This window comes from Callorhinus ursinus, unplaced genomic scaffold (genome assembly GCF_003265705.2).
Source record: "Callorhinus ursinus isolate GAN/ISIS: 27379988/994484 unplaced genomic scaffold, GSC_fseal_2.0 scaffold4, whole genome shotgun sequence".
NCBI lineage: Eukaryota > Metazoa > Chordata > Mammalia > Carnivora > Otariidae > Callorhinus > Callorhinus ursinus.
The window spans coordinates 83,947,882-84,451,347 of NW_027397066.1; the positions used below are offsets into that span (position 1 = coordinate 83,947,882).

The window sequence follows — 503,466 nt, forward strand, 5'->3', positions numbered from 1 at the left end:
TGCAAGACTGTTGAATCACAGATCTGTACCTCTGAAACAAATAATGCAATATATGTTAAGAAAAAAAAAAAGAAGAAAAAGAAGATAGCAGGAGGGGAAGAATGAAGGGGGGTAAATCAGAGGGGGAGACGAGCCATGAGAGACGATCAACTCTGAAAAACAAACTGAGAGTTCTAGAGGGGAGGGGGGTGGGAGAATGGGTTAGCCTGGTGATGGGTATTAAAGAGGGCACGTTCTGAATGGAGCACTGGGTGTTGTGCACAAACAATGAATCATGGAACACTACATCAAAAACCAATGATGCAATGTATGGTGATTAACATAACAATAAAAAATTTTAGGGGCGCCTGGGTGGCTCAGTTGGTTAAGCGACTGCCTTCGGCTCAGGTCATGATCCTGGAGTCCCGGGATCGAGTCCCGCATCGGGCTCCCTGCTCAGCAGGGAGTCTGCTTCTCCCTCGGACCCTCCCCCCTCTCAGGCTCTCTCTCTCTGTCTCATTCTCTCTCTCAAATAAATAAATAAAATCTTTAAAAAAAAAATTTTAAAGAAAAAAAAGATTCTTTATGGTCATCTGTGGTAAAAAATCTCCTCAGTGAATTTAAGCCTCCTTTTTCCTATATTATAAGCACCAAATAATATCCACTCCTCATTACTACAAACATGCCACACATAAAATTCTCAAGTAAGGGCAAGGTAATGACTCTGTCCATATCATACGTGTCTATATATCTCTTCAGCCATCAGTGCTACAGACGATGTAGGTGGGAATCAGATTTCTGCAAGTCCTCTGTGAATTATTCACGGGATTAAAATAATATCCACGCAATCTATGTCACTGAATAACTGTGAAAATCAGATGTGATAAGGTGTGTGAAAACTCTTTATAAACTATAAAACAGAACATCAGTAAGCCAACATGGTAGGGTAATGTGACCTGTGTAATCAGCCCAGTGAGGTGCCATTGAGAAATGGACAAGAACAACCAAGAATACCCTGGAACAAAAGACTGCTTTATAGCTAACAAAATTCTTGAGGTGTTTTTTTTCCTCCCCAGGAAATTAAAGCACTAATCAAAAATAGAAAGAACCATGGACACCAGCAAGTCTAATCTGGTGGGTTTTTGAGTAAGGAAAAGAAAGGTCAAGAGAGTCAAATGAAATAGTAAAGTAACACATTTTGACAATTAGACTGGAGCACCTGGGTGACTCAGTCGGTTACTTGTCTGCCTTCGACTCAGGTCATGATCCCAGGGTCCTGGGATGGACTCCACATCGGGCTCCCTGCTTAGTGGGGAGCTTGCTTCTGTCTCTGCCTGCCACTCCCTCTGCTATGCTTTCTCTCTCTCTCTGACAAATAAATAAAATCTTAAAAACTAAAAAACCACCAGTCAATGTTTTAAAAATAATATTTGTGTGACTTTAATTTGAGTAAATTAAACAAAATTATATTAGCCGTTGTTTTACTTAGCTCTTCTTCCTTCTTTTTCTTGAGTTCTTTTCTAATGGACCTAACCCAAAGCCTTTTGCTCCCATTCAGCTCAGCTCGCCCAGCAGGACCTCATCGTGGCTTTTGTGTTTCATAATTCTATACAATTTTTATCATATTCTTAAAATTCTGGGAAAATATATATGTACTAACATGGAAAGGTGTTGAATAAATTAATGGAAACAGTAAGAACAGAATATGTTGTAAAACAATATAAACAGCAGTGTGTGTGTGTGTGTGTGTGTGTGTGTGTGTGTTTGCACTGAAGTTAACAAAAGTCTGGGGGAATATGCACCAAGCTGTTTACAACGTTTTCCTCCTAAGAAGCAGGTTTGGTGAGCAGGGGATTCAAAGGGAAGAATAGTATCTTTCTCTAGAAAGAAGAATAAGGAAAACATACATTTTTCTTCATATACTTTTATGGTATTTGAATTTTTTAAAAGGTATATCTTTTATAATTAAAGGAGCAAAAGATTATCAAACTATAGATAGTGGGAGAAGTCTGGGTGGCCTCTAAAATGGAGAGTTAGAATCAGTCAATGCGTCTCCAGGTGCCCAATGGGGACCGTCTTGAGCAGCAGATGCAAAGATCCCATGCTGTGTGGCTGGCATGCTTCTTTTTATCACAGAAAGCTTGCAAAAAGAACACAGATTTATAAAAAGGAGCCCCAAAAGGCACCCAACCCCTTACTCTATGAATCCAGAATAGCCCCAGGTCTTTGTTGGGGAATGGAGTAAGCTCAACAGCAGGCATGAATAAGTCTCCACAGGAGAGGTTCTACCCCTATCTCAACCCTCCCAGAATTCGAGGCTCAGAATCCCAAAGCTTGACTGAAATTGAGCTGCTGGGAAATATAATCATGTAAGAACAATAAAGAATTTTGTTTTCAAGATAAAAACTTAGTACAAAGCTTAGCCGTAGGCAAAATTATAGAATGAAACTATAACAAGGAACTCTTTTCTCCTCTGGGTTCTCAACCCCTTAATACCTGGGACCCACACCCTCTTCTTTGCCTTCCCTTCCTCCACATCTTATAATCCCAGGATCTCCTGTTCCCTTTAAAATATAAAAAATTACGAATTAAAAAATGCTAATTGACTATTTGTTTTGTGTGTGTGTGTGTGTGTGTGTGTGTGTGTGCGCGCGCGCGCGCCAATGGTATCACTGGTTTTTCTAGTTCACAAAACATTTTCAACTTAAGAATTTAAATGAGAGGGGCGCCTGGGTGGCTCAGTCGTTGAGTGTCTGCCTTCGGCTCAAGTCATGATCCCAGGATCCTGGGATCGAGCCCCACATCCGACTCCCTGCTCCTCCGCGGGAAGCCTGCTTCTCCCTCCCCCACCCCCCCTGCTTGTGTTCCCTCTCTCACTGTGTCTCTCTCTGTCAAATAAATAAATAAAATATTTTTTTTAAAAAAGAATTTAAGCGAGACTACTGGAAGTAAGAAAACAAAATACTACGTGTCATCTCCTCAGTGTCTGTGCTAGTAGAATCCTCTTGACCAGTTTCACTTTTAGTCTTTTTTCCAGAAACTCATTCACACCACATTTTTGCTGAACAGAAGTGCTCTCACTGTTACTGCACATTCATCTAGGACTCCTGATAAAGCGGTTAAACCCTGTTTAAGAGAGTTCCGTGATTTCTAAGCAATGTGCACGGAGACTACTCCCACCCCAGGTCTCCTGGCAGCAAGGTATTGAGGAAGAAAAAGTGAAATAAGAATCAGAAGACTTGAGTTCTCCTTCTAACTGAAACATGTGAACAGTTTTGTATTCTGTAGTTGGCATTCCTTAGTTCTTCCAGGTATCCCAGGGGTTGTTACAAGAGTTCCTTGAGAGAATACAAATTAAAGCATTTCATAAACCACAAAGCCAAGGAAAACTAAAAAATTCCAAACGAGCCAAACCAGATTGTGTCATTTTCAGCACGGTTTACAGCATTGTGATGTGATTTGTCTCTCTGAGGCACACAACAACCTCAAACAAGCCAGGTAGCTCACCTTCTCCAGAGAGAAAAGTACTTCTCTGTAGGACCAGAGCATGGTCCAGAGAGCTCACTCTAGAATACCCAGCTTGCTTTTTTTTTTTTTTTAACTTGGATGGAGTTTGTCACTTTATCAAAGAAACTTTAATGTTTTCTAGTTCTATTTCTTGTTTTGATGCCTTTGTTTGGTACATTTCAGAAGGAGGAACATTATTCTTGGCACACACAATTGAAAAACCAAGCTTTGATACCTGTGGCTTTACACTTAAATATGATCCACTCTTAGGTGAAAGTCTTAATGTAGATAAATGTACTTGGAATAAAGTATGATTTACACAAAAATAGAATAAAAGCAGGATAGCTATTACAGGGAAAGATAACAGTTACAATACACAGAAAACGTCCTGTCCAAAAATAACATATCTTAATGGCCTAAGGACTGTAGAGTAGTTTTCAACTTGTATTTGCGATAAAAGAAATATTCCCCAGACATAAAATCTGGTGCCACTGAGAGATTTATGGGTTTACTAATGTCCAAGGTTTTTTTATGTTGCAGGTACAGTCTCTAGACTGCCTTGTCTGGAGGAAGGCAGGGACAACCGATGGACAACTGATGGCCCTTGGGTATCTTCTAGGATCTCCACAGCTTATTTCTTAATTCAAGCTATCCAAACCATGTTTGCTCTTTTTCGTACAGAAAAATATATTTTCCATTGAAGTTTGGTAGCTCAATTAGATATGAGAAAAACTCATGTTGAAAGAAGCCTAAATATTTACTCACACAAAAGCACCATGAGTCTTTAAGCTTATTACAAGCAGGAATAAGCAGGTACTTTATTCCAAAGTCCTAGAACTACTGCCTAGGTCTTTCTCTTAAAGAAGAAGAAAGAATTGCTATCATGGTGTTCATTCCAGGAAAACAGAGAGTTTAGATGGATTTCTTCTCCATCATTTGTTATCTTCACTTGTGAATTTGAGGGGAGGAAAAAAGAAGGACAATAGAGGGAGATATTCTATAATGATACAAGTTTGATAAAATGAGTTGCATATACTGAATTAAATTCTTATTTCCTCTGACACTTCCCAATTAGTTTTATTATTAAAAATGGAATCTAATCCCCAGTGATTTCTAAACTGTTTTATATTTTAAAGATAACCTGGGGGTTTATTATGTATTTGAGCTCTCACCCTGCTACTGTTGCTCTTTAATTGCAGTTTTCATTATTATAAATGTCATGGGAAAATGTTGCTGAGATCGCCTTAATTTTTTTAAATGAGCTTGAATTCATTTTTGTAAAAAAACAAATTGATAAATGTGCACAGAGAAAAGACTTGCATGCATAAATTTATCAACCCTGATCATCTCTAGATGGTAGGAATGTGAAGTTCTTTTTTTAAGATTTTTCATATTTTCTAAATCTTCTGAAAAAATTATTTCACAATTAAATGTTTAATATTAATTTTAAGACAGCAACAACAAAACGAAAAGTTAGAGAGTTAAGTAGAATGAGGATATGCACAACTTTTTATTGAAAAGCCAATGTTTGGTGCCTGGGTGGCTCAGTCGGTTAAGCGACTGCCTTCGGCTCAGGTCATGATACTAGGGTCCGGGGATTGAGTCCCACAACGGTCTCCCTGCTCAGCGGGAAGCCTGCTTCTCCCTCTCCCACTCCCCCTGCTTGTGTTCCCTCTCTCGCTCTCTCTCTCTCTCTCTCTCTCTCGCTCTCTCTCTCTCTCTCTGACAAATAAATAAATAAAATCTTTATTTAAAAAAAAAAAGAAAGCCAATGTTAAGGTGGGGTGAAGTTTTCCCATTGTGGATTTCATGTCTGTGGGATTTCCCTTAATTTGAGGAAAGAACTCTTCTTCCTTCTTATTTATAGGGCTAATAATAGACTCACATTAAGAATAAAAACTGAGTTAGCAAACTCAATATGTAGCAGGGGAAAATCCCCAAAGGCCAGAATTTTTAGGCTTCATAAAACTTTCCAACTGTAATCGTTCCCTCCTACATGCAAAGGAAAAAGGTAGACTAAAACCATAAATTCTAAATGATTAAGATATAATAAATGGCCCCAAAAATTCTAAGCAGTTACCATTTTGCAAGTTTTTATCTAAAATATTACATAGGAATACATAAGGCACTTGTGATGAGCCCTGGGTGTTATATGGAAGTGATGAATCACTAAATTCTTAAAAAATAATAATAAAATAAAATATTACGTAGGAAAAATAATTACTTTAGAGAGTTTTAATCTAAAATATTATCAAATATCTAAAAACTAAATAAAACTAATAAATCTAACTAAAATCTAAATAAAACTAACAACTTAAAATAATCTAAAGCATTTCATCCAAAATATCTAAAATTGGAATGAGTAACTTCTCCAAGTTGCTTCTTCCTACTTACTCCACTGAAGGTTAATATAAAAAGGATTTTACCAATATTATGTTCAAGTCTTTAATCTTAATAATGCAAAATTATTCCTATAAGGTCTCTGCCTACCTTATTCTTCACCATTGTGTGATTCTAGGCTTTGAATTTTCAAAGAAGCTTCAGAAAAATCTTGGAACAAACTTGGGGCCAAAATAAAGTTGTCATCTAGAGAGCTCAGACAGGAAGTGAAGCTGATAAAACTCAATGTCTTTTCTGCTCTTTTATATCAAAAGAGATTTGTAATGCTCCATTTGGCCAACTCTGGAGAACAAGACTAGCAGAATTGCTGGGATTAGAAAAGGAAAAGGTATGCCATAGCTTCCCCATCTGCATACACTGCCCCTGGGATCTGTAGATAGAGAACCAAAGAACGGGACTGGGCACCATCACAGACCAGATCATATCAAAAATCATTTCTAAAGCAGGTTCAGAGATGCCTGGGATTTAAGATAATTAGAGAACATTTATATCACTGTCATGTTTTACTCAGCTATCTCCCCGCTGACACTATAGAACTCAACACTGATGGCCGCAGATGCAGCGCCATCGCCAAAAATCGTTATCTGTAATCTGCTCTCTCGGATCCATAGTTCCTACGAAGACATAATCTCTCTGAGGCAAGCTGGTCTGAGGGGGCCGTCTGTTGGAAGCCTACAATGAAGATAACAGCATTTTCACTGCATCTTCCCCATTCGTGTGTAGTTGGCCAAATGCCATCTTTTCCTTACAGATGTTATTCTTACCATATAATCTGTGCTTGAACGACTACCTGGCATTTCAATTCCAGTGTGTCAATATTTGGGAAGTTAATTCATTGCCTTCACCAGAACTCTTCACATATAGTTTATGTTCTTAACTATTAGGAGTCCATTTAAATCAAAGATAGGGGGCGCCTGGGTGGCTGAGTCCTTAAGTGTCGGCCCTCGGCTCAGGTCTTGGGTCCCAGGGTCCTGGGATAGAGCTCCGCATCAGGCTCTGTGCTCAGCGGGGAGCCTGCTTCTTCCTCTATCCCTCCCCCCTGCTTGTGATCTCTCTCTTTCTCTCTCTCTCTCTCTCTCTCTCTCTCTCTCGGTTGAATAAATAAAATCTTAAAAAAAATAAAAATAAAAATAAATCAAAGATAGGCAAAATACAGAAAGGTAAACTGGTTTTTTTAAATGTTGACTCATTTAAAACAAAGACCAGCATTAACATCATATGCAGTATATATTTCAAATTTGTAGTCTTCTTTTGATATAAATATTGATAAGGGTGGTAAAGAGCACTACCTGCTAACTAATTGATCTGCATTTGAGAAACAAAAACAAAAAGAGACAATGTCTGGTCACTAGGCTTCTTGCCAAGAAGTCAGGTCAAAGTACATAGAGGCTGCAGTGTTTGATCAGCCAGTGAAGTGGGTTACAACGAACCCAAGTGTGCTCATTCATGGTACTTTTCTACCTGCAACTCTTTTATAACTGTTAGAATGGGTCCGCTTTTGTTTCATTTTGGTTTTTTGGTTTTATTTTTCGTTTTTTTTTTTTTTTGGTGTTTTGTTTTGTTTCATTTCTTTTCCTGGCCTGGATTCTTCTGACAGCTAATTATTATCTAAAATATATGACAAAAAATAATAATAATATGGAGTTCCTTAAACATTTAAAAGACAAAAGAAGGACTTTTTGCTCTGGTTGGTTTGGGACCACTTGATCCTGTCACTTATAGGCACATGGTTGACTATTGATAAACACCGATTTTCATAAAGTAGTTTTCTTTGGTAAATATTCACTAATTGATCTTTAAATCTATATCCTAAATACTTCTTTTAAAAAATGTCAAACCCTGTTCTCAGTTTTGCACTGATTATATTACAACCTTCGCAGAACCTGTTGATATGACAACGTGCTATTAGTAAACCTCTAGACTACCATGTGAACATATTTAACACTTAGCCCAAACCTTTGTGGTATATAGAAAAAGAGGATCTTTAGCCGGGAGATGCCTTTTTCAAATATTATGAGAATTAGAGGAGGTCATATATGTAGAGGATCTAGCATAAAGGCATAGGGATGTGTGTGTGTGTGCCTCAAGCACTGTGCTATACTTTCTTATGTGCCCCAGTTCCCTAAAATAATACTAATTGTGATTATGACATTGATCTGAATTCCAAATCAGAAATATCTGTTTTCACTGAGAAAATATAAACCCTCAGAAGAGAACATTATTTTCCTACATCAACTCTGTAGCCCACCCTTATCTGAATTCTTAAACTACCTTCTTGCCTGGTAGAGCGTATGAACTTTCCAAACTTTTTTCCAAGCCCAGCCCTCCACTGGAACAATGGATCACATCCTCTCTTGCTTGCTCAAGGTCTTTGTCCCCACATTATACCTTCTCTCCCCGACCATATCATCGGTTTTCCCCTCAGTACTCAATCATTCCCAAGAGAAAACATTACCTCTTACCTCTTACAAGTTTCCCTCACCCTATAAATGTCTCAAGCCATCTCTCTATTTGTTATAAGTTGAATTGTTTCCCTCAAAAGAAGACAGAGTGAAGTCCTAACCCTCGGTAACTCAAAACATGACCTTGTTTGGAAATAAGGTCATTGCAGATGAAATTAGTTAGGAGGGGGTCCTCCTGGAGTAGGGTGGGTCCCGATCCAATAGGACTGGTGTCTTGTAGGAACATGGGCATGTGGAAACAGAGAGACACACGTTGGGGGGGGTGGGGGGGACACCACGTGACGATGAAGACGGAGATTGGAGTTGTGCAGCTGCAAGTCAAGGAACGCCAAAGGTTGCTGGTAAACCCCCAGCAGCTGGGAAGAAGCAAGGAGAGTTTCCCCTACAGGTTTCAGAGGGAGTATGGCCGTGCCAACAATCTGATCTCAGACTTCTAGCTTCCAGGACCGCATGAGGCAATAAATTTCTGCTGTTCTAAGCCACCCAACGTGTGGTACTTTCTTACAGCAGCCCTGGGAAGCAAATAGACCATTTCCACTCTGTATTACACTATTCCCATGAGCAGAAAACATTACCTTTTATCACTGAAAAATTCCCTTGACCCTAAATCTTCCTTAAGCTAGCGCCCTAATCCTGTGCTTCCTTTTTGTAGGAAATGTCTTTAGAGAGTCCCTTCTAAGTGGTGCCGTTACTTACTCTCCCCCCCCCCCCCCCACCCCCCCACCCCCGTCCTCTGGTGCACTCATTCTGGTCAAAACCCTCACTCTTCCCTCCACTCCTCAGCTGCCATTTTTGTCAAGATAACTTACTGTACTTTGTTTTTCTTCAAAGCAAATAACATTATATGTTTATTTTTTAATTTAGCTGTCGTCTCTCTCTCTCTCGCCGGAATCTAAGCTCCACAATGACGGGGAATTGGTGTATGTTTTCACTGGCCCCCTCCAGGTCCTGGCGCTCAGCGGGTCCTTAGTGAAATTTTGTTGAATGAGGCAACGCATTTACTTTTAGAGCATTAATTACATGTGATGCATAAAGCTTCCATTGGGATTCAAATACTCTTTAATTATGGATGCTAGAAATTTCGTAAGGAATTTGTTGCAGTTTTCAGGAGTTTGAAGACTACCAACAAAAGGTGATTTATGCATTGCAAGCATATATTATCATTCATTTTTCACCCTAAGATAAACTGTGATGTCTTTATTTTATATTATACCTTCCCAAGCTATGAGCAGATACTAATCTTCACATTCATCCTATGTATTGGGGAAAGGCAGTTTTTTTTTTTTAACTTGTATCTTACAGATTTGGAAACTAAGAGACTTATGAACGAAAGGACCTTATTGTAACATCTCAGTGCATAAATGAGAAAATAGAAACTGATCAAATCAGTTAAATTTCCACTAAAATCACCCACCATCAACACTACCTTATAATTTTGTTGACATTTAAGATTATTATCTTGATTGTACTAAATGAGAAAAAATAACTTCTTCCTGGATATTATGGCAATTTATAGATGAGGAATATGAAATCAGATATATTATGCAAACAAATGCATAAATGAAGATATCTTGCTCAGGTCAGTGCTCTGAGGAGCAGCAGACATTTAGCACAATGAACTGAGTAAAAAGAGAAAATTGAGAAGCACTGTTAGACATATTCATAAAGTGCATTATCTGCAATGTGAATAAGACTATGGTCACATCAGTCTATGATGTGATAGTTCACAGTGATCAACCATCTATATCCACATAAACTTGTCTTCCCGTTTTCTCATTGCCCTCTCTACCAGTAATAGCAAGATAAGGCAGCAAATTAAAGGTACTGAATCTTTGCTAAAGAAGAAATCAGGGATACATTGTTACACTGCCTATGGAGGCCTCCATAGAAGAATACTATGAATTTTTTTCAAGCTATTTTTTGGAAATGGGAGTAATATAACAGTAGTATTTTAATCACCCATGTATATATCCAATAACAATACTTTTGTGAATACTGTGTTTCATATTTCCACTAAACTCACCTTTTTAAAAATTATGTTAACTCACTAATTTCATGAAGAAAATTAATTCCAGAAATTTTAAGGACAAGTGATACTGGATTTAACGAGACAAAAACTATTTATAAAAATACATTTGCATTCTATTTTATGGAATATTACTTCAACCCTTGGTTTAACTCAACTATCTTCTCTCTCTCCCCCAACCCTGCCTCTTAACCACCCTTCCTTACTTTCCAATCAGATTTCCCATCATTTTCTCCTTCCAACCTAGACAAATGGAAGAGGCATCTCTACACTTGTCTGAAGACAGTCCCGTACCTGAACTACAAAACCTCTTCTCTCCCTGCACCCGAAGCCCTGTTCACCAGTTGTCTCCTTTCTCACCCATACCTTCATCCTTTTTCTGGCCCTTGGTTTCTTCCCAGCAGCACTCACACCCATCTACCTACTCCATGCTCCACTGGAGCCAATACACTATTTCACTCTTCTTCTCCCACCAAAGTTTGCACCTTCAATTATCAACTCACAGGCTCAATAATCTCAAGGTATCCCTCCTTTGCTAGGTCTCTCAGCAGCTTTGGGCATTGGCTGACCAACTCTCTCCTTGAAACAACCCTGCCTTGTCTTTCATGAAGCCGCACTCACCTTGTTTTTCTTCAACTTTTCTATACTCCTTATCAGTCTGTTTTGTTAATGCTACATATGAGTCCTGCTAGTGTTCGTGTAGTCCTGTAGTCTAGTAGTCCTGTTCAATGCTGGTGTCCCTCTAAAGCCTGTTCTGGGACACCTGGCTGGCTCAGTTGGAAGAGCATGCAACTCTTGATCTCAGGGTTGTGAGTTCAAGCCCCGTGTTGGATGTGGAGATTGCTTAAATAAATAAAAAGCTTTACAAGAAAAGAAAAGTTTTAAATAATAATAATAATAACTTTTTTAAAAATAAACCCTCTTCTGGATCCTCTTTTCTTGAACAAGCTTGTTTATTCCCTTTCTGTCAGTTATACCTGTTAGGGCTGAATTATGTCCCCTCAAAATTCATATGTTGAAGTCCTAATGCCCAGTACCTCAGAATGTGACTTCAAATGGTCTTTAAAGAGGTAATTGAATTAAAGTGAGGTCATGTGAGTGGCCTTCATCCAATATAAATGATGTTCTTATAAGAAGAAGAGATTTAGGCACAAGTAGACACAGACAAAAGATGATCTGAAGACGCAGGAGATGACCAAAGAGAGAGTCCTCACACGCAATCATCCCTGTAGACATACTGGTCTCCAAGACTGTGAGAAAGTACATTTCTGTTGTTTTGGCCACTCAGTGTGTGGAATTTGCTTGGCAACCCCAGCAAATTCATACATGACCCATGATTAGGCTGTGGCTCCTAAACTCCTTACTGTGGTGCCATCTCTCATCACCAGGTCATAACCCAATTCTGCCGAACCTCACCACATGGATGTCTCAAAAATATCTCAAGAATCCACTGTATGTTGGGGCATCTGGTTGCCTGAGTCAGAAACATGGTCACTGTAGTAGATGCTACTTGTGCCCCATGTCAAACCCCTTCGCCCACCTCAAACTCCAGTTTCACCTCAGAAATTCTCTCAGATTTTCTGCCTTGGGGTTTTCTCCAAAATTCTAAGAACTTGCTCAGCAGTTCTCAAGAGCAAAGGAGTTATCCCTGGAGGTACTCACAAACCAAAGAGAGGAGAGTCCAGAATAAAGGCCATCTCCAGTGGTCCAGAGGGACACTTCTGAGGAGCTTTTCACACATTTCCACAGAAGATTCCCTTCAGGATTGTGCTCCAGCTTTTGCAGCAATAAACAGCTCAGTAATGTACACTTTTTTGGTTTTCCTCCTTCCTAAATTGGCTTTTCTCCTTTTCTGACTCACTCTCTCCACTCCCCCACTCTTACTTCCTGGGATCACCTCCAAAATAAACCTCCCGAACCCCAGTCCTAATCTCAGACTTGTTTTGAGGGGAAACCCACATGAAGACAGTCAATGTCATTCTCTTAGTTTTCTCCTTTACCCATTTTATCTGGCCATCTATTATTAAATTCTGGTGATTCTACCATGGATTTCAAATTAGTTTACTCTCTCCAAGCCCACTGCCTTTACCCTGGGTTCAGGCCACCATCTACTTTTAATTGGATAATACTACCATCTTCTCACTAATTTTCTGTGCCTTGTGAATTGCCCCTCACCAAATTGTTCTACCGAGGGAAGTCAGTGTGTGCTTTCTAAATAGACTGTCTGATCCTACTTACGCGCTCATAAAAACTTTCAAATATTCCCAATTGTCTTTAGCATGATGTCCTTTACGTGATTTGCAAGGTCTTTTAGTCTTCCTCCCCAGTTTCATCCTTCATTTATCACCTGGTAGACTGGACCTATTAAGCTATTTTTAGGTCTCTGACCAGCCATGCAATATATCTTGCCTCAGGGCCTTTGCACCTGCTGCTCCCTCCTCTTGAAATGCTTTTTTCCACTCTTCATCACCACTACCACTCAGCTTTGCCAATCCTAGTTTAGGTGGCACTTACTCTTAAAAACCTCCAATTTTGACTTATTAGGTGCCTCTTCTATTTCCTCTCAAGACATATTATGCTATGTCTTAATTGCCTGTTTACTTGTTTATGTCATACATTTGATTATAATTTTTGAGGGTTTCTATTTCCTATCATTTCTCAAGTACTACACAGATATTCAACAAATATTGGTAAAATAAATGAATTAATAAATGAAAGACAAATTGTTGAATAATGTTACTCAACATTTTTACAACAACAGAAAACCTGGCAAACAAGTTTTCAAATCATATAGAAAGGATGAAGCAAAACAGAAGGAAGATTAATAAATAGACACTCTATAAAAATCTAGGACAAAAATGCTATCTTCAGAATTCTTTGATACCATTACTGCTGTAACCATGGACACAGGCCTACTCAGACTTTTTAAATCTATTACTTAGGAAGCAATTTTAAAAGCTTGTAATACAAAGCCAGCATTTTCAGTGGAAAATTAAGTCAATCCCATAACCTAATGAATTTTGAAGTGACTTTTTAATGAGATGGTTCTAATTTATGACCTCACTCAATGGAACGGTAAGGTGCTAACCAGGACTACCCTTTCAGTAAGAAAGGTCCTTACTGAGAAGTAAGTAAAACTTGTTCTAGGCCTTGAATCTGTGATTTCTCACTCTGACAGTGCTCTTTCTCCTCTCACTGCTTCCACCTCAGCTCCGGGCTCTAAAATCAGAAGCCTCCTTTGCCTGCCCACCACCCTCCCTTCCCCTTGGTGAATCCGAGTCTTACCGGATGTCCTGGTAAACCACCCTTCCCAGCTATCCACCATCTAAATAATGTGTCGTCCCTGCCGGTCCCTGCCTCTCCACTTTGTTGGATACAAACAAATGACAGCACTCGAGTGCATGAGTGGGAATTTGGGGTGAGCTAAGATGGGGAGGTTGGTTTTCTGGGCATTCTACAGGGAATCTGTGGCATCTTACCAATCACCCTGGGTAAATGATTCCCATCCCAGGAAGACCTGAGAAGCACTTCCTAGCTGAGACTCTGTCATCAGAGTCATCAGGGCATCCCGGCTACCATGTAGGAGTTGTTTCCAGCATAATCCAGACAGTGTTGCTCAGCCTCTTAGCAATTTAGCAAGCAATAACTTTTACTATCAGCTCTTGGGTGACTCTAAGGTGTTAGCTAATGACACCAGACAAATCTCCAAAATACGATTCTTCCATTTATTCAACAAATGTTTTCGGAGCGCCTGTTATGGGTCTGCCAGGCACTCTTCTAGGTACTAAAGGATCTTTGATGAACAAAACAGACCAAAATCCTTGCTTTCTTAGAGTTCATATTTTAGTAGGAGTAGAGCAAAATAACATACAGTTCATTTTAAAAAACACTTATCATACAATGAGTCACTGTGTAGTTTTAAATATCGTCTCCCAAAGAATAAAATTTAAAGGTTTGAAACTATGTACACATAATGTTTCCATGTTAAGTGGGAAAAAGACTAGGATACAAAACTATACATATGTATATACAGTTCTCTCTATATGACATAGCTCTCTCTATATATGATTCCCAAGCTTATAAAAAAACTGAGGCAAATGAAGACATAGATATAGCTTCCAAATATAGCTAGATATAGATTTAAGGAAAAAGGGGGTATAGATATGCACTAAGAGTTACTAGTGCGATCTTTGGAGTGAGATGACCAATAACATTTTTTTACATTTATTTTCTTTTTTATATTTCTTGTATTTTTTGAAATTTCATGATGAATATCCTTTTATTAATAGCAAATGAATACTAAATTATGTATTTTTTTAAGGATTTTATTTATTTGACAGAGAGAGACACAGCTAGAGAGGGAACACAAGCAGGGGGAGTGGGAGAGGGAGAAGCAGGCTTCCCACTGAGCAGGGAGCCCGATGTGGGGCTCGATCCCAGGACCCTGGGATCATGACCTGAGCCAAAGGCAGACGCTTAACGACTGAGCCACCCAGGCGCCAGCACATTATGTATTTTTAAGGGAAAACTGAGGGAACAGAAGCGGGCTTATGAAAACTCTGTCCTTTTCACTCATTTTTCTGTACACTTAAAACTGCTCTAAAATCAATTAATTTTTTTAAAGAAATAGGCTAAGATGAACTTTCTCTCTCTTTTACCTTCCAGTCTATAAAACACTGTACAGAACAACAGCTCCCAGATCTTGGAAGTTGGGAGACCAGTAAAATTTCTCAGAAAGAGACAGATTTTTTTCACTTTCCTTTGCCAAGTAAGTACATTAAATACACACGTGGGCACACGTACACATACCAGTATAGCCACACTCACTCTACATGATATTCCTTTAGAAGGAAGGATATTTTATCACATAAATGTAAAAGCATAATCTTAAAGTGAGAGAAATTCTGTCAACAACCCACTGCATTTGGTGACTTTTCTCATTTCACCCTGCCTTCATGAATAACTGTACCACGTGGGTTGGGAATCACTGGTATACAGCCCAGTGTTTTATCCAACTGCAACTCAGGAGAGGAGAAGGATGTGTTACAAAAATCAGGACTCTTCAGCCTTGTCTTTCAGAGGATGGAGAGGCAATCTCCCCAAGCCATTCTTGAGCAGTTGGCTCACTGCATGTTTCATGCTGTTCTTAGTCATTTATCACGGTTGTGAAATCATATCAAATGTGCAAATGCTATCCTCCTGTAGACAGTGAATTGGATTTGTTTATGACCTTGAAGTTCTCACACTTGTTCTTGTGAAACAGAACTAAGAGTGAATGTTCACAGACCGGATCCCCCGGCAAACCCTTTAGAGTATGGTCCACTGCAGACTCAATGAAGTGATGAAGGAGGACTGCCAGGGGACACAGGCGCTGTGACTCACTGAAGATCTCAAACAGGTACTCCCTGCTTCGGAACGAGAGACTCAGAACTTCCAGACCCAGTGCCGTGGTCCACTGGTTCTTCTGCAGACTCTCGTCTCTGGCCCAGGCTGGCAGCATCCCAAGTGTGGCTCAGATAGGATTTACCTCTATCTCCAAGAGGGACTAGAGAGTGGGGGGCACTTGAGTTGAGGAGCTGGAGTCACAGCCAACTGTTAGTTGTATGTGGTTTTACACAATTACTAGAAATGGCAAAGCTTGTTCAGGCTACAACATTCAGGGGGATTCCAGATCCTACCATCCAGCTAAGTTCTCTTGCTACCAGTCTAGGGCAAGTGGGGACTCAGGGCAGACTGCAAGGCTTTAAGGGCAAAGTCACTGAAGGGGGCAGGGAGGTGGTCACACACACCCTTCCCTTCCTCTTCAATCTTAGGCAGGTAAGAACAGGCCCACATTCTTCCTCTCACACTCTCACCAGAGACTAGAAATAAAGCCTTTGAACTCTGTGCTGGGCTTCTCGGGCACTTGAGTGATTGTTATTCTGGGATGAAAGCAATGTGGCCATATCCTTTTATCTGATTCCTCTGTAAATTGATAAAGAGAAAACAGATGAACTCATCCGGTTATTCCAGTTCCACAGAAATGACTCCCAATTTAAAGAGAAACTTTTAGGTAGAAATCTTGAGGATTGAATTGCAACATAATATATAATGCCTCTATTTATTAAATAAGGGAAAATTGATCTTTCCTCTGCAGGTATTGGTCCTTCCAGAGAAAAGTAGTCTCATGCAACTGATCACAGAGACTGTGATAAAATTTAATGCATCCATTGTGCTCCATTTAAATTATCTGACTTCACTCATTGACTGCTATTTGTAACAAATTAACACCTCGGTTTTGAGGGTGAAACTGCCAAGTTCTACATACTGACAAAGTGGCCTGCAAAAAATAATCCTGCATTGTTAGTAAGTGACCCCTCAGCCCAGACAAAATCATGGAAGTGCAGAACATACCGACATGGCAAAATTCAAGCTTGGAAGCAAGAGTTCTTCTCTAGACACACAAATTTAGACATGTGCTCAAAACCCCTTTTCCAATATGTTTTTTCTTTTTCTTATCCGTAGAACCACTAGGAGAATACAAGCAGCCTGACTCTTCTGTCCTCCTGACAAAACGATTGATGACCTCTGAACCAATTTTCCTAATTCTCCAGCTGTTGATTTGCTTGGACAGATTACTCTGCTGGGGTTGAGTCTTGGTAACAAAAGATAGAGGACCCAGATTGGGCAACTTGCCTAAACCTGAAGACCAGAGTCACTTTTATTAGGGCCCATTGACACATCTTGCTTAGAAGAGGTAATCCCCCGGGGCATCTCCCTTTGGCTCAGGTCATGGTCTCAGGGTCCTGGGATCTAGCCCCACGTTCGTTCGTTCGTTCCCTGCTCAGCAGGAAGTCCGCTTCTCTCTCCCTCCCCCTCTCCCCTCCCCTCCCCCTCTCCCCCGCCTTTCCTTTCCCCCTCTGCCCCGTCCCTCCCTTCCCCCTCCCCCTGGCACACACATGCTCTCTCTCTGTCTCGCTCTCTCAAATAAATAAATAAGGTAAACCCTACATTTTCTCTCCTTTCCTCTTCTGGTAACTCCAGACCACTCCCTTTCCCGTCTTCCATCTTCCAGCTGTACTGGTTAATACCTTATCTGCACAGTTAAGAAATGACATGTTACTGTCCTGTTTGCCAATCCTGGTTTAACCTTCTTCCCAGATTCTTTCTTCCTCATTCAGAGAATGAACTATTAAGGTCCCGACTTAGCAAGAACTAGTACTTTTATTTTGTATGTATTGCAGTAACCTCTAGGTAAAATGGTAAAGGTAACATTTTTCTCAGAATCTCTCCCCTTTTGTCCCTTTCGGGCATACATTTCAAGCTCCCAGTTTTTCTCTACTCTTACCTCTCACACAACTTGCTTTCCAGAAAAATTAATAAATCATTCACTCTCGAGTACTAGACTGGCAAAAATTAGCCCTTTCCAAAGATGTTTCCTTTAACAGAGAACCAAAATCTCATTTCTAATGTTAGAAATGCAACATCAGTAAGAGGTCTTAGGGGAAGATACCTTTGTGGTATCCTTTAAATCTTACCCCTTGGGACATAGTATTCAAATTGGGGATAACAACCCATTGAGTGGGTTAACACTAGGTTATTTATTAATGAAATAGAAATGTCAGGTCAAGAATCACTTTAAAGTAAAGGTAAATACTGTTTCTTAGAGTTTGCATTTCTGTTTCTGTTTTACATATACATGTATTATTCATATACGTATTTATATGTGAAAAATATAAATGCCTGTCTTAGAATAATAATTATCAAAAAGTTTGAGGGCGCCTGGGTGGCTCAGTTGGTTGAGTGACTGCCTTCGGCTCAGGTCATGATCCTGGAGTCCCTGGATCGAGTCCCGCATCAAGCTCCCTGCTCGGCGGGGAGTCTGCTTCTCCCTCTGACCCTCCCCCCATCTCATGTGCTTTCTCTCTCATTCTCTCTGTCTCTCAAATAAATAAATAAAATCTTTAAAAAAAAAAAAAAAGTTTGAGAGTTATTTGCCCCTTGACTCTAAATTGCTAAATTCTTCTGATTTTTCTTGTATCACTTCGCTAACATCCAGCCCTGCTCTCCTACTCCCACCAGTACCAGTGCAGACTGGACTTTCAATTCTGAAATAATCACAAAGTCTACATAACTGCAGTCTCCTTTGTTCTTCTGGGTTTTTGGAGTTTCAGAAGTACAGCATGGCCCTGTAAAAAATCCGAACGCATTTTTTAATTCCCAAACATTTGCAAGACAAAAACCTGCATTCCTTAGCCTGGCCCTCTACCACCTGCCCCATTTTCACCTTGTCACGTTTTCTGCGGCAGCTCTCAGACTTCCCTGCAGGCATTCTTCTGTCCTTTCTCGGGGGCTGTGCTCACACCCTTAGGCCTGAAGTGGCCTCCTCTTCCTCAGCCTCATCCTCAGTCCTATGAGTCACACCAGCTTTGGAGGTGTACCTCAGTCCCCCACCCCCTACCCTCCATAGGTAAGTCCTGTCGTCCATCAGTCCCCAGACCCTCCGAACTCCATAGTGCTTCCCACTGATCTCTCAGTACCTCCTCACCTTCCTGGGAAGCCCTACATTTTATTATTTTTAACCATTCACTGGCCATATTGTCATTGTCCTCATATTTTCAGTTATTTTTTCTATTTTTATCTTACTTGTTCAAAGAGATTATAAGCCCATTAAAAGGCAGAATCTCAAGGTTTTGTTCATCATCCACAGCACCTACAACAGAAGTCCTCAATAAACATGTTCAACTGATGGATTTCTCCTATTATACCCAGGACGATCACTTTGACCTGATAGTCGAAAATTTGACTATAAATTTAAAGAAATACTATTCGGTTTATTTTTGATATTTGACTTGCCATCAAATTTCATTCTCTAAGTAAAAAGAAATTAGTATTTATTATTCTTAAATTACATGGGAGCAATTCATTTTAACTTTCTAGCTAACTGTACTATTACTGATAATAGTAATCTTGTCTCATTTAGCTTGCTTTACCACTCTCTGTAGAAGGTTTTTTTGTTTTTTGTTTTTTGTTTTTTTGTTTTTTGTTTGACAGAGAGACACAGCAAGAGAGGGAACACAAGCAGGGGGAGTGGGAGAGGGAGAAGCAGGCTTCCCACTGAGCAGGGAGCCCGATGTGGGGCTCGATCCCAGGACCCTGGGATCATGACCTGAGCCGAAGGCAGACGCTTAACGACTGAGCCACCCAGGTGCCCCTGCAGAAGGTTTTAATGAGAAAAAAAATTAGGTCATTGAAACAATAAATGTTCTGAAGTGCTCAAGGTGGAATGGGTGAGATAGTTTCTTCTCACCAGAGGGTTTGAACCACAGGTTACATACATACTTAAAAATACTAAGGGTAGGGGCGCCTGGTGGCTCAGTAGGTTAAGCCTCTGCCTTTGGCTCAGGGCATGATCCCAGGGTCCTGGGATCGAGCCCCGCATTGTGCTCCCTGCTCCACAGGAAGCCTGCTTCTCCCTCTCCCACTCCCCTGCTTGCGTTGCCTCTCTCGCTGTGTCTCTCTTTGTCAAATAAATAAATAAAATCTTTTAAAAAAAAGAAAGAAAAGCTAAGGGTAAAGGGAATTCAAGCATTGGAAGATGGTTGAACTTTGTGGACTTGCAATTCACAGGTAATGAAAAGAAAAATAGACAAATTTGAATTTCAAAATTTAAAAAATTGTGTTTTAAAAACACTGTCCAGAAAATGAAAAGACGACCCGTAGAATGAGAAAATATGGTTGCAAATCATGTATCTGATAAGAGTCTAGAATCCAGACTATATAAAGAACTCTTATGATTCAACAATAAAAAGACAAAGAATTCAATTAAAAAATGGCAAAGAATTTGAATATACATTTATCCAAGAAGACATACAAATGGCCAACAAGTACATGAAAAGGTGTTCAACGTCATTAGTCATTAGGGAAATGTAAACCAAAACTAAAATGAGATACTTCATACCCACTAGGATGGCTATAATAAAAAGATGAATAATAACAAATGTTGGCAAGAATGTGAAGAAATTGGAACCTTCATATGTTGCTGGTGGGAGTGTAAAATACAGCAGACACTTTGGAAAACACTTTGACAGCTCCTCAAAAAATTAAACATAGCTACCGTATGATCCAGCAATTCTTACATAGGTACCCAAGAGAACTGAAAACATATTTTTCAGAAAAATTTGCACATGAATGTTCATAATAGCATTATTTAAAACAGCCAAAAAGTAGAAACAACTCAAACATTCATCAATGGATGAATGGATAGACAATATGTGACATATCTGTACATTAGAATATTGTTCAGCCATAAAGAGGAATGAATTACTGATATCTGCCAAAACGTGGGTGAACCTTGAAACCATTACACTAAGTGAAAGAATCAAGACACAAAGGTCATGTATTATAGGATGCTATTTATGAGAAATGCCCAGAATAGGCAAATTCATACATACAGAAAGTAGATTAGTGTTTGCCAAGGCTTGGGAGGATGGGGAAAAGAGGAGTGACTCCTTATGAGTTTGGGGTTTCTTTTCTGGGTGATGAAATGTTCTGGAATTAGGTGGTGGTGTAGAGTGCACAGTCTTGTGAATACACTAAAAACTATTGAATTGTAGATTTCAAAGGGGTTGATTTTACCCTATTTGAATCACTTCCCAGTTAAAAAATAATAAAAGAGAAAAAGCAAACCACTTATTATGATATGAAGAAAATACTGAAATCAGAGATTAATTTGATGACAGGAAACCTAGTTATCGGTTATTTATAGTTCTTGATTACCTATAGCTATTTGTTTACATGTCTGACATACTTTTTTTTTAAGATTTTATTTATTTATTTGAAAGAGAGAGAGAGCATGAGCAGTGGGGAGGAGTAGAGGGAGAGGGAGAGGCAGGAGGAGGGACTCCGAGATCATGACTTGACCCAAAGGCAGACGCTTAACTGACTGAGCCACTCAGGTGCCCCTGACTCACATACTTTTAACAGGTGCCTCTCAAACCATCAGCAGAGTAGGATAAATTTTTTTTTTTTTTTTTTAGTTTTCAGTCTGTCTCAGACCAATGCTTTTAAAAATACAATAAAATTAAATGGCTAGCAGAATAAAATCAACACACATAAATGACTCTGTTAAATTGCTATAGTATTTCTTAGACATTACTTTCAATCCCTGTAATTATTTCATACTGGGCAAGAAACTGGGCAGACTGGCACTGGTCCATGACCCACACTTTGGATAGTGCTGCTTTAGGATGTATATTCCTTGAGGATGGGAGCATGTTTTATCCACCTTTGCATCTCCTCAGGTAGCACAGATTGATTGCTAGTTAAATTGGATCAGTCAAACTGCTAGAGATAGCAGCTTCAGGATAAATAATTCAAACAACCAGTGAAAAGACTTAGATTCAAAAACTCAGGCAATAGAAACTGGCCAAAATCAGCTCAACAAGAATCAGTAGCTACAAAGTCATGGTTCACAATGGCAGTACTAATTATTCTTCTCCATTAAATGGTAGTTATTTGTTTCTCATTTCATAGTTTTATACCTTAACTTCATTAAGTAGGATGACATCTTTAGGAGATAAGTTACATAATCAAAACAAAGCCGAAAATAGAGACAGAACCATTTTAGCTCTAAAGTGACAAAGAACTTCAGCATTGAACTTTCATGCACAATTCATAGATTATTTACAGAAAGCGATTCCTAACGTTGCTGAGAATAGCCCTAGTTTTTTGTTTTTCGTTTGTGTTTTTTTAAGGGGGAGGGGAACTTGAAAGGCTAGCAACTATGGAAGTGGCTCCTAGAAGTCTCAAACTAGAGGTGTTTGAGAAATGGAATCTGGGACTGGGCTAGGGTGCCAAGCAGATTTCATAATACAGGTATCCCCCGCTATCTGAAAACAGAGGGTTCCTGTGAAAACGTTTGTAAGCCAAAGTGGCCGAAACTGATGAGTATCACCCAATTTCCAAAATTTCCAAAAAATTCATGTTAGTCTATTTCCCTTTTATGAAATATCTACACTAGCACAGTAATGGTGTTTTTCCTAAAAATGAAAATCCTCTTTGGATTTCTTTTAGCAAAAACGGGAACTAATGCAAAGCTCTCATAAAAGCAAAGTGGGGTATGCGGTGCCTGGATGGCTCAGTCTTTTAAGTGTCCAATTCTTCATTTCGGCTCAGGTCATGATTTCAGGGTTGTGAGGTCGAGCCTCAAGTGGGGCTCTACAGTCAGGAGGGAGTCTGCTTTTAAGGATTCTCTCCCTTCCTCTCCCTCTGCCCCTCTTCCTGTGCACACTCTCTCCCAAATAAATAAATTAATTTTAAAAAAGCAAAGTGGGGTAATGCAAACTTTTGGAAAGTGATGGATATCTGTACCCCTTTATTATTGCATAGAAAATATAGATTCTTAAATTTCAACAAACCCCACCTAAGGAGAACATATTAGCTGAAAGACTCCTGAAGTCAAGATTTTTTAGACTTAGAAATGTTCCCCATTCTGTCTAGGGCTTGAAAAAAATACGCAGTGCTTACTTGATCCCCTTTTCACCACAGGAGAGTGAACAAAACTTTCTAATGGCTGCTCCTCTTTAAGGAAGTGGTGCAAGGACATGCTGGTGCAGAGCAGTTACCCAGCCTGAATGGGATGGATCCACAATCACTGTGCCCGGGTTATGGCTATGATCGCATGCCCCAAAATGTCTGGCCACCAGCACAGCCTTCCATGGAAGTACATATCCTCTTTTTTTATTTTTTGGAGATGAAGTTGTTCTACCTCCTGAATGAAAGAAATAAAGTGAGATTATGAGAGTCTGGTCAACTTTAGATCCTCACATATTAACTCTTAATGAGGTAGCTATAATTTCTAACTTTCCTTTCTCTTGTGATATTTTACTGCCAAGGAATTTATGAACTAAGGAAAATGGTTACTTAAAATTTCTTATATAAACCTAAGGACAGAAACTTCCATAAGGATAGTGATTTAATACAATGTAGTATGTCATAGAGCAGACGAACAGTGGTAATTTGTCTTGCTTTACAGAAAAATTACTATGTGGAAAGTGAGGGGCGCTAGTTATATTAGCCAAAGTACCATAATTCATCAACATTCTTATTGTGCTAGTTTGTTTCTCCTGTGACACACACAGTCATGATGTATATCTTGGCAAAACAGCCAATTTTTTTTAATACTAGCACAATCGCTAGCATTGTAGGTAAGAGAATTTTTCAAAATCTTTTTTAAATTCCTTCCCCCTATACATATATAAAACTAATTATTCACCTACAGAAGATGATATGGAACCAATTCCAATTCTTTACTTAAAAACAGGGCATGAATCAAAAGTTTATCCTGCCTTTCCTATATACATTGTACTAGGAGTTAACCCAGTAGTAAGTGAAGGAAGCATCTCTTCATAAAAGCATTTTAGCTAATAAATGCAAACCATGATAGAATTAGAGTATTACCCTTTTACAACCCTCAATGAATGAAAAATTTGAAACAATGAGTGTTAATGTCTGCTTACATCAGATAAAGTAAAGGAGCCAGACATATGGGTCAATGGAATAAAATCTGAGACTGATCCTGCTCCTGGATCCAACTGCCAATGTTTAGGAAACACAGAATATAAAAGATGCTGAACTTCACCATCAGGATGCAATAAGAGAAGTCCAGGGTATAAGATACTTTATGTTAGATGGCCTACGCTCTTCAACAGATAAGCTGTAAGGCAAAGAATGTGATGGAGGATAAGCCTGTAGAATAAAAGAAACATAAAAGACATACCAAATTTTTTTAGATAGGTAAAATCAACTATAGTATCTAAAAAAGCATACTCACGTGATAAATTCTAAGGGAGGAAGTGATTACTGTAAAAGCCAAGATAGTGATCACCTTTGGAGAAAGGGGTGGGTGTATTTGGAACAGATCACCTGGATGGGCTTCTGGAATGGTTGGCAAAGTTTTACATTTGGTGTAAGTGGTAGTTAAAAGAGTGTTCAGCTTATAATAATTTGAAGCCATGCAATTCTTTTGTGTGGTTTTTCTGGATCTGTATTTTATTTTACAATAAAAAAGAAAAAATAGGAGCCTTGTGATTAAAAAAAAAAAAAACTAATACAGCTTTATTTGACACCTCATCACTCACATGGACAACACCAAACAGGCTCATGGAAATATTTTCCCTGCATGATTTACAAGTATTGCCTTCTCTCAAATGAAGAGTTCTTCCCTCTAGGTAGAAGTGGAGTTTTAAATTCCTTTCATATCTCCAAAGTACACATTTGAAACTGGCCAAGTGGTTAGTTTATCATTTTCTGAGTTAAATATCAGCTTCACTAGCAATTAAAAATCATACAAATATTTTACAAAAATTCTGGGTGGAAACCTACACATACATTTTGGCATTAGGCTAGGACAAATACTGGCTTCCCGGTTTCTATTCCATTTCCTTCCAATCCTCCCCACACTGTAATGAAATGATCATTTTTAAGACTCAGTGAGAAAGACATGAGCAATTCAAAAAAGGTCTGCTCATTTCTTGTAAAATGAAACAGACCTATTCTATGACCTATCAACTGCACTCCCAGGGATTTGCCCAAGAGAAATGAAAATACATGTTTATAGATTTTGTACAAGAATCTTGTCACACAGCTTTATTCATAATTGCCAAGCACCACAGACAGCCCAAATGTCCATCAATAAAATGGATAAACTGCCGAATATTTATATAATGGACTACTACTCCACAATAAAAAGGAACAAGTTACTGATACATACAACAACATGGATGAATTTCAAAGAAAACATGTTGACTGAAAGACATCTTACACAAAAGAGCACATACTGTATGAATATATTTATAGAAGTTCTACAACGGGCTTCATTAATCTATGGTGGGGAAAAATGAGCACAGTAGCTGCCTCTAGAGCAGAGGGTATAAATTAACTGGAAAAGAGCACAAGGTTTTTGGTATGATGATAATTGTCTGTATCTCAATAGGGGTTTGAGTTGCACAAGTGGTAGTATTTGTCAAAAGTCAGCAATTTGTCGCAAGAATGAACTATTGGGACTTCATCAGGATAAAAAGCTTATGCACAGCAAAGGAAACAATGAACAAAACCAAAAGGCAATCTACAGAATGGGTAAAGATATTTGCAATGACATATCAAGTAAAGGGCTAGTATCCAAAATCTATAAAGAACTTATCAAACTCAACACCTAAAAAAACAAAAAATCTAGTCAAAAAAAAAATGGGCAGAAGACTGGAACAGACATTTCTCCAAAGAAGAGATACAAATGGCCCACAGACACATGAAAAGATGCTCAATATCACTCAGCATCAGGGAAATACAAATCAAAACCTCAATGACATACCACCTCACACCAGTCAGAATGGCTAAAATTAACAACTCAGGAAATAACAGAAGTTGGGGAGGATGTGGAGACAGGGGATAATGAAGATGTGGGGATATATATATATATATATATAACATATATATATATAATGATGGAATTCATTATATACATATGGAATACATATATATATATGGAATACATATATGATGGAATATTAGTCATCAAAAAGAATGAAATCTTGCCACTTGCAACAATGTGGATAGAACTAGAGGGTATTATGCTAAATCAAATAAATCAATCAGAGAAAAACAAATACTGTATGATTTCACTCAGATGTGGAATTTAAGAAGCAAAACAGATGAACATAGAGGAAGGGAAGGAAAAATAAAATAAGATAAAAACAGAGAGTGAGGCAAACCGTAAAAGACTCTTAACTATAGGTAACAAAGTCAGGGTTGTTGGAGGAGAGGTGGGTAGAGGGATGAGGTAACTGGGTGATATACATTAATGAGGGCACTTGATGTAATGAACACTAAATGTTATATGCAACTGATGAATCCCTAAATTCTACCCTGGAACTAAGAATACACTAAATGTTAACTAACTTGAATTTAAATTTTTTAAAAAGTCAGCAATTTGTGCATTTCATTTTATGTAAATGTTTCATTAAAATAAAAAGAATCAAAACTCTAAGTAAAGATAAACACACCAAAGTAATTAGAGGTAATATACTGGGGTCTGTAAATTATTATAAAATACATTTAAAAATCTGATAGATTAATGGATGGACAAGTATATAAGTATGTGATAAAACAAGTTTGGAAAAATGTTAATAGAGAATCTATGGACATCCAGGTATTCAATGTAAAATTCTTTCAACTTTGCTTTATGTTTAAAATTATCATAATAAGATGTTGGGTAAGGGGAGCAAATGAGATCATTTCATTTCTTATTTAGAACCTAAGAAAGCTTTTCATCTCATTTGGAATAAAACACAGACTCCTGATGCATGGCCTGCACTGCCCTGTATAATCTAGGCCAAAGAGAGCTCTCTGTTTTCATCCAGTATCACTCCATCATGGTGTCATTCTGCTCCAATGACTTTGGTCTTCTGTCTGTTCTTCAAGTATATACCAAGTCTATTTGTCCTCACAGTGTACATATGTGTCTACCTGGAATGCTCATGTCACAGACCTGCTCATTGCTGTTCTTTCCCAGTCCACTCCTAGCTCAGCTATAACCTCAGAAAGACCTTCCCTTACCAACCAGTCAATGCTAACATACCTGACATTCCCACATCCATTCCATCACACTGGCCTGATTTTTTGTTCCCATATGGGAACCACTTACCTTCACTGAAATGATTTATTTATTTGGAATTGCCTAAGGTCAGAGTTCTTCTAAATATGTGTTTCTAGACAGGAAGCTGGTATCTCCATGGAAATACTAGGAGCTGCCTACATAACTAATCATGTAAGGAATACTACCAATATAAAAGAAAGAAATCAAAATGAAAAGAATCTACCACTTAAAAAAGAATTTAAAGTAAGCTTAATAATTATCCTTAATGACACACAAGAGCGTAATAGTAATAAGAACCCAGAAAAGAAGTCATAGGGGTTGAAGAAATATTATAATTGAATTAAAACACAACAAATTGGATAAATAAGATGGATACTACTAATGAATAAGTCAATAAACTGGAAGATAAAATGAAGGAACTTCTCCCAGAAACTATCAGAAAAGTGTAAAGGGACTAAAAATATAGAAGAAAGGGTGCCTGGCTGGCTCAGTCAGTGGAGTGTGCAACTCTTGATTTCAGGGTTTTGAGTTCGAGCCCCACATTGGGTAAGAGATTACTTAAAAATAAAATATCTTAAAAATGAATTAATAAAAATATCAAAGAAAACCTAAGAGACATGGAGAACAGAAGTAGAAATACCAATATCTTGAAAATAGGATCCTAGAAAGAGAGAAAATATATAATTTCTAAATATATAATATAACTTCTCAATTGTAGTGAGAAATGAAGTCATTCAACTCAAGAAACTCAATGAGTAATTCTAACATTGATATGAAAAAATAAATGGCTACAAATAACTAAAGCAACCTCAAAAAAAAGAGCAAAGGGAAGGACCTCCTTGCCAGATATTAAAATGTATTATGATGATACTATAACACAAGAAGAGAAAATGAAACAATGTATCAGAATAGACAACGCAAAAATAGATATAGAAATTTAATATCTGATGAAAAAGACACAAAGAATCAATGGGGAAGGTAAGGACTATTGCAGTGGATGCCAGTGGAAAAGTGAGTCAATGTATGGATTGAAGATCTAACATCCTAAGCACCATGGGATCACAGATGGATTACAGACCCAAGAATGATGTTAAAATGATATGCATTAGAGACTGATGTAGGAGAATATCTTTATGAACAAGAGAAAGAACTTCTTATATAAAATCCCAGGAGTACAAACCATAAGTTTAAATTTGATTCATTTGATTAGATCAAAAGTAAAGGTGTCTTTCCAACAAATAACAATGTCGATAAAGTAAGCAAATGAGTGGTAGATTGAAAGAAATATGTGAAATCTACCAGGATCTAATATGTAAAATAGATAAAAATTCTCTTAAAAAAAAAAACAAAAAAGAAGACAAGGCTTAAGTTATGAACAAGCAACTCACAGAATAAACCAAACTTATCAGCCATTAGAGAAATTGAAATTTAAACAACAGTGATCTTCACTTTATATACATTATATTGTCAAAAATTAGCAAGCAAGATAATGCCAAGTTTTGGCAGGGATATACGGATAGAGGAACTCCCATGCCCTACTGACAGGAGTGCAAACTGGTGCAGTCTCTGGAGAGAAATCTGACAACCCCACAAATCTGTAGGAAACATATTCAAGGATGCTCATCACAGCATTGTCATAAAAGCAAGTCAAAGACAATTTCACAGTCTTCCTTCAGGGGAACTGATAAGTACAATGTGACAGATGCACAGTAAAGAATATTACACAATATTTGAAAGACTGTGCTATTTACACAGTTACACAGATAGATCTTACGTCAAGAAGCCAAGTTTTAAAAAAAAAGAAAGAATGAGATGACATCTACAAGACAATAGCATTTCTATAGTTTTTCTTTAAAAATACACATAAAACAGCCATACAGGTTTAGCAAAAACTAACAAAGAAATGGATCAAGTCCACATATAAAATTCGCAGGGCCTGGAACAAGAATGCAAATAAAGGCCTGCATATATCTAAAGATTTAAGAGTTATAAATCAAGCTGATGTATTGTTAAATAAAATGTTTGATACTTTTACTTTAGCAAATACACCTTCCTAATGATAAAATTTTAAATTATATGTAAAGATACCTTTACAAATATATATATACACATATATGTAAAAGAGACATATATATAAAATTTGACAAAATATCAGCGATGAGATTGAACTCCACTATCATTGCACATGGCTGAGCGTTCTGTTATGGTACAACAATGTTTGGCTGAGTAATTGTTGAATTACAGACTATTCCTTGGCTGCCATGTGTAACTGTTGCAAATAACACACTAATTCACAAATCCTTCTTCAACCACACAACTTGAACACAAGGAGAAGCAAGAAATGGACCCAAAGAGAAGTCAAGAAAATACTTAACACTTAAAATGATATTTCATTGATTCATAATCTGTGACATTCATACTATCTGAGAGCAAGGATTTGACAGAGTAATTTGTCTTTTCTCTTACCTAAGTGTTTGCACTGCTCAAACCCTTCCTGGCCTGCAGACATTGTCTGTCCTGATGCTGGCAACAGCACAATGCACAAACTTTCTATGTATTTGCCCACAAAAGATACAGGCAAAAGACACAGAAGTTCTCCCCGGAGTAGTAAGTGGCGTTAGTCAAGAGTGTGAATGTTGAGGGAGACAGGTTATGGCTGTATCTCTGGACACTGGATTCTGAGTGATAGAGGCTCCCGGGTGCTCTTAAATAAATTTGTTTTTGTGATATTCAGGTCCCTCTAATGTGAAGTCTAAAAGTCAAGATCCAAGGGTCAAAGGATGACATTACTTGGATACACAATAAATATGTTAGAGTTCATATGGGAGGTTGCTGAACAGAATTAAGAAATGGGGTAAAAACAGAATAGATGAGATAGATGAGAGATGGATAGGTGATGATAGTTAGATAGATAACTGACAGAACAAAAGAGGGACTTAATAGAATAATAATAATGGCATGTCATGAGCCAAAAAAGTATTATTTTTTATTAATTTTATTTTATTATGTTATGTTAGTCACCATACATTACATCACTAGTTTTTGATGTAGTGTTCCATGATTCATTGTTTGCGCATAACACCCAGTGCTCCATGCAGTACATGCCCTCCTTAATACCCATCACCAGGCTAACCCATCCCCCACCCCCCCCCCTCTAGAACCCTCAGTTTGTTTCTCAGAGTCCACAGTCTCTCATGGTTCGTCTCCCCCTCCGATTTCCCCCTTCATTTTTCCCTTCCTACTATCTTCTTTTTTTAACATACAATGTATTAGCCAAAAAAGTATTATTAAGTTAACCCTTTCCACTTGCAATCAAACAAAAGAGGAGGAAAAACAAGTAAAAAATATGAGCCAAAGTACTATTTGAATTTGGGTGTGTTTTGGTAGCATTTTTCCAACAAAATTCCAAGAGATCACTGTATTAGATCCTTTACATTTGATCAGGCAGCATGGTCTAAGTCTCATCATTTTTGTGGAAATATTTAAGTGCTGGTACAGTAGTGTCCCCCCTTACTCACATGGGATATGGTCCAAGGCCACCAGTGGATATCTGAAACCACGGATTCTACCAAACCCTATACATACTGTTTTTTCCTATTCATACATACCTATGACAACATTTATTTATAAATTAGACACAGTAACAGATTAACAACAACTAATAATAAAATAGAGCCATTATAACAATACACTGTAATAAAAGTTATGCGATTGTGGTCTCTCTCCCTCAAAATATCTTAGTGTACGGTACTCATCCATCTTTTTCTTGTGAAGATGTGAGAAGATAAAATGCCTACATGATGAGATGAAATGAGGTGAACGATGTAGGTACTGTGATTTCATTTTGCTCAGATATTCAGAAATGTACTACTACTAACATCTCAATCATTTAGCAGCTGACTTTTAAATAGTTGGATTTCTTGAGCACCTTCGACTCGACTTCTCTTCCTCTGTATATTGGGCAAGACTTTCCTGAGGTTCAGGAGGACACAAAGAAGCAGAAACATTAATCACTTAATTTTAGGAAGTCTCGTAAGAGTTTTATGAGAAGAAAAATGTGTGCTATTATATTAGTGTTCTTCAGAGAAAACAGAACCAATCTGATGTGTATACATTTCTATTTTTAGGCTGAGGTAAGTAAACCACCATTGCTCCACAGTAGGAATGATCTCTTAAGGGAGGCTAACTACTAAAAACAAGGATAAAGTCCTCTGCTGAAAGATGATGTGGTTTACCACTAAAGATCTATTTTGTGAAGTAATGATCTTCACCACTTAGAAACTTCACATGGGTGAAACTGCGGCTATATAATTAAGCAAAAGGGTCTGGCTTTCTTCCTGAGAGACCAGGCATTCAACAAATACTTCTCATTGCCTCCTCCTATTCTGTATCAAAATATTAAGGAAGAACTCTTTGACATCAAGTTAACAGAAGATAAACTCAGCTTTGTTTTACCGCTTCCCACTTTTAGAGACAGAGATGTTAACTGGGAGCATATTACTCTTTACGTTTCAAGTAACAGAAGCCCAATTCAAATTGCCTTAAGCAAAAAAAGAATTTACTGGATAATACAACTGTAAGCACAAACTGCTCCAGAGATTAAGGATGTCATCAGGAAGCTTTCCTCATCTCTTGGCTACATTAATAGGCAGCCTTTTCCTAAATTGTAATCAAGTCCGTCTTTGGGATCTTTTTTCCACACAGTGCCAGATTTATCTCCTACCAATTTAACAATCCCAGTAGAGAGGACCTCCCTCATGAGGGCTCCACAAAGGCCCCTCGTGACTCTCATTAGACAGACCTGAGGCCATGCCCACTCCTAGAGCCAGAGGGTGGAGTTAGCCCCACACTTGGTGATGGCTGAGAGCAAACCAACAGTGGCAATGAGACATCTCCCAAAAGGAAAAAATGGTATACCAAGAAAGCAAAAACAACAAATATCCATTATGATAAGGAAACCATCTTTGATGCTTAAAAAAAATAAAATAAACCATTTTCTAATGCCTTGGGATAATCTATTAAAGACAGAACCTTCCAGGGACTCAGATATCTTGACTTCTTGTTTAGACTAAGGCCTCTAATTTGTTATGTGACTTTTCCAAGTAATTTATGCTCTCAGGATATCTATTTCATATGTATTGAATGAGAGAATTTGATTAGAAGCTCTTTAACTTTTCTTTTAGGCCTCAGTGCAACAATTCCATAATAATGGCTATAAAACAACACCATCTGTAACTTGAGTTTCCAAAAAGACAAGGACTATATAAATAAATGGCTTTCCTTTATATCATTAACACTGTGGCTATTTCTTCAGATTCCTCCCTTTCTTTCTTCTTTTCTTTTTTCTTTTTTCCTTTTCTCCCTGATGGCAGCCAAGAGGTGGCCAGAGCCCACATGAGGGTCCCAGAGGACAAGAAAGCAGCCCACCAGAAATAAGAGTCATACAAGAAGGATGTCTGAGTGAGAAGGGCGTCTCAGGGCCCACACAAAGAGGGTGGCCAAATGGGGCTGCAGCCTGGTGAGGTCAAGAAAGCGGTACTCAGAGAGATTGAAAAAGTAAGTAAGTATGATGAGGATAATGGTAGCAATATTTCTCAGTGCCAGCGAAGAAAGTTACAAATACAGAAAGAAGGAAAGCTGGAATATACCTTGTGGTGTTGAGCTGCAATGGGAGACATGAGTGTGAACTCATGTTTTGCAATATAGATAGAAATAAATAAGATAGAGATTTGTGTATATATATATATATTTTTTTTTTCTAATGCTGTCCATGGAAAGGATGTGAGAACAACAATATTTTGGGTGCAATAAGCACACCTATCAGCCAGATCTTGGACTTGTCAATATCACTCTCCACTAAGTAGAACCAAAGTGCTTGGAAAAAGTGGCTAATTCTAGGACTTGAACAGGGAAAGAACAAGATGATCCTAGAACATGTTCAAAAAATGATAGAGACTCGTCAAACAGACTCAGAAACCATTTGAAAAGGCTGTTACCGGCCAAATCTGGAATAATTTGAGCATCACAATAACTAGTAACAACAATGAATTATAACCTATTTATTAAAATAAGGATTCAAAGGACCATCAATATAAATAAATATATGAGTAAATAAATGGAGGAAAAGTAAGTTCCTCTTTAGAGTAGAATGCCAACTAATAAATGTAGAATGAATGACAAAACTGAAATCACAATTGGGCAATCACCACCATAATAATTAATTCGCACAACTATTATCAATAAATGTTAAAACTAATAGGTGAGGGTGGAAAAGGACTAAGATTTTACCTGATCTCCACCTAAATATAAGACAAGAAACCATCAAAATCATATAGAAGATAATAGGCAGCAATCTCTTTGACCTTGGCTGCAGCAACTTCTTACTAGACACATCTCCAGAGGCAGGGAAACAAAAGCAAAAATGAACTATTGGGACTTCATCAGGATAAAAAACTTTTGCACAGCAAAGGAAACAATGAACAAAACTAAAAGGCAGACTACAGAGTGGGAGAAGATATTTGCAAATGACGTATCAGGTAAAAGGCTAGTATCCAAAATCTATAAAGAACTTATCAAACTCAACACCCAAAAAAAAAAAACCCAAAAAATCTAGTCAAGAAATGGGCAGAAGACTGGAACAGACATTTCTCCAAAGAAGACATGCACACATGAAAAGATGCTCAACATCACTCAGTATCAGGGAAATACAGATCAAAATCATGATGACATACCACATCACACCAATCAAAATGGCTAAAATTAACAACTCAGGAAAAAGCAGAAGTTGGGGAGGATGCAGAGAAAGGGGAACCCTTTTGCACTGTTGGTGGGAATACAAACTGGTGCAACCACTCTGGAAAACAGTAAGAAATTTCCTCAAAAAGTTAAAAGTAGAACAACCCTATGACCCAGCAATTGTACTACTAAGTATTTATCCAGAGAATATAAAAGTAGTGATTCAAAGGGGCACATGAGGGCCACTCATGGGTGGCTCAGTCGGTTAAGTATCTGCCTTCGGCTCAGGTCATTATCCCAGGGTCCTGGGATCAAGTCCCACATCAGGCTCCCTGCTCAGCAGAGAGCCTGTTTCTCCCTCTCCCTCTGCTACTCCCCCTGCTTATACTGTCTCTCTCTGTGTCAAATAAATAAATAAAATATTTTTTAAAAAGGGGCACATGAACCCCAATGTTTACAGCAGCAACGTCAACAATAGCCAAAACATGGAAAGAGCCCAGATGTCCATCGACTGATGAATGGATAAGGAAGATGTATACACACACACACACACACACACACACGCACGCACGCACACACACACTGGAATATTACTCAGCCATCAAAACGAATGAAATCTTGCCATTTGCAACAACATGGATGGAACTAGAGGGTATTATGCTAAGTGAAATATGTCATTCAGAGAAAGACAAATACCATATGATTTCACTCAGATGTGGAATTTAAGAAACAAAACAGATGAGCATAGGGGAAGGGAAGGAAAAATAAAATAAGATAAAAACAGAGAGGGAGACAAGCCATAAGAGACTCTTAACTATAGGGAAAAAAGTAAGGGCTGTTGGAGGAGAGGTTGGTGGGGGATGAGGTAACTGGGTGATGGGCATTAATGAGGGCACTTGATGTAATGAGCACTGGGTGTTACATGCAACTGATGAATCACTAAATTCTATCCCTGAAACTAATAATACAGTATATGTTAACTAAATTGAATTTAAATTAAAATTAAAAACAAAAACAAAAAAGGGGCACCTGGGTGGCTCAGTCAGTTAAGCATCTGACTCTTGATTTTGGCTCAGGTCATGATCTCAGGATTGTGAGACTGAGCACTCTAATCGGGCTCCACACTGGGTGTGGAGCCTGCTTAAGATTTTCTCTCTTCCACTCCCTCTGCCCCTCCCACCCTGCTCACACTCACCCTCTCACTCTCTCACTCTCTAAAATAAATAAATAAATAAATAAATAAATAAATAAATAAATAAATAATAAATACAGAGAAGGAGGCAAACTATAAGAGACTCTTAAATATAGAGAACAAACTGAGGATTACTGGAGGGGAGGTGGGTGGGGGGAAGGGCTAGGTGGTTGATGGGCATTAAGGAGAGCACGTGGGATGAGCACTGGGTGTTGCACGTAAGTAATGAATCAGTAAATTCTACTCCTGAAACCAAAACTACACTTTATGTGAACTAACTGGAATTTAAATAAAATTTAAAAATAAGGGGAAAAAAGAGTCAACCAATTTAAAAAAAAAAAGATTTTAGTTGGTCTCAAGGTGTCTCCCCATGAATATTAAGTGGAAAAGCCACTTTATAATAAAAAAAACAGGCGGACACATCGTGATAAAGTGATTAATATTAACTCCACTGGTAATGAGACAAAGAGCCACAGTATGTTCCTGACAGGATAGATGGGAAAAACAGAGAATTACTTCTGTGATATTCTGCAAAAATGCAAAACTCAGCTATAATCACGAGGATACAATGGACAAATCCAGACTGATAGACATTCTATAAAATGATTGGCTTATCATGTTCAAAAATATCAAGGTCTTGAAAGTGAAGGAAGTACTGAGGAACCATTCTAGATTGAAGTAGACTGGAGACCTTGACAACCGGGTGCAACACATTGTCCTGAATAAGATCCTTTTGCTATAAGAACCATTATTACAATAATGGGAAACTTAAATGCGGTCTCTGGACAAAAGATTTCTCGGAGTTCTTTGTAATATTCTTGTAACATTCCTGTACATTTAAAATTATTTCAAAATTAAAGTAAGTAGAGAGATATTTCTCCAAACTGTTTTACTTTGCTTATGCATGCAATCTTTCTGTACATGATTGGTATTATGAATTTGTCTACCACTCATTGAGCATTTTGGAGCTGAAAAGATAAATGAATGAGAGTCACACTTCCTATGAATCTTTCTTATTATAAAAGTAATATATGGTTATTACAGAAAATAGAGATAAGCATAAAAAAGAAAATAAGGACTTTTCAAATCTTCTCTCTCTCCCGCAACCCCACACACACACCCCAGAATGTTAACTTGGAAGTTGCAACTAAAAACCAAAGTAAAAAAGATATCAGATATAAAATTGAGTTATGAGAGCGCCCGGGTGGCTCAGTTGGTTGAGCAGCTGCCTTCAGCTCAGGTCATGATCCCAGGGTCCTGGGATCAAGTCCCTGCCTCAGGCTCCCTGCTCAGCATCTTCTCCCTCTCCCTCTGCCCCTCCCCCACCCGTACTGTCTCTATCAAATAAATAAATAAAATCTTTTTAAAAAATTAAAAAGATAAAATTGAATTATGAGACAGATTGCTGAGATGTATATTTCAAAGGAAATCTTCGAGAATTATATATAGGACACTTGACGCCCTCCCTGGATCAGAAAGAGTAGAGCGCGAGAGAAATCTGTAAGGAAGATTCCTCTGGGGACAGCTCCTCAGACTAGAGGCCGCAGACTCCCCGTCCTGACCTTCATCACACACTCTAGCTTAGGCACGGTGAAGGCCCACATGTATTATGATCTATAATTAGATCCCCAATACCGAATCCCTGAATTTAGCACCTGCTTTCATTAAACAGCATGTCTGAACCAGACTAAAAAAATAAAATACGGCCATCGCCTCGCTGTGACACAGCTACTAGTTCAGCCTCTGCAATGGGAGTCAATCACTAGCTGTCTAGTATGGAATTTTGCTTTTGTTTGTTGTGTCTTACTTGTTTTTGTTCTTGTTTTTGTTTCTGTAGTGGTGGTGCACTGTGAGGAAAAGAGAGAGATGTTAAACCAAACTTCTCTCTTCTTGATTTCGGCAGGGCTGATGGAAGATTTGCAAAACTCAGCAGTCACTCTGGCAGTCGTTGTCTGCTCACGCACTATTTTTTCCAGTCAGTAAAAATGGGACTCGATGTAGTCTCCTGCAAAAAGCAAAGAAAGGGGGCGCCTGGGGGGCTCAGTTGGTTAAGCATCTGCCTTTGGCTCAGGTCATGATCCCGGGGTCCTGGGATCCAGCCCCACATCGGGCTCCCCACTCCACGGGAAGACTGCTTCGCCCTCTCCCACTCCCCCTGCTTGTGTTTCCTCTCTCGCTATCTCTCTCTCTCTCTCTCTCTCTCTCTCTCTCTGTCAAATAAATAAATAAATAAAATCTCAAAAAAAAAAAAAAAAAGGCAAAGAAAGAAGAAAGAGCCCTTCCGGGAAGGCCCAACTTCCGATTCACTGCCTGGTATTAATTCCTGGCATTTATCTGCAGTACATTTCACTCCTCAGCAGCCTAAAACTAGGGCTTCTTACCTGCCTGGCTTTTCTTTTACTATTGATTATTGTTTCTTTCTAGTTTGAATTTATAGTTCAAAGTTCTCTTCAAAGAGAATATCAGTCAACACATTACCCCAGAATTATCAGAGCTAGACTATTAGTTAGATATGGTCAAAGGCCCTTCAGAGATTAGATACACGTCACCATTATTGGATTGCTAAATCACCCCCACTGACCCTGAGAAATCTGGCCTCATTACTATTTTCTTAGAAAGTAGGTGCTTTCTTCAAATCAAAAAACTTGCTATACCATTGGACCCTGGCCTATGGGTTTACTTTAATCTCACGCAAGCCTGCTGGGCCCTTGTCCTGCAATGCTCAGCTTATTCTGAACTCCTCAGTGAAGAGACTTTTTGCATCGGCCACTGTCTGCCTCCCCTGGGACCCCACTACAGAGGCTCTGGCCTGCCCCCTTATATACTGGACATGGTACCACAGTTTTCATTTTAAGTATGTCTCTTCTCCCAATCCTCCAATGTTTAGGCTTCCCCTCATATCTAGGCCCAAAGTACAGTGAAAAATAGAATTTGATTGTCCTTTAAATAAATTAAAATTAAGCGACCAGGAGCTGAACATCTTTTTCATGATTAATCACTGTGGTACTGGATCAACATGGGCATATTATTAATCCCCCTGGATAATAATAATGTGTGGGCACATACACACACAAGTCTATCTTGAAGAAGGAAATAATGTTGACATGAAGGGTCTGGGCACCTGAAGTAAAGGGTAAGGGAACCAACATGTGAAAAATGCTTGGTATGTACCAACTTCACGCAGGGTGTGCTTACACTTCAGTCCTGAGGACAGCACTTGTGCTCCTGGAGGCCTGCAGTGCACCACCAACAAGAACAGGCTGTCAGTCCCACAATCCCACAGGTCTGCCTTGAATCCTGACTCAGGCACTCACTCATGGTGATTTCAGGTATATTACTTAACCACTTTGTACTTCATTTTCTCTTCTATTTAAATGAGAAATGAGAAAATCGTGCTTAGTTTATAAGGTTGGGGTTTTTTTAAGATTTTACTTATTTATTTGAGATAGAGAGATAGTGAGAGACAACATGAGTGGAGGGAGGGGCAGAGAGAGAGGGAGAAGCAGACTCCCGGCTGAGCAGGGAGCCCGTTGTGGGGCTCCATCCCAGGACCCCGGGATCATGGCCTGAGACGGAGGCAGACACTTAACCAACTAAGCCACCCGGGCGCCCCATAGGGTTGTTTTAAAGACCAAAATAAGGAATGTGAAGCACCTGGTCGATGCTCACTAGACATAGCTATTATTATTGTCTTTATTCTTCAGAGAAGGAAACGGGCTTAAAAGAATGCAAACCAAGGCCACTGATTCCTTAATTTAAGGAGGCACTCAATGTATCAGTCACCTTTTGATATACATGCGCTTGATTTTGCTTCTTTGGGCAAGGTTTTCCAAGGGAAGGTGTTTCAAGAGACAGGACAGACCACAAGGACGGGGTGGAGGAAGTACAGTCTGGATTGGGAGACAGTTGCCCCTTATACTTCCCATTTCCCAGCACTTTCTCTCTCCTGGTGCCAAAAAACCCTTCTCAGATGCAAATTTTATAACCCAATCATTACTACAGAACTTTGCTCTTAGATACCTGTCTATTCATTTCCCTGGAGTCTCTCAAACCACAAGTACATTGCTTATGTTAAATCTCTGGATGGGTAAGGGTTAACATTGTCCATTGGAAAAAAATCACTCTAATGAAAGAATGAATCTCTACCCAACAGCAGGTTAGAGCAGGGGGAGATCAAGCCTCTAAGTCACTACTAAGCATTTCAGATAATCTTGGAATGAAACAGCATTTACTGGAAGTCTTATGATAAAACCTTTTCTGTCCTTTCACAAATTGGTTCTTCTTGTTAGGTGCTTCCATTTTTTTTTCTTTCGCTATCTCAGAATTAAGAAATGTCATAAATGTTTACTGAAAAGGCCTGGGCCATATTCAGTACGTGTGCAAGCTTCAAAATACCCAGTTGATTCAGTTTGTGCAGCTTCCACTGCTGCTCAATTGGCTCACCCTCCTCAAATTCCTTAGAGCCTTGCAAATCGGAAACCATCAGGAAAGTTTAGTTTCTTTCGTGCCGTCACATGTGCCAAACAAGAATTCTTTCACCTTCTTGGAAAATTCAAGCTCTCCTATACTCTAGGCCAAGTAAACACAATAAGAACACTCCACACACACACACACACACACACACTTTATGGGCGTCGATGGCCTGCCCACCTGCTTTACCCGTCATGCCTCCTGCTTCCCGCTCCAGTTCCTAGAACTCGGTGATAAGTTATGACATCTGTCTCCCCCAAACACAGAGTACTGCTTATAAAAGAAAACACAAGCCTGATTTTACTCAGTGGGAAATTAACATAGAAGAGCCATGGGTTTTAGAGAGAGATCCCAATTTGGGGACACACATGGCAATCAAAACTCAAAGAATGGCACAAATGCCACTTATCCTCGCGGCTGTTAGTACTTCTCCCTCTCACTCTCCTCCACCTGTCTCTTTTCTCTTGCACCCACAACTCCTGCACTTGATGTCCATGCAGAGGTAGCAACCAAATCAGAGAAGCAATTCTGTCTGAAGTATTAGACTCATAGAGCACTGAGACTCATAGAGGTCAAATGAGCTGCCCAAGGTCAAAAAAGTAGGTAGTTGCAGAATCAAGATTTTTTTTCAAAGATTTTATTTATTTATTTGAGAGAGGGAGAGAGGAGGGGGGTAAGGAAGGGGCAGAGGGAGAAGCAGGCTCCCCGCCGAGTAGGGAGCCCGACTTAGGGCCCGATCTTGGGACTCCAGGATCATGACCTGAGCCAAAGGCAGATGCTCAACTGACTGATCCACCCAGGCGCCCCCAGAATCAAGAGTTAAACCCCTGCTCAATCTACCTTCAAATCTTACACTCTTTTCTGTAAGACACTGATGAGAAATGGGATGAGAAGGAAGGAAAAGTAACCAGAAGTCTGCTCTGTGCCTGGACTTACTCAGGACCATGTACCTCCAAAGTTAGAAAAGCAAGGGCTGGTTACTTACAAGATTTCAGCAAATTATCTGTGCTCTTTTTATATTCTACCCAAATGAGATCTGGTCCCTGGGGATGTAAAAACTTCACCCATCCACCAGTCAACACATATGAAAAGCAAGAATAATGGCTCCACAGTGGAGGTGATATTGAATCTGAGTCTTAAAAATGAGTCAACACTTACCAGGCAGTTGGGGAAAGAACATTTCAGACTTACCACCTTTAATAGGTAAAGCACTTTCTGAATATTACTGCATTTGACACTAAAGAAAAAGAAAACAACAACAACAAAAAAATGTCATGAGTTATATGGGACTGTTACCATTGTCCCCATCTTAAAGATTAAGAAACTAAGGATGAGGGAGGCTGAGCTGGCATACTGTACGTCTTCACAACACTTTTGGGCAGCAGGATACAGAGAACATAGTGAGGAGGAGAGCTTTTTGTGTGCGGAGTGTTAAAAATGACTAAAGAAAACAATTTAGGTGACACCAACAACTTCCATCCAACACTCCATGAAGCGGGCAGCCTCTATTCCCAAGGATCCAGAGAACTGCAAAATGGGGTGGAAGGCAGGAAACTTTACTGGATAAAGAATAAGGAGCAAAAAAGAGAAAAAGAGAAAAATGAATAGGGAACAATAAAATAAGTATAGAGTCCAGAATTGGCTTGAAATTGGCTGACTGGATATACTGTGGCTCGGGTCAAGGGGAGCATTCACAGGGAAGGAAAGTTATCTAAGGATGGACTTGGCACCGGGGGCAGGAATGGCTCCATCTTGGGCCTAGAAATTCACTTAAACAATGAGGTGATTAGGATGCCACACCCTAATCTGATAGGACTCATATCCTTAGAAAAAGAAAGAGACAGAGATACCAGGCATGTGTGTCAGAGAGTAAAGACCATATGAAAACACAGCAAGCATGCAGTCTTCTACAAGCCAGGAAGAGAAGTCTCCCCAGAAGTCAACCCTGATAGCACCTTGATCTTGGACTTCCAGCCTCTAGAACTGAAGAAAATAAATTGCTGCTGCTTAAGCCACCCACCACCACCCCCCCGCCAGCCTGTGGTATTTTGTTATGACAACCTAGCAGACCAATACACTGCCTGGCAGAGCAGATGACGCATTAGATCAATTACAGAGACACAATCCAGAAAGAAATCAGAATACGAGACAGGGATTGCCCGTGGCCCTGCACCTGCAGTGTGGTGCTCTGTCTGGAGTTTATACCAGAACTCTGGAAGGCAACTGGTGAGGAAAACGGAGTAGCTCAGTTAATTTAATGTGTATCTACTGAGCTCCCACGATGAGCTAGAGGTGAGGAATCCGGAGTATAATTGAACAAGGTGTACACGTAAACAAATAAATGTGAGGCCATATGAGAAGTGCTACAACGAAGGCAGGGTAGATAGAACATGGAATTGGAACCAGATTTATCTGTCTTTGAATTCCAGCTCTCTTATTTACTCTAACATTATGAACTAGGGCAAATTATCTAGCCTCTCTCTCCAAGTCTGGATTTCTCATCTATAAAATGAGTTTAATACACACACCCGATAAAACTGTTGTGAGAACAAATGAGCTATTTTATGCAAAGCAAATCTAAAGTACATGACATACCATAGATACTCAATGAAGTGTATATATTGTCATTATTGTAATTAGGTACAAGGTCTACTGAGGACAATCATAAAAGGATGTTCACTTCTATATGGAAATATTGAGGAAGACTTCCTAGAGAGAGTAATATTTAATCTGAGTCTTAAAAAAGGAGTAGGTGTTTACCTGGCTGATGGAGAAAATGCATTTGAAAATGCAGTTCAGGTACAGGGAATAGCAAGGTGAAAGTAAAAAATACGAAAAACCTCTCCCTCCCCTTCTGCTCATGCACTCTCTTTCTCTAAAATAAATAAATAAATAAATAAAGTCCATCTTTATTTAAAAAAACACACTGCAAGTTGAAGGAACAGTGAATTAAGATATGGTACAGACTGCATATGACAGAGACTCAGAGTAGCACTGGCTTGAATTTGATAGTTCATTCTGCTGTCATATAAAAGTCTGAGTAGGTATGATATCTCTGCTCCGTAAAATCATCCAGGTCTCTGTTCCTATTATCTTTGTCTTTATCCACATATTCCAATGTAGCTCACCACCACATGTGTGTTTCAGTAAGTGGGAAGACAGACAGGGAAGAGGAGAGAACCTTTCCAAGAGCAAAAGCTTGAAGCTGCACATAGATCTTCTACTCACATCCTCTTACCCAGAAATTAGTCACATGGACACACTGTTCTGCAAGGGAAACTAGAAAACATGGTCTGTGTTGAGATGCCATTTTCCTATGCCAAAGTCTTACTTGCAGATTTTTACACTTTTGTTCTGAAACTGCTCAAAGTTCACTGTAAGAACTACACTTGATCAGGGTCGCCTGGGTGGCTCAGTGGGTTAAGTGTCCAACTCTCGATTTCAGCTCAGGTCATGATCTCAAGGTTGTGAGATCGAGCCCCACGTCCGGCCCCACGATGGGCATGGGGTCTACTTAAGATTCTCTCTCTCCCTCTCTCTCTACCCTCCCCACACACATTCTCTCTCTCTCAAAAAAAAAAAAAGACTACATTTGATCAATAACATTTCTGACGAGGTTGGCTACCTTCAATATACCACTAATATTTGCCACTGTTTACTGGTTCCCCCCAAAACCAGCTTCTCTTAGCATGACTAGAGCTGGACTAGAGCTGTGCACTCAGCAGTCTAACCCTGTGTGCTCTCCAATCTCACGATTACTATGAACAGAGGGGAATTTTATCTCATTTGAACTTGAGTGAGAAGAGTCATTTCCACAGTGGGTATCTGAGCAGAAATGGATTCCCCGTTGAAGAGAAGTACAGTACCATAATATTGCCTAAGTGATCTTTCAAATGTTCTCTCTAGATCAGGAGTTGATATCAGTTTCGTATCTACTTTATGGGAGTTGCGATTAAAATTTTAAGCAGATGCAGTGCATTAAAATAGATCACTTACATGTGTAAGCTACCTGACTAAACTAGGAAAGACCAATAAGAAAAAACAAGTCAGGTTTTTTGAAATCAAAAAAGAATTTCACCCATAAAAAGATAAATTAGATTTTAACAAATAAAATCAAGAATCCAAATTCTATAAAGGTAAATATAGAAGTGACTAAATTCATTATTTCTTTTTTTAAAAGGACCCCAAGCCCTCTTTAAGTTGGGACAGAAAGCCAATTAATAAATGAAAGAGTTGTCCTAATTTAATTGCAATACAGAAAAGCATCTCATAATACTGAAGTGGATGATTGAGTCTAATGGTAATAAGTTCATTAATTAAAGAAATGTTTAATATATTCAAGACTTTGTGCCCTATGGTCGGTGCTACGAGGAGTAAAAGAAAAACAAATTATGTGACTGTGTTTCATTCTGTGTGCCAGCAAAATTCTGTTTTTTCTTTGTTATAGACTTAACATAATATGGGTCTATGTGCCTAACTCAGTGACGCTCAAACTGTTTGCCTCCTGGAATCACCTTGGAAGCTTTAAAAAAATATATTGGAGCAGCCAGGTGACACTGCAGCACCATGAAAACAGACTTCCTGAAGGTGAAGCCTGACAACCAAGTGATTCATAGGTGCAGCCACAGTTGGGAACCATCAGCCTAACTTGACCATGAGCTCCTCGAGGGAAAAGACTTGGTCATTCCTAAATTCATCACAGTGCCGGACACAGAGATACTCATATTTTACGTAAATGGCTGGATGGACACACGGGTGAAAGGCTCGTGTTTCCTACCCTCAAGGTATTTATTATAAAGTAAGAAAAATACAACTTGTACACGGAGAGTTGAGCGGATACAAGCCAATAGGTGTCGCGTGATTGCCACTGTATTTTACAACAGAGATTCTGATCTGAAAGAAAGCCTGGTTAAATGTATATAATGGAGCACTTCCATTCATAGGTCAAACAGGAAAGCTTCAATTACACTGCTGATTAACATCTAATTTTTAAAAAGAAGGAAGGAGTCATCACACAGATTGTATCACATAGAAGGAATAAAAATGAAAATGCTATAAACAATGAGGGGGTGCAAAGACGAAATCTTGGAAATGAAATTCAGGGCTCCCATAAGCCCCATCCCAGTATCTCCTTCCTCGGGCAGACTAAGTGATTTGACTTGGTTTGATTTGGTTTTATGGTGACTTTCCTCCACTGTTATGATTAATTCCAGGTCACCTGGCTGCTATACTCTCTTCTACTCTACAAGCAGTGCTTTCATCCAGCTAGATAATCCAGGATTTGGATATTAATCCTTCTGAGGCACTTAGCCAGCATCATTCTGCCCTAACTCCACCACACCCCAGTTAAGTGTCACTTAGCATCTGAACTGAGCCCAGATCCCTTGACATCAAACGCTACTCACAAGTGACGGGGCAAATTAAATGACTCATCCAGAACAAGTGGAACATTTATAATTAATACACTTCCCAGTGTAAATTAATGAATTAAATGAATAAATAAACTGTGAAAAAAAAATGACATTTGGACAAGTCTTCTCTTCAGGTCAGCTTGTGCATTTATGTTTGATAAGGAAAGAGAGAATTCTTACCACTTTCCCAGAGAGGAAGTTATTAGAATAATTTGAAATATTGTCCAGCATAAAATTTCATAACATGTACACTTAAAAACATCTCTAACATAATAGAAAACAAAAATTTGTATTCAACCAAAAAAATAGGGCAAAAGAAATTCAGGCACAGAAAACAGGTTTAAAACCAAACGTGAGTGCTATTATCTCCCAAGACACAACAATGTGTGTGATGTCTTCCAAGTTTTGGAAAGTGGTATACCAAGTTTCTGGAGTCTTCTCTTTCTCAGGAGACAGACCAATCTGGGAAGTATTTTAACTCCATTCTAACTCCTGATAGGCAAGAACCAAGAGGGAGGGCCAGGAAATATACAGGATATCACCTTTGGTGCAACCATCAATGGCAACCTTCCAAGCAGCAGGGCTGACGATTGACCCTTATTATATCTTTGTCATGACATGGCCAACATCTGACGCTGGCAGTCACAGAACTTTGGTCAGCAAAGAAACACTACTCATCCATTTGACCTTTCCTCTCTTCCAGGAGGCTAATCTTTCCCCAGTTCGCCTCCTTAGTCACTGATTCCACATCTTTGTTGATTTTTTTCTCTTTTCTCAAATATTTGTTTAATTCTCTGTCCACTTGCCTCTCTTCTGGCCTCCAAAAATGGGTCTCTAGCCCATCTACTCTCCCTTTTGGGATTCTTATCAAAGTCTCCAACTGCCTACTGTTCGTTTCACTTGAATATCCAAGTATCCAAAACAAAACTTGATATCATTTTACAAAATCTGCTCCTCTTCCCTTTTTTTCCACCTTAGATTCATGATCTTACCATCCATCAAACATTCCATGCTAATGGGTGGCCAAGCATTCTTGATTCCACCTTAAAATGCTGTCACAGAATTAACCTCTACTCTCTGTTCCCTCTTCTGCTATTTTCCTCAGGCTCCCATTCCTCTTTGTTCTAATCTAGGCTAATACAATAGTCTCCTAAATGACGTCACCTTCCTGTCACTTGTCTTTTCCCCACTTCTGAGACCATCCCCCTGGGCTTATCTTCTTAACACACAACAAATCCGATTTTGTCACAAACCTATTATAAGTTTTTGCTGACTCTCCCTTGCCTATAAAATTAAGTCCACGCTTAATCAAAAGGGCTATCCATAAAAGGCCCTTCCCGGTATGACCCCAACCTACTTCTCCTGCTTCACTGATATGCCTCACTACACTCAAAAATGAATTTCTCTTCATCTCCCAAACTGCGTCCTTGCTACTGTTTGCATGTGTTATGCCTTCTGCATGAATATCTGATCTTCCCCACTCTACCTCCATTCCAACCTGGAAAACTATTTTTTCATTTAAAAAACAAAATAAGTAGATCAAATTTCACCCGACTTAGAAAGGCTTTTCTGATTTTTCTTAGGGTCTACACCACCCCACATTTGACTAGGCTGGGCATACAATTCAAGAGTTGAGGAGGCATCATACTAGAACTAAGCTCCTTGCAACAGACAGGAATTGTATCTAACCACCTCACCACTATATCCCCAGCATCTAACATTTCACCCAGCAGAGAGTCACTGTTCAGCTTATATATTTTTAATGAATGAATCTCTGGCCCTCAAGCTTTAGAGCACAGATGCAATAAACAGCATTGAAATAGGATATCGGGGGAGGAGGGAGAATGCTAGGGAAAGAGATAAAAATACAGGTCGGAACTTAAAGCAAAAAAACTAGGCAGAGGGAAAAACTGGGTTTGAAGACTATCAAAGAGACATCCTAGAAGGCCAGATAAGAGATAAGGCTCAAAGGCTCAGGTGCAGACAGAGAGGTAGTGGTTATAGGTGCTAATCCAGGTGAACACCCAGGCAGGAAGATCTCCCTTTGAGATCACCTGGTTCATTTACAAGTAATGCCTTGTGTTGCAGTTTATCTGTTCACATGCCTGAAACACCCACCAGACTGTGTGTTCTTTGTAAGCAGCCACCCTGCCTTATTCATCTTTATATCTGAGCACCTGGTACCATGCCCACCACTTAGCTATAGTTTTACTGTAAACTTCTCGCTGCACTGTGAACCCTGACGTATAATAAATGATTGTGCAGGGCCTGAGTTCCACTGCTGGAAGCACTAGTGAAGGCAGATGTGGAGATAAGGAAGCCAACATTATCACTGTGTTGGGTGAGACCATGCACGTCCAAAGCACACGTGATACCCGAGAAGCTTGCTTTTCTCAGCTGTATTTTTAGGGCAATGATTCTGAACTTTGTGACCCAGGCCTATTTCTACCTCAGTGTCAGTAAGGTTTTTACCTTTAGAAGAGGTAATTAACAGCTCAAGCTAAATAAAATACTTAATGAGGAATTCTTGCCATGATGCAGTCAAGATCTTCTCTGGCAGGCTGACTTTCATGCTTTTAAATCTCTATTGGCACTTAATAATCTCAAAGAATATGGTCCTGCCTTGTTAGAATATACTCAGCCCTATGTTTTCAAAGAACAACTTTTTAAAAGAGCAACACACAATTGTCTGCCTATTAGCTTTTCCATACTCCATTTTGATACAATGCAAGTATGAGCTTCTCAGATAACTATTTCATATGAAGACTCTTAAGTAGTGACCACAAATTTTGTACCTGACCTCCCATCAAAAGGTGGCCCATGTGCCCATCCTATGAATCTGAGTGGGCCTGTGACTCCTTTGACCAACAGCGTACAGAGGAGGCAAAACCGTGTGATTTCTAGGGTGAGGTCATAAAAAGCCATGCAGTTTCTGCCTTGCTCAGCCTTGGAATCACCTGAGCCACCACAGAAGAAATATGACTACCTCGAGCCTGCCGTGCTGGAGGGCACAGACAGAGGCTCTACCAACAATCCCAGCCGAGCTGCTTCTTCAGTCATCACAGCCCAGGAGAGATGTGTAATGAAGGAGCTGTCTTAGAAACAGATCTCCATCCCCAGTCACTCAAGTCACCCCAGCCATTTGAGTCATCCTACCTGAGACCCCAGAGCCATCTCTGCTGTGCTCTTTCCAAGTTTCTTGCCAGCCCTCATTGCACAGCCCAGGCTGCTATAGCAACTACTCAATGTCCATAAGAAAAAAATAGTCCAGGGGCGCCTGAGTGGTTCAGTCAGTTAAGCATCTGACTCTGGATTTCGGCTCAGGTCATGATCTCAGTGTCGTGAGATTGAGCCCTGCACTGGGCTCCACATTCAGCAGGAGGTCTGCTTGAGATTCTCTCTCTCCTCTCCCTTTGCCCCTCCCCTCGCACGCTTTTTATCACTCTCTCTCTCTCTCAAGCAAATACATAAATCTTTTTAGAACAAGAAAAAGACAAAGAAAAAAGATAGTCCAAGTCCAGGTCTGTTGAGAGAAAGAAGAAGCTGAATCCAAGACTCATGGGATTTCACATGTATGTACATACAGGTTTGGGAATGAATGAGCATGTAGAAGTGTGTGAAAGGGTGGACACCAGGTTGTGAACGTTTGTCACTTGGGAGGACCCAGGAGAGGGGGGTAGGTGGAAAAGGAGGTGGGAAAAATGATTAATCACTCACTTTTTAAATTTATCTTTATACTATTTTACTCACACTAAACTCACATAACTTTTGCAATTTTTAAAGAGAGATTAAAGGTGAAAAACTTGTTGGGATGCCTGGGCGTCTCTGTCGGTTAAGCGTCCAACTCTTGATCTCGGCTCAGGTCTTGATCTCGGGGTCTTGATGTTGGGGCTGTGAGTTCAGGCCCCATGTCTGGCACCACACTGGGTGTGGAGCCTACTTAAAAAAAAAGATGAAAAATTGTTGTTTTATTTTTTTTTTTTAAAGCCTTAGAGCATGCCAACTTTCTTTTTCCTTCTCCCTTCCTCCCAAGCTCCTATGGTAATGTTTGTTGATCCACTCCTGAAGTTCTGCATGCTATAGCACCTCAGTTAAAATTAGAAATGTTAATGAAGAAGTCATGAGGTTATTCAGAGGACAGAAGCCATCTTATGTGACTGAGGTATGACTCATTATACACAAGTTCAGTCACTGAGGGTTCCTTCAACACATATAGTTTTTGTTTGTTTTACTAGGTTCTCCACCCAACAGGAGGCTTGAACTCACATCCCCTAGATCAAGAGTCACATACTCTACCCACTGAGCCAGTCAGGCCCCCCACATATGGTTTTGGCCCATATCTACTAAGTAGAGATTCAGAAGGCCTCTGGGTACTTATTCTACTATTCCACCTTTCTTGAGCAGTTGTATGGAAAATCCTAATATTTGTAACTTGTTAATAACTTACAGACAAATACCCAGTTAACAGCAATCTCATTAAGACTATAAGGAATTGAGAGATACCAATCTCAAATTTATAACCCACATATAATTCCCCTTCCAAAAAACCCCCAAAAACTAAAAAGAGACCTATTTTGTGATTGTGCTGGGCTCTATACACAATCTTCCTACCATGTAACAGTCAGAAAGAGTTCATTTAAGGTCAATTTATCTCTGAACACACAATTCACATTTCTGGCAGATGTCCTCCAAGGTTTAATCGGTTGAAATCAACAACTTTAAACTGCACGTCAACACTTTTCATTAGCATAGGGTACACTTCATAAGGACCCCCCCGAAGATTTTCTGGGAAGCTCTCACACTCACGCATTTCACAAGTGGATTTCTAAAATTTTGCTACGGGCAATTCTGCTTTGAAAATTTTCCAGATTAAAATTGTCAAACCCATGGTCTACAGTGCAGAACTTTGGAACCTTGTTTATTGATTTGCCTTTATCCTGGAGCAGACCCAGAATTGTTTTCTGAGAAAAATCTTTATGCTGTCTATAGTGTTCCCCAGGCCTCCACTCTTCAGAGGTAGGCCAGTGCCTCCTCAAGACAAAGTCTAAGTTAGGCACCTTAATTTTCGTAAGGGGACATTTACTTATTTCTCTTTGCTCAGTTGATTTTCCCAATAAACACTTTTTGAGGTATGTGAGTTTTAGAAATACATGTACTTCAATCAGTAACACCAAATAATTACTCCAATAATTACTCCAATTACCTGTCATCGACCAACTTTTATCAAAAGTCAAAGTGCAAGAAATAATACTCAGGAAGGACTAATGATGGGGAATAGAGTCCACCCAGCCCAATAAGTAATTCCGATACTGATCCTTAGATCACCTCAGACATTAAGAGAGCTTCTTTGCTTTTTGTTTGTTCATTTCTGTCCTACCCACTTAGAACTGCATTTACGACATCATGCGTCCGCCCCATGCCCTCCACTTCCACTGAAGGTCGGGAAACAGGTTGTTTTGATTTTAAGGTTGTTGTTGCTAATATTGTTCATTCCAAGATTCTTTGTCCTATTCTCTTTTTTTTTACCTCAGTAATCAAATACTATTTAATGTGATATTTTAATACTCTTTGTCCTACTCTTAAGCATCCAAAATACTAAATTTGTGGGGAAATTTTCCTCAAATTTTGTAACCAGAAGAACATTGACTTCTTTTTTTTTTAAAGATTTTATTTATTTATTTATTTGAGAGAGAGAGAGAGAGAGACAGAGCGCGCACGAGAGGGGGGAGGGTCAGCGGGAGAAGCAGACTCCCCGCGGAGCAGGGAGCCCGACGCGGGACTCGATCCCAGGACTCCGGGATCGTGACCTGAGCCGAAGGCAGTCGCTCAACCAACTGAGCCCCCCAGGCGCCCAGAACATTGACTTCTTTAGGTCTATCTGCATTTATTATTATTATTATTATCATTACCATTATATAGACAGTGTTTCTCTTTACTTCATAATGGTGTCCTTTGACTTTGATGAATCAGAAGTTTGGAACCAAACATAAATATGTAGTTCTCTTTTAAGAGTTGTGTGGAACCTTGCAGCATACATTTCTGTGTATCAGTGACTTTCTAAAATTATAATTCAACATTTTAAATCTCTTTTCCTTGTACATACATTTCTTTAATTTTTATGTTATTATACCATGTGTGATCCAGTAAGGTATCTTAAATTTTCTTTTTGAGAGGAAGTAGGTTATAATTTAATAAATGATCATAACCCCATGATAAGAAAGCTTTCTGAGTATTTGTATAGTGGGTAGGATTTGGTAAGAAGCAGAATAGATAATGCCAGTAAAGGCACCACTGGGTTAATCATAATAGAAACCCCTGAAGGTATCACGTGTTTTTAAATAAAAGAAAATTACAAAAAGCCATGATCTGGTTTATGTGAAAACAATATGTAGCATCTCAATCTTAAAAGGGAGCCAATTTACAATTTTAGGAAAACATTTCTAATGAAATATGTACTCTGAATAGTATTTGTAAAAAGTCCTGAAAAGTCTGGGATTATCTTGCTCAGAATTGTTACATTTCATTAGCAGAACTGTGACAAAGAAACATTAATCCTAAATGAAGTTCCAAGCTGCAAAAAGTAGAAATGGAGATGTATAGTGAAGTTGCAAGTTGCATTCACACTATAATTCAGATATGCAAAGAAAATGTATCTCAGTTATTTTGCCTCGGTTTAAAATGGTCTTGTTGCCCAGTGCCAGCCACTAATTAGTAGGGAAAAACACACTTTTATCTTTATTCAGTTTAAAACATAACACTTCATCAGTGTCCCCTCCAAGAAAACAGAAAACACACCAGTTATTTCAAACATGGAGATTTAAAATACAGAAAGGCTACACAGCTGTCAGAAGACTGAAAACAAAAAGACATTAGAGACAATCCAGACAGGAGAGACAGAATTGGTTGACTAGAATACATGGATTCTATTTTTGAGAGAAAAGCCCACTAATATTTTCCAATCTGTTAACGCAGTTGCAGTCGATTCCATCCAGTCTCTATGCCCATGCTGTCTTCTATCACTCTATCAAATTCTCCTTGTTAACAAATTGAACATTTTTTATTTAAAAATAGAAATTTTTTTTAAGATTTTATTTTTAAGTAATCTCTACCTCCAGTGTGGGGCTCAAACTCACAACCCCCAGATCAAGAGTCACATGTTCCACCAACTAAGCCAGTCAGGCTCTCCTGAAAACAGAAAAGTTTTCACTTGCGTATGCAAATTTATATCTTACAATACTAGAAATAGTCTTTTCTTTTTCTTTCTTCTTTTTTTTAACGAGGCTCCATACCCAGTGTGGGGCTTGAATTCACAACACTGAGAGCAAGGGTCGCATGCTCGACAAACTGAGCCAGCCAGGCACCCCAATAATATTAGAAATATTAATGGGAGAATAAAGTTGGCTTCCTGGTCTCTGGTATTACTATAGGAGACCAAAAATTTCTCACTAAATTTATTCATAGAGAGCAGTGATGAGCCTTTGGGGATTTATGATTAAAAACCTGGTATTTTTTCTCTCTTATGAAAAGAATGAAAGAAAGCCATTTTTCTAATTTTTGTTAAAAGCTCACAAAACTTCTACCTCTTATGTTAAATAGATTATCCCTTATGAACATGCCAGGATATTTCCTACTTTGGACTAGGAATGAAAAAGTGTCCTAGTGCCTATAAATGCATACCTTCCAATCGAACAAGGGGCACAGGACTACCTCTCTGAGAGCCGGAAATGAGAAGATAGAGTCACTGCTCCAGGATCTTTGTGGTACCTTTAAAATAGTCCCAGCTCCAGCTGAGAGAAAGGTGCCATTAAAGATTTCTGCTGCATTGGAGCTTATCATAAAAATAAAACCTGCCCCCAAAATTCACCAAACTTTTCATATCTGTACCTAATGTCAATTGTGTAAAACTGATGGTCAAGCAAATTTTTTTCTGAAATTTTAGAAGTAACAATACTAAATTAAAACTGAGGTGGCAAAGATGATCATGTGTGGGTTTGTTTGTTACCCTGTTGATTTTAAAAGTCATTTAACTGTTTATTAGTAACAAAATGCCACAGAATGATACATGGTATAAACTGGAACTTTAGGAAAGCATATAATCATGTAGAAGTGAAAGTTGAGATATAATTTAAGGGAAAAAAAGCCTCAGGGAACAAATAACACTTTGAATAACTAGTAAAGCTTTAAGAAGCGCATCTTGTGTCACATCTCCTTAGATTAGCTGTAGTAGGTTTTTAATGCTAGGAGCACCAGTTGGTTCCATCATTTTAATTACTCTATCAGCAGTTGTAGTGATAATTCAATCCATACATTCAAGCCAAATAACCAATTTGCATTTAGGTACTGATGGATTAAATATGGCTCACTAGTCAAACAAATCATTAGAGAGATGTGCAGATGTTATTTCAGGGCATAAAACCCCTTTATCCTCATTTAACTTTTCCCACTTACTTTGACAAGATAAATTCATAAACACAATGAGAAGCTCCTACCATTAGATGAGGAGAAGATCAAAAAACCAATTCCATTTTTGCTAAAGTATTTATATGTATATACATTATATATATTATGTGTGTGCATATTCACACAAACATATATACACACAAACGTGTGTGTGTATCTGAAAGAAAATATCCCAAAATATGTACAGTGCATATCTCTGGTTATTGGAATTAATAGTAATTTTTATTTCTTCTTTTCAGTTTCTGTATTTTTCAAATATTCTGAAAGGAATGTATAATACTTTTTAAAAATTTATTTATTCTTATTTAAATTCAATTAATTAACATATAATGTAATATTGGTTTCAGAGGTAGAGGTCAGTGATTCATCAGTCTCATATAACACCCAGTGGTCATTACACCAAGTGCCCTCCTTAATGCCCATCACCCAGTTACCTCCACCCCCACCTCACTCCCCTCCAGCAACCTCAGTTTGTTTCCTATGATTAAGAGTCTCTTATGGTTGTCTCCCTCTCCGATTTTGTCTTATTTAATTTTCTTCCTCTATTCCCCTATGATCCTCTGCTTTGTTTCTTAAATTTCACAAATGAATGAGATCATATGATAATTGTCTTTCTCTGATTGACTTATTTCACTTAACATAATACCCTCTAGTTCCATCCATGTTGTTGCAAATGGCAAGATTTCATTCTTTTTGATGGCTGAGTAATATTCCTGTGTGTGTGTGTGTGTGTGTGTGTGTGTGTGTGTGTGTGTGTGACGTCTTCTTTATCCATGCATCTGTCAATGGACATCTGGGCTCTTTCCATAGTTTGGCTATTGTGGACATTGCTGCTATAAACATTGGGGTGCAGGTGCCCCTTTGGATCACTACATTTGTATCTTTGGGGTAAATACCCAGTAGTGCAATTGCTGGATCATACGGTAGCTCTACTTTCACATTTTTGAGGAACCTCCATACTGTTTTCCAGAGCGGCTGCACCAGCTTGCATTCCCTCCAACAGTGTAGGAGGGTTCCCCTTTCTCCGCATCCTCGCTAACCTCTGCCATTTCCCAAGTGGTTAATTTTAGCCACTCTGACCAGTGTGAGGTGATATCTCATTGAGGTTTTGATTTGTATTTCCCTGATGCTGAGTGATATTGAACATTATTTTCATGTGTCTGTTGGCCATTTGTATGTCTTCGTCAGAGAAATGTCTGTTCATGTCTTCTGCCCATTTCTTGATTGGATTATTTGTACTTTGGGTGTTGAGTTTGATGAGTTCTTTATAGATTTTGGATGCTAGCCTTTATCTATATGTCATTTACAAATATCTTCTCCCATTCTGTCAGTTGACTTTTGGTTTTATTGACTATTTCCTTTGCTGTGCAAAAACTTTCTATCTTGATGAAGTCCCAATAGTTCATTTTTGCCCTGGCTTCCCGTGCCTTTGGAGATGTGTCTAGCAAAAAGTTGCTGCAGCCGAGGTCACAGAGGTTGCTGCCTGTATTCTCCTCTAGGATTTCAATGGATTCCTATCTCACATTTAGGTCTTTCATCCATTTTGAGTCTATTTTTGTGTGTGGTGTAAGGAAATGGTCCAATTTCATTCTTCTGCATGTGGCTGTCCAGTTTTCCCAACACCGTTTCTTGAAGAGACTGTCCTTTGTCCATTGGACATTCTTTCCTGCTTTGTCAAAGATTAGTTGACCATAGAGTTGAGGGTCCTTTCTGGGTTCTCCATTTTGTTCCCTTGATCTATGTGTCTGTTTTTGTGCCAGTACCATACTGTCTTGATGATTACAGCTTTGTAATAGAGCTTGAGGTCCGGAACTGTGATGCCACCAGCTTTGCTTTTCTATTTCAACATTCCTCTGGCTATTCGGGGTCTTTCTGGTTCCATACAAATTTTAGGATTATTTGTTCCAGCTCTGTGAAAAACACTGATGGTATTTTGATAGGGATTGCATTGAATGTGCAGATTGCTAGGTAGCATAGACATCTTCACAATATTTGTTCTTCCAATCCATGAGCATGGAATGTTTTTCCATTTCTTTGTGTCTTCCTCAATTTCTTTCATGAGTGTTCTATAGTTTTCTGAGTAAAGATCCTTTGCCTCTTTGGTTAGATTTATTCCTAGGTATCTTATGGTTTGAGTGGTAATTATAAGTGGGATCAACTCCTTAATTTCTTTTTCTTCTGTCTCATTGTTAGTGTATAGAAATGCAACTGATTTCTGTGCATTGATTTTATATCCTCCACTTTGCTGAATTCCTGTATGAGTTCTATCAATTTGGGGGTGCAGTCTTTTGGGTTTTCCACATAGCATATCATGTCATCTGCAAAGAGTGAGATTTTGACTTCTTCTTTGCCAATTCAGATGCCTTTTTTTTCTTTTTGTTGTCTGATTGCTGAGGCTAGGACTTCCAGTACTATGTTGAATAGCAGTGGTGATAGTGGACATCCCTGCTGTGTTACTGACCTTAGGGGAAAAGCTCTCAGTTTTTCCCCATTGAGAATGATATTCACTGTGGGCTTTTCATAGATGGCTTTTATGATATTGATATATGTTCCCTCTATCCCTACACTGTGAAGAGTTTTATTCAGGAAAGGATGCTGTATTTTGTCAAATGTTTTTTCTGCATCTATTGAGAAGATCATATGGTTCTTGTCCTTTTATTTATGTAGTGTGTCACATTGATTGATTTGCAGATGTTGAACCATCCCTGAAGCCCCGGAATAAATCCCACTTGGTCATGGTGAATAATCCTTTTAATGTACTGTTGGATCCTATTGGCTAGTATTTTGGTGAGAATTTTTGTATCCGTATTCAGCAGGGATATTGGTGGGATCTATGTCTGGTTTTGGGATCAAGGTAATGCTACCCTCATAGAGTTTGGAAGTTTTCCTTTCATTTCTACTTTTTGAAACAGCTTCAGAAGAATAGGTATTAATTCTTCTTTAAATGTTTGGTAGAATTGCCCTGGGAAGCCGTCTGGCCCTGGGCTCTTGTTTGTTGGGAGACTGTTGATTACTGTTTCAATTTCCTTTCCGGTTATGGGTCTGTTCAAGTTTTCTATCTCTTCCTGTTTCAGTTTTGATAGTTTATACATTTCTAGGAATGCAGCCATTTCTTCCAGATTAACTAATTTGTTGGCCTATAGTTGCTCATAATATGTTTTTATAATTGTTTGTATTTCTCCAGTGTTGGTCGTGAATCTCTCCTCTTTCATTCATGATTTTGTGTATTTGGGTCCTTTCTGTTTTCTTTTTGATAGGTCTGGCCAGGGGTTTATCGATCTTATTAATTCTTTCAGAGAACCAGCTCCTAGTTTCGTTGATCTGTTCTAATGTTCTTTTCGTTTCTATTTCACTGATTTCTGTTCTAATCTTTATTATTTCTCTTCTCCTACTGGGTTTAGGCTTTATTTGCTGTTCTCTCTCCAGCTCCTTAGGGTGTAAGGTTAGGTTGTATATTTGAGACCTTTCTTGTTTACTGAGAAAGGCTTGTATTGCCATATACTTCCCTCTTAGGACTGCCTTTGCTGCATCCCAAAGGTTTTGAACAGTTGTGTTTTCATTTTCATTTGTTTTCATGAGTTTTCTAATTCTTCTTTAATTTCCTGATTTACCCATTCTTTCTTTAGTGGGATGCTCTTTAGCCTCCATGTATTTGAGTTCTTTCCAAATTTCCTCTTGTGATTGAGTTCCAGTTACAAAGCATTGTGGTCCGAAAATATTCAGGGACTGATCCCAATCTTTTGGTACCAGTTGAGACCTGATTTGTGACCCAGGATGTGATCTGTTGTGGAGAATGTTCCATGTGCACTAGAGAAGAATGTGTATTCTATAGCGTTAGGATGGAATGTTCTGAATATATCTGTGAAGTCCATCTGGTCCAGTGTGTCATTTAAAGCCCTCCTATTTCCTTGTTGATCTTCTACTTAGATGATCTGTCCATTGCGGTGAGGAGGGTGTTAAAGTCCCCTACTATTATTGTATTATTATCTATATGTTTCTTAAATTTTGTTATTAATTGGCTTATATAACTGGCTGCTCCCATGTTAGGGGTATAAATATTTACAATTGTTAGATCTTCTTGTTGGATAGACCCTTTAATCATAATAGAGTGTCCTTCCTCATCTCTTATTACAGCCTGGTTTAAAATCTAATTTGTCTGATATAAGGACTGCCACTCCAACTTTTTTTTTTATGTTATGTTAAACACCATACATTACATCATTAGTTTTTGATGTAGTGTTCCATGATTCATTGTTTGCGTATAACACCCAGTGCTCCATTCAGTACGTGCCCTCTTTAATACCCATCACCAGGCTAACTCATCCCCCCACCACCCTCCCCTCTAGAACCCTCAGTTTGTTTCTCAGAGTCCATAGTCTCTCATGGTTCATCTCTCCCTCCGATTTCCCCCTCTTCGTTTTTCCCTTCCTACTATCTTCTTCTTCTTCTCTCTCTCTCTCTCTCTCTCTTTTTTTTAACATATAATGTATTATTTGTTTCAGAGGTACAGGTCTGTGATTCATCAGTCTTACACAATTCAGAGCGCTCACCATAGCACATACCCTCCCTAATGTCTATCACCCAGTCACCCCATCCCTCCCACCCCCCACCACTCCATCAACCCTCACTCCAGCTTTTTTTGGTGTCTATTAGCATTATAAATGGTTTTCCAGCCCCTCACTTTCAATCTGGAGGTGTCTTTGGGTGTAAAATGAGTCTCCTACAGACAGCATATCGATGGGTCTTGCTTTTTCATCCAATCTGATACCTGTGTCCTTTGATTGGGACATTTAGCCCATTTACATTCAGAGTAACTATTGGAAGATATGAATTTAGTGCCATTGTATTACCTATAAAGTCACTGTTTCTGTATATTGTCTATGTTCCTTTCTGGCCTATGTTACTTTTGGGCCCTCTCTTCGCTTAAAGGATCCCTTTTAATATTTCTTGTAGGGCTGGTTTGGCAATCACAAAATCTTTTAGTTTCTATTTGTCCAAGAAGCTTTTTATGTCTCCTTCTATTTTGAATGACATCCTAGCTGGATAAAGCATTCTTGGCTGTATATTTTTCTCATTTAGCACCCTGAATATATCATGCCAGTCCTTTCTGGCCTGCCAGGTCTCTGTGGATAGGTCTGCTACCAATCTAATGTTTCCACCCTTTTAAGTTACCAACCTCTTGTCCTGAGCTGCTTTCAGGAGTTTCTCTTTTTCTTTGAAATTTTAAGTTTCACTATTATATGTCAGGATGTTGATCTATTTTTATTGATTTTGAGGGCGGTTCTCTGTGCCTCCTGGAATTTGATGCCTGTTTCCTATCCCAGATTAGGAAAATTCTCCACTATAATTTGTTCCAATATACCTTCTGCCCCTCTCTCCCTTTCCTCTTCTTCTAGGGTCCCCCAGTTATTCTAATATTGTTTCACTTTATGGCATCACTTATCCCTCTAATTCTCCCCTCATGATCCAGTAGTTGTTTATCTCTCTTTTTCTCAGCTTCTTTATTCTCCATCAATTTTGTCTTCTATATCACTAATTCTCTCTTCTGAGTCAATTATCCTAGCCGTTAGATCCTCCATTTTTTATTGCTTCTCATTAGTAACCTTTTTTATTTCAACTTGATTACATTTTAGTTCTTTTATTTCTCCCCAGAAAGGGATTCTCTAGTGTCTTCTGTGCTGTTTCCAAACTCAGCTAGTATCTTTATAATCATTATGCTGAGCTCTAGTTCTGACATCTTATATCCATACCGATTAGGTCCCTGGCAGTCAGTAATGCCTCTTGTTCTCTTTTTTGAGGTGAGTTTTTCTGCCTTGTCATTCTTTCAGAAAGTGGTCGCTTTTCTATTTGTAGAGTTGCAGCTATTCTTTTCTCAGATCTCCAATTGAGTTCGTAGGTGTTCAGAATGGTTTGATAACTACCTAGCTGAATTCCTGGGACCAGATGAAACTAGGGTCTCCTACTCCTCCGCCATCTTGGACTCCTCAACATATAATACCTTTTAAATGGGGGGGGTGGGATTTGCTTAAGAATAACTCAGTGAAGCCTCACAATAATATGAATAAATGATAGAGAGCAGAATTCTGTACAGGGCAGAACTGCCTTAGACTTCAGCCAACAGTATTTTCCTACCTGAAAAACCTGATTGTAAATTTCACTTTTTATGCTATGTACCCTAAAGACTTCAAGTTTGAATTATGTAAACTTGTCCAAGCTCTATCGCACCTCTCGTCTTATTTTTTTGCTCTCAAAGTGACACAGTTGAATTACCTAATTTGTTTTTAATTATTTTATTTTTATTCAAATTTTATTAATTAACATACAATGCAATATTGGTTTCTGGAGTAGAATTCAATGATTCATCACTTACACACAACATCCAGTGCTCATCACAATAAGTGCCCTCTTTAATGCCCATCACCCATTTAGCCCATCCTCTTACCCACTTCCCTCCCTCAACCCTCAGTTTGTTCTCTATTGTTAAAAGTCTCTTATGGTATATTTCCTTCTGTCTTCCCCCCCAACCCTTCCCATATATTCACTTGTTTTCCTTCTTAAATTCCACATATGAGAGAGATCATATGGTATTTGTCTTTCTCTGACTGACTTATTTCACTTAGCATAATACACTCAAGCTCTATCCATGTTGCAGCAAATGGCAAGATTTCATTCTTTTTGATGGTTGAGTAATATTCCATTACACACACACACACGCACACACACACACATCCCACATCTTCTTTATCCATTCATCAGTTGATGACATTTGGGCTCTTTCCATAGTTTAGCTATTGCTGATAATGCTGCTGTAAACATTGGGGTGTATGTATTCCTTTGAATCTGTATTTTTGTATCCTTTGGGTAAATACCCAGTAGTGCAATTGCTGGGTCATAGGGTAGCTCTATTTTTAACTTTTTGAGGAACCTCCATACTTTTTCCAGAGTGGCTGCACCAGTTTGCATTCCCACCAACAGTGCAAGAGTGTTCTCCTTTCCCCACATCCTCACCGACATGTTGCCTAATTTCCAAAGTATTTGTGTGCTATAATATCTTATTCTCTGAGATAAATATTTTAAATTTTCCATTAACAAAACATCCCTATTACACTATTCTACATATTTCTTGACTCCAAAGTTTAGTAAGAATTTAAAATTGGGGGGAAATAAACAATTAAATGTCAGGGGAAAGAACCCACTATATGATATCAAACTGGCTAAGATCATTAAGCTTAACCAGCTATTTATGTCTTATCCTGGATTAACCTCTGGAGTGATGTGGTAAAAACACATTACAGCTGCTTTCTATTTAAGCCTTTCAGATTACTTAAATATAGAATATCTCTCTTGATTTTCATAATAACCCATTAGATAATTAAGGCAAACTTTATTATCCCCATTTTTCAGATGGGAAAACTGATACATGTGGTAATTAAAACTTTGGAATCCAAATTAAAAGAGTGATTTAAGAAATCAAGTTAAAGCAGAAGAATATTTACTGAGCAGCTTTCATGGTTACATTTTTTCTGCATCTCTGTTGAAGCTAAAATCAGCCTAAATGTTGGCCAAAGGGTTAAAGAGTAATTTGATGCCTGTCAAGGGTAGTACCCTATCTAATAATAGATAATAGATGGGGTGCCTGGGTGGCACTGTCAGCTAAGTGTTTGACTCTTGGTTTTGGCTGGGGTGGTGATTTCGGGGTGGAGGGATGGAGCTCTGCATTGGCTCCGCGCTCTATGAGAAGTCTACTTGGGACTGTCTCTCCCTCTCCCTCTGCCCTGCCTCCCCACCATGTGCACTGACGCGTACTCTCTCTCTCTAGAATAAATAAATCTTAAAAAATAGATAAAATAATGGCCTGCTTTTCTCCATCTATAAAATGATTTTGAACTACTTAATCAAAGGGTGTGACCTGGTGGGATAATGAACAGATTCAAGGACAAATTTCATTTGACCTGCAGAATCTTGGCTCACAGAAAATTTTACACTAAAACAATCAGAGATTTACAGCTTCTCTTGAAATCTGAACAGTTGACTACACTTGACCTACGTTTATGCATAGTAGCAATCAAATGGAGTTGAGCTATGGCTTCTCCCTTCTCCAGGGCATGTATTTCTCAATTTCCCATGATCCATACCACTTATTACTTACACCTAAGCTCCTTCATTTACTTGCAAAATTGCCTGAGTCCAATAGATATTGGACTTAGTGACCTCTGTTTAATATCACCCATTTTGGCTCATCCACCCATTCACTCACTCATTTGATTCAATGAACATTTATTAAGCAAAGCTCATGCACACAGTATTTCACGAGGTACTTAAAAGAAAGGGGTGACTGAAACCCTTTCTCATCATTTAATGAGGATATAGACACATAAACAGATTACTCCGATATCGGTGCCTCAGTCGTTGGACCTTCATTCATTCCCTTGGTACTTTCTCTCAGTCTCATATCTTTAAACACCATCTCTATGCTGATATCTATCTCTGGTCTGGGCCTCTCCTCGGAATTCCAGTCTCTTCTAGCCAAATGCCTAATCAATAACTTAATTAGGATATCTAATATTTATTCAAACTCCATACATATGTCCAAAGCCAGATCATGATCTTACCCCCTAAAACCTCACTTTTTCCCATCTCAGAGAATGACAATCCCATTCTTCTAGGTGTTGAGGCCCAAACCCTGAAGCCATCCTCAGTTCTTCCCTTTCTCATCTGTCCCATCAGCAAATCATGTAGCACAGGGAATGAGTCTGCAAGTCTTCACAATGTGACACCTGGGAATGAATAGGACTCAGCTGGAGGAAAAATGAAAAAAAGGAAGTGAAGTGTATTCCAGACAGAGGGGGCCGCAGGAGCTCATGCATGAAAGTGAGAAATACCAGGATATCTGGTAGGAACACCTCATAATTAAGCATAAATCAAGGGTAACTCATGGGAAGAAAGAAGCTGGAGATAGTTGGAGATAAGTAGGTTGGGTTTGTTTGGATCAGGGAAGGCCTGTCTCATTTATCCTGTCACCACACAATGCTGTGTCATCCAAGGATTTTAAGTGAGTAGGACGTTGTTACATAAAGCCAGCGGGCGGGGGCTCCTGGGTGTCTCAGTTAGTTAAGCGTCTGCCTTCAGCTCGGGTCATGAGCCCAGGGTCCTGGGATGGAGCCCTGCGTCAGGCTCCCTGCTCAGTGGGGAATCTGCTTCTCCCTCTGCCTCTCCCCCTGCTCATGCTCTCCTTCACTCTTTCTCATTCTCAAATAAATAAATAAAATTTAAAAAATAAACAAAATAAATAAATAAAAAATAAAACCAGGTGGAAGATGATTAGGGCCTGAACTGAAGCAGCAATAATTTGGATTTAAATTCGGTAGGACTGAAGATTGGTCAAATGTAGAAGAGGAAAGGAAACCATGCAGATGACTCCCGTAGTATGGCCCCTGAATAGAAAATACAAGAGAAACAGGTTGGGGAAAGAAGACAATTTGGTGTCAGAAATATTGAGCTTGTTACTCCCCAGGGCTTCTGTGGGAATGATTTACCAAGTTATCCACGAATCTGAAGCTTGAGGGATACAGACTGGAGATGTGAGCTTGAGAATTATCAGCACATAGAGAGTTAAAACCATGCCAGCGACTGCCTCCTGCATCTCCTTAGCCAAATCACTTTATGGTTCAGTGCCTCAGTTTCCTAATCCGTAAAGTGGGGTTTATCATACCTACTTCATACAGTTCTTTTGAAGGTTACTTAATAAAATTATTATACCTTCACTTAGGTAGCCCTTGATACATACTAGTTGTTTAAAAACTAAATTAATTGCTAAGATCACCTTGGAAGACCACAGAGAACAGTGATTATTAACTTTTAAGGGGTATGAATGCCTTTTAGAATCTACTGTAAACTCTGGACTTTCTCACTAGAAAATTACACATAACCAAACACTCAAAATTCTGCACAGAGTTTCAAGAGGTCTGTGGACCCTTGAAAACCTGTACTTAAAAAAATTTTTTTAATTAATTTATTTATTTGAGAGTGCGCATGCGCACACACGCAGACTTAAGTCGGGGAGGGCGAGGGGCAGAGGGAGAGAGAAAATCTGAAGCAGACTCTGCACTAAGCACGGAGCCAGATGGGGGGGCTTGATCCCACAACCCTGAGATCATGACCTGAGCGAAAATCAAGAGTCAGAGGCTTAACCGAGAGCCACCCAGGAGACCCACTTGGGTTTAAAAATTCCTGATGCCAAAAAAAAAAAAAAATTCTTGGTGCCAAATGAGAAGAGGGAAAATTTGAGAATCAAACAAGGAGAAATCAACATTTAAGGAATGAACAGAGTAAGAGAAGACCAAACAGAGATTACCAGAAAACTATAAAGAGAACACTGGAGGGTTTCAAGGAGGACTTGTGATAAATTCCATTAAATTTGGCAAAGCAGTCCAATAAAATAAAGAGATAAAATGGGCATTGGCAACTTTCACAAATTCTGTCAGTCTAGTGTTAAGAGAAGAAACTAGAGTTTAGTAAGTTGAGGAGTGAACATTACATGAAAAAGTGGAGACAACTCATGGACAAAAAAAGGAAGGAAAAGATGAAATGCAAGTCAAAGGGGAATTTCAGGTCAAAAATTTCAAGTCAGCTGATTTTTTATATGTTGTATCTGTTTTGCTTATTGGCTATGAGAATTTTTAAAAATTGTTTTGGAGGATATTTTGTTTGTCTGTTTCTTAGGGATGTGAAAGACTTTGGGTTTGTGGACTTCGGATCAGAGCCAACAGAAAGATTAAGGTGGGAAGTACAGAACCAAGGGAGAGTGATTGATGAGGCAACATTCCAGCGATGGAGACAGGAGGGAGGGCTGGAACCAAGGGCTCCACATCTGGTTTTGAGAAGAAACAGGAGCATATCATCCTCCGAGGATGAGGAAAGGAGGCAGGGAAATGCTTCTATATTAGTAAGGGCGGGGTAGGCTGACAACTGACAGGTGGCCAACTCTGTCGATTAGGGGACAAGGCTCTCTACTGAGAGCACTGGGAGTCAAATGTGGAGGAGAACGAGGGGGTTTGCAAGAGAGGCTAATGGGGATGACAAAGAAATCTAATCAAACAAGTAAATTACTTTTTTTAAAATTTGAGTCTATGTAACACACAATGTTCATTAGTTTCAGGTGTACAACATAGTGATTTGACAAGTTTATACAGTATGCTTTGCTCACTGCAAGTGTAGCTCCCAACTGTTCCCGTACAACACTATTACAGTATCGTTGACTATGTTCCTTAGGTTGTGCCTTTTATTCCGGTGACTTACTCACTCCACAACTGGAAGCCTGTATCTCTGTCTCCCCCTCATCCATTTTGCCCATCCCTCCACCTTCCTCCCCTCTGGCATCCAAGAGTTTGTTCTCTGTATTTAGAGGGCTGATTCTGCTTTTTAAACAAATATGTTCTATTGTGCTGCGACAAGCTATGGGAACTCATTTCTCATAAACCTTTAAAATCTTGATAATCAATACCAGGACATACACCAAAGAAACATTTTGGCACTTGGTCTTCCTGTTTCACTAGCAATGTTATTTAGACAGAATCATTATATTCTTAGCATTAAGATACCAAACTTAACAAAATTGCAAAAGCTAAACAATATATGGATGTATATGTTATATACATATGATGGATGGGGGATGGATAGATAGATAGATAGATAGATAGATAATACTAAGTACCAAAGCTTTATTTGATGTTTTGATGTGTTTAGGGTACAGTGTTTATTTTAACCAGCTGTTATGTTTTCAAACATTGATTTGTTTTATCCTTCTCTTGCTTGCATAACCAGAAGGGAAGTCAGCTTATTAGAGCAATTTCCTCAAGAATTTTTTTGCCAGTTAGAGGAAATGGAATTAATTTCATTTCCCATTGTCACTACTACCAAATTTGATGGTATCAAAAACAAAATAAAACCTAAAGTATGTTCACATATTAAAGTACAAAAATTTCCATACTAACATTCTTGATTTCTCTGGACCCAAGCTACGTGTCACCTTATAATGAATTATCATCTCAGGCAGATGCTTTGTTAAGAGGTACATTTTTCCCACTAGATTTAATCTCTAAAACAAGTTATCCCCTCTGCCAACACACTTTTAAATACAAAAATCTTCTGTTATGGTTACATCTGAGTTGTTTTTCTTTCTTCTTTTGGATTATGTGGGAAATGTGTTGCGTATTTTCACTTGGTGTTTGTGCAAATGTTTTAAACTTTTGTCCTCATGTTGAAATTCGTTTGGATTACATTTTTATGGATAAATGGGAGAAAGGAATGAAAGGACAATCTAGTTTGAATTATTGAAAGCCGGAAAACGTCAAGAATCAGGAATTAAATCTGAAGGTGTTCAGCCTTCTCATGACCTTAGGAGGTTAAACCTAAACAGCAGGTCCAAAAATATGTCAGATTGTCTTAGAAAATACAGCACCGTTCATCTGAAAGGGAAAACAATGTATTTGTCACATTTAACAAGCTCTTATGAGCAAAGATAAAGCAAGTAGTACGGAAATGGGGAGTTGTGCCTCGAATGTACTTGTCCATAGCGCCACCAAGCGGCACCAAGCGCCACCAGTTTACAAATACTGCTAAACACAGTAATTCAGTTATTCTGGGAGTTAGACGCTAGGTGGCAGTAGATTTCTTTTTAAAGCGGCCTTGAGGGCGCCTGGGTGGCTCAGTCGAGCTTCGGCTCGGGTCATGATCCCAGGGTCCTGGAATCACGTCCCACATCCTGCTCCCTGCTCGGCGGGAGGCCTGCTTCTCCCTCTCCCGTTCCCCCTGCTTGTGTTCCCTCTCTCGCTGTGCCTCTCTCTATCAAATAAATAAATAAAATCTTTAAAAAAATAAATAAGCAAATAAATAAATAAAGCGGCCTTGAAAACTGGAGTTGGAAATTCATCACATTCAAGGGTAATTATTCATTTTTTTAAAAAAATTGGAGTATCTATAAATCTTGTTCAAAAGTAAAGAAAATATACTACAGTTTTGCGTGTTTTTAAAATATTTGCAACAGTTTGGTCGTAGTTTTTAAAATGACCTATTTCTCATAGCTTTAATCACCATTTAGTTCTCAAATAGAAACAAAATATTAAAATAACTACTTATTTCCTTTATTAGTATGTTCAACCTAGGAAACAGGAACTCACATATTTTCTCTCTGTTTCTATCACAGCACTAAAAACATCCAGCTGTAGTGACTCTTTAAACATAGTTACTAATTAACAAAACTTGACTAAGTCATGACTTAGAGGCAGAAATGCAAAGTTTATGCAACTAGTTAGCTTAGATTCACTCGTATACTGTTTAAACAAGTAAAGAAATAGGAGGTGGGGGGAGGAACCCTGTGACTATCATTCTGCTTCCCTTTTATCTGAGCTTCTGAGGCAAAGGATTCTTCTTAATTTCTCCTGTCAGAAAGAAATGCCATGTCACCTTGAAACCCAAATACAGGGGAACCTGGGCGGCGCAGTTGGTTAGGCTTCTGACTCTGGATTTGGGGTCGGGGGTGATCTCAGGGTCCTGAGATCAAGCCCCATGTCAGCCTCCTTGCTCAGCACAGAGTCCTCTCGAGGTTCTCTCCGGTCCCTCTCCCTCCCCCTCTACCCCTCTCTCCACTCGCTTGCTCTCTCTATAAAATAAATAAATAAAATCTTTAAAAAAAGAAGAAGAAGAAGAAAGAAAGAAAAGGAAACACAAATACAAGATGCAAGATTTAGGAGGTTTCCCTAGTTGCAACAGCAAGTGCCACATAATACATAGGAATCCAGCAGAGCCATGGCTTTTAATATAAAAATTTGTCTCTTCCTTAATATAAATAAAATCCAGATCTTGCCAAATGGTCAAAAAATTGTCACACAAAAAAGAATAGCAGAGGCATGAAGCCCCATCTCAAGTTGACAGATTAATTTCTCTTGAGGGAACTCACTTTTGACACCTGCCACTCCTAGGTGGGTTTAAGATGGGGAGAGTGGGGATGCCCTTTCACGTTTAACACCCTCACCCAATTCTGGGCAAAGGCCTTTCCTTTAACAACAACAAGTAAAACTGCAACATGGCCAGCATATTTGAACAAGATTTGACTAAGTAAAGGAATAACCATAGGAAGTGTGATGGAAACAGAACTATACTAGCTCCATCAGGGGGAATATGTGAAAAGATTTAACTAATCCCTTGGTTTTTGAATAGTCACTAGGAGAAAATTAAATCATGTCCCTAACACCCCACCACCACCACCATTCTAATTCCCTACCGAAAAAGGCTAGACCTTGGTAATCCCAAATCCTGGTGGAATCCTAGTTGATTCCCTTGGAGGTAGCATTGTAGGGTAGAAGGTGGCAGGAAGCTGACCTTTTTCTGTTTGGAAGCTAAAAAGTAGAAAAGTAGAAATAATCCTCACTAATAACCCCCTTCTCCAAAAAAAAAAAAAAAAAAAAAAGTCGTACTTTTGTTTAGAAGTGGTTAGATGACTAGGGTAGATTGCCCTGGGTAGAGAGGTAAGCACCTGAACCAGGTAGGAGAGGCCCCTCAGGACAAGAGAGAGGACCAGACTGCATATTTCCACAGACCGCCCCCCCCCCCCGGAGATGGAGACCAAGACCCCACCCAGATGCTGTCCCCCAGATGTGGCAGTGTCTCAGGCACAGACCATGCTGTGGGTGCCTGGGCTCTCGTGCTTAGCCTTAGAAACATCAGCAGAGGCTCCTGTGGCTGAGTTTAGCACCAGAGCAGAAATCACGAAGTCTCCCCACTCTGAGTGCACCGCAGGACCATCCTGGGAAGTGAAAAGGTATACAGAACAACACAGACAGAACACTACAGCCTTCCCCCAGTTTTCCTGGACTGAATAAGACCTAGGTTTCTTAAGCAATGCAAAGCTTGTCTTGACTATTAATATTGAACTTCTTGTCTAACTTCTTGCACTAAGGAGTGGAGGGAGGAACCAGGCAGAAAACAGGAAAAAGTGGCATTTTTAAATTCCAGGAGTACACAGGGCAAAGAGACCCTTTACATAGATGGCATCACTCGCATGTAATGATGTGTGTGTACTCCTCGAAGCCTGGCTGGGTCAGGTTCCAGCACTTTAATGATGAGCAGTCTTAGAACCTACCCACAAGCATAGAACAGTGTCTTCTGGTGTAGTTAGACTAAGAGACCCAGAAGAGGAAGGGAGTTCCTTCCCTCAACGTATGTCAGTCCAGTTCCAGTCTGAGAACCTCCTCTTCCCAGAGCACCTAACATCAGGGATTCCCACCTCGGACAGGAGATCGTATTCACCCACAGATGTGTGGCTTTCCAGCCTCCTCAAAGCCTCAGATGAAAACTGACTAATCCCCTTTATACACACAGAAGACATATAAAAACAGTCCACAGATGTGGGTTTTGTTCTATTACAAAATCACGTTGATACTGTGTGACACTGTGTAACGACTAGAAATTGTCTTCCTTGTCAGATGTACACTTCTCCTAATCTTCAGTCATCTTGCAGTGATATTAGGGGAACAGCTGTGGAAAGAGGAAACAAAGCTTCCTTTCCCCTCTTCAGCACTACTGGCAACACATTGTTCTCAGGTTTGTGAATTTCTGGATGCCTTGTTCTCAATCCAGTTTCATGGGGTAGTTCTTTTCTCAGGTCTTGGAATTAAGACCTCTTGAATTTAACACACAAGCAGATGTAAGTATCCTGGAAATACAACAGACCCCAGATGACTGATTAAACCTTGGAAGCTCCATATGACAAGCCCCCCAGACGTGCCAGGGCATTCCGGGAGAATGGCCTTCCCATACTCGCAGAGTTAAATGTTTCCTTTGGGTAATGAGATCCCTGCACCCTAAAGATCGCCCTGCGCTCTTCAGGATGCAAGTCCTCAGCCTTTTGTATACTTAAGGAGTGGCTTATTGGTTCTGTGAGTTCTGGCTTATTAATGATAACAATTATTTTGTTCACCTCTACCAAATGTCAAATGTCATCTATCTGCTTAATCGGCATTTGATGAACTAAAAAGCCCCTGCCTGTGTAAGAAAGACCGGCTTGATGAAATGCCTCGGAGGCAGTCCTCAGTACTAATTAAAATCAGAGACATTGTCACAGGGTGCAATTATTTTCCAGAAAACAGCTGACGTGTACACCCTATGCTTGGCAAAATTCCTGGCCAGTTTCGCAAGAATGTTTATTCCAGACTGAGATCATCCTTTTAAAAAAGAAAAAGAAAGAGAGACAGACAGACAGGGTGGGACGGAGAGGGAGAAGGGAGGGAGGGTGGGAAGAAAGGAAGGAGGAAGGAAGGGAGAGGGGAAGATTTCTTAGTAAATCAAGAGAGGATTTCAGATTTTAAAGTGGCCTTCCTGCATTCTGACCAGCTCCCTAGCTAACCCTATAACAAAATTTTTTAATTACAAAAAGGACATTTTAGTAGCAATAAACTTTTTTTAATGGTTTTTAAAAGTCTGGAAAATAGTTCAAAGAGTTAGCAGTGTATCATTTACATAAAATTCAAAGTATAATGTTTGCTATCTATATTTAAACAAAAAAAATTTAAGTCTTAACAGTTTCAAGAAAAATAATATGAAATCATGAAAATAATTACATATAGGACAAAGGGTCTGGAGGTGAAATATTTCATTTCTACGAGAGAGATTCATTCATTTAAAATATTGTAAGCTCAAATTCACACTGAAGAATCATAGCATTGGATTTTTTTTTTCAAATTTCAATAATTTCTCTAACATAAATGACTTTAAGGAGAATCAATCAAGATGAAACTATTTTCAAAAGGATCCTGGAAGGGAAAATATAAAGTGAACATTCGCAAATAAAGACAAGCATTATAGAAATGCAGAGTCATTATTTACTCATTCCAGTTCTGTAGAAGTCTAGAAAACATGTGTGAAAGAATGCTCAGCCTCCATGATAGACTAACCTCATACACTAACGCAGCCACTCACTAACCCAGAGCAAGCAGGGCATCGTCAGACTTGAAGGAAGCCAGTCCTGACATGTCGGTCCCTTATCTGGGAAGAAGGAAATCATAAAGTGCTCTTTCTATCACACTTAATTTGCTCCTGATTTCTGAACCTAACTAAAAGGCAAGAAGGATATTTTTTTTTCCCTCCTCTTTTGATTCAGTCTGGAATTTTAACTAAAAAAAAAAAAAAAAAAAAAAAAAAAAAAAATTTAAATTTTTGCCACTAGTCTAAAAGAGGTTTATTTAGGGACTGAAATTTAATAGCTGCTAATATTTTGGCTTAGTGAAAACTGATATTTGAGGTTCTGACAGGAAAATAGAGTTTGTAGCTTGCTTTAAATTTATTGCGGTCCTCAACATATTATTATTAAAATATATCCTCTTTGTTTATCTGCATTCTGTTCTTCTAAATGTTAGATTCTAGAGAAATAGATTTGGATGGCACTCATTACTTTTAGTTTCTTGTCAAAAGCAAAGCTACATAGTGAGCATCCCAGATAACAGCTTCATGATTCAATCTGGATGATCATATATAGTTTTAAGGTTTCACATAAAGATTACTTTAAATTAAAAAAAAAAGATTGCTTTAAATTTTCATTCAATGAGCCATGTGCAAAAGATGCAGGTAGAATAATGAACAGTTGTAGGCTTTCTGAACTTCTCACTTTATCGATTCTCTTTCAGAAAGCTTTTCAATTAAGAGGGAAGAGGTAGTATAGTCTTAATATAAAGGGATAAAGTGGGTTATGGAATAAGCTTTTCTTTTTTTCAATTGAGATATAAATTGACATATAATTTATATTAGTTTCAGGTGCAGAACATGATTATTTGATATTTGCATGCATTGCAAAATGATCACTATAATAATTTTAATTAATATCACCATACATACTTATAATATTTTTTCTTGTGATGAGAACATTTAAGATCTCTCTTAGCAACTTTCAAATCTGCAATAAACTTATCTTTTGTGAGTTTCTAATCTATAAGATCATAATTATTCATGATAATTTTCTTTTTTTAAGATTTTATTTATTTATTTGAGAGAGAGAGAGTGCATGTGCATGAGAGCGGGAAGAGAAGCAGAGGGAGAGGAGCAGAGGGAGAAAGAGAGAGAGCATCCAAGCAGACTCCGCACCAACCAAGGAGTCTGATGTGGGGCTCCATCTCAGGACCCTGAGATCATGACCTGAGCTGAAATCAAGAACTGGATACTCAACCAACTGAGCCACCCAGGCACCCCTATGATAATTCTCTTTTAACAAGATAAAATATTATCAACATCATGGCATTTTCTCTTTGCCATAATTTTGTCCGTACAAATAAAAACAGAGAAAAAAAGTCTTTCCATTATATTAGTTACAGCTTAAAATCAATCAGTTATAACTATACCTTTACTAACCTTTTAGCTCTATTATAGTCAGAAAGAAAAAAAATGGTCTAAAGAGATGTACTTTTGATAGGACATCTTTAAATAATGTTAACTCTAATCATCTATTTTTTTTCCTGAATGAATGTATTTCATCAAATTTTCTTATAAATTTTCATCTGTTTTTCTTCTCTGCATGAAAAAAAGATTAACCCATGTATATTCTTTAAGAAAGAATTAACATGGGGAGCCTGGGTGGCTCAGTCAGTTAAGCGTCTGCCTTCAGCTCAGGTCATGATCCCAGGGTCCTGGGATTAAGCCCTGCATCAGGCTTCCTGCTCTGCGGGAAGCCTGCTTCTCCCTCTCCCTGTTTGCTGCTTTGCCTACTTGTGCTCTCTCTCTAGCACGCTGTCAAATAAATAAATAAATAATCTTAAAAAAAGAAGAAAGAAAAGAAAGCATTAACAGGAGTGCCTGGCGGACTCCATCAGTGGAGCATGGGACTCTTGACCTCAGGGTCGTAAGTTCAAGCCCCATATTGGGCATGGAGCCTTCTTAAAAATTAAGGTAAAATAAAATAAAATAAAATAAAAGGAAAGGAAAGGAAAGCACTAATAGACTTAAAAGTATCAATACAGAAGATGCCAAATTACTGTTATAGATTTATTCCTTCAGTCCAACATCTACTGAAATTCTACCATGTGCCAAGTGCTCTATTAGGTGTGGGGACACAGGCTGAATAAGACACATGAGCCCTGACCTCAAGGAAGCAACAACTTCCTGGAAAAAACACTAACAAACAACTGGAATACGATGTGATCTTTGTTATGGTGGAAGTCTAGCAGTTGAAACTCTTTAGTAGCAAGTAACAGAAAACATTTCCCACTGGCTTAAGCAAAAAGAAATGAATCGGTTCGCACAACCAAAATCAAAGGAGGGAGAGTGGTTCATAGAGCTGACACACAGCACATCTCAATCCAGGAATTCAAGTGACATCAAGTGATGTCACCAGACTTGGTTTGTGCTCTCCTCTCTTAGCTCTACCCTCATCTGCACTGGCTTTGTTCTCAAGCTCCAGTGATGGCCTGGGGCAACTCCCAGCTCATTTCTCACCATGTATTATTTGGGGAGGTTGTCCTTTTATTACTCAATATTAACAGAAGTGTTAGCTTTGTAAACGTAGTAATATATCTTCGTCTTTCTCTCTTTCCCTATCGGTTCTGTACTTCGGCTTTGCAGAATCAGATTCTAAGATAAACTTAGATGTACTAAAAATATCTAAGTACATAAGCTAAGCCTTTGTTGCAGGTTCTGCTTTGGAGAGACCCAAACTAAGAGTGGGAAATTATCCCAGCCCACACTGACTCCCAGTTGCCTCTCTGACCATTGCAGCAGACTTCCAAACACCATGCTTCCTTCTACTGTGTCGTCCCGGTCTCTTGGTCACAGTTGATAAAACTGGGAACAGAAGCCTGATAGACAAGCTGGGCCACTAAGAATTTTCCCCAGAAGTTGGGAAACAGTGAGAAAAATTGTTCCCTCACTGTTGTGAATCACACGGGATGAAGCTTCCCGTGGTGTGCTAGAGCGCATTCACAAGGATCTTTGGTTAAACACTCAGAAACTGTGTCCAGCAGCCTTTCGGGAGCTGGAAATACACTGTGATGGAGCATGGAGCTGGAAATACACTGTGATGGAGCATTTACGTTGCAAACATCAGCAACTGCTACAAACCCAGCCCTTCTCTCTCCTCCCCCCACCAAGAGCCAATTTACCAGCAAGCCACTGCCTTCTTACCTGACTCCTAAGACCTGACAAATATTCATAAGGATCCAGTTAGAGAACAAAGTACCAACCAGGCGTTACAAGGTCAGGTGAAACCGAATAATCCCCAAACATAGAGTTTGGTAACATGTTGGGGCACACAATTTTCAGCTGAGACCCTTCCTGAAATGAGACTTCTGGGCCCCCCGGAGCAGCTTCACTTAATCCACTCACCCACTAGCAGGCCTAGAACTAAACTGGCCTGCCATTCGCAAACCTTTGTCTTGTCTGTTACTTCCAGGAGACAAAGGACAAGGGCCAACACAGACGCCACCAGAGACAAGAGACCCACATTCTGAAGCCATGACTTCATCGCTGGTTAAGAAAACTCAGTGCAGACCAGTCATGGCTCCGTGTCACCAGGAAGATAAATTAGTCCTCCTCCTATGAGCAGGAACATGCCATAAGAGTGGAAAGAAGGATAGAATTGTTTCCTCTGATATCTGCTCCCTTCTGGAAGGAAAAGGAGAAGGGTCTGCTCTTTACTAAAAATGTGAGCGATGAAGCAACAGCCATGTTTTCTGCTACAAGGTCTGAGGGACGGAAGAAGTAACTGCTGAAGAGAATAATGAAGCGAAGGATGCAAGATGAAGAGCAGCTCTGCTCCTTTGGGTTCCTGCTGACTTTCGGTTTCTTGCGGAGGCCAGCAGATAAAGCACTTAATTCAGTGTGAACAGTGGTAGTCTATGAGCGTTGATCATTATGCATTTACTAATGCCAGCATGCTATTGCAAAGATTTTGGTTTTGAATTTATTTAGTCAACCCCTTACTATTAAATATTAAGGTCATTTCCAATTCTCTACTCTAACAAAAGAGAGAGAGAGAGAGAGAGAGTTAAAGAAAAACTATTCTGACACTTGTTAAAGATAGTAAAGAATTTATTCAAGACTATTGTAATAAGAGTATAAGAGGGGTTATCAAGGGTGGGGGATTCTTGCTAAACTGACCTCACATGAACCTTGCTAAAGCAAGCCAAGGACTTACCCAGCAAAGGTAGGGATGAGCAACTTGATCAGATATTAAGGGTGATCATGTATCAAGGGTGGGAGAATTCTTGCTAATGTAATTTTTGCAGGCCCAGCTAGGGCAAGACAGGCAAGAAAGGCCAAGGTTAAGGCCTTAGTTGAGAAGAGTGCTCAGAGGAGCCTGACTAAAGTTTGGTCAAAGAGAGAGTCTTTGTCAAAAGAGAGAAAGACAATTGTTTGATTAAAATAAATTCTCAATAATGGACTCCAGTGGAAATGCATGAAATTTGTTATAGTTCTTGTTACAAATATCAATGGCTCTTTGAAAAAGATTGAACCTACTTACATTACAAATGCATGAATGTAAGAGTTTCTCCATTTTTTTTTTTTAAGATTTTTCTTCTTTATTTGACAGAGAGAGACACAGCGAGAGAGGGAACACAAGCAGGGAGAGTGGGAAAGGGAGAAGCAGGCTTCCCGCGGAGCAGGGAGCCCGATGTGGGGCTCGATCCCAGGACCCTGGGATCATGACCTGAGCCGAAGGCAGACGCTCAATGACTGAGCCACCCAGGCGCCCCGAGTTTCTCCAATTTTTTAACAGCATTTTCTTTTGACGAATCCTTAATATATGTAAATATCTAAAATTGTTTAGCCATCCTGGAAAAGAAAAATATCTAAACACAATCATCTAACTTTGTGTTTTATTAACAAAATTGAACATTTTCCTCATTAAACTGGCAGTGCTTTTGAAGTTTTTTTTAGAATTGTGGCCAGTATGTGTGTAAAGGGTCACACACCCTTATTTTGTAAGTACACACTGGAAATTATTTCAGATGAGATGGTTTTTACTTTCTAACCACTTGTTCCATTAAAACCTAGACCACTGCCACACACAGAAGAATTAGCTTCCTAGTATTAATAATCTGCGTGACTTTTTTCTATCTGACTCAGTCAGGAACAAGGTAACATCTTAGCCAGAGTTCTTTGTTCATGGGAGTTTTCTGCCCAGTCACTGAACCATTCACTAGGTATTTACCCATTCTCTTTATTCAGCAAGCTTCCCGCATGCCTAATATGTAGGCACATTGAAGCAACACGGAGGATACAGGTTTAATAAGAAAGCTCTTAGTATCTTTGTCAGATCTAACACCTTCAAATCTCTGAAAGAAAATGCACAGAGGGGTGCCTGGGTGGCTCAGTGGGTTAAGTGTCTGCCTTCGGCTCAGATCATGATCTTGGGGTCCTGGGATTGAGCCCCGAGTGGAGCTCCTCACTCAGCCGGAAGTCTGCTTCTCCCTCTGCCCCTCCCCCCACTCATACTCCCTCCCTCTCTCTCTCTCTTTCAAATAAATAAATAAAATCTTAAAAAAAAAGAAAGAAAGAAAATGCAAACAGTTGGGAACAGTTATGACATGGACTTTACCCTACACAGACAAAGCTACCACATCACTAGAGGGTTCCACATAAAAATTCTGTGGTATGGGAGAACAGTAGATCTTGTTTTTTACCGAAATATTTCTGGATTATCTTCCTAAAACTGAGACCAGTTTGACTGGGGCAAAGGACAAGTAGTTCATGCCATCTTGGGCATTAACAATGACTAATAACTTTAGTCAATAGTTACTGAGCCCTGTCAATGTACCAGTCTCTGTTTTTTACACTTTTCATGTGTTTAAATTCAATGATTTTAATTCAATTCAAACCTAATTCAAAGTGAGGATCATTAGTATCCCATTGTCCAGATGAAAAAACTGAGGAACTAAGAGGTTAAGAATTTTGTCCAAGGTCATATAACAAGTTAAGAGGCAGAACTAGGGTATAAACCTAGATCTGTCTGATTCCTGCCACCAAGCTCTTGGATGTCTATCTCAAGGATAAGAGATAAATAATAAGGCCAAATTCTCCTCAATTACACATTAGGGATGTGTCCCTTAACTTATCAAGCCTTTAAAAACACATTCATGTATTTATCCCAATTGGTCTAGTTACTTCCATTAGTTTAGAATAATCCAATGTCTAAAACTTTTTATTTGGGGGCGCCTGGGTGGCTCAGTCATTAAGCGTCTGCCTTCGGCTCAGGTCATGGTCCCAGGGTCCTGGGATCGAGCCCTGTGTCGAGCTCCCTGCTCAGCGGGGAGCCTGCTTCTCCCTCTCCCTCTGCCTGCCACTCTGCCTACTTGTGCTCTCTCTCTATCTCTCTGTCAAATAAATAAATAAAAATCTTAAAATAAATAAATAAATAAATAAAACTTTTTTATCTAAATTATTCAAACTTCAATAGTATTTTGGGATTTGTTTTAAAAGTTGGTCATAAATTTTGTAATTCTTAGATGTTAGGCAAATTCACCGTCATGTTTGTTCTCCTGAATTGAAGCACCCTCGTTTGCAGATATGCCCTCACACAGCAGCTCCTCCATCCTTTTTCCATGTAGTTCTTGGGCTTTCTATAACATCTTTCTATATATTTCTTAAGATGTGTAGACTGGAGCCTCAAAGAATGTTACAGGTTTATACATAAAGGGGCTTTGTTGAAATACAGGAAAGCTTTATTTTGTTTTACTGTGCCTCAGATGATGAATCTTCTTGACCTTTTTGGCAATGGAGATTCAAATAGGCTCTTCTTGGAAATCTCCATCTCTAAGGTCATAATGAAATGTCTAGAAATGTGCTGTAATGGAAAGAACCCTAGCCTACAGGTGGGCAGCTCACGCCCAATTCCCTGCTTGGGCAATTTATAGATGGTGTGATTCTAACGAAACCCATACTCAACTTCCTCACTCACAAAATGGGAAAATTGATGAACAACTTTATCATGACAGTTAAGAGCACGGATATTGAAGTCAAACTGCTTGGTTCAAAATCAATCAGTAGAGACTGATTGTCTGTGAACATAACCTCAGGCAACTTATTTCACCCTTTTGTGCCTTAATTTCCTCATAAGTGAATGAAAATTATAACAGTAATACCTACTTTCAAGAATCAAACAATTGTTACAAGTATCAGACGAGTTAATACATGTAAAGAGCCTAGAACACTGTCTGGGACAAATGTGTTAGTTAGTGTTACATCATAAGAGTATTGTGAGGATTAAGTGAGAAAACATGAGTGGGAAGTACCTGAACTGTTAGCAAGCATTTAGACACTATTTCATTCATGCACTCACCTACATTGAGCAATTTCAGGACCATCCTTTACTTCTGCTAGGAGCTTTCTTGCCACATCCTTCTTTTATTAAAAACCTTCCATTCTGCACAACTCCTTGGAGCTCCCCTCTGCTTACTAGACGGGATGCTGCCCAATTCATGTATCGTTTAGTAAAGCCAATTAGATCTTCGAGTTTATTCAGTTGAATTTTGTGGGGGTTTTTTTATTTGTTTTTAAAGATTTTATTTATTTATTTGACAGAGAAAGACAGTGAGAGCAGGAGCACAAGCAGGGGGAGTGGGAGAGGGAGAAGCAGGCTTCCCGCTGAGCAGGGAGCCCGATGTGGGACTCGATCCCAGGACCCTGGGATCATGACCCGAGCCGAAGGCAGACACTTAACAACTGAGCCACCCAGGCGCCCTGAATTTTGTTTTTTAACAGTATTCAACCATAGCTCTAAGTTATCACTGTTACCTTTAAAAAAAAAAAAAGTGATCTGGAGTTCTGAGAAGACCCACCATGTCATAGGGGATTTGGGTCTATCTGACTCCAAAGTCCCAGGCTCTTTCCAGGGTCCTTCACAACCCACTAGTAAACAGATCATTTCTACCAAGAGTGATTAAGTACTAGGACAAAACCTGCATGTGTGTTGGCAGTTTAATTTTTCCAAGTGTGTTTTCTTTTTCTTGCCACAGGTCCCCAGACTTGCATAGGACCTCTCCTCAGGCAAAGGATGGCCTAGCCCAGGCATACTGATGCTGCCCCTGGCCCGGGCTGTATGCTGGAGCTGTTTACATAGACACACTTAGATAAACATCTCATTAAATTGAAAAGTAAAATAACAACTACTGTAAGTGCTTTTCTATACCAAAAATCTTAGTAACTTTAGGCAGGTTAAAATCAGCCAAAGTTGTCTTTCTATAAAAACTAAGTTGTTGAGTGAATTAAGTGAAAAGCAAATAATTAAATGAACAAATTAGTGATCCAACCCCCTTCCATAATTTTACACCTGGGCAATCTCAGGAGGACGAAAGAAAGAAAGAAAGAAAGAAAGAAAGAAAGAAAGAAAGAAAGAAAGAAAGAAAGAAAGAAAGAAAACGACCTAACTGACTTGTGATAATTACTTTCTCTTTCAGGAGCTGTGAAATAATTTGTGGCAAGAAGTCTTCCCTTAAATTTGTGCCAGGTCTATACTACACCAAACAAACATTCTTTCATGGAAGAAAACTACATAAGCAGCAATATCTTAATAGCCATCCACTGGTTTGATCATTTAAAAATTTTAATCAGATGGTCCTAGAAGGGAGTTTCCCTTATAGAAAGCCCCCCTGACTCACAGCTCAGAAGTAGGAATTCACAGTTTCTAAGCTTGAGCACCCTTAGAAAAGAAAGAGGGAAGCAAAGATGTGAAAACTTATTTTGCATAGACTCAATTAGAAAGTAGCGCTAAGTCAAGTCATAAAATAATTTCATGGAGGAAAACAGCAATCTATGGAAGAATGAATTCTATAGCCACACAGAAATGGTAATGGCAACAAAGATGCTTCCAAGCAGTGCTTCTCAGACTGGGACTGGAAAGTGCTCAGGAATCATTTGAGGGATCTTGCTAAAATGCAGATTCTGATTCTGTAGGTCTGGGGTGGAGTCTGACGTTCATTCAGCCTTTCTCACAGGTACCTGAGTGATGCCAGTACGGCTGAGCTCCGAAACACACTCTGACCGGTAACAGGTGAAGAGTATGCATCTGCTTACTGCAATGGCCATATCCACTGCTAAGTTTAAAGAGAATTTTATAAATTAATCTAGAGAATTCAGGTACCGTTACAAATGACAAGCTTGGGAGTTCATCATTCATTCAATTAGCATTACGGAGCTTAGGATGTGCTAGGCTTTGTGGTGGGTACTAGGCATTCAGACAATAACTAAACCAAAAAGTGCCTTTGAAACAACATATTTCAACAGATTGACTGTAAAAATAGATATGAAAATTGAGTCGTGTTCATTAAGCCAGACATTAAAGAGATGTGTAAAAATGTAAAAGAAGTCCATTCAGTTCATTAAATGTTGTTTTGGAAATTTAGTTTTGGAAAGAATTGGAAGATATAGTTATTTTATATAGATATGTTATTATGTTACTGTTTAATCGGCTCGTTTTTAACAAATAAATATTTTTTATTTGTATTTATTGTTGTTTATTCTGTTCCCTGAAAGGAGTAAAAGGAATATGGATTAAAAGACTTTTCATCGATCAATTAATAAATGATCTTTTCTTAATTCCACAAATCAAAATAAATCAACGTGTTCCTTGTGTTAACTTTTTTCCTGACATATTTTTAGGAATTCGGCCAGATTGTTTACATGTTGAAAATCAATGGCAATTTAATCCAACGAACTAGCATTGGTCTATTTTGAACCAACTAGTAACACAATTTAAAATCTTTCATTTGCATGACATAATTTACTGAAACTATGTTATTGCAAGCATTGGTGGATTGTATCAATTAAAATTAAAGCAAATACGGGGGCGCCTGGGTGGCTCAGTTGGTTAAACGTCTGCCTTCGGCTCAGATCATGATCCCAGGGTCCTGGGAAGGAGCCCCGCAATGGGGTCCCTGCTCAGGCGAGAGCCTGCTTCTCCCTCTCCCTCTGCTGCTCCCCCTGCTTGTGCTCTCTCTCTCTGTCAAATAAATAAATAAAATCTTAGAAAAAATAAATAAAATCTTAGAAAATAATAAAAAATAAAATTAAAGCAAATATGTATAGTAATGTGGCAAGAAAATTTTCACCGAATTTTGGCTTTATATGGCCAAGTGCTCCAAATTAAAGTCATGGCTTCTGCCTCAAACTTCTATGTATAGTATAAACAGTGGAAGGCTTGTACTCATCAAAGATTTCACTTTTTTTCAGGGGCATCAAGTACTTTCCCTGCTGCCTATTAAATGGCAAAACAGAGTCACCAACGAGGTTTTCAAGTTCCATCAGGTTGAACAGAGTGGGAGAACAGATGTCCCAACCCAAGATTTTTTTGTTTTCCCATAAGCACCCCGACTCAGATGACTCGAAGCAAGCAGAGAATAAATACACGAAGGGCCATGTCTGAGGAGTGTAGTTAGTGGCAAACAGCATCTGAACCAAGCGCGAGTCTTGACTTAGCAGATTTCACCTCTTCAAAAAATGCCACGAGGTGGCAGCATTCATTGCAGCTTGTGTGACTGGAATTAAACCGGAGGTTCTCAGAGAAAAGGGTCTGGTGCGTTCCATTGGGAGGGAGAAAGATAGTGTGATAAGGGTAAGGTGGCGGCAGTCTGTTGAGATGGAAAAGGCATTGGGACAATATTAGAACTTAATTTTGTACTCGAAAGTGAAACAAACCTGGGGACATAGGACAAAAATCTTGGCTAGTGAGAAGAGAAAGAAGTTACTGCGATTTTCAAAGGACAGAAAGAGGGACACAAGGAGAGCACAGATTTTAGTCGAGAGACAATGACTAAAGTGTAGTTCCACAACTGTCTTCACGAACACCTTGCTTCACACGTTATATTTGTGCAGGATTTGGCATGGAGCCAAGTACACGTTAAGAAAACTCAGTAATGTTGAATCACAGATCTGTACCTCTGAAACAAATAATGCAATATATGTTAAGAAAAAAAGAAGAAGAAGAAGATACCAGGAGGGGAAGAATGAAGGGTGGTAAATCAGAGGGGGAGACGAACCATGAGAGACGATGGACTCTGAAAAACAAACTGAGGGTTCTAGAGGGGAGGGGGGTGGGGGGATGGGTTAGCGCGGTCATGGGTATTAAAGAGGGCACGTTCTGCATGGAGCACTGGGTGTTATACACAAACAATGGATCATGGAACACTACATCACAAACTAATGATGTAATGTATGGTGATTAACATAACAATAAAAAATTTAAAGAAGAAAAAAAAAGAAAACTCAGTAAATGTTCATTTCTTTTTTTTAACCCATTCCCACTATTGCAGAAGATTTGCCCTGGGACTACTGGCTACTTCATCAACCCCTGGGAGTTGTATTTTTGCTTCTCATACTTTCCCCATAGAAAAGTCATTAAAAATATAATAGCCACGGATGTCTGGGAAATAGTAGCAGACAAACCTTTTAGAGAGGAAATCAGGAATGAAGTTGTTCTTTCTGAGCAAGGATGCAGACTAACAATAAGACTCACAATGATTCTAGTTGCCACAGCCTCAGATCAATGTTCAATTTTCAAGGCTTCCCTTCTTATCATTAACTGGTCTCCTAATTTACACTCCTATGCAGAAAGATATTAACCATACGTCTCATCACTTTAAATCATGAATGGAGTAACTTAAAAAAGAAGAAATTCTTTCCTAACTTAAAAAAGTGGCTTGTATTTATCCCACTGAGATATACTGTGAAGACTTCAAAATATGTTGATTAAAAGTTCTACTGTTCTTTTCCTACAAAATTTTACCTCACCATTAATGTGTAATATTCTTATTATTAGAAACAGACCTCAAAACTTTAAAGACTAAGATATATTCTAGGATAATATCTCCCCTTTTTTGCACCTTGTGAATTTTTCATCTGGAGTGAACTAAAAATGAACAAGCAATGAATCATGCACAGTTTGGAATGACTCAAAATTCTAAAGAATAGACATGCTAATTGTTATATATGTGCAAGTTTATGACCCAAACTGCTTTTTAAAAATCCACCAAATTCTACTTTACTAAGGTTCAAAGGGAAATTTAGAGCTAGAAGAGAAAATAAAGATAATATAATCTAACATTTTTTACATGACAGATGAGAAAACTTAAAGAATGCAATGAAGAAGTTTTAGATTTATAAATGTTAAAAATGTTATTTTGAACCATATGATTTCACTCATATGTGGAATTTAAGAAACAAAACAGATGAACATAGAGGAAGGGAAAGAAAAATAAAATAAGACGAAAACAGAGAGGGAGGCAAACCATAAGAAACTCTTAACTCTGGGAAACAAACTGAGGGTTGTTGGAGTGGAGGTGGGTGGGGGGATGGGGTATTAAGGAGGGTACTTGAAGGAATGAGCCCTGGATGTTCTATGCAACTGATGAATCACTAAATTCTACCCCTGAAACTAATAATACAGTATATGTTAACTAATTTGAATTTAAATAAGAAATTTTAAAACGTGTTATTTTGGGAAATATTCATGGCTATATCTATACATACATATATGTACATATACATATATATAATTTAAAGTCTTTGGTTTTGAAATCTTCTTTCTTTTTAGGAAAAAAGTTTACATTGTTAATCACGTGAACGTGAATTGCATGCAGCCAGTAATATGTCTTCTTACTTGAAATGGCTGTTCTGTGAGATTCTATCTGGATGAGCCTGGCACACACTATAGCAAGCTTATAAAAACACAATACCAAATTTATGGACCTGTGTAGTTTGAAAAGAGGAGGAAATGCTTAGAGTGGCACAAGTATTTGTGGAAGACAGGAAAAGAGATGAAATGAACTGATGCATTTTTGTGGCAACGTGAAGTACAAGCAAAACCCTCCTATGTCACTTAGGAATTACAGGGAGGAAAGTACTTCTATGTTTTGTGGGTAACCACAAGGAAATTAAAGAGAAAAATTTTCAGGACTTTAGGAGGCAGGTTCAATTTTCCCTCATATGCTTCTTTCCAACTTTTCGTTAACATACCCATGAATATAGCTGGTTTTGTTTTTAAACTTGAAGTAGTTCGGTAAACCTAGAAGACCCTAGGCCAAATTTGGGGCAAAATTTTCACTAAAACAGTGTGAAGGGAGATGTGGGCACTATATAGCAAATGCTCCCACCCTCGAACCAAAAACAGTCTGGAAGGAGATGGAACATAGTTCAACTGACCTTACATTTCATACTTCAGCTATCTCCAAGATTCAGTAGCGAACATGAGCACATTCTCCCAAGTCTACGGACGTAGAGCTGTCTTATACTCTCCACCGCAGCCTAGACTGCAAGTGAAGGAGTGGACCCTAGAATGGGATGTAAAAATACATGCAATCAAGACAAAGTGTATTTGTACATTTCAATGTATAATTTCTGTCAAAGGGCAATTTGCATTTCTGAATTATCAATGTGCTTTTCTCTTTACCTTCTGAGATACAGGACTTTCACCTTAGTCTTCCTGAAGTAACTATTTTCCTGCATTACAAGAAACCCAAACAGAAAAACTGGGGTAATATCAACTGTTTCATCCAAACATAGAATTTTGTAGCAAGATGATAAATACTCTTGCAAGTCAGTCACATCATAAGGTTTTACATCAGAAAAATGAAAGCTCTTCTGGGTCCTGGGTGGAGGCGGGGAGAAGGAAAGACAGAAGGCACTAGATTATATTATAAACATTATTGTAATATGGCTACTGAATTGAATGCAAAAGCCAAAAAACTTGAAGTTGAAATTGACATATTTCTAAAAATGAAGTGTTAAACTAGCTCTATGAACCTCAGTTACATGAACAAAGGCTGCACTTGAGGTTAGTGGATTGGAGTTAAAGAAGTAAAGTTCTGCTTTCCCAAGCTCCTTTGACCACATCCCACAAGTGTGACTAGGAAGTGTGGTGACTTTAAGTTTTAGTCACAAACTCAAAAGCATCAGAAATTAAACTTACTTTATTTTTCTACAAATCAACTCAGTATCTATTTCAAGCTCCCATTCCACCAGGAGTCAGTCAAGGGAGGGCTGGCCCCCTTCGCCCCTTTACGGTTCTTGATGTAGCACCAAGGTGAAAGGTAGAACATCTGCTCCTCAGTGTTGACAACCCACATAGACACCAGCTTAGATATTCATCATCAAGTCTCGTCCTCAGGGCTTGAACATTATCAACCCAAACAAGGTGACAATGACACGTGACAGCCACCCTAAGGCACGGGCATTCTGGACACTTTCTCTACCTGTGGGCCTGGACCCACTCGCCAGTCTTTCCTTCTCTAGGCAGACGCCATTTCCCAGAACTCTTCTAATGAGACAGGACACAAGGACCCAATACAGAACTTCCAGTGATGATGTCCTCATTTTCCAACTCTGGAGTATTTTTCTCTTGAGAGGAGTAGCAGAAAATATCTTACCACCATTGCTCAAACGTTTTCTCTGTATCTCAACATTTCCCTAAAGACCTTAAGCTCTTCACAGACAGATTCCATAACTATAAGAAATAAAATATTTCTTTTTACCCTGCCACATCCCTTTCCTGAGCCAAGGGAGGCAGATTGGTCTAAATGTTTGCATACTGAAACAATGTAGGGGCACAAAAAGAAATATGGGTCAGACAGAGAATTGTCTCTAAAATGACATCCACATAATACTAACATTTTCATTTTTTATTAATTTTAGATTCTCTTTTTTATCCTAATGTTATGGGAGAAAGATTTTTTAGTTTCCATATGAGTCTTTGTATTTCTTTGACCTTTTACAATTAATTTCTAAGATAGTTACATTTTAGAAAATGTGTTCTTTGAAAGTTATGTTTCGAGGAATAAAGTGAGGTTGTTTTTATAGCTAGTATACCACCTATTTTATTTTATTGTTTTTTTGGGTTTTTTAAGATTTTATTTATTTATTTGAGAGAGAGAGAGAATGAGAGATAGAAAGCACAAGAGGGAAGAGGGTCAGAGGGAGAAGCAGACTCCCTGCTGAGCAGGGAGCCCAATGCGGGACTCGATCCAGGGACTCCAGGATCATGACCTGAGCCGAAGGCAGTCGCTTAACCAACTGAGCCACCCAGGCGCCCTATTGGTTTTTTTTTTTTTAAGTGGGCTCCACACTAGAGGCTTGAAATCACAACCCTGAGATCAAAACCTGAACTGAGATCAAGAGTTGGAAGCTTAACCACCTGAGCCACCCAGGCGCCCCATATACTATCTACCTTAAAAAGACGTACAGTCCATCTCATTTCCAGAGACTATCTACTATTAATCCATTATTAATTATACTATTCAAACTCTCTGAAAACTTATTCTTTCCTGCTTGAACTGCTACATTGTTAGGGATCTTTTCGTTGCAAATAACAAACCCAATTCAAAGTAGCACAATTCATTAAAAAAAAAAAAAAAAAAAGAGCTAGTGAACTAATATAACCCGAATTGCCAAAATACAAACTTCTTCAGCAAAGGCTGGATTCGGGGTTTAAGTGATTTGTACTGTCTTTCTTATTCTCTTAGCTTTACTTGCCCGAATTCATTCCTCTCTCAGGCTCTGTCTATTTGGCGACGAGAAAGCTCCTGGGAAATCCAGACTTAGGTGGTCCATGCATGCTGTCATCAGAGGGATCTCTAGAGACACTCTTTCTTTCTCCCAGCACCATGCCAAGACCAGATAAAGGATTCTGACTGACCTAGTTTAGGTAAATTGCCCAACTCCGGCCAATCCTTGGGTTAGAAAGACAAACCACTCTGGTCCGTTTAGGTCACCTGCCATCTCTGGTCAGGTTTCACACTGATCTTGAGCAAATCTTGAGTCAGGAATTCCATTGAGAGTAATTTATCAAGGACCAGCTTCCAGGAGAAAAGAGTAAAGGAGTGGGGAAAGCCAAACAGGGAGGGAAAGAAGCCTACAATTGCCAAAGCCGGATAAGGGAGCTCCGGAGCCTAAATTACACCTCCAAGTTTGTCCTCCTCAGGCAAAGGGACCAGGACAAGGCAGACCCAATGCCCAAGCGCTAGCCTCGAAGGGGTTCAAGAGCAGAGCTTTAACAGCTAAGCACACAAACCTGGGGATGGACTCACAAAACTGGTCAAAAGGAATCCAAAGAAATCTGAGTAGGGCGTCAAGCATCTGCTAAACTTGCCCAGTCCTGTATGGCCAAGATGCGGCCTCTTTACAGACACCACCAAAACATTCTGATGGGTTGGGGGAGGGACAGTTCCCAAATGAAGCGACGTGGGGCAGAAAAAAGAAATGCCTACTCTATTTTTCAAACCCTGAATTGTGAATGTTAAATTTTCCTGCAACTGTAGTATTTTGTCCATTTCTTTTTTCCTCCTAATAAATTTTTACTCTATATGTTGATATATTTTAGTCGTTGCATAAGAATTTATGATTGCTATAACTCCATTGTGCAATGTAGTGTACACAATAGAAATTACCTTTCTAGCCTTTCAATATTTTCCTTAACCCTTGATATGTACATTGTTTGAAATCATTAATGGCATCTCTTTTTTTCAACTTACCTTATGAATCTTTGTCCAATCTCTTATATTTAAAATGTGTGGGGTTTTTTAGAAGTGCCCCTTGAAAACAGCACAGAGATACTGTTTTTTAACCTCCTCATTTGGCAAACCTTTGTTTTAATTGGGAAGTATAACCCATTTAAATTTATTATCAGAACTGATATCATCTTATTTTACAATCTTTGGTTGTGCTTTTTTTTTTCTTCTTCCTTTTGGCAGGCTTTTATGTCACTTCCTCTGTTTTCTGTCATTGCTATTTGGGTTGATTTTATCTTCTGCCGATTTGGAAGATTTCAGTCCTGTTTTAAGTTATATTGCTACTCTGCTTAAGAATCATTCTTTTCCATTCTTTGCTGACTTCCACATAACATTTTTTTAAATGCAATTAGCTATCTTTTTACTTTCTCCCAGTTAGCATTCTCCTCACTGATTCATAGTCTTCATTCATATTATCTGGACATTTAGGCCCACTTTATTGTGACTTAGTTTTATATATAATTTTAACATTATTCTTTTTAAAGAACTATTTCTGACATCTGCATTCATTTTTTATAACCAAACATACAACAAATTATTTCAACCCAGTGTGATGGTTCATTTTATGTGTTAGGTTGACTAAATGAGGGGTGCCTGGGTGGCTCAGTTGGTTAAGCGACTGCCTTCGGCTCAGGTCATGATCCCGGAGTTCTGGGATCGAGTCCCACATCAGGCTCCAAGCTCAACTGGAAACCTGCTTCCCCATCTGACCCTCTCCCCTCTCATGCTGTTTCTCACTCTCTCTCTCTTGCTCTCTCTCAAATAAATAAATAAAATCTTTTAAAAAAAAGTTGACTAGATGACAAAGTGCTCACATAATGATGCATTTGATGAACACTCTTATGGGTGGGTCTGGAATGGTGTCTCTGGATGAAATTAACATTTCATTCAGTAGCGTAAGTAAACCAGAGTGCCCTCACCAATGCAGGTGCACCTCATCCAATCCACTGAAGACCTAAATAGAAGAAAAAGATTGATTAAGGGAGAATTCATTCTCATTGCCTAGTTGCCTTCAAGTTGGGATATCAGTCCTCTTCTGCTTTAGGACTTGGACTTACTTGGACTAGAACATGCAGCATCAGCTCTCCTGATTCTCAGGTTTTCAGACTCAGACTGAAACTGTACCAGGGCCTGGATCTCCAGCTTCCTGACTGCAGATCTTGGCACTTCTCTGCCTTCATAATTACACAAGCCAATTTTTCATTCTATATATTATATATAGAATATAATATATATTATATAATCTTATATAATATATAATAATGTATATTATATAATCTTCAGTTGGTTTTGTTTCTCTGGAGAACCCTAATGCACTTACTTTTATGTTTGAATTATTTCAATGTACACTATAAGTCCATTTACATATATATTTGTATATAAACACTTATATGTGTTTAAATTTTGATTAACTTCACAGTCATCTGAAATATGTCTTCAGGTAATTTTTTTAAATAAAAAGTATGTAGATAGTATGTTTTCTGAGCCATTGTATATATATTCCAAGTGTCCTTGTGTTGCCTTTGCAGGTAAACAAAAACTTGAGTGGATATAAAATTCTTGGGCAACAGTTTTATCCCTTTAAAATTCTGTAGAAAAGAATGCCTTATAAACTGATATTTACTACTGTGAAAGAAAATTCTCAAGTCTGCTGACTTTTGTTTCATAGGTAACATGTTTTATTTCAAAATGATTATATTTAAAATTTTTAAAATTCTTTTGCTTTATCCTTAAAATGGAAATTTTTGCTAAGATATGCTTCTCTCTCCATTAATTTTCTTTGTAACATGGTTAAGTCTTCTATTTTATTTTTTTAGAGAGAGAGAGAAAGCAAGCAGGGAGGAACAGAAGGAGAGGGAGAGAGAGAGAGAGAGAATCTCAAGCAGGCTCTACACCCATGTGGAGCCCCACACAGGGCTCAATCTCACAACCCTGAGATCATGACCTGAGCCAAAATCAAGAGTTGGACACTTAACCGACGGGGTCACCCAGGTGCCCACATGGTAAGTCTTTTAAACCAACATAGTGTTAGGGTATCTCTTTTTCTGCTCAGAAAAGCATTGGTTGGCTGATTGGTTGGTTGTTTTTATCCAATTTTTAATCTTTGATTTTTACTTCTGATTTCCTATTCTGAAAACCTATATTTGTTTTCTTTTTCCTTATTTTAGGAGAAAAGCAGACTGTGACACACAGGACCTCATTTGGCTGTGTCTGGAGTCTTGGAAGCTTGACTACCTGACATTCTCTTACAAATGGACCTCAAGAGCTTGTTTGGAGGTTCTAGTGGGGGAAGGCAGCTATTCCTATACTCTTGAACAAAAAATGGTCCTCCTCTATCGGGGAAGGTCCTAGTGTTAGACTGAGCACGCAGCTTCCAGAAGGATGCACACATCGAGTGGTAAGGGAGGACAGGGACACCTGCCTAGCCAGCCAGATCAGCCAAATCAACCTTGGTGATCAGTGAGGTGACAGATGTCCCACCCAGATGGTCCTCACATTCTGAAAGCCTATAACTTTTAGTATGGATCATTGTTCTCTATCCTTTGTACCTACCATCTTTTCTTCCTTTTTTTTTTTTTTCCTGCTTTTACATTCTAGGAAAATTTTTTCAAGTCATTCTGCCATATCATTGATTAAATTTCCTGTTAAATTGAGTCTGCTTTTATTGACTACCTTATTGATTTTAATTCTACTAGATTTCTCATTTTCTTGACAATTTCCTCATCTGAGGCAGCTGATTTTATGTTATCACATTTTCCCAGCACATTTCACAGTGCTATCTCTTTAGACTAATTTGTATTCTCTTCGTCAGTTTTATGTTGCAACTTCATAAAGACTATCTTTTCTGGCACTTTAATGATTTTACCAAAAAGTTTTCCAAAACATTTTCTTGGTTCTAGTAGTAAATCATCTCAAAATACGCAATCCTTCTAAATTTTCAGGGGAAAAAATGGCTTCTTCTTGTCTTCATTTTTCTTTTAAAAGCACACATTAAAGAGCACCTGGGTGGCTCAGCCAGTTAAGCATCTGCCTTCAGCTGAGGTCATGATCCTGGGGTCCTGGGATGGAGCTCTGTGTCAGGCTCCCTATTCAGTGAGGAGTCTGCTTCTCCCTCTCTCTCTGCCCCTCCCTCCTGCTTGTGCTCTCTCTCTCTCGCTCTCTCTCGCAAATAAACAAATAAAATCTTTAAAAAATAAAAAAGCACACCTTAATTTTTTTTTTCTTTTCCCTCATTAATTCCACTGAACAATGAAGAGTTTTATCCAGGCCTTCTAAATGCCAACAGTCAGAGTCTTACTTGCCCATAATCTTACCTCAGTGTCTGGTGTTAATAGAATTCTCTTCTTAGGCTATTTCTGGGACGCAACTTGATGTGCAAATGTACTGGTTTAATCTTCTTATCTTATAGGCCTGAGTTCGGGTCTTCTGAGACCCAGACTGCCAATTTCTTTGACCCTCTCATCCCACAGGATACACAAAATCCACAACCCAATGTTCTCTCAATGTTTACCCTAAATAAGTTCATTTTCTTTCAGGACTGTATTTCTTCATACACAACGAGCCACTGTTGTTCTCACTAGTCTACTGCCTAACATGATCACCAAAACTCCGTATATCCTGTCTTATTTCTAAATGGTTACGTAAAGATTGCAGTTTCAAAATGGATCTATGAAGATGGGTACCAATGAAATGAGAAAGAGATTGGGATCACAGTAGGAATCATCCTCTCGGTGCCTCGAAAATAATTCCTGGGTTACAGAGAGATAGTCCTCCCCTCTTTTTATCCATTGCCACAGAACCTTTTTTTTTCTTTTGAGAGGGAAGCAAATAATAGGTTTCTCTACCTACTTTCAAGGAAATAAGTTAATTCCATTTCAGGAAGAAAAAGAATAAAGAACGAACAAAACAAAACCACCCCCACTGGCCATAAATTATGGGCATGACCATTAATTGTGATTACTCTTTGAATAACTTTAAAAAACCCTGTCAGGCTTAGTTTTCATTGTTATATGAGTTTTTATTTTTTTACTGTGTTTTCATAAATATCTTTGTGAGAAATTCAGAGAGTTACTGAAACAATACCTGCTAGCCAGATGTCATTTAAATTTACAACTCCAGTTCAGTATTTAAAGTAGTACTGAAAAACTAATTTATTTTATTTCTTTTTCTTCTTGTAGAGCAATGATAATAGCCACCACTTGCTGGATGTTTATTATCAGGGAGGCACTGTGGTAAGCTCTTTGTGGAAACTTTTTCTAATTCTCATGACACTAAAAGGTAATTGCTACTAATCTCACTTTTCATCAAGAAATTAAAGTTCAAGTTGAAGTAACTTGCCCATATCATATGGCTAATAAGTTGTAATACAAAGGTTCATAATCGGCCATAATCAGATGGCTTTGGCTCCAAGCTCCATACTCTTGCTTCCATGGTGATTGCGCCATCTCGAAAAGTATCCTATAGTTATAGGAACACAACCACCACCGCTGCTACTACAACTGAACTTTTCCTTGCATGTAAATTTTAGTATAACCAGCATTTTTATAGAAGGCCCACACAAATTGCCAACGAATCTCACTAGTAATATATATGGGAGAAAATGAGAAAGCAATTGATACTACAACTAATTGAGGTGAATCAGCGCAAAATTTCTGATCCATCATTAATGGCCACATAGAGGTAGGTTTGATCTAAGTCTGTGATGCTGGTGCTGATGGTAGAGATAGTATTTTTTTTCAATGCATCACGTCATTAAATGAGTTATTTCCTGTATTCAACTTCCTTCCTTCAGCAGGATTTAAGCTTGTTGATAAAAAGATGTGAACTGTTTGAGGGAGTACTGTTTACTATCCACATCCTTTCAGTTAAAACCCAAATTTAGAGTTATTGGGAATGAATGATTGAATCCTCTCTATGAAACTGTAAAATAGATTATTTTGTAGAATAACGGATTTTAGAAGAGCAGCTCTTTAATTCTTTACCACTTCTTTGTTACTGGTTTTTAAAAAATCTAAACTCTAAACAACTTCCACAGTATTGTTCTAAGAGTTTGAATTCCGATCTTAAGTATGTCATCAGTGTTTTACAAGAGGGAGGCTGGAAATAAATATTCCACTTAAAATGAGGATAAGCATGTGTTGTTCTGAATCATAGTTCCATACGGTGTGGTAGGTCTTTAGATAGAAAGGATCTTAACTGGTGAAAGCCTCTCATTTCACCTGTGACTAAACTATAATCCAAAGGGGTCAAACAGATATATCAGGAATAAAATAGGAATATCACTATTGACCCTGAAGACATCAGAAGGTAATAAGGAAACAACTATATATGCATAAATTTGACAACCTAAGTGAAATAGATCAATTCCTGAAAAAATGCAGATTACCACAACTCACCCAGTATAAAATAGTTTAAATAGCCCTCTAACTATTAACAAAATTGAATTCATAATTTTAAAACTTCAAAAAAAGAAATATCTTAGCCCAGAGGATTTCTCCAGAGAATTTTACCAAAAAATTGAAAGGAGAATTAACACCAATTCTACCTGATTTTTCCAGCAAACAGAAGAGAAAGGAAGGTAAGAGAAAGAAGAGAAAGGAAGGTTTCTTAATCTATTTTATGAAGTTAGTATTACTCTGATACCAAAACCAGACAAAAACAGTACAAAAAAGAAAACTATAGATGAATATCTTTCATGAATATAGATGTGAAAATGTTAACAAGTAGATTCAACAATATCTAAAAAGAATTATATACCATTACAAAGCGGGATTTATTTCTGGGGTCCAAGTCTGCTTCAATATTTAAAAATCAAACAATATAATTCACCATATAAAAAACTAAAGAAAAAAATCACATGATCATATCAAATGATGCAGCAAAATATTTTGGCAAAATTCAACACCCATTCATGATAAAAATAAAAAATAAGGAAAATGGAATGGAGAACTTCCTCCACTTCATAAACAGCATCCATAAAAAGCCTAAAACTACTATCATACTTTATGGTTGAAGACCAAATGCTTCTTTCTCAGATGGGGAGCAAGGGTCCCACTCTCACCACTTTTATTCAACATAATGCTATAAGTTCTAGCTATTGCAGTAAAGCTAAAAAACAAATAAAAGGCATACAGTCCAAAAAGGAAGAAATAAAACTCTCTATTTGCAGATAAGGTTTTTTACATACAATATCACAAGGGCCCTACAAAAGAACTCCTGTAACTAATAAGAAAGTCCAACAAGATCACAGACTACAAAATACACTTTAAAAAATCAATTGTATTTCTATATACCAGCAATGACTACAGGGACACTAAATTTAAAATACAATTCACAATCACTCAAAAAAATAAAATATTAAGTGTAAAATAGGCGCAGGATGTATGTGCTTAAAACAACCAACTGGTGGGGTGCGTGGGTGGCTCAGTCGTTAAGCATCTGCCTTCAGCTCGGGTCATGATCCAGGGTCTTGAGATTAGCCCCGTGTCGGGCTCCCTGCTCGGCAGGAAGCCTGCTTCTCCCTCTCTCATTCCCACCACTTGTGTTCCCTCTCTCGCTGTGTCTCTCTCTGTCAAATAAATAAATAAAGTCTTAAAAAAAAAAAAAAACCAACCGGCAAGGAAAGAAATCGAAGAGCTAATATATGGAGAGACACGTTGTATTGATGGATGGGAAAACTCAACATTGAGTAAATATGTCAATTCTCCCCACATTAATATAGAAGTTTAATATAATTTCTATTAAAATCCTAGCAAACCTTTTAGTAGATGCAGACAAAATTATTCTAAAATAAAATGGAAATATAAAGAAACTAGAAAAACAAAAATGAAAGGACAAAATTACTCTAGAAATATATATGAAAAAACACAAGAATTGGAACAGTTAAAAGAATTTTGAAAAAAAATGCAGACTTTTTCCAGTGGAAGGAACCATTCTACCCAAGTTCAAGACATTGTAGAACTAAAGTAATCAAGATTGTGAGAATTGGCAATGGGATAGACACACACAGGGCAATGGAACAGAATAGAGAACTCAGAAATAAACTCACAGAAATATGCTCAGCTGATTTTTGAGAAAGGTGCACAAGCAATTCAAAAGCAAAAAGATAGCCTTTTTGAATTGTCCTGCTAGAACAATTAGACATCCATAGGCATAACCAAACAAACAAAAGAAAAAACTCTCCTCAGTTAAAAATTAACTCAAAATGGATCATGAACTTAAATGTAAAATGTAAAGTATAAAACCTTTTTTTAAACATAAAAGGAAATCTTTGGGATCCCAACTAGGCAAAGAAGTCTTAGACTTGACACCAAAAGCATAATCTGTGAAGGAAAAAATGATACTTTGGTGTTTATCAAAATTAAAAACTTTTGCTCTGCAAAGATGTGCTTAAGAGGATGAAAAACCAAATTGCTGCCTGGGAGAATCTATTTGCAAACCATATGGGCAGCAAAGGACAAAGTATTTAAAGTATAGAGAGAACTCTCAAAACTCAAAATAAACAATCCAGTTAGAAAATGGATAAAAGACATGAACAGAAACTTAACTGAAGAAGATAAACAGATGGCAAGCAAGTACATAAAAATATGTTCAACGCCATTAGCCCTTAAGAATGTACAAATTAAAACCACAATGAAGTATTATAACACACCTATGAGAATGGCTAAAATACAAAATAGTGACAACACTAAATGCAGGTCAGAGTGTGAAGAAACTGGAGGACTCAAATATCACTGGGTGAAATGTGAAATGGTACAGCCATCCTGGAATGCAGTTTAGGAGTTTCTTAAAAAATTAAACATGCAGGGCGCCTGGCTGCCTCAGTCGATAGAGAATGGTACTCTTTTTTTTTTAGAGAGAGAAAAAGAGGGAGTGCGCACGCAGGAGAGGAGGGGCAGAAGGAGAGGGAGAGAGAAAGTCTTAAGCAGGCTCCACCCTCAGTGCCGAGCCCAACATGGCGCTCCATCTTAGGAACCTGAGATCATATTTAAGCCGAAATCAAGAGCTGGATGCACAACAGACTGAGCCACCCAGGGGCCCCAAGCATATGACTCTTGAAATCAAGATTGTAAATTTAAGCCCCATGTTAGGTGTGGAGATCACTTAAAAAGAAAATCTTAAAGAAAAATAAAATAAAAGTTAAAAAAGTTAAAAGTTTAAAAAAAATTTTAAAAAGGGCTAGAATCCAAAATCTATAAAGAACTTCCTAAACTCAACACCCAAAGAACAAATGATCCAATCAAGAAATGGGCAGAAAACATGAACAAACATTTTTCCAAAGAAGACATCCAAATGTTCAACAGACACATGAAAAAGTGCTCAGCATCGCTCGGCATCAGGGAAATCCAAATCAAAACCTCAATGAGATACCACCTCACACCAGTCAGAACGGCTAAAATTAACAAGTCAGGAAACGGCAGATGTTGGCGGGGATGTGGAGAAAGGGGAACCCTCCTACACTGTTGGTGGGAATGCAAGCTGGTGCAGCCACTCTGGAAAACAGTATGGAGGTTCCTCAAACAGCTGAAATTAGAGCTACCATTCGATCCAGCAATTGCACTACTGGGTATTTACCCCAAAGATACAAATGTAGGGATCCGAAGGGGTGCACGCACCCCGATGCTTATAGCAGCAATGTTCACAATAGCCAAACTGTGGAAAGAGCCAAGATGTCCATCAACAGATGAAGGATAAAGAAGAAGTGGTATATATATACAATGGAATATTATGCAGCCATCAAAAGGAATGAGATCTTGCCATTTGCAATGACGTGGATGGAACTGGAGGGTGTTATGCTGAGTGAAATAAGTCAATCAGAGAAAGACATGTATCATATGACCTCACTGATATGAGGAATTCTTAATCTCAGGAAACAAACTGAGGGTTGCTGGAGTGGTGGGGGGTGGGAGGGATGGGGTGGCTGGGTGATAGACATTGGGGAGGGTATGTGCTATGGTGAGCATTGTGAATTGTGCAAGACTGTTGACTCACAGATCTGTACCTCTGAAACAAATAATACAATATATGTTAAAAAAAAAAAAAGGAAGAAGAAGATAACAGGAGGGCAAGAATGAAGGGGGGAAATCGGAGGGGGAGACGAACCATGAAAGACGATGGATTCTGAAAAACAAACTGAGGGTTCTAGAGGGGAGGGGGGTGGAAGATGGGTTAGCCTGGTGATGGGTATTAAAGAGGGCCGGTTCTGCATGGGGCACTGGGTGTTATATGCAAACAATGAATCATGGAACACTACATCAAAAACTAATGATGTAATGTATGGTGATTAACATAACAATAAAAAATTTAAATTTTTTTTAAATTAAAAAAAATTAAACTTGCAACTGACATATGACCTAGTAATTATACTCCTGGGCATTTATCTCAGAGAAATAAAAATTTACATTCACACAAATACCTATACAAGAATGTTTATAGGAACTTTATTTGCAACAACCAAAAAGTAAAAAACAACCCAGATGTCTTTTAATGAGTAAATAAGCAGAAACATCTATACCACAGAATACCCCTCAGCAATATAAAGGAATGAACTATTGACACATACATTTACTTGTATGAATTTCCAGGGAATTAGACTTAGTGAAAAAAAAAGTTTTCAAAAGGTTACATACTGTATGATTCCATTTATGTAACATCTTTTATGTAACAAAACTACAGAAATTGAGAAAAGATCAGTAGTTGCCAGGGGCTAAGAAGAGAAGTATGAAGGAAAGAAGATTATGTGGCTATTAAAGTACAATAGAAGGAATCCTTTTGGTGATGGAAATGTTCTATTGCTTGACTGTATCAATGGTGATATCTTGGCTGTAATATTGTAGCATAGTTTTGCAAGATATAACCATTGGGAAAAACTGGGTAAAAAAGTACACAGGATCTATGTATTCTTTTTTATAACTGCATGTGAATCTACAGTTATCTCAAAATAAAAGTATAATTTTTTTAAAGATTCTATTTATTTATTTATTTATTTATTTATTTATTTATTTATTTGACAGAGACAGAGACAGAGACACACAGAGTAAGCACAAGGAGGGGGAGCGGCAGGCAGAGGGAGAGGGAGAAGCAGGCTCCCCGAGACGCAAGAAGCCCAACGTGGGGCTTGATCCCAGGACCCTGAGATCATGCCCTGAGCCAAAGGCAGATGCTTCACCGACTGAGCCACATAGGTGCTCCTAAAAAGTATAAGTTTTTAAGAAGGATAATAAAGAAATATTATGAACAGCTTTATGATCATAAATTGAACAACTTAGATGAAATGGCAAATTCTTTACAAGACGTTAACTACTAAAGAGAAATAGATAACCTGAAGAGTCTCATATGTATTAAAGAAATTGAATTTGTAGGGGCACCTGGGTGGCTCCGTTAGTTAAGCAGCAGACTCTTGATTGTAGCTTAGGTCATGATCTCAAGGTCATGAGATGGAGCCCCACATAGGGCTCTGCACTGTGTGTGGAACCTGCTTGGGATTCTCTCTCTCTGCCTCGCCCTCTGCCCCTCCCCCACTCGCTCATGCATGCCCTGTCTCTCAATAAAACAAAATAAATAAATAGAAATTGAATTTGTGGTTTAAACCCTTCTTGCAAAGAAAACTCTGGGTCCAGAAGGCTTCACTGGTAAAGTCTATGAAGCATTTATGAAAAAAAATAATACCAATTCCACACAAATACACACACACACACACACACACACAAAAATCAAAGAAGAGAGAACACTTTTCAACTCATTCTAAAGTGCTAACATTACCCTGAAGCCAATACCAAAGATATTACAAGACAAAACTACTACAGATGGATATCCCTCATGAACATAGATGCCAAAATTCTACACAAATTTTTAGCAAATTGAATTCAAGAATATATAAAAAGATGATATATAATAACAAGTGAGATTCATGCCAGGAACGCATGGTTCATTTAACATTCAAAAATCAATGCATTTCAATACATTAATAAACTAAAAAAGAAAAACCATACGACCATCTCCTTGATGCAGAAGAAAGCATTTGATAAAATCCAACACCTATACATGATTTAAAAAAAAAAAAATCCCTGCAAAATTGGATTAGACGACAACTTTCTAAGCCTGATGTAGGACATCTATAATACCTACAACAAACATCATTTCTTTAAAATCAGGAAGAAGACAATGATGTCTGCTGTCACAACTTCTTTTCAGCATTGTTTTTGTTTTTAAGATTTATTTGTTTATTTTAGAGAGAAAGAGCATGAGTGGGGAGAGGGGCAGAAGGAGAGGGAGAGGAGCATACTCCTGCTGAGCACAGAGCCCAACACGGGGCTCAACGTGGGGCTGGACAAGGGGCTGGACACGGGTGCTTGATGCAGGGGCTTGGTGGGAGCTCAACACCAGAACCCTGAGATCAGGACCTGAGCCGAAATCAAGAGCCGGATGCTTAACCAACTGAGCCACCCAGGCACCCCTGTATTCAGTGTTGTGCTGGTGATTCTAGTCAGTTCAATCAAGCAAAAAAAGTAAATAAAAGGCATCTAGATTTAAAAAAAATAAGAAATAAAACCTTTTATTCACAGAGGATATAATCATCTATGTAGAAAATACAATGAAATCTACAAAAAAAAAAAGCCCCTACTAGAAGTAAAAAGTGAGTTCATCAAAGTGGTAGAATGCAAGATGAATAAACAAAAATCAATTGTAGTTCTATATACTAGTATTAAAAAATTGAAATTAAGCATTAAATATTTTAAGTACAGTTTAAATATATTAAAAATATAAATACTTAGGGGGGGCACCTAGGTGATTAGTTGGCTAAGTGGCTGACTCTTGATTTTCCCTCAGGTCATGATCTTGGAGTCCTAGGATTGAGCTCCAACTCAGGCTCCGTGCTCAGTGCAGAATCTGCTTGAGTTTCTCTCTCCCTCTCTCTGTACCCCTCCCCCCACTTGCACACACACACACACACACTCTCTCTCTCTCTCAAATAAATAAATAAAATCTTTAAAATATATATATGTGTATATACTTAGGGATAAATCTGACAAAAAATGTGAAAGTTTAAAACACAAAACTACAAAACACTGCTGATAAACATTAAAGATTTTCTAAATAAATGGAGACATATACCTTATTTATGGGACAGAACACTCATTATTAACATACTGATATTCCCCAAATTGACCTGTAAAATTAATGGGATCCCAAATCCTAGTATACTAGTTGTAGAAAGTGACAAGCTGGTTCTAAAATTCATACAGAAACTCAAAGAACATAAAATAGACAAAATATCTCTGAAAAAGTAAAAGAAAGTTGGAAGGCTAGCACTACTTGATTTCAAAATGTATTATAAAGCTAAAATAGTTAAAGTGTGATATTATCATAAAGACAAAAAAGATCAATAGAACAAAATAAAGACTCCAGAAATAGACCATATAAAGATGATTTTTGACAAGTTGTGGAGGCAATTCAGTGGAGAAAAAGTAGTCTTTTCAACAAATGATACTGGAGCAATTGGATACACATACTTTAATAAAAGAGAAAAAGGACTTCAATCCATGTTTTGCACCACTATATGCAAAACTTAACTGAAAAATGTATCATAGATCTAAATTTAAGCTTCAAATTACCAAAGTTTTAGAAGAAAGCATAGAAAATCTTTATGAGGGCGCCTGGGTGGCTCAGTTGGTTAAGCGACTGCCTTCGGCTCAGGTCATGATCCTGGAGTCTCGGGATCGAGTCCCGCATTGGGCTCCCTGCTCAGCAGGGAGTCTGCTTCTCCCTCTGACCCTCCCCCCCTCATGTGCTCTCTCTCTCTCATTCTTTCTCTCAAATAAATAAATAAAATCTTTTAAAAAAATCTTTATGAGCTTGAATTAGGCAAAGAATTCCTGGATACAATGCTGAAATCACAATGCAGTAAAAAAAAAAAAAAATTGATAAATTAGACTTCATCAAAATTTGAAAATTCTGCTCTTCAAAAGAGGAAAATAAGCACATGAAAATATGCTTGTCATCATTAGACATTAGGGTAATGCAAAAAATCACAGTGAGATACCACCATACATACCAATTAGAGTGATTAAATGAAAAAGATCATCCATACCAAATGTAGCAAGGGCATGATGGATCTAGAACTCTCATAAACTGCTGGTGGGATTGTAAATATCTTCCTTGGGAGAACAGATTGCTGTTTCTTAAAAAGTTATACATATGCTGACCATATGTGCCAGCCATTTCACTCCTGGGCATTTACCCATGAGAAAAGAAAGTATATGTCCACACAGTTATACACAAATATTTTAGCAACTTTATTTGTATAGCCCCAAAACTGTAAACAACCCAAATGTTTATCAACAAAGGAATGAATCAATAAGTTGTGGTATATCTATATAACAGAATCCTACCCAACTATGAAAGGAATGAACTGCTGATACACAGAACGTGAATTTTAAGATGATCATGCTGAATGAAAGAAGCCCAATATAAAGAAAGTACACACCGAATGATTCCATTTATGTAAAACTCTAGGAAATGCCAACTAATCTATAGAGACAGAAAGCAGATCAGTTAAGGACGAGGGAGTGAAAATGAAGGAGTACAGAAGGCCCTGAAGAAACTTTCGGGGGTGATATATATTGTCATTATCTTGATTGTGGTGATGATTTCATGGTGTATACCCATAACAAAACTTATCAAACTGTGTACTTTAAATACATGTGGCTAATTGTGTGTCAATTATAACTCAATAAAGCCATTTAAAAAGCATGTGTGTATGACTCAGTTCTGTCCAGCAAGAATCAAAGAAAAGGTTGCTAAAAGTTTGGGGGAAAGTTCTTCTTTGATCTTAAAAAAAGTCATAAGAACTCTCTCTCTTTCTTTCTCTCTGTCTCCCTCTCAGTGTCTCAGTGTGAAAAAGAGAATGTATGTTGTCCATGGTATAGCTGGAAGCCATCTTTTGACCAAGAAGAAAGCCAGCAAGAGAAAACTGCTAACACAGAGACAGGAAAACAGAAAGAAATGCCTCTGAGGGGAAGGGAGCCAAAGTCCTCATTGCATTGGATCTGAAGTCCTGTTTATCTAAGGAGTTCAACTACACAATCTAATAATATTCCATAATTGTTAAATCATTTTGAGTTGGGATTCTATACCTTGCAGTGAAAAACATCTTAACCAAGATAAGCATATTCTCATTTGAGAACCACATTAATAATTTACAATACGCAATCAGGATGGAATTCTATTCCTGGAATTTAACCAAATTACATTTTTTTAAAAACTGTAGTCTATGTATATCTACTATGTGTCAGGTTTATAGGTGCTACAATACAGGGAATATCAGATGTTTATACCCTCCCAACATCTCTTTTTCCTTCTTTTAATTATAGCACTCCTGTTTTCCCTTAGCAAACAGCCTCTCTGGCACGCTTAGGTCATGTCTTTTAGTTGAGAGTTTCTTTGTCACTAAGAGTAGACATATGATTCAAAGGGCATTGTAGGAAGATGGGCAACTGAGCCCAGATCCCCGAAGCCCCCTCCCAACCCCCTCAGATACTTCTCCAAACAAGAACAAAGTTGGAGCAGGTAAGCAGGGGCACCTGGATGGGGCACTTGAGTCACAGATTTCATGGTCTTCTAAAGGAAAAGATAAACCCTCACTCTCCTTTGTTTGGAGCATGCATAAAGCAAAGGTCTGGATTTCATGGTCCCAGTGAAAGCTAGTCCTGGGAAACATATTAACACCTCCAGGAAAGAGCTACACATGCTTACTTATGTGTTTCTTTGTTTGTTGTGGGAGTTGACCTAATCCAGACAGACACTATGGAGGAGATCTGTACCCAGAGATGATTTGCTCCTGGCCCCTGAGGCTAGAAAAGAGTCCTCCCTTGCACCCGGGGAGATCTAGAAGAAGAAAGACTTTCTTCCAAAGCCTCGGCTGGATGTTGACTATTGCCAGTTGCCTCACCACCAGCCCACAAGAGCAGAAACTTTCCCCCTTGCAAATTTGCCACTGCATAAAAGACCCTAACTACTTGACCCTTACTTATAGGTCAGTGTATACAAAGTTTGAGGTCTGAACAGGAAGTGGAAAATAACTACTTGCCCTAGTAGTACCAACAAGCCAGAGAGGAAAACCAAGATAAACACTTCAAACAGGTGTTTCCCTGAAATAGAACTGTTGGCAGTCAGATGAAAACTTTTTTAAAAAGTAATAAAATCACTCAAGAATATATAACTAAAATTTAAAAGATTAACAGTTAAATCTAGGACAGATGCTATAACTAGAGGGAAAAAAACTATCATTTAAAAAATATGTAATAACTCCATGTGTTTCTCACAGTGTGCACTTCTTGACTGAAGTAACTAAGATGAAATAACTAATAGAAATAACTGATTGAGAAACAGGACAGAGGATCATAGGGGAATGGAGGGGAAAATGAAACACGACAAAACTAGAGAGGGAGACAAACCATAAGAGACTCTTATTCTCAGGAAACGAACTGAGGGTTGCTGGAGTGGGGGGGGGGGGGAGGGAGGGGGTGGCTGGGTGATGGACACTGGGGAGGGTATGTGCTATGGTGAGCGCTGTGAATTGTGTAAGACTGATGAATCACAGACCTGTACCCCTGAAACAAATAATACATAATATGTTAATAAAAATTTAAAAAAAGAAATAACTGATTGAAATGCCACATAACATATTCTAAAAATTAATGCATTGCTGAGGTTGCATGAAAGTCAGAAATTCATATGTTCTCAAAGCTGAAAACAGGAATGAACAGCTGAGAAATTGCCTGTCTAGGCCTTGTCACTATGTAAAAAGGAAAAAATTCTCTCCTGGGAATTCATAACCACTCAATTTATATGTGGAGGTCAAAAACACTCGAGTAGGGAATTTAATTTAAAGTGTTCCCAAACTAGGGGCACCTGGGTGGCTCAGTAGGTTAAACATCTATCTTTGGCTCAGATCATGATCCCAGGGTCTTGTGACCAAGTCAAAGGTTGTTGTTGGGCTCCCTGCTCAGTGGGGAGTCTGTTCCTCTTTCTCCCTCTGCCCCTCCCCCCACTCATACACGTGCTCTCTCTCTCAAATAAATAAAATAAAATCTTTAAAAAATAGAAAAAAATTTTTAAAGTGTTCCTAAACTAATAATATACCCAAAGTATAGGCAAAAAGAAACATAAATATTCTCTGGAGTATTCAATTTCAATCTAAGCTTCAAAAAATTTCCAAAGATACAGTTTCAAGAAATGTAGACAATTTATTATTTTAAATGCAGTTGCTGTAGTAAATAGCAAATAAGATGTGGTTAAAGAGAGAACTGGTGAACTGGAAGATAAATCTGAAAAAGAGAATCAGTAAACTGGAAGATAAATGTAAAGAAATTATTCAGAATGCACTAGGAAGAGACAAAGATATTAAGAGATATTGGAACATAAAAATGACAGTAATAACTTCATAATGGTATTTATAATATTATTAGTAATATTAGTCAATATTGGGAAACACAATAGATTAGGATTTTTCCAGAATTGTTCAAAGATATTAAATTCTAAGATCCAAAAGCCCTATTTAAAAAAAACAATAAAATTAAAGTACGGCATTTAAAGTAGACCACATCTACATTCATCACAAGGAAATCAGAAAAAAAGGAAAAGAAAAGAAAAAAAATCAGAAAAGCAGCAATTAGGCTGTTCCAGGCTGACTTTTCTAAAAGCAACAATGAAAGCCACTTTGAAAAGAAAAAAGTGACTCAAATTGACTTTAATATGATTGTACCTCTATTGCAGACGCTGAAGGGCTGGTGTTACTATTTTACAAAGTGACATTGGAGCACAGACCTGCAGGAAGTGAGGGAGTGCACCATATGGAGCATTGCCCAGTGTTTCAAGCATGGAAGACAGTGGATACATAAGATCCTGGTGACAGTGTGGGGAGTGTGCTTGGGGTGTTCAAGGAGCAGCAATGGCGGATTTTCTGGGACAGAGAGAGTAACCAGTGGAGGGGAGATGAAATCAGAGAATCAGCAAACAACCAGATTATGAAGGATCTTTTTAGATCATTGTAAGGACTGTGGTATTTGTGTTGAGTGACTGAGGAAACCATTGGAAGATTTTGAACTGAGAAGTGACTGATCTGACCAGGTGGATGAAATGCTTTAGAAATAATTTAGGTTCAAACCACCAAAAATTATTTTTCAATGGACCAATGTAATCTGGTACTTAGGAGGCTTTCTTCTGATCTAGTCTCTGGTAAGAATAGATAGATTCTCTTCCGTATTTATAATCTCCATCTAACAGGCTTGTAAAAGGAATGGGATTCCTGAGTATTTCAGGTCACACTTGTATAATGATATTTCCAGGCATTGTACCATTCTATTCCCCACAACCACCCTTTGTCCCGGTCAGGATGAATTAATTGCAGGAGTCTGCATGCACCACTATAAACTGACCATTAAATTCTTTTTTTATAATAGTGACTTTGGACTTGCATTATGTTCGGGATATTCTGCTTTTTCTCCTCCAGATCCATTCTCTCTCTCCACTTCTCTCCATCTTGCTTTGTGCCTCTGGCTTCCATTTAAGTCATCTTAATGGGAAACACTGGAGATGTGTTGGGTAATATATTCTGTTGGCTCCCTCCCTGCCATGAGGTGAGCTGTCCGTGGCCAGTTCCTCAGTGAAGTGCCCAACTCTTTTCTAAAACTCTTCTCCTACAGCTACCAGCTCTTTCTTGGTTCTGGGCAACCGTTCTCTCTCCTTGTCTTTGAAAGCCTAGGAGTGGCAAAGTCTCCCTTTTCTTGTTATCTCTGGGATGCTTTGCCATCACTTACTGGTTTCCCTTAACTTTGCCCCACCCCTGTCAAAAATTTCTTCATTAAATTCTCCTTCATGGCTCTGTTAGGTACCCTCTGCTTTCTGTCCACGCTCAGATTGCTCCACAGAGCAAGTTCAACCGGTTATATTTATCAACTTGGATTTTCTTTTTATATTCTGTACTTTTTTTATTTTATGACATTATTTTTGAAAGTTCTACATTTTTATATTAAAAATAATAAATATGGACTCAATGATTTATATGATATATATAACATATATATCATACAGTTCAATACAATGAACTAAATATAATGGCCCAGGAACTAGAGAAGCAGATAAGAGGATCTTAGGCAATTTTGGCTGTTGGAAAGGGCCCCACTGAGAAAGTCAGTAGGACTTGGCCATCTATCTCACTGCCCTCTTCAACTCGGGAACTGTGGATCTCACTGCATGACAGCCTTGGGACCACCAGGGGTAGCTGCTCCCAGTGTCACTCCCAGCTTTATTCAGGGCTCCCCTGCTTCCCCAGATCTAACATCATCTCCTGCAACTGTGCGGGCACATACACTCAACACTCACACACTCAGAAAAGGTTGGCTGGAAGGACTATATAATGCTGTAAAGACAATTCATTTATGTGAAATGACTGTACTTTTAAAGCGTACTGAATTGAAATGGGTTTTTTTTAAAGATTTTATTTATTTATTTGATAGAGACACAGCGAGAGAGGGAACACAAGCAGGGCGAGTGGGAGAGGGAGAAGCAGGCTTCCCGCCGAAAAGGGAGCCTGATGCGGGGCTCGATGTGGGGCTCAATCCCAGGATACTGGGATCATGCCCCGAGCCGAAGGCAGGTGCTTAACCAACTGAGCCACCCAGGTGCCCTGAATTGAAAGTTTTTAAAAATTGTTGAAACAGTGAAATAGTCAATAGATAAACAGCATTATTTGAATTTGTTCTTTAACAAGTCCTGGGGTGCCTGGGTGGCTCAGATGGTTGGGCCTCTCTGCCTTCGGCTTGGGTCGTGATCCCGGGGTCCTGGAATCAAGCCCCGCATCGGGCTCCCTGCTCCGCGGGAAGCCTGCTTCTCCCTCTCCCACTCCCCCCTGCTTGTGTTCCCTCTCTCACTGTGTCTCTCTCTGTCAAATAAATAAAATCTTTAAAAAAAAAAAAAAACAAGTCCTGAAAATGTTTTCTACAGAAGTCTTGCTGCCAAAATGATGAATGGAGATCTATTATAATGGATATTACTCTTACAATGAGTTCTTCCAGATTTCTATAAAAGTTTGTCAGGAGAAATATATATGCAAGGACATGATTATTCTATTAAAGATATATATATATAGAGAGAGATTATTAGATATATTAAAGATATATATATATATATACATATATATAGGCATCAGACCATCACTTATGAATAGCCTTGACAACTAGATATGGAATCTTTCAGGAAATAGAAACCTCCTTCTTAAAAACAAGTAATTGACAGCTGTCTCAATGGGATGCCCATTAGCAAGTCTGATTTCACTCAAACCAGTTTTGTTGGCTTCAAGTAGCCTGACAAGCCACCCTGGGTTGCTGGGGACTGAGATGTCCTACACAAAGTGTTTCTATGCTAGAGCCAGAATAGTCCCGGGCAAACAGGGATGAGGTGGTTTTCTGGCTCCGTGTCTTTATGTCAATCAATAGAGGATATCTCTGTTATGAGTTGTGTCCCAACCAAAATTCATATGTTGAGTTCTTAATCCCCAGTAGTTCAGAATGTGACTGTATTTGGAGATAGACTCTTTAAAGAGCGAATCAAGTTAAAAATGAGGTTATTGGAGTAGTCCCTACTCCAATATGACTGGTGTCCTTATAAGAAAAGGAGATTGGGACACAGACACACCGAGGGACCCATGTGAAGACACAGGGAGAAGACAGTTATCAAAAAACTAAGGAGAGAAACTTCAGAAAGAACCAACACAGACAACACCTTGTTCTTGGACTTGTAGCCTCCAGAATCATGAGAAAAATTAATTTCTATTGTTTAAGCCACCTAGCCTGTGGTATGTTGTTATGGTGGCCCTAACAAACTAATAAACTTCTAATAGCCATCCTTGGTTTCGGTTTAGTGCATTTCAGCTGATGATTAGAGTCTAATCTCCTCCGAAGCTTCTCTTCGCTTCACTTCTCCTCCTCACTTCTCAGACAGGAAGACTTGTCCTCCCTAATCCCTTCACCTAGATTGTGACCTCTACATATCCCACTTCTCTTTTCTTCTGGCACCTTGCCGCTTCATTAATCTTCTCTCTTTTATGAATTCTACTAACTCAGTAAACTATCTTTCAACGCTTCCAAACTTTCTTTACCCCTGGCACTCTATAAACGTTAGTTAAATAAACGAAGAATCACACTAATTTCTCTTTCCTTCCTTCTTCTCCCTCCAAACTCTGAGATTCTTTTGCATTTACTGCCTTCCCTTCTCCATTTCCCACTCACTTTTTAGGTTAGATTCTGGCTCTTGGCTCTCATCATTATACTGAAACAATCCCATAAAGTAACGTAGGACCACGGCCACTGTTATCATCACCATTTTGAGCATTAGTAAAATTCTCTATTCTTCCAAATAGAGTGAACAGAGTGAGCGGAATACAGACTGGTTTTTTTTTTTTTTCCTTAGCTGCAGAACCATGCCCTATAACCATGTTCGGGATTTCATAATGTCCAAATTCAACTGTCTTTTCTCATCCTCACCTTTCAGGAACTGACTTCAGTATTTGACACTGTAGAACACTCTGATCCCGGAAACTCTCTCTCTTCTCTCGTTTTCTAGGCCTTCTTCCTGCCTTCGATGGCACCTCAGGAGTCTTTAGGCATCTCCTGTCCCCACCCCTCCCCCAGCTTGCTCTTGCGCTCCCTGTACTCTCGCGCGCGCTCTCTCTCACACACACACATCAGTCCCAGCAATAATTATTCCTCCGATTTCTCTCTTTGGTCCTCTTCTCTTCCAGCTCTCTTTGGTCACTCATATTGGGTCACGACTACTATCATGCAGTTCTTTCTTGATTTAGAGCTCCAACCGTATGTCTCTCTGAGCATCAGGCTTGAATTTTCATTTGAGCATTAGTCACTTTCACATGGAGATCTCATTCAGTTTATCATACTTAGCACGTCTAAAACTGAACATATGATATTCCCATAGATTCTTTCTCAGTTGTGATGTTACCATTCCAATCACCCAGCCTAAAAATCTCAGAGCTGCCTCTCACTCTTTCTCTTACTCATACTGCCCATATAACCTATAAACATGTCCTATTGGCCCTATCTCCTAAAAATCTCTTAAATTCTTCTCCTTTTCATTTCATTGGAAAAATAGTTTAGTGTAGTGGTTAAGAGCATGGGTGCTGGAGGCAAATCAGCTAGGGTCAAATCCGGGTTCCCCTTCTACATATTGGTTATGAAAACTTAGGACAATGATTTGACTTCACATCTGTAAAAATGGGGGTAATAACCTATCTTATACAATTGTTGGAGAATTAAATAAGTTAATATGTATGTAGCAATTATTAACCATATGCTCACTCAACTTGTTTCCTCTTCCTAAATACCCAGCCAAACTGTAGTTCCTGGATCCATTGCATCGAAGTGGGACCATGGAATGTAAGCAGAAGTATTGTGTCACTTTCAATTAAAGACATTTAAAAGAAGACTTAACATTTCTTATGCTCTCTCTTCCTTTTCTGAGGCAACACTGGAAGCAACAAATAACAATGGTGAAGTTGGATGATGGAAAGATTCTGAATCGCTCGAGAAGAGCTGCCCAGGTGAGCCACCCAACCACAAACCTTTGCAGTGAATTTTGTGTGAAAGAGAAGTAAACTTTAAAACTTTTATTGTGTTAAGTCACCGAGATTTGTTTTTTTTATTTTTTTTTAAGATTTTATTTATTTATTTGACAGAGAGAGAGACACAGCGAGAGAGGGGACACAAGCAGGGGGAGTGGGAGAGGGAGAAGCAGGCTTCCCGCTGAGCAGGGAGCCCGATGCGGGGCTCGATCCCAGGACCCTGGGATCATGACCTGAGCCGAGGGCAGACGCTTAACAACTGAGCCACCCAGTCGCCTGACATTTGTTGTTTTTTTTTTAATAGCCGCTAGTATTATTTACTCCAAACATCATATAAATACACTGGAAACAATGTCACAAATTGGAAGAATTCGATAAACGATAGAGATTACTATTTCTACTACCATTACATTAGCTTGAATCCAAATCATCTTTCACTTAGATTACGAAAGGATCACATAAAATATCAACTCTTTCTGGTCTGAGTAGTTCATTTATTTAGGATATATTTTGCTATAAAAGTCTTTGAAAAAGAAAGTATTTGTTTTGCCCACTTTTATTGTTGGTAAATTCCAGAATGACTATTGTCTAGAAGCAGCAAAAGACTATTATTTTGTGATCTCCATAAAGAGGAAAACAATAGATATTCCATTCCTTCTTGTCTGCCTCAAAGAAAAGTGTAAATGATGTCAGGACTTCTGTATGTTCACAAACTGCAACTTCTTTCCCACCACCTGCATCTCAGCCTCCCGCATGTAGATGTCAAGTTGACTTAGATTCAAATCCTGGCTCTCCCACATCCTCTCCTTCTTCCTGAGTCTCTCCATGTATAGGATATGCTTTTATGGCCAATTCTTTGGTGAAACAATACGTACTTCCCCTGTTTCCATCAGGCCCTTAGTTTACAGTTTTTAAGAGAATAGTCTTTTTGAACATTTCATTATTATTTATGGGATATATTTTAAGTGCTATGAGTGTGCTTTAGAGAGGTGATAGACAAAAAATGTTAGCAGGTGGGTGCCTGGGAATAAATCTAGATTATTGTTTAAGATTTCATTTATTCACCTGAGAGAGAGAGAGTGCACGCACAAGGGGTTTAGGGAAAGGGAGAGACAGACTCCCCGCTGAGCAAGGAGCCCAACACGGTCTCAATTCCAGGACCCTGGGATCATGATCTAAGCCAAAGGCAGACATTTCACTGACTGAATCACCCAGGCATCCCTAAATCTAGATTTTTTTCTTTTAATTATTACAACATACAATTCTACTTTTAGGAAGTGGAAGTGGCAGTCTTTTTGTTATAAACTGTGTTTTAAAGTCAGACTTCATGCCTTGAACTCTCACCCCTCCATTCATCTGGGTTTTTTTTCCTCCTCATCAGTTCACTATCATATTTTTTTAAATATTTTATTTATTTATTTATTTGAGAGAGAGCACATGCGAGCACAAGCAGAGGGAGTGGCAGAAGGAGAGGGAGAAGCAGGTTCCCCGCTGAGCAGGGAGCCCACTGCGGGGCTTGAGTTCAAGAGCCTGAGATCAGGACCTGAGCCAAAGGCAGGTACTTAACAGACTGAACCACCCAGGCGCCCCCAATTCACCATCACATCTTATCCACTATTCTAACATCCACTAAATGCTATCTTCGTCATTTGGTTTTTCCTCTGAGAAACAACTGCATTGATAATAATAACCAACATAAATGTGAGTCTCCTGAGCATCTGACATGTATCTCATTTGATCCTTACAATACCAATATGGGGTGGGTATAATGATCATCCTGTCTTACAGGTAAGGAAAAGGAGGCTTAGAACAATGATGTTCCTTTTCCAGGGTCACACAGCGACTCAGGGCAGAACAGGAGTGCATTATTTTCTGTGAAGAGCACAATCAGGTACAGTTTCAAAGGTGAACTTAGCACTGGACTCCACAGCTGAAGAGCATAAGCACCTGGCAATACTGCAAGCATCGTGGGTTCTCTCCCTACCTATGCCTAAGGATTTGGTGTACCTCCATGAAAACATTCATTGTACTCTGCCTTGGATTATAATTTCAAGCACTCCTTTGTGTTTCGTGAGCTCTTTGAAGGCAGTGATGGCAGTACATAAATATCCATTTGCACCGATAGAAAAGATGTTAGTATCTATTAGATCAGTGACATTCTTCTTTTAATATATTTTTTATTATTTTTTTTTAGAATTATGACAGTTTTTTTTTCTTTTTTAAGTAAACTTTGTACCCAACACGGGGCTCCAACTCACTAGTCGGAGACCAAGAGTCATATGTTCTACCAAATGAGCCAGCCAGGCGTCCTAGTGACATTCTTTTTTAAAATGTATTGCTGTCTTTATCTTCATTGCAAGGGAATACAATTCTGGATTCTTTATATAATCTAAAGAGGAAGGTGATTTCTTTGCCTTCTCAGATTGGTTTTATTCTTAGTGAAATAATCCAGAGTACAAATTACTTTTGTTCCGGCTATTCCCTAAGGGGTCATTCTTCTTGTAGAGATTGTATCTTCTTTCTCTTTTGCAACCACTTACACAGGCTACTTGAGTGTCCATGCAATGGGACTTGCTAACTGTGCAAGCACCACACAGAATACGGTAAGCACTCCAGTGGTGGTGAAATGAAATGCTCCACTATCAGCAGGGAGAGATGTTGCAAAGCTGAGTGGGTTACGCAGTGTGTGTCAACAGTGGAACTACATTTGCCCTGTAAGCCTAGGAGAAAATTAATGTCAAGTCTTTTTTCTTAGGATAAACGTTTACATTGTATAAGCTTTACATTCTCTCTCTCTCTCTCTCTCTCTCTCTCTCTCTCTCTCTCTCCCCTTTTGCTCTAGAGCTTGGTGAGGTAGGGTTGTTATAATGTAACACATACATTATTGTTGCATATATACATCTTAGTCCGCTAACTTGGGCAGCTGTAACAAAATACCACAAACTGGGTGGCCTATAAACAACAAAAATTTATTTCTGGCTTCTGGAGGCTGAAAGTCTAGCTGGTCTGATGAGGCTTTTTTCCAGGTTGCAGACTTTTCATTGTATCCTCACATGGCTCACATGGCAAAAGGGAGGAGGTAGGTCTCTGGAGTCGCTCTCTCTCTCTCTCTCTCTCTCTCTCCCAACAGCATACACAAGAATTTAATAATTTGTTCAGTTGTCTGAATATGATATTTTCTTTTAATATCCCTGAGTGAATTGAAGGATAGGAAGTGGGGAATCTAGCCTTTGCAGTGCTAAAGCCGTGTATTTGCAGCTGCTGGCCCATTCTTCAGGAATTGGTTTATGTATGCCAAAAGATAGGCTTGTAGAACAAATTGTCCCACAAATCATCATAATAGCTTCCAAATAATTTGTGGATTTTAAAAAAAGTTTTTGTGTGAGTTTTTTTTTAATTTTATTTATTTATTTGAGAGAGAGAGACACAGCGGGAGGGGGAACACAAGCAGGGGGAGTGGGAGAGGGAGAAGTAGGCTTCCTGCTGAGCGGGAAGCCCGATGCGGGGCTCAATCCCAGGACCCCGGGATCATGACCTGAGCTGAAGACAGACACCCAACGACTGAGCCACCCAGGCGCCCCAATTTGTTGATTTTTTGACTGTTGTGTGTGTGTTGTCTGATACAGCTGTCACTAGTCAAATGATACCCTTTTCGTGTCTCTGTTGACATGGAGGAGCATGTGTACTCCTCAATAACTTCCCCATCAAACTGATAGTCATTGGATGATGTATAGTCTCAGTACATGGAAAAACAGTCCATGGTGTTCAAATATTTCTGTGTCATTTGCCAGTGTATTGAAGGATATGATAAAGGATACAAATCAACGGCCAGATGAAGCGATCCATAGGGCAAGGCATGGGAAAAGGACACAGAGCTTCCATGCTCTCTCCAGGCATGCCATTCTTCCCCTACCTCCACGTGTTCACCAACCTGGGAGCTCATGGAGTCTCTTCTAAGGGCACTAATCCAATCATGAGAACTATTTACCTCCCAAAGGCCTCCTAGTACCTTCACTTTGGGGGTTAGGTTTTCAACATCTGAACTTTCAAACATTCAGATCATAGCAATACAACATATAAATGTAAGACATTACAGATAGTTATTATACAGCACAATGTATAAGCCATAATGTTATGTTTATTGTACAAGTGAAGAAACTGAAGTTCATACAAACTATTACTTGGCAAAGGTTACACAGATAATTCAAGGCAAAGCCAGGTTTCCACCTCAAGTCTGATTTCAAGTCTAGTGAAACCTTTCCATTTCATCTTGGCTCCCATCGCCAAGACCTGTGACCAAACAAGTTGAGGTAGCTTCATGACCTGAAGCAAGTTGTACCCTTTACAGAAATGCAATTCAGGCCTGTTGTATCACCGAGACGGGTCTTAGAGTTTGCAAGACTCAGACGTATGGATCTGCATTTGTGAATCCCCATCACACACTAAATCATTTCTCATTGTCAATGTATGCCCTATACAGATCTCAATCTCAAAATTCTCTGGACAGGGTTGCTGGGTGGCTCAGTCGGTTAAGCGTCTGCCTTCGGCTCAGGTCATGATCCCAGGGTCCTGGGATTGAACCCCAAGTCAGGGCTCCCTGCTCAGTGGGGAGCTGCTTCTCCTTCCGCTGCTCCCCCTACTTTTGGGTTCTCTCTCTCTCTCTGTTAAATAAATAAATAAAATCTTTTTAAAAAATTAAAAAGTAAATGAGATAAAAAAATTAAGTGCCTAGCATACTACCTCGCATATAATATTCACTCAAGAAATGATACCTAGGGGCACCTGGGTGGCTCAGATGGCTGGGCGTCTGCCTTCGGCTTAGGTCATGATCCCAGGGTCCTGGGATCGAGCCCCACATGGGGCTCCTGGTCTGGCGGGGAGCCTGCTTTTCCCTCTCCCTCTCTCTCTCCCCCTGCTCATGCTGTCTCTCTCTCTCTGTATCTCTTTGTCTCAAATGAATAAATAAAATCTTAAAAAAAAAAAAAGAAATGATACGGGATATGGGGCTCCTTGCTCAGTGGGGAGCCTGCTTCTCCCTCTGTTTGCTTCTCCCCATGCTTATGCTCTCTCTCTCTCTGACAAATAAATACAATTTTTAAAAATATATATATTTAAAGAAAAAATTTCTCTGGACACCAACATTTCCAAAACCCAGCTTCAGGAGAAGGGAAATTTATGTGATTTCACAGACTGGTGACAAACACCACACAACTTGTCCTTTCCATAGTCTTGATGTGTGAAATTCCACATCTGGGCATTTTTTCCTTTGTAGCCTGATAATGACAAATGCCCTTTGACACGTTAGGGTAGATGAATTCATAAGAAACATTCCTTAAAGCAGGTATGTACAGGGTATAGAAAAAGTGTTAGGAAACAAAGCAGGAATACATGAAAATTAACTGGTGAACCAAAAAGAGCAGGTGGGCAACTATTACAGTTTTGCTTACTGTAACGCACTGAATTGCATTCCCTAAAAGATAATGTTGAAGTCCTAAACCCCAGGTCCTTATGAACATGACCTTACTTGGAAATAGGGTATTTACAGATGTAATCAGGTTAAGATGAAGTCATATTGGATTGGGATGGGCTCTAAATTCAATGACTAGTGTCTTAATAAGAGAAAGGAGAGGGAGATGTGGATGAAAAGATACAGAGGAGACACAGAGAAGAAGGCCATGTGAAGACAGAGGCAGATACGTGAGTGATGCAGCTAAAAGCCAAGGAATACTAAGGATTGTGGGAGCTCCCGGAAGCTAGGAAGAGGCAAAGAAAGATTCTTCTCTAGAGCCTTCAAAGGGAGCATGCCAATAACTTGATCTCTGACTTCTGGCCTCTAGAACTGTGAGAGAATAACTTTCCGTTATTTTAAACCACCTAGTTTTGGTAATTGTTACGGCAGCCTCAGGAAGCTAATTTATCTGCTTAACACCCCATCCTCAATTTTAAGTTTATTCTGTGGGAAAATTTTGAATTTGAAATTTGATTTAATCCATTTTACTAAATAATACTCTTTATTTTTTGTTCCCAAAATATGTCATGATGGCTCTACTCTTCTAACAATCCTATCTCTCCATTCTTTCATCAATGGGCTACCCCACCCCCACTTCCCCACACCCCACACCCCACATTCACTCTGCGAATGTTCACATCTGCCCAGTAAAGAAAACTACTTCCCTAATACTTTTTCGTTTCATGGAAGTTTGCACTCTTTATACTCATATGAGTGGCAAAAATAATTTTACGTACACTATATATTCATCTACTAAAATACAATATTGAAAACATTTCTAATAATGTCTTTTTTTAATAGAAGTATTTTTAAAAATATTTTATTTATTTGAGAGAGAGAGCGCGCGCAGGCTGCGTGCGGGCGCCTCAGGGCAGAGAGAAAGGGAGAAGCAGACTCCCCGCTGAGCAGGGAGACCAATGCAGGGCTCAATCCCAGGACGCTTGGGATCATGACCTGAGCTGAAGGCAGACGCTTACGGACTGATCCACCTAGGCGCCCCTCTAATAATGTCTTATAAATAACGACATGGGGTTTCTAAAAAGTCATTGTCTTTAATCTTTATAAAATTTCCTGGATTCCAGTTGTACAAATAACCTCTGGGAGTTAAATGAAATCGCTTCATGGTAGACTGTTGCTTGATTCCAAAGACATTGCAGAGACTCACCCCAAACCCAGTCAAAATGGATCTCTACACCCCTGCCAAACACTCCTTTGAGAACCCTGTGATTGCCTCGGGGAGGGGAGGGAGGGAGGAAAGGGGGCTGGGAGCCGGCGTGAAAACAATGGCCAACTTGCAACCGCAATCAAATGCCATAGCAACACCGCGTGGTGATTGCGTGCTTATTAGGGTTTTTAAAGTTAAATTTACACAGTTGTCACGGAACCCAGTGGTGAGATAATGAGCTTTACAGTATCTATTTCAGCTCTAGGTTTCTTATTCTGGGAGCTATTCTATCCTAAGGTATCCCCAGCCCTTTGCCTAGCAAGGTGCCAGGCACGTAAAGAAGCCCATAAGCTACAGAATGGTGGTCACAGGGAGACCTGTCTGCCAGTTCTAATAGTGCTCTTTCCAGAAAGAAAGAAAAAAACTCCCATCCGCTGGATCAGTATTCTCTTTATCAGCTGGGAACCAAAAACTATTGCTACCACCATTACTATAATTCTATCCACGGTAATTATCATAAAGGCCTGACAACACCCTACAGATGAACGTTCTGAATAACTGTCATAACCAGGAGATTTAAGACCTCACCAAAAACCAGTAGATGTTCAGAATCCACTGGACAGAAGTCAGTTATGATATAGCAATCCCACTTTAATCTGTGGAGAGATCTGTGTAAACGAGACAACTTAAAAGGAATATATAGATGAGATTTCTTTTTATACACAGCATGCTTGGCTCCAGGCCGCCCCATCATCCCCTCCAGATGCTTGGGCCTGTCCTTAGGGCTCTGGATCGCCAGACTCCAACGGCCGCGCAGCCGTCGCCTCCGCGCCGCCTGCCTCCCGGGACAATTCGGCCCCGCAGGCGCTTCCAGGGGGGCGTCCCCGTCCGCTCCTGCCCTTGAGGCTTTGGGAGCGCCCGCTGGGGAGCCGGAGCTCCGCAGGGCACCCGGGCGTCCCGGCCAATGAACGCGCGCCCCCAGTCCTGCGTCCCACAGCGGCCCTTAGGGGCAGGAGCCGAGCCGGGGCGGCGAGGCCGGGCCGGGGGCGCACGGCGCCCACAAAAGTGCGGGCTTCCCCCACCCCCGGCGGCGACCCCACCTCCCGCCCCCGCTGCGTGCGCGCGGGTGTCCGTCTGTCTTCTCTCTCGACGTCAGTGGGAATTTCCAGCCAGGAAGTGAGAGAGTGAGCGAGAGAGAAAGAGAGAGAAGTGCACCAGCGAGCCGGGGCAGGAAGAGGAGGTTTCGCCACCGGAGCGGCCCGGCGACGCGCTGACAGCTTCCCCTGCCCTTCCCGTCGATCGGGCCTCTCGCCGCCGCCGCCGCCGCCGTCGCCGTCGCCGCCCTCGGCCTGCGCCCCGCCGCCGGCCCCGCTCCGAGAGCCCAGCGCAGCCCAGGCCGGAGACGCCGCGGCCGGGAAGGCGGCACTGCCGCGGCCCGGCCACCGCGCGCCCTGCGCTTCCCTCCGCCCGCGCTGCGGACATGGCGCGGCGCTGACTGGCCCGGCCCGGCGAGACCGCGCGCCCGCTCGCCCGGACCCGACCCGACCCGACCCGCACCGGACCCGCTCCGGCTCCGGCCGGCCGCTGCTTTTTCCTTCAACGGCCCGCAGGCCCGCGCCGCCCGGGAGGGGAGCCCACAGGCGCAGGGAGGCCGAGCGCGGACTCGCCACCACGGTAAGCCGAACTCGGGCCAGTGGGGGCCACGCCGGGGACGTGTGGCCCGAGTCCCGCCACCTACCCGCCCCGCACCCCCTCTAGCCCTGTTCGGACTTCCTCATTCCTGCGCTAACCGCTGGGCTAGACCGGACGGAGGACCAGGTTGACAGTAGTTGAGAGGCACATGGGCTTGGAGAGAGGGGCAAAAGGCACATCTGGACTTCGCAGGGGCTTGTTGGCCAGAGGGCCGCTGCTGCCCGGGCCGTCCTTTCTCCTCGCGTCCCAATGCCAGGCGGGAACCGGGACCTGTGGGGGGAACTCTCGCAAACTTTTTTTTTTTTTTTTTAATGTTCACCCCCACCCCCAGCCCCTCCTGGCGGGTGGCTTGAGGGTTGAGGTGAGCTTCGGAGAGGGGAAGGTGGTTGGTGCAGTGCTGAACCAGATTTCACCTAAGGGCGTTCCATGAAATGAAAGCAGAAGTGTATGTCAGTCCTCTTGACTGGGAAAGCCCTCCCCAGCTCCCCCAAATTGAGTAGAACAGCCTCATTCCTTCATCTCCTACTTCAAAAAGAACTCTCTCTCTCTCTCTCTCTCTCTCTCTCTCACACACACACACACACACACACACACACACACACACACACACCGACCAACCAGGATGTAATGTATTCACCTACTATAGGATCCGTATCTTTGTTTTCAAAAATCAAGGAGGGCCTGGTACTAACCCTACAGGGCCTGGCATTTGAGAAAAGAAATTACCTACTTAGAGCACTTTTTAGACACTGATTATGTAAAGCACTTGGACAACAGCACCGTGTATCATGCATGACCTCTAAAACAAAAATAATGATATAAACAAAGCCTATCCTAAATACAAGTTTTCTTATGGTCTTTAAAAATAGATAACAGTGGAGATGTTTGCCCTGATTTATTGGCCTATACTGAAACCTAAATGGGCCTTGATGATATAGTACTTGATTATCAAGATTTAAGACCTTTTCATGGACTTCGTTAAGTAGGGTTTTTCAGCATTGCAGCTTATTAAATAACTATATTTAACTTAAAGATTTTGTTATAAAGCCCATAATCTGAGAACATGACTAGAGTTTTACTAAAACATTTAATAACTCTGGCATACAAATGTTCTATAAACTGGTGATCTTTGGTAAACACTGAAGCTTGGGATCAAGATGTCCAGTGCTTATTTTTCTAGCAAAACATCTCGGTAGAATATTCTTGAATAGTTTAAATTGCATAGTGTTTGTTAAAACTAAAATGGACTCTTAATTAGAATAAAGTTCTTAGCTGAAGTATGTTTTTTTCCTCATTTTAATATTGTGCTTTCTAGAGATGAATCCTTTTACTGTTTGGTGCACTAAAGAAATGTACATAATTTAAAGCAAAGTATTTTTTGAGCTTATGAGTTTGGGAAGACAGGAAATATAAAGATTTGTTTCCTGTAGCATTTTACGTTTATCATGTAATTAAGTTGCTAAGGGGAGTTGAACATATATCATAAATGGAAACATGAAATCTCCTGAAATTATTCATCCATATTGATATACCTGCAACTCCCCAATGCCCTCTGGAGCTTGTTTAGATAAAATGTCTTCCTGGGCCACAGCCTACTGGACAAATGTGAACACAAAGAAAGGCTCATTATGTGTAGATTTAATGCTGGCACTGAAATACTGCTTGCTGTGAATAGTAAATCACTTCTAACCTGTTTGAAAGACTTTTTAAAGGAAATATTATAATCCAATTAGGTGTTGGTGGGTTTGGCAGTTAGGGCTTGAAAATCTATTATCTTTGTTTGCAAATTTCAATTTGATTTTATGTTCCGCAGCTGGCATTCAGATGGGCTGAATAAACACCCTGTTTTTCAAACCCAGTTAGTAAATACTAGAGTATACATACAAAAATAGTTGTTCCCCTTTGTAAGCACTACTTTGATCTTCACACTTCCTTCTTACTTCTACCTCTTAAGTTCATCTGTGATGACTGAGTTGCCTTTGGTAAAAAGCTTAGTCTGAAATAGCTAGAATGTTAGATTTAGTGATCATTTTCCTCCTATTTCTCTTGTCATGTTCCTTGGAACAAACTGAAGCTAGTTTAAGAAACTAATATTTAAGGCTGGTTTTTACTACTACTTTCAGACTTCCAGATAATTGAAGTAAGTTACTACCTTCACTTTCCCGGATTGCTCATTGTGATAGATAGAAGGGCTAGATAAAGACCTGGCGGCTGCAGGAATCTTGGACTATCATTCAATCAGCAAGATCTTTTTTTTTTTTTCTTTTTTACCTAATTTATGAGAGGTATTCCCCTGTTCAGAAGAGGTGAAAGTTCTGGCTTCTGGGGGGAAGTGGTTACTTCATAATCTTCAATTAGTTTGAACTTGGGAGAAGTAAGAACAGTATTGACATTTTAAAATAATAAGTAAAAAAAATGTGAGTTTCCATGTGGATTTTTGATAAAGTAGTGAAAATATCTTTTTCTTCTTCAGAATTTCTTAGAAGATGTGTTCTTCTGCGCATAGAGATGGCTGCAATAGAAAGTGTGTCTGGAAATGCAGAATAGTTTAACCAATAGAGTAAATACTCAGATTATGCTCCTCCAGTCTACAGATTGAACAGGAATCACATTAGCAGGAATGGATGCATAAGAATCAGTGGCTATGCAAATTAGCAGGGCGATTGTTTTATTGGTTTTCTGTTTATAGTATGAATCATCTAAGGTGGCAAGATCGTTACATACTGTAAGAACAGAAGAAGGAAGAGAAGGAAGAAAAGAATTTTAGTGTCTTAGGACACTTTTAAATGTTCTACTCTTACATCTACATTTATGTCTGATTAGAGTTAATTGACAACTGCTTCTTGGTGACCAGTAAACCACACTGAAGCAATTTGTGCTGCTTTCTGGGAATTCTCATTTGCACTCTTGCACCTTCCACAAATCCTGAACTCCCCTGTAATGTTCTTAGAGGTGAGCAGGTAAATCATCAGAAGCATATATACCCCTATGAGTTGACCCTGTCACTGAGGAGACCTTGAGGATTTTCAAGAACTAGAGGCATTCAGCCTTAGGAAGGAGTGTTTGGACTTGTGTCACAGTCCTACAAGTTAGTTTGGCTCCTTGACTTTTTTTTTTTTTAACAATGAAGATTAATATTTGAAACCACATAATTTGGTAAAGGTAGTAGAGTAACGTAACTAAGACTCTTATCTTTGTAATATTTCATTAATGAGTACCTAGTGCCTCACTATTGAAAAAAATAGCATTCTTTTCATGATGATAAACTCGCTTTGTACCTTTGGTCTCTGCTGTATTAAAGAGGGTATTCCTGGGTGCAAATTAATGTGCTGTCTTTTAATATTTTGGGTGAGGTTGATAGACCTACCCTTGAAAATCAACTAATAGTTTAGAAAATAAGTTGTGAAATAATATTTTATTGCCTCACTACAAATAATTTAAAGCCTAACAGTTTTACATATAAGTAGTATAAGATGTCATTTGTTAAAGATCATAGAATCCTCAAGAGTAGATTATGAATGAAAACGTTTAGAGTATTAATCATAAAAATATCATTGTATTTTAAATTTTAAAAAGAAATCAATTAATTATTATTCTCTCCTTATTTTCCTGTAGTAACTAATAGATTTAATTATCAGTAGTACAAGTTTCATCTGCTTTGATTTGTTGCCTATTTTTGAGATTAGAATAATGAAATGGAGGCTTAATTCCCCATTACAAATTGGCTTATTACTTTTTATTTATATTTCACCATTAGGCCAAAATATTATAACCACCTTTTATTCTGACCCATACTTTCAATAGATATTAATAAATTTAAACTATAGACTCAATTTCCTTAAATGTGAAAAAAAGATTCTGACTGATGGAGCTTTAAAGAATATAAAGATTCTATATGGCTTATTCTTTAAGAACCTAATTATTTTAAGAAATAATAGAAAGGAGGGGCGCCTGAGTGGCTCAGATGGTTGAGCATCAGGTCATGATCCCAGGGTCCTGGGATTGAGCCCCACATCTGGCTCCTGGCTTGGTGGGGAGCCTGCTTCTCCCTCGCCCTCTGCCTCTCCCCTGCTCATGCTCTCGCTCTCCCTCTGTATCTCTCTGTCTCAAATGAATAAATAAAATCTTAAAAAAAAATAATAGAAAGGAGAGGAAAAGAGCTATCTGAAAGAATCAAAATCCTATAGTTCTGGCTGAAAAGAGATCATCTCTGATTTATACTGACAAAGGCATATCTAACATTCAGCATTGTGCTTGTTGGTACTAGTAGGTCATCAATAACTATTTTTTGAGTGAAGGAATGGCATAAGTTTTGTTTTGTTTGTTCAAAATTAGGGCAGCTGTTTTCTACAAGGAACAAAAATTACACTATTTTGCCTTCTGGGAAGAAAGAAACCAAAAACTAGTTCTTGCTTCCTAGATATTATATTCTTATCTAAAGAGCACACACAGTTTACTAGAACAAGGAATTTCTTAAAAAGTACCCAATGCCTTTCAAAAGGAAAGCATTTCATTCTGAAAGATGAGTTTATGAACTGGAAATAAAAAAGGCTTTTAGTTTCCAAGTTTTAGAGGCACTTATGAAGCAAGGTAATAAAGTAATTGAAATGATAATAGGTGCTTATGCAAGTGAAAAAGTGTAACTTTTTGGCTACTCTAGAATTTCCCTGAGCTCCATTGAAACTGTAATTTCAATAGTAGTATCTCCAAAAAAGGAAACAATGCTACAGACACTGCTTTGTAATCCAAAGATTGTTAAAGCCTATCTAAATTAATCAATTAAAAAGTAAAACCAAAATATGTTAAGCCATCCAGAATTAAATACTTACCTAAACCTATAAAAAACGAAGGGGGAAAAGTTATTAGCTGGAAAACCTCAGGAACAAGCAGGCAGTTAGTAAGGTATACTGTATTTTCCACTTTCACACTTTAGTGATTTTGCAATACCCAGGACCTCCTCACATCGGGGTGTTGTTGATTATTTTTCACTTGTAGCATTTTTGGAAAACTGTCCTTGAAACGCTAAAGCTAACCGTGTGTTCTCTGTGGACACGATTTATGAAATCTGCCATCCAGACTAGAAAAGAGCACAATGCCAGCAGTCCAGGCCTGGTGTCCTGACCCCAGGGAGAGTCAGAACCATGTTATTGGAAATTGCTGATTTCTGTCTCCCCCTGCTCTGCTGCCCACTTAATTCTGGTGCTGACACGGACCTCTCTTCGAATCACTTACATACATTCAGGTTTTAAAAATGAAATTTAAAGAATTGTTTACAAAGATTTCTATGTGTAATCATTTTTATGGTTGCCAATAAACTGTGGAAGAAACTACCTGTGTACTTATATAACAAGTACACTATAAAGCTGTCATTGTTGAAAAGTACTCACAGCAGTGTTTGCTAGTTAAAATAATAAAATATAATCCAAGTACTTTGGTAGCTTCCCTGCGAGAAGTTTCAGAGAAGGATAAATTCCGCTGTGTTCCATTACATAATCAGCTCAGTCTACAGCTTCTAGGCATGAAGAGAAACATAAACAAAAACACAAAACTATAATGTTGGCCTTTTTTTTTTTACTGTATTTGTCAAAAATCTGTGGCCAGCTCATACGTTTAATAGTGGAAAATAAAGCTATGGATTTTTCTTAGTTTTAAGGCTTTTGATACATGAGTATTTGTTGGTGAGATTTTTTCTTTAACTTGAACTAAAAAAATACAAAGCCTGCATAAAGTTAAGCATACCTCTATAGAAAGCATTTAATATTAAAAAAATCTGATTGCTAGAATGAATTTGGTCAAAATAGCAGTCATTTAAAAAAAATTGTTTGTTGTTATTGTTTATCATGTGATTCAGACTGAACATATTATGCTCTATTTCAATGTCAGGACATACCGCTCCCTCCAGAAGTCAGTTTTTATCTCCAGAAATCAATTCTAACATATATCAAGCATGAAAGAATAGTAATTAAAAGTGATGACAGACTCCCTAATCAGTCTACCTGTTTATTGGTTCTGTGCCCACGCCTGCAATTCATTCAAATAGTGAGAATAAATTACTTGATTGTCTTAGAAAATAGGCCTTCCGAGGCAAGAATTTTAGGAATGGAGAGAATGACTATATTTTGAGGGTTCTATAAAATTAGATCTTGAACTTTCTTACTGACTTGAATAGGAACAAGAAAAATAATCTAGAAAGTGAATCAGAATTCCAGAGAAAAGGATAAATTCTGTGTATCATGGATGAGAAGGGGAGAGTCATGATGAAAAGAGAGAGATTGAAAAGAACTTTTTTTTATAGGCATTTCACTGTGGATTATCCTATTTTTGATTAATTGCAAACAATGGCTATTGCCTCCTCATTCTGAAAACATTTTAGAAGTCACTTGTGATTAAGCAAACCTCAGTACACCTGGGAAATTAAAATCAAAAGCATGGTATTTGACAATTAAATGTATTTCCTTGCTCTCATGCCATAACATAGCATTCATTTGATAAAATATCTTGATGGTTTCTCTCCATGTCATTACCTAATTTCCCATTTTAGGCATTTAACTAAATTTAACAAGTACACCTTAGAACATTTTAATATTTCCTGACTATTTTATTTTATTTTAAGATTTTATTTCTTTGAGAGGGAGAGAACACAAGCAGGGGGAGAGGGAGAAGGAGAAGCAGACTGAGCAGGGAGCCCAAGGCGGGGCTGGATCCCAGGGTCCTGGGATCATGACCTGAGCCGAAGGCAGACACTTAACCGACTGAACACCCAGGTTCCCCTGACTTTTTTAAAACATTGCCTTAGCAGTCAGTTACCCTCAAGTTCTTTTTTATGATGGTCAGAGAAAGTATCCCATTTCTCTTAGAAAGTGTACTGTAATAGCCAAATAGGAATCAGTCCAAGTTGTTTACAAAGGTAGTTCAATCCTGTATTGAAATAAATGGATGATTGGGGGGGGGGCAGTTGTGCTATATTTACTAAGGATTTGTTAAACTGGAAGAATCCAGTCATTCAAGGCAAGCCACAAAAAAACAGTAATTTTATTGTGGAGCCACTTAAGTATCTTCACATAGATATCCCCATCAGTATGCCGGTACCAAATTTATGGTCATCCTCATTCACCACATTGCAGTCCCTCCCCCACCCCCCACGCACATTAAGGCATGCAGGTGTCAGCCCACTGTGATCCATTTGGTAGGTTCCCCGTGCCAGAAATTTAGGATCCCATTCTTCATGCATTCTCATTTATCTCCTCCAGTCCCCAGGTTCTATTAATTCAGCCTCCTCCTCGCCTCCAGAACATCCCTTCCTCCTTGAACTTCTAGCTTTCATTTTTGCAGTCTCCTGCTTCATTATCTCCTTCAGTTCTGTCATTCATTCCAACATAAAGGTCAGCTTTCCAAAGCGCAAGTCTGATCATGTCACAAACTTTATATTTCTGAAATGAGTCTCTGTTGTCTTCACAGGCTCATTCCTGCACAGCTCACCTCCCACCCTTGCTCCTCCCCCACCCCTATTTCTCAAATCATCCACATCAGTTTTCAGTTCTTTACCTCCTGTGTGTTCTCCCTTTGAATGCCTCTGTATACTCACTCCCTGTGTGAGGAGTGTCCTTCCCTTGCTCGCCAGCTACTCAACCTTCAGGGATGGTCCGGCGTCCTTTCTCTCTTGCTCTCCTCTATCCATTCTCCCTGACCTCTCCATGAAGTTAGGTGCCTGCAATCCATGTTCTCTTGACTTCTTAGGTTTTCTAGACAGAAAATATGTTGAGGGTGAGGATTTTATCTTGACTTTTTCTTTGCGTAGCACCTGGTAGGTTTGCTAAATGAGTAAGTAAATAACTAGACAGAATGTCAGCAGGTATTGATGAGGTAGCTATTGATTAAACTGTGTGGCTCTGGGCAAATTAACTTCTCTGGGTTTCATTTTCTCTGTGTATGAAAATGAGAGGGTTAGACTAAATGACCATCTACTTCTAAAATTCTTTGTTTCTTTGATATAATAGTATTATTTGGAAGACTTCAGATTTTCTTGCTCTATTGAGCAAGGTCACCTTAAGGAAAATGCGTGTGAGAAGGTACAAAGACAATTCTTGACTGTCATTTTGATAATATGAGGAACTGTTCATTTTTGGATTGTGAGTTATCATTTATGGTCTTAGTCTAGTTTCTTTCTGACATCAGGTGTTTCTGGGGTTGCATCTTTTTGTTATTAATCTCTACTATATATTTACATTCATATTTCTCCAAAGAAATTGAAGACACACTTGATACAGAAATTGAATATAAAATACAATATTTTAACTCTAACTGGGTTCAGGTTCTCCTTAATTATAATTACAGTTGGAGGAGGAAAAAAGGGAAGTGGTAGTAATGTAAGCTCAATCCTCATGTGTCAGAACAAGAACATAATGTCTAAAATCGACAAATTAAGAAAAAAGATATAAACATAGTATTTGGAGATATGAAAAGAACCCCCAGGAAAACCAAAAAGAGAAAGTTAAGAGTGTTAAAAAGTCAGTCACTCTGAAAAGCAGGATTGGAGATGAGGAGAGGTGGGGTAGAGGAATCTTTGCTTTTTTGTAGAAGCTCTTCTACCTTTGCATAGTAAGATATCTTTTTTAACCATTAATTCATTTGAATATACATTGGGTCCTTTCCATGTGCCAGGTTCTAGGAACTGGAAATACTGAACAAGACAGAAATCCATGATTTCATGGAGCTTATTAGATCATGTAATGTTTTCAGTTTTTAAAAATTTTCTCTTTACATTAGCCTTTTAAAAATTGAAGAATCACATAACTAAAAGATTGCATTAATCATAAGAGTACAGCTTTAATGATTTACCTCAAAGTGAATACACTTAACTTAGGTGGTGCTCTAGAAAGAACATCACCAGCACCCCAAAAGCCCTATTTCTGCCCCTTCATGGTCAGGACACCTACCCTTCACTCTCATTTAAAAAGTTTCACTAATGGAGCACCTGGGTGGCTCAGTCGTTTGGGCATCTGCCTCAGGCTCAGGTCATGATCTCAGGGTCCTGGGATTGAGCCCTGCGTGAGAAGCCTGCTTCTCCCTGTCGTGCTCCCCCTGCTTGTGCTCACGCTTTCTCTCTTTCTCTGTCAAATAAATAAATAAAATCTTAAAAAAAAAATAAAAGTTTTCACTAATGACTTTTGGATTATATGCGTGTTGATTCCATGAGTCCACATATAAATTCATCCACATACAATTGAGAATTGACTGAATGAATTCATTACTCCAAGGTGCTAAAAATGAGCTTCACACAAGTAAGAACTGTGCTATGATTAAAAGCCCTAAGATGAATTCATTTGAGACTTTAATCACTAAACAAAATATAATTTGTAAAAATAAAAAACAAATCACATTTTCATATTAATTTGTCATTTACGAGTTTGAGTAAATATTTTGTTTATTGCCCAGCAGTCAAGGTCACTGACAAAGAGATATGGGAGAAAGAAGTACTCAAATCAGACCTTATCAGACATGGAAGAGAATGAAGTTTTTTCCTCCTTTATAGACTGACATTTGCATAAATTAAAGGATTTATGTGAGTGGTCAATGTGGAAATGGCTTCATAACTAGATTTAAGGACTGAAAGTTCCCTGTATAAGGCCTGGTTTTGATGCTTGCAAATCATCATTTGTGTGTTTGTGTAATTGGAAGGTCACTGTTGTTCTTATTTCTTCAAGGAAACCTTTTCTCCCTCCAGAGCGATTGTCACCACATCCATGGAACCAAGCAAGTATTGCTGGTTCACATGATTAATTCTTTTCATTTAAAACTTAAAGGATATACTTTATTATAGATATGTGAGGATAAATAAAAATGAAAATCCAACTGAAGTCATACTCAAATTTAAGAGAACTTGATTGTTTTCTCTATATCTGATCAAAATAATATTAATCTCTAATTCATAATTCGTGAGGTCTACTTCCTCTTCAGTCTGACAATACAAATACTCCAAAATGGTGCTCAAGACAAAGGCCAGACATGAAATTAAAAGTTGGTTGTACTACATTTTTTTTAATTAAGTCTTAATTTTTTTTTACAGCAGTTTTAAGGTTCACAACAAAATTGAGGATAAGGTACAGCGATTTCCCATACACCCCTGCCCCTGTATATGCATAGTCTCCCCATTATCAGCATCTTTCATCAGAGTGGTACATTCATTACAGTTGATGAACCTACATTGACACATTGTAAGCACCCAAAGCCCATAGTTTTGTGTATGGTTCCTTCTTGGTGTTGTGCATTCTTTGGGTTTGGACAAATATACAAGGATATGTATCCATCATTATGATATCATACAAGAGTATTTTCACTGCCCTAAAAGTCCTCTGTGTTCCACCTATTCATCCTTCACCCACTACCCCCACCATCATACTCTTATTTTTAGAGAAGAAACCTGTAGTAAATCAAATCCCTTTTCTTATGCCACCTGAATGAAAGACCTCAAACTTTGAGTAAATGTATTGAATTGGTTTTTATGTGGAAATGGAAGACAACAATATCTCATGAGTGAATTCAGTTGTAACATGTAAGGTTTTATCTAATTTACTGTAATCTTTAGAGAACTTCTCTAGCTATACAAATTTAGATTCATCATTTTCATCCTACTATAAACAAAAATAAATTTTACTTAGAATGGAATCTGCCATTTAATATATATCACCCTTAATTATAATATGATTAGAAAATGTCCAGAACATCTTTTTGACCCTATAAATTTCAATCATTTATGATTAAGAAAACAAGCATAGGCAAAGATTGATACTTACGGAACATATTAGAATGCATTCTGATCTTTCTCAGAAAATCTCTGTCCTCCATGGGTACAGTGGACATGATACAGTAAGAATTTATATGCTTCTCTGACACAGGGAAAAGAAGTTATATTTACTATGTTTTATTGATTCTAAGAGGTACGTCTCTCCCCTCCCAGTTTAACATCTTGATCAAAATGTATTTGAGGATTTTCTAGGTATCTTTCTGTTACTGGTTTTGAATTTAATTTTACTGTGTTTTGATAACATATCTGTATGCTTTCACTTCTTTGAGATTTATTGAGACTTGTTTTATGGTCCAGCCTACAGTCTGTCTTGGTGAATGTTCCACATGCACTTGTGTCTTCCACAGTTATTGGAGTGTTCTATACATGCACTTAGTTTTATTAATGATGTTGTTCCTACATTTTCTATATCTTTACTGATGTTCTGTTGATTTGCTTTCATCAATTACTGAGAGAAGAGTGTTAAAAATGTTAACTATAATTGTAGATATTTCCATTTCTTCCTTTAGTTCTGCCACTTTTGCTTCTTGTATTTTGAAGCTCTGTTAATATGTGCATACACGTTAAGATCATTATTTCTCTGTGATGAATTGACCCTTTTATTCTTAAGAAATATTTCTCTTTGCCCCTGGTAATATTTCTTCTCTTGAAGTCTACTGTATCTGATACTTCAGTATAACATGCTTTTGTGTAGTTAGTATTTCCATGGTATATCTGTCATAACTTTCCATCCTGATACTTTTAAACTACTTGAGTCTTTAATATTTAATTTTTAACAATTTCTATGAAAAGCATATATTTGGGTCTTGCTTTTTTTGTCCACGTTGACCATCTCTACCTTCTTTTGGTCTGTTTAGTCTATTGCCATTGAATATAATTATTGATATGGTTGGGCTTAAGGTACCGTCTTGGTAATTATTATCTACTTGTGCCATCTGTTCTTTGTTTATTGTTTCCCTCCCTTCCTGCCATCTTTTGAATAAGTTTATTTTTTAAATTCCATTTCATCTTCTTCATTGCCTGTATTTTAAACTGTTTACTTTAGGGATTACAATATGCATCCTTGAGTCTACCACAGGTTAATCTGTAACATTTCATATATAAGAACTTGACAGTGGTATACTTCTACTTGTCCTTTAACCTTCCTCTGTGCTATTTTTGTTACACATTTTACTTCTGCATATGTTATAAACCCCAAAGTATATCATATTTTTTTAATCACACATGAGAGAAAAGTCTTATATTTACCCACATTTTCATCATCTTTGGCATTTTTCATTCTTTCATGTAGATCCAAATTTCTATCCAGTATCATTTCCCTTCAGCATGAAGAACTTTCTTTAACAGGCTGCGGATGAATTCTCCCAGCTCTTGTTTATTTGAAAAATGTCAGTTTCACCTTAATTTTTAAAGGTTATTTTTGCTGAGTAGAGAACTGTACGCTAATCTTTTTTTCTTTCAGTATTTTCATCATTGTTTCTGATAAGTCAGCCATCATACTTACCATTATCACCCCTTGTCCTTGGATGTTTTTAGGATTGTTTTCTTTAGCATTAGTTTTTATCAATTTGGTTATGATGCGACTATGCATGGTTTTGTCTTTATCCAACATGGGGATCTTTGAGATTCTTGGATCTATGGGTTGATTTTTTTTTTTAAACCAAATTTGGAAAATTCTTGGCCATTATTTCTTCAAATATTTTTTCTTCTCTCTCTTTCTAGGGCTCTAAATGACACATATGTTTAAGACCACCTGATTATCATCTCATAGGTCATTAAAGGTGTCTTAATTTCTTCCTGCCTTTTTTCTCTGTGCTTCAGTTTAGATAGATTTTATTGACTCATATTCAAGTTTATTGATCCTTCCTTCTAGTGTTCAATATGCTGATCAGGTCACCTAATAAAATCCCATTTTGATTTAGAATTTTCCATTGGTTCTTTTTCTTTTTTATTTCTATTTCTCTTCCAAGATTCCCTATCCACTTATTATGTTCATCTTTTCCTTTATATTCTTGGACATATTGCTATTTTTTTTAAAGATTTTATTTATTTATTTGACAGAGAGAGACACAGCGAGAGAGGGAACAAAAACAGGGGGAGAGGGAGAGGGAGAAGCAGGCTTCCCGCTGAGCAGGGAGCCCGATGCGGGGCTTGATACCAGGACCCTGGGATCATGATCTGAGCCAAAGGCAGACGCTTAACGACTGAGCCACCCAGGCGCCCCTGGACATATTGCTATTAACACTTTTAAAGTCATTGGTTGCCAATTCCATAATCTGTGTCATTATTTTCTTTTGAGTCATGTTTTCCTACTTCTTTGCATGTTTTGTCCTTTTTGTTGTACATTGTGGGTACTACATTGTAGAGAGTATGTATTTTTGTCTTCCTTTAAAAAGTGTTGAGTTTTGTTGTAATACGCAATAAATTTACTGGTGAATCACCTGGTTTTATAAAGTTGGGCTTAGAGTAGTCTTTATTCTAGGGTATGTCCCTTATTCCAATAGCGTGGTCTTTCTGGGGTCATAGCTGAATGCTTAGATCGTTGAGTGATGTCTCTACCCTGGATGATTGGAATTTCAGTGTTTCTCATAGGTTCCCAAAACTTCTGGAATCTCCATTCAGCTCTTAGATTTCCGGCAGCCATTTTTCTAGTAGACTTGTCCTGCACTAGTACACCTTAGTATGTATTCATTAACCAGAAGTGACCCCTATATAGATTTCTGAGCCTTTTTGTCTGTGTAAATTCCTCACTTCTCATACCCTGCCCAGTGAGATTGCTGTTCTCTGTTTGGACTCTTACTTCCTTGTGTCATGGTTTGGAACATACTCTCAGTCAAAAAGTGAATTTAGAGCTCACCTCAAGTGTTTCCATGTCCAGTGACTTCCATTATTGTTTCAGTTATTGGTATAGTTTTACAGTTGAGTCGGGCAAGTTCAATAATCATTACCCTGTCATGACTGAAACCAGGAGTCCACATTTTGACAAATCTGAAATTGCAGTGCTTCCTACTATTAATATAATAACAATTTTTAAAAGTCCTTAGTATTTACTAATTTGGTGATACAAAGAAGCAAAGCTCTTATATCTACTTTTTAGGCATTTTGTCCACTTAAGAAGATGGTAAATATATAAAGTTAAATTGTAGTAGACCAGTATGTTGTCAAGTGTAAAATCACCAGTACACCTAAGGGTTATAGCCTTTGTGTGGACTGCATAGCTGTAGGTTTTAGAAGAAATACAGGGTTTCTGGGCAGAGGTCAGATTTGAGTAGAGGCTTGAGGAGTAGGTAATATGTAAGTAAGAAAGATGGCATTTCAGGATACAAGGCTACCATGAACAGAACACAAGATGGAAATGAGCAAGGCATTTTTACATGATCAGTCTGTCTGTAATAAAGGGTTTTGGTTAGGACATAGTAATAGATGATGTTTATAATATGATTTAATGTAATAATATAATCTGAGTGGTTGAGGGCTTTTGACCTTATAAGGGAGAACAGTAGGGAGGCTACTACTGTCATTCAGCAGTGAGGCAGTGAAAGTTCAACTAGGGTACAACAGTGGGAATGGAAAGTTGGGGGGGGGAAGATACAAGAAATAATATAAGGAAGAAATCAGCAGAAATTGGTTATTGACTGAATATGTGTGAGATAAGGAGAGGGAAAGGAGAAAAAGGTGACTGAATTTTTGACCCTGAGTACCTGAGACAATGATATATTGGCAGAAATTGGGAAGTCAAGAACAGAGCCATTGCAGCAGGAATGATTAATTTGATTTTAGGTATTAGAGAGTTGAAAGTATTTAAAAGCTTTATAAATTGTTTTTAATGGTATCAGTGCTTAAAGCTAATAACACTGTATTAATACTTACATTTTGAAGGCTTTTCAGTAATAATTTTATTTCTGTTTACATTACAGTATTTTTGACTAATGTACTTGTTTCATTTGTTTTATTAGGAACTGAATAAGCAAATACAGTAAAAATGAGTACAAAGGGTGGGGGCTGGGGAGTGGGTTCTGAATAGGACCCTAACAAAGAAAATGTAACTACTAAATTACCAAGATAAATAACCCATGCCCTACACACCCTCCACTTCCCGTGACCCTTACCATGTTGCGTTGCTTTTGCCTCTCTGTCTTCCTAACTATTGCATTAGTTAGCTTTCGCTGTGTAAAAAAGTACCACAAAGCTTATTAAAACACAAACATTTGTTATTGCCCTCAATTTGGTGATCTCTCTAGTAGGTCATCTGGTCCGGGCTGGCTCTGCTGATTTCTGAAGTCTTGTGGTTGCTCATCTGATGCTGTCTGGTTTAGGGGGGCGTCCAGTAGGACCTCTCTGCTCCACATGATCTCTCATTCTCCAGTGAGCTAGCTCAGGCTTGTTCACATGGCAGCAGTGTTCCAAGAGAGCAAGAATGGCTGTTGCAAGGCCTCTTGAAACTGGTGTTTTAAACTCACACTTCTGTCTCATTCTGTTGGTCAGAGCAGTTACAGGCCTGCCAAGATTCAAGGGATGGAGGAGAAAGAGATTTTATCTTTTGTTGGGTGGGGTTGCAAAGAACATTTGGTCATTGCTTTCAGTCGACCACAGCTGTGGGCCCTGGGAATACACTCTTGTATACTTTGCTGTCTTTGGTAACTGACACATAGGAAGGCTAAATATTTTTTTTTAATGAATGACTAAATTAATGAAGGGAGGAATGCATTCAAGGAATATTTCAATGTACCTTAGTTTTAAAGATATACATACTTTTATTATACCATTAGTGAGTATGGTGTTTTCTATGGACGTATTTTAGAGAGTCTCTTGATTCTCCTTCTATCCTTTGTAATTGAACAAAGGAGATATTCAAAGCTATTGCTGGAGTTATTGTTGTTTTGTATTTTCACCACATTTGACTGTCTCAGGAAGAACTGACTTGAGTGCATTGTCACAGTCCTATTCGGCTTTTCAGGCTATGCTATGGGTAGACTAGCTCCAACTGAACATGCAGAAGACCAGAAGCAAAGATGCTGGATGAAAATGAATAAAATTGTAAGTCAAGGAAAAAAATCATATCTGCCACTTAGGTAAATGAACGAACCATAGTCTGTGAAGTAAGATTAGCTCGCATTACTCTGTCAACCTCAGCAAAGGACTTACTCTCTGTAAACCTCAGTTTTCTCCTCCAAGACCATATTTCTCAGGAATATGGTGAAAAATAAGTGAAATACATGAAGCACTAGCTATAATTCCTGATGCATGAGAAGTAATCAATAAGTTTAGTTCTTTATACATGTGAACCAAAGTACTGTCATTTGATGGCATTCATCAGGGTTTCTCTTTGTCAGTAATGCCACTTAGGGTCAGATATTTCTTCATTGTAAAGGGTTGTCCTGTGCATTATAGGATGTTTAGCAGCATCTCTAACCTCTACACACTAGATGCCAGGAGGACTATCCACCAGCATGACAGCTAAAAATGTCTCCAGACATTGCCACATGTCCCTAGTGGCAAAATATGTAGACATTTTATTCAAGAGTAATAAGGATAGAGAGAAAGAGGGAATGTGGCAGTGTATCCATACATGTAGAATAGGAAAGAAAAGTACTTGATTGTTCTCAGAATGCCTAAAACCCTTACTGTCTCTATTACTTTTCCCATAATCTAACATAAACAAATTTGTTACGCTCTAAGAAGATGCTTAACATTTACTATGTGCCACTGACTATGCTAATAAGCTTTGCATGAGTTAACGATTGAAGGTTGTATATGTATCTGCCATCTCGACTAGGTTGGCATTCCACTGTGAACAGGGACCTTGTACCAGCCCCAACTGTGATGTATTTGTACTTCTGAGGGAGCTATTTTCTATGTTGGTCACATTGGTAGCATTGCACCCAAATAAAACATTAAGGAACTGAAAATGGTTGGAGGTGTGGAAAACATGGAAAGTGAGTATACAAATCTAAAATGTGGTAGATTACAAATACTGATTTTTTTTCAAAAAGTTTTAATAGAGCTATTTTGAGAAAAGTAAACCCACCATTAACATTTTTTTCATCATCACTAAACCAATATATCAGAAGAAAGATGTAAAAAAGTAGCCCCTTTAAAGTTAAATTTTTTCTATTATATTTATTTGAAGAGGATTCCAGTAGTGCTTAGAAATTGTTCACTCATTCATACTTCATGTGTGATTCACTATGTCATTAATTGTTAAAGATGTCAGAGTTAAACTTTAAGTTTAAGCTTCAACTTTAAGTTCAGCAGTGTTTTTCTCTTTTTTCTTAAGATATATTTCTAATTACATAGATGAGTTAGAAAATTAAGACATAGGAATGTATAACTTGAGTAATAATCTCCATGTCACTATATATGGATCCAAATTATTATTTTTAACAGCTACGTAACATATAAGCTATGAGTGTAGCCTAATTATAATTAAGCAATCTGCTATCAGAGGACATTTAGATTGTTTCCAGTTTTTTGCGGCAGTGCATATCCTCGTACTAATTTCTTTGCACATATGCTCATATAATTCTTTAGTACAAATTTGTGGAAGTGGAATTGCAGAGTCAAAAGATAATCTCAGTTGAATGTTTCCCGTTACGTGTAGTACACACGTGTGTATACCTTACAGTACACTTCCTCCAAAAAATTCCTCTGTCTAGGGGCACCTGGGTGGCTCAGGTGGTTAAGCATCTGCCTTCGCCTCAGGCCATGATCCCAGGGTCCTGGGATCGAGCCCCACGTCGGGCTCCTGGCTCAGCGAGGAGCCTGCTTCTTCTCCCTCTGCCTCTCTCCCTGCTCATGCTCTCTCTCTCTCTGTATCTCTGTGTCTCAAATGAATAAATAAAATCTTAAAAAAAAATTCCTCTGTCTAGATAAATAGCCTTTATTTATATCAATTTATTATTCAACAGAGAAATGGTGAAAAGTCACTGTCTTTCCTATAATTTCATCCTCACTGCTCTCCAGGATGAGGTATTAAAATTACACCTAAGTGGTTTCTGTTATAGCTGATTATAATCTTGAAAATAGAGACACTTTATCTCTCTGATTCCCAGCTGTGTCCTCTGAATGGCACCTAAAATTCTGTTTTTCAAACTGCAGATTGTCACCCATTAGGGGGTTTGAAAAGTTTGTTGTTTTTCTTTTTAGTGAAATCTAATAGAACAAAAAGAGTATGTTTCCTTACAGTGGGCCCTGCCCAAAAAATGTGAATATATCTGATCCTAGAAAATTCCTCCACTTATAAGGAGGGAAGTGGGCTTGGTCTTGCTGCCTTCACTAAGAACTCTTTGTGCTGGCCTTTGAGGTCAGTGGTGCGATTGTCACAGATGTGCAGAAAATAATCCATTAGGCATTTCATATAGAACTAGTCACGTGTTTAGAACTTAGCCAGTTATAACATTGTGCCTCTCATGTGAGAAAGACAAACAATTCTCTGGAGAAGCTATTTTTATTGCTAGCTAGCTACATTTTCTATTTCTCTTTCCACGGGTGAACATTTTCCTGAAAACCTCACCATTGGAGGAGAGAGATGCAGAGCTTAGGCCCATCTTTTCACTAGTCAACCCAGTATCTTCCTTTCTGTTTCAAGGTCCTTCCTCAAAAGCACAGAACTGTGCGAAGGGAAAGTGAGAGGAAGGGCTCAGGGAGCAGGGGGGCAGGAGGGGCTTTCCCTGGTCTTTCCTAATCCTTCAGTTCCAAAAGCTTAGCTGGTATTTCAGAATTTTGAAATAAAACTTGCTTTTACAATTGATGCAAATATTACTCAGTGATTCATCCTTTCCAAAGAATTCTTGGTTTCTTTTGACATTTTATTTTTAAATTATGAATTAACATTGACTTCACTCTGAGGGTTCCTGTTACCTCAGCTCTTTACGGTGAATTTAACTGCCTTACAAAGCCTGTAAAAGTTCAGATTTTAATCACCACCCTGGTATCTCTTGGGCTGCTGTTGGGCTTTTAAAACAGTGATATTTTGGCACACTTTTGGGCAAAAAGCATGGAGAGGATGTTGGCAGGAGGACTGTGTTTAATTGGGTATTTTGTTCAGTGCCTACAGTTTGGAGATCTTCATTAAAGTTTTAACTACAGTAAAGATCATGATAAGAACCCTGTGGCAGTTCTAATAGAGTAATTTTAGTTGAGTTTTTATTTTATTTTATTTTATTTTTTAAATTTTATTTATTTATTTGAGAGACAGAGAGAATGAGAGAGAAAGCACATGAGATGGGGGTAGGGTCAGAGGGAGAAGCAGACTCCCTGCTGAGCAGGGAGCCCGATGCGGGACTCGATCCAGGGACTCCAGGATCATGACCTGAGCCGAAGGCAGTCGCTTAACCAACTGAGCCACCCAGGCGCCCTTTAGTTGAGTTTTTAAAATCAAAGTGAGGGCCACTTTATATTCAAAGATCAGGAAGCCATCCACAGCCGCATGTACAGGTACACATATATATTCAAAGTAACAGGTACTCAATGGATTCTGTCTATTTAATAAGTCAACAGTCTCGCCTCTGCTTTTGAAGACCATAGGCTAAGATTGTTTGAGAGGATTCAGGTGGTCAGCCCACATTAATGGAAAGCCTAAAGGCAAAAAAGAAAAAAAATTGTCTTAATATCTTTCTTGGAAGTTTGGACTCCTGGGTGTTCTAAGAATAAGGATTTTCCACATGGAATATTGCAGCTGGCATTAGCACTGCATTTCAGTATAACACTTATTATTTTACTAGTATTCTTCAAATAACTGAAAATTATGATAATGACTCTTTAATATAGATATATACCTAAGTACATGTAAAAATCCAAGTTTACAAAAAGAGCTGTGATTTGTTCTTTGAATAAGCATTTATTAGTCAACTAACCTACTGCAAGCTCAGCAAAGTTCTACTGTTGTCAGAGGTCGATCCCATCAAAACCTCTCATTTTACAGATGAAGAAACAAGGCCATAGTGAGTTTCGTTGTATATCCAGAGTCACACACCCAAGTAGTGGAAGAACTCTGGAATTTTGAATGACTTAATTCCTTTTTACTGTATCAGGGCAATCCCCCCCCCTGTTTTTTAAGCTACTTATCTTAATTGATTACAGTCATTTGTCAATCTTCAGCAGTTTTATGTTTTAGACAAATATTTCTTTCAAATCCTCATGGAGTTATATTTATAGGACACACCTTTCTCCCTTCTGCTGAAGTTGGACACTGCTCTGTATCCCACTAGCAGTCCTCATGAGGCTTGCTCACTCCTTGTCAGGCACAGAGGCCTCTGGCAGGAGAGGATGTCATTGAAAACCAGGGTCCTCTTTGAAGGATCTTGTCCTTTACTGGAGACGTATTCATTAGACTGTATTAATAGAGAGACCCAGCAATGCCCTAGGTCAAAGACCAAAGAGATTTCTTTCTCTCTCACATCACTACCAGTATTAGCTGCCACTCATCATCATCTCTGGTAGAAGCTGGGTCTTCTTCATGTCTAGGTTTTATCCAGAAGGAAAGAGAAAAAACAAAACAAAAACATGGAGGACACATGTCAAGGGCCTTAAGCCCAGACCTAGAAGTGGCACAGAGATAGTTTGACATTCCACTGGTGAGCATTTCATCAAGTGGCCATCCCTCATTCTAAGGAAGTGTGGGGTATAGTCTAGCTGAGCAGTTACATTTCCAGCTACAACTATTACCGTGCAAAAGGAGAGTACAGATTTTGGCATACAGTTAACATTCTCAGCCCGAATCCCAAGTGCTTTATAGACTTCATGGGAAAAAAAAACAAACAAAAAGCTTGTCTCAGGAATGTTGTATACCTGAAATTAATGTAATGTGTCAACTATATTTCAGTAAAAAATGAAAGAAAAATTTATTTCAGGAATTAATATTTGCTTTCAGCCTTTTTTGTCCTTTAATCTTTCACGTAAATAGATCTAAAATTTGATCTAGGTAAATTTAAATAAAATCAGCCTGTATTTAAAGTAATGAGAAGGATATTTCTTAAGTAAATCCAAAATGATATGTGATTTTTAGATACTGTTTTTATCTGGCCATGTGGTTTCTCACTTTTCTCAGGGCCTCTGGGTAATAGAAGACTGCTAGGGCCTGCAGTACATTAATATCTGGCTGGGGTTGATTAAATCTGAGACTGTAGCCTTGATAATAAGGACTCTTACAATCTCTCTCTACCACTTTTTTTTTTTTTTTTAAGATTTACTTATTTAGAGAGAGAGCAAGTGAGCGTGCATGCGAATGAGGGGAGGGGCAGAGGCAGAGGGAGAGAGAGAATCTTAAGCAGATTCCGCTGTGAGCGTGGAGCCTAACGCAGGGCTTGATCTCAGGACCCCCAGACCATGACCTGAGCCGAAATCAGGAGTCCAACACTTAACCGACTGAGCCACCCAGGCGCCTTTCTATACCACTTGGACAAGGGTAGGAAATGACTTACTGCAGTGGAACGCACTGGAGGGCAGAGCATGGCACACCGTAGTTGTCCCCTCCTAGTGCTGCACAAATCACTGACCAGGCCCCTCTGACAGCAGGAGGACCTTCTCTGAGCTTTTCAACTCTAGAAGTGGGTAGAAAGCTTGGATACAGTTCTAATACCATTGCAGAATTCATGAAAGGTTGGAAAGTAATCTACACACAGAGCTAAGACTAAATCCTTGAAGTCTAGATGGTGACAAATAGAAATGACCTCTAAGAATTTCAGTATGTATGATTTTTATACAGAGGATGAAGATTGGTTGCACCAAACTCCAGGACACTGTTGTGAGCTTGCCATGGTTTTGGATTGTACATACGTGGTAATTCTTTGATTGTGCAATTTTCCTGCTGGTAGATTTCGATTTCAAAAAGGAACTTCTCTTCTAAGGTTGATGTCCCCCCTCCTAAGACTTTTAAAAAGGATTATGTTTGGTCTTACTGGAATAATATAGTTTACTCCTGCATGATGGAATTCTTAAGTGTCATTCCATTCTTATAGTCTGATTTTGTTTTGTTTTGATACACAGCTCCAGAATGGCAGAAGACGATACATATTTGGGAGGGCATGAACAAGTAAGTATTATAATCTCACTGATAATTTTTTTGTAAATGTATTCATATTTTTAAATATACAGAGGCAGCAGTAGTAGTTATCAGGAAAACTCTAAAATTGGCAGAAATTTATTTTAAATTGTTTTTGCAGTTTCCCTGTCCCTCCATGTGAGGTCAGAGAGGACGTGTCATATAAAATGAGTAACTTAAACCCTCCTAGCACACGTACTATTGCATAAAAATTATATATGCTATGGGTCAAATGATAACTACCATATTAGTTTCCCAGGGCTACTTTAACAAATGATCACAAACCAGGTGGCTTAAAAAAAAAAACAAAAAAACAGAAATATATGGGTGCTTGGGTGGCTTAGTCAGTTAAGCGTCCAACTCTTGGTTTTGGCTCGGGTCATGATCTCGGGGTTGTAGGATCAAGACCACATCAGGCTCTGTGCTGGGTGTGGAGCCTATTGGGATTCTCTCTCCCTCTCCCTCTGTACCCTCCCCCTCTCCGTCTCTAAAAACAAAACAAAACAAAACAAAACATGAAAACAGAAATATATTCTCTCACAGTTCTGGAGGCTAGAAATATCAAAATCCAGAATCAAGAAGATGACAGGGTTGGTGACTTCTGGAAGTTCTAAGAAGGAGACTCTCTGTTCCCGGCTTCTCTCTCCTGGCCTGCTGGTGGTTGCCAGCAATCCTCAGTGCTCCTTGGCTTGTAGCTGCATCGCTCCTGCAGACCTGCCTATTTCCCTGGGTGTCTCTCCTGTGTCCCTGTATCCCAATCTCCCTCTCGTTTCTCTCACGAAGTCCCCAGTCATTGGATTTAGGGTCCACCCTTCAGTATGACATCTTCTTTACTTGATTACATCTGTGAAGACCTTATTTCTAAGTAAAGTTACGTACACAGGCACTGGGGGTTAGGACTTGAATGTGTCTTTTTGGGGGGAAACACAAAATATTTATTTAAAGCTCATCTAGTGTGGAGGCAAATTAGTGTAGTGAAAAGAACTCTGGCCTTAGAATTCAAATATATTTTTGTAGATGCTGACTTCTACTGATCAGCTCTTAAAACTTGAGGAATCACTCGGCCCCCCACCATCCCACTTTTCTCATTTGCAAAATAGGAATGCTAGCCCCATACTCACAAGGATGTTGAAAAGACTGAATGGGCAATGAATGTGTTTGGGGAACATATAACAGTTCATTATAATTTTATTTTCGGTTATGAAGGGATACCAATTTTTTTTCGCCCAACTTTTTACTTTGAAAAATTTCAGGTCTATAGAAATATTGAATAGTCCAACAGATCTTTGTTGATTACTAATATTTTGCTTCCTCCCCATCCCTCCCTCTCTTTCTCCCTCCCTCCCTCTGTATGTGCATACATACATATGTGTTTTATATATTTTATATTAGATGTATATAAAATGAACCATTTGAAAGCAACTTCCAGAGTCTAGGGTAATTACAATAGCACTATTAAATTTTTAACATAATTAATTTTAAGGAGTATTTCGGCTATTTATTGAGGCATTCTATGTACCAGAACATTGGCTAAGAAGGACTACAAAGTGATAGAGCTGCCATTCTAATAGGAGGAACAGAAACATAGTTTCTATATAGTGATAAATGCTGCCATAGTAGTTTGTACAGAATGAGCTAGAAATGTCAAAAGGGATCACTCTGCTACCTGGAGGGAAGAACAGAGTTATGAACGACTTTCCAGAGAAAGTCTTTGTAAGCTGCGATTTGGAAAATGTATTTTGCTAGACTAGACAAGGAGAGGGAACACTAGGTACCAGGACACCCTGGCCCAAGATTCATAATCATTTCACATTAAAACTTCACTGGCAACCACCTAAAAAATGGATTTTCCAAATGTATGCATGCAAACAGGAAAATAAAACCAAAAGTGAAATACTTTTCAAGGGATCTGGTATCACTTCTGCAAATAAAATATTGTGTAGCATTCACTACTCTTGACAATCTTCTGATTTATTTAGAAAGAATGAATATACATTGCTTTTCACATTAAGGTGCTCTTTTTGAATTTTATTGTACAAATGGTGATATAAGATCAATCTAGGAACATTTTCTTTGATTACAGCAGAAGAGATATTTGGCCACTCATATTATCAAAACCCATGTTTTACCTTTCATTTTTTTTTTTAATTTTTTTATTGTTATGTTAATCACCATATATTACATCATTAGTTTTTGATGCAGTGTTCCATGATTCATTGTTTGTTCATAACACCCAGTGCACCATGCAAAACGTGCCCTCCTCAATACCCATCACCAGGCTAACCCATCCCCCCACCCCCCTACCCTCTAGAACCCTCAGTTTTTCAGAGTCCATCATCTCTCATGGTTCGTCTTTACCTTTCATTTTTAATATGCTATCTCTAACATTTGAAGGCAGACTCTAATCAGCATTAGGGTTGTTCTCCTTGGTTTTAGACCATGCTTTCCTGTCTATACACAGGAAATCTTATCAACAAGAGATGGTCCTTTAGTGCCACACAAAAGTAAAACCTGCTGAAAACATTCATTTCGAGAGTTTTTCTTATGTGGGCACTTTTGTGATCATCAGCAATAGGGGTGGGGTACGATCTGATATTTCCATTTTTGAGGCGAGAGGTCCTTGAAGTAGGAGGTTTTTTTTTTTCCTTGTCTCAAGATTAACGGTATATATTTCCTGAAGTGTACATGTCCTCAGTGAAATATCCCCAGTGTTTTTAACATATTCTGGAATTTGCTGTCCAACCGTGACCTGATACACAATGCAAGGTGCAGCGCACAACGCGGCTTCTGTCTTCCTTGTCTGAAGTGGAGTGTGCGCCTCACTTCCAAGACCACCGCTCTTCCCTCTCCTCGGTTATTTTAGCCACTCGCAGGACCATAGGGAAGACATTTTTTTGCTAGGTCATCTCTTCTCTGACACCAGCAAATACTCTGTAAGGTGGGGCCCATTTTTTACAATAGCATGTTTTTTGATTCCTATGTTTCCTTTCCAGTGAACAATGGATAGCATAGATGAACTTTACTCTTAAGCATTGAAGTGGAGCAGATTTACTGTTCCTCAACTGAAAATTTGCATACCTCACAACTGGATCTGAATTGTTCTTTATTTAAACACTGTGCTTCTTACTCTTGATTTAACTAGGCATACTAGGCTCGTAGGTTCCAGGAACCTCCAACAATATAGTAATAAAAGAAAAAAAAAGGAGGGGCGCCTGGGTGGCCCAGTCGGTTAAGCATCTGCCTTCGGCTCCAGCATCTGCCTTCAGCTCAGGTCATGATCCCAGGGGCCTGGGATCGAGCTCCGCATTGCATCAGGCTCCCTGCTCAGCAAGGAGTCTGCTTCTCCCTCTCCCTCTGCCCCCTCCCCGCTTGTTTGCTGTCTCTCTCTATCTCGCTGTCTCGCTCACTCACTCTCAAGTAGGTAAAAATCTTTTTTTTTTTTAAAGGAGTAAATTGTAATGCTCCTTTTTCTTTTTGTTTAATACCAGCTTACTAACTAGCATATCATAAAAAATGAAATATGGTTGGTTTTTGTGCGGTCCACAGACTTTAGGTTGAAACAAATGCTAAGCTCAGAAGTATAAATTTTAAGTCCTGAATGAACTAAATGGAAAGGAAATTTTCTCTTGGGGTAAGTACTTATTAGTAACTTATCAAGATAGAATATATAATTCAATCAACACATATTGCTTGCCCACTGTGTTAGTTCTCTGTTGCTACTGTAACAAATTACCAGACATTTAGTGACTTAAAACAACACAAATTTATTCTCTTACAGTCTGAAGGTCAGAAGTCTAAAATCCAGGTGTTCACAGGGCTAAATTCCTTCTGAAGGATTTCTTTTCCTTGCTTCTTTGAGCTTCTACAAGTGGCCTGCATTCCTTGGCTTGTGACCCCTTCATCACGTCAGCTTCTTGTTTCCATTGTCATATCTCCTACCATTCACTTTGATCTCCTCCATCCCTCTTACTGAGCCCACTTGAATACTTCAGGATTATCTCTCTATGTCCATATGAGAGAGAGAGAGAGAGAGAGAGAGAGAGAGCACGAGCAGGGGGAGGGGCAGAGGGACAGGGACAAGCAGACTCCCTGCTGAGTAGGGAGCCTGATGCAGGGCTCAGTCCCAGGATCCCAAGATCATGACCTGAGCGGAAGTCAGACACTCAACAGACTGAGCCACCCAGGCGCCCTTCTGTGTCCATATTCTTAATTTAATAACATCTGCAAACTCCTTTTTGCTATATGAGATAGCATTCACAGATTCTGGGGATTAGGATGTAGTTGTTTTGAGGGGGACCATTATCCAGCCTATCACACCTGTTAAATTCCAGGTATTTTGCATTGTGCTAAGTAAGTAGAGGTGGAAAAAAAAAAAAGTGAGGGCGCTCTGTGCTCAGTTATATCTGCTGCTTAGACTGTAAGTTACATTTTTAGTTTTTCTGTAAATTGCTCCGGGGCTTTTGCCTAATTCTTATAGGTCTTGAAGTTGTATGGCTAGAGCAGGAGTTTCTTTACCATCATCAGAGAAATATTTCTAGGATTTCTAGGACCATATTCTTACTCTCATATTTTTGAGAGTACAGTTTAAATCATTCATTAAAAAAATATTAAGTATCCACTCTGCGATAAATATACACTGGGCCCTAAAGATATACTAATAAGCAAGCTACACCAGGTGCTGGCCTCTGTGGACTTTATAGTTAGGTCATTCTTCTCAGATCCCTTTGTCACATAAACATGGCCCAAACATGTAAAGTTCTGTACACATGAGAATTTCGCTAGGTCTCATGAACATGTTTTTAAAATCCTGACTTGAAATATTTTCAGATTTTTCTTTGTGCTTTCGTTTTTGTTCCAATAATTGTTTTAGGTGTTTCAACTTCAGATATTTAATACAATGTTGGAAAAGTAAAGATTGAATTATTTAAATTTTCTTTTTTACAGATGTTTCATTTGGATCCTTTGACTCATACAATATTTAACCCAGAGTTATTTCAACCAGAGATGCCACTAACTACAGGTAAGAAAACTCCTCATCCCTGTTACCCTGTCATTTATTTTGCTTTTGTTTTTTTTTTTAAATTCAAGATTCCCTAATAGCTTCTTGTAGCAAGTCACTAATATGCCTAGAAAGGAAATGGTGATACATGTTTTAAAAACCAACTTTCACTAGACTTGTTGGAACTATATTTGCACAGACTATACTTGCACAAAAGTGGTGTTCCATCCCACTTACCCATTGTCTGACTTAATTGTTAGTGATATCTGTGAGGATGGCTCAGAAGGAATTTTTTTCCGGTAACATTTTCCTTTTCACCCAGTCTTATTAGCTCTGGGTTCTTTATAACTCCTGTTTCCTTTATCCCAGATGCACATGAGGTATTCTCCACTTCTCAGGTCTGTTCCCCAAACATTTATTTGAGCATCTGTTGTGTGCCATCCAGTGTGCCAGGCACTGGGGAAACAAAGTTTACAAAAGTTTCCAAAAATCATAAAAATCATCTCAGTAGAAAAATCATCTTTTAAAAGCTTTTGGCTTCATAGTCTGACCAATTGGATAAAACTTAGGTTAATCATCCTTCCTTCTAATATGACTGTATTATTGCCATTGACAAATTGTTGAATCTCATATGGATGATTTAAAAAAATCAGCTCCTTTAGTCTCTTTTTATTTATTGATTTGTATGTAAGCTTTGTGTGATGGCTCTTTTTATGTGCTCCTCATATCACTAGTGGGACTTAACATATGCTCTGAGGCAGCGTGAGTAAATTGTGGAAGTTGTATATAGAGCAGAGAGTGTTGTATTTGGGGGATCTGTCTGGTTCAGTGAGTAGAGCATGCGACTCTTGATCTCGGGGTTGTGAGTTTGAGCCCCATGTTGGGTGTAGAGATTATCTTTAAACAAACAAACAAACAAAAAACCCAGAGACTTGTAATCACCGAGTGGACATCAGCTATTCTATTTACCATGGACTTGCTTGTCCTCATTGGGAGACTTCATCCAGTTTGTATCATTCTCACTTAAAATTAATATTGTTACTATGGTAGCCACTTTTTCTTTTTTTAGATCAAAATGTTCTGCATTTTTTTATCGCTATTATGTATATCTAGGAATTCTTGGGAGGGAAAAAATAAATCTGCTATATGTTGACCTTCCCTAGCAGAAGTTGTATGGCTGAGGCCTTTCTCTCTTTACCCCACAGAATGTATTTTGTAGGCTGCTGTAGGAGAGATCTCGTGAAATGCTGTCCAATCTGAGCTGTAGGTCAGCTTCCTGTGAACAAGTAAAGATCTTGGTAGCTTCTGTGTTTCCTGTGAACTTTTTATTCTGGGGTTCAAAGTTCTTTCTTAGTATCAAAGTTCTTTCTTAGCTTTATTGAAAGCCTAAGAACTTGGTTCTGTCGTCAGAAAACATAAACATTTCCATTTAATGCCTTGTAAATGCCAAATAGTACCCTGAGTAAATGCTTTCTTAATGTTTTTATTTCATCAAGTTTATGGAGGTTGAAATAAGATTATAAAAAGAAACATCTCAGTAAATATTATGTGGTCAGAGCTTCATGTTGTAGAAATTATTTTGCCATAGTATTAGAAAAACTCTTAAAATTATACCTCAAAATCTCATATTCCAGTTATTACCTCATCATTTTTATTGTTGTGTTTTTCCCTCTCTGTTGCAGTGGCATAGTCCAATTTTTATGATCCAAGATGTATGGATGTTTTATTCACTTTTTAAAGGGTAGAGAGGTTATTTAAGCCAATATTAACTTGTAATTCTCATGGATGTTTTATCTTCTTGAAATCTGAAACTATTAGTTCTACTACTTGTTGAAAATTTTATGTGATACGGTACAACTTTTAGGTCTATAATGTTATATATACTGTAAGTTAAATTTCTCTGCATAGTGGGATGTTACTTCATGGCATAGAAATGTGGCCAAAATAAAATTGGCATTAAAATGACTACATGCATATCAAATCTAATTTTCTAGTTGATTTAACTTTTGAGTGTGTTCCCTAAAGGAGAAAAATGGCCCCACTTCACTAATAAAATTCCCCAAACTTGGAATTTCACATATTTAAAGGAAATTAAGCCATACAGCAAAAAATAATAGCAAATCTTCAAGTATTTTTAGAAGAGTTAATAAGTGAGAGACTTGAAGTTTAATGTAAACGTGATCTAACTCTTCTGTATTTTCCATGACATACAAAGGTTGCTTTTTTAGAGCCTTCTCTTATTGATACAGCATTCAAGAGGGAATGTTTTTATGAGTAGATTTGTTACATTATCACAAAGCTGTATTAGTAGTGTGAAAATGTTTCTATTTCTAAGCAGTTTTATTTCCCTGTCAAAAATTAAGTTCTAGCCATTTTTTGGAATTTTTAAATTGCAATTTTTTTCCTAAAAGTATTTTAAGGTATCCAGGATAAATTTCATACAGACAAGAGAAGATAATTTTCTTAAATTAATACTGCATTGGCCAGTCACTACCCATTTTTCCTTTCTTGTGTATGTTTTGCTTCAAATTCAGTCATTTTTCAACTGACTTCCTTATAAATTTCTTGCATAATAACAGGAAATAATTATACCTTTGTTTCCTCCAGTTCTCTAGCCTTATCCTGATTCATCATAACACTGAGAAGATAAAAATAAATTCTCTCTTAAGTTATAGTTGATTTTTTTAATTTCAACATGAAGATTTAAATCTTCTTCATAAACTTATTTATCTAAAATAATATGAACTTCTGTTACCTAAAAGAATGAACTTCTGGTTAAGAGACTGTGAAAGACTGAAATGAACACAGAAACATTCTCCTACAATTTTGTTAGTATCAGACATCTTAATTTGCAGTCAAATGAGTGAGAAACACCATATGCCTCTATTGCAGAGCTGAGGGTTATTATACTATTAACATAAAAACCAGCTGGGGAGCTTAGGGACTTTCTCATATTGAACAATTTGATTTTATACTACCAGAGGTTCTGATTTGCCTTTGAATTTTCCAAAGTCAGATATAGTCTGGGTATCGATTAAGCTTCTAGTCTTCTTTATGTTTTTATCATAATTTATTGAAATGCAGCTATTGTCAATTAAATTTTTTACAGGATTTTATAAAATGCCTGTGCTGTTTCAGAAGAGTTGATATGAGAGTACTCAGTATTCAGAGATTGTATACAAACATCAAAAGCTATGAATTAGCAGGAAATGTCCACCAGATTTTTGGTGCAATAGACCAAATGAAATTGGGAGGGCAGGGAAAACAACCTAGCCAGTTGGGGAATGAAGGCAGTACTTGGGGATTCAGATAAGGGAAAGGAACCAAACACTTAGTTCAGGAAAGGCAGGTAGCCTGAGATCACTATCAGTGTATTTCACACATGTGGGCGCTAGCTCAGTCTCTTCTACTGTCAAGTTAAGCACATTCTCTTTGAGGAATGGAAGTCAGTGTCTAATGAGGTGAAGGCAAAAGGAAATGTCATGGTGCCCAGGAAATGGTTGCTGCTTTTAACTGGTATTTGTGTCATTTTAAAAATGCTTTGTTAGTAGTCAAGATTTTGAAGGCTGTTGACATCTTCATCCTTGCCAGATGGACATCACATCTTTTCTTGGATTGGTGCAATGTGCTATCACCATTCAACATATGTTTATTTATCGTGGTTCTCTAAAGGCATAAAACTGTTGTTAAAAATAAAGTTACTAGTCAAGTGAGGAAGGTAATTATATCAGTATGGAATTTTAGCTAACAAATGAATTTGAAACCTCTATTTAAAAACATAGTTTCAGGGTTTTTTTTTTTTTTTTACTTTATATTTTGTAGCAAATTTGAGAAGCCTCACAGTTTCTTTTGCTTTCTGTTTGTTGTTTTCACTTTTAGCAGATGGTCCATACCTTCAAATATTAGAGCAACCTAAACAGGTAAGAGGATTAAAGGGATGGGACTTCCTCTTTAAATGTGAGATCCATAAGTCTCATATTCGTATCTCAAGCACTGAATAAAATAATAAGTGAATTTTATGAAGGAAGTAGCTTATCTAGAAGTTTAGCAGCCTACTACCAAATTATTTGACAACATCATTTGTCTGCTTTACATTTCTCTTAGTCATTCTTCCAAGTGTCCTGAGCCTCAGTCGTAGTTCTGTAAAACCTAGATGATTACAGATCCTTACTACCTCACTATCTCCACCATCTCTGTGCTTAGCGGCCACTCCTAGGAAAGGCATAGGTTGTCTCCATTCATTTTCATTTATAAGGAAACAACCGTACATGCAGTTCATAGACACTAACTTATACCCATCAACCCTGTCCCTGCACAGACGGTAATTTCTTAGCCTTCCTCCTTCCTTTAGAAGCACCAGCCCTTTCTGTTTTTTTCTTTGGGACACATGACCTAAGGTATTACAAGTACCAGTGAGGTGTAGGTAATATATTAGAATGGACAGTTGAGTCCTCCTCCCTCTGGGTGTTAGCCTGAGACTCAGCCCCTTTGGAGACAGGAGAGGAGCATTTTATTTTATCAGGTTCTTCCTCTTAATCACTAGATTTTGTCGGGGATGCTTGGGAATTGAAGTGGCTACCTCACCATGCCCTGACTCTGTGGATAAATATTTATTGGAAATTGGATGGGACCATTGCTATGAAAGAGGAGGAAAGAGAATCTTCATGTTTTTCTTAGAAGGTATAGGGGAGAGCTTAATTATGAGGGGATTTTTAGGAGACTAGTATAAGTCCCCCACAGAATGAGGGCAGAGCAAGTAAATCTCTGAATGGATGTGATTACCACATTTGTGTGAGACTGGAGATGCGTATACCTGCTGTCTTGCAGTTAATACCCAAAACCTTTCTTAATGTTTCTAGTAGCTCTTCTGCATTGTGTAACATCTGACAAATCCTAACTAGGTCAAGAACTTAAATAAAGCATCCATTGTGGTTACTGTAATTGTGACATGTGTTTAGATTTCAGTTAGAATTTAAAGGTTAGAACTATCTTAACTATCATTATAAGGCTGGACTGAGATAAAAGTTTTTGATGCGGAGATGGAATGCCACATGAGACTTTGGACACTGTTCTGGTCGTTTGCAGTGGCAGACCGACTCCATGGGCTGCCAACATGACTTGCCTTTGCTTTACCTCCATGTCCAGTTCTTTAACAGTGACTTCTCACAAGAGGTAGCCAGTTTTCTCAAAGACCCTCCCAGTGGAAGTTTATCCCCTTGGAAGTCTGTGCAGTGGTCTCGCCTCCTGGAAAACTTCCTAGCTTTCAAAATCTGCTAGCTCATGAAAGTGAGAGATCAAACTAAAATCTGTGTCTCTGCGTACCAGGCAAAGCGTGTTTTTCAAATACTTACTTTCATAAGCATAAACAAGAATTTTTAAATGCAGTTCCTTATTATGGGTCCAACAGTTATAAGGAAAAATTGACACATATGATTTACCTAAAGGGCTGTGTAAATCCAAAATTCAAAATTTAATTCACTATGCGTAGATGTCTAAAAGCTCACCTGAGTAAAACCATGTGTTTGTTTACCAAGCTGATGTTATTTTGATGTCTGACTCCAGTGAAAGTAAAAAGATTGTATTTAAGTCAGACTTTCTGACCGGATGGATGTAGCCCTTGCCTTTGAGGTTGATGACTCATCGTAAGCAAATGGAGTTACTAAAATGAATGGCTGTGGATCGACAAACCTCTAATCTCAAAACTTTAGAATCAGAAACACATTTAGACTATACATGTGAAGACATCTTATCTTCCTGAAAAAAAATGTAATAAATTTCCATCCTCAGGCTGAAAATTCCTTTGCACAGAAGTTTAGATACTCTTATGCAATCATGAATACTACCTATTGTTTTTCAAACTGTTAGCAAGCTATTAAGACATGTCTCTTTACTCATATTCTATTTGACACGACTCCCAATAAGATATAGAAGTATATATGTATATATTTTTCCACCTGCCTAAAGGAATTTTGTTATTAAAGACAATGAATTACTTTATTAAAGTTTTTATAATAAAAGTTAGAAAAATGTTTTTTCTTTGCCACAATTTTCCCCAGCTCTGACAGAGATGAGTCATAGCGTAGACTACTAATCTTTAGAATATCCAGTTCTGTCGCATATTATTCAGTGCTAATTATCTAATGCTTTTTAAAAACCAAGGTTGTATTTAAGTAGATTAACAGTCAATAAATATCTTTATGGCTAGTCACTTCTGGAGGCTCATGTCATGCATGCTGTTGCTTTTTCATGCTTTTAGAAATTTCATTTAATTATTAAAAATAAGCCAAAAGCCTTTGTCTACAAAAGGTATAGGGCTGAACATGTAACTTATTTTTTGGTTTGAATTTGGTGAGAAGCAAAACAGAGGAATTGCTCCTAAGCTCACCTCAAAAGGTTTCCCTGGTATTAGGTTTGAAATCTCCTGAGGAGTCATATGCAAAAGTTGCTTTAAGTCCCAGTTTATTGAGTTGGTCATACCCTCCAGATCCATGTGTGACTTGAGGAACTTTCCCACACTAGGGAATTTACCTCAGGCCTCACTCATCCCGTGAAATATGCTTTAGGACTGATCCCCTTTGGAAATCAGAAAGTTCTCAGAAAATATAGGGACAGTTCCAGATCGTTACCAGAGGTTTAAATTATTAGTTCAGGGCTCCTGGACCACTCAGACTATTTTGCAAGACCCTATGAAGCATAATGAAATGTAGCGCAATCTAAGGAGGGCAAGAATTTTTACATTGGCCCATGAGCTCAAAGCTGTTAAAACCTTTGCATTTGCCAGGCTTTGCAATTGTTGAGTATGCAAGGTAGAAAGCCCCTACCAGCAAGTAGTGGGTGTGCGGAGCTCCTGATGGCCTAGTGATCTAGCACTGTTTATATGAAATCAGCCCCACTGTAAAAATAAATGAAAGGTGAGGATGTTTCTTAAAGTATATTAAGATATTTGAAAAGGATTTAAAAAAAGAAAAACTGTCTGATTAAGCTTAAACTATAACACTAACACATATTGACTGACAGCTTTATAAAGTTGAGTCTTTCAGGAAAAATATTGAAAGCTCCCTCATTATTAAGCTTCCTTAATATCAGATCCATTTTCATAATCGTCCTTGCTTTATTCTTGGTATACAAATACGTACAGTTATCACTGTTAGTTTTGTAAATCATAAAATGCTAGCACTGGATTAGACCTTACAGATGGTCTTGTCTAATCTTCTCATTTGTATAGATTAAAAACAACAACAACAACAACATGGAACTTCGGTGTTTATCAGCCCACAGTAGTTCACATGGTTAAAGGCCTCCAGCTGTCTCTTCACTGATGTACTGTATCTGTAGAATTCTTGGGTTAATAATATTGAAAGAGATTATCTGGTTTTGGATTATTCGGGTCAGTTAGTATATCAAGCTTGAGCTTGATGATATCAATAATCATAAAATCCAAAATCTTCTGAACTGTTGCATGGAGTGTGTTCTACAACACGGATGCAGTATATTTAACAGGACATTGCTGTATCCCCTCCTGAACCAACTGTAATCAGAGTAGATAAAGGAATTCCTTTAAGTAAGAGTCAAAGAAGCGTAAGTCAGTAATATGGCCAAGTTCAGAGCTTGGCAGCAGCAATTCAAGATGAGGAAGCTCTGATTCAAACAAGCTGCAGCATGTCGAGTCCAAGGCTTAAAATCTTCAGCGGCTCACTCTCCGCATATGCACAGCAGGAGAGGTCCTGCAGGGTTAGCCACAGCTAACTTAGCCACAGCTCAGTACACAAGTATCAGTTAACATCTATGTTTATAATAAGATTATGGGAAAAGTGGTTCTCATTTGCAGAGTCCTCTTTCACAGTGTATGTTTTTCCTCTCTCACCTAATACACACAAGAATTAAACATTTGTATATAACTTTGCCCCTATAATTTTTAACAAGTGTTTCTCAAACTTGTTGGCTCTGTATTCACCTTTGCAGAGAGGATTTCGTTTCCGTTATGTATGTGAAGGCCCATCCCATGGTGGACTCCCTGGTGCATCTAGTGAAAAGAACAAGAAGTCCTACCCTCAGGTCAAAGTAAGTCTGTGGTGTCCTTCTATATGATTCTGGAAGATTTGATTTCCTAAGAGCAAAAGAAAGGAATGCTTTAAGTGAATACCATCTGCCTTTGCTCCTAAGCTGTTCGCATGATGATTATAATTTTTAAGTAGAAGTTTGTCTCTTAGCAATAGAAGTGACACGTTTTAAGATTCTATTAATATTTCCATGGAGTAGAACTTACTTCAACATTAACCAACTTTTACTATTTCTTGATCACCTTCAAGTGTTTTTTCGTTGTAATACTTCCTGAAATTTTAATAAGTCTTCGAAAGAAGTGCTTGATTTCAGCCCTTTGGAGATTCAGTGAGAGACAGCAGATGACTGGGTGTGTGGATTATGTGGCACGGTATTTAACAGCATGAACTCCGATCCAGGCTCTCACTGGTTTGTCCAACACTTCTAAACCTCTGGACCCTAATGTGCACGATGCAGAAATGTGAATGGTGTGTACCTCATAGAGTCTTGTAGAGAGGGAATGAGAACATGAATATTAGTGTTCCACAGAGAGCCTGAAAGTGCTGTAGGGCCTCTCCTTGAGCAACTGTACAACAACACATGCCGGTCCTAGGAACCTACTGCTTCCTGATGTGCCTGCAGCGGGCTTGGTCCAGCCTTTTACACATCCTCAGGTTCTTTTTCTGTCTGTTAGTTTAATTGAGAATATTGTTCTCAGAGTTAGTTTGAGTTTTTTATTCTCATAACATGACTCCGTGTTTCGTAGGCTGATTGCTAAGCGTTTTGCAGATAAGCCAGTCAATAATTACAATTACGCCATTTGTAAAAGTTTTGTTTGTTCAGTAATTCAGGACTTTGGCAAAAGGTTATCAGCTCAGCTCCCACTAAGGTGTGTGTGCCTCTCAGGGTAGAACATTCTCATATCTTTTGTTGTTGGTTTGTTTTGAGGACTAGGTGAAGGGCCATAGGACAGAGCCTCAGTAAAACTGTGATGTGAAGGAAATTTGGCAACACGGAAATTTGTCTCTGGTGTTGCCAGCCTTGTGTTCTGCCTTCTCCCTCTCCTCCCTCTCCACCTCTAGGTGAAGGCCTCTCTAATTTCTTATCCCTGTTCCAAGACAGAAGACAAAATACTGTGATGTTATTCCTTACCTCTTGAGTGAAACTCACCCATAGTATCTAGCATCTGCCCTACCTGTCATGTTTGCAAGCTGGCTGCCGTGTGGGATGGAAGATGTTTTTCCCATTCAGGGTCATCAGGGAGGGTAAACATGATGTGTTTAATTCACAGAAGGAAACCACAGCCTTATGGTCTCAAGTCCTTTAGAATCTGGGTGAGGAAAGAGGAGCAATTAAACAAAGGAATTAGCATTTATTAAGCACCAAAGAGTTGCCAAATGCTTTACATATATGATCTCTTCTAATCCTCTTTTTTTTTTAAAGATTTTTATTTATTTATTGAGAGAGAGAGTGATAGAGAGAGAGCATGAGAGGGGGAGAGTCAGAGGGAGAAGCAGACTCCCCGCTGAGCAGGGAGCCCGATGCGGGACTCGATCCCGGGACTCCAGGATCATGACCTGAGCCGGAGGCAGTCGCTTCAACAACTGAGCCACCCAGGCGCCCCCCCTTCTAATCATCACAACAATCCCCTGTCAGTAAAAAGTGTAATGTCTGTGAGGAAACTGAGGCTCAGAGAGAGGACTTCACTCACCTTTCTCAAGGATCGCTGGCTCTTCTTCGAAGGCTGTTGCTTGTCGAACTCTCCCGTGGAGTGTGTGCATGTGTGGTGCTGGAGGCAGGGACCGAGGGCACAGGGCCTGGGAGGAAGAGGGCAAAATGAGGAGCAGAGAACTGTAACTCTGGAAAACAAGAGGGAGAGAGGCTGGGGGCGAAGGGGTACTCAGATGTTAGGGAGTCAAATCCACCACTTTTTCCCTTTTCTTTTTCTTTCTCTCTTCCTTCCTTCCTTCCTTCCTTCCTTCCTTCCTTCCTTCCTTCCTTCCTTCCTTTCGTTTCTTTCCCTTTCTTTCTTTCTTTTTTTCTTTCTTTCTTTCTTTCTTTCTTTCTTTCTTTCTTTCTTTCTTTCTTTCTTTCTTTCTTTCTTTCTTTCTTTCTTTCTTTCAGAGAGAGTGCATGCATGCAAAAAGTGAAGGAGAGGCAGAGGGAAAGGGAGAGAGAAAATCCCATGTGAGGCTTGAACTCACAACCCTGAGATCATGACCTGAGCTGAAATCAAGAGTCGGATGCTTAACTGACTGACCCACTCAGGCCCCTTCCAGTGCTTATCTTTTTAACATATGTGACTGTGTATCATCTGTATAAATATTTTATGTGTTTATGGGTGTGTGCTTACAATAAGGATAATTGAAAGATACATGTTATCTGCTTTGGTATTGTTTATAATTACTGAAGAATTAACATTAAGAGACAAACTGGGTGTTTTGTTTTTTTTTTTCCGGACTGGCTCTGTACCAAAAATGTAAATTATGGTATTTTCATGAACTATTTACTTGAATTCCTCCAGTCTCTTGTGGCTAAGTAACAATTTTTGATACTAACAAATACATAGCATTACCTTTGTTGTAAATTTATTACCTAATTAAAAAAAACTTTATCCATTTATGCTCAGTCTTCATACATCCTTCTCATGTAGTGGTTGCTGCCTCACATTTACAAAATAATTTAGAAATGAAACAGCCTAGTGGAGACATTAGAGGTTCTTGTCAAATCATAGTTTCTGTATCAAGGAGTTTAATACTTAGTGGGAAATACAGGTATATAAACAATTAAAAATAAAGTCAAAATATAAGTGTGTAAGATTGCTCATTATTACACTTGAGCTACAGTGTCATTATTTCACCCAGTCATTTATTTTTTATTCACTAATTCAACATATACTTATTAAGCATTTAGTCCAGTTGTAAGAGAAGGAAGAACAGTTTAGAGAATCTGTTACAAACTGTCATTGTTCTTCTAGCCTGTCTTTGTTCACTGAGAGTTTAAATGCCTCTGCTGTTCATAACAGTTAAAGGAAGTCATTTTATTTATCTTAAAAGCTCTTACTCAGAAGGCTGGAGAAGAGGGAGAGAAAGACACAACCATGAGGCATTTGTCCTAGAGCTCTTCTCCCAATCTCACTTTTAATAGTGATCCTAAAAGGGGACCTTTCAGGTTACAAAGGGATTTTAAATCCCTACTCTCTGTAAAATTTAGAGGAAAGAGTTGCTCTCAGTATCTGTCTCTCATCAGGAGGATCTTTACAATTGTACGTGTCTTCTGTTGTAGTGAACTAAGCACCCTTCTTGTGTGAGGCTGGAAGGGGGAAGCAGTGGGCCAGATACAACTATATCAGGGTTTCTCAGACTCGGCACTACTGACATTTGGGACCAGAAAACTCTTTGTTGTGGGGGGCTTGCCAGTGCGTTGCAGGATATTCAGCAACATCCCTGGCTTCTACCTGCTAGAAGCCAATAGCCTCTCGACAACTGTGACAACCAAGTTATCTAGGTATTGCCAGATGCCCCCTGGGGGGGCAAAATTACCCTGCCTTAGGACCACTGATCTAGATGCAGGGTCAAATCAACCGTAACCTTTCTCCTATGCATACTTTTCTACTTATAAAGCTGTTGCACATGGGTTATATGGAATTGCCCAAGTATATTATTTTGCAAACATACGTACTTTTCTCCATTATTAGTAGATACTTATTTTCAAGATGATGATCACAGTGACTGTATAATTTCTTCTCGGATCTCTGAGCTAGCGTACTGGATATTAAAGAGAAAGAAAAGAGAAGAAAAAAGATGTCTTCAACCTTCCATATTCTGATAACTGCATATCTAAAAGTTAACATAGGAGCTCTGTTGGCACTCGGGTATGAACTGTTGCAGAAGAGAAAGTGAAAGTGGAAACAGGCTCAGCCCAGGCAGCGAGCCTGCAGGGCCGCTGTCGTGTGTGAGCAGTGGGAGCATCAGTGGAATTGTCCTCACCCTCCCTTCCAGTGGAGGAAGGTATAACAGGGGGTGCCCCACACTCACCACAGAACCCATTCCTGCAGGAATTCAGAGGGAGGGCATTTAGATTTACTGGGAAGAAATGCTATTTCTGAGGTCTACATATGCTACATCCTTACTAAGTACATTTGTTCAGTTTTAACAGTGAAATATTACGGGCTCTGCCTTTTCCTCACCTCCAGCCTCCTACTGTTCCCTCTCTCCCTCTCTTCGAGCACACCACTCCCGTGAGAGGCCTCTGAAAGGCTCCCCGTGCTGTCACACGCAGGCAACAGCAAAGGGTCGGGGCCACCCTGAAAGCTGCTGGGGTTCACTGTGACCCCTAACAACACTTTATAGAGTGCGTGAACGTAAAACCCACTTGGCTTACTCTCTTGCTAATTGTCCAGATATGATACTCAAGTTAAATCATTTTAAAACAACTCTAGGGGTCTACCCACTCCTTTTTCTACTGGAATTTTGTCTCATGCCTAAAACCCTATTTCTGATAAGCTGGGTGTAAGCCAGGCTTAGACCCACTCTTGCCATGTGGAGATTATTACTAGAACTCAGGCTATGAGCTACGGGACCATCTGGTGCTCTGCATGCTTCTTTCAAGTCAGAATCCTGTTCTGATTTCTAGAGCCTTGCTGTGTAAGTCTTCACAGTCTTTTTATTTTTTTTTTGAGATTTTATTTATTTATTTGACAGAAAGAGGGAGAGAGAGAGCACAAGCAGGCAGAGGGAGAGGGAGAAGCAGGCTCCCTCCTGAGCAGAGAGCCCGATGCAGCACCTTGATCCCAGGACCCTGAGATCATGACCTGAGCCGAAGGCAGACGCTTAACAGACTGAGCCACCCAGGCACCCCTTCACATTCTTTTAAAAAAAAATTGTTTTAATTACAAAATACTTCAAGCATATTTCAAGAACATTTAAAAATTGGTATAACAGACACCAGGTACACCATCTGGATTTAATAGATCTTAGCATTCTACCATGTGAGCTTCTAATCTATCAATGAAACGCAGTTACAGCTACAAGCCATCTATCACTTTTTCCTTCTTGGTAAGTAAACCACTACTCTGAACTTTCATTCTCTGATATGCTTTAATACTTTTACTACGCTAAGTATGCTTCCATAAATATTGGCATTTTCAGGAGAACTAATTTTTACTGGCTTCCACCCCTATTTTCTATTATATTTCATGGCTCCTTTTCAGGGCAAATGAGAGTTAAAACTAGGCTCCGTCGAAGATCAGTGTTCACTTTGATCCTGCTGATTCGTCTTTATCAGCTAGAAAGAATTTATTCATTTACACTGTGGAGCTTATTCTGACTCACAACAACAACAACAAAATAACATTAAGAGAAAAATCTAGGGAAAGTAAATATATGGACGAACCATTATATCTTGCCCTTTTTAAAGAAAGCTTTCCTGTTGTTAAACATTTAATATTCTATTATACTATCCAGTAAAATTTCTCTTTAAAGTTTCCTCACTTCTGATTTCATCACGAAGCTCCTAATGGAAGAGGCTGGTAGAAAAGCCCAAGTAGCTTCCTCGGGGCCAAGCTTGTCCCTGCCTGTTTTTGACTCAGCAAGGAGTGCCTAGGAAGGCTCGTTTCCCTTTTTCCCGAAAGTTATGCATCAGATTTTTTTATTAATCAAGCTGCTTTCCTCTTCACAGAGGTGGAAAGGCGCCAATAGGAGCAGCTCCATGGGGCTTTGTAAACTCCCAGTGATTCTCTTCCAGTGTGGCAGAAAGTACCCATCCTCCAGCAGAGCCCACTCTATGCCAAACAGAAATCAGTGTCAGTGACCTTGATTCTAAAATACAAATAGCTTACCAGTGGGTATTTTTATTTTCTCTTTAGTTATAAATATCAAATGCAATGGACTACAACTTGAAACACAGCTGATGGGAGTGTAACTATTTTTAATCGAATGTTTTCTGAAAGCTTGTCTCACATATGTGTTCTTTCCTGAGTGTTTTACATTGAACAGAAGGCATGTGTTGAAATATGTAGGTCAACAACAGCTTTTTTGTTGTCCCCCCTACCCACTTGATTTTTTTTTTTTTTTATCTCCACTCTCAGTGCCTCTCACTTAAAAATCCTAAATGGTGAGTTCTGTCAAGGTCCAATAAAGACTGGCTGATCTGCTGTGGCATTTAAGGCTATCATATATCCTTGCATAACCTTTCCTTTGTATAAACTTGTCTGATCCAGGAGGTTTGCCATTTTAAGGATCTAGTTTTAATACGAATTTTGAATAATTTAATCTGACTCAATTTCTAAAAACAGGGAAGATAATCACCAGTAATCAGTTAGGCATGCATATAGAACCTAGGTTCATAGCATTTATTAAAATTTCCATCAGCAACCCTAAGCTGTTTCCTATTTGCATATGTTCATAGGGGAAATAACGACATCCCCTAGGCAGAGAGCCCTGTGCTCTGTATATTGAGGAGAGGGCTTTGTGGCCTGGGTCCCTGTTTGTGGTTTCACAGAACTTTGAGACTTCTGAATTTCTGTGCAGAATTTTATGCAAATGTACATACATTTTTCTGAAGAAATAACTTTTTAATCAGATATTCAAAGGGAAGGACTCAAACATGGTTAAGAATCAATGCTGTGGAGTACGTCTCTTTAGCTTTTTGATAGCAGCTAATTAAAAGATTAGTTGGTGTATATATATGTATAGAATGTCTTTGTAAATTTTTTGTTTTTATTTTTGTATATGTTTTCGCATTTTTTTTAATCCATTTTAAGTGAGTTGAAATACTTCAGGTTGCCAACACAAAGCTCAGGAAAGCCTCCCTTTACCTTGGTTGTAGGGTGGAAAAGAAGGAGACTTACTATCAACAGACCAAAAAAGTGAATAGACTTCACTGCTTTTTCTCTCTTGCCCTTCCATATTGATGCTGATTCAGCATGAAGATAACCATTAGTGATTGAAATTAAAAGAGAGAAAATTCATTTAACAAATATTCTTTGAGCCCTGTGTGTCCGGTCCTCTCTAGGCAAGCAGACAAAACTCTCTCCAGTGTGCAACCACAATCTAGACTTCTAGATAATTTTTCTTTCCAGTAGTTCAGAAGTTTTGCATTTGGCCCCTTGAACAAAATATTACCTGGTAGAATATTTTTAAAAATAGCCCTCTAAACTCACCATATGTGTTCACTGTCTCTATTATGAACTAGAGAGGGCTACTCATTAAGGAAACTTCTAGCAGAGATCATAGCTGTGAAGCTTAACCCTTAGAGATTATCAAGGGAACCCCAGATTGTCTGAATTTTAAGTTTTGTTTTGTCGGTCCTGGCTTGGTGACCTTCCTCTGCTGGTCATTCTTAGTTTTCTTCCCTCTACTCTTCTTTAAATACATAATTGTCCTGGGACTATTCTTCAATCTAAAGCAAATCTCTGATGGCTTCTAACCCTTGTGGTCTCAGTCTGAAGATTATATATAGTGTCTCCCCATTCCATTCAAGAATGTAGGTCTCATAAAGTCACATACTGGTAATTCTTCTTGATAAGATAAGAATATCCAGAAGTACTATGCCCTCAAAATGTGTAACACCTCCTCTTCCACCGACAAGCTGTTTCTCAGCCTGTCAGCTGGTCTAGAGGTGAGATGGTAGACTCCCCTGCAGTCTCAGCCTACTATTCTCACCTGCGGGGGGGCGGGTCCCAGATCAGAACCCTCTGGCCTATACTCGCCTCCCTGAAGTCTCCTGAGGGTGCGCTGGAAGGTGCGTAAAGACTTTCACAGACTGTTCCTCTCACATCGAGGTCCCCATCAACCCAATAGAATGATTATAAGAATGGATTGTTGTGCTTACTTTCATCATCTCATTTAGGCATCACAACAATCCACTGAGGTAGGTTCTCTGATCCTCATTTGATAAATGAGAAAATCAAAGCCTAGAAAAGTTAAGAAGCTTACCCTGAGTCTCACAGTCTTTCTGGGATGGAGCCCAAGATTTCTGTTCAGACAGTATGATTTTTTTTTTTAAGATTTTATTTATTTATTTGAGAGAGGGAGAGAGAGCAGGAGGAGGGGAGCAGAGGGAGAGGGAGAAGCAGGCTCCCCACTGAGCAGGGAGCCCGAAGTGGGGCTCGATCCCAGTACCCTGAGATCATGGCCTGAACCAAAGGCAGACCCTTAACTGACTGAGCCACCCAGGCAGCCCCAGACAGTATGATTTAAGAGTCCATACTCTTAACCATCATGGGATACTATTCATTATTGAAATATTAAGGGTCTGTCTCTTCGTGAGGGTCCTTTAAATCTGTGGTTCTCGGTCAGCAGAATCACCCAGGAGATGCATCAGAGATGCCTGGGACCCGTTCCACACATGCTAAATCACAATGCGTCGTTTAGGGGCGCCTGGGTGGCTCAGATGGTTAAGCATCTGCCTTCGGCTCAGGTCACGATTCCAGGATCCTGGGATCGAGCCCCACATCGGGCTCCCTGCCCAGCAGAGAGCCTGCTTCTCCCTGTCCTTCTACTGCTACCCCTGCTTGTGCTCTCTCGTCCTCTCTCTTTCAAATAAATAAGTAAAAATCTTAAAAAAAAAAAAAAAGCAACAATGGGTCGTTCAGCCAATATGGGATTCTATAATTCTGTGATAATTTCTAAGGACTTATGTCATATAATGACAAGATATAACAACAGATGAATGAATAGGTAAGTCATGGTATAATTGCAGAATAAAATATGCCACTGTTTCTAAAAAACAACATAATTAAATAAAATTTTAAAAAAATGAAGACTGTACAACACGGAAAACTGCTCATGGGCTAATGTTAAGAAAAAAGCAGGATTCCAAATTAAGAATATAATCTCTGAAATGATTTAACTCAGTGAATGAGTTAAAATCAAGATTAGAGAAAGTCTATTTCAATTATCAAATGGAAAAGTAGATCTGAAATAATTTCCTGGAATGTAGCACAGAAAGATGGAAAACTTGAAAGAAAGGGTGAGATAAAGGGTGCAGGAGAGAGAGCAACAGGTGAATGACTGAAGGCCTGGAAGGAGGTGATAAAGCTGTAGATTTCTGGTTCTATGCTTAGAGGTTCTAGGGCTCAGGTAAGGTCAGGTGTGGCTTATGGACCACACCTGTAGGTTTTAAAGCATTAGCTCTGAAGTCAGCTAGTTTAGGGTTGGGCGTGATGTTGATTCCTTGTTTTGCCACTAACTAGCAGTGTTGCTCAACTTGGCCAAGCCTCAGTTTCTTCATCTGTAAAGTTGAGATAAATAATACCTACTCCATAGGATATGCATATAAATTAAGTTATTCAGTGCATGGCACACAGTAAGCACTTAAAAATGATAGTTGCTTTTATTTTACTTCATTTTATTTTGCTTTATTTTATTTATGAGAGAGAGCACATGTGAGCAGGGATTGCGGGGTGGGGGGGGGAAGGGGCAGAGGGAGAGAGAGAATCTCAAGCAGGCTCTACGCCCAGTGCAGAGCCCAATGCAGGGCTCAGTCTCATGACCCTGAGATCATGACCTGAGCCGAAATCAGGAGTCGGACGCTTAACCAACTGAGCCACCAAGGCACCCCTTTGCTTTTATTTTTATATACCCACACTAATTTAAGTGTTGAATGACAACCTTCCTGATTGGTTTATGGAATCATGGAGTTACACAAAAGCTTCACCAGTCCACTAATTATTTTTAGCACAACCTCACTAATTAGTATTGCTTCCACTCTATTTACACCATGTCCTTCCTTCCTTCTGGGGTTATTAAAGTAGGAGATTGAAAAGAGATCCTGTGCCAAAAGCTTACTTGTACATGTAACACATGATTTCTTATGAAAATATAGGTAGTTGGAAGTCAGAAAGCAGTGTATTAAACTTTTGTTAGGCTCCTTAACTGTGTTTTCTTTGACACTATGCATGCACTGATTTCATTTGTGTGAGTACTGTATTATAGTTTCCTAGGGCTGCCATAGCAAACTACCACAAACTGGGTGGTTTAAAGCAAAAGAAATTTACTCTCTCACAGTCTTTGAGGCTAGAAGTCAAAACTCAAGTTGTCAGCAGGGCCATGTTCCCTCTGAGGGCTCCAGGGAAGAATCCTCCCTCCCTCTCTCTAGCTTCTGGTGGTTGGGTGCTGGCAATCCTTGCCACTGTTTGACTTGTTAGCGGCAGCACTCCACAGTTTCTGCCTTTGTCTTCACATGGCTGTCTTCCCTCTGTGTCTGGATCTGCCTGTCCTTTCTCTTATAAAACATCAGTCATTGTGTTTCAGGCCCACCATCGTCCAGTATGACCTCATCTTAATTAATTACATCTGCAAAGACCCCACTTCCAAATAAGGTCACATTCTGAAGTGCTGGGTGGACATGAATTTCAGGGGAACACTATTCAACTCATTAGGCGTATGTTCTGGCATTAAGCTTATAAACTAGTGGTCTCGAAGTATGGGATAAAGACCATTTTAGCCCCATTTTGCACTCAGAAAGACATTTACATGTATCCATTGTGTTCCCTTATATATCATTAATATGTATTTAGGGAGTAGCAGAAAATCTTTCAAGTTAGAGAAGTTTGTCAGTATTTTGAATAATTTATTTAAGAAAGTAACTCCTGTGTTATTTCCCCCATTGAGTAGATGTTGGGCCTTCATGTGTGCTGGTAACTGTTTAATGACCGGCTCTCCAGGAGAACAAAGCAAAGCCCTGATTTGTAGTATTTGTCAGTTTCCTGGATGTAAGTACTCCCACCATGGTCAATTTCAAGCTATCAGTGTGAAATACTGGCTTGCAAAATTTCTGGAAATTTAACAGCCAACTCCTGTGAGCAGGTCAGACCAATTCCATCTGTACCACTGCAAGATTTCATAAAGAGAAAGGTATGAGATCATATCCTAGATATTAACCCCAATGAACAATAGTCGGATCTACAGAAGATAATGAATTGCTTCATATAAGTATTAGAATTAAGTGAAGTAATTGACATAAAAGCACCCGGCACATCTATAGCATTAAGTGTTCACTCAGGATATGTTTATGTTTTTAATTTAAAAAAATCATGAAAATGTCTGTAACATGATTGTTAGTTCTGTAAGGGCAGGCAGGAATTTTTTTTTTCTGTCTTGTTTACTGCTGTATTTCCAGCACCTGGAATCATATGTAGTGGGTGACCAATAAATTGTTTGGATTCAACATGCAGGAAATGCTAGAATCAGACTTCCCAAAAGAAGCACTAGTACTATCATAATGTAGTAAAGAAGAGACACTTAACACGATGTAATAATAATAGGTTGTTACTGGGAGCATCACGTCTTTGACCAGCCTTCAAGGCTTCACTCCAGTTGCTGTCCGTCTCGTTCTTTCCATCTCACCAGCCTTCGCTTCCTTTTCCTCCCTTACCGTACCTGACCGAGAATCAGGTGATCCATGTCTGTGTCCCAGTGAGTTGGGACACTATAACTTAGACCGTAGCCACATCTCTAACTTTTCTGAGTCAAAATGGGCCTCTTCTGCCTCAGACTCCTCAGAGGTCTCTCTCCATGGCAAATCTTCCCTACAGAACTGCTCCTCCTAGTATCTTTCCCTTCTTGGAAAATGGCAGTTCCATCCTTCCACTTGCTCCGGCCAGAACCCTTGGGGTTATCCTGAACACCTCTCTTCTCACACCCCACATCTGATCCATCAGGCCATCTTACTGGTTGTGCCTTCAGAACCTACCCAGGACCTAATCACTCGGCCCTACCTCCACTGCTGCCTCCCTGGTACAAGCCACTCTCCTCGTCGTCTTCTCCCAGTGGTTTTAGCATTCATGGATGATTCTTTACTGAATTATTTATTATTAGCAACTGATGATGACAAACTTGTGATTTTCGACTTATATCATTCCTTTTACTTTTTGTTAGTTGGAATTCTGTTTTAAAAAATCAAGCTTTCTCAAAAAAGAAAAATACAGAGCTTTCTCTTCTTCGCATTCCTTTAAAAACTTTTTTTTTTTAGTATCAGTATGTACTCATTGGTCATTTTGTTAGTCAGTGTATTATAAGCCATTCCTGTCATTATTTATTTTGATGCTTAAATTGGTCCCAGTCTTGGCCAGTGAGAGTTATTTGTACTTGCTCCTCTGTCCTTTTGATATGTCCCCACTCAATTTTTGAATACTTCCTTATTTCTGAAATAATAGAATGCCCTAAGCTCACCCTGTACTTTCCCTGTGCCAACCCTGGATTCATCCATCTCTTCAAGAAGCCCTGGTTCCTTTTATCAGAGAAATTTCTTCCAGGCTTTCATTAGACAGAGCTAGAAAATTAATTTTTTAAAAAAAATTTTTGAATTCATACCGATACCTCTAATTCCAGTCTAATCCCCACAGACTTCTTCCTTTCCTTCCCCCATTCCATATTTGTGTTACCTTTCTCTAATAATGAAAACCCTAGTTGCCAGCGATATCAGTATCCCTACTTATTTTGCTCAGCCCCGTAGTACATACAGAATAGCTTCTAAATTGCTATACTGATATCAATACAAACTTAACTAAATATAGTTCAGACTTTCTTTGCAGTTTTCTTTTTTGACCTTCAAATATAGTCAAGAGAGGATATTCAAAGCAATGGGTGCAGAAGTGTCTTGGATTAAATTTTTATCCTTCTATATAGGTACAGTATCATTGGGATACATAGTCATCCTTTTTGCTGTGTTCAGTTTTAGGAATTTCCCATCCTTATTGATTTCATTTTATTTTTTTGAGTATCAGTATTTATCAATCTCATTATCTACCATTTACATGAAATTAACTCGACTCTTTAGAAATCATGGTAAAGTCAAATTGTTTTGTTATTTTTAAAAATAGGAATATAGACACAAAAGGAATCAGTGAGAGCCTTGATGTAAATTGTGTTCTGGATTATTAGTTCAGAAACCTGAATCCATCTAAACCTAGGACATTCCATGTGTAGGTTTCAAAGGCTGCTTGGCTGTCCTCCCTTCCTCACATTCATGTAGCACATGTTTATCTAGTACACCCCACATGCCAGGCAGGGTGCTGAGCTATGCGCCCTGGTCACACACATGAATGTGATCATCTCTGCCTCCCAGGGCTACATAGAAACAGATATATACAGGATGGTAATATAGATGTTACCCAGATTTGCTGGAGGAATGCCTCTTCAAGGATGCTCTGCAGTGCGTGTGTGTGTGTGTGTGTGTGTGTGTCTGTTTGCGTGTGCATATGTGTGTGTGCGTGCATGTGTGTATCTTGGGGAGGGCTGGAGGAAAACACAGCCTTACATGGGATCACCTTCTGGCTTCCACACTTCCAACTCGCCCCCATCCCCATTTGTAACAGAATGCTCATGGCATTTGATAGGTATATTTCCAAACCAGAGGCTAGAGAGCTGGATATCCATCTCAAGCACCTCAGTAAGACCAAATCCCACCAAGTGTACCTCCGTGTCTTATTTGACAGGTTTCTGGAGTGGGAACATGGTTGAGATGCTGGAGATCCTCTGGTTTGGTACTTAAGGGGTTAACAGTATTTCTTTTTTTAAAAAAAAGATTTTATTTATTTATTTGACAGAGAGAGACACAGAGACACAGCTGAGAGAGGGAACACAAGCAGGGGGAGTGGGAGAGGGAGAAACAGGCTTCCCATGGAGCAGGGAGCCCGATGCGGGGCTCGATCCCAGGACCCTGGGACCATGACCTGAGCCGAAGGCAGATGCTTAACGACTGAGCCACCCAGTTGCCCCTGACAATATTTCTTGTGTTGATGCTGTCTATGGGAAGAATAGTTCCAGCCTGGGATCTTTCCCCAGCCACTTCAATGTGTTTTATCAATGTCTCCAATGGAGGCCTTACCACATTTGCAGAAACATGAAGTGATAGATAACAAATAATTTGAGTTCAAATTTATTTTGAAAAGCTGGGACAAAGGGCTAAATTCTTTTTTTTTTTTAAGACTTCTTTATTATTTGAGGGAGAGCGTGAGAGAGAGAGCACGCGAGGTGGGGGTAGAGGGAGGAGGGAGAAGCAGACTCCCCACTGAGCAGGGAGCAAAGGGCTAAATTCTTAAGCAGTGATATTTAAAGGAGATGAAGGCATCCAAAAAGCAAATTACCACAGATACAGAGTGGGGTACGCAGGCAAAGAGATCTAGAAGTTTTAGGTAACAGTGGACTTAACATCACAACAGTGTGATGTGACCACCAAACAAGTAATTCCATATTAGGCTGCATTAACAGAAGTAGGGTATATAAAACCAAAGAGGTGGTGGTCTCGCTCCCACTCTTTGTTGAAAGGCCACTGGAGGAGAACTGTGTATACTGACAGGCACCGCATATATAGACAAATAGAAACCAACCTGAGTTTGTTCAGGGCAGAATAGTGACAGAACTCAACCTTCAAAAGGGAGTAGTCTTTGAACCTGAGATTGTTAATAGCCTGGAGAGTTTGGTTGTTATCAAATATTTGAATGGCTATCATGGGAGAGGAAAGATGAGCTTTATCCTATCACAGGAGGATGAAATGAGGAACAATGAATGGAAACTCTAGGAGAGAGAGGTTTCAGTTGTTACTGAGAGTTAGAGCTGCCTAAGGGTGAATGTATAGCCTCAGGATGAACGAAGTTCATTGTCACTGCACTGGCTCAGGAATAAACTGGAAGACTACAGGGCAGGGAAGCTAACTTATGTAAGATCCTCTATGGTCAGAAAAGTTCCTTTTTATTTATGTCTTTAAAAATATTTTTTTGCTTAATAAATTAATAACTTTATAATAAGGGAAATCAGGATTTGGTTATAAGGCAGTTATAATTTTCTGGCAAATCCCCAAAAATGGAAATTAATAACTTGCAGATCATTTCATCCAAGCATCAGTGTGTTTGAGTCATTTAATATACTTTGTGTTTTAGTCATTTTATACTGAACTGAACAATATAAAGTTATCACATTGAAGGGGTTTTTTTTTTTGCAGGTTTAAAGTCCTGCCATTTTTCCAAATTCCTGGCTGTTATTTTAGAGCTTGTTAGAAATTTTGGTGTTTCCCCCCTTCCTCCTTTTGCTTACATCATAGTATGTAGATGGTACAACATGTTGGTTAACCTCAGTCTGACACTTAGGTCGCGTTTTCTCTTTTGCTCCATCAATGTCTGGGATGTAAATTAGCCAATAAAGTGGCAACAAGAAATCAGACAAAGAAAATTTCCCAGTTCTACTCACTCGTAATTCTCCTAATTTAGTAGGGGTTTTCCACAGGAAATCACGGAAGAAGAGTTGAAATGCCTTATCTTATGTACTTTCCTTCTGAAGAAAGGAGCAGTTAATTGTCTTCTTCCCAGAGTGGTCCACATTCTTGTACAGGCAGCTGTATTTACTCTAGTACAAATTAAATTCTACATCAAATGATGTCTCTGAGTACTTTCAGTCATTGAAAGCCAAATTATTTAATTACTTCTTTAACCAGTGGGTTTCAGTGAAACTAATAGAATGGGTTTTGTAAGCAAGAAAAATATGTCGTGAGGATGATTTTATGCCTTTAAGAAGAACGAAATTAGTGATATCTAATCCCAACTAAATTTGAATATCCCAGTCGGAAGATAATCTTAATTATCTCAAATCATGTTTGAGTCAAAAACAATGTGTTGAGAGACTTTAAACTATTTAAAGATAATGTTAAAAAGTTATATTAATAATTTCTGTTTTCAAAGAGTAAATAAATCAGAAACCTAAAATTTTTATTTTGGACATACTTCAGTCATACCTTTTATGTGGTCTAATCCTTCTAATTATTTTCATGTAGTTTGTATGGATTTAAAAAAAAACTTCCGTAGACTAAAATTTCTCCTTCTGACTTTGTTTTGCTTGTCTGTCCCGCTCCCACCCACTTGTGTAATTGACGCATTTCTGACATATCCCCAGAAAAGACCGATCTTTATTATCAAGACTTAACTACCAGCAGGGCCCTCCTTGAATTAACTGAAAATAAACACTGTGGGTACTCAATTTCAGTTTTAATGACAAAAGTTGAAATCTGTGCCTAACATAAAGGTTTTCTTTGTCTCTGAATTTTGATTTTCCATGCTATCAGAGGCCCCATTGCAACAGGTAATTTGAGTGTTGATTGTATGTTTTCTCAGTTTGTAATTGTGGTGACATGTTTTTAAAATGTTCACAGTTTTAAAATGAAGTTTATCTATTAGGTTCCTTCCAACTCAGAAATTCTGTGATCTTAAACTTTTTTTTTTCCCCTTCAGTTTGAAAATGTGATCTTTGGGTGTTGTCCTGTGTGTCCTATACCTATAAACAGGAATCATAGAATTTTAGAGCTGGAAGATGTATTAGTCATTATGTAGTGATTCTACAAAGACTTCAGGGGCCCGAGGAGGACAGGTGGCTAACCAAGGATCGCAGCAGTGGCTGTGGTTAGACCTCTGGCTGCTCACTGGAGCACGAAAACTTAGCACTAAAAATTAACCCAGATGTTCTTACCTGAAAATTTGCAGACTTCAGGAAAACATTCTTTCATACATTTAAGAATTTTGAGGCCATTTATGTTAAACACAATTTATTCATACTCGACCAACTGTGCTGTCATCCCTATTGTTTTCTCCAAACCTGGGATCACACTAAAAAATAAGTTAACAGCTTCAGGTGGGTTAAATTTTCCTGAGTTTGCACTCCTGGGATATTTTTCAGTGACTTAAAAACATAAACTGACACAGTGAAGTTCTGGCTGCTTTCTTTCGGGCGGGAGGGTGACAGTGCGTCTCTGGGATGCTGGTGGGGAAAGCCCTCTCCTGGCAGCCGTCCCTGGCAGAGTGTGGCAGGGATGGGGTGTGCGAGGTCCACTTCTCTGATCACCCAGGGCCTGTGGCCCACGCAGCACTTCCCTCCTCCAGCTCTCACTTCTGTTTTACCTGGAACCGACCTCGATGATTGTTTTCCAGCCATCCTACCACCTTGGCCTACCCCCAGCACAGTTGGGAAATTGTATGTCAGGGTTAAATCCCGCCTGAGAACTGAACTTATAAAACTTAAAAGAGGTAGCCTCTCTGCGGCCAGTCTGTGTATAAACGGCAGTTATTTTTCTCAGTGGAAACGTGCTTCAACAAAATAATCTCCTAAGAAATAAATATAGGGCCAGGATTCAATGGCCTCACTGTGATTTCAAGCCAGGGAGTTAGTAGAGTTAGTAGAATTTCACACACTTTCTGTTAAAACTTTTCAGAAACTCCTCCTGGGCAGTCCCTCCTGGTTCTGTTAGTGAGACAAACCCTGTCACAGGACAGTGACCTCAGGGCAAGATAGCCTGGTGGGCCCTGCAGTCAGCCCCCTCTCCTCTCTGCTCGCTGCTGCCCCCCCCAAGTGGTTAACCACTTGCTGCTCCTTCCTTCCTCCTTGTAGCCTGGAGCCAAATATTTTTTCATTCATTAGTTCTTCTTTTACTTACTTACTTACTTACTTACTTACTTACTTACTTACTTACTTATTTATTTATTTATTTGGTGCTGAAACCCGAGATCGAACCAGACTCATTAATTCTTTTAAGAAGGATTGATTAAATCGATTCTGTTCCTCTGCCAGGGGTTGGGGAAAGGGAAAGAAGAATTAAATAGCCCCTTTGTCCTCAAGGATCAATCAGTTTAATAGAAGAACTAAAACATGTCCTGAAATAGCTGAAAGATGAAAATACTGTGTTTGTTTTGTTCACCGCTACCTAATCAGCACCTGTAGCTGGCATGTAGGGGTGGCTGAATAAAGTTGTTCGGGTTTTTTTGTTTTGTTTTGTTTTTTGGATGGAACAATGAATGACCTAATGGCTCCAAGACAAAGACAAAGAGCCAGCTAGTTAGGGTGGTCATAGAAGACTTTGAGTCAGAGATTGCATTTTGGCCCGGATCTTGAGGGAAAGGTAGAAATTTGAAAGCAAACCTCTAACTGGAGGAAAGAGCACAAGCAGAAAAATCAGCAGCAAAGCCTCAAAAATAGAAATCTGAGGTTGAATGGGAATAGTGAATAATTCTGCTGGTGTGAAGAGTACATGAAAGAGAAAGGTAGGAATAAGGCTTGAGAGGTATGACCGGGCCAAATTGTGTAAGGCTCAAGAATTTGGCCTGGGTTTGGGGGAAAATGGGTAGATTATTACATAAGTTTCAATACAAGAATGAGCTGCTATACTCAGCTTTGTGCCTTCACAATATAACCCTGGTAACAACGTGCCAAGGGATTTTGGAAGCGAAAGGCACAGGAACACCAGTTAGAAGAACTGCACTGGTTCTCTATGAGTTAAACTCGGAGGTCAGGCTGAGATGGATAAAAATTAAGGCAATGAGAGCAGAAGAGAAAGACAAATGCCAGAGATTTGGGGGGCTATGACCTGGCTGAAATTTGGCAGCTGATTGAGTGTGGAAGACAGCAAAGAGTCTAAGATGATAGGGAGGATTCAGGGCAATTGCTTAGAAGGGGGTGGTTTCATCAAATAGTACAGTAGGTTCCAGAACAAAGGCGATTAATTCAGTCACGGGCAGATGAGTTATAAAGATGTTATGGACAGGAAGATGCTCTACAGACAGCCGGCGGTGTTACAGACGCTTAAAAGGAAGGTAAACACACGGGTTTTAAGTTAAGGAGTTACCTGCTTGGCACAGACAACACTGGGAGACTAGAAAAGAACATCAAGAGAGTGATCATGGTAAAGATAAAGACTGAATCACTGAAGAAACTTCTCTTTGGGGAGGAAGGAGAGCACCTTAGCAGAAGTGTCCGAAAAGTAGGAGGGTAGAGTTTCTAGAAGGGAATGGTAATACAGCCCAGGTTTCTGAGAGGTTAAGTAGGAAGGAAGAATAAGAAATGGCTAGTGGGTTTGGAAACAGGGAGTCCGATCATGACCTTGAAGCACTTTTCCTTGGGGGGGTGCGGTGGATAGGGGATTTAGTTCATTTGCAAAAGGCTACAGGTTAAGTACAGCATAGGTGATGAGAGCTTTGTCTGCACACTTGGTAAGGAGAAATACCTTTTAAGAACCTTTCTCACTGGGTTATTAGGGAAAAGATGAAATGAAAGAATCATTCTCTTTTTCTGTATTTCTTGGTGTCGTGCCTGGCCCGTAGGTTTGAATAAATGCTAATAACCTTTACAGTTGTCATCATTTATCAGGAAAGGGTTTTTTTTTTTTTTTAGAGTAAGGGAGAAGACTATACATGTTTTGTGACTAAGAGGAAGGGTCCCTGTGAGAGTAAGGGAGGAGGGTAATTGAAGGAGGTCTGAAATAAGTAGGCACTAAGGGCAAAAACTGAGTGGTTAACTCTGGAAAAGGGAACAGCCAGCCCTACCTTTCTCAGAATTAGGGGAGGCTATGTGAAGTAACAGAGACATTTTGAGCCTGAGGAACAGTAAGGAGGAGGAGGTTAAACAGATTTGCATGCAGTGGTTTCCACCTTCTCAACAAAGTGAGAGGTGACCTCAGTTGCAGATAATCTGTTTAAGGCATGAAGAGACAAATGAGAATCACTGTCCTTTATTTTGTGCCTGCCAGGTACTGAAAACTATGCTAGACACTTTAAATGATCTTCTTTAATCCTTGTGAAAATTCAGAGATTATGTATTTGCATTCACATTATACAGATGCGAAAACAAGTCAAAAAGGCTAACTCTCTTTCCCAGGATCACATAGCAAATAATGGGAGGAGCGGGGCATTAGAGCCAGGACTGTCTGACTCCAGAGCCTGATCTCTATGGAAAGGGAGCCTAGGGGAGGGGAAAAAAAGGAGCCCCAGTAGATTGAGATCTTGCAGGTGTAGCTGTGCTGTCTCATGATCAAGTCCTGCGGGATGGTTATTGCTGTCAGTCACCAGAGTGAACATCAAAGAAGAGCCCTCTCACATGGGGAGGAAGGGACTGTGAAACCGGAGTGGACCAGAAATATGAATTCTGGGTCCCTGAGGGCAATAACAAGGCACAGAATAGAGATATGTTTGAGTCAGGGGCTAGGACTAGTTAGCACTGTGGAAGAATGCCTGATGGGCAACAGTTAGGGTGGGGAGAGGGAAGGACCTGGGGGTGTCTTGGACTTTAAGAGGAAAGCTGCTACCTTGGTTTTCCAAGGGAGATGATTTAAGAGTGGCCTTTCCTTCCCTTTCCTACAGCTACCAGAATTCCTGCCACTCAGCAGTTAGATTCCTCTTACCGTCCTGGGGTTCCAGAGCGCCTACCCAGACACCCTTCCACCAACATAGGCTAATGTGGTGCTCTGATGTAAAATAATCATATTCTAATTTAAATAGCCTACTGAGAGGTTACACTGGGATCTAGCCATGTTTTTTTTTTATATTTTATTTTATTTATTTGAGAGAGAGAATGAGCGAGAGAGCACGAGAGGGGGGAGGGTCAGAGGGAGAAGCAGACTCCCTGCTGAGCAGGGAGCCCGATGCGGGACTCAATCCTGGGACTCCAGGATCATGACCTGAGCGAAAGGCAGTCGCTCAACCAACTGAGCCACCCAGGCGCCCCTAGCCATGTTTTTCTTTTGGAAAAGCTAAAATAATAAGAGAAAGAATGTAGTTACCTTATTTCCACTTCCTACTTAGCACAGCTCTTTATATTTTAATAAATTGCCTTCCATGGATCACATTTTAATCATAGCTTAATTATTTCATCGTGCATTCACTAAAGATTCAATTATCGAATGCCCACAATATGACAAACATTATTGCAGGCACTGGGGATTTATCAGGAAAGGAATCGGTGTCCCTACTCTGATAAAGCCTCTATTCTAGTCGAGAAGAGAGGCAATAATCAATACAAGTAAAGTGTGTTGTAAATTAAGTAGAAAGAAGAATAAAGCAGGAGAAAGGAGCAAGGAATGCAGGGATTGCAGTGGTCAAGTTCCGACAGTGAGCCATGAAAGCCCCCCCCCCCAGAGAGAATGGCATTCTGCAAAGCTGGAAGAAAGGCACAATAATTTGCAGGTATCCGGAGAAAAGAGTGTTCCAGGCAGAGGACACAGCAAGTGTCGAAGCTCTCAGGCAGGAGTTGAGCCGGCCAGGTCCAGAACAGCAAGCAGGCTATGTGACTGCTGGGCTGGGAGCAGTAAGAAACAAGATCAAGGAGGAAATGGGGTGGAGGTGTCAGATCACCCAGGACTGTTAGGATGGAAAGGCATTGGACGGTTTGGAGTTGTTTTAACTTCTTATCATGGAAAATCTTAATCATATATACGTGGAACAATATAATGAGTCCCCTCGTGCTAATCATTCAGCTTCCACAGCTTTCACTTTGGGAGGACTTTGAGCAGAGGAGTGACAAGACTTGACGTGACCTGACTTGAGCAGGATCACTCAGGAGAAAGGGCGGCGGGGAAGTGCGGCAGGCACAGGAAACACAGTTGGGAGACAGATCGCAGTGGCGGTGGGGAGAAGTGGTCAGAGTCGGGATATTTTTTGAACGGCTGACTAGATATTATATATTTTATGCTGTGTTGGAAAAAAAAAAAAAGAATTTGAGCACGCACATAGTGCGGTAAGGAAGGTAAGAGATGTACCAGAATCCCACTGCTCTAGACTAAACCCCAGTTCCAAAAAACTGGCTTATAAGTGAACATTTGTAACACGATTGATTCATAAGTTACATGTTGTGTAGTCTTCCTCTATTCTTTTGCAACCATGGATGATTGGGCCATATAAAGGGTAAGGATTTATTTGTAGTTCACTAATGAGGTGATGACACCTGTTGAGGTACAAGTCCCAACAATTCTTGAAGTTGGGGAAAACATATTACTTATTTTCTGAAAGAATCATGATTTGTAAGCAGCTATATTAATGTAATAAAACAAAATTAAAATAGAACAGATAAAAAAGAAACATTAGGTCAAAGTATGACAGAAAACTCAAGAGTTTGAAAGCAGAGTTATAGGTAGACAGATTTTATTCCTCTCTCTGTGTAGTTGTAACACCCTCTTAGCGCATTTTGTTGTGTTGATGGCAGTTTGCCTTTCTTATTCCAGCCTGACATCTGAGTCATATGTGTTGTTGGTCAGGCAAGTAGGACAGTAAACAAGGTAAAGGAATGTGACTGACTCAGTGCACAGCCAGGAGCTCTACTGGAAAAACAGCCATGTCATCAACAGTGAATGGGTCAAAGAGGATATTTTCACATCATCCCACCTTACCAAGAACACCTCACTTACATTCAGAAGACATAGGGTGAATTCCAAGGTCCTCTGTTTCTTGGCTGTCTGACCTTGGGTTATATCACTTGTTAATCTGTCTCAACTTCTGTCTTCTTATCTACAAAATGGGGATGATAGTGTCATCTCTGTCTACCCAAAAGGGTCACTGAGAGGCCCGGGGAGAACCGGGCCCTTTATAAAATAAAAGAGAAGGAAAGAAACTGGTGCCCCCCATGGAATTGGCCATGTGCCCGGCACTGTGTAGTCCTTCAGCAGCCATCTGAGGTCACATTACTAGCCCATTGTGTAGCTGAGGAGCGTGAGGCTCAGAGAGGTTACCTAACTTATATGTAAGGCCACAGAGCTAGAAGAAGAAAGAGTTGGCATTTGATCCCAGACTGGATCAATTTTAAATCCCCTACCTTAAAAAGAAAGAACCAGCTTTACTGAGCATCTTCCTCCTCCGTGCCAGAAAGTGTGTTAGACATGGTTCTATCCTGTCTCATTTAATAAAGGTGATTCTGCACTTCCTGGGTGCTCAACAAAGAATAAAGAATAGTAAAATCTGTTGGTCATCACCAAGAGAAGATGTGTAATGAAAACTATTATTTTCCTTCTTTCTCCTCTTCTCCTTCTTCTTCAACCCCCTCCCTGGGCCTCCTGCTCTCTTTCTTCTTTGTTTTATAATCTGAGGTGCAACCTAACAGAGAAGAATCAATGTATAGTTGAGTGGTGTCTGTGGCATGGTTTTTTTAATGAAGGAGCCTTGCAAGAGGGCAAGTGCACTTCTGCCATCTCACTACTAACTCTGAGACCTCCTTTCTCACAACACACACGAACAAAACCAAACAAACAGGTTATTCAGGAATAACTGTCATGTCCCAGCACTGTACTAGGCAAAGGAGAGCTGTAGGACACCAGGAAGATGGGGTATTTACAAAAGAAAAAGTCATTGAGCCAGTGGTAGCCATGTAATGGAAAATGAGAATGGACTTTGGAATTGGACAGACCCAGGTTCACAGGGCTGCCCATTACTCCAGTTATAGGAACGAAGGCAGTTTGCTTCACCTTAATGTGTCTCAGTTCCCTCAGCTGTGGAATGGGGTACCACTACTCACCCCACAGGGCTGACGTGAAGATTGGCTGAGTTAACACGTTCCCTTGCCTTCCGTAAGAACAGTAAGTTAGGAGGTATAGATGTATGTGCTCTGGGTGTTTAACAAGCAAGAGAGGTAAGCCAATAACCCTTAAGTTGCCCATTGGTTTTACCATCTTCTTGTTGCAATAAGTTGCATTTGCTTTTCCTGCCCCATTCCAATCACATTCACCCCAAAGGGGACAGTCGTGGAGTTTTGTGAGCTAAAGTGGTGAGGAGAGTGCCATGGAAGATGCATATTTAGGTCCTACCTTTGAAGAACGAGTGGTTCTAGATAGGGAAGAGATGGGAGGGACACCCCTGGGGAGATTGGAACCACTTGCAGGAAACCCTAAGAAGTTGGTGATGAGTATGGCTTGGGGGGGACAGTGAGGAGGACTCTCACCACAGAGCCATTGTACATGCTGTTCTCAACCTGCTGTCTCCTACCCACCCCTTCCCTTGTTACACTCCTGCCCCTCTTTCAGAGTTCAGCGCTCATTGCTCCCTCAGGAACCTTTCTCTGACTTCTGACCAGGTCAGATCCCTATTACATATGTCTTTTGTAATGGCTTCACAGTTAGGTGTGTATATTTCTCTGTGAGTTTCTTTGAGGACTATCAGCCCCGCTCTTTAATTCCCATCAGAACAGAGGTTATGTCTGTTTTGCACTCACATTGTATCCCTTCATTCCCCAACCTGCTGTAGTGCATGAAACATAGAAGGGGCCTAAGAAACATTCACTGAATAAATGGATATGTTTTGCTTTTCAGTGAAGTAATAGTCTGGATAGGAGAAAGGGTTTATATTTGAGATTGCTAATCCCATTAGGTGCAAGCGCGGTATTCACTCATTTAATCTTTAAAAACAACTTGTGAAATCAAGTGCATTTCATTTCATTTTAAAGATGGGGAAGTTGATGTCCAGAGATGTTAGCCATCTTTCCCTATTGACCCAGCTATAGAATAAGTGGCAACTGAGGAATTTGAGCCTGGCAGCTTGACGTCTGAGCTCTTGTATTGAATCAGATTGCCCCGTTGCTTTAGCGGAAGAGGGACAAAGTTAGGTACACAAGTACAAAGTTAGGTACACAAGAGTAACATGAATGTGCAACGTGACACACGAAGGAGTTCTTTTCTGCTTAGTTTTTCTCATGAAATGATAACCATGATGATGATAAGTGACCAGAAGGATCTATCTATCCTAATAGATTTCTGTTTGAAAATTATGGATTTTTTTCCCTCCTCCTTCTGGTCACTTATCATCATCATGGTTATCACTTCATGAGAAAAACTAAGCAGAAAAGAACTCCTTCGTGTGTCACGTTGCACATTCATGTTACTCTTCTGCCAAAGTGATTCGGTCAAATTTCCTCAGTTAGTAAACCGGACATTTCAAATTTTGATTCCCAGAAAATTTTGGGCTACTTCTCTTAGTCACCTTTTAAGAACCAGTATGAACTTTACTAGAGCATGACAGAGAGTAACTTTGAGTAACTTTGAATAAAAGGAGGTGATTTGACTAAGTTTGGTATTATATGCGACACTAGGTTTCTGTTTTTTACTCAAAAAGCAGATCTAGCCTGTGGTCGTCAGGACTATTGTGTCATAAAGCTCCTGGAAGAAAGGTTTAATTTCGTCAAGGAAGCTGAGAAATCCTGAGCACCTCCAAGAATGATAGCTGTTCTATAATAACACAATTTATTACTAAAAAATTAACAAAGCCCAATAAAACATGGCACTCTGGGAAAAAACAAAAACTTAACCCTAGGAACAAAAGTGACTTGAATTGGTCATTTATTCCAGCCCCTGCCTTTAGACGGGAATTTAAAAAAATCATCTCAGGGCTGTTATATCTCTAGGTAGGGAAGTACATTACGGTAATCAATAAGATAATAGTTAACACTGTATATTGCTCTTATTTACTGGGCAGCGTTCTAAAAACTTTAACATATTTGATCCTCATAACAAATCCGCAAGGCCCTATTTTTATCCCTATTTTACAGATGAGGAACTGAACACTGCCCAAGGTCACACAGCTAGTAAATGGTGGAACTGTCTTCAGACCTGGATAGTCTGCCCTTGAAGTACACGCTCTTCCAGTGTCCCTTGGTAGCCAATTACTCACATTTTCACCTTTGTCTCCCTGGCTTCACTGAAAGCTTAACTTGTATTTAAGCCCTTAGCATGTAAGAGCCTGCTATGTTCAGACTCTTTCAAAAATAACCCAGCCTTCCTGGCAGATACAGTTGCTTTCTGTAAACTTAATTTTCAAGGGAACCACTATTCAAAGAAGTAGGGAGGCTGAATAAAAATAACCAAATTCTGTGTAGAACAAATGAATTTCTGGATCAGTTGCAAATAGCTTTCAGTCATGGCAGCATTCTCTGAAGTATGCCCTCCCCTAAGTTAGAATTCCATTGTCTTCATTTGCCATACAACCTGAAAATAGTATCATTTTTTTTCTGTCCCCACACTTCAGCTTTCTTCTTTCAGTCAGTATTTTGGAAAGTCCACAAAACCCAGGGGCCTCCCTGTCGTTGCCCTGTGGTCGGTGTAAAAACCAGATGATGCCATGCTGACCTGAAGTCTTTTAAATGGATCAAACTGCACATTAGTCACTGGCAAAGTTTTCAGGTCCTTTTACCTCAGAGACTACTCAGTTCCTCATTCTTGCCACCCTTCAGTCATGAAGTAATAGCAAGAAAAGATGTGAGTACTTTTTGAGGACACCTCCTACTCTTTCCTTCAGAGTGACTGATTCCTTCAGAGTGGTGACATTGAAGGGTCCTGGTATCCAAAGGCATTGGGCTCTAATTGCTAGATTCTTTCTGGTGTTCTGCTTAAGTGGAGAGCCTACCTGATTTCACCCAAGTGAAGCATTTCATCATGCCTTACACTGTTGCATTCCTGTGCTCCGAGCACGTAGGAGTAAAATTACATGGTCTATTGAGTGCTTTTCACTGTTCATTTATTGCTAAAGAAGTCCCTGTAGAATATGTCATCATAACAAAGGCTGATTTCACATGTTGACACCAAGGCCCAGAACCAGCATTGGCAATCCAGGGACTATTGCAGGCACAACAACCAAGTTTGGAGCAAACCCAGAACTTTTCATTTCCTGTCCTGCCCTGAAGGGCAAAGACTTTCTTCTGCCTGTTTTAAAAGGGATAGCACTAAGTTCATAATTATCTTTATGCCCAGAAGGCTTTTTTAAGTGCTATACCTGCTCTAGAAATTATTTGTGCTCGGAGGTGGCAGTCAAATCCAAATTTAATCCTCAGCATTCTTTGTCATGAGCTTGCTCTGCAAGGACAGGAGGCCACTTCATGGGAAAGGCCTTCTTCTTGGGAAGGTTTGGCAGCAGCTCTGGGCCAAAGTTCAGGCAGAGAGGCCCTAGTGTTTCCAGGGGAGCTATACTGTTGATTAGAAAGGATTCTGTCCTTTGCTCAGGGCGGGAAATTTCTCTCCCCAAAACCCTCTGCCAGACAATCCCAGCTCTGATCAACTTCTCCTCAACTCTTGCAGTGAGAGATTGCATTGGGAAAAAATCCATATTGAAAAAATCCTAACAAAACCCTGCTTCAATGGAATATGAATCCATTTGATGATATTTATAGTAGAAGTAGACTGGTTGAAGGGGATTCTGTCTTTTTCCCAAGAAATTTTATTGGCAAGTGTAGATTCTTCCTCAAGTTAATGTTGGAAAGACTTCCATCAAGGATTCGTTGCTAGATGGGATTTTGGTCTACTTTCTTTTCCTTCTAAGCTATGGGCTGCTTGTACAGAGTAAAATATTTCTGATGATTGTATGGTTGGGAGATCCTGGATTTAGGTCAGTCACTTCTTCAAAAAGAGACAAGATGAGCTAGGGAAATAGGATGACCAGCTCTTCCCAGTGTTAGCCCTGAAAGCCCTGGAAACCCCCTCAGTCCCAGGCAAACCAGGATGGCTGGTTACCCTTTAAGGAAATATAGTGCATTTTCAATAGTTTGGCTGAATTTATCACAGTATTCTGACTTACAGGATTCAGGAAAGTAAAAATAAGGCCGTTGGTCCATTCTGTTAGTATGATTTTAGTACTGGGGCTTTCTCAAGGGAGGAATCCGTGGTCTACTAGAGGGGGCTGGAGGACCAACTGGAAGAGAAAGGGTGTCCAAGCTGTCTTTGCTTTAAAATGCCATTTTTCTCCATGCTACTTCCTTCTTATGGCTCCTGTCATCATTTTAAAAGTATGACAGTTAAAAAGATAAATGACCTTAAATAGAAAAATCTGGTTTTATAAAACAAGAGCTAAATAGGTGTCAGACCTAAGGATTGGCAGGTAGGGAGTGCACTTACTTGAATTGAAGAAACTTACTATTACCTGGACATATGTAACTCAGTTATCAGAGCTCATAGCAGAGAGTGCTGATGAAGGCTGCAGTGTCCTGACAGATCACCACAGGCCAAGTCCATAGGCTTGGATATCCATGGCCAACCTTCAGAGCCAGGTCCCTGGCAGGACTGTGTCTCCTGCCTAATCTCATGGCAGAGACTTGGGGTTACATTGCTTCTGCTTCCCTCTCTCCTTCCCTCGATTTCCATCAATCCATCAACGCCACTTCCCTTCCCATGGATCTTTTACCCAGCATTCATTCATGACTGAAAGTTGTGATGAGGGTACAGATGAAAATGTGTTCTCGGCTCATAGGAAGGGGGATGCTTCATGGCCACACAGCATCGTCTACGAAGTGCTGTTCCAACTTGAACAATACATGCAACATTTTAAGTGGCCTGCTTCCTGGAGTATATCCTCCATACCCAAAACAACCAGCATTAGCATTTTACTTTATTTCCATCCCGTCCTTTGTTCATCACATATTTTTTATTAAAAAATGGAACTGTGGTCATATATGTACAGGTATGCCCAATTTTGTATCCAACTTTTTTACACTTACTGGTTTGTCATAAGCATTTTTCCATGTTGCAGTATGGTCAGATGTACTAACTTTTTAAATGTGCTTCTTACATAGATCTGCAACTATGTGGGACCTGCAAAGGTTATTGTTCAGTTGGTCACAAATGGGAAAAACATCCACCTGCATGCACACAGCCTGGTGGGAAAACACTGTGAGGATGGGATCTGCACTGTAACTGCTGGACCCAAGGACATGGTGGTCGGGTAAGTGAGGGTGTCTGATACTGTGGGAGGCAGGAGCAGATGCAACATGGCACCTGGGGACTTTGACTGAATATGTCCTTTTCATTAGGAACCTTCCCAAAACTCTCAGAGGTCCTTAAGATGAAACTGTGAACTCTCACTTGGACTCCCAAGGAAAAAGAAACCCGCATGTCTGGGTTTTTTTGAGTTTGCATGGTGGTTCTGGCCTAATTATTTATAGGACCCCCTTTTAGTCTCAGAAGTGGCCCAGTTTGGATGATAAATTATATGGTCATTTAACCTATGAGGCATTTGTGCCACTTTTAGCTGTATCTTCCTTCTGGAAGTAAAGATAAAGACAAATTAGAAGAAACCGAACTATGGCAGAAATAAACACCTTATAGACGGTTTTATACTCTTGATGATTCTTTTAATGAACTATTGAGTCCGGATTTATAGGGTGAACATTTTGAGCATGAAAAAGATAAATATTGTTTCAGTTCTCTGCTATTTAGAAAGTGTACACAGAGAAAAAGTGCAGGAATGCAAATTTGTTTTGGCATTCATTAGACTTGAAATGTAAATACAAAGGGACATACTCATTTAAGAGTTAGACAGAACAAGCAATTTTAAATGAATGAAAGATTGTAAAATAAATTCAGCCCAAAAGGAGTAAGAAACTTTAAATTAATTTTAATTCTTAAGAATATCCTTTTAGGGTTTCCTAATACTGGTTTAAACAGTTAATGATAAAATCCCAGTTAATCTGGACTATTCGCTCAAAAGAAAGGAATTGTTTAAATCAGCCGTAAGTAAGCATTTCAGGCTTTGAATTCCAATCAAGTTTTAAGTTGGTTGGTATTGGGGAGGTTGAGCTTTCATGTTCCTAGGTATTTCTTTGTTTGACTGTGAAAATATTCAAGTGTGAAAAACCTAGAGAGAGAGCTTTCTTTTAAGTCACTAAAATCTGATTCTTTTGATGTTAGAAAAAAAAGACTCTAGATTGGAGGAAGAAGCTTAAATTGATTTGAAAAATTCAGTTGTGCTTTATATGAACTTGTTTCAACATTCTCTTGAAAGGCTGGCCTGTTTCCTGTTGACTATCACAGTTGGTTCATCGTCTGTTTTGGAATACTCTTACAGTTCCCGGCTGACCTATGAGAGCTTTGAAATGCAGGGTAATTGTCAGAGTTTCAGACTAATTGATCACTTAGTGTTTCTGCGGATTTATCCGAGTAGGGTGCTGTCAGTTTGAAGTGTTGGTCCTGTTTAATCTGTGTGATAATCATATCCTTTAGAGGAAATTGTAGATGAAGTTCCTTGCTAATAATATTTGTTATTATAAAACGGCCAGTATGTTGTCTATAATTTGGTGTTTCTGTGGCTTGGCTTAGTAATCTTCTAGGATTTTAGAAGGAACTAATGGTTATTTGGTTTGAAACCGACAGCGGGAATAGAAGTAAGTTCCCTGTTTCTAAGGTAGGGAAGAAAATCCTTTACTTTCCTGCAGTGGGGTTCTGTCACTGGGAGAACTCATTCATTCAGCAAACATTTTGAGCATCTTCACTCCTAAGTTTGATCATCAAGATGTCTCATCATAACGCTGTGGGATTTTTGTAACCCCTATAAGAAATTTAGTCAAGAGGATGCCACGTAAGAGTTACAACAGACTCAGTAGACTTTCTTATTTAGAGCGTTCTATGAAACACTGGTACTCCCTTTATAATTGATTTTTAGTTGAGAAACTTTTGCTTACAGTGTTTTCTAAAATACAGCAATTCCTTCATGATTTGTCCCATTTATTTATTTATCTATTTATTTAAGTTTCTAATGTCAGAACCTGTTGCATTTTAGTAGAGAGAATATGCTAGTCGTCTGGAAACCAGAATTCTCTTTTCATTTCTGTCACTCTCAGCAGTAGGGTTAGGGGCAATTTATATGACTTGTTGAGCACTTTCAATCCTTCCCTTATAAAATATGAGTGTTGGGCTACAGAGTTTATCTCCAGGCCCTTTACCTCTCAAAAATTGCAGACTGAGCTAACATTAGCTAATATTATGACACAACATGAGCTGACTTGCAACATATGTATTTATGGAATGTCATCGATTACTATTATTTGGTTCCAACTTGTAGGTAAGAATAGCACCTAGGGAAATTTAGGAAGATAGCCAGAGTTATTCCTTAGACTTGTCAATACTAGAAATGGAACCAAGATAACCTGTCTTCAATAATACAGCTTAGGCTAAGAGTATATATTCATGAGCAGGGCACCAATCCAACATATCAAAAAGAATATATATGGAATAACTCAGGGGAGATAAATAACCTTTAAATTATCAAAGCCAGAGGGGAAGTTGGGGGGAGGATGAAATAGATGAAGGGGATTAAGAGTACACTTATCTTGATGAGCACTGAGTAATGTATGGAAGTGTTGAATCACTATATTGTACGCCTCAAACTAATACAAAACTATATGCTAACTATACTAGAATTAAAATTTAAAAACTAAAAGCAAATTAAAAAAATAAATTATCAAAGCCAAAGAAATACTTTTCTTTGGGGTTCTCAATAAAATTTAGTTTCTATTTTCAAAGATATTTCGTTATCTAGATTAAAATATTCATGTTTTAGATAACTTGAGTCACAACTGTAGGTTTGAGTGCTTACATTTGGGGGATTTTGCCTTTAAAAATTTGTTTTTATTTAGCTTTAATTTTTTACATTTTATTATTTATTTAGTTAGCTTTTAGTGCCTGTCCTCATAAAAATAATTTTAGTTCGGTATTTTATTTTTGACCTTGAATATCGACGGTTTATTTCAACAGCATTTTAGTTCTCTGAAATTTTCAATCAATGGAAACTGTTACTTGACTTTGCTTTAAGCCACCTTCCTCACCAATAATCACCACACCCTCTGTTTCCTGGCAGCCCTGATTTAGAGAGATCTGAAGTCTTGTTTGAGGACTTGTTTGACGGATCAGAATATGGTGTGGTTGGTAAATGTTCCTTGTGCACTTAAAAAGAATGATTAGTCTAATCAAGTTGAATGCATGTTCTATAAATGTCAATTTAGTCAAGTTGTTTGATAGTGTTGTTCAAGGCTTCTGTATCCTTATTGACTTTTTCCCTACTTGTTCTATCAGTTATTGAGAGACAGGTGTTGAAATCTCTGATGATATTTATGGATATATCTATTTCTTCTTCCAGTTTATAAGATTTTGTTTCTTGTATTCTGAAGCTCTTTTATTAGATACATAAACATTTAGGATTCTTATGTCTGCTTAATGAATTGATCCTTTTATGGTTATGAGATGACCCCCTTTTATCCCTGGTAATACTTTTTTGCTCAAAAATCTACCTTGACTAGGGGCGCCTGGGTGGCTCAGTCGTTAAGCATCTGCCTTCGCTCGGGTCATGGTCCCAGGGTCCTGGGATGGAGTCCCACATCGGGCTCCCTGCTCGGCGGGAAGCCTGCATCTCCCTCTCCCACTCCCCCTGCTTGTATTCCCTCTCTCTCTGTCAGATAAATAAAATCTTTAAAAAAGAAAAAAATCTACCTTGACTGATACTAATATATAGCTATTTCACCTTTTTTTTTTTTTAAGATTTTATTTATTTATGCAGGAGAGAGAAAGCGCAAGCGGTGGAGGGGGGCGCGGCAGAGGGAGAAACAGACTGCCCATTGAGCAGGGAGCTCATCTCCGGGCTCGATCCCAGGACCCTGGGATCATGAGCTGAGCCAAAGGCAGATGGTTAACCAGCTGAGCCACCCAGGCGCCCCTCAGCTTTCTGCTGATTAATGTTAGCATTAATTTTTTTGCCCATCTTCTTAGTTTTAACCTATTTGTGTCTTTATATTCAGAGTAAAGATGCACTGCATATAGTTGGGTCTTTCTTTTTTTATTCGATTTGACACTCTCTGCCTCTTAATTGATGTCTTTAAATAATCTCTATTTAATCTGATCATTGCTAGGGTTTGGTTTCACTTTACCATCTTGCTATTTGTTTTCTGCTTATCTTATCTGATTTTTGTTCCCCCTTTCCTCTTTTTTCTGTCTTCTTTTAGATTAATTATTTGCTATTATTTTATCTCCCTTTTGGTTTACAGTTTTTAGAAGTTGTTTTACAGCTTCCTATACTATCTTTAATTTATCATAGTCTACCTTTAAGTAACATTATACTTTTTCATATATAGTATATGAACAGTACTTCCATTTCTCCTCTCTCAGCCTATGTACTATTGTGTGCTCTGTTTTACATCTACAGATGTGATAAGTTCCACAATATACTGTTTTTTTAATTTTTGCTTTAAATGCTCAATTATCTTTTTTTTAATTGGTTTCATAGGTAGAATTTAGGGATTCATCGGTTGCATATAATACCCAGTGCTCATTACATCAAGTGCCCTCCTTAATGCCCGTCACCCAACAACCCCATCCTCCACCCACCTCCCCTCCAACAACCCTCAGTTTGTTCTCTAGAGTTCAGCATCTCTTATGGTTTGCCTCCCTCTCAATTTTCATCTTATTTTATTTTTCCTTCCCTTTCCCCTGTGTTCATCTGTTTTGTTTCTTAAGTTCCACATATGAAAGAAATCATATGGTATTTGTCTTTCTTTGACTGACTTATTTCACTTCGCATAATACCCTCTAGTTCCATCCACATTGTTGCAAATGGTAAGATTTCATTTTTTTGGATGGCTGAGTAATATTCCATTGTATATATATGTATACCACATCTTCTTTATCCATTCATCTGTCGATGGACATCTGGGCTCTTTCCATAGTTTGGCAATTGTGGACATTGCTGCTATAAACATCAGGGTGCATGTGTCCCTTTGAATCACTATTTTTTTATCCTTTGGATAAGTACCTAGTAGTGCAGTTGCTGGGTTGTAGGGTAGCTCTATTTTTAACTTTTTGAGGAAACTCCATACTGTTTTCCAGAATGACCGCATGCTTAATTATCTTTTAAAAGAAATTTTAAATAAGGAAAAAAGTATTTATATTTAACCACCTACTTATCATTTGCAGTGCTCTTCATTCTCTTTCATAGGTCAAGATTTCTGTCTGGTAGCATTTTCTTCTGCCTGAAGCCCTTCCTTTCCTTTTTCTTCTGCTAATCTGCTGCTGATAAATTCTTCAGTTGTCATACATCTTTAAACTCCTTATTTTGTCTCTGTTTCAGAAAGATATTTCTGAAGAGTATAGAATTCCAGGTTGACAATGTTCTTTCACATTCTTCAAATATGCTGCCCCAGGGTCTTTTGGCTTGCCTTGTTTCCAGCAAGAGGTCTGCTGTCATTTTGGTATTTTGTTCCTTTTCACATAGTGTGTCATTTTTTTCTCTATCAGCTTTTCAGATTTTCTCTTCATTAATTTTCATTTCCCTTCGCTAGTTTGAAGCAATTTTATTATGGGCTTTAGCATAGTTTCCTTCATGTTTTCTTTTTTGTGCTTTGGGGTTCATTAAGATTTTTAGATCTTTGGGTTTAAAGTTTTTAATTAAATTTTAAAACATGTCAGCCATTATTTTTCTAAAATATTTTTTCCATCCACTCCTCTTTTTCCTTTTCTTCTGAAACACCAATTATCTGTATATTTGGCTGTTTGAAAGTCCCATAGCTCACTGGTGATCTGTTATTTTTAAAACTTGTTCTTTTTCTTGTGTTTCATTTTGGATTGTTCTCTGTGTCCTCAAGTACATTAATCCTTTAGCCTATAGTGTCTAACGTGTTTTTAATTCCATCTAGTGTATTTTTGTTTTCAGCCATTACAGTTTTAATCTCTGTAGGTTTGTTTGACGTCTCTTTTATATCTTGCAAGTACTCCTTAACATATTAAAGTTTTTTACCTTCTTAACCATATGGAATATATCTATAATAGCTATTTCAATGTACATATCTACAAATTTTGTGTTCTGTCTCATTTCTGGATCTGTTTCTATTGAGTCATTATTCTCATTATAAGCTGTATTTTTCTGTGTCTTTGCATGCCTGGTAACTTTTGATTGATTGGTATACATTTTGAATTTTAGGTTGTTGCATGCTGGCTTTTTTGTATGCCTTTAAATATTTTTGAACATTGGAATGAAATTAAATTTGCAAACAGTTTGATGCTTTCTGGACTGACTTTTAAGCTTTGTTAGGAAAACCAGATCAACCTTTAGTCTGAGGTTAATTTGACACCATTACTAAGCCAATAACTTTCTGAATATTCATCCTGATGATTCATGTATTACAAGATTTATTGAACTATTCCAGCCCCACTGTGCTCTGAGAAATGTTTTGCCTGCTCCTTTCTGGTGGTTTTTCCCCCCCAGTCTCTGGTTGTTTCCTCACACACATGTTCTGACCAGTACTTAGCTGAAGACTCAAGGCAGGGCCACTGTACATCTCTGAATATCTCTCAGTATATGGTTCTTTCTTCTCTGGTTCTCTGCCTGTGAATTCTAGCCTCTTTAGCCTCCTCAAATTTTTATCTGTCTCCAAAACTCAGGGAGATTACCAGGTCCTGTTTAGGTCTCCCTTCCTATGCTGCAGCCTGGAAACTCTAGGCATTAACCCAGCATTATTTTAAGAGTCACCTTAGTTGTTTTTCTTAAGGATCACTATCCTGTGCTGCCTGTTGTCCAGTGTTGGAAAACCATTTTTTCATGTGTTTTATGTTACTCAAGGCTAAAGGTTCAATACGGTCCCTGTTACTCCCATCATTATCTGAAACAGAAGATTGGCTTCTGTATTGTTTCATTTATTTATTTATTATTGTTTTTTTATTATTATTATTTATTTATATATTATTGTTTCATTTATTACCAGAGTAAATAAATTAGTCACATAAAAGATGCCCTTTTAATAGGGATTAAATAATATACATGAAAATCACTTTCTATATGGTAAAGTGTAAAGTGTTACATAGGTGTTTGTCACTGTCACTACCTATACGTAGGTAGTGGTGGATGATCTACATAGGAGTACAGCCTAAAGGCCAAAAGATGAAGGTGTTGTTTCTGGAAAACTGCCGGTGCTTCCGTGCATATCTCACGATGTCATGTTGCGTATTTTTCCGTGCTGTATGAATTCATGCATTCATTTATTCAACAGACATTTATTAGACACCCATATGTCAAGAACTGTTCTAAGCACTGGAGATCTTTGCCATCAGGAGCTTATATTCTGTTGGTCTGTTTTCTTCTCTGTGTGTCTCAGCTATTCTACCTTTTTTTTTTAGTATAATTGACACACAATGTTACAGTAGTTTCAGGTGCACAACATAGTGATTTGACAGATTTATACATCATGCTACTTCATGTCCTACTTTTTTCTGTCACTATCTGGACATGTTTCTCATTGTGTCTCTGGGCCTCTGTATGAACGCTCATCTCATTCTGCCTTCACCTCCTATATTTTCTTCTTCTGGTTCATCTGGTCTTCCCACACTATCTTATTCTTTATTTCATCTAGTCCAGTTGTCATAATATTTGTCTTCCATTACTAATCTTTTTTCTTTCTTTCTGGGTAAAAGCCAGAGCAAAAGAAAAGTCTTTGCAAAAGCTTACAGGGATTTAAAAGATCTATGTGCCCACTTATCTCTGAACTTTTCACTTACCACTCACCTCTTGTTGATTTTCCTCCAGTAACTTCGGCCTTCTTGCCATTGTTGTCTTTTGAAAACACGAGTTATGGTCCTACTTCAGGGTCTTGGCACTGGCTATTCCTTCTGCTTTGAACACTGTTCTTCCATATATCCACATCTTTTCGCTCACTTTGTTTGAGTCTTTGCTCAGTGTCATCTTTTCAATGAGACTTTTTCTGGCCTCTCCCTATTTTAAAACATCATGTCTTCTACTACTACCTTTCCTTTTCTCCATTCCTACCTTATTTTTCTTGGTAGCATTTATTACCTTCTAAATTATACTGTAACATCTCTTCTTTGTTTCTTCTCTTTGGTTACACTAGCATATAAATTCTACGAAGGGTGAATATATTCCTGGGTGCTGACGAAAGCACCTGGGACACTGCCTGGCACTAATAAGGAGCTGAACAAATATTTGTTGAATGAATGGGTCTCCTTGGTAAAGTACTTTTTTGTTCGTTGTATTATGTTTATTGAGTATACTTTTTTGTTTCATGTACTTTATTTTTTAAATTTTTTTTACTAACATATAATGTATTATTTGTTTCAGGGGTACAGGTCTGTGATTCTTCAGTCTCACACAATTCACAGGACTCACCATAGGGCATACCCTCCCCAGTGTCCATCACCCAGCCACCCAATCCCTCCCACCCCCCACCACTCCAGCAACCCTCAGTTTGTTTCCTGAGATTAAGAGTCTCTTATGGTTTAAAAATATGGAAGCTTCACGAATTTGCATGTCAACCTTGCTCAGGGGCCATGCTAATTAATCTTCTTTGTATCGTTCCAGTTTTAGTATATGTGCTGCCAAAACGAACGCTGTTCCGTGTACTTTAAAAAATGAATGGCTGGAGTAATTTATGCCTTTTCTTTAAAATCCCTTAACTTGTTTTATTTAGGTTATTAGCATATTTTGCCCAAAATGTATGTAGACTTCACAAGATAAAAGGTTCTCCGTCCTGAAAACATGTAGCGTTAGACGGCATTCTAGTGGTAATAAGTAATTCCAGCCTTAGAGATAACCCGCAAGGAGATGGGACTCCACTATAGACTTTAAAGCCCCTCCAGAAACCCAAGGATGAGCCAAAAGAAAAAAAATCCTTCCAATTATAATATTCCTCTTATTCTTTAAAAGAATTAGATAAGTTAGTACTATATTCAGAATTTTAATTTTTTTTTTAAATTTAAAATTTTAAAATTTTTAAAAATTTAAAATTCTCCTAGAAAATACTTCAAAATGAGTCTAGGTAAAACTTCCTTACCAAGACATATATATGTGTGTGTGTGTGTGTGTGTGTGTGTGTGTGTGTGTGTGTACACCCCACTCCCTGAATCATCGTTTGAAAGTTGAATAAACCCTGAAAACCAAAAGATTTTGCTAAGTTTGCCACAGACTCATTTGGTGGCAAAACCCAGTCTGACCTGATGTGGAGTGGTTTATAGTCTTTATTATTCCATTTGGTGAGTCTGCTTTATATGTTTCACTGCAGACATAGTAATGTGTTTGATTATAGTGTGGACTCCAGCGATTGAGGGCTTGTGTATTTTTTTAAAAGCCACTTTGCTAAAGTAAAACCAGACTCTCGTCATTGACGGCCTAACTTTTGGGGGTGATTGTTGCTGTTACTGTTTTTTCTCCAGCTTTGCAAACTTGGGTATACTTCATGTGACAAAGAAAAAAGTATTTGAAACACTGGAAGCACGAATGACAGAGGCATGTACAAAGGGCTATAATCCTGGACTTTTGGTGCATCCTGATCTTGCCTATTTGCAAGCGGAAGGTGGAGGAGACCGGCAGCTCACAGGTGAGTGTCATGCTCCCAGCCTTGATCCTTTGAGATCAGCTCTCCTTTGCTTGTGTGTAGACTAGGTGCTCATCTGTCTGCCCCAGGTTTCTCCTTCTCCCAGACTGTACCCCAAGCTGCCAACACACTTTCCCTGCTCAGAAACCTTTGATGGCATCCTACTGTTCTCTAGATAAAATCTGTACCTCCTTGGCCTGGTATACAAAGCCATCAATCTGGCCCCAGCCACCTTTCCAGCCTTATCTCCAGTCCCACCACATACGCCCCTCTCCCCATCACTGCCCCCTGAACAGACTCATACAGATATGCAGATTCATACCTTCATATGTGTCTTCCTCGACCTAAAACACCGCACCTTGCCCTTTACAGCCTGTCATAACCAATGCATAAGCCAACACTTAGTTCCTCTGTTTTAGTTCCCTCTGTTTTACCTCCCCTGGCTCACCTTATTAGAAAGAATCTCTTCAGGCTATTCAGACACATCATAAACTATTCTTTCTGGTAAAAATGCTATAATTTTATGTTTCCCTGCTTTTACTTATATTTTTTTCTTTCAACCCCAATCCCTGTCCTACCACATGTGCCATTGCCGCTTTCACACACTGTCCATTAGTCTAGTCATCCTGTCATCATCTGATACTCAGGCAACCCAGCCTCCGTCAAGAGACAAGGAAGGAGTCAAATGCAGTTGAGTCATTCAGTTTCTCCAGAAGCACTTTTTGAATACCTCCCATGTGCCAGGCATTGTGCTAGGCGCTATGGAGTGAACACAGTCCCTGTGCTCTGGGAGCCTTTGGAAGACTTAATTTTCACATTTCACAATACAACGGATGCATAATCAACTTATTGCATTCCATGGCCTCACATCTTTTGTGCCTTTAACTGTAACTGTAGGGAGAAACAGGAGAGGTCAGGGAAAGAAAAGAAAGGAGAGAGGCAGTTTGATACACAGAGGACAGTTTTCACTATCATCCAGAGAAAATGCAAGTCTTCTTCTGATGCCTTTAATTTGGATGACATAAATGAGACAGTTTTTAAAATTGTATTAGCAATACAAACACTTTCAAAAGAAAAAAATAGATTTCTGTTTTCAATTCATGTTCTTTCTTTGGGCTTTATTAAAACATCTAAAGTGTTCTGGCTTCACTCTTTCCCTGGGCATGAATGCGCTGTGCTCTATGGTCCTAGATCGGGAAAAGGAGATCATCCGCCAGGCAGCTCTTCAGCAGACAAAGGAGATGGACCTCAGCGTGGTGCGGCTCATGTTTACAGCTTTTCTTCCAGATAGCACCGGCAGCTTCACGAGGCGCCTGGAACCCGTGGTATCAGACGCCATCTATGACAGCAGTGAGTCCTTGACTTCTACCACGAGGCAGCTCGGTGTAGTGTCAAGTACAGACTTAAGCCAGCCCTGGCAGTTACTGATTAGCTCAGAGTCCCAGGGCCAGTAACTTAATCACTTGGAGCCTCACATTTATCATCTACAAAATGGGAATACTAAAATCCAGCTTGAAACGTTGATGTCTAGATTAAAAGTGAATGTTACGAGGTGCGCAACAAATATGGTTCTCCTTCCTCCGATGTGCATGCTAGACTTTTATGTGCCATTTGAGGGTGACAGATCTCTTATTACTTTGAATCACTTATGGCATGAGGATATATTGTCGGTGCTTCTAGAAAAATACCTCAATATTTTCTGTTGAGGCTCTAAAGAGATGTTAATAAAAAAACAACTATTATTTTTATCCATTTTCATTCTTGCATGTTCTAGCTTTTATCAAGATAAGGACTTCAAGTTAACTGAATGAGTAGTCTAGACAGTATGTGACTTCAAAATTCTATTTCAGTCTGTAGTTCCTAGAACTTTTTAAGAGTTTTACAATGGTCTTCAGCCTTTACCCTGCAGATTTCTTGTCTGGTATGCATGGGATTTATTAAACAAATCAAAGGGTGCAAGTGTGGTACTTAGGCTCACTGAAACTTTATAGAGTTTGGTCTAAGTAGAAAACTCCATGCCCCAAGTATACAACTGACCGATTTCTCTGATTTAAACAAGTTGGAAGGGAAGTGAAAGAGTTATAAAATGATGTAGACTTGTATACTAAAGATCACCTTAAAATGCAGCTGTGGGAGGGGGGAAAAAAAAGGAAGCTTTATACTATTACCACAAGAAACTTTTGCCCCTAACCACACAGAATTCTAATTTAGTCTGGGGAAAAGAACTATAACCTCTCCATTTTTCTTTTCTGTAAGATAAGAATTTATAAGCAGTTTAAGAAAATTGTGCTTTTTCTAAATTTTTAAGACTCTTGTAAATAGTATATCACTATCATGGAAATAATTGAAGGTCTTGACCTACATGAAATTCCACAAATCCATTGGCTTGGTACTTCCTGAAACATCAAAAAAGCTCTTTCTCTTTCTGTATGAATCTTTCTTACTGTGTTAGTGGGAGAAACAAATATTGTTCCTTTCTGCCTCGTGTAATGGTAGTAATGAATGATCCATGCTCAAGAAGTGAGGACTTCTCAGGACTTCTGAAAGCTTTTTTATTTGTATCCTTGTTAAAGCAATATAAGTGAAAGCATCTATTTATTTTTTTAATTAAAGTATAATTAACATACAGTATTATATTACTTTCACACATAAAACATATCAATTCGATAGTTTTATACCTTGCTTAGTGCTCACCATGATAAACTGTTTTAACTTTCTTTGGTTAATGTGTGCTAGGGGCAGGGCTCCCCATAAGAGATTGGCTTATGAAGCTGAGGATAAAGCATGATGTTTGTTGTTTTTCTCCTGTGGACAGAAGCCCCCAATGCGTCCAACTTGAAAATTGTAAGAATGGACAGGACAGCTGGATGCGTAACTGGAGGGGAAGAGATTTATCTTCTCTGTGACAAGGTTCAGAAAGGTAAATACATGCTCTGATCTCAAAATGTGAAATGTAATTCTGAGTGTGTCTGTGAGTCACTTTTTAGCAGTAAATCCAGTAATATGCCTCTTCTGCCATAGAACTCCTTTAGAAAATTTACACATTCACCTCTTCCAAATATGTCTGTGTTTTTTTTTTAAACCCAGCTAATTCATTTTAAAACTTTCAATAGAAATTAAGAGAAATTAAAAAAAATAGTGATCATTGTAATCAGTGACATTTCAGTGTTTCTGTACTTTAAACTTTGGTATCTGAACTTAGTTAAACTAAAATAAATGAGTAAGAGCCCATGCTTCACACACCTGCATGCACACACACACACACACACGCACGCACACAGAGTAAATAATGTTTTATATAGTGTAAAATTGTTAATTTAGTTTCTCTTATAAGGCTTCATTGCAACACTGAGAAAGCTTCTCTAAAACTTTAATGTGACACTGATGTCCATTATGAAAAAGAGAACAAGGACTATAGGGAAATTCTCAGCATATTTCTCATAATTTTCACTTTTAGGAAAGGTTCTTGGCATTTACCTTTCATTAGTAATGGTACAAGATTTATAAATTAGCAAAAGCTGAAGGAGATTGTGCTATTTTCTCAAACAACTCATTTTTAAAATACAGTGATAGAGAGTATAGTATAATAAAGATCTACTCACTACAAAGTGATGAGCATTTTCAAAGTAAAGAGTGCATAACTAAAAATATAGCTCTTAAACAAAAGAATGATGGCTTTAAAAAAAGAAAACTCTCATTTGAGGCAAATGGCCTGAGATTTAAAAGTCAGAAAAAAATACAATCCAATTTTAAGGTAAAAGTATATCTATCTTTATCCAAAAAAGTTTACACTTTCTCTGCATATCCTGGTATCAGCCTTCTTTTAGCCCATTCTACTCAGGTAATATGTGTGCATTCAATGAGTAAAAACAATCTGACTACCTTTATTTATAAATGCAATTCTTAATCATTATCATTACATTGGAAAGGCTTATTAAGAGAAGTCCTGTACCTGGCTTAAAGAGTCTGAAAAACTAAGTCCAGTTTAGTCCTACCCAAAAGCAAAGGAATTGACCAGGAGATAATGAGATGATTTATCCAACCCTAATATTTCTAAAATTCTTTTAAATAGAAATATGAACTTAGTTTTCATAAGTTAGTAGTACAGTCCTTCCTATAAAATGGGAAGTGAAGCCAGGGAGATGCCAATCTGAGTTAAATCATCATATTTCTGCAGAGGTAGAATCCATGACACAAGTGTGAAATTTATACATTCTTATTTCATCCAAAGGGACTTGACTAATATAATATTTTTAACAGCTTCTCAGTATGGACTAGTAAGGTATTATAGGGAAGCAGCATAGTAGAATGTTTATGAGCCTGGAGTCTGTGTTCAAATTCTGGCTTCTCCATTTAATAGCTATTCAGCCTGGATAAGTCACTTAACCTCTCTGGATTCCAGTTTCTCTTCGGCAAAATGAGCAGTTAATAGTATACCTGCATCACAGTTATTGTGAGGATGAAATCAGTTCATGTATACATATAAATCACTTAAAGTAGTGCCTGCCATATAGTATACTTTATATAAGTTAAATATTATTATGTAGATCTATATGAGTTTGAACCACCTTTTAGGATTCTGATATTCCTCAGTATCCTTCATGTTTCTCAGGAATGAATTGGGTTAGTGATGGAGAAGTGGGAAGATCAAAGACTGATTAAGAGAAAAATCAGATTGAATAGGTAAATCTAGTATTCTCTCAATGTAAATGAAACTCAGGGTCCATTACTGTGGTAACTAATAAAAAAAAATTCAGTAATTTGTGAAAATTTTAAATGATTCAAAAGTCTATTTCATATTAATTTTTAAAAAGTTTAAGTACATAGTAGGTAGAATCTCGAACCAGCTGCATTTTTTCAGCATGCTTATCAATATTATTACTCTATGTGAAATTATACACCTGAATGTGACTGTTGGCAGATGACATCCAGATTCGATTTTATGAAGAGGAGGAAAATGGTGGGATCTGGGAAGGATTTGGAGATTTTTCCCCCACAGATGTTCATAGACAAGTAAGTGGATGATGATGGTGGTGATGATGATTTTACATTTTCTGTCCTATTGAAATTCAGTACTTAATCTCCATGTATGAAAAAGGAAAAATCATAAATACTTATTTAATTTTCATAAAAGAGTACTACTTTTTTAAGACTCTTGCAGGTCTCTCAGAAAAGTTACCAACCATAGAATTATGAGCAAAGCCTTGGACCACTGGCTCTGAGACCTTGTTAAGACATTTCATTTGGGTGTCTGGTCACATACCCATTAAGGCAATGGCCCTTGGGTCCTTTAGTGGAAATATTTTAAGTATTGGTATTAGTCTTTTCAGACTGCCAAAAAACGAAATACCATCGACTGGGTGTATTAAGCAACAGAAATTTATTTCATCACAGTTCTGGAGGCTAGAAGTCCCAGATCAAGGCCTGACAGGGTTGATTCCTGGTGAGAGCTCTCTCCTTCTGGCCTGCAGACACATTTTGGCTGTGTCCTCACATGGCAGAGAGAAGAGAGGAAGCTCTCTGATGTCTCTTCCCTTCCTATAAGAACACTAATTCTGTCCAGTCACAACCTACTACCTTCATGACCTCATTTAACCTTAATTACTTCCATTACTTCCACAAAAGCCCTTTCTCCAAATATAGCCACACTAGGGATTAGGACTTCAACATGTGAATTTTGAGGGGATGCAGTCGTCTGCTATGGTGTTCTACCAGAGTAATTATGGTGAGACCTGTTAAAGAGATATTCTAATGAAAAGTGTTGAAAGGAAGAGTGTTCTACTTGAGGCTGATATCATCATGATAAATCAGGAGTTCCCAGTGACAACTGAGGATATGACCAAGAGGCGAAAATGCTGTTTCGCATTTTAATCACTCTGAGTGATTGAGAAATACTATTTTCACCCCCCAAAATTGGAAACAATCCAAATGTCCATCAGTAAGTGGCCAGTTAAATGAATTATGGTGTATCTGTGTGAGGGAATATTATGCAGTTATTAAAGAGAATGAGTAATCGATGAACTAATACGGAAAAATCTCAAAAGTATAACATTAAAAACTTTTTAAAGATATAAAACAAAGTACATATAAAAAAATTGTTCGTGTTTGTATACGGATAAGGAGTCTCTGGAAGAATACAAAAAGAATGAGTAGCGTCACTGTGTTTCCTTCTGGGGGCCTCCTCAGAGTAGGAACTGCCTGGATCGGAGTGCCAGGAGAGGTGTATGCAGGTGTCTGCAGACACAGCGTATGCCACTGTGTACCTTTCTATATTTTACAAAGTCTTGATCCCTGGGAATACATTACATAGTCAAAAAATCGAACAAGAAACTGTAAAAATGCCAAACTGTTGTGACACTACCAGAAATTAATGAGGAGGCTAGCTTAGAGGTGTTACAGAATGTCCTCGATGTCAGAGCATTGGCCATCCTCACTTGAAAATACATGTTTCCCTTGCAGCATTTAGCTTCCTCTCCTTGTCGGCCGACCTGCAGGCTGATTGTAGTACCACGTTCTTCACTCTCTCTTTCCACAACCAGGGTTTCTGATGTGGCTGTAAATAATTTTGGAGCATTTTAAGGCTGATTTAGAAGAGAAAGAGGAGTATGCAATGTATTTTACTCACATGGTTATTTACAACTGGAAGACATTTGAAATATTAGACAAATGAAAATAAAGATTTGCAAAACATTAGCATAGACTTGTATTTCAATTGCACAGTGGCAATTTAATCACAACGTATGGGCATAGAATTCTGAGTTTGTAACTTTCTCTAGGATGCTGTATTTTTTAGTATACTCTGTCTAAACATTGGGCATAAAGAATACGTTTAACGAGTAGCATTGCTGGAAAAAAAATACAGACCTACCCCAACATTTGGATCTTTGTATCCTGCAGTTCGCCATCGTCTTCAAAACTCCAAAGTATAAAGATGTCAACATCACAAAACCAGCTTCCGTGTTTGTCCAACTTCGAAGGAAATCTGATTTGGAAACTAGCGAACCCAAACCTTTTCTCTACTACCCTGAAATCAAAGGTAACTCGGTTGCTTACAATCTTGTGCTGTTTCCCATAAAAGGACAAAGCTGATTAGAAAAGATCAATTGGCCACTTCCTTTGAATGGTTTCCTAGGAATTAGCCCCTGGTCCCATGGTATTTATTTTTAGAGAAGAGAGAAGTAATACAATATTTTGGGGATCATGGAATTAAGTCTAGCCTTTCAAAATGGTGTTAACTTTTACCAAGCTTATATGAGATTTAGACATTTTAGGATTGGTCTTTGAATCTGAGAACCTGCCATTTGTTGAGGATCTTTGGGTTCTGCCAGTTAAGATGGCTGTTCAGGGAATCAGCCACTCCATCAACTGGCCTCAGGCAACAGAATGGGAGACTCAGCCACCATGCAGTGCGGAACCATAAAAATGAATAAAATATCATTCTTTTCCCCACAAAAGACACCCCAAGAAGGGGAGAGAATAGTCTCTTTACATAGTTATAATGCAAATTAGGATTTTGATAAACTCCCAAAGGGAAGCATCCAAAAACACTTATTAGAGTTCCGAGGACCCTTGATTCGAAAGAAGCCACCAAGAAGCAGGCTTCTTCAAGGTTCTTCAGCCTGGGGGTGTATTTCAGTAGTTGGGTGAGAAACAGGGAAGGTAGGGGTTTCCTAGGCTTAAGAAACTTGAGGAACTGAACAGTTAGTGTTTGTTCAGAAAGAAGTGAGCCTTATGAGCACCAAGATGGACCACTGCAGACCAAGGCAGGTAAGGAAGGCCAGGGCCAGGCTCAGAAGTGCTGTGATGGGCAGCTGAAGAATTCTGATTGATTCTGGAGAGGGGAATGACCAGGCCTGTTTGGATTTAGAATGATGGCTCTGACATCCTTACATGGACACTGAGGAGACTATCTGAGTAGCAGACAAGGAGTCCAAAGAGTAATGCAAGAATCCAAGTGAGAAAAGGTGAGGTTCATAAAGGTATTAGTACAGAGAATGAAAGAAGAAGGTGGTGTCAAGAAGACCCAGATGCTGGTTGAGGTAGGAGGTAAAGGAAAAATTCAGGAGTCTAGATGTTTCTAGGAATCCCAGCCGAGGAAGGTTGTTACATGGTTGAGTTGGTAAAAGAATCAAGGGAGCAAAAGTAGGTTTGAGTGAGCAAAGAGGGAGCCCAGTTTAAAACATGTTGCATTTTTAGGTTTCTCTGGCAAATTCCTAATAAGCTGATCAAAAGGCAGGACTGGAACTCCAGAGAGCAGGGTGGGAAATTCAGCATTGAGAATCCTCTCAGAATGAGTATGATAGGCCCCTAAATGGGATAATTGTCCAAAGATGTTTCTTAGCCTGGAGTCCACTGACCCCCAAAGGGTCCAAGGATAGAAATGGACTTTAACATAATTAGCTTTTTTTATAATCCTATTTTGTATTTTACATATTGATAACTATGATTCTAAGAAGAGATCCATAGACTTCACAAGACTGAAAAAGGGGTCATGACACAAACAAAATCAGAAACCCCTGGGTTAGAGGGAAGTGAGACCATTGGGGGAGGTCAGTGAAATGATTGTCACAGGTCATGTCCTGACTGACGTCAGAAGCCACAAAGGTGCCGTAGTGATGGTGCACATGGGTGTTGGATCCTGTGATAGCCACATGTGATGCGGGATCCTTGAAGAGGGCTTCTTTTCCTAGAATTCACAGTGTGGCAGGAACATTTAGAAGATGATTCTATGCGTTCTTGTTTCTTTTCAGAGGTTGTGACCTGTCCACCAATGGGTCCAATTTATAGTGCATTCCATTACCATTGTGTGAAAACATTGTCAACAGAAGAGCCTTTTTTCTCCCTCCACCTAAAATGTCATGCAAAATCCCAGTACTTATGCCCAACAGGCTCTGGTTAAAGTGGAAGTGGGGAGCCAACCCACTCGGCCTTCCCTAGAAGCCCACCTCCCCTTATTTCTCCAGCCAGTGACAGCCTGAGGTCTTCGAAGTGTATCAGTCTGCATAAAGATGAAAATCACTGCTTTCGATTAAACACTTTTCTTTAATAGACACAGAAGAAAAATATGGCTAATTTGGGGGGTACTTTCTGAGGGAAAAAACAGATTTCTTCTCCTAAAATATATCTTCACATAATGTCAGTTCTTTCACACAGAGAATTATGTTTAAAAAGGATACCCAGATTACCTACACGTGTATGAGCCTAGAAACATTCAAAGCTGAGCTTGGTTTCTAGGCCGCCTGTCTACCTTTTCCAGTGGTGTCTGTTCATCAAAAGAGTAAGATACAGCGGGGGCATGTTCAGACATTCATTCATAATAGGATTTATCAGATGCTGGGGTTAGAGAATGGGGTCTCCTTAAAGTTCAAAATCCCCACCTGTATGCTTCAAGCACCTCCAGACTGTCATTGACTAAAAGTTCCATGTAATACAAACAAATAAAAAGAACCATCTGGAAAAATAAGAGAAGTTGAGCCCCACAGAAAGAATGGCCAACATACATTGTGATTAAGTCGTGTGAGATTAGAACTATTTTATTGAAGGTAACAAATTATCTTAGTCAATAAAACCTTCTGGATTATAAAATCCCAGGATGAAATAATGGCAAGGAGCAATCATCACACCAGACATATGACTGGTTCGAAAAGTAGCGGGCCATTTAATGTAAGAGTAAGTGTATGAGAACGAATCCAAACTATACACCCCAGAGAATCATTGTATACATTTCTCAGAAGTCATTGAACACACCTTCCACTGCCCCAGACCCTGCAGTCACTCCTTATGTCATTGCCTAATTTTGTATTGTTCCTTGTTTTTATCAATACATAAAATTGTCTTATTAATTTGTATATCTATTGTCTTCTTCCATCTCCAATACGAAGAATATCCTTTTGGTCATCGATTTGGTCTTTCATGTTCATTGCTACATTTCCAACATCTAGAACAGTATATGTCATATATTTTATTTTTTTAAGTAGGCTCCATACCCTCATGGGGCTTGAATTCATAACTCTGAGATCAAGAGTTGCATGCTCTACTGACTGAGCCAGCCAGGCACCCCTTAATATACGTCATCTGATAGATGCTGAGATATATCTGAAAGCTGACTTATTTTTTTAAGTTTTTATTTTAATTCCAGTTACTTAACATACAGTGTTATGTTAGTTTCAGGTGTACAATATAGTGATTCAGCACTTCCATACATCACCCCATGCTCATCACAGCAAGTGCACTCCTTAATCCCCATCACCTATTTCACCCATCCCCCCCCACCTCCCCTCTGGGAACCATGTTTGTTCTCTATAATTAAGAGTCTATTTCTTGATTTGTCTCTTTCTTATTTTTTCTCTTTGTTTTCTTTCTTAAATTTCACATGAGTGAAATCATGTATTTGTCTTTCTCTGACTGACTTATTTCACTTAGCATTATACTCTCTAGCTCCATCCATGTCATTGCAGATGGCAAGATTTCATTCTTTTTTATGGCTGAATAATAATCCATATTATATATACATACACACATCCCACATCTTCTTTATCCATTCATCAATCGATGGACACTTGGGCTGCTTCCATATCCTGGCTTCTGTAAATATGAAAGCTGACTTATTGAGTGACCAACCAAGTTGCCCTCCTCATCCAAAAGGCTATTAATTTGTTGGGTGCCATCAAGGAGGACATCAGACAAATAAATATAACATATTCTTTTCAATGTATAGAATCATCCATCCCAGAACTCTGCACCCTGTATGGTTATTGACATTGTACCTTATAAAAACTTCAGGGAGATGGTTGGGTTCAAGGAAGACAAAATAATAAGAAAGGGATGATTGAAAAGGTAAGAAGATAGTTGAGGAACTGCTGTATGAAAGCAAAAAAAGACCATGTGATTTTTCAGTCAGAAAAGATAGAGATTCATAAGAAACAGAATCATAATCTTTAAATTATGAAAGGAATGCAGACATCTTTACTAGAACACTAGAACCTGAAAAATGAGAATGAGGTACTTTTAAGGCATACACACATCAAAAAAGGGTAGAGACTAAAAGTTTACGTTTGTGAACTAAACTATTACCATAATCATCGATTATTAAAAGAAACAGAGGGGTGCCTTGGTGGCTCAGTGGGTTAAGCGTCTGACTCTTCGTTTCGGCTCAGGTCTTGATCTTGAGGTCACGGGATCAAGACCTGCATGGGGCACTGCGCTCAGCATGGAGTCTGCTTCAGATTCTCTCTCCCTCTCCCTCCTGCTCAGTCTCTGTCTCAAGCAAATGAATAAAATCTTAAAAAAAAAAAAAGGAAGCAGTGATATTTTGGAATGTTTCCCCAAAAATGGAAAGCTCCCTAGACTTGGGATCTGATCCTTACTCTGCCCTGCTCTCTGATAAGTCCCTTAATCATCCTGGCTTCTATTTCTTCTTCGTAGAAGGAGGGCTTGCAGTGAGTGACCACTTAGGTCCCTTCTAGAATAGGTTGATGTTTCATAGTACAACGCATGATGCCACTGTCAAAGGCAGACCACAAAGATAAATGAACACAGTGGGAAAATCTCCATGTTCATTTCTGGGGAAATTTAGACTGCAGGTTCTTTTATTTAAAAACCTGTCATAATGAAATTTTCCGTATCAGTTTCTTGTCATTGAAATCTTAAATGGGTATAAAATAGTTAATATTTTTAATTGACTCTCAGAAATTCCCATTTTACAGTGAAATATAACCATTGAACATCTCTGTTTTCTAAGTCAGAAGAATTACATAGCAAATACCAAATGATCTCTTTGCTAGAAAGCATGTCAATAGGTAACATTCATGAAGATGAATAAGTGGTCTGCTTCCCTCTTATGTGTCGTATTTCTAGTGAATTAATATTTTATGTGAGATCAACTGTATATAGGATGAGTAATAAGTATGACTGTTAGTTGGTTATAGTACAACTGACAGAAAAATATTGTAAATCTATTCAAAACCTTTATTAAGGACATTTGTAAAATTTTTCCACTTTGAGGCCAACCTTTCTAGTGGAAGCACATTCTCTTCAAGTTGACCCATATTGGCTTTCTTCTTCCTAACAAGTCTGGACATGATCAGTTTCTAAACGATTATTTGTAAGGGTATTTGGCTATATCTTATTCCATGCTTCAGTCTTCCAGTGGCACTAAGGTCACTGTGAGGTAATCAGTAGGAGCATTCTTTCGAGCCCTGAGATGACTGGAACAACCACAGAATTAGAAATAAGTGGAGATCTTTCTGAACATAAACACTAACCAAAACTGACCTTGAAGACGGTAGTTAAGTATCAGGCTGCTGACTGAAAAAAAGAACACCACACTGGCTGTTTACTTAAACAAAAACCTTCCATCACCCTTTTAGCCCAAAAGAGAAAAGGGAGAAAAAAATTTATGGTAGGAAGTCCAGAGAAGAGAAAGAAACGGAAACAGAAAGAAGAAACAAGAACACTGTAATGGACCACAAAGGCAGTGGGGCTGGTGAGAACAGGGAGTGAAAAGCAAAAGAAAAACAGCAACTACAAAAGGAATGAGGGTCTAGATCTTGACAGTCAACAGTCACGATGGGCATCACTGTATTCTAGTCAAGTTGTGCTCTTAGACTTTCAGCTTCCCATTTCCCATCAGTCACCACTGACTACCGATCCCTCTTTCCTGGTATTTCTGGGGTTCGCCCACTTGTATTATCATGGTGCCCACTAAGGAACGGCCCCCATCTCCTTATGTCTGGACTATCTCTGCCTCTTGCTTTGTCTCTTCATTTTGTCCCAAGCACCAATAACAGAAGAAGCTTCCTAAAATACCGCCCTGTGCACATCATCCCCCAGTTCAGAAACATGTAGTGGCTCTCCTGCTGGTAAACCCCTTCGGTTCATGATCCAGAGCTCTACAGGGTGGTCCTGATCCACCCCATTTCTCAAGACTTTCTCCTGCTCAACTTTGACCTCAGCTAAATGGAACCACTACAGCCTCAGAAGCACACAGTGCACATTCCTTCCTTTATTACTTTCCCTCTATATCCCATCTCCACATCATCCTCCCGTTGCCCTCTCCTGATATAAAGTTGATTCTTGGAAGCCTTTCCTGAGTTTTCCAGCCCATAGGGACTTACTAGAAGTGCTTCCTTGAACTCCTGGAACACTGGTGCGCACCATATATTTAAGGAACATAGCACTGTGGTGCTCTCTCTCTCCAGGTCTCCCCCTCCGCAACCTTGAAAATATATTGGGGGCTTCCTGACAGCAAAGACTATTCACACTTCTTGTTCTCCCTAGCACTTAGCTCATAGTAGAGGCATTATCAGTGGTAGTTGGTTAGTCATTGTTTGTGAATGACCAAATGAAAATGCTCAATAACGGTTTTCTTATTCTGTGTCTTTGGTATCTTAACCTTTGACGGGAAATCTAGTCATTCACTAATTTGAATGACACCTGGGACTTAAACTGTTGTGGAGGGGATTTGGGCGTGTACTGCTCTGGGGTCTCTCTGAGGCCAGTTCTCAGGCTTCAGATCCATTGGAATAAATATAATGCTTCCTGAAATTTGGCATCTCTTCCTCCTTGGGTGACTTCTGTTTCCCTTTAAGATGTTTAAAAATACCGTCAGAATCAGTATTCTTTCTGTGGCTAGTAGTGGAATTGAATCAGTCTTTTCTCCTCTGGTTTCTCTTCCTTTAAATACAGATAAAGAGGAAGTGCAGAGGAAACGGCAGAAGCTCATGCCTAATTTCTCAGATAGTTTCGGCGGCGGGAGTGGGGCTGGAGCCGGAGGCGGCGGCATGTTTGGCAGTGGCGGTGGAGGAGGGGCTGCCGGAAGTACGGGGCCAGGTACGAACCAAGTCTACTCTTTCTAAAGCTTCTCAGGGCGGCGGGGGGGCTCAGTCAGTAAGCGTCTGCCTTCAGCTCAGGTCATGGTCCCGGGGTCCTGGGATCGAGCCCCACATCGGGCTCCCTGCTCAGCGGGAAGCCTGCTTCTCCCTCTCCCTCTGCCCCTGCTTGTGTTCCCCCCTCTCTGTGTCTCTCTCTGTCAAATAAATAAATAAAATAATAAAGCTTTTCACGTGGGAGAGGGTCGAATTTTCCTTTCCTAGGTTTCCCAGACTGTCTGTGGGTCCAGTGCCTGTGACGTTATTGAGTGCGATATATTAATTAAAATTTCCCAACAGAATTTTTCAAAGAAACGCACGTTCATCTTGCAATACGTAGGTAACATCAAAAGCGGTAAAGAAGAAAAAAAGTCACCCAAGGCCAGTTATCTGAAGACTGTGTCTATTAACGTTTTGGTATATTTCCCCTTTCTTTCATCCTTCCTTCCCTCCCGTCCCTCCCTTCCCTACTGTCTTGGTTTTCTTTGGAAACATTGAAAGGATTTCATATTATATATACTACATTGTAGAAAATCTGAAGATAATAAAATCCTGCCATTGAAGGTTAACTTCCTCACATTTTTTTTTCTGTGCAATTATGCTATGTATTTTTTGCATTTGCAATTTCAAATTTCAAAAGCTGCAGTCCTCATAATGCATAGTATTTTAATCTCTTTACCTGTATGATTTATTATCAACACATCATGATTGTGTATATAGAGTCATATATGCTGCTTTTCCCTAATGGGTTAAAGGAACATAAGCATTTCCCTGTGGCAATATAAATTTTATATAAGCATAATATTTTAAGCATCAGTTTAATGATTCGTAGCACTACTTACTTGAATGTGTTTCCTGTTTTTTACTGTCCTTTGCTGAACTCCTTTGTCCACATTGCTTTTCTTTTATTCCAGATTGTTTTTGTAAATTAGATTCTTTGGAATGGAGTAAAATTACAGTGTCAGAGAGTATGACGTCTAATACCAGCTGCTTCCCCCAAAGAGTTTTTTAGTTTTTTTTATTATGTTAATCACCATACATTACATCATTAGTTTTTGATGTAGTGTTCCACGATTCATTGTTTGCATCTAACACCCAGTTATGCCCTCTTTTAATACCCATCACCAGGCTAACCCATCCCCCCACCCCCCTCCCCTCTAGAACCCTCAGTCTGTTTCTCAGTCCATAGTCTCTCATGGTTCATCTCCCCCTCTGATACCCCCCCATTTTTCCCTTCCTACTATCTTTTTTTTTTTTTTAACATATAATGTGTTATTTGTTTCAGAGGTACAGGTCTGTGATTCAACAGTCTTACACAATTTACAGTGCTCACAATAGCACATACCCTCTCCAGTGTCTATCACCCAGCCACCCCATCCCTCCCAACCCCCACCACTCCAGCAACCCTCAGTTTGTTTCCTGAGATTAAGAATTCCTCATATCAGTGAGATCATATAATACATGTCTTTCTCTGATTGACTTATTTCGCTTAGCATAATACCCCCTAGTTCCATCCAAGTCGTTGCAAATGGCAAGATTTCGACTTTTTTGATGGTCTCCAAAGAGTTTTACATACGAGTTTATGCTTTCACCAAAAATGCCTGAGAATGAACAGTGTGGCCATGTTTCCTTTGAGGAGTCAGTATTTTTTCTGTATTTTGTTTGGTTCACTTTTAACCGCCAGAGGTTATTTCAAGGTCCTCTGTGTCTACAAGTCTGAGTTTGGGTGGTGACCACTCACCATTGGCTTCTCCTTTCCACACACGAGTGGGAGCCTTTCTCCAGCAAACACTCCTCCATGCTGCCCCAAGCCTGGGCATTGCCGGAGTTGCCAAAATGTAAATTTGATCAGAGTGGAATTCTGATCATCCCACGATCCCCCACAATGTGTCTTGCTAACTCCCAACGGAAGCGCCATATCGGGCACACTGCCCTCCCACACCAGAGCCTGTGCTCACCTTAGGAAAAGACACCAAGCTTGGCTGAGTCTTTGTTAAAAAACAACATCAACAACAACAACAAAACACCAAAAAAACAAAACATCATGAGGTTTCAGTTGTTTTGCTTGCCATTTCAGGGTACGGCTTCCCTCACTATGGATTTCCTACATACAGTGGAATTACCTTCCATCCTGGAACCACTAAATCTAATGCCGGGATGAAACACGGTAAGTAAGGTAGTTTTTTTAATAGTGAGAAAGGAATAAAAAAATTAATGCCAAGAAGTTTTTTATCATTACCTATCACAACATTGTCACCTTGGAAAAAAAAAATTGATAAATGCCGATAAACTAAGAAGGTACTTTTCAAAAAAAAATATTATTCCCTGTGGTGAATATAAATTCTATTCCCAGTGCTGTGTTTATACTTATATATTGACTTTGTAAGTGGCATGACCAGGGGGAGGAAAAGAACATTAAGAAGGGACATATAGAAAGACTTGACTCTTCAAACATAAAAAAGTCACCAAACTTAGCTATTCTTTCCCTTTTTTTTTTTTCTTCTCAAATACTATACTTTTGCAGATATTTTGAGTTTTATAGGAATGGCCTTTCCCATCAAATGCATCCCCTAATTTGCAGTTGTCACACCACGGGTTCATAATTTATATTGCACATCCATTCTAGTCTACCCGTTGAAGAGATAATACAATGAAGCCTTCCCATGTATGGAATGCCTGTTTTATGTCAGGGGCTGCTACATATTTTAACTGTAATCTTCACGATTGCTCTGTAAGGAAAATAGTAGTGTCTCCATTTTACAGACAGAGGACACTGAGGTTCCGACATGTTCATTCACCCCCTGAAGGCACATACCTGTTAACAGCAGAACCGGGATTTGAGCCAGTTCTGCTCATAAAACCTAGGTGTTCTCAGAGCACGTGTCAGATAGCGTGGTCGGCCCTAAAAGAGCACAGAAATGGCGCCCCAAGTAGCTCCCACACTAAAGAACGTGACTTGATATCACATCTTAACAACTTGCTTGGTTAAATAGCATTAGGAAAAAAATAATTCCTCTGTTTTTATTTAAACTTAAAAAATTCCACTTCCCAGGGGCGCCTGGGTGGCTCAGTCAGTTAAGCATTGAACTCTTGATTTCAGCTCAGGTCTTGATCTCAAGGTCGTGAGTTCAAAACCCCATGCTGGGCATGGAGCCCACTTTAAAAAAAAAAACAAAAACTACTTCCCTACAATTCACAGAAGAGCTGTATTTCTTTTTTTCTCCTTTACAAATAAACAGAATGAAAGGTAAGTCTTTAGAAGTATAAATAATTTTTTAAGATCTTAAAAGTTCCTCATCACAAGAAAAAAACTTTATGACTATATGTGCTGACTGATGTTAATTATTGTGGTGATCATTTGACAATATATACAAATATCAAACCATTATACTGTACACCTGAAACTAATATAATGTTATATGTCAATTATGCCTCAGTAAAAATGTGTCTTTTAGAAGTGAGCATTTAAAATAGCCCCCAAACAGGTTACTCAATGATTTGACTGTTTTAAAAGGAATTTGAAATTACTGGGTTTTTTTTTTTTCCCTTTGCAGTAAACTTGCCTCCCATCTTTATCTGACAGTTGAAACAGTAAATTATAACTGAATAGATTTTACTGAGAAAAAGCTGATATTTTTGCTTTTATCTTAGGAACCATAGACACCCCATCTAAAAATGATTCTGAAGGTTGTGGAAAGAGTGTGGACAGAGAGGCGGCCAGCCTCCCTGGGAAAGTAACTGAACCCACAGAACAAGATAAGGAGTCCAGCACTGGGGATGACGAGGTTGCTCTGACGTATACAGTGGGAGTAAAGGGAGAGAACTGTAGGTTTCAGGGTAAGTGAGTGTACACACGATTACATTGTACTGACTGGTGAGGAGTTGGGTTGTGGTTGGAGGTGTGGAGACTTTTGCCAAAACACAGGTTTATTTTCTGTTAATCTAAAAACGATGCATCGGTACGTAGTTCAGTGTGCTTGCTCTTCAGAGTCCTGTGTGCTTTTTGAAAAACATGTGTCTGAACATTTTATTCACACCGAGATTTCCATTTTCTGCGTGTTGTTCTCGAATATAAAGTACTGAAGTTTACGTACGCGTTCTCCAATCATAATTATGCAGTTTTAGGGTATCCTGAGCGATCATCTAATTCATTTCTATCACAGATAATAGGGAAAAGTTTCCATAACTTTAATAGTCTCATCTCTCGAGACTATAGCTTGACTGCCATACCGAAGTAGAACTTTGCCTGAAAATAAGGCCGTTTCCTTTTGCCCTGATGCCCTCTTTGAACAATTAGGATTAAGAGGGACCGAGCACTTCTGCGCATATTTTGAACCAGTGCTCATTAGAGTAAAGGGAAGGGAAAGATGGCAAATATTTCTACTTGTTGGCCACTTATGGTCTCTGTCACATATTCTTTTTTTTTTTTTAACACCACTTTAAAAATGTACAAAGCATGGTTAGTTAGGTGGGGGGATCATATAAAAACAGGCCACCCATGGTTTTGGCCTGCAGATCTCAATTTGCCTTCCCCTGACCTTCCAGAAGCAAACTTCACAAGCACACCGAAAGCCTATGGAAAGTCTGTCTGTGTTTTTTGACACTTTGTCTAACTGGAGAGTTGTTTAAGACTCCAGTGAAGGATTATTTCATCAGGAGATGGATTATTTACAGTATAGTAAATCAAATCAACATTATTTAGAGATTGAGTGTTCCCCTAAGATAACAGACATTTCTAAATTTGTTTCCCCTGACAAACCACAGACCGATTTTTCAGATCAGCCTCTGTATTTGTTAGTAAGCCAATGTCCAATTGTGCTTTTTCTAGTGAACACAGTGCAGAAGTACTGAAAGGAGCATTTGCAACTCAAACGATGTGTGTCGAGGTATCAGAACCCTGATGCTGATGGTTTTGACCTCGAGCATGCCGTACCTATAGAGCAAGTATAGGAGGCTCAACTGTGATTGTGGTCATTGCCTTGCAGATGAGCTCTTTCTAGAGAAGGCTATGCAGCTGGCCAAGCGGCATGCCAACGCCCTTTTTGACTATGCGGTGACAGGAGATGTGAAGATGCTGCTGGCTGTCCAGCGCCACCTCACTGCAGTGCAGGATGAGAATGGGGACAGGTAAGTCAGGACTTGTGCAAACAAAAGTTGTTTTCGGGTCGGGAACAGAGAAAATCACTGTATGCCCACTGGCTGGAGATAAAAAGAATCATTTAAAGGTACTGGGTCCTGTCACTGGAAGACTGTGGTGGACAATAATGTGTCAGTAAGGTCGCATCCCTACTTTGCTTCTCCTGTCCCATGGCTCTCACCTGTTGGGCCCTAGCGTAGCTCGAGTCCTCATCTGAGAGTACATCGTTCTGGGCAAGAAAACGAAGACGTGTGTGGGGAATGGTGGTACTTTTTCAAAAACCTTTCTTTATTTATTGGGATAACATGTGGAATAACATTTAATAGACCTATTTATTTATGGGATTAATAACATTTGCTTTATTTACTGAAATGGTATAATAATAAAATTTGGTCCAACCAGATCCCTCAAGCACTTGTTACCCCAACTGCGTATTTACGATGGCTGTGTACTCAAGAAAAAGCCCAAAGAAGACAGCGCAAGGACAACAACAGAACAATTAAGAGCCGACTGTCATTCTTTCCCAGGCACTGGTTCCTTCGCTCCTGCCTTCGTTACTGGTTGCCAGTCTGTGACCGGTCAGGCCCCTGTGTCTGCTCTACCTCAGGCCATGTGGGAGGCGAGCATTCCAAGCACCGGTGGTCAATCTCTGCTGTTACTGAGCTGATATTGGCAAAGCACCTGGCTCCTTTCTAAAACCGTTCTCTTGGGCCTTGCACTGAGGCTCCTAAAATGATCTCAAAAGCCTGTGAGAACAACAAGAGACAACGGCCCTCAGATTCAAGTCAAGTGCCTTATCTAAAACTTTCCAAAAATAGTGTCAACCCCGAGAAATCCTTTTCTGTAGAGGAGCTCTTGAGTGTTGCGTTTTAAGCCTCGGTTTAAACACTGAACCGAACGCTTTAGGAAAGTGCCAACCTCAGGGTTTCAAACAGAGACCTTTGTTCTCATTCCTTGCAGCGTAACCAAGGATGTGGTATAACCACTGGCCTTGTTAATACAGTACGAGAGGAACTGGTACAGCCTCCTTTGTGTAATGCTGTGAACAGCAGAATGCTTTTACGGGGTTGAAGACTCCAATTAGCATTCAGCAGCATAGAACCACAAGAGAAAGCAGCCAGTTACCCAAGACAACAGTGTTTCAGGTGACATTTTTATGGGCCTGCGGAATTGAGGAGCCTAAGAAAGATGAGCACGTGGAAGCTAGCGGGAGCCTGCGGCCTATGGAGGGAGGGTTGTGCAGAAGCTACAAGGTGCATGCATTCAGTGGGTGCATGGAGGGGCAGGTGCAGGCACGTGTAAGGACGCATACGGAGGGGCCCAGGAGGTGGTCTTCCCTGCCCAAGCAGAACATGAATCCTTCGAGTCCCCTCCTGGGATCCCAGATATACTCCTGCCAGCAGGCTCTCAGGGTTTGCCGCAGCTGGAGGTGGAGAGGGGAGACCCAAGAGGAACCCTCATGAGAATGTGGCCAGGGGAAAGCTGCTGGTCCTCACACCTCAGGGCTGTTTTCATTGAACTTGTCACACTCAGCTAATAATCTGAGTCCTGGAGCCATTAGTCATCACAGAAAATACAATAAAGAGAAGAAAAGAACTTCTGGTGTTGGGGACATTCCCATGAGGGTGTGAAGATTTATGGGGGAGGGAGAAGGTACTTCGGTGAAATGCTGAGCTGCGCATGGAAATTTTTAGGCAGTTTTGAAATATGACCTTTTTCTTGGTATATGTGCATCATGTCTGCGTCAGACTTCGGGCCCTTTTTAGAAGGCTTCTTCCAGCCTCACATTTCAAGAGACAGTAGTGAAACCTCGACATCATTCGTTTGCTCTCTCAAGTAATGAAGTCACAAGTTCGTTTTTTTAGGCCCTCTTGTGCCAACGTTAATCCCTAGTAAGATGCACTTACTGTTGCTAAGAAAGAGGCCTGAAAACATGACACCTCAGATGTTTCAACTGGACAAAATCTAGCCTGTGCCTCAAATCCCAGATGTCCTGCCACCATGCGATACTCAGTATGCTCTCCATCGCAATCTGTCCATACTTTGGCATATTCCTTATCTTGGGGGTTCATCTGCAGCTCTACAGAGCAGTGCCTATGTCCTCCTACATCGGGATGCCTTAAGGGATTAGGAAGAGGTGGCTTTGGAGCCAGATGGACTGGACTTGGGCTGGGCTCCCAGCTTCGCCACTCACTAGCTAAGTGACGTGGGTTGAGTTGTTATACCTGTGAGTCCCAATTTCATCATCTGAAAAATGAGGATAATATTACCTACCTCATTGGGCTTCTTGTTACAATAAATCAGGTCATATATGTCAACTACTTAGCATGGCCTGGTAAATAGAAGCTCTAAACCCAAAGTATCCACTTTTTTGAGTCCTTTCAAATTATTTTTAGTAGTAAGTTTTTTTAACAATTAAAAAATTGTGTCGGGACACCTGGGTGGCTCAGTCAGTTAAGCGTCTGCCTTCGGCTCGGGTCATGATCCCAGGGTCCTGGGATCGAGTCCCATATTGGGCTCCTTGCTCAGCGGAGAGCCTGCTTCTTTCTCTGCCCCTCCCCCCTGCTTGTGCGAGCTCTCTCTCTTTCTCTCTCTCTCTCTCTCTCTGACAAATAAATAAAATCTTTAAAAAATTTTTTTGTGTCCCTAGGACTGATGCTTGGCACCTGCCAATATTTTCAGCCTTATTAGCATAAGCCCTGAGGCTCATTCTGTCACCCTTATTTTAGTGCCTGAATTGTGTGCCAGGGCTGTAAGGCTGACCCAGGGAGGACCAGCCCTGAGATCACAGGCCAGAGAGGGGGAAAGACAGAAAACCGCAGTTGCATAACCAAGCAGTAAACTTGAGGGGAGACCATGTGCTCTGCCTAGGAAGTTCGAAGAGGAGGTAAGGTTTGAACCAGAATATGAAGGGTGGAGTAGGCACTGTCCAGGCAGAGAAGAGGAGCAAAACCATTGCAGGCAGGGGGAGTATTTGCAAGGCAGAAATAAAATCACATGTTCCTTCAGAAGTTTACCTCAAGAGTCCTCTCCCAGTAGTGAAATGCCTGATCCCACTCGCCCTTCTTGGGATCTAGGAAGATCTTTCAGAAGCCACCACACTGTATTTTGGAGGAGGCTGGAAGGTTAGGGGAGGTAACTACATTTTCCTGAACAGTTCCTAGGGCCGGGCATTTTACATACGTCATCTGTATGTCAACAGAAGCCAGGAAAAAGCTAGAAGAGAAAATGCCCTGAACTATCACACGGAGGCAGAGTTGGGATTTGAACTTGCGTCTCTTTCCCTCGAGGCCCAGGTGCTTTTATGCCTCACGAGGTCAGACCAAAATGTCCCCAGAGGCCAGGCAGGCATGGTAAAAGAGTGTAGCTGCCTGCGTAGGCAGTAGAACATTCCCGCCTCAGATTCAAGACATTTGAGATTCAAGACATTTGGGGGCCAAATAAAAGGAAGTATGAGAACCAGGTTCGGTCTGCAAGTCTGATCCTTTCTTGGGAATCTTTTTTTTTTTTTTTACACTAACCCTTTAGTTGATTCGTGTCACTCTGTTTTTGTTCCAGTGTCTTACACTTAGCAATCATCCATCTTCATGCTCAGCTTGTGAGGGATCTACTAGAAGTCACATCTGGTTTGATTTCTGATGACATTATCAATATGAGAAATGATCTCTACCAGGTAAGCAGAAATGCCAACTGAAGAAAAATCCAGTTTGTACATGCTTACGTGTGTGTGTGTGCATGTGTGTACGTGTTATTTCTAATGTTAACAGTAGCACAAATACAGTGCTTTGTTTTGTAGGTTAAATCCTAAAAGCCCATAACTTGGGAATATTATTTATGATTCAGGATCCTTTAATCTGTGAGTATAATAGAAATCACTCCACAAGGAAATTCAGCATCCTGCTGGGGGAAGGCAAAGTTCAAACTTTAGAAATCTGTCAAAGAGTTGATCCATTTTCTTTTTTTTTGTTTTTCAAATTTATTTTATTCTTTTCATTATAATAAGTGTACTTTTTAATCCCCATCCCCTATTTCACCCATCCCCCACCCTCCTCCCCCGTGGTAGCCATCAGTTTGTTCTCTGTAGTTAAGGGTCTGTTTCTTGGTTTGTCCCTCTCTTTTTTTTTTCCCTTTGCTTGTTTGTTTTGTTTCTTAAATTCCACATCAGAGTGAAATCGTGTGATATTTGTCTTTCTCTGACTTATTTCACTTAGCATTATACTCTCTAGCTCCTTCCATGTTGTTGTAAATGGCAAGATTTCATTCTTTTTTATGGCTGAATATTACTCCACTGTGTGTGTGCGTGTGTGTATGTGTGTGTGTACGTGTGTGTGTGTGTGTACGTGTGTGTGTGTATCACTTCTTTGTCCGTTCGTCTGTCGATGACACTTAGGCTGCTTCCATGGTTTGACTATTGTAGGTAATGTTGCTATAAACATAGGGGTACATGGATTCCTTTGAATTAGTGTTTTTGTATTTTGGGGGTAGATACCCAATAGTGGGATTACTGGGTTGTAGGGTAGCTCTATTTTTAATTTTTTGAGGAACCTCCACACTGTTCTCCACAGAGGCTGCACCAGCTTGCATTCCTACCAGTAGTGCAAGAGGATTCCTTTTTTTCCACATCCTCATCAACGCTTGTTTCTTGTGGTTTTGATTTTAGCCATTCTGACAGTTGTGAGGTGATATCTCACTGTGGTTTTGATTTGCATTTCCCTGATGATGAGTGATGTTGAGCATCTTTTTCTTCTTGTTTAAATTGAAATATAATTGACATATAACATTGTATTAGTTTAAGGTGTCCAGTAATTCGATATTTGTATATATCGCAAAAAGATCACCAAAATAGGTTTACATGTCATCCATCACTGCCTATAGTTACAAATTTTTTTTCTTGTGATAAGAACTTTTAGATCTATTCTCGTAACAACTTTCAAATATGCAGTACAGGAGAACCTAGAGTAAATATGTCACTTCTGTCAAGAAAAATACAATTGAAAAAAATTAAGTTTCGAAAGCCAATAATGTGTAAGAATTTTGAAGTCTGCTGAAACACATTTGACAACATCTAGATTAAGTGTATATCAAATAAAGGGTGCTGAAATCAGAACACAGAAAAGTAAAAAAAGGTTGGTTGACGAGAAAGCATCTTTCAAAAACAGAAAACTCAAATCAAGGAAAACAGGAAACACCAGAGTTTTGCTCAGATTGGGTTTGAACAGGAATTCTGTGGGTTCAAAAGCAACTTGAGGAACCCTGGTACAGAGGTCCTCAGATGTTGCCGAGAGAAGGTAGCTGGGACCCAGTGAGGCTGCCTGATGGGCACGTGCAGACCTTAGGTGGGCAAAGGAAATTGGAGCTGCACTTGGCAGAACCAAAGCCTGGAGCCTGGTGTTGGGAGCCTGAGACCTGACCCAGCCACTCTGGCCAAAGGGGCGCTCTCCTCTCCCAGCTGCCTTTGCCCCCACCCTACCTGGCTTTGGTGCCAGTCTCCTGATCTCGCCCCTTGTCAGCTTTCTCATTTTCTCCTTCTGTTCGCTCCACCCGAAGTGACTTCCCAGCCCTCGTTGGCCTGGACAGTGTGCTCAAAGATGCCTGGTCCGAGCATACCTGTCACTCTAAAAATATGGCCCACAATCATGTACAATTAATTGCACAGTAAAGGTACCTGTTCCAGTTCTGAGTTGTTAAAGCAGGTGCTGTGAATCATTTTTATCTCCTCGAAGCAAAAGAACTACAATGTTGACATGCAGCTCTCACTAGATTGTTATGTGTGAATAGGTGTTTCCTTATTAAGGGAAATAAGCTTCCCATTTGATGTAAGGCTTTCAGCTCCTTCCCTGGTGGTAATGCTTAATGTCAACGGAAGAACGAAGTTGGGGATTCTTCACTGACTCATAAAGTAATGAGGGTGAAGTCTAATTTTAGGTAGACATTTAAAGAATGTCTTAAGATTTTCATACCATCTTGGGGGTTGTTGGTATTTGGAGAGTCATCTGGCCCTGAAAGCTTGACTCTCTCAGGCTTTAGGACTGATTGTTCCTCTCAACCGGCACGAGCGTGCAAATAAAACTGGGAACGAATGGCACGCTGTCGCTTCTCGGTCCTCCTTTCAAAGACTGCTTCGCTTCGCTGGCTGTAGGTCAGATTCAAGGAATTACTTGTTTTTGTTTATAAATAGGCCCTGCAAAGGACACCGCACAACAGGATGAGTAGTCGTGATTTATTATGTGCTGACCTCCTTACTGTATCATTTGGTGCCGTATATTGAGACTCTCTCTGATGTGCTAGACACAAAAATCTTGAAACCACCACCTTTGACGCTTCTTCCCTTCCGATTTGGGGACTCTCGGGAGAACACAGGTCCATTTTCCCCCAACTTAGCACCGCTCTCATTCATGGACAGGGATTCTGGGATCCCCTGGTAATGCCTTCTAGGTCTCAGACATACACCCAGCGGCAACTTCAATTTGAGAACTAGAAAAGGCTAAAATTTGGACTCGTTTATCTTTGTAAAGTTTCTCTGGTAACTATTCTCGATGGAAAAATTATACAGTTCTCTAAGTAATTTGGATTATTTGGCAATTGTCTTAGACAATCTCCCAAAATACCATTCACTAATCTTAGTACATTTCTGTGACCATCTGTCATGATCAAATCTCTCTTCCCACCCACTCTCTAGAGATACACTCAAAATAATCCCAGTGCATAGAGTTAGGATTCTTCTGAAAATTTCTGAAATCTTTTGCCTTCAAGCCCTCTCCTCTTCTTGTCTCCCCACCATAGATCACCCCTCCAGTGTGTTTGATATGGATTGTTTTATATGCAGATAAAACATTTATTAATGAGGGGTTTTGTGCATGTGGATTTTTTTTCTTCTATGTTTTTAATTTTTATAAATATAATATATGTTCATAGTTCTTTAAATCGTACATAAGGAAATACACTGGAAAATCAGAAGTTGCCCTCCCTGGCAGTATACAAGTCCCCCAACCCCACTCCCAAATATAACTATTGCATTTGTAAGTACTTTTCCAGATGGTGGCTACGTAAACATATACACTTGAAATAAATATAGATATTTTACTATACTCTCACACACAGTCCACACTGTGTTATATAATCCTGGGGTTAAAGATCTAAAGCCTGAAATTTCATAGAAAACCTTCAGTGGGACTATGTTTTTTTAAAAAAAAAAAAAAAAAAGCTTCTCTTACTCATAGTAACAGAATTTGTATAACGTGAAAAAAATCATATTAAAACTAGAGATAATTACAAATTTCTGAGTGGTTTAATATTTTATAATTTCAGATCATTTTTACAATCTCATTCTCTCTCAGATTTTTTTCATCTCCCCAGATAGCATGTCATATTAATAAATGTACTTTTTTTTTTTTTACATATTTATTTCTTAAGAAGAAGGCTCTTGGCTACAGTATCTAAAGTTTTTGAGGACATCATTCTATTTCAAGCTGGGGTATAAAAGATGAAAAAAAGAGAGAATGGAAATTTGGCCCAAAAGCCTGTCTGGCTTCTGCTGTCTGCAGTTATCACTGTAACGGAGCGGAAGCCGCGGGAGCATCTTGCAGCGCCTCCTGGGCTGTGGTTGTCCTGCATCAGCCCCGGCGTCGGTGGCTTACCCTTGTTGTCGCTGCTGTGGCCAGGAATCGCCTACCGAGAGAGAAAGTTTAGGCAAATTGTCACTAGACAGACTGGATTCTGATTTGTATAAAAATATCTCATTCTGTCAGTGGCCTCAGTTCTTTGAAAGATACTTTCGCAGTTTTGTTTGTCTTGCTCATTTTGAAAACACTCAGCTTGCAAAACATCTCATTTGCATTCACCGAGGCACTACTTTGTGGGCAGAGTAATCAAATGGACTGTGTATGCACCTATTAGGTGTTAGCGATTCGGCTCGCTTGTTCATCTGAGCCCTCTTACTGAGACGGTTCTATCGTCCTGGTTATGACATTTAGAATCCTTTGACACCTGCTATAAAATGGGGGTGCCCCAGAGTTCTATTGATTGGTCTCATCACAGAGCCAGCCCACGGAAAAATATTTTTTACTTCAGCAAACTCACTTTCCACGTCAATATAGAATGACAGCACCTTTGTGAATTGGTTTCTATTGAGTAGTTAGTTCATTTCACCCTCTTTAGTAAAACTATAGCCTTGCTTTGATTTGTTAATATACAAAATTATCAGCTGAAGATAGATTCCTGCTACAAATTCAAGGAAACTAAATTTATTAAGAGAAGAATTAACGTATCAGCAGTCAGCAGGCTGTAATGAGAAACAAGAAAGCGATTAAGAATTGTAAATATAAAAATAATCTTAATTATCGCGGGCTCAGTATCAGTCCGGCATACACACTTCATTAGCATAGGACATGGAACAGGGCGTAACTCATTTGCAAAAGAGAGGAGTTAATCTGGCAATGGGAAACGGCCCCGAGGCATGAGGCCGCCTATTGCAGCGCAGCCACGAAACCCATAGGTTCAAGCCCGGGGAGGGGGCGGTTCAAGTGTTTGCCGCTGACCAGTGTATCTCCTGACCCTTCTCCACTCCCCAGACACCCTTGCACCTGGCAGTGATCACCAAGCAGGAGGCTGTGGTGGAGGACTTGCTGCGGGCTGGGGCCGACCTGAGCCTTCTGGACCGCTTGGGTAACTCTGTTTTGCACCTAGCTGCCAAAGAAGGACAAGATAAAATTCTCAGTATTTTACTCAAGCACAAGAAGGCAGCACTACTGATGGACCACCCTAACGGGGAAGGTAAGAGACAAGCAGACTTTGTGGATAACCTTCTCTCTCTGCTTTCTAAACAATTGGTAGCTACTTGCTAAATGTGTGTTCTTTGATTTGCACCCAAAAGTGCTTCCCTTAGTCACCTGGAGTTTGTCATCTCTCTCGAGAATTTCTGTTGCTCGCCCTAATTTCTTTAAAGATGATTTGGAATTGTTAGGAGGTGGAAAAAGCAGAGGCCTGAGCAAACACTGGTCTTGAGGTGTAGAAAGCATCGTTTATCCAAACAATGTTTATTTGCCCTCAGTGTCTCCTGAGAACATACGAGGAGACCGTGGGTTTCCATGCAGAACAACAGACTTGCGGCGCCTTGCCAGGCTCTCTGGAGCAGAGACACTAGATGTGCTGAGAGTCGACAGCATTCCCTCCCTGGGGTCCAGTTTTGCCGCCTTGTGAGCAGCCTCCCAGCTGCATGACCGTCCCTGTGCTTGGGCCGCAGGTCTAAACGCCATTCACGTAGCCGTGACGAGCAACAGCATGCCGTGCCTGCTGCTGCTGGCGGCAGCCGGCGCCGACGTCAACGCGCAGGAGCGGAAGTCCGGGCGCACGGCGCTGCACCTGGCCGTGGAGCGCGACAACGTCTCCCTGGCGGGCTGCCTGCTCCTGGAGGTGACCGACGCGCGTGTTTGCCTTTGCGTTGAATTCCCAAGGGGGCATTAGGACCGTCTTTTCAAGGAGTGATGTCAGTAACAGCCTTTCCCCCTGAGGTCACCTCTCTTTATTCCATAGCTACTCGAGGCTTCGGGGTAGTCAGCTTTGGACAGTCCTGACACCATCGGCCCCTTCTCTCTAACTGCGCATTTCTCGAGTGGCAGAGCCCGCCCCAAATAGCAACCGGGCTAGTAATAAGACCTTTTCTAGGACCTAGGGCTCCTGCTGACAGGAGAAGGTGGGGTCTAAAGGGGGAGAGAACCTTCCACTAACTCTTTCCTGTGTGGGCTGGATTTTAGGGTGATGCCCATGTAGACAGTACCACCTATGATGGGACTACAGCCCTTCACATAGCAGCCGGGAGAGGGTCCACCAGGCTGGCAGCTCTTCTCAAAGCGGCAGGTAAGGAAGGCGGCCTGGCGGGTAGAGCTGGACCGTGCTATGGGGAATGCAAACGCAACTCCTCCGGGTTGAACAGCCCCGCCTCCTTCTGTAAGCCGAGGAGCTCCTGCTGAAATGCAGGAGTAAATAAAAGTCACACTTCCACGGCCCCCTGGAATGGCACTGCTGGGACTTGTAATCCTGGGCTCCATCCTGATGGTCATGTCAGTCTTTACCCTCTAGTTCATCCGTTTGTTTTGGATATTGGTGGTTTAGGTTGGCTCCCATGACAGGAGATCTTCTTAAAGTTGAATTTGATTCCTTAAAGAAATCGGATACAGTACCAGCCTCAGATCATGTCAGAAGTCTCCAGGAAAAAAGTTGATTGGTAGAAGACATTTTAAAATTTCCTTCAGCAAGAGAGGTCCCTTAGAAGTAGAAATAATAGGAAAAAACAAATGGGCAGTGTATTGAGTACTACCGTATGTCAGGCACTAGAACTTGCTAGCATTTATTGACCTTACTATGTGTCAGGCCCTGTGCTAGGCCTGTCAGACGCGCTGTCTCATTTAATCTGCAACAACCCTTAGAGGTAAGTACCATTATTATTTTTCCCACCTCACAGCAGACGAAACAGACTGAAGAGACCTGTGGGACCCAGTCCTGGGGTCCTAGTAAAGGCATAACTATGAATCACAGCTCGTCCATCTGAGCTTCCAGACTATTCTCTCTACTGTTTCTCTCCCCTGCTCTGCTCAGGGATCTGCAGGTGTTATTCCATTTAATTCTCTAGTTCTGTGAAGCATAGAAGATTATCCCTGCTCACCCTTGAATCTCTCTTGCCTTGTATACTTAGAACCTCAACACATGCTTAGTGGGAGTAGTCTCTCAAACCTTGAGCTACCTGATTTACTATAGAGGTTATTTAAAACTTTTTTAGAAAATAAATGCTTGATAAATTCAAGAAAACAGAGCGAGTTAAATACCTCTTTAAAAACTGAGTCCAGAAAGATGTACAGACTTTTTCTTTGGGAGCCCCACATACTTCTAAGCAAATAAAATCACATCCAAATAAACAATTGCCTTTTCTTTTCTTCGTCTCGGTCAAGTCAAACTTTCTCTTGGACAAGAGACTCCGATTGCAGAATGTATGAATAGTTTGGGAAGTCACTGGTTATAATTAAGAAATGCCTTCAGACAAGAAGCTATAACCCTTTCAAAAATGCTTTCTCTTGAATTCTTAATATCCCATGAAAGGAGTGGCGAGTAACAGTTTCTCCATGATATAAATGAAGGCACTCTGGTGAAAAACCTAGTCCTGAGCTCCCAGTCATGAAGAAGGTAACTTCGGGAACAGATAGCTTAGCTCCTCTAGCTTTCTCCAGCCCATAAATTGTTCCTCTTGTTTCTATTCTGTTTCCATGGTCAGATGGCACTCACTGCCTTCTAGATCAGGCCCGGGCTGGAAGGCTGAAATAAGAAACAGCATGAAGATCCTTCTCTGACTCTCATTAGGCCCTCTCCTGTTATTGAAGTTGGCACAAAGCAAATGATCTCCCAGCAAGATAAAAACAAGTTCTTCCCAGAAGGGTGTACTGAACTGACTACTGTTCGTTAGACATTAGACTAAACACTCTCATAAAAATAGTCTCTAAGCCTCTAAGAGGTAACTAGCTCTAATCTCTGAGTTACTTTTGGTGTTTTCTTGCTGCACATTAAGAAACAGACTAGATTTTTCCAAGATCAGCCCTAAAATTTTCAATTACTATACATCGTAGGAGAAGGTTTTTACGGTGTTCGTCTGTTTAAGGATCGGGACCCTGGCAGTGCTGTGTCCAGGAATAAAAGTGAGCCTGTTGTCCCTATACAGCAAAGTTCGCTCTTTTGAGCAAGTGGGAGAACAGCCTGAGACATGTGCAGTGGTGGGCAAGAACTTGAACATTAAATTAGGTCCTGAATCCTAAGGGTGCAGCCCAGCCCCTATAAATTGCTGCTGTTACTCCTCAGCTTAAAGGTGTATCATTTGGTTGAAACCTGTCAGAGAGAGTTAAATGTGAGGGTCAGGGTACTTCCAAGTCTTTTGTCTTTGAAAATGTCCTTGGCTATATAGAGTATCATAAGACATCTTTACAGTCAAAATAAATTAGAATTTAAAAGAAGTTCTCTGAATATTTCAGTGGAAGCATGTTTTATGTAATAAAAATTATCCAAATAATTGCCTCGAGTAGCTGTTGTGCTTTGCCTTTGGAAATCTGACCTCTGCAGGCATTTCAGAGTCGACAGGATCGGGGTTTACCTAATGCTGTGTAACTTGACTTAACAGGTGCAGATCCCCTGGTGGAGAACTTTGAGCCTCTCTATGACCTGGATGACTCTTGGGAAAAAGATGGAGAGGATGAAGGAGTCGTGCCTGGAACCACACCTCTAGATATGGCCACCAACTGGCAGGTACGTGTGGCTCCAGTCTGTTTGAGGGCAGCTCCGGAGGGAGCTAATGATTCAGGAATATAAGAACAGATGGTCTTCTTGGGTTTTTACTCCCCAAAGAGCAAGCCTTTTATTTTTAAGAAAGTCTGCTTATCAAGAGACATATTTATCTTGAAAAGCCTATCCATGAAAGATCTAGGTCAGCGGAGTTATGAGTATGAAAGTGTATGCCTAATCAGATCACGGTTAAGTTGTGAGAGAGGGTTCCGCAAGAGAAAACACAAAATTCACGCAAGAGTTTCCCGTTCTGAGCTCACACCAGAATGGTCCCCGTCTCTATTTCGGAAGCTAGGAGAAATGTTACAATTGGCTTAGAACTTTGCTAAGTGATTTCTTTACATAAAAAGAACCCAGGGATTCTTCTGAGGATTTTAATACCTATAAACATAGTAAATAGACTTAAACTCTTCCTCCAAACTCCAGTGCCCTGAGGTCTGAAGGTGAAAAGCAGTGAGTAGGTCTTCACGGCCCAGGGAGAAGAGCCAGAGGGAGGACACGGGTAGCAGATGGATCTCCAACACAACAAAATTGACTTTCTTAGGGCCAAGCGCTGCTGCACATCCAAAAACTGCTTATTTGCCCCTTCGAGGTCCATGGTGTTGAGCTGAGTGACCCTGGCAGAGACCACATGGTTCCCCTTTAATGCTGAGCACCTGGCTTTCCCAGAAGCCTCACCACAGAACACACAAAGATAACCCACTTCAGTGACCCCATGTCCTCACCTAAGTCAGCGAGCACAGAGTGACTGCAGAGCACACAGAAGGGTCTCCATAGCTACAGAATTGTGTTTTTCCTTTTAACCTAAGACTTTTCAGTTTAAAATGTAGCTGGCGCTGGAAAGAGAACATCAAGCCTTGTGAGCATTACCGTCCCTCAGTTTGAGCAAGTTTATAGAATTCGTTCTCAGAAGGCTTTTCCTAGGGAGGAGGGGCAGTGAGGAGGCATGGCTGGCTTCAGTGTAAGCTCTGCGTAAGCTCAGTCCTCATCCAGGCCCTCGGGGACACATCACTTACTGATGACTCTCCAACCAACACATGGCCGATCTGGTGGCTTGGACTGTCTTTGTCCTTCAGCAGGACCATGGCGCCGGCTCTCTGCAAGGTTGGCTTGGGTCTTCCTACCCACCTCAGAAGCCCCTGCAGAGCCCCGCCTCCTGGCCCCAGAGCCCCCAGGGCTTTTCTTCGCCCAAAGGGCATTATCATGACTTTGTGGGTCATGGGACTAACTCCTTCCCATTCCTCCATCTTTGGGGTACTAGGCCCTCCTCAGGAGGACACAGTTCTTCATTACAAAGAAACTGACTCCCGTTCTGGTCCCTTTAATGTATAATGTTTCTCCACGGTTTTCTCCCCAACAGGTGTTTGATATATTAAATGGGAAACCATATGAGCCAGAGTTTACATCTGATGATTTACTTGCACAAGGTGAGTTCTTAACCAGTGTTCCCTCCACACAGTCATGTAAAGGGCTAAGGGAGAAGCAGCATTATCCAGGCCGAACTGTGAAAGGCTCGATGGCTTATTCCAGCATCGAAAGATCCTGGACATATGCAGAGGAGACCGTCCAGTTGTAATCTGCTAAAGCACGCATACTGCTGTTACTCAGCGGGGCTGCTGCCGACTCCAAGTAAAGCAGCTTCAGTGCTCCCACTGGGAGCCCGAGGGCAGCAGCGTGGCCGTGCTCAGTCCCCGCCGATGTCTCCGGTCGCTTGGGACAGCTGTGCTTCTTCTTCATTCCTTCAGGAGACATGAAACAGCTGACGGAGGATGCAAAGCTGCAGCTCTACAAGTTGCTAGAAATCCCTGATCCGGACAAGAACTGGGCAACTCTGGCACAGAAACTAGGTCTGGGGATACTGAATAATGCCTTCCGGCTGAGTCCTGCTCCTTCTAAAACTCTTATGGACAACTACGAGGTAAGCCATCACCTCACATTTGTACTTGACTCTCTTCTGTTAACGTCGCTGACCTGGGCATGGTCGTCCCCCCCCCCCCCGCCCTTAACTCGGAGGAGGAAAATCAGTCATTACCCCTGTCCTGGGAAGGTGACCCAGGCCAGGGTGGAAACCCGCCTTCTGAAGAAGGCAGTTTTCAGATACCCTAAGGTGTTCCCGATTTTCAAATACTTTGGGATTTCCTGCAGAAATCCTAGGTAGAGGGTCAGGGTTGTCGCCGAATTCTGACCGCCCCCCAAACCAACTTGATAGACTGTGATCCACATGCGTTATCTTCCCGTCCCCAAGAGCGTGCCTCGATCCCGTGTCGGGACACGGAGTCAGTTTTCTGTGAGGTGAAATCATTGTCTACTGAAAATGCCCTCGTTCGCTCTGGCTTCTCAGTGGTTTTCAGAGCTTCTGCCTAAACAGGAATACTGCATGACCTTGGTGGCAGGTAGGGTTTCACTGCCTCAGCCCCTCTCCCCCTCGCCGCCCTCCGCGCTTACTGGAAGCCGCTTGTCTGATTTCCTGAGCAGTCTCGGAGCTGACACAGGAAGCTCGACGCGAAGGCCGCGTGGCTCAGCAGCTGGCTTCGGTCTGAGCCCTCTTGGCCCAGGGCACTCGCAGAGGGGGAGTGGGGCGTGCGTCGTGGCCCCAGGCCACCTGCTGGCTCCCGGCTCAGGAACACTTTGGGAACACACACTTCCTGTCTCTCGCGCAGGTCTCCGGGGGGACAGTAAGAGAGCTGGTGGAGGCCCTGAGACAGATGGGCTACACCGAAGCCATCGAAGTGATCCAGGCGGCCTTCTGCGCCCCGGGAACTGTGGCCTCCGGCCCCGGGAAGGTGGCGCCTCAGACCCTCTCGCTGCCCCTCTCACCTGCCTCCACGAGGTCGCCATTAGGTAAGGGAAGAACAGAACCAGCCCCTGAGGTAACCTCCTGCTCCCCAGGCTGTGTCTCAGCGTCTTGGGCTGTGGCTGTCCTCCCTGCCGTCATCCCCTGTGCCGTGTGCCTGTCACCCCCGCAGCTCACAGGTGCTCCCCTCTGTGCCTCTCCTGACGCTGCCGGTCAGGTGGGCTGCTCTCCCCAGAAGCAGTCACGTTGACCCGGGAGTCACTTGGATTCGTACTAAATACTAAACATGATGTGGCTGCTTAAGGCTAATAGTGTTTCTCTCACTTCTTAAATGTAAAAGAGAGAAAGAAACTCACAGAGCAAGGCGTAGAGAGCCAGGACTGGCCCCAGACTGGGGATGACACCACAGTTCCCACCACAGCACCCTCAGCTCCTCACCTCGGCCCAGAAGTGGTTTCACCTTCTCCCTGCGCCTCCTCCAGGCCCCCAGCACTGAGCCTCTGTCACCCACCTGAAACATGCCACAGAACGCACTCCCAGCAGCCCAGTAACCCTTTGTCTCCCGCCAAATGTATTCTCACACTCTCTCAGCAACCACTCGGCGCTTGCTCTGTCTGGACCCTCCCTCTCTCAGTCCCCACCAAGAACACAGCAGCAACCCGAATTCCCGCGTCCTTGAGAGACCAACAGTTGGCCGTGTCGGGCAGAAGCTCTGCCATATCCTCCAGGAGGTTAAAACAAAAATCTGAGCCTCGTCCACGGACACTTGCTGCTCGCAGTCAACACGCACGTAGCCCCCAGTCCTTCCGCTGGGACAACCTCTCTTGTCCATCCACGCTTCATTTCTTGCCTCAGTTCTTGCAGCAGCTCCTGGTCAGTCTCCCTGCTTCCGGTCTGCTCCCCTCCCTTCAGTGCACTCGTGACACAACAGGCACTAAGAGTCTTTTTAAAAAGTAGCGCTATGCCCATACCTGTTGTGTACCTTCCAGTTATACCTGTTGTGTACCTTCCAGTTATACCTGTCCACTCACCAAATCTTTGTTGAACACATCCTGTGTGCCTAGCCCTGTTTGAGGCTCTGAAGATGGAGCAGTAAGTAATAAAGGCAGGGTTCCTTTATCCATTCTCTCTCGCAAATCCCTTTCATGTGCCTTTCCTCCTGCCCCACTTCCCTGTACCCCCCCGTCCCCCAAACCCTTTGCTCACAAGTCTGATCCCATCTTCGGACCGGAACCTTCTCTTCCCCTTCCCTGCAAAGATCTTCACCTCGTGCCTCCTTCTTGCCCTTCAGTTTCAGCCCAAGTGTCACCTTGTCAGGGGCCTTTCTAGGAGAGTAAGAACGGATGTTGCACACTTTGGAAGGAGTAATGTGGCCACCAGCAAAACAACCGTCATCTCCTATCTCATGACCTGATGCTCCTTCCACACAAAGAAATAGGAAAATACTTACATCTTTAACATTTGATTTGATCTCTGACTTGTAGTTATTTTTAAAATTCCTCCTACACATAATAGAAACCCATCAAAGATTGGGTGACTGAATCAAATGAATCAATAAATCAACCAAATTAGTAATAAGACAATAGTGTGTCACTGCTTAGGGTCTTTATATTTTAATACTGGAACTTAATATACGAGAAGATAGCATTTTGATTTGTGTATATCAGACTTTGTTTCTTTGATCAGTTTCTCTCTATAGGAAATAATTCAACATTGTTCAGATCTCTAAAGACACTTGTCAACAAGGACAGTGTGACCTAATTGTTCATCACAGACTCCTTTTCATCATAATCACCTTATCTTTTTTTCTGCTACCGGAAGGTTTTTGAGGCAATGTGTAGCATTTACTAGCACGTGAGGCCCAGAGAAATATCTCATTTTTAGTTCCTACTTCAGTCACGCATTTATTTTGCCTGGGTTCAGCAATTTCCCCGGCTGGAAAATAGGTAATACAGTGGTTGGAAAAATACACCTGATTTCTAAGAAAAAAAGGCCCACCATGAGTTAGGAGAAATCAGAAAGGATTCTGATAAACGTGACGGTAAGAAAGAGATTTGAAAACATTTGCCTAATTTTGATGTCTTCACGGTTTTTCTGTTGCTCGGGGCTCTGCCTCCCTCGGCTGGCGAGCTCAGTAGGGACATAGTGACAGGCGGGTGGCACGGGGTGGGGGTGGGGGCCTGGGGACAGGCAGAGCTGCTGCCGGAGAGCCTCTTAGAGCCAGACTCGGAGCCCGGCTGGCATAGAAGGTGTATGAGAGCCACAGCTCTGCCTTTTCCCCCAGCTGTGCCCCAGTGAATCTGTGCTTCTTCCCCCAGACGAGGCCCGAGACGACAGCATCTGCGACAGCGGCGTGGAGACGTCCTTCCGCAAACTCAGCTTTACAGAGTCTCTGACCAGCGGCAGCTCCTTGCTGACTCTTAGCAAAGTGCCCCACGAGTGCGGACAGGAAGGACCCATAGAGGGCAAAATCGAGCCTGCCGGCCCTTTCCCTCACGCCGTGTAAACCAAAGCTCTGAAATTCCACCATCGTCCAAAATAAGGAAGCCGAAGTGCATCCGCAGGAGCTCAGAGGAAAACCAGCCTGCCTGAATCTCTCGGAATTTCATTCAAGGCCCTTCGAAGTCGGCTTCTTTCCTCGGTTCTCACGGGAATGTTACTAGTCCCATCCACGAACACATGGTCCCGAGTGGTCGCCGGCCGGCCCGCCGCCTCGCCGTGGGCGATTTCGCTTAGTGAGCTTTCCCAGCTGCTTCCCGTTGTCACTGCTGCTGCCCCCCACCCCCGCACTCCCACCGGCATTAAAAGGCGGCCCAGTCCCCACCTGGTCTTCTCTCTGGCCGTCCACAGCACTGTCGTGCATTCAGATTAAGGATTATGAAAAGGGATATTTTTAAAATGAAAGTGACGTGGTGTATAATTAAAAAAAAAAAAAAGCCTTGACTGCTTTTCCTAATGTGGTTATCTATGTGATTTGAAAAAAGAACATGTGATGTCATTATGTAAACGTAACAATCAGTGCTGAAAAAGGTCTTTTCCCCCCTTTTCTGCATTTTGCTATTGTAAATATGTTTTTTAGATCAAATACTTTAAAGGAAAAGATGTTGGATTTATAAATGCTATTTTTTATTTTACTTTTATAATAAAAGGAAAAGCAAATTGATGATCTCATTTTGTTTGATCTCCAGAAATACTTTTCTAAGATGATTCCTTGTAATCATGGGATCATTCCACAGCCCGTTATCACATTCACATTCCCCTTTAGAGCCCAGTTTTTAACCCAGAAATGAACCAAAAAAAAAAAAAAAAAAAGATCAAAAGAGCAGTGTTTTAAGCTGAGATGAAAGCTTTGGGTTTGTCGAATTCTCACTTGGCTCATTTCATTCAGGCTGTACCGCCTCACCTCCCGCCACCTCATTGGACACCAGTCCTCCGCACCCCTCAGGGTGCTCTCAGGGCCCCTGCGAAGCATCAGGTCCTGCGGTCTCAGCACACGGGTGCTGTGATGAACACTGTGATATGCAACCAAGAACCCTCTTTGATGAAGGCCGTGTAGACCCAGCCGCCAGGAGCCCACTTGGCTAAAGGCCTCTCTACCTGTCAGTTCCTTTGGGGATCGCCTCAGCCACAGAGAGCCGCCCCACCAGCTCACACTCATGTCCCTGATGGCCCCAAGTAACACCGATGGACGTGGTGTACAAAGGCTCCCTGGCGTGGGACGACGGTGAAGGGCTGTGTGTGCTCCCAAGCCCCCCTTGCTGGCTGAGCTGTTGTTTGGGTCTGTCACGGCACCGGTCTTCCCTCTGCCCAGGACGGCTTCCTCCCCAACCCTGCCGCAGACGCGGGTCCCAGGGCACCCCGGCTCCATCTCAGAGCAGGCTTCCACGGAGTCCAACCTGCACAGGGGCTGGGAGCTAATGATGGCCACTTCTGCACAACATATGAAGTCATGCAATCTTGAAAATAACCCAATCAGGTATACAGAATTATCCCCAATGTACAGAGAAGGACATTGAGCCCCAAGAGTTCAAGTAGGCAGTGGCTAAGCTGCTTCTGAGTCTATATCCAGGTCTGTCTAGTTCCAGAGCTCATGGGCTAGAGAATTATCTTGGTGAGGATAAAAAGATTAAAATAATTGAGTCCAGAAGTAGACCCCAAAATATATAGGAATTCAGTATATAATAAATTTCAAATCATGGATAATGATTTGAAATTATTACCCAAGGAAAACATGGGTAATCAATAAGTAGATGTTCCATCTGGTTAATCACTGGGAAGAAGTCAATCTGAACTCCTACTTCCCTTCATCAAAATAATTTCCAAATATATCAAAAATGAAACCATAAAAATGCTAGAAATACTGGAAATCATGGGTGAATAATCTTGAAATAGATTATTTGAAATAGAGGAGGCCTTTTTAAGTAAGACTTTGTCCCCTGGAGGTAAACAGTTTGGGTTCTTCATTTCACAGTGTGTCCCAAAGAAATATTTTTTTTAACTCTACTTCTATGTTTTATTACATTGCCATTTCTCCACATGCTCCAATCCGTTCTTCCAGTTTTTGAAAGTTGTATCCTTAACGTTTTTTTTTAAGATTTTTATTTATCCATGAGAGAGAGAGAGAGAGAGAGAGAGAGGCAGACGCAGAGGGAGAAGCAGGCTTTCCAAGGAGCAGGGAGCCCAGTGCGGGACTCGATCCCAGGACTCTGGGATCATGACCTGAGCTGAAGGCAGACGCTTGACCATCTGAGCCCCCCAGGCACCCCAAAAGTTGTATCTTTAAAAAAAATACCTTACTTTCCTTAATTTTCCAGCAATAAGCCCATGCCACTGTCCCTCCACCCGTTGCTCTCTGTGGCAGACGTTCCTTTTCCAGCTGGCCAACACTGGGTCTCCTGTCTACGAGATGTGCTCCTCCCTCATCAGTGTAGGCCTATGACAAGGATAGAAGTGATGGGCTTCCAAGGTTAGATTGGAAAAAGTAATGCAGCTTCTGCCCGGGCCCCCTGGGTAACTCCCTCTTGGAACCCTGTTACCATGCTCTGCGGGAGCCGCGTGGATACATGGAGAAGCTGCGTGCAGGTGTTCGGCCAGCAGCTGAGGTCACAGCCAATGCCAGCACCACCAGCAGATGTGTGAGGGAGGGAAGCCTCGAGATGATTCCAGTCGTAGCCATTGGCTCACACCTGTCTAACCTTCAAGCTGCCTCAGCCGATGCCGCCCAAGTAGAGACAAACTGTTCAGCCGAGCCCTGCACAAATGGCAGATTCACAAGGAAAATCACGGTTGATGGTTTAAGTCCTACGTGCGGAGAGTTACCATTCTCCAGGTCTCTAACCTGACAGCTCCCATACCAGAAAACCACTTTTAAAGAGAAACTGACTCCAGGAGGAACAACTAAGCAACTCCTGCCAAGACTAAAAATAACATTCCCCTTCTTCAATAAGAAGCCCTGTTTCTCTTCTGTTCCAGAAACTTCCTCTTTCTCTCCTCCCAGAACTCAGTGTGGCCTGAGCCTCTGCACAGTGCTGGAGCAAAAAGGCTTTCGATGCGGTCTGTGCCTCTGAGGAGGTAGTGCCTTTCATACTGTGCCAGCAGATGGGGATAAATACCAGGAGGAATGCAGGCGATCAGGTGGAAAGCTACAATGTGCCGGAAATAAGCCTTCCCAGAAAGCCGGTCTCTCAGCAGGAAGCCATTTAAAAATAGCTTTCTCAGAACTTTGTCATCTTTACTGTGCAGGCATCACCTAGACTTCGGCAGGATGGGCAGTCTCTGCTGGCAGAAGGAGGTCCTCCTCACCCACCTGAGTCCCCTGCAGTGGTCCAACGGGCCGTGGATGGTCCTAGTCACTGCATGGACCGCAGCCTCACAAACCAGACCCTCTGCACCTTCGCCAGAGAAAGGAAAGGAAGGAGCCAGGCAAATTTATGTGCAGTTCCCTTTGCATTGATGATTTCTACCTTCTACACGATAATTGTCAGGACATCCCTATGAGGCACATATTTAACCCCAACTTCACAGCGAGGAAACAGATAATCTGAATATTAATTCACCCCAGATTTAAATCCAGGTCTATCAGATCCCACACATTACTCTTTAACCATGTCTGAAGACCTTTGAAGGAAAGAGGTTGTATTTAAAAGAGAAAGAAAAAAATCCATACAATTCTGTACGAGGATGATGGAGTCAAAATGTACCCCAACCAAAATACAAAATGAACCCAGAATATCACTGAAGGGATATGTTGCTTAAATGTTAACCTCACTTGATTTTCCTTCTAAAACCAGGCTAAGATGCTTAAGTATGAATTATTCATGGACTGGAGGTCACTAGGGGCATCTCTTTCTCCTTATTGGGCTTTCGAGGGGAATTTTCTTTCTGATTTGTGCTTCCTCAGGTAATGGGCTTGGGGAGGCACAGGAGTCAAGAGAAGGTGAAACCAGAATGCTGTCTATTTTGGGGTGCCTGGCTGGCTTAGTCGGTAGAGCATGTGACTGTTGATAACAGGGCTGTGAGTTCGAGCCCCATGTTGGACATAGAGATTACTTTAAAAAAAAATGCCGCTTATTTTTTTAAGCATCGCAGAACTTAGAGCTGGGCAGTACCTTAAAGATCACCCAAGTAAATCATCCAATTTGTCATCTTTTTTTAAACACCTATGATAGGAAACATCTTGTCTCCCTGCTGCTTCATTTAAACATCAATCCCAGAGACTATAAATTCTTGTCCATTGGTTGGGGGAGGCACAAAAGAGGGGCTTGAAATTAAATGGATTCTCTCATTCTCCATTATTTTTTTTTTTTAAGATTCTATTTATTTATCTGACAGAGAAGGAGACAGCGAGAGAGGGAACACAAGCAGGGGGAGTGGGAGAGGGAGAAGCAGGCTTCCTGCCCAGCAGGGAGCCTGACGCGGGGCTCAATCCCAGGACCCTGGGACCGTGACCTGAGCCGAAGGCAGATGCTCAATGACTGAGCCACCCAGGTGCCCCCTCATTCTCCATTATTGTGGATTCCATTATGTCTACAATGGCCTGCTTGCATTACCCTGGACAAAAGACAAGTTCTACACATTGTTCAAGCTTCATAGAATGAGAGGGAGGAAGGGGCTGAAATATCATTTTTTCACTTCCGTCAACTAGCTTTTCCATCTTGATCTCTTTCCAAAATGATCATTTCATTGAAATATCACAACAATCCTCCAGGAGTGAAGATACGTATTCAGTCAAGATTTTTTTGAGCATTTGTTGCGTGCCAGGCGCTACAATAAGTGGTCATCATTCACTAACTCGTATTACTTGTTTGAAAACCCTGTGAAGAAAAATTTGTCCCTATTTTACAGATGAGTAAACTAAGGCACACATAAAGCATTTAACCGCAGGATCTCCCGATTGCAGTAAAGTGGTTGCATAAGCCACACTTGCAGTAGGGACAGGGGTGGGTGGGGGGGGGTATGTCTCTTCCACTTAGTCATGAAAGGATCCTGGCTACAGTCACTCTTCCTCCCACCCTTGGCTCCCAGGGTCCCAGTCAGCTGAAAGGGGAAAGGAGCATGGAGGAGTACGTGTGGGAGTTTTGAACGGGTCACTTCCTCTCACACTGCCCTGGAGAAAAACTTCAGTCCCATGGCCATGGGACTAAGAACAGGGAAGCGATAGGGGTGGTCAACTTTTGTTCCCAGTATTAGGAGGGGGGTTGATTTTGGTGAACAGATCCCAGGCTCTGGCATGGATCAAAATTCTATACCTAACTGTAGGAGGAGCTTGAACCTGAAGGTTCTTTCTAATTCTAACTTGTATGCAAACATTCCCTCACTCTTGAAGAGTCCCCTGCAGTCGTGGTAAATGGCTATAACCAAAAGCAAAACCATGTCCCAGGATTAAGAATGAAAGATGCACTGTAAGGACAGTCACAGTTCTTCTTCAGGAAATCCTCAGAAATAATCAAGGCTATTAGACCAGGTAGGGTGGGGGAGAATTACAGCAAGGGCTTGTTGCCCTGGCACTGACTCAAGGAGGACTCCTGCTCTCCAGCCCCTGTCTGTAACTCCTTAAATGCCACACAGTAGACCTTGGGTTTGTTGATGCTGAAGATTAAGAGTCTTCAAGAGGCCATGGCCCTTGGGATCCCACCCAAAGGAGATCTGTGATCTGCAGAGAACTGGCAGGACCTTGATTCCCATTTCACGGATGAATGGGAAAGGAGCAGAAATGGGTTCTCAGGGAAATAATATTCCCTCCAGGCCAGAAGAATAGCAAGTGAAACAGAATTCTAGAAACCCCTTCTGGGATTCCTAATTCTGAGGACTCAGGAAGCAGGGCTGGTGCTGAAGATGGTCAGATGAAACCTCCAGGCACATGAGGGGAGTGTGTAGGATTGGGGCGGGGGGGGGGGGGTTCTGAGTTCATGCTGGATACTAGACAACCAGGTTGCTAGGACTATTCTCTGGCAATAAGAGATTTTTTTTTCATTTCAAAATTGATGTGCCATTGTCCTTCCCTTTCCTAAGGCAAGAATTAACAACAAATTATTTTGTTTCAGAAATTCAAATGAGAAACTTCTAGTTATGGATTTTTTTTCTTTTACAAGACACCTTTTTATCACTTTATTCAAATGTAAACGTTCCCTTTTGCTTTTGAAATAAATTTCCTTTTGTAGTTTTGGGGGAAACAATCCAAAAACAAAATCTTAAACTTTCACCTACACAACATTTTCAAATGTTTATTCTCATAACAATCTGAAAAGGAAACAGGGAGGGGTTTTAATTCCCGCCATTTTTCATAAAATGGCCAAGCCCCCGACGTCCCTGGAGGTTCCTGGTCTAGTGGAAACAGTGAGGGCTGGACTCGGCCTTCAGTGCTCACACTGCCCTCCTCGGCCTGGCACTGCAGCCCATTCCAGAACGCGTGGCTGCTCCGAGGGGGAGGGTCACATGGGCAGGCCCCCGGAGAGGGAAGAGAAGGCGGCCGAGTGCAGGCACTGGAGGCTGGCAGAGGCGCCGGAAAGCAGCATGGGGCCAGGGGTGCACGCGGCAGCACGTGGCACTGCGCACCAGTCCCTGCGGGCAGCGCCCCCCTCCCACCAGCCACCACCCACCACCCGCCACCACCCACCAGGGGCCACGGGATCACGCCGGCTGTCCTCCCTTCCGGCCCCTCTCGCCTCCTTTGCTTTGGGGCTGTCAGGAGCGGCTTCTCAGCACTCTGCCGGGTTCTGCATTTTCTTGCCCCTCCTGTTCCCCCAACAATTTAGCTAGGGCCTCCAAACTCTCCCGCGGGCCCCCCAAATTAATGTGGGATTCCGCCCCACAGCTGAAGCGCAGCCTGGCCCAGAGAAGCCAGAGGGCCACAAATCATAGCCCGGGGAAGCCCCACGCAGCTGCCCCCCAAAGTCCCGGCCTGCGCCCCTCCTGCCACACGTGAGACCACCTCCCCGGGGCCGGGCCCTCCCCCTCCCCCCCGCAGGGGTCCCGGCCGCCCAGGACCTGTTCACCCACTCCTGGACCCCAGCAGTCCCCAGTTGATCTGGGAAGGTCAAAGCCGCCCTTGGGCCCTCCTGACTTCCTACCTGGCCCAGAGCACCTCGAGTGATGGTCAACATACGCGCACTGACATGAGCCAGGGACTATTTTAGTTCTGAAAGGAAAAGAGACTCCAGATTTAAAGCTTCAAGAAAGAATGTGTGGGCAGCGAGTCGCCCACACGCCCACATGGCCGCCTCCTTAGCCGGGCTCTCATCGTCACCAGCCCGGCCTGCCTTTCCTCGGATGACGCCTTAACTGGGGTTTCCGTCCCTTCCCACAGCTCGCCGCTACTGCGCCTTGCAAGAGCTCGCCTGACTTCCCCCTCCTCCGTCACCTCTTCTGGAGGCTTTGTGCCGTTTTCATGACCCGTCGTAATGAAATTAGGGTTAAAAACCATAATCCCTCCTCCACCCTCCTTCGGCCTCCCTGCCTCCCTGCTTCCTTCCATTTTTCCTCCCTCCCTCCCTTCTCTGTCGGCCTGTCTTCCTCCTCTTGCCCTTTCTCTCCTTCCTCTTTTTCTTTTCTCTCTCCCTTTCTTTCTTTTTTCCTTTTTCTTCCTCCACCCTCCTTTCTCCCCCCTCCGCATCCCCCACCCACTTTCTCTCTCTCTCTTTCTTTCTTTCTTTCTTTCTTTCTTTCTTTCTTTCTTTCTTTCTTTTTCTTTCTCTCTCTCTCTCTCTCTCTCTCTCTCTCTCTCTCTCTCTCTTTCTTTCTTTCTTTCTTTCTTTCCTTGAAGAAAGACTCATCCATTCCAGGGCACTGGCCTCCAGCGCTCTGAGGCAGGGAGGGGCTGGGGGGTGCCAGGGGACACCCTGCAGCCTCTTCCCCAGAGTCTCCTGTGCACCTTCCTCAGGGGAAGCCTCCTGGAAACCAGCACCCTGGCCCCACTGGCCCCATTTCCTGTGCACAGGAGGCCTCTGCTGGAAGAAGCAGAATTTTGCACAATCATGCAGCAGCTGGTCTGCCTCTTGCTCTTCAACTTTTTTTACTTCAACAAATTTGGAAAGAGGCTTACAAGAAAAGGGAATTAGAAACTTCTTGGGCTTTCTGCCTGAATGTTTTTCCTTCAGTTCAGGTCACAGAAGCCTGATGACTATTTTCCCTTAGCAGAGAGGACTTAAATTGTTTTTTCTTCTGGCAGGAAACCCGTAAACTCCCCGAGGCCTGATCATTCCAGCCAGGGCAACCTCGTAAGCCAGCATTTACTACTTGCCCATCCTAGGCAATTGTACATCCTGCCTCTTAGTTAATCCTCACAATCCTATGAGATCCTAATTCCTATTAACCCCATCTTAAAGATAAGGAAACAGAAGTGTGGAGCTTAAGTGGTTTGTCCAAGTTCAGTACGATCTAGAGCCAAATTTGCTTATTGGAGGTTCCATATCAGAGCATAAGCCACTGCACTACGTGAGGCCTTCATGTGTGTACACACTCCTACACACACACACACACTTTGGATCTTTAACAAGGGAAAATCTAATTCATTGTATTTGCAAGTTCGATGAGCTAAAAATCTTTTTGTTCAAGCACCAAAAACATAGGGAAACACTCCAATCACCCAACGTGGGCTGGCTTCCTGTGATGAAAGAGCAGGGTTCTTCCTTCACTCACCTGGGCAAGTCAGGCCACCACCGCCTTCCTTACCAGAGGCATCCAAGTGCAGGCAAGTGACGACCAGGAGGCCCTCAGCTGAGAGAAAACCTCGGCATCCACACCACCCTCTCCAAGGCCCAGCTATGTCTGACCTCCAAACCCATGCCTGCATCTGTTCGAATGCTTCTGATTGCAAAGTAAGAATACTTCTGATTGAATTAAACAAATGGTGGCTTTCTTTTCTTATATCATTACAAGATGAGAGATAGATAGATTTAGATTTCACATGGAATGTTCCCCTGTTGGCAAGTAATTCAACCTTTCAAATCACTATTTGTGCCAACAAAATTTCCTTCTGGCCAAATATGACCTGTGTGACTTGACCCACACTTTCTACAATTGTACCTTCAGGATGACCAGGTAGAGTGATGAGCTTAAGGCTTTGGGAAGGAATCAAGTTCTTTAACTCTCCCTTTCCATGTGCCACTGCTGGCCCCTCCCTCCCAGCAGGGACCCTGGCTGATACCGTCCCCAGCCATCACCCAGTGCCTGAGCAAGTTCCTGTTCTGCCCACCTGCCTATGCCTAGGCTTTCTTTGATGGCTTAACACAGAGGAAATGATCATTATAATAGCCAACGTTTGTTGAATAGTTATTGTGTGCTATCAATATCTAGGCATCATCTAATTTAGTCCTCACTAGTGTTATTATTTTATTACTCCGATTTTTATTTTTTAAAAGATTTTATTTATTTATTTATTTATTTAGAGAGCACGCAAGCGGGGTTGTGGGGGACAGAGGGAAGAGGAGAGAGAGAATCCCAAGTAGACTCCATGCTGAGTGGAAAGCCCGATGTAGGGCTTGGTCCCACGACCTCAAGATCACTACCAGATCTGAAACCAAGAGTTGGACACTTAAGAGACATCAAGGCGCCCCATATTACTCCCATTTTTTAAAAAAGATTTTGTTTATTTATTTGAGAGAGAGAGCACGAGCTAGGGGGAGGGGCAGAGGGAGAGGAAGAAGCAGACTCCCCATTGAGCAGGGAGATTGACGCGGGACTCGATCTCAGGACCCTGGGATCATGACCTGAGCGGAAGGCAGATGCTTAACTGAGCCACCCAGACACCCCTCCCATTTTTAAAGATAAAGAAATTAAGGCACAGAAAGACTCAGTAACTTATATGCAATGTCAAACAGCCTACTAGTGGTGGGTCTGGAACTGAAACATAAGTATGTCTGATTTCAAAGCCCACACCCTTAACTGCTATATCAATTTGGATATTTTTGGTTGTAAAATCAGAATACCCGACTACAACTGGATTACACAAATAGGGCCTTATTTTTCATAAGAAGACCAGAGTTAGATAGATGACTGCCGGGTTAGCTCAGCAGCTCAACCTCTCTGACATCCCCTGGTGTCAACAATGATTCCTCAAGCTCACAAAAAGGCTATAGCCCCTCCAAGTATCAGATCCTCACACAGCAACTTCTCAACTTCACCTAACAGCAGAGTTCCTCCTCAGGTGTCTTTCTTGTCAGACAGGAAAACCTTCCCACCCCAAACCCCATATTAAGTGTCAACTTGTATTTCATTCCCCAGAAATGGGTTACATGCCTCACCCTAGACCAATCATTGGCAAAGAATAGAATTAGTATAACAAATTACAGTTCAGTCCCTGGGGCTGGACAAAAATTCACCTCTATTAGCAGAGAAGAGGTAGATATGGCTGTAGGGTGGCTGGCCCATAATGTCTGCCCCAACTGTTGGGAATATATGAACTGTCTCTCAGGATCCAGTACATTTTACAAAAGCCTAAGTAAGTAACAATAACAGAGTAAGGGGGCGCCTGGGTGGCTCAGCCTGCTTCTCCCTCTCCCTCTGCTCCTGCTCTCTCTCTCTCTCAAATAAATAAAATCCTAAAAAAAAAAAAAAAAACCCACAACAATCACAGAATAAGAACAAGGAGGTTGTTCTCACATGGATGACGAGCCAGGAAATGAGTACCTAGTACTCAACCAGAAATATCCATGAGCCTGACACCCCATTTCCTAGGAATTCTAGGTGACTTTGGTGTTACTGCCATCCCTTGTACAGCTCTGTACTTTGTACTATGGTCACGGCATAATGCACCACAAGCTGTTGCTCAATAAATCCTGTGTAAACGCTCAGACCCCACCTAAGGGATTAAGCTGCATTATTGTTGCAAACATTTTTTTCATGGCAGGATTCAGTAACCCATGTCGAAAACAGAAGGAGAGGTAGTGATAAAACCTGACAGAGTGAGGCAGGACCCTTCTTTCTGCAAAGCGCATTCACGATTTGGCCCCTATTCAAGGGCTCAAAGATGTCTTGGAAGGTTGCCCAGCCTCAGCTTAACAATCACAAGCTCAGAGTCCAGCCTCTCTAACTACCTGGTCTTGTGCTTTTCCTTCCCTATCTATTAATTACAGTGAAGATCTTTTAAGACTCTTTTCTCAATTGAAAAACTTTTTTTCATTGGTATTTTATCATAAACTTTCAAAACAACTTTCCTAAAGTGTTGAACAAGACGGCCTTATCTACCATTACTCCCCCAATCACTGTCACATTAACCTTACAGGACTTGTCACCAGCTGAAATGGCCTTATTTGTCTACTTGCGTGTTGTCTGTCTCCCCCTGAAACCACTTAAAAGCATAAAGTTGAACAAAAGTCAAAATGGCTACACGAGAGCTTCAGCAAACTTGATTTTAAAGCAACCTTTTTCAGGGCGCCTGGGTGGCTCGGTCTGTTGGGCGTCCGACTCTTGATGTCAACTTGGGTCATGATTTCAGGGTGGTGGGATCCAGCCCCGCATCAGGCTCTGTGCTCCACAGGGAATCTGCTTGAGATTCTCTCTCCCTCATCTCTGCCATGCTCCCTCGCTTGCTCACTCGCTCTAAATAAATAAAATCTTTAAATAAAATAAAAATAAAGTAACCCATTTCCTCTCTTCCACAAACTTCCCCTCCTCCCTTCTTAGCCTTTGGTTTCAGGATCCCAGGCCCACCCTTAAAAGGACTAACAGGACTAAATGAGGCTGGCAGTGTATACAATTCCTGTGGAAACCAGCTAGATCCTGTATTTCCCTACAAACCCCCCAGACCCTTTCTCGGGGACAGGGGTGGGCGTGGGGCTCACAGTTTTTGAAGGCCATAGCCTGCTGCAGCCTCCTTTGCCCGGCAAAGCAATGAAGCTCTTGTTCTCTTTATCCCAAACTCTGTCTTTGAGTTATATTTTGGCCCTGAAGCCCAGAGGTCGGATTTTGACAACACCCCTACAGTGGACAGTCCGTGAGAGCAGAGCCTCATCTGCCTTTTTTCACTGCAGCACCCCCGTGACCAGGACAGCACCCGCTGCTCAGATTGTCCCTCAGTAAATGCTTGATAAATGAACGAATAAATGAAGCTCAACAGTCTTTACAGTCAGAACATAGATGTGTCTTAATCCTGGTTTTGTCTGTGATTTTTAGGGTCTTGTACACTATCAACCATCAAGTGGTTGATACCCTCTGATAAGTCTATGAGAAAAGAAGAATTCTGGGCAGATTTTGAAACGCTTTGAATTTCATGCACAAATAATGCCCACTGGTTTTTCTCCCTAAATCTCACCACGTTGGGGAGCAAGTGTCATATCTAAGAGCCCAAGAGAGGCTTCTTTCTGTCTCAGGTCCCTGTCACTTTGGGACTGTGTGAGAAACTCAGCTTTATTTCTCCCGTGCTCCAATTCACTTTCATTCCAACAGAGAAAACAATCTTCCTATTTATTTTCCAAGTGACTTCCCATGGTTTGAAGACCTCTCAACAACGGAAAGTAGAGTAAGAAAAAAAAACAAGAGTTACAGTGAATGTGAATGAGTAAATTACCATATTTATTGTCCTCTTGGTTCTCACAGGAGAAGACAGAATCCCATGAACTGACCTCTCTTCATCTCACACTCGAATGTGCTTTGCATCCAGCCCTGCAGAAGGGCCCCACCCTGCTCTTTCCACTGTCTCTGTTAATGTTTGCATAACTATTAGCAGAAGAGTCTCAGAAATCCAAAGCCAAGAGTTAAGTACATCAGACTCTAACCCAGTATGTGTGGCAAAATAAAATCTATTAAAATGGTAGAGATGACTAAACACAGCGCCATACATGAGCTGTGGAAGACCATTTCCAATGTTACCATTCTCTTACAGAAATAACATGTATACAGCACATTTCTCTCCTTGTACCAGTTGTTGTCAGCATATATTTAGGTCTGTTCATTAATTTAGTCTTCCTTTACAAATTCATTTCTTTTCTGATATCTTTTTCCCCTCTTAAGAATATGTCTGGAGGGGCACCTGGGTCGCTGATGTTAAAAAGTACAACCACCATTTCCTTAGCATTTATTTTGTTCCAGCTGTTCAGTCCTCACAACTACCTTTGAAGGTTAGAGATTATCATCTCCATTTTACCAATGAGAAAACTGAAGTCCAGGTCAAGTGGTCACCCAAGCTCACAATAACCAATAAGCCTCAGAACCTGGATTCCAATCCATGTCAGTGTGGCTAGAAGCCCAGCCCTCTCTAGGACAGGAGGGTCACCCCCCAGGATGGTGCTTCCATTCACAGAGCCCTCATTATGTGCCAGCACTGGGCCTAGCCCTTAGCTAAATTTTAAATTTATTCTTCAAGACAAACTTACAAGGGCAGTGTATGTATTCCCATTTCACTATAAGAAAACTGAACATAGAAGTGAAGTAACTCGATTAAGGGCTAGTAAGGGCAGAACTATGATACAAATTCTGGTCCATCGATTTCAAAGCCCACCTCACAGGGCTCCTGGCCTAGAACATCCTCTAGTTTAATGGAGACAGGATTTTCAACATGGACAAGAAAATTATATATTTATCAAAGAAGAATCTTCTAAGTTGCATCCCCAAGCCCCAGGCTTTCATATATATATTGAAATAACTGAACACATAAGATGAGGAGACTCTTAGATATTGAAGGAGAGGCCTGGATTGCCTGGATTTATCATCTTTTTAGTCACTGAACCATGGCCTACAACTTCTCAGGTTTAAAACCGAATCTCTATCTAATTAGTCTTGATTTTAAAGCCAAACTCTCATTGCCATTCCATTCCATAACTGATTACATGATTCTTCCCAGAGAAAACCACTCAAATACCTTAATCTAGATTCTTTAAATTCTCCCAGTTTATCAAGTAGAATAAAAGTTGGCTAGAGCTAACGGGAAATTAATGCCCAGCACACTAATGGACACAACTGAATGTTTACGGAATGATTAAATAAGCCACAGATGAAATATCACATTGTCAATGCAATTTATGTAACTTTTATTTTTTGATACAATTTTAAACTTACAGAAAGGTTGAAAAAGCAGTACAAAAGAATTCCTACACATCTCCACCCCTTAACATTTTGCCACATTTGCTTCATTATGAATGCAATTTATAAACATGATCGTACATAATAAAATAATTTTATAGCAATTTATAATTAATCAATATTGATAAAAATGATTTATTTATTTTAAAAAAAGATTTTATTTATTTATTTGTCAGAGAGAGAGAGAGCACAAGCAAGGGGGAGTGGCAGGCAGAGGGAGAAGCAGGCTTCCCGCTGAGCAAGGAGCCCAACGCAGTACTTGATCCCAGGACCCTGGGACCATGACCTGAGCTGAAGGCAGACAGCAGACACCTAAATGACTGAGCCACCCAGGCGTCCCAATAAAAATGATTCAAACCCAAGCTAAAAGAAATACCACTTTGCTGCCAGGGTCAACAAACATAAATCTAATTCACAGCTTGTGAATTGGAAAATTCACCGGATTCTGCCACATCTACAAGCCACACATAATTATGGGTGACAACCTATGTTAGGATACCCAAAAATTTCCAGTGTCCACAGTGATGTCCATTTCAACGTGAGCTTATTTTTCAAAGGAGAATCACTCTAAATGGCCTTTGCAAAAAGAAGCTGTTATTGTCAAAACAATATTTTTTTTTGAGAGAGAGAGAAAGGTGTGGAGAGGGGGAGAGGGAGAGAGAGAAGCCTAAGCAGGCTTCACACCCCGTGGAGAGCCTGAGTCAGGGCTCAATCCCATGACCCTGAGATCATGACCTGAGCCGAAATCAAGAGCTGGATGCTTAACCGACCAAGTCACGCAGGTGCCCCAGTCAAAACGATATTTTATAACAAAACCCACAAATGAAAATGGAATCCTACCCAAAAAAGTAATCAAATGGCAACAATCAATGCCCCAAACTTTCCAACAACAACCAATATGGCTACTACCCAGAACTCTCTTTCTATTGTGACAGCTGAACCTCCATTTTCTCAAGGAATAAAAACAAAGCAGCTTTATTTTGATTATTCATTATTTTTCGAGGCTAACCATGAGAGGCCTACATGAACCTCTCAGCCTTCCACATTTGGTTCCACAGATACTGCAATCGTCATGTTCCTGTGATTCCCTGACAGGACTTTATGAGTGGACTTCCTTTTCTGGGTAGGAAGCAGTGGTAGGGTTATAACTGGGTCACGTGGTGCCAGAGCTGGAGGGGAAGGGCTAAAGTCACAGGCCTGGCACAGGCTGAAGGACACCGATGCCCAGCCTTGCTGGAAGATGTCACCTGAGTAAGCAACCTTCCCCGACAGAATGCACCATACAAACTCTGCACAGAAGGATGAATCGGACATGTGGACATGTGGCAGGTGGACACATTTCCTTGCTTCTTCATCTTGTCTCTGGTTGTCTTCGGCTCCAGCTGGGGCCTTAGAAAGGCTTTATTCCAGGGTCCGCTGAAAATACAACCTGCACTCCCTCAGTAAATATCCGTCAGGGAAGTCACACGAAAAGATTGCTCCAATTCGCTCTTGCTGGTGGGCTTCCAAGGGTAAAATAATACAGTCCGCGTCTTTTCAGTCATGAGGAAACCGTTGTCACTGAATCTCCCGGGGATGCTTCCTACATCTAACCAAACAAAGGGAGCAACGGTGGAGGTTTCCAGATCAAAAGCAAATGTGTCACCTTGCTGAGAGATGATGGCCTGAAAGAAAAAGATAAATTAAGTGAACGGTGAGGGGAGACCTATCTGTTCTATCCACAATGCCTATCAGAACATTTACGTGGGCCAACAAGGAGCGCATCTCCTCCAGCTTTGGCTCTGTCACTGCCAAAGTCTGACATTCCATGCACTGTGTCAGATACTGAAAAATACATGGAAATTTATTTAAGGCTGTGGGAAATTACCAAACTGTAATCTCCAGCCAAGTGTAGAAATATGTCGTCTCCAATTATTAAGGAGAATATTTCACAAGAAGCTCAGAGCTTTATATGTTTTACATTTTTTCTCAGGGGATCAGGAGAGGAACATTTTGGCATAAGGGCTGGGAAGTTCCAATGACTTTCTCAGGATATATGTGGAGCTAGCACCACCATGGAACTTGTTCTTCTAGAAAGATCCAGCAACCTAGGCAGCCGCCTGCCAGGCATTTACAAAAGCTCTACCGTTAGAGCTTTCTCTCTCATGCTGCAGAGTACCATAAAGTCACATTATTAGCACTTTTAACACGTGCAAATCCCACACAGTATCAGCAATTTAATTTAATGCATTTAAGTGCATATTAAGTGCAATTTAAGCCCTGTCATTCACTAGCCAATTAGCGCACGCTAAAGTGAGGCTAGGCTGGGCTGTGCCCCTGGGGGTAGGGGTTTGTGAGGTTCTCTCAGTGCGAGCGTGCAGCTGAGAGTGATCTGGTATTTAAGGCTGTGCCTCTGACATGAAACGTGACCCCCTCAACACGCAGACACACCACACTGTAGGTCTGACGTTGCAAGTGATGTGTGGCATAGAGAATTTCAAGGCGCAGTTTTAACTCTATATAATTTTGGCCTTACGCATCATGGAGGGTTCTGAGTTATAAACAAGAAAACGTACTTTGGAGGAAAGAGCAAAGAAACTTAACAAAGCGTATTAGGTGTATTAGGTGTCTCTGGGAGTTTCGGAGAGTCAGGTCTCAAGCTGGATGTTAAATTCCCAAATCATGCCGCCCAGCGGTTGGGTGAAGACCCTAAGGCAGTCACAGGCACAGGCACGCCACTCGCGCGGCTGGCCCCAGCCGGCCTGCAAGGCTGCCAGGGACGCCTCAGCTACTGTTGCTCCAAGACCAAAGCCAGAAGGGACACTGATGCCTGCCCCCTCGTACTGCCTGCTTCCGATCTGAAGTCTCATCTCTATATATGACGGCAGAGCCCAGGGTCAAGCTTGTAGCCTGGCTTCAGGGAGGTATGGTCAACAACTTCCCAGCATCCTACTGGGGACAGCACACCCGCCTGCCTGGCCCGTGTGAAGCCTGCAGTAAATGCTAACTATTATTACTATTGTTATATCCCTTTAGGAAGGGCAAGTCTCACTGAAGTCCAGATGCGGTAGGACAAAGGAACAAGTCCCACTTCTCTCCCACACCCACTTGTCCCACGGTAATGAAGGCCTGGTTTCGGAAAGAGAAAAAGATTTCGAAATCCTAAGTCTAGAGACTGCAAATTTGTCTGGTACGGTGTTTCGGTTTTGTTGCCGTTATTGTTGTTGTTGTTTTTCTGGAAAGAAGCTGTGTAAACGTATGGCATTCCCATCAGGCTGCTCTACCTCAGTTACCACAGATGGCTTACATTTCAGCATGTGAACATTTCACTATTAATTAGAAAGAAAGGTATGTTTTCATTTCAAGGACTGAGTTTTAGTACGATTATTTCTAAGTAAATGCAAACAAACCCTGTCACTTAAGCATTCTCAGTGAAGTACAGGTCTGAAACAAATTTAACTTTCACTCAACAGAGAGTAAAACTTTCTAGAGAATACATTCAATCACCGTGTGTCGGGGAAAGGGTAGGAAAGGTTTTCAATCAACTAGACAGACTGCACGTTCTCCAGCTGCCCAATTTTTATAACAACACATCCTGGTCATCCCATTTGTTTCTTGGCAATTATAGATTTGGTGATTAAGCTACTTTGAAGCAATAAATCAAAGAGAGCAGAGGGAAATTTTTTAAAAATTCATCGATTGTCCTTAAACCCTCAAAGTCAGAGTGCTTCTGCTGGGGCTGCCTGGTCCCCCCCGTTACACAGGTTTGCTGGCTTGTCAGGGCGGCACATGACACTTCCGGGATGAAGCAGGAAAGGCCAGGGACAGAGCCTGGAATGCGGTGACAAGTCCTGCTGCCTCTTCCTGCCCCGCCCGCTCCAGCCCACTAGGGGCCAAGGGGTAGTGCTGGTGGCAGGAACCCTAAACTCTGACAGACACTGAATTAGAAAAGCAGTTATTTGGTCTTTGCTTCCAGTGGGAAGAGACTAACATTCCTCAGGTCCCGGGGAAACTCAGTACCAAGGAGAAATTCTGCAAAATGCAGGATGCCATGTGCTTGCCCCAGAAGCAGGGTACCCCTGCAAGGCCACGGGGACCCCAGGCCACTGGTACTTACGGTGATGTGTGCCTTGTGGAGCCCCACGCTCTCACTCAGTGAAGACAGGAAGTGATAGTTGGCTGGGCTCACAGGTTGGCTGTCAGCTGAAAGGTAAAAGGAAAGCACACAGCTCTGCCGTGTGCAATTCCCACAATTCTCCAACAATACAGGCACCGACTCCTTATAGAGGAGAACGGCCTTCCCTGCTTTCAGGACAAAATGCTCCGTCTCAGAGGAGCACAATGGCTCCAGGGAATGCCACGTGTGGACTCTCACCTGGGGAGAAACAAGACAGAGCAAAAGCAAACATTCTTGGTTACTATCTTTTTTTTTTTTTTTTTAGAGAATAATAGATGGAAGTCAGAATAGCAGACCTAGTTAGGAGCCTATGAACCCTGGGCTTAACTGCAGCTCCACTGAGTACCAGAGCTTGTAACAGAGCAAGTTACCCAACTCCTCAAAGGCTCTGTTTCTTCACACGTAAAATGAGAATAAGAACAGCACTAACTTCACTGGCTGTTGTGAGAGTTAAATAAAGTAATCTATGGAAGACACAGGACCTGGTGCACTGTAACCGTGACCTATTTGCAGTATCCTCCAAACTGCAACCACCTGAGACTCTGGAGTTCCTCCCTTTTTGCCTCGCATTGTTTTAAATACAGGTGTATTTTTCCATATACATTCGGAATTCTTGTACAGATTTACACTTTAACAAACCACTTTTAAGGATTTCTTTCCGTCAAGTTCAGGCTATTTCCAGCTTCTTGTGATTATATAACCTTATATTGTAGTGGCACTTTACAGTTTATAATTTGTTTTTGTCTAATTATTTTATTATTTATTTTATTCACTGCCCATTGAAATCCTTCAAGACAGGCTGACAAGTGAAGATACGATATTCACAGATGAGGAAACTGAATCACCAAGGCATTAAGCCTTCAGGTCACGGGATAAATGGCAGAGTTTTACCCTGAAGGTACAGGTGTTCTGAGTCCAAGGACAGCCCATTTTCTGTGACAGGCACTTAGAAACATTTCAATACAAATTAATTTCTCTTTTCTTTTTCCCAGAAGAAATATAACCAATAACTAAAGAGATGACCAAAAACACTCATTCTGTCAGAAAAAAACCAAGCAACTTACAGTGAGCTTTGCCTTGCAGTCAGAGCGAAGGTCTGACACACCATAGATGAAAAACACGTCTTGATCCTCAAAACCCACTGGCAACAGTGGAGCGAAGAAATGCCGCGCAAAGTAATGAAGCATTTTCCACTTTCCTCCATACTCTAAAAATAGGCAAGTTAAGAGATGGGCAGGGTCAAGCAGTCAGGGTCATCTCCCCCATGGTCCAGCTATGCTGACTTGTCATGATTCTAGGGCCTGAGCATAGCAGGGAGATTCAACAGGGGCACGAACCCACGTTCACTGAGGCCTCGGGGCATTCCAGTCTTTACCTCACGGCATCCTCACATGTGGGTGAGGCAAGCATTCCCATCCACTTTACAACGAGGAAAGGGAGGCTCAGACCGTACACCAAACATGCCACAGGCAGCACTCTGAGCCCAGACCCAACGCCTAGGCAGCACTTTCTCATACATAATTCTTCTTCCAATATTCCTTTCTACTACATACACATGAAAGAAGGAAATCGGTAGCATGGCAGTAAAATTATTACATGTATTAGCAACTGTAAGAAAATATTGCACTTGTATAGAACATTATAAATATTCACTTATATATACATATATATATGAATAATATAAATGTTAAAGGGAGGGGAGCCTGGGCAGCTCAATCGGTTAAGCAACTGACTCTTGATTTCAGCCCAGATCAGGATCTCCGGGTCATGAGATTGAGCCCCGCATCTCCATGCTCAGCAGCTCAGCACAGAATCTGCTGGAGATTCTCTCCTTTTTTCTCTCTGCCCCTCCCCCCTCCCGTTCGCACGCACTGTCTCTCTCAAATAAATAAAATCTTTTAAAATTTTTAAAAAATAAGAGTTATAGGGAACATAGTCAATAATCTTGTAGTAACTTTGTATGGTGACAGATGGTAACTACACTTATCATGGTGAGCATTTCGTAATGTACAGAAATGTCAAATCACTGTCTGGTACACCTAAAAAAATATATAAACAGAACACTTGGGAAAAAAAACAATTAAAAAAGTGACAGAGTTATTTAGAACTCAAAGTCTCCTTCCTTTTCCCATAAGCACAAAAGCCTCCAAGTGAAATAAAACAACCATTATCACAAATGCCACCAGCAAGTGCAGACTCGAGGAGAACATCCAAACAGATGACAGTTAATGACAGTTGCCCCGATACAATTAGAAGCTTTCGAGAACCTATGAATTCTGTGCCCTGTTGGCATGTCCAGGATGCTAAACCCCCAAACTAAAAAACGTGTCACCATGCCTCTATTCCAAAAAGCTCTTTCCCACAAAGCACTGTACCAATGAACAACTTCCAGAGAGATGGTGGGGAGGGGGAGAGGGCAGAGGAGGGGTGAGGGGGTGTGTGTAGGGGGGAGGATCATGTCCAGAATTCACAGTGCAAGCTGCTGAGATGGAGAAAAGTGGTTCGAAGTTCAGAGAGAACCAATTTCTTCCAGTTTTCCAAAATTTCAACTCTCAGTGCTTCAACTGCAACTCCTAATATTTCCCCTTAAAAACAACAAGCAGGGAGGGGTGGAGAGGCCTTTCATATTAGATCTATAAAATGAACTCGAACTTACAAAGTTGACCTTGAACAACATGGGGTTAGGGGCACCAACCCCTGTGCAGTCAAAAATCCACAGGTAACTTCTGACTCCCTCAGAACTTAACTACTAAGAGCTTACTGTTGACCAAGCCTTACCGATAACGTAAGTGGTCAAGTGACACATATTTTGTACATTATATGTATTATATACTGTATCCTTACAATAAAGCAAGCTAGAGAAAAGAAAATGTTATTAAGAAAGTCAGAAGCAAGACAAAATACATTTACGGTACTGTACTGTCTTTACCCAAAAAATCTGCATCTTCGTGGACCTGCAGAGTTCAACCTCATGTTGTTCAAACATCAACTGTATTTGGAAAGTTTTCTCCTAAGTTAAAGATGGCTCAGACCTGAGGTAACTTACAGACTCTCGTGTGGTATCCATTACAGAAGAGACTTCACATGCGTGGTTCCAGCTTCATGGCCACACACAGAACACAGGAGGACAGCAATTGAAGCACAAGGTCTCACTGGGACACACACTAGTTACTCATCAGTGACAATATGGCTACCAATATAATATCCTGCATAGTCAGCTAAAAATGCTGTGGGATTTCTGGCTTTTCCATTAGCTCTGTGCCTGTCCAAGCTTATGAGCCAAGCAAAATAAAATGCCCCGGTGGATTTCTGTATTTGCAAAATTATAACTAAAAATGAGACTAATTTTTTTAAAAGGAAACGTGTAAGAATCTATAGATTCCAAGCAGCGATGATCCCTTTAAAGGATCACCATTTCAGATAAGAGGTGACACATGCCTTCCCCCACCCCCACCGGCACACACTATAAGCACCAGATTCATTAAACCAACGACACAGAGTTAAACAGACGCTAGGAGGCTGTCCAGACCAGGAGCAGACATAGCATACCTTGTCACAACTCCTCCCTGGCACCTGTTTTCTGTACCAGGTACAAGAAGATGGTGATCCTCTCCACGGAGGCACTGTCCTGAGAGACTTTAGAAAACAAATTCTTGCTCTGCCATCATACTCCTGGTTCCTGGGTTTACTCACCCTTTCTAAAGAACTCGTTAAAATAATCTGCAATACAGTCGTTTAAGGGAAGATTAACAAAGACTGGGCTCTCCCCATTCTCGAACCAAACTCTGCTTCAGGAGTCCACGACCTCATCCACGTACAAGAAGGCAGAGTCAGGGTCCAAGTGTCTCTGAACAATATCTCTTTGTCCAGTTTTAAGCTTCCCAGAAAGGCGACTCTCCCCAGTCTACCCCTGATTCTCATCCAATACTCTTGGATGGTGCTGATAAACAGTTTGGTCAGAGAAACCCGATCGAGACTCCAATTTACCGCAAGAGGGGACTCGGCACACTAATCAAAGCACACGGGGAATGGACTCCTTTGGATTTGCATTCACAGCTAGTTTAAGAGCCTCACCCAGCAAAGAGGCTTTTTTACTGTATGGCCTTGACTCACTTTTGTCCCCAAATTCTTGTGTACATTATTAACTGAATTTCTTTTCAAACCACCACCAGTGAACACCAAAGATTCATTATTACTCCTTGATTTTCAAAAAATATATCAAAATAGAATAATTCAAACTGCAGGCACCATGCCAGTCATCTCCCTGTTGCCAACGGAACTGATGCAACTGATAACCCCTCCTACGTGGATTTCTGACTCCACCACGTTTCCAAGAGATAAATAGGGCAAAAATAAAGATGACCTTATGGGCCTAGAGGGGAATCCGGGAAAAGGACATTTTAACACTCAGCTGGGCCAGCCTTCCACTTGGCTGAATTCTTCCGAGGAAGAGCAGCTTACGTAAGTGTTTCTTTTGCCTGGAAAGTCCTCCTAATCAAATTCAAAATTTTGAGACACATGGCTGAGACCTTCATGCATGAATCTACCCCCTTCATTAGCCAGCTTTTGTGACTCTGCACGGCCCGGAACTCGAAAAAGGCTGCCGCGAAGGCCGCCGGAGCGCCCCGGAAGGTGGGCGGGGCGGCCGCAGTTCACAGGCTGCGGGAGGAGCCCCTCCACTGCGCTCGGGTCTACCCGGATTAATCTGACCCCTCAGGCTCCGTGCTTTCTCAGTGCATCTCCGCACCGGAGTTGCTTTCTCTCACAGACACAAAGAATGCTGCAACACTTACCTAGAGAAGCCCAGGAAGGAGCCTGCCAGATGTCATTCAGCTGCCAATAAAGTGCACCCATGGTGTAGCCTTGCCCATCCACTATCTCGCTGCGACTGCGGCGGTAGAATTCAGTCTCTATTTTGACACACTGAGCCTGCATCACCTGATTTGGGGGAAAACATCGAAGCACACGTGTTATTGTTTGACCTAAGTGTCTAGATCTGAGAAAACTGCAGGCTTGAGGGTGTTTTTTTAAATCAGGTTGGATAAATTAGGGAATCTGTTTAGCATTATGTCTACCATTATTATACCAGATCTGTAACTAGCCCCTCAGTATGTCAGAAGGGTTGTCTATAACAGCTGATTTATTTGGGAGTCTTAGTGTTTCGTTTATTGTAACAATGGGTGATTGAGGAAATAGGATGGTATGATAGGTTCCTTGCTAATGATAGTGTAGGCAATGATGGAAAGCAGACTATTATTATTCCAGAGTAAATGGTATATGTAGTCAAACACTAAATTTTCTTGCAGTGATGGGTTTTGCAAATATATTCATAGCTACTGAAGAAAAAAGTCTTATTAGTTTAGATTAGAAAAAAATTCTACAGGAAAAATAACATTATTATGACTCTTATACTGTCCAATCCCTAACCCCTTTTCTCTTTTTTCAAGATTTTATTTATTCATTTGAGAGAGACAGAGAGAGAGAGCATGAGCCCAGGGAGAGAGGCAGAGGCAGAGGGAGAAGCAGATTCCCTGCTGAGCTGGGTGCCAGACGTGGGGCTCCAACCTAAAACCCCAGGATTACAACCTGAGCTGAAGGCAGATGCTTAACCATCTGAGCCACCCAGGTGCCCCCCCCAACCCCTTTTTTCTACTCAAGCAATTGTTCTTATATCATGACTTCTGATAATGAAAAATTTCTTATGAATGTAATTCCTTCATTATAGCAGAACAGATGGTAAATTGCAGCAATGAGACAAGTGAATTTAGTTCCTATTGAAGAGGCACTAAAGAATTTCATGCAGGACTCTTAATTATTGGCAACATCACTGAAAAATCACTCTTTCATTGCTGCTGTTATCACGTACTTTTTAAAAAGATCTTATTTATTTTATTTTAGAGAGCACAAGCCAGGGGGAGAAGAAGAGAGGGAGAGAGAGTCCTAAGCAGACTCCTCACTGAGCGCGGAGCCCGATGCGGGGCTCGATCCCACCACTCTGAGATCACGACCTGAGCTGAAACCAAGAGTGGGAGGCCCAACCAACCGCACCACCCAGGCACCCCTGTTATCCCATGCTTTTAACTTAGAGTGGTAGTAGGACAAGCTCATGAGTGAGAGGTTCTTAGGCTCATTTGGAGAGGTCACCAAGGAGAAGCTGCAGAGACGGTCAGAGCTGCAAGGACTCCTCATTAGAGTGGGGCCTGGATTCTCACAGAGGAGGGAAAAGAAGGATGCAGAGAAGGTCTCTTGAAGACTAAGCCCAGATGCTTTCCTAAAAGCTGGAAGAGCTCAAATAAAGGTAGAACCTTTAAATAGGGTTAGGCTGGCTAACAGGTTGAAGGTATGACTTACATGAGGTGGGGCCACAAAATTCCAGAAGGGTGAAGCAAGAAGAAATCATGGTATTCACTAAAGATTTAGTAAGCCCCTACAGTATGTGTTACATGCTGGTAATGGTCCGACCCTCTCCCAGCAAAAAAATACACGAGCCCATCCTCATGGAGCTTATTGGCTTGTGCAGAACACAGGACTTAATCAAAGAGTCACGCAAATAAATGTAAACTTTACACAGTAGTAAGTGCTAAGATGGAGGCGTGAGCAATTTTCCGAGTGTAGACAGTAGGGGACATAGGCCTAGCCGAGGAATGATGATAGTCTCAAAGAAGAGGAAAGAGAAAAAGAGAGAGGGGCAGAAGCTGGCAGCCGGAGAGGACCTGTGTGTTGAGCGGAGAATTCACAGGTGAAGGACTAAAAGGCACAGAGAGCCAGGAACAATGGAAGGGAGGCCAGTGAGATGCAGGGGCCAGACCTGGGAAGGTTTTGGTGAGAGGCTACTGGAAGTCACAGAAAGCTTTTAAGCTCAGTGGGTGAAGGGACCAGATTTGCATTCCAAAAGAAGATGCTGCTGACCAAAAGAAGAAACGGAGGCACCGGGGTGGGGGTGGTGTGTACAGTGCGTTCAGGGCGACCATTCAGAAAGCTATGAAAACCATCCCAGCAAGAGATGATATCAGCCGTGAGCAGATAAAGAAATGTCCTTATTCAGGAACCAGACCACTGGGACCACAGCAATGAGGGCAGTGAATACACTCTGAAGAAAGACTCTCACAGACGAAGTGGAAATGGTGCCAACTGAAAATGACCACAGGATACAATCTGCATGTATTTAGTCCAACACTAAGTCAGAGGGAATGAAATAGAAAAACAGACCTATGAAATTTGATCTGTCAGTCAAGCCAATCTGCAATTATACTCAGAAATCTCTAGCCAAGTTCCTTGTAAAAATACTAATCTTATCTGAACTAAAAAAAAAAAAAAAAAGAGAGAGAGAGAGAGAGAGAGAGATTTATCTACTTCTAGGCCTGCATAGGTAGGCACAGAGAAATTAAGTCCCTTTGTAAGCATTCATGTATGTTGAGTTATGGTACAAAATCAGTGCTGTGGAGCAACTTCTAGAAAATTCAGTGAAGATGAAGCAGCCCACAAGTGGAAATCTCAGTAGAAACAGATTCTAGGGCAGCATCATCCATGCCCACTAGAGATCTTTACCTTACATCAGCATGGAAAGTAACCTTTATAGTTGTTAGAAAGATTTGATCTCTGAACTCATTTATATCACCCTGAGCCTCCATATAATAGCCCCACCAACCAACCTAAATTTCGCCTATGTGCACAAAATCAAGCCAGCCACAGTCTCTGCCTCCACAGGACACACACCCAAGACCCTAAACAAGAGGAAATCTCAGTTCTCATCCAGAGAGTCCTGAAAAACAGCCATTGCTTTATAGACTGTGTGTGGAGTGATCATGAGAGGAGAAGCTGAGGAAGTCCTCACCAGATTGGTGAGTAACAATAGGAGGAGAGAGGTTCTAGTCACCAGACATTCTAGAAACTGCTGGTCCAGCCAAGCACAGGCATCGAATGGCAACCACCACGGACAATCCACTTTTGGTGCCAGCCCACAATTCTGGAACTCCCAGTACCTGAAGTACCCCTGAGGTCTGGGCAATTCCTGGTATACCAAAGAAGCCAAAGAACCTGCAACATTCTGTTATTACCCCAGAGACTTAGTTCAGTGTCAACTCATGGGTGGTATGGAAGGAGGGGTGTCATTTATGAAGTTTGGGACTGGAATCACTTTCCTTGGATCCACATTTATAAAGTAGGGTAAGTAGGAAAAAAGTAAAAACAGAATTCTGAGGTGGGAACAAAATATCAGTGTATACCACAGTAGGAAATTAAGTTATCTCTTTCAGGCAAAAATGAAAACTTCTAGGACAAAGCCATGCTTGTGCTTAGCTGGATCTAATCCAGAGGACAACCAGATATTTTACTGATGGCCTTGGTAGAGGTGACCTACATTTTCTTTTTATTCATGTAAGCTTCTTTTCAGGAAAAAAAAAAGATCTCATGAGCATCTAATTATTTACATTGCTCCAAATTCTTTTCCAGTCTTTGTGAACACATATTGTAGCATATACATTTAGTGTTCTAGTCTCACTTAGGTTTCACATATGTACATTTCCATGCCCTAGAACTTGCTAGGATCTCTGTGCTTTAAATGGTTATACAGTTATACCACAGTGTGATTCATCATTCTCCAATTATTAGGCATTTGAATGGTTTCCAGTTTTTTCTTTCAATGCAAGAGCTAAGAACATTTTATGATCGTGTGTTGCTTCTTTTGGCAATAATAGATGACAATGTTAAACTCTTTGCTACATATTGCTATATTAGGTTCCAGTCAAGAGGCTGCTATAAACTGGTGGCCTCCAGACAGAACTTTGCCCCACACAGACTTTTTTTTATTATGTTACGTTAGTCACCATATAGTACATCATTAGTTTTTGATGTAGTGTTCCATGATTCATTGTTTGCATATAACACCCAGTGCTCCATGCAGTACGTGCCCTCCTTAATACCCATCACCAGGCTAACCCATCTCCCCACCCACCTCCCCTCTAAAAACCCTCAGTTTGTTTCTCAGAGTCCATAGTCTCTCTTGGTTCATCTCTCCCTCCAATTCCGCCCCCCCTTCATTTTTCCCTTCCTTCTCCTGACGTCCTCCATACTATTCCTCATGTTCCACAAATAAGTGAAACCATATGATAATTGACTCTCTCTGCTTGACTTCTTTCACTTAGCATAATCTCCTCCAGTCCCATCCATGTTGATGCAAAAGTCGGGTATTCAACCTTTCTGATGGCTGAGTAATATTCCATTGTATATATGGACCTCATCTTCTTTATCTATTCGTCTGTTTGAAAAATGCCATTGGTATTTTGATTGGGATGCCCCACACAGATTTTAACTGGCCCACAGAGGTGGGTGTTTTTTGGTTTTTTTTGAGGTTGGTGGTCTTTTTTTTTTGTTTCTTGTTTGGATATTGTTTAATGTCTTAAGTCCCAGCCTATATGTTCCATTTTGTCACAATTCCCAATAATCATACTCCTATCCATTTAAATTACCTTCCTAGCCCCCAGAAACATTTGAGTTTTCAGTCTCTATTTTAATTTTCAGAACTACTTGCAAGATATCTTTATTTTTGTATATCTGTTCTAACAATCTTCTCGCTGTAATTTATCTTTTCTGGTTTAATAGATAAATATTAATAATCTTATAGAATTTTTAAACTTAAAAATTTTTTTTACATACATGCAGAATTCCTACCCCTTGCTAGCAATGAAAGGAAAAGGACACTAGGCAAGCCCTAACTAGTGGTCTATCATAGCTGAACTTAGTGTGAAGGAGGATAATCAAGGCTCTTGAGTGCTCTGGTCTCTAGCATAGTGCAGTACACTCCACAGACAGATGGTGCCGTGTGCCAGCATCATGGATCTGGGTTTACCCGAACCAGTAGGTGCCAGCTAGGGCTAATGAAGGACGCCTTTGTTCATAAAAATGCAGAAGGCCACTGCCCACTATCCTTCCTAAAGGGTTGTTGTACAATCCCACTTCCCTGGAAAATGTCTGGAACTGCCTCTTTCCCTTTAAAAATTGTACCTGTATTTATACACTCATGAATCCTTCCCTAAAGAGGACAATCTTTACATATAAGAAGGATAAATGCTTAGTCATTTCCTAGGCTACTCAGTCCCACTGTTAGCAGACAAATCTTATTTTAGTTTCAAAAAAGTCTATTTTCAGCAGCTTGCTTGATTACACTTATGAAATCAGTCTCCTTGGAGAAACAGATGGTAGGGTAAAAAGAAATTGGACCAGGATACTAAGACCTAGGTTCCAGCTTTGCCACTGTGATGGAGATTGCTAGCTGTTTACAAAAACCCATTTCCCCTGTCCTCCAGAGTCACAGAGCTATAGGTGGGCTCCATCCTCCAGAATCACACCCCTTACCCTTGGAACTAGGAGTAGCCATGTGACTAAGCCCTCCTGACAGAATGTAATTTATATTCTTCATTTACTTAAAATTATCCTGACAAGAAGAATTTCCAATAAAGCCATGTTTCAATTGATATAATTCATACCATACAATTCACCCTTACAGCTTCCAGTTTGTTGGCTTTTAGTATTATCACAGGTGTGTACTCTCTCCACTACCTAATTCCAGAATGTTATCACCCCAAAAGGAAACACTGTACTTACTGTACTGGTTAAAAGCAGCTCCTCATTCTCCCTTCTCCTCTGCATCTGGAAACCACTCATGTACTTTCTGTCTCTGTGGATTTGCCTATTCTGGACATTTCATGTAAGTGGAACACATTTTGTTTATCCATTCATGAGTTGATAAACATTTGGATTGTTTTAACTTGTTGGCTATGAAAAATGCTATGAACATTTGTGCATGAGTTTTTGTGCAAACACATGTTTTCAATATTCTCAGATAGATATCTAAAAGTAGAATTTCGGGGTTCTATGGTAACTCTGTTTAACTTTTAGAGAAACTGACAACTTTTCTACAGCAGCTGCACCATTTTACCTTCCAACCGGCAACATACGAGGGTTCCAATTTCTCTACATCCTTACTGTGATGGTTGACTTTATGTGTGAACTTGACGGGGCTAAGGGATGCCCCAAATGGCTGGTAAAATTATTTCTGAATGTGTCTGTCAGGATGTTTCTGGTGATTGAGCAGACTAAGTAAAGAAGATCCAACCTCACCAATGTGGGCTAAGGATCATCCCATCAGTTGAGGGCCTGAATAGAATAAAATAGCAGAGGAGGGCAATTTCTCTCTCTCTTCTTGAGCTGGGACGCCCATCTTCTCCTGCCCTCAGACAATGCAGCTCCTGGTTCTCAGGCCTTTGGACTCCCGGACTTACACTGGTGGCCCCTCAGTTCTCAGGCCTTTAGAATCAAATTGTTTTAAACCACTGGTTCTTCTGGTTTTCCATCTTGCGGATGGCAGATTATAGGACTTCTCAGCCTCCATAACCATGTGAGCCAATTCCTATAATAAATCCCATATATATCTGTATAGATATCCTATTGGTTCTGTTTCTCTGGAGAACCCTGGCCAATACACTTACCAATACCTTTCTTTTCTTCTAGATATTCCAGTGGGTGTAGGTAGTATCTCTTTGTGGGTTTTGATCTGCATTTCCCTAGCAACTAATGATGTTAAAGGTATTTTCATGATACTTATTGGTCATTTTCTTTGGAGAAATGTTCATTCAAATCTTTTGGCTGTTTTTTAATTGGGGTTTCTTTTTCATTATTGAATTATAAGAGTTTTTAAATATATTATGGATATTAGATCCTTCTTACATATATGACTCAAAAATTATCCCCCGTTCTGTGGATTATCTCTTCACTTTTGTGATATATTGGCTTCTGATACACAAAATTTCTAATTTTGATGAAGTTCAATTTATCTATTTTTTCATTGGTTGCTCATGCTTTAGGTGTCATATCTAAGGAACTGTTGCCAAATCAAAATTCACAAAGATTTACTCCTATGTTTTCTTCTAAGAGTTTTATGACTTTAGGGGCACCTGGGCAGTGTTGAGCATCTGCCTTCAGCTCAGGTCATGATCCTAGGGTCCTGGGATCGAGCCCCACATCGGACTCCCTGCTCAGCGGGAAGCCTGCTTTTCCTTCTCCCACTTCCCCGGCTTGTGTTCCTGCTCTCGCTATCTCTCTGTCAAATAAATAAATACAATCTTTAAAAAAAAAAAGAGTTTTATGACTTAGCACTTCCACTTAGATCTTTGATTCATTTTAAGTTAATTCTTGTATGTGGTATGAGGCAGGGATCCAAATTCATTTTTTTACATGTGGATATCCATTTGTTCAAAACACTATTTTTTCTCCATTTTATTGTCTTCGCACCCTTGTAGAAAAATCAGTTGACCATAGACTTATGTGTTTATTTCTGGACTCCCAATTCTATTCAATCAATCTATATGTCTGGCCTTAGGTCAATACCACACTATCTTGATTACTGTAGCTTGTAGTTAAATTTTGAAAGTAGCATGTGTGACTCTTCCAAATTTGTTTTTTTCCAGATATTTTGACTATTCTGTGTACCCTGCACTTCCACATGAGTTTTAGGATCATTCTTCCCATTTCTCTGAAAATAGTAGTAGGAATTTTGATAGGGATTATGTTGAATCTGTGGATCACTTTGGGGAGTCCTGCCATCTTAACAATATTAAGTCTTCCGATCCATGTCTCCATTTCTTTAATTTCCCTCAATAATGTTTTGTAATTTTCACAGTGCAAGTCCTGCATCTCTTTGGTTAAAGATATTCCAAAATATTTTATTCTTTTGATACTGTTATAAATGTTATTATTTAGTTTCATTTTCAAATTGTTCATGCTTAGAATACAGCTGATATTTATATATAGTCATTATAATAATTAACTTATTAGCTCTCATAGGTTTTTTTAGGTGGATTTTTAAAGCTTTTCTATATATAAGATCATCTCTTCTGCAGACAGAGATAATGTTACTTCTTCCTTTCCAATTTGGATGCCTTTTATTTTATTTCCTTGCCTAACTGTTTTGACTAGAATCTCCAGCACAGTGTTGACTAGAAGTGGCAAGAGCAGGCAGCCTTGTCTTGTTCCTGATCTTAGGGAGAAAACGTTCTGGTTTTTTTTTTTCACTATTTAACATGATATTAGGTATAGGTTCTTCATAGGTGCTCTTATCAGGTTGAGGAAGTCCCTCCTTGTCCTGGCTTGTTGAAATTTTTTTCTTCATCTATTGAAATGATCGTGTAGTTATTTTTCCTTTATTCTATTCATACGGTGTATTACATTGATTGACTTTCATATGTTGAACCAATCTTACATTCTGGGATAAATCCCACTTGATTATAGTTTATAAACCTTTTTATATGCTGCTGGATTTGGACTGGTAGTATTTTGTTGAAGATTTCTTTCTGTCTATATTCATAGAAGATATTAGTCTCTGGTTTGCTTTTCTTATGTCTCTCTCTGGTTTTAGTATCAGAATAAAAATGATTTCACAGAATGAGTCAGGAAGTGTTTTCCCCCTCTCCTTTTTTGGGGGGAAGAATTTGTGTAAGATGGTGCTAATTCTTCTTTCAATATTTTTTAGAATTCAGTAGTGAAGCCATCTTTGTAGAGGACAATTCTTTGATTACTAACTCAATCTCTTTAGTTGTGATAGATTTACTTAGATTTTCTATTTCTTCTTGAGTCAGTTTTCATTATTTGTGTCTTTCTATGAATTTGCCATTTCATCTAGGTTAAATGACTTACTGTCATACAATTATTTACAGTATTCTCTAATCACCCTTTTTATTTATTTGAGGTCAACAGTAGTGCTCCCTCTTTCATTCCTGATTTAGTAATTGGAATCTTCTCTCTCTTTTTTTTTCTTGGCCAATCTAGCTACAGTTTTCTCAATTTTGTTGATCATTTCAAAGAACTAAATTTTTGGTTTTGTTGATTTTCTCTATTGTTCCAATAAGGCCTCTTTTAATGTGCCAACTTTCTGATGTCTGCTTTAAGTGCTGCAAACTGATGTTAAAATTCAACCAAACACCTCAGTAGTTATAGAATTTCCCTTATCTCAATTGTGAAAGGATATAATATTGTAGTTTAAAAGGCAGAAACTTGCTCCATTCATTGCCTGAAATCTTGGGAAAATACTTAACCTTTCTGAGCCTGTTTACTCAAATATAAAATGAAAACAGTAACATAGATGTCTGGAGATGTTGTTAGAATTACGTAAGAAGATATACAACACATCTCATGGCCCAGGGCCAGGCATTTGGTAGACACGCAAAGAACCCTGACTGTCTTCTTGACTGCTAAATTACATGTTGCATATATATATATTAGTATGTAATGTACTCTATTAATCACTCCTCTCTTTTACTGACCCCATCCATCTTAAAAGCTCAGCATAGCCTGGATCTTCTATCAAATCTCAGTGCTGCCTACCAAACAAATAATTGTTCCAAGGTAGCAAGTATCATCAACACCTGAGCTTACAACATAGTATTCCTTTTTTTGTTGTTGTTCTTGTGATCAAGTTACATGCAACATAGGAAGATAAAATGGACCCCTAAGGAATATGAATCTCTTAAGGACATCCCCAAGCATCTAGCCCTCATTACATGCTTAATAAATATGTGAAGAATAAATGAAGGCACTAGAGGGAGCTATAAGCTAAGGGGTTAGTAAAGATTGTCAACAGCCCAGCTTCCTCTCTTAAGTGGCTAGTAAGAGGCCATACTGGCAGAGTTAAATTGATCAAGTTTAGATATGTTCATATAGACAGTCCTCAAACTAAGCAGTGAGCCTGTGCAACATCACTTGAGAGAGTGTGCCTAGGTAAGCAGGCTATTTGGAATACAATATAACAGGATAAGGTAGGAAAATGAAAGGTGAGGCAAGATTATTTTGGAATATTAGAAGAATTAAAGAAGTAAAAACCGAGAACGATACTTTTGCTGTTGTAAGATAAGGAGAAGATAGGAAAAGATCTAAATGTGAAGAAACTTACTGCACAGCTTTCTCAGCCAAGATTTTTCTGAAAGTTGCAAAAAATTGCTCTATAGAACGTCTTAAGAAGTGGTACACAAGCAGACACTTCAGAATAGTATGACAACAATGAGAAAAAGAAGAGAGGGTGAAAGCAGGAACAGAAAAAATGGACCAAGGAAAGGTTTTTATTTCTAATGCACATGTCAAAGACGATTGTTCTAAAATCAAAGTAGCAAGGGGGAAAAGAATGTTTTACTCTAACATTTCCTGTCTATGTTTCAGTCAAGAAAATTCAACACTAAGAACAAAAAAAAAATCATAATTCTGATTGTTTTTTCATCTCAGATCCCATCTAGTAGTACATCAGAAAGTTCTAAGGTAGAACTAACACAATCCAATTCCAAGCCAATGCCTGATAAAACACCAGTGCTAAATTATCATATGAAAGCCATCACCAAAACCCAGTAACAAATAATTCCACTTATACACCCAGCTCCTAACTATGTACCGCTAATGCTAATGAGTTCAGAAAGAACAATTATTTTTGTCAGTTCTCTGAATGTGGTTTCGAGAAAATAGAATAAAGTAACAGTAATAAAATGAACAGCTGGGAGGAGGACAGCCAGCATGAAAAACAACAGCTGAAAAGGTTCCCGCATGTGCACACACACACACACACACACGAACAAGGATCATCCTATTTCATATATCAAAACTGAGACACTTTTATAGAATATTGTCTATGAAAAGCTAATAATGACGAACTTCAATACTTTAAAAGGGACAGATATCAACTTTATCTTTTAACTTGTGTTCTATGAGGTAAGTTCATAAATTACACATCAAAACTTCCCTAAGTGATAAGCTTATGGTTAAAACATTAAAATTTTCTTTATTAGCTTATCACCTTCTAAAAAGGAGTATTCTTTTGGCTTAGAGTTTTCTGCTTCAGCTTCCATCCAGATTTTTTTGTATATAGGAGAAAGCTGATGAGAGTAGGCATGAGTTTAGATTAAAATTGGTATATTTTTAGGTACTAAGATGCAAAAATTAAAATGTGATCATGTTTAACAAAAACTTCAAATCTATTTCAGATCAACTCATATGACTGGGATTAGGCTCCTGCCTTCTCTCTCTGAACTTGAAACAAGTATGGCAAAAACATCAGATAAATAAGCAGTGGCTTTAATATAGTCTTATGCATGCATGTAGTTCGCAGGTTCATGAAATAAAATTGGCAAATAGAGAGAGTAAATGGAAACATTAAGCAGAAAATATTACCTAAAATTCAGCTCAATAGTTTCTTACAAAGTTAAACATAAATTTCCATATAACTCAGCAATTTCACGCATGTATTTCAACTCAGAGGAAATGAAGATGTGTGCACAAAGATTTGTATGCTAATATTCATAGCAGTATTATTCATAATAGTCAAAAATTGGTAATAATCCAAATGTGCATCAAGAGATGAATGGATATATAAAATATGGTATATCCATTACAACAGAATACTATTTAGCAAGAAAGAGGAATGAAGTACAGGTGTATGCTACAACATGGAAGAACTTCAAAAACATTATGCTAGGTGAAAGAAGCCAGATGCAAAACATCACACACTGTATGAGTCCAGTTACATGAAATGTTGAGAAAAGTAAAATCTATACAGACAGAAAGCAGATTAATGTTTACCTGGGGCTGAAGGTGAGAAAGGAGAGTAACTGCAAATAGGCACAAGGATCTTTTGGGGATGTCAGAAATGTTCTAAAATTGGATTATGGTCACGGCTGCATGACTCAATAAATATTCTAAGAATCACTTAATTATACACTTAAAATGAGTGAATTTTATGGTATGTCAATTATCTCTCAATAGAGCTGTTTAAAAAATAATCCAGGAGCGCCTGGGTGGCTCAGATGGTTAAGCATCTGCCTTCGGCTCAGGTCATGATCTCTGAGTCCTGGGATCAAGCCCCATGTCGAGCTCCCTGCTCAGCGGGGAGCCTGCTTCTCCCTCTCCCTCTGCCTCTCCCCTCGCTTGCACTCTCTCCGTCCCTCTCTCTCTCAAATGAATAAATAAAATCTCTAAAAAAAATTCAGTAAGGTGCATAAATTAACATGCAGATATCTTAATTGTATGCTTCAGTGAATTTTATCATGTGTATACACCCATGTAACCAGCACCCAGATCAAGATATAAAGCTTTTTTAGCACTCCACAGAGTTTCCTGATATGCATTTCTAACCATAATTCACTATCCCCTCCACAAGAGTGGTTACCACCAATTTGCTCTCCATCATCTTGACTCATTTTGTCTATAACTAAAACTTGAATGTTTCTTTTGCTCAACATAATGTTTGTGAGAGTCATCCAAGTTAATGCTGATATCAGCAGTTCATTCTTTTGTATTGCTATGGAATATTCCATTACATACCATAGTTTATAAATTCTTCTGTTAAAGAACATCTAGGCTGTTTCCAGTTTGGGGCTATTATGAATAAAGCTGGTATGAACATTATTTTAGATGTCTGTTGGCAGACATATGCACTCATTTTTCTTGGGTACATAGCTTGTAGTAGAAATGCTGATTCAGAGAGGAAGCAAATGTTTAGCTTGGATAGAAACTGCCACAAAATTTTCCAAAGTGATTAAACAAATTTCTATTCCTACTAACAATGTCTACAAGTTCCAGCTGTCGCACATCCTCACCAACAGTTGGCATTGTCAATCTATTTAATTTTAGCCATTGTGCTAAAATGACATTGTGTACCTTGTAATGTAGGGGTACCTAGCATGATTTTAATTTGCATTTCCTTGACTGAGAATGAAACTGAACACATTTTCACATATTTACTGAACACTGGATATCTTCTTTGGTGAAGTGCCTGTTCAAGGTTTTTGTCCATTTTTTAATAGGTTATATCCTTTTCTTATTACCTCATATAGAAGTTCTTTATTTTGAATACAAATCTTTTTACCAGATATATGTATTACAGATACCATTGCCCAATCTGTGGCTTATCTTTTCTCTCTCTTACTGGGGTCTTAGTTTACAAAAGTCCATAATTTTAATGAAGTCCAATTTATCATTATTTTCTTTTATAGTTAATGCTTTTTATGTCCTGTTTAAGAAATCTTTGCCAAGGTTATGAAAATGAGACCTTTCACAGTTGATTCCTTGATCACTGATCAAATTAATTTTTGTATATGGAGTCAAAGTTCATTTATTTTCCTACAAAGATACCCACTTGATACTGTACTGTCTTATTGGTAAAACTATCCTTTCCCACTGGATGACAGTGGCATCATGGCCATCAATCAAGTGATTATATTATACGTAAGTCTGTTTCTGGACTCTACTGTGTTCCATTATTCCATTTTATTCTTGGGGAAAGCTATTTTCTTAATTACTGACACTTTATAGTGATCGTGAGCTAGGGAATATTTTAATGCACAATTTGTTGTAGAACATTGTGAGCTGTTTGTTCTTTGTAAGAGAGACAAATGCCAAAAATTAACTATTTCAAGTATTACATGTCATCATTTATCTGTTTCGAAGAAGATAAACTCCTCAATCAATGAAATAAAAACCTGAATATTTCTTCACCACATGAGGCTTACAAAATCTACATGTTCCCCTATGTTAACTTGAAGGAACCAGTTGAACTCCAGAATGAAAATGCCTTACCTGAGTAAGGTAAATAGTATCTTTGAAAGTCTGTAATGGATCTGTGCTTTCCGGGAGTTTGAAATGAAATCCAATCTGAAGCAGCATTTCATTATTACCATCTGCATGATGTTGTCGATGAAGTGAAAATTTGCTGTTGTAAGACCAGTCCTCTTCAGATGAAACCTTTCGAGTAAAGAATAAGAGGCACAAATGGGGAAGTTAGGAGTTCCACACACTTCTGACAAACTCAAAAAGTACTCTGCATACGGAAAAGAGCTCAGGGTTTGTGCTGTGACTCTAATTTCACAGATGGTAGATGTTTTTGCCATTATACTTGTTACTGGTGAAAGAGTAGCCCTGTGCAAAGTTGAATCACAAAACCAGGATTTGGCACCTATAACTTCCCTTACTCAAACCTGGAAAGTTACACTTTGGCATTTCTATCAAAAGCCTTATCTTATCAAAACATTATTCCTGTTTTTAGAACATTCATGTGCTTATTTTTAAATGTCATTTATATGTCATTTACTTTTATTCAAGTAAATAAATTGTCACAAAAGAAAAATGGCCTGAAATCAGCATTCTGTTAAAACCGTCAATTCTTTAACAGGAATAAAATATGACTATTAAGACAGTAAATGCTTAGCACTTGCTCATTTGTTTCTCAATTACTACTAAATATATTTGACATATACAGATGTTTAATTTTGATATAGTTGAAGACACAAATCAAACAATGATACTCTTTTCCCCTAACAGTAAATCTTTTTTTAAAGCCAGGTGCAATTTATGTGATCTTTCTGTCATCTCTTTGAGAAGCTATCATCAGGTCAAAGTGAAAAAACAAGAACAAATACCACACATATGTTAGTAGTATACCTTTTACAGAAAAATAGACAATGATTCTGGCTTCTAGGCCTATGATTTAATGCCCTGTTAGCATTTGAGAAAGATATAAGACAACTGCTGTCTACACCTGAAAACATCAGTTTAATCCAGGTTATGCAAAGACTTTGTGAAACAGTCTACCCCACCCTAAAAAATCCCTGAAAATTAAAAATATTAATCCCTGTTCATAAAATATGACTTATAATTCCCTATAATCATGCAATGTACAGACCAATCACCTTAAAAGGAAAAAATTATTCTTTAGGAAATTGTTTATACCAAAATGTAAGTAGTGTACATTACCCATGTTTGATGTGGAAGTTTTTCCAAATTATACGTATTTTCCAAAACTATTATCACCAGACAGTTTAGAGAACTAATTATTTCAGTTACTTATTTAAAAGAGGTATTAGTATTTACAGTCATCTTGTACACATTTGAGATGTACACATCTTTATCAACAGGCTTCCTTTCTTTCAATGCTTCTTCCTTTTTAAAGCCTGAAACACATCTTCAGGCTTCTCAGCCCTGATTGGTAATGATATGAATGTATCCCATAACTGGTAAACCTGATCTTCTGTTATGTGGAAAGCTTTCTAACTTCTGATAGCCATGGTTAGAGCATCTTCTAAATTTCAGCTGTAACAATGTTATCAGAAGGAATTGAAAGTGCCAGAGAAGGCTCTAATTGTTTTAAGACTATTACCTCACTTAATCTTCATGACAACTCTACAAGTTGGTATTATCACTCTATTTTAGAGATGAGGCACATCTCTAAAGGTTCAGAAGTTTCAGTAATTTGTCCAAGACCCTAAGCTAGTTGGCACAGTCTAGCTCCAGCCTCTAGTTCTTTAAACCTAGATGCCTCTGAAGAAAATAAAATTTTCACACAAATCCTATGGCTAGAATGGATTGTATTAATAATAAAAATAGCTTACATTTTATGGGTTGTAGTTATGTGTCAAGAACTGTGCTAAGTGCTTCAATGTGTAAATTAACTTAATCTTTACACATGATCACATGCACACATGCATACCTGCATGTACACACACACAGACACACACACACACTCTCTCTCTCTTTCTCTCTCTCTCCCTCTCCACCCCAGAGGTATTTTACTACTACTAAACCCAATTTACAGATGAGGACATTAAAATTCAAAAAGATTAAATAATTTGTCCAAGGCAATATAGCTACTGTACGGCAGTTCTAGTGTTAAAATCCAGATCTGTTTATTCCATAGCCCAAGCTTTTAATCACTGTGCAATACTGATAATGGACTATTGAAAATATGATTAATTTACAAAGAAGTAAAGCATCCCAAACTAGAGAGGGACATTTTAATATTTTTGTTAAGTACATGAAAAAAAAACTCTAACTAAAAACCTAAGTTTTATGTAAAGTTATTCTTCTGGTTTCTTTTATTTTCCGAATTACCTAATTCAAATCCTCAACTAAGCAATGTAGCTCAAAAAAGAGGTAATGGTTAAATCAAGGGTTCATAATGAACAGAACTTCACCTTTCCCTATTTTAAAACAGTGTTTAGTATCTTTGAACATCATCAGGCATTTCACAAAAACATGGCAACTGCATTATTGTCAGACGGTAAACAGAAATGCTAATAGATTTAAGAAAAAGGTTTAGCAGTTTATAACACTCACCCTCCCGAAATGTAGTGAAATGAAAATGGTTGAGCTTCTGGTGTTAGATAATAAGTTTGTATCCAGATATGCTACTTGGCTATCTGGGGATAATGATGGAACTCTCACTCTCGAGTACTTTGATTTCCTCCCAGACCTCGGTCAAAGGGTTGGGGGAGGGGGTAGATTATTGTTAAATGAAACAATGAGTCTCTGGTAAAGAGCACCTGCTCAGTAAATATTTTTGCTTCTTTCATTCCTTCCTTCCCATTCTAACACCTGTTTCCACCTGAGTCAGGATACTCAACTCCATCCTCCTTCATTTTGAAACAATAGTATTCCTAAAAAATCCACCCTATAATATGGGAGTAATAAAAAAAAAAAAAACAAGGGGTAGATCTAAGGTTATGACATTACTTATTAAAGTTAAAAATACAGGGGCGCCTGGGTGGCTCAGTGGTTAAGCATCTACCTTTGGCTCAGGTCATGATCCCATGGTCCTGGGATCAAGTCCCACATCAGGCTCCCTGCTGAGCAGGGAGTCTGCTTCTCCCTCTCCCTCTGCCCCTGCTCACGCTCTCTCAAATAAATAAATAAACAAAATCTTTTTAAAAATAAAGTTAAAAATACAATATAACTGCATTGTGTGGAAGCAAATATAATTGGGTTCAGGTGGTAAAATTGAGGAAGATTTTGAGATTGTCTTAAATTTTTTTTGTGGTTACTTTACACAAGTAATAGGGGAGGGAAACAAAAACTAAAGGTACATGATATTTTTTATAACTTTTTTTAAAGTTCTTATTTACTTATTTATCTTAAGAGAGAGCACACGTGCATGTATGAGCGGAGCAGGGGCAGAGGGAGACAGAGAGAGAATCTCAAGCAGACTCTGTGATGAGCGCAGAGCCCACGACCCTGAGATCATGACCTGAGCTGAAATCACACTTAACTGACTGAGCCACCCAGGGACCCCCAGGTACATGATTATTTCAACAGATGCAGAAAAAGACCATTTGACAAAATCCAACACCGTTTTATGATACAAACACTCAACCAACTAAGAATAAAAGGGAACGACCTCAACCCTGGTAAAAGGGATCTATGAAAAACGTACAGTTAACATCTTACTACACAGTAAAAGACTAAAAGCTTTCTCCCTAAGAAAAGCAATGACACAAAGATGTCTGTTCTTACCATTTCTATTCTGTGTTGTACTGGAGGTTCTAGCCAGGGCAATTAGCCAAGAAAAGTTAATAAAAGGCATCCATATTGAAAAGGAAGAAGTAGAACTAATTCTATCTGCAGATGACATACTCTTAAATATAGAAAAACATAAAGGATTCACAAAAACTATTAAAGCTAATAAATAAGTTCTGCAAGGTTGCAGAATATATGTTCAATCCTCAAAAATCAACTGTCTCTTTATATACTAGTAAGGAACAATGTGAAAATAAGTTAAGAAAATAATTCCATTTACAAAAAGAATAAAATACTTAGGAATAAATTTAACCAAAGAAGTATAAACTTTGTACAATGAAACTACAAAATAGTGAAAGAAGACATCACATGTTCATGGATAAGGGGACTTCATATTGTTAAGATGACAACACTTTGCAAACTAATCTACTGATTCAACACAATCCCTATCAAAATCCCAGTGGATTTTTTTGCAGAAACTGGCAAGGTGATCCTAAAATTGATATGTAAATGTAAGGTACCCAGAACAGTCAAAACAATCTTGAAAAGAAGAACAAAGTTGGTGGAGTCACCCTTCCTGCTTTCGAAACTCACTACACAAAGCCATAAGTAATGATGACAGTGCATACTGGCATAAAATAGACAGGCAGATCAATGGAAACAAACTGAGAATCCAGAAATAAACTTTAACATTTATGGTTAATTGATTTTGACAAAGGGGTCAAGAGAATCAATGGGGGAAAGAATACTGTTTTCTTTTTTTTATTTTAATTTTATTTTATTATGTTAGTCACCATACAGTACATCATTAGTTTTTGAAGAATAATGTTTTCAATAAATGATGTTTGGATAACTAGATATCCACATGCAAAAAGATGAACCTGGACATCTACTTCACACCATATAGAATAATTAACTCAAAACAGATCACAGATCTAAATGTAAGAGCTAAAACTAAAAGACAACACAAAAGTAAAATTTTGTGATCTTAGGTTAGAAAATGGTTTCTTAGATACAATACCAAAAGCACAAGAGATAAAAAAGAAGATTGATAAGGACTTCTTCAAAATTTAAAACTTTTGGGGCACCTGGGTGGCTCAGTCGGTTAAGTGTCTGCCTTTGGCTCAGGTCATGATCTCATGGTCCTAGGATCGAGCCCCATGTCAGGCTCCTTGCTTGGCAGGGAGCCTGCTTCTCCCTCTCCCACTGCCCCCTCCCTGCTGGTGCTCTCTCTCTCTAATAAATAAAAAAATCTTTAAAAAAATTTTAAAACTTTTGGGTGCCTGGGTGGCTCAGTTGGTTGGGTGACTGCCTTCAGCTCAGGTCATGATCCTGGAGTCCCAGGATCAAGCCCTGCATCAGGCTCCCTGCTCAGCAGGGAGTCTGCTTCTCCCTCTGACCCTCCCCCCTCTCATGCTCTCTCTCTCTATCATTCTCTCTCTCTCAAATAAATAAAATCTTAATAAAAAAAATTTTAAACTTTTGTGCTTTAAATGACACCATCAACTAAGTAAAAAGAAAACCTATAAATTAGGAGAAAATATTCGCAAATCATACATCTGATATATATATATACATAAAACTCTTTTCATAAAATTCTTTAATTTAAATTCAATTTAGTTAACATATAGTGTATTATTAGTTTCAGGGGTAGAATTTAGTGATTCATCAGTTGCATATGTATGAAGTCAGTGCTCATTACATCATATCCCCTCCTTAATGCCAATCACCAAGTTACCCCATCCTCCCCATCAACCTCCCCTCCAGCAACCCTCAGTTTGTTCCCTATAGTTAAGAGTCCCTTATATTTTGCCTCCCTCTCTGTTTTTATCTTATTTTATTTTTCCTCCCCTTCCCCTATGTTCATCTGTTTTGTTTCTTAAATTTCACATGAGTGAAATCATATGGTATTTGTCTTTCTCTGACTGACTTATTTCTCCTAGCCAAATATAGTCTAGTTCCACCCATGTCATTGCAAATGGCAAGATTTCATTCTTTTTGATGGCTGAGTAATATTTCATTGTACATATATACCACATCTTCTCTATACATCCATCTGTTAATGGACATCTGGGCTCTTTCCATATTTTGGTTATTGTGGACATTACTGCTATAAACACTGGCAAACACAATTCAATAACAAAAAGACAAATAACCTAATTAAAAAATAGGAAAAGGGTTTGAATAGACATTTCTCTTAGGAAAATATAAGAATGGCCAACAAGCACATGAAAAGAGGCTCAACATCATTAGCCATGAAGGAAACGCAAATTTCCTATAAATGCAAATTTCCAGGGAAATGTTAAAAAAAACAAAAAGGGAAAATTAGTGTTGACAAAGATGTAGAGAACTTGGAACCCTCATACCTTTCCTGGTGGGAATGTAAAATGGTGCAGTGATTGCAAACTATGGGAAACAGTTTGGCAGTTCCTTGGAATATTAAACATATAGTTATCATATGACCCAGCAATTCCACTTCTAAGTGTATACTTAATAGAAGTGAAAACATATGTTCACCAAAAAATGTATACAAATGTTCATAGCAGCATTATTCATAATAGCCAAAAAGTGGGAATAACACAATGTACATCAACTGATTAAAGGATAAACAAAATACAGGACATCCAAATGGTGGACTATTATTCAGCAATAAAAAAGAATGATAAACTATTACATGATACAACATGGATGAACCTTGAAAAGTTTATACTAAGTGAAAGAAGCCAGCCTAAAAAGATCACATATTTTATGATTCCAATACATGAAATGTGCAGAAAAGGCAAATATATAGACATACAAAGCAGATTACTGGTGCCTAAAGCTGGGGTGGGAGGAACTGAGAGAGTGGGGAGTAATTTGGGTATAGAGTTTCTTTGGGGTGATGAAAATGCTCTAAAATTAGGTCATGGTGATGGCTGCACAACTCTGTGAATATACTAAAAACCATTAAAGTGTATCTTTCAAATGGGTGGATTGTATGGTCACTGAATTATATCTCAATAAAGCTGTTTAAAAAAGAACACATAGTTCCAAACTCATTCTATGAGGCCAGCACTACCTTAATCCCCAAACCAGGCAAAGACCCCATCAAAAAGGAGAATTTCAGACCGATATCCCTGATGAATATGGATTCCAAAATCCTCAACAAAATCCTAGCTAATACGATCCAACAATACATTAAAAGGATCATCCACCACGACCAAGTGGGATTTATCCCCAGGATGCAAGGTGGTTCAACATTCACAAATCAATCAATGTGATAGGACACATTAATAAGAGGAGGGAGAAGAACTATATGGTCCTCTCAATTGATGCAGAAAAAGCATTTGACAAAATACAGCATCCTTTCCTGATTAAAACTCTTCAGAGTATAGGGATAGAGGGAACATTCCTGAAGTTCATAAAATCCATCTATGAAAAACCCACAGTGAATATCATCCTCAATGGGGAAAAGCTGAGAGCCTTTCCCTTAAGATCAGGAACACGTCAAGGATGCCCACTCTCGCCACTCTTGTTCAACATAGTGCTAGAAGTCCTAGCAATGGCAATCAGACAACAAAAAGAAATAAAAGGTATTCAAATTGGCAAAGAAGAAGTCAAACTCTCTCTTTTCGCAGATGACATGATACTTTATGTGGAAAACCCAAAAGACTCCACCCCCAAATTACTAGAACTCATACAGCAATTCAGTAATGTGGCAGGATACAAAATCAATGCACAGAAATCAGTTGCTTTCTTATACACTAACAATGCAACTGTAGAAAGAGAAATTAGAGAAACGATTCCATTTACAATAGCACCAAAAACCCTAAGATACCTCGGAATAAACCTAATCAAAGAGGTAAAAGATCTGTACTCTAGGAACTACAGAACATTCATGAAAGAAATTGAAGAAGACACAAAAAGATGGAAAAATATTCCATGCTCATGGATCAGAAGAATAAACATTGTTAAAATGTCTATGCTACCCAGAGCAATCTATACTTTCAATGCCATCCCAATCAAAATTCCAATGACATTTTTCAAAGTGCTGGAACAAACAATCCTAAAATTTGTATGGAATCAGAAAAGACTCCGAATCACCAAGGAAATGTTGAAAAAGAAAAACAAAACTGGGGGCATCACGGTGCCCGATTTCAAGCTATATTACAAAGCTGTGATCACCAAGACAGCATGGTACTGGCACAAAAACAGGCATATAGACCAATGGAACAGAATAGAGAGCCCAGATATGGACCCTCAACTCTATGGTCAAATAATCTTCGACAAAGCAGGAAAAAAAATGCAATGCAAAAAAGACAGTCTCTTCAATAAATCGTGCTGGGAAAATTGGACAACCACGTGCAGAAGGATGAAATTCGACCATTCTCTAACACCATACACAAAGATAAATTTAAAATGGATCAAAGACCTCAATGTGAGACAGGAATCCATCAAAATCCTAGAGGAGAACATAGGCAGTAACCTCTTTGACATCGGCCACAGCAACTTCTTTCAAGATACATCTCCGAAAGCTAGTGAAACAAAAGCAAAAATGAACTTTTCAGACTTCATCAAGATAAAAAGCTTCTGCACAGCAAAGGAAACAGTCAACAAAACAAGGAGGCAACCCACAGAATGGGAGAAGATATTTGCAAATGACACTACAGATAAAGGGCTGGTATCCAAGATTTATAAAGAACTTCTCAAACTCAACCCCCAAAAAACAAATAATCAAGTCAAAAAGTGGGCAGAAGACATGAAAAGAACTACTCTGAAGAAGACATACAAATGGCTAACAGACACATGAAAAAATGTTCATCATCATCAGCCATCAGGGAAATTCAAATGAAAACCACATCAAGATACCCCCTCATACCAGTTAGAATGGCAAAAATGGACAGGGCAAGAAACAACAAATGTTGGAGAGGTTGTGGAGAAAGGGGAACCCTCTTACACTGTTGGTGGGAATGCAAGTTGGTACAGCCACTTTGGAAAACAGTGTGGAGGTTCCTCAAAAAATTAAAAATAGAGCTACCCTATGACCCAACAATTGCACTACTGGGTATTGACCCCAAAGACACAGATGTAGTGAAAAGAAGGGCCATATGCACCCCACTGTTCATAGCAGCAATGTCCACAATAGCCAAACTGTGGAAAGAGCCAAGATGCCCTTCAACAGACAAATGGATAAAGAAGATGTGGTCCATATATACAATGGAATATGACTCAGCCATCAGAAAGGATGAATACCCAACTTTTACATCAACATGGATGGGACTGGAGGAGATTATGCTAAGTGAAAGAAGTGAAGCAGAGAAAGTCAATTATCATATGGTTTCACTTACTTGCGGAACATGAGGAATAGTATGGAGGACATCAGGAGAAGGAAGGGAAAACAAAGGGGGGGGAGTCGGAGGGAGAGATGAACCATGAGAGGCTATGGACTCTGAGAAACAAACAGGGTTTTAGAGGGGAAGGGGGAAGGGGGACTGGTTAGCCCGGTGATGGGTATTAAGGAGGGTACATGCTGCATGGAGCACTGGGTGTTATACGAAAACAATGGATCGTGGATCACCACATCAAAAACTAATGATGTATTGTATGGTGACTAACATAACATAATAAAATTTTAAAAATTTTTTAAATAAAATAAAATAAATAAATAAAAAAGAACACATACAATTCTGAAATTGAATCCATCTATGAACCTGAATCTGTAGGAACAAGGAAAGTGAAATGCCACTGTGAAAATCAAATACACCAACATAAAAGAAAAAAGGAGAAGGAAGGGGGGAGGAAATAGAAGAGGAAGGAGAGGAGGCAAAAGAAATAATATGACTGATAACATTAGATAAAACTTTACTCATCACATTCATTTCTCTTACTGTAGCAAACCATCCAGTTCTGAGTATCTGTAAATGATAAAACAGTTGTTGGATATACAGAAACTAGCAAGTGAGAATTACTTTCATGCATGATAAGAAGTCAGGCTTAAGCAACCACTGTTTCCCATTTAATTTTTAAATGTTAGGGAAGGAACATAATTAAAAGTAATATCAAAAAGTTATAATCCTCAAAATGATGACCGCAAGAAATTTAGCTCCCCAAACTTTAAAGAAAAAAGTTCTCTTCTATGATCTTCCTAAACTTTCATTTAAATAATAAGCACATTTTATTTGACTTTCTGAACCACTGTTGAGAAAGTGACATATGCCCATCGCCTACCATTCTGAATCATTGGGAAATCAAAAGTGGCTTACCTTTTCTAATGTACTGAAGGAAGGCCAGGACTGATATCCATATTCAGATACAAATCGAGCTTTTGGGAAAACTTTCCAATTCCAGCAATCACTGATATAATCATAAAAATGTACATCACCAAAATTATTGTCATATGGGTTGACAGAGAGCCAGCCTTCTTTAATAGATTCGGCCCCATTTGTAGGGCTGGATATGATAAAAGGACGAGTCTTGTCTTCCTGAGTCCAGAAATAAAATGATTTAAAAGATACTTTCAGCTGGTAAAGTACATATCATTTACTTTTTTATTAAGTTTTTGTTTTAATTCCAATATAGTTAACATACAGTGTTAAATTAGTTTCAGATGTACAAGATAGTGATTCAGCACTTCCATACATCACCCGGTGCTCAAGACAAGTGTCCTCCTTAATCCCCATCACCTAATTCACCCACCTCCCTCTGGTAATCATCAGCTTGTTCTCTATAGTTAAGAGTCTGTTTCTTGGTTTCTCTTTCTCTTTTTTTCTTTTTTTCCTTTGCTCATTTTTTTGTTTCTTAAATTCCACATATGAGTGAGATGATATGGTATTTGTCTTTCTCTGACTGACTTATTTCACTTAGCATTACACTCTCTAGCTCCATTCATACTGGCGCAAATGGCAAGATTCCATTCTTTTTTATGGCTGAGTAATATTCCATTATATATACCATATATACCACACACACACACACACACACACACACACACACCACATCATCTTTACCCACCACAATACCATTTACCCATCTATCAATGGACCTTTAGGCTGCTTCCATAATTTGGCTATTGTAAATAATGCTGCTATAAACATAGGGGAGCGTGTTATCCCTTTGAATCAGTGTTTTTTGTATTTTGGGGGTGCATACCCAGTAGTATGATTACTGGATAGTAGGGTAGTTCTGTTTTTAACCTTCTGAGGAACTTCCATACTGTTTCCCACAGCAGCTGCACCAGTTTGCATTCCCACCAACAGTGCAAAAGGGTTCCCATTTCTCTACATCCTCACCAACACTTGTTGTTTCTTGTGTTTTTTATTTTAGCCATTCTGACAGGTGTGAGATGATATATCACTGTAGTTTTGACTTGCATTTCCCTGATGATGAGCATCTTTTCATATGTCTGTTGGCCATCTGTATGTCTTCTTTGGAGAAATGTCTGTTTATGTCAGATCATTTACTTTAAAAAAAAAAAATACTGTCAAGTTCCAGAAATGCCAGGGGCTGACAGAAAAATAATAGAACCATTAACCTTCTGCCTTCAACAACCACCAGTACCTGCTATTCACCAATCCTTTATATCCTTTTGTAATTAACACTTAGCTTATTACTCAGTACCTGCTCCTAATTTTTTTAATCATGTCATGCCTCTACATTACCTTCTAACAACAAGGGCAGTGTACAGTCTACTGCAGAATTTCTCATCCTTGGCATTCTTGACATTTTGAGCTTGATAAATTTTGTGTGTTGGTGACCAGGGAAAGGGAGCAAGGGGAAAGGGAATGTTTAGCAGCATCCCTGGCCTCTACCCACTAGATGCCAGCAGTACCCCTCACACACCAAAAAATGTCTACAGACATTGCCAAACGTGCCCCTGTCACTTGGGGGACAAAAATCACTTCCACTTAAGAAACATAGGTCCAGTGCTTAAGAATAAGAAGCTAAGGTGCAGATATAAAAATAATACCCAGAAATCGGTAGTATTTCCATACACTAATAACAAAATAGCAGAAAGAAATTTTTTTTGAAGATTTTATTTATTTATTTGACAGAGAGACACAGCGAAAGAGGGAACACAAGCAGGGGGAGTGGGAGAGGGAGAAGCAGGCTTCTCGCTGAGCAGGGAGCCCGATGCGGGGCTCGATCCCAGGACCCCGGGATCATGACCTGAGCCGAAGGCAGACGCTTAACCAACTGGACCACCCAGGATTCCCTCAGAAAGAGAAATTTTAAAACGACACCATTTACAAATGCACCAGAAAGAATAAAATACCTACGTATAAACTAAACCAAAGAGGTGAAAGACCTCTACTCTGAAAACTATAAAACACTGATGAAAGAAACTGAAGATGACCCAAACAAATTGAAAAATAGTCCATGCTTGTGGATTGGAAGAATCAATATTGTTTAAATGTCCATACTACTCAAAGAAATCCCACAGATTCAATGCAATCCCTATCAAAATATCAACAGCATTTTTTACAAAACTAGAACAAATAATACTAACATTTGTATGGAACCACAGAAGACCCCAAATAGCCAAGGCAATCTTGAAAAAGAAAAACAAAGCTTGGAGATGTGAAAATTCCAGATTTCAAAATATACTACAAAGCGGTAGTAATCAAAATAGTATGGTACTAGCATAAAAATAGATATATAGAGCAGTGGACTAGAATAGAGAGCCCAGAAATAAACCACTGAGTGTATGGTCAGTTAATCTATGACAAAGGAGGCAAGAATATACAATAGGAAAAGACAGCCTCCTCAATAAATGGTGCTGGGAGAACTGACAGCTACATGCAAAAGAATGAAACTGTATCTCTCGTTAATATCATAAATAAAAATAAACTCAAAATGGATTAAAGACCTAAATGTGAGATCTGAAATCATAAAAATCCTAAAAACCATAAAAAAACACAGGCAGTAATTTCTCTGACTTCGGCCATAAGATCATTTTTCTCAGTATGTCTCTTCACGCAAGAAAAACAAAAGCAAAAAGAAACTATTGGGATAACATCAAAGTAAAAGGCTTTTGCACAGCAAAGGAAACCACCAGCACACACACACACACACACACACACACACACACACGTATCCAAAATATATAAAGAACATGTACAAGTCAACACCAAACAAACCCCAAATAATTCAATTAAAAAATGGGCAGAGGACTTGAATAGACATTTTTCAAAAAAAGACATAAAGATAGCCAATGGACACATGAAAATATCCTCAGCATCACTCATCATCAGGAAAATGCAACTCAAAACTAAAATAAAATATCATTTTTACCTATCAGAATGGCTAAAACCAAAAAGACAAGAAACAACAAGTGTTGGTGAGGATATGGATAAAAGGGAACCCTTGTGCACTGTTGGTAGGAATGTAAGTTGGTGCAGCTACAGTGGAAAACAGTATGGAAGTGCTTTGAAAAATTAAAAATAGAAATACCATATAATCCAATCATTCTACTACTGGGTATTTACCCAAAGAAAATGAACACACTAATTCAAAAAGATATGTGCACTTCTGTGTTTATTGCAATGTTATTTACAGCAACCAATATATTGAAGCAATCTAAGTGTCCATCAATAGACAAATGGATAAGGAAGATGTGGTATATATATATATAATGGAATCTGGCACAGCCATAAAAAGATGAGATTGTGTCATTTGAGACGTACCTAGAGGGTATTATGGATGGATGCACCTAGAGGATATTATGGTAAGTGAAATAAGTCAGACTGAGAAACACAAATACTATATGATTTTACTCATAAGTGGAATCTAAAACAAAAACAAATGAATAAACAAACAAAAAGCAGAATCAGACCTATAAATACAGAATAAACTGATGGTTGTCAGAAGGGGATGGGTCAGCAGTTGGGCAAAATGGGTAAAGGAGAGTGGGAGATACAGAGTTCCAGTTATGGAATGAATAGTTCATGGGAATAAAAGGCACAGCAGGAGAAAAAAAGAAAATAATAAGAGGCTATTGAGTCAGAAAGACTTCAGTTTAAATCTCAAATCAGAACCTTATTATTTTTGGACAGCGCTAAGCCTCAACAGTCTCATCTGTAAAATGGAGAGATTGGGAGCCCTTCAAAGGACTACAGTAAATGGTAAAGAACTCATGTGTGGACGACATGGCTAAATGTCCACCAAAATTCATGTTTCCATTTCCATAATATAGAGCTGTTTCTAGGAAGTGACTTCCTAACCTCGGCATCACTGTGGGGCCATGTGCCTCATTCTCATCCTCCCGGAATCATGAGCTCTTAACCACTGAGCTGTGAAATGAAAATCCTCAAATATTAACATTCATTTCTTAAATCCATCAGATACGAAAAATGTAATACCAACACTATGAGTAAAAAGATTATAAAATAAATGTTTTATAAATATTAATTAAAGCTTACACCCATAACAGTTTGTGTATAGAAAAATTCTTCATGACACATGACTAAGCATATCAGATAACCTAAAAATCCAAACCTAAGTTTTTCGTGAATTCTCACCGAAGTTTCTTCACATAAATGAATAGTGCCATGAACTGAACACATTTGGGTGCCAAAATCACATACTATTCTTTTAAATATATCCCTTTTCAAACTGCCTCAGGATATACCCAAATATTTAAAATATCTAATTACAGGGGCGCCTGGATGGCTCAGTCGTTAAGCATCTGCCTTCGGCTCAGGTCATGATCCCAGTGGGATTGAGCCCCGTCGGGCTCCCTGCTCAGTGGGAAGCCTGCTTCTCCCTCTTCCACTACCCCTGCTTGTGTTCCCTCTCTTGCTGTGTCTCTCTCTGTCAAATAAATAAATAAAATAAAAAAGAAAATAAATAAAATAAAATATCTAATTACAGATAGAAAATTAAAAGGACAATCAGATTATTAAATCACATATTAAACATTAAAGTTTTTAAAAGTTATATCCTTTGCAGGGATTATTGCAAAAACAAAATAAATGCTGCTTATTCCCCCTGGGGAAAAAAAAAAGCTAACTTATATTATTATATAATGTATATATAGTAAATACAAGTATAATATGCCTATTAAAAAGTAGTGATGAAAGAAAACCACCATAAAGGAAGGGCTCTATGATGGAGTTGGGAACAAGCTCTTTCCTTTCCCTTTCTCCTTATTTCACATATCAACATATTCATATATATCAAGTTCTGCTTTAGCATTTATAATTACAGAATTTTAAATGACACATGAGACCAAATGGACTTAACAGATATACACAGTACATACCATCCAAAAGCAACAGAATACACATTCTTCTCAGGTGCACATGGAATGTTCTCCAAGACAGATCATCTGTTAGGCCATAAACCAAGTCTTAACAAATTTAAGAAGACAAATCATTCAAGCATATTTTTGGACCCCACAGATATGGAACTAGAAATCAATTATAAGAAGAAGGCTGAAAAATTCACAAATACATGAAGATTAAGGAATATGCTACCGAATAACCAATGGATCAACAAAGAAATCAAAAGAGAAATTGAAAAATAGCCTTGAGACAAATGAAAATAGAAATACAACATACCAAAACTTATGAGATGAAGCAAAAGCAGTTTAAGAGGAAAGATCATAGACATAAATGACTATTTCAAGAAATAAGAAAAATGTCAAATAAAGAACCTAACTTCACATCTCAATAAACTAGAAAAAGAAGAACAAACATAGCCCCAAGTTAGTAGAAGGAAGGAAATAACAAAGATCAGAGCAGAAATAAATGGAATGGAAACTAAAAGACAATAGAAAAGATCAATGAAACCAAGAGCTGGTTTTTTAAAAAAAATAAAATAAACAAAACTGACAAACCTTTAGCTAGACTTGCCTAGGGAAAACAAAAAAAGAGAGGACTCAAACAAAATCAGAAATGAAAAAGATGTTACAACTGATATCTCAGAAATACAAAGAATTTTAAGAGACTACTATGAACAACTATACATCAACAAATTGGACAACCTAGAAGAAATGGATAAATTCTTAAAGACATACAATAGTCCAAGATTGAATCATGAATAAATAGAAAACATGAACAGACCAATTAACTAGTAAGGAGATCGAATCAATAATCAAAAATCTCCCAACAAACAAAAATCCAGGACCAGACATCTTCACTGGTGAATTCTGCCAAACATTCAAAGAATTAATACCAATCCTTCTCAAACTCTTGCAAAAAATAGAAGAGGAGGGAAAACTTCCAAGTTCATTTTACAAGACAAGCATTACCCTGATACCAAAACCAAACAGAGTCACCACAAGAAAAGTACAGGCCAATATCCTTGATGAACATAGATGCAAAAATTCTCAACAAAATATTAACCAACTAAACTCATATAAGTAAAAAAAAAAAATCATATACCATAATCAAGTGGAACTTATTCCAGGGATGTAAGGATGGTTCAACGCCTACAAGTCAATCAACATGGTACACCACATTAATAAAATGAAGTATAAAAATCATATGCTCATGTCAACAAATGCAGAAAAAGCATCTGACAAAATTCAGCATCCATTTATTATAAAAACTCTCAACAAAGTGGTTACAGAGGGAACACAGCTCAACATAATAACGGCCATATATGGCAAGGCCACAGCTAACATCATACTCGATGGTGAAAAGCTCAAAATTTTCCTCTAAGGTCAGGAACAAGACCTGGATGCCTACTTTCACCACTTTTATCCAACATAGCATTGGAAGTCCTAGCTAGAGCAATTAGACAACAGAAAGAAATAAAAGCCATACAAACTGGAAAGGAAGAAATAAAGTTGTCACTATTTGCAGATGACATGTTACTATATGGAGAAAACTCTAAAGACTTCACAAAAACCTGTCAGTATAAATAAATTCAGTAAAATTGAAGGATATGAAATCAATATACAGAAATCTGTTGCATTTCTGTGTACTAATAATTAACTACTAGCAAGAGAAATTAAGAAAGCAATCTATTTACAACTGCATCAAAAAGAATAAAATATCTAGGAATAAGTTTAACCAAGGAAGTGAAAGACTGACATTATTATTGAAAATTCTACTGAAAACTATAAGACATTGTTAAAAGACACCGAAGACATAAATAAATGAAAAGATATTCTGTATCATTGATTGGAAGAATTAATATTGCTAAAATGTCCATACTACCCAAAGCAATCTACAGATTCAATGCAGTCCCTACCAAAACCACAATGCATTTTTCATGAAATAGAATGAATAATCCAAAAATTTTTATGGAACCACAAAAGACCCTGAATAGTCAAAGCAATCTTGAGAAAGAAGAACAAAGCTGGAGGCATCATGCTTTCTAACTTCAAAATATTTAACAAAAGAAAAGTAATTAAAACATTATGGTATTGGCATAAAAACAGACACATGGATCAATAGAACAGAATAGAGAACCAAGAAATAAATTCATATATGTATGGCCAATTAATTTATGACAAAGGAGACAAGAATGGGGAAAGGACAGTCTCTTTAGTAAATGGTGTTGGAAAAACTGGACAGCCACATGCAAGAGAATGAAACTGAAAAACTATCTTCAACCATGCACAAAAGTTAATGCAAAATGGATTAAAGACTTGAATGTAAGATCTGAAATCATAAAACTCCTAAAAGAAAACATAGGTGGTAAGCTCCTTGGCATTGGTCTTGGCTTGATTTTTTTGGATTTGACACCAAAAACAAAGGCAACAAAAATAAACAAGTGGGACTACATTAAACTAAAAAGGTTCTGCACAGCAAAGGAAACCATCAACAAAATAAAAAGGCAACACATTGAATGGGAGGAAATATTTGCAAATCATATGCCTGCTAAGGGGTTAATATCCAAAATATATAAAGAACATGCCCAACTCAACAGCAAAAAACAAACAATTCAATTAAGAAACGAGCCAGGGATCTAAACAGACATTTTTCCAAAGAGGACATACAGATAGCCAATAAGTACACGAAAAGGTGCTCACTTATTATCAGGGAAATGCAAATCAAAACCACAATGAGGTATCACCTGACACCTGTTAGGATGGCTATTATCAAAAAGGTAAGAGATAACAAATGTTGGCAAGGATGTGGAGAAAAGGGAACCCTTGTGCATTGTTGATGGGAATGTAAGTTGGTGTAGTCACTAAGGAAAACAATATGGAGGTTACCTAAAAAATTAAATGTAGAACTACCATATGATCCAGCAATTCCACTTATGGATATTTATCTGAAAAAAATAAAAACACTAACTCAAAGAGATATATGTACCCCCATGTTCACTGCAGCATTGTTTATAATAACCAAGATACTGTAACAATCGAAATGTTCATTGATGATGAATTGATAAAGTAAACGTAGCATACACACACACACACACACACACACACACACACACACACACACACTGGAATATGACTCAGCCATAAAAAAGAATGAAACCTTGGAGCACCTGAGTGGCTAAGTCAGTTGAGCATCCATCCAACTCTTGATTTCGGCTCAGGGCATGATCTCAGGGTCATGGGATCAAGACCTGCATTGGGCTCTGTGCTGGGCATGGAGCCTGCCTGGAATTCTCTCTTTCCCTCTGCCCCTCCCCACTTGTGATCACTCTCTCACTCTGTAAAAAAAAAAGAAAGGAATGAAATCTTGCCATTTGTGACAACACAGATGGACTTTGAGGGCATTATGCTAAGTGAAATAAGTCATAGAAAAGTAAATACTGAATGATCTCACTTATATGTGGAATATAAAAACAAGAAGAAGTTCATGGAAACAGAGAACAGACTGGTGGTTGCCAGAGGTATGAGGTGGGAGGTGGGGTGGAATTGGTGAAAGTAGTCAAAAAAAAAAAGGAAAGAAAGAAAAAGTAAAAGAGTCTCTACGTCTCTAAGAAAGGAAAGGAAGGGAAGGGAAAAAGGGAAGAGAAGGGAGGGGAGGGAAGGAAGGAAAGAAAAGAAAGAAAGAAAGAGAGAAGGAGGGAGGAAGGAGGGAGGGAGGGAGGGAGGAAAGTAGGAAGAAAGAAAAATAGAAAAGAAAAGAAATATCCATAGAACACTTGAGCCCGCTCTGTGCCTTCTTCTCTCTGTCTATGGAAATCTTGTGGCTGGGGTATTTGCTTCCAGAGGTAATTCCAGATATCCACAATGGACACACACACACACACACACACACACACACACACACACACACACGAATGAGAGCAACTTCCACATTCAAACACTATTTGCACTGACAATCCTGGAATCTCTCAGCCTGCACAACTTCTCTACTTACAAAAATCTTTTAAGTTCTAGGTGAAATGCTATGTTCCTAGGAAACATAAATATCCATAGTTACAGAAGTTGTAAAACCAAATTGGATAATAACTATAGGAGAAATGTATATGAGGGAGGAGATAATTCTTGCCCCCACAAAGGCACTGGGCCCAGATTGTTTTATGGGTAAATTTGTCTCAGTAAAACTGATAATCTCTATTTTATTTAAATTGCCTCTAGACATTAAAAACAACAACAAAAGGCTCCTAACTCATTCTGTGCAGTGAGCACAAACATATACACATATACCAAGTGCCACAAGCTGGGTTCTCCAGGCTAAATCTGTCTCACAAATAGTTTTGTTTACATAGCATTTTTTAAAATACTGAATATAAATGAGACCCAATATCCACATCCTATTACCATCGTCCCCTCTTCTTTATGAGCCTCATCAACTCTACTTACTTTTTTAAGACAAATTTGGCTCCTCTAGGCATATGAGTTTACAACTCTTACCACAGACTGAGTTTGCTTGTGAACATAAATTTTTAAATTCTAACCAAAATATTAGCAAATCAAATCTAGCACAGAATAAAAGAACAAAGCGTTATAGCTAAATAAAGTTTATATTAGAACTAGTTTGTCATTAGAAAATTAATTCACAGGATTCACTATATTAATATATTGAGGAACAAAAAGAAAGAAAGAAAAAAAGGAGTGGCATATCAATAAATCATCTAAAGTAGAAATTCTCAACCTTTGGGGTTCCATGGATGGGCTCCAGAAAGAGTCCATGATAATCTGCAGTTGTAAACACAATATTGGTGTATGTGTGGTGAGTTCCACAGATAAGTTAATTCTCAAATAAGTCCAAAACCCATAAATCCATTCACATGCTGCAGCATTACAATGGACTGTTCTGTATTAAAATATTGAAGGTTGCTCTAAAAAAAGGACACAAAGATATACTATACTAATATTCAAACTGATCCATTTTTAAAACAGGTTCTTAAATTCTGTTGCATGAAAAATCATTACTTACTGCCAAGACAATCTTCCGAATGTTTTTCACATACAGTATCACATAGTCTTTGATGTAGGTATGCAGTTCACTGGCGGGTATATTATACCAATTCATCATCAGCGCTGCTTCATTTTCATTATTTCCACTCCATGCAATGATGGAGGGATGATATTTCAGTCTCCTGATCTAAAATTTCAGAAAACATAAAACAATTTTCAAATGATCAACAAGAAAAAAAAAGCCTCAGAGCTATAATTATTCATAAAATGATAGCCATTGCATTTCTGCACATAAATTCTTATGTACCAGAAAACTCATTAGAAAATGGCTTGTAACATTACCTGTCAGAATACATTTTAAGAAATCTCTGATTCTTTTTACCTAGATTTTATAAACACCAGTAAGATGGGGTTCCTCTTCTCTACTGTATAAAACCTGAAGAAAATATAATCCCTTTTATTAAAAAAGAAAAATAAATCAACTTCATCATCATCTGACTTGCCACAAAAAGGCTCTAAGAAACACAAAAGGCAGGAGACATTACATTACAGAGGAGTCTCTCAAGAACAAGTTGGAGTTTTGTGTGAAGAAACAAATGAGGAAGAACAACCACTTCTGCTGAAAGAGGGATTGAGGTTGTCATGGTCTCCACTGAGATCAGGAAACCACAAGGATAACCAGAGAGGGTTTTACAAAGCAAGTGAGTTCCCAGAGATACTCTGTAAATTAAAGACAAATATATGGAATATCCTAAAGGAAAAAGGATTAGGGCATCAAGAGGATGTCTCCAGAAAGAACTATCAGTGTCATGTCCTGAGAAATCAACTAAGCTTAAGTAAGTTACTGAATATATCTGAACACGGAAAAAGAAATTAGAGAATCTGTCTGAAAATCTTGCCAGCCTTAAGAATTGAGCCTGCACGAACTGGGCTTTCTGTGGACTGGCCCTACATAAAGGTGAAAGGATCCAGTTCTTCAGACACCCTGGGAGATGTACTCCAGCAGAAGAGGGCAGTTAAATCTCTTTGAGAACACAATGAGTCAATGGTCAAGAGAAATCCTCTGGACCACAGTTTAGCAAAATAACCTTATTGGTTATAGCTTCTCTTCCATGTAATGCATGGTTACAGTGATGGATCCCAGCTGATGTTCTCACTATGGCCTCCATTCAAGATGCTAAGTATCTCCTACATGAAACAGAGATGCATTAAGGATGCATTAAAGGGATTTATCTCATTCTTAAAAATTACAGGTGATGGGTATTAAGGAGGACACATATTGCATGGAGCACTGGGTGTTATACGAAAACAATGACTCATGGAACACTACATCAAAAACTAATGATGTACTGCATGGTGACTAACATAACATAATAAAATTAAATTAAATTGAAAAAAAATTACAGCCTTGTGTTTTTCTAAACCAGCCTTATGAATGCTACTTCCTTTATTTGCCTCTGTGCGTGCCCAGGTAAGTGACGACTGCTACCAACTGGGACTGGCACGTTTATGGTGCTACTGAAAACACAAATACTGAAGAGGCAAAAAGATCCAGTGACTCTGTGCTACACATACCCTTCAAACGGACCCAGAATTTTTGAGAAGCTTCACTTTAAAATCTTAACAAAGTCTGCATAAAAAGCTCTCCTCTTTAATAATACATAAAAGAATTGAAGGTACATAGATACCATATTTTATTTATTTGTATGAGAAAAAATCTTAAAAAACTGAAATGTCTGCAACCTACACAACTATAATTAATATTTTTTAAGCTCCATCAAAAACTAATGATGTAACATATGGTGATTAACATAACAATAAAAAAATTAAAAAAAATATTTTTTAAGCTCATCCATCCATCTATCCATCTATCCTCCTGACGAATAACCCAGCCGAGCAGTGGGGATTACAGAGAGGAACAAGCCCCTAGGCTGCAGGGAGATTACAAACTTGCAGGTGAAACAAAACATTGAACAAGTAATTCAAAGTGTAGCACAGGTCATAAAGGGCAAATGATGTGATCTAGACTTGCAAATATAGAAAAGGTTTTTTTCCCAGAAAAATTCATGCTCAAGGTAAGAGGTGCCAGAAGAAAATGAGAGAGGTGGTCCATAGGGAGGGTGAGGGGGAAAATTTTCCAGAGCATAGACAGCACAGAAGAGGGTGCTTGATGGGGCCAGGGAGGCCAACAGAGACAGGATAGTGCACAGCATCTTTATCTGGAGGACTCTGAGCAAGAGATGAGTCATTTGTACTTTTTAAACCTTTTTTTAAAAAATAAAACACATACAAAAAACAAATTGTGAAATAGCAAATTACTGTAACACAATCACCCTTGTAACCACCACCCAGATCAAGAAAGGGAGCCCCAGAAGTCCTCAAGCAGTCCTTCCTAATTGTAGTCCCATCCTGCTTCCAACAGTAACCACTACCTTGAGTATTACAGTAATCATTTCCTTGCATTGCTTTTGGTTTTCCATGCAAATGTCCATCCACAGATATTATAACTATGAAATCACAGATTTTAACATGCTTTCTGGATTTCACTCCATTGACACTCTTACCCTTATTGAATCTCAAATTGTCCCACTTTTGGTTGGTGAGAGTTTTATCAAAGTTCTTTTAACATATCTTTGATAGTTTCCTTGTCATCTGTATGTCAAAATATTCCAGGGCCATCTATTATACTTCCTGTCCCAGACATGGAATTAGCCATTTCTCTAAGAAGCCCTTCTGTTAGTGGGAAAAATTATTTCAACAGAAGGATACACAATATTATTAGGTTGTTCTAGTCCTTTTCGGTGAATAGAGCTAGGTTATAATCACTTCCTTGCACTTATAGATCTATAAATATAAGTGTGTACATATGGAATGCAAAAGAAATCAAGGAGTCAAGAATCACTTTAAATTTCTGACCTGAGAAATGCAAAGACTGGCTTTGCCATTTGTTGAGGTGGGGGAAACTACAGGAAAAGCAGGTTGGGAGACGGTAATGCAAGTTTGGTTCAGACATGTTACATCTGAGATGATTATGAAACCTCCAAGCAGAGGTGCCAAAAGTAGGCAGCTGGAAACAAGAACCAGGAATTCAGCAGAGATGTCAGAACTGGGGACAAATGTGAAAGTCGTCAGCATAGAGGTGGTGTTAAAGCCTTGAGACTGGGTGGAATCACCTAGGAAGTCAATTATCCGACTGTGATTTTCATGGGATTTAGTAAAGAGAACAACAACAAAATACAAAACAAAATGAGGAGAGGTTTAACAAAAGGCAAATGAAACATTAGCATTTTCCCTCTTCTTGGAATGGTAATGACATACCTGGTGAGCAACTTCTGCTCTCACTGAATTCATGAAGTCCCGATCGGTTGGATAAAGGGCACAGGCAAACATAAAATCCTGCCATACCTGTCAAACCAGTAAAAAGCAATAAACTACTTCCATAGACTTGATTACACAGAAAGAAATTCTTCATTCTGAACTTTGGGAATTATCTTTCAGGCAAATGAAAAAACAAGTTAGCCTGATGAGTGTGACCATTTGAGCACTACTATGATTGAGGCAGTGGGAGAGGCTCTCATACAGACCGCACGACTTTCCAGAACTGCACAAAACTGTGGGGGGAACCCGCGAGGAGAAAATGCTACGTAGGGAGAAAACAAAGAGAAGGAAAGGGAATTCAAATAAGGAAACAGTGAGTGTGTTGAAGGGAATGTGAAATTCGAAAAGAACCTTACCCCAGCCCCTCCTCACTTGCAATACTTTAATATTCACTGGGAATTTGGTATTGAGAGATGGACCAGATTGTTTATAAAAGAATTAACTTTTCATGGCCAAAAGGATTACTACAGGGACATTTTCATAATGAAACCACATAAGTTGATCTTTCTCTTCCTTCCTTCCTTCCTTCCTTCCTTCCTTCCTTCCTTCCTTCCTTCCTTCCTTCCTTCCTTCCTTCCTTCCTTCCTTTTCTTGAAGGAGACAGAGAGAGTGTGTGTGTGAGCTGGGGCTCAGAGGAAGAGAAAGAAACATCCCAAGCAGGCTCTGCACGATGCAGGGCTCAATCTCACGACCCTGAGATCATGACCTGAGCCAAAACCAAGAGTCAGATACTTAATCAACTGAGCCACCCAGGCGTCCCACATAAGTCCATTTCTAGAGAGGCTGTTTTGATGCAGTAGTTAAGAGCACAGGCCCCAAATCAGTCGACCTGAGTCAGAAACTTGGTTCTACCACATACCCACTGTGTGGTTTTGGGCAGGTTATTTCACCTCTCCTCCATGTGTCAGTTTCCTTACTGGCAAAATGGGGATGGAGAACAGCAGTAACTACTTCATAGGATGGGCATGAAGATGAAATAAAATAACAGATGCAGAGCACTGAGAACAATGCCTGGTCCTCAATAAATATTATAGAATATTGTCACATTATCATGCCCATCAGCATTATCAATATTATAATTACTATTCTTCTATGGAATGCTTTGTATTTTAGAACTGTAATGCCAGAACTAAAAGATTATATTTCCTGTGCTTAACCCTCACCAATGCAAAACATGTTTGGAGTACTTAATAACAATATTAAGCATAGCTTTTCTTCATTGAATTTTATGATTTTTCTTCTCTCTTGGTCTTGTTAGATCTCCTTAAAGTTAAAATTTTTAAATATGTTTATGCATACCCTCATATCAAAAAGAAAATTACAAATATAGAATGCTTACCACTTAAAAATAATTAAATAATTATGATATTCACCATCAGCTATGGTTCTGGGTTTGCAAGATGCCGTTTATTCCTCTGCAAAAAATGGATTATCAGTCCTGGCTCTGAAAAAAGAAGGAATGAGCCATAGCACCCACTCAGAACACAGGAGCTCAAAGTGAGGATATAGTAACATATCAATCAATAAAATGCTGTTGACTACCCACCATTATTCCTAGTTCATCACAGAGTCTATAGAATTCATCCTGCTCATATATTCCTCCTCCCCAAACCCGGAGAGTATTCATGTTAGCATCCACAGCAGACTGCAAAAGGAGCCGTAACCTATAGAAGAAATTTTTAAAACAAATGTTAATTTGAAAATCTGGGGATGTTTAAGAAAGATTTAAAAAACACATGGTGTGGGCGCCTGGGTAGCACAGTTGGTTAAACGTCTGCCTTCAGCTCAGGTCATGATCCCAGGGTCCTGGGATCAAGCCCTGTGTCGAGCCCCACATCGGGCTCCCTGCTCAGCGGGGGGTCAGCTTCTCCCTCTCCCTCTGCCTGCCGCTCCCCGGCTTGTGTTCTCTCTCTCTGTATCACCCAAATAAATAAAATCTTAAAAAAACACACACACACATGGTGGTTGATAAATACGTTTCAAATCTCTTAGAAAAACACATTCTAAAATTATGATGATTTGGATATAATGCTAGGTGAAGAAAGTGAGACAAAATTATATACACAATCACTGTAACCACATAAACAAAACTGGAAAATTGTGGGTTATATATCTTTTCTCTGCCTTCTAAATTCACACTGTTACTATACTGTTTTTGACACTAAATTTTTTCTTATTCTTATAGAAAAAGAAAACATTTGTAAACCTTGGGAAGTATGAGCTAATTTTAAACAACCATTTCAAATCATAAGACAAAAATCAGTTTGCATATTAGTACCTGGCTTACTCGCTTACTCTTATCTCCTTTTTTCTTCTTTTTTTTAATTTTATTTATTTGACAGACAGAGAGAGACAGCAACAGAGGGAACACAAGCAGGGGGAGTGCGAGAGGGAGAAGCAGGCTTCCCGCTGAGCAGGGAGCCCAATGCGGGGCTCGATCCCAGGACCCTGGGATCATGACCTGAGCTGAAGGCAGACGCTCAACGACTGAGCCACCCAGGCGCCCCTCTCCTTTTTTCAATTCCTCCAGTCCAGTACAGATTTTCCTCAATTTACAATGGGATTATATCCCAATTAGCCCATCATTGTAAGTTGAAAGTATTGTAAGTCGAAAATGCATTTAATACACCTAACCTACCAAACATCCTAGCTTAGCCTCACCTGCCTTAGATGTGCTCAGAACACTTACATTAGCCTACGGTTAGGCAAAACCATCTAACACACAGTCTAGTTTGTAATAAAGTATTGATATCTCATGTAATTGAATACTGTACTGAAAGTGAAAAACAGAATGGGTATATGGGCACAGAATGGTTGTGAATGTATCGACTGTTGACCCTCAGTATGGCATGACTGACTGGGAGGCCTCGGCTTCTGCCACTGCCCAATATCACAAGAGATTACTGTACCACATAGCGCTAGCCCAGGAAAAGATCAAAAGTCAAAATTCAAAGCAAAACTTCTACTGAATGTGTATCTTTTTTACACCATGGTAAAGTCAAAAAATCACATCAAACCATCATACGTAGGGTACCGACTATGTTTCTTTCTCTAGTAAATTAAATTTCCTTTCTGATTTTTCCAATTTCTATTCACATCACCCACAGGATGATGTACAGCCACTCCGAGAACATCTACCCTGCATTTCCAGAACAGAGCCCAGAGAGGAACCAAGAAGCCCCCAATAACTGGCTGGCCAAGGACCCAGAGCATTGTGCCTCAGCGGGTGTACTAATGGCCCAGCTGTACTGAAAAATCACTGCCCGAACCAGCCAGATGAGAGGAGCCAGGAGATGAAAAGGAAAAGAGGCAGCAAATTATCTGTGTCTATGTCTGGAGAATAATTTCATTTTCATATGAAATTCAAGACAATATATACAGTTTAAAGTAAAAGCAAATTACTACAACTTTCAGCAAATTCTAAACACCAAATAATATACTACAATGCATATTTATACATATGTAAATAAGTTAAACGTGTTTATTTTCTCTTCACAAAGTTTATTTTTACTATCACAAAGACAGTTTACAATCGCAATCAGGAAATATTATTTTCTTATGAAGTGCTATTCTCAAAGCTTCGGATAAACACTTTAAATTTTCTTCTAGATTTAAAATTGTAAAGCTTTTTTAGTTCCTTTTACTAAGGTAAAAGTAAAAGAATATACAAATAGCTTAGAATGAAGAAGGAAATATGGGTTTCCATTTTTTTAAAAGAATGTACAAAAATATTTAAGGTATTCTTTGAAAAATAAAAAAAAACAAATTTAACCTTTTCAGGGATTATCCAAAATGTGCATTAGTCATTTTCTTGTTCCTCCAGAGGAAATATATAATAGTTTTCTAGAAATTGGATGGTTTCAGCAGTCTCAAGTCATTTAGCTGTTAAGACTATCAATAGCTAATGAAAATGGAATATATGATTTAAAAAGCCTTTCCATTCTAAAGTTTCCATCATCCTAGAATTCTGTCTTACCTCTCAGTTCCTTCCACTGGAACCAAAGAAAACAAAAATGAGTAATTCTTTAGCTTTGTGGGACTGTTAATAAAAAGAAAAACAAGAAATAAAAAATGATAACTTACAAGTCAGAGGTTACGCGATCCTGGAATGAATCTGCTGGGATCCAGTTGGAGCCTTTCAGAAATATGGGCAATCCATTAATTTTGAAGTAGAAACTCAGACCTCGAGATCCTTCAATGGGCTCTTCTATAAGTTCCACTGTCCTAAAATAAACCTATTATGAACAAAATTAAATACTGAGTATCAAATTTAAAACATAAGCAAAGAGATTTTTTTTAAAAAGGAAAGCAAACTTTTGAACAATTTACACGAACATAATTTAATGTTAATTTCCTATTTGCTATGAGGCATTTAATGTGGAAGTACACATTTCAGAAAAAAATAGAATAAATTATTGCCAGATTCTATCTTTTAATAGATATAAAATATAGAAACTATTAAAGAAGAAATATATTCTAGTCTTCCTCATGAAACAGGCATTTGTAATTCCATCAAAAGAAATATATTTGAAGGATGCCTGAGGGGCTCAGCTGGTTAAGCATCCGACTCTTGGTTTCAGTTCAGGTCATGATCTCAGGGTTGTGAGATTGAGCCCCATGTCAGGCTCAGCACAGAGTCTGCTTAGGATTCTTTCCCTCTCCCTCTGCCCCCCCCGCCCACTAAAATAAATAAATCTTTTTTTTTTTAAAAAGAAATATATTTGAAGATAACACTTCAAAATTAGAACAAAACTTATACTATTTCACAAAAACGGGGGAGAAATCCCACCAGTTAAACTGATGTATCCTGCATATAAAAACACACTCTCACTTCAGTGTTGTTAACATGTGCCAAAATGTGCATCTTAGAAGCAAAGACATATAGCACAAGCAATTTAATCCCAACTAATCATCACATTAAACTTGATGCTGGAGCTCTAGAGATGTAAGTGGTGTTTCAGCTGGAAGATGGAATAGGAGTGCATACTCCAAAGTTATAATTGGTGTGTGAGAAGAAGCTGAGACCTTTGTCTCTGTGACACTCTAGCCAGGTTTTCCCACAGTTAAGCAGGAGCAGCAAGACTCGATAAAGAAGATTGATGTTCCTATTCAAATCTTCATTCCTTCCAGCCATGAACTGGATCAAAGAATGAGGAACATGGTTCTACGCAAACAAGGCCTAGCCTTGAACCAAGATTAAGCTTTTCTTCTCTAATTAAAATAAATAAATGAGGGGTGCCCGGGTGACTCAGTCGTTAAGCGTCTGCCTTCGGCTCAGGTCATGGTCCCAGGGTCCTGGGATCGAGCCCCACATCGAGCTCCCTGCTCGGGAAGCCTGCTTCTCCCTCTCCCACTCCGCCTGCTTGTGTTCCCTCTCTCACTGCATCTCCCTCTGTCAAATAAATAAATTAAATCTTTAAAAAATAAAATAAATGAATTAATTAATCAATTTATTTCATGAAATAAAAGTGCCCACCATTCTTCTACTTCCTTACCTTTGCCCTTATGACTGACAGACAAAAAGATACGAATGAACTTTATGAGAAGACATAGAATAAGGCTTGGTTGAGGAGGATCTTGACATGGAATTACCAAAGCTGCTTTAGGATTGCAAAATGTAAAAAATGTAAAGTGATTTTCACAGATAACTTTTAAAACACCTTGATGGGTAGATTCAAATATCTAGAACAGCAGTTCTTCAGGTATGGCTGGGGGACTACAAGGGACCCCTTGGAATCCTGCAGGAGGTCCTTGTGTTCAAAAAAAAAACAACAAAAAACTATTTCCATAGTAGAGCTAAAACATCATTTGCCTTTTTCACTCTCACACTCTTTTGAATGTATGGTGGAATTTTCCAGAAGCTACATGATATGTGATGATATCATCACTTTGTTGGCTAATGGAATGCATGCTTGCATATTCTGGTGTGTTCTACTTCTATGGTAGAGGTTTAGTGTTTAAAGAGGTGTGTTTTCAGAAATTAACTCAGTTTGTTCTCAGCTTCTACTGTGTTCTTAGTAGTGGTGTCTCGTTATTCTTGCTGTAATGTCTGTAACCTCACTGTCGTTCAATAAATTCTCCTTTTGAATCTCAAAGTTTCCCTTGCAACCTACACAGAAACACAAGAGGAAGGGCGCCTGGGTGGTTCAGTCGTTAAGCATCTGCCTTCGGCTCAGGTCATGGTCCCAGGGTCCTGGGATCCAGCCCCGCATCGGGCTCCCTGCTAGGCAGGAAGCCTGCTTCTCCCTCTCACTCCCCTTGTTTGTGCTCCCTCTCTTGCTGTTTCTCTGTCAAATAAACAAAAAATCTTTTAAAAAATAAAGTAATACATGCATATTTATATCAATTTTCAAATTATTCCAAATATTTACTTTTTAGGATTTTATTTATTTATTTGACAGAGAGAGAGAGAGCACAAGCAGGGCAAGCAGCAGGCAGAAGGAGAGGGAGAGGGAGAAGCAGGCTCCCCGCAGAGCAGGGAGCCTGATGTGGGACTCGATCCCAGGACCCTGGGATCATGACCCAAGCCGAAGGCAAATGCTTAACTGACTGAGCCACCTAGACACCCAGTACATCATTAGTATCTGATGTAGTGTTCAACGATTCATTATGAGAAGCACATGTATTAGCTGAGAGAGTTTTACAGTTGACATTGCTGAATGCCTACTGGATAAAAAGTCAGAAAATGAGATCACCACATTGTCACATTGCAATGATACAGTTAAATCATCCAAAACATGATTTGCAAACATGTAAAACAATGTCATTCTCTCTACATTAAGCTGCAACAGGATACTGAACTGATCTCTCATCTGAACTATCACAGTTTGCCTGAGAAATGGATGAATCTAGAATGATGGACTTACTGTTTGCTTATATTTGTTAATCAGCACAATGAATCATCAAAGATCTCTTTTATGTGAATCTTTGGCAACAAAATACAAGAGATGCTGAAATATTCAAAGCATTGAACAGTTTCTTTGACTCTCAAGGTTAGCAACAACTGTGTTAACATTTGCCCTGATGTTACAAAAGCAGTGGTGGGTAACACTCCTGGTGCCTCAGCAAAAATCAAGGCAGTAGATCTGAACTGCGCTGTCACTGTATCTTTCATCTTCAGGCATCAGCAGAAAAAAAAAAGTCAGTTTCACTTAAGAATGTCCTTGATAAAGCAGTAAAAATTACTAATTCTATCTTAACCTTGAGTAGACATCGTTATAATAGTCTGTGTGATGAAATGATAGAATGGGAAACACAGATAAAGTCCCACACAATGGATTTCTTGAGGAAAAGCATCTGGGCCACTGCGTGAGTTGTAAACTGAATTAGTCACCTGGTTCATGAAACTTCATTTTAACTGGAAAGAACTGCCAGACAAACTATGGTTCTTCAGAATTGGCTATTTGTCAGACATTTTCTTGAAAATGAATGAAGTGAGCCTTGTCACTTCAAGGAAAATAAGTAAAAGTACTGTGGACAAGGATAAAACTCAAACTTACAGGTAAAAATTAGGATTTAGGAAAACTTGTATCCACTACCATGAGCTCGAGTGCTTCCTAATACTTAAAAGACTTTTCAGATAACATCAGTGTGGTATTAACAAATGTGAATGTGATATTATATAATGGAATGTTTCAATGTTTGGAAACACTTGGAAATCTCAAAACACTAATATTTTTCAAATAACCAACACACTATATTATGATATCACATACAAATAAAAGATCCATTAAGAATGAGTAAGTCATGGTAATAAAAGGTACAGCATAGAGAACATAGTGGTGTTGTAATAACATTGTATGGTGACAGGTGGGAGCCGCACTTGTGAGCATAGCATAAGGCACAGAGTTGTCAAATCACTATGCTCTACACCTGAAACTAATGTAACACTGTCAACTATGTCTCGGTAAAAAAAAATAATTTAAAAGATCCCTTAAAGGTGCAAGATATAAAACCAACAGATTTCAATTTAACAGAGGACAAACAGTTCATTAAAATGGCTTCAGATTCCACATTGCAACTAACCTTTAAGAAACCACCACTACTTAAGTTCTCCTGTAGTACCAAAGAATAGCCTCGATTATTTGAAAAGGCTATTAAAGTACTCCTCTCCTTTCCAACTACATATCTATGTAAGATCCTTTCTTTTTCATATGTTTCAATGAAAACAACATGTTGCAAATTGAATGCAGAGGCAGATGAGAATCCAGCTGTCTTCCATTAAGCAACACATTAAAGAGATTTGCAAACATGTAAAACAATGTCATTCTCTCTACATTTTCTGTTTTGTAAATATATCTATTCTTCATAAAATAACTCATATATTAACATGTCATGGATTTGGTACTGTGATTTGAAATGAGTAAATATTTAATCCTCAGTTTTAAAATCTACTCACATAAACAAAGGTACGTTGTGGTTCTCAATAATTTTTATGAATGTAAAGTCATTGTGAATCCAAAAAAATTTGAGAATCACTAACCTAGAAAATAAAACTCATTTATGTCTTTAGACCGATTAATGCTACAAATACTATTAATGATAAAACTTATCTTCCCCAATTTTTTTCTTTTCTGTTCAACTTTTCTCGTGAAAAGACAGCTATCCCCATCTTCCGCTCTTGCAATAACAATTTTATGACCCAGGTCAAAGTAAACCCTAAAGCCCCTGACAGTTGTCAGAGGTGAAGCAGGAATTACCAGCCACCTTTCGTTCTGGACATTCTTCGACAGGTTAAAGGCTGGTGGGTCTATGATTAGTGTCAGTCATTCTCCATGTCCTCTGGGAGTCCTGACAGGTAACATAAAAGCCTTCTTCTACAACAGGTATTTTACTTCAGAGGAAATAATAGGCTTTGAAAGCGGTTTTTTGAAAAGACCCCTCAGTAACACATATTTACATCCAGAGTGGATTACAAGATCAAAACTATTTTAAACAGCCCAACAAAATAAATTATTGTCTAAAAGTAGAAAAAAATACCTAAGAACCTAAATATGTAAGCCAAGCAGTTTGAATTTAAATTTTTTTAAATTTCCAAATTTGTTGGGGCACCTGGGTGGCTCAGTCGTGAAGCGTCTGCCTACGGCTCAGGTCATGATCCCAGTGTCCTGGGATTGAGCCTCGCATCAAGCTCCCTGCTCAGCGGGAGGACTGCTTCTCCCTCTTCCACTCCCCCTGCTTGTGTTTCCTCTCTCGCTGTGTCTCTCTCTGTCAAATAAATAAATAAAATCTTTAAAAAAAATTTCCAAATTTGTCTATTGTTGATGATTCTATTAGCAACTCACTAGGTAAGTTTTTAAATTAGCTTTATGATTACATTTCAAAGTACAGAATAGCTGAACACATTTTTTAGACAAGAGTTAGGAATATCTTAACTAAAGGGCTTAAGAGGTGTGTGACTGATAATACTGTACTTCTCAAATTTCTTTCTCTGGCAGACCAGATGATGATGTAATGAATCATAGATTCATAAACTGCATATCACTTCTCAGCTGTTTGTAATCAAATACTAAAAAGGCTGTCATAGTTGGGGCGCCTGGGTGGCTCAGTGGGTTGAGTGTCTGACTCTTGGTTTCGGTTCAGGTTATGATCTCAGGGTGGTGAGATCGAGCCCCAAGTCCGTCGGTCAGTTGGGCTTTGTGCTCAGTGGGGAGTCTGCTTCTCCCCCTCTCCCTCTGCCCTGCTCATGCTTTTTCTCTCTCAAATAAAGAAATCTTAAAAAAAAAAAAGCTGTCATAGTATCACTAGATACTACTGATTTTCTTCTTAATAAAAAACCTTATTTCCAAATATTAACAAATGTTACCTGAAATATTTTTCAAATAATTTCCATGGATTTTCAAAACATACCTAAAATCATTTCACCTACATTATGTATTTTTAGAGACAAGCAAATGTATTTCTGTCTGCTCTGAAAGTGCTTTAACATGCAGAAGCACTGAGAAAACACGTGCTGGATTTCCACAAAGAGCTGTCCTCACACAGGCCTGAGCAAGAGGACACAGGAGAGCCTCGCTTTGTGGAGCCCTAGAAACGTGCAGAGAGCGCAACCAGAAATTAACAGCTTCAAGTTTACACCAGCATAGTTGTAGACAGAGGCATATTCTTCATATCTGACAGAACAGACAGAATCACTTTCTAACAAGCCCCTCTTCTCCATGACAAAATTATTTTCAGTAATAATAATGAAATGAAATGAATAGTGATAATATCCAGAAAAGAAATGCAGACACTTTCCTTTATTTAACTTTATATGAACAATCATACTATTTTTAAGTAAAATAAATATTAGAGTAGAAAAAAGGAAAAAAGTGGGCGCCTGGGTGGCTCAGTCAGTTAGGCATCTGCCTTCGGCTCAGGTCATGATCCCGGGGTCCTGGGATCGAGCCCTGCGTCGAGCTCCCTGCTCAGTGGGGAGCCTGCTTCTCCCTCTGCCTCCGCCTGCCACTCCCCCTTCTTGTGCTTGCTCTCTCTCTCTGTCAAATAAACAAAATCTTAGAGAAGAAAAAAGGAAAAGTAATGGACTCATGTATTTGATTATATTAATGTTTTTGAAAAAAGTAAATAATATGTCCATATATTGGTTCATTATGGAAATGAATAATAGTTGTTATTTTGAGCCTTAACTTCTAACAATGTCAAGAACTTTGTCAAAATTGATCTTCTTTGTATGTATATGATTTATAAAGAATATAGGCAGATTTGCCAATCTATCCTTGCGTAGTTGATAGAGGAACACCTCTTATTAATTTTAATTTGAAATGTTTTTTTCAAAAGAAGCCCAAAATATACAAATATTTTGGGAAAGTATGAGACGTAAAGGTAAGTCTGACAGAGATTCATAAAAATCCCACTTCTCATTAAATTCCAAAAAATGAAGTAGTATCCATGCCTTTGTTTCTTTGAGAACCACTCAAAGTGTTTACAAATGCCTCTGGGCTGAAAAATTTCCACTTCTCAAGTATGTCTTCTGAACACAGCAAAATCAGAGAAAAAGAAAATGGCCAAATGATAGTGAACACAGACATTATTTGATCTGTTGCTTTAGAACAAGCATCCAATTCTTGGTGAAAATGACTGGGGTATTCAACACTGCTGTTTTGATTTCTCTTGGCAATGTAAGATCAGCATCTTGTTGTTCCCCTGACACTCTTCTTCAGAATTGCATTCTTTTTTCCTATGTAAACATCCTTACAGTTTGTTGTTGCACAGTGAAGAGCCTTCACCAAAATTTCTGTGCGCTTGTCTTCAAAGAAAAGTTTGAAAGCTTGGTATTTCACTATACATCGTTCAAGGCAGATTCTGGCTATTTGCAAATATGTTTGTATCTGATTAACCTCATCTAAAATTCTACACCAGGAAAAAAAAAAAAGATAATTCAAAAGAGAAAAACTGCAGTAGCAGAGGACAAAATCTGAGCTGATTCTCACGCATCCACATTCCTTTGGATCATGGAGTACTTCGAAGTGGAGATTAACTTTTCAGAATTTACTGTGTCCTTACCTCATAATGAGCATTCCATCTTGTCTAGGAAAGACTTTCTGTAGCTTTTTCCAACAATGAGGTGAGATTTAAAAGAATGAACAAAATTTTTCCCAAGTTCCAGAAAACATCACACATGAAGAAATGTTTCCCAAAAAGAAAATTCCACAAGGTTCAAAGAATGATTTCCAGAAGACAGAAATAAAATTTGAGATTAATCTCTTTGATTTCTATATGAACTCCACTCTGAATACTGGCCACATATGCATCACTCTCCTGTCACTGACGACAACAGAGGTTTATGAAACAAGCAACCAGTTGTTTCAAGATATCCTCTGTGAGTTCAGCTGCAGTCTTTCCAGAAACATAAGAATGACTTCTTTATATCAACTCTTAACACCTTTCATACAGACAAATCTAACTTGCACATTTGATCTCTATGAAGCATCTGAAGTGCTACCAAAAAGAATTCCAAGGTATTTTGGTTTTTTTTATATCTGCCACTACTAAAGCATACACTGATGTCATGTTTCACTTTCATTCTTTCTTTAGTTTTAGTTTTAAAACAATTAACAATTCCCACAACTATATGGTCAACTAATCTTCAACAAAGCAGGAAAGAATATCGAATGGAAAAAAGACAGTCTCTCTAATAAATGATGCTGGGAAAAAATTGGAATGCCACATGCAGAAGAATGAAACTGGACCATTTCCATACACCATACAAAAAAAATAAATTCAAAATGGATGAAAGACCTAAATGTGAGACAGGAATCCATCAAAATCCTAGAGGAGAACACAGGCAGCAATCTCTTCGACCTCAGCCATAGCAACTTCTTATTAGACATGTTTCTGGGGGCAAGGGAAACAAAAGCAAAAATGAACTACTGGGACTTCATCAAGATAAAAAGCTTCTGCACAGGAAAGGAAACAATCGACAAAACTAAAAAGCAACTGATGGAATGGGAGAAGATATCTGCAAATGACACACCTGGTAAAGGATTAGTATCCCAAATCTATAAAGAACATATCAAACTCAACACCAAAAAGACAAATAATCCAGTTAAGAAATGGACAGAAGACATGAATACAGATTTTTCCAAAGAAGAGATTCAAGATGGCCAACAGACACATGAGAAGATGCTCACCATCACTCATCATCAGGGAAATACAAATCAAAACCACGATGAGATACCACCTCACACCTGTCAGAATGGCTAAAATTAGCAACACAGGAACCAACAGGTGTTGGCGAGGATGTAGAGAAAGGGAAACCCTATTACACTATTGGTGAGAATGCAAACTGGTACAGCCACTCTGGAAAACAGAATGGAGGTTCCTCAAAAAGTTAAAAATAGAACTACCCTACAATCCCACAATTGCACTACTAGGTATTTACCCAAAGGATACAAAAATAGAGATTCGAAGGGGCACATGCACCCCAATGTTTATAGCAGCACTATAAACAATAGCCAAATATGGAAAGAGCCCAAATATTCATTGACTGATGAAGAAGATGTGGTATATATACAATGGAATACTACTCAGCCATCAAAAAGAATGAAATCTTGGGGCGCCTGGGTGGCTCAGTCGGTTGAGCATCCAACTCTTAACTTCAGCTCAGGTCATGATCTCAGGGTTGTGAGATTGAGCCCCATGTTGGGCTCCATGCTAAGAGGGCAGTCTGCTTCATGCTTCACTTCCTCTCCCTCTGCCCCTCCCCCTGCTTGCATGCTCTCTCTTCCTCTAAAACAAATATATAAATCTTTTTTTTAAAAAAAAAGAATGAAATCTTGCCATTTGCATTGACGTGGATGGAACTAGAATGTATTATGCTAAGTGAAATAAGTCAGAGAAAGACAAATACTACATATGATTTCACTCATATGTGGAATTTAGGAAACAAAACAGATGAACATATGGGAAGGGAAAAAGAGAGAGAGGGAAGCAAACCGTTAGAGACTCTTAATGATAGAGAAAAAACTGAGGGTTTACGGAGGGAGGTGGGTGGGGGATGGGCTAAATGGGTGATGGATATTAAGGAGGGCACTTGTGATGATGAACACTGGGTGTTATATGTAAACGATGAACCACTAAATTCTACTCTTGAAACCTATATTACACTATATGTGAACTAACTAGAATTTAAATAAAATTTGGAAGAAAAAAGTAACAAGGAATTTCAACTCTAAAGATATTAAAATTAGTAAAATATTTCATATATGAATTCAAATATGCACTTACCAAACAAAATATTACATATTACACATCACAGTTCACACTTTCCTCAATTTAAGTTTTTTTTAACAGACTTTTTTTAGAGCAGTTAAGATTCACAGGAAAATTGAGGGGAAAGTACGGAAACTTCCCATATACCCTCTGCCCCCATAGTGCATGGCCTTCCTCATTACCAGCATCCTCCACTATGATGGTACATTAGTTACAACTGATAAGCCTATACTGACACATCATTATCACCCAAAGACCTAGTTTACATTTTACTTCACTCATGGTGTGTTACATTCTATAGGTTTGTACAAACATATAACAATGTGTTATCATTATGGTGTCATACAGAGCAGTTTCACTGACCTCAAAATCCAGTATGCTCCACCTATTCATCCCTCCCTCCTCCCCACAGCCCCTAGCAACCACTGATCTTTTACGGCTTCCATAGTTTTATCTTTTCCAGAATGTCATATACATGGAGTCATACCATATGGAGCCCTTTCAGATTGGCTTCTTTCACTTAGTAATCATCATTTAAGCTTCCTCCAAGTCTTTTCGGGGCTTAATAGCTCATTTCTTATCAGCATTGAATAAAATTCCATTGTCTGGATCCACCAGGTTTACTTAGCACTTCACTTACTGAAGGACATCTTGGTTGCTTCCAAGTTTTGGCAATTAGGAATAAAGCTGCTGTAAACAGTGATGTACAGATTTTGTGTGGACGTAAGTTTTCAGTCCCTTGGATAAATAGTGAGCAGATCGATTGCTGGATCGTATGGTAAGAGTATATTTAGTTTTGTAAGAAACACCAGACTGTCCTCCAAAGTGACCAACTGTACCATTCTGCATTCCCACCAGCAATGAAGGAGAGTTCCTGCTGCTTCACATCCTCACCAGCATTTGGCATTGTCCCTTTTGGCCACTCTTTTTTGTTGTTTGTTTTTTATTTGTTCATTTGACAGGGAGAGCGAGCAAGCGAGATCACGAGCAGGGGGAAGGGTCAGAGGGAAAGGGAGAAAGAAGGAGGCCCCCCACAGAGAAGGGTGCCCAACTCTGGTCTCCATCCCAGAGCCCCAGGATCATGACCTGAGTCACCCAAGTGCCCCATGTTTTGGCCATTCTAATAGGTGTGTAGTGCCATCTTGTTCTAATTTGCATTTTCCTAATGACATGTGATGTGGAATATCTTTTCATATGCTTATTTGCCATCTGTATCTCTTCAAGTTTCTGTTATGGTTTTTGGCCCATTTTTTAACTGGGTTATTTTCTTATTGTGAGTTTTAATAGTTCTTCATGTATTTTGTTTAACAAGGTATGTCTTTTGCAAACACTTCTCCCATCTGTGACTTGTTTTCTCATTCTCTTGACATTGTCTTTGGCAGAGTAGAAGTTTTTAATTTTTTTTAAAGATTGATGTATTTATTTGAGAGAGAAAGAGAGAGTACAAGTGCAAGTAGGGGGAGGGGTTTAAGGAGAGGCAGAGAGAGAACCCCAAGCAGACTTCCTTGGAGTGTGAAGACTGACACGGGGCTCAATATCATGACCCTGAAATCATGACCTAAGCCAAAATCAAGAGGTGGACGCCAAACCAACTGAGTCACCCAGGTGCCCCCACCCTGGGTGTTTTTAATTTTAATGAAGTTTTTATGGATGTTTTTAATTTTAATTTTAATGAAGTTCAGCTTATCAATTATTTCTATTTAAAATTTTAAGCATAAAAATAAAAATTCCAAGAGGTCACACTGAAGTAGCTCATGTTAAGTTTTTGCTTTTTTACAATCACTCTGCTATTGTTGTTTCTAATCTACCTTTAAATACAAGAATATGTAATAAGACAGAGAATGGGGACATAAACTATTCCAAAACAAGTTTAAACTATTTTAAACTACTATAAACTTGCTTTCAAAATGACTATATGCAGCTGAGTCTCCATGATCCTGGGGACAACTAACTGTACAACTAAGAGTTCTCCAAATTTACTTCCATGTAGAATATAACATTTATTAAAGAGTTAATAATTAAAATGTGCTAAATTGAAGCCTACATATGTTACTAAAACTCAAGAATAATCTCACAGATGGATAAAACTTAGACCAACAAAAGATTTTGCAAGGAGGAGTATTTAATCACTGACATTGTATAGAATTGCCAGACATACTACTAATAATATGCAGGCCAACCTGTAACCTACACATAATGCACCCACTTACTGCCTGTACCCAGGGCTAACTGCTCCCATGACCCAGCCTGGGTAAGCCACTACCCATAGCCATTTTGGAAATGTTTAATTAAAATCTGACAGAAAGACAAAAGGGCGTGGGGCACCTGGGTGCTTAGTTCTTCAGCTCAGGTCATGGTCTCAGGGTCCTGGGATCAAGCCCTGAGTCGGGCTCCCTGTTCAGCAGGGAGTCTGCTTCTCCCTCTCCCTCTACCCCTCCCCCTGCTTGTGCACGCTCTCTCTGTCTCTTTCTCTCAAATAAATAAATTAAATCTTTAAAAAAAAAGACAAAAGGGAAATTTACTAAGATGAACAGTGTCCCTCAAAATTCATGTCACTCAGAAACTCAAATGTTTTTGCCCTAGGAAACCTGGGACACACAGAGGGAGACATACTTCACAATCTCTGAACTCTCAGTGTTGATCAGAAGTACAGAGTAGTCAGAAATACACCCTGATTATTCTGAATTCCATATTTTTTAGCTATATACTTTTAAGGTCTTTAAAGAGCAGCACTTAGAAAGAAAAAGAAAAAAATTTCACTGGCATTGTGCTCTCTTTCTGCTCTGTAGATACGGCAAAGATGAAACTGGGAACTTAAAGAAACAAAGAACAAAGCAAAATTTGAAAAAAGAAAAAAAGAGGAATAAATCTCCATTTTTGTTCTAATGGCTAGGGGCAATTTTTTACCTCTTCTGGCTTAGGAACTGTGCAATATAATTTCTAATCATGGATTACATACTATTACATTATCTTGTCTATTTCCCTACAATAATTTAATTGGAGAATCTTGATGCTAAGTCAAATACAAACAACTACCTTCTGTTGCTTTTAGCAAGATTTACCTTACATAGGGAATACATGGGAGAGTCTTACAAAATAAGTGGTGCTAAAGAGAAATATCAACTAATTGATTTCCTATTTTTCTAGAAAGGTAAACTGTAATAGTCCTTCAAACATACTTATTATGTCTCTGACACATATTAGGTAGGAATTCAGTATAATCAATTAGTAGGATAAAAATATTCAATTAACCTGGGCAGAAGATAGCTAAACAGTGATTAGGAAGATATTTTTATCCCATTTACCCAGAGTAGCCTCTCCCACTACACTTATACACAAAACTTCCTTTGTTAAAAGAAAGCTGACTCCACCAGACTTGCATTCTAGGGTCCTCGTGAAATGACTTTTTGGACAGAATTTATAATATCCCAATGCCTATCTTTTATTTTTTAATTTATTTTTAAAATTTTCTATATTTTCTTCATATGACCTCCCTTCAACTTACAGTATGTGCCTCAGCGTTATTTCTTTCAACAATAAAAAAAATTTTCAGTCATCCAGATATTCTTCCCTGTTCACAAGGAAATGTAGTCAGCCCTTTCCACTCCTACTAGACCCAGTACATCTCTGCTACATGGGCTGCATCCAAAATTTGAAACTTCCCCAAGGCCTTTTGTCTGAGTTAACTGTGCTGCTGTGTTGAGACATACTCAGTAAAACAAAAAATAAAAATGCAGATGTCTAGGACACCTGGGTGGCTCAGTCGGTTAAGTGTCTGCCTTTGGCTCAGGTCATGATCCCAGGGTCCTGGGATCGAGTCCCTGCTTCTCCCTCTGCCTGCTGCCCCCATCCCCGCTTGTGTACACTCTCTTTCTTTCTCTCTCTAATAAATAAAATCTTTTAAAAAAATGTATATGTCTAATCTCAATGGAAGAGAGGCATAAAAGATACAAAATTGAAGCAAGATGGATTTCAATAAGAGTTTAAAAATAGGAACAGTTATACATAGAGCAAGCCCAAGATAACAACAGAACCATCAGGATACGAGAGCAATTGAGGTGAGACAAGGAGGTGCCCGTGACAAGAACAAAAGTCCTGACACAATAGCTTGTACTGGGAGGCATGTGGGCATGTGGCGTAAAAGTGAAATATAAGCACTCTGGAAGGCAGTTTAGTACGCTCTCTCAAAGCTGACCTACACGTGCCCTGTGATCCAGTGATTCCAGTCCCAGCAGAAATGCTGTGCTCTGACTGATCATCAATAATGTTCATAGTAGTGTTACCCAGAATGGCCAAGACTGGAAACTACCTAAATTTCAACAGCAGAATGTATCACACATTGAAATATCACACAGCAATATAAATAAACAAACTACAGCTATATATGACCACATATCTAAATGTCACAAATACAATGTTGAGCCAAGTTAACCAGACACAAAAGAATACATACCACGTGGTTCCCTGTACACAAAAGTTAAAGACAGGCAAACTAAACTATAGTGTTACAAGGCAGGATAGTGGATCTTTAGGAAGGAGGAAAGCACAGTGATTGGGGAGGCTCACAAAAGGCAGGGGGAGTTTTGGAGGGGCTAGCAATGCTCTATTTCTTGATCAGGGTAACTGTTACATAAACATTCTTTTTCTAATCATTCATTAAGCATTTCACATATGTTCTGTGTATTTTTCTGTATACATGTTATACTTCACAATAAACAGAAAATAAAAAGAAATTCTAATCTGACAACACGGATGGACCTAGAGGGTATTATGTTAAGTGAAATAAGTCAGACAGAGAAGGACCAATACCATATGATTTCACTGACATGTGGAATCTAAAAACCAAAACAAACAAATAAACAAACAAGAGCAGAAACAGACCCAATTTCTGTTTCAACAAGTTGATGGTTGCCAGACAGGAGGGGGTGTGAGGATGTGTAAAATGGGTGAAGGGGAGGGGGAGCTACAGGCTTCCAGTCACAGAATGAATAAGTCACCGACATAAAAGCACAGCACAGGGAATATAGTCAATGGTACTGTAATAGTGTCACACAGTGACAGACGGTAGCCACACTTGTGGTGAACATAGCATATTATACAGTTATCCGAACAGTATACTGTACGCCTGAAACTAATGTAACATTATGTGTCAACTATACTTCAGTTTAAAAAAAGAAGAAAAGAAACCCCAATCTGACATTTTCCCACCAAAGAGAAAAGACTAAGAGACCCCTGCCAAGACAGATAAGGATGGCAAGTAGCAGTCAAATTCCTTGCTTGCTGAACGCTGGCAAGTCTGAAACCATTGAAAACATGAAGAAATTTAGGGCTGACAAGTGTTGAATTCCCGGGAAGAACCACCCTGGAAATACAGGTCAATTAGGTATTATTTCTCATTTACAAAATGTGAAATTAATCTACACTTTAATCTAAATTTCAAAGGCAAACACTGATTCCTGAAACTTGCAGAGAGCTCAAATTTTTATTTCATTCTGGTTTCAGAGGCACAAGAGATCCTCTGATCCAATCTCTACCATCCCAGTCTAACAGACGAATGGGTATAAATACTCTTCAAAGTTCCCACTGCAAACGCATGCTGAGATGTTCCTCAGTGGCCCATTCTAGTGCGCACAACCTTGACTACCGCACAGCCGCTCCCATGGGTGACCTTGGTCTCACATGCTCCACTCTAAGTTCACTTCCTCCTCTACCTCTATCCTATGAGAGATGAATGAAAAATTTCCTGAATAGCAAGTTAAAGAATTAACAAACGTGTCCTCCGCTCTCTGAGGTAAATTACCCTATTCCTTTAACCTCTTTTTTCTTTAATCACCTTCATGGCTGTTTTCTGAGCCTTCTAATGAGCAGAATAGAAAACTGATTTAAATGTTATCGTAAGGTATTAACAGGTTAACTAAAATAGACATAGAACTACTATTCCTATAACATTCCAGAAATAAGAAGACAATTTCAAAAACCACAGCAGGGAAAGAGACCTAGTTTTGGACCCAAGCCTCACCTCAAACTTTAAAGTGTTGCTCAAATACAAGGGATTTCATTAGCATGTGTGCAAGCAGGGTAGGCGGAGGGTCCAGAAAACAATTTCAAACCATTCCACACACCAAGACACCTTGTAAAACACCACCAAAGCACCCTAACATGTCATAATCAGAAATCAGTAGTTTATCCAAAGTGAAGGTATTCCAACTCTCAGATAAAGAGATTCCATTCTCAGCCTCAGCTGGGCCCTCGATGCTTCCCCAGATCCTATCATGTTGCCTTAGCCCCTTCTAGCCTTTTCTCTATAGTGGCTACCTCAAGACTTCACTTTCTCAAATTTCTAACTTGCCCCCCATCCCTCTCAACAAGACATTACATCCTAGCGCCCAGGAGAGAAAAAAGTTACCTGACCAGAACTCCCTAAACTTTCTTGCTCAGGTTCACTTTTTCCTGGGGAGACAGCTGAAAGAAGAGCTTGCAATTCCCATAGAAAGGAACTATACCTTACATGGTCCTACAGATCTTCAAAATTACTTCCATCCTCAGGCTCCATCTTTTCCTCTACATATGTTATTTTATTTTTAACCCCTATGACAACAAAAACAGAGCCCCTCGCCCCCCACTGAATCCATCCACTGGTGTGGTGACATCATCCTCCCCTACCTTATCAGAGACCGCGCCCTCTCCACCCCCTCTCTGGTTTTGAACTGTTTTCAGTCTCGCCCTGCTTACTGACTCCTTCCCATCAGGATTTTGTTATCATTGCTCTTCATTCTCTTAATGGCGTTCTTTCTTATGTTGCAACATTTGAACTTATAGGACAGTTGCAAAGGTAGTACAAAGAACTCCTGAATACCCTTCACCCAGAGACCCCATTCAAGTTTTGTTAGTTGCCCCAATAACATTGTTTATAGCAAAAAAGATCAGGCACTGCACCGAGCTGTGACATCTCTCTAGTCTCTTTCAATGTGGAATAGTTCCTCAGTCCTTCCTTGATACTTTTTAAGATTACAGTAGACTGAAGTGCATTTGAAGGTTTTAGCTAATGGAGCTCAATCTGAGATTGCCTGATGCAGATCCAGGTTATCTGCTTTGACAGGACTATCACAGCTGTATTCTTGTTGCAGCCTGTTAGGTGGACACCATGTCATTTTGTCATGTTGGTGGTGATAACCTTAATCACTTAATCAAGATAATGTCTGCCAGATTTCCCCATTGTATTTTTTCTCCATTATAAATATTTTGTTGAGAGATGCTTTGAGGCTATATAAATATCTCATATTTCATGCCACTTTTATCCTCAGCTTTAGCATCCATTCGTATTTCTTACCTGAATTACTTATAACTATGGGAATTATCAAATGATTATTATTCTAGTTGCATTATTCCTTCTACATTTATTAGTTGATATTCCACTTTAACAAATCACTTTCCTTTCTCTCATTTACTCGTTAAATGGTTTATAATCTTCTACTACCACTCTTTATTTTAATGCTCAATTTTTTTCAGATTTGGCCAGTGGGAGCACATTAAATTGGTTCCAGTGTCCTTTTGACTTATCCCATCAATCTTTTTTTTTTTTTTAAGATTTTATTCATCTGAGGGAGAGAAAGAGCACGTGCACATGAGCGGGGGGGGGGCAGGAGGGAAGGAGAATCTTAAGCAGACTCTCTGCTGAGCACAGAGCCCAACATGGGGCTTGACCTCAAAACCCTAAGATCATGACCTGAAATGAAATCAAGAGTCTGATGCTTAACCAACTGAGCCACCCAGGTGCCCCAACTTATCCAGTCATCCTTGAGTACCTTCTTACTTTCTAGTGCAGCAAGATATTCTAAGCTCTAGCCCCAGCATCCATCATTTCTCCAAAGAGCCCTGATCCCTTTAAGTAGACAGTGTTATTTAAAGACCAAGATCTGAACACTAGCTCTGTTCATTGTTACTAGAGTGCCACTCTTCTCAGGACCTCTGGGAAGGCCTGGAAAGAGCTAGAAAATGTGTGTGTGTCTGCCTGTCTGTCTGTCCATCTGTCTATCTATAAATACACACACATGCATTTACATCTGTATAGTTCTATTTTTATGCATATGCTGAAAATCATGAGTTCACACTATTAGCTCCAATTCCAATCCATTCTAGATTTTCTCTTTTCTCTTTCTAAAAATATTTTATTTATTTATTTGAGAGGGAGAGGGAGAGAGAGAGAGAAAGAGAGAACAAGCTGGGGAGAGGGGCAGAGGGAGAGGAAGAAGCAGACTCCCCGCTGAGCAGGGAGCCCGAAATGGAGCTCAATCCGGGACCCTGGGATCGTGACCTGGGCTGAAGACAGACGCTCAACTGACTGAGCCACCCAGGTGCCCCAGTGTTTCTCTTTTCTATATGTATACCACCTTCCTCCATCCATGAAAAAGCTAGATCTCAGTAGTTCGATATATTGACTTATTTGCACAGTCCCCTGCATGTAGCCAGTCTTCTGACCCCAACTAGCCATCATTCCCACTTGGCTCAAGGGAGGTTCCCATCAAACATTTCTCAGAGTCATCTATTCTGTCTCCACTTCCTCACCTTTAGTCACTTCCTGACCCACTGCAATCTGACCTATTCTGGTCGAGTCCAGCAGTCAGTCATCTCATTATTACCAAATCGAAAGGATCTTTCTCACTCCTTTTCCAACTTGAGTTCCTTGCAGCATCTGACACTCTTTGAACATTCTCTGCTTCTTAAAATACTCTTTCCCTCTGGGTTCTGTGACTCCCCAGTCAACTGGTTTTGCCTCTACCTCTTTGGTCATTCCTTCTTCAATTCCTCCATAGGCTCGTTTCCTCCCCCCTTGCTTAATTATGATGATGCCGGGTTTTGTCCTAGGGCTCCTCTCCATGCAGTCCCTGAGGTAGTTCATCCCCTCCCATGACTACAATTAACTTATTCTGTTGATTTCCACTTCTAATCTTTGATCTAGATCTAATTCCTAAGCTCCAGACCTATATAATGAAATGCCCATCAATTATCATTCCTTAGGTGCCTCTTAATCACGCCACACAAAACACATCTAACACAGAAATAATTTCCACCCTATCCTGTCGCTCAAACCTGATCTTCTTTCTGAGTAATTGCGTTCAAAGAACAGAAATGCAACCTGTTCAGTGGCCCAAACCAGCAACTTAAGAACCATTGCTAACCCACCCCTCTCTCCCATCCCCACATCAACAAGTCTGAGGGTATTAACTCCCAAATCTCTCTCAAATCTATTTCTTCAGCAATTCTATAGACTGAGCAATCATCATCCTGTGCCTGGATCACCACCACAGTCTTCTAACTGGCCTCCCATTCTTGTCATTCTTCCAATCTGATCTGCACAATCCTTGTAAAACAAATATGGTCATGGCTCTCTCTTTCCCTGCATAGAATTCCCACTGCCTTTGAGGCAGTCCAGTCCTCCACATCGCTTCCCAGACCCTGCATGAGCTTGCCCCAGCCTACCTTTATGAAACCACCCCTTCTTCTACTTCAAACTCAAACTCAGCCACATTGAAATGATTTTCACCTCCACAATCACACAATATTCCTTTGAGCCCCTGGGCCCTGACCTATGATTGTCCCTCTGCCTCTTTGCTACATTGTTTGGTCAAATTCTACCCATCCCTGAGAACACAAATATCACCTTCTCCGGGAATCTTCCCAGAATGCTCCTGCTCTGGTCCTTCTATGGTACTCTATATTTCTCTAGCATGCTTATTATATTTTATTGCAACTGTTTGTTTAATTATTTAATTTCCCAACCAAATTGTTAGTTTTACTAAACCTCAGAGAGAAATGGAAACAATGTCTTACTCACTGCTCTATCACCAGAGCCTAGCCAAGTGGCTGAAACCCAGTAGATGCTCGCTAAGTATTTAGTGAATGAATGAGTCTCAAAAATAACAAACTCTATAGTTGCCACAGCCAAAGGGTACACTTCACAGATATACATTAACACAAGGCATGGAACAATACACCTTTCACTCCTGGCCAATTCAAAAAATGGCATCTCTGTATGTAATAAACAATAACGCAACCATACTAGCCTGAATGAAAAGAATTATTTCCCACAAACAGAAAAACACAGAAGTTCCTCTTCCTTTCATAAAAATAAGACACGACAACTCAACATGTGAGAGAGCAGACATCTTGTACCAAGACGGTTAGAATAAGAGTGAATGTTTTGGCCCGTTAGACAGCTCTAGGATAGTCTCCCTACACATTGTGGACACACACACACGCTCACACACAACGTCTCAGAAAATATAGAGCATGAATAAACAAAGAAAAAATAGATAATGAGCTTCTAAAGCATATATTTCCATATTTAGCATGGTGTCTGGCCCAAAGGACAGGTAACCCCAAATGTGAGAGATGAAACCAGAGTATAACCCCAGCTAACTGCAAACACCAAAGGTTGATGCTGGGGGAAGGAGGAGACCTACGAAGGGGATTCAGATTGCTACTACTTATAAGCCAGATCCAGGTTATGTCATCTTTACTGTCCCATTTTACATATAAGGAAATGACACCTGAAGGACTAAATAAGTAGCCTAGAGCTAATAAATGCCTAAGTGTAGTTCTTTCCAGTCCTTAGTGCTATACCCCAAACCAGGCAGGACCTAGTCATTTCTTTAGACTAAAGACAAATTTTCCTTTCAATATCCTCTAGCTAAGGTTACCATAAGGTTTATTCACAGATTTAGAGACAAAACAGATGGCTATACCTTCAGGAGGAAACATTTTTATTGTATTTTTAATTTTTTAATTTTTATTTTTTTTAAGAATTCTTGTTAATCTAGATGGGTGTGATAAATGTATCGCAGTTACATTTTTTAAAGATTTTATTCATTTATTCATGAGAGACAGAGAGAGAGAGACAGAGAGAGAGAGAGAGGCAGAGGGAGAAGTCCCCTGATGTGGGACTCAATCCCAGGGCCCTGGGATCATGACCTGAGCCAAAGGCAGATGCTTAACCGACTGAGCCACCCAGGGACTCTGTATTCTTTTTAATAATGGTCCCTGACAGATTGAGGAGGGGGGCAAGATTTTTCTAGAGGTACTTTGAGAGCAATACTTTTGAGTACAGGGACTATTTTTCCCCATTGTCTTCTCTAGATAGCTCCAGTTTCAATCTTGACTCAATTTTAGAATTTTTAAAGTGACATGAAAAGGCAGTTTTACGTATAATGACCTATATAAGATGTCTTAATTCTAAAAGGAGAACTCAAGTACGCTGCTTTGGAAAAGGGATCCTGAGGCTCACCTATCATTTTGCCTTTCAGAATCAGAGAGGCTTGAGGATACAAAGCACACTGTGAGAGGGGGGAATGGATGAAACTGTAAGCTCCGTGTCAGAACCTTAGTCCCCTTCTGCCACTAGATTCCCTGAATGGTAACAACCAGTCTTATATTCCCCAGGCAGGAGAGTGGAGAACTTCCTCACTGGCAAAGCTAAACACACACACACACGCAGGCACGTGCACGCGTCCACGTGCACATGCACGATCTATAGCTACTGACATGTGGGCATCACCACATGATAAAGCTGGATTTCCACCTCAATAATGAATACTGAACCTCATATAGGACTTCTTATCTGCATTTTTGTGAGTTAATCTTCAGAATGGACACCAAGGATCACCAGACATTCAAGGATGACCTCTAATGGGAAAGACAGAGATCAAAACAAATGGAAGAAATAAAGAAATATGGACTGCTTCTCCCTCTGCCTCTCTCTCTCTCTCTCTGTCTCTCATGAATAAATAAATAAAATCTTAAAAAAAAAAAAAGAAATATGGAAAACAAAACAATGCAGAGAAAACTTGAAAAATACTTATAGTAATAATTAACATTTTAAGAGAAATGAGAAGATATAATTAAAAAATATAAATAGGATGCAATTTAAAAATAAATTAAATTTATTTCTCTTTTGGAGAGCCTGGCTGGCTCAGTCAGTAGAGCATGCAACTCTTGATCTAGAAGTTGTGAGTTCAAGCCCCACACTAGGTGTGGAGATTACTTAAAAACAAAATAAGGGTCACCTGGGTCGCTCAGTTGGTTAAGTGTCTGCCTTCAGGCCAGGTCATGATCTCAGGGTCCTGGGACTGAGCCCTGCAACCTCGTCCTGCTCAGCAGGGAGTCTGCTCCTCCCTCTCCTGCCCACCCCTGCTTGTACTCTCTTGTGCAAGTGCTCTCTCTCTCTCTCTCTCTCAAATAAATAAAATCTTTTTAAATTTTTTTTCCAAATAAATCTTTAAAAAAATTAATAAAATTATAAAAACAAAAAACTTTTTAGAAATTTTTTAAAATGACAACAAAAATGAAGAATCTAATTTTAAAAACTGAAGATAAAATCAAGTAACTCTCCCAGAAGACAGAATAAAAAAATAAGATAGAATACAGAAAGGAAAGTCTAAGAATATTGCTCAGTCCAGGAGGTCCAATATCTGATTAATAGTTGTACCAAAAAAATAAAACAAAGATAATGAATGAAAAATTATGAAAGATATAAGAAAATTTCCAGATTGAGTTTCTAGACTGGAAGAGCCCACAAGGATAACTAGCAGAACAACAACAACAAAAATCCACTCATTTTCAAATTTTTAAATTTAGATTATCAGAGGTAAAGAAATCCTAAAAGCTTCCAGAAGCCAACAAAAAGAGTCCTATACAAGAAAAACGAAAATTAGAATGTAATTATATTTCAAAACAAAAATACTAAAAGCTAAAAGATAATGAAGCAATGTCTTCAGACTGTGAAGGAAAATTATTTCCAACCTAGACTTCCATACCCAGCCAAACTATCAAGTAACTGTGAAGACAGATTTTATGTATTTGCATGTCTACTCTGCAAGTTCTCAAAAATGTTATCTCCTACACAGCCGTTCCCAGGAATCTATAGTGTACCAGCAAATGCAGAAAGTCAGATTAAAAAAAAAAAAAGAAACATGGGCCCAAAGAAACAGGGTTCCATGTTTAATCCAAAAGGAAGATGAAGAGAATACCTAGAATTCCTAGAAGACAAATAAATAAAATTCCAAGAATAATAATAAAAGGAAGTTCCAGGACAACAGTTAAGTAGAATCTCTAGAGAGTAACCAAGCAAGATCAGGGAGATGAAGAAATGGCTCTAGAAGAGAGTTTTGAGAGATAACAAAAATTAGAAGAAGAGTAATAGTAACAATAAACAATGGATAGGGCACCTAGTGAGTGTGACTAAATTTAAAATGTATTTCAAGTATGTGACAGAGTTTGTACATGATTTAGAGGAAGATAAAAGAAAAACAAAGCACCTGGTAACTTGAGGCAATTATTAACTCTAAGGAAAAGAGAAAGTTGCAAAAGAAAGGAAATATGATTTTAGGACACCATGCAATTCAGCTTTGAACAGTATATACATAATATAATAATGTAAACACTGAATACGAAGTTAACAAAAATGGCCACTGGACAACACTGGAAGGGCAGAGGGAGGTAAAATGTGTACATTGGGGGCCAAGCAGGGGTCAACAGAGAAAATCATGTAAGAGAGCTATATCTTCATCCTCTAGGTTTGAAGTCAATAGATAATACATCACACTGAAAAATTAGAAAATGCCCATAGAAGCAGGTTATTTGGGAAGGTGAAGATAAACAGAAGAAATAAGTAAAAGTTAAAAATGATTGATTCTGAGGAATAGAAAATAGGAATAGGAAGCATTGGGCAAGGTACCCTATTACCTTCTGGTAATATCTGAGCTTTAAAATTATACATATGTACTACTTTGATATAATGTAAAATGTAAAAACACAGTAGGAGAATATTTATAAATAAAATAATATGTAAAGCCTGATCCATTTGTAAATATAAATACACACACATACACACACACAGAAGCTTCAGAATGCATGTAACTGTTACTAATGACTGTCTCTGTGTGATGAGATTACAGGAGTTTTGCTGGTTTCTTCTTTTCCTACAAAGATCTGTTTTGCTATTTTAACAAGAAACATACTTTTTCTTCACAAAGTATTTTAAAGTATTCGCTTACCTTAGCTGATTTTTCAATACTTAAGCCTCCATCCAGTTTAAAAAGAATTGTCATGTTGTAACCAGTCTGGTTTCCATGTCCATGAGGCCACCAAGTTTCTACGGTAACATTCTTTGAAGAAACAATGTAAGTCATTTTATGTAGTTTGTGGCGTATTTTCAGCAAAATATTATAGTGATTAAATGCATTATATCAATGTCTCATAGAGTCAATCACAGAAATTCTAGGTTCTATATTAGGCCAAATTATACCAATCCATACATAATACTTAAAAAATCAACATGCTAAGTGTTTCAGCATGGATTAATATACCAAAAGGGAAAGGAAAGAACAGAATACCATGGGTTTCCAGAAAAACAATTTTTTTCATTTCTAACACCGAAGCTTACATTCATTCTGTATTCTTAACAGTTAGAATTGGACTTTGAGGTTGACTCTTTTTCCAAGCCCAGAACTAGAAATTGTTTCTCACTTTTAATCTTACTTTTAATCTAAAATTCTCACTTTATCCGAATAGTCACAACGTTGCTTTACTCCATCCTGTTCAGTTCACAATGATCAATTAGAGGAATAAAAAAAGGAAAAAGAAAAGGGAAAATCCAGCCCACTTCTACCCATGAAAGATCAGGAGTTTGGAATTAGAATTCTGCATGTAAAATAAGCACCAATATTCAAAATAATTTACTGTATTTAATAATCACTGGAATCAGAAATAATCAGAAATTATACAGAATTATACAGAAATAATCACTGTATTTAAATGTAATGCTTATAATGTATTTTGGATTTAGGATACTGCAAAGAGTGCAGAAAAATTAAGATACAACACACCTGACTTCTTGAGAGAAAAGGATGCTAAATCACATGTTCTCCATTTTCTTAATCTTAAAATTTGGGAATATCGTTCCTTAGTTCGTAACATACACAAAATATACGAGAAGTTAAAAGTGAAGGAGAAAATGGAAAAGTACATTTTTCTTTCATTCTCAGCCCCTTTTTTCTAGCCATTTCTTTTGAATAGTATTGCTTTTCATCTAGTGGTTCTGAGGAAGTACCATCATTCACCTTATTAATTTTCACAAACAGCTCAACAATCCTTTCCCCAGGCTGAAGTTCAATGCTGTATGTCTGCCGTGTCTGCAGTTTAGGGATGGCTACGATCACTTGACCAGAAATTGGCTTTGAGCTGACAACATCAAAAGAAGACTCTATTTCAAGATTCCACCCCTGGGTATGGTTATCTAAGGCATAGAGAAAAAAAAAAAGAAAAGAAACATTTTATATAATATATATATAATATATATATATATATATATATATATATATGAAATATGCTAAGCATTATTGCTGCACTCCTTAGGATTCATTGAAGAAAACACTGAAGCAGCTTCTAAACTAATAAGCACTCCACTGATCCTGTCATGAGAAAAAGTCCAGTGGAAATTCTCATTTAATCTTTAGACTTTAATCATTCATTTTGTTTTTTTGTGTTTTTTTAAATCATTCATTCTGAAGAAGAGAAACCAAAAGCATATATTTTATATATACTTCTACTCTAAAAATGTTACAATCATAAGTCATAAAACTTTATATATAGGGCATGAATAGAATATCACAAATGAAAATATAACTAAGATTGATACATGCTCATTCCTTTTTATAAAGCAAAGTAAAAATACACAGTTTAAAGCCATATAAGACATAAACTGAGATGTAGTAGAATTAATCAAATGTGAAAAAAGAGAGATATACAGTTGACCCTTGAACAATGTGGGTTTGAATTGCATGGGTCCACTTACATGATTGTTTTCAAAAAATATACTGGAAATTTTTTTGGAGATTTGTGACAATTTGAAAAAACTCACAGTTGAACTACATAGCTTAGAAATACCAAAAAATTATTGTAAGGGTACAATATATAGTACATATACAAAATATGTGTTAGTCGACTCTATGTGTTATTTGTAAGGCTCCTGGTCAACAGCAGGCTATTAGTAGTAAAGTTTTGGGGGAGTCAATGGAGTGCCTAGCTGGCTCAGTTGGTAGAGCTTGCAACTCTTGATCTTGGGGTTGTAAGTTCACATCCCATGTGGGTGTAGAGATAACTTTAAAAAAAAGTTACATGTGAATTTTCAATTGCACAGGGAGTTAGTGCCCCTAATCCTCATGTTGTTCAATGGTCAACTGTTATTTTAAATGTAGATTATTTAACCAAGAAATATTTACTGAGAATATTCTATGTGCCATGTACTTTGCTAAGTGATGGGAATTACATGGTGACCAGGATAAACATGGCCCCTGACCGCCTGAGTTAAGAGTCTAACGGGATATAGCCAAATACAAAAGTGACATAATACCAGGATGGGAGAAATATGAGGTTGTTCTGAGAAAACATTCACAGGAAGTAAGGTCACTTAACTTACAGGGGTGAGGGAAGGCCCTTCAGAATAAACAGTATCTAGCTGAGCCCAGAAGGATGCTTTAGCTAAGTTCAGAGGCAGATGAGAAGTTTTCTAGGCATGATGAAAACCAAGGGTGAAGAGCCATGAGTGAGGAGAGCAATGCTTTTAACAAAAACTTGAGCAATAATGAAACTGGTAAGGGAGATCAGAGAGGAAGTAAGCAGGGTCCAGCTCATCCTGGCTCATGTGAGGAGTTTGGCAACTTTACCCTAGATCAATGAGGAGCTGCTGGAGATTTTTCATCAAAAAGGAAAACATGGGGCATCTGGGTGGCTCAGTCAGTTAAGCCTCTGCCTTTGGCTCTGATCATAATCCCAGAGTCCCAGGATCCAGCCCCATGTCGGGCTCCCCACTTAGCAGGGAATCTTCTTCTCCCTCTGATTTTCCTCCCCCTTCCCGTGCTCTCACTATCTCTCTCTTTCAAATAAGCCTTAAAAAAAAAAAAAAAAAAAGGAAAACATGATCAGATCTGCATTTAAAAAAAATTACAAAGGGCTCCCTCACAATGACATAGCAGGATAAAAACAGAAGAAGCAGACAGACATGAAATTTCTATCTGTGCAAAAGGAACAGAAGGTGCCACTTGGAAAATCTTGGAATGGAGAGGAAGAAAAGAAAAAGAAAAGGGAGCAAGACTGAAGAGGGAGGCCACAGGGAGAAAAGAAAGATGAGACAGCTGCCTAAGGAATAACCCTTCGGGAGTGGAGTTTGTGAATGGGGTAGAACGTTTCAAGAGGGTTCTGAAGTGGTGTTTTATATTATGTGCAACATAACCCCTTCCTCCATCATCCACTAAACTTACATTGTTTAGTCTCCAGAATAGAATCCGTGTTTGGTTTTGGTTTTAAAATAAGACAGTATGCCAAAGGAGGCTTTGGGCAAGAGCAGGGTAGAAAAGCTGACTCATACTTTTTAAGTTACACAGGAGAAACCAGGGATGGAGTCCCGAAAAAGGTTGCATAGGCAGGATGTGAGAGCCACTAACAAAAGTTCTCATTCCTGACTGCCACAGAAAGGACAGTGACTAGTGCAGATACACTTAGTTTGTATGATCTGGGGCAAGAAACAGGAATTTCCTGCTGAGTGGCTTCTATTCTTCTCTGTGAAAAAGAGATGGGAAAAGGTTGTCTGCTGACAAATATCTTAGAGACCATTTGCCTACAAATAAGGAGGGGACTAATAACCATGGCTCTGCTGCAGATGAAGGAAAAGTATGTATGCTGATCAATGAGCAAAGACTTTATAACTGGCATTCCTTACAAATGTGGAGCCACAATCAGGCTTACTGTAAAGATGATCATAGCACGTCTCATCATCTGTATCCCACATCAACCAAAAGTAGAGATGGACTGGATGCACACGGAAGTAAAACTAATCCTGAACTTAAGAACTATTTTATTTTTTAAATGATCCATTCCTTTTTTTAAGATTTTATTTATTTATTTGAGAGAAAGTGCACAAGCTGGTGGGGGGGGGAGGAGCAAAGGGAGAAGCGGATGCCCTGCTAAGCAGGGAGCTGGACGTGGGGCTCAATCCCAGACCCTGAGATCATGACCTGAGCCAAAGGCAGACGCTTAACCGACTGTGCCACCCAGGTGCCCCTTAAATGATCCATTCTTAGGAACACTAGTCAATGATCCTTGAATTGATTTGTTCTGATCCAGCCAATTCTGGAGTTTACCCACCCATAGCCTCCAAGTTTTTCTAAGATATAGTAAAGTATATCAAGACAACCACACTTGTTTGTTAAAGATACTTTCTTCCTACCAAGTATATACTAAGTCTCTCAATTTTCCCTTTACAGCGTTTTTATTGTTTTTAAACAGAAGCACACAGTACAATCTGATCCAAAGGTACTTATTTTCTTAAAATATCCCTAAATCTTTGACAGCTACATGACCTTCAGCTCCCTATCATATTCCCTCTGGCTTCCCTTACTATCTCTTATTTCAAGAAATAATAATAGATAACATTTACCAAAAACTTCCTGTGAGCTAGGCACTGTTTTATGCTCTCAACATGTATTAACTTATTTAAGCATCACAGCATTTCTATAAGGTAAATTCTATTATCATCATCGTTTAGATAAGAAAGCTGAAATACAGAGGAGTTAAGTAACTTGCCCAAGGGCACACAGCTAGTAAGGTGCAGAACTTGGACATGAACCAAGACAGTCTGAAACTAGAGACTGTACACTTAACCTCTAAGTTATGCCAATTGTAACCAAATAATTTCCCCCCAAAACCATGTCTTATTGGTGCTCAGAATTTTTACAGCAGGGAGGGGTTTAATTATATAAGGGATCATTTATTTTAATGATATCAAGTGATGACAGACATCAAATATATCTTTTGGCTGAGTCTTTAGCCACAACAGCACAGAGTCATAAGACTTTTGAACTAGATGTTGACAGATCCCCCAGTGTACTTTCTGGTAAGTGTTTAATTCCCTCTAGACCATGGCTGACAAACAACTGGTCTTTGGACCAAATCTGACCTACCTCCTCTTTTTATAAATAAAACTTTATTGGAACACAGCTGCTATGGACTGAATTGTGTCACCCCACCTCTCCGAAATTCTTATGTAGAAGCCCTAACTCCCCAATATGATTGTATCTGGAGGTAAATTTTTAGGAGGTAATTAAGTTAAGTGAGGTCATAAGGGTGAGGCCCTAATCTGATAGGTCTGTGGTCTTATCAGAGGAAGAGATCTACCTCCTTCTTTCCCTCCCTCCCTTCATCTCTTTCTTTCTTTCTGTCTGCCTCTCTGTTTTTCTTTCTTTCTCCCCACCACCCCAATCATGTGAGGACACAGCAAGAAACGCAGCTATCTGCAAGCCAGGAAGAGAGTCCTCACTACAAACTCATCAGCGAGCACCTTGATCTGAGCCTTCCCAGCTTCCAGAACTGTAAGAAATCAATGTCTGGGGACACCTGGGTGGCTCAGTCGGTTAAGCGTCTGCCTTCGGCTCAGGTCAGGATCTCAGGATCCTGGAATCGAGTCCCGCATCGGGCTCCCTGCTCAGCGGGAAGCCTGCTTCTCCCTCTTCCACTCCCTCACTGTCTCTTTCTCTGTCAAATAAATAAAATCTTAAAAAAAAAAAAAAAGGAATCAATATGTATTGTTGGAGCCACCCAGCCTGGGTATTTTGTTAAGGCAGGCTACAACAACCATGTTCACTTGAGTACACGCTGTCTTTGGTTGTCTTTGTGCTACAATGGCTGAGCTGAATAGTTACAATAAAGGCCACATGGCCCCAAAAGCCTAAAACATTTACTATCTGACCCTTAACAGAAAATGTTTATTGATCCCTACCCAAAAAGGCTATTCTAATCTCTCTAATATCTGTAATGAGAAAACCGTCTGCCTCACAAAATAGCCTTCCCTTTTTGTTAGCCTTGACTACTATAAAGTCTTCACATTGAACTGAAATCCCCTTTTCTTTAATTTCTACAGAAAGATTTTAGTTCTGCTCTACTAATAACCAACCAAGTTCAAGCTGACCCCTTGGATGTTTCCTATCACTTCCTCTTCGGTGGAAAATCTGCTGCTTATAAAAGCCTCTAGCAGGAAGACAAATAATGCAGTTCCCAAAGCTTACTGGCAGTTTCTATTGCTTCTAACAGGGAAAGTTCTCAAGTAAGTCAGCAGTCCTCTGGGGCTCATCCAGCTAACTTCCTTGGGTGCTGCTAACTAAAAACACTAAGGCTGCAGAATTCAAAAACCCAATATGAACACTTGTAAGTCTATTGTGTCGTCAGCAGAGACACTATACCAACATACTTAGCCCTCTCCTCTACTTCCAAATGGAATACAACCCTTCCTTCCAGAGCCATGGAGAATTTAACTTAATTTAGTCTTCAAAAGCACACGTAGAGTTTTAAATCATCAATAATTTTCCTGGTATTAACTGGTCACCTCTTCTTACTTGTTACTTTTTAAACATATAATCCTGTTTCTAGTTAAGGAGAGCTCCCTCTTATAAATGAAGACCCATTTCTAGAATACAGCTTCCTGTCATACCTCTCCTAGCATTGACAAATTACCCTTTCCTAAAGAATACCCATCACTCCTACCGTGAATAGCCAAAGCAATCTTCAGAAAGAACAAAGCTGGAAGTATCACAATTCCAGATTTCAAGACATACTACAAAGCAGTATGACACTGGCACAAAAATATACACATAGATCAATGGAAGAGAAAAAAGACTCCAGAAATAAACCCATGATTATATGGTCAATTAATTTATGACAAAGGAGGCAAGAATATACAATGGCGAAAAGACAGTCTTTTCAATAAATTGTGCTAGGGAAGTTGGACAGCTACATGCAAAAGAATGAAACTGGACCACTTTCTTACACTATACTCAAAAATGAACTCAAGATGAGCTAAAGGCCTAAGCGTGAGACATGAAACCATAAAATTCCTACAAGAAAACATAGGGAGCAATTTCTCTGACATCAGCCTAAGCAACATTTTTCTAGATATGTCTCCTAAGGCAAGGGAAACAAAAGCAAAAATAAATAAGTAGAACTATATCAAACTAAAAAGCTTTTGCGTAGCAAAAAAAAACCATCAACAAAATAAAAAGGCAAGCTACTGAATTCAGGGGCACCTGAGTGCCTCAGTCAGTTAAGTGTCTGCCTTCAGCTCAGGTCATGATCTCAGGGTCCTGGGATCGGAGCCCTGAATCGGGCTCCCTGCTCGGTGGGGGGCCTGCTTCTCCCTCTCCCTGTTCATGCTCTTTCTTGCTCTCTCGCTCTCTCTCTCTCAAATAAATAAATAGTATCTTTAAAAAAAAAAAGGCTACTGAATTCAGGAAGATATTCACAAATGATATACTCTATAAGGGGTTAATATCCAAAATACACAAAGAACATATACAACTCAACACCACAAAGACAAATAATCCAATTAAAAAATAGGCAGAGGATCTGAACAGACATTTTTCCAAAAAAGACATACAGTTGGTCAACAGACACATGAAAAGATGCTCAACATCACTAACCATCAGGGAAATGCAAACCAAACCACAATGAGATATCACCTCACATCAGTCAGAATCGCTAGAATCAAAAAGACAAGAAATAACAAGTGGTGGTGAGGATGTAGAGAAAAAGGAACCCTTGTGCACTGTTAATGGGAATATAAATTGGTGAAGTCACTGTGGAAAACCATATGGAGGTTCCTCAAACAATCAAAAATAGTAATACCATATAATCCAGTAATTCCACTACTGGATATTTACCCAAAGAAAATAAAAACACGAATCTGAAAAGATATATGCATCCCTATGTTTATTGGAGCATTATTTACAACAGCCAAGATAAGGAAGCAACCTAAGTGTCCACTGATGGATAAATGGAGAAAGACGACATGGTGTGTATGTGTGTATAATGGAATTCTACTCAGTCACAAAAAAAGAATGGACCTAGAGGTTTGGTTTGTTTTTTTTTTTAAGATTTATTTATTTATTTATGAGAGAGAGAGAGAGAGAGAGAGAGAGAGAGAGAGAGAGTGTGTGTACAAGCTGGGGGAGGGGTAGAGGGAGAAGCAGACTCCCTGCTGAGCGGGGAGCCCCATGCTACAGGGTCCTGCCCCAAGATCATGACCTGAGCTGAAACCAAAAGTCGGACGCTTAACCGACTGAGCCACCCAGGTGCCCCTGGATCTAGAGGTTTTTATGCTAAGTGAAGTAAGTCAGACAAAGAAAAACAAATACTGTATGACTTCATTTACATGTGGAATCTAAAAAACAAAACAAGCAAAAGACAAAAACAGACACATAAATACAGAGAACAAACTGATGGTTGCCAGAGGGGCAGAGGATGGAGGCGGGGAGAGGTGGTGGGCAAAATGGATAAAGGAGAGTGGGAGATACAGGCTTCCTATTATTAAATGAATAAGTCACAGGAGAAAAGACACAGCATAGGAAATACAGGCAATGGTCCTGTAATAGTGTGGTACAGTGGCTGATGGTAGCTATACTTATGGTGAGCCACAGCATAACATACAGACTTGTTGAATCACCTGAAACTAATATAACATTGGGTGTCAACTACACTCCAATAAAAAAATAAAATAAAATAAAATAAAACAAATAAAAATAAATAAAAAATGGAGACCAAAAAAAATAATAAATACCTATCATGCCCAGCTCTCCTGCAGTGGAATGCAAATAATTCCAAAAATGGATAAAGTACTGGGGATGGGGATAGCTAAGAAGAAAAATTACTAAATGACTCAAAATCCCTTCCCAGGTCTCCTTCCCAGTTACACCAAATTTTACAACCTCTCCTCACTCTGACTAATCAACTCGAGCCCAAACAACACAGGAATTCTATCAAAACATGGTAGACAGGCAAGGCTGACCTGCTCTCTCTACAACTTGAGGCCTTCGCTGGCCCAAAGACTCAGGGATGCCCTAGCTGATGCCCTGCTCCCTGCAGAAGAGACCATGCTCTAGAGTTTGTTCCATATAACCTCAATCAGGCAGGCAACCCAGAGAATGGCAGAGAATGTGGTTCTGGCCACTGACTCATTTTCAGGTTTTTCCAAAACTGATTCACTGAGGTCTCTTTGAAAACCAACCAACCAACCACCATGAATCTGACTTGGATGGAAATTTGTATAAAGAGTAGGCAGCTCTACAACCAGAATAATGTGTGCTGTTTCTTCATCCAAACAATCTTCAAGACAGTTCCAATTTGTGTAGATGTGACCAATACATTAACCTTTAAAATCCTCTAAAATATGCCAGCTTGCTCCTTTTATATTCCCATAACTACTTCTTTGTCAAGATGTGGTCAGAAAAAAAAAAAAAAGAAAGAAAGAAAAGAAAACAGCTTGGGGCGCCCGGCTGGCTCAATTGGTAGAGCATGTGACTCTTGATCTTGGGGTTGTGAGTTCAAGCCCCATGTTGCGTATAGAGATTACTTAAAAGTAAAGTCTTTAAAAAATAGCTTTATTCAGTTGTCTAAGAGAAAAAGAAAAGTGTAAAAAGATATAGAAGTAGAAAAATAAGAGATGGCTGAGTTACTTGAATTCAAACTGTGTTCATAACTACCAGAAAGACTCAAACTATATCCTAACCCTTGCTTTACCTGATTATAATTAAGCTGCAAGTATCAATGTCTTTATTTAGTCATGTGTCTAGCTTCAAGAAAAACTGAACTCTTCTGTAAGTAGAATTTCTTCTACTTATACCCTCACTAGGTTGTAATGACTGCTGTAACTTACAAACACAAGAAAAGAACTATGGAATGTTAAAGGAAGAAGAAATTTGGCAATCTCTGCATCACTTGTCGATGAGGTTCCTGAGGCCCCAACTATAGAACCTAGCTCACAAGTTCCTGAGCCAAAGGATAAGTCAAGGGCCCAGGTTTCCTGACTCTAGTGTTCTCCACTTTGCATGCATTTCTCACAGAAGCACCTCTCAAAGAGAAAAATACTAGCAGGCACACAACAAAATTTGTGTATAAACACTGAGGAACACCAAAAGCAAAGATACTTTTAGGATCCAGGAATCACACTACTGGGTGTTTACCCAAAAAAATACAAAAACACAAATTCAAAGGGACACATGCATCCAATGTTTATAGTAGCATTATTGACAACAGCCAAACTATGAAAGCAGCCCAAGTGTCCATCAATAGATGAATGATAAAAGAAGAGGTGGTATATAATATACAATGGAACATTACTCAGCCATAAAAAGAATGAAATTTTGCCATTTGCAACAATGTGGATGGGGTTAGAGAGTACTAGGCTAAGCGAAATAAGTCAGTCAGAGAAAGGCAAATACCACATGATTTCACTCACATGTGGAATTTAAGAAACAAAACAAATGAGCAAAGAAAAAAAAGAGAGAGAGACAAACCAAGAAAGAGAACAAACTGATGGCTACCAGAGGGGAGCTGGGTGGGAGGACAGGGGAAATAGGTGATGGGGATTAAAAAGTACACTTATCATAATGGAAAAAATAAAATAAAATTATAAAAGCAAAGGTACTTTTTGCCTTTCAGAATCCTAAGTCCAAATATCAAATACATTCAATATGAAACAAAGCATCTGGGGGGGGGGGCGCGAGGAGGAATGTAAAAATAAAATGTTAGCCTCTTAATAAAAGAGTCCGTGAAAAAGAATGCTGAAATCTACAAACATAAAGAATGTGTCTGGGACCCTCTACTAAGTGCATAATTATATGTTGCCGCAGTTCCTCCATTTGTCAAAATACCATTTTTGCAACCTAAACTATCTCACAAGGGCATGACAACATTTATGGGAGCATCAAAGAGTACAAATATATTTCTTGAATAATTACTGTCTGTAAACCTTGACAGGCACTATAAATTATATCCCAACCCAAAAAAGCAAGATGTTGAATCTACTTAGAGAAACAAAATATACCCAAAGGGCACAGTTAAGAATACAGGATGGTATCTGGGGGGTTAAGAATTAACACGGAGATGGAAGAACATTCAGGTCAGCATGGGAAGGATCTGCAAAGGATGGCAGGTTGCTTATGTAAGATGAAAAACGATGCTTCATCTCATGGGGGGTGGGGAGCTATTCAAAGAGAGCTGCCTTGATTAGCTTCACCCTGCTGAGCATCTAACAGCTTCTCCTTTTGCCCTCCTGAATCTTTAATAGGCGATGAAGAGCTGCAGTGAAGAAGTATCCCTGTGCATGTAAAGAAACAGCAACGACAACAAGCTGAAATGACCAAGCCACAGAATGTTTCAGTTCAAATACAGGATATTTTCCTGTGCTCCTGCTAGAATTATAGGACAGCCTTCGGCAGCTGCCTTTCAAAGAGCTAACAACAGCTTGCATTAGCCAGAAAGGCAGGCTCACAGTTAGTTACAACAGCTGTTTTCCCCTTCTTTACCAAGCAGCAAGATCTCCTTGCTTACTCAGCAGGACAAAATCCTCAAGAGATGAAAACTAAGACAAAACAGACCCAAAGCAAAATTTCCCCCAAACAAAGATAAATTTGTAAATTCCAGAGGAAAAAATCTATTCAGGCAACAAGGCAGCTAATCACAGGAGAGATGAGTCAAGCAACCTACCTACCCATAAAGATATTCTCAAGGGTGAATACTGTTATTTTATGGGTAAAGTAATTCAAAGATGAATGAAAAAGTCATTCAAAATGAATGCGTTCAAAGAATGCATCAAACAAGGCATTAAGCAAGATTGACAAATCTTTGCTATATTGTAAAATTATATTCCCTATAAGCAAAGGGCAGCAATGACCTTCAATACAGGCTTCTGTTGGGCAGGCCAGGGTCTAGGTGAGAGCTAAACTAACTCCTCCAACTCAATTGCCAGGTCTTCGAGAATGAAGGAGGGAGCACCTTAGGCTGAGGCAGCAAGTAAATGTGGATAGGGTGGGGGAAGGCAGCATCTCTGGGGTGGTGGAAGTGCCCAAGCATGGTCAAAGATCCACAGCTCACCTCAGCTTGAGAGGAGGATTCATATACTGAAAAACTTCTCTATACTATTTTTTTAAAAGATTTTATTTATTTATTTGACAAAGAGAGACAGCGAGAGAGGGAACACAAGCAGGGGGAGTGCGAGAGGGAGAAGCAGGTTTCCCGCTGAGCAGGGAGCCCGATGCGGGACTCGATCCCAGAACTCTGGGATCATGACCTGAGCCGAAGGCAGATGCGTTATTAACCGACTGAGCCACCCAGGCGCCCCTCTACTATTTTTTTCTGACTGTGGTAACAAAAGATTAAACAATGTAGCATTTCATCAGAACATACTTATTATATATTTGGACTTAATGTGTTTATGTAAGCTTATGAAAGCTCATAAAACTATATGATCATCCTTCCCTAATAAATTTTAGGGCATAATATGAACAATTCACATCAGATTACAGATATGAAGGACCTAGTAGCATGGAAAAGACAATCAATAAATGAATATATGTCTCTCTCTGTCTCTCTCTCACACACACACACACCACCACCACCGCCGCCGCCACACGGGGCCAGATTACTTGCTTACAAATGACTTAATCTTTGGATTGGGGCATCCAGCCCTACCAGCTATCTTCTCCCCATCCCTCCTCCCCACACACCTTAAAAAACCCAAGTCCAGCCAGACTTTCCCCTCCTCTCCCCCAGCAGATGGGGTCATTCTTCCACCCCCTCCCCAAAAGAAAAGAACAGGAGAATCTTCCTGGGTTTCTACACCCAGTAAAAAGCCTCTGAGCTTCCCTTTTCAATACCAGGGTCAGTCTTTCACTGTTCAAAACACTGAAAATGTGGGTGCCCTAGAACGGCTACTGCTGTTTTAAATAAAACCTGATTAGAATATTTCAGGGCTAAGGGGGAATTATTCAAATAAATATTTTCTAGTAAGGTTTTAAAGAACGTCATGTCAGTGAATTGGTATCTCTTAATACCTTGATCGATGACAAGAGCCTAAGACATAACGGGAGTAATTCTTGTTTTCCTTTGCCCTCCGTATTTTTTTCAAATATAAATTTGCTTTTATTATCTTAAACATTAAGAATAGGTGAAAATCATTGAGGAAGCTGAGGTTAGGGTAAAATCAAACAAATGACCACAGAATATTTGAAAAGTGGAAAAGTTTAGAAACCACCACTATAAGGACTGAGAATACAGAAAAGGATCTATGTACACATATACATATATGTATATAAATTAATATAAATATATAAATATATACATGTATTACATAGATATATAAAGTAAACTAATTCATAAGAATTTCAAGTTAATTTTTAAAAAGTCAAAGAGACTTTTTTCTGTCATACTGCACACAATTAAATTGGGGAGTTATGGTCAGTCATTTGATCTTCAGTGGTAAACTTACTAATTAAATTCAGAAAAAAAATTGAACGTTTGGAAAAACAATAAGGTTATCTTTTTCTAGCCGCGATAGGGAGAAAGCAGAAAGTGCCACACAGTCAAATCAGTTAAGCCTTTCATAATGAGTTGGCTGAAATTACTAAATAGATTGTTATTAATTAATGACTTTCTTCCCTTATTACAGAAACAATATAGGCTCGACACAGAAATCTAGAAAAGACAGTTGAGCAGAAGAATAAAATACAAACTATCTGTATTACTGTTCTGCAAGATAGCTACTGTCTGCATTAGTTTTGACCAACCTCATTTCACACTAAAATTTTAAAAATTAACATACATGATTTTAAAGAAAAGTTGTATGTATCTAGTTTCGATTATGAACTAATCCTCTTAAAAAAATTTTAGTGCCTCTCACAGTGCCTGCCCCATACTACATACCAAGTAAATGCATAAAATATATTAGCTTATTCTCTTTATTATTTTTCAACTTTTAAATGTCTATTGATTTCAGTGATGATTGCGGTCTTCCAAAGGAAAACTGGAAAAAGAGTTCTGGGAAAAAAAAAACTCCTAAAGGAAGTTCCTCTCCTCACTTTCATATGTTTATCCTTCAATTTTCTTTATTACATCAAATAACCAAATTGAAATCTATAAAATTAATATTAAGAATTACTGCTTAATATGCACAGGGCATATCCTCTGAACAGGAAGCGTATTTTTCTCTATGCTAAGTACAAAATACATTGCAGTCACAAAATATCAAAAATGTAGTTGATATGGGGAATTGATTACACGGAATCTAAATTAAATTTTAAACATCATTTAAGTTGATTTAATTCCAATAAAATTCACGCAGTCACTAGCGACTAATAAACTGAACTCTAATGACTCATATTTAGAAAGATACGTTTAGTTTCATATTCAAAATTTTAAATTAAACTAGAACAGTGTTATTCAAATATTTTCAGGTATCAGGATAACTAGAACTCATAGTACATTTTGCAAACCACCTAAAACATTGATTAAACTTCAAAATGATTAAATAAATAACTCTTTGCAAAATCAGACCCCTCCTTCCACTAGATTTTATTATACCTGAGAAAAAAAATATCGGTGGGAATGGGGAAGAATGAACCATTCTTTGAATTTAGTAGCAAGACTCAGTTCAAGTTACACCTCTGAATAGTTCAGAAGCACTAGAGAGCTACGAACAGCCACATTTATACGTGCAATTTAAATCGCACCTTTTCATGCCCTTTTCCCATTTAAAAATGCCAGCAGCACCTAACAACCCCAATTACCCGTCACCTCTGATTTGCTTTTGTCTTCTGCCTTTAGAAAACAGATTTGGCTCGATGGAACAGCAATCTCGGGCCACCAAGGCCTTTAAGATAACACAACTCCAGTACTGACACACCACATTCTTGCTGATTCCAACCAGTTAGGCCTGCCCGTAACTGGACTGAGCATTGTGAGGTATCATTCAAGATCCCCCTTCGCTTGTTTCCCTGACTTCGCAAACCCTCCCTGATCTTCAGTTTTCTGAACTACTGGGCGGCTCCCATCCCACAAGCCTATTACACAGTCTTGCTTGGTGTGGTAAATTGTTCACATCTCCTATCCCCACCCCAACCAATGTGCAGGCAAGAGCATATACTCTAGGTTCTTTCTATGCCAAACACACACGGTGCTGGGTAAACAACTCAGTAACTATCTGACCGGTTTTTCACTGATTTGTTGACCTCAGTGAGATGTCTGAGGTTTTATTCAATGCTCCTTACTTGTGAATAGTGCCTTCGGCTGAAAAAGTAGTATTCTTTACCTTACAAAACTTTCTTTATGCCTTGTTTGCCTTCCAGTTTATTTTCAACTCTTAACAAGGCTGGTACGGGGGCGCCTGGGTGGCTGAGTCGGTTAAGCGTCTGCCTCTGGCTCAGGTCATGATCCTGGGGTCCTGGGATCGAGCCCCGCATCGGGCTCCCTGCTCAGCGGGGAGCCTGCTTCTCCCTCTCCCTCTGCCTGCCATTCTGCCTACTTGTGCTCTCTATCTCTGTCAAATAAATAAATAAAACCTTAAAAAACAAACAAACAAGGCTGGTACGTCACGGCTTTTAGAGGAGGAAACGTGCAGTGAGAGTCAGCCCAGTGATGTGAGCGAATCAAGAACTCAGCACAGTCAGAGTTCTGAAAGTGAGAACAGAGGCTGTGAAGAGGAGTATAAGGCAGCAGGTCCAATTCTTTTAGAAGGAACACTTAGCTCAGAGAAACCTAGAGCTGCTTTGGCTTTCTTTCTTTTTCTTTGCAAAGTATGTTTAAAAGTATCTATCTCCCTCTTTCCTATTTTATATCGTAAATGTTCATGACAAATCAGTTTGTATGTATTTTTCATGCTGACAAATTTAATGTGCCACAAAATTTTTTAAGTGAGTCTCTGAAAAGTATATCTATATATTCAAATTATAAACACAACTTTTATTACATAGAGGAGGCTCAAAAAAGAAAAACAAGAAATCACATCTCTTAGCTTACCATATATAGGGGAAAACATGAAGTAGTTCAGATGACAAATGTTATAGGCTTCAATTCTGACATCTTTCCAGATGCCCTGGGTAGGAAAGGACGGCCCCCAGTCCCAACCAAAGGAACTCTGCTCCTGTAATTTCAAGAGGAAAAAAGAAGACAGATCCTGTTACCATGAAATTTAAACACGATGAAAAATCTGTTCTTTTAAAATATTATATACATATATATTAGTGTGCTAGGTCTGTCATAACAAAATACTATAGACTGGGTGGTGTAAACAACAGAAATTTGTCTCACAGTTCTAGAGGCTGGTAAGTCTAAGATCAAGGTGTTGGCAGGTCTGGTTTCCTCTGAAGCCTTTCTCCTGGCTTACAGACAGCCACTTTCTCACTGTGCCTTCACGTAGTCTTTTCTGTGTGTGTGCATACACATACACACACACACACACACACACACACATTTCCTCTTCTTATAAGGACATCATTCATATTTGACTATCGCCCACACTAAAGGTCTCATTTTAACTTAAGCACCTCTTTAAAGACCGATTTATCACCAAACAAGGTTACGCTTTTAGCTACTGACGATCAGGATTTCAACATAAAAATTCAGCGGGGACACACAATCCAGTCCATAATAGTGTTTGTGTATATGTGTGTGTCCCATTCAGAGCATCTAAAATGGCCTACAATGATCCCCTCCTGGTATTCACACACTGTGTAATCCCCTCTCCTCAAGCAGGGATTAGACCTAGTGAAATCACTTCTAACCAAGAGAATACAGGAGAGGTGATACCATTTCCAAAATTAAGTTATAAAAAACTGCACCTTCTGTTCTGGGTGCTCTCTCCCACTCTCTCCTGGCCATGAGGGAAGCCAGCTGCCATGTTGTGAGGCAGCTCTGTGGAGAGGCCCACATGAGTAAGTGAGCTTGGACGCCAATCTGAGGCCCACCGACAACCACATGAGTGAGCTTAGGCCCAGACACTTCAGGCCTAGTAGAGCCATAAGATTACCACAGCCCTGGTCCATACTTCACTATAACCTCACGACTGGCCTTGAGCCTGAGGCACCCAGCTAGGCCAGACTCAGATTCTTGACTGACAGAAACTAGGATATAAATGTTATTTTAAGCTGCTAAGTTTTGGCATAATTTGTTATACAGCAATAGATAACTAATACATGAACCTATGCAACATAGTTAAGTTTCGCGGAAATGTTTTAAGAACATAAAATCTGATTATGTACATTTATTCTTCAAAAGCATATGACATTGAAGCAACACAGTAGTCACTCTTTAAACTGCTCCAAAATATCTCTGAACCAACCATTGTATTCAACTGTAGTAACTATAAAGGACATTCTATTTAAGTGTAATAACTATAAAGAACGAGGAAACATTTAAAAATAAAGATAATTAACATGTTGAGGTTATGAGCTCAGCTTTTAAAAAGGAATAAGCACCACAGGAAGTACTAAGCTCTTTCTGAATGGAACATTGGTAGAATAGAGCCTGAGGAATTGGCCAAACTGTTCTCATTTAAGTATTATTTCCTAAGATCTGTATTTATCTGAGATAGAGATAAATTAGTTTCCATTACAGAGAAAAACAAAGAACTGAAACCACTTCAGAGCATTCATATTTGTCTAAATTCACCACTTCAGGATCAGATTCTCATGTTTGGGATGAGAACCATCTTGGAGCTATTTATTAAAGAGTTTGTAAGTTCAGGTACGTAATTCCTTTATTAGAGACAGAGATAAGGAGGAGGGCAAAAATATTCAACGTCTTATAAGGCAGACTATTTTCCCCATCAAGGGCTACAAATCACTCTTATTCATACAACTTCTTCAAATAAAAGTTTTCACTTATTCAAAAGAGATTTGTGAAGTGCTTTTTATATTTCAGGCTGGGAGACATCAATGTACAAAACAGACAGTCCTTCCATTTATAGTGCTCACAGTATGGCAAGAAATTCAGGTACTGAATAAATAATCACAAATGCAAAAGACATTGACAGGGAACAATATAATGGGAGAGAGGAAGGAAAGGTGTCAAGACAGGTTTCCCTGAATAATAGTGACTTTTATATGGAGATCTGAAGGGGAAGTATGACTTGTACAGTGTGTTTAGGGGAGAAGGAAGTAAAAGCATCCCTTTCAAAAGAAACAGCGTGTGCAAAGGCCTTGAGGTGCAAGAGACTATCACACATTCCAGGAGATGGAGAGAGAACAATGGGAAGAGATGAGGAGAAGACAGGAGAAGTGGGCGGGAGTCAGACCAAACTAAGACCTGTTACTTTAGCTTAAAGGCAATGAGAAACTGTTGAACAGTTTTAAGAAGGAGCCTGCTACAACGATTTTTGTCTAAAAAGAGCATTCTGGCTGCTCTATGTAAAATTAATTGGAGGAAGGCAAATAAGGTTGTAGGTTGCAGTTAGGTGGCTGGGGTAATATTTCATGCAAGAAATGATGATAGACCGAACTCAAGCATGCTAGTAGAAATAGAGCCTGGGGAAGATTAAAGAACTATTAAAGAGGTAATGTCCAAATGGTCAAAATGACTTAGGGATGGATTGGAGGACAGATAACAGAGAGAGGGAGTTATCAAAAATAACTCTTAGGTTTCTGGTTTGAGCAACCATTCCGAATGGCATTCCATTCAGCGAGACAGGGAACCCTGGAAGAAGGGTTTAGATCCAGGTGTTGGACATCCTGTGCTTTAGGTTCCTGTGAATCAGGCAAGTGAAGATGCCAAGTGGGCGATCCAGTATGAGGTCTGGAATTGAAGAGAGGTCTGGACTGAAGATACAATATTATAAGTTATTAGCAATTTGACTGGTTATTGAAGAAGTGAAGCTAAATGAGATAGCCTAGAGAGGTATAAAATGAGAAGAGGAAAGTGTCTAGAACAGACCAAAGCATGAATAATACAACTTCTAAGAGGGGTAGGTTGATCTGGATAAAGCAACTTAGAAGCAACGGCCAGAGATGTAGGCAGAAAACAAGGGGGAGGTGGAGAATATTGCTAAGAGGGTGGCTGAAGGGATGTGTGCCACCATCCAGGCTGGACAGAGAAGGAAGCAGAGACAAGAGGGGACTTGTCTTGATACCTCTATTCCACTAACTTCATATAATCAGTTACACACTTAGAAGTCTGTAACTACAGAAATAAGTCTCCAAAATCAGTAAGAACACTACCCTACATTTTGAATAGCTATATAGCACTTTATAATATGCAAAATGCATTTACATTATTATTTCACTGTATGCTCCTATCAACAGTCAAGAAGGGAAGGGAATAGCTCCATACATAAATGATGGACTTGCTTAAGATTGTTCTGGTCATAAAGCCAGAATTCAGATCTAAGATTCCTGACTTGCTCTCCAATTCATGTCTCTTTCCACTGGACCATGTTGGTCTAGCCAGAAACATCAAGATGCAAGTCATTGCTCTGGTAAGTTTGCCCCAGGGTTAGTTTTCCACACACCCTGAGAGCAGAATCTTGGGTCTGATTCCGGATTTCAGTGATGAGGGCTTTGTTCTATCTAGATAACCTGAAAGTATGGGGTTTTTTTTTTTAAGATTTTTTTTTTATTCATTAGAGAGAGAGAGAGAAAGAAAGAGAGCCCAAGCAGGGGGGAGGGTCAGAGGGAGAGGGAGAAGCAGGCTGGATCCCAGAACCCCGGGATCATGACTCGAGCTGAATGCACATGCTTAAACGACTGAGCCATCCAGGTGCCCCGAACGTGTGTTTTATATGCCACAAACTGAATGGGGGGTGGGGGGGGACAGAGGAAAACTACTACATGGGTATATGCATAACACATGTATACTTTTATTGAGGAACTGAAAAGTAACATTAGGATGCAGGAAGTCCTCATTTTGATAGATTAAAGATAGAAGAAGAGAGAGAAAAAGTGCAAACTCTAGTATTCAAACCACTGTGCCATTTAAAGCCAAAGGCCAAAAACAAAAGAAGAATTTGAAACAGAAGTATAAGTACACAGTATTCCACAGAATAGCTGACTGCTCAGTTACAGTCTGTTCCTTTATGGTAGTATAAACAAATGGTCATACTGAGACACCGACACAAATTTAGGTAGGTTGAATAAAACAAGAGGAGGTATCATTTTGACCTTAGTACTTATATTAAGGAAACATAATTTAATGATAAATCCATCCAGCCTAAAGAGAGCCACTTAACTTAAATGATCAGAATTTATCAACCGAGGCTTTAGTTAACAAGTACTGGAAAAATACTTAGTATCTTCACAATGAAACCAATAATTACATTTGTTGTTAAAACTAATTGCCAATTTCTAAGAAAATTTAAAATAGAATTACCATATACTCCAGTATCCCACTTCTTGGTATCTATGCGAAAGAAGTGAAAGCAGGATCTCAAAAGAGATATTGGTACATCCATACATAGCAACATTATTCACAATAGCCAAAAGGTGGAAGCAACCCAAATGTCTATTGACAGACGAATGAATAAACAAAATGTGGCACGTACATACAATGGAATATTATTCAGACTTAGAAAGGAAGGGAAATTCAGACACATGCTACAACATGAAGAACACTATGCTAGTGAAATAAGCCAGGCACAAGACAAATATGCATGATTCCACTTATCTGAGGTATCTAGAGTAGTCAAACTCATAGAAACAGAAATAATGGTGGTTTCCAGGGGCTGGGAGGAGGGGAAAATAGGGAGTTGTTTTTTATTTATCTATTTATTTATTTATTTATTTATTTTTAACTATTTTATTTATTTATTTGTGAGAGAGAGAGAGCACAAGCAGGTGGAGTGGCAGGCAGAGGGAAAAGCAGGCTTCCTGCTGAGCAGGGAGCCCGATGTGGGGCTTGATCCCAGGACCCTGATACCATGACCTGAGCTGAAGGCAGCCGCTTAACCCACTGAGCCACTCAGACATCCCTGGGAGTTGTTTTCTAATGGGTATGGAGTTTCAGTCTTGCAACATGAAAAAGTTCTCGAGATTGGTTCCACAACAACATGAATATACTTAATGCTAGTGAACCACACATTTAAAAACGGTAGAGATGGCAAACTTTGTGCTATGCATATTTTACCACAATTAACAATTTTTAAAATAAAAATAAAATCAAAAAGTTAATGCCACATAGAATATTAATCCAACCACATATTTGAATAAACTCAAGTCATTTAGACTCAGATGGAACTCAAAGAAGAATAATGTAATTATTCCAGAAGATAAAAATCACCTTGTGGATGTGAACCTAGCAGTAAAATATAAGAACACATCAGCAAATATATTAATATTTATTAGAATCACTAATAAATATAAACCTTACACTCTGGTGAAAAGCTTGATAAACCTAAATGTTAAAAAAATAATAATAATTTGTAGGGGCACCTGGGTGGCTCAGTCAGCTCTCCCTCTCCCTCTCTCAAATAAATAAATAAAATCTTTAAAAAAATAATTTGTAAAATTACATTATCAGTCACTTATTTTTCTTCTTTTCCTAAGTTCTGAGGCATGCTTCAGGAAGGAAATCTAGGAAGACAAAGATTCTTCACAAAAATTCATATCATCTTTTGGTTCTGATTTCAAGTTTTCTTTTTTTTAAAAAAAAATAGATTTTTTCACTTATTTGACAGAGAGAGACACAGCGAGAGAGGGAACACAAGCAGGGGGAGTGGGAGAGGGAGAAGCAGGTTGCCCTGCGGAGCAGGGAGCCCGATGTGGGGCTCAATCCCAGGACCCTGGGATCATGACCTGAGCCGAAGGCAGACACTTAACGACTGAGCCCCCCAGGCGCCCCTGATTTCAAGTTGTCAATCCCATAAAGCAGGAAGGAAAGAGAGGCCCAACTTCTGAAATACTACTGGTGTCTTCAAACAAGCACTTCACATGGCGGCACAGCCCATCCTCAAGGCTAAAGGCCCCTCCATTTGCAAGACCGTTACCTTTCGAATGAAGTTGACGTGGCACTGGCCCTTCTGCACAGGCGGAGGGCAGTCTGGAGGCACGGAGTAGCTGTGAGCTTTGCTCCGCTGGGCCGCATACAACACTGATGACTGGAAACACAGCTCAAGGGAGTTCACCTCTCTAACCACACTGGTAATATCAAAGCTCTGCATTAAAGGAAAGAACAGATGTGGAAGTAGCCGCGTGTGTCAAATTTTAGATAGAGATTATATAAAAATGTATGAAAGATGCATAAAATAACGGAAATCTTTAGGGTTAGCCTTTTTGTAGAAGAAATAGTATAACCTAGTTGCCTGCTTCTAGGTACAAGTGAACACATTCTCCTACCCAAAAGTAGATTTCTAGGTTTTTCCTTCTATTTGTACTGACAGATGACGGTCCTAGGCAAAGAGAGCAAGAAGAAAATATCTTTAGCCCTGGAATGTCTGCTCTGGCTATTTACACTTGGCCTTGAACTGCCAAGGAATTTCCTAGATGCTTCGTGACAACCTGACTCTCTGGTATGAACAGCGTGTATTTCTAAGTCATAAGTTATTTTTGCTTTGAAAAGTCTACCCTTGAATGGAGATCAGGATATGATATCTTAATGTAATTATTCCAGAAAGAAAGGAACATTTTCCTTCTTAATAGCTTGTCAACTGGTGTTTCGCATGAAACTCCGGATCACCAAAAACAGAGAAGCGAATAGCATTTGCTGAACACTTCTCATGTGCCAATAAGTGTGTCAAACATTTTATATACTTAGCCTATTAAGTCCTCACAACAACTCCATAGGGTCTGTGGTGTTTTCATCATTCTACAATGAGGCAACAGAGAAAGAAAGTAACTTACCCAGTGCTTCAAAGAGCTTGTACCAGCCTGCACAGGCGATTATGCACTTATGTTTCACTAATCACAACAATTAACACACAAACACATGTAAGTAGGTTCTAACCTGGTATCACTGTATACTTACATATCTTTTGAACATGTTGCCTGTTTTCCCAATAGGAACACTATTTAGCAGGACTTTTGCAACTGTATCGACGCCCTCAAAAATCAAATTCACTTTCTGCCATTTGCTTAAAAAAAGAAAAGATTTTTTAAAACAAGCTGTATAAAACATTAACTTAGATAAATCCTTTTTTATTAGTTAAAAACTAAAGGAATAAATACTTCCCAAAAAATACACATTCTTAGAAGGCAGTTTCCAATGAAATTTTCATAAGTATTGATTTAATACATTTTCTAAAACTTAAATTCAATTAATTAACAGATAGTATATTATTAGTTTCAGAGGTAGAGTTCCGCGATTCATCAGTTGCATAGAACACCCAGTGCTCATTAACCTCACGTGCCCTCCTGAATGTCCATCACCCAGCCACCCCATCCCCCCGCCCACCTCCCCTCCAGCAACCCTCACTTTGTTTTTGTTAAGAGTCTCTTATGGTGGGCGCCTGGGTGGCTCAGTTGGTTAAGCGACTGCCTTCGGCTCAGGTCATGATCCAGGAGTCCCTGGATCGAGTCCCACATCAGGCTCCCTGCTCGGCAGAGAGTCTGCTTCTCCCTCTGACCCTCCCCCCTCTCATGTGCTCTCTCTCTCTCTCTCATTCTCTCTGTCTCAAATAAATAAATTAAAAAAAAATTTAAAAAAAAAAAGAGTCTCTTATGGTTTGTCTCCCTCTCTGATTTCGTCTTATTTTTCCCTCCCTTCCCCTATGATCCTCTGTTTTGTTTCTTAAATTACACATATGAGTGAAATCATATGATAATTGTCTTTCTCTGACTGACTTACTTGCTTAGCATAATACCCTTGTTATGTTGAGTGATCTAGCTTATCTTTCTTCATAACATTTCAATTGCCATAAAATCATGAGCACAGCTTGTAATTTCCGAACGTACTGACTTTTTTCTAGGACTTTACAAAATTCTTATGATAATTAAGTTAAATAGTAGATATAAAGCATTTTCACAAAATATTACATTTGCTGACACCATCTAAGAGAACATATTAACCAACTAACAAGTAACTATGAATGAATATTATGTGCCCAGCACTTTGCTAAGCCCTACAAGGAACTAAAACACTCTCTGAACTTAAGGAATCTGCAATCTAGTTGCCAGTCTGGCCTAAAACACAGGAATACAGGGAAAACTTTCAATCTCTTCTATTTTATAGCACAGTCTTGTTGGACAGACCACCGGAGCTATCAGAGGTCATGTCATAAGGAAAGACTTCAAGAAAGAAACAAGAATTTAAAGACGAATAGAATAAATAAAATGTGGTATATCCATGCAACAAAATATTATTTAGCAATAAAAAGAAATGAAGTACTGGTCAACGTGACAACATGGATGAACTTTGAAAACATTATTAGGCTAAGTGAAAGAAGCCAGTCACAAAGGACCACATATTGTATGGTTCCATTTATGTGAGATTCCCAGAAAAGGAAAATCCATAGAAAATGAGTCAGTGGTTGCCTAGTGCCAGGACAGGGATGAGGGAATGGGGATGTTGAGAATGGGGAATGACTGCTAATGGGTATGGGCCTTCTCTCTGAAGTGAGGATAGTGATGGTGGCGCAACTCTTTGAAGATACTAAAAACTACTGAATTGTAGTGCTCGCTTCGGCAGCATATGTACTAAAACTGGAACGATACAGAGAAGATTAGCATGGCCCCTGCTCAAGGATGACACGCAAATCTGTGAAGCGTTCCATATTTTTATCCTAACAACAACAACAAAAAACTACTGAATTGTCTACTTTAAAAGGGTGAATTGTAGGGTGTGTGAATTAGGTCTCAATAAAGTTTTTTGTTTTTTAATGAGTAGAAATGTCTAGGTAGGGGGGCCAGTAAGTGTCTGCCTTCGGTCATGATCTCAGGGTCCTGGGATCGAGCCCTGCACTGGGCTCCCTGCTCCGCGGGAAGCTTGCCTCTCTCTCTCCCTCTGTCTGCTGCTCCCCCTGCTTGTGCTCTCTCTGTCAAATATATAAATAAGACCTTTAAAAAAATTTAAAAAAAAAAACGTCTAGGTATAAGGTAGACCCCCCAAGGAAGAACAAATTAAAAATAAGGAAGTGCTAACAGCATCAATACATTAAGATAACAGGCTAGTGGGCGCCTGGATGGTTCATTCAGTTGGGCCTCTGCCTTCGGCTCAGGTCATGATCCCAGGGTCCTGGGATCGAGCCCCGCATCGGGCTCCCTGCTCCGCGGGGAGTCTGTTTCTCCCTCTCCCCTTCTTCCTCCCCCCACCCGGCTCATGCTCTCTTGCTTTCTGTCAAATAAATAAATAAAATTTAAGAAAAAAAAAGATAACAGATAGTTTCAGGGGCACAGGTTGTGCTAAAGAGCTAAAGGGAGGCATCTGGTCAAGTCCACAGGGCAAGATGGGACACAGGAAGTGGGAGAGGAATAGGCAAGATTAAGCAGCATTTTCATAGACAGGCAGAGAAGGTTAAACTGGTTTTGTCGATTAAAAGGAAGACAATTAAATTGTCAGGGCGCCTGGGTGGCTCAGTTGGTTAAGCATCCAACTCTTGATTTCAGCTCAAGTCGTGATCTCAGGGTTGTGGGACTGAGGCCCCCCAACACCCACCCGCACCCCGTGGAGCCAACCTCAGGCTCCCGTTGGGCTGGGAGTCTGTTTAAGATTCTCTCCCTCTCCCTTTGCCCTTCCCCCTGCTCATGCTTTCTCTCACGCTCTCTCTCTCCCCCCCTAAAATAAATAAATAAACCTAAAAAAAAAAGAAAGGAAGACACTGTCATTCTTCTTTTTTTTTTTTTTAAGATTGTATTTATTTATGTACTTGAGAGAGAGAGGGAGAATCTTGCACAGACTCTCCCACTGAGAGTGGAGCATGAGGTGATGTGGGGCTTAATTTCAAGACCCAGAGATCAGGATTTAAGCTGAAACCAAGAGTCAGATGCTTAACCGCCTGAGTCACCCAGGTGTCCTGACACTGTCATTCTTGAGCAAGAACACCATGGCAAAACCAAAATTTGAGGAAGATGAATCTACTGTTTGGGGAAGATGAGTCTAATGTTTCCATACACTTGTGTATGGAATAAAAAGACAAAGCAAGAAATTTAATTATGCAGCTTTGGGCTAATTGCAGGCACTCACTAACAAAGGCCTAGGCAAATGTGGAAACTGGGAAATGAGGAGAAAGGGGCTGAATCAAGAAAAACGATAGGCAGAAATTAACAGGACTCAGAATCAGACCACCTACAGAGATGAAGAAAAGACAGTATAAGCCAAAAACACCTTAGGCATAGAACATCAGCAAAATGGGGTTACATTAAGAGAAACAATAAGACTGTTACAATAGAAAGTACGCTTTAAGTGGGAAAGTCAATTGTTTAAATTTTGGATATGCTGAGTTCAAGATGAAAGAGAACCCCTTACAGAGATATTTTAAGTATTATCTGGAAATAAGAGCCTGGAGCACAGCAATGTTGCGATGTTGAGCACCACATTCTGGATTTCTCTCTCTTTCAAGAGGCTAGTAAATAATTACCCCCCCAAAAAAAGTCATACAAAAGGGACAGAAGATTTTTTTATTTAGCAATAATGGTGGTAGATATAACTGGGTTACTTTCTGCTACATGGAACATTACTGAAACTGAACTATGCTTTTCCTCATGGCTTCATGACATAATATAAGGCCAATGCCATGGCCTCGATGGCTGGTTAACACCACATGGAACAAATGATATATCTTGAATCCTACTTGACAAATTGTAAATACACACACTCTATTGATTATGGGGTGGGGGGCAGAGAGAAGGAAATGGAAATAAGAGAATTGACTAGGTGTAGGTGACTCCATTATAAGCCGTGGAAGAATGACTGAGTGAGACATAATTTCATGACTGATGATCAGTGGCACCATTCTTATATACAAATCAAAACATAAATCAAATATTCACTTTTATCAGACAAGGCTTTAGTCTCACAAATCTCTGACATGCAACCTAAACAAACAAAAGATTATTGCAGAGAAAGAAAAAGAAGATCAGTAATAATAACTAAATAAATACAGATGTGATATAGATATACACACAAACGTACCTAATGTTAAAGGGGATTTTAAATTTCTTGCTATAAGTCCAGTTATCCAAGGAGATCCATCTGTAGTTAAGGTCATTAAATCTGTAGTAAGGATCCTGTTGATAAAAATTATGGTAGATGATTATGCAAAAATAAATAAATGAAATAAATTATTAACAATAGCTATCTGTCACCTAAAAATTAATGAATTCTTGGCCTAGGAGTATAAGCATTTCATATGCTGGCACATCCCACCCTCAAGGCTAAAGCTCCATCCGTTTAACTTCCGAGAAGGTTAACATAGCATTCAGACAACTAAAAAATGTTTTTTAAAAAAGTCCAACAAAATTCCTCAATGAAAGAGCTTTGAGAGAGAAATAACATAGTTTCATTATCAATAAGAACATGTGTGGAGATGAAAATTACCTGCCCTTGTTCAAACCAAACACAGAACCTCTGAGGTATTAGCAGAGAATAAGAGTCAGAACTTCTGGTGTGTGTCTCTCAGTCTTTTCTTTTTTTAAAAAAGATTATTTATTTATTTATTTATTTGACAGACAGAGAGCATGCGATAGAGCACAAGCAGGGGGAGCGGCAGAGGCAGAGGGAGAAGGAGGCTCCCCGCTGAGCAGGGAGCCGGCAGGAGCCCCATCCCAGGATCCTGAAATCATGACCTGAGCCGAAGGTAGATGCTTAAACTACTGAGCCACCCAAGTGGCCCTCACTCTTACAGCCCTTTTATTCTCACCGTGCTTATTGCTGCCACTATCCCAACTGGCCTCAGGGGGAAGGGTTCTCCTCTACTACCCAAACATCAGCAGAACTCCCACTCCTTGGATTCACCTAACATTTCCGAAGTTATTTTTCACCAAGTTTTACTAAGTGAGCACAAAAAGGACCTCTACAGAGAATACACAAGCAGCACAGATACCATCAAACTGACAAACTTCAGGTTGCCTATATTATCCTAGACCAGGTCAGCAAACTACAACCCATGGGCCACATGCAGCTCACTGCCTGTTTCTGTGTGGCCAGTGAGCTAAGAATGGACACCTGTCAATAAATAAAGCTTTACTGGAACACAACCATGCCCATTCTTTACAAATCATATATGGCAGCTTTCGTGCTACAATAGCAGAGTTGAGTTAGTATAAGAGAGGCCATATGACCCATGATGCCTAAAATAGTGCCCAGGACTTTACTGAAAATGGTTGCCAATCTCTGCCCCAGGCAACAGGCCTGCTGGGTGTTCACAGATGCTGTTCTCACTGAGTGACCAGCCCCGGGTCCTTCCTTTCATAATCCTTAGAGCTCTTTCTTCTCCTACCCATCTTCCACGCTTTACCTTCCAGATGAGGACACAGAAAAGAACGTAGTAAGTGAAGCTTTTTAGTCCATCTTTCTGTGAACATCACAGCTACACAGAGGGAAACAGTGCAGTCCTCTCCAACTGGGACAGGGCCAAGGGGGATTTCCTCAGGGACCGCATCTCCAGATGGAGAAGGAAAAGCCAACTTTGCCTAACTTCCACCGATGACCAAGTTAGGTTGGCAATGGCCAGTTGGGCACTTGCTCAGAGCACAAGTCAGTAAGAGGCACTACAACATGGCTGGGTGTATACCAAGATGGAAAGAATGGTATCGGTCAGAAATTGCTCCTGACTAGAAGAAATATTTTATTTCTAAGATTTATTTTTAAGTAATCTCTACACCCAATGTGGGGCTCAAACTCACAACCCCAAGATCAAGAGTTACATGCTCTAACGACTAATCCAGCCAGGCACCCCTGGAAGAAATATTTTAATAAGCTACTAGGGAAGGGTGTAGTTAATGAGATTTAGTAACAACTGATAATCACCAAACTGACTTTTAAGGGTGATTAACAGTGAGGGTTTAGTCTGCTAAGTGGGGTGTGCCAGGCCCAGCCAACTTGTTTCCGTTTCTGCTCTTCCCACACACACAGGACTCAGCATATACAATGAATAAGCATGGAATAAATATTTAAGGACACAGGTTTAAAGAAGTACCTAATTATTAGCCTGTCCATGTGTCTCCACCCAGCCTTATTTGTAACTCTATAGTGTAGACTTAGTCCAATACAGTTAAAAATATCATGAGAAGGAAGGTGTGAAGGCTAATGCAGTTGCAACAGGTCATCCTGCTAAGCCATGGGGTTGGTTGATGATCTGGCTTGTGGGGCACAAGTCCCTTTCCTGTCTCCCACCCCCTTAAAGAAGCTACTTGTTGAGTTCAAGAGGGCAAACTTCTCAGATATATTTTTTCTAGACAAACAGAATTTAGAGGTTAAAATTTTCCTTTTACTTGAAAGAAGCCAATCTGAAAAGGCTACATACTACATGACTCCAACTACATGATCTTCTGGAGAAGGCAAAACCATGTTAACTCTAAAAAGATCAGTGGTTGCCAGGGCACCTGGTGGCTCAGTTGGTGGCTCTTGGTTTTGGCTCGGGTCATGATCTCAGGGTTGTGAGATCAAGCCCCACTGAGCTCTACATGCAGCGGGGATTCTGCTTGAGATTCTCTCTCTCTTCCTCTCTCTCTGACCCTCCCCCTTCAATCTCTCTCTCTCTCTCTAATAAATAAGTAAATCTTAAAAAAAAAAAATCAGTGGTTGCCAGGGATTAAGGGAGAGGGGGTGAATAGGCAGAGCACAGAAGATTTTGAAGTCAGTGAAACTCCACTAAATGATACTATAATGGTAAATACATATCATAATATATTTGTCAAAACCCACAGAATATACAACACCAAGAATGAACTCTAATATAAATTATATACTTTGGGTGATAATGATGTGTCAGTATAGGTTCACTGATGATAACAAATGTACCACTCTGGTAGAGGGATGTTGATAATGGGGAGGCTGTGCATGTGTGTGTGTAGGCGGGTGTATATGGAAACGTCTGTATTTTTCATTCAACTTTGCTGTGAACCTAAAATTACTCCAAAAGATAGACTCTACTAAAAAAAAAAAATTTCCTCTAAGGGAAAATATCTTACCCCCTAAAATAAAGATTGCAGAACCTTAGATTACATTTATAATAACTATTCCAAATGTTAAGCAACCAACTTAATTTAATTCCAGACTGGTCTGATCCCCTTTGCTCATATTAAAATTCTGAGTCCTATTTAAAGCCAACAGCCCATTCTCTCTGCTCCTCGATGATAGCTGTTCTTCTGGTCCTTCCGCTTAATTTGCAGTACTCAAACTCACTGCCATGTCTTCTGAAGAAGGGAAGATTTTGTGGGAGGGCTCAACTTCAACACCAATAAGCAGACTGGAAGACCACTTTGGCAGCTCTGGTCCTATCTCTGAGGTGGTTCTTGTCAGGGACTTGTGAGACTCAGCAATCCTGGGGTTTTAATTTTATCACCTTCACCAAACCAGAGCGTGTCTCAGATGCCATGAGAGCCATGAATGGAGAGTCCCTTTATGGTCATGATCCACATGGATCACTCTGGCAAGTCGGCCAGGAGAACTAGAGGGGGTGTCTTTGGGGCCCAGGGGGGCAAGCTTACAGCTACTCTAGAGGTGGTAGGGACCAGGACTATGGGAGTGGCAGACATGATGACCTAGAAGATATGGATATGGAAGGCCAGAGTGCTCATGACCACTACACTGGAGAAAATTACAGAGACAATTTTTACAACGGAGATGAGGCATGTGTACCTAATGTAGATACACAGGAATAAAACTCCTGATTCCAGGATCATCCTTCCAAATGGCTGTACTTACAAAGATTTTTAAAGCTACATTGAAACATCTGTTTTAGTGCATCAACTTCTATTTTTGAACTAACTCCCAAGGTAGCTTGTTAAAGACATTTTAGAAAGCTCCATGTGTTTTTTAAAATTTTTCTCCCATTTGAAGACAAATCCTGGGACGTTTGTAGGGTCTGATATTTTCCCTTTTACCACTTTTTTAGTTTGGGCTCTCAGAATTACTGGTTCTGGGGAAAAAAAGATAATAATGTGCATTTAGGGACATTTTAGAAGCCTGTATACAATGTTTATCATGAGTGGGAAGCAATTTCCAAATAAAATCATAAGACATCAAGAACATGATTAGAGGTGTTTTGTTTGTTTTTTTTTTATTCGAGGTCACCACCCTGGTTACACAGAAGTTTCTTTAAAATATTTGTTAATGTCATTTCTTTTAATACTGGAAGAAAAAAATATTATGTTGTGTCTCATTTAGCATTTAGGATGTCCTTCACAGCACCGATTAAAAAGTTGAAAACTGAAAACAAACAAAAAATGAATTAAATAAAGCTAACAGCAGTTCAGGGTTACACCTGACGACTAAGAAATCATGTAAGTCACTGAGTTGTTAAGCAAACCCATGAGCCCTAAAAAACAATAGAAGTATCATTTGTTGTCCAAGACAGGTACTCACATACTCTTATCTTCATAAGAAACATATGCAGTAAATACCATTTACAGAGGAAGAAACTAGAGCTCCAAAAGATTCCACTCCTGAGGTCCCACAACTAAGCAGTACATCCAGGAACTAAACCAACTCAGTCTAACACCAAGGTCTGCATTCTTTCAACTATCCTACAGTGCCTCATGTCACATACACTCACAGTTTCAGATGATCACCTGACCCAAGGGGAGAGATATTATCATCATTTCCATTTAGTAACAAACAGTCCCAAGCTTAAAGTTAAATGAAGTGCTGAAGCACTGATTCAGACCCAGGACATCTGGCTCCAGAGTCCACACGCTCAATCATTACCTGATACCGCCATTAACGTCACAAATACCACCAATAGTTACAATGTCAGTGCTACTACCAAGCAGGAACCAGGAGATAAACATGCTATATAAAGCCTGTGCTAGTTATTTATAATTGGCATTTACCATGCTTCCTGTCTATCAACAAACTATGTGGCATCACACCACACAAATGACATTATCAGTCTTGTTTTTCTCTGTAAGCTTCTGAACTTCATCTGTTACGACTGCTTATAGATATATAAATTCCTTAACCAGGTATAGCTTTTCCACTCCCCAATTCTGCTTCAATCCAATGCCTGATTCTATCCCAGACATAATTACTTTAAATGGAGTTTAAGGAAGTCTTTGCAACTGTTTCATACATAGATATTTTCTTGGACACTTAGGCAAAAAAATAAAGTTTAAGAAAACATTTATTTAAAAATGAGCAAAAGAAAACAATATATTGAGTAAACAACATATTAAGATATACAGGTATTTGGTAAAACCTTAATTTGTAAAAAGCAATAAAATCATAATTCAGGATAGTAGTTACCTTAGCAGGAGGTAGATGATGGGACTGGAAGAGGCAAGGTGATTGCAACAATGTTAGATATGTTCAGGCTCATAAACTTGATGGCAGGTGCATGGGTATTCACTTAATTATTAGACTTTAAAAATCACAAACACACATGGGTGTATAACTTTCCATGTATTGGATACTATATAGTAAAAAGAAGAAAAAAATGTTCATAGGAAGCCAAGCTCCTCTAACCTACATAAGGGTATTTATGTGTTCCATTCCGAAGAAGCTGCACTCTCCAAACCTCAGTTTGTCCATCGCCAAAAGGAGCTTCAGCTACAATTCTTACTTCAGAAGATGCACAGGTACAAGAACTCAAGTTCATGAGTCAAAACATTTTGGTTGGCCTTAACATCATTTTCGCCTAAAATCCTTAAACTAGTAAATATTGCTTCATGTCTACCACAGCTCTAGGTAAAAAGGGGTTGCAAGTTAAGGAAACTCCTTGTTTTCTGACCAAAGAGAATTTAAAAGGAGAAACAAGATGCTTTTCTTAGCCCACTCCACAGCGCCAGGCTAGAACTCATGAAAGATTAGCATAAACGCCTGGAGAGAGATTCTTGACTGACATGAAGGGTCAGAGGAGCCACAGATCACACTTGCTCAGGGAGCAAGGTTGGGCAGGTGAACAGATCCACAGCCATAATTCTTGCCTCTGAGATGAAGCTTGGAGAGGGGGTTGCTGACAGGTAAGAACAGCAGTGGGGAGCAACCTTGTTTGCATGAGTTCAAGTCCCAGCTCAGCCCTAATACCCGTGGGACCCTGTGAAGCTCATATAACACCTTTATATTTCTGTTTTCTCAGTTCTAGAACAGGGATAATAATAGTACCTCCCAGGATCAGTATGAAAATTGCAAGAGGTAACATGTGGAGAGTGCTTAGAACTATTCATTGTGTATAGCAAGCATTCAACAAATGATAGCTGTCGTTAACTGTTATAGGTACTGATCTGAAATGACTTCTAGGATATGTCAAGTTAAAGAAAAAAGTCAGTACCAAACAATATACATAGAATGTGATCATTTGTGGAGAGAAATGTATATAAATCTATTATGTATATAGACATATATCACAAGATACATGAATATACACAAGAATCTGGTTAACAGTGGTTGTTTCTGTGGAAGGGAACTAGAAAACTAGGAGACAGGGATGCAAAGATACTTGCTTTCATTACGTATCCCACCTTTAAATTTTTTTTTAATCATTACAATTAACCTTTTAATCATTACAATTAAAAAAACATTTTTTTTAATCATTACAATCATTACAACTGTACCCTTGGGGGTACAGTTAACAATACGGTGTTCCTAAACCCCATGCAGTCAAAAAATCTGCTTATTAACTTTTGACTCCTCAAAATTAACTACTAATAGCCCACTATTGACCAGAAACCTTACCAATAACATAAACAGTCAATTAACAGACTTTGTATATGTATTATAAACTGCATTCCTAGAATAAAGTAAGCTAGAGAAATGAAAATGTTAAGAAAATCAGAAGGAAGAGAAAATACATTTACAGTATTGTATTTACTGAAAAAAATCTGAGTGTAAGTGGACCCACACAGTTTGAGGATCAATTGTTTATCCTTTACCTATTTCTAAAAGTCATTAAAATTAGCTGACCTCTTTTTAAAAAAGAAAACAATAAGCTAGGTTGATAGCAGTACAAATGACTAGGCAGGAACGGTTATACGATGTTGTAATTTGGACCTACAAAATCCAAAAAGTAGCAACATACGTGAGAAGAAACAAAAATGGCATCAAAATTCCAGGCCTCATTCACTGAGAAACTGTTGGTGCTTTTATTAGAAATGGACAAAAGAAGAGAAACTAAGGATTTGGGAGAATTGAGAGAAGAGGCATTTGGATATATTGGGTCTCAATACTCCATGAAGACATTCAGGTGGAAGAGTGGAGCAGAAATTCCAGCCACAAATCAGCAGAGGACAGAGGTAGAGGTTAAGGCAGCTGGGCAGTTCTGGCACAGAGCCACACAGTTCTCGCACAAACGGCAGAAACTAAGAGACTTCCAAGAGACGGAGAACAGAGAAGAAGGGATGTGTGGACTGACCCTCAGGACCTGCTTGCATTTATCAAGAACTTTTAGCAAATGGGATGCTTTTGGTGGTATATTTTGAACAGTATATTGTGTTCGTCACTGTTTTCACTAGACATCTTTAAATTAAAACAGTAATTGTTCTCTTTGCTTACTATTTATTCTTGCCAACAGGCAATAGGGGATGTGAAAAGATGTGGGTCGAATCCTTGTCCCACCATTTAATAGATGCAATGATCTTAGGCCATAACTTCTCTGAGCCTCAGTCAGTGTAAAAAATGATAACCTTCTCCGCAGGGTTGTGGTGAGAATTACAGAGAGGGTCAAGGACAGTGCACTGCACATGGAAGACATTAAATCATTACTACGTGAAGATGAGTCTCATAGCCTAGGCTGACTATGTACACTTACATGTGATAAAGACCAACCAGCCCTTACCTAAAGATTCAACTCTCAGATGTTCCTTTGATCCCCAGTGTTGGGCCATGAGAAGCAAACCCTCTTCACAAGCAAACACACCCCACAAGGCATCAAACAAGGAAGCATTATGTCCAGGTTTAAGGATCAGGATTTTCTAAAACTACCTTTTTTTTTTTTTAAACAAGGCTTAAAAACCTCAGGGTTATCTCTTCCCCAAAACTGCTCAAACTTAAACTTCAAATACAGAGTCCTAAACTAATTTATCTCCTTAATGTCACACATCGTTTAAGCAAACTTTTAGAAAACATACAGACCTTTAAGTGACTCCTTTCCTAGAAGCGTTTGAGATCATTTTGCATCATAAAATGATCAAATAAAATCAAATATTCTATTTTTAAGTCTTTCATAGAAGGTGAGTACAGACACCAGAAAAAGTACCTTCTATTTAAGAATAAATTTATATTTGGTCATTTTGGACCATAATCATGAGACTTCCTCCTCTGAAACACAACAAAAATATTGAAGTGGGTGATAATGGTATTATACTTAGAGATCCATAGTGAAATGTTTGAGGATGAAATAATGTGATGTCTAGGACTGCTTTAAAATAAGGGGGGGTGCATAGTGAATAGAGGAAGAAACAAAATGGACTGTATTGAAGGCAGGGTGTCGGGTAAATGGGAGTTCATTTTGCTACTTTTTTTGGTATTTGTTTGAATATTACCATAACAAAAGTTTTAAAAGTATATCTACATGACAATTGCCTCTTGGCTACTTCAAGAGTTCAAAAATACACATTTATTGGGCGCCTGGGTGGCTCAGATGGTTGAGCGTCTGCCTTCGGCTCAGGTCATGATCCCAGGGTCCTGGGATCGAGTCCCACATCAGGCTCCCTGCTCAGTGGGAAGCCTGCTTCTCCCTCTGCCTCTCTCTCTCTCTCTCTCTCTCTGACTCTCATGAATAAATAAATAAAACATTAAAAAAAATACACATTTATCCACACTGATGCACATATTTTATTAGAATTTATTGATGAGTGATAATCAGTAGATTAGTGCCTCCACAGACAGACTCATGGCTCATAGGACAGAATGACAGCTCCTAGGACAGAATGATTAAGACTAACTTATTAATCACATGTATAGCTACCATATATAATCTTAACATTTATATTTTACAAATTTACACATCTAAAAAATCTTCTCTGATCATTTGTCTCAATTACATAAGAAGGATATAAGACAGTCATAAAATTTAGAGAAAAAGTCCTAAGCATTTGGTGCCTACCATTTTTTAACATATGTGTATATTCATATATTTATATTTTCTTCTATTTTTAAGTGTAGATTTCGAATATGAACACATCTTCATAATGGAGTCTATGCAGTTATTAAAAATTATTCTAGATCTATACTTATAGACACTTATAGATACAGAAAGATGTTCACCATACATTTTAAATGAAGAAGTACTTACAAAACCATTTCAGGAATTGATTTCATATTATTGTATTTGTATATACTTAGAAAAATCTGGAAAGATACACATAAAAAATTATACAGTGGTTACTTCTGCTTTGTAGTATGCTTTTTATTGTTTTTCCCTTGTTCTTTATATTTTATATTTTTGTGTATCAATTTTTTTGTTCAAGAAGATTAGACATTTGTAATTCTTTAAAAAATAATTTTAAGAGAGTGAATAGGAAAATTATCAGTATGTGAGAATTTCATACATGAAAAAGTAATGTTTTATATCAGTGAACAAAAGAGAAATTTTTAAATTATGGGATATAAAAACCAACCATTTGAAAATCTCAAATGGATCAATATTTTAAACATGTTAAGGGAATTATAAAGATACTAAAAAAGGGAAATAATTGTAAATATTTATTTAATTGGGAAAGAGGAAATTACTTCTGAAGTATAATATCAAAGACAGAAACAATCATAAAAGGAAAAAACCTTACAAGATTTTCAATATATAAAACTTTAAAACAGCTATATGACAAAATAAATCATTAACAAAAGAGACATTTTGAAAATATATAACAAGAGGTCTAACAAATCTGTATTTTAAAAGATGAACAGCCAACAGAAAAATAAAGAACATGAATAAGTAACCCCAAATCACCAATAAACATGAAATAAACATATAAAAGATGTTCAACCTCACTATAAATTGTGTTCAGTTTTGCTTTTTAAAATAATGTCCAGGCGCGCCTGGGTGACTCAGTAGTTGGGCGTCTGCCTTCGGCTCAGGTCATAATCCCAGGGTCCTGGGATTGAGCCCCGCATCAGGCTCCCTGCTCAGCAGGAAGCCTGGTTCTCCCTCTCCCACTCCCCCTGCTTGTGGTCCTGCTCTCACTCTCTCTCTCTGTCAAATAAATAAAATCTTTTAAAAAATAATAATAATAATGTCCAAATGGGGCACCTGGGTGGCTCAGTCAGTTGAGTGTCCCACTCTTGATTCTGGCTCAGGTCATGATCTCAGGGTTGTGGGATTGAGCACCCCCTACCCCACCCAAGGCTCCCTACTCAGCGGGGAGTCGGCTTGATATTCTCTCTCTCCCTCTCCCTCTGCCCCTCCCTCCACTCACATGCACCTGCACTCTCTCTCTAAAATAAATAAATAAATCTTTTTAAAAACTAAATAAATAGAATAATGTCCAAATCTAGCACCTAAAATGAGCACTCTGATAAAATGATGATGGGAATGTGAAACTGTTACAGTTTTTATTGAGAAAAACTTATAAGTACATATTAAAAGGCTAAAAAAGTGCATACCCTTTGAATCAGCAATTGCACTTCTAAGAAATGTCTAAGAAAATAAGGATATATGCTAACTAAAATTTAGTTAAAAGGATCTTCATCAAAGAATAGAAAAAAATCAAGTCAGATAACTATCCAACAGTAAGTGATTGATCATATGATAGCAAATATATACAATGAAATCAAAGAGCCCTTAAACATGGTTTGTAGCAATGTTTATCATATGTAAAACCATCAAAAATATTCTATATAAAAAATTTGTTACACTGTATATTTAAATAATTATCAAAAATGTGTACAGACAGAAAAGTTCTGAATGGATATATTTTTAAATTTTAATAGTAGTTATCTCTGAAAGCCAGGTTTCCAAGTTTTCTTCTTCTCATCTATGTTTTCTAATTTTGGCACACTGAGAATCTTTTATCTAAAAGAAATGAAAAATGTGGGACACCTGGGTGGCTCAGTAGGTTGGGCATCTGCCTTCGGCTCAGGTCATGATCCCAGGGTCCTGGGATCGAGTCCCACATCCAGCTCCTTGCTCGGCGGGGAGCCTGCTTCTCCCTCTGCCTGCCATTCCCCCTACTTGTGCTCTCCCTCTCTCTCTGACAGATAAATAAATAAAATTTTTAAAAATTAAAAAAAAAAGCTTTTCAAACTTGCACCACGGAGGAATTGCATAGGAAATCTGAGACCATTCCTAACAAAAGTCCCCTTATCTAAGCACTTAGTATATCATATGGTGATTAGTTAGGTTTTCTGCCTCACAAGAATGGGACCTCCTACAAAACAGGAACTGAGTCTTATTCATTTCTTTTTTATTATAATGCATACTTTATTTAATGTGTGGTATAACAGTAGGCTGAATGAATGAATGATAACCTTTATCAGGGAGCTCAAAGGCTCTCCAAGACACCTAAGATTTAGATCCTGTATAGGAAACACAGACGAGTCACCTATGAAACACCGAAGGCTAGCCAAAGGGGCCTCTCAGTAAAGATGAATTCTATTTAACTAACTGCTCAGACCAAAAAATCCTGAAGTTTTCTTTGACTCCTCTTTCTTTCACACCTCACACCCAATCCATTGACAAATCCAAATGAATAAATCCTGTTCATTTGGTCTTCACACAGCCAAAATGACCTTCTAACAGGCAGATCCATTCATGCAACTCTATGCTCCAAACTCCCAATACATGTAGAATAAAATCCAACGTGTTTCCCATGGCTTACAAGCCCTGCATGATCTGCTGCAGATGCCCTCTTTGAACACATTCCCTTCCGCGATGTCTCACAGGGTTCCAGCCACACTGGCCACCTTACTATTCCTAGAACTTGTCAAGCACGTTCCTACCTCAAGGCCTCTCCCCTCTCCACACCCGTCTTTTTTCCATCTTTGCTGGGAATCCACTTCTTTTTAAAACTGACCTTACCAAAAAGATCGCTGCTTAAAAGTCACTTTATCAAAATGGCTATCTTTAACTGCTTTATTCTAATAGCAGTCCTTCTACCCTCGCTTCCTCTAATCGGCTTTCTTTTCCGTGCACCACCTGCCAATATATTATCTATTAATTTGTCTGTTGTCTATCTCCTCCACTAGAATGCCTATTGGGACAAAGAGTTTTTCTTCACCACTCAATTTCAGGCACTTTGAATAGTGCCTGTTATGTTGGAAGTACCGAATACTTACAAGGTAATTAGCGGAATAAATAAGTAAATAACTTTGGCAAGATATGTTTCAAGTTCTCTGTATAAACACAGTATCGGGGCCAGTATCTGCTCTAAACAACAGAGTTATTTCCTGAGGCCAACACCAGGAAGGGAAGTTGGAATGAAGCCGGTGAAATAACAGCAGCGTATTACTCAGTAATACTGATGTTGCTGATGATCAGGCCCAGAGTTCCCCAATCCCCAAAAGCCTCCCTGACCTCTCATCCCACTACCATTTAAAACCCACATACACCTTATTGAACTTAAAGTTTTTCTAAGAATTTCTGAACATTATTTAACAAACACTGTAAATTATTTCCATGAGGAAAAGTCAGTTATTTCATACTCTGACAACCTCCTTCTCATTAGCTAGTAACCAAACACTATTTCTTAATATGTAGCCTTGTAACATGGAATAATCATCTGATTTGCTAAAGCCACTAATTATTTCTCACTGCCCTTAATTTTTCAGTAAAATGAGGCAAAGAGAGACCCTGCAAAATAAACACAGGCATTCTCAAAGCATGTGTGAGGGAAGCCTCAGGGTACCAAGGTCAGCTGTGGTCTATGTCACAAGTAGTTTGTTAACTAATAGTAGTTAACATACCTAAATTTGAGAATTAGTTATTTTAAAAAATAAACTGGACTATGGTCAGTGTCATTTACAAGCTTCACTTCCTTTCTGATACATATTTCTTGAAAAAAAGCTCATGTGTACCAGATCAGAAATGTTGCATAACCCTACTTGATGATCCTGTCATTTAAGTAAACTGTGAATGATATTCCTCATAGTCAACCACAGGAATATCATAATTTTTCAAAACACCACGGTAAGGGTAGTAAAGTTGAGAACTCAGGCTATGGAATGGAGTCAGGCCAGCCTGGGCTAGACTTCCACTTCTGCCACTTAGTTGCTGTGTGATCTTGGGTAAATTCTCTAACTTCTCTGGACTCCATAACTCCCTATCATCCATAAAATGCAGTTAAGAAGATCTACTCTTGTAGAGATGTTATGGGGGCTGGGATAATGTACCAAGTACATCTTGTCCCAGGCAAGAATGATTCAAGAATGGGAAAGCCACATGCAGCTGATGGAACAGTGCACAAAAACAGTGGAAGGTGGGAAAGTCTGTTTGCAAACCTCGGCACACAGGCAGCCAAATAGAAAACCGTCCTCCACAAGGAGTCTATAAATTGGAGCATCTGTTAAGACACACACACGTATCACGTGCCCTGAGAGGAAATGGCATCTTTCTTCATATCCCAATAGCCTTAAAAATTATTTAGCCTTTACACTAGTACTAATAATCCTAACCTTACATTTGTATGTCTCATCCTCCTCACCCTAGGAGGGTTGCATCAATCCCAAATCTGACTCGCTGAGGTCTACAAGTGAAAGAGGAAAACTAAGACATTACTGAATATAGCTAACACTTAGCAAAACTATTGTCCCCTGAAGTGTCCATATAGTAAAACAGTAAGCCCCTGCCTTATGCTTTGTCAGAACAAGTCCTTTCTATACACTCTACAGTGAACTATAGCAACAGGAAAACCGCCAGCAGAAATACCGTATGCCCTGTATGAACTTCCGCTTTCCAGAATTAGAGATGTCCCACACTGGGTCGGTCCGTCTCCACCAAGCCCGGACCCCAGAGGTGCTCTCCGCCAACAGTACATAAATTGCCTCAGCATTTCCCCGCCCCAGACCACAAGACGCAAAGGGAAAGTTAGGGCCAAACCCAGGAACACAGCCTAAAGCTTGGGGGTTGCCAAGCCGTTCCTGGGCCCCTCTCAGGACGAGGGGCATGCGGGTGCAGGTTCCGGCGGGGCGGCCGCACACAGTACCTGGATGAGGCCCCGCTGCAACAGGGCGCTGTGCACGCAACCGGGGACCCTCCCCGGCAGCTCCAGCGAGCCGTTCCCGCTGCGGATCCTCCAGCTTCCCCGCAAGCTGAGGCTGCGTCCCAAGGCAGTGGGGCCCGCTCTGCACAAGGCGAGCAGGAGAAGCAGGCGGAGGCACATATCGAGAGCGGGTGCTACTGCCCCCGTATCCGCGGCCGCGGAAGCACGAGTCCCTCGGGAGAAGCCGGGCTCTCCCTCTCGCCGCCAGGGCCCCGCCCCCGCCCGGGCCCCGCCCCCAGGTCAGCTGAGCGGCTGGGACCGCCCTGGCCCCGAGGCTGCGCGGGCTGGCGGTCAGCGCCCAGCTCTGGTGGCTGGACAGAATCGGGTCCCGGTCTGGTACCTCTGCAGGCTGGGCAATTCTCAGCGCTTGTTCCTGCTGCTCCGATGTCTGAACAGGAGGCGAGAACTGTGCAGGGTAATTGGTACACACAGATTCCTGGGCACATTGTGGCGCGCAAAGCCTCGGGGAGCTCAAGGACAGACAATAGGATGACGAGACACAGCTAGAGAGGCTCCTAACGGCTACAGAGAACCGAAACACCGAGACACTCGCCGCCTCAACTCCCCCAGATTTCCCCAGACCCTCATCCACACTGCAAGGGCCTGCCTGGTGGCAGTAACGGTCACCTCCTGCAGCTCCACAGGTGGTCTCAGAGCGTACTCCCACCCTTCAAAGAGTAAACAGTGACTAAAATTACCTCGTTCGTAGAGTCATTTTTTTTTAAATAAGACTTTTTTATTTTCTTATTTTTTTTAAAGATTTCATATATTTGTTTGACAGAGACACAGCGAGAGAAGGAACACAAGCAGGGGGAGTGGGAGAGGGAGAAGCAGGCCTCCCGTAGACCAGGGAGCCCAATGCTGGGGCTCGATTCCAGGACTCTGGGATCATGACCTGAGCCGAAGACAGACGCTTAACGACGGAGCCACCCAGACTCCCCTCGTAGAGTCATTTTGAGGGCTGAGAAAATCCGTGCACAGCGTGCAGCGTAGGGCCTGGCCCAGAGATAAACAGCACGTTATTTAATGTTAGTGGACTACGACCCTCTGTTTTTAAAAAGCCTCACAGAGGAGGCTTGCTGAGGTTGCAGAAATTTGCCCTAAATGCGCTGGCAAATTTAAAATCCTCTGCCGCTCGGTGAATGTGAGACTTGAACTGGAAAGTTTCTGAACTCACAAATGTGGACGGCACACTTTTTTCAGGTTGTTATAAGCATAAAATGAATCAGGCTGGGGTACCCAAGGAATAGCACAGGCTTATTTCAGGTTTCATTGTCACGTGGTCTACTTAAGTCCCATTTTGCAATAGGATGTAACAGTGATCTTAGGAAGGTGACACAGAATTTTACATTACATAAAATAGATTTATTCCTGTGCTGATGTTATCTCCCTTGTTTCCATATTTAGGAGGAAGCCTTTGAAGAGTTCTCCCTTCATCAAATCTGAGCTTTATTTTGGCTATTTACAATGACCCTGGAATTGCCTGAATCTCTAGACACAGGGCAGTATTTTACTTTTACAGAGTCATTATTTTTCATAAGCCTAGCATCTTGGCTTTAGGGATATTATGGATTACTAGTCCAAACCTCTGGTTTTACATCTGAGGGAACAGAGTCCAAAGCAGTCAGGTGACTTGCCTGTCATACAGTAGCAGACAGGACGAAAATTCTCCAATTCTGGCTTAGTCTCCTTGTAGTAGAGCCTATTGATATTGAGAAGGCTCTGACTGGCTCAAAGCCTTCCTCACTTCAGCAGCGTTCTTTTGATAGGAACAAAGCTCTCAATTCAAATAATATGCCATAACTCAGTGCATTAAATAGTCAGCCCTGGTCTGTTTAAAACTAATAACAAGACATAACAGCAAGAGTAGTAAAGGAATTTTTTCATAAATCTCAGAGATTCCATTAAGCCAGGTCAAAGGAAAACTCATCCCAGCAAGTATGCTTTGATATATTCTGTTGTTCTATTGGGAAATAGTTTAATGTGGCGCCTGGGTGGCTCAGTCAGTTAAGCGTCTGCCTTCAGCTCAGGTCATGATCTCAGGGTTCTGGGATCGAGCCCCAAATCAGGCTTCTGCTCAGCAGGGAGCCTGCTTCTCCCTCTCTCCGCCCCCCGCCCCTACTCATGCACACACCCGCTCTCTCTTAAATAAATACATAAATAAATAAATAAATAAATAAATAAATAAATAAAATCTTTTTTAAAAAAAGAAAAAATAATTTAAGGAATCTATTTTAAGAAAAAAAAGAATACACACTTTTCATTTCTCCTTTCATTCCAGGACACAAACAAGGCATGACTTGGATTGCTTCACCTTGAAATCAGAGAGCTTTGAGAAAATCAATCCCCTAATAAGTATTCTGCCTAAAGTTTGGATTGGCACAGGTAATATGACAAATTTTCATTTTGTTATAGGATAATTTTTTGTCCATTATTTCCAGGAAGAATAAATCTTATTTTTAGCCATAAAAATTTTTACCTGAAGTAATTTAAAGCCACAATATGAAACACAATTTTAAAAAGTAGTCACAAGTCCCTACACTATATAAATGGATTCTATTTTGTCATCTCATTTGATGCTTTCTTTTTTTTTCTTTTTTTCTTTTTTTTAAAGATTTTATTTATTTATTTCAGAGAGAGAGAATGAGAGATAGAAAGCACGAGAGGGAAGAGGGTCAGAGGGAGAAGCAGACTCCCTGTCGAGCAGGAAGCCCGATGTGGGACTCGATCCCGGGACTCCAGGATCATGACCTGAGCTGAAGGCAGTCGCTTAACCAACTGAGCCACCCAGGCGCCCTCATTTGATGCTTTCTAAAATTCAAATTGTTTAGATCAAACGATAGTTTCCTGGTTTAAAAAGACAAGGCTTACAGAAGTTAAATGATATGCAGGGTCAGCATCCTGCTATAGAAGACCAATGAGGGCTTTTTGGCTCACATGACAATGCTTCCATCATCTCTAAATATATGAAGTTGGTAAACTCATTAGATTAGAACACCAAGGTATACCAAGGCCAAGGACGTTCCAATCCCATGAGATAATTACATAAATTATAATGAGGGGAAGAAAAATGACTCAGAGTGTCTGCTTAATCCCCAAGGCTAGGGATAGTAGGCCAGAAGTATCTCCCTAGAAAGTTATACAAAGACCTCTTAAACTCAACAGTAAATTCACAAATAACCTGGCTAAAAAATGGACCAGAGACCTTAGCAGACAAGTCACCTAAGAAGATATACAGATGGCAAATAAACATATGAAAAGATGTTCCACATCATGTATCATCAAGGAAATGCAAATTAAAACAACATGAGATACCCCTACACATCTATTAGAATGACCAAAATCCAAAACACTGACAACACCAAATGTTGACAAGGATGTGGAGAAACAGGAACTCTCATTCATTGTTGATGTGAATGCAGAATGGTAAAACCACTTTGGAAGATACTTTGGTGGTTTGTTACAGAATTAAAAATGCACTTACCTTCTGATCCAGCAATCACAATGCTTGATATTTACCCAAAGGAGTTGAAAACTTATGTCCATACAAAAATATGCAGGGGCATATGGGTGACTCAGTCAATTAAGCATCTGACTCTTGATTTCAGCTCAGGTCATGATCTCAGTGAGATCAAGGCCGGGCATGGAGCCTGCTTAAGATTCTCGCTCCCTCTGCCCCTCCCCCACAACTCGTGTGTGCATGCATGCATGTATGCTTGCTTTCTATGTAAAAAAAAAAATTAAAAAAAATACATGTGGATGTCTATAGTAGTTTTATTTGTAACTGTTAAAACCTGGAAGCAACCAAGATGTCCTTCAGTAGGTGAATGGATAAGTAAACTGTGGTATGTCTGAACAATGGAATATTATTCAGTGCTAAAAAGAAATGAACTATGAGCACTGGGTGTTATTTGCAACAAATGAATCATTGAACACTACATCAAAACCTAATGATGTACTGGGGCACCTGGGTGGCTCAGTCGTTAAGCCTCTGCCTTCAGCTCAGGTCATGATCTCGGGGTCCTGGGATCAAGCCCCACATCGGGCTCCCTGCTCGGCAAGAAGACTGCTTCTCCCTCTCCCACTCCCCTGCTTGTGTTCCCTCTCTCACTGTGTCTCTCTCTGTCAAATAAATAAATAAAATCTTAAAAAAAAAACCTAATGTTGTACTATATGTTGGTTAACTGAACATTAAAAAAAAGAAAATAAATTTGAAGAAAAGTGAGTAAAAAAATCTTATGACCAATAAAGATATCATATAACAGTGTATTACTATGTATTATATAGAAAATTTTGACACAAAAATGGTGTTTGTTATTTTGATAGCATTTCAAAACTACTAAATTAATCTTGAAAAACAAAAGAAAAAAACTAAAAACAAAACAAACAAAAAAAAGAAATGAACTATCAAGCTGTGAAAAACAGGGAGGAAACTTAAATGCATATTACAAAGTAGAAGAAGCCAATCTGAAAAGTCTATATAAAATATGATTCCAACTATATGACATTCTGAAAAAAGTAAAACTATGGAGACAGTAAAAAAGATGAGAAGTAAAAAGATGCCAGGGGTTAAGGAGGGATGAATGTATGAAGCACGGAGGACTTTTAGGGCAGTGAAACTACTCTGTATACAGAGTATACATACAGTATATATAACAGTGGGTATATATTGCTATACTTTTGTCAGAACCCAGAGAATGTACAACACCGTGAGTGAAGTGCAATGTCAACTATAGACTTTGGGTGATAACGTAGGTTCATCAGTGGTAACAAATATACCATTGTAGTGGGGGATATGAAAACGGGGAAAGCTGTGTATGTGTGGGAGCAGGGAATGTATGGGAAATCTCCGTATTTTTCATTCAATTATGCTGTTAACTTAAAATTACTCTAAAAATAGTCTATTAAAATATATATTTCTAGAAATTCCCTGGGTCAAAGAAATAAGACTTCCTGTGATTTGTCAGGTAAAGATCTTGGAAGTCATCACTGCATCCTAAAAATAAGTAAAAAGCTGAACTGAAAATCACTAACTCTTCATAGATCCCTCAGAGAATTCAGGTGACAGCAAACCACTACCCCCAAAACTGGAGAGATAGGTGGATACAGAGAATCACAGCTTACCAAAGCAGAAACCCAAGAGCAGAAAGCTCCTCAGGAACAGATACTAGGGTAGGAAAACCTAAACTATAAATGATGAATTGCTGGAAGTTGAGAGTTAAAAACTCTATCAGGGCCCAGTCTCAGGGGGTTACCCCATGCTTTTGTGAGTTTTGCTTTCTGGAGCTTAACCAAGTTCTCACACTGAAGATTAGAGAATAATGCCCTGATGCTTCAGCAGGGGGAGGGGAAAAGGAACCATTTTGAAATACATCAGACTAGTCTGTTCTTCTTAACAGGACCTGCCATCAAGAGAAACTATTTAACCAAAGCCTAACTAACCCTTTGGGGTTTTATCAGGGTCTAACCAACTTAGAAGAAGGGAAATACCAACTCCAGCCCTCTCTAGCTATCCTGCCCACTAAGGAGGTGAAAAAAAAATGAGAAGCTCTTATGAAGTTCATAGCTCAAGGCACAAGCTCACTAAAAACCTAAGCCTAATCATAGGACTATAGAAAGTTTCCCCTCTCTTGGGGCACCTGGGTGGCTCAGTCAGTAAGTATCCGATTCTTGATTTCAGCCCAGGGTCATGGGATTGAGCCCCACAATGGGATCTGCACTCAGTGTGGAGTCTGCTTGTCTCTCTCCCTCTGCTCCTCCCTCCTCTCTAAAATAAATAAATAAAATCTTAAAAAAAAAAAAAAGCTTCCCCTCTCCCCACATCCTCCCATCATATTACCAAAGGCCTATTTACCACAGTTCCTTTCACCCAGAACACCATGTATGGCTTTCAACAAAAAATTACAATGCAAAAAACACAATTTAAAGAGGCAGAGCAAGTACTAGAACCAGACTCAGATATGGCAGGGATGTAGGATTAACAGGCCGGGAATTTAAAATAACTAACTATGATTAATATGCTAAGGGTTTTAATGGATAAATAGCATGATAGAGCAAATGGGGAATGTAAGCACAGGGAGTCTAAGAAAGAAATTCTAAGGAAGACTCACAAAGAAATACTAGAAACTAAAAACATGGAGAAAAATGAAGAATGTCTTTGATGGGCTCATTAATTGACTAGAGATGGCAGTGGAGAAAATCTCTGAACTTGAGGATATGTCAACAGAAACTTCCCAAATCAAAAAGTGAAGAAAAAAGACTGGGGGAGAAAATGGAATAGAATATTCAAGGACTGTGGAAGAACTTAAAAAGGTGGAACAAACAATGTGAATATGAGGAGAGGAAAAAGAGAAAGGAACAGAAGCAATATTTGAAGAAATAATGACCAAGAATCTGCCCCGAATTAATATCAGAGGACAAATCACAGGTCCAGGAAACTCAGAGAACACCAATCGGAATAAATGACAAAAACAAAACAAAACAACAACAACACCCAAAGAAATACAACTAGGCATATCACATTCAAACTTTAGAAAACCAAAGATAAAGAAAAAATCTTGAAAGAAGCAAGCAGGGGGAGAAAACCCTACATTTGGAGGAATAAAAATAAGATTACATCTAATTTCCCTTCAAAAACCATGCAAGCAAGAAGACAGTGGAGTGAAATGTATAGTGTTGAGGGAAAAAAAAAAAAAAAGGATTGCCAAACTAGAATCCTGTATCCTGCTAAATTATCCTTCAGAAGTGAAGGAGAAATAAAGATTTTCTTTATGAGGGAGTATGTTGTCAATATACCTGCCTTGCAAGAAATGTAAAAAGAAGTTCATCAGAGAGAAAGCAAATGATACAGTTTCAAAAACTTATATCTACATAAAGAAATGAAGAGCATTAGAGAAGGAATAAGAGAAGATAAAATTAAAACTTTTATTTTTCCTATTCTTAATTAATCTAATAGATAACAGTTTGTTCAACATAATAACAGTGACAATGTATTTGATGATTATAGCTTGAATATAAGTAAAATGATTGCCTATAATGACACAAAGGACTGGGAGGGAGGAACTAGGAATACTTTGTTATTGTAAAGCACTTGCACTACCCATGAAGCAGTATGATGTGTTTTGAATGTGGACTTTGACAGTGGAGTTGTAAAAGGTATATTGCAAACTCTAGGGCAACTATTAAAAAAAAGTTTAAAAACAATAATTCATATGCTAATTCAGTAAGTAAAGGAAGTAAATAGTGTACAGATTGTGAGGGAAGATATAAAACTATCTTTGTTTACAGATGCTATGATTGTGTATGTAGAAAATCTGAAAGAACAACAAAAACCTCTGGGACGAGTATACAATTTATAGCAAAGCTGCAGGATACAAGACTAATATACAAAAGTCTATTATTTTCCTTTATATCAGCAATGAAAAATTGGAATTTGAAATAATAAACGCAAGACTATTTACATTAGCACCGCAAAAATGAAGCATTCAATATAAATTAACAAAAATGTATAAGATCTATATGTAAGCCTACAAAACTCTGATGAAAGCAATCAAAGAAGAACTAAATAAGTGGAGCGATAACTCAATGTTCACAGATAAGAAGACTCAATATTGTCAAGAAGTCAGTTCTTCCCAACATGATTTATAGATTCAATGGAATCCCAATTAAAATCCCAGCTAGTTATTTTGTGGATTTTGATAGACTGATTCTCAAGTTTATAGGAAGAGGCAAAAGGCCCAGAATAACTAAGACAATATTGAAGAAGGCAAACAAAATTGAACACTATCCTATCAGGAGCTCAACTGGTTTGGGAGAAAGGAGCTGCCAAGTGTTGGAACAACCAATCAAACCAATAAGGAGCCAAAATGAAAGTAACAGTGAAGCCTTTAAACACTTACTGTGATGGTATGAACAAAAGGCTAAAACAGAGAAGATGCCAACTCCCCCCTGCATCATTTCCCCCATGAAATGGCATACCAGTTGAGAGTCAGGTGGATCAGCAGAGATGTGGGCGTTGTCTCACTGTTGAGGGAACCCTGAACAAAAGGCTCTGGCTGCTTTATGGACCCTAGGGGGAGAGAGGAGAGGAAGGGCTAGGAGTAGAAAATTGCTGGGTACTGAGTCTAAGTAGGGATAAATGTGTTTAAGGTTTCCCACTTGTCCTGCCCAATAAGGACATACCAGCAGAGTCAGCTGAACAAGACATTTGCCCAAGATCTCAGATAAAGAGACCTAGGAATGAAGTTACAGGGGCTGGGAATGTAAATATGTGAAGAGAATGAACAGCCAGAGGGACATCAGTTCTTCACAGCAACTCCCTTTAGAGATTGTAATACTTGGCTGTATACCAAGTCTGGTATGGGGGGATGGTTTTCTCCCATGAGGCCTGTCAGGTAAAACCTTGTAATTGCCTATAGTCAGGCCTGAAAAATTACACTTACATCATGCGATCCAACAAATCTGATAGTCCTGGAGATTTATCCATGGAGGATATAGAGAGTTTGGGGCAAACTCCAATAGTAGAGTCACGGTGTAGATCCTTATATTCTGGAACAAAGCTATGTACTTCACCATAAAAAACCTACTCTGAAAAATATGTCCTAGTATGCTACTGGGTCTTAGCAAAGACCAAACTTCTGACCATGGTACATTAAAGGACTATGCAGCCTGAACTGAGGATTATCAAATCAACCAAGTCATAAAGGTGGGCAGAAGCGTCAATGTCCCATTGTATGTAGGAAGTGATATATTCAAACTCAAGCAAAGCCCAAAGGACTCAAGTAAACTACATGAATAAGTGGTCTAGCCTTCCATGTCACTTATCTTTGCAACACTGATGACCTCAAGGGGAGTTCCTTATGACCAACTAACAGAGGCCTGATTCACATGTAGGTTGGTGCAATGTAGATTGGAACTAGCCATGAAAGGAGAGCTGCCAGCCACATTACAGCCCTATTCAGGAATGGCCCTGCCTGACATTGGTGAGAGGAAATCTTCTCATTACACAGTGTTGTGAGACCTATGTTTGACTTTTCACTTCATGTGAAAGAAAAGCCTGGGCTACAGTTCTATATTGAACATCTGAGCAGAGCCAAAATGTTTGGTTGGGGCCTTAAAAGGGCCTCAGAAGAGGAGTACCTGGGTGGTTCAGTTGGTTGAGTTTCCGACTCTTGATTTCAGCTCAGGTCATGACCTCGGGGTCTTAAGGTTGAGCCCCATGTTGGGCTGTACGCTCAGCAGTGAGTCTGTTTCTCTCCCTCTCCTTTTGCCTCTCCCCCTGCTTGTGCTTTCTCTCTCTCTCTCTAAAATAAATAAATAAATCTTAAAAAAAAGGGAACCTTAAAAGAAATGAGGGTGGAAAATAGGTGACATGGAGGTCTGGGTAGATAATATGCGGATGGACACAATAGGCGTGGGTACGACACACGCAGTTTTGTTGTTTCTCACATTAATGCTCACAAGAGAACACGTACCACAGACGAGGGTCTTGAAAATCAAGTTCACAGAGAGCCCAATTCTATGGATTTTAGCCAGGCTCTGTGTGCACCACTCCAATACTTGACATTGAGCATATGAAGAAAGTGATCATAGGAGCAAAGATGAAAGCCAAGCACAGACACAACAACATGGGATTTCTCTCACCATAGATGATCTTACTTACTGCCTTTGCTGGCTGCGCAACCAGCCCGAAGCAGAGACTGAGGCTAAGTTCTAGATAATGGTAGCAGCCAGCCACCTGTTGGCAGATTGATTATACTCAACCCTTTCCTCCTTGTTGGAGCCATCAAATTGATTTACTGGAATTAATACATATTCTGAAAATGTTCTGCCTTCCCTGACTGCAGTGTCTCCATAGCACCATCCTAAAGTTATAGAATTCTTTCTTTTGAAATGGTATCCCTATGACATTGCCTTAGAAAATAGACCCACTCAATGTCAAAGGAAATGTGAAGATGGGCTCATGAACTTAAGAATCACTGATTTTACCAAGTACCCTATCACCCAGGAGCAGCCATCCAGAACAAAACAAAACAAACAGCAAAACAGTGGAAATTTCAGCTCAGGTGTCAGCTAGAGAACAGTATCTTGTGAGGTTGGAGCCCTTTCCTTCAGAATGCAGTATATACACTGGTCTCTCGCCAATATATCGTGCTATGTCTCCCAGAATTAGAACACTCAGGTATAAGAACCAAGATGTAGAAGTAGCTGTTGCCTCTCTCATCATCATTATCAGTGACTCACTAATGGAATTTGTGTTTCCTATTCCTGAAACTGTTGACTCTGTTAGGTCAGAAGTCTTGATTCAAGGGGTGAGAAAGTTACAGGGTTCCACCCAGTTGGAAGTGTGACTAATATTATGGAGTCACTTTGGGTTCCTCTTACTACTGGACAAACAGGTAAAAAAAAAAAAAAATAGAGTTAATGTACTGGCTGGGGTAATGAATTCTGATTACCAGGTGAAGCTAGAGTTGCTACAGCCTAACGAATGCAGGGAGGATTATGTTCGGAACCTTGGGGAGTCAGTGGAACATCTCTTACCACTTCCATGCCCAGTGTTAATTGTCATTGGGAAATTACAATAATCATAACCCAGTAGAATCAAAACAACCCAGCATGCAACCTACATGGGCCTCAGTAGCCCCAGGACCCAGGCCTAAATCAGTCCCATGGTTATTCTGGCTCCTGTCATCACTTTAAATCTCAGATGAGGCACCATGCCACAGAAGCTAGAATCAGACATTCCCAGCAACTGCCCAAAGGTGCTTTCCTACTTTCTCTGACTCATTTCCCTTTTCCTACACTCTCACTATTCTGGGATTGTACCTCCCAAAGAAAACATTAACAATTAAACTTTGCCTCCATCTCTGTTTGCTAGGGAACTCCAACAAAGACAATCTTCTCTCTCAATTTCTATTCATTAGCTTACTTGATCATTCTAGGCTGTCCAATAAAAATTAGACATCCAGAGCTCTTCAATAGAAATATAATGTATGACTCATAAGTAATTTTACAATATCTAGTAATCACATTTTTAAAAAGTAAAAAGAGGGGCACCTGGCTGGCCCAGTCAGGAGAGCATGACTCTTGATCTTGGGGTCATGAGTTCCAGCCCCACGGGGGAAGGGGGTAGAGATCGCTTAAAAAAAAAAAAAGTAAAAGGAAACAGGTGAAATCAATTTTAATACATTTTATCTAAACCAATATATACAAAATATTATTTTAACATGTTGAATATAATTATTAGTGAGATATTTTACAATATTTTTCAATATAAGGTTTCAAAATCTATTGTGAATTTTATGCTTACAGCACATCTCAATTTGAATCCTAACTTTTGATCTGTATTCACTATCATAAATCTACAGTGAAAAAGATTCACGTACCAATTTGTTCTGAAATATCGGGGGACAATTCTCCATGGATCTCGTATTTCTGAACATCTTATGAGCAGAGGCACTGGATACTTTTGTTCTGGACTATCTTGTAAAGGATATTTGTATTTCAAACAGCCTTGGAAGAAGAACACCCACCCATGTCTTAGTTTAGGTAGTCAGGCAGAGAGCAAGTTTTCCCTTCCAATGGCTTTTTGTTCTATTTAGGCCCTCAGTGGATTAGATGATGCTGAGTCACATCAGGGAGGACAATCTGATTTACTTAGCCTACCGATTCAAATGCTAATCTCTTCCGGAAACGTCTTCACAGACACACCCAGAAATAATGTTTAACCAGTTATCTGGGCATCTTGTGTCCTAGTCAAGTTGACACAAAAAAAATCAACCATCACAGTGTACAGTTCAGTGAGTTTGGCAAATGTATATACTCGTGTAATCACTACCCCCATTAAGAAACAGGACATTTAATCCTAGAAAGTTTCCTTGTGCTTCTTTCTAACCATATCTGCCCCCCGCCTTCCCAGGTAACCACTTTTCTGATTTCTATAACCATAGTTTAATTTTGTCTCTCCTTGAATGTCATGCAAATGGAATCGCACACTATGTTTTTTTTTACTTCTCTTGTTCAGTATAATGTTCTTCACATTTATCCACGTAATTCATCCTTATTCTTGAAAGATCTTTTTCTTGGTGTAGTATTCTAGGGTGATAGTTATTTTTCCTCAGTGCATTGAAGATAATATTCCACTATCTTCTGTTTCCAAGATTTATTGAGAAATCTTTCATTTTTGCTCTTGAGTCGATCTACTTATTGTTTCTTTGAAGGTAACCTACTTTACTTGCAGTAGTGGCAGTTCTATGTGGACCCCCGGACTACAGGTGGGATGCACACAGGCTGTGCAGAGGCTTTTAGAAGTGGGTTCTGGTGTATGACACTCCAGGACACAGGAAGCTGTGTGTAGGCCATACAGGAACATTGGCTGATTTGCAAATATTGAACCACTCTTGCATCCCAGGAATAAATCCCACTTGATTGTGGTGAATGATTTTTTTAAATGATTATTGGATTTGGTTTGCTAATATTTTGTTGATGATTTTTGCATCTATGTTTATCATAGATGGTTATGGTTAGCCTATGGTTCTCTTTTCCTGTAGTGTCTTCATCTGATTTGGTATCAGGGTAATGCTGGCCTCATAGATGAATTTGGTTGCTTTCTTTCCTCTTCTACTTTTTGGAATAATTTGAGAAAAATAGATATTAACTCTTTTTTCAGGGTTTGGTAGAATTCCCCTGTGAAGCCATCTGGTCCTGTACTTTCAATTGTTAGAAGTTTTTTGATTACTGATTCAATTTCATTGCTGGTAATTGGTCTGTCCAAATTTTCTATTTCTTCCTGCTTCAGTTTTGGCAGATTGTATGTTTCTAGGAATTTATCCATTTCTTCTAGGTTGTCCAATTTGTTGGCATATAATTTTTCATAATATTCTCTTATAAACCTTTGTATTTCACTCTCTTCTGGCCTGCAAAATTCTGCTGAAAAATCCGCTGATAGTCTTATAGGGTTTCCCTTGAATGTAACTATTTTCTCTTGCTGATTTTAAAATTCTCTCAAAAAATAAAATAAAATTCTCTATCATTACTTTTTGCCATTTATTTACTATGTGTCTTGATGTGGACCTCCTTGGGTTGATTTTGCTGGGGACTCTCTGTGCCTCCTGGATCTGGATTCCTGTTTCCTTCCCCAGATTCAGGAAGCTTTCAGCTATTATTTCTTCAAATAAATTTTCTTCCTCCTTTTCTCTCTCTTCTTCTTCTGGGATCCCTATAATATGAATGTTATTAGGCTTGATGATATTGCTAAGTGCCCTAATGCTCTTTTCATTTTTTTTCTCTCTCTCATGTTCAGCTTAATTGCTTTCCATTACACTTTCCTTCAGGTCACTAGTCCATTCTTCTTCCTCCTCTAGTCTACTATTTATTCCATCTAGTGTATTTTAAATTTCATTTATTGAGTTCTTCATCTCTGGTTGATTCTTTTTTTTATGTTTTCTACCTCTTTGTTAAGGGTTTCCCTGAGGTCCTTCACTCTTTTCTCAAGTCCAGTGAGTATCTTTATTACCATTACTATATATTCTCCATCAGGCCTATTACTTATCTCCATTTCATTTAGGTTTTTGCTGTGATTTGGTCCTGTTCTTTCATTTGGGACATATTCCTCTGTTTCCTCATTTTGTCTGTCTGTGTCTGTTTCTACGTATTAGGAAAGTCAGCTATGTCTTCTGCTCTTGACAGTAGTGGCCTTATGAAGAAGAGGTTCTGTAGTGCCCTGCAGTGCAATATCCCCTGTTTACCAGAAACTCACTTCAGGGATGTCTCCTATGAGTGTTGCATGCACCCAGCTGTTGTGACTGAGCTGCTTTTGCCTTCAGTCCAGTTATCAGCAATGGCTCTCTTTGCCTATTTTGGGCAGGGTTTGGCCTTTGTGTTGTTAGTGGGCCAGTCTGGGGCTGCCTTGGGCTTGAGTCAGACCGCATTTGCCAGAGATGCAGTACTACTGATGGGGGAAGGGACCTGGAGTGGAGGCAAGGTAGGTAGTGAGTATTGGCAACACGCTGGTTCCTGCAGGTGGCCTGTGTGTTTATGGGAGGGGAGGATGAGGGAGAGAAATGGTGCCCTCCAGCTCTTTTGTTCCTGGAGAAATCTCTCAAAGATCCCTGCCCCTCCAGCACATGCTCTGAGATTAGTAAACAAATCTCCCTCAAACTGCTGTTCTGCTCTATCTCTGTGAGACTGCTGTGCTATCTCTTGAAGGGTTGGGACTCAGTTTCCTCCTGCCCTCCCAGCTTTCCCACTGGCCTGCTGATTTTTTAAGTTCCAAATTTTAGATTTCATTGATTTTAAGAACTTGTGAAATTTGGCCCTCAGGTTTTCAAGGCCCAATTGGTATGGGGATTCATCTTCCCAGTGTGGGTCCTCCATGACTGGTGTGGGGTCTGCTCTTCTCCCTTTTTTTCTCCGTGGCATCCCTCCCTCCTGCGGACAGTCCTGTGGGTCCATTTAGCTCCCAGTTGTGTCTCCACACTTTCTACCCTCTTTGATGTGGCCACCTTTCTACATTTAGCTGTGGAGAGTCTGTTCTGCTAGTCTTAGGGTCATCTTCTTGGTTATTTACACTGATGTGGCGGTTATCTAGTTGTATCCATGGTACAAGATGTGCTTAGGGTCCTCCTACTCTGTCATCTTCTTTGTGCTCTTTTGCAATTCTCTATGAATTTTAAAATCATCCATTTCTGCAAAAACAGTCATTAGGATTTTGATAGGGACTGCATTGAATATGTAGATTGCTTTGAGGATCATTGCCATCTTCACAATAATAAATCTAATCCACAGTAGGGTCCTCTTACTCTGTCATCTTCCTCAGAAGTCAATATGTGACTTTTCCTGTCTGGCTTCTTTCACTTAGTGTGTTTTCAAGGTCCATCCACATTGTAGTATGCATCAATACTACATTCCTTTTTATGGCCAAATAATATGCCATAATATGAATATACTACAATTTGTTCATTCATCCATTGTTTCCACCTTTGGCTACTGTGAATAATGCTGCTATGAACATTCATGTACAAACATTTGTTTGAATTTGTTTTCAATTATTTGGAGTATGTATCTAGGAATGGAATTGCTGGGTCACGTGGTAATTCTGTGTTTAACTTTTTAAGGAACGGCCAACCTGCTTTCCATAGAAGCTGCATCATTTTTTAAAATTTTTTTATTGTTATGTTAATCACCATATATTACATAATTTGTTTTGGTGTACTGTTCCATGATTCATTGTTTGTTCATAACACCCAGTGCTCCATGCAGAACGTGCCAGAAGCTGCATCATTTTACATTACCACCAGCAATGTAAAATGGTTCCAATTTCTCCAAATCCTCACAAACACTTATTTTCCATTAAAAAAAATTATAGCCATCCCAGTGGATAAAAAGTGGTACCTTATTGTAGTTTTGATTTGCATTTCTCTAATAACTAAAGGTGTTGAGCATCTTTTTCATATGTTTGCTGGCCATTTGTAGATCTTTTTCAGAGAAATATTCAAATCCTTTGCCCATTTTTAAATTGGGTTACTTGTCTTTTTGTTGAGTTTTACAGATTCTTGATATATTCTGCAAACTAGACCCTTGTCAGATGATTTGCAAATATTTTCTCCCATTCTGTAGGTTGTCTTTTCACTTTGATACTGTCTTTGGACATACAGAAGTTTATAATTTTGGTAAGTCCAACTTACCTATTTTTTCTTTCATTGCTTTTGCTTTTGGTATCATTTCTAAGAATTTATTGCTAAATCCAGAGTCATGAAATTTACTCCACCTGAGAGTTTTATGGCTATAGATCTTACATTTAGGACTTTGATCCATTTTGAGTTAATTTTTGCATGTGATGTGAGGTAGAGGTCCAAATTCATTTTTTTTTTTTTTGCATGTGAATATCCACTTGTCTTAGAACTAATTGTTGAAGAGCCTATTCACATTGAAAGGTCTTAGCACCCTTGTTGAAAATCAATTGACCGCAGATGTGTATGGGTTTATTTTTGTATTCTCAGTTCTATTTCATTGGTCTGTATGTTTATCTGTATGCTAGTACCATACTCTTAATTACTGTAACTTTGCCGTAAATTTCGAAACAGGAAGTATGAATCCTCAAACTTGTTCTTCATGATTGTTTGGTTCTTTGTGCTCTTTTGCAGTTCTCTATGAATTTTAAAATCATCCATTTCTGCAAAAACAGTCATTAGGATTTTGATAGGGACTGCATTGAATATGTAGATTGCTTTGAGGATCATTGCCATCTTCAGAATAATAAATCTAATCCACAAACACAAGATGTCTTTCCATTTATTTAGGACTTCTTTCAGAAATGTTTTGCAGTTTTCAGGGTACAAGTTTTACGCTTCCTTGGCTATTCCTATTTTATTCTTTTTGATGTTATTTTAAACGGAATTTTTTTATTTTTTAAATTAATTAATTTTTAAAATTTATTTGACAGAGAGAGACACAGTGAGAGAGGGAACACAAGCAGAGGGAGTGGGAGAGGGACAAGGAGGCTTCCCGCTGAGCAGGGAGCCCGATGTGGGGCTTGATCCCAGGATACTGAGACCATGACCTGAGCCAAAGGCAGATGCTTAATGACTGAGCCACCCAGGCACCTCTGGAATTTTTTTAAAATTACATTTTCAGATTGTTCATTGCTAGTTATAGAACTACAATCAATTGATTTGCGTGATATCTGTACCCTGCAATTATGTTGAATTCCATTTTTAGCTCTAATAATTTTTTAAATTGTTATTCTTTAGGATTTTCTATATCATGTCATCTGTGAATGTATAGTTTTACTTCTTTCTTTACAATTTTTGATGACCTCATAATTTTAATATCTGAAATTTTTGCAGGTCACATGGCTCCCATTCATGGTGCTATATTCCTTTGTATATATTTTTTTCTTTCTGGTATGTACCTGTGAACTATCACTGAGTCCCTGCAGAGTGTTTGCTTCTGCCAGTACCTGGCTGCTCTGATTTGGAACTATTTTAAAAATTCAATCTTCTTGGGGCGCCTGGGTGGCTCAGTCATTAAGCGTCTGCCTTTGGCTCAGGTCACCATCCCAGGGTCCTGGGATCAAGCCCCACATCAGGCTCCCTGCTCCGTGGGGAGCCTGCTTCTCCCTCTCCCCCTGCTTGTGTTCCCTCTCGCTGTGTCTCTGTCAAATAAATGAATAAAATCTTAAAAAAATTAAATCTTCTTTCTAAAAAGATATTTTGCTTGAGTTTTCTGGGACCACCTAGGTAGTAAGATTTAGGGCTGCAAATCTTCACAAAGGCCTATTACTGCAGATTCTGAGAAAATATTCTCCTGCCACAGAGCACCAATGTTCAAGAGATGCAGACTCCTCCCTATACGTATTAGGGAGGGGCTTCTCTCACTTGACACCACTCTTCGGATGCATTCTGGGCTTCGCCGGGGTCACAAAAATTACAGTTCACTTGGTTTTTCAAGTGTTTTTGAGGTGAAAGTTGGGTTTCTGGTTATATTCTGCTTTCTTTTTGGGCTCCTGGCTTCAATTTGTTTTTGGCTTGTGAGTACTCCTTTCTTGACTGATTATAGACACATTAAAAAAAATTGTTTTTCCCAGGATCTTTTTTTTTTTTTTAAAGCCGAATGCAGACGCTTAACAACTGAGCCACCCAGGCGCCCCTTTCCCAGGATCTTTAGTTGCTTTTTTACAGGGGAGTTGGTCAGCATAATCGTCCATACTAATGGAAAGTGAACTGTCCATCTATTGATTGTGATGCTATTTTTCTTACAGTAGTCAGAGAGTAAAGAAGGTTCCATTCATTACATCAGTCCCCCTTATCTGTGGAGGGTATGTTTCAAGACCTCCAGTGAATGCCTCAAACTGCTGAAAGTATTAAACCCTCTATATACCATGTATTTTCCTATACATACATACCTATGATAAAGTATATTGTTATAACTGTATAAGAAAAGTTACGTGAATGTGGTCTCTCAAAATATCTTACAGTACTGTGCTCACCCTTCTTGTGATAGAAGAGGATAAAATGCCTGCGTGATGGGATTAACTGAGGTAAATGTGACATACTTAGGCTACTATTGACCTCCTGACGATGTAACAGGATGATCTGCTTCTGGACCACAGTTGACGAGGAACTAAGACTGTGGGTAAGGAAGAACTACTTTTCTATAGTATATTGTAGTTTTTTTTTTTTTTTTTACTTTTGGCGTTAAAAATATAGCAAGAAATATTTTTGGTAAAGTCCACCGTTTAGACTTTAAATATTTGGCCACCTAACAATGTGCCTGGCAGTCATCACTAGATTGAGGAATATAGCAGAACAAAAACAGACAAAATCTCTAACAGAGCTTACATTCTGGGATAGGGTTGAAGAAACAATAAATATTACATGCAAGTTGTATAATATTGAATAGGCCATGGCACACTCTACAATGGCAGGGCTGTTGGTATTTCATGAGGAATAGTTGAGAAAAACCACTCTAAAGTTTGACATGTGAACACTTATAGAGAAGAGGGAGCCGTATGGCATCTGAGGTAATTCTAGGCAAAGAGAAGAACAAGGCAGACATCTTAAGATGAAAGTCCTGCATGTTCAAGTCTCACCAGAGGCCTGTGTGACCGAGCTGAGGGAGCTGGGGAGTGGTGGAGCAGAATATGCTGAAGCAGCAGAGGTGGTGGGAAAAGTCATTACAGCTTATAGTTCACCTTAGTAATTCCGGTTTTACTCTGAATGAGATGGAAAACGGTTAGGTTTGCAGTGAGGACACGTCATGTGGCTTAAAAGGATTATTCTGGGTGTTGTGTGTGGGACAGACTGCTGCAAAGTAAAAAGCAGGGAGGACCACTGAGGAGGCTATTGCAATAATCCAAAAGGTGATGGAGCATTATACCATGGTGGCAGCGGTAAATACAGGGAATAAGTAGATTGAGTAAAAATTAAAAGTAGAACTGAAAAAAAAAAAAAAAAACCTGAAAGGATTGCTGTTTAATTTGTGTGAGAAATCAAGGCTGATGCCTAGGCTTTGGGCCAGTGCAACTCAAAGGAATGTTTACATTTACTGAGGCCGAAAAGGGGTAGGGGTGTGTGTATCTGTGTAGAAATCAAGTAGGTTTTAAGGTAGCTTTTAGGTAGCCAGGTGGATAATGAGTAAGGAGCTATACAGTTTAGGAGAGATAGCTGGGAGGTCAGCAAATGACAATGGTTAACTATGTTCTCTTAAGCAACCAGGGCACGAAAACTCCAGTTGTTTGGTCTTGACACTATTCAAATTTAACATAGCAACAAGGTACTGAGTTATTTAAGAGGCTCACACAATAGTATGCACAATGAAAATGAGTTATTTCATAAAACCATTTTCAGTACAGGAAAACTGATGGCTCTTAAAATTTTTTAAATTTCATCCAGAAATAGTGCACAATTTGGATAACTGACAATGGGATCTTAACTAAAATTCCATGTAAAAGAGCAATTACTAGAAATAGTGTGCCAGAGTTAAAATTCATAAAAAAATTCTCCAAAATGCAAAGTATCAAATAGTTATAGGGTAGCAGGAAAGAATGCAAAATTCTCATTACTGGGGACCTAAAGAAAACAATCTTCCTAGCCTTTCTAGAAAAGTTCTTTTACACAGTCTTCCATAACTCTTGAGGGGTTGGGGGTGCAGGGGTGGTCATGCTTTTAAATCCTGTTTCCAAATACCTTTACAATTTATATTACGTTGGGGCTGTTGAAAGCTTTAATAGCTACTTTTGAGTATGTTCAATATATGCTAAATCCAGTGAACACTGCAAACACCCTAAACATGAATCCTTACCCTTTCACTAAACTCCCTCCCCCCAAAAAAAACCCAAAAAACTACTAAGCCATTTTAGGCCACAGAATGAGACCAGTGTTCAAATCCTTGCTCAGCTTTTCAACCAACACTTGGCCAACTTTTGTACCTGGTTACTCTTTAAATACTACTTGGCCATTGGTTGAATTATATATACACAAATAAAGCTAAATGTCATAAATTTGAAGGTCACTGGGTTAGACAAATTAATTGTAGGATGTTAATGTTAAGTAAATGTGTAAAACCACCTATACTTCAAAGTGCTATAAATTTGTCAGATATAAAGTGGAAATGTAGTATTTGGGCATCCAACAGTTCTCTTATCCCTATGAAACAGCAAGAGGTGTCAAAACACTAGCTATAGGGCTCAAGGACTGCTGCTGTGGGCTGTCAAGAGCTAGATTTCAGAATCACTTGGATGGCTTTTTAGAACAGAGCACTGGGTTTCTCAAATTTTCTCAATCAGTAGACCTGGAGTGTGGTCTGACAATTTCCATTTTAAAGAACTTCCCAAATGATACTGATTACTAGTCTTTGAACCACACTTTTGAGAACTAGTCTTAATTCTTTATAGACCACAGTTTTATAACTGCTATTTTAAGAGGTTCAAAATAGAACTCACACACAGTATTAAAGTGTGGATTTCATGTCAGCTGGAATTACTGAGACCAAAGTGTCTTTAAACACAGACTTTAATGGTAACAATTCCTTTAAGCTCAATTAACCTTAGCTATTACAAGTGTTAAGCAGATGTCACTATTAAGACAATATTCAGTGACTTGTACTGGTTTCCTCATAAAATAGAAGACAAATTCACTTAAAAGTGTAATCAACAATCATTTAACAGTTTTGTTATGCCAACACAAAACATGGCTAATTTGAGTTACCTCCAAAATCACTAACACAGCATGATCAGTAACTGAAGCATATTTTAACTAAGCCATTAAAAAAAAAAAAAGTGAGTGTTTCACTACCCCTGAGACCACTAGTTAACTGTGGTTCATACTTTTAAAAATTGTGAGTACACCCACACAAGAAAGCAAACAAGCTTTTTAAAAAATCTGGTATCACATTGCAAACTTGCCCAGGAAAAAGGAGTCACTTAAAATATAATTTACCATTAACAGGTCACATGGACTATACTTCTCAAAGATTGAGAAACTCAGTATTAAAAATTTGAGTTTATGCATGAAAAGATCTAGGAAATATGTAAGAACCAAAATCAATTTTTAATCTAATATGCATCCAGTCCTACACACGGCACTAGTAATGTATATGGGGGAAAAGGGCAAATTCTTGGATTCTTTTGAAGGTTTCATTGGAGATGATCTCAAGTCCGGTGTCCATACATTCAAAAATGTTGGTTTTCCAGGTACTTTACTGTTCTCTTAAACCTGGAGAAGCCATTATGGCTTATTCCCTTAGAAGTGACGTAAGAAATGTTGTAGAAAGCATCAGATACAGAGAACTGGACACATCTAGTAATTATTATGACAATCAATGGTTTTAAGTCATCTCTATGAATACGTAAGGTTGTCTAAGGCTAAAAAAAAAAATCAACTTGAAAGTCATTTAGGAATTCAGAAGCTCTGACAAACTGTTTATTCACAGCTGGCTTTCAGTGATATGCCTACTAAAGCTATTACTTTGAGAGTATAGAATCAGAAGTAATTATTTTGAAAACAGAGCAAAAGAACAGTATTTCTTACCTTATGGAGCAGTAGGCTACTAATTTTTCATTTGCAATTTGAATCCAAAAGAGCTTTAACAGTATGACATCTACTTTTAAGGAGTAATTTTTTAAGTAAAAGATGAAATGAAAAAAATTCACTCGTTGGAAAATTGTATAGCTGGGTTATTTCTCAATGAAATGCTTAAATTACAGAATTAACAAAGTCAGAACATCTTCGGAAGGCATGCATTTCACTTGCAGTTTAGAGAAAAACCTTAAGTCAATAAACCATGTCCAAACTACGTATTAAAATGTTTATAAAAAAATCAAGCTTTAACATTTATTTTATATCTAGCTTTCCACATCTGTGTGCAGACAAGGAGTAAGATTGCACATAAATGTAAGCAGTGCAAAAATGTGGAAGTGGAGAAAAGTCACAGATGTGCTAGAAATCAAATACAAGATTTTAAGAAAGCAATGGACAAATCAAAATAACTAGGAAAAAAATGAAACTATAGGGTCAGGATTAGGAAGGGTGAAGAATGATAATGCCCTTGTTACTACAGAAGTTAGTGGCACAGATAGCACTTGTCAAACAAAAAATAATCCAATAGCATTGACTTTTATTCATTCATGTTAAGTCACCTGAAATGATATTTGTAGCATTTAAATGCTCATTAATGTAAATGGCTGAACAAATCCATTTCAATGGATATTCAATATCCCACATAGTTAAGTCACTTCAACACAGCCTCATGACAACTCCCACACCAAAACAGTACTTTATTTTGTAAATTTTGACCCATTATTACTCCCATGTTATGGTTTTTTCAGCTGTCAAGTGTACAAGGTGAAGAAAAAAATTTAGTTAGATGGGGGTTGCACCTGGAAAATAAACTTCAACTCCATATACATGTTTCAAAACTGCTGGGTCCCAAGTCCATCTATGAACTCCAGGGCTGCCAGGATCACGTGCAGCATACTAAAGCTACACTATCCGAATAGCTTATTAATTCTGCATAAATCAGGTCAATCAATGTGTCAACCTGTAACAGACTGTGCACTTTTAACTGAACATGGCAAAATATTCACTCTTTTGAACTTTACATCATCATTTGATGTCAAACAATGAAGCAAATCCCAACAGTATATACAAAAACAGCTTTGCATTTACAAAAGATTGTTTCCCATACTGATTAATTCAGGCAGCTAACTCATTGGTTTATGCAACTTTATTGAAGAAAAATAAATCAATTACTAGCAGAGCTATTAGTTGATCACTCATCCATTGACAACTTGCATCATTTATTCAGTGCTATATTAAACAGTGTATTGGAAGATAGATTAACTAATAGCTCCAAGCCTCCTAACAATTTAAATGAGAATTACAAAATGTTTGAGACCCTATTTTGGAATACAAAGGGTGTTTGACTTCCAATTTCCATTCTCTGTAGAACAAGAACAGGTCATTCCTTTATTGACATGCATAAAATACATCACATTTTCTGTTCTGCTGATGCTATAAATTCAATACCAATTCTCCAGCCACATCAGTTATGAGCATAAAGTATATCATGTAACCTCAAATCTCTAACAGTGGAAGGCTTAAAAAAAGACTGGATGCTAGAATAATGCTGCTTCCTTTGATGTGACAACTGAGCATCCATCTCCCTCCCCCTCAGATGATTTCTTCAGCATGTTAGAGCAGTGAGGAATGGTTTTAGTCTCATAACCAAGTTAGAGTGAAGACATTGGCCACATAATACACATGCTCCATTTTTAAAAAAATTCTGAATCTTGGGCAACTGTTCTCTTGTAACTACTTTACAGTTTCTAAAAGCAGTTATTGTCCAAAGCTGGAAGAACTTAAGTCTTCTCAGATGAGCATGTGAATGAATGGAGGGAGGTAAACAAAAAATAAAATTAAAAAAGATGAGGTCTGATAGGGGAGCAGCCGGATAAGAAAATCAAAAAAGGAACAGTAATTTAAAGTTTATTCCAGCTATAATGCAGGTTATTCTGACTTTAAGGTAGCATCACATGGCATACTTCTGAGTCCATTCCCGAGATATTCTGTTGTACCTGTAAATAAAGAAGATGTTACTTAAAAAGTTAAAAATGAATTCTTAATACTTTAAAGGAAAGATTGCTATTTTACCTCCAGACTCATCAGAGTCATCTCTCATGGTTATGATTAGAATTAAGCCAACGGAGAGAAAAAGCATTGGTACTCAAAGCAATGTGGGAAATGGAAACCTTATGCTTCCAATACAATAAAAATATTTTAGTAAACACATTTAAGGTGGCATTGATATTGGGGAGGCTAACAAAAATCAAAGACCTTTTCTCTCCCCTACCACCTAGCTAAATGTTCTATTTGAAATTCTAAAATTAGTATCCATTCCAACAAATTTTAACATTAAAAAAAAGATTTTACAGTTCATCATGGACTTATGTCTGAGTACAACACAGATTCTGAACATCTATAGAAATTTCCATCAAAGCTGGAACCAAACGATTTTATGTGAAACGACCTTGAGAAATTACTAGAGCCTGGGTAATACCAGAAAATACCTTTGAGATTTAAGTACAGGTAGAAGATTAGACACTGGGGAGGGTGCAAAAAGCAATTTTCAAGAGGAAGGTGGGTGGGACTGGTACATATGTGTTAATTAGAACACTTATGTGTTACTTTTAGAAAGTGTGGTGATTGGAGCTAACAAGCCCCACTTGAGACCTAATAAATGGGAATCTCTACTAGGAGTACAACTTAGGGGCATCTGTTTAAAAGATCAACAGATAATTCACACAAGAGCAACGTTGTTTATTACTGAGGACTTCTCTAATATTGACAAATGCTATCAATTTCTCCCTGTATTATATCCATGCCATAGGCTACTTACCAAAATAGTGATAACTAAGATACATCAAGGGGCACAAGAGAACTTTTAGATTTGTATTTCTGTTTAAAGTTTGTAAAATATTAACTAGCTTCATTTCAAACCAAGAACTAAACATGGTTCAACCATTTTTCTAAACTTTGGCATATAGAAGTTCTTTCTACCATTCATGGTTACCTCATTTAAGGACACCCTCTCAAAAAGCCAGCACTTTAAAACAAAGGTTTCATTTAGCATACAAGGAGCCACAAAGTATAGTTGATATTAATACATGCTTGTCAGTAATGAACATTTAGTTTAGATGCTTAGAAGCTTTATTAAAAGTGTTTTCCCCTTATATTATTATTTCTTGGCCAAATTTGAACTGAATCACCACATTCCATATAGTACTGGTATAAAGGTTAAATTGTGCCAAATTTAAAATGTAAATACCATAGTAGTTTGAAAAAGATACTACTTAAACTTTAATTTCTTACTAGTGCTATATAGAATTGTTTTGCCATGCAAAAATACTCTCAAGCAATAATAACTACTGGGTATACTTTCACGCTAAACAGAGATCAAGCAGTTAACTGTACAGTTTTCAAAAAACTGTAAATGTTACCTTTTGTTAGTTAATAAAGTGCCTTAAAACATGCAGCACTCAAGTGCTGGCAGTACCATGAATAAGTGCACCATAGAGTGCAGATCCTCTTACCCTACAACATAGCGTATTTCTCTGTCCACTCTCTTGCTAACCTATTGTACCTAATTGAACAAGTATACTTAGCATTAATTATAACATACAACAAAGTTATAATGGTGAAGTCGTACATAAAGATAATTCAAATATTTGAGAAATTTAGACAAATTTTTATAACAGTACCAGTGTTTCAAAAACATGATTGGGTAAAGAAAACTTTGCTTTCTTCCCAAAAACTTAGTGACAAAGCACTGAACATGTTAGAAAACTAGAACGTTTTAGAGGGGCTAGTCACTGTCACATAAACTAAAAAAAAAAAAAAAATTCCCATTTCAAAAACTACCTTTCTGTACATTTTAACTACTATCTTACCAGAAATACATCACCAAATCTTCTTGGCATTGCCAAAACTTACAAGAGTATAAGCCTAGCTCATTAAGATAAATCACTCTTTATATTATTTCCTTAAATTACTACATACTTACTTATCTCTGTCTGTTTTATAGATCCGTGCAATCTCTGGCACTAGGGGGTCATCTGGGTTTGGATCACATAGCAGTGAACAAATGGATAAAAGAACTGCAAATAAAAACAAAAACAAAGTCTGTTACCCAGCATCAGGAATTTGGATAAATAAAAGTATATTTAAAAACGTCAATCCTCAGGGCACCTGGGTGGCTCAGTCATTAAGTGTCTGCCTTCAGCTCAGGTCATGATCCCAGGGTGCTGGGATTGGGCCCCACATCGGGCTCCCCCCTGCTCAGCAGGAAGCCTGCTTCTCCCTCTCCCACTCCCCCTGCTCATGTTCCTGCTCCCGCTATGTCTCTGTCAAATAAATAAATAAAATCTTAAAAAAAAAAAAGCAAGCCAGCCACTGGTTTCTCAAATTTAAAAAAAAAAATAAATAAAAACGTCAACCCTCAGAACATTTTTAGTTTGTTCCTTAATGTCAGTGAGACAAGTCCATATAGAGATTTTGCTTCATAGGAGACAAACTCCTGGTAAATAAGGAATGCTAGAAATAGAGCTTTGTACTGCGCCAAACTCAGGAGTTCTGGGATATTCAAATGATGCTGTATTAGTTTATTAATAATCATTTTTAAAAAGTGACATTAGAATTTAAGTAACTGGAGTTTCTTGGTACTTTGAGGGGGGAAATCTAGCAAAGAATATGCAGGGAACACCTGTGCAATGTTATTCTCAGTTGTTAAGGCATGATGAAAAATTCATTCTAGGGGAGCCAGCTGGCTCAGTCAGGAGAGCATGTGACTCTTGATCTTGGAGGTTGTGGGTTCAAGTCCCATGTTAACAGTAGCAATTACTTAAATATTTAAAAAGACAAATCCATTCTCTGCCCTACCCTTGGGGGAGTTTCACAAAAACTCCAACTGCTCCATTGTGTTTTGTCTCCTTGAATATATAAACTAAAAGTACTGGTTAAATGAGTGTGGGGATCTAGCTCTATTACTAAGTGAGCCTTCTCAACTCTAGCTCTTACCCTGAACTGTTCAATATATGATCTTGGAAGATACCAAGTATCACAGAGCATGTATCTAATTCATTTTGTCTGCCTGTTATGTGCCAGACACCACAAAGTGTTATAAAATTTTAACATATAAAAGCTTAGAGCGGTTATGAAAATCTTCAAAGATAACATTACCATAAAAAGACAGTACTAATGTAATATATATTATAGCAAATATAATTTTAAACCCAAAAGGCAGGAGGACACACATAAAAATTCAACCTACATTTACAGAAACATAGTGATGATTCTCAACAGTGATAAACTTGGACCCTACTATTAGGATGTTCTTGATACTGCATCTGTATACTATCTGTATACATGCAGATCTGTAATACATGGTGTTAAGAGAGCCTGATTTGCAAGGAAACTGGAATGTATCCCAAGAAGGTGAAAAACAATTATGTCACACATGAAATTATAGCAGCATTCACCAAAACTGATTTTTTTCTTCTCCAAGAGTGATTTCAAATTCATTGTATACAAACATGTATCTGAAACACTGTCTTAATTAGCAACATTAAAAAAACCCTCATTTTTTGTACCTAAGGGATGCTAAATCAACACCAAAACCCAAAATTTACTGGAAGGCAAACTTCCTTCCTATTATGTAGTTTTGTGGTAAGTCATTTTTTTTATGTGTGTGGGGGGGGTGACAAAAGCCACCATAGTCATTCAAAATGGAGAAAGATGGAAGCACTCCATCTCTATCTGGAATATTCATGTGGAGACTAGACAACCTATTAGAGATGTCACATAATGGACCCTTATTAAAAGTAGAAGACCAAAATTAATCTAGAGACATTTCCAAGACTCTAATAATTTCAGCTTATTACTAGGTAGGAACAACCTATTAAACACAACACCTATTTAAAAGGCTTTTTATCTAAAAAAAAAAATACTGTAATAAACACAAGAAAGCAAAATCAGAATCTTCCTATAATGGAAACCAAGATTTAAAACCTCTATTAAACTTTAGATCTACCATTTTATACAATGCTTCGAAGCGAGTTGAGATGTGAGTGGGCCTAGAATTGAAAATACTACAGAAATCTATTTAAGAAACTTTATTTGCAAATAATGCCTACACCCTAATTTGAATTTTAACTTTTTCCCACAAAATCTTTAATCAATACCACTAAAAGCATAAAATGTAACTTTTTTCCTTCCCCACCTCTTACCAAAACATTGGCATAATATTAAGTAGGCCCCAAAATGAAACTTTTTTTTAAAGATTTTATTCATTTATTTGACAGAGAACGGGAGCACAAGCACACAAGCAGGGGGAGCAGCAGAGGGAGAGAGAAGCAGGCTCTCTGCCAAGCAAGGAGACTGACGCGGGGCTCGATCGCAGGACCCCGGGACCACAATCCAAGCCCAAGGCAGACACCCAACCGACTGAGCCACCCAAGTGCCCCAAACTCCTTTAAGTAGAAAGTCAGAGCAGCTCAAGACTCTAAAAATACTTTACCTTTAGAAATAGTTAAAGCAGGAGACCACTGTGATCTTAGAATATCGAGACAAATGCTGCCATTACTGTTAATATTTGGATGATAAATTCTTGTTGTAAATGCAACCTAAAATAAATAAATAAAACTTTTAAGTATTTTTCTCCAAGTAAAAATAAACATCCTAATCTGAAATAGAAGACTTTTAAGCAAGGCTTACAACACTGCGTGTTTCACACACATGCACATGTGCACGCACGCACACATACATTCTCACACTCTCAAATGGCTGAAACCTACTTATACACATTAAAGGACTAAAAATTACAGAAACAATTTTGTATATTCTAATCAAGATCTTTCAGGGGCCACCTCTCTTTAATTAAAATGGAAAATGTAACTTTGTGGCAAAAATTTTACTATCAATGATATGATGAGATATTCTGAAGGTTAACTTTGGCTCTTCAGTATCAAAAACAGCACTGTGAACAGTAATCAACATTCATTAAAAAATAAAGGAACTTCAGAATGTAAACCAAATTTATAAACCAACTCATTTAAGGTATCAAGTTACAAAGGTATGTGTTTTAGTCTGCATTTCCACTGTACATAAAATACAAATTTGATCGCAAAAGTGTTTCATCTAAAGTAACTATTATACTGCACCTATAACAGGATTACAAAGATGGCTGAAGTGCCAACGTTGTTATTTTCTATTGTTATTCATACAGGTTGGCTTTATGTTAATTGCTCTGAAGAGTCAAGGACGTTATGCTTTTAATAACTGTACACCAGGCACCTCAGTGCATTAAGCAACCCTAAGTTTTGATAGTTTATTATTATATATGCAAATGCAAACCCCTGAAAGACAGCCCATGTGAACCCCAACAACGTAGCATAGGCTGCAACAATATGGGCAAATGCACAGGAAACTAATACTTGAAGCCTACTATTACAAAAGTCAATAATACAAATCTGTATGAGCATAATAAACGGTGGAAAAAACTTCCACTTAATCTATCAGTCTTGCAACATTAAGGATAAGTCAGTACTTATCTCCATTTACAAAGTTCAAATCCAGGTCTAACTGCTCTCTTAATTAAAGGTTAAAAGTCAGCATTCTGGACTGGTGACTCAATACATATATATTTAGCCTTAATTATTCTTATTCTCTACATATACACACATCCCCAATTTAGCCTTATTTATGTAGAACCTTGATTTCTAAGAATATTCTACTCCTCTGAAATAATGCACAGATCTTATTTACTAATGGATTTTGGGGGCAAATACTTGCCTTAGGTGGTTTGAAGGGGTAGTCTGTAGGAAAATGAATTGTCAAAAAGAATACACCGCCTTGATATGGGCTGTCATTCTGTGAAAAGAAAAATTTGCTTAACTCTGATATTTAAAATATTACACCTAAATAATTCATGCAACATTTCTATTTTCTAAGCGTTTCTTTAACATGAGCCAAGATTACCTGTTTATGCTGCAAGAGTCTAAATTATTCCACAATTCAGTTCATATTACTAAAAACTACACAATCAAAATTTACTATAGAACAATGAACCCTTATTTACTTAGACCCCATTTTATGTAAGTCACCAAAGAACTGAAAAATTAACCAGAAACCAAATGTTCTAGATGCTGATTTTCACAAAGTATACTTGGCAGTAAAGTCTATATACAGTACTATATATCAAACCTGAATTTGAAAATAAGGTCTTATATTTATTTCCTCTAATGAAAGCCATATACACACACATGGGCTTTGTACCTCAACACACCACTCTGGTCACTTTGGCAAACCAAAATGTTGGCTATTGCAGGGTAACCCATAACTACCTTCAACAGGAGAAGCAAAACAAAAACAAAATAGGTTTTAAATTAAGTTTAATTCCCAACTGGCTCCTCAGAATTTTCATTCTTTAAAACGTTCATTCATTTAAGTAATCTCTACGAGCCAACATGGGGCTCAAACTCATGACCCTGAGATTGAGAGTCACATGTTCTTCCAACTGAATTAGCCAGGCACCCCTCAAAATTCTCATTTAAAAACATGAAGGTTGTTGTTTTTTGAGATTTGTGTGTGTGTGTGTGTGTGTGTGTGTGTGTGTGTGTGTGCGTGTGCACGCGCATGTGCGCAGAACGGAGGGCCAGAGAGTCTCAAGCAGACTCTGCTAAGCATGGAGCCTGACCTGGGGCTTGATCCCAGGACCCTGAGATCACTACCTGAGCTGAAACCAAGAGTTGGATGCTCAACCTACTGTGTCATCCAGGCGCCCCCAAAAGCATGGAAGATTTTTTTCAAAAGCATACTGAATTCGCCACAACAAATCAATACACAGGATTACTAGATTTGGAAAACAATGTGCAACGTTTGCTCTTCCACTTCAACAGAAAAACAAACTTTCAAGCTATAGCAGCACTCTTCCTCCTTTGTTGTTTTGCTTATTATAATCTGAGTATGAAGAACTCTCTTAGTAACATTTAGGAAACAATTCTTAGTAGAATTTTACATTTAATTTAACCAATAGCAGGAAAAAGAGATCACTGTATTCCCATTTTACAGAAAAATAAAAATGGGACTTAAGAAATAATTTAGGCGTACAAGTGGTATAAGAACCAAGACTGAAACCCAGGTCTTATGAAGAACACTAGTCAAAATGGATCAGAGTGAGGACAAAAGTCAGTGACCTCGTCAAAAACTTTAAGGTAAAAGCTGAAAACATGAAAACTGCTTAACTACTTCTGATATGCAAAGCCACCTGGTGATGTCTTCGACAATTTACAGTAACCCAGTTATTACCAACATCCATTCCTCTCCATTAGAGAGTGTATGTGCACAGTGCTAATTATAAGCCTTTTACTATGCCCATTCTGGATGTCAGGAAAGTAAAAACTTTTCCAGATCTGACACTTTAATACAGCTCATTTAATTCCCAGCCCTCTGTGAAATAGTTAAACAACAGCTGAATTAATCTAACTCAGTTCTTGGGATGCCCAGGTGGCTCAGTCTGTTAAGTGTCTGCTTTCGGCTCAGGTCATGATCCTGGAATCCCAGGATCGAGCCCCCCATTGGGCTCCCTGTTCATCAGAGAGTCTGCTTCTGCCTCTGCCCCTCACCCTGCTCGTGCTCCCTCTAATTGATAAATAAAATCTTAAAAAAAAAAAAATCTAACTCTGTTCTCTAGATCAGGTATATGTAAGGGACATGGAGAAGAATTTCTTATCCTGATGGGCAAACATTCTGGTGAAGAAGAGACGTGCAATAAAATGTTGCAAATATTATGAAAAATGAACAGGGCATACCTGCAACTTGAAGGAAAAATGTCAATTTACTGATGAAGAATAAAGTTCAAAGAAACATACAACTAGTATAATGGAAGAGCTATAATTTGTGTCCTTCTTACTCCAAAGTCCTTTCTTTTCATATTGTCTACAAAATTTTAATTCAAAAAAATAAGACTGCAAAGCAGCATATAAAAGGTATACAAAAAAAATCAAAGCACAGAATATGATCTGAATTAAATAACATACCTTTGTTAACAGCTACATTAACTGGGAACAGATGCTTCAAATGGCATAATTTTACAAAATAGACTAATATGGAAAATGTTTATACAGTGTATAATAAACTATTGAGGGTACTCCTACTAAACAGTAAAAATTTTTATAAAACCATATTACCAAAGTTCTAAGTTTTTATTCCAAGTTTCATACAATCACAAGTACTGTATCTGACTGCTTTTGAATAAAGGCAGTCTAATGCTAAGATTTAGGCAAAGCCAAATTTCTTTTCACTTATTCAAAAAAAAAAAACTTAGGGATGAAAATATTTCAGTGTTGCAATTTAACACTACAGTTCCATCAACACAAAGAGGAAAAACTGGTAAAACCACAAGATCCAGAGGTAACCAAAGTATGCTATCTAAAAAACTGAAGCTCTGTATCAAATTTATTATAAATTGAAAGCAAACAAAATAACGAAAACAAAGAAGAATACTTTGATCAGTAAACTGACCTAAGTCTTAGAAATTCAGAATTTATTCTGGATCTCTTTAGACACCTTCTACACCCTGGTTTTAACTCCAACTTGCAGTCAGAAGTTGCTCCTTCTCAGTGTCTGTACTCCTCCCCTAGGGCAACCATTAAGTGCTGGTATTCCCCCAGATCCATCTTCTGCTTCTATCTCCTGACCCATACTTGAATTTTTCTCTAGTATAGTTATTAATTCCAGGACATATATATTCAAATGCCTATAAATATTTATCCTTGGATGTCTCATGTGTCCAAAACTCAAACCACAAACCAGGAACAGATCACCGATCAGAGTAGTTATTAAAGATCCTTAAAAATCTCTTCAACTAGCTTCCTCTCCTTTATGCTCACTGCCACTACTCCATTCAAGATCTTACTATCTTTTGTTTATATTATGGCAATGGCTTACTTCTGGTATTCCTGCCTTCACTGTTTTTTTCTTCTAATTTATCCCTTACCCTAATGCTGTTGTCCTAAAACACAAGTTACATCCCTGCTTGAAATCTAGCACAGCTTTCAAGGTAAAAGTACACACAAGGTGCTTTATGATCTCCTTCCCACCAATGTAGCTGGTCTCATCTTCCACCTCTTCTCCTGAATATGCCCTCCTTACTGCACTTAAAATATTTCACATCTCCTTTTTCTCCTAGTATTTATTTCTTCCACTTGAAATATTCTTATCTATATCCTTATCTTTTTCATCTCTAGGACCATACCTACACTGTAGGATCCATAACAAGCTTAAATGTCTTTAAAAAGATAATACAGCCTTCCCTTTATTTAGCTCAATATGCCTGTTGCCCTTCTTTTATACCTTTCTATACAACACAGTTATGACTACCCAACATACTTATATAACTTATTTTTATTTTCCTCTTCCTCTAGACTACAAAGTTCCTTAAAAATGTACCGAAGGGAAGAGTTGTCATGCATCATTAGCCTTTGCAAGAACTGAATACACTTAAGTTGAAAAACAACCCTTATGGACCAGTAAGATAATACCTATGAACCAATTATTTGACCAAATGGTTTTTGCAGCTGATTTTGCTCAGGCTGCCAGAGATTACATTATATTACCCAAAAATGGTACTTTCTTCCATGACTGTATCAAAGATTAGGTGGAAGTCAGTGTGATTCTCCAAATAACTTCAAAACATCTTTCTGTCAGCTCCATTTCCAATTAAAGAAAAATCAAGTGTATAAATATCAGATGAGTTAATTTCTCCTAACTGCATCAATTGTTAATGGGAACTACCCTTACTACAAAAAAAACCCAAAAACATAAAAACAACCAAGTTTAAAAAACCACATAGCCAGCATTGCTATGTCAATTCCTTTAAGGGTTTAGTTTTTATTAGTATTTGCGCTTCCAAAGTATCCTACCTTTGGAAAGAATCAGCCAACTTAGTTATTAGAAAGAAGCATCTTGCCTCATAAATTTAATGATCAAGAACATTTCCAGACTATCGAACGCTAAAATTCAATAATTAACTGTATTAAAACTTAAATTAGATGCTCCATTCCTTTGTTAGGAGCCTTTAGTTATGTGGCACTGCCAATCACTTTTACTGACCTAAGAAGTACTCCAAAGCAAAAGTACTTTTGTCACCATTTATCCTTTCAGCAAATCTGCAAATACATGGATTGTTATGCCACCAATGGCCCTATGTTTTAGCTCATTCAATCTGCATGTCACATACTAACAAAATAAAGCAATTATTTATCTAATCGAACTGTGATGTTTTATCACAAAAATGTAATCAAAAGCCAAAATAAGAATGAGTTATTTCATTGATGACTCCACAAGGATAACTATTAACTATTTGCAAATTGGCATCTAAACAAGTGCTTATAGTTTTTGCTTTTGTTAATCAAGGAATATTTAAATAGTTCTGATAATCAATTATTTGTTTTTAAAAGCAGAGCTATCATTAAATACACATTAAAAGGTTGCTGAAAAACATTTACAGGGAACAGCCACAATCTGAAATAGGCATAAACAAGTGAAAAATGTTTTTTGAAAATAAAAGCAAATCAGGTGAACAGCTACAAAAAGGTCAGGATAAGCAATCTTCTTTTATTCTCTGGAAAATTACTAGTATAAACTACTCACACTTCACTTTCATTTACTCTAAGTATATTCCTTACCTTTCGGAAAGACAGTTCAATAAACAGTGAAGTCTCTAAGTCCAGCAGAAAAATATCACACTGGTTGCAAAGAGTTGGTTTATTATACACACCATAGAAGTCTTGATTACCAACTCTTTAGTGCTTTATTAATAATGACAACTAATTTTTATAATGAGGTCATCTTAAAGCACTATCTGGATCAAAGACGAGCTTTTATTTGGTAGAAATGTTAATGTATTTTACGGAGTACTCTGCTTTGAAAACTGGTTATCTATAATGAGAAAATTCTAGGAACTACAAATGCAAGTGCCTACAGAATCTAGGGAGGCACAATGAAGTGGATAGGATAGTGTTGAGACACAAACTCATATAAAAAAGGGAGGTAGCTGCTACTGCATCCCAAGCCATTACTGCTGTGGAATGAAGGTCTAGTCTGGCTTTTTTTGCAAAGACTGCCAACTTTCAAAATGTTCTGTGGACCAAACTGGGTAAAAGTCACACTAAGTTAACTACGTATTTTAAATAAATCATGATTTTGTTACCAAATATTTTAAAGCAAAATAGAATTTACAACAGTAAAAACAGTCCTTGAGGTAACTGGAAGTGAACAATTCTGACTGTGAGGTTTCTTAAATTAGGATAAAATTAAGAAGCTAAATATCCCCCACTACCGCCACCACCACCACGACACCACACCAAGTTTAACTTAGGTTGATTCACAATCTCACCTTTAGGTCCTAACATTTCATAATTACTCTAACTCAATCATCCCTGCTATGATTTCCCAGAAAATTTCTCTCACTAAGCACTTCATTTATGTATCAGTTGCTTCCCAACTTATCACACTTAAAATATCCTGTCTCTCCCAGTAGATTTTAAGTTCCCTAAATGAAAGGGACCATGTCTATCCTTAATGATTGGCACACAGTGGGGGATCACATTGATTGAGATAGAAAAAAAAAAATTACTGTTATCAAAATCAGAACTACAGAATAAAAACTTACTAACTTTTCCAAGAGCATTTCTTCTTTTAGAATGACAGACATCTATCTATTGACCATTATCTCACCAAGTACATTACTGACATTATGTTGAGATTAAACCACCAAGGGGGGGGGTGTGCAGATTAAGACATACATATAACTTAACTTAAGAATAGAAATCCTAAAGTGCCTTCCAAGTAAAAAAAAATATTAAGTATTGTGCAAGATACAGTCTTACCCCAGGTTGTTTTACTGCGCTCTAATTCTGTGAAATTCTTAGATGGTATCCATAATTCTGAATATTCAATTATCCAGCATATACAGTTTCTTATCTACCCAGGATAGAAAGGAATTTTGCTGTATTCAAAATATCACTTTCTACCTAAAAATATTCAAATTTTGTAAAAAAAAACTAAGGTTCTATAAAGAATCAAATATCAAAATACAACAACAAAAACTTAGATTTTCAGCAGCAACAGGAATAAGATCTTTGAGTAACACCATGGTAGAGTCAATAAATTAATTGGCTCTATAAGTAAAGGGAAGCTCTGTGACATAGCTTTACATTACTATGAAAGAAAAACTAGGATAAAGTGAAAAAATATTTGATAGGTCAGAGATGCTATATTCCAGAACCTGAATACAGGGACAGACACATAGCACATGTAACAAATGACTAATTCATTAAATTGTTATGTCTTTCAAAAACAGTACAACTATGGCAATTCCAAAACAGTACTACAATGTAATAAAATGTAAGTTAAATACAACTAGGTCAATGTTGAATTTTTAATTAAAAGCAAAATGTTTTAATTCTTAATACTTACAGGTCCCATAATTGTGGCTTGCCAATGAAACACTAGGGAAACACAAAACAAAGCTGTTATCTAAAAATGTACAAGCTTTTTTGAAATTAGCCATTAAAATCAACTTGAGAGTTACTTACTATCATCCCCAACTGGACCTGCAGAACATTGTGCTGGAGGGTCACGGGCCAAATCACTAAGTTCCTATACCAAAACAGAAAATGATGGGTCATGTAACCATAATAAAAAAAGTAAGGAAACAAAGAATTTTCACCCCATTCTTTAAGGAACATACAATCAGAATTCACATTAATAAATTCTGGGAGAGAAAGCCTAAGTAGCCATAGTCCAGATCTTGGGACAGTAGGCATAGATAGGAAAATTTTTGTTACACCAACAAAAGGCGTCCAAATAAAAAAAGTTATCAGATACTTTCATGGCTTAAGAACTTAGACAAAGCAGTTCTCAATACCCATGTTGTGTGCTGAACTTCTGGACATCTCAGAGGCCCTCGCCGTTTCTATTATCTTAAATCCTGTTATTTCTGAACCATACTAACCGCAGACCTCGTTTTCCACTTGAAAAATCTCTCATGGGGCTAGGTAGGTATCCTTTTTGGTTTGATCTTATTCCTGCAACTCAACCATGTCTTTTATACAATGTTGAGTAAAATTACAACTCTGGAAGAACCTGAAGTTTGCTCGTTGTGAAACATGCAGTTTCCAAAATTCCATCTGACCTCGTATTTACAAATATGTACTTGGCTCTTCCATGACTTGTACGTAACAAATATGGATAATGTAGTAAGAAAATTTAACTTAAGAGGATATAACTTTATCTGTATACCTATATACAAATCTCTGTAGGGATTTACAAACCCATGAGGTTATAGTGGGCTTCTAAGAAAGACAGGGAATATACAATACTGCAGGAAGATAACTAGAGCAAACATTTGCCTCTATCATATGGTCAAAATGCACTTTAGAAAATAGCCGATTGTTCAGGAGTGATTAATCCAAATTCACTCCATTAAAACAACAACAACAACAAAAACCAATGCAGAAGAGCTGTCCTTGTGGTAATCATTTCACAAAATATGACATTATGTAGTATATCTAAAACTGAAAACATTACAGGTCTATTATATTTCAATTAAAACTGGGGTGGGGGGGAGGTTGCTCTGATACACTCTAACTTGCTTCTGAAAACTCATACCACATCTGCTTTTAATATTATCAAAACAGCCAGAGATCCCAGGATTCACAATCTTAGGATAATGAAGATCAGGTCATTTCTGCTTGCCTTAGTAAATAAACCTTCATATGTTCAGCACATTTTAAAATGGGAGAAAATTCATTCCAACCACTTTTGATCCTCATCAGAATTACAGAAACTCTTGAATGGAAGTTAAACGAATGGTTAAAATAAACTATGTATGGTTTTTAGCTTAAAAATAAAAACAAACACCCTCACAAAATATCAAATGATTTTGAACCAAGTTTTGAAAACTGTATTTTGAATAAAAATAGAAATGTACTTGCAACCTGAATTGACTATCCACTATCAAGCAAATTATTTTTTCATAGGCCAGCTAAGTTTTCAATCAGCCACTTTTGTTATAATGGGAATCTACTTTATCATCTCAAAGGCATAAATATTTTACTGTAGGTAAGAATCAAGTAGTCTAGTCTAACTGCTATGAACAGAATTCTCCTGTTCCAAGGCTTATATGACAAGTTCTGTTGAACTGGCCCACCAAAAAAACATAACAAAAGTTAACTTATGCAGTCGAATTCCCTCTCTCCTTCAGGAACATAAGGGTTCAAAAGAAAAAAAAAAAAAAACCAACACCCACCCCCAACACAACTTACCTGTTCCAAACCACCCTCTCCCTCTTTTTCCACAAAGATTTACCTCCTAGTTTCTTACAGTGATCTATCCCAAATTATGTACTTATTTGTTTAAATGCCTGAAAAAAAAATCTAGCAATTATTTTTAAATAAAAACCAATCTAATGATAGGTTGATCTAACAAAATACCCAAGTGACCTTGAAACAACTTCATTATAAATACAATTGCAAGAATCTATAAAGCTGATCTAAGGACATATCAACATCCATTTGAAAATTACATTTTAATTATGAACAATGTAAGAAAATATTTCTTATAGAAAAACAAGTTTTTAAGTAAAATATTTATAAATCATTAAGCCTTTATATGCCAGCATTATTACTCTAGAGTGAAGGTCTAATTTCAGCTTTTCCTTCCCAAAATTTCAGGATCTTATTCTCAAAATAATTTCTAAGTGCCTTATTTTTCAAGTTTTCCATGATCAAGACACCTCTGAAGTAATCACCAAAGATCTAAAATTAGGCCAATTACCTTACGTACTAAAATCTACGTTAAATGCAACACTGGAAAAAAAAAATGACCAAAGTTATTTTAAGGATCAAAACAGGTCTTTCAAATCATGTACCAGCACTCACCTCTAAGAAAACAAGTAATTCTCATGACATTATTATGACCACAGCATAAGCAAATGAGATTACACAATAGTATCTTAGCAAGGAAAAAAATCTGAGAAAGCATAGTAACAAGTCATCTTAAGATGCTCTTCTATATATAAGACATTTTGTCTACTCAATAAATATCTTAACCTGCTTTCATGAAAACGCTTTTCCTTTACTCCAAAAGTGATTGTAGTTAATGGTGTTTGGTTAATGGTAGTTGACAATCACCCATTACTCAGACAAGGCTAATCACAGAACTTTGTTCCTTCAGCCTCTGATTAGCTCAAAGGGTTGGAAAGTAACTTAAGCCAGGACCTGACCTAATGAAGTCCATCCATCTCTGCCTGGTTTTTCAAATTAAAGCCAGAACACTTCTTCCTTCTCTAAATCAGGAGCTGTAAGGATGTGACCTAGAGCTGTTGGAAGGCATGTGCCCTGAAATTACATGGTGAATCCAAAGAAAAAGAGACCACATTGAGCAGCAGAGATAGTAAGAGCTGACTTGGCATATACACATGCCATTTTAGTCCCTGAGGTTGTAGCTTGCTCTGGGTTCCTACAGCTGTTTCCTTTGATCGTTAACCACTCCAGTTTCCTTCTAATAAATCCAAGGCGGGAGAAAACCTCAAGAGTGAGGAGACCCATTCTAAGTAGAGAGCTACTGGGACCCATATAGACTATCCTATCCCACTAAAGCACAATGTAATGCTCAAGTCTTGTTTTTTGAAAAACATGTAAGAAAGAAATCTAAATGAAGCAGTCTTAAAATTAAGCTAGAGGGAGCAGTCATGTGTCCTGTCTAGAAACTTTTAATCTGGGGCGCCTGGGTGGCTCAGTCATTAATCATCTGCCTTCGGCTCGGGTCACGATCCCAGGGTCCTGGGATCAAGCCCTGCATTGGGCTCCTTGTTCTGCGGGAAGCCTGCTTCTCCCTCTTCCGCTCCCGCTTCCCCTGCTTGTGTTCCGTCTCTGGCTGTCTCTGTCAAATAAATAAAATCTTTGGAAAGAAAAAAAAAAAAACAACTTTTAATCTAATCACAGAAACCAGAGATTAATTTAAATCCATTTCTAAAATGAAAAGTGCAATACTGCTATTAAAAGTTTCACCATCAAAACATTTATTCACTTATAGGAAGACTGCATTTTTGGTGTCCAGCAGGTTAGGCTTGAATAATACCAAGATAAAACACGAATGCCTTTCCCAACAGGCTGAGCTAATATAAAGTAGGCACAATGCAAAAACAAAAAACTACATTTCAACAACTTAAGTGCTTAAAATAAAGGCATTCAAATGCTTTGTGAATCCTAAAAATGTAACCACTAACCTTGCCTAGGTTTAAAAACAGTGACAACTGAGCTAGGTCTTGATGGAGAGGGATAAGCATTCCAAATAGAGAAACTCAAAGTTGAGGGTGTGAAAGAACACAGGCTGTAAAAATTTGCTTATAGTCTGGCGTACCAGAAACACAACAGGGTACAGGTAAGGAAGCAGCGCATGTGGCCACAACGGTTAACCATGGCTGGATCTTTCATGAGCTTTGAATATGTCAAAGACTATCCTAAAGGCAATGGGAACCATGGATAGTTTTGTTTTTGTTTTTTAAGATTTACTTACTTGTTTGAGACAGCGAGTGAGAGTAAGGGAGCGTGGGTGGAGGGAGGGGTGCACAGAGGGCACCCTATATGGGGCTCAATCTCACAACCCATGAGATCATGACCTGAGCTGAAACCAAGAGTCAGATGCTCAACTAAGCCACCTAAGGGCCCCGAACCATGGATAGTTTTTAAACAGGAATAAGACAAATCCAATGTGGTTATTATTTTTTTTAAATGTACTGGCCGATAGTACACTAGAAGGAATGCTTTTAATTTTTTAACTTATTAGGTCATAGCCTAAAAGTACCCATGAATCTGTGTACCCAACCTGTTAAATAAAGCTTAACATTTTTACTATACTACCTTCATATTAAAAAAAAATGTTGCAGATATAACTGAAGATCCCTCACATACTCCTCAAATTCCATTCCCTTTCCCCCACAGAAGGTAACAGATTATCCCAAATTTGGCTTCTCCACATTTTTATACACTACTAGATATGTATCTTTTTCACATATAGCATTGTTTTGCAGGTCTTCAAATTTTAAGAGAAAAAACTATGAACCTTTACACAGACCTATACCTATGTATCTCTCTCTCTATACATGTATTGTCCAGAACGTTGACTCTTAAATTTTTATAACAAGGACTTCTAAGACTGAGTAACTACTGACCTTCTATCCTCCCAAATACACATAAGCCCGCACAAAATTTTAATTTGTGGGGTATCAGACTCATCCCCATATTGTAGGAATCCCTAATACAAAGAACAGAGAAATAGGTTAACTACATTAGGAAGCTATAGCAGTAATTCAGGTGAAAGAAGAACACGAGAACTAAGTCACTAAGGATGATAAAAGATCTTAAATAACAAGCATTTTACCCTTACAACAATCTTACGGAAATAGGCCTTACTTCTACTCCACATCAGAATCCCTACTAGGGGAAAGATTGCATTCAAGTGTAGGACATACTAAGCTTTAGTTTATCTAGTAGACACTTGAAAATTAGAGGTCTAGGGATAGATTTCAAATGGCTGCTTTTTCTAAAGGGTGTCCTTACATCAAAGATGTATTTTAAAAATGTGATATGGCATTTGGCAAACTGAAGAAAAAAATTTCAACTATACCAACCCAACTTTCTATTCTACTCAAGGTGTACTTACTGGACTTAAGATCAATTTTCAATGAAGCACCTACTCAAAGAATTTTCAAAAGTAATTTTGCCTTTGGTTTTAACCTTATGAAATGACTTTAAACCTTAAACTTTCATAGGCTTTAGGGACAAAAACAATTTCTAAAATTACATGAAGAACTGAAACCGTGAGCTCTTTGCTTTCTAGTAGAGAGAACAGTGGCAAGGACCAGAGAGAACAGCTCATATTTAGCACCTGTAAAGTCTTCATACTGTTGACCATCTCTTTCCCCAAGGCCAGCATTATTAAGGTGGGTTCTTGGCCAACTATTAAGACCACTACAATAGCAAAGAGGTTGGCAGGGAGACTGGTACACACTAGCTGCTAATGGCTCCATTCATGGTAAAGGGACACTAAAATGGACCAAGGGCATACAAGGACATAAAAAAATAAAACCTCACCAAAGTTAGACATCTCTTTGCCGTGGTGTGTTCTCCTGGAGGGAATTTTCTTTTTGGATCATCTTCCTCTGAACTGCTTCTCCTGAAACCTTCCTGCACACCTGGCTAGCATGAGAACCCAGGCCTTTTCTTCCTTAGAAATACGCTTCCTTTCCATTTAAAAGCCTAAACAGACTCATAGGATAAGGAGTCAAGCAAATCTCTCTAAAAGGCACCAGAAGTACAGCTTAAGCCACGAGTGTTCTCATCTGGAGGTACATAATTACACAGTAAGGAGTCTGACCATTCCTTTCCTGGGACTCATAGGAGAAAGTCTACAGTTTATCTTGAGAAAGAACTTTGATCATTATAGTGCACAGGATCTCTTTGACAGTTGACTGTTAGAAGAAAAATCATGAAAAGGCTGAGACACTGACTCAGAAGTCTAAATAGAGTACAAATATTTGCTTCTTGCTTCTCTTGCTACATCTTATTTCAAAGAAGTGAAAATGACTAATCATAGACTATGAAGAAAAGGAAGCCAAGGTATTAAACACACAGGTATACAGAAATGATAGGGAAGTATAAAAAATGGTCTCTGCCTTTAAAGAACTTATAAATTGGAAATATAAGAACTATTTATGAATATGAAGCTACACAGCAGCCATGCCAGATCAGTGTCCAGTAAGGTTTAATGCCTCTAGGAATAACCATTTAAACATTTTGCTAAACATTCTTCCAATGATAGCCACCACTTGTATGTTAGATTAACATAACCAAAGTCAGCATTTATGAAAACAAAGATGATTACTATGGTAAAGCCAAGTTCACGGGTTCCATCCCTGAGTACAGTAATTATCACCATGTTCACAATCACTTGTTATCCCATACTCCACCATTCATCTTGTACGTTATCACACAAAGGTCATAATGATAGTAGTAGCACAGATACAATTCCCATCATCACTTTTGGGAAAACTTAGAAGTTCATGCCATCACTGAAAGGTAATTTCTTGTATTCTATTAGAGTCCATTTCTTTAAAAACTTTTGACTTAAAGACAAGATGTGTATAACTTTGTGAATCAGCACTATAAAGACAACCCTTGCCTCTTAAAACCTATACTGAGCAACAAAAGTACTACCTTGGGGGCTGGATGGGATGAGGCCATGAGGTGGGAGGCAGGAAGAGTGCCTTTACAAGAAATTTTGAAGTAAGAATCACCCTCAAGGAGCCTTTACAACCTAGCAAAATATAAAGGTACATATTCAGACCAATGATAGGACAAAATGCAGTACAATTAATTGCCTAATTAGGCAGATGAGAACTGCTCTAATTGTTCTTATGAAGATCAGGTTTACTATGAAGCAAACAATTTTATTACATTTATGTTGTGAAATTTCTATATACCATGTGTGGACACAAATGGTAAGGAAGAAAACAGCAAACATTTCAGAAATGTATCCTTACCATAAGTTATTTCAGAAGGAAGCTTGGCAAAAATATTATGGGATCTGAACAATCTTATAGAACTGTAGACTTAAGAATGAGAATAGTCACTTTAAAATCATTTTAGTTTGGAATTTATAATTTCTGAGAAATCCTAAGTTTCTTTTAGCTTAAGGATTAACAGGTAAACCATGTCTCATTGTATCACTGACAATATATTAATTTCCTATTTAGTTGTAATTACAGGTGAGACAGTGTGGTTGCTCATCTAATTAGACAAGATATAAAGAATGGGTTGAATGAATAATACTACAATTTTCTTCCTTTAGATCACCACATAAATCACTTAAAATTATTCAAGGCTATTCTTCTATAGGCACTATTCTAAATGAGCAAAACCAGAAAGCCAAATTTCAGTTCTCAGCTTTGATACATAAAAGCATACAAGACATTTCACAGATTTTAAAAAGACAAAATTAACAGCAGTCCAGTGGTGGAAAACATCCAATTATACATTAGCTTTGAAATGATAACAAGGCTAGGATGAATGTGAACAAGTACTCCATCCTAAAAATGACTAAGTAACCAAGTAGTGATTCACAACTAAAACCAACAAAGCCAAAATATGACAAATCCAGCTATGAAAAGTTGTCTGAATGATACAAGATTATGTTGAAAGTATTGGTGATGTTTAAGGGAAAGTATAGAACACTTCATTGAATTTTTTCCTTCCCCAAATAACAAGGCAGAGGGTAGTTTTGAGAATCTTATCTACCAAGGTTAACTTGGCTAGTAAGTTATTCACTAAATGCATCTGTTCTTAATTACACTGTTCAATTTTCACATAAAATCATTACTGTTGTAGCAAAACCAAATCAAGAACACAAGTTTTCCAGTTAAAGAATGAACATCCTTTAACTTTGCTAATTTCAAAATAGTTTGACACTGAGAATTAAGTATAGTTAGAAAAACCACTCCAAAATGACAAAATATAATATAGGTAAAATATTTAAACTATCTTTAATAATAATGGGTAAATCTGATAATATGACTAAAAATTCCCTTTTAATTTCTTTTCAATAAGTGTTTCTCATACTTGATTTATATTCTCGAAAGGTAAGTTGTACAAGGTGACAAACACCTAATTCGTGTGTTTATGTGCTTGTTTCTTCCACTCAAAGCAGAGATTCTCATGGGTAATGACAAGGCTTCCCTTATTTTTTATCTCCTGGGACTAGACTACTTTGTCAAACAGAGCAAAACCTCAGTTAAGTATTGATTAAATGAGTATCCCTAGGTCTGTGGATCTTAACCATTGAGGGAGGCCTCAGAATCACCTAGGGGACCTTTCAAAATTACACCTGTTCCCAGAGAAAATGATTCCATAAATCTGCTAAGATCCCATATACTATACTCTTTAAGATCTCTGCTCAATATCCTGATACACAAATGCAACTCATGTCAAAACCAACAATAACATAGTCTATAGAATGCAAAAGCCAATCTAAGATTTGAGACTTTAATCTGAAAACTTTTATGTCAGTAGTAGAAACCTAGTATCTTCTTTACTAGAAAGGGATCATTATAGTCAAAAGGATTTGGAAAATCTTCAAGAATTGACTGCGTATTAGACTAAAAAGGGGTGCTGAATCCTTGAGTTAAGTAACATATAACCTAACAACAGATACAAGTAGTAGTTTTCCCCCTAGTTCTATAAGAGTATTCAACTTTGTATTTGTAGGAACAACGAAAACTAGAATACCGCACATGAGGACGATGAAAGCAATGTTAAAATAAGTCACTCTTAATAATAAAATTAAACACCAAGGTCACCATGATTAGCATCCATGAGTCACACAACCATCCCACAAATTTAACTGGCTACAGAAGCACCTTGAGGGTCTTAAATAAACCCCTGCAAAACCATGTATCCAGCCTACAGGCTCTTTGGGGATAAGTGTATTTTAAGATACCCCTAGCAATTACTTGGCACATGGTAGTTCCCATAGTCCTTGAAGAGACTAATCAAAAAGAAACTCATTCCTGCTTTCAAAACTTAGGTTAGTGAACAGCTTAGTTCACAAGCTAGCTATAACCTGAGAGTAAGAGTAAAGTCAAATCCCAATTATTTAAATGTGAACTGGGAAAGGAGAGCAATAGCTTATCTCAGGTAGCAAGACCAAAAAACATTCATTGAAATGGTTCAGAATAGCAGAACAGCATGTAGTTTAAGAACTTAAGCTCTTGAGGTAGACTATCTGATTTGACTCTCAGTCACTTACTGGCCGTGTGACTAGACAAGGAACTTAACCTCTCTGTGCCTGTTTCCTTATGTATAATATTGAATGGTAAAGAGCATCCATCTCAAGAGAACTGTTTTGAGGATTAAATGAGTTGATTCTTATTAAGGGCTTAGGAACAGTGCTTGATACATAGTACATGCTAAGTCCTAGTTATTATTAACAGTACAATAATGCAAAAGAAAACCTTTTTGATAACCAAAAACCTAACAGATGACAAAACATTTAAGACACATTGTGGAGCCAGACTGCCCAGGTTCAAATCCCAATTCTGCAATGGTCTAAAACTCTGGGGGTTTTTTGACCTTTCTGTGTCTCAGGTTTCTAATTTTGAAATGGGGATAACAATTTAATTGTACCTACTTCCTTGAGTTGTTGTAATATTAAATGAGTTAATACAGGTGTCTCAAATAGTTCTGACACTTTGCAAACACTCAAAACATTAATTCTCTAGGCTCAGCTCACATATTTTACGTAAAGTTCTTTTTAAACTTCCCCAAAATACAAGCACTGTAGTTATTCTGTTTAATAGTAGTAAAATGGTCTATGGTCCTCAAACACCACTAATCAACTTGGGAGTTCCCACTTTTGATTCTTGCTGTTTAATAAATAGCCCTATAAAACCATACTACGGCTTATTAAATAAATAATATAGTAGAAAACCAAGTAAAATTATTGATAAGGCTGCCTGGTCTAAGAAATACTCAAACTACTGCAATGTAGCTTTAGAAAAAAACAAATCCAAAGGCTTGATCAGATGACTACTAATGGCTAAAAATATCCCAATGATAAGCATTTCAATAAAGTATCAACAAGGAATACGGACATCTTAGTATTTGGAATTTGGGAGCTTCAGACAGTAAATTCAAAACAAAGCGATACATGACACAAGAAATATCATACTAACATCAATGCCTACTTGACCTCATATTTCTAGAACAGAGGTCCCTAAATGAGCCATTTCCCTTTAACTGTCTACTCACTAAAATTGTTTGGATCTTGGATTTTTTGTTTTTTCTTCAAGTTTCATCACGTGATTGTGACACTAACAGCTAAATACCAAGCCACATGCCTTTCAAAAACTTTCTATAGGTTGAATTAACAGTCCCACATAAACACTGTTTCTTCCAATTTGGAAACTATTATGTCCAGTTTCTGTATTTCGCATACTTTCAAAATATTTAGAACTGAAAACAATCTGGTATTAATGAAAAGTACTAAGCCAGGAAAGTTCTTTAATTAAAGTTTCTGAAGATTAAAAAGTGACATTAAATAGCAGTAATAATAATCTGAGTGCCATGTGCTAGGGGCCTGTTCAAAGCCACACATTAACCTCTTTAATCCTAAAATAAACAAAATCTAGAAACCTAGTTTTGCTCACTGCTGCATCCCTGGTGTCTAGAACATACTAGGCACTGAACTATTCATACCTAACAAGTATTCATTTTAGAGAGGCATACAAATAACTTGCCCATTCCTAGAACTCTTAACTGGAGTATTTTTACCCCAAAGTTCACATTCTTAATTATACTATATTGCCTCTCTAGAGCTTTTAAATCAGTAAGTGGTGTCACAGCAGCTGGGTATCACCTGTAAAAGAAAAAAAATCAATGAGACCTTCCTTTAAAGTGTTCTGTTCCACACGCATAAAAAGCTATGGATTTGAAATTATTCCACATCTTAGTAACCTCATATATAATTCTCATATATAAAAGGTTTTGATTCATATTGAACGTTAAATTCTTTATATTAACTATGCTGTAAAATAGGACTGTGCTTCTCCAATGTATTGCTGGCCTTAGAAGTGGTCAGAGATGCTTAATCCTTTTTACTTTAAATCTTAACTCCCCCCAATTTTTTCCTTTCTTTTTCTATTCTCTCAAAAACAAAGATTTAAGTTTATATTTCACATAAACTCACAATGACAATGCAATGATGGACTAAATCAAAATTCAAGATTTCAGCCTTAATACATTGCGTGAAGATCTGAACCATCATCTTTCATAATACGCTTGGTCAAATAACTACAAAGTTACACGTATTAAATAAAATTAGGCAGCATCAGGTCTACTTAGTAAAGCCAAGTCCTTGCCATTCCTTCCACGTAGAACCCCCTTAAAAAAAAGTAACCCATCCAAACCGAAGTTTCTAACCCACAACCTCCTCTGTCTTCTAGTTTTAGTAAGGCTGAATTTATTCCATGACATTTTTTTCAAGTTAGCTGTAAATACTCCACCCTCCTCGATTGTGCAAGAACCAAACACACCACACATAACACAAGTTACAAAAAAGGGAAATAGTCTCAGAGTTTGAATATAAAGTCTTGAGCAGGTTGTCTTAAGAGCTGTGTACAATCTGATGTCAAAGTTATCATTTAACAAAGAATATTATTTCATATTATTACGAAAAGAGATGCCGGAAAAAGCCTGAACCAGTTAAAGCAGCCGCCATCTTAAAATGCGGGATAAAGTTAGAGCAAGAAAATGAGACTAAACCACCGGAGGTGGAGGTTCCGCTTACCCCCCATCCCGAGCCTCGAAAAATCCTATTTTTTCAACTTCTATCGACAGTTTAGTATCAAACCACGTTTTAAGTAGCGAAACAATCTTCTGCGAGTGTTATTAAATGAGCTGAGGCAAAAATAGGTACACCGAACCTTCCTTTACTGCCTTCACACCCCTAGTCCCCCCTTCCCCCCCCCAAAAGAAGGGAGCTTCCAGAAGCCTTTTACATCAGTTCCCAGTGTCCCTCTGATAAATAGCTTCGGGTGAGAAGTCTCTAACTACAAAACACAGGAAGTAGTTACATAGTGTCAGCCCATCTCCTCCCAGCCCCACTTATTCTTCTGTAACCTGCCCAGAGTCGATGAAGTTTGACTAGGCTCATTCACTAGATTTCAGCCGCCAAAAGACTTCTACACCGACCCCCCAATTAAGTTCGGGACCCGCCAGATTTCAATGATCTTCTCCCCTGAGTTTATGATTCTTCCCCCTAGAAAACCCAAGAGCCTTTCTATTACAACTGAAGTTTTTAAGCACCGAGAATAGGAAGCGCCATGACATCTGTGGGAGCGTCTCTCGGCAATTCTGACCCTCAAACAAGACGAACTCTTCTTTTAGAAGCAGAACCGAAGCGCCTGAAATCACTCTTCCCCACCCCTAACTTGCATCGATTCCACCGAAACATACTCGATACACCTCATTCGCCACAAGTGTTGTTTCTAGCTTTAAACCTCATTTCTTTAAAGTACATCTGCGTTTCCCATCCCCCAACAGAAGTGACCCAAGGAGGGACGTTTTCGTAATTATACTTCCTCCCCACCCCCACGCTTTCCTCCGAGACTAAGCCTTCCTTTCCTCCCACGACCCCGTTCCCTTCAGCCCCACGGGTTACCTTATTAATCCGTTTCAGCGCCATAGTCTGTGCTTTTCGTCTGGCTCCTCACTCTCTCGGTGTGTGCTCAAAGGTCCGGCCAAAACTCTTGATTATCCGGGCGGCAGGGAAGGATTGTCTCTTCGTCTCACACCGGCTCTGCCAGACACAGGCGCCTTTTGCAAAAACGGAGCAGATCAGCACTCGTACAGGCCCCGGAGAGACCCTGATGAATCCAGGTCCCTTAAAACGGTCGCGATCCGGGGTGGGTGGGGTGGCGTGGCAAAGCCACCAACAGCCTCTATGCCGTGCTTCGGCCCGAAGAGGAGGCGAGGGTGACGGAAAGAGCGGAGGGGCGGCTACAAGTTTGACTTCCCGGCCTCTCGAAAGGAAGAGACCCGGGTGGGAGAGGAAGAGGCGTAGGAGAAAGGGGTGGGTGCGGGGCAGGGTCCGGAGCCCAGCAGAGGAGGAGCCGGGGCCTAGTCGGCGCTATGCCGGCGTCACTAGGGCAAAGAAAGGCTAGGGGGGAGGGGGAAACAGGAGACTCCGGACTGACGCCGGGCTTCTTTCGGTTTCTGCTCAAAGGTGCAGCCAAGGAGGGGAAGGAAATAATAGAGGAAAGACTTGATGTGTGTTGCTGTCCCCGCACCTACAGCTATTCTGTGTCGGCCCCTGACGCCACCGTACACTCCGCCTTCCAGCGCGCTCCCGCACGCGCCCGCCCAGCCACCACCACCACCACGCGCCCGTGCTGCCCCTGAGGCTCCGGCTTGGGCGCGAGGACGCGCCCATTCCCCCACCCCCTTAAACAGGAGAGGCCCTGGCTTCCCCAACCTTCCCACCCTACCCCACCCAACAGGCTGGTCACTCAAGCCACCCCAGGCCTGTATTTCCCCTCTTACCCGGCCGGCCAGTGGGCCGGCCTCCCTTCCCTTCCCCTAGCCGTCCACACCCATGCGTACAGAGGGGCCGGGGCCTCCCTCAAGCTGCGGCCTCGGCCTCCTCCCCGCGCGGCAGCTGGTGCCTCCCCGGCCCTACGGGGCTCACGCGCACGACACAGCCACAAGATGTCCGCTCTGACGGAACTACTGCCAGCTGCCACGCTCCGCCCCTCCCCCCTCCTCCTGCCTCTTCACCGCCGCGTATCAGTCCGCCAACGCCGCCGTCGCGAGCACAGGACGAATCTAAGGGTGAAGGGGAACGGTTTACTTCCTACGTCCAGGGCCGAGTTTATCTGTGCTACCCCCTTTTCCTTCTTTTCGGAACAGCACCTTCTTACTAAACAGATCGGAGATTGGACTGGGAGGGCGGGGGCCGGAGGCGGGTCATGGGCTGGGGGGAAGGGTGGACGAGCGACGGAAACCCTCAGATTCAGAGAAGCATCGAGAACCGGAAGAAGACCATGGGAGGAAGGTAATGGAAGCGGCAGCTGCGCGGTCGAGACCCACGCCCCTCCCAGCAGCGTCCCCCAATTTCCTCACTTGGTATTGAGGCGGCGGATCTCGCGAGAACCTCGTGGCTGGCTAACAGGAGCTATAGCGCTGCAATGACTTAAGGGCAGTTTTGTGCGCTCTTCCTGTTGGGGGCCCGCCCCCCAAACCCACAAATTCTCGCGAGATGCAATAGGCACCGGCTCGAGTTGGGGCGGGCCGTCTCCTGGAAGCACCGCCCCTGAATGCTTATGCTGGTGGGAGGGAGAGGAAATGGAATTCCCCGGACTGGTTAGAGCGCGCGCCGACACATCCGTCTTTCACGCGCCCAATCAGGAATGTGCGGTGGGAGGTACCACGGTCTAATTGCTAGATATCTTTAGTCCTGGTTGATCCGGCGTTTTGAAGTTTTCGGTGAAGCAGGTGAGCGATATTTACTCGCCTGCCCCGTGGGCTGGTTAACTAGTGGGAGGAGGCACCCCTCAAAATGGGAACAGTCATTTTAAGTAGAACCCAGCGGACCGCTGATCAGCGCTCTCACGTGCCGAAATACAGTGCATTTATGACCTAGAGGGTCAGTGTTGAAAAGAGTGGGCCCATATAGCCCTTCCCAGAATTACAGCAGGCTAGAAATCAAATTCAACTATGAATTAACAAGGATGGGGAGATAGGGGCGGGCTACTTATTTGCCTCGCACCATCCGCCAAGATTGAGATACGGAAATAGGCTTAATAACTTTTTCCTTCTCTTTGTTTCAATTTCTAGATCCACAGAGTTGCAGAACTCAAGAGATCAGAGTTTTGGGTCAGAAAAACTTAACTGAAATATCCGGGCGGGGCAGAAATAGAAGGATGGAATTGGCCTGTTTTAATCTGCCGGATGTAAAATACGGAAAGAGTGGTTTTGCTCTCTGTGTATCCTTCAGGCAAAGGGTAGTACGACATTAATTTTTAAAAGGAATAAAGGTAAGCGCTGACTTGTTTAAAGTTTTCTAACATTCCTTTCTAACCTAACGAAGTAGGTATTTTAAAGAATTAAATAGAAATATAAACTTGTTTTTAAAATATACTTTAAAAAAGAAAACATCAAGTTCTTTCTTGTTACAATAAAGTATTACCGAATAACTAGACTAGGTCTGTGATGAATGGGCTAATGTATATTGTTTAAGTGGCCAGAATGAGTGTCATAGAGCAATTAGTGAAACAGTTCTCAAAATAGTATCTATGTGAATCACCTAAGGATTTTGTTCAGAATGCAGATTTTGACTTAGTAAGCCTTGGTGGAGCATGAGATTCTACAGTTTTAACAAACTCCTAAGTGATACAGATTATTCTGGCCAGAAGACAACCCTGTGAGTAGCAGAGCACTAAAGTGCTCATCACATAGCCTATTTCCCTTCTTCCAAAATAATCTTTGTTTTCTGTTTTAACCGGTTTAATATAGTAGAAACAGAATTAGGCAGTTGGGGCAGAGGATGAAATACAGGTTTGAGTTCTTGCTCTGATCTCATTTGGGTGATACCGTGTTGGTACTTACCATCTTAGCTTTTTTCCAACACTGAACTATATATAATAATAGCTGTCCTTTTTCACAGGGCTATGGTATGGTTCAGATGTCATAATGTATGTAAAAGGGTACTGTAGACCGCAGTGCTGTGTAAACATAAGTTATTAATGTAACCAGTCAGGCATTAACTGGCCGTAATGTGAAATGTGTAAAAATAATCATGAATATAGGTAATGTTTATGCAACACTTGTCATGTGTCAGGTACTGTGCATATTAACTCCTTTTACAAATAAATCAGTGCACGGGGAGATTAAGTTACTGATCCTAGGGTCACATAGCTAATAAATGGCAGAAGTAGAATTTGAACCCATGCAGTTAACTTCAGGGTATTTAACCAGTGGAGTTTCATATTGTCTTCTAGTTTAGAAAGTAGGAGAGTAGGATGTTTTATATTTGTACTTTCAGTGTCCTCTGAATCTAATTTCGTTTGGCTTATCTTTCCCTCTGTTTTGTTCTTTCAGAAGCTATATAAGAATGGTAGGAAACATCGCTCCCTACCCAAAGGGAACTCACTATATCCAGGAGGTCCATAAAGAAAAGTCCCAGATAAGCCAATTTGTATTACCCTAATCTAAACAAGCTTCAGTATGAAAAGTATAATGGAACATGTTAATGCTCTTAATTAACAATGCACAGCAGACTGGGACAAATTTGAGGTCAGAGTTTTTAACTTTTGTGCCACAGACCACTTTGGCAGTCTGATGAAGCCATGGACTCTTCTAAGAATGTTTCTAAATGTATAAAATAAAATTCATAGCAAGTTATAATGTGATACAAAGTATCTCATTCCTAGTGGTGATACAGACATAGGTATAGCTGTTTGTTGCTTACATTCAAAATTGAAGGAAATGCTAAATTTCAGTTAGAGAGTAGTAAAAATAAAGATGTTATTTTTTTTTCTCCCATCCAAGTTCATGTACTCCCTGGATTCTATCCATGAACTTCATGATAAAGTCTAGTGGGCTTATTCCTCTTAGTAAGGCTTGAGGGGATTGTGAAATATTAACATACAGTTATAATTTATATCCATAACAGTAGTGATTCATTAAAAAAAAGTTTAATTACTACCAGTATACTCTCATTAAGAATGTATGGAAGTACATAATAGTATTAGGAAATAGTTGTATCCGATTCGTTGATTTTATTTATTTTTTAAACTATACCTATAATCATACCCTATGGAAAACTTTCCTATCCAGATGACTCATTCCCCAAGCTTTCTGGTAACTTACGTTTTACTATAGCATTCTTATTTATTACATGCCTTTACAAATAAAATGTGGTGGAAGAACTGCAAAATGAAAATAATAGCCAAAGATGAAATTAAAATACTGTATAAATTTCTTAAGTGTTAATAATTATTATTTGAAGTACTATGTGTGGGGTCTTTTAATTCATTGTCTTAGCAGATCTCCATTACATAGATGAAACACTCAAGATCTTAAAATTGTTAACTGGTAGAGTCAGGATTTAAACCTAGGCATTATGATCTTAAAGCTCACACTCAACCAGTAAGCTGTTTATTTTTTAGTCCTTTGACTAATAGCCAATATTAATTTGCCTAGTAGTGCAACAAGTATATATTTGCTGCCTCAATTGTTTATGCATTTCTTAGTATTCCAAGTAGAATTGCACCCAGTGACTGAAAGGAATTTTCTAAATTCTTCCTTTGCAGCAATATTGCTTATAAGATTCAACACCACCTTTAAATAAGTGGGCGACCGTTTGGGGCTGGAAAATTGTTTTGCAGAGATTTTTGTTGCAATGGAGTTTTGCTTAGAAAAATCCACTTATGCCTTTCCCTGCCCTACAGACATACTTTCTCATCTGAAATTAAACCTGTTTTATAATGATGCCACTATATTTTTATGTTGGCCACTGTCAAGATTGTATACAAGAAATGATGACATATAAATAAATGCTAATATATGTAAGTTTAGATTATATATGCCTGGAGACAAGTGATTGTGTGATCCCAATTTTTTATTTGGCACTGAAGTGAATTAATTGGTTGATTAGACCTTCTGTTTTATTTGCTTGTAGTTACACTAGCAAACTTAACAATTTTACTCAATTTTGTTAGGGGTAAAATTAAAAGGAACATGACCTAGAAGCATTTTGATGCTTTAGGGCAGCCTAGGGTTAGCTGAAAATTTAAAACACTATTTACATATCTAGTGTTAGAACTCACTTTACAATTGCATATAAGGTTAAAATTGACTTTCATTAATTTGACTATTTGAATTACAGTGGTTGAAATGTCTCTATCTGATAAAAAGGAAAGACATGTTTTTTATATTACAGTCTTACAAAGGGCTAAAAAGGTTTTATATATGAAAAAACATTGACATTCAAAAATTAATACAGATACAAAAATGTTGAAAAGATGAGCTTTAAAAAATCCTTCTTAGTGAATATTGAGGTCTCAAAAACTTTCTAGTTATGGTAGATCAGATCTTGTGTGAATTGATGTAAAACACAAAAATATAAAGGATCAAGAAGATTAGTATAAAAGTGGCACTGAAGTAAGTAATAAATAACTAATGAAAGTGTGTCAAAGTCCTAATGTTATGTGAACGTATCAGCGAAGCCACATAATTATAAAAACCTTAGTACTGGAGTTAATTAAAATGTACTTGTGAATAAATACAGTTAACACAGATTGATACGTATACTTAGGTTTATGGAGTCTGTATTGTCAGATCTTTGTAACTTTGTCATGGAATTTTATAACTTGCTAAGGATACTGGTTTGCTAGGATACTGGCTCTAACACACTGTATGCCATTTTATTAGTTTAATTAAATTGTAAATGTTGTGGTCCAGAATTTATGCTTACATATGCTGCTTGGAATAGGTAATTTAGAACCTAAGTCAACCAAATGTTATTTCATATTGTTTGCATAAAAGTTAAATTATCCCCCCCCCAAAAAAAAGTTAAATTATCCCTTCTCTATACTTTACCAGTTTAGAATCTCATTTTATGATCAAGACAAGTTAATATGGTTTAGGGAACTGTACTTTATTTATGCTAAGAACATCATTTTGACCTTACATTAAGATGTTTTTTGGTACATAATGAACCATGCACAAATGTTTGAGCTAAAAATAAATTTGAGCATTTTCCCATAAAAACCTATATACATGAATGTTCAGAGTAACATTATTCATAATAGCTAAAAAGTGGAAAGAACTAAATGTCCATCAGCTGATAAATGGATAAATAAAATGTGATATATCCATATGATGGAATAGTATTACTTAATAAGAAAATATAAAATACTGATACATGTATCGTGAAGCTTGAAAATATTCTAAGTGAAAAAACCCAGACACAAAGGCCACATGCTTTATTCCATTTATAGGAAATGGCTAGAATAGGCAAATCCATAGAGACAGAAAGGAGATGACTGGCTGCCAGGGATGGGGCAGGGAGAATGGGAAGTGATTGCTAAATGAGTATGGGGTCTTTTGGGGGGGGATGGTGAAATGTGCTAAAATGAGATAATGGTGATGGTTGCAGAACTCTACAGTTATACTAAAACCCCCTGTATTGCACACTTTGAAAGAATTTTATGGTATGTGAATTATCTCAGAGTTTTTTAAAAAAAAAAAAGTTAATTAGAACCAAATGTGAAATCAACCTGAAGCTTATTACTAAATATTTTCAGTATCTCAACATTCTCAGATTATTGATGATAAATGAGATATGGCATCCTTGTAAAATGAAAAATCTACAGTCAGCAGTAGGTTTTTCCTTCAATACAAACAGTATAATTAATCCAGATTAGATTTTAATACAATAATAAGCCTTTGCTATCAGTTAGTTTTTAATTTGGGGATATTTTCACCAATCTTATTTAATGAATAAAACAGTGATTAAAATTAATTTTAAGTAGCACTGTATTTTCCTTGAAAATAAAAGTTCATAAGTATGGCCAGATATAGAATACATCCAATTACAAGTAGTCTAAATAGATAAAAACTTTTCTTTAAAATTTCACATGAAATCAAGTTAGGTTGAAAATCATGGATAAATCATCTAGATAAGGATTTTGAGGATTAGGTAGTGTCAAATGAGAAAACAAACAATTTAGTAACAAGTTTGATGTCCTTTATTGAAGGAAAACAATATATCTATTGGGGGAGCATACTACCTAACAAACAGTAGAACACTCTTTTCAGGGGATTTTGGACAGGAGCCAGTTTTATAGAGCATTTGAAGCAGTAAGATGGTAGCAGTATGATTGGCTAGGAGGTCAGGGATTTCCTTGTAAGGCTAACAGGTCCTGTGTTCTAGGGTAAGGTAAGCTAGCTAAAGCTGAGTTGAAGGATTGTGATTGGTGTATGCTAGGTTTCCCTGGCAGGTGTTTTCCATAAGCACTGGCTGATGTACGTTTAGATTTGTGACCCGGGCCTGGCCACTTGAGGTGGCCTCCGTTTTGTGGATCCCAGTATACAAATTAACTTTATCAGTACTTAACTAAAAAATAAATACTTTGAATTAATATTACTTTCCGACAATAGATACAATCTTTGTTGCTTCAGTAACAATATAAAAAAGTCCAAAGGAAACATATTGTGATTTAGACCAGAAATGGATCATTGTTTTACCAATACTAGATTTGATTATTTAAATATATCTATGTGAGAATTCTTTAGTAAATTAATAAATTCTTTTATTAAAGAATTGTAAGTTAGTGATGGGAATGCTGTACATAGTGGTTCTGAAGGATCTGATCTATATAGTATCTAACTTAATGGAGGCACTATGTGAGACTTTTAGTTTTTTTTTTTTTTCAACGATTAATAATGAGATTGGTCTTTATATATACTTGGTAAGAGAAGAGTATGATACAGGTTCTCCACCTTACAGAAAGACCCATACAAAAATGGAGAATCTTGGGTGCTACAATACTTGAAATTCAACTCTCCGAGAATACTTTCAACAAAACCTCCTGAGATTTAAGATATAATTAGATAGTCACAGATTTTTGTGAATTTAACTTTTCCTTATTTTCCTTCTTTCTATTCTGCAATAGTGGAGAGAAGGGGATTAACCCTGGAGCATTTTAGGGATAAGGCTTAATTTCTACTCCTGGCTTGGATAGGGCTATAGTTAGGGACAAAAGGTAAGGACATTGGAGACTACATGGAGAGGCGTGCAGGAAGAAGTGGGAAGAAAAATGTCAAAGGCAAAACTCTTCTTAAGGAAACATGGAATAAGGAGGCTATTTTTTTTCTTCACCCTCTTTGCTCAAGATCTACCCTTGAGCACAGAATTCAGGCTACCTCCTTATTTACAGCTTTTAAAAACATCCATTTATAATATGGGACTGCTTTTGATGTAGGTTGAGGCAAAATCAAGAGACTCATACAGTTTGTCAATGATATTTGTGTCTAATTAGGCCAAGTGGAAGTTTCTCCGTAAGTGAAGGTTTAGGGTGAAGAATGTTAATGTAATAGAGACCTATTGATATAATTACTCCCATCTTCCTAAAAAAAATATAGTGAATGCCTATTATATGCAAGGCATTGAGGTAGATGCTGAAGATACATGAATGAAAGACCCAGATGTCACCTTTAAGCAAGTCTTTTAATTGGGAAGACCATTAAGGATCAGACAATCACAGTAATGTGATGACATAAATGCATGCATAGAGTAATATTAAGGTACTTAGCTGGGGGTGCTAAGGGCAAGTTTCTATATGGAAGAGAGTTGTCTTTAAAGAAATGAAAGAAAGGCATAGCTGGGGGGGGGTGGGGGAAAGGAGGAAACTTCCTAGGCAGAGGGAACAACGCAAAATCTTAGAGACTTGACCTGGTAAGTTTTGGAAACCACAGGTTTGGCAAGTACTTTGGCTGCAGTTAGGGAGTAGAGGAGGGCAGAGGAAAAAATGAATGAGAAGAGACAAAACAGTTGAAAGACAAGGCTGGATATATTGAGGGCCTTAACATGCCATGGTAATGAGTTCAGATTTTATTCTGAAGGGTGAATTGAATTTTAACATAAAGTCTTGACCAGACTTTAATCACAAGAAGATAACTATGTGATAGCAGTATGGAAGATGTAATTGAAGTGTGTGTTAGGGTGGAGACTAGAAGCAGAGACCACTTGGGATGCTATTGAATAGTTGAGATGTGTTTGTGAGAAAGACCTAGAATAGTTGCAGTACTTGCACTAGGACCGTGGTATGTTTAGCGTATTTACTGGGTAGAGTTTATGTTAAAAATTTTTTTGAGTCTCCTCCAGTTATTTTTATTAGAATATTATAATAAAATCATGTATAAAAAACATTCCAATAAGCTATAACATTGTAATAAAAATAGGTTAAGACCTAATACTTGGTATTAACTCTTTATGTTCTTACCTCTTAAAGAACCTTAAAACTAAAGTTTATAAAATATAGAAAAATATAAACTAATAAAATTAATATCTGTGTGTAACCTGTGTGTTACTTAAGTTTTTTTTACTTTTTACAAATTGCCTCTTGAAACGTAAATACAGAACTAACTGCCACAATTTAGGTTCTTCTAAATTTGGCATGTCTGTACTAACTGTTGTATTCCATATATGATGACCAGTTTTCTTTACTAAACCTTTAAGAGACCTTTGTTCATTCTTTCACTGATGTTATTTGGCTTTCACATGGCCAGAAAGAAGTGTTTATTATCTATTTCTTTTCTCATTTGCCTGAGAGAGTGCTATTACACAGTACCAACAAGATCATAAACCTAAACACAACACAGGCTCTGGAATCACATGGCAGTACTTAGTTATAGGTGGCAATTATGGTGATTTAGACTATGATTGTATTATTAGAGATTAATGAAATACATCACAAAATGGGAAAAAGTCTGGTAAAAAATTCAAAGATTCTAGTTTGAGAAACACTGATGTAGAGGTTATAAAAAACCTTTTGTCACATACTGAAAGTCATATTTGTTGAGTCTGACTTTGTGACTCTGAGTAGAGTCAAGAAATGGTAGGCAGGTAGGACAGATAAGTAACTTGATTCTAAAGTGAAAGTAAAGGGGGGGAAGGGCTTAGGTGCATTTTAAGGTTCATTCCTGTTCTGGAGCTAAAAACATAATATCTAATGGGAAAGTAATTCTGTCTCCAGGTCAGCCCACAAAGGGCTGTTCTCTAAATGCAACCTCTCTGTGTTTCATGTTACTATGAGAAAATACTCCTTAGAATTTCCAGTTGATACAGTGGGAATGATCTCTGCCCATCAGAATAAGGTATCCTACCTTTCTGTTTTGTTAGCGAGAAATTCTCCTACCTTCAAGTAACAGGAATTTATTATTTCCTGTGACTTAGGGCAAGAACTCAAGCAGAGCAGCAATAATTGGACTGAGGGTAAAATCATATTGAGTGGTCAGATAAAAGCTTTAGAAAGTTGGAGATTGGTGGCCAAGGAATCTGTATATTTAACCTTAGATGTCACTGTATGGTTTAGGTCAGCTCTGGGAGCCCCCTTCTTTTCTTTTTTAGTGCCAGATTGGTTCACCCACGTTCCTCTCTCCTGCCATTACCAATTGCTTCCTAACAGAAACCAACAAGCTTTCTTTTCTATCCTGCTAACTAGGCAAGAATACAATCTCACAGAATACAGAAGAAGAATACAATTCTTTTTTTCCTTGTACTTTTGTTTCTAAAGCAAGTCTGTACCCTGTTAAGTTTTAGTAAGGGTTTTAATTTCTGGTGATAGTACATTAGTATTTATATATGATTATAAGCAAGCTGCTGGTAGTATGAAGGTCAGCAAGAGAGTAGTTGCAGTGATATAAAGAACTCTCATTTGATCCTGGTTTCCTTCCTATCCTCACTTCCAAGCCCCCACTCAACAGATCAGACTCAATAGAAAAAAAAATCACAAGATTCAACTGTACTTTAAAGGAAAATTAGAAATGGTTTTTTTTGATATAACAAATTAGAAATGGTTTTTCTTGATATAACAAATTAGTTTAAATTCAGTGACATAGGACAACAGTTATCTTAGATATTTGGAGCTTGGAAGTCTGAAATGGTCCTACTGGTCTAAAATCAAGGTATAAGCAGGATTGGTTCCTTTCTGGAGGTTTGGGGCAGAATCTCTGTTCTTGCCCTTTCCAGCTTTAAGAGGCTGCTAGCACCATGGCTCATGATCCCCTTCCATCTTCAAAGCCAGAAATGGCTGGTTGAGTCTTTCTCATATCACGTCACTCTGACACACATGCCGGCCTCCTTTCATTTATAAGGATCTTTGTGATTATATTGGGCCTGCATGGATAATCCAGAAAAATCTACCCATGTGAAGGCCAGAGGATTAGCTACCTTAATTCCATCCACAACCTTAATTCCCCCTTGCTAAGTAACATAATATATTCATGGGTTTCAGAGACTGAGATAAAGACATCTTTGGTGGGGGTGGAAGATCAAGGGGAGACATTATTCTGGCTACCACAGCTGTTTATAATTCTTTGGGTACTCGAGTTTAAGAGCAACTTTTTTCCTTTCCTCCATCAGTTCTTATTTATTCAAAATTTATTTGACTACTCAAAATATCAAGTGTGAAATGGTATAGAAATTTAAATATACTAAGGATTAGAAACTTGTCAACTAAATTTTGTCACTGATGACTCAGAATTTTATTGAGGTAGTGTTGACAGAATTTAAATTTAAGCACATTGGGGAGTGAATGGAAGATGAAAAAATGCAGAGCTTGGTCATGATAGGAAGTTAGAAGATAGGGAATTAGCTTAGAGTAATTCAGGGTCAAAGGAGGGTTATTATTTTTTTTTAGAATGGGAGAGATTTGAGTATATTTATAGTCTAGAGGAAATTGTGAGAGAGATGAGATACAGAACAGAGATGAATAGATGGAGTCATTTTCTTCACAAGATGTGACTGTAGGTCAAAAATAAGAGTATTTGATTTTGAACAATGGGGAAACAGCAGACACTAGAAGGAATAAGATTAGAATGGGTAAAAATGAAGATAATTTTAAGAAGAGGTAGAAAGTTGACCATTAATATTCAGTTTTTTCAACTTAATTGGAAGGAGTGCTTTATCTATTCATCTGTTGATGAACACTCAGGTTGCTTCTGTATCTTGGCTATTATAAGTAATGCTACAATAAATACAGGGTTGCATAATCTTTTCAAATTAGTGTTTTCATTTTCTTGGGTAAATACCCAGAAGTGGAATTACTGAGTCATATGGTATTTCTATTTTTAATTTTTGGAGAAATCTCTATACTGTTTTCCATAGTTGTTACACCAGTTTACATTTCCACCAAGAAAGCATGAGGGTTACCTTTTTTCCACATCTTTGTCAATGCCTATTATTTCTTGTCTTTTGATACTAGCCATTCTGACCACTTTGAAGTGATAGCTTATTGTGGTTTTAATTTGCATTTCCCTGATGATTATTGATGTTGAGCATCTTTTCATGTGTCTGTTGGCCATCTGTATGTCTTCTTTGGAAAAATGTCTGTTCAGGTGCTCTATTTTTAAATTGTATTATTATTGGGGCACCTGGGTGGCTCAGTCGTTAAGCGTCTGCCTTCGGCTCAGGTCATGATCCCAGGGTCCTGGGATCGAGCCCCGCATCTGGCTCCCTGCTCGGCAGGAAGCCTGCTTCTCCCTCTCCCGTTCTCCCTGCTTGTGTTCCCTCTCACGCTGTGTCTCTCTCTGTCAAATAAATAAATAAAATCTTAAGTTGTATGAGTTTTTAAAATATATTTTGGATATTAGCCCCTTAGCACATATGTCATTTATAAATGTCTTCTCCCATTCTATAGGTTGCCTTTTTGTTGTATTGGTGGTTTCCTTTGCTGTACAAAAGCTTTTTAGTTCGATGTAGTACAAATTGTTTATTTTTGCTTGTTTCCCTTGCCTGAGGAGACATATCCAGAAAAATATTGCTTAAGTCCAAGAGTTTACTGCCTATGGTTTCTTTTAGTTTTGTGATTTCAGGTCTTACATTTAGGTCTTTAATCCATTTTGTGTTTATTTGTATAATGTAAGAAAGTGGTCTTAGTTGCGTTCTTTTGCATTTAGCTATCCAATTTTCTCAACACCATTTACTGAGGAGACTGTCTTTTCCCCAATGTGTATTTTTGCCTTCTTTATTGTAGATAATTGACCATGTAAGTGTGGATTTATTTCTGGGCTCTCTATTCTGCTCTATTGATTTCTGTGTATGTTTTTGTGCCAGTACCATACTATTTTGATTACTATATCTTTGTAGTACAGTTTGAAATCTGGATTGTCAATACTTCCAGCTTTGTTCTTTCTCTTGGCTATTTGAGGTCTTTTGTCATTACACTCAAAATTAAGAATTATTTGTTCTAGTTCTGTTAAAAGTGCTATTAGTATTTTGATAGGGATTGCATTGAATCTGCAGGTTGCTTTGGGTAGTATGGAAGTTTTAACAATATTCTTCCAGTCCATGATCACAGAACATCTTTCATTTGTGTCTTCCCCAGTTTCTTTCACTGATGTCTTATAGTTTGTAGGGTATAGTTCTTTTGCCTCCTTGGGTTACATTTATTCCTAGGTAATTCTTTTTTGATGCAGTTGTCAATGGGATTGTTTTCTTAATTTCTCTTTCTTGTAGTTTGTTCTTAATGTATAGAAATGCAACAGATTTCTGTATATTGGTTCTTTATTTAGCAAATTTACTGAATCCATTCATTGCTTCTAATAGTTTTTTGGTGGAGTGTTTAGGGTTTCCCATATATAGTATCGTGTCATCTGCAAATAGTGAAAGTTTTACTTTTTCTTTACCAATTGGGATGCCTTTTATTTCTTTTTCTTGTCTGATTGCTATGGCTAAGACTGCTAGTACTATGTTGAATAAAAATGGTGAGAGTGGACATCCTTGTCTTGTTCCTGATTTTAGAGGAATGCTTTTAGCTTTTCACTGCTGAGTATGATGTTAGCTGTGGATTTGTCCTGTATGGCCTTTATTATGTTGAAGTATATTCTTTCTAAACCCATTTTGTGCAGAGGTTTTATAATGAACAGTTGTTGAGTTTTGTGTAGGGCTTTTTCTCCATTTTTGGAGATGATCATACGATTTTTATCCTTCATTTTGTTAATGTGGTGTATCATGTTGGTTGATTTGAAGGTGTTGAATCATCCTTGCATCACCAAAATAAATCCCATTTGATTGTGGTGAATGATCCTTTTAACATATTGTTGAATTTGGTTTGCTGAATTTTGTTGAGGACTTTTGCATTTCCTTTCATCAGGGATATTGGTATGTAATTTTCTTTTTTTATAGTGTCTTTGGTTTTGATATCAAGATAATCCTGGCTTCACAGAATAAATTTGGAAGCATTCCTTCCTCATCTATTTTTTGGAATAGTTTGAGAAGGATAGGTATCAGTTCTCTGAATGTTTGGTAGAATTCACCTCTGAAGCTGTCTGGTCCTATACTTGTTTGTTGGGAGTTTTTTGATTACTGATTCCATTTTGGTACTAGTAATCAGTCTGTTCAGATCTAATTCTTCCTGATTCAGTCTCCAGATTTTGTATGTTTCTAGGAATTTATCTATTTCTTCTAGGTTGTCCAAATCTCATAATCCTTTGTATTTTTGTGTCAGTTGTAACATCTCCTCCTTTGTTTCTGATATTATTTTTTTAGAGAGAGGGGGGAAGGGCAAAGGAAAGGGAGAAAGAGAATCTTAAGCAGTCTCCACACCCAGCACAGAGCCTGATGTAGAGCTCAGTCTCACAACCCTGAGATCATGACCTGAGTCAAAATCAAGAGTTGGACACTTAACCCACTGAGCCATCCAAGCTCAATTCTTTCTCTTTTTTTCTTGATGAGTATAAGTAATTGATCTATCATTACCATGTGCTTGCTTTTACAAGTGGAATTTTTTCCTTTTATGAAGTTTTCTAGTTATGGCCTTTCCATCTTTGCTTATGGAATTCCTTTTAATATTTCTTGTAAGGCTGGTTTAACAGTGCTGAACTTTAACTTTTGTTTATCTGGGAAACTTTTTATCTCTCCTTCAATTCTGAATGATAACCTTGCCCAGTATTCTTGGTTGTAGATTTTTTCCTTTGAGCACTTTGAACAGATCATGCCACTCCCTTCTGGCTTGTAAACTTTCTGCTGACAAATTAGGTGATAGCCTTATGGTGTTTCCCTTGTATGTAACTATTTGCTCTTGCCGCTTTTAAGATTCTCTATCTTTAATTTTGGATATTTTAATTATTATATGTCTTGGTGTGGACTGCCTGGGCTCACTTATTTGGGGCTCTCTGTGTAGCCTAGACCAGGATGTCTGTTTTCATCTCCTTAAATTTATGGAGGTTTTTAGCTATTTTCTCAAATAAGTTTTCTGCCCTTTTCTCTTCTCCTTCTGGGACCCCTATAATATGAGTGTTAGTATGCTTGATGTTGTCCCAGAAGTCCCTTAACCTATCCTTATTATTTGTTTTTTTATTTTCTTTTGTTTTTACTATTAGGCTTGGGTGCTTTCCATTACCCTGTCTTCCAGATCACTGCTCCATTCTTCCGCATTCTCTAATCTGCTATTGATTCTCTCTAGTGTATTTTTTATTTCAGCTGTTGTATTCTTCAGCTCTGATTCTTTTTTATATTTTCTCTCTCTTTGTTGAAGTTCTCACTGAGCTCGTATGCTTCTCTCAAATCTGGTTTAACATCTTAATGACCGTTACCTTGTACTCTTTATCATATAGATTCCTTATCTCTTTCATAGTTCTCTTTCTGAGGTTTTGTCTTGTTCTTTTGTTTGGAACATACTCTTCTGTTTCCTGATTTTGTCTGACTCTGTGTTGTTTCTGTATATTAGGTAGGTCTGGTCTCCTGATGTTTAAAGTAACGGCCTTATGTAGAAGGTGTCCCATGGGGCCCAGTATCACAGTCCTCTGTACCAGTACCAGAACCAGGTACTTCCAGCGGTATCTCCTGTCTGGGCTGCATGCACCTTCCTGTTGTGACTGGGCATGACTGCTGCAGGCATACTGGTGGGCAGATCTGGCCTCCAGCCTAGGTAGCTGCAGTGATTAGCCATAACTACTGTGGGCATACTGGTGGGCAGGGCTGGACCCCTGTGCAGCTAGCTAAGAGATCTGGCTATAGTGGGTGTGCTGGTGGATGGGGTTAGCTCCCAGTGTAGCTGGCTAAGAGTCTTAGCTACAATTGCTGTGGGCATGCTGCTGGGTGAGGCTAGCACCCCCCCGCCACATCCCTGGGGCAGGAGTTGCTCTGGAGGTGCACTGCCCTGCGCTGGGGCTGCCCACCATGTGTGGTGGGGTGAAAGTTGCTTTGGGGAAACACTGGTCAAAACTGAGGCTGCTGGGGCACCTGGCTGGCTCAGTCGGTGGGGCATGTGACTCTTGATCTTGGGGTTGTGAGTTCCAGCCTCATGTTGGGTGTAGAGATTAGCCCAATAAAAATCTTAAAAGCAAAACAAAACAGAGTGTTTGCCAGGTGTGGTGCCGATTGGGCTGGACAGGTTTGCAGGGGAATGTGGGGTAGGGCAAGTGGTGTTATCAGGACAGATGGAGAGTGTCAGAACTGGCTCCCACAAGCATCTGGCCAGCTAAGCCGAAAGAAGCAAGAAAAATGGTGCCCACGAGCATTTTCCTGACCCTTCAGTGCACACCCTAAAATTAGTAAATTTCCTTCATGTATAACCCAGGTGCTTTTCCAAACTGCTGTCTTTGTGTTGGATCTCAGACGAAGTGATACAGTGCTCTGGCCCTTTGAGTGGAGTCTTGGTTTCTTATAGCCTTCTGGCTCTCTTGGAGTTAAGGTAAGCCCCGCTGATTTTCAGAGGCAGATCTTATGGGGGTTTCCTTTCTTCGTGCAGGTGCCCAGAGCCAGAGGTGCCTGATGTGGGCCTTGATTCCCTTGCTTCTTAGGACCTCCATTCCTGTGATATCCCTCTTGCTTGTGGGTTGCTGTACCAGGGGTTTGGTTCCTGACTGAGTCTCTGCCCCTTCTACCCTTCTGAATGTGGCTTTTTCTTTATTATTTCTAGCTGTGGAAAAGCTGTTCTGCTAGTCTTCAGGTTGTTTTCAGAGTGACTTGCATTAAATGTTGTTGCAGCCTTGGTGTGTCCCTTGGGGGAGGTGAGCCCAGGATCCTTCTACTCTTCCATCTTCCTTGCAATTGGTAACTTTTGTAGTGTAAAATCAACAGCACTTCTCAAAAATTAATACTCCCATCCCAAGAAACCCAAATGGTGTATGTATATACCCATGCCACATGAGAGGGAGTACAGAAAAAAGTGAGAGTGGCATTTTAAATTTAATCAAGATTCATTCAGCAGATATTTATTGAGCAACTACTGTGCATTAGCTTCTGAGTGTGGGCTTGTGGAAAACTTAGATGATCTATTTTCATACTTTTTTTCCAAGAGTCCTTAAGTCTACAAAACAAACTGTCTGAGTTGGAGGCCAAAGCCTTGCCCATTCAGAATCTTTATCACTTTCCCTCTATCTCCAATCCCATACCCACTCAGGATACCTCAGATGGTTCTGTGAGTATCCCTAGTGTTCACTGAATGGAGTCTGAGAAACTAATGGTTTAATGAATATTAATACCAGAGACTCATTATAATAGTCATGTGAAGAACAAATAATATGAAATATATTAGAGATAAGTATAAAGATAGCCACTCAGATGAAGAGAATCTGGCCTAATAGCAGACATGTGATAAAGACATGAGATTTGTTGCTTGACATCTCAGTATAAACCAGCAGTGTGCTTAGGGCTGCCCAAAGAACCTATACAGTTTTACTCTGAAAGATGGAAATATGTGGTCCAGAACAAAGCAGTTGCTTTTTCCACATCTCCATTGGTCAGACCACAGTTTAAAAAAATTTTTTATGGCTTTATTGAAGTACAATTGACATACAATACATTGCATATATTTCAAGTGTACAGTTTGGTAATTTGACATATGTATATACCCATGAAACAATCACCAAAATCAAGATAATAAACATACGCATCACTACAAGTGTCTTTGTACTTCTTTGTAAACCCTTTCTGTTGTTCCCCTAACTCCTCCCCCTTTATCCACAGGAAGCCATTGATACGTTCTCTGTCCTATAGACTAATTTGCATTTTCTACAATTTTAAGTAGAATCAAACAGTATGCCCTCTGTGACTTTTTTTACTCAGCGTAATTATTTTGAGATTTACCTATGTGTGTCACTCAATAATTCATTACTTTTTTATTGTTGAGTAGTATTTTTTGTATGGGTATGCTGCAATTTCCATATCCATTTACCTATCAGTGGACATTCTGGTTGTTTCCAGTTTTTGTCTATAACAAATACTCTTTTTTTAAAGACCCTATTTATTTATTTGGCAGAGAGTGAGAGAGCACAAGCAAGGAAGAGCAGCAGAGGGAGAGGGAGAAGCAGGCTTCCCGCTGAGCAGGGAACCTGACGCGGGGCTCAATCCCAGGACCCTGGCATCATGACCTGAACCGAAGGCAGATGCCCAACCAACTAAGCCACCCAGGCGCCCCTATAACAAATACTCTTGTACGAGTGTTTGTATGGACATAGGTTTTCATTTCTTTTAGGTAAATAGCTAGGACTGGAATAGCTGGATCATTTGATAAGTATGTTTAATATTTTAAGAAACCACCAAGCTGTTTTCCAGGTGGTTGTACCATTTTACATTCTCCCCAGCTGTGTATGAGAATTCCAATTCCTCCTGACTTGCTATGACTAGTCTTTTCAATCAGCCATGCTAATAGGTATGTAGTGGTATATCTCACTGTCATTTTAATTTGCGTTTACCTAGTGACTAAAGATGTTCAGCATGTTTTCATGTGCTGCTTTGCCGTCTATATTTCTTCCTTGAAGAAACGTCTATTTTTCCCATCGAGTTCCTTTTGTTTGTATTTATTTACATGTGATACAAATTACGCATTTACACCAGCTTTAGAAGATTTTTAAAAAGTAAAGTCCTAACAAGGTAACGTATACATGGAGGAATATGAAAAAGGCATGAAGGACTCAACTCATATTGGCTAGTGCCTAAGTGACTTCCAAAACTGTGCAGAGTGCTAGAGTTGGCTTATGCTGCCTTATGAGTGCCAATTTAAAAATTTTTAGAAATTTTTCAGGCTATTAAACAGCCATTATTAAAAATTGTATAAGCTGACAATTATGTTAAAATCCAATATATATCTCAGTAAAACTCAAAATTCACTTCCTCATTTTTACTATTTCCCATGTTTTTGTTATGTCTAGCATATCCATATTGTAGAAATACCCTATTATAGTTTGATAATTAGTCATCTCCTTCCAGTTCTGTGTTCTGTGATGTCTTGTGGTAGCTTGAAATGAGCCAGTGGGAGTATTCACCCCCCCAGATATGCAGACATCACAATCAAAGCTTTTTTTTTTTTCCTGGTGAGTTAGCTGTCAAACATTTACCAGCTCACCAGTAATGACAAAGACCTTCAAACTGCACTGACTTACTGTCCATGATGAATAACTGAAGCTTTAGTCACATGGAGAACTCCCCTTTGTGAAACACTCAATTCCTCAAGAACAGATCAATATTTTTGCTGCAGAATAAAGCTTACAGAACCTATTTTCCTTGTTGCTCAGGTTTTTTTTTTTTTCCCTCACTTCCAAATACCCTGAGGTTGAGAATGCCAAAGTCTACTGGATAAGGGAGGATGCCAATACGTTATTTTTGTGGTCACATGTAAAAAATACAAAGTATTTTATTTGAAGTAGAACTAGAAGGGCTATTAAATATTAAAAATTGTAATGGGCAAAAAAAATAGGAAAGGCAAACAGCTCTGTATAACCAAATTTCTATTCATATAAGACTAGGGGAAACTAGACTAAAATGAGAGGGAGCAATGATGATACAAGAGGAATGTTTGGTCTAAACACCCAATCAGCTTTCTAAAGGTTGACAAAGCATTTTTGTTTTAAGTCTAAACTTACTAAAGATGCTGGATATTATTAGAAATGTAAAGTTACAGATTCAGTATACTAGAGCAGTCCAGAGATAAACTATGGGGGACAAGTTCTTATTGCAAAAGATAGAGCTACTGCTATGATTGAGTGTCCATTATGATTTAATTTTAAAAACTAGGAGAAACTAAGCATTTTAAAAGGAAAAGAAACCATTTTAAAGTTCATGGTCTAAATTAAAAAGGCAATATAGGCATATACATTTAAAATATAAAAGAAACATACACCATGAACCTAACTTTTTCCTTTTTTTTAAAGATTTATTTGAGGGAGTACATGTGGGGGGGGCAGAAGGAGAGGGAGGGAGGGAATCCCAAGTGGACTCCCCCCTGAGCACAGAGCCTGACGTGGTGCTTGATCTCGTGACCCTGAGATCATGACCTGAGCTGAAACCAAGAGTTGGACACTTAACTGACTGAGCCATCCAGGTGCCCTGATCATGCCTATGACTTTCAATAAGACACTTATTATGTCTCACATGAAATTCAAATAGAAGTTAAGATGTTTGCTTGATTTTTAGTAAGATACTAGTACCCTAAAGTACTAATAGTGGTAACTGTTTAGAGTGATGCGTACTGAAGAATATCAATTTAGTATTAGAGGGAACAAATAATCTTTTAATCAGTCAATGCCCATGTAATCGCTTTACTAATAAAATGGACAAAATAGGTGGAACTTTTATCAAATCAGCAGGTACAGGCTTTATTTTTTAAATTAAAAATGAGGAAATATATATGCCCAAGGAGATAACCTCTCTCTCAAAACTTAAAATTTTATAAAGGAGATTGAATCATCTCACATGAAAATATGTAAGAATATATGAAACTAATAGATGTAATAAGAGACCTGCCTGCTGAACATTTCCACAATTACAATTAAAATGAAATAAATCACTGTTTTCTCCCTAACCTTTGTCCTGATCTCCCAAATCAGTTCCTCTCCTGATTGACTGATTTAAGTGACTCTATTTTCCAGTCACTAGGATTCATTTTTTTCTTTCACCCTTCTCATTCCTTACCAGTCTCCATTTTTACTTCTTTGGATCTTCAAATGCATATCACACCTTAAATTTTATAATATACATTTAAAAAATATTCTTATCATTATATTTGTATAACCACTCTGTGAGTTAAGCAAAAATTATTAGCATTTCATTATTTTTTTAAAGGCCTCTAAAGTGATGGGCATGTAAATAAGCAGAATCAGACAGGTTAAATGACTTGCCCAAGATGACAGGACCAGTAATTACAAGTCCTGTGATCTAATGTCAGCATTGTTTTCATTACACTATGATGCCTGTCATCAACAACTCCTATTTGGTCAATGACTATACATTCCCAGTGGGTCTCTCTGCCTCTGTTCCTACTTCTTCAGTTTATTTTGCATGTCACTATCAGATTAAACATAGCTTTTATTAAAAGATAGCACAATGAAGAAATTTCCAATGGCTTCCTATATAGAGTATATAAATCAGAACTTTATCTCTGCTTTTATATGTGAAATCTCTATAATCAAACTGGCCTCCTCATGTTCCTTCAAATATACTTGTGGGGTGCCTGGCTGGCTCAATTGGTTAAGTGTCCGCCCTTGGCTCAGGTATTATCTCCAGGTCCTGGGGTCAAGACCCCAGGCTCTCCACTCATTGGGGAGTCTGCTTCTCACTCCCCCTCAGCTCGTGCTCTCTCTAATAAATAAATTTAAAAATATCTTTCAAATATATTGTAACTTTCCTGAGACTATGCCTTTGCTTCTAGCAGTGTTTCCCTTCCTTGAGTTAGAAATCCCTGAGTAACAGTTGTTGCAGGGATGTGGACATAAATAATTGTGTGTGTGTGTGTGTATACATATACACTATTATGTTTATTACATATTTATAGTTTATATGCTAAACATGTACAATTACTACCTTGTGTATTTTGATAAGAGAGGCAGGGGCATTCAGTAAAATTCTTGACATTAAAAATGAGTCTTCGAGGGGCACCTGGGTGGCTCAGTTGGTTGCGCGGCTGCCTTCAGCTTGGGTTGTGATCCCCAGGTCCTGGGATTGAGCCCCATGTCGGCCTCCCTGCTCAGGAGAGAGCCTGCTTCTCCCTCTCCCTCTGCCTGCCACTCTGCCTACTTGTGCTCTCTCTGTCAAATAAATAAAATCTTAAAAAAAAAAAAAAAGAGTCTTTGAGGCACCTGGCTGGCTCAGTTGGTAGAGCATAAAACCCTTGATCTTGGGGTTCTGAGTTCAAGCCCCACATTGAGTGTAGAGATTATTTAAAAAATAAGAAAAAAATTTTAAAAATGAGTTTTCTGCAGTTCCACTTCTGGTAATGAATAAGTAGGTGGGTTTTTGATCATGCTTTAGCTGAGAACTAGAAGAGTGGACTAAGAAAAAGAAAACCACATTTCTTTAAAGGCACTGAAAAGCTGCCAAATTGGTGAAGATTGCAGGTCCAAGATCTAGGAGAGGGAGACATGTTGGAGAGATGCTTGAATATCTAGGGCCCCCTTTCTGCTGGACGCATCGGTCTTTTCCAAAAGCAGTTGAGAAGGTAAACAGATTTTTGCAAGCTCACAGGCCTAGGAAAGGGGGCAGGGAGTTTGAAAAACTGGAGTTTAGGGCTCACCAAGGAAGAGATAAACACCTCAGCCTTTCAGTTGAGATCCTGAAGGGCTGTACCCTAGCAGTCAAAGTGAAATGAAAATAGATCAGAACTGGCAGGGATTGAATCACATCTGGCCCTAACTGGACTGTAGTGATCTAAGTCTGCTAAAAGCCCCAGTTGAGCTGCCTAACGGAAGCAAAAGAAATCCTCTCTAGAGGAAAGTAATGCTATCCGGAGCTTCAAAATATTTTTGCAATCTTTTATATATAATATCCAGCACACACAAAAAATAATCAGGTATGTGAAGGTATGACAAAAACAGAGAAGCAACAGATCATAGAAACAAAACCTACAGGGATTATGAAACAAAGACTTTAAAATGCTGTTAAAATGCTCAGGAACTTAAAAATCTAAGAATAAGAATGTGTGTAGAGAATGAAAACGCAAACAAATGGAAATTCTATTGTTCAAAGACTGCTAACATTAAAAACCCAGTGGATGGACTTAACAGCCGATTATACAGAGCTAAAGACAAAATTAGGGAACTGGATGAAGTTCAGAAGGAAATATTCAGATTTACAGAAACAAAGGATGAAAATACGGAAAAATTTTTTTAAAAAGTGGAAGAGACTTATGGTATAGAATAAAAAAAAAAAGTTTAATATAGTTATAATTAAGACCGAAAAGGAGAGGAATGAGAGACTGTAACAGTGATACATACCCGAAGAGATGTCTAAAGTAAAAGGCATCATGCCTTGGATTCAAGAAACACTGTAAACTAGAAAAAGGCAAAAAATCACACCTAAGCACATAGAAAAACTGCTGAAAACCAAAGAGAAAAATTTTAAGCATCCAGAGGAAAAAGACAAATTACTTTATCAAATGAATGACAGTAAGACCACTGCTTTGCAACCGAAATGAGCTATCTTTAGAGTACCAAAGGAAAATATCAACTTAGAATTTACATTCAAACAATATAACTTTCAAATATTGAGGCAAAATAAAGACACTTACAAACAAACAGAATTTGTCACCAGCATTTTTGCCTTGTAAGAAAGAATGGACCTTGGGCAGAGAGAAGTGATCTCGGATGCTCTCAGATTATGGAAGAGATGAAGAGCAATGAAAAGGAAAAATATATAGGTAAGTCTCAATAAATAGTAACTTTACAAAACAATGCTAATATATTGTGATGTTAAAAGCATACAGATTTAAAAACGTAACACACGGTAACTGAGAAGAGAAGGTAAATAGACTTAAAGTGGTCCAAGGTGTTTCCATTGTCCAGGACATGGATAAAGTACTAATATATTCTAGGCTTTTAAAAATCAAGGATGTACATTCTAATTTCCACAGGAATTAAGAATATTAAAACAACATAAAACCAAAAAGCTGAACAAAACAATGAAATTAAAAAAAAAAAAAACGAACAATCCCCAAGAAAGTAGAGAAAAACGAATGAAGAACAGGTGAGGCAAAAACAGCTGGATGGCAGCTTTAAAGCCAATCAGTAATTACATTAAATGCAAAGTGATTATCCCAATTTAAAGACAAAGACTGTCTTGGACTTATAAAGTTATACCTTTAACCTGTTTCAAGAGACAAATCTTAAATAGAATGCAGAGAAGCTTAAAGTAAAAAGATGTGTATCATGCAAAAACTAACAAAGATGGTGTGATTATGCTAAATCCAAGTAGATTTTAAGCAAGAAGCAATACAAGAGATAAAAATTTCACGAGCGCCTGGCCGGCTTAGTTGGTAGAGCACGGGACTCTTGATCTCAGGGTCATGAGTTCAAGCCCCGTGTTGGTCATAGAAAAAAAAAAGTTCATATGTCCAAGAGTCCTAACAGGAAACAAACGATACACTCAGGATCATTTAAAAGTTTACTTAAAAAAGGACTAATTACAAATGTGTGTGTGTAGGGTATAAGAGAATTACAAGGACAGGCTCTAAGAGAAGAGGAAAAAATCAGAACCAGGAAGGAGAGAGAATGGTGAAGAGTTCACTTTGAGAGAGGCAATGACCTAAGGTCAAAGTATACATCCAGTTCCAGGTAGCCTCTACTGGAGGGAGCCAGAGGGAATAAATACACTTACCTCACTCTTTTCCACTATGCAGTTTCCTCCCGTCAGCTACAAAATCATCATGGGGTGGTGTCATTCAGTCCTGAAACCATAAACATTAGCCACCCCAGAAGTCTTCATATATGGTATGGGAGAAAAGAAACAAGTTCCAAAGCAGTCTCATAAAACTGCTTTTTAAGCTGGTCATGAGGCCTGGATTCATAAACATAGTTCTCCTTCATCATCCGTTCCTTAGTTTCTCTCAGTTTTTGCTTGTACCTCACCTGAATGGGATTTTATTTTTTTAAGATTTTATTTATTTGAGAGAGAGAGAAGGAAGAGGAGCAAAGGGAGAGAGAGTGGAGAGAATAGCAGAGGGAGATGCTTAACAGACTGAGCCACCCAGGTACACCCTGATAGGATTTTTTACCAGGTGGGGTGCTCCAACATTCTTTTTTTTTTAAGTTTTTTTTTTTTTGACACAGAGTAAGAGAGGGAACACAAGCAGGGGAGTGGGAGAGGGAGAAGCAGGCTTCCCACCCAGCAGGGAGCCTGATGCGGGGCTCGATCCCAGGACCCCGAGATCAGTGTCTACCCTTACCTCAGGCCATTGTTTTATAAAGTTCTTCTCAATGAAAGGATTTCCCTTTACTGTTGTGTTTCAGGGCCACTAATGAGTGATGGTGTTGTATAGTGACCACTCACACCCCAGTACTGCCAGCTCACTGCAGATCCTTTTGTGAATCAACAAGACCAAGGGGCGCCTGGCTGGCACAGTCGGTTAAGCGGCTGCCTCCGGCTCACGTCATAATCCCAGAGTCCTGGGATTGAGCCCCACATCCGGCTCCCTGCTCCACGGGGAGCCTGCTTCTCCCTCTGCCTCTGTCTCTCATGAATACATAAATAAGAATCTTAAAAACAAACAAACAAAATAAGACCGACACATTTTTCTCTTCATTAATTGCTCAGAGGAACTCTTTTGAAGCCAGTTTATATGGACTGGGAGAGAAGTGCTGAAGGAATATGGGCAGGTATTACTTGAATGAGTCACCTGCTCATTCAGTTTAGTTGTGACGGTGTTCCCAGTGTTGTAGGGAGTGGACTGCTGTTGCGTCCATCCAGTTGTATGGTTTGGTGAATCAGGTAACACCAGTTCATGATGGGTAGTTGATTATTCACGCAGTCACTTGATGTCCCATGGTCAGGTGTTCCATCTCTACCAGGTACCAGGAGCAAGTCAGGAGCTACTTTTCAACAAAACAAAACAAAACAAAACATTGGTCGAGGAAGATAGATCTTTACTCAAAAACCAAGGAATCGGTGTTGTAATTCTCCTATTGGCACTCATCAGAAGCTTCATATAACATCTCTACCACATGAACTTCCAATACCATTGGATCTGCCCACTCATAAGGCCCAACTAGCAAGACAGTTTGCTCTGGGTTCCACTGAAAACTAGTTACCCAGAAAATAGGTTAGAAGGGGCCACCCAAATGTTCTATTTTGTTGTCTCCAGAACTCAAAAAGACCTGTCACAAATTTTGCCTTTTTCTTTATTGTGGTGGTGAAAAACAGAACAAACAGTCACTCACTTGAATGGATAACCTAACATGTCTCAGGCCATCGGACCCCTAAAAACTTGTGGCAGGTCCTGGAAGTTTTACAGGATTTTTCTTGCACCTTCTGGCATGCATATGTGTTAACAAAACATGTAGAGTGCTTACCACTTCCTGCTCATTGGGTTCATTTAACATTCATTTCTGTAAGACCAGCGCGATATTCTATGACATAGCAAGATGATCAAAGTCCCTTCACACCAGAGAACAGAAAGTTGACACAGCCCTGCGACAAGACAGTAAGGGCTCACTGTTATCCCTGCCAGTTAAATGCCATCTATTTCTGACTTCCCTTACTAATTGGAATGGGGTGTACGGGGCACTTCCAGACCAAAACCTATATATCTTTTCAAAGTCTATATTAATTTCCTCCAATGAAGACCCCACACCTAGAACAGCAACTACAATTGGCATCTCTGCCTGATCAAACTCTTGCAGTAATCCAGTCATTCTTTACTACCCATCTGGTTTTTACACTGTATTCTCTGTGACTCATCTGGTGACCACAAAGGGAATTTAAGTGGGAATGTGGTATGAATCACTATTCCAGCAGGGTGGCACTAATTTCTATGAGTTCCCCAGGATGTGGTACTTTTTGTATATGGTCACAGTGTAAGAGTGGTAGCAAGCAGTTATGAACTTCTACATGGCCCTTCCTACCATTACAGCACTCACTCCATTGGTCAGGAAACCAAAATGAAGATTGCTTCAGTTATTAAAATATATCTATTCTTACTACACATCTAGGACTGGAGAAATAACAATATGGGTCTCTCTGGACTCACTGTCACCCAGACTCAGGCCAAGACTACATCCATCACTTGACTTTCGCAGGCCTCTTATTTTAACCAGTTATCCAGGATGGGGTTTTGGGTCTCTAGGTATCAGTAGATATTAAGAGGCAGTATCTAATAAGCCTCAGGAGGTCTGATATTTTCCTTTCCTCAGTAAATGGCCACTAGAGAAGGATTAGGGCAGTGATCCCCTAACTTCTCACAGGATTTACCAGGGGACCTTTAAAAAATATCAATGCCTGGATCTCACTCCCTGAAATTATGATTTAATTGGTCTGAAGTGTGTTCTTTAGAATTCTCAGGTGTTCTAAAGTACAGACAGGTTTGGGAACCACTGGATTAGGGGAAGGTTCATGGTTATATAACCATGGCTGCATTGCTGGGTTCTTTTTCAAAGGGACCCAGTCTCTCTCCATCATCAAGGAGTTCCAGGTCTGTGAACTGGAATGGGAGGCTTAAAATTTCACTATGACAACACAAGTTAGTTTAGAATTTTCCCACCTATATATGTCAAGCAGCACCTTACTGGGCTACTTAACCCATTTCATTTCTAGGGACTTCGTTATCATTTGGTCATTATCCCCCTTTCCCTGTAGGTCAAAACAATCTGATTAACTTCTCTTCTTTCACTTATTATGGTAATTGTGCCCACCATGTCTCGGGTGGCTATATGCCATCATGTAGCCTTTGCCACTTTGGGACTGTATTATTCTCTTTGAGATCAGGAAACAATTCTACCACAGCATTCATCACCATCATTCTGACAGAGAACAGACACCTCAGAGCTCTTTGGGAATGCTGATGCTCTTATCACCAAAGCATTTCTTAATGACTTGGTGAAAAGTGAGAATATCTACAGAGTCTTTGTATTCCCTCCTCTACAGTATGCCAGGGTATTTCTGGCATTTTGAAATTATTACTTCAAATTTCATTTGTAAGCCATTTATTATTTGTAACCTGTTACTGAGCCCATGCCTCATCCTAGCAAACTATTAATGCCAATATATTACATGTTGACTCTCAGGTGAGTACACCTGTGCCAATAAATTTGCCATGACAAGTAAAGCCTTATATTTATTCCCCCTTGGTGTAATATCCTTAGAACCCACTTCTATATATATACTCCTCAGGCTCCTGCTGATCAAAACGGCAAGGTCTTTAACTTCTGTGTAGCTTATCTCTTGCCAGAGCAGGCCACATACTTCTCTGACTAGTATGTCTTTTGAGATTTAACTGGGGATACTGTGAGGTGGTGAAGGTAAGTTCTGAGAACAGGTATCAGCTTAGGAGAGAGCTGTCCCAAGTGCAATCACTGAAAGCCTCTATGCAGGGGAGGCTAGTTTCCTCAGAGAGCAAAGGAAGTTCAGAGGATATGCAGGGTCAGAGTTCTCAGCTTCATTCTTGTCTGCCCAAAAGTCCACATTCTATGTCTGGGCCCCACATCTTCCTCACCAATGCTCCATCCTTAGAGTAAGAAAACTGGAAGAATTGAGCATATAATTGGTACTACAAATCTACCTTATCTGCCCACTGATTATAGGAGATAAAGGACTCCTTCAAAGCTGCAGTGGAGGGGGGGTTCTGACTCTCTCCATACATTCTTAATTGTATTTTCATAGTTTTTACCTTCTTCTGTGTACATCCTGTTTAGGATCATAATTTTAAATTATGGATCCACAATTTTAAATTCCTATGGTTATCACAGCGATACTTTCTTTTCACCTTCATTCTATCCCATGCTATTATAATGGCAATTATAATAGTACTGTAAATCATGGGTGTCCTGTGGTCCCTTTGTCTATAGCAATGAGGTTATCCCTGTGATTGATTTTTGTGTGTGTGTGTGTGTGTGTGTGTGTGTGTGTGTGTGTATTTAATTCAATCTCAGTGGGTCCATTTCCTGTAACTACTCTGGTACCAATTACTCTACCAGGGTTACAAAAAGAAACAGCACACTCAAAATAATTTAAGAATGAAAAAGATTGGTGTGCTCGCTTCGGCAGCACATATACTAAAAAAAAAAGAATGAAAAAGATTAGTGAAACATGTTACATTAAAATCAAGAACTTTGTTTTTTCAAAAGATGCCATGGAGAAAATGAAATGACAAGCCATGCTATAGGAAAGGGTATTTGGTCAAGAATTCACATCCAGAATATATAAAGAAGTCCTAAAAATCAGTAAGAAAATGACCAACAACCCAACAGATATATGGGCAAGTGACTTGAACAAGGACTTCAAAAAAGAAGACTCTCCAAAGGGCAAATAACATAAAATGGTGCTCAACCTTAGTAACCATCAGGAACATGCAAATTATGCCCAAATGAAATGCCACTACACACTGATCAGAATGGCTAAAGTTAAAAAGAATGGTGATACCAAGTGTTGCCCAGGGTGTGGAGAACATGAAACTTTCATATACTGTTGGTGGGGACATAAAAAACATAAACTTTAGAAAACTGGCATTCTTTATAAAATGTGCACACACCTTATGACCAAGGAATTTTAATAAGTATTCTCTCAAAAGAAATGTCTTCCCATGCATACCAAGAGACACAGAATGTTAATGGCATCACTATTGGTTAATAGCCCCAATGTAGAAACAACCCAAACATCAACAATAGAATGGATATATTTGGTTCATTCATATAATGGAATATAGAAATGAATATGAACTACTTCTACAAACAATACAGATGAATCTCACATATATATAAAATAGACACTTAATCTCATTTATGTAAGATTGAAAACCAGGCAAAACTGGTCTATGGTTAGAAGCTGGGAGAGTGATTATATTGGGGAGGAGGGGCAGAATAGTTATTGAGAGGTTGCCTAAGAGGGTTTCTATGTAACCAGTAATACTCTATTTTCTGGGTGGTAGATACAGTGGTATGTTTATTTCTGATAGGTAGTTCATTTATTTCTGTAGTATGCTATATTTCAATTTTTTAAAAGGGTAGGCCTAAAAAGATTGGAACTATTTGTTTATGCTCCGTTGCCCCTCTCCATTAATTCAAATACTTCTTCCTTCAAGGTCCAGTTCCAATTCCGTATTTTACATGAAGCCCAACCACTCCAGGTAGAAGCAATTTATCTTTCTACATGGTTTTTACATCTTCTGGGAGGAAGTATAACATAGTAGAAATAGTATGGGCTAAAGAGTTTGGCCTTTAATCTGTGAGGCAAAGTAGGAGAGTGAGAGTGATATGGTCATTTTTGTATCTGCCCATCATGAACTTGTTTAACCAATTTTACTTATTTTAAAAAATACTTACTGAGGGGGGAGGGGCAGAGGAAAAGGGAGAGAGAATCTCAAGCAGACTCCCCACTGAATGCAGAGCCCAACGACAGGGCTCAGTCCCATGACCCATGAGATCATGATGTGAGCTGAGACCAAGAGTCAGACGCTCAACCAACTGAGCCACCCAGGCACCCCACCAATTTAACTTATATTTCTTTGAATATGTGGGCAAATATAAAACTTTACATATACATATAAGTATATCATATGACAGACTGTTACAATATTTGCTCCCAGTGAATCATGCCACCTTTGTTCATGCTTTTTTACAGTGTGCCTTTGCAGGAATAGATAATTTTGGGGGAAAAAAGTCCCTCTTCCTTTTTTACCTAGCTCACCAAAGTCTGTTGTAGCAAAAACTACTATTGTCTCTCAATGTCCTTTCTTCTCTTCTTCCCCCAGTTTTAGCTTTGGAAACTGCCACATAACTAAGGACTGTATCTCCTAGTCTCCCTTGAAAGTGTGGCCATATGACTACATTCTGACTGATGGGCTGTAAGTGGAAATGATGGCTGCAACTTCTATGGCATGTCCTTAAGAGGAAAAGGTAGACAGAACAAACGGTATTTATAGTTTAAAAAAATTTAACACAGGTTGCCAGGCTGCTTTGCAAATAGGTTGAAAAAGTTCACCTTTCTACCAGCAATGTAAAACAATACCTTTCACCTGAATCCTCACTAGCAAGAGGTCATTTAAAATTTTGCCCATGGGCGCCTGGGTGGCTCAGTTGGTTAAGCGACTGCCTTCGGCTCAGGTCATGATCCCGGAGTCCCGGGATCGAGTCCCGCATCGGGCTCCCTGCTCAGCATGGAGTCTGCTTCTCCCTCTGACCCTCTTCCCTCTCGTGCTCTCTCTCTTTCTCTCTCTCTCAAATAAATAAATAAAATCTTTAAAAAAAAATAAAAAATAAAATTTTGCCCAGTCTGAGAAGATGTTTCACCTCACTCATAACAGGAGGAATGCATAATAAGACTATACTAAGATTAAACATTTTCACTTTTCAGTCTCAAATCCAAAGGTTTGGTCACATACTCTAACGACAATGCTATATACATTTTTCAACTGTTCTTTATACAACACCTATGGAGGGAAATTTGGCAGTATCATCCAAATTACACAAGAAATAAATGCTGGTGTGAATGCAGAGAAAAGGTAACCTTTATGCACTGTTGGTGGGAATATAAATAGATACAACCACTATGGCAAACAGTATGGAAGTTCCTCAAAAACTTAAAAATAGAACTATCATATGACCTAGCAATTACACTTCTGGGTATTTATTCAAAGAAAATGAAAATGCTCCAAAAAATATATGCACCCCCATGTTCACTGCAGCATTATTTACAATAGCCAAGATATGGAAACAACCTAAGTGCACATTGAAAGGTGAATGGATAAGGGAAATTAGTATATATGGAATGAATACATCATGGAAATAAAAGCCAAAGCAGCATAAGGAATATAGTCAATGATATTGTAAAAGCACTGTATGGTGACAGATGGTAGCTACACTTGTAGTGAGCATAGCATAATGTACAAACTTGTCAAATAATTATGTTGTACACCTGAAATTCATGTAACATTGTGGATGTCAACTATCCTCAAAAATAGTAAAAAAAAAAAAAAAAAAAAAGAAAGAAAAATACATGATTGAATTTTAGAGGGAAAAAAAGGAGATGTAGTATACATATACAATGAAGTATCGTTCAGCCATGAAAAAGAATGAAATCTCACTATCTGCAACATAGATGGACCTCAAGGGCATTATGTTACATGAACTAAGTAAGATTGATAAAGACAAATACCACATGATCTCACTTATATGTGGAATGTAAAAACAACCAACCAACCAGCCAAGCTCAGAGATAAGAGAACAGACTGGTGATTGCCAGAGGTAGGGTGGGCAAAATGAGTGAAGGGGGTCAAAAGGTACAAACTTTAAGTTACAAAATAAACAAGTCATGGGGATGGAATGTACAGCAACAGAGTTGCTGATGAAAAAGAGTGTGGGGCCCGTCAGATACTCTAGATTACTGATACATTGATGGATATACAATAATACTGTATTGCATATCTGAAAGTTGCTAAAGGGAGTAAATCTTAGAAAACTTAAAAGTTCTCATCACAAGAAAAAATATTCTGTAACTATGTATGGTAATTAGACTTGTGATCATTTTGCTGTATATACAAATATCAAATCATTATGCTTTACACATGAAACTAATATAAGATTTTATCAGTTATAACCCAATTAAAAAAAAAGAACACTATGACAGGAACAGCGAGACTGCAGAAGGGGAAAAGAGAGAAAGAAAAAGAAGCTCTAGGAAGATAAATGAGAAAATTGTAAAAGTAGTGGGATCGATGGCATTTGCATGGGAAATGGTGGATGGAATATACATGTGGGAAACTTCAACTCAAAACATAAATCTAGATCTATCTAGATACACACTCCCCCCCCACCATCTGAATGAATTACCTACTCAAAAAGTATTTGCCATAAAGTGAATTCCCTAGTTTCCTTTATGTGATTTTTGCCAAGTCAATTTACCTGCCTGATTCTTTCTTCAACTGTAAAACAGGGCTAAGATACACTTCACAGTACTTTGTGAGCACTTATATTAGATGTGTGTGTAGCTCAGTGCTGGTCACATAATAAGCATTTAATAAATGTTAAAGTAAGAAATGGTTTGTAAGTCTGTTAGGCCTAATTGGCATCTAAGTATTATTTAAATTTGCATGTCCCTGATTTCTCCTGATTCTGAGCATCTTTTCACATTTGGATTTATTCTTTGCTGAGTTCATATTCTTTGCCCATCCATTTTTCTGTTGAATTACATGTTCCCTTAATGTGAATTTCTAAGAGCACTTTGTATATTATAGATGTTAAACCTCCATATGAGTATTTTTCTAAATTTATTGCATATCTATTAACCTTAATTATAACTTTTTTATGCAGGCTATTTTTTATATATGGACAAATGTCTATCTTTTTTGAGAAGAATGTGTATTCTGCTGTTTTGGGGTGAAGTATTCTATAAATGTCAATTAGATCCAGTTGACTGATGGTAATACAAAGTTCAACTATATCCTCACTGATTTTCTGCCTGCTAGATCACTCAATTACTGAAAGAAGGTTGTTGAAATCTCCAACCATAATAGTGGATTTGTCTATTTCTCTTTGTAGTTCTATCCATTTTTACCTTAGCTTTTTTTAATGTTCTGTTGTTAGATGTACCATTAAAGGTTGTATCTTTTTAGAGAATTGACACCTTTATCATTATGTAATGCTCCTCTCTATCCCTGATAATTTTCCTTGTTCCGAAGTCTGTTTTGCCTGAAGATAGCAACTATATAGCTTTCTTTTGATTAGTATTAGCTAGGCAGGTATTTCTTCATTCTTTTACTGTTAACCTGTGTCTTTACATTTAAAGTTGGTTTCTTATGTATGATTCCTGAGAAAATGGAGCATTAGTAAGGGCTGTGGGCTTTTTCCCTCCAAATCAATCCTGGGTAACTATAGAAATAAGGAAGCAAGGGCTTGAAGAATAAGATAAAAAACTGAGAAAACCCTAATAAGGGTTAGGAGTAAGTTTTTACATTTTGTTCCTGGCACTTGCCTCCACTGCTTTGAGACAGTCAGTGCCAGACAACTGATCGTTCCAGATAGCATTAGCAAGAGCTTCCCAGTATAGAATAATACAAAGGGTCTGTTGAAGGGAGTTGCTGATGAAAAAGAGTGTGGGGCCCGTCAGATACTCTAGATTACTGAGACATTCACTCCCCTATTCTTCCCCCAAACCTTTAGGGTTTTGGTTGATTATAAGGGCCTTCTCCTAGGCAACAGAGATAGAGCTCTCTGCTCTCTAATCTTTAAACTTGTGGGAAGGGATAAAAACTAGGGTCTGCCCTTTTTCTCTTCCTCCATATCTGTGATCAGAAAGGGTAGTAGTAGAGGGGCACCTGGGTGGCTCAGTCAGTTAAGCGTCTGCTTTCAGCTCAGGTCATGATCTCAGAGTCCTGGGATGGAGCCCCACATCAGGCTCCCTGCTTCTCCCTCCCCACTGACCCTTGCTCGTGCTCTCTAGGGTGCTCTCTCAAATAAATGAAATCTTTAAAAAAAAAAGTGTAGTAGAGAACATAAGCTTGTGAACCAAATATCTACACACCTGAGGAGTATGATCACTATGTAACACAACAAATTACGTAACATATACCAACTGAGGCAGAATTATAGGCATATATTTAATTTAAAAAATGTTTTAAGAGGGGCGCCTGGGTGGCTCAGTCGTTAAGCGTCTGCCTTCGGCTCAGGTCATGATCCCAGGGTCCTGGGGTCGAGCCCCGCATCGGGCTCCCTGCTCCGCGGGACGCCTGCTTCTCCCTCTCCCACTCCCCCTGCTTGTGTTCCCTCTCTCGCTGTTTCTCTCTGTTAAATAAATAAATAAAATCTTTAAAAAAAAGTTTTAAGAATTTAAAAAAACAATTCAATTATCATCCAACAAAATTTTACTGAGCACCTACTAGTGTCAGGCACTGAGGATTCATCAGTGAGCAAGACAGACAAAAATCTTTATTCTTATGTATTTTATTTTCTAGTGGTAGGAAATGGCACATCAAACAACTTATCTAACTAAGGAATAAGCCATTTTAGAAAGTAATATTTGCTACAAAAATAAAGTAGGATAAAGCCGATTGGGATTGCTGAAAAGGGTCACGATTTTAAAATGAAACTAAGCCTAAAATACGAATCAAGAGGATGCTGAGTGGGAAGTTAGTAATATATAAAAAAGGAACAAGAAATAATTAAAAAGCCATGGGAGAATATTAGGTATGGAAATAGGGGCTTAAAGAATATCACAGATAAAATAAAATTTAAAAAAGATCATAGATGGATAAATAGCAGGGTTGATCAGATCTTATGATGCTTTTGAGGTACAGAATATTTTTATGTAGCTAAAATCTCTAGATTTTTTCCCTTGTGGTTCCTAGGGCTTTCATGTTTGAAAAACATGACATTTAAAATATTTTAAATTACAAAAGAATATTTGTACATGGTAAGACATTCAAACAAAATAGAAGTAGAAAGTAAAAGACATCAACACCCCTCCCGTTATCCTTTACATAGAGGTAGTCATTTTTCTATGTATCCTTCCAGAAATTTTCTATGTATAATCAAATATGTATATATACATGGTTTAAAAAATTTATAAATAGAATACATATTTTCTGCAGCCTGCTTTTTCTTTTCCCACATTTGGATCTACTCCAGAGATTGAGGTTTTAAATGACAGTAAGAATTTCTTTTAGGAGGTAGAATTATAGAGATAATAAAAAGATCAGTGGGTAAAAAAAAACAAAAAAAAGAGAGAGATCGGTGGTTGCCAGGGATTGGGGGAGAGTAGGGATGAACAACGGAGAACACAGGGCATTTTTAGGGCAGTGAAACTATTCTGTATGATCCTATAATGTTGGATACATGACATTATGCATTTGTCAAAACCTACAGAACTGTACAAAACAGAGTGAACCTTAATGTAAACTATGGACTTTAGTTAATACTAATGTATCAATATTGGTTTATCAATGGTAACAAATATACCACACTAATACAAGATAATAATAGGAGGAAATGTGTGTGTGTGTGTGTGTGTGTGTGTGTGTGTGTGATGTGGGAACTCTGTATTTTCTGCCCAATTTTTCTGTAAACATAGAACTGCTCAAAAAAAAAAACCTATTAAATTTCATTTAGAAAAACTATTTTGTAAACTATTTTTGTAAAGCCTTGTATAAGATATTTTAGAGTTGGAGGCTAGCGGAGGCTAGAGGTCAGATATTAGGCGGGTTGTTGCTATGGTCCAAGCATAAACTGATTAGTTCTAAGGTAGCAAATTAAATTACTTTGAAAAGATTTGCTAATACTGCACCTTATAAGTCTTAAGTGGAATTTACTGTGTTCTTTTGTTTTAGTAGGCTCCACGCCCAGCATAGAGCCCAACATGGGGCTTGAACTCACGACCCTCAGATCAAAACTTGAGCTGAGATCAAGAGTCAGATGCTTAACTGACTGAGCCACCCAGGAGCCCCAGAAGTCTTAAGTGGAATTTAAAGTTTGTGATTTAAAGAAGTAATCTGTCAAAAATATTATGTTAATCAGTAGTAGCAAAAAAAACGCCAATATGCTTTTTTTTCTTTTTAAAGATTTTATTTATTTGAGAGAGAGAGCACACAGAGCACAGGAGCGGGAGGGGCAGAGAGAGCGGGAGAAGGAGAGTCCCCGCTGAGCAGGGAGCTCTATATGGGGACCGATCCCAGGACCCTGGGATCATGACCTGAGCCGAAGGCAGATGCTTAATTAACCGATTGAGCCACCCAGGCATTCCCTCCACCCCCACAAAAAAAACCCAATATGCTTAAGAATTATAAGAACAAAAAGGAAATATGGCTGAAAAGATGTGAATAGCCATAACTGACATGCTGCATATTTTTTAAGTTAACAGGACATGGAGGAGTCAGGAAATTATTCATCTACTACACTTGATATTGCTTATATTCTTAAACCATTTATTTCCAGGTTTTTATAACCTAGATATGTCTTTAGCAAATCAGTCATTAACAAGATATTACACTGGGTGCTTTTAATCTAAATAGCATGATTCCATACAAAATTCAGCCATCTCGGATTTATTCTGTGCACAACAGTATTATCACAAAGCATTAGTTTCCTGTTTTCTTTACTGCCTAATTCATCACACTTAGAGTAAGCTAGTTCCATAAACTATTATTTTAATGATTACATATGAAGATTACAGTAAATATGGAATTTTTACGGCAAAAAAGGTGGCTTCCAAAAGAGAAAAATGTCAAAGGTCTACAGAATCAAGCTTTTTATTATGTATGCATATATCTATGTTTGTATTTACTTCTTAACTGTAATCTTTTTCTAGTCAATGACTGCAAAGTGGTATCTCAATAAAGTCCCTTACCATGGTTTGATTCACAACTTTTCAACTTTATAATGATGCAAAAGCAATGTGCATTCAGCAGAAACCATACTTCCAATTTTGATTTAGGATTTTCTTCTGGGCTAGTGATATGTGATAATGAAATCACGAAATCACCAGCATCAACAACCAATATAGCTATTCTGCACCAATACAACTATTCTGTTTTCACCTTCAATACAGTATTCAATAAATTAGGTGAGATATTTGTTATAAACTAGGCTTTGTTTTAGATGATCTTGCCCAACTATAGGCTAATATAAGTGTTCTAAGCACGTTTAAGGTAGGCTAGACTAAGCTATGATGTTCTTTAGGTTAGGTGTATTAAATGCGTTTGCAACTTAACAATATTTTCCACTTCTGATGGGTTTGTTGTGGCATAACCCCATCATAAAGTGAGCAAGAACTTTACACACTCATAGAATTATAAGTAGAAAGGCTTTTTCAAGGCTCACTCTGTTCCACCACATGTCTCTAGGAATTTCCGATTAGGCAATTCTATATACTGCTTGTTTTTAGTACCAGGAAGTATTATGGAAGATGATTTTAAAAGTTTTACCATATGTTTTTAATTTACCAATGCCAGTTTTGTTTCTCTAATTTTGCTTTTATTCCCAGTTTGCTACATTTCCTCTTAGAACTGTGGGTAGGGCAAGCAGTTAAAAACGTGGTTCCTCATGAAGAAAGGGGAAGTATAATGCGACACCAAACACCAAAATCAAAATACTTTTTAATAAGTTTTGTTTATCCCTTTAAAAATGTTTGAATAAACTGATAAGTTTAAGAAAAAATCTTCTTAAAAATTTGCTTAGTTTCTGATGTAATAATCATTCATTTAACCCCAACCTACAGCCCAGAAGGGTAAACCTGCAAATAATTTGTTCAGACATAACAGGCATATCTAAGAGATATTGTGGGTTCAGTTCCAAACCACCAGAATAAAGCAGATCTCTCAATAAAGCAAGTCAAATAAATTTTTTGGTTTCCCAGTGCATATAAAAGTTATGTTTACACTATACTATAGTCTAAACGTGCAATAGCATTAAGTCTAAAAGAACAATGTACAAGCCTTAATTAAAAATCCTTTATTACTAAAAATGCTAAACATCATCTGAGCTTTCAGTGAGTCATAATCACTGATTACAGATCACCAAGACAAATAATAATAAAGTCTGAAATATTATAAGAATTACCAAAATGTGACAGAGACACAAAAGGAGCAAATGCTGTTGGAAAAAATGGTGCTGACAGACTTAACTCTGTGCAGGGTTGCCACAAACCTTCAGTTTGTAAAAAATGCATTATCTGTGAAATGCAATAAAGTGAAGCCCAATAAAAAGCTAGGCTTGTGTTAGGTGTTCTGGTAATTCCATCTTACTGTTCCATTCCATCAACCTGCAATTCCTTTATCTCTCTCTTATTTTGGGTTTCATATTTCCTTACATGCGCTATTTTTTCTTGATTTAATCCTCATTTAGGTGACACACATTCTCCATTAGCCTCTTGGGAAAGGATGTAGGAAGTGTGTATTTTCTGAGACCTTTTGGGTTTGAAAGTAACTTTATTCTAGCCTCATAATCAGGTTGGCCTATATAGAATTCTGTATTAGAATTAATTTTCCCTCAGAATTTTGAAGCACTGCTCTATTATCCTTTTGTTTCCAGAGTTGCTACTGAGAGGTCCAATACATTTACCTTTGTGTGCATCATACGAAACCTGTTTTGTTCTCTCTACGAACCTGTACAATCTACTCTTTGTCTCTCTACTTGCTATCTTTGTAGAGTGTAGTAAGGGAAGAAGGAGATACACAGAAGAAGTCCAGAAATCCGCATGGGGTTCCCTTAAGCATTTTATATTTCCAGCAATCTTAATAAGACCCCCAAGAGTCACATGTGATTTGCACTGACACACTGCACTATCATCACACTAGCCACTCAGCCCTACAGCAGCCACTGTAAAAAACCAAGTGCAGCTAAAATAAACAAGATGTGCTAACAGTGATATAAAAACATAATTATGACAGTGACAGAAGATAACACAACTGTGCATGTGTATGTGTCAGGTGGGTTTAGTTGCTTTCTATGTATTAATCCACTGAATTAGTATATGCAATACAATCTTAAGAGGTAGGTATTATTTATATTCTTATAGATCACGTAATTTATTTTGGCAGAGCCAGAATTCTAGTCTAAACAGCCTAGCTCCAAAGTCCATGGTCTTAATTGTTACGTTATACTACCTTCTAGTAGTGGGTGGTAGTAGTTTTTTGTTGTTCGTTATATTATAGCTTTTAAATCTTTTCTTGACAAAATAAAAAGTTGGCAAACCTATGTTGATTATATCAATTAAAAAACTTATTGGTGAAATCTAAAAGCCTGGAGATCACCAGTTTGTGGGGCCAGTAGAGAGCAAGAAAAATGAAAATTTGAGAAGATAACTGATGAAGCAAGGTCTTGGAGGATGAGCTCTAGAACATGGGATGCAGAAGCCTTGGAGAGTAGGGCAGACGCTAATTATATGAGAAATTACAGCCACGTTTAGAGATGCTGGTGAGGGGAGCTTATCTGTTAACTAAAATTCAGGGTCATCGAAGCTCAAAATAAGCCTGGTAGTGACAACTAGAAGGCTTAATAAATAATGTAAAATAGTGAAGATTTGAAGGAATGATAAAAGTAAATAAATCCAGGAATGGGCTGACAGACTAGAAAAAGATGGTTTCAACACTAAATATCTTGATAAAGTCAAATAAGTTCAATAGGAGTAAGGGAGTGGAAGGTGTATAAAGAGATATACAAGGTTGTGGTCAGAAGGTAGTATTTCTGAATTTAAGATCTCAAAGCCAGAGTAAAGGCTCATTCATTGGATGATGATGATGATGATACAGATGACAGTAACCATTCATTAAGCACATGAAAACTACTAATTATATCTAGTCATAACAACCATTAATATCAGCATATTAGAGAAGAAACAGGCTCTAACAAATTTTCAATAAAACTCAATTTTAAGTTTTTGCAATGGATCTTAACAAGATAACTCTAAAATTCATATACAGTTATCTATAACTGGCATTTCCAAGATAATTTCGAAGAAAATATGTGGATATTAACTGTTGTTAATATCCTCCTGGGCATTAACTTACTATAAAGCTGTAGCAATTTTAATAGTGTTAATGTCACAAAAGTCCTACAAATTGACTGATGGAAAAGAATAAACTACCCACAGATATGTGGGAACCTGCTTTGAAATCGGTGACATTTAAGTTAAACTATTCAATAAATGCTTCTAGAACAATTGTACGTATATAAATAAATCAAAATAAAATTAGATCTCTATCTCATGCACAAGAATAAGTTGATTAAAAACCTAAATGTGAAGAATAAGAGCTTTAAACTTTTAGTAAAAAGACAGATAAAAATCTTTATTTGAGGTAGAAAAGGATTTCTTTAGATACCCAGAGTACAAAATATAATGGAAAAGATAAATCTGACTACATTAAAACTAAATTTCAGTATTAGAAAAGACACCATAAACAAAGGTCAAAGAAAAGGCTTAGACTGGAAGAAAATAGGCAACCAATATAACCAACAAGGTATTATTTTCCAGAAAATATAAATCAACGAAAAAGATGAGCAAAGCATTAGCAAAATGTGTAAAGATACATGGAGATGTCCAGGAGCATTTGGGATTTACAGTACAAGAGAACTCGGGGGCGCCTGGGTGGCTCAGTCATTAAGTGTCTGCCTTCGCCTCAGGTCATGGTCTCAGGGTCCTGGGATTGAGCCCCACATCGTGCTCTCTGCTCCGCGGGAAGCCTGCTTCTCCCTCTCCCACGCCCCCTGCTTGTGTTCCCTCTCTCGCTGTCAAATAAAATCTTTAAAAAAAAGAGACAAATCTGGGCTGGAGAGATCTGGGCTACATCAACTTATTGATCACATTTGAATTCATGGGACTAAATGAACTTATAGAAGGAAACTAGTTAAGAAATTAGAGACTTGGGTCTAGCTAGGACAGTTGTAGGCAGAGGATTTACTGATCCTCGTTCAAATTCTTAACACTAATAACTCCTTCAGCTTTATTCACATATTATTTTGTCTGGCCTTTTCTAACCATAAAATATCTTTATGTCTTTATTTATTTTTTTAAAGATTTTATTTGACAGAGCGAGAGCAGGAACACAAGCAGGGGGAGTGGGAGAGGGAGAAGCAGGCTTCCCGCTGAGCAAGGAGCCGAATATGGGGCTCGATCCCAGGACTCTGGGATCATGACCTGAGCCGAAGGCGGACGCTTCACGACTGAGCCACCCAGGCGCTCCTTTATGTCTTTTAAAGATGGCATCTAAATACAAAAAATAAACACTAATAAAACCAGATTTTGTAGGACACCATGTCAGAAAGTGGTTAGATAAGCCTGTCACTTCTGTGTAGGATATTATTTTCAGCCCCTCTGTTTCATGTACTGCCAAGAAGGCAGGGCTGTGGAAATGAAATGCAAAATTAAAAAATATGAATGAAACAAGATTTAAATTTTAAAGTAAAAGGAATCAAAGAAAATATTCCCTAAAATACACAAAAAGAATTTTATTGGGGGGTTAGGAAACTATCACCTTTTATACATTAATGTAGTTCGTGTAATGCATCTTCTCTAAATTTTAAGATATGAGAGAGAGAAAGAAGAAAGAAACAAAGAGGAAGAAAGATAAAAGATAAGACAGATATGTGGATAACCCACTCACTACATTTCTTCTACCTGGAAATAGCAAACCAGCTATCCACATAAACTGCTCAGGAAAGCCATTCACAAAAGAACTACATGCTGTAGAATTCCTTTTATATGAAGCCCACGAACATGCAAAGCAAGACAGAATAGTAGTGGTGGTGGTTGTAGGGGGACATGGTTGGAAGGGGCACAAAGAAGCTCTCTCGGGTATTGGATATATTCTATATATATTGATCACATCAAATTGTACCTTTGGCTCTCGAACATTTTACTATGCTGTATCTCTGAAGTCTTTATTTTTTAATTCCTTTAAAGAAAAACCTTAGAAGCCTAAAAATCTCAACACAGCTCGTTTTGCCCTTGTCAAGGCTACAAAGCCTCTAAGAAACAAATATTTAGGGGCTATCGCCAAGCCTTTCTTCCCCTAATTTGCCTCACTCCCAACCCACTCGTAGGTCAATCATCTCCCCAAGGGTACTTCTACATCTGATCACAGAGATTAAAGATAACCTGTAAAAGAACAATCCAGAGGACAAAGATACCTGAGAATATCATATTCATAATAAACAAGCTTCAGGGTCCTTCTTTCACCAAACCAAAAGTAAGCTCCCAAAAGGAAATTTAAAAGAAACCCTACTGTAAACAACCTTTTGATCATCACCTTGTATATAACCTTCTATATTGCTCTGGTTCATGACCTGTATCTAAACATCTTCATTGAATTTCCATTGTAATTGTATTCTGAACAGGGTAAAATGATAGAAAATTGGTTTATCTAGATTTCAGCTAACTCTCTTACTGAGGGTTATCTTTTTTTAGTGAAAAACCATCACATATTAAAAGAGTCCAGAGAAGGACTTTAAAAAAATGTCTTCCCTTTCTCACTTTAAAATGAAAATATCCAGGGAAAAATAAAAAGAAAACGTATTTATTACAACTGGCTGTTATATTAAGTCGCACAAAATGAAATACTGCACCATGAGCAGTTCGTTGGTATTGCAGGTTATTGGTCAGGTGGAGTTCAGAACGGTAAGGAGGCACCGCATTAAGATAGCACACCACATACACAACATGCAATCAGCAAGCGCATTACTTCGGATATTTCACTTCAGTAAAAAGAGGAAACAAAGTCATGTCAAGGAAAGTGCTGCAAGGAAGTGAAGCTGTCTCCTTTCTTCATTTTTTTTTAAAAATTATTAATAAACAATTAAATTTAAAGATCTTCACGGATACTTTAGCTTGTAGCAGAAATCCTACAACATAAAAGTCACTTGAAAGGTTTGTATTCTTTTACCACTTTCCTAGTTTTAGTTAACTGAAAAAAGAAAAAAGATCTGCAGAAGGAACTGAAAGTATCTAAAGGACTATCACAGGTCATATCTAAGGAGCAAAAAAAAAACCCAACAAAACACTCAGGGTTGCACAAAACTACCGAGTAGCTAGCTTTGAGCGGTTAGTCGTTTAGGTATTTTCACTTCTTTTTAAAAAAACCTGGCTTGTAGGGGTGAGGGAACGGAGTTAGGCACCGCCGGGTAAATGCGGAGGGTGCTCTTGGTGAATATGCAATCCTAGGGCCATGGCACCCGACCGGTTCCGGGAAGAAGGGGCCGGGACGAGAGGGGCTGAAGAAAAAAGCGACGCCAGGAGAAACTCACTTTTGAAAGGCACTTTCCGGTTACAAAGCACTCTCACATGCTTTATCTCATCGGACACAGTATCCTTTCTGTTGGCCTCGAGCGTCTACGGATGTAAAAGGCCCAACATGAACGTAGGCCCTCTTCAAAACCGAGATCCACGGAAGCCCTCCTTCCTCATCCATTCCCGCTGCTCCGCATCTCGCGGCCGCGCGCACCCCCTCGGCGTCCGCGGGGCGCGCACGTCACTCGCCCGCTGCCAATCGGAGCCCAGCAGGTCAACCTCTCCTCCGGGGGCACCCAGCGCCGCCCCCTCCAGCCCGCCGCGGGACCCAGGCCGCGACGCCCGCTGGCCGCTTCCGCTCTCGGCGCAGGCGCGAGAGCTCGGCCGGAGAACGGCGCGGGCTGGGAGAGGAGTGGACGCTGCTGGCAAGGATGGTGCTGGAGAGCGTGGCCCGCATCGTGAAGGTGCAGCTCCCGGCGTATCTAAAGCGGCTTCCTGTCCCCGAGAGCGTTACCGGGTTTGCCCGGCTCACAGGTAATCCCCGCCTTCGGCCAGTCCCCATGCTTGCAAGTTGCCCAAGGTGGGAGTGGGGGGTGGTCTAAACCTCCCCGGGCCAAGGGGTGGGGCGGGGCTTAGCGTGTGGCGCGTTACCCCGTGACCCTGTGCGCAGAGGGTGGGGGCGCGCGCCGGCGCAGCCGCCGTGGAGCGCAAGTGATTCCTCCTCTCGTCCTTGTCCTAATGGCTCTTCCGTGTCCTTTCGTGATGGGAGACCAGGTTTTTGTAGAGAAAGTGCTGAGTTGGTAGCGGGCCTATATCTTTCATCTCTCATCGCTTGCCGCAGTGTGCTTGTTTATCTTAAAGTAGGATAAGTCATCGTTATCTAAGGCTCTGTGAATCAGGCATTCCCAGCTCTCAGCGGGATTCTAACCCACAGCGTGTGAGTGTTTGGGGGTGGGGGGGCGGGAGAGAAGCACAGTCATACACGCAATATGTGTATGGCAGTTTTATTCGGTAGCAAAATTGGAGACTAACCTCCACTCCCATAGGGAAGCCTTGAGCTACCCCGGGGGCATTTGAGGTCAACTCCATTACTGTGGGCCTGGAGGTAGTTAAGGTAACGAGTTGAGGAAAGATAAGTTAGCCAGAAGGTGTTCAAAGGCTAGTACGATGGACCAAATGTTAGATAAGGAAATTTAATGAATATATGTAACATTCTGTTTTTAAGATCCCTTCTTAAAAAAAAAGAACCCACAACTCAGGATTTTACATCTAAAGGACGAAAATTTCCATAATGCAGTCAACACTTGGAAGAATTTGTAGGGTTTTGGGTGTTACAGTGTAAGCGGGATATTTGTCAATCAGACTGAGACTAGGATGGTAAGGGGGGAAGAAAACCATATTGATTCGGCAAACTTTGCACGCATAGGTCCTGAATGTCAGGGAATGAAACATGAATTACGATAATTTTGAGATAAATAGGGTTGCTTAGCCTGGAGCATTCTGGAGCTCTATGGTAGCTGACATGAAACAGCATTTGGAAGGCTTACTGGTGGAAGAAGAATAGATTTATTCTGTGTGGACCAAAAGACAGAACTAGGACCAAATTAGTGAAAATTATTTGGACATAGAGTTCAGCCCCAACACACAGAAGGCTTCTGTTTGGTTGTTTTTTTGTTTTTTAAGATAATACTATCCCTAAAGAAGGGATAGTATTTAAAAGAAAAAAAAAAAAAGGCAGAGTCGGGTAGTAGACAGATTTAGATGAGGTAAATTAGATGACATTCCAAACCTAGAGATTCTTTGAATTATGGCTTAGTAGGAAGCATGTAATTGAATAGAAAGCATGGTAATTGAATAATTAACATTAAAAGAAACATCTAAACATCATAATCAGCATAAAAGTAACAAAATGAGAAAAAATGTTTCAAGTATTTAGAAACATCAAAATCTTCTTTTGATCCTATTATTCTGATAGATTTTCTGCCGTTCTACAAAATTTTGACTTTTTTTCCCTTTATCATTGCTTTTACTTTAGTACTTTCCATATTTTAATATATTCCTTATCTTTTTGTAACAACTATATAATCCTGTTTTAGACTAACATCACGGTAGGCCTAACCATTCCCCTGCAGCTGGAAATTTGGAATGTTTGTGCATATATAGATTTTATTCATAATGTTCAGTGGTTAAGTAGCCCTATACCAGTTGTTAGGGGTTTCTTTTTCTCCTTTAAATTATACCTTTGAACGTATTCACCAAAATGGTAATACCAGGTCAGAAGAATATGATTGTTTTGTGACATTATTTCCCACTTGTCAATTTATATTAATAATTTGCCCAAATTAACTGCCAAGTTTTTAACGGGAAAGAAAGGAGTCCCCTTACTCCTACCCCAGTCCAGTATAACCTGAATTTTGTGTGTTGATTCCAATGGTGGCTGGTTTTATATTATATTCATATATATATATATATATATGAATATATATATATATATTCAATTTTCTGTAAATAGAGTGTGGTTGGAACAGATAGAAAGTATATAATTTGAGTGGCTAGATTTTAGAAGCATATTTTTTTTTCTTGAAAATCTCCACTGTCAACAAATATTTAATTCCTGTTAAAGGCATTAAGGAACCTCAGCCTACACCTTTTCTCCCTTAAATCAGTAACAGAGTAACTTCCTCTTAAAGTGAGGACTGATGCTCAGAAATAGTGACAACTCTGATAAATATCTTAAAAACATGCACCTAAGTTCCATTACAATGTGTCTGTATTTTAGTTCTCATTGTATTGCTTATTAGGAAACATGTTTGTAATAACTGTTTTATGAACAAATGAGGTAGTCTCTTTCATACTGGACAAGGACAATATAACAGTTGCAGAATTTGTTTTGGAGCACCATGGAATAAAATTCTCACTGACCAATTTCCACTCTGAGTCTTCCCTTCAGAATAGATTGTAATAGCTAACTACATTTATCTGTCTTGATTGAGCTACTTATAGAATCCATACTTAGACTTTTGTTGAAATAACCTAGAAGATCACTTTTCAGCAAATGTTTAAAATGTCTAGGAAACCAAAAGTGTTTTCATTTTCTATCTGAAAATTAGAACAAAGTTACCGCTTACATTATTGCCTGTTTTTTCTTCCCTATTTTCATCTAGTGGTTTTTTTTTTAAAGCAGTTTGTTCTCTCATGATGACTCTGCATTCTTAGTAAACACTTGGAGATCCTTAATCACCATACAGTATTTACAGACAGTCCTTATCTATCAGAAACAACTTATCTATTTTTGTTTAGGTCACATGTTTAACAGTGAGTCTCTTTTAAGATAAATTTGTATAATTCCGCCCTTTGGAAGTGTAGTCTATTCTAATTCTTTGACCTTTAAAAAAGCTTTCCCTGTTTAGAATAGAACAAAATCTTCCTATTCAAAAGTCATGAGCAGTTTACTTCTAGATTTAAAAGCTTGCTATGAAACTTTGAATATAGTAGCTCTTCCCTCCTTGACCCTGTTTGCTTCTTTGAAACTTAACGGTTTTGCTCCTAAAGATAAAGCAGTGAATCCCAAGACAGTATCTTTTCCATAGTAGCACAAACATGTCAGAGCTGACAGCTTTAAAGGCATTAGCTCTGTTTATCCAGAAAGGGCCAATTTTGAGCGAATAATTTGGAAGTGGAAAAGGGTTGAAAACCTATGTCCATAAGAAGACTTCTACAAGCATATTTATAGCAGCCTTATTTTTAATAGCCCCAAACTGGAAGCAACCAAAATATCTATCAACAGGAGAGTGGATAAACAAATTATGGTATATTCAGAGTGGAATACTGGTTAGCAATAAAGGGATGAATTATGGATCCACTGGATGAATCTCAAAAACTTTATGTTGAGTGAAAAAGCTTTGGTTGTAGACATCAGTGGTGGGAAGATAGACTAGAAAGGGATAGGAGAATACTTTCTTGGGTGATGGAGTATTTTGCATGTTTTTACATTTTCAGTGGAGGCTACTGGGGTATATTTGTCACAGCTCAGAGCTAAACACCTAAGATTTGTTTTATTTTATTGTATGTAAAATGTACCACAATTTTTTTTTTAAGAAATGGAACAAAAAGTGAGTTTTCTCAGTAGAGATATATAAGAAATTATTAAGTTCAAACTAGAAAGTTGCATTTATTAATATGTAAATAGAGATTATTTCTAAAACATCAAAGAATTTTATCTTAAAAAGCTGTTTTTGAGAATTTGGGAAAATAGTTACATAGTTCCTGTAGGACTATAAAAGCTTTTTCCCTCTTCCTAGTTAGACCAACTCTACTTAAGTCAGTGTAATTAAAGAATTAAAGATTATACCAGCCTTTGTGGAGAACAATTTCGGTCTCATGAAAACATTTTCTGCCATCTGACTACTTTGCAGTGTAAAATTTCTCAAGTCATCAGGTATTTATTAAGTACTTGGTCAAGGAAGTGTTCTAGATACCAAAACACTGTTCTACTCATAATAGTGAATGGAAAAAAGGTCTTTAAATTGATCATTAATTTCATTTTATTGGCCTTTGGTCCTGAACAGTCTGTATTAGATTTTAAGTGGTAATAGTAAAACCGTCCCTTGAAAATATTTTACTTTCCTCTTTTTACAATTCAGAAATAGAAATCATTTCTGTGTCTTACCTACCAAGAAAATATGTTACTAAATTTATCAGCAACCATGTTCCCAACATTATTTTAATAGTATCAATATATGCCACCTTTTGAGAAGGCAAAAGTCTGACCTAGTTTCTTAGAATATAATTCCTCATTGAGATCTGTGTGTGTCTGTGTGCTTTTACAAATGATAAAAACATACTATTTGTTTATATATCTTGGTCAGGAATAGGGTGTGATAGGTAGCCTGTCTTTATAAAAGTTTGAATCTCTCCTGTCTTAAACTGAATTCTATTTCTCTGAGGAGATACTTTCTTTTAACAGTGTCTAACTTTCAGGAAATTCACCTTAAAACTGCTTGCTACTCACGTTGCTTTGAAATGTTCTTTTCTGTGTAGATTTTGTTTCTCTGATGGTACCGGTTGTTTCACTCTACCTTCTTAGTCTGTTGTTTATCTTAATAGTGGGAAGTAGAATATTACAAAACACATTTAGAACTCCTCTTGGTATTTTAGTATTAGTGTGGTCTGGTTTTTCTTTTTTTAACTTAGAAACAGGTGTTTTAAAAAAATTGGAAACAGGAAAATTTCACTGGTAGAGGAAGAAGGTCTTAAGTAAAAAAAAAATTTTTTTTTGAAATAAAGGAAAAATTTTAAGGAAATTTAAGCCTTTTACATTCAAATGAGTAAGCAAAATGTTGCCTAAATGGGTACCTTTTTAGTGGATTGAATGTTGAGGTCAGCCAGTTCCATGTACTTGACTTAATTATAGCCAAAAATACCTACACCCCACGCTCTACAGCCCTTGATCTCTCACACTATTATCTTCTACTCCTGGCTTGTCTAGTTCATAATTTTTCATGGACACACCTCCCTGCCTTAAATGAAACAGAGCTCTCCCTGAGGGAGTCACTTCCCCTGCCAGTAGCTCTGTCAGTGGTATCTTTTCTTTCTCTATCTTTCCTTGTCTTTCTGGGTTGAGGGGGCAGAGAGAGTTGGTATCTTTTAGTCTCTGCAGAGCAGCTTCCACACTGGACTATTACACTGTTTGAAAGAAAGCTATGACTTGTGCCGTCCACCAGTATCCCTAATTTTTTGCTGGTAACTATTGACCTTTAGTTTCTCCCTTATATTCTTTAAGGATGTCAACACCTCATCTTTTCCTCTTTCTTCTACAACACTACACTGGTCTTTTCCTGCTTAAAATTGCTCTTCTTATGTTCTGTTTTGTTTTTAAATTAGAGACCAGTATCTCCATCCATCCAATGAAACCAGAAATCTGGGAATCATGAAGGAGCCTCACTTCCTGTTTTTGATCACTCACCCAATCCTGTTGATTTTACTTCCTGAGTTCGTGGTTCTTAAGTTTCAAGGCGAGTGCAGATTGATCACAGACCTACTCAGTGTTCCCAGTGAAAGCATCAGACTATCTCCTCAAAAAATGCATGCACACATACACTGTTCAGGCAGTTTTAGGGACTCCATGCGTTGTCCTCTTTACTTTAATGGCCACTGCCTAGTATAAGTTTGCATGATTTTGGGGGGGATTATTTCAGTGATTTCTAACATTGTCTGCACACTACCAGCCCTCTCTGCTCCGACCTCTGTCTCTCCACCAGTCCATCTTCTGTCTGATACCATAATTCCATCTGATTTCATAAATGAATAGCTTTCCATTGACATTAATATTCAGAGATATCAATGGTTCCCTTTTATGTACAGAGTAGATTATTACCTACCTGTTGATTTTTTTTATTTTAAGATTTTATTTATTCATTTGACATGGAATGAGAGAGAGAGCACAAGCAGGGGGAGCTGCAGGCAGAAGGAGAGGAAAAAGCAGGCTCCATCCCAGGACCTGGGATCATGACCTGAGCCCAAGGCAGACGCTTAAGCGACTGAGCCACCCGGGCGCCCCCCCCTTCCCCCGTTGAATTTTATCATCTGGCACCTGATCACCTCTACAGTCCCTTTCCTACTTCATCATATTCCAGCAGTATTGCGGTGCTTACTTTTCACGCACCTCCTATCTCTGTGCCTCTTCCTTTGCTGTTTCTTCTGTGTGAAATGTAGCCCCTCCTTCCATAAGCCTGTGGACTCCTATACTCTTACTCATCTTTCAGAAACCTGGTTAGGTGCCAGATCCTCTCTGTAAAGTCTCCTCATCCCTACAGAGTTAATCATGTCTTCTGTACTGCTTATTTATAATTGCACATACTATACAGTACTGTAATCCTTTTTTATAGATCTGTATTCCTTACTAGATGAAAAGCTTCTTTGGGGTAGGGACTGTGTCTTGTAATTTTTGTATCTTCACCTGTCATATCACCTAATCTGTGAGGTTTTATATTTCTTGAGGGTGCTTAAAGTTTTTTTCTTAAATATTTTAAAAAGAATTTTTGTCCGTTAACTTACACTGTTATCATTCATAAGCCTTGAACAAAGGCAAACAAGTGCATACCTAATGGCAGTTACCTTAAATACCAGTTTAATGGAGTACAGACTCAATTCAGTTAAAATTCATTGAAGTCTTGGCTTGTATAAGTCTCTGTTAGAGGACAGAGAGTGGGTGAGGAGACCAGTATTTACATAACTGTAGTTTCAGAATGCATTAGTAGCTTTCTTTTGCATAGTGCTCAATGGTTTTTACAGAGTGGTTTCCAACTTCATTTGTTCATTCTTGCCAACAGTTCAATGAAGTTAGAAGTTTCTTTACGTGTACTCTTCCTTGTGCCTTCAAAGTTTTTTACTCAAGTCTTTGAGCCCCCAGCTTTTCTTTTGGGTCTTGACTTAAAGATCTTTCTTCCCTTCCTGTCTCCTTTACCTAAAGTGGCAGTCTACTGCTTTGCCCCTAGGATAGTCTCTTTCTTTTATCATCCTGTTTGTTTCCTTCATAGCTCTTATTATAGTCTAATTATCTTGCCTTTTTATTTGTTTACTTGTTTGTGGTTATATCCTCCTCTAAAATGTGTACCCTATGAAAGTAGGGACCTTATTCATCAGCCTGAATCCCCAGCACCTAATGCAATATTTGGGATGTGGTGGGTACTTGTTGAACAAATGATTGAGTTATGTTGTTCTGATTTTTGGACCAAAGAAACCCAATTCTGAGTATATGAAAATCTGGATTTATACAACAGATAAACTGTGAATTCGTTAGGTATTGAAATCCTGCTCTTGTGTCAGGCACTGTCCTGAGAGCACTGGGTACATAGAGACAAATAGGAAAGCCGCTACACTTGGATTAGCACGTTGTCTCCACGTTATGGGTACTTACTGTATAGTAAAAAACTAAAAAGGAATTATTTAAGAATAGCAAAGAGATCAGATTTCTTAATTCAGTAATATCTATTAAGTACATAAATTGACGAGAGAACTCAGAAAGAGGGGATTGTACAAGAGCCAACTTGTTAGAGTGATGGAAATACCATGTATTTTGCTTTAGGTGGTGTTTATAGGTCTATATAGTTGTAAAAACTCATCAAATTTAACACTTAACTCAGAGCTCAACAGGCTAAAGTATAAATTAGGACTCAATATAAAATAAGTTGAAGCAAGCATTATTTAGGCACTGAGGATATAGTGGTGACCTAGACAAATAAGGTGTCTGCTTTTGTATATCTTACATTGATTGGGGGACACGATGGATGGATGTAGCCATTAAAATTCATGTTTCCAAATGACGCTAAGAAATTGGGAAATGTTCCTCATATAAAGTGAAAAAACTAAGATATGGACTGTATATACAACATGGTCTCAATTTTGGCTTTTGAGTATTTAAAACGTATATTTACAGAGCAAAAATACCAAAAGTAAAATGTTACCAACTCTTGACTGAAAGGATTAAAGTTATTTTTTATACTTTTCTAAATTTTGTAAAATAAATGCTATTTTTGATAATTCTTAACAATAAAAATAAAAAATATACTGTACAAAATATACATTATACCTAACAGGAGATGATAGTTTTCCCCTCAGAATATCTAAAATATCTGTGATAGCTCAACATGTATCAAGCAGGTTCATAGGAAATAGCTATTCTTAAAATTTTTTTTAATTTCTTGTTTGATTTTTCTGTATTTCATATTTCACTAAAAATATATTTGCAGTGATTTAATTATATTATATTAAAATATATTTAAAGTGATTTAATTAAGCTTCATAGGCTGTTATTTTTCTTTATTATGCTTTTCTATAGTTAAATTGAAGTTTATCACCTTCAAAAAGTTGATTGCACTCAGAGTGTTGTATCAATTATTACTTTGTTGTAGGAGATAATAGTACTTTTTATTACCATATTACCACAGAGTAATGTTTTACTGAGGAATTAAGTATGTTGAAAGAACAACATTTTCGGAAGTAGATTTTTTTAAAAGTATTAACGCCATTTATTCTCAGATTTGTGGGCTAGGACAGGAAATGCTAAACTTAGGAATCTAAGTACAGTTTTCATCTTTAAATTCTTATTTATTTACTTTTTGACTTTGAGTCATTTAACCTCTCATGACTTTTTAATTTTGTAATATACAGAATAATATTTAAAGTTACTCTACATTTAATAAGCATTTACTGAATAACTACTACTTCAAAATATTTTACTGGGTGTTGGGGTCAATAAGCAATGTCAGACATTCATTGCCAAATCTAGAAGATAAGTGTAAATAAATAATTACAGTACTGTGTGGTGAGTGAGAAAGGGACTGACATTTATGTTCTGCATTCATTCATTTAAGTCATTCATAAAACACCTATGAGGTATCTACTTTGTGTCAGGGAGAGTAGTAAGGACATAGCTACTTTTCTTACAGGCTTATGAGTCAGTTTTATAAGCAGATAACAGACAGTGGTGTGATAAAAGAAGCATGAGCAAAAAGTGTTTGGAAGTACAGGAGGAAGTGATTGATTTTGCTTTGTGAAATCAAGGAAGACTTCTGGAGAAGGCAATATTTGACCCTAATCTTGAGGGGTCTACACAAATTAGTCCAATGGACTAGAGGTCAAAAGACAGGAGTTCCTTAGGCAAAGAACACAGGAAGGCAGCTACTAGGTAGTAGTAGTAGCTTTGGGTGGCTTCAAGTATGTAAGAGATGGGTGCTGAAGCTGTCAAAGCAGCCATGCCATGCTATAGAGATGTTGCTTTATTGAAACAATGGTTTATAGCAGTGCCATCCAAAAAACATGATGGAAATGATCTCTGGGCTGTCAGCTATAGTAGCTACTGGTACTGTGTCACTATTGAGCTGGTGATATGTAACTAGTTTGTCTTGGAAATTGAATTTTGAATTTTACTTAATTTTAATGTATTTAAAGTTAATAGCTGTATGTGTATATTAACCATGTTTTTTATTTTCTATATTTTATGATACTTTGACATCTTGGGGCCAAGAATAACCTGCACCTTCCCAGGAGTAGCTAATTCCTAGAGATAGTAAACAACCTGCCTCTGAACACACTTTTCATATGCAAACCAACCACCTCCTTTATCTCCCTCTCACATAGCACCCAGTATTTCTCCTGCCCTAATCACCCAGGGCGAAGTACTAGACAACTAGGGACTACCGCAGTAGCCCAGAGCCCACAGAAATTATTCCTTCGCCTTTTCCATGGAAACCACAATAAAGATTTGTGCTGGTGCTTTCCTTTTGCCTTCCTCCTGACCAAACCTGGTACTTAACCTATGTGGCCCTGTGTGGCATGGTGTACCCCTTCTTGGGAATTACAAACAATAAACCTTTCTTTCAAGGTAGTTGTCTCCTTGTCTGTCATCTTACCATACCTGGTTAAAATAAAATCCCAGGTACAAATCAAAGCAGTGCGGCTAGTGGCTACTATATTCGACAACAGCTGATCTATAGATAGACCCCTTCTCCCCAAGAAACAGTTCTTTTCATTTCCAGAACTTTAATTCATTCAAAGAATCTATATGGAGTGTCTGCACTTTGGTTATGAGAATAAAACAGCCAACGTGACAGGCAAGGTCCTTGTCTTTACAGAGCTTCATTCTGGCAACTAAAAAATTATATCCCCAAAGATTTCAACTATATACTGTTATCAAATTGAGTTGGCAATATTTTTCCAAAGGAGTTGCTACCAATCTCCATACTCTATTAATAAAAGTTATTTATTATGTATCTTCTTTGTGCTAGGCACTGTTAGGTTCTATACACATAGTATATAAATAGGTTGTTTCATTTAGAGCTCATAACAAACCTTTGGCATGGTGTTGTATCAAAGGTAGTTTCATTTTAGAAGAATTGGTATAAGGCCAGTCTTTTCTTTTAATACTTGAATAGTAAGAACAATTATCTCTGGGAGTAGTTTTACCAAGAGAAGAACAGATAAAATTTTAAATCTGTTAGATTTGATTCGTGGTGATTGAGAACAGGTTATGGATTTATTGTCTTGCACTAAACCTGCTTATTAAGCTGTAGTTTACCCACATGAAAAATGGGAATAATAATGGTACCTACCAAATATAGCTGTTTGAACTAACACAGCTTAACAGAGTTAAATAAGGTAATACAATTGTACTCTTAGGGTAGTCTGTTAACATTAATTAGCATGCCTTGGCACATAATCTTTAGTTTTTCTTTTTTTCTTGACTAAGCTATTTCTACACAGTGCTTAGCAAGATATCAGGTAAGCATCCAGTGAAGATTGTCAAAGGATAACATTTTAAGAACAAAGGATTCTCTGCAGAAGCATGGCACTAGCCAGCCAGCATTTGATGAATGCATGCTGAAATGTTTATCTTGGTTTCCTCATGTGTTTGTCTTCATAGATCTAGGGACCATTTTATTTACTTATATTCCCTAACCCCCCCCCCCCAAGACAGTACTCCTAAGGCATTTAATGACCACTTAGGGAATAAGATGTATCTAATAATGAGAACATTCAGTGTATGAAAATTTCAATTAGTTCTTTAAAATAATAGCTTTTAGACAACATTTCTTAAGGAATCACTATGTCTTACCAAAAATGTAAATTAAAGCACTGAAGACATGTTCTGTCTGAAATCCTAAATCAAGGGTAAAAATATTCATTCTTGGGTATTTTGTTATGTGATTTTTTTTAAAGAGCACATGGACAAGCCGGAGGACAGGGAGAAGCAGGCTCCCCACTGAACAAGGAGCCCATGTGGGGCTTGATCCCAGCACCCTGGGATCATGACCTGAGCTGAAGGCAGACGCTTAACCCATTGAGCCACCCAGGCGCCCCTGTTATATGATTTTAGACATGGCAGAAATGTTTTCTAAACCTATAAAATATATCACTTTTGTTTGTAATTGTGGTGATCATTATTCCTGTAATGAAAACAAAGATAAACACAAATATACTTAGTGTGAGGATAATGAAATAGGATATTTGACACAGGATCTATTTCTCAAAGTTATGTGTCCCAGTTTTACAAGTCTTAAGTTAGCCCACAGATAAAACAAGGTGGTCTCAGGTATAGGTGGCTTGTTGTGTTACTTATACATAGTGTTATATAGGTAAGTTAGTTTTGAGATTAACGTGAAAAGTAAAGAATAGGTAAAGAGTAAGCTCAAGGATGACACGTGCTGTTTGAGCTCTGTTATGAGAGGGCTGCACACTGTTAAATCCGTACGTGTTCAGTTTCAGAATGGCTTCGATTACTGCCTTTCCTCGGTGTACTTGCACTGCTTGGCTACCTCGCAATTCGTCCATTCCTTCCGAAGAAAAAACAACAGAAGGATAGCTTGATTAATCTTAAAATACAAAAGGAAAATCCCAAAGTGGTGAATGAAATAAACATTGAAGATCTGTGTCTCACCAAAGCAGCTTACTGTAGGTGTTGGCGTTCTAAGACGGTAAGATGTGCACTCACATGTACTCTTAACACCATGCAGTTAAAGTTGTTCTGCTTCTTAAAATCATCAGTTTTGAGGTTCTGGGAGATGAACGGCTTTTCCACAGGGTTCAGTACTGAAAATCTATATGCCTAAGTTAAAGTTTGCATTTTATGATGGATACTTACCTACATTAGAAATGTTACAGCAGCAAGGAAGGATAGAAATCTGATGCTTCAGAGCTGATGTCTGCCACTGATAGTATGACTTTGGTTGGGCAGGTTACTTAATCTTTAATCTCTGATGTTCAGGGTTTTATTTTTTCCCTGATAATATGTTACCATCATAGACATTTTTTAGGATTTAGTGAGATGCTGTATGTACAGTACCTTATATATAGATGAGCTTATAAATGGCACCTGTAATTATGGATGACTTTTAATGTGGAAATAATAAGGAGTATGGAGTGATGAATATTATAAGTAGCTAGTGAGATCTGTTTTCTTCCAGTACTATGATCATAGGTTATTTGAAGTTTTAAGTACGGTAGTGTTCATCACAACATTTTATATATTTTGTAATAGCAAAGTTTTGGATCTGATAATGGAAATGATTAAAGCATGGTATAATACAAATTATGGGATATTAGGAAGCTATTACAAATCATGTTGTTTTTTTTTAAATATATTTTTTTAAAGATTTTATTTATTTATTCATGAGAGACGGAGGGAGAGAGAGAGAGAAGCAGAGGGAGAAGCAGGCTTCCCGCTGAGCAGGGAGCCCGATGCGGGACTCGATCCCAGGACCCCGGGATCATGACCTGAGCCGAAGGCAGATGCTTTAACTATCTGAGCCACCCAGGCGCCCCATACAAATCATGTTTTTAAAGACATGAGAGCATGATGTAATTAATAAGAAAGCACAGTACAGTATGATCCCAATTTTGTTTTTTAAAAAAGGAATACACATTGTAAAGGCAGAAGAAAAATAGATCAAAATTATGATTATTGTAACTTATGAGTGAATTTTTTTAAATGCATTTTTAAATTTCAAAAATTTTATAATATGTGTGAGTTTTATAGTAAGAAAACATGAAGTAATGTATTTTGAATTTAAGTTGCAGTCAACTCTTGAACAACGTGACGGTTGGGGCAGCCACCCCCTGCACGGTCAAATCTGGGTATAATTTTTGGCTCTAAAACTTAATAGCCTACTGTTGACCAGAAGCTTTACTGATGATAACTCAGTTAACACATACTTTGTATGTTAGATGTATTACGTACTTTATTGTAAGCCTGAGAAAAAAATAAGAAATTTTCTCTTCCTGTGGTAAGAAAACCATAAGGAAGAGAAAATTCATTTACAGTACTGGACTGTGTTTATTGAAAAAAAAAATCCACAGTTAAGTGGACCCGCACAGTTCAAACCTGTGTTGTTCAAGGGTCAACTGTACATTCTTTTCTAATTTAAATAAATGAAGAGGTGAGCTCTAATTTGGGGTTCCACAGAGAACAAGGGCTTTTTTTGATCCTCCTTTAAACCTGTTTTGTTGACTCTTGGAATAATTCAAGATAAAATAAAATCTATGTCAAATAATACATTATTTAAAATCATTAGATTTGCTGTGAGATTCGAATGAGTTAGGTTAGATGCAGAATATACATTACTCCGGAAAGCTATCTGATGATTTTTTTTTTTTGAAAGTTATGTACTTCTTTATAAGAGCATTTCACAAATATTCCTACCTATTAAATCATTTTTAAAATAACACTTGTAATTCTTTTTCCTTTCTAGTTTCCTGCCTGTGATGGTTCACATAATAAACACAATGAATTGACAGGAGATAATGTGGGTCCACTAATACTGAAGAAGAAAGAAGTATAATAGTAATGACTTAGGATTGAATTTAGTTGTGTGCTGTAAAATCTTATAACAATATTTTTTCATTCTTTGTGTGTAGATCTTTCAAGTGGTGGTCTTAATTATTGCTACTGGTTGAGTAATTATTTCTGCCAATTTATTTTCTTGCTACACTACTGTTTATATTTGATACTTTGTATATTCAAACAGTCATTTATATAGAAATTAAATTGTACAACCCTTTCATTCTTACTTCAAAGACTTAATGTATCTTCCTAAATAAAACCAACACTCTTGGTTTTAACTGAGAAAAATCTGTTTTTGACAATGGGTCCAAAGCTATTCCTTTGGATATCAATATTTTCTATAGAATCTACATTTAAAGTTTTTCTCCCTACATATACTATTAAATATATTATTTTTCAGTCCCCTTCTGTTTTGATCATTTGAAGTGATTTTTCCTCTTGGCCGTCCACACTCCTTTCTTTTCAGATCAATAAGAAAAATACTGCTCTCAAGAACTACTTGAGTTTTTAAAGAGATAAATGCTTTGCTTTATAAAGACTGTGTCTAATAAGTGTGAATATCCCAATTTCAGAAAAGACATGAACTGGATATAGAAAGTTCCAAAAAGGAACAGTTATTTACATTATAAAAATTTTACTTTACAAAAGGCTTGTGTTTGTTTAGGTGTGTTTTGTAAAAGTATCTTGAACTCTTTGACTCAGTGACAGGGTGGGATGGGGTGGCAAGAATACTTATACTAAACTCCTGAGCTGCTGCAGTTTGAAGGTTAATTAGAAATAAACATAAAATATATCTGAATTCATATTAAAATGATAAATCAGTGTTCAAAATCATATACATTTTTTCTCTTTGTAACAGTGTAAGCCAATAAAAGATAAAATACAAAAAAGTTGCAAAATAAACTTACTGGAGAATCTTTAAAACTTTTAGAATTTTTTAGCCTGAGTCTATTTAGTTTTATTATATATTATAGTTCTTACATTAATAGCTGTCCTTACGTCTGTCTATGAAAGGTACAATCCTTTCAGTTTACTGTGTCTTTTTTATATAGAAAGAAGGTACAGGAGGCAGACATATTTAATTCTCCCAATAATAATCAAAGCTAAAAGCACGTGTATACACGAGACCCTGCACTAAGTCCAGTACCTAGATTTGTAATTTATTACATGTAATGTCAGTAGGTTCTATTGTGTGATCTTTGATCTTGACTCTTGTGACCAACAGCGGGAATTTTAAAGTTAGAGTTAGAAATGTAATTGTGATTTTGAGAAGTTTTACAAGGTGTATGTACAAAATAGTTAATCTTTCCTCATGTGCGAAGAGGGAGAAATGTACCACTGCTGTCACCATGGCTCTGGATGTTCTTTCTTACAGCCTTCTCTTTGACACTCTTAAGGGGCTTCGCTGTCAGATGAAGCAATTATTTTTCCATAAGTGATCACAAGACTTTGGGAAAAATCCTCCTTACCAAAAGTTTGAATCTCCATGGTCTGTGGTCATGAAATGCTTTTCTTTAAAATTATTTAGTGCAGCACAACAACATGTATATTCTAGTGGTTCCCAGACTTAGATTTCACAGGAGAAGGTAAAATTTCCTAAAAATGTGGAGACTAAAATGAAATTATCAACTTTAAATTTTGTCAACTAAACATATATAAAGAATTGAAAACTAATGATCTCATAAAAGGTAACTTTAACAGCCAAAAGTATATGGGCTATACTCTCAGGATAGTTTTTGCTCCCCACATTTTCAATTTTTAAAATATGTTAAAGAGCTGTGTCCAAATATTTTCCTACCTGTGCAGATTTTTCAGAAGCCTCGGGCTGCTAGCAAGCTGTTATTTTAATGACTCCCTTTACATAAGCATTATTATCAGTTGCTGTCACTTCCTCTTGTAAAATCACAGAATTCTATCATGTCTGCTTTAAAAACTGGATATCTAGTAACTGCTTCTGAATTGTTAGAACAGAAGATAACCGCTCTTGAAATACTTACCTTGGGTTTCTAGAACCTTTAAGAAACAACTCTGTCACTGTCACGTGATTGTTTTGAGGCCTGCTTCTCCTTACCCAGGGAACTGCTCATTGCCTTACTCAGCAAATGAGCCACCACCATTACATAAATATCAGGTATCCAAAACTGTTGAGCAGGCTTGAGGTATTAATGACTCATTCATATGGGTAATTAAGCAAGTTGTATTATGAAAACACCTTACAATTGAACTTTGAATTCAGTGCCTCATAGGATGATTCATTGAATTGCTTTTGTATTTTGTAACCTAATTTGTTAGTAAGTTTATGGGAAGCTACTTAAGCCAGTTGCTGATCCAAAGAGTTCCTTATTGTGATTCCTATAGTTTTCCAATAGAAACATGCTGTCAGACTCTCCCTCTGCAAAGAGAGTTTTAAAACTCTACTGTTCGATAGGGTTCTTAAATTGTGGTGGATATTTTATTAACTACCAGAAACATCTAAGAATTGAGTACCTCAGGTCCCCATCTTCAGAGTCTGCTTATTCTTACTTCACAACTAATTCTGATACATTTGGTTATCTGATTTTGCCTAAAAAAAAAAAAAGAATGGACAGGGTCTTGCTAGTGGCAGGTGAACAATAAAATGTAACAGCTGATAGCAGGGGAGAGAACCAAACAATAAATTTAATGTGAACATGAAAAGCATAGCAGCTTGAGAATTTAACATAGGATCCTGCACACCACAGACCCTGAGAGCATCTCTGTGATCAAATTATACAGTAATGTTTCATGATGAATTTGAATCAAGATAGGTAGTATATGGTGTTTAAGAAGGCAGGATATGTGTGGCATTTGGTGATACCAGTTTCCAGTTTAAATAGTGAAAATTTTAGCACTTAAAAGTCTTATATCTAGGCGGAAAATTTATGCAGGAAATCCTTGACTCATTCTTGGATATTTGGAGGGTTATCATAGGAAGTTCTTCCATTTAATTGAAACGTTTTTCAAGTTTAATGATGGTAATTCACTACATAATTTAATTTGTTTAAGTATGAGGAAAACTGAAGGAACAGTGATTTAAACCACACAAATCATGTTAGAGGACCTCCACCTTTGGGAGGCTAAAGTATGTTTGTTTGAAAAGCACTCAGCCGCGGTTTTGTGACCGCCTGTCTTGCTGGCCATGGAGTCCCTTTGCACCAGAGGTTGGACTGCAGAGGACTTCTGTAGCTGTTTAGTTTTGTTTTGTTTTGGCTGTGCATCATCTGAAGCTATATTTTAGTTTGTCACGATAGTATTTTCCTGGAAGCTCACTTTATTTTATCATGTTCAGATAGTGAATACTTCTATCTCTTGCAGAAATCCAGTTTAGTGGAATCATGTTATAGCAAGCATTATTTTAACATAAGAAGTAGTCCATACTATTAGCGACAGTATTATGCCATTTTATTAGTTATGGTCTTGAAGGACATTGGAAATCTGTATGCAAGAGGCATACTTACGTTTTTACTCAGAGATGACATCACCCACTAATTGTCCTTTGGTTTAAATATTTGATTCTTTGCTTATAAAAAGAGTATATCTGTGACTCTATTCTCTATTGTCAAATTCAATATTTACTGTTGTCAGATAGATCAGCCACAGTGTTAACAAATTCCTGATCTCTCTTATAAGGCTGAAATTTTCCAATATGTAGAAAAGGGGAGAACGGTAGTAAATTGCATAATTACAGAGGTGAACCCTGTACTAGTGAGAAAATAAAAAATGTCAAGAAATAATTCACTAAATTTTCAAATTTCCTGTAATTTTCCATTAGTATCCATCATATATTCCTCTGCCTTATCACAATGAAGATAGGAATCCATAACACCCATTCAACAAATTTAAGAAACTCACAACTTAGAAGTACAGTCTTCAACTATGTTGAATGCTGCCAATAAGTGAAATAAGATGATAGAATGATGTTCATTTTAAAATGCTGCATACAACTATAAGTAACACATTGGAAAACCTAGAGGAAATGGATAATTTCCTAGAAAAACATAAATGACAGAAAGTGACCCAAGATGAAATTTAAAATGTTGATTGGTTATCAAATGAGAACATAAAAGTGAGTTTTTAAATCCATAATTTAAAAAGTACTTGGGGTGCCAGAGTGGCACCGTCTGTTAAGTGTCCTACTCTTGGTTTCTGCTCAGGTCCTGATTTCAGGGGTTCGGTGCTCGGTGCAGAGTCTGCTTGTGATTCTTTCTCCATCTCCCTCTACCCCTCCCCCCCATGCACGCATACTCTCTCTCTCTCTCTAAAATAAGTCTTAAAAAGTACTAAGATTGCAAGAAAAATAATTCCAATGTTATTTAAATTATCCCCAATTTTTTATATAGGAAAAACTAACCAACTCATTTGATACCGTTATATAACATGAATATGAAAAGCTGATAAACACACACAAACTCAGAGCAATCTCACTTATACATATCAATGAAAATTCTAAAAAATGCAACAATTAAAAAAAAAGCTTAATATACCATGGCAAAGAGAATTGTACTCCAGGAATTGAGTATTTTGATCAGTAAATCTATTAACACAATTCTATAAATGAATTAAGAAAACATCATATCGATAGATGCTGAAAGAACTATTGCTAAGATTCAATAGCCATACCTAATCAGGATTCTTCAGTAAAATAGAAGTTGAAGGAAACTATTTAAACACAATGAAGGTTATTTATGAAAAGCCTACAAGTATTTAAAATCAAATTCTTCCATTTAAAATCAGGAACTAGCAAGAATGAATGCTTACTGTCATTATATGACATTAAAAATTTTCTCAGATGATCCAGTGAATGTGACAAGATTAAAAAGTGAAATAATCAGTATAAATAAAGGAAAATAGAAAACTGTTGATGTAATTCTATACCTAGGAAACCACAGAGACTAGGAAAAACAGAATTAAAGAGAGATTTTGTAAGGTATTTGGAAACAAGATGAATCTACAAAATTTAGTAGCAATAAGCACCTTGAAATGCTAATGGGAAAAATATTTAATTCACAAGAGCGAAAAAAATTAATAAAGGTAAAATAAACTTACCAAGAAAGGTAAAAGACCATGGAGGGGGGAACCTATGAAAATGTTATTAAAAGAAATTGAATGACATTTAAACACATGAAAAAAAGCTTGCTAGTGTAAAAACATAAATCTTTTAAAATAATATATGGGCACCTGGGTGGGTCAGTTAAGTGTACAACTCTTGATCTCAGCTCGGGTCTTGATCTCAGGGTCATGAGTTCAGGTTCCACGTTGGGCTCCACACTATGCATGGAGCCTACTTAAAAAAAGATAAAAAATAAAAATATATAAATTTAATTAAATTCACATTAGAATCCCAAGATTATTTAAAAATTGGATTAAATTAACTTTCATATAGAAGAATAGTTAGAAAATTCTACCAAAAAAAAAGACTGTTGAGAAGAACTTTACTCACCAGGTATCAGCATATACTATAAACCCATCAGAATCAAGTTAGTTTTGTTTTTGTTTTTGTTTTTGTTTTTATTTATTTGACAGAGAGAGTGAGAGAGGGAACACAAGCAGGGGAAGTGGGAGAGGGAGAAGCAGGCTTCCCACTGAGCAGGGAGCCCAATATGGGGCTCGATCCCAGGACCCTGGGATCATGACCTGAGCCGAAGGCAGACGCTTAACAGCTGAGCCATGCAGGCGCCCCTCAAGTCAGTTAATAAAGAAAAGCAATTGCATTAAATAAGAATAAACACGATTGATAGAAAAGAATTGAGACTCCAGATATATATGAACATTTAATATATGACGTGTTTCAATTCAAAGAAAACAAAATTGGATTCCCAATTTACACTAAAGGCTTTGATGTGACATATAAAATGATGTTTAAAATCATTTTAAAAGTAGAGAGTGGGAGCTGGGGGAAAGGGAGAGAAAATAGACTAATACGGGGAAAACCTTTGTAGCAAAAATTAACAATTTTTGTGATAAACGGTAGAGTCAAATATTAATATAAATATGGAGAAAATTGCAATGTGGGTTACAAAGAGTTAACATCTGTACTATACTAACATGTATAACATAAGATGTAGTGATAATATATACTATAAAATGAGCACTTACAGGAAAACACAACACAAAAATGTGGGTACATAAAGACATAACCATAGAAAAGTAAATCCAAATGACCAAAATGTATAAAATTACGCTCAAGCTCACTAATCAAGGAAATGCAAATAAAGCATTAGAGGATTGTCATTTTATACCCCATTAGATGGTCACATATCAAGAGAACAATACCTATTGTTGGTGAGGATTTTGGAGTAGGGGAGCAAGTACCCTTACATACTGCTGATGAGAAATATGGATTGTTACAGATTTTTTGACAAATAACTTGGTGACACTTGAGAAAAAAATATATGTCACAGAAATTTACAGAAATTAAATCAGTATATATGGAGATATATATATAATTTTTTTTTTTAAGATTTATTTGTCAGAGAGAGAGATTGAGAGTGCAAGCAGGGAGACTGGCAGGCAGAGGAAGAAGGAGGAGCAGGCTCCATCCCAGGACCCTGGGATTACGATCTGAGCTGAAGGCAGACGCTTAACTGACTGAGCCACCCAGGCGCCCCTATATATGTTTTTTATTTCAACATTGATCTTTGTGGAAAGTCCAAATTAGAACTATATTAATCAACTCAGCATTTCTATGCAGTAGTGAAAAAAGAAAAATGAAGTATGGCATGTTTAATCCCCAAACCCCTTTCTATGATAGTAACTTTCTGGGTGTATATATACACACTTGTATGTATGTTTGGGTCTTGTGTATATGCATATATGTTTGTATATGATTTTATGAGTGTGGAGAAAAATAGGGATGAAATCTAATGAGGATGACATTATTTGTCTGGAGCGGGTGGGTGAGGTAAAGATGGGAATTTGAGTGGGAGAAAGAGGAGAGAGTAAGCAAAAAGAAAAAAGTACTAAATTCCATGTATGATATCCTATTTTGAATTACATAAATTAAACATGTGTATACACTGTAAGAAAATGTAAACCATTAACTGGCATTGATAACATGAAGGTCATTGATGACCTTACCCAGAGCAGTTTTAGTTAAGTGGGACAAAGAATGAAGTAAAATTCCTATTACAGCAGTTTTAATAATAAATAAGTGGTAAGATAGCAGACTACAATAAACTGAGTTTACTGAAATCATGCCAATAAAAATAAACCCCCAAAACGAGTAAAATATAATAAACAACAGAGAGCAAAAAAAAAAGTGATAAAGAGAATCACTACATGTTACCCTGTGAATGAGGCAAACGAGGCCTCTGTATATTGGCCCCTGGGGTTGTTTATTAGCTCAAAAGCCCACTGGCACCATATCAAAATTTTACACAGCCATTTGTTTTAAACATAGCTTAATCAGAGTTTTAGCTATTTATAGCTTGGCTGCTTTATATACCCTATGAAACTGTGCTTAAAATCGGCTTGCCACAGATAAAATAAGTCTTGGGTTATAAAGACCCTCACCTGCTGCAGCTCTTTAGAATTCTGACCCAGAGACTCCCCGCCATGCTGCTGAGTGACATCATACAAAACCACCTAGACACATAAGCCCTCTTTCTGATGCCTTTCTCCTCCAGGAGGTCCCTTGCCCTCCTCCCCTTCTGAAGGACAGCCTCCTAGTCTTAAGCCTCTGGATGGTCTGATGGTGTTGGGGCCCTTCCCCGGTACGCAAACCTTCAAAGTACCACCCAAATAAAGCTTGTGTGTGCTACTGCCACCTCATGGCCATATTTCCCCCCTGTGATCAGCCTTGAAATGCTCAAACTCACCCCCTTCCACTAGATAATAATAAAAGGAAAAATTCACGAGGAAGATACACCAATTCTAAAATTGTAGATCCCTAATAATATATCTTCAAAATAAATAAGGCCAAAATTAATGGAATTATACAGAGTAATTGATAAATGCACAAATACACAGATTTTAACACATCATTTTTAGTAATTGACTAAATGGACTTAAACTTAGTAAGGCTATATAGATGATACAGAACTATAATCAACAATTAGATTATCCCTATTCTTTTCAAGTAAACTTGAAATATTTACAAAAATTGACCAGATATTAGGCCTAAAGTTATCACACTTTATTTTTTTAAATTTTATTTTATTATGTTTTCTTTTTATTTTTAAAGAATTTTTTTCAATTTATTCATTTGAGACAGATACAGAGCGAGAGAGAGAGCAGGAGCAGTGGGGAGAGGCAGAGGAAGAGGGAGAAGCAGACTCCCTGCTGAGCAGGGAGCCTGATGTGGGGCTCCATCCCAGGACCTGGACATCATGAGCCGAAGGCAGACGCTTAACCATCTGAGCCACCCAGGCGCCCCTATATTATGTTATGTTAATCACCATACAATATATCATTAGTTTTTGATGGAGTGTTCCACGATTCACTGTTTTCATATAATACCCAGTGCTCCATGCAGGACGTGCCCTCCTTAATACCCATCACCAGGTTAACCCATCCTCCCACCCCCTCCCCTCTAAAACCTCAGTTTGTTTCTCAGAGTCCATAGTCTCTCATGGTTCGTCTACCCCTCCGATTTCCCCCGCTTCATTTTTCCCTTCCCTCTCCTAATGTCCTCCATGCTATTTCTTATGTTCCACAAATAAGTGAAACCATATGATAATTGACTTTCTCTGCTTGACTTATTTCACTTAGCATAATCTCCTCCAGTCCCATCCATGTTGATGTAAAAATTGGGTATGCATCCTTTCTGATGGCTGAGTAATATTCCATTGTATATATGAACCACATCTTTTTTTAAAGATTTATTGTTTTTGTTATGTTTTTATTTGTTTCACTATTTGTACGTTTAGCTCGCAAGAGCCTACAGAAGTGAGCGAAATTGTCTGCAGTCTAATTTTAAACAACATGAGAGAGAGGTTAAGCATTAAATATAAAAAATAGAACTTTTAGCTTACTATACTAGAAAGAATCTTCCTGAAACATGTCAGTTAAATTCGTCTGCAATGCATTAAGAAATGGGGAACATGTATCTCCTCTAAGAAATATTTCAAACATTGTGTACACTATCAAAAGAGCTGGTCAGCAAGTTTTCAAGTCACAATCCCCTGAACAAACTAAAGACAAGTTACCTTTTACCTGAAGTCAGAAGAGCAAAGTCTGTAGGAGTAAAGATATTGCCAGTGTTCTCAACAATCTACCCATACATGACAGGTTCTGAAAGTCTATTCAATAATGTGAACCATTATTTATTTCCTGGCAAGCTCCTTGCTCAAGTGGCAAGTAACTTCCGAGGCTGGGCTTCTCAATCTGTGGAGAGAGAAGCAAGCCATATTGGCAGCATTGCTCCATCTTGAAAATCCTCTTCCAAATGGGAAAAGAGTCCAGCAATGACCTTCCTAGCAACACTGCCCGAACACACAGAGCTGCAAGTCTGCACTGCGGGTCGCTGGGCAGGTGCGACTCTCAGCCACTAAGCCAGAAGCAGATTAAAGAGAAGAGAAGGAAGTGGAGGTCAAACATTTCAGTTGATAGATGCTATAACATAGCAAGGGCATGTGGTCTAGAAATGGATGAGATGTCAAAATGAGGTAACCAGGTATTGATAATGTTGAGAATTTAAAATGCAAGTCCCACCACTGAAGATGGAGCTTTTTGACATGGCGCTATAGGGAGTTCTGCCTGGGATCGATCTATTTGGAAGTCCCTTCTGGGCAGCACTGTTAGATATTTCTATTATCTGCTACATCGGTACCTCTGAATAATCATGACTTATACTCAAGATGATGCCTCTGACACCTGCAAGGTTCTGTAGGATCTTCCAAATCAAAGAAAGATCATATAATGCCTGGTATCATTTTGGCATTAGCCTATTATTATATAACGATTATTTAAAATTCGGTAATCCATATTTGGGCTCAATGATAGCTCTATCAATCTTACTGTTTTCTTACCTAGAACATCCCATTCTCCCAGTAGGCTTATTGTACAACCAAAACCAAAGTGGGGATGGTGGGTTCTTGAAATCTAATCAGCCAGGAGGAAAGATCCCACCGGCCACTCCCTGATACAAGATCACCAGTGTATCTCAACACAACCTGAATACTCCTTACAGTAACATCCTCTTGAAGACCAAATATTCCAAACCCTTAGTTTTTTTATAGGATTTAGAATCATTTTTCACTTAGCTACCCCACCACTTGCTTACTGTCTTCTATATGCATTTTACCAACTTGAGTTGGCTGTTGAGTACTAGTCGAGGGGAATCCCAATTCTGGCTCCTCGACTCTCCTTTACAGACTTGGAAATGGAAGGTAGTGCAGTTCTTTCTGGCCATCTGCCAGGCTTGAGACTCCAGGCTTCTCGGAGTAAGTTCGACTGACAATTTTAAAGAACTCTTCTGCTGCATCAAGAGCAATGAGACGATCCACGACAAAGAGGTATCTCTTCGAGAGCTCCCAGCTTGTTTGGAAAAATACTGGTTTCTTCAGCCCGTTTTAACAATATCTCCCCCGCTTTCCTTGTGTTTTTAGAATCACTGATGGTGCTGAGTTTCATCCCTGACAACAAAGAGTTGGCTTCCTTTTGAAAATCTTTCAGTCCTTCCAAGAGTCTACACCGAGTTTCACTGTCTCTCTTACAAACAGTATTTCTTCCAATCTGCCTCTGATTAAACAGCAGCTCCTAACTGGCCAGTCACGCTCATCTAATTCAATCCACGACGTACACTAAATTCTCTAAAAAGCGTTTCCATCTATTTCTCACTCCCCTCTGAATCTGCCGCAGGGTGTAGATATCGTGGATGAGTTTTTGCCACTCCTCTGAATATTTGGCCTGCTGATTTCGAACGACTATCAAATTGTACAGGATTCTGTCGTCATCTGCCTCTGTGTGGGACGCATCGTGGGGCATGCTCCACAAATTCTTTTCATCATCTCTTGCCAGAGTTGCTCCAAACGAAGAATACGGATTGCTATCACTGACCAGGGGCTCCTTCTCAGGCGCGGCGGGCTCCTCCAGGCACCGGCAGGGGTAGCAGCAGCACACGGTCCTCAGCCAGTCCCGTGGCCCCATGGGGAGCGAGGTGCCCCGCGGCACCCGCACACGGGGAGACAGACTGCCAGCTGGGAGGGGCCAGTTGCGGCCCGGGCATTGTGGGCCCGTCCGTGCACATGGACCACATCTTCTTTATCCATTCATCTGTTGAAGGGCATCTTGGCTCTTTCCACAGTTTGGCTATTGCGGACATTGCTGCCATGAACATTGGGGTGCATATGGCCCTTTTTACTACATCTGTGTCTTTGGGGTCAATACCCAGTAGTGCAATTGCTGGGTCATAGGGTAGCTCTATTTTTAATTTTTTGAGGAAACTCCACACTGTTTTCCAAAGTGGCTGTACCAACTTGCATTCCCACCAACAGTGTAAGAGGGTTCCCCTTTCTCCACAACATCTCCAACATTTGTTGTTTCTTGCCCTGTCCATTTTTGTCATTCTAACTGGGGTAAGGTGGTATCTCAATGTGGTTTTAATTTGAATTTCCCTGATGGCTAGTGATGATGAACATTTTTTCATGTGTCTGTTGGCCATTTGTATGTCTTCTTTTGAAAGTGTCTGTTCATGTATTCTGTCCATTTTTGGACTTGATTATTTGTTTTTTGGGTGTTGAGTTTGAGAAGTTCTTTATAGATTTTGGATACCAGCCCTTTATCTGTAGTGTCATTTGCAAATATCTTCTCCCATTCTGTGGGTTGCCTCCTTGTTTTGTTGACTATTTCCTTTGCTGTGCAGAAGCTTTTTTATCTTGAAGAAGTCCCAAAAGTTCATTTTTGCTTTTGTTTCATTAGCTTTTGGAGATGTATCTTGAAAGAAGTTGCTGTGGCCTATGTCAAAGAGGTTATTGCCTATGTTCTCCTCTAGGATTTTAATGGATTCCTGTCTCACATTGAGGTCTTTCATCCATTTTGAGTTTATCTTTGTGTATGGTGTTAGAGAATGGTCGAATTTCATCCTTCTGCACGTGGTTGTCCAATTTTCCCAGCACGATTTATTGAAGAGACTGTCTTTTTTGCATTGCATTTTTTTCCTGCTTTTATCAAAGATTATTTGACCATAGAGTCAAGGGATGCAAGGGTGGTTCAACATTCACAAATCAATCAATGTGATAGAACACATTAATAAGAGAGAGAAGAACAATATGGTTCTCTCAATTGATGCAGAAAAAGCATTTTACAAAGTACAGCATCCTTTCCTGATTAAAACTCTTCAGAGTTTAGGGATAGAGAGAACATTCAAGTTCATAAAATCCATCTATGAAAAACCCACAGCAACTATCATCCTCAATGGGGAAAAGCTGAGAGCCTTTCGCTTAAGATCAGGAACATATCAAGGATGCCCACTCTCACCACTCTTGTTCAACATAGTACTAGAAGTCCTAGCAATGGCAATCAGACAACAAAAAGAAATAAAAGGTATTCAAATTGGCAAAGAAGAAGTCAAACTCTCTCTTTTCGCAGTTGACATGATACTTTATGTGGAAAACCCAAAAGACTCCACCCCCAAATTACTAGAACTCATACAGCAATTCAGTAATGTGGCAGGATACAAAATCAATGCACAGAAATCAGCTGCTTTCTTAAACACAGTGCACCTGTAGAAAGAGAAATTAGAGAAACAATTCCATTTACAATAGCACCAAAAACCATAAGATACCTCGGAATAAACCTAACCAAAGAGGTACAGGATCTACACTCTAGGAACTACGGAACACTCATGAAAGAAATTGTAGAAGATGCAAAAAGATGGAAAAACATTCCATGCTCATAGATCGGAAGAATAAACATTGTTAAAATGTCTATGCTACCCAGAGCAATCTATACCTTCAATGTCATCCCGATCAAAATTCCAATGACATTTTTCAAAGTGCTGGAACAAACAATCCTAAAATTTGTATGGAATCAGAAAAGACCCTGAATCGCCAGGGAATGTTGAAAAAGAAAAACAAAGCTGGGGGCATCACGGTGCCTGATTTCAAGCTATAGTACAAAGCAGTGATTACCAAGACAGCATGGTCCTGGCACAAAAACAGACATATAGACCAATGGAACAGAACAGAGAGCCCAGATATGGACCCTCAACTCTATGGTCAAGTTATCACATTTTAAAATTCATGTATAGACAACTAAGCACTAGTATTAGAAATCAATAACAAAACGGTTTTCCAGGGGTGCCTTTGTGGCTCCATTGATTAAGCATCTGCCTTTGGCTCAGGTCATGATCCCAGGGTCCTGGGATCGAGTCCTGCATCGGGCTTATTGCTCAATGGGGAGCCTGCTTCTCCCTCTCCCTCTGCTCCTCCTCTCTCTCTCATAAATTTAAAAATAAATAAATAAATAAATAAATAGGTGATCCAAAAGAGATACATAAATTTTAGAAATTAAAAACAAAATCCCAAATAATTTATGGAACTAAGAAGTAATTATACTAAAATTAGAACATTTAAAATTGGATGAAGAGGAAAAGATTATAGACCAATAGGTGTGCAATATACCTGAAGCAGTACTTTAAGGGACATTTACCAGAAGCAATTCACATTCATGAGAAGGACAACAACATACATTTACAGTCTTGTCCAAATTCTATGTTAGCTTTTCTACGCTCTTGTCATAATACAGTCCAAAGAGACCTGGACTGTCTGTACATTCTGTAGAATATTGCATTTGTTCATTATATGGATCAGTTAAATCAGACTGGGTGAATAAGAAATGGCAAGTATGTTGGACATCTGGGACACACGCAACCCTGAGAGTAAGAGAAACCCCTTTGAAGATGAAGGGACCTACCACATCAATAGAAATTTTAAGGGTCCAGTGGTCTGCGGTAGGTTTAAAATAAAGGACAAACTATTGCATCTTGTAGTCCCACCACGAAGAAGGAAGCACAGTGTCTCATAGGTCTCTGGGTTCTGGCAGTAGCATAGTCCAAACTTAGGAGTACTGCTCTTACACATTTGCTGAGGGACACAGAAGGCTGCCAGCTTTGACAGGAACTTAGAGTAGGAAAGGGCTCTGCAGCAGGTCCAAGCCACAGTACAAGCAGCCCTACCACTTGGGCCATACAATCCAGCAGACTCAATCCAGACATTAAAGATACACATGCAGTGGGAAAGACACCATGTGGAGTGTATGGCAAACTGCAATAGGAGGAATCACAACATAGTCCTATGGGGTTCTCTAGCAAGGACATGCCAGCTGCTGATAATTGTATATCATATTGTATAGTATAATTATACATCTTAATAATACTGGATTTACCTGGCAATGGGTATTGAGTGACCATGTGACTAGAACTTCTCATAATGAGCTTGGTTTTGTTAGACTACCGAGTTCCTAAGGACAACTTGGCCCCATAGGAAACCATCATACGATGAAAGTAGCACATCAAGGATCAGTCAAGAGAAGTACTACAGGGCACAAGTAAACAGTATGAGCAGGTGGCCCAGGTTCTCACATCATCAAAAACTATTTCACTAGTTTCTCTCCCTCAGCTTGCAACTATGGTTGTGTAGGTATTCCCATATTGCTTAGGGAAGAAAAAGTTTGTTAAACTTGGTTTATTGAAAGTTCACCTCAAGATGTGGATGCAGGCCAAAATTGTATGGCTGCCTACTTCAGCTCTGGAAAGGTATCAGAAAATAACATCCTCCCAGTAGTCAGAACTTTGGACTGTGTACCTTGTTATTCATTTTGCATGTATAGAGAGGTGGCCCAGAGTAAGAATGTACTCATATATTCATAGCCAAATGGCTTGGTTGATAGGTCAGGGGTTGGAAGGAAAAAACTTGGAAAATTGAAGACAAAGGAATCTGGGAAAGAGGCATATGGATGAAACTATGGAAATAGATAAGATATGAAGATCTTTGTATCACATATTAACTCTTACAGAGGCTATCTACCAACAACCAAGGCAACAAAATGATTCAGTCAATTGATGTCAGCCAGCTTCTTCCATTGGCCACCTAAGTACTAGCACAATTGTGCATAAATGTGGCAGGGATGGAAGCTATAAAGAAGCCCAAACAGCAGAAGTTCCTTCTGACAAGTAGCTACTGCTGCTGCTGAATGTCCAACCTGCCAGTAACAGAGAACAACCCTGAGGTCTCAATATGGCACCATCCTTCAAGGAGACCATTTAGTCACATAGTGGCAAGTTGAGTATATTGAATCCCTCCCATTTAGGAAAGAGAGCAATTATCTTGACTGGAACTGAGACTTATTCTGAATATGGGCTTGCTTTCCTGCTCATATGGCCTCAAACAGTACCACTATCCAAGGGCTAACAGAATGTTTGACCCCAAACATGGAATCCTGGTCATCATTGCATTGGACCAAGGAAAACATTTTACAGCACAGTAGTTGCAGCAGTGGACACATGACAATGTGAATCAGTGATCCAGCAAAAATCATAAAATCATTACAGCCAGAACCTGCCAAACTGATGGAGTGATAGAAAAAGCTTTAGAAGCCCTCTGAAGCTACAAGTATGGTGTACTAGCATACACTCTAGATCAATGACCATTATATGGTCCCATGTCTCCAGCAGACAGAGGATCAAGGGTAGAAGAAAGAGTGGAACATTTACCATCATTCACAATGACCCGCTTGGGAAATTTTTGCTTCTTATCTCTCTCAATCCTGTTACAAAATGGAAGGAGAGATGAATATGGTTGGCACATTCCAAGTGATCAACTGGGGGATCTTTAGGTAATCTTTTGTTCAGTTTTGATGGCACAATTGAAGTAGACAAGTGCAGTACCATGGCTGAGCATGACATTCTCTGTTCAGTAGAGGAGGAATGATGACCTGGGCTAAGACCACTCAGGGATGATGATCTGGGTCACCCTGCCAGATAAGTGACAGAGACCAGCAGAAGTGCGAGCTGAGGATAAGAGAAATGTAGAACAGATAGTATGTGGATAGTAGAGGAGGGAGATAATCAATTGAGGGTGCAAGACCAGCTGCAGAGGTAATGGGCTATAGTTCATTCCGTTAATGTTCCTTTCATAAATTTCCCCAGCAAAAGAAAAGAATCCTGGAGGAGATTTTCCTAGATGGGAGTGAAATTATATGGAACAATAGATCCAAAGATCCAAATGGCACAAGGGGTGGTGATGTGTAGCCAAGGTCCTTCTTTCAGGACCAAGGCACTCATTCCCCTGACTGCTTTGAGTGTTGTCTGTTGAGGGATCACAACCAAGACCCTCCTTAAGAATTGCCTTCAGGCAAAAGGAACTATGTAGCCCAAATTACACTACCTCTCTGGGGGCAGTACACATCCAATACTACTTCATTGGAATTGATATGAACTATTGCCAATAATATTTTAAGTAATATGTTGTCAGTGAAAGAAAAAAGAAAACTTTTTAAAAAAAGATTTTATTTGGGCGCCTGGGTGGCTCAGTTGGTTGAGCAACTGCCATCGGCTCAGGTCATGATCCTGGAGTCCCGGGATCGAGTCCCACATCGGGCTCCCTGCTCAGCAGAGAGTCTGCTTCTCCTTCTCACCCTCCTCCCTCTCATGCTCTCTGTCTCTCATTCTCTCTCTCAAATAAATAAATAAAATCTTTAAAAAAAAGATTTTATAAAAAAAAAAGATTTTATTTATTTATTTGAGAGAGAGCAAATGAGAGAGAGAGCACAAGTTAGGGGGGAGGAGCCGAGGGAGAGGGAGAAGCAGACTCCCCGCTGAGCAGGGAGCCTGGCGTGGGGCTCCATCCCAGGACTTTGGGATCATGACCTGAGCTGAAGGCAGATGCCTAACCGACTGAACCACCCAGGCACCCCAGAAAATAAAAAAAACTTGAGATGAACTGATATAGAATGGAACTATTGGAAGACTGTTGGTAAGAGCAGAGGAAATAATGATGATATGATCAGCGTGGCCCTTGATATTCAGAGAGCTAGCTGAGAGAGATGGATTTGAGGCCCAGATGAGACACTGGCCAGTAATAATATATCTGGGTTTCAGTTTTCTCATGTAGATGAGGCAGGTTAGATTAAATGATCACCAAGTGTCTTCCTGCTCCTGTATTCTGTAATTCTAAAGGCCTCTGCTCAACATACAAACAAACAGCATGGGGGAACAATGCTTTAAACCTGTAACTAGCTTACTAATAGAAGATTATTCTTTAATACAATGATACAAATGGTTATCTAAAACCTAGAGATTCCTGCACCATGAAGTAATTCTTTTTTTTAAAGATTTTATTTATTTATTTATTTGAGAGAGAGGGAGAGAGAGAGAGAGAGACTGAGTGCACAAGCAGGGGGGAGGGGGAGAGGGAGAGGGAGAGCAGGGAGCCCAATGTGGGACTCGATCCCAGGAACCTGGGATCATGATCTGAGCTGAAGGCAGACGCTTAGCCGACTGACCCATCCAGGTGCCCCACCATGAAGTAATTCTTATGTGTACATTCCAACAGACAATAACTCCTATGAACAAGCACAACAAAAATAATTGTTTTTATTAAAAATAATAGGACATTAAGAATACTGTCACCATGGGAGTATAATGTACAATATAAATTAATGTAGTAGTAAGGATATTAAATACAGCAGTCATTCCTTCCCTTAAACAAATGAAAGTCACTTAAACACAGTCTATTCAATTCTTTTATGAAAAGCATTGATGTTCCCTGATCCACACTCTCCTTCTGTGTCTCTCCTTGTGCAGTGAATGTTGGATTGGATACTTTACCACACGTTGCTATACTGTTCTCAAGATGCAGGCAGAGTAATATGCAAGAATTATGTTCTGTATTTAAACAGTTCATCTTAAAATAAATAAACAAGGAAAGTCCTGGGGAAAAGGAGCATTGAGCTCTACCAGATATTAAAAGATAACATATAAAGCTACTAAAACTAAAATATTCTGGAACACATGGATGGCTCAGTCAGTTAGGCATCCAACTCTTGATTTCAGCTCAGGTCATGATCTCAGGGTAGAGGGATTGAGCCCCAAATTGTTGAGCTTCACGCTCATGGGGAGTCTGCTTGAGATTCTCTCCCTCACCCTCAGCTCCTCCTCCCACTCTCTCTCTCTCTTTCAAATAAACATTTAAGAAAAATACTCTGGTATTAGTAGGTGAATAGATAAATCAGTGGAATAAAATAAAACTTCAGAAATAGACTCAAGTATATATGGAAATTTAATATGCAATACAGAAGACATCTTGAATCACAGAGGGAAAAGGATAGTTATTTTAATAAATACTACTTATTATGGGTTGAATTGTGTTCCCGCAAAAGATATGTTGAAGTCCTAATCCTCAGTAAGTCAGAATTATTTGGAAATAGTGTCATTGCTGATGTAATTAGTTAAAATAGGGTGAAGCTATACCAGAGTAGGCTGAGCCCCTAATCCAGTATGACTAACAACCTAAGAAAGGGAAATTTGGACACAGAAACAGATATGCACAAAGGGAGGATGATGCAGAGACACACCAGGAGAAAGGCATGTAAAGACAGAGGCAGAGACTGGAGTGATACATCTACAAGCCAGAGAATGCTTGGAAGAGGCAAGGAAGTATCTATCTTCCCATGGAGCCTTCAGAGGGGCCATGCCTCTGCTGACACCTTGATTTTGGACTTCCTAGTTTCCAGAACTACAAGAAAATAAATTTCTGTTGTTTTAAACCACCCAGTTTGTGGTACTTTGTTTTGGCATCTCTACCAAACTGATCCAGGATCAGATAACTGGATAATCATTTGGCAAAAGATAACATTGAATCCATACCTCATATCACATAACAGAAGAAATTCTAAATGCATTAGAGAAATAACAGTGAGAAATGAAATTATACAAGCTCTAAGGGAAAAAAGAGTGAACTCCTTTCTAACCATGAATCAATATCTAGTAGCATAAAGGAAAAGATTCATATATTCAACTCTATGAACAGAAAACTCTTTTGCTTAACAAAAGAAGCACAACTAGCAAAATCAAAAGACAAAAGAAAAACTGAAGAAAATATTTGTAATTTACATCACAGACAATTGACTATTCTCTTCTATTCTTTACAGCTTTTTAAAACAGAAAAGAGAAATACCAAAAATCACAAAGGACATGTACAGATAGTTTACAGAAGAAGAAAGGCAAATGACCTTTAAACCAATGAAAAAGATGCCCACTCACTCATAGTCAAAGAAATTTAAAATTTCACTGCAATGCTCTCTCTCATTTATCAGATTAGAAAAATCCCAAAGTTTGAAAATATATAAAACTTTTAAACTATATAAATGTTTTACATATCCAAAATTATGCATATATCTTGTTTAAAAGCAATTCTTAGAACTGAAAGCAAATAGAAATAAATAAGTCTGTACATCAAAGTATATATATTATATAGTATAACTATATGTAATTATATATATATAATTTCAAGGGGCTTTAGAATTTAGTACTTTTAGTGGACATCTTTGGTGAGATATAGTCTAAGGACAAAAAGAACTGCAAAATATCTTAAACTTAATTCAGTAATTATAAGTAATAATATTGGTATTGCTATTTTGAAATTTTTGAATATTATAAAATAAAGCTAATACCACATTAATAATATTAGGAACCAAGATATTCAGTGTAAGAGAAAAAAGATAAAGGTAAAAGCCTATGATGTTACATTTGAATTAGAAATAGCAACTCGATCTCATGTTTTTCATAGTTTTATTTTTATTTTTATGTTTTTTAAAGATTTTATTTATTTAACAGAGAGAGACACAGCGAGAGAGGGAACACAAGCAGGGGGAGTGGGAAATGGAGAAGCAGGCTGTCCGCTGAGCAAAGAGCCCGATGTGGGGCTCGATCCCAGGACTCTGGGATCATGACTTGAGCCGAAGGCAGACGCTTAACGACAGCCACCCAGGAGCCCCATAGTTTTATTTTTATTTATTTTTTTTTAAAGATTTATTTATTTATTTTGAAAGAGTGAGAATGAGAGAGAGAGACAGAGAGAGCACATGAGAGGGGGGAGGGTCAGAGGGAGAAGCAGACTCCCTGCTGAGCAGGGAGCCCGATGCGGGACTCGATCCCGGGACTCCAGGATCACGACCTGAGCCGAAGGCAGTCGCTTAACCAACTGAGCCACCCAGGCGCCCCCCCATAGTTTTATTTTTAAGTGATTAAAAACTATGATAACTTAGGAAACTTTTTAAAAATATTTAGTTATCTTATAGAATTTATGTCCTATAATTACATGGTTTTATATAATATTTACTTTTCCCCCTCATTAATCAGCACTGAAGGGATTTTGACTACATATAATCTGTACTATGAATTATATTCTAAAATCACCAGTAATAATAAAAACACTTTTTTATTTTAAAACATGTATTTTATGATTTCTAAGACTTGTATTTTTTAGCAATGTTTACTGACAAGATCTAGATGCAGTGATTCTCCAGCCATAGTGAGCATTCCTAACCTTCAGATTTTGGTTTTAACATACCTGTTTTCATGGAAAGATACCAGTTTTTTGGAGACTAGCTGGCTCGATCCCAGGACTCTGGGATCATGACCTGAGCCGAAGGCAGACGCTTAACGACAGCCACCCAGGAGCCCCATAGTTTTATTTTTAAGTGATTAAAAACTATGATAACTTAGGAAACTTTTTAAAAATATTTAGTTATCTTATAGAATTTATGTCCTATAATTACATGGTTTTATATAATATTTACTTTTCCCCCTCATTAATCAGCACTGAAGGGATTTTGACTACATATAATCTGTACTATGAATTATATTCTAAAATCACCAGTAATAATAAAAATACTTTTTTATTTTAAAACATGTATTTTATGATTTCTAAGACTTGTATTTTTTAGCAATGTTTACTGACAAGATCTAGATGCAGTGATTCTCCAGCCATAGTGAGCATTCCTAACCTTCAGATTTTGGTTTTAACATACCTATTTTCATGGAAAGATACCAGTCTTTTGGAGACTAGCTGATTCCAGGTCTGGAGTAGGGAAAATGCATATGAATCTGGGACAGCTTGTTATGCCTGAAAGGAAGAAAGCATTCAAACACTATGGCATCATGTCCAAAGAGTACAGAATCAATTGTGAAGGATACCCAAGGACCATATTTGGGACAATTTGAGAATCAAAAAATCAATTGTGCTGGGCTGAAACACACTGCATATTTTAAAAAATCATAAGTTGACAGAATACAGGGGACTTCTGGCTCTGGTGATGATATAACAGCTAGTATTCAACGTAATCACCAGCTGGAAACGACTACAATACCTGGATACAAGTCCTTCAGGTTACTTCCCGGCAGCTATCCTGTAGACTCAGAACCACGCTGCATACTATCCTTCTCACCAAATTGCTCAACTAAGACCAAGTCCTTGCTGGACTGTTCAGGGTCCCAGACCTCATCCATTCCAACTATGCCTGGTGCTGTCTGCCCAGCTGCTCCTAGACTACCATTGAATAGTGAGTCCAGCTTCTTTATAGGTTTCACGAGTCATGTCAACAGTGTGTTGCTAACACAACACAGTGGGTCCACCACTGCAGCAGCTGCTGTGGTAGCTATTCCTGCCATCAGTGTTCTTCCACAGTATAAATATGCTGTAGGAGTTTGCAATCCTCAACAACGTCTTAATATGAAGCCACAGGTTACCATGCAGCAGCCTGCTGTTAATGTACAAGGTCAGGAGCCTGTAACTACTTCCATCTTGGCATCTGCTCCTCCTCAAGTACAAAAACAAATTTGGGTGAATGCTTCCTTTTAGTCAAGCCATGCACCCTACTGTTGCTGGTAAAAAATCACCAATGTGTTGTTGGACACTGATAATCCAGAACCTCTCCATAGGCTTGAATCTCCAGAGTCTCTCTGATCTAAGGTTGCTGAAGCATTGGTGTACTACAAGCCCACCAAGCTAAAAAGGCTTCCCAGGAAGCAATTAACAATGTCCTTGGAGTTCCAACTGCTTAAAATTGATCAGGGACTATGAATAGAAACACATGCTTCACCAGAGAAAAGTATCTAAACACCAAAAAGCTTACATATTATGGGGGAAAATTGCTAAATATAAAATAGATGCAAAAGAGGAAAAGAAACTTTGAACCTTGTGTACTGAGCAAATGCTAGGTCTAGATTACTTCCTAATTTACACACACACACACACACACACACACACACACACACACACACAAGGCCATCAGAAAAGAGGCAAGCCTATAAAAACTAATGTTTTATAGATCCTGGGAAAAACAGTTTTCAGCAAAGTACAAAAATTTAAAGCATTCTTTTAATTTTATAATTCTTTACTGTGGAATAGCTCAGAATGTCATTTGTTTTAAATAACAATTGAATACTGAGCAAGGAAACGTAATTTGGATTATAAAATTCTTGCTTTAATAAAAATTCCTTAAATAGTGAAAAAATATTAATGAGTAAACAAAGACATACTTGATAAATTTATAAGGAACAGTGTTCTTGTATTTACTTGTTTAAATACTATGAACACTTGAATACTGTACACATGGTTAACTGGTTGTAATTTTAAAATGACATTAATGAAGGTAATTTTTTTTATGTTCAATTAGCCAGCATATAGTACATCATTAGTTCTTGATGTAGTATTCAACGATTCATTAGTTGCATAGAACACCCAGTGCTTATCATGGCAAGTGCCCTCTTTAATACCCATCACCTGGTTACCCCATCCCCTGACCTTCTTCCCTTCTGTAACCCCCAGTTTGTTTCCCGGAGTCTAGAGTCTCTCATGGTTTGTCTCCCTCTCTGATTTCTTCCCATTCAGTTTTCCCTCCCTTCCCCTGTGGTCCTCCACACTATTATGTTCCACATATGAGTGAAACCATATGATAATTGTCTTTCTCTGCTTGACTTACTTCACTTAGCATAATCCCCTCCAGTTCCATCCATGTCAGTGCAAATGGTGGGTATTCATCCTTTCTGATGACTGAGTAATATTCCATTGTATATATGGACCACATCTTCTTTATCCATTCATTTGTTGAAGGGCAACTTGGCTCCTTCCACCGTTTGACTATTGTGGACATTGCTGCTATGAACGTTGGGGTGCATGTGCTCCTAATGAAGGTAATTTTTATAAAAGTTTTTATGTAGAAAATTTAAAATTCAAATTATTTGAATGCCTGCAACACTACTTTTAAAAAGTAGAGTGTTTTGATCTAATGAACATATATTAAATTTAATACTTAAGAAACAATCTATAAATCACAAAAAATGACAATTTCCCCTTAATTAAAAAAACATAGTTCCTCATTCTGAAAATGATTTATTGTACCTTTATCTTTTATTAAGATCAACTTTCTATTTTAAAATCTAATTGTCTTGTAAATGTAAAATACTATCTTGTGAATGTAAAAATATTTTCATTTACTTATTCGTAAAAATGATTTGCCCTCATGATATAACATTAGTCAAAACACTGGAGCAGTTTAGAACTTTAAATTTTTAGAATTTTAGTACTAGAATTAAAATAGTTGAAATGAGGCATAAGATCTATGCTGAGTTGTAAAAATGTAGAAGAAAATGCTACTAGAACAGCAGCTATTTTATCTCCTCCAGAGTTATCCAGGTGTGTGTGAACTTTTGACAGATTTACTGTTATATTTTGTGGAAGGTCCCAGTCTTAACAGGAATATATATATACATATATATATATGTATATATATATGTATGTATATATATAGTTTTGGTTGCCTTATAGTTGTTTCGCTTTGCAAATTTATGGGTAAAGTTCACATTCTGTGCTATTTTAGTATTTTACTTACATAGAAGAGGGAAGACAGAAACCAAGTAATGTTTAGTTCCTGCATTTGGCTTTTGCCAAAGAAGTCTGAATGGTTTCTAAGAAGCCATTCACTAAGGCTATTTGAGAAGGTTTTATGTGACCCTTCCAACTTTAAAATAATCTTTTTTTTTAAAAAAAGATTTTATTTATTTATTTGACAAAGAGAGACACAGCGAGAGGGAACACAAGCAGGGGGAGTGGGAGAGGGAGAAGCAGGCTTCACGCCAAGCAGGGAGCCCGATGCGGGGCTGGATCCCAGGACCCTGGGATCATGACCTGAGCCCAAGGCAGACGCTTAAGGACTGAGCCACCCAGGCGCTCCTAAAATAATCTTGACATAAACGGAAACTGCATTTTGCTTGTGATTGGTTCTATATAAGCATAGCAGATTTCATCAGCCAGAATTGAAAGGAGATTCCGTATTACTGAGGAAAAGAAAAGCTCACATGGACAAGTCTATTAATCTTTCATTTCTGTAGGCTGACTTTAATTCTTTATTTTATACTCATTGAAAAATCATGGTTCATTTCCATTTGTGATTTAATTTTATATCTACAAATAAATACTACACATAATGTTTCATTTAAAAGCTATTAAACTTGTCATTTTAAGGGTACTGCAGAAGTAAATAAGTCTAATTTTGGTTCTTTTATTTAACATACCATTCATTTAGATAGTCGCTGAAAACAGAATTTGAAATCCATTTTGTTGACCCACTTATTCCTGGCATTTTTGTCCTTCATAGTGATCTTTTTAACCAAATTACTAACCTAATGGTGGGTCCTACTTCTCCTGTCTGGAGGCTTAGACTATCTTACCTTTCTGTCATTGGGCTCATTTAATTTTTTATTATACCGAGTTTGTAATATGACAGCAGATTCAGCCCGATGGATTACTTTAAACTTTCCTAGAGTACTTACAGATTTACTTTGTTCTTAAAATACATAAATACTATTTTATCAAATTAACCTTGGAATAAAAAATCATAGGAAAGCTCTGTAATGAAATCACATATTTATTAAGTCCTTGGTTCTATGTACAATCTCCACGTATTTGTATGTTTTAATTTTTCTCTCATGTAAGATAATTTATTAAAAGAAGCAGGCAGGTGATGGCAAATAAACTTTTTAATGAAGTTCTAATTTTGTCAATTCTACATCGATTTTGTTTGGCTCATGGTGTGTAAGTACTTTGGGTCCCAGTACGCCAATAATTAGAGCTCCATTTGGAGCTGTAATCAAGATGGCTAAAAATGCTACTGTCATCACATCCTTTGAATATGGTTCCAAGTGGGGTGCACTGCTTCTTGCTGTTTCTAGAGCCAGAGGACCTAATACAGCCTGCATATAGGGGGTAAAAAGATGAGACATAAAGAAAAATATTAAATAGTTAATACATGATAAAAGGTAATGGCCCTGTTAAAACAAACAAAACCTAGTAGTAAGCCATCAGAAAAGAGACAAGACTTAAAGTGCGGAGGAATTTTCATGAATTACTCATCAATTCTATGTTCTCCCTAGCAAATATAACTGGATGAAAAGTGAAATAGTGACAAATTATCGTGCACGCATTTTGGGGCCGATTTTGTATTTTTATCATCTCAGCTTTCTCCTGTTTAAATATCTTTTTTGAGTGCTTGCATTAGTCTCAGAACCTCAGGAGTTCTAGCTGAAGCAGGGTTTTGCTTATTTACCTTTACCATGGACTATAAGGTTCTTGGCTGTAATAAGAAAACACAAAATACTAAGGTTTCTTATGGCTCTCTAGGATTTTGTTGCTTATCTTCTCCTTATTCTTCCTACTTGGGAGGCAATGTGTCCAGTAAAACTGACAAGAGGTTTGGAATCTACAAAGTGGACATGAGAGATTACGAAGTAACTTGCCTAATGTTAGAGGCAAAACACCCAGGCTGGTCCCATGGACCTGCTTTTTTAACCATGACACGGAGAATTTTGTTGCACAGGAACTCACAAACTTCTGTTTTGGAATAACAATGGAAAAAAGAATCTCCGGAAATCAAGACTTATGCTGCCAGGTTAAAAAGTCTAACAATAAGTAGTAATACCTCTTTGTAGGAGCAGAATATCATTGAATTAGAAGGCAAAGCCACAAGGTCTCCCCATTCATTCATTCATTCATTCATTCTTGTAGGTATGCAATGCTTACTAACTGTGTACTTCCTGTGTGCCAGGCACTGTATTAAGTACTAGGGGAAAAATAATGAAAGAAAGCAAACACTGTTCTTGTCTTTCCCAGATAGTCTGGTGAGGAGATTTAGTCATTAATTAAAATCATACAAATTAAATGCATAATTAAAAATAATACACGTGCATTCATGTATGGTAGAGTGGGTGGCAAGGGTAGGAAAGATATATTTTTAAAAGAATTAATGTGTCTCCACTTTAAAATCATTACATTTATCCCTATAATATTCAGCAAAATGTAAACATTCCAGTATCCAGATATATTCTTATTTTGTATTTTGGGACAACAGAAAAAAAGTTTCAGAAGTTTAGGAAGTATTTGTCATTAAAAGTACACTTTTTAACTTTAGAAGAATTGCTTTTAAAACTGAGATTTTAAAAGATTACATTATTTTCAATGAGTAGTTATGATCAAGTATTTTAAAAGTAAGGCTAATAGCCTACATTTTGTAATTAAAGTAACATTCATTTGGAATTTTAAAAAATCATCAACATTACAAATTATTAAAATGACTTAATATGTTCTTACCTGGACTGTAGCTTTGGGCATCCACGATAAAGCAATAAACATTTTCTCCTTAAAACTAAAGCCAGCAAAGCACATCAAAACAAATGTAAAAGAGATTCGAACCAATAGTGCCAGACTCATAGTAGCAACACAAATGCCTACAACAGACAAAAACAAACATAAACAACAAAATGTTTGGGAAGAAGTGGTTCTTTATACCTAGAAAAAGTGCAAGAGATTATCTGATGGTGGAGGTACCATGTAAGATAAGATAGATTACATTTATTTAATTCTGAGCTAATAGACTTTGAACTTTCACTGTAAATGAAAGTATTCAAAAGGTGCTGATGGTATGTAATATTTTCTGTCAGAAAAGAATTCCAATCTGCATTTCCTCAGATCATTCAGGGAAGGTATTCAGCGCTATCTTTGGTAACAAAGGGCATACAGGGTAACAGAAGAGCAAATGTATGTTATTAACTGTATCATGAGTTTCTGAAGAAGGTTCTTGTAGCATTCAAGACATATTGTAAATGAAATAAAAATTATTCATAGTTTTCTTAAATATTTTCAAATCTTATATTTTTTGTGCCTGTAATTATTCTTACCAATAGCATTTGATTTAAGAGATGCAACAGATACTTCTGATCCAACCAAACCAAAAAGAAGGGGTTGAAAAATATACCATGTAGTTTTAATAATTCTTTGGACTTTAACCTGTAGAAAAGAATAATATATTTTTAGTTATTGTGTTTAATTGTTTTGACACTTAAAAATAATTGCATTTTAAAAAGTTAAAGTCTCTCAATATTTAATGAACTTAAGATATTTTATTTGTAGAAGAAATGTTAAAGCTTAAAAATTGAGTATGTTAATTCTTTTACTCAAACACTTAAGTAGAATTTGGTTAAAAAAATCATCAAAGCTTATAGCAGAATTATTTACAATAGCCAAGACATGGAAGCAGCCCAAGTGTCCATTGATTGATGAATGGATGAAGAACATGTATGTGTATACACACACACACACGCACGCGCGTGCGTGCGCACACACACACACACACACACACACACATGCACACAATGGAATATTATTCAACCGTGTATTTCCAGGTCATTTTCCTAAATATTTTATTTCCTTGATTGATTTATATACATCCTTGAAGACACAAATTTCTGGAACATCTTCCAACAAGAACAAAGAGATTTCCTAAATGTCTATTATAGATGTAAAAAAATAGTTATTTTATCTTAAAAAATGATGTATTAAAAATACTCACCTTTTCTGTGGACCAATTTATCCCTGCAACAAAAGTTAATGCTAATGTGCATAATCCTCCAGCTGCATGTAAACCAATATGATGGCTTCCCAAGACAGCAGTAACACACATACTCAAAATAAGGAAAGCTCTCTTCAGTGGCAGTTTTGTCTAGAATTAGATAGATATTTGGAAATTAATTTACATTTAATATATAATACAATATTTATATCTTCTACCATTTATTATTGACCCTTTGGTATCATGTCTCTATATGTTATATTAAATAGTGTCTAGAATTTTTACTTTCTTCCTCACCAAAAATTTTAGCAAACTTGGTACCAAGTGAAAAATTTTGCAATTATTAAATTTTATCTTCTCCCACATCTCTGATACCAATGTCAGTAAAATGGCTATAGTACTTTAGCTATAAGTGAAGAAGGAAGGAAAGAGACCCATATAAACTGTAGTTCCTATAACATATCTAATGAGTTTCTTTTTAAGATTTTATTTATTTATTTGATAGAAACAGAGATAGCGAGAGCAGGAACACAAGCAGGGGAAGTGGGAGAGGGAGAAGCAGGTTTCCCGCCGAGCAGGGAGCCCAATGCGGAACTCGATCCCAGGACCCTAGGATCATGACACGAGCTGAAGGCAGACGCTCAACAACTGAGCTACCCAGGCACCCCATATCCAATGAATTCTTAAAAATTAAAGTTTTAAATATCTCTTAGCTGAGACAGCTGTTACAGAGAAATTAAGATGCAAGTCACAGAAATACAAGAGTAATGGCATATCCTTTAGGGGAGGAAAGGGTTGAGTTTAATAGTGTTGCCTCAGTCAAAGGCAGTGGGAGTAAATTTAAGTCAGAAAATATTCAGAGATAAATGGCAATCTCTTTCACCAAAAATGTTCAAGGGAAAATTTGAGGGAAAAAAAATTAGGGAAAATTGTCAGTGGTCAATAGGCAATTTAATGAATAAAGGGCTGGGGTGGAATGGAGAAGGTACTCTGGGTTAAGTACACTTTTTTGATACTCTTATTTGCCAAATCAGGAATCAGAGACTTCAGTCAAGGCCATTGACCTGTATCAATCACAACTGTGCTCCATTTCAAGCAGAGAGTAGCACTAGGGGCTATTTTGGGGAAAGAGAATTAAATATTACATTTAATAGTTCATGGATCTTCCAGAAGTTCAAATTTTTGAAAGAAATGTCTAACACTACACTTCTAAAAAATAGTAACTTTTTATTTACCTGATCTCCACTTGGAAAATATTGAACAAAAATTCCCAAAACAGCTCCTGCCAGCGCGCCAATAAGTACGTCCCGAAAAGAGGCAAGGACATTATTAAGTATACCACCTGTAAGGGCACACAATAAGGGAAACATCTCACAGAGTAATATTTTCACATACCTAACATATCAGAAGATCAAATCTAGGTGGTTCATAGAGAAAAGCACATATCTTCTAGAACAAATATGCAAAAATGGGCCTTTAATATTCATATACTTGAAAACATAATGATCTATTTGATAAATTAAGTATGTACTCTCAAATAATTTAATAAATACACACAATTCAGAAAAGTTCATTGAAAATATAGGCCAGAAAACAAGGAAGTAATAAGCCACTGTGTGTTCCCTTATAAACACAACCTAAAAGACCAGGTGAGGTGGAAGAATGGACAGAGTTTTGACAAAGGAGCACCTCTGGCACCTCACATGTCTGGTGATGTTTCTTCTCTGATATACTGTTATGACAAAGAAACAAATGACTTAAACATAAAAAGAAAAATTTAACAACAACAGAAAAAAAAAAGATTTACTCCAGGATCAATCCTAGGAATATTTGAGTCAGCAGTCAATTGAGTTTCCAACATATTTTATATGCCCATATCTGTAGTTTAGAGTAACAAATTCTAAAAAAAGATCCTACATCACAAAAAAAAGTTGTTATGCTATGGGTATTTTAGCTCAATGAGATATGTAAATATATATATTTTAGAAATGTTTTTCCATGAAAAAATAACAGAAATGCAGGATGACAACAGCAAGATGGTAGAATGGGAAGCCCCAGAACCTTGATCCCTCAAAGAGGCATTAACTTAACAACAATATACAGTCCAAAAGCCTTAATGGAACTCCACAAACCAATTAAGAAGTTGCAGCAAGAGAAAAATGACTCATCATGTACAAGAAAGCTCCTATAAAATTATCAGAGGATTTCAGAGCAGAAACCTTACAGACCAGAAGGAGGTGTGATGGTATATTCAAAGTGTTGAAAGGAAAAAAAACTGCCAATGAAGAATACTATTTTACAAGATTATCTTTCAGAATGAAGGAAAAATTAAGATTTACCCAGATAAACAAAAGTTGAAGGAGTTCATTACTACTGCACCTGCCTTACAAGAAATGTTAAAGGGAATTCTTCAAGTAGAAGTAAAAGGATGGTTAGCAACACAAAAGCACACAAATATAAATCTTTGGTAAAGGTAAATACATAGATGAATTCAGAATTCTGTAATACTGTAATGGTGGTGAATAAATCACTTTCAATTCTGTTATAGAATTTAAGATAAAGACATAAAAATAACTATAAGACTGTATTAATAGGGACGCCTGGGTGGCTCAGTCGGATAAACATCTGCCTTCGGCTCAGGTCATGATCCCAGGGTCCTGGGATGGAGTCCCACATCGGGCTCCCGGCTCAGTGGGGAGTCTGCTTCTCCCTCTCCCTCTGCCTGCCGCTCCCCCTGCTTTGTGCTCTCTCTCTCTCTCTGACAAATAAATAAATAAAATCTTTAAAAAAAGACTGTATTAATAGATATACAACATAAAAAGATAGAATTTGTGACATGGATAACAAAGGGAAGAGGGCGAGATGTAAAGGATTAGAATTTTTATATGTGATTGAAATTAAATTATCACTTTACGTTTTTATAAATATAGGGATAGAAAAAGATATTCCATGCAAATGATAACCAAAAGACAGCAGGGTGGTCATACTTATATCAGACAAAATAGAATTTAAGTCAAATACAAATAAGTCACAAGAGATAAAGAAGGGTATTATATAATGACAAAAAGGCCAACTGACCCAGAAGATAGGGTTAAGTCTCCGTATCTACCATATTCCAAAATGTAGATGTATTGAAGATCTAATGTAAAAAAATAAAACCTTGAAAGTCCTTAACATTTAAAAAAATGTATTTTATTTATTTGAGAGAGAGAGAGAGAGAGAGAGCATGAGAGGGGGAAGAGCAGAGGGAGAAGCAGACTCCCTGCTGAGTGGCAGGGAGAGGGCCTCAATCCCAGGACTCTGGGATCATGACTTGAGCTGAAGGCAGACACTTAACCGACTGAGCCACCCAGACACCCCAAAAGTCCTTAACATTTTAAGTGACCATTTACATAGTCATGAGTCAAGAGGATTTTCTAAGCATGTAGCTGCTTTTGGTTTTTTTACTTTTTCTGTCCTCCACAAATTAGGTTGATCTCCTGTAGCATGTTCCATAGTACCTTATACTATGTACTATTCATCACATTTTGTAATTATTTGTTTAATACAAATTCCTTGAGAACATGAGCCACATGGTCTTCTCTGCTGTGCTAATAGTACAGAATAGCACTTAAAAGTGTGGGTCTGGGGTCAGACTGCCAGATTGCATCTTGGCTTCCCTACTTTTTGGATCTGTGACTTTGAGCAACTTACTTAACCTCTGTTCCTTGGTTTCCTATTCTGTAAAATGAGTATAGTACTGATGTGTGACTATTAAATGAGTGGAAATAGCTACGGAACTTGGAGCAAGTACCAACCAATTACTCAATAAAAGCTAATATTGTCGTTCACTGTTTATCCTCAGTGTTTGGCACAATTGTTGGCACAATGGAAGAGGAACACAAAAAATTTTAAAAAGAATTACTGATACTAGTCATGAAGGAAAAGACTGTCAGATTTGACAATAAAAAATTTGAAAAATCTGAATTGCAAAAAAAGATAAAGTTAAAAGAAAAATTATAAATGTGGAAAACTATAGGACATGAAACAAAAGGTTATCATTCCTAACTTTATGCAGAATCTTGACAAAAGAACAAAAGATGAACACATATATAAGATAAAAGCAAAGGATTTCAAGAAAAGCAATTTATAAAACAGGATGCCAATGGCCATTAAACATGAACATTTTAAAATATCACTAGTATTCAAAGTACTTCATCTTAAGAGGCCTCACCTTTCACCTATCAAATAAACAAAGATATAAAAGACAAATAATACCAAGTTTTGAAGAAGGTGAAGAGAAAGTGGCAAGCTTTTACACCCTGGTAGGACATGACATTGTGGTAATATATCTCAAAAAAGCTTATAACTTTTATACTTTTATCTCAACAATTTCACTTTTGAGATTATGAAAATATTAAGATTAGGTACAACTATTTAGCTCTAAGATGTTCAACCAAGCATTATTTTAATAGTGAATATTGGAATCAACTTCAATTTTCAACAGGTTACATAAGTATGATGCAGCCAACAGAAAACTATACAACCATTAAAAATGTCATGGAAATATATTTACTGAAAAGAAACATGTTGGTGATATACAGTTAAGTACAAAACAACTCAGGTTACAAGAAAGTATGGCCGATTCTTATAATTTTATAAGAATATTGGGAGGGAAGTCAGAGAGAATGGGGAGAGAGTGAGAGGGAGAAAGAGAAAGTCTGGATTGATATCAAGAGTCGGTTATTATTTCTGGGGTTATGTTGCAGAGTTTATTTTTATATTTTCCTTTTTTTCCTTCTTATTTGTCTTGTGATTTTAATAGTAACTATACATATTACTTTTCAACTTAAATATTTTGGTGCTTCAATAATACAGAAGATGGAATTTCAGACATTGCAGATAATTAAAGCTTTACAATACGTGGAAAGATTTACTTTCACAATTTCTTGGACATTCAAGCCCAAATATTACCTTGGGATTCAGAATTGCTGCAGATCTTGTCCCACCACTACCAAAAAGGCACACAGTTGTTCATGCTCTATATATTTAGGTTGTCTTAATAACAGAACAACCAGTTATTTATAATGATGGCCAAAAAGGCACATTTTAGAAATATATATTAAATAGCAGTACTTAATAATATTGCTGCTTAAAATTTTCTATTGAAAACTGTGATAAAATTCCAAACCAACATAAACAGAAAAATGATAATAATATGGGTTATCAGATTAATTACAATATATGGTTATGAAAATAAAATCATGTGTGTTAGTGGTTTCTCAATCCCTTGAAACTTCTTCCCTGCTCTAGAATGAGCTTTCTATGGAGAATAAAAAGATGTTACATGTCAAAATAAATAAATGTTAATAAAGAAGCAAAGCCAGAAACCTTGTTTAAAGAACCAGAAAAAGCTATAATGAGGTGGCAGTTGCTGTATTTTGTTTACCTGAGGAGAAGACTATGCTCAAGCATGTACTGAATCCAGTGACTGCTATGATGTCATCCAAACTGCTAGCAGCTATCAGTAAGGTTGGGATGCCTTTATTAATGCCATATCCATTTTCTTGCAAAAGGAGCATGGAAGGGACAACCACAGCAGGAGAGACAGCACCTAGTACAAAACTATTAGAAAAACTTTGAAAACCAATTTTAAAACATCCTTTTAACAAAGTAGTGTTTTATATTAAATTTTACAACAAATACATTAACCTTTTCAGATTTACAATAACTTCAAAAGTAAAAATGCTGAGTCAATATCATTTAATGGGTAAAATTTTTCACACATTTTTTCTGCTGGCTGATAGTTTATGGAGATTTCATTTAACATGTTGGTTTGGGCACAAATTGCCTCTCCCTTCATTCCTAAATCCTTTGAGATGAAGATATAAAAATAATACGAAAACCCATAACCTAACTAGAAAAAAAAAGGAGAATCCTTAATGGATAAGAAACCACGTATATCCCAGGAAGATAAGAGTTTAAGATTGAAGAAGGAAATCATAAGCCAAGTGTGTGTGGGTAAACATTGCTACAAAAGATATGGTATACTTCTAAAAATGCTCCAAGCCCAGAAATGGCAGATGCTGGGAGCAGGGGAAATCTGAGGAAATCCAATGGGTGACTATTTGGAGTACCACTGTAAGAATGGCCAGACAAATGTACTCTCCACCCCATTTCTAACTCTTGAAGAAGTCAGTAAGGAATGGATATCTGCCCCAAAGAAGGAACAATGAGTGTGGGCACCTAAGTTACAAAGGCTTTCTAGCAGCTTTCTAGCAGTCTTACCCTGCTGAGAAGAGCTTACTTGGGGAAGCTAAGGAGGTTTTCCTACTCTTCCTTCTTCTAGACAGATCCTGTGAATTACTGACTGATATAGAGGGTCTGAGAGTTTAGCACTTTTGCCTCTCTGGCTGTACAATCCCTCTGATACAGTTTTTTCTCAAGATTTCCCTGTAGACTCAAGAAGAGCCTAGAATTCCATGAAAATACTTATTTGCTTAGTTCGATTGTTTCTGAACTTTATGGCACATTGGAATCACCTGGTATATTATTTTTCGGTAGCTGCTTAACAAATTATTCCCAATTTTAGTAGCTTAAAGCAACAAACACTTATTATCATACAATTTTTGTGGGTCAGGAATCTGGGTATGGCTTAGCTGTGTGCCTCTGAATCAAGGTCTCTCACAAGGTGGTAGAAGATCTGCTTTACTCACATGGCTGTTGGCAGACTTTCAATATTTTGCCCTGGAGGTTTCTCAACAGGGCTACTCATAATATGGCAGTTGGAGTCCCTCAAAACGAGTAATCAAAGAAAATGCAAGAGAGAACACACAAGATAGAAGCCATGGTCTTCTCATGATATAGAATGTCTCAGGACATTCTATCATTTCTACTGTATTTTGTTCATTAGAAGCAAATCAGTAAGTCCAGCCCATATTCAAGAAGAGGGTATTACACAAAGGTATAAATATTAGAAAGCAGGGATCATTGGGAGTGATCTTAGAGGCTGACACCTTGTACTTGGGGACCTTTCAAAATACTGATGTTTGTCTCCCCTTCTAAGACATACTGATCTAAGATGGAATTTGACCTGAGTACTAGGATTTTAAACAATTTTTTTAAATTGTGGCAAGGAATACATAATATACAATTTACCCTCTTAATCATTTTTAAGTGCACAGTTCAGTAGTATTAACTCTATTCTGATTGTTGTATAACAGATCTCTAGAACTTTTTTGTCTTACAAAACTAAAACTCTATATCCATCAAACAACTCCCCTTTCTCCCTCACCCAAGACCCTGACAACCATCATTCTACTTTCTATTACTATGGTTTTGACTACTTTAGATATATCAGTGGAATCATACAGTATTTGTTCTGGCTTATTTATCCCAGCATAATGTCCTCCAGGTCCATCCATGTTGTAGAATGTGACAGGATTTCTTTCTTTTTTTTTTTTTTTTAACAGGTGAATAATATTCTATGTATATACCACATTTTCTTCATCCATTCATCTGTCAATGTGGGCTGCTTCCACTTCTTGGTTATTGCAAATAATGTTCCAATAAACATGGGTGTGCAAATATCTCTTTTGAGATCTTTTGTTCTCAGGTATCCAAAGTGTGTCACTCTTTTTTTCTGCCAGTATTCTGAGTCAGGTGAGACAGAAACCAGTCCCTTGGGTCAAAAAGCCAAAATGTAGGACACATACTCCAGCTTTTTTCTTTCCCTCCTGATGGAGAAGCCAGGATTTGGGAGTTTTCTCCTGGTTGCCCCTTGCTGTGCAGGGAGGGGGTGAGGTATGGTGGGTAAATGCAATGAAATGTTCTAACTGCTCCAATGTGTCTCTTCTTGGCCTTGTACTTGGATGGGATACTATAACCTCTCAAGTGGTTTCTGGAGTTCTCACAAAGGTAATCTGGTTCTTATGTATTTAAGTCAGTGTTGTGCAAGAAGGAGAGCTGGGGCTTCCTATTCTGCCATCTTGCTGACATTACTCTTCTGATTGTTGGGATTTTTAAAAGCTCCCCAGGTGATTTTAATGTATAGCAAAGTTTGGGAACCATTGATTTTCCCCATAGTCTATCTAGTTTCCTTCATTCAGAGGTTTCTACTGAGACTTCCCTCAGTACATTACTTGCATAAGAATCTTAATCTCAGCCTGAGCTTCTAAGATACCTTACTTGGTTACATGATTGGACTATTCCCTGCAAGAAGACAAAAGCCAGTAAGATAAAGTAATCACAAGTTAATGGGAAGTTTAAAATACAAAAATGAGCCCCCATTAAAGTATCACAAAATATTTAGGGAAGTCTATTACTTTGAGGCACCATGTTCATTAAGTGGAAAAAATGTATACCTGAGAAAAGAGATGTAGGAAGAAAGCCACCAAAACATGACTTCAGAATAACTATAAATATCCTCTGAATCATGAAACTATACTGCATCTATCCATAAAATTTTAATGATAGTTCCTAGAAATTAACAATAAATTCCCCAAATTAAAAAAATTGGTGATATAAACATAGCTGAAGAGTGATTTAATAAGCTAGAGAACTGTGCAGAGAAAATTTTTCAGTGTATACTGCAAAAAGGTAAGCATATAGAAAGTATAAAGAAAACTTAATAGGTATGGAGGAGGGAGTTACAAAAGGACATAATAGAAGAGAACTTCAGAGAGGTAAAAGATATAATCAAGTTCTGAAAAAAATACACAATCTTCTGATTGAAACATCACACCAGATATTGAGTTGAACAAATTTTAAAAAGACTTGCCTAATGATATTAAGGAATTGTTGTTAATTTAATAAGAAAAATGCTGTTACCTTTTAGAAATGCGTACTGTAGGAAATAGGGGTGAAATACCATCATGTGTGTAGTTTACTTTAGGATTCATTAGGGACTATTAAGTTTAAATTAAGGATATTTGGTGTTTGTTATTGTGTTATTATTCTCTCTACTCTTGTACATGTTTGAAAAATTTCACTAAATAAAAAGACCTATCTGAGATTGCTCTTTTCAAACTTTAATATGAAAATGAATTACATGAGAATCTCATTAAAATGCAGATTCCATTTCAAAAGTCTGGGATGGGGCCCAAGATTCTACATTTCTAACTTTTAGGTGATATGAATGTTGCTGTCCAAGGAACATACTTTGTATAGCAAGAAATTTTTTGTTGGAAAAATTCAGAAAACCGAGCTTCCAAAGAGAGAGAGAGAAAAAGACTGGATTAGCCTACCTAGAAAAAGAATTAAAAATTAGTTTGATAAGAGATTCCTCATGGGCAAAACGAATGCAAAGAGATAACAGTGATATCCTTAAAGTATTGAGGGAAAAGAATTTTGAATCTAAAATTCAATACTGAGTCACACAGAAGTCATATTCAGACATTCAAGGATTCAGTTTATTATCCACTGATCAGTTTTAAAAGAACTAGAAGATCAACTCATCAGGAAAAATATTTAGTACAAAAGAAAGGAGTTTAAAAAAAGTAAAAGGGCATAGGCAGCATAATGTAGACATTAAGAATAAAGGCTCTAGCCATAGCCAAAGTTCTGGATATATCTATTTAGTTGTCTGATGTTAGGAAAACTATGTAACATCTCTTTGTCTCTGTTTGTATGCAAAAAAATGGGAATAATAATAGTATCTATTTCACAGAACTTTGTGAGGATTAAATAAATTAATTATCAAGTACTTCACAAAGTGCCTGACACAGGGTAAACACTATGTAAATGTAAGTTACTACTATAATTATTATGATTATCATCACAAGAGATAATGATGAGCAGTGAAATTCATTGCTAAATCTATTGAAGTGTTCATTGTAAAGAAAACTTAAAAATATTCTTGGTAGTAAAATTCTAGATTATATCAACTGGGGAATATATAAGGGAGTGAAGGAAAGGGAAAACAGGCTATAAATTTAAGTATGCTTTTTGAAAAATTATAGGTAATTACTAGGAGAATGAGTTTGTAATTTCTAAATATTAAAGGAATAAACAAAAGTGGAACAAAGTAAATGCTGTTAATCCAACAAAAGGTAGGAAAAGTGAAAAAAGAATGAAATTCACATGAATGTATAATACTTTAAAAAGTGAAATAAAAGCAAGGTTAAGTCAAAATTGACCTACAAGGAATTGGTTGGATGGACCTGTTAAGAAAGAGCCCCTTCAGTTGAATTTTAAAACTTTAGCTCTGAGCTGTTAGTAAGATATACATCTAAGACAAAATGGTACAGAAAAGTTGAAAATTATAAGTATGATAAATAAATTGAATCCATTTCATAAATGAAAGTTGGTTTACATTAGAAAATTAACATAATTCACTATAAGAGAATAAAGGAGAAAATTCATATTATTTCAGTAGAAGCAAAACAATTATTTGATAAAATTTTATACCCATTTATAATAAAAACTTAGCAACCTAAGAACAGAGATAAATTTACTTAATCTTATTAAGGGCAGCTACAAAAAACTTATGACAAATATAGAATCAAGACAAAGATGCCTATTATCACCACTTCTAATTAACATTATATTTAAGGGTCTAATCAGTGCCACAAAGAAAGAAAAGTAGATGGTATACTTATTGGAAAGAAAGAAGTAAAGCTGTCATTATCCACAGATAACATAGCTGTACATTAGAAAAACCAAAGCAGGGGCACCTGGGTGGCTCAGTTGTTAAGTGTCTGCCTTCGCCTCAGGTCATGGTCCCAGGGTCCTGGCATGGAGCATCGCGTGGGGATCCCTGCTCAGTGGGAAGCCTGCTTCTCCCTCTCCCACTCCCCCTGCTTGTGTTCCTGCTCTTGCTATCTCTCTCTCTAATAAATAAATAAAAAATCTTTAAAAAAAAAAAAAGAAAGAAAAAGGAAAACCAAAGCAACCTACAGATAAATTTGAATTAATGAGCCCAGCAAGGTTGCTGGAGACAAAAGCAATATAGAAAATAATTAAATAGGGTGCCTGGGTGGCTCAGTCGTTAAGCGTCTGCCTTCGGCTCAGGTCATAATCCCAGGGTCCTGGGATCAAGCCCCGCATCGGGCTCCCTGCTCAGTGGAGAGCCTGCTTCTCCCTCTCCCACTCCCCTGCTTGTGTTCCCTCTCTCTCTGTGTCTCTCCCTGTAAAATAAATAAATAAAATCTTTAAAAAAAATTAAATAATATTTCTAAATACCAGTGACAATAAAAACCTAAACATATATAAGCACTATTTATAATTGCATCAAAACTATCAAATGCATAGGAATAAACCTAATTAAATATACACAGGAATTCTATGTAGGAAATAAAAACCTTTTGATTAAGAAAAATTAGAGAATGCCTAAATAAATGGAGGGGCAGGCCATGGGTATGAATTGAATAACTCAATATTATAAATGTACCAATCATCTCCTAATTGATAGATTCAGTATAATTTCAATCAAAATTTGGTAAAAATTGACAAAATGATTCTAAATTTATATGGAAATATAAAAGTTTATGAATAGTGAAGACAATTTGGAGATCATAAAAGTTTTGTTCTATAAGATATCAATAATTATAACAACTGTGTATTTAACACAGAAGATAGAAAAATGGACCACTTGTTAAGAATAAAGAATCCAGAAACAGACCCATACTTATATGGACAGATTATTTATGACAAAGGACACACCATAGAGCAATGGGACTGGAAAAAGTGGTCCTTTAAATCAATGGTGCAGGGTCAATTGGATATTGAGGGCAGAGAAGGGGGGAGAAAGAAAAAACTTGGCCCTATCTAATGCTAAACATAAAAAAATCAATTTAAGGTAGATTATGGATTTAAATGTGAATGGTAAGACAGTAAAATTACTAGAAAATAATATAGAGAATATCTTTATGACTTTGGATAGGGAATGACTTCTTAAACAAAAAGTACCAATAATGAAGAAAAAGAATGACAGATTGGACTACATTAAAATGAAAATTTTCTGCCACTAATGGAGTGAAAAGGGTAGTTGCTAAATGGAAAAAGATATTTGTAACACCTTTAACAAAGGACTAGTATCCAGAATATGCTAAGAACTCCTACCAATAAATCAGAAAAAACAACAATAACCAAAAGCCCATTAGCAATATGGGAAAGAAACATAACAGGCACTCTTCAGCCTTATTATAAATCAGGGTAATAGAAATAAAAATCCCAATGAGATATCACAACATACCCATATGAATGGTTCAAATTAAAAAGACTGATGATTCCAAGTGTTGGCAGGAATTGGAATAACAGGAACTCTTATATACTACTGGTGGAAATGTAAATTAGGAATTCTGAAAAATAATTTGACATAATACAAACTTTGAAACATATAGTTACCCTATGAACCAACAATTCAACTCCTAGTTATGTACCTATAGGAAACTGTGTACCAAGAGTTATTTACAAGAATGTTTGTAAGAGCATTGGTAATAACAACCCCCAACTAGGAGCAATGCAAATTCCCACTGACAATAGAGTGCACAAACTAGTATATTCATACAATGATATACTATGCAAAAAAGTGAACTATGTCCACACAATAACATGGGTGAATCTCAAATATAATGTAGAGTTTAAGAGCTACACCCAAAAGAATATATACTATATGATTACATTCATATAAAGTATAACTACATGCAAACTAAATTGTAGTGTTAGAAGTTAGTATAGTGGTTACCTGTGGAGAAGAGGGAGAGAAGTGATTAGGAGAGAGCATAAGGGCACTTCTGGGGTACTGGTAGTGTTTTACTTCTTTATCTGGGTGATGGTTAAATGAATATTTACTTTTTAATTATTCAAGGAACTGTACATTCATATACTTTACACTTCTCTCTATATGAGTTATACTTTAATAGAAAGTTTAACAATTCAAGAATGGAGAAATTCATTCCAAATAGGGTACCCACAACAAATCAGGAGAGAAATATTAATATCTGACAAGGTAGAATTCAAGATAGGTAAGGATTAAAATGAGTGAGAAGGATATGCTGGGTATAGAAATTACTTGAAAATAAAATCTTAAAAAAAAAAAAAGAATAGCAGTAGATTTGCCATTATCTAGATAAGAGTACCAGAGGGTGCCTGGGTGACTCAATTGGTTAACAAGCAGACTTTCAGCTCAGGTCATGATCTCAGTGGCCTAAGATCAAGCTGCGTAGTGCTCCATGCTCAGTGAGGAGTCTGCTTTGGGATTCTCTCTCCCTCTGCTCCCCCCGTACTACTTGTTCACTCTCTCTAAAATAAATAAACAAATCTTAAAAATAAAGAGTGCCAGAAAGATAAATATATTAAATTAGAGAAGATGGTATACTCAAAGAAAAAATGAAAGTAAATTTCCCTTAATTAAAAACAGAAGGCCTTAAATCTAAATAAAGGGTCACACAGACAATAGAATAACCCATATCTAAATAATTTACAGTAATATTTAGGAAAATCAAAGACAGGAAAGTCTAAAAACATCCAGACGGAAGGGTTATCTACGAAAGAATAAGAATTAGATTGACATCAGACTTTTCAATAGCAAGGAGAACAGTTTTAAAAAGTTTAAGGAAAATGATTTTGGACATTTTCCTTTGTTTCTTTTTCTTTCTTTCTTTCTTTCTTTCTTTCTTTCTTTCTTTCTTTCTTTCTTTCTTTCTTTCTTTCTTTCTTTCTTTTCTTTCTTTCTTTCTTTCTTTCTTTCTTTCTTT

The 503,466-nt window shown here is 38.7% G+C and overlaps 5 protein-coding genes, 2 long non-coding RNA genes, 3 other non-coding genes and 2 pseudogenes across 37 annotated transcripts in view; 7 read left to right on the forward strand and 5 right to left on the reverse strand.

Moving 5' to 3' along the window:
• Nucleotides 1-116,298: 116,298 nt before the first annotated feature.
• On the forward strand, nt 116,299-226,830 carry NFKB1 (nuclear factor kappa B subunit 1). 2 transcript variants are annotated; one of them, XM_025873514.2, is made up of 24 exons: nt 116,299-116,787; nt 138,596-138,641; nt 143,595-143,670; nt 147,529-147,569; nt 151,612-151,710; nt 179,976-180,124; nt 189,382-189,545; nt 190,734-190,892; nt 192,358-192,462; nt 194,464-194,555; nt 196,440-196,578; nt 203,229-203,372; nt 205,488-205,577; nt 207,062-207,247; nt 208,396-208,537; nt 212,106-212,220; nt 217,118-217,319; nt 217,789-217,958; nt 218,300-218,402; nt 220,705-220,829; nt 222,226-222,292; nt 222,611-222,783; nt 223,526-223,706; nt 225,978-226,830. In XM_025873514.2, the coding sequence occupies exons 2-24, from the start codon at nt 138,603-138,605 to the stop codon at nt 226,163-226,165; spliced, it is 2,949 nt and encodes a 982-aa protein (XP_025729299.1). In that variant the 5' UTR covers nt 116,299-116,787; nt 138,596-138,602; the 3' UTR covers nt 226,166-226,830. The 2 variants fall into 2 exon arrangements, with proteins under 2 accessions (XP_025729299.1, XP_025729300.1); XM_025873515.2 differs by having other exon boundaries at nt 147,532-147,569.
• Nucleotides 188,450-188,560, reverse strand: LOC112825524 (U6 spliceosomal RNA). The gene has a single exon (XR_003208722.1). It is a non-coding gene; the product is annotated as a U6 spliceosomal RNA (small nuclear RNA).
• A 3,295-nt stretch (nt 226,831-230,125) lies between the features above and the next one.
• On the forward strand, nt 230,126-230,198 carry TRNAN-GUU (transfer RNA asparagine (anticodon GUU)). Its single transcript has one exon. It is a non-coding gene; the product is annotated as a tRNA-Asn (tRNA).
• A 9,900-nt stretch (nt 230,199-240,098) lies between these two features.
• On the reverse strand, nt 240,099-355,258 carry MANBA (mannosidase beta). Of its 3 annotated transcripts, XM_025873518.2 has the most exons (17): nt 355,010-355,257; nt 340,908-341,002; nt 336,807-336,912; nt 335,830-335,997; nt 329,877-330,000; nt 315,104-315,279; nt 314,039-314,149; nt 290,361-290,512; nt 287,824-287,941; nt 286,218-286,304; nt 282,919-283,086; nt 272,887-273,105; nt 262,937-263,101; nt 249,124-249,268; nt 245,395-245,537; nt 244,271-244,528; nt 240,099-241,838 (listed from the first exon to the last, which is right to left on the reverse strand). In XM_025873518.2, exons 1-17 carry the CDS (start codon nt 355,184-355,186, stop codon nt 241,614-241,616), a joined length of 2,637 nt encoding a protein of 878 aa, XP_025729303.1. In that variant the 5' UTR covers nt 355,187-355,257; the 3' UTR covers nt 240,099-241,613. The 3 variants fall into 3 exon arrangements, with proteins under 3 accessions (XP_025729303.1, XP_025729304.1, XP_025729305.1); XM_025873519.2 differs by lacking the exon at nt 286,218-286,304 and having other exon boundaries at nt 355,010-355,258; XM_025873520.2 differs by lacking the exon at nt 272,887-273,105 and having other exon boundaries at nt 355,010-355,258.
• LOC112825516 (U6 spliceosomal RNA) lies at nt 338,450-338,556 on the forward strand. Its single transcript, XR_003208716.1, has one exon. It is a non-coding gene; the product is annotated as a U6 spliceosomal RNA (small nuclear RNA).
• An 81-nt stretch (nt 355,259-355,339) lies between the features above and the next one.
• LOC112825458 (uncharacterized) lies at nt 355,340-383,123 on the forward strand. The gene is made up of 4 exons (XR_003208703.2): nt 355,340-355,481; nt 357,348-357,451; nt 373,041-373,198; nt 382,920-383,123. It is a non-coding gene; the product is annotated as an uncharacterized lncRNA (long non-coding RNA).
• UBE2D3 (ubiquitin conjugating enzyme E2 D3) lies at nt 377,160-405,482 on the reverse strand. 10 transcript variants are annotated; one of them, XM_073892059.1, is made up of 9 exons: nt 405,357-405,482; nt 403,897-404,051; nt 397,899-397,998; nt 391,215-391,278; nt 391,096-391,127; nt 384,409-384,486; nt 383,135-383,240; nt 380,624-380,717; nt 377,160-378,638 (listed from the first exon to the last, which is right to left on the reverse strand). In XM_073892059.1, exons 3-9 carry the CDS (start codon nt 397,923-397,925, stop codon nt 378,593-378,595), a joined length of 447 nt encoding a protein of 148 aa, XP_073748160.1. In that variant the 5' UTR covers nt 397,926-397,998; nt 403,897-404,051; nt 405,357-405,482; the 3' UTR covers nt 377,160-378,592. The 10 variants fall into 10 exon arrangements, with proteins under 10 accessions (XP_073748160.1, XP_073748163.1, XP_073748164.1 ...); XM_073892062.1 differs by lacking the exon at nt 405,357-405,482 and adding an exon at nt 405,147-405,277; XM_073892063.1 differs by lacking the exon at nt 405,357-405,482 and adding an exon at nt 405,092-405,207.
• Nucleotides 405,154-441,004, forward strand: LOC112825456 (uncharacterized). Of its 7 annotated transcripts, none has more exons than XR_012377992.1 (7): nt 405,154-405,288; nt 406,071-406,270; nt 407,334-407,528; nt 420,542-420,655; nt 433,964-434,008; nt 434,633-435,382; nt 440,201-441,004. It is a non-coding gene; the product is annotated as an uncharacterized lncRNA (long non-coding RNA). The 7 variants fall into 7 exon arrangements; XR_012377993.1 differs by having other exon boundaries at nt 434,633-434,793; XR_012377994.1 differs by having other exon boundaries at nt 434,633-434,793; nt 440,204-441,004.
• A 6,858-nt stretch (nt 441,005-447,862) lies between these two features.
• CISD2 (CDGSH iron sulfur domain 2) lies at nt 447,863-462,853 on the forward strand. Its single transcript, XM_025873529.2, has 3 exons — nt 447,863-448,125; nt 459,850-460,064; nt 461,838-462,853. Exons 1-3 carry the CDS (start codon nt 448,023-448,025, stop codon nt 461,925-461,927), a joined length of 408 nt encoding a protein of 135 aa, XP_025729314.1. The 5' UTR covers nt 447,863-448,022; the 3' UTR covers nt 461,928-462,853.
• A 9,401-nt stretch (nt 462,854-472,254) lies between these two features.
• On the reverse strand, nt 472,255-473,214 carry LOC112825453 (melanoregulin pseudogene; annotated as a pseudogene).
• A 2,509-nt stretch (nt 473,215-475,723) lies between these two features.
• LOC112825486 (polyadenylate-binding protein 1 pseudogene) lies at nt 475,724-484,100 on the forward strand (annotated as a pseudogene).
• A 2,696-nt stretch (nt 484,101-486,796) lies between these two features.
• The window catches only part of SLC9B1 (solute carrier family 9 member B1), a 66,600-nt gene continuing 49,930 nt past the window's right edge, over nt 486,797-503,466 (reverse strand). For 9 of the 10 annotated variants that reach the window (XM_073892045.1, XM_073892050.1, XM_073892051.1 and 6 more), the window contains 6 exons: nt 495,219-495,406; nt 491,026-491,132; nt 489,791-489,940; nt 489,120-489,228; nt 488,533-488,669; nt 486,797-487,139 (listed from right to left, as the gene is read on the reverse strand). In XM_073892045.1, coding sequence (XP_073748146.1) covers nt 486,927-487,139; nt 488,533-488,669; nt 489,120-489,228; nt 489,791-489,940; nt 491,026-491,132; nt 495,219-495,406 — 904 coding nt within the window. In that variant the 3' untranslated portion in view covers nt 486,797-486,926. The remainder of the gene's footprint in view (nt 487,140-488,532; nt 488,670-489,119; nt 489,229-489,790; nt 489,941-491,025; nt 491,133-495,218; nt 495,407-503,466) is intronic. The other variant, XM_073892044.1, reaches the window with a different exon arrangement.

Coding starts and splice junctions, on each gene's coding strand:
- CISD2 (XM_025873529.2), top strand. CDS start 448,023: ATGGTGCTGGAGAGCGTGGCCCGCATCGTGAAGGTGCAGCTCCCGGCG. Junction 448,126..459,849: donor CGGGTTTGCCCGGCTCACAG/GTAATCCCCGCC, acceptor GTACGTGTTCAG/TTTCAGAATGGCTTCGATTA. Junction 460,065..461,837: donor GGTGTTGGCGTTCTAAGACG/GTAAGATGTGCA, acceptor TTTCCTTTCTAG/TTTCCTGCCTGTGATGGTTC.
- MANBA (XM_025873518.2), bottom strand. CDS start 355,186: ATGTGCCTCCGCCTGCTTCTCCTGCTCGCCTTGTGCAGAGCGGGCCCC. Junction 330,001..335,829: donor ACGTCAACTTCATTCGAAAG/GTAACGGTCTTG, acceptor TTGAAATTACAG/GAGCAGAGTTCCTTTGGTTG. Junction 249,269..262,936: donor ATACTATTTACCTTACTCAG/GTAAGGCATTTT, acceptor CCCCCAAATCAG/GTGATGCAGGCTCAGTGTGT.
- UBE2D3 (XM_073892059.1), bottom strand. CDS start 397,925: ATGGCCTCATCCCATCCAGCCCCCAAG. Junction 391,279..397,898: donor CATCCCATCCAGCCCCCAAG/GTAGTACTTTTG, acceptor GTTTTGGTATAG/GAACTTAGTGATTTGGCCCG. Junction 378,639..380,623: donor TATAAAACAGACAGAGATAA/GTAAGTATGTAG, acceptor CTTTATTTACAG/GTACAACAGAATATCTCGGG.
- NFKB1 (XM_025873514.2), top strand. CDS start 138,603: ATGGCAGAAGACGATACATATTTGGGAGGGCATGAACAA. Junction 189,546..190,733: donor AGGAGACCGGCAGCTCACAG/GTGAGTGTCATG, acceptor CTATGGTCCTAG/ATCGGGAAAAGGAGATCATC. Junction 190,893..192,357: donor AGACGCCATCTATGACAGCA/GTGAGTCCTTGA, acceptor TCCTGTGGACAG/AAGCCCCCAATGCGTCCAAC.